Source organism: Streptopelia decaocto (genome assembly GCF_964273445.1).
Source record: "Streptopelia decaocto genome assembly, chromosome: 8".
In the NCBI taxonomy this organism is placed as follows: Eukaryota; Metazoa; Chordata; class Aves; order Columbiformes; family Columbidae; genus Streptopelia; species Streptopelia decaocto.
In genome coordinates this window covers 19246689-19774949 of record NC_138662.1, presented here as the reverse complement: position 1 = coordinate 19774949, position 528261 = coordinate 19246689, and the positions used below count along the sequence as shown (strand labels likewise).

General features: G+C 48.6%; 10 protein-coding genes and 1 long non-coding RNA gene across 17 annotated transcripts; 6 read left to right on the top strand and 5 right to left on the bottom strand.

The window, feature by feature from the left end:
* The first annotated feature begins 6445 nt into the window (after positions 1-6445).
* Positions 6446-23110, top strand: RUVBL1 (RuvB like AAA ATPase 1). The gene is made up of 11 exons (XM_082059814.1): positions 6446-6667; positions 7353-7439; positions 8033-8165; positions 12187-12338; positions 13638-13727; positions 14556-14705; positions 15919-15982; positions 17136-17334; positions 18496-18598; positions 22180-22271; positions 22517-23110. Exons 1-11 carry the CDS (start codon positions 6527-6529, stop codon positions 22674-22676), a joined length of 1371 nt encoding a protein of 456 aa, XP_081915940.1. The 5' UTR covers positions 6446-6526; the 3' UTR covers positions 22677-23110.
* A 17318-nt stretch (positions 23111-40428) lies between these two features.
* On the bottom strand, positions 40429-53025 carry SEC61A1 (SEC61 translocon subunit alpha 1). Its single transcript, XM_082060509.1, has 12 exons — positions 52913-53025; positions 51377-51444; positions 50658-50723; positions 50477-50555; positions 49475-49606; positions 48427-48536; positions 48066-48219; positions 46906-47066; positions 46051-46248; positions 45459-45650; positions 43758-43834; positions 40429-42703 (listed from the first exon to the last, which is right to left on the bottom strand). The coding sequence occupies exons 1-12, from the start codon at positions 52917-52919 to the stop codon at positions 42517-42519; spliced, it is 1431 nt and encodes a 476-aa protein (XP_081916635.1). The 5' UTR covers positions 52920-53025; the 3' UTR covers positions 40429-42516.
* Positions 53026-65950: 12925 nt separating this feature from the next.
* On the bottom strand, positions 65951-114814 carry KBTBD12 (kelch repeat and BTB domain containing 12; the record flags this gene model as incomplete). Its single annotated transcript, XM_082060441.1, has 7 exons — positions 114716-114814; positions 113802-113905; positions 90896-92030; positions 89653-89923; positions 86475-86625; positions 77938-78135; positions 65951-66120 (listed from the first exon to the last, which is right to left on the bottom strand). The coding sequence occupies exons 3-7, from the start codon at positions 91963-91965 to the stop codon at positions 65951-65953; spliced, it is 1860 nt and encodes a 619-aa protein (XP_081916567.1). The 5' UTR covers positions 91966-92030; positions 113802-113905; positions 114716-114814.
* MGLL (monoglyceride lipase) lies at positions 113799-172339 on the top strand. 2 transcript variants are annotated; one of them, XM_082060443.1, is made up of 8 exons: positions 113799-113918; positions 115766-115904; positions 134031-134137; positions 157041-157177; positions 158668-158778; positions 163065-163154; positions 167555-167770; positions 168725-172339. In XM_082060443.1, the coding sequence occupies exons 2-8, from the start codon at positions 115780-115782 to the stop codon at positions 168848-168850; spliced, it is 912 nt and encodes a 303-aa protein (XP_081916569.1). In that variant the 5' UTR covers positions 113799-113918; positions 115766-115779; the 3' UTR covers positions 168851-172339. The 2 variants fall into 2 exon arrangements, with proteins under 2 accessions (XP_081916569.1, XP_081916568.1); XM_082060442.1 differs by lacking the exon at positions 113799-113918 and adding an exon at positions 115049-115202.
* Positions 172340-176528: 4189 nt separating this feature from the next.
* Positions 176529-202453, bottom strand: ABTB1 (ankyrin repeat and BTB domain containing 1). The gene is made up of 12 exons (XM_082060386.1): positions 202284-202453; positions 200379-200441; positions 199854-199909; positions 198740-198884; positions 196731-196890; positions 195763-195808; positions 194643-194759; positions 190139-190254; positions 186166-186264; positions 185400-185567; positions 181681-181881; positions 176529-179945 (listed from the first exon to the last, which is right to left on the bottom strand). Exons 1-12 carry the CDS (start codon positions 202337-202339, stop codon positions 179739-179741), a joined length of 1434 nt encoding a protein of 477 aa, XP_081916512.1. The 5' UTR covers positions 202340-202453; the 3' UTR covers positions 176529-179738.
* A 633-nt stretch (positions 202454-203086) lies between these two features.
* On the bottom strand, positions 203087-233624 carry PODXL2 (podocalyxin like 2). The gene is made up of 8 exons (XM_082060012.1): positions 233517-233624; positions 222421-222714; positions 214534-215429; positions 213439-213513; positions 210223-210379; positions 209594-209655; positions 207764-207943; positions 203087-207419 (listed from the first exon to the last, which is right to left on the bottom strand). The coding sequence occupies exons 1-8, from the start codon at positions 233563-233565 to the stop codon at positions 207210-207212; spliced, it is 1923 nt and encodes a 640-aa protein (XP_081916138.1). The 5' UTR covers positions 233566-233624; the 3' UTR covers positions 203087-207209.
* An 11309-nt stretch (positions 233625-244933) lies between these two features.
* MCM2 (minichromosome maintenance complex component 2) lies at positions 244934-258890 on the bottom strand. Its single transcript, XM_082060305.1, has 16 exons — positions 258824-258890; positions 257756-257946; positions 257030-257205; positions 255910-256173; positions 254731-254950; positions 254233-254440; positions 252859-252993; positions 251967-252158; positions 251223-251316; positions 250522-250772; positions 250161-250287; positions 249826-249938; positions 249464-249700; positions 248525-248707; positions 246852-247007; positions 244934-245963 (listed from the first exon to the last, which is right to left on the bottom strand). Exons 1-16 carry the CDS (start codon positions 258827-258829, stop codon positions 245853-245855), a joined length of 2664 nt encoding a protein of 887 aa, XP_081916431.1. The 5' UTR covers positions 258830-258890; the 3' UTR covers positions 244934-245852.
* Positions 258891-260763: 1873 nt separating this feature from the next.
* On the top strand, positions 260764-276700 carry TPRA1 (transmembrane protein adipocyte associated 1). Of its 2 annotated transcripts, XM_082059917.1 has the most exons (12): positions 260790-260874; positions 262566-262617; positions 264788-264990; positions 265143-265275; positions 267335-267421; positions 268893-268965; positions 269993-270072; positions 271206-271316; positions 271547-271607; positions 272267-272369; positions 273009-273089; positions 273813-276700. In XM_082059917.1, exons 3-12 carry the CDS (start codon positions 264800-264802, stop codon positions 274045-274047), a joined length of 1155 nt encoding a protein of 384 aa, XP_081916043.1. In that variant the 5' UTR covers positions 260790-260874; positions 262566-262617; positions 264788-264799; the 3' UTR covers positions 274048-276700. The 2 variants fall into 2 exon arrangements, with proteins under 2 accessions (XP_081916042.1, XP_081916043.1); XM_082059916.1 differs by lacking the exon at positions 262566-262617 and having other exon boundaries at positions 260764-260874.
* Positions 276701-276987: 287 nt separating this feature from the next.
* LOC309443253 lies at positions 276988-278223 on the top strand. Its single transcript, XR_014184766.1, has 3 exons — positions 276988-277063; positions 277673-277784; positions 278089-278223. It is a non-coding gene; the product is annotated as an uncharacterized lncRNA (long non-coding RNA).
* Positions 278224-278622: 399 nt separating this feature from the next.
* Positions 278623-389374, top strand: CHCHD6 (coiled-coil-helix-coiled-coil-helix domain containing 6). 4 transcript variants are annotated; one of them, XM_082060090.1, is made up of 10 exons: positions 278623-278780; positions 280864-280996; positions 281376-281445; positions 282598-282742; positions 310511-310531; positions 316043-316126; positions 337768-337838; positions 353242-353377; positions 384600-384662; positions 388849-389374. In XM_082060090.1, exons 1-10 carry the CDS (start codon positions 278703-278705, stop codon positions 388870-388872), a joined length of 825 nt encoding a protein of 274 aa, XP_081916216.1. In that variant the 5' UTR covers positions 278623-278702; the 3' UTR covers positions 388873-389374. The 4 variants fall into 4 exon arrangements, with proteins under 4 accessions (XP_081916216.1, XP_081916217.1, XP_081916218.1 ...); XM_082060091.1 differs by lacking the exon at positions 310511-310531; XM_082060092.1 differs by lacking the exon at positions 384600-384662.
* Positions 389375-412035: 22661 nt separating this feature from the next.
* Positions 412036-528039, top strand: PLXNA1 (plexin A1). Of its 2 annotated transcripts, XM_082060075.1 has the most exons (32): positions 412036-412135; positions 426623-427969; positions 434516-434698; positions 462966-463106; positions 465125-465225; positions 466050-466173; positions 468437-468590; positions 469204-469303; positions 478235-478349; positions 483499-483699; positions 491202-491298; positions 492152-492342; positions 494621-494772; positions 495580-495700; positions 496006-496142; positions 496654-496821; positions 497860-497953; positions 498411-498650; positions 498807-498950; positions 499645-499879; positions 501189-501331; positions 504531-504787; positions 507645-507711; positions 512442-512588; positions 513322-513481; positions 514058-514161; positions 515011-515107; positions 515759-515949; positions 516367-516536; positions 518232-518444; positions 521940-522090; positions 525810-528039. In XM_082060075.1, the coding sequence occupies exons 2-32, from the start codon at positions 426767-426769 to the stop codon at positions 525903-525905; spliced, it is 5697 nt and encodes a 1898-aa protein (XP_081916201.1). In that variant the 5' UTR covers positions 412036-412135; positions 426623-426766; the 3' UTR covers positions 525906-528039. The 2 variants fall into 2 exon arrangements, with proteins under 2 accessions (XP_081916201.1, XP_081916202.1); XM_082060076.1 differs by lacking the exons at positions 513322-513481; positions 514058-514161; positions 515011-515107; ... (3 more) ...; positions 521940-522090; positions 525810-528039 and adding an exon at positions 512718-512991 and having other exon boundaries at positions 512442-512613.
* The last annotated feature ends 222 nt before the right edge of the window (positions 528040-528261 follow it).

Below are 528261 nucleotides of genomic sequence, written 5' to 3'. Positions count from 1 at the left end.
AAAAGCTCTGGGGAGACCTTATTGCACCTTTCAGTGCTTAAAAAGGGCCAATAAGAAAGATGGGGACAGACTTTTGAGCAGAGTCTTTTGTGACAGGACAAGGGGTGATGGTTTTAAACTAAAGGAGGGAGATTCAGGCTGGACATGAGGAAGAAATTGTTGCCCCTGAGGGTGGTGAGAGCCTGGCCCAGGTTGGGCAGAGAAGTGGTGGATGAACCATCCCTGGAGACATCCCAGGCCAGGCTGGACAGGGCTCTGAGCAACCTGAGCTGGTGCAGATGTCCCTGCTCATGGCAGGGGGGGCACTGGGGGAGCTGGGAAGGTCCCTTCAACACAAACCATTCTAGGATTAACAACATATACTCTAAAGAGTAACACAGAAAAGCAAAAGACTGGCTGAATTCACAGCTCCTGGCAGCAGCCACACCAACCCCTGACAAACAGCACAGACTCACCTCTCAGCAGGCTTCCTCTTCTACCCACACACTGCCTCTGCCCAGCCTCATCTACAAGGCCACCTCCTCTAAAAGGCAATTAAAGCCGTTTGATGGCCACACCTGTAACAGCTGGTGCCCCACAGGTGTGTGCTGGGGCTCCTCATGGCCAGGGCTAATTGCAGGAGGAGGGAGCCAAGAGCACCAGCTGCAGAGAGCCCCTGGGGTTATTGTAGCTGCTTTTGGGACACTGGCACTTTGCTCTCATCTTGCCCACACTAATTAGGGCTCATTAGCTTAGCCTGCTACCACAGCACACCTTAATTCTGCAGGCAAGATGCCCCCGCCCTTGTGCCGCTGGAAGAACGGTGCTGAGACTTTAATTCAGTCACATGGACATTGCAAATTCACATGAAAAAGAAGGTCAAGATTGGGGTCATTTGTTCTCCTTACACTTAATCACCAGTTTCTGGGTTTGCATAATTCATTTTCCTGTAAAAGTATATGTATGTTGTGTAGGATGCTTCCTAAAAAATCTTACCTCTAAGAAATTAAGAATATTCAAGATTATTAACAGTGATGAACAGCTCTCCTGCAAACCAACACAAAAAAGGTAGATGAGCATTGGAGAGGCTGAGGGGTGGAGCAAATTTCTCTGGTTTAAGTCACCTGGCTCTACTGACAACCCAGGAGGCATCCAAGGCCAAAGGCATTAGACAATAAAGCTTGACACATGTGCTCTGCATTTTCAATAGTGACTACTAAGTAGTCCCAAGTAGCACTTAAATGATAACAGCTGTTTACAAGCCAAGAAAACAACAGTGTGTTATGGACCTCCCACAGGTGTCCAAGTAGACTAGACCTGCACTATAGTCTACAGATTTTCTTTCTTTGAGAGCAGTGCTGTTACTTTTTTCTCTCCCTATGCAGTAATAGATATTGCTAACAGTATTTAGCATTCACATCTGAATAATTAATGAGCCAGAAGTGTAAGATGACTTCACCAAGATTGTTAGCATCATGGATTCAGTTTTTATACTTCAACTCCAAACGCCAGCATCTTTCTTACAAAGAAAGTTGCTCTATATAACAACACTTTCAATATGAAAGGGTTTGCAGAGCTTTAAAGCTCGTTACAAATTACCTCTCCTTCCCAAACACACAGGTCAAGATGACACAATCAATGACTCGGTGATGGGGAAACAGACAATCAGCAGTCATTCCTAGCGCTGGGTGCTATTTGAGACACAACTATCTCCCTAAAGGAAAGGAATGAACTCGCAAGGAGTCCTGCCAGTGCTCTTAATGAGCTGGGTTAATCAGCTTTCTGAGCAGAATATTTCACCTTGTTGGGAGCTCTGTCATGGGAGCCAAATTAAGCACAATGTCACTTTTCAGACCACGTTCCCGGGCTTGAAATAGTTTCCTGTTAAATCATAAGGCTCACGTACACTTCATTGCCCCAGACGTCTCAATCTGTTATATCAATACATACCTGCAAAGTGAAGGGAAAGCATACATCCATTCCCATAAGAAAACACCCTACATAGTTATAATACACACACATCCCTGTATAATATTGCCTACCTTCACTATTTTTTTAGCATTAATTATTAGATGACTTCAGAAGGAAGAGGTGGAAAAGGATCTGATTCTAACCAGAAGAGGCATTTCCAGAAGTCCTCCCAAACCCTCTAATATCACTGCCATTTTCAACAAGCTTTCACAAAGTGTAGAGGCCAAAAGGTTTTCACAGCTCTTGTGAAAACTGGCAACGAGCTGAAGGTTGGTGAGGGGCCATGAGAATGGTCTCCACTGTAAGAAACTGCAGCAAGAGCTCAGGTGTGACCCATTTTGTTTGGGCTGCCAGCTGCCCAAAGAAACAGAGAGCTGCATCCTGCACATACAATAACTAGAGGGATACTGGACAGAACCCATTGGGGAATTATTATTTTTGGCTAAGGAGATGTAAGGAAGGAAGATAAAAGTCCATAGGAAAAATGATTGAATTCCACTGCTCACATAAGCAATGCGGCATTTCTTTTACAACCTTGTGAGTGACCTGCGGGAAGGAGGGGAGTCAGGTTCGGGTGGGTTTGTTCTTACTTTTCTTCCTTTAAGCACAGAAACAATTTGCAGCTTTCTAGGTAGGGAAGGCAGCTGTCCTTGTGTAGTGGGAAGGAAAAAACCAACAAACACATGAATTTGCCATAATGTCTACAGTTCTGTTGTTACCACTCAGACCGTATCTGTCCCCAGGATTTTGGAGTCTGTGTGTGATTTTGCAATGTAGCACCTGAAGACACAGCATGATCAGGGCGCACATGGTACCTGTGGAGTGAATACTCTTACATCACCAATATTAAGGAGCAGAAATTTGATAGAGACATAAGCACTTTTATTGGGTGTTTAGAGACGGCCATTCTGTTAGCTTATAGAAGTCTTAGAATTAACAACAGATTTGGAAATGAAGAGATGGCATCCGCTAACGTTCATCACTCCTATTGCTGTGATGAAGAGTAGGAAAAACCTTTCAGCTTCTTTTGCAGAAAATAAAAAACCAAAACCAATATTACCGAGATGGAGAAGGGAACATGGCAAAATGAAAGGATCCCAACTTGTCCAGATTTTTCTCTGTCCCTCATGAAGTAAGCAATTTATAGCATTGAGCCATTTTCCTTGTTTTCTCCTTAATACACCATTCCCCTTTCCAGTTGTTCTCTCCTATACTGAATTTCTTCCTTAAAACGTGTTCGCTTTAATTGCTCAAGTTGATGGACTCCTGGGAAAAAGGGCAGGAAGTCAGACTTTTGGGATAGGTTAAAAATGTAAAGGTCATTCACACACTCACACACACGTTCTCTCTCTCACTCCAAAAATAATACACTATTTGACAGTTCCAGGATCCAGCATGTCCCAGGGAAATTTGAAAGCTTATGTGAAACTGGGCCATGTCCTGTAACCTCAAACATTCCGTCTAGGAAAACAGCTCTCGAGTCTCCAGCTCCCACCTCGGGTATCGCATGACGTCTGTGCCAAAAAGGAGACCTCAAACAGGCAGGGCAAAAGAAACGGTGGTAAAATGAGTTGATTAAACCTGGGGAATAAGAGCTCAGACTGTTAGTGACAGGTGTGGTTTTTTTTCTGGTGAACTGGCTAGTGAAATATTAAATTATACTCAAAGTTTCTACAACATGAGATGGGCAGAATGGTCCAACAGCTGACTTATGTTCCATCTGGTGGCATGGACAGAGAAGATGACTCCTGCTTTGCAACAGAATTATTTTACCCTCTCCCTCTAATGAGTTAACTATTCAAAAAATCATGTTAAGGTTGAGGTTCATATTTCCTCATGCTGATACTTCATAACACATCAGACACCAATTATAAAGGATCATTTAAGCTATTTAAGTTCAATTCTAAACTTCCCAGTAGTTCCTCTCGTACTCTGCTCTTTCTGGGGAATAAACAATTAATCCTGTGTGGTCTAAAGCATTATTGTTTATTTTCCCTCACCCAAACATGCTCCTCTCCACTTGTTTAACTCCAACTTCAGTACAATGTTTGAAGAACATACGGAATGAGTAAAACAATCAATACAATGAGATGTGCCCAACTGCTCAAGGCTTACAGATGGTTGTAAAGTCTGTTAAGTGCCACTAACTTGAGCAAGTAAGAAACAAGAAACCAGCTTCACATCCATCAAGCAAACAACTCTCTAGTGGTTCTTTTTTATATTGAAATATCCTATTCTACTGCAAATACAAACCCAAATAACAATTTCTTCTTCAGGTCAGGACTAAAATTGTACCTGGTCACTAGCCGACTGAAGTTTTAGGCTGTACTCCAGTTCTATTTGTGAGACATATTGCTGTAGACAAATAATTAACACTTCTGTTTGTTACTCAATTTTATAATTAAAAAAAATCTAATTGAATTAGTGAAGTTTAAGAACTTTATGTAGCATATCTGATTTCTACATACATGGAATGTTTCTATCCTTCTTCTAAGTTACAAAGAAGATTAGCAGCAATTCTCTATTCCTGCCATCTACATGCTTTTATATATATATATATATTGAATTTCACCAAAAAGAAATAAGCAAATATTAATAGTCTTTGAAATGCCATAATCTCTAAAGTAGGAGTAGCTGCAACATTAACCAAGATAATATGGAATGTATGGACAGATTTCAGCCTAAGTTATTAAGAGACTCCGTATTTCACCTATGACTTCTCAAAAGCAGGGCCATACCCAGCCTGGAGCTCTCGTTAACAGCATCACCACCTCCAGAGCTCTTACGAGTGTTTGTTAATTGTTCTTCCAGACCTGGCAGAAACTTGAACTCTGCCCAGACTTCCCCACACCACTCGCGGCAGTTTAATGCACTAGAGAAATCAGAGTTGTATATTTGCTCTTTTACAAAGAAAAGAGTGTGCAGTTCAGTCCATATTAAGCATTTGTTTTCTGTGACTAATATGACCCTGAGAGGATGTACAGAGTCCAATTGTATACATGCTTTTTTAATTATTTAAAGGATAGCTTATATTTGTTAGATTCAAAAATTCTTAGCTAAACAGCTGTATAATAGGATACCCTTACAAAGTTGTTGAACTACATATGTGTGCAATTATATTGTAAGTACAGTTTTAAACTACATTATGTAAATATAAACTGACAGAACAGTTAACAGAAAAAGAAACAGCAAAGACTTTTCTCTCCTAAATGACATTTATAACAAAACTAATGGAAGTACTTAGACAAAAAGGGAATTCATAGCATATATATTGTTCATTTGGCTTCTACAAATTGCACCATAACTCCCGTCCTTCCCAGAAGCCGCTCACCTGGCTTGGACCATTTCTTGCAGTTCCCCCTGGCAGCGCACTGGGAATCTGAGATGGCACCGTCCCTTTGCACAGACAACAGTCCTGTATCACACCCCGCTAATCCATCAGCCTCAAATGCTGCAGACACAGCTATAGTTTATTATTAAACACAGAAAACACTATATATTCATGGAAAACAAGTCCCCTCTTTCTGGGGAAGGGAGATCCCCATATCCCATATAAACTTTCACTGTGAGCTATCTCCACCTCAAGCATTTAAACACCACGTACAAGGTGCAGCAGAATTACCGCTGGGAGCTGTAACAGCCTAAAAGCTGTAGAGTCACAGACCTGGGGAAACAAGGGTGAGGACTGCAAGGGAATCAAACTCCCAGCTGAGAAAGCGGAGTATTTTTCCTTATTTCAGAAGGTCGAAGCTCAAGAGGAACATATGCTCTAAGCACAGCATGTGTTAAAGCCTCAACTTACTTTTGCGAGCTAAAGGCAGCAGAGGTTGTCAGAAATAATTGCTCACGGTTCCTGGGCAGCCTCAGGGCCCAGGATGGGAGAGGGCGCTGAGCACCCAGCGAGCCAGGGAGAGGTGCTGCCTCCAGCCCCAAAACCGACTCCATGAGTCACAGAATGATTTTGGTTGGGAGAGACCCTTGAGATCATCGAATACAATCGTTAACCCACCCCTGGCTCTGTCCCATGTCCCTGAGAACCTCATGTCCGTCTGTCCAACCCCTCCAGAGATGGTGACTCCACCACTGCCCTGGGCAGCCTGTTCCAATGTCCCCCAACTGCTTCTGGTAAGAAATGTTCCCTAATTTCCAATCTAAACCTTCCCTGGCACAACTTAAGGCCATTTCCTTTCATCTTGCCACTTGTGAGAAGAGACCAACACCCTCCATGCTACAAACAAGGAATGTGCGAACAAGGAGAAGCTGCTTTTCTCCTCCAGGAGGACCTGTGCTCGCCTCCCCACAAAGTCTCCCCCCGCCCCGGCCCATCTCCAACGCAGCGACCGCACCCACCCGGACCCTCTGCAGGCGCCGCACACGGAAATAAGTGGACGGACCCTAAGAAAAGGTGCACCCCGTCGGTGACAGGCAGGCGCTGCGTCCAATAAGAATCGAGATCGCCGCCGCAAGGGCCAATGGCGCGGCGGGGCGGGCAGAAGGCGGCCGCGCGCCGGGAGCCTTGGTAACGCGCGGGCCGCGTGTGGGGAGAGCGGGCGGTTGGGGACGGTCCGGCCCCGCCATGAAGATCGAGGAGGTGAAGAGCACCTCGAAGACTCAGCGCATCGCCGCCCACAGCCATGTCAAGGGGCTGGGGCTGGATGAGAGCGGCACCGCCAAGCCGGCGGGGGCCGGGCTGGTGGGGCAGGAGAACGCGCGGGAGGTGAGCGGGGGGACAGGCCGAGGTCCCCCCAGGGCTCTGCGGCCTCTTCCCCACTTGAGGGGGAGGCCTCGGGGGACCCGCTCCGATCTGTGCTGGGGGGCTTTATAAGCGCCGTTAGTGAGGGAAAGTCTGCCTGGGCTCGTTCCTGTGTTGTGCGATGGGGGTTAATCACGGCTCTTCCCGCCGCTACTTTTTTATCTGAGGGCAGGGACTGGCTCCCGGGGTTCAGGCGCAGAAACTGGGGTATCAAAGGCAACGGAACGCACCGAAAAGTCAAGAGACTTGGTGCAAGTGTGGGCTGGAGGTTCCGTTCCAGCCCGATGTCGCCCCTGGACGGGCGCCTGTGCTGCTGTGGCGTTCTGAAAGTCAAATACTCATTTCCTGCTTTATTTTTAAACGTTTACATACACGTGCAACTCCAGGAGGCGGAAAGCGGTCTGTGCTCTTAGGTGGAGTTTTATTGTCTGTGATTTTTTTTTTTTTTAATTTCTATGTCATATAAAATTATATTAGAAAGTATGTTTTTATTATCTTGCCTCCCTCTTTGTGTGCATGAAATTGAAATCCTCTTTATTTTTAATGGGCTTACAAAACCTAATAGTTCTAAACACTTTTAACGAGATTGGGACAAAAGATACTATAGCAATACTTGTGTTAAGAGTGTAAATACTTATTTAACTTGTAGGCTTGTGGGGTTATAGTGGAACTGATCAAAAGCAAGAAGATGGCAGGCAGAGCTGTGCTGTTGGCAGGACCTCCTGGAACTGGCAAGGTATTATTATTCTTCTTTTTATACAAAATAAAGTATTCCCAAATCTTATTGTATTTTAGTTTGCTATCAAAACCATTTTAGGGTACTGATTCCATAGTGTTTTTACCTATTGGGATTTTTTTCATCAGTGTATTGACATGGTTTCCTGCTTTGTATTTCGATTTTTGCCATGTCATCAACACTGGCAGAATCCAGTGGTGTGTTCAGGCACACGTAAATAATATGGTCCCTGAAAAAGAGTCTTAGGAGCTAATTTGATATGAAAAACTTCAGTAGTTTTTGCTTTATTTTTTTTTCCAACGCTGTTTAAGGTTTTCTGCATTTGTATCAGATGTCAAATTCAAATGCCCAGTATTGTTTCTTTAAGGTGTTTCATAAGTCTGATAAAAGTCACTTTGTGTGTGTCTATAACTTGTTTTGGGGGGAGGAGGGTTGTTATATGCGAGAAATATTTGTCAGAATATTCTTAATATTAAATTGGTAGTTGATACATGGAAGATCATGTGATGAGGAAAGTTAACTTTGTGCAGAAAGAATCCTTTGTTAATTATAACAAAAATTAACGTATGTTTGTTTGGTTTGGTTTTTTTAAGACTGCTTTGGCTTTAGCTATTGCTCAGGAGCTGGGAAGTAAAGTTCCCTTTTGCCCTATGGTTGGAAGTGAGGTCTATTCCACCGAGATCAAGAAAACAGAAGTTCTAATGGAAAACTTCCGACGTGCGATTGGTAAGTTCCAGAAAAACAGCATAATTAAATATTAGCATTATACTTCTTTTACTTTTTCCCAGTCACCTAAAAAGGAAAACCACTGGTGATGGTGGTTTGCAGATTATTGTATATTCTTTTTTCAGTGCTGATCTTGATTTAGTGAATCTCTTCCACACTCAGTGGAGTCAGGTTTACTGTTTATAAACCATAATTTAATTGTTGTCTTATGGTTTATTCTACTGCAAATTCTCCTGGTTTTGCCTATGACTCTGGATAAAGCTGAAAGAAAAAGTATTTTTAGTTTCTTACGTTCACAGAAATACTTACAGGCAGGAAAATGCTCTCCTTTTTTATTTTAGTGATTTCACCTCACTAAGCAAACAATCAGGAGCTCCCAAATGGCATCTTAGCCTGACTTAATATTCCAGCGAGCACAAAGAAAGTTCTATGCCAGCAAAACAAATAGTTTAACTTAATGTCTTCCTCAATTCTAGAGTGCTTTTACGAGCTTGATGTAGATCGGTTAAATTTGCAACAGAACCTCAGCGAGTATCTAAAATCTCTCATACGATCGCTGCTGACAGCTGATAAATGCAGTTAGAAGTGGCCCTTGTTTGTAAGAGGGCTGGCTAAAGATAGTCTAACTGATTTTAGCACTGAACATATTAACAGTTAATTTTCCTGGTTTCTGCACCACATTTCCCCTTGGACTTCAGCTGAGTATTTGGTGGCAGTGCGGTGAAGGACTCTCTCAGCTCCGCAATGAAACAAAAGTATTCCAGTGTCTTTTGTTAAGAAAGCAACTCTCAGTAGTCTCTGGTCTTCTGGTTACCATGAATCTGGCAGGGCCTGGGGGAGGGAAGCCAGAGACTGAGCAGTCTGCAAAATTTCCTTGATGTGATGAAGGTCCCTGTCAGAGATTCGGAAACCTGAACCAAGAGATGAAACTTGTGCTGTCCGTGTTGTCATTTCCAGTGCTAGCGGTATTTTAACTCCCCAAAGTTTAACAGCCAGCTACATTGTTAGTTCCCTGCATTCCCCAAATGTCAACAGAGAGACACTTCTAAACAAATATTGGTGTTAATGAAAGATGGAACTTCTTTTATTCCTTTCTGTTGAATTCCATGTCACATTTTCATAACACAACCTTTATTGAATATTTTTATCACTGTGAAAAAAAAAAACCCTCTGAAATATTTTGAAGGACTAGTAGTCACCATTTCTCATAATGGAACATTTTCTGATCATGTTTAAATCTCAGTTATGTTTTAGCTTCCCCGTCTAGGAAATAAATAATTTACAAGGGTGCGGGTTTTGTTGTTTTTTATTTTTATTTCTTTTTGAAATTATTTTGCATGCACAGTGCAATGTCAGCTGTGACTGGGTGCAAGAGAAGCTTCAGTTCATATGTCAAACAGTACCTAAAGTATTCATTTAGGTTTGGGGTTTTTTTTGTGGTTTGGTTTGGGCGGGGGTTATTTGTTAGTTGGATTTTTTTTTGAGGGGGGTGTTGCAGGATTCCTAACTAGCAGGTTCTGTATACATCATCTGTTGCTCATCTTGTGCATTTTACTTTCAGAGGGTTTAGCCACCTCAATGTATAAAAATGATCAGGGATGTTAACATCAATATTTTACTTTTTTTTTTCTTGGAAACAGAATCTAGTTTGGACCCATCACTGTGGGAAGAAACTGGAATGGCTCAAAGTTGGCAGAATTTTTATCGTTGGGAGTCTTTTAATACCAGACTTGACAGTCTTATGGCCAAGTACTACGTGGGGTATAGGAGAGTTTGTAATACTTAAGAAACATAAAAGGACGGAGTGGGAAATGAGAAGATGGAATTGTTGCACGGGTTAAAAAAGCTTCAGCAGAGAGATAAATCCTGTGTAGAGCTCATTAGCAGCTGGAAGGATGATGACAGTAGCTAATGTTAGAGCTCAGTTGCAGTAAAAAATAACTACTGGAATGGCCACTTAAATAGCGTATCTATTCCCTGGCTCTCCAAATTGTAACTGCCAGTAAATCAAACAAGCACTGTTTAACTCCATATAGTGCTATGGAATCAAAGCATGAAATAGCCCATAATTACCTTCTTGGACTCATGCCTCTGATTTGTAACTAAGAAATGTCTCTGCTGAAGTCTAAGAGCTCTTTTGAGAATGAAGTTCGTAGCTGATACATGCAGGTTAATTTGACAACAAAGGATAATCAGCAGCAGGTCCAAAGCATTGATTATCTTTGTTCAGATCATGTTCAACTGTAAATATTTTCTATAGGCACATCTATATGAGCTCGTTAGTTTAGATTAGAGGCATGATTTTGAAGGAAATCTCTAGGTTGTCCTCGCTGACTCAGCTTTGGTTTGTGTTGTGGAGCAAACTCTGAGCATGTGAATTGGATTCATTTCAGATGAAATGAAACTGGAAGATGTGCTTTAGCAGCATACAAAATATAACTCAAACACAAATGGGCTTCCAGTTTTTCAGAGCAAAAGAGAGCTGGTGCTGAAAGTTTAAAAGCAAAACAAAAAGGGAGAACAAACCTGTGAATGTCGACTTCTTGGCACCAGCAGTTTTACTGTATAGATTCCCATATTGCTTCATGTTCCTTCACATTCCTTGGATATGCAGCCTATGCGATGCAGCCTTCTCTAGGTCAGGTTTAGAACTCTAAGGTTAATTTTCTTGTCCAATGTTTTGGCATACCTGAAAAACATTTAAAAAAATACTGCAATTAACTTTATGTAGAACTTTTAATGTAGTGCTAAATAAAGGAAAGGAAAGGAAAGGAAACATTTCTTACCAAGAACTTACGTTATATACAATTAACCTTTTCTCACATTTCAGATCCTGGACTTAATTTGGGTCCAGTAGAGGGAGACAGACTCATATTTGTCAGTTCTTTATACTCCCCTATCAGCAACTCAAGATTACTGGTGAAGTGTCTGATCTATTTCAAAGCAAAATGGAAAGTTACGGAACAAGGAAAGTTTTATAAAGTCCCAATAGCCTCAGACTGGGCAGGATGACTTCCTTATATCTTGTTACAGCCCATTCATTATTTTTGGTATGGCATGTGTGTCTCATAAAATACTTTATAGAGTCTCTTCAGATGTGGGTTCTTTGAACTTTTATGTAGTTAGAACGTCTGTGTAATTGTAGTGGTGGTGGTGATGATAGTGGTTTTTCTTTGGAACAGTCTAGCTCCAAACCACTTCAGCTCTGTATTATTCATCAATTTAAAATAACTTAGTTAATTACAATAGTTGTGTGTGGAATAAAAGATACTCAGATACGATGATGATTGCTCAACTGTCTACAAAAAAAAACAACAAAATAAGGATGTCATGGTCAGCTACTTTGAAATAGTTTTAAATTGTAGCATTTTAGCAGTTTCTGCTAAATTTTATTTATCTCACCTCCTGCTACTCACTTGAAAAAATGTTTCAAATTATATATTAACCTTTCTTTAATTTTACGAGGTTCTAACACAATACCAAGGAATCAGTTTGTCATTTTTAATTTAGCTGCTGAAATGTAAACTTTTCTTTGAAGTTACTTTTTTCTCCTGTCTTTTTCTTTACTTTGCATGGCTTTCTGATGGTCCAGAAATTGTGTAAAACTCGCAGTTATATTAGTGTCACTAGTTTCAGAAGATAATCTGTTTCTTTGCCTTCAGCATAGGGTAACAAATCAAGCAAATCTTCTCTTTGGGGGAGGGAAAAGAGAGAAGATACTGACATTTGCTTCAAGAACTAATAATAACAAACAGAAGAAAATAATTTCCTAGAGTTTAATAAATTGTTTTGCAGGGCAGAACTTGGGCTGAACTTCCGTTCTGATGACACAAGATGAATACTCTCACATAATATTGAAGAACAGAGCAATAACTCATCTTTCTACTTGAAAAACAACAAATAACCATTAAATGTCATGTAGCCTAATAATATGTTACATTCTGTTGGCAGTAATGCCATAGACTCTGGAGTGTATATAGCCATTGATTTGTGTACTCAGACTATTCTGGATTTCTTGCAGGGTTGAGGATAAAAGAAACCAAGGAGGTTTATGAAGGAGAAGTCACAGAACTCACTCCATGCGAGACTGAAAATCCTATGGGGGGCTATGGCAAAACCATCAGCCACGTAATTATAGGACTCAAAACTGCAAAAGGAACCAAACAGTTGAAGGTATGTATGGCAGAAACTCAACAATTTCTGGAAGTATTTCAGGTCTGCAACTTTCATTTTTAGCACTTATTTCCACTTCAAGCTCTTGATCCCCATCTCTGTAGAGCAGGGATGCCAGGAGGTTGTTTTCTTTTGCTGGACAACTTTATCCTATTCCTCAGTGCATACGTTTATTTGCTTAATGTAGAATATTTAGAATGTGAGTCTTGTCTCCTACTAATAGAAATTGGGGATAAACCCATTGCTCATTTAGCAGCCCCTGTAATTTTTCTGCTTGGCAGCACACACTTGTACATCTTCAACAAGCTAAAGGGCAGTAGGAAGAGATCCTGGTTCCATTTTGCAGCATTACCAGTACCACAGAAAAAACAGCAGAGTTGGAAATCTGAGCTATGATCTGGCTCAGTCTGTGATACACTCGCTCTGACCCTAGCTATAAATTCACGTTCATGATATGAACATATGAGAAAGGTCTTGGTTTTGTTTTCCTCATTCTCAACTGAATTTTTGAGCGTGGTTTTGGGAAATCTTGCCTGTTCCAGTGGAAATTGTTCTTTCTGTCACATCCCTTCTTTCTACATGGGGAAATACACTCTAGTGAATATTTGATAGAGAACTGGAAATGGAGCTGGTACGTTGCCAGCTCAGACCCATTTTCCCTTTGTTTTCTTGTACAAGTCTCTGTCCATGTCGTTCAATTTCCCTGTCAGAGCAGGAGAGAACTGAAAGCTGTCTTTGTTGGTAAGAATCATCTTGCATTTGTTCATTTTGAAAACAAGAAAATGCAGAGCAAAAGTGAATAAACACATACCGAGAGAAACAAAAGCGTCTAATGTTTTCCACATCCACTCTCCCTCACGCAGCTCCACAGAGGATTAAAAAAAATAAAGAAATCAAGTAGCATAATTCAATGCTATAGCCAGATTTTTTTATAAAAGCTTTTCTAGAAATTAAGAGAAGTGCTGCTTCCTAGGTATAAATATATTGTCGCATTACACAAAGGCATATTTTGTGATAGTACCTGGTATCATTATCGTTACGTTTCTGGCACTTACCATCACTTCCTTCAGACAGCGGACTTTTTGGTAAGAAAGTAAGTTCTCTGCATCTTCTTTCAGATTTATTCTCTATCGCTACTCCAAGTGTTACAGCTCTATAAAACCCTGGAGGCATTGCTGGGGGGAAGTTGCAGTTTAATTTTGCCTGGTGAGGTTGAGCTTTAAGACCACATTTCTTTTCCTTGATTACCATAACAATATAGAATTGTTTTGACCAACTTCGATGTTTGCTTATTTCCAGCTGGACCCCAGCATATTTGAAAGCTTGCAGAAGGAGCGAGTGGAAACCGGTGACGTTATTTATATCGAAGCAAACAGTGGAGCCGTCAAGGTAAAAGAAAAGTTCTGCATTTTGATGCCGGTGTGACTCTTGCAGATCTTTCTCTGCCTTTGTCAGAAGGCTCTGATTTATTAACCTTAACTGACATGAAATAGTTACATGGAAGTTTTAAGAAGAGCCCGGTGTTTTCCTTATCTGTAGAGAAAATTCTCTCTTGCACTGAAAGAACGTGGTCACCTAGTTCACAATTAGGGTCATCTGGTGAGGAAGCTATCACTGATGCTGTCTGGATGAGTTTTCTTTTCTGTAAGATCGAGACATCTTTAAGGGAAGAGGGGAAATCCAAAGCAACTGTAGCCATTTTCAGGCTGACATGTGCAGCGTATTTAATCTTTCTTTTATCGCTCTGGTATTTTCTCCACAAGATATATACACATGGAAGGGAATACTGCATTAGTTAGCATTCTTTTCATATCTGATTTAGAAAGCAGTGTACAGCGATTCTTGCTGTTTAATGGATGAGCATAATATTTTGTATCATATAATAAATCACCTACCTACAAAGGAGTTCTGAACAGTTCTCCCAATCTCTAGTTAATCTGCTGGATTTGTCCTTTAGCAAGAATTACGTACGGTTAAAAGAAGGGGAGAGAGGAGTGGAATATTCTTACAACTGAAAATATCAGGTGTTTTTCAGCAGAGTTTTTGAGCTTTGATCAGTAGATAGGGTGTGCCTGTTGCTAAGCAGGGTGGGATGTCTGAATTGTCAGCTGAAGCTTGTCAGGACTGGAATTGTGAACTAAGCCCTTTATCAAGTTCATGTCACTCAAGGTTTTGGCACTAAAACTTATTCTATACCTGGGTTTCTCTTCTCCTCAGAGGCAAGGCAGGTGTGATATCTATGCTACGGAATTTGACCTTGAAGCTGAAGAGTATGTTCCCTTGCCAAAGGGTGACGTGCACAAAAAGAAGGAAATTATCCAGGATGTCACCCTGCATGACTTGGATGTGGCCAATGCTCGACCTCAGGTATCTGACTCTGCAGATGAAGTCTTTACAGAAAAGTTCTTTGACATAGGCGTGATGGTCACTGGAATAATCAAGAAGTAGAAAGTTGACCTGTCCTAAATCACCCTCGAAGATACCACGATAGGAACAGCTGTAGGTGTTACCTGTGGAGGCCAGTCTTTCCCAACACTGCAGAGAACAGCCACATGGATATTTGAGATCCGCTACCTTCGCAGTTAATGCCTAATCTAGACCTAGCACTCCCCTTCCCTCCACCGTTGTGCCTCATCCCCTGCAGAAAAAGAGCAGTGTGGGCTGCTCCTCTTGACCAAGAAAAGAGATTAGTAGTGTCTCTCCAGAAGGAAAGTTGCCTACAGGTGTGAGGTAGCAGCAGCAGCCAGATTGGCATGATTTTGTTTATCGAAATTTCTGCATACAGATTAATTTACTCTCCTTTTTGTTTATGGGTTTGTGGCCATGAAGTGGAAGCTGCAAGCACTATGACAAAAGGTCACTTTAGTCTTTTTGACTGCTGTGGATTTGGTTGATGTCCCTGCTTCCTTCAGAAGTGTTTCATAACCTCTGTCTAAATTTCCTTGTGACTCGGTACAGCTCTGAACATATCGCAGCAAAAAATCGAAAATGGAAGAATTACTCCTTGCTGTATCTTAACTTGCAGTTATTGAGGGAACTCCATCTATGTCATAAACAAAAGCCACTGACAATATAGTATCTTTGGTTAAAGTTTGACATCTCTACCGTATAATACTACAAGCCCTTAACCTACTCCATTTCAAAATAAATATCCTTTTTCCAACAAAATAATTTACAGGATAAAAATCAAGGTGTTCAAAACATTTAAAACTCAGCATAATCATTGCTGTGTTTACAGGCTGAACACCTACTGTGCATACAGGCAACCCAAGTCTCTGCTTACTGAGAATTTTAGTCCTTGTGAGCTTCTATGTGACAATTTTTATAACAGAGGTTACCTCATTTTGGTTTTTTATGTTCTGGAAACGAATGAGGCTCGAGAAAGGGTGAGGAGATAGCTAAATGATTATGTTTAGAATACTGGTGCAGTGAAGTGACCTAACTTTTGACAACTTATCAACCACTGCTGATAAAAACTATCAAAGAAACAACTTCTTTAACCAGCTCCTGGTTTATAAAATTCTCATGGTTTGTGTTTACTATGAGACCTCATAGCTGATCTGTAACTTTCTTTTCCCAGGGTGGGCAAGACATCCTTTCTATGATGGGACAGTTGATGAAGCCAAAGAAAACTGAAATCACTGGTAGGAATCCTGCGTGGTATTTTTAGACCAACATAACCTGTAGATTTAGCAGTTAGAAAATGATTAAAAATAAGGTTATTCACGCACCGTCTCTAAGTGAATGCCTACATAATATTTATTCATAAATACTCAGATTTCAAAAAGCAGTGATACAGCTGCAAGGGCTGGAAACAGTACAACATGTTATCGGTTCACACATAGAGTGATAAAATATGTACTGTGCTATATGCAGCTGTCCTGGGGCGAAAGGGCTGAGAAGGCACATGCCATCCCCTTTCTCAAAACACTCCTGCCAGACATTGTGGGGTTCACACTTGCACAAAGAATCAAACTGAACAACAAAACAAATCTAATAAGTTGTTAGGACACATGCTTATGAGAAGCAACCACACTGAACTTGTGTAGAGTAGAAGAATGACTTCTAAAGACTCCAGCCTTGCTTTGGTTTAGACACCTCTAGAGCGTATTGACTCGTTGCTCTAAGTGCACTGCTGCTCTTCATACCCACAGATTGTTGGGGAAAAAAAAATCTACAGGAAGATCAATTCTCCTTTTGCTTTGAAAGAAATGATGTTTCAGTAAGTGACCATCTAAATTTAGATCAAAGTCTGTATCAATACCCAACTGGAATGGTGGTCTTTTGAAGTATCTCATCTGTTCCAGAGGTCACTTTGCTTATTCTAATGTCAGATTTATCAATGTAACATCTTGCAGAGCTTTGAGATCCATCTGTTCACAGAAACTTACGTAGCCCTTTTTTGTTGTTGTTAAACACAACTTTGCTGAAATAGAGTAGCAATATTTTATCTTTCCAGTGACGTTCTTCTCAGCCATGCTTGGAAACCTCATTAAGTTTCATGTTTTAAATTGAGGTTTGACTGACTTCCCACCCACCAAAATCATAGTTTTTCACAGGCCATGTGAGGGGACAGAGCACCCCAGTTAACTGCTAGAAGTTTAGAAATATTTGGCTGCACAGAGGTCTCCCCAATACGGTGGCGAATGCCACAGAATTTTAATGTCACGGATGCTTTTCCCTGTGGCAGTAAGATTCCAAACCATGAAAAAAATTCAGTAAGAATTCTACTTACCTAAAGTCTTTCAGACAGATGTATAGTTCGCCAGCAGAACAACTGTTTCTTTTTGTTCTCAGACAAACTTCGAGGAGAGATAAATAAGGTGGTAAATAAATACATCGATCAGGGCATCGCAGAGCTGGTCCCAGGTGTACTCTTTGTAGATGAAGTTCACATGCTGGATATTGAATGTTTCACATACCTGCACCGAGCGCTGGAATCTTCCATTTCCCCCATTGTCATCTTTGCTTCCAATCGCGGAAACTGCGTTATCAGGTATGACGTCTAAAGTTGAATTTTCCAGGTCGCATTTGTCCATGAAGCTTAGAAATTAACTGTATGAGCGGAGTTGTCATCTGGAGGCTTTTGTCTCTGATACTGTCAACGGTGATAATCCCTGGGTTACAAGGTGTGTTAGTGCTCGAGAACTGCTCATGAGCTTCACGCTGGGACAAGCATTTAATGCCAGGCTGAGTTAAAGCAGAATGGAATTCCTCCTTTTATTTCCACTGGCACATCCCTCTTTCTCCAACAGCTTCTGAATTGTCTTATTTCCTGGGTGATCTGTAACAATTACCTTTCTCATTGGATACCTCAACACATCTGCTGCTTGCACATTAGGGACATGAAAAGCACCAGGGCTACAAACCTCTAATGTTACAGTTTCCTGCTGCTTCTAGATCATTTTGCTGTCCTCTGTGCATCAGATTTAAGCTTCCTGTTCTCACTGTTAAAGCATGTTCAGCTTCTCCCTACCCTTCATTATTTCCTACTCTGTTGGTTTGGCTTTTTGTGATTCTGTAGTCTTGCCAACTACCTTGTTTTTCATCTCCACTCCAGTTCGTGCCTCCGCTTCAGTATTTTGCCCCCACACAATGCATTCTTTGCACGTTCAGTAGAAGTGCTCTCCTCTTTCAGATCCTTCCTTAAGTCCTACTGCTAATTTGTGGTCTAGGTCTAATTATGTCTAAACAAGCTGTCATTAGCAGTGATTGCTACTCTGTGAATTTATTTAATTCAGCTGTGTAACCAGCTCTTCCTTTCCCTCTTAGTGGCTCATCTGGTATTAATCTTCCTCTGCTTAGAAGTGAAGTGCTAAGCCCTTCAGAAATGTTTAAGGTGGATATTGCAGCACTCTCTTTGCAAAGGCATCATTAGATAAGGCTGTATTGTAATACAGTGCAGGGAAACATGAAGGAAAGCACCACCTCTAGGTATTTCTGAGTGACATGTTTAAGAGCTCCAGAAATAGTATTTGTTTCACTTGGGCTGTCCAGTATGAACTTCAGAATGTTTCCTGTCTCTACCTGGGGTGTGTGTCTATGGGAAGACACGAGAACTGTAAACTAGTAGATGCGGAGTCACAAGTAATTTTAGTAAAATCAGTTTACTGAACTCAGACTAGTATCTGATCTCTCTGTTTGGTTTCTCCTGTAGAGGCACAGAGGATGTGGTGTCTCCTCATGGAATACCGCTGGACCTGCTGGACAGAGTGATGATTATCCGAACCATGTTGTATACACCCCAAGAAATGAAGCAGGTATGTGCAGCATTTTAAGAGCAATTCTAAAAAGCCCCTGGAGTTCTAATCTACTGAGATGACTGCTCCACCTCTGAATATTCTGCTCCGATAGAGCTGTTTGACACTTTGTGGTCGCCAGGGTTTGTGCCAGAAAGCTTACCACTTCCTAAATGCATGCTGCTGGAGTAACCGCTTCCAGTAAAGTGGTTAAAATCTGCGTGCAGTCCCTCTGATTTCCACCCACTGATGAGCTGTAGTGGTGAGTGTATCTAGAGCTGAATGCGACATCTCACTTGCGTGAAATAGCACGAATTGTTAGCTGACCTTTGTTTTTGCACAGATTTCTTTCCATAGAGTTTGCAGATTCCCACAGGGTAGTGCTTTTCCAGTCAGAGAATCATAGAATCACTTCAATTGGAAAAGACCCTCAGGATCATTGAGTCCAACCATAATCTAACCTAACTCTAGCACTAAACCATGTCCATTAGAACCTCGTCTAAGCACCTTTTAAACCCCTCCAGGGATGGTGACTCCAGCACTGCCCTGGGCAGTCTGTTCCAATGCCCCACAGCCCTTTCCATGAAGAATTTTTTCCTAAACCTCTCCTGGCGCAACTTGAGGCCATTTCCTCTTGTCCTGTCACTTGCTACTGGGAGCAGAGCCCGACCCCCCCTGGCTCCAAGCTCCTTTCAGGCAGTTCAGAGATCAGAAGGTCTCCCCTCAGCTCCTGTTCTCCAGCTGAACCCCTCAGCTCCCTCAGCCGCTCCCATCACACTTGTGCTCCAGCCCCTTCCCCAGCTCTGTTTCCTTCTCTGAATTCTCCAGTACCTCATTGTCCTCCTTATGATGAGGGGCCCATAACTGAAGTCGGTATGAGATGAAGTGTCACGTTTTGGGACCTTGGGTCCCAGACCTCGGGCTGTTCTCCACACAAGAGATGAGAGGGATTGCGGAACACAACTTCACCCGCTGCGTTTTTCCCTCCGTGCTCTGTACTGTAGCTTTAACCTGCTCGAGCTGTCTCCTGAAACTGAGAGGATTTCCATGCTCCTAGTCAAGTTTGGAAATGTAAGCACAGTGAGTGTCGTGGAGATACGCTTCTGAATGCCTGAAACTTTTCCTGTGGGGCCATCACGCTGTATTGTGTATCGATTATAATACTTGGGTCCATTATGATGCATCGTGTCAAAGATCCCCCTCATTAGCGTCTCAATGCTGCGGAGTGACACAATGCAGAAGGCATTATGGTATATCATGTCAATTCTTTGTATTATTTAAGAGATAGTGTCAATGGAGGAGAGCGTTGTCACGAGATAATAGTCTCCTGTTGCTGGATACGTGCCAAGGTGAAGCCGAGGCATTTATCGAATATAAACGGAGACGCAAAGCTTCATTTCACTTGGTTTGAGGGGCTTTGCACGTGCGGCTCTTGTGAGCCACTCTCAGGATGATTTTTTTCGTACCTAAGAGAGCATTTTAAAGCATTATGGTATAGATGACAGTAAAAGCAGCCTGGTGATTTAATAGTACAATTATGTTTTGTTTGTATACAAAACAAATTTTAAAGCGTGACCTTTAGTCTGGAGATAGAGACCATTGTCTGGACTTCTCTATATGTGAATTTTGTGTAGTTAGTGGGATGTCCTCAGAGTTATTTTTTGTGAAGGTTGTTCTGTGTAATACCTGCCTAGTGTGCTGTATCACCACACAGATAATACGCTGCTAACGAGCGCGTTTCTGAGCTGCTCATTTGCTGAAGAGCTGGGTGAGTGCTGTGATTCCACTCTGCCCAGGGGCAAAGGGAGTGTTTGCAGTAGCATTTCCTAAAGCTAAAAACAGCCCAGACATTATGTCACATAAATCACGTTCCTACAGTCATATAATCTCATCTACCCTTAAATTAAGGCTTTTGAACGACAACTCCTCTTGGGAGAAGAGGAGGAGCTGTTACACTTCACGTTGGTTTCTAACTACATACAACTGAGGAGGTTTAAAAATAAGATGTCCATAAATTCATTTCCCTATTTTTGCTCAGATTTTTCTTTCATGCCAGGAAGAAGTTTTCAGTGCTGATGTTTCTGTGTGAGACTCTTCGCCTGGGCCTTTCACAATTGATTTATCAGCACAAGAATTGTCCGTTTGTTCATAAGCAGTTTGGAATATTTCTCTCTGTGTTGATAAAGCAGAAATCCCAGTGTGTCGCTCTGCTGGGAGAACAAGACCCGCAGTTACCTTACTGCAACCAGAGCAGGGAGAGAATTCACTTTTATCCATGTTCTAGTCAGGTATTGTTGTAATCAAGCTTCTTTGCATATGTGCCTGCTGTTAGATAGTACAGGTTATAACTGGGGCTTTTTGTTCCTGATGTATAAACACTTCTTTTCCTATTTTATAGCAACTTACTCATGTATGCGCATGTGCTGGGTTAATGGCTTGAGCCCCGATCCTTCAGGAAGGTTCTACCCCCTTGCTAGATAAAAAGTTATTTTTAAAAAGTTGTTAAACATGTGGCATTCAAGATACCTTGTTTCTAGAAGGGGAAGAGTCAAGTAGCAGTATTTAAATGAATGGAAAGTGATGTTTGAGTGATCTAAACAATACTAAAAAAAACTTCACATTTAAATTGCAATTTGCAGCAGCATTGCCAATATTCAGTATTAATAGCTGAGCAAAACTTCTTGCCATTTCAAGCCCTTCTCTTTTACTCCGTTCCCTACCCTGACTCCCCTAGCGCATTTTTACGGCTTTAATTTAAACGAGCGCTTCTTGATATCTTGTTTACAAAGCTGCCAAAGTGAAAAATACCTGTATTATATGAGGCTTGCAGTTCCAGAGTTATCTCAGCACTACAACACAACATCATTATCCAGTCTGCCCCTTATCACTCAGCTGGTAATACGGGCTACCGAGAGACTTGTGCCACTTTTGTTACAGCTTTATATGCTCAGGCTTATTGGTGATATCTTGCTCTCCAACTTTGTAAAGATCTTCAGACTGGTACAAGCCTGAGACTGTTCTTGAAAGATTAGATTCTTCTCAGTGATGTTTTTTCTTCTTGCCGGAATAGGTGAATCATAGAAAGTAACTTTTTGATTTATTTTACTATCTTCTTGTCAATTGAATAAAAAGTGTGTTGTGAGCTGCTAAGGGAAGGGCGTAGCTTTCTGGAGGGCTCTGCTGTGCAGCCGCAGCGAGACGCTGCGCAATTCAGTAACTAACGGGTGTAGCTGCCCACGAGACTCCGGCTGCCGCTTCCTGCAGACTTCTTCTGTTTTCTTGTATAACTTCTTATTTTCCGCTCCTTATTAGTAGCCAGACTTTGCTAACCGTGCAGAGTTGTCATGAAGGGTTAACGGTCCAGATGTGTTACTTTACCTGCCTTTTGTGCTCTTGCATTTTGCGATGTTATATTTGCCTATTCAAAGACTTGAAACTCTACAAATTCTAGGCCAGGGGTAAGTTACACTGGGCTGACTCCAGGCCGTCCCGTGTTACCGCACATCTCATCTCGAAGCTGACAGTTTCCAGGTACTAAACTAAGTAGCACAGCGTGCTCATTTGCTAATCCAGGCTGCTGTCTCGCTTCTTCATCCCAACAGATCATAAAACTTCGTGCTCAGACAGAAGGAATTAATATCAGCGAAGAATCTCTAAATCATTTAGGGGAAATTGGTACCAAGACAACCTTAAGGTAAGTTGAGCTGGGTTGGCTTTGCTCTTAAATATGACTGGGATAAAAACACAGTAGGATAATCAGTCTTGAAGTGAGACAAGCCTCTCCCATAAAGTCATGTTAATAACAATGCTAACATTAAAAAAGAACCGTGACCCTCTTCCTTCATAGAACGTACGTGCTAGAGGGTCTTGCAGATTTTTTATACGTGTATTCAGTCCACTGGGCTCCACCGAACTGTAATTTTCCCCGTTTGACCGCAGGTACGCTGTGCAGTTACTGACCCCGGCCAACCTGCTGGCCAAGATCAACGGCAAAGACGGCATCGAGAAAGAGCACATCGAAGAGATCAATGAACTCTTCTACGACGCCAAATCCTCAGCAAAAATCTTGGCTGAACAACAGGAGAAGTACATGAAATGAAGAGTTTATCGCGTTAGATGCTTTGAAGTGGCGTTAACCCTCACCCAGGGCTGGTTTAATTGCTGAATGAGAAATGTTAATGGCTCGTCTCTTTGGGGACTGGAAAATATTTAAAAGTTGGACTGTTTTGTCAGACCAGAGTTAGCGATCAAGTGTTCCCGTTTCACTGTCAATAATAAGACACACCATGATGTCTGTGTAACATCTTAGTCTCCCTTTTATGAGCATATATATGAAATCAATAGCTCTTGACCCATCAGTTTTGTCTTTAGACTTCATTACAGGAGAGCTCTAACTAAAGTTGATGCTGAAGAACAGTCTATTTTCTTTAGGAATGTTGCTTTAAGATAGTTTCCTTTGACGGATTGAGAACCTTTTTTTTTTTTAAATCAAAGTTTGTCTGAAGTGCTTTCTAATAAAATATTTCACGAATATTGGAAGCTTCCCTGTGTTTGCCCTGGGTGTTCACCTGCCTAAAGAAACAGGTACAGCAGCTGGAATTAACAAAGCCAAACATGAGTAAAGTGGATTGGCAACATAACAATAGACCCACAGCAAAGAAATGGTAAGTGGACCTTTCCAAAGTGTTTACTCCTTGGTAGGTCTTGATTTTCATTTTCGGAGGGAGAATGCAGAAATACATAATAGCCCTATTTAAAGCCTTTCTTCCAGAGTAACTTACCCTTTCTTTGTGTTTTCACAAAGCAGATTGAATAAGCATTCCTGTCCATCATGGGCAGCCAGTTTTTCCACAATGTTCTGCCCCCACTTTATCGATCACCTAAGATCAGAAAAAATAAAAAAATCACAAACTAAAAATGTCTGAGTATTCATGTGTAAAAGTGAAAGTTAGCACAATGATAGTGAAAAGAATAACCCAATAATGAAGGTTTGAAACCCTGCTCTGCACAGACTTTGTATGAACTTTGCCTTAGTCTCTTGTTCACAGAATGTGCTTCCTGGTTCTATAGAGTGTGGATTGTTCCACAGCACCCTGAGGATAAATGATTTAAAGATTAAGATCCTTGTAACACTAAATAGAAATCTGTAAATAGATGAACCAGGAAAAAGAAAAAGTAGCTTTATAAAATAACTCACCTCACGTTCTTTGTTAGAACCTTCAGTGATTTAAAAGACTTCATGTACACTTACTTACATGAGCGTAGTTCTTAGGGCAGAGTGGGAGGGGAAGAAACCATAACTTGCCACAGGAGCCCAGTTTTAAACACACGTTTTCTTTTTAGCAGCTGCAAATTGAAGAAGATAAGTTTTCAATTAATACTTTTAGCTCATCAAACGTGTTAATGAGAAGCTTGCTGACAAGCACCAAACACACAGGCAGCTGCTGAGCCTCCTGCACGGCCAGTCGGCGGTTCTGCACACCGGGACGATCGCGGTAGGATCACAGGAGGCAGACGCTGGCAATGGCTTTGCCATTTCTTTTGCCTTTTTTTTATATAAAAATAAAGGGGGGGGGGGAAGTTGGAAAACACCTCTGGTATTTAATTAGTGTCCTAAGAGGTTCTATGGATCAAGTACAACAAAGCTTCCTTGTTAAATCACAGAGTTCTCACTTGTAAAACTAACGCATAAGCTCAGTCATCAGCTTCTTAGGAAAGGAATCCAGCTGCTGCAAACCGCTGTCCTCACCGCCCTCTGCTCCGCAGGTTTGTGTCGCCTTGCGCCCAAGAGCTGTTTGTGGACGTCACCGATGATGCGCTGGACAGCAGAGCCTGCTGGGGGACAGAAAGCAGAGCGGGATGGTTTGGATTTAATGAAGTTTGATCACGTTTTACCATCTCAGCCATGTAAAAACCTGTCCCGTTCTTCAAAGTACAATTCAGCACTCTGTCAGGCAGCCCCAATTAGCTGTTGGATTTTAAATAACCCATCTACTTTCTGTATGGCTGCAACTCAACAGTAGCGACAAGAGATTTTTAAGGAATGTTTTTTCGTTTATCCATGAATATTTTTGGCCAAGGAGCAGCCCTACTTTGAAACCTCAATCGCCACTCTGTTACTGACTCCAATTGGTCGCAATTACCATCAGACTAATTTTCACGGCGCTTCTAAATCTCCTTTTACTGCAGCAGGATGGTGTGTTCTGTGGCACAACGGAGAGAGACTCGGTGAATTCAGCTGCTGCCTGCTCAAAATTGCACCTTTTTTCCCTGTCCCAGTTTGGAAGTCCTCCCTGGCAATGATGAATGTCAGTATTTCAGAACGTAAGTGCAATTTTTCTTTGAGTTTTCCTGAAATATCTAACTGATCGATTTAGAAAGAAGTTTGAATAAGCCCTGAATAATTCTGAATGCCGGAGCTGGTCGAAGTCCCAATCAATGTTTGATGGCCTTGGCTTTTTACCGAGAAATTCCTTGTTCACACAGCAGCAAAAGACCGACCAGGACAGGACCTCCTGGAACACCGAGACCTTCAGACCCTTCCCACCATAGGCAAGAGGAGGTAGAAACTCTTTGTTTGGCAAATCAATTATTTCTTTGCTTACCAAGTGTTCTTTATCAAAATTCAAGCTCTGTAAAACCCGGGAAGAAATACCTGTTCTCACAAGTAGTAAAACAAGCGATTCTCTGTAAAACTCCAGCTGGAGGGGCTGCCAGAGCCCAGAGAGCACGTCAAGAGCGAGGAAGAAACAAACTCGGGTGCCACATGCTGAAAACAGGCGGTTCTGTCCGACCCCAGCTCTGTGACTGATGGGACCTGTCACTTGAGAGCGACTGCGGGCGCAGAGCTTGACTTGAGGAGGAAAACAAGATCTCAAAATACACGGGAGGGGGAAGCAGCAGCAATCAATCTAAACTGCCATTTTTCCCACACCTTGAGCAATTAAAAATATACGTATCTATTTATTACTTCATCCTGAAGACCATCCTGAGATCTGCCAAGTTGGCTGCAGCCCGTGTCAGAGCGCTGGCCCTTCTAGGGCTGTTGTCACCTCCCGACGTGCTCCTGAGCCCCCGGTTCTGCTGCTGGGGGACGCGACTCGGTGCAAATCAGCTCCCAACAAGACGGGCCTCGGTTTTCCCTTCTGCACATGAATGTTTGGACAGCAGCAAAAGCCCCTGCCCCGTCTCTGCCCCGCACGGGAGCGCCGTCCCATCCCTCTAACAGCCGTTTAGTGTCTACAAAAGACGTAAAGCTGCCATATAAAGGGAAAATCCTTCCACGCTAAATGGCGAGTGAATCTTTATCTGGCCTATTAAGTGACGTCCAGCAGACTTATTGATGTCAAAGCTCTGCCCATGAAAATAGTCTTTCATATTCCCGATAAAAATTGTTCTGTTGAAAGAACCACCGCACCGCATACAACAGCTCCCGATGAAGGATCTTTTAAAAATATATAGAAATACTTATTTGGCACAAGGCTGCCCCTTCAAGTGGGAAGGCACAGGCAGCCAGGAACATTCCCACCAAATAAGTTTGGTTATTAATATTAAACGTGAAAGAACAAACTATTATTTTAATTCTTTTCTCCCTATTTTCCACAAAGGTTGCACCTAATGCATTAATCTTCTAAGCGAAGTTTTACGACCGATTGCCTGCACGCTGTGAGAAGTTTCTCCATCCATTACTCGCAGGGAAACGGGCCCTGCTGTGTAGGAAAATATTTGTTACATCTTATCAGGGTGACACATAATCTAACAACAATTACAGCAAGCCCATATTTTGTGCTATTTCGGTTTCAACGTGAAAAATAGTTCTAATATTAAACCTGGGGTGGGTGGGGGTTCTAGTAACCGGTTGAATATTATAAGCTGTGATTTCCTCTCGACGCGGAGCGGTGCCGCGCGCGGATCCTGCTCCGAGACAGCAGGAACACATAAATCCCGTGTACGTGCCTCCTGTGCAGATGCCACGGGCTGGTAGCACCTGAAAGTTGATTCCCCCTCTTTACACATCCTGAGGTCAGAAATTGCCGCATCTTTAGGTCTACGTGTGGCCAAAAGCATCTGAAACAGCATTAAGAAAAACGGGAGATACCTGCCTCACCTCCAGACACATCTTCAGGTGACTGAACTGAGCCCCAGAGCGCTGCAACGAAGATGAAGCATACAAGGAAAGGTTTTTAAGGCTGTCTAGCGAGCTGGTGTCTGGCCCCAGTCGGACATCTGCCAAGCACATGCGAGTTCTGTGATTTCTTTCCTGGTTGCGGCTGGAGGTCCCAGCTGGGGCCACAGCTCCGCTGCCCGGACGCCGTGTGCCCGCACAGCGAGGGCTGATTTCCCTCCTGGAAAGCTTCCAGCCTTCCGACGGGCAGCGTGCTGGTGTCTAACGCAGCTCTGGGCAGCGGACATCCCTGGGGACCGGCTGTCCCAGCTCCTGAAATAGACCTTCTCGCACTAGAAACTACATTTGGGGGAAGAAAACAAACAAAACCACTCGGTAGTCTGAAGCATCCTGTTAAATAAACCCCCTGTGGTTTCCACGGTCTGGTGTTACGCTGGCTTTTGCAATAGGCTCCTAGTTCTGACCTCCACCAGCCATCCCATGCAGAACACAAGGAGGTGCTGCCAAAACACGTCAGCAAAAGCCCAAAGAGTCTGTGCTGACCTTTGCTGGGCAGGGAAAGAGTGAGAGCTCTGGCCAGCTCAAGGATTTCAGGTCAGCCAGGAAAAACTCAACCATAGCGAACTGATTTCCCATTGTCTGCCAGGGAATTGCAGCCGCTCTCCAGCGGGAGCGGGATCAAGAACACCCCGCAGGGCAACTGTGGACACAGCGGTGGTGGCAACAACCTGTGCGCAGTTCAGCTCCTGCCACGTCAGGAGCCAGAGAGGAGCAGAGAGGATCATTCTGGGGTGTCTCAGCTCTCCCAATGTCCACATGTGGCAGGGGCTCCACTTGCTGCCGGGGGGCAGAGGAAGAACTCCAGCCATGGGGAGGGCGGAGGGGGGTTTGCTATCCTGTGACCTTCAGTGCTGCGGGAAGTTACCAGAGCCAGAGATGGGTCTTGTCTACTGGGAAGAGCAGGAGACCAAAGACTGAGTCATTTCTACACTGCAAATTCAACTACGTTGAGTAGTTTCCCCATTTCATTAAGGCGTTTGCAGACAGGACCAAATTGTTCCTAATCATCTTAGCGGAATGGTGCTACAGCAGCCGGCTTGTAACCTGATTTCTTTAATGCGATTAAGGGACAATTTGATCCCATCTGCAAAAGCAATCAAAATATTGCAATGTATCTGTGCTCTGCCATAACCATAAATATGATGCAAACATTACCTCATCTCATGTGCAAATGCATCTTGCCCAAGGTGACAACCTCTCTGGTCAGACTTCATGCAGCGTCTAGTTCTTTGGTCTGATACTTCAGAGTTCGCAAGAAAGCCAAGAAAGCACTTTGAAACCTGCTTGGTTTTATGATTCACTGGATTTCCTATATAAGTGAAGCTCTGGTTCCGCTTAATGTCGCTTCAAACCTGCACTGGCTGCAGTGAGGCTGCTGGGGATCCAGACAGCGAGGATGGACTCTATTTGAGGGCATTTTGGCCGTTTTTGGGCCTGGCTGTGCCTCCCGCACTCGGTGCAATGTTCAATACCAGCTCAGCACGCAGGTTGTGCTGCAGACCAGAGCTCCGCTTCCCTGCGGGAGCCGTGCTCATCCATCCCGGCTTCAGCTTTCCCGCAGGGATGAGGGGAATGTTCCTCAGGGACTGTTTTCACCACCGCTTATTACCAACATTGATCCCAGCCATATGGTTCGCACACCCGCCAACTCCTGCCTGCGGGAGTTCTCCGCTTCGGGGAGAAGGCAGAAAGTAATCACCGCTCGATTTTTGGAAACCATATAGAACAAACTACTTCTTTGGGAGATGCTGCCTAACCCTCCCTGCTTTCCTTCTGATCCGCCGGGATTTGGGACAATGGACGCAGAGAGCAGCACCCCAGCTTTTACAGACAAACCTGTTTGATCCAGAGCTGCGTATAATCCCCACTTTTATTAGGATTAAAACAAAACCAGATGCAGATTAGCAAATCAGTTGTAGGTACAAGAGAGCGAATACGCAGAACGAGAGGACCGACTGCCAAATGCTAATGCTAAAGAATTCAAGCCCAAGGGCTTCGTCCCAGGGAGGGACTGACAACCGCAGAGCAGAGCTGGGCAGCCTGGAAAGCTGCTGAAAACCACAGGAGGTAACCGCGTTTGAGGACGCTGCTACTTATCCCTTAAATTAAAATAGACATGTTCCTTAAATACAACAAACACGAGCTCTCTCCGTGCCTCCCGCAGATTTATGCGCCTGCTGCTCTCCGCAGCCCACAGCCTGCCGGGGTCTCTTTACATTGGGGGTGGAATATACCCCCCAAACTTCCCCAGCCAACCCCCACACATGTGGCCCGTAGCTCAGGGCTTCGGGAAGCCTTTGGGATCACACAAGCATCTTCCATGGAGCCGTAAGAGCGTGATGGGCCGGGCACCCTGCAGCCATGAGACAAGGGCAGCACGGCCTGGGAGGCAAAACTGCTCCTTTGGGGAAACTGGGTGGTTTCTGCACAGCACTGCTAAGGGTGGGGATCACAGAATCATTTTGGTTGGAAGAGACCCTCAACATCACCAAGTCCAACTGTTCCCTCACCCCTGGCACTAAACCATGTCCCTGAGAACCTCATGTCCGTCTGTCCAACCCTCCAGGGATGGTGACTCCAGCACTGCCCTGGGCAGCCTGTTCCAATGCCCCACAGCCCTTTGGGGAAGAAATTGTGCCCCAGATCCAACCTCAACCTCCCCTGGTGCAACTTGAGGCCGTTTCCTCTGCTCCTGGTGCTTGTTCCTGGGGAGCAGAGCCCGACCCCCCCTGGCTCCAAGCTCCTTTCAGGCAGTTCAGAGATCAGAAGGTCTCCCCTCAGCTCCTGTTCTCCAGCCGAACCCCCCAGGTCCCTCAGCCGCTCCCATCACACTTGTGCTCCAGCCCCTCACCAGCTCCGTTCCCTTCTCTCAACTCGCTCCAGCACCTCAAGGCCTTTCTTGGCATGAGGGGCCCAAAAGTGAACACAGATTGAGTCTGGATGGATCCAAAGGATGGAGCCCCAATTACCCAGAGCAGGACAAAAGTAGGTCCCCACTGCAGGGAAACTCACAGGACATGTTACCACCTATTTCTTTCTGCGGAGGCAAAAAGAGATCCTTGTCCAATGTAAATCCAACGCACACAGTTTGTGCTGGTTTACACCAAGGACTCAATGTGTACAGGGCTACTCACCCATCCCACCCATCACAACCAGGTCTGCCCTGCAGGAGGATGGGGGGTTTCAAAGCTGCTCCTCTGAGCAACCTGAGCTGGTGAAGATGTCCCCGCTCATGGCAGGGGCGGCACTGGGGGAGCTTTGAAGGTCCCTTCCAACCCAAACTGCTCTATGATTCTCTCCAAAGGTGGGTAAAGGATCTGTGTCCCCTGTCAAGGGTGTCCCAAAGAGCCACAGGCCAGGGAACACGAGCAGAGCTTCCAGGCCGCCGCTGTCCCCCCCGGAGGCACAGGCACGGCGAGCAGCCGGCATCACCTCCAGCTTCACTTTTTGATTAATGTTCTTCCAAACTTTCCCTGGCTCCCCGCGCTCCCACTTTCTGTCACCCTTCTCATTACAGATGTATCTTTGCATCGAGGAAAAACGGGAGGAAAAATTGTTCTTTCAGGGTGACAGCTGAGCGAGGGCTATATTATTAAAGGTACCAATCATAGGTGCCGAGCTATCATCGCACGATGAATGCTCTTGTCAGGAGCCCGCGGCTCGGGGGAGAGAGGGAGGGAGCGAGGTGGCGGGACGGCGGCTCCGCGCTCCTCTCCTCCAGCACCGGCCACCTCCGCTCGCCTGAACTTGGACCTTCCGCCGCGACAATTTCTCCGGCCTCGACAGCACGATTAATTTCTCCTGCCCTCGGCGGGGCCTCCGAGAGCGCTGGAAGTCCAGCTGGCCTGCTGCTGATAAGATGTACCTTTTGATTTGTTTTGTCTTTGATTGCCTTTTCTGTCACCTACAATGGCTGGCCGCCTGGAGACCTCCACATCGCCTGACTGACGGATCTATTTATCTATAGGCTGCTCCCCGGCTTCTCCTCCCCCCTCGCTCCCCTCCTCCCCCAAACCACCACCTTGTTCCACTGAAGTCCCAGTCTAATAGAAGCCGTGAAGGCTCATCCACCATAAAATACATCTGCCATCCTCCTTCTCTCCAAGATAAAAGCCTGTCAGTGTTACTTTCCAATTCCAGGCAGCTTGATTAATGGTGAAAAGCCACTGCGAGATCGACTTCTGGTTTTTACAAGCGCTGTCAGCCGGCCCAGGGTTATGCGAAACACACACTCATAGAAAACAAAACAAAATGAGAAAAGGTTTGGTGGGGAGGGAGGAGAGGGACGGGAAGGAGGGGGCGAGGGTAACCAAATCATATTAGGCTCAAGACTAAATAAAATAGGAACCTGGAGCCATCAAATCCCTGTCAGCCGGGTGCAGAAATACGCTCTGCGGCTCATTGTACCAAGGCAAATTATGGCAATAATAAATCATTGTTGAAGGAAGATTGTTGATAATTTTTTTTTTGGATGGTGGCATTCAATAGGGGCCCTGGGACACCTGCCACCAAGAGCCAGAGCAGGTTATTAGCCTGTCACTCAGTCCTCGTCCTGCACGGCGCAGGGATCGCAGGCAGCGGGGCTGCATGAGGAGTCTGGAGAGAGAGATATTTAAAAAATATATAAAGCAGAAATATTCCTATAGGAAAAAAGAAAGTGGAAGGGTCAAAAGAATTACAGCATTCTTTGCAATGATCGTTTTTCATAAAGAATATTTTACAGTGGCCCAGCCTAGTGGTGCTTCCACTGCTCCACGTCACCTGGCACTGAGACACGGATGGACCATGGAACAGAGTGACGCCCCACGCTCTGGAAAAGGCTGGAAAAACAGCCCGGAAAAGAAAGCAGAGAATGTTCTTGAACCACCAAGGCCTGGCTTGAATGGTCGGGAATGGGGTTTCATCAGGTTCAATCCTATGGTCATTCACTGAGCATCTCTGTATCTGCAGCAAGTTTCCCATCCGAGTTGATTAATCCCAGCGTTTCTTGGGTGACGAGGTCTGGCGGGGTCAGGGGAGAAGGTGCAAACGGCCTCACAAGATTAAACCGTGTCCCTGCTTCCACCACACCAGCACAGACAGGGCTCAACATCATTTTGTCCAAACTGGAAGGTCAGGTCCACCAGCAGATCCCATCTCACCTCCACCAGCGCAAGGAGAAAGCCAGCGGGGTCATTCCCAGTCACCTCACACAGAGACCCTCCTGCTCACATGTAGGGGTGGTGTGAAGACCAACACACCATATTTGGCTCTTTGGGACATACAAGGTTGCCAGCCTGGGTCTCGGCACCAGGTACCAAGCTATTTGCCCATCATACACTGGTCTGGCCATGGTCCTTCAGTTTACCTTTGTTGCCTCTTGAGACACCACCCACACAAACTTCTTTGAACATCATCTGAATCCTTCAATTAATACCTACGACCCAATCACCTGGTACCTCACAGGATAACGGCAGCCAAAACCTCATCTTACACCTCGGCTGGATGAGCTCAGCGGGATGATGCCATTTAAATGAATAAAGGACACATCTCTCATGTGCCCCAACCCCGTTCTCCATGATCGTCCTGGCTGCAGGGGTTGCCCAAGCAGAGACATCAACACCCAACTTCTCTAGTGTCTGGTGGCCACCAAGGTGAGGAGGAGCTCAAGAAGAGATCTACAGTGGAGTGAAACCACAAGTCCCTTTGCAGATTGGTGTCCCTCGAGCTCCACCATCTCACTTCAGAGATACAGCACTGGGGGGGCAAGGAGATGGCAGAAGGGACTGAAGGAAAGGGGCTGATAAGCAGGGAGCAGACAGTGCAAGGAAGGATGACAAACTGGCCAGGTAGAAGGAAGAAGATGATGGAAAATTCCCCAAAAAATCACGTGAGAAGAAAGTGTGAGGAAAAAGAAGGAAAATCTAGAGAATGAGGAAGACAAAGGGCGAGGTAGAAATACGCTAACAAAATGAAACAGAATGCGCAACCAGAGAGGAGGAATAAACCCCACGTACAGTGGATGCAACCCCAGAGGAAGCAAGAGGAGAAGCTGGAGAGAGACGGGGTGTTCGGAAGAAAGCTGTGGATTGCAATAAAACAGAAGGGAAAGAGACAGGGAGAGCAGAAAGGCAAAACGGAGAAGGCGAAGGAAAGAAAAGCACCCTGAGAGGATGCAGCAAGCGCCCTGGAAAACCTCTTCTGAGAAAGCTGATGCCAGTAACAGAAAAGAGAATTTAAAAAGAGACCATTGAGTATAGAAGCAAATCCACCAAAACCCCAGCCAGAGGTTTTACTTCAAGTCATGAATTAAATCATTGTGTTCAATTTGTATGAGAGAGACCTCCACAGCCACATGCTTTCCAAATCAGTGTGCACAGGAGACCTCAAATCCTGCACCCCCTTTTATCGCGTTGTTTGCTCAAACGGCTTTGTTCCCCTCCATTATCTTACTAGCCAAAAGCCGTCACAATTCTCCAACACCTCACCCACACATCTGCGGCATCAGACCCGCGTCACCCGGCCAAGGAACCGCGGGGCAGCGGGGACACGGGGATGGGGTGGTGGGCTCGTTCCCCCAGCCGGGCTGTAGAAACCCGGGTACAATGTCCCCATTGTCAGAGCGCTCCTTGATCTTCCCGACGTACGTATGGATGATGAGAGAGCCCCGGCACGAGCCGTCAGCGGCCCCGGCCCCGCGCAGATGTGAGGGGCGGCAAACGAGGGGTGACAGCAGAGCCGGGGGAGCGGGGCAGAGCAGAGGCGGGAGGACGGAGCCGGCAGGTCGCTGAGCAGCAGCAGGTGGAGCCGCCACCGCGTGCGCTCGTCGTGCAGAGGAAACCACCGCAGGCTCCCTTTGTAGCAGGAGAATGAGACAATTTTTCCATCTGGGTGAAGTTAATGATTTCCACACTTCACAGACCAGCTGAGAGAATCGTGGAGTTATTTTGGTTGGAAGAGACCCTCAACATCATCGAGTCCAAGCATTAACCTACCCCTGGCACTAATCCATGTCCCTGAGAACCTCATCTCCATCTGTCCAGCCCTCCAGGGATGGTGACTCCAGCACTGCCCTGGGCAGCCTGTTCCAATGCCCCACAGCCCTTTGGGGAAGAAATTGTTCCCAAGATCCAACCTCAACCTCCCCTGGTGCAACTTGAGGCCGTTTCCTCTGCTCCTGGCGCTTGTTCCTGGGGAGCAGAGCCCGACCCCCCTGGCTCCAAGCTCCTTTCAGGCAGCTCAGAGATCAGAAGGTCTCCCCTCAGCTGCTGTTCTCCAGCTGAACCCCCAGGTCACACTTGTGCTAGATGGGACCAGCTTGAGCACAGTGGACACATCCAAAGCCAACAGAGATGATGGCATCACGGGCTCATGTTGCCACCCCAGTCCCACCTGTGACCACCCGTGGGGGCTGCACCTCTGCCGTGACATCGCCCCAGCTCTAAAGCTTTCTATAAAACAACTAAATATTTCAATCTGAGTTATTTTAAGTTTTAAAAGTAGGTCACTATAATCCCCATTTATTGCTGGCCAATTTTATTGTCAGTCCTTAATACTGCTCTCTGTTAACTGCATTATAATGAATCTATATTGAAATCTCACATACTTTTCCCCCAGCTTGCTCTCTAAAACAGAAGTTTCTTGCACAACTGCATTATTACGTCTGGTTTTAAGTTCTACTTTAGAGCCACAAGATAGAACCTTCTTTTCTATATGCACGTTAGCAGAATTGATGTTTTTTCTTTTCAATATATTATTCCCTCCTATTTTAGGGATAAAGTGTTTCATTTCTCTGTCAGTGCAAGAATCTTTGCATGCGATGCAATTTCGTTCCTAACGTGTGCTGTATTTTGAATATGACACAGTAAAAGAAATAACAAGTATCTCATAAATATGACTGTTTTCCGTACGCTATCTAACAGTACCAAACACCATTTTTCATTGTTAGGAAAGCAAAGTTTAGCTGCAACAACAACTATGGGAGATATTTCACTTTTCCTAAGAAACTCAGGGGCTTGCTTCTAGAAACAAGATTCTCTCCACTCTTTAGTTCATTGTTGGTTCGTTGGGGTTTATTTTTGTGGTTTGATTTTTCATTTTACAAGTTTCGGCATCTTTCTCTATGACAGACACCCATGCTGGGCTTGAACACCACGTGCATTCAAACCTGGTGGGCTGCTCCCTGCAAAACCAAAACACGGGGCAGGTTCACCACCAGCTTTGGACTTGGAGCAGAGGAGCCGGCCGAGCGTGTCACATACTCACACGGGGATTTGCACACTCACACAGCGACAAACCCGGGAGGATCCGCACGCCCGTACTCGCCGCTATCGCCCCTTTTTCCCCCGATGCAGCGCAGCAGCTTCACGGTGTCACCAAAGCCACAAACTCACCGTCTGGACAAGCAGACAGAGACCGATTGTGAGAACCGCCTGATCGATGGACCTTTTGTCCAACTCTTTATCACAAACAACAGGAGCTGCGACAACCCAAAAGTATATTTAGGTAAATAACAGGAACCAGAGATCCAACTGCTCCCCCAGCACCAGAGAAACATCTTTTGTGGGTCCCAAGCGGCGGCTGTTGGAACCCCCAGCCCTGCTTCAGCCTGTCCTTTTATTAACCCAAATTCTCTGCGAGTCAGAGGGCTGCGCGTGGTTTTCCAGACCGCTGACCGCAGGAGTGATGCCCTCGGGCTCAGTATTAATGGTAAGAACTCCAGCAGCAGCTCTATTGAATGGCTCCGGCCCCTCTGGACATCTATATTTTACAACTTGGCTACAGGTGACAGACACCTAAGATTAGAGAGACTGATAACTATATATTCCTAAAGGGTCCTGTCCTTCTAGATGGACTTTTTCAGAGGATGAATTTGTTTTGTCTGATCCAGAAGGCAGGAACTTGCCAGGACTGTCCACACGTTTCATCACTTGGCTTCAGAAACACCAGCCACCCTCCCGCACCCAAAATCAGGGCAGGGTGACCCCATCCCACCCAGGGGGCAAACAGGCAGCAAACAGCAATTAAAGGCCCATGGAACACATGCATAGAAGAAAGTGAGAAAATTAAAACACGCATCCAGGAATTGCTGAGCCTTTTGGACAGAAGTAAAGCAAACCAGTTTTACATGAAGTCAAGTGTTCTTTGCTGTTGTGAGCTGAAAACAAACTGCGTGAAGCTCGTCTCATGCCCTACGAAAGGTCACGTTGGACAAGCTCGCAAAGTGCCCGTATCCCGTCTGACTTGGGAGCCAAGAGCATCAGGCTCCGCTGCCTTCCAGGAGACGCGTGTGAGCTCAAAGCTCTGAGACACAGTGAAAAAGGCCAATTCTGACCCACTGCCCAGCTCTCCGGGCATCCATCCTGCTCCCGAAACCCCTCGGGTCTTCCTACCACTTACAGAGGCATTTGGCAAGAATCACATCAGGCTCCTGCCAGAGGATTTACAAGAGAAAGGCGAAGCTGCCCTGTCAGATCTGCACTTTATTGCTGCAGGAATTGCGCAATATTGCTCTGCTGGGTGCTGGAACAAAGCAGCATCTTTCCAGACGCCAGAGGTACCTGCCGGGAGGGCTCGGGGTGTTCACTTGGAGCACCTGTGTCTGCCGGGAAGCACCGGGACCAGCTGAGAGCAGAGATGCTGCGGTACAGACACCGTGCTCCAGCCAGGACCCCCGCACTGACCACCTGTATCTCCCTACAACATTTCCTTTGGTGTGGTTTTTATTTTAGTTGGTTGGTTTTGGCCTCTTATTTATTTATTATAATTCAGACTGTACAATCTTTGGAGCCAAAAGTATCTCTGCTGTTGCAATTACAGCCAGTACTCACCAAAACAGGCGAGCTCATGCAAATCAAGCAACTCCCGCAATACAAGTAACAGCTGAGAATCCACTTCATAAAAATGGAAAACCTATTTGCTCTACAAGTAAAGCTCTTCTCTTTGCACAGATGAGATCCTCCTGTCACCCTTCCAGCATAAAGGATCACAAAAGCTTCCAGCCATCCGCTACAAATAGGTAGATACAGGCGTTTCAAGCTAAATAAAAATGACAGCAATGTATCTCAATTGCAGACAGTTGTGTTAGACCTCTGGCTCGCGTTCCTGTGTTCCACCATTAAATTAGATAAGCCTTATCCCAAATGTTGGCTTCTTTCCCCTGGCTGTTACTGCTTAAGGAATGGGAGGCACTGTGATAAGAGGTGGCTCTTTGCTACCTACCTGAAGAAGTGACCCCCCTACTTGAATAAATCTCTCCTCCTTTCAAGAGTTACTTAAAACAAGAGGGGCCAGGTTGAAAAAAATGCTCTTCTTATCACCAGATCACTAGTTCAAGCTCCATCCTCAAATGCCCAAGATAAAAGTGCTTGGAAAAGGGATTAATTTAACAAACACACTTCCTCGTCTTACAAGTTTCTACATGTGCAGAATAGGGAGAACACTTTGTGTAGTGGAAAGGGAACACCACGTCACGCTGAGATCCCAAGGCTGAACAAAACATCCATTTCTACAGCACACAGGTACCCTGGGCCTTCTCTTACCGGGGAAATCCAGTGGGCAGCAACCCCTTTGCAGTTGTAATGACCATCCCCACCAGCGCAATGCACTCACAATTTGTGGTCAGCAGCTCGTCAAAATCCTGCAGCTCAAGAGCGTTCTGAGATGCAGTTGAGTACAGACTCATCACGTCCTGGCTCCACAAGGACACATCTCCCCAGCCCAGCTCCTGCCTTACCCACCCACCACTGCTCCCTGAGCGACGGCTTCTCACCAGCACCCACCCCTCACTGTCTGCAGCTGGGATCTGCAACCCCAATCATCGAATAACCGACCACACTTGTGGGCAGGGTGAGCCCTTGGGAATCCAGCAACAACTCCTTGTTCTCCTGTTGCCGAAAGATCAAGCTCTTTAAATAAAAATAAAACTTGCACTTACACAGTGAAGTTAATGAAGCAAAACATTCTCCTCACTGTTTCCTGCTCCGGTGTGTCTGGAGCTGCCTTTTGCTTTTGCAGAGATTTGCACCACAGGTCTAGAGACACCAGAGCTCTAAGAACATCAAATGGCTGAAGATGTGCTGAAGATTGAAGTGGATAATACTCATTTCAGGTAGCTAATATTTCCCCAACAGGGCTCACACAATTTTTGGAACCATCTACTTTAGCCTTAATATTTAAAAAGGGGAATCTGGGATTTGATATGTGCCGTGTATCCTGATTTTCTCCGATGCAACACAAAAACGTCTGAAGCAGCTTTTTAAAAGTTTATATCCTGACTGTTGCTCTATTTGTTCCCTCTATTTTAAGCTCTTGGGTATTCATGTTGCTGGAATGTTGACTGGCCCAGTCTTCTCATTCTCCAACATGAAATATCTCGGAGCAGACATCCCAACTCTGACCTTGGCAGCGATGACAACGTCTGTCACGTCTGTGCTCGCTCACCCCTGTGATTCGGCTGCCAGCGGAGGTGCCACTGTCGGGTATTTCCGCTCTGCCAGGCGCTGCCAGCTTGGCTGGCGTCACCGCAGCCATGGCCAGAGCATCGCTACAACCTGGCCCGCACACGTTTCCATTCGAGCAGATCCATCCCGTGGCGTTTTATAAACCAGCAGCTTAATGTCTGGCTGACTAATTAGGTCCCCAGCTTAGAATATTGATTTTGGTTTTAAATGCTTCTTTTCTCGCCTTCTTTGCAATCCCACCGTCTCAGCCTGGGCTTGCATTGCATAGTGATATTCAGCACACCAAGTGGCGGTGACAGCAACTGCCCCTTGGCACCCAGCATGCCTGAAAATATTAGAAAATATTATCAATACTCTAAAAAGAGGAGACAATTTTCAGCACTTCAGCTTAAAACCACCTCAATTCTGGCCCTGATTTTACAAATAAATATTGGCGAACCCAGTTCCCAACTTTTTACGTTGTACGACAGCCGGCGGCGTAGCAGCAAAGGAAGAACAGGCGTTTGGAACAGATTTAGCAGGCATCTCGCTGATCCCGGCTGCTCTGAGCTGCAGTGTAACATTGCCACCAGGCGGGCAGGCGCTCGCCGCTGGTGCCAGCGCCGCCGGGGCCGTTCCAGACCCAGACCCCGAACAAGCCGGGTATTGTTCGAACACCTGCACACGTCCTGGGAAGGGGCCAGCGGTGCCGCTGGCCGCCGCTCAAACCCCGACCTTTTTAGGCAGGAAGGCGGCGAAGGCTGCGGTTTGGTGTCAGAAAGCTGGCAGAGGGAACGAGAGAACGGCAGATCCCACGCACCGGGCCAGCTTCAGAAATGTCACTGCTCTCCCGCCTTGTGCGCTTTTCTTTACCGGTGACAACACCCTGCGGCCATCGTGTGTTTGGAAAGACTCAAGCGCCGGTCCGGCACCCGGCGATACCTCGGGAAGCAGTTTGTAGCATTCGCGGCAGCGAGGCCGATGAAGGAGCTGTCAGCCGTGTCACAACGTGGCCGCACGCTCTCAAAGACCCGCGTGAAGCTCCCAGAGCTCTGATAAAACTGAAGGCCACCTAAAGCTTATTATTCCCTGCTGCAAGAGAGAACAATTAGGAAAAGCAGCTACCGGGCCTCCCGGCTTCCTCCTTTACAAAAAGCTGGTGGAGAATCCAATTCCCAAATCACAGCCTGTTACAGTACAGGGTGATCCCCAGGAGTAATCAAGGGAGCACAGCCATGAAACATTTCACAGGGTGAAGCAACAACCTCTACAGTTGCATCCGAAAGGGTTTTTTCCTTTTAAACAAAAAAACCCTGACAACAAACAAAATGTTAAAGGAATTAGGAAAATAAGTCCCTTTGGCTTCTCAAAATTGTGTGGAGATACGATCTAGGAATAAGTGAACTGGAACAAACAAGATGATTTTTCAGGCTTCCAGGGAACAGCCTGGGACAAAATCAAACACCCAGCACTCCAGTGCTGTGGGATAAGCTTTCACATGAAATCTACGGTGCACAAGAAAAGGCTTTGCAAAGAACTTTGCAATGAATATACTACCAGCAGAACCAGGATCTGAAACGTTGCCGTGGTGTTGGTATTTCACCTGGTTGTCTTGCAGATAACTCGTTGTGTGTGTGACGACACAACATTCCTACAGCAACCACAGTTACTATTAGTGCGGGTTTTCTGGGGAGAAATAAAACAGCCAGGGAGAAATCAAGCTGTTGTTTAAAACAACTTCATACGTGACCAAAACCTCGGACAAGCTTCTTGCATAAATTTGCTTTTAAAGTTTATTTCTGTTCAGGAGGAAGACACAATTTTCCTTTATTCCAAGTGAAGTTTAAAAACTCAAGAGGGCGAAACAATAATTGGGAATATCATCAGCTGAGTTTGTCATGTTACTCCTATAATGGTAGAAAACAATTGGCACTCTATTCCATATGGAAATACAGTTTTTGTTAAACTGGTGCATCATTACCTCACTCTCCCACTATTTACTTGTGCAGCGCCATTTGAATCACGACTCCTCCGGAAGAGGAAAACCCGGAGGAATCGTTCAGGCTGTGTAATTTTGGCAACCTATTGTTGAGAGAAGACCTTGGAGCAGATACAATTTGTCTTTATTTTACGCTGATGCTCTAAAAAGCTGTTTTGAGGCATCACTTTCACAGTCTCTTGGGCAGGTGATGTTATTCTACAAGGGTTAGAACTGTGACAGTACTCAAAGCACCAAAAGCCAAGCATTAGCTCCAAAGATGTACTTTATTTCGTTATAAAGCAGATTGTTTAGGCATTATTTCTTCTTGGGAACATCCACTGTATGATCAGCAGGTCCTGCTCTGAGGACATAGCTGCTTGATAAGAGACAAGGATTCCAGCATTAGACAACAAAAATACAGATGCGTAGAATGAGCGCTGCTTAGACACTGAAGAGCCAACGGTCCAAACCGCAACCGGTTCAAACACAAGATGTGACCAAAAATACAAGTACAGCTCCAGCCCAGCCAGAACCGTGTGCCCAAAAGTGGAGTCCTTTGTATTTTAACACAAAATTTGTACTGGGCTTCCTGGAAATAAAACAACGAACGTCCTCAAAGCAGAAGAATCACACCGTGTGCCATCCCTCTCCTTTTAAACCATCCCTTATTTCACACCGAATTTGTGCTGTGTCATACTACTACTTGAGGAAAGACAGAAAATCATTGAATGTAGTGTGAAGTAATAGCGAGTGGCTGGTGGTGGCTACTTTATCCCAATAAATTTTCCTTTCCCAATTGTGATCCTCACCCCCGGGTGTGTCTCATTCCAAATTGGCAGATTTCTCACACATTCGATGTTTGAGCTCAGTGCATTAACAAGGGCTTCTGGATGTCACCTGTGCCCCTTGGGTACGGAACAGAGTCTCAGCACTCCAAGCAGAAACACTAATTCGTACACTGGCAGCCCAACATGCAAAAATACCCAAAGATAGGTTGTTGCAGTGGAGAGAAACATTCCAACGATTTAAGTTCTCGTTTCCACGTTGTCCAATACTGATTGAGGAAAAACATATTTACAAGACTCACACAAATATTTGCATTTGGTCCGAGGCACCTGATTAGTACTGACGATCTAAATTAAAATGGAGCATTAAGTATGATTCTGGTCCTTTATCTAAAGCTGGTAACGTCTCCAATCTGAAGAGATGATCCTCAACAAAGGAGGAGCCCAAATACCTTCTGATCAAGCACTCTGCCATCCACCATTCAAGTCAATGAGATTAAAGGATGGAAAATCCTTCTATGGAAGCAACTTACAGGAGTTATCTATATCTGTATCTAGAGATACAGACCAGTAACACACATTCTTTTCAAACTCCAAAATTCACTAGGTATGAGTAGCCAGATAACATCCCGATTGCTACAAGACCAGAATTCATCATCAATAAGAGAAACTCAGCTTTAGCAAAGAGCACAAGCAGATTTGCATCTAAGCAGCCGTAACATCCAGTTCTTTCAGCGAGCATCAGAACTACAAGTACGGCTGCTAACGACAATGACAGCTAATTAGGTTTCACTGAGCTGCCAGTGTGACCAAGTTTCAAAGCTGCAACTCCGAGGCACAGACTCTGGCAGAATCTCCACTGACCTGAGTTTTGTGCTGATGGAAGAGGGATGGTGGGAAAGAACACAGTCCTGCCTGACACAGAAAGCTGACAACAGTCTCAAGCCAACGTTCAACCTCTGACAAGGGGTAGTGTAGTAATGACAAGACAGCAGGAATTAGAGATATCATTTAGTAAAAAGAAACAACTGCCTCCCAAATCTGCTGTACTGAAAAAAATAAACAAACACAAAACTGAACATATGGAACACTGTTTGTGCTTGGAACCGTCAGTATGGAACATGAGCATCAGAGGGAGAGGTTTTCTCACCACTACTGCAAAGGAGCTGAAAAAAACAAATTAATTGAAAAAAAGTCCCTTCCAAACATTCAACGCTCCCCACAATTATTTATTGAAACCTGTAAAGGCTCCAGGTATAGTAATGTCAAAAGGGGCTCAAAAACTTTCAGTCATTGAACTAAACCCAATTCAGAAAGCTGAGTCTCCTCACGCAATTAAAAAACAATTTTCTTAAAAAAAAAGTCTTTGCACTTGTTCCTCAGCAATTTATAAAATGCAAACAGTATGCTAGAAAAGTTTGAACATAAGGGAATGCACTTTGGAAACATTATTAAAGTATGTGTTCCTATAGAATGACATGATCAAGTTTACATTACTTCTTTTCACCTGACTGGCTATATTTGGAGAATGCTCCTCCCCTCTTTCCTGGGTCCATGAGAAGCCAGGTTTAGAAAAGCAGAGCTCCCATACTGCCAACTTCACTCTGTTCCTTTACAAAAATTTCAAAGTACTGATAAATGATAGTGACAGCGAGCAAAATTCCAGTTCCAGACCCAATTGCCCCGAGGAAATCTGCCAACACAGAGAGGGCACCAATACAGAGGCCACCGAACGCCGCGGCCGTGGGGATGTACCTGGAAACACAACACGAGAGGAGAAAACGAACCATTAGAGTTTGCTCAGGATATGAAGAAAAATACTAGGGCTAGTATTTTTATATATATATATATATATATATATATATATATATATATATATATGGGATCTATGGGAAATACCTAATCACAGGCAGTTTTTTTTCTAAATACAATCCCACTGAGAACTGAAAGAAGGCTACAGAGATAATCTAACCAGATAATCTAACAAATAAAACCCCCAAACAAACAACAAAAAAACCCCAAACAAACAAAAACCACAAGAAAACAAAACACAAACCACAAGAATGAAACTAGATGGATTGAAAAAAGTCAGCAGCGGAATAGTCTCTTCTCTCATGGGTCTACCAGTTCAAGACAAGGAACATACAATAGTGCCAGTTCACTAGGTAAGGATATAAAAAGCTCAACCTGACAGGAGGGGAAAAAATGCTAAGCTGAGAACATCTTAACAGTCTGCCATACAATTAAGCACAAAGATTAAGTTTATGGCCACCAGCTCAAGTCATGTGCAGATGACTGCAATCTAAAGTTCCAATAACATTTCTGTAACACGAAGGGTGAGTCCTACCCTGCAATCAGAAAACCTACAGACACCGTGCCCTGCTACCTCTGCATCTAGTAGATTTAATTACTTGCTTTAAAAGTAAGGTCTGCATGAAAACAGTACTCAAAACATAACGGCACATTAAAAAATACAGTCAAAAAATGTCTGACACACTGAATTGTGTGTCAGTTTCAAATAGTAAAGTACACTCAAATGCTCATCATTAGCTATCTTATAAAAATAGAAGAATATAACAAAAGGAAAATACAAGCTGAGAAATTAAAGCGCATTCTCTAATTGTAAGGCAAGAATACGCTGTAAAGTGAAAGTGCAGCCATTCATGAGAGACAATATTCTATGTCTCACACATGTAACATTGAAGCTGAAGAATATCTGTGTTCTAGGGTCTAGAAATGGTAACTCAGCCAAATTTGCGATGTGTTTCCCCATGACACTGTGTGAACAGCTGTGACATGTGCAGCTCACCTGTTCAGTTCATGTACCATTGAAGTTTCTCTGTGGCCTCGCATCACCATTTGTTGTTCTTTCAATTGTTTGGCAACCTGGATTGAATCAAGAAACAGAGCAAGTAAGTTTAGTGTCATTTGCCAAGGCCATGGAATTTAGTACTATAAAAAAAAAAGAAGCAAGACATTCCAGTAAATGGTTGTGGTTTGGGTATTTTTGGGGTGTGGGGGTTGCGTTTTTATATTATTCATCCAAGTTTAAAATACTCAGTATTTTAACTTCAGATATATTGCAGTCACAGACACTTTTCTGCACTGTCAATTATGCAAAGCTTTTTGAATCATTCCAGTCCTGTTGAGAACAGGAAACCCTGGACATTGGTAAGATCTCAGACACACAATTCGATTCCTGTTTTGCCACCGGCCTTCTCCTGGTCAGGGTTTAGTAGATGTCAGCAAAACCACCCTGTGAAGTGTTCGCTCCCACATTCCAGTTCCCCACACTCAGTTGAGCAAACTGTTTATTTGTGGGGCCGTTTGAAACAGTGTGACTTAGGAAGAATCCCTTCTTGGAACATCATTTTTAAACTGGGTTTCCGCAATTGTACAAGGTTACAATTGATCTGTGCAAACGTTTTACTGGGAGGAACTGAAACCCTAGCAGGGAACTTCTAAAGCTGAATCTAATGTATTAAAAAAAACACACTTTCAGATGATTAAGCTGCCAGTTCTTCACTATATTGTGAACATTTAAGTAATGATTTAGCAATTTTTATTTTCGACCTTCTTTACATGAACTTAAAATCATTTTCTTCAGTCTCAAGGAAGTATATTAAAGTGTTAAAAGCTCTATGTTGTTTTATACTGAAAGAAAAATCTGGCTATAGATGGCTGTGAGTGCCTCCCTGCACGCTGACAATAAGCAACCAGATGCAAGCCCAAAACAAGAGAGCGCTCACGCTGTTCCAGCAACTGTGCAACTATTACATCTTTGTTAAAGAATGGATTAAACCATTCCATATGGCTGCTAAACTTGATTTCCTACCCAAAACCCACACAATGCAAACATACCATGATGACAACTATTTTCCACCCTGTTTTCCAATTCCAATTTCAGAAAGAGATAGTTGCTGAATATCAAACATCCTGTGGCAAATGGGAATTTTGAGAAGCTGGGCACAGGTATGTTAATGCACTGCACTATATTCTCTGTTATCAGTGCTCCTAAGTTAAAAATAACAACCTCCAGTTAATCTTCCCCAAAAGAAATGAGAACTCTCTATGCCAGACAGGGGCACAGAAGTTTTATCTGCAAGTTCTGAAGTGGCAGCTGCCTTGCACACGGTGCATCTGTCATTTGGCACTGGAAGAGTTTCTACCTTTCATGTTACCTCCCACTGATCAGATGTTATATAGTGATGTTTAAATTTTCCTGATGCCACTGAAAGCAATTAGTTGGGTTTTGTTGTTTTCTAAAAAGCAGTGAAGAAAACAGGGCAAAAATTATCCCCATTCTGCCCCTATTACCAAAAAAAAAGACAAAAATTCTTATTTCTAAACACTCTTTCTGAGCCACAACGTCACTGTTCACAAAAATCTTAAATGCTACCAACACGATTACCAGCATAATAGCCATTTCAGAAGAAAGTCGGTCTTATTCTTACAATAGCCCATCTGTTTTCACCGTGTAAACTCACGTAAGTTATCGTTTTAAACTTACATCTTTGGCAGAGGAGCCAGAGACTTCAATCCATGTCTTGGAGAAGAAAGCACAGGAGCCCAACATAAATACGATATAAACAACTGCATGGACGGGATCTTCTAACACCGAAGAAAAGGACTCTGGAGGTGACAGATAATAACAAAGTCCACCAACGGGATAAGCACGAGCAGGGCCTCCAGATGACGTGTCCTAGAAGAAGGAAGCAGGCGGTCACCAACTTTCTCACTATTTCTTAGCCATTAAGTTTACATCATCTTCAGATGGCTGTATCATCACCACTACAGCAGCACCCAAAGGTGCAATTTACTACCACAAGCAGTTTCTAATGTGGAAATGTAATACAACAAAACCCAGCAAAAATACCTAGGACAGCAAAGAATAGCCCAAGGTAAACAGGGACTACTTAAAATCTACACTCATCACAGCAATTCTCATACTCTGCCGTTAATTTAAATTACTAATCTAGGAGTTTCGGTGTACATGACCACCTGTAGAAATGTGTCTTAATGTTTAGATAGACCAGCTCTTCAACTACACGTTTTAAGGGTGCTCTTATAAAGCTGTACGCAAGGTCAGAAGGAATACTCACAGACCAAGTGCCCAGCAGGCTAACCAGTAAGTTGCCACTGAAGCGAGCAGAAAGCATCTGGGAGATGACGTACAAGTTTGACACCAGGGCAGACTGAAGAATAATGGGAATGTTGGAAGTATAGAACAGCTTGATGGGGTAGGTGTTGTACTGGCCACGGTAGCGAGCAGATTTGATAGGAAGATCCACTCTGAAGCCCTGAAAAGTTTTCAAAATAAAGACCCCTGTTATATCTTGATATGAACCCACATTAGAGGTCAGACATTGCAAGTGCAAGGTCTTGACAGCAAGAGAAAAAAATCCTGCAATCATTTTGTGCACAAACATGTAGGTTACCCAGAGGATTATCCATCCAAACGCTTCTGTGAAGAGCCTGGAAATGTGCACAATTGTCTAACTCACACATATAAGGAGGTGTGAAAGATGAAGACATCAGAAGAAATCTGAAGCTTCAAGGAGACCGGACATAGCGTCCAGGAAAAGAAACACTGAAACTACTCAAAACTTTTGTTATTCTTCAGCAGTTTGCTGCAACAAACAGTAAGAGACTTACAGGCTTAAAGACTCCAAAGTATTTTCCAGCAAAAAGCAAGAGCATTTGCATTAGGCAATATCATATATACGCATTCACTTATTTTTTTTCAGAGAATCAAGTATGCCTCAAGTCTTTAGCGTAGCTACAGTAAGTGTGGGAAGTGATTTAAAGAAACTAGTATTAAATTAACATCCAGATGTTGCAGGCACAAAAATGAGTCTTCTGAAGGCACCAGAGAAGTGAAAATATAATTTCCTGTAAAAGGAAGCAGATTACAGATCTACTTCCATAGCTTTATAGCCCTCTTTAATCCAGCTGACCTGGAAATAAATCACAATAGCAAAGACGAAGATGGTGGCAATCAGATTCATAAGGTTGGGGAGATTCTGGCGGTAAAAGGCCTCTCGAAGAGCTCTGACTTTGTCTGTACGAGTAGCCAGAAGATGGAACAGAGCGATGATGGCTCCCTCGAATTCCATGCCTTGGAAAGGAAAAGAAAACACAAGTGAGGCGTGCTGTGATTATCTCCAAACTTCAGTGCTCTGTCCCATCAGGCATACTGCTGAAATACAGCATGCGGAAGGGGATTTCTCCAAGTCTTTTGCATCTTGAGCACACACTTAGAATTCTACTACTGTCATCCTTCATATTAGCCATGTTATTTCCAAGATTATTTTTTAAATCCCCCTGTAGTGGTCTAGAAACTAAATCATAACCCAAGAGGCAAACGGGATAACTTTATTGGTGTCTAGAAAGATTGACGTTCACCAAGTTATTTCCCACTTTCCTTCTCCACACCATAAAAAAAATAAACAAAAAACCAAAACAAAATGAAGGAGGCATCATGCTTTCTAGTGTCATTCACGGTGAGACACACTAGTTATTGTTTGTATTACAGCAAATGTGTTAATCTCAGTTATGTTTCCTATTATAAAGCACCAAACAAGATCACCTCCTGTCAGGTTTGGAGAATAAGGTCTTTGGGGCAAAGAGTAAGACTTGCAAGGAGCAGAAAGAAACAGATTATATTTGTCAGTAAGTTGGGCACAACCGTAACATGAGGGCAGTGTACTATTGTTGAGTTTTAATGGAGGCACTGGAAAAAATTCAAGTTCAGGGAACATCTTGTGAGATACTACAAAACGAAAAAGAAATGTCTTTGTACTTGCACCGTGCACAGGGGCACTTGCTGTATTAAGTTTCACTATATGGCAACTACATAGCTGAGATGGTAATAACAACATTTGCCATTGAAGTTAACATACTGCAAAAAAACCACTTTGCCTTTCTGTGCAAAGTTAAGACTTTTCCACAACTGGCATTTTTCTATTTTAAATGATCATTGTACTATTCTATACAAGAATGTAATGAGTTGGAATTTTAAAAGAATAGTAGGGAGAAGCTACTTGGGTTTTTTGTTTCACTTGAGAAAATAATTCCATCCTAATGCAAGTAAAGGAAACAGACTGTGTCACATCACCTCGTCCCGTGTTCACGGTGGTGGGGCTGAACGCCTTCCAGACAATTGTCTCACAGATGTTGGTAGCAATGAAAAGAGAGATGCCAGAACCCAGCCCGTATCCCTTCTGGAGGAGCTCATCCAAGAGCAGAACTATCAATCCAGCGACAAAAAGCTACAGTTAAAAAAAGAAAGAAATACAGCATTAGGCTCATCCTCTTTAAATTGTTGTTAAAAAAATAATTTGTCTTAAAAGATAAGAATATAATGAGTGAGCAGGCACAATTTGATCTTTTTTCTCTGCATGTGGGGGCAGGGAGTCCATACGGCTGATCTTTTGACCCTTCCAGAGGAAGAGTAAATAGGGAAGATTAGAAATTACCTGAATTGTGATAAGCAAGCAGATACCAGCACCCATCTCAGATGGGTCTCCATACATTCCAGTCATCACATAGACAATAGACTGTCCGATGGTAATGATCATTCCAAACACTGTAGAATAGAAAGAAAAAAGTATGTATTTGTTCTGGAGATTTATGTTATTGGCAATTATATTATTGTTATATATTGTTATATTCTATAATTCAATATATAATTGAAAGTATTTGTATAATTTACACATTTAAAGTATATATTTATAGATATATTTATAAGCATATACTACATATTAACTTATTATATCATTCAATTATATAATTTAAATAGAAATCCCTTTGTAAAGAAAGTTGGGAATGAATACATAAATAACAGGCCATTTAAATTCAATGGCAAGTTAAGGTTGTTGTTTGAAATCTGGCACTGAAAATACAAATACACAGACATTTCAGAAACACACTTAAAAGCAAGTGGGTTTGGTTACCGAAGGCTGCTTTAGATATTGAAACCTGGGCAAGAGTTAAGATATTACCTTAGCAATTTAGATTGTTTTTTTTTCCAGTAAGCAGATCAGTAAGTAGCATGGTACAGCATCAAATAGCTACAAATTTGAGGATTCTTTAGCTAAGTCATTTATTGACTGAGCACAGAGATCTCTTATTGCTGAGAAAGACCCACGCTGGAAACTGCAAGGTAAAAACTACACCAAACATCTTAATCGATATTAACTTTTTTTAGATTAACCCTGACCACCACAGTTCAAAGGCTGGTTCCCCAGTCTCTGTATTTCTTAGTTTACTCAATGCGATTAGAGCAGCAACGCCAACTGCACCAGTACTTTTCCTTTTCAAACCTTTTCAAAGCTTAACAGCTAACAAGCCAGAGAGCAGTCAGTACAAAACCAATGAAACACAGAAGTCTGTAGCACAGCATAAACACACCACATGACAGAAACCCAGATATCTGACTCCAACATTTACCACGTAGTGAGTTTACACTTATTTTCAGGGTTAGATGCACTAAAACATCAGCCTTTAGTATCAGCCGCTACTCACGTTTCTGTGCTCCGTTGAAGAGAGCTCTGTCCTTCGGGGTGTCACCAACTTCAATTATCTTGGCACCTGCCAAGAGCTGCATGATGAGTCCAGAAGTGACAATCGGTGAAATGCCCAGTTCCATCAACGTACCTGCAGGTACAGGGTGAACAATGAAAGAAAATAATGGGATGTGCTGTACCCAGGTGCCTTTGAAGTTCCAAGTTTCTTTTTTTCCACCCTTTACATGACGATGGAGAAGATCTAAAACTCCCAATCTCCATAAACATAAAAGGTTTCGATGATATCAGAAGCTTGTTGAACATCAGTCTGATAAGTAAACTTCTCAGTACCTTAAAAACTGTGTTTGCTGAAAAAGACTTTTGCTCTCAGAAAGTGAGGTAGGAATTTGCTTTCTGCCTTTGACAATCAATCACTTGATTATTTGTAATTTTTAACAGGAAAATCCAAATTTTCTTCAGGATTGCCCCATGTTCCATGCATATATGCACATCTCATTGTGATGTGAACTGACAGATATCCCAAATTATATATAATGACAAAGTGAATTTAGAAAACTGTCACAATTTTTAGTTCACACTTGCATTAAGAAGCCTCTGTAAGAAACTGACGTTTCGATAAACTACCATGAATTTAAATATTCTGTGAGACAGAAAACCACAGTATAAGTATTTGAAACACAAATCAAAAAGATAATCAGAAGACTGCAACAGCAGCAATGCTGGTAACTAGGAACTGTCTCTCCCTGACACTTTCCCCCAAAATGCTCCTTAATTTTTGTACAGATAATAGATTGCATACAGCCAACCATAAACCCATTTTGTCCACAAAATTGTGCTTTTCCCAATGCTACATTGGGTTGTGATTTTACATAATATATGAAATGTCTTTTCCCTCTTTGCTCTGGTTTTTATCTTCTTTAAAGCAGAATGTAAGGTAAGAATGAGTCCAAAAATGTTGTGGTCCAAATTAAAAACTGCCCTCCAGAAAGACTAACCATACCTCTATTTGATGCCAAAATCACTCTCATCCAGTAGAAAGGATCTGCTGAGTCTGATGACATGATACCAAACAAGGGAATCTGCATTTCCAACCAACAGAGGAAAATGGAATTTAATTAGAGACTTTGTAACATCCTCTAACCATTCCGGCTCTTCCTTAAAAACAAGGGAAAGAATCATACCTGGCAGCATACTAGGAAGATGAAGAGTGTGATAGCTGTCCATAGCACCTTCTCCTTAAACTGAATCTAAAGGAAAAATTTAAAAAAATCAACAACAACCAAAGACAGTAAAGCTGTCGAGATAACAAGGTCTAGTCAATCAGGCAAACTTCCATAGTAGCTACAGCTCACGTTATTTTCTTGTGAAGGGACCAAGTACAGGATATCCTAAAGAAAATAAGTCACTCTTCATCCTTTTTGTACTATATAAAGCCAAGGAAAATAAGCTTTATTGAAATGTTAATCCAAATAAATAAGCTTATGCCAATGGTAGGTAATTCTAGCACTTCACAGAAATAACTCTTACGTTTTCATAAAAAAGGCTCTCTAGTGAGAAAAAAATAAAAATACAGAGAAGCTTATTTTAGCAAATAATCTTAGATTGGAATTTAAGAAGCCAAGATTTTCAATTTGCTATTTTAAACTACTCCCTTCAGTGTCTCACCACTCACTGTTATGGCATAACCACATCTACACAACTGCATTTATCAGTAAATATATTCTGTATAAGCATATTCACAGTACAGGATGTACTAGACAAGCACTCTACTGAAAACCATCGTGCCTAAAACTGCCATTCACCCAAGAAGAAAAATAAAAGAAAACCCCACAAATGCAAACTAAGCTGTAAACATTTTATATTACACAAATACAGAATTAGGACGAGTTTATTAACTTACCTTCCGTTCTGGCTTTTGGATTTCAGGCAAGATAACACAGAAGGGCTTGATTACTTCAAGAAATTTTACTGTAAGGAAATGAGTTAAAAGACAAAGTGAACACACGGATACAAAGAACACTGAGAAAAGCTCAAGTAAAATTGAATTTGGGCACGTACTTTAGTCACACTTTCTCCTATGAGCACAGATTTGATTTGGAAAAGAATTAATGTTAAACTTCTCGAGCCAAACCTAAGGCTGTATACATATTTTGGACTGATTTGAATTAAAAAGTGTGCAAAGATGCAGAAGAAGAACTGAAACTACTGGTGGGTTTGCACTTCTCTGTTGAGAGCACCCACTTCATTGTCGACTTCCTAAGGCCTTCAGACCCGCTCATAAAAAAAATTATTTACTTAATTTCAATCAATTAACTGCCTGAAACGTTACATTGGACTGTGGTTTTAAACTTAAATTGTGATTCTCTTCTACATCTACCATGATACAGAGATTGACTAAAATGCTTTCCAAGCAGCTCTTCCTCAAGGTAGCACACCCTGGAGATCCATCCGCTTGAATTCCTTCTGGACTGCAGATCCCCCTTTATAGTTTACTCTTGACACTGTCATTGGGGTTTTGGCTTACGGCGTTACGACCAGTCACCAAGGGGACAACACGGCCCTCCCCACCCCAGTACCCACTGCCTGGGATGGTCGATCCTGCCCTAGAACACCTGCCATAACCAGGGAATGGGCATTTACTCCGCCCTGGTGAGACCACATCTGACATATTGTGTCCAGTTGTGGCCCCTCAGTTCCAGCAGGACATGGAACTGCTGGAGAGAGTCCAGCGCAGCCACCAAGATGCTGCAGGGAGTGGAGCATCTCCCGTGTGAGGAAAGGCTGAGGGAGCTGGGGCTCTGGAGCTGGACAAGAGGAGACTGAGAGGTGACCTCATTCATGGGGATCAATATGGAAAGGGTGAGTGTCAGGAGGATGGAGCCAGGCTCTTCTCGGTGAAAACCAGTGACAGGACAAGGGGCAATAGGTACAAACTGGAACGCAAGAGGTTCCACTTAAATATGAGAAGAAACTTCTTCCCAGTGAGGGTGGCAGAGCCTGGCCCAGGCTGCCCAGGGGGGTTGTGGAGTCTCCTTCTGTGCAGACATTCCAACCCGCCTGGACACCTTCCTGTGTAACCTCAGCTGGGTGTTCCTGCTCCATGGGGGGATTGCACTGGATGAGCTTCCCAGGTCCCTTCCAACCCCTGACATTCTGGGATTCTGTGATTTCACTGCGAAAGGGAGAAAATAAAAAATTCCAGAGGGAGCCTCCAAATCAGAGGAGGGGAAACCCCCACAGGACTGGGCGCGGAGAGGCCTGGACCCAGATCGGGGCGGGCGGGCGAGGGCAGCGGCCGCTTAGAGGGGCCTGGAGGCGGAGGAGGGATCGGGGGGGATAGGGAGGGCCCGTCCCCAGGTGCCTGTGAAAGGGCAGCCGGTGGCCCCGCCGTCCCGCGTGCCGCGGAGCCCCCCGTCCCCCGTCCCCCGGTACTCACTGCCCATGGCGGCCGCCGGACGGGAGCGCGGAGAGATCGGCGGCCTCGGAGAGACACGTCAGGGCTCGAGCCCAGCCGCCCCCTTCCGCTTCCTGCCACGCGCCGCGCTCGCCGGGCACCGCCACTGCGCAGGCGCTGTCCCCCAGCAACAGCCGCCCTGCGCGCTGCGCCTACAACTTCCAGCATGCACAGCGGCCAGAGAGACTCACACCCCGCGGAGCGCCTCCTAATGCTGATTGGCTCTCCGCGAGCCTACACAACCAATCAGATGACGAGGTGACGCGCGGCTTGCTGGGAGTTGTAGTTTTGACGCCTCCGACCGCCATCTCATTCAGGTGTTACCAGATATCGTGACGGCGGTTTAAAAGTTCATGTGAGATAAATACATAAATTAACACTTGAAATGTATTTTCTGCTTCAGTGTTTATATAGAGAGATGTTTTAGGCCTTTCTCTGCAGTAAGAAGCCGCCTGCACCCACAGCAGCGGGTGGCGTCGCAGAGCCTGAGGCTGGTTTAACACACATAAAACATGAAATATCAGTGAAAATGGGAAACATTGTGCCGTGTGTCGCTGTAATCACCCAGGAGCGCCAAAATTGAGAAGTGCTCACACTGACTTAGTGGTGGGTTTTTTCCTGGCTTTTATAGACGGACTTATCACTGCTCTGTAAAGTAAAGATAAACGGTAGTTAGAGAAAAGCAAATAAAAGTGTTAATGCAAAGCAATTAGTCAGCCTTTGTCTCTGTGAAACCCATAATGGCTTCACAAAACTCACTGTTATTTTCTAGGTACTTACATATGTGTTATTTGATTATTTGATCCCTGCTTTCCTGAGATTAGCTTTAAAAGACCAATCCTAATTCCTATTCATCTCCCTGTTGGTTTGGGGTTTGTTTGTTTGGTTGGTTTTTAATTGTTGGACATCATATTTTCCCTTCTCCAGGCTTCTGGATCCCTGTGTCTCCTCAAAGAGTTACTGAAGACATCTACAATGGGTCTGATAATGGTTTACTTCTTGTCCACAGCAGCTTCATTTCAAACATCCATCTTACCAAAACTGCTTTTAACTCGCCCATTTCTAATTAGAGATAAAGCAACTGCTTTCCAACCAGCATGCTATGTCGCAGAGTTGATCTGATATTTCTTTTTATGGAGGAAAAAGGAGACGCTCTGTCTGATGTTCCACCAGGTCTCATAGCTGGGATCGCTAGAGGGCATTACAGATCTATTTGTACATCTGTATAATACACACGTGTCTATATAGGCACTCATATACTTATGCGCACCAACGTTCACCTTACAAAGCAGGGCTGGTTCATATTTGTAGGAACCCTTAACAGCACCGGGGCTTTGCGCTCTGGTCCGTGTAACCGCATGTTCGTGTGCAGTCAAGATTTTTGCGGTACAATCTCTGCCTGTCTAACCACGAGCTGTAAAGAAGGGCGGCTTTGCTGCTTCTGCCTGCATGAAATGTCCGCAACTGTGGAGGCAAGTTTTGTCACTGTCACAATGTAATTGTTATGGTGCATCCATCCCATTCAGGACCAGAAGTCCTTGTGCGGAGTGCAATACAGACTCTTTCCACAGTCCTGCAATGGGAGATGCCGTGTGAAAAGGTCTTTCTATGCAATTGAAACAAATAAATAAGTGAATTAATTCTTTTTTCCTAGCCCATGAAGGTTCCTGCATAGAAGCAGCATTTTAAAATGTACATTTCTTCTAGCCCAGCCGATTCCCAGTTGAAAAAATACATTCTAAAAGATGAAACCTGCAGTTTCTATAAGGCATGAAATTAATCTAAGTTCAGTTGGGTAAGAAATTCAAAATTTTGTTCTACCCTGAAGATCACAACTGTGAGTATTTGTAAAACAATTCTAAAATGAGGCACCCAAACCACTGGTGAAGTAGAATTGCCCTAGATACATCAAAAGAAGTAAGCATAAGTCCAATATTGCAATGCACAAAAGAATTTCCAACATCATTAGCAGGACATGAGGGGTTAACTGAACATTTTTGTACTGCTTTGCATGAAATGTTTTGAATCCTGAACTCCTGTTATGACTCACACCCCTATTCCTCCAACTTGTTCACCCAGGTGCTCCCAGAACATCACTTTATTCTATGCATTTATGGTAATATTTAATAAGGTAACTAAAATACTTTATAATACTGGAACTTTAATCAGCCATGCTTGTAGCTTGCAGTATTAAAGCAGCGCTTTCTCAATAACCAGGGTCCTGATTTCTGGCTCTGGTAAGTCAGACCTTCTACATAACGCACACTTTGTGTAACACAAAAAGCCAGTGGATAAACCCTGAATCTTATCAAAGAACAACAACTGAACTTAAAGAGAACCAGCATTTCAAGTGAAGCCTCAATATCTCAAGTAGAAGCAAAATGCAAAACATGTAGTTTTGCAATGACAACAAAAAAGCTCTGCAATAAAGCCACCTTCTATTTGCTAAAATGTGCCACGAGGGGATCAAATTATGGCCAATTATGGTAAAATTACACAGATCGGCAAACAAGGTCAGGCAGATACTTGCTACTGTCAGTATGTGCAAAATGGGCAGTTGAAACATATGCGAGAATGAAGAGGTCTCTCTTTAACTTCTAAATGCTTCCCACGTGTTCCCTTACTGCCCTGCCGAAGGCTTTAAGTTTCCAACATATTTTTTTAATGTAAACACTCCCCAAACGGTTATTTTTCATGCCCTGGTTGTTTTACTGTGTCTTATCTAGCTGGATTCTGTAAAAAACTATAATAGATCTAAGTAACCCAAACACGTTCATATTTCTGGGGATTAAGAACTAGCTTTCATTTGTATGATCTGGTTATTAATCATCAAACTGTTGACCTGGAACCACTGTTTAGAGAAAAAAAAAAAGCCCCAAGCCCCCAAAAGTGCTTGTCTTGGAAATATTGATGCCAAATTCCCCAAAGTGCCTATAGGCCAGTAACAAGATGCATATAGTTCTGATAATGGGCTCATTCACATAAAAATCACTGCCAGCTTGATTGTAACAATCAGATATGGAATCTGGCCAGGACTAGAAATCTTTGCTATGAACCTTCTGAGAGCCTTTACACCTTTGCAGAGATGGCTTTTGGCACAGAGCATTCATTTAATGAGAATTTGATGAGGCGTTAGCAAAAATACCTTTCCTGCTAAAAACACATTGCACTTCTATTTGGGAGTGGAAAAGTACCAACAAGAGGAGACCGGCTGGTTTTCCAGACATCGAATCTTAAGTGACTCTGGATCCCTTTGGTCCGTTTGGAATGTTCTGACAGTGGTCCAGAAAATAACAGTGTGGACATTGGGTTCTGCATCTGCACGGGCTGTTGATTTTCAAATCAACGTTTGGATATGAAATCTGAATAAGCTCATGCACTCAATGGCACAGAGTGACGCTCCTCGTTTGTACCTGAGCGTGTCCTGGTGTGCACACAGAGTGGGAGCTGAGCTTTCCTTGTGACTGCATCACTTTTCCATGCAAATGAAACATCTAAAATTCATATTTTTGCATGCACTAATTATCATATGTATACTTGAAAAGAAAATGTTGTACATGTAAAATTACACTTTTGACCCTGAAACAGAACTGGATTATGTTTATGGGTATTTTCAGCTTGCTGAATAATTCTTTGAGCCTTTCACTTTTGATCTCTTAACATCGCCTTTTAAATCCAAACTGCTTATAAATTACCTTTTGACCTATTGTCTTTTTTTTTTTCTTTGAATTCTGAGCAGCCGCATCAATTCATCAAGTAAATTCTCTTCCTGGCTTTAAAACCAAAGCTGAAACTCGAGCTGGTCTGTTTGGTACACAGTGAATGAGCTTTGATTTGATTTTTATTGTATTTCATTGAAACTTTATTATAAAACGTCTCCTAGGGACACTCGCGTGAGAACCTCTTTGCAAGTTAAGGCAGCGTTGTATTTCCAGTCTCCCATTTTTAAAGGTTATTCTGACATTTTTACCACAGTATAGCACTGGGTGGCAGGCAGCTGCAGGTGTTCGGTGACAGAGCTAGATGTCTCTGTAGGATTTTCTGATGGATTTTCTTTCCTGGCCTACAAAAGGGTTTCACCGTGTCATTAACCCAGTGACCAGCACTTCTGCAGGCTGCCCAGGGCCGGACCCCAGCAGCTCTATTTCCACTCTTTGACTCCGGTTTTGTCTCAGCTTTTTCCTTGACATGGAATTTGGTGTAGACTTTGTAACAAATGCCCCTCAAAAACCTACTATGATTTAAATAAAGCAGATGGTCTGTGGGGATGGTTCAGCATGCTATGTTTTCTATACTATTATTCACAGTAGTTGGTTCCTTCTCTAGAACTGATCCATCAGTATTTTCCACTGGAACAACAATGACTTTCAGCAGCTGGATAATTTCAGGTTTGTATTCAAGTTGGGCCTACAAAGTGGTTTTCTGATGATTTTTCCTTACTGCTAAATATTGTAGTTTGAATCCAAACTAGATATAAATTAATCACAACATACCACTTCTTTTTAATCAACTTTTGATTACTATTTATCTCTCGATCTCAGAGAAGGCTTTTGCAAATGCTAACAGGATAACAGGCATGGTTTGATCTGCTCCTATTACAGTTATTGGGCAGAAATCCTGCTGGGTCACATCCTCTGAGTGGATCACATCCCTGTGGATGTCCTAATGCACTTTATAAAATGTACCCAGTAAACCCAATAACAACAGAAATACGATTAAATACACGGTGCACACATGGTTCCAAAACAAGCAAGCTACAGCTTCACTTTGAATTTGTGCTCATAAAGATTTGCTTTCCTTGTAAAAGTAACTTATAAGTCTTTACCAAGATTTACCTAGCTCAGCTAGGAAAATAAAACAGTAACTACAAGCTGATGTGTGCCATATCATAGTAGTACAAGCACATTAAAGTCCTTAAATGCAAGTGAGCAGGATCCTGGCCAACTGGAAAGAGCAAGAGAATAGTTAATACGCCCGAGTTTTACAGACATGCCAAGTGGCTTAGCAGCCTTCACCGAACATTTCTGTTACAGTGGCTCGCCTGAAATAAAGAACAAAGAAATCAGATTAAAGATTGAGCTGCTTAGGACAGCAGCATTAGTACAGCAAATTTCCTGGCGAGAAAACTGTTATTTTGTGCACCAGGTGACTGCTCCACTCTGCAGCACTGGGGGTTCTTAATCCATTTTGACAAGTACTTAACGAAAACCTTCAGGAAGGTTTTATCAGCTACAAGTACTGGAAAGAGGGTGAACTTCCTACCCCATGGTTTTGTTCATGTGCTATTTGGCATCTCTATATAAAAGCACGAGAAGCCATCAAACCGTAAGCTATTAATGCATGAGTCATGACAAGGCTTTGCAGCAATTATCAATCTTTGTACAGTCTTTGACTCTTCGTCCCCTTGGAGCTCTGTAAAGCTCGGCTTTGCAGCAGGCCAAGCTTTAGCAGCAAAGGGGATGCTGGTGCGTTAAGGCACAATTTGGTGAGTGAATTTTCAAGCGGCAGTGCCGGGACAGGCAGGTACTTGTTGCTCTCTCCGTACCTCTCTTTGGTCTGGGCCAGCGCAGGTGATTTTGCAGCTTCACAACAACGTGGACTTACGAAATGATCTGGCTGCAATACACTTTAGCAAGTTCTGCAGCCAAACCGTAGATTTAGTCTTTTTCATACTCATTTAAGAGTTCTGACTGCAAGCGAATACCTTACTTAGCTTCAGTTGATACAGATAATTAATGAGAGCGGTGAGCACGGCACAGCTTGGGCTGCAGCCTGGGCTGTCCCAGCCGGCTCGAGGTCCCGCTGAACTGCCAGGGCCAGGGCAGCTGACACCTGGACTATTGAATCTTCATTGCTAATCATCAGATCTGCCTTGGGGACGTCTATTCAGATCACTGTCTGCTGAGTAACAAACGTTCTCTACCCTGCACAACTCAACCTAAAAGATTTTTGGAATCTCAGGTCTTATGTATTATAATGTATTATTATGTATATTAATGTATTATTATGTATATTTATGTATTATTATGTATTATTAATTATTTGGCAGTTCAGCTAAGATTATTTACTCACCCACACTGGTGGGGAAGGGAACACAATCCTCAGTATCATTTCAGTCACTCCTCAAGTAGATGCCACATTGTTTACACTTCAGCAATATCCTAAAACCCTCTTAAGCATATTCTGTAGGCAATTCCTTGGATGCAACAGTGCCTTTTAGCGGCCAGTTAAATTGATTACAGATTCGTTATAGGAATCCCCAGAGAACTGGAGCTTTCCTGTCAAAGCTGTGGTACATCATCTAAATTCAGGTCTCAATTATCCGGTAAATCTACCACAATTCTCTAAAGCACCTTCTCTTTCTTGCTTGGCAGCAACTGTGGCTAAGCGGCACAATTTATTAAATCAAATCTGCTCGGAGAAAAACACAGTTCACTCACTCTTCTAATTACTAGTGTTCAAATTCAGCCTCAATTCTGCCTGTGTAGAAGTTTGACTAGCTACAAAGGCACATGCAATAAGCCTTAGGTTTCTTCTTCTTAACATATTACACGATTACGTGTATCTTGTTGATTTTCTATGAAGGAGTGGACAGAACACCCTCATTAGCTGCAAATGTCCAGTCTCTCCTTCCCCAGGAAGACTCAGTTGCTGCATGCCATGGACAACCGTGTTACCAAAATGATGACAGCACTGCAATAACGTCACCCTTCTACCATTGTACAACGCTTTTTGACATGTGGATCTCAACACAACATGACAGAGAACTGTGAGCAACCCCTTCTAAAAACACAGCAAAGCAGACCCACAAGTAGAGATGTAGAGTAGATGAGTGGAGATGAATTATTATAACTATTTTAAGAGGGTGAACCTAAGCAGCCAGACTGGATGCCCAAGACTAGTAAACAGATTAACCGAACTGGAAGCAAATACCAGAGGTTCAAATTTCCAGTCTGTGCTCTAGCTACAAGACATCATCTCCCCGCGATCCTCCTTCTCATACTGGAAATCCTGGAAAAGCCCATTGAATGGGTATCGCAGCTTTTTTTGTCAGGATTCAGCAGTTCCTTCAGCCACATTTGTAAGGAATGAGTCAGGAATTTGTGTATGTGGGAAGAGGTTTCCTCTCACATTTCTGCATGTATGGATGAAATAAATTTCCTCTACTAGGAAGCTGCTGAATGAGAAAATAAAGCAGAGCAGCTGACTGGCGTTTTAGTGGCTGCACTTCGACCCCCACGATGAAAAGCCAGCGGCCTCGGGAGGCCAGGCTGGATAATGCATTTTGAAGAAAAGCTGGTGAAGTCACTTGCATTCTTATAAAGAGTGTGTAGAAAACTACAAAGCAGAGTAAAAATACCAATACTAAAACCAGACAAATAAGAGACCGTGTTCTTTAGTGAAACCTGGCCCGACTGAATCTGCAGGAGAAAATCTGGCTCTAAGACATGAGCTATATAATGCAATAATGAAGACACCTTCCTCTGTTCTTCAGACAATTTTTGTAGCAACTAGTGTTCAGAATCAGAGATAAGGACAGTGGCTTGTGCCTGCAATCATGAAGCTGTGGCACGCAGAGTATACAAGGCATTTAATGTCAAACTCACCACATCCTGCAGCGAGACAGCATCAAGAGTTAGTGGAATGTGGGTCACCTGCCTTCCAACCCCGGTCACAGCCAGAGGACCAGCGACACTGCAAAGTATGGCAGGTTTTATTTGCAATGAGACCGAACCACAGAATTTTGGTCAAGGCTGGAACCTACTGAAAGATGAGTGTCCCCAAATCAAGGGAGCTGGTGTGCTCTTTCTTCTGTCCTTCAAAGCTGGTTTGTTGCTGGAGCAATGGGCTCCCGAGAAGTCTGGAGGCTGGTGAACACCCCGAGTGGCTGTTCCCATCTTCTGGGGAAGCAAAGGGGAAAAGAAGGAGTTTAAGGGCTGGTCAGACAAGTGGACTGAGGCAGAAATGGGGATAAGAGAAACAGAAAAGTCTTGCACAAAGCTTTCAAGAGGACTCTGAGAGGAGTCCTACAGCCAGCCAAAGACTGGAGAAGGTAGGAGATGCCATAGAATCATTTCAGCTGGAAGAGACCCTCGGGATTATCGAGTCCAACCATAACGTAACCAACTCTAGTGCTAAGCCATGTCCCTAAGAACATCGTCTAAACACCTTTTAAACCCCTCCAGGGATGGTGACTCCACCAGTGCCCTGGGCAGCCTGTTCCAATGCCCCACAGCCTTTTCTGAGAAGAATTATTCCTAATATCCAACCTAAACCTCCCCTGGCACAACTTTAGGCCATTTCCTCTTGTCCTATCACTTGCTACTTGGGAGAAGAGACCAACACCCTCCACGCTACAACCTCCTTTTAGGTAGTTGTAGACAGCGTCCATAAGGACTAAAAGATTTCCCCAGTTGTTCTGTAGTTTAGCACCAAATTTAAGGTTATTTTTAACTTGAAGCATGGAATAGTTCCATATGTTTGAAGACCAGCACTTTTTTTAAAGTACTTTGATGAGCTATGCAGAACGTGGGTTGCCAGGTACGTGTGTAAAAAAGGGATCTTAGCGCTGTCGCTGAAGAACTTCTAAGAATAATGTTATACATATGTACATAAAAGACATCAGAGTATACAACCTGAAGCACTTAAATATGGGTCCTTTTTGAAGGTAATTTCTTATGGCAAGGTAGGCCGGGCTGTTGGGAACCACACTGGTTCTCTCCACTGCACTGTGGCTGCAATCACAGGTTATTAGTAAATCATTCCATCACACACCCAGGCAGGGCAGCAAAACACAGGAGACATTCACCAAGAACAGAAAGGAAGTGTACTTACTATGTATATTTTATCCATTTTCCAACATTTCCTTTGCTTTCACTCTCTACACGTCAAATGATAGTAAATTGCAAATGTACTAGTTCCAGCTGAGCACAACCGGGGGTGAAATAGCTTTTCTTTGAAGCCGAAGCTAGAGTCCACTTGAAAAGCTGTAGGGAGAGCCACAGAAATTTGCAAAAGAGAAGCTGAAATTCTGACCTGGTGGTTCAAAGCACTGTGATTCATGAAACAAGTTTTCAGAGGAGCTACATAATCCATTAGGAGAACAGACCGTGGAAGAGCCCATCACTGGAGCGGAGATAACGATCACCAGGTAAACAGCTTATTAGAAGAATCTCATTGTCTTCCAGATCAGCAGAAAAACAATATAGATCTTCATGAATATATTTTAACATTAAAAAAATAGATTATTCTAGCATTTGTTTTCGTTGCTTTTCAGGTGATCGAGGATGTAATTACACATTTAGAGTAGAGAAAAAAATATAAGATGAAGATCCAGGGCCAAATCCCTTTACCTCTGAACATTTCCTAGGAAGACATGGGGTGGAATGATCCTCCTCTGCATGTTTTAACGTTTTGGGAGCATCACCGCAGTGGGTGCGAGGATGGCGACTCCAACACCTGGTGGTTTACATATGTGGGCAGTTCCTATGACCACATGTATGAAAACAGTGATGAGACCTACATGAAACCAGTTATACATGGACAATTTCAAAATACAACAGCTGGGGATAAAAATGAAGAGCTTCAATTAGCTTTTTATAGCCTTTCATTTTTTGCTTTATTCCCTGTGTGCCATGTGCCCAGCTACCTCTCCAACATTTTTCTTCATATTTGGCAACAAGTGATGTGTTTCAGCATTTCAAGTGAAGCTGCACTGTATGCCTTTGCTTAATAATCCCCCCATTCATTTAAATAGTCGGTAGTTTGCCAGCGCTGCTTTGTTTGCATTTTAGAATTATGGATGATGTCAAGACAGCCTTGATTAAACGCTCAGCTAACGACTGCTCAGACGGGAAGGGGCTGAAGTAAACTGTTATTTCAGCGAGACTCACAAGCTTAGAGAACACATATTCCGTAATTTATTTGTTTTTTTAAATCAGGATTTGTAATAGGAGAAATTAAGGCTCTTAAGGACTTTCCCAGCGATGTGAGACTACCCATGGACATACAGACACGCAGTATTCATATATTCTCAGAAGCATTTTGGCTCTATACCTCTCAACAAATGTGCTTTCTGCCTCTCCCTTCCTCCCTCAGTCAAGCTTTCAATTCCAAGTATCGGTTTAGAAATCGTAGTCACCCCAAAGGCAAACCATGAACTACACAAGGCCCACACAATATTACGAAGTTAGTGCCCCCATTCTAGATATTTAATCCAGCAGAAAACAATTCCCTGCTTGATATATAGTGCTAGATGTTCAGACACAGGCAGGAACTGAGGGACATGGACAGACGCCATGGGCTGCAGGAGATGTGATGGGTGGTAAACACAAGGGCAGGTCACTTGCCTATGGAGCATGAAGAAAATCCTATTAACTGCCCACCCCAGCTTAAGCTGATTGCAAGACCAGCATAGAAAACACATGCAATTACTCAGTTATCAAGACGGACCTTCTCAGAGTACATACTTCCCTTCCATCCAGCTCCCTGAGTCTCAGTCTAAAAGGAAAACACATGAAGTGGGAAAGAAACAGCCAGCTCACTGCTGGAATAAAAGTTTAATTGAGGAGTCTCGGCTGTGTTGCACATATATGTTCAAATATGACGAACGAAAGCCTGCAAAAATCTCCCCTTGAAATATCCCAAGCAGGGTGAATTTTCAGAGCGTGAAATCCAGTAGGTTAATTTAGGCTTCAAAGCACAGGAGGATTGGAATTGTCAAGATGAGGCCACAGAGCAGAGACCAAAGACAAACAAACCCTTTAAAACATTCTTCCTTTAAACAAACAAAAAGCAAGAAAAGCAAAATCAGTAGATACAATTGCAGAATTCAGCGTTTCCCAAGGAAAAAGCTGATGCTCAAGAGCATTGCTCCCAGCTGCCTTGAGAGCTCCGTGGAAAAATGAGAACAAAATTACCTTGACTTTGCAGCAACAACCAAAGTTTTTAAAAGTTTCCAATATTGGATCATTAATTGGAAGAACTTTCTGCTGATTTTTTTTAAAAAAACATATTAAAGCAGAATTTTATTGCCTCTTTGATCTTGCACCTACAACTGCATTTAGCGACCAGAGTGGTTAAGACTCTAAGAAGCTGTCACTGAATTGTACCACTGAGGTTCATGGTTGTCCCAAGGCTCTTCTACACAGATGATGACCTACGTATGAGCAATGGAAAGCAAAAGAATAATGACTGGATGATACAGAAACGGTACAAACACAAGAGTATGGGTTTAGGTTGTGATGCTCGTTCTGCTTGGGAAACATAAAGGGAGACAAGAGATCAGCTGTAAGGCTCATAGATCTGCTCCTTTCCTACATGTTTTCCTTACTTTCCCAACTACAGTTATAAGGTAAACGTTAGTGACCTTCCTGCTAATAGTTTTATATGACAGCTTCATATTCCCACTGGATATTTTAGAGAATAGCTCATTAATCAGAAAAGTCGGAATTGGGGAAGGGCTGTTGGGTTATTCTCTGCGTTTCTCTCTGCCATAAGCATTGTGAAGCAAAGAAAACAAAATCTGGGATTTTTGCAGCCTAAAACATGATGGAAAAAGAAAATGGAGATGCTCTGAAGTGCAAATCCTGCAAGTAATTACGGATGAACGACCTGATGGATTCCCTCATTTCTTTGCCAATTATTTCCTTCTAGTTTTGTTGCTGCTTTTGTAGCCATCAAAAGCAACTTCTTGCTGACAATGATCATTGCTGTACTACATCATAGCTCACCCTTAGCATTTGCTCTGCATTGCAGCATACACTCATATTTGCAATTTTGGCCCAAGAGCACAACAGAGCTTTGCAGTTCTCTTGTCCGTCCTGCCCAGGCAGTGACAGACAGACAGACAGACGGTGAGACAGGCACCAGAGAGCTGATGAATGGTTATTGGGAATTCAAATGGGATCACAATTTTCTCTCTAACATACTGTCTTCAAGCCCTATAAAGGCTAACACTGCTTTAAGAAACACCGCTTGAATTATTCCTCTTCCCTATGATTACAGCCAATTTTGTTGGCAGAAAATTTACCTTACGCTACTTCATTACAGCTACTTCTATTAACAACAGCTACTGTTATATAAACATGTATTTTCTAGCACATCTATCCTTTCCCTGTAGCTGAAGAGCTGATAGGCAGATAACACTAGTCTCATTTATTACTTTTGAGTTTAGTTTGCTTCCTTAACAATCCTCTTCTCCATCTCTCAAAGGAAGGGAGTTTTCTAACTGAGCTTTAAGGTTCTGGTCACACCAGACCTCGGAACAGGTCAGATCTATGCGAAAATTCAGGATTATTCTTGTCTTTGGTACAGGCTGCCTCCTAACCCTACTGGGAGATTCGTTTGTGACTTGGTGCCAAAAGACTCGCTTTCTGCTACCGCAGGCTCAGCTCTGTTGGCAACGACAGAATCTCTTGACTGTCCTGTGGGTTAGATAATGTTTGCAGCAGCTGATGGGCTTCGCTAATGAACCTTGGCTAATGGTGGTTTGTTTCAAAGGCTCTTCTCTGTTTTCCTTCTGCTCCAGCATCAGCCAAGGGTAGTCTGGCCCTTTGCTGCAGCTGGGCTGGTTTTCATCAGCTCACTGAATATATTTCTTAACCTCCTAGGCAGCTTAGTAGAACTGGGTGGGATGAACAGCCAAGGAGGGATTTCGCTGGCCGGAGTTTTCCTCCATATGTTGTGACACGAGCGCTGGGCTGCCACCGTGCCCGTGAAGCAAAGGATCTCAGAAGCCCAAGCTGAAGCCAACACTGGAGCTTGGACAGCCGGAGGGATGACAAAAAGCCACACACAAAGGCTGGGCAATGTTGCTTTCCATCACAGAAGTCCAGAGTACAAGCACTAGCAAATTAAGCATCAACTGAGGAGCGCAGCTCAAAGGCAATTCTGTCCCCAAGCGTGTATTGCCAGCCCCTCTCTGTGGGACTCAGCTGTCACCCAGAGCCAATGCAGCATCTGCGTCTCCAATTTCTTCAGTTTCTGCAGAATCTGGAAGCACCAAGAGCCATTGAACTTCTATTGGTCCACTAAATCCGGGGGAGGAGGGATGAGATCCCGCGGGTTCAGCCTGGCAACAAGGCAAACATCGTAGCTGTCGTGCATGAGGACGTTGATGGCCACCACGTTCCACTGGTTCTCCCACGTATCCAGCTCCAGGATCTCTTTGGTGATAACTTCATGACGAGCTGAAAAACAGGAGCAACAACAGCAGGCATCAGGAGTCAAGCCAAACGGCATCAAAGAGGTTTGTGCAGTTATTATTACAACCCTTCTGTAAGGCGGCAATGAAAAGGTAATTTTTGTGGTGCTAACAGTGAGTTGTCAACACAGAGCGAATGCGATATTGCAGGTGGAGACCTGCACAGTGTGTTCAGACCTTGCTCTGGACTCCAGGTGCAGCTGCAGGGATAAAAGCATTAAGTGCTCCATCATGGTACAAGTCTGCACGTGGCATTTCATGGTGCAATCAATGGTCAAATGGTCATCTTTTATAGAATATTGCCTACTGTTAATCAGTATGCCTACATGCAAGTATGTTGTCTTGTCTTTGCCACGACTAAAATGCAGCTCTCAGGCTCTTGGAATCACTCCAAGCCAATGGCTTTTCTTGGTTGTGAAGTCTGGACATCCTGTGATTTGGGGAGAAACAAAGACAGAAAGAATCCACCAAGGTTTTAAATGTACTTTAGCTGTTCTAAAGGAATGTAGGAATTTGTCATGCATGGTGAGGTTAGAGAAATGTCATTAAATCACAGCTAATCTCAACACAAGAAGCTTTTTACTGAGACAAACAAAAAATAATGACAGAATCACCACGCAGCAGAGAACCATAGTTGTCCACCAACGGTGCTATATTACATTTCTTATAAGAACGCAAAACCTTTCTTTGCTAACAAAAGTCCTGAACTCTCCAGCAATTGCTACTCAAAACCAAGTTCTCTCCTAAAAATAAAAAGCATCTTTCACTTGTGTTCACTTTTTCTTTCCATCTCAAAGTTGCTTTCTCACAGCGAGTAACCTCAGTTTAAACTTGGCTTACTTTGAGCTGAGGATGTGCTCGTGCTTTGCTCTCAGCTTCCTGCTGATGAATTTCTGGATAAATGTATCGGAAGCCAAGTCTCAGAGATTTTCAAGCACAGACGCTTCACAGGGACCAGGATAAGAACAATCCGAGCAAGAAACATTGAATACTCGGTGCTGTTTTATCAAGTCTTGAAAGACTGATGACAGGTTAAAATTCACGGGGTCCAGACTGAGGTTGCCATTCAGCTATCCCTTCTATAAGGCTTCTTATAAAATATAATTAAATACAAATTAACAAACAAACCAACCATAAAACCCCAAAACAACAACAAACAACCTTATCCTTCACATCTACCGACCGCATCCCGTTGTTTGGACAGTGCCCTTCTGTGGAACCAACAGCCGAGGATTGAAGAAGGGGGAAAGAGTGGAATACAGAAGAACATCCAGAAGCATTTATAGTTTCTCATGTTGGAAGCACAGACCACATATCCCTCCAGAGGACAGGAACTCTGGGGGTTTAGCACCCCCAAGATAGGGCTGTTGTGGTTTAGGTTCTGTGCAAAATTGGTATTGATGTTATGGTGACGGAGTGTCATGGGATTTAAAATCCCCTGGGGGCTCCTCTGCAAGTAGCTTCAGGATTTGCCCCTCAGTTATGTCACGATTAACTACGGTATCATTTTTGTTGGTCCAAATCCAGGCCGCTGGGACTTTCACAGATCTCTGGGAGCTTGCTTGAGTAAAACTTGGGTAAGATTTCAGGATTTAGCCTCATCTGCATAATCCTTATTCCACTCCTTTCTGCAGTTCACAGAAGATGAAGCAACAGTCATGATGGTTTGCTTATTAAACCTGGATTACTAAAGAATATTAAGATGGAGGAAAGCAGCACCCATCCAAGAGGGAAGACAGCAAACTGCTAAAATACCCACTTACATGTGAAACGAGAAGGCATGACTAATGAACTGCAAATAGCAAGTACCAGCAAAGAGCTCATTTCTATATGACCCTGCACAAGTGAACGTGTTTTTCCTAAGAGGTAAATATGGAGACACAAACAGACCTAAGCTGTGACATGGGAGGCTCCAGGCCCTGTATTTATGATCATATCATGTCCCTTATCCAATAAATTTTTATCCCTGGATTTTCTTTGGCATGGAGGATGACAAAAATGAGACAATCAGAGGAAAAAAACCCAAACACTGGAACTGAGACATTCTGTGGGTGATTGCAACACTTCCAAAAAGATAAACAACATAATTAAAACATCAAAGGCAGATTCAACCCTTCCTTACGAGACTTGCTGTGTTTTTTCCTGACCCTGGTGACTCACAACCTTTAGTGTCCCTTGTTTCCCTTTTCTTTGGGATGTTGTCACTGGGTTTGTTCCACTCTACAAATTCTCCTTCCCAGCACATGGAGTGTTACTTAACTCTTAACCCTTGGGAGATAAAGAGTATGTTGTTGGAATGAGGGAAGCAATCGTTTCTCTAGTCTTATCCCGTCCAATATGAAAGGAAGCAGCACCCTTTGGATAAGAAAGTTCATGTGAGGAAAAGCACTGCTTGAAATACTACAGAAAAACAATTACATCCCCCCTTTCTCTTTAAAAGATAAATGATTTAAAACACCTCAATTTTTACAATTCTTAAGCCTTTTTTTCTTGCTTAGAACAATAGAAAAAGTTATATTTTTCAAAGAGACCAGCACCTTTGATTCCAGGCAGTAATGTTGGATTTGGGCTTTAATCCCAACAAACAGTTTTAAGCCTGAAGGTGCAAATAATTCCAGATTCTGCCTCATTGGTTTATCTTATTTAATTGCTTTTTTTTTTAATTAAGGCAACACCTTCACAGCCAATTTTGCTGACATGAGAATAATGTGACATCTGCAAAAAGAAATGGGCTGTATGACACAGCAAAAGCCACCCCATAGAACTCCGTCATAAGTAGCATTATTCCGCATCACTTCCCAGACAACCACCTTAACTAATGAAAGGATTTCACTCCTTTCCAAATGCTTTCATATCTTTTTCTACAAAATGAGACAGTATTTTCCTGCACTTTCTTGTTTAACTATGAGAAGTTTTAAGACAATTTCTTTACACTATGTTTTTCGCATAGGAGCTAAAACTGCTTTACATTAGAGTTATCCAGGCAGTACAAATCTAACCTGAATGCAGATCTTTTCCAAGCAGTAAAATGGTGTTTATAGCGGTGTGGTTTATTCTTATTCAGGACAGGAAAACACTAAACCAGCACTGGGAACATTAATTCCAGCATAAACTGATCCCCACTGGAAATGGTGGTATTTTAAAAGCAAGCCAGAGCTCTTTGGTTTAGTTCTGCCTTTTTGAGGTACAAGTGCAGGCTGAAGGCTCCCACTGAACCTACAAACCCCACCTTTTGCCAGGAAAAGAACATGAGTCATACCTGAAAATGTTGAACTTATAAATGCTACAATTATATTTCATATATGCAGCTCTAGGAGGCTGAAAGCAAAGTGAGTCTAATCTTTAAATTCTCTTTTATATTCTGGTCTGTATACAAAACACTTTCCCACGATTTTTCATACAGAATTTTTCTTCAAGTGCATGGAAAAAAACTAACAAAACCCATGATTTTTCAGTGATTGCTTGCACTCCACATACACAATCATATTTTCCCTGTAAAAGGTTTGTTTTCAAATATTATTCACTCCCCAAATATAGCCAGACTTCTTTTGACGTTGTAAGTTTTCTCCTGTCATTCGAATGAGGATTGGCCATAAATCAAGATGAACCATTCTTGGAAAGACCCCCAGTATGACTGCAGGCAACATAAATATTTCATTTGCTTTTCCTTCCTTTTTTTTTTTTTTTTTTTTTAAACTGCATTCCATTTGTGATTTGGGCACTGGGGGAAGGAAGAACTTTCTGTGTGAATATAATATTTATTACCAGTTTTGGTCTCGTTTGACCTTGCTGTCTCTTTCCTGTTTGGAACTGAACGTTGAGATACAATTATTAGGGTTTGGGTTGGGAGGGTTAAAAGGAGGCAGATTTAGAAGAATTAAGCAACATGCTTAACAGGTAAAAAAATTATAAATCTATAGGTTATCCAGGACTATTAACCATGCAGCTATTGTGTTGGCAAGCCAATACAAAGAAATCCACTTTACTGTAGCCTGTAGTTCATTGGAGTTAAATCTATGGCAGGTTTGCTGAAATGTCATCAATATTTATCAGTTCTTATGGGAGACCGTTAACATTAGCTGATATATTTGCCTCCATATTATGAATGGAGGAACAAGAGTGACAGAGATGCTGTGGGCACAAGTGGTGACACCTCTGAAGGCATCAGGGCAGAGATACCCAAAGGAATTGGGGACAAGCTCAGCTGCTCATGAGTTCATCCAGAGCAGGGACCTCAGCACAGGACCCCATTGCGCGGTGGGGGACAGTCCCTGTGTCCCTGAGACATCCCCACACGGGTGACTTTCCTGAGCTCCCGCCAGTGTCAGTTCTCAGGCTGTCATGGCACCTTTTCATTTCCAGTGTGTGGTTTCCTAATGTCCCCTGTCTTCTTTCACCATTAATCAAAAAAGACACCAAACCCATAGGGGTTAACTGTGAACCGTCTGCTCATCCCATGGAAAAAAGCACTTGAACACCACAAGGTGCTTGCCAGTTCCCCAACGCTCCCCAAAACATTTACTCAGGTGTTTCTTTCACCAACTTGCTCAGTTCTTGTCACCTACCAGCCACCCCAGAGCTGCCTTGAGGCATTTCAGCCTCCACTGCTGGTTTCTACCTGGTTTTGCTGCCATTAACTGTGCCAGAGACCACAAACCCATTTTAAACATATGGGACTGGCCTCTGCTACTTATCTTCCTCGCTGCTAATAGCTGCTTTCATAATTATATGACGTGGAGTTAGGCGACTTGGGAATTCACGTTTGTGTTGCGATGGGATGAAAGCGCATTTAGATCATTACCACCAGATGTCCCAGCTCCTCATTTGCAGGAGGAAAAAGAATAAGTTCATCAAGACTGTGGCCTCCAATCCCATTTGCGTATGTGAGCTGCCCCCTAAACTCCACCAGCCCGGCGAGCATCACGTGGCGAACACGCCTTGCGGGGTCAAGTGCATCCATCATCTGTGCCCGTGGGCAGAATCAGGCAGAGAATACACAGCAGAGGGACCTGGGCTGGGCTGTTTAACATGCTGGCAGCCGTCGGGATGTTAAGTGTCAGGGCAGCGTATCCCACCAGACACAGGGAAAGCTGGGAGGCAGGTTGGGGCTTGAATATACAACTGTGGCAGCTGTTTTCAGAGCACCTGCGTGGAGTAAGGTAAGAGATTTGCTCTCATCGACAGGACCTCTGTCCTTTTGCTCTGCTGTGCGATTCTTCAGGACTGTGGCTTTACGACCCACCCATTCACTCACACATCAATATAAATGAAAATTAAATGTATGTATAAGGAATGGGATGGTCTACAGGAAGGAACTTCTAATTCAGTTACTTCAACTGATTTTCTTGGGATTGATCCAGCTACTTCAGCTTTTAAAATCTTTCCAGATTTTGCCTGTTGTTCATAGGCAAGGCCTCTTTCAGACATAATCTTACAAACGCGAGTCCTGCTTGCGCTGTGGGGATCCCAGATTGTGGTGGCAGCAGGATCAGTGCTCCCGAAGTCAATGCACCATTCATATGAGTAAATACTGCAAGATCAGAATAAGAATTACTGGTCTCAGACCATCCTGGGATACTGTTTCTAAATGCCTTACAATGGGTTAATACATTATTAATAGAGGATATAAAATGTGTTTAGGCTGCATGCATGACTGGCAGTTATGAACACAAGAGAAGATGTCATACATGGCTACAAGCCATGTTTCTAAACAACCTATTGACCTCTTCAGCAATTAATTAAAATGCATTAAAAAATATCTATTAATCATTCATTAACCCTTTAGAAACTATAAACGAGCCTTAGCAAGAAGCACGACTGAGTTACTAATACTGTGCTGTCAGCTAGTGGGTCACATTCAGACCTGAAATACACAGGTGCTGCTCCCCAGCAATTCCCCTGACCTGTATGGGCATTATTGACGGCGGGGAGTTTCTGGCTGAGGATCAGGGGGTAAATGGGCAGCCCACAAGCCGGGGAGGTCTCTGCTGCTCTCTGATTCCCAACAGCAGCCTGGCAGCTCCCGCCGGTGCTGGGGGACAATGAGGCAAAAGGCTGAGCAGGATTTTTGGGGCGGACTGGGCTGCAGAGCCTGCGGCACAGCGGGCGGCCGCCGGCAGATCTCTGTGCTGAGCAAAACACAGGACCCTGAATCCCTTCCATGGGTGGGAATATTTGTTTGAATGGTAGCAACTGTGGGCAGGAGAACTTTAATTATTCATCGCTGCCCAGTAAATTCTAGCGGAGGGAAACAAACAGTGCTGCAGATAGGCAGCCTGGGGTTTGCCCCTCTGCTTTATTTAGCTGGGAACAGGGGAAGGTGCTGGAGAAGCAGGTTTTGTTCCAATCCCTCAACCCCCAAACTTCACAAGTGCAGTATTTACTGTGCCAGACTGCTTAACATGTCTAAATTTAATTTGATTCCAGTAATGTTCCATAACCACTATAATAAAAACCAAGCACCAGAATGATTCTCCATCTAAATCACATAATGGAGGAGACTAGGGGAACAGCCTTTATGGGAGATTAGTCAAAATAAATAACTATTAAGCTAGTCCACTGTCAGGAGAGGATGGTGTGGAGATACAAACTCATTAGCTCAGCTGGAATACAGTCATTACCACATGGTTCTGCACTGCTTCAGGCAGCACCGCTTCTAACCCAAGGTATGGATTGCAGTTTATGTAAATGAGGAAGAAGAGGCCAGAAAATGAATCAGGGTAAGTATATATCTTTTTTTGTAGTACCAGACTTACACAGCTAGTATGACTCAGTGTCACTATCGCCTATCTTGCCTAACAGTTGCAAACACAAAATTGAGATTCTTACATTCCAAGTCGATAGATATTTCTTCCTTTTCCCCTTCCTCTGAGTGCACCACCACTGAAGTGAAAAGTTCCCTTCAACAAAGTAAATAACATAACTGGGTTGAGCAGCTCTGTTCCCGCACATGACAATAAATACATTATGGAATCTTTCAATATATATGGTAGGGAAGCAGTACCTTTGCTTTCTCTGCTATAAACTACATTAGAGGGAGATGGCAAAACTGCCAGTTCAGAGAAAGACAGTTGCACATCAAGTGCCATCATCTGATGAAGTCATGAGACCTTTTAAGTTATACGTGCTGCTGATAGCAGACCTGTTACAGATTTTATTGTTTGCGTTGAGGTGGTTGTCCCTTTACTTTGCACATCAGCCGATGTCACAAGGGTGTACAGTAAAGGCAGCATTCTAATTAAAATCATCAAGTTAAAAACCAAAAATCAACTCCAGATTTTAATTTATTGACTCAAATCTGTGAGACAGGCAGTTGGACCAACATCTATAATCTGAAACTAAAGCTACAATCCCCCAGAAACAGGCTCCAAGATCTGTATTTGTGCAGCAACAACGCAAAGTCAACAAACATGTGCCTCCAAAGGGTGACAGTGACAGCAGGTGACACCGTCCCCGCAAACAGGCAAGCACCCTTGCCTTCATTATTTTCACCAGAAAAAAATAATGGAAATACTCAGAAGCGGTGAAAAAGAAAGGGAACTCGATCTGGCAGGTATTTTATGAGCGTGTGATGCTGCATACCTGATGAACTCCTCACCACCCCCTTCGGGAGGCACATTAACAGCTGTCAGCCCGTGCGGGGGGTGAGTTCGAGTTGTACGTGAAGGTGAAGGAAATAAAACATGTCAACAAGAACACTGCACAGTCAGGCCGCAAAGGCCGGTTTCAAATCCGTAGTTACAGCAGTAAATGCGGCAACATATTTTAGCAATTAGTAGAAAGCTGGCTGGCTACCGCACATTAAGTCGTTCCGACTATTCATACTATGGTTAATGTTTTCACTCTGTGCAGAACTAGGAACTAATGGTCAAACGCGACCATTTTAAACATTCCTGAACAGCTTGATGAATGCTGTAACATTGCTGACAAGCGACTGTCAACATTCACAACACCAGGCTACAGGAGCTGGAGCTGAGTGGCAGAAACAAGCAGATTAATGGTTTCTATTTGCCATAATAGTTTTAGGAGAAATGAGCTAATTCATATAAACTACTGGCTAACAGATGAAATTTTGCGAGTCTTGCTACGGAGGAAAAATTCAAAACAAACAGAAGGGATTTTTTGGGGTACTTATGATTATAATAACACAGAACATTTGTCAGCTAGTGATCCAACAGAAGTCTCAGGGTGGCTCGTACCATCTAACCATAGACACCAAGCTCCTGATTTATTTGCCTTAGGTAAGCCAGAATCCCTCATATCCTGACCAAAACACAGAGTGTCAAGAGACAAGAGGGTTCTGAATTGCCTTCTCATCTTTCAGAGCAGACGTAAAGCACCAAGGACCCAGATCTCCCTCTGGAAGTGTCTGTGCTTCTCTATATGCTGCAGGGAACATGGGTCACTAAGGTCCAGGTAAGTGTCTAAACTTCAGCTGAACTAATCCCCAAACCCCTTTTCCATGGTCAAGCTCTGAGCAAGCTCCTAACTTGAGGAAGCCTCAGCAGGGCAAGTCTAACAAGGTGTTCACCAGCACAGCCCAACATCGAGCAGCATTCCTTGCCATTCAGAGGAAGTTTTCTCTTGACGGGGCTTAGACAGACTTGGGAGTCCACTCATCCTTTAGAGAGACCCTGCTCCACGTTGCTGCTCTCAACTGGCCAAGCTGACTATCCCCTGGAGACTCTAAGTAGCTGCAATTTCTCTTCCTCTGCTCCTGGGGATGTTCTTTGGGCTGCACCACTTGTCCACCTTCAAGCAGACCAAGATTTGTAAGATGAAGCACATATGGGATGGGAATCCTGCCATCACAACCCTTCAAGTAGCACGTGGGATTCAGAAGAGAGGGTAGCTGAGCAGTACTCATCTTTTCATGCAAATTTAAGGGCCTTTGAGGGGTTGACAGCTGCTTTTCGGCTTTGTGTTTGTGTACAGCATCTCTGGTCTCTAATTATCCATTTAAGTCAATACTTGTGCAGGAAGGCATACAGAGCATGGTACATATGAGTAAAATTAAGATGCAACAATGTCCGTAGTAGGTCAGCTTCCACACTGCTGGATCAAGAGTGAATTTAACCAAATGCAATGGCAAGTTGAGGCTGGGGAATTGGGGGCAGATCTATAGTATATAGGGAGTTGGTTGCAGCCATATATACATTGGCTGAGACTTTCCATTGCAGCACTGCTTTTGGCTTATATTCTTCTTTTTTTTTTGAGAAGCACTCATTCTTCAGTGTTCACAAGCATCCCTGTAGCATTCAGCAGGCAGAAAACCCAAAGACTACAGCTGTGCCTCCAGCTTGTTCCAAAAACTCCACTTGGTTGAAATCAAATTACAATGTTTTGAAAAACTGGAATATCCTCTCTTGGTCGCATCCCTCACAAAAACTGAAGTGACATGCCAAGAAACCCAAAAGACTAAAACCAAACAAGCACATTCTAAAATAACCCTATCTGGTACCAAAGCAGCAGTGGCACATGTTGTTCTGCGAATATCTTGTAGCTGCTGAGCAGCTGTAATTGTGAAAGAGCAGAGTCAACCACCCTCTGTGGTTCCCATATGAAAATAATGACCCTCTCTCACTTCATCCTTCACCTCCAAAGAGTCATCAGGCAAGAGAGACCTTATGGACATTTCTGTGCTTAAAAGGGGCTGATGAGAAAGATGGGGACAGACTTTTTAGCAGGGCCTGTTGCAATAACGGGGGGCGATGGTTTTAAATGAAACGAAGGAGATTCAACAAGAAATTGTTGGCCCTGAGGGTGGTGAGAGCCTGGCCCAGGTTGGCCAGAGAGGTGGTGGATGAACCATCCCTGGAGACATCCCAGGCCAGGCTGGACGGGGCTCTGAGCACCCTGAGCTGGTGAAGGTGTCCCTGCTCATGGCAGGGGGGGCACTGGGGGAGGTTTGGAGGTCCCTTCCAACCCAAACTGTTCTGTGATTCTATGACGAGCTCTTTCCAGTGTGTAGAGAATACAAGGCCAGGGAGAGAGGCCAGGTAGGTAACCCCTTCAGGTTCAGCATATGGACTCCATCCATCTGTTTCTTGATGATGGTACCTAGAAGCTGTATTTGTTTTGAACATTTAGAAAGCCCTTTTCCTCTAATCACTCAAAAGTCACGTTAAGAAGCCCATCTTTAAAGCACAGTTTCTTTTCAACTCCCTAAACACTTGGATACACCTGATTTTCAGTTGACAGTGAGAATCTTATTTTGGCTCCCTTGTTAATAAACACCATAACAACATCTAACAACACAATCATATACTATTTCTTCACTGGTATACAAAATGCACGTGTGGGGGTCAGAATCCAGGTTGCACAGGTAACTGCAAAACTGGCATTTTCTAACTCTGACTTCTTGTTTTCCAATCTAAATAACACTTTTTAGTGCAGGGGAGTTCTATATATAATTATATACATTGCAACGGTACCGTCAGGAGTCAGGACCCCATTGAGCCGGCGTTATACAAACACACAAAAGATGGTCATCTAGAAATCCACAGGGCACTTCCCACCTCTCCCGATACCACCACTCTTTGTACACGACTCAGTGATAAAACGTGGTGGTGTTGTACAGACCGTGTTTTTATGGCTCTGAAGGTACCTTATTCAGAAAATCTCATACTAATCTGTTAGTCATCTTGAATGAAATTGCTTCATTTGGCAGTGCAAATGATCAGCCTTTTGAGATTTGTAACCACTAACTTTAGACTTTTTCCTGAGGAGAAAAGACAAATAGGATGGCACAGTGTTTGCTATGGAAACACAGTGATGTATCATAACCATAATTGCTCTGAGGTCACAGAACTTCCATCGGAGATGACACGAGAACATGCCTGTTAGAGAGCTGCCACGCAACTGTGTTCGGGAAGCAGCTTCTTCAAACAGCAGTGAATGAAGGGAGAGGGAGGTGAGTTGTGAACTAGCTGATGAAAATCATCATTCTAAAAGAACAGGAGCTTTAACTTTAGAGTTTATTATACGAGTTGATGCAACTGGAGTCAGTGTAATGTGAAGGACACGTCATCGAGTGATACCGTGTGCCCAATCCTGGGTAACAACGAGCCTGATACGACATTTATTAGCAGCGCACGTGTATTATTGTACTTCCTTCTAGAAAGGAAATTGGGGTGGCAGCTGCTATTTAGCAGGAGAATTTAAGTGTGCGTGTTTTGAGAGACACTTTGTAAAAAGCTTAGTGGGACTGGAGCTTTAGATAGAGCCAAGCGTAGCTGGAAGGAAGAAGACTTAAAAGATGAAAGGTGGTAATGGGGCTGGGATTGTCCGAAATCACCAGATCTGGAATTTTAGTCTGTTCGTATCTCAGTTCCCTACCCAGAGTACTTACTAAATCCACAAGCTTTTTCAACACTGATTATGAAAAGCATGTAAGTAAACAGGCAGAGCCAGATAGCTTGGCTAAGGGCAGACGGATAGAGCCTTAATCTTCAACAGTTATGGACATTAAAGAACTTGGGCATGACACACTAAGCTCCTCATCTCAGCAGCTCTGGATGCAAATCCAGAAGAATTCTACCAAGGTTGTAGATTTGGACAGTTTTAGCGCAGATTGGAAACATCCTTAATTTTTTCGTGTTTTGTTAAGAAAAAAAAAAAGCCAAGGGCAAACAGAGCACAATTCATATTGACATTAGGAACCGGCAGTCCAAAGGGCTGCGGCAGCTCTGTGGTTCCAGGGCATGCCAGTGCCACCTGAGAGGGCTGCTCGGCCATCGGGTCAGGTCTGTGTACAGTGGAACGGGTTTCGACTGTGTAGAGAACATCACGCTCACTTCAGTACCTGCTCCGCGAAATCCCCCGCAGAGGTACAGCTTCCCTTCCACGGAGCCTGCGCTGCTGGAGTTTGTCCGTAAGGACAGGAGGGGAGAAGGCATCAGAGGTCCATCCCTCCAGAAGTCTCCATCGGGGTTGTAGATCTCCACCGCATCGAGACATTTCCGTGTCTGTCCCCTGTCGCGACCGAGGCATCCAATTCCTCCTGCAAATGATATGTAGGTCAGATGGAGCAGTCCTGGGTTCTGCTCAAAAACACATTGCTGGCTGCATAATCTTTGGTTTACGTGTCCTCATGTCCCTCCTTTTCCCTTTTGCAGCTCCAGAAATGTGTTGATTGTAAACTCAAAGCAGAGGCTCCTGCACGTTGTCTACAGACATCAAAGCAAGATCCTTTCTGAAGCCTTGCATCAAAGGGAGGAGAAGCAGCATGTCTTCAAGATGCAAAGGTATTTTGCCTTGTTTTCTGCCTATACAGTAGAAATGGTCAGAATTGTTGTGTGTGCTGGACAAATCACTTTATCATTAAGTTGTAATTGTTCAAACATATTTTCCGATTACTGTTAGTGTATTTGACCCTCACATATGCTAACCAACAATCACTTGGATTTTTTGGTTACCGGTCTTCAATAAAAGAAAAAATATTATATCAGTTTCTTAAGGGAAATCAGCTTCCAGAAACAAACCCATCCAATAGGCAGGAGTCCCAGCTGAGTGATTGGTGACAAGCTCTGCTGTCGAAGGGTTAATTAGGGTGCCTGAAGCACATTTGCAGGATTGAAAGAGATCTCAGGTTTGGTTTGCTGGGAGGTAATGCAACAGGCTGCAGACACACCTGAGATCTCAGTGCACACTGAAACCGCAGTGTAAACACCGCCTTGCCAAACCCTTTCCAGTATTCAAATCCAGATTTTGAATTCACAGCCTCTGGTTCTCCAGAATTAACATGCTGACGTCCCCTGGCAGGTTTTCCATCTGTGCCAATGGACACAATACCCTGTAATGAGCACTGCTGGCGTGCTGCAGCAGCTCTTTTGTGCCTCTGTGTGTATGTGACCACTTTTAAATTTAAAATAACTGCAATATGCAAGCAATTTCCACACGAAGGCCAGCTTTCCAGATACGCGTGTAGGAATGCTGGATTGTGCAAATCCAAAATGCATCGTATGGCATGTAATTACACCCTTGTATATGCCAAGGGAAAGGACTGCAAGTAGAACCTGCCCCAGGTTGGTGGGGCTGCTCTTTAAGTATATTGCCCCTAGAGCTCTTAAGCTGGTCTATGAGAGAAATGAGCCCCTAGCACTCGAAGTTTTACTTGCACATGGTTTTTCATCTAGCACTCCATATGGACTGTTATTTCTTTCAACCTTTTGTGCATTCTCCAAAGGTATTTGCAAGAGGCAGCCACATGTAAATGGGGACTGCAATGCTTCGAATTTGCTACCAGTTTATTCCTGATCTGCATTTTAGAGTCGGGCAGAGACACGATCGGTTGTGCCTGTATCAGAGCAGCAAAATTAGAACCAAATTCAGCATCCATTATCATCAGCAGGAAGTTTTCTCCAGCTGAATTTTGCAGCATTTGATTCAGTTCAATATTTGAATTTGAAAGCCTTCACTGGGTTTGGTTTTGAGCTCTTTTTCCATGCACAGCAAATCTTTACTTGCCCTAATACCTACCAACAAGATCCTGGCAGTTTGTATTAGGATCCCCTCAGCGTGTGCTTTAAACAAGGCCAGCATCCAAATTCTTTCAGTCCTAGCTTAACACCCCAGGTACGCAGCATTTGCTCTGATGGGCTCCTCTGAGGTTTGATTCACCTGAGAGAGCTGGGCCAGGGAGTTACTGTGCTCATGGATTTTTGCTAATCATTTCCACGCCAAAAAGAGAGTTGTATGCACCGTCATGCTGTGCCTTTCTCACAACGGAGTCTCGCTGAGCTATTCCTTAGGACTATTTGGAAACAAGTTTCAGAATTCAAGCATTTACTTATTGTGTTGTTCCTCATGCCAGGAGCATCACCCTCTTCTATGCAGTATTCTCCACTACTCCTCAATGGCTTATAAGAGAGGTGCTACAGTAAGGACAGGACACTATTCCCCTAAAATTATCGAGAAAGGTTTTAAGGGCTAATCAATTTTTTAATCTGGTAAGGCTATTTAATTGATTGCTTATCACGTAGTCTTTCTGATTCTATAGCATCCTCCTTTAGCATTCTCTATAGCATCCTCCTCACAGAGGACAGCATGCAAGACAATCTGCTACCAGGGCAGGTACAGTCTACAGAGTGCAGTATAGTATAGAAAGAGCTACTCAAGACAGTTTTAAATGGAAACCAGTAATAATAAAGCTCCTCACAGATTAATGTGATCTATGCAAAAGACGGGGTTTTTTTTAATTAGCCCAGGTGTAACTGTTCTCTGCTGAAAAATACGCATTCGTCCATAGGAAAAGTCTTCATATGAAGAATGAAAGAGCATCTTGTTCAACCAGATGAATGAATGGTACCAGTTAGGGAATGTCAGAGTCAAACAACAATAGCTTTGCTGATTGCCTCAGTATTTCAAGGGGGGCAGCGGTCAAAATGCCCCAGAACTCTTCTAGAAGTGTAATTGCTGTTCATTTCTTAGCGCATTTTTATTGTCATTTTCTAAATTGAGTATCTGTGGGGCACGGTAACTTCAGAAAGAACTGAAATAATCAGGTACAAAACCGACACAGCACAGTCAGTGACTTTTTGCAAAAGAAATCACGACCTTTACCGGTTAATGAAGACATTCAATTGCTGATCCAGAGGATCCGCCTCCACATGTTTTTCCTGTGTACTCATTAGAGAAGTCATCTTTGGTGACCTGTCTTTTCAAAGGTTCAAGAGCTTCCACGTATTTTCAAGCATTTATGAAACCCTCATTGGATAGTTTAAGCAACTTGACCTCCTTTAATCCGGTCATTATCAGAGACAGTCCTGAAGGTACCAAATACCTCCATTTTACTTGCGCCCTCCACAGCCATTTCAGGTAAATCCAATGTCACATTCATTTTACAACAAGGCCAAAGCTAAGTTCTCAGCAAATAGAAAATGAGAAGGAAAAACCAGAGGGAGTAATGTTTAATTTTCAAGCTTAGAAAAATACCATCCTGAAAAGCAAGAAATCAAGAATTTCAATCGCCTTTTCTAAGGCAATGCTACTGCTGAAATATTGCTAACAAAGGAATCTGGGGACATCAGACTCTACCAGCACTGCTTTGCTGGTTGAGAAATACACGTGTGAGACAATCCTGCCTGTCCTCGGTGGAGACTGCTGTCTCAGGCCTCTTTCCAAAGGACTGAATACACACATCAACAAAGACATTTCCGAAACTTAAATCAATCCACATCTGCAACTGAGTGGAGGCATCTCTCGTTAACCAGGCTATTCATCATCTACAACGCACGTACCATGCAAAACTACAAATTGGCAGAAAAAAAAGACATTTGCTGCATGAGGCGATTCAGGCTTTGTGCCCCATCACTCACAACTCAGATTAGCCTGTCCCAGTGCCTTCTTCATGCAGATTTATGAAACCATTAGGAGTGCAAGTGGAGACATACGGAATTACAGCTAAGAATACAAGGATAAAGTAGTAAAGAGGGCAGAGGGTTGCAGATCATTGGGAGGAGACTCTTATGCCAAGGGACCCAGCAGTACAGGGATCTGTGCTTGCAATTGCACCTTAAGCCACCCAGAACTAGAGATGGGGTCACTAAAACATACCTGCTGTGGTTGGAGCCCCCCAAAAGCCCCAAGGGGTGTGCAGAAGGACAGCAATTGCTATTTCCATGCCTGCACCCCAATGGGTGCTGGGGAGGGTCCCTCATTAAGCCACACTCCCCCACCTTGTCACAAACGGAGCAGGTGAATTCAACACCACCTGCCTTAGTTCTCTGCATAAAGCCCAATTATATGTCCTTTGTGCAAGGGGAGCTGGATTTTCTCACTGGGACTTTTGAACATTTCTGTCATTTTCACATTCATCACACAAGAGGATTTAATCACCGAATTCATTCTTCCCCCACCCCTTACAAATATACCCTTTCAACACATTAGGCTTTTTACATTATGCACTTTCCCTAGGAGATATTTCAGATGCCACTGAAAGACTAAAAAAGCCAGCGAAGCCACCTTTGTGTTCCCAAACCCATTAATGCTTGAGAGCTTTTCATATCACGCTTGGGTGATTCTGCAATCAAACATACTTTCAAGGGCACTCTTTAAGCAGTTGTTCTAATGGACTTTAAATTTAACATGAAGCTCCATTAGTAAAATAAATATATAAATAAAATACATGATCTTTATTAAGAAATCGGGAGAGAGAAGACAAGCCTTTGATGCAAGAAGGCAAAGCCGGGTAGGTGATGTGATTAGCACATCTCCGGCATTTCAATGAGGCGCAGTTCTGTGCCTTGCGATACCCACACACTGCTCAGAGCTGGCTGAAGGCAAAGCACATGGGGGTCAGCTGCCCCCCCCCCCCTTGCCCCACGCTCATCTGAGAAGACTGAATGCAATTTGAGTCACATCACTTCTAATAGCAGAACATCCTTGAGGGGAAACGTCTGTAACAGCAGCGAAGTGGTAAAGAGTCACTGGTGATAATCAGTTCATCAGGTGCAAAGGAAAAAGGGTGCCTTACATATATCTTTATTTTTGCTGTCTACAACTACCCAAAAGGAGGTTGGAGCATGGAGGGTGTTGGTCTCTTCTCCCAAGTAGTAAGTGATAGGATGAGAGGAAATGGCCTCAAGTTGCACCAGGGGTGGTTGAGGTTGGATCTGGGGAACAATTTCTTCCCCAAAGGGCTGTGGGGCATTGGAACAGGCTGCCCAGGGCAGTGCTGGAGTCACCATCCCTGGAGGCATTTTAAAAGCGTTTAGACAATGTTCTTAGGGACATGGGTTAGTGCTAGAACTAGATTAGGTTATGGGTGGACTTGATGATCCTGAGGGTCTCTTCCAACTGAAACGATTCTATGAGTCTATATTTCTATAGGAGTGAGGCTGACATGCAGTTGACTTTCAAGAGACAGAGAATGTTCCTACCCACACGTACTTGGTGACTCCACCCGTGTCACTGATACTTGTGAAACAGGCACCGGTACAGAGCAATTGCACTTCCAGGTCTCATCCACACCAAGCTCTTAAGCAGCTAAATAGGCCAGGCAGCTGAGTCCAACATAGACATTTCCCTCTCCTAGGATAGTCACCCCAATCCAAGTCCAGATTGCTCATCACATAGACCAAAATGACACCTACAAGGTGGCTGGTGGCTCAGACAGGACAGAAAAGCACTTCTGTACCCCACTGAGAGCAGCAGGGTGACGGGTATCTCTGAATATCAGACTCTAACCCATTTAATTAGGTTTTCCCACTAACAGACCCCTGAAATTAGATATGAACTACAGCCTCTTGGCCAGGGCAGCATATCAAGGAGCAACAAGAGCAGAGCTGCTTCCAGAGGGAAGGTGACCCGTGTAACAAGCTCACCATCAAGGCACAGCTCTGCAGAACCAGGGACCGGCGATCACAGAGGGTCCAACCAGCCGCTCTCAGGTGAAGGAAGGTGACAAGAGAGGGCTGAATCCCCAGGCCTGTGTTTAAATGATGCTCCTGGACCTGTGGGTGGAGGCTCCAGGTGATGCTGGTCAGGATAATCAAGACCTATTACTGCCCTAATTAAGTCCTCAGATCACAACGCTGAGCAACATGCATTCTTACCAGTGCCTTTTTTGAGCTTTTATCAAAGGAACATGGGAAAAGAAAAAAGAGTACTTCTCCAACAAGCAAGTGAAATCTAAGCTTTGCCTCCTGTAAAATAATTCACTATTAAATTGATCTCTGGAATGCGCAATGGACTTAATAGCGCTAATCTCTTATGTAACGTTTCCCTTCATTGCTCTTTAACGGCGCTCAAGCTGAGAGTGTCGGCACTTTGCTGGCGCTCTCTGCAAAGCAGCGCTGCGAGCTGGCTCCTCCAGAAAGCAGCAATAAAACCAGCCCTGGCAGGCGCTTCCAAAGGTGAAGCCGAGAAGCACTGTCACTCTTTACTAACACAGAGCACTGCGGATGAGCTAATGCAGCTTGTGCAACACACGAGGGCAAAAGATTGATTAGAAGCAGAGCTGATTGTCATCCTAAACATGGTCAAGCTTCAGTTCCAGCTCCTTCTTTTCTCCCGTAATGCCTTGTTCTCATTTCCTTTGATAATCTTTGAGTACAAAGCAGTTCCGATCTCATCTACCAGACCAAATTTTTGCCTTTTTTCCTCCTTGCACACAAGCACTACGGAGCCTGTTGCACAGGTAGAACAGAGCAGAATCAGGCCCATAAGCTGCTACTTGTCTGAAGTCCAAAGCACATTTATAAATAGAGGTGTTTATGTTAAAAGAAGGTGTTATTCAAACGCACAGTTAATACTGTGAAAGCTAAAATGTCTCCTTCCAGCCCCTCCTACACATGCTTTCCTTTCCAGAGGGACCCCAAAGTACATATTCAAATAAGTATTTTATGATGGAGACATTCAGTGTTTAATTGAACCTCATTTAACTGCTTAAAACTTTTAAAAGAAGCTCTCAGCAAGAACTCGGGGGAAAAACCAAGTCCTAAGAGGTGGGATGCCAGGCTAAGGAGGATAAACAAAAACTCTTTGATTCCTAAATCTTCCCTAATAGGATTTCTCACTTAAGTCCTTCTATATGTTCTTACTTATAAAGTAGGAATTATATAACGTTAAAGCAACACGTGGCTAAAGCTGTCATGGTGATACAACGTTTTTTACCAGTGACCTGTATTTCAGAGACAGTAGTTCTACTGAATGTGTTTTAAGGCAAGCTAATGAATATGGCATTCAAATGGATTCAGTTGGATAAATTTTCCTAATTTATACACTGGCTGTAATAAGTTTTCAGAGACTTAGCTGGAAAGGATATTTTTTTTAAGCAAGAGATTAAAATGCATGACCTTAAATAGAGCCCTCCCATCTGGTTTTCTTCCAAAAGTGTCTCAATTGCCTCTGTCATTAAGAACACAATACTGCTCTTTATTGGGCTTTCCAATGAATATAGTTATGTTCCTGGGAAAATATGGAGAGAAAGAGCTAAGATCAGTCAAATGGGATGAATAGGAGAAAGGATTTTGAGCCTTAGGAAATGTTGTTCATTTACTTATGAGGATTATGTACATTGTATAAATAGCGTAAGATTCTCTAGGAACATTACACAACAAGCAGACAATTATATTGCAGGATTGCTGATTAAGACACATGGTACAGGTTTCTGAATGATGCTATTACTCACACCAAAAACTCTAATCTATTTCTCATTTTCCTTCCATCAATATGACTTGAGAATAATTCCATTGAAGTCATTAAGGTTTTACACGCTGGAGCTGGCAATTAGGCTGGGAAGAGGTTTTGGACAGTGACTGTGCACTCTCTGTTCTGTGCCAATGGGACTTTTCAGAAATTAACACTTCAAAGGCCGAGCGTCAGATTCTGATCTGGGTTAGAACAAAACTAGTCAGACAAAACACAACTGAGATCAGCAGACTGGGTGCTACAGATTTACACCTACATGGACAAGAGCAAAAATGGGACGTGTATCTCAAAGAGTGTGCTACTGCATCTTATTCAAAGCTACTGGTCCATCTTTTTGCTTCATATTTGTGGTAGAAATTGCATTCGCACATCACAGACATTAGAGAGGATCAGCTTTCTCTGCAGTGATTCCTCATTTTTGCTCTAGAGTCCCACCTAATCCTGAACGTGCTGACACCTGTATGAGCTGTACCACAAGACAGAGATCCTGTCCGAAAGAGCCGACAAACTTACTGTGTTTAAGGACTTTGTGTTCAAGACTTGCTTGAAAGAAGTCTCATCTCTGCAACACTACTCTCTGTACCCAGCTAGAACTATATATTCATTTATTTCATGTTTTTATTTCTGGGAAGAGGGACTTGGTCCTCGTGGCACGGAGATGACAGTTTGCATTTCCCTGCTTCCACCTTGATTCTCCCCTTCTCCTTCCTCCGCCCCCAGCAGCCCCAGTGGATCTTCTTAGATGGGTACAGACTGGAGGAAGCCCATGGAGACAGTGCACCACGGAAGGGACAAATACGATAGGAAAAGCAGGTGATGCTGGGAGGAATCCAAACAAAACCATCAAGCATGCTTCTGAATTACCCCTTCCCTCAGAGTCCCATGACTGGGGCTCCATGGGAGCCTGTTAGATGTTCAAGTTCTGTATGTTCAAATAAAAGTAGTGTAAAAAGTGAAATATCTTTCTTATGCTAATCCAGAACACTAAACGTTCACTCAATTTAATCTACAGGAAGGAAGAAATGACGTGGGGGAAAAAATAACTCTAGGAAAATACCATCCATTTAGTCCAACATAGTGTGTCCTATGGTACATAGCAAAGGGTGAGATATTTCACTTTGCAGAGGCAAATTGCTAGAAAGAAGAAAAAGTCATGGTGCCATCCACTAAAAATCTGTTTCCTCTTACCCAAGACATAAATCTCGCTGTTGACCACGGCTGTGCTGAAGCGGTATTTGGAGTACTTCATTGGGGCGCCTTCTGTCCATTTGTCTTGGGCTGGGTCGTACCGAAACGTTCTGTTACTTAATCGATCCGGCTCATCGTCAGGCAGATCCATCTGTATGAAATATGACAGCCATAGGATAATACAACATTTGGAGCCCTCTGCACGCGCCTGCGTGCAATTAATCACAGCAGACAGCCGAGCAGATAAATAACATAAACACATCAATTATGGCTGCAAAGTGATTCATGCTCAGGAGGGTTTAAGAGCACCCATGACTTGCGGCTGGGAGGACGCGGTGGAAGGCAGATGAACACAAGGGCATCTCTGTTCTGCAGCAATAAAGCTGAGGATTTGGGTAATAACAACCCATTCCTGGGCAGAACGTGCCTCTTTCGTGTAAAGTCCTAATCATAACAGCGGGAAAAACATCCTATAGAACATTTTTTCTTCCTGCTGAAGGTTGAAATCCATTCCTGCTGCTACTCAGACTGTCCTGTGAGTCTCAGCGAGGTGCTTTGCTGGCCTTCTCAGGCTTGTAAATATATATAACTTATTCTCAAGTCATTTGCACGTTTATTTAGTCAGCCTAACCAGAGTAATGTTGTTCAACCACTGTAACTTCTCCTTCAATAGTTTTCATAACAAGCTCCTCACCCCCCGCTATATCTTTGCTGCCATAATACTCTTTATATACTCACTCCTACTCCTCTTGTTCTCTCTAATCTTCTTCCCTTTTCTCTGCCTGTCTAATGTGATGCAGGGAACTCAGATTATTTTTTCTGGGTATGACACTCTTGAATACAAGCAGTGGGCCGTGGGGGAAGGATTCTGAAATATTTCGGCATGAAAGGTTTCACGTAGAGAGATGTATTAATAGCAGTGAGGAGAGAATTACTTTGCTTACTTGTGATGTTGTTTTGTGTGTGCTTGCTTCGCTTGTTATTTTTCTTTCCCCAAAGACCTTTCCAACACTGATGTAATGGACAAGATAGTAGGAGACAAACTAGAAAGTGGATATATAGCCCCTTGGTTACTCCCTTTTTCTTTGTCATAAGCATGAAAAACTGATTCATTCACTGAAAGAGGGGTAAGATGTGTATTTTCAACACAGAATAAGTATATACTTAGGAGCAGGCACCATCTGATGTGCCTTAAATTCACATCCTACCTCATTTTTGTGGTCATGTTCACCTCAGAGCACACAGGGTGCTCTTTAGGTACAGAAAACACAACACCCAGTGGCCCTTCTCTCTATCTCAAGGGTCACTTGGGTTTTTAACTCCGCTGGCATCAGCGAGGCTGGACCAAGGCTGAGCCAGAGCGATGCTGCTGCGAGTCCAGCCCTCACCCTCCTAAGCTGTCATTTTATGTCCCGGCTTGACTTTGTCTCGCCTTGTTTCAATTACAAAGCCCGAGTAGGAAGGGAACATGTATTTATCTCTGTCCTGTAGTGGACACATGCACTTACAGCACTCTATCAATGCCATGTCATTAGCGTTTGTTCAGGATTGACAGAACATTCAGTGCTGCTTGAGCACAGGGACAACCCCCGGCTCAATTAACTAATTTGCCTTTTCGGTGCGGCTGGAGGATCCCACAGATAAAAATCGCTGCATCTGATGGAGAGTGCAGGATGTACACGGTACCAGAATTCAGCACAATGCAGCACTGGTCTTGAAGCACTTGTTGGAGAACTTCAGCTGATTTGTTCTGATCAGCTACATCCTAATCTTACAAAGCTATGTTTTTTAATTAATTATTGTTAATCTGCTCATCTCAAGTCTATTGCTATATAAACTCAGGCTCCCATGTATTGTTAGTGATAGTGTTGGCTGGCAAGTATTCCCTTTAGGTGTTTTCAGGGTGCCTGTATTATTCTTGTCTCAATATTCCAAACTTGTGTTTCTAAGCCGCATTTCCCCCTTACAATCTGTTCTGGAGAACTATTAAGAACGACAAAGCTGGTTGTCTGACTTGAACGTCTATCTTTGTAAGATGACATATCTTTCAGTTCAAGTTTTTCTATAGACAGATTGTTTCTACATTAAATGTTTTCATATTTTAATTCTTTAAATAGCAAGGTGTCCTTGCTGTCTTGTTTCAGTATCAGAAATACTCTCTGATCTTTCCATTTTCTCCTTTGGGGACTCCTGCACTCAAAAATATCCAAAGAGGTGGAAATCTTGTTTGCCGAATGCATCTCTACTTTTAAATACTCTGATCAGTAATTTATTTCAAGAGAACACAAACCAATGAGATGTAATGACAAGTCTGAACATATTGCTGTCAGCAATAAGGATTACAGATGCTCTACTTTATTGTCAAGTAAATGCGGGGCTTTATCTTGAATGGTCACATTTAAACTGCACTGAGCAGTAAATAAGAATGGGCTGTGCTCTTAAAGACCTTTTGCACTGGTGGCAACTGGAGCGAGCAAGCAGTGCTCCTGACATCCCTCCTCCTTGTAGCACAGCTCTGGATACACCATCTGCAGTTGTACAGGGAATCCGTGGCCCTGCTGAAAATTCCCGTTAACACTTTATATAGCCAAGCAATGCAAATGAAACAACAAAATGGCTTGATTAAAAAGGAGTCTGTTTTCCAGAGAATGCTTTGACTTTTCCTTGAAGATATAATATAATATAATAAAATCAAATAAATGAACCTTGGTTAACCAAAAAGATTTCCTGAGAAACTGAGGTCAAGTTTTAATTTCATATATAAATCTACCCCTGAAAATGACCTGCGTACACGTTTTGAAGACAGGGCTCGGTTAAGGGCTCCTGTATGATTTAAATACCACTGTCTAGTGATACCTAGAAAAATGAAGAGAATGGTAACTAAGGAAAGGCTGGAAGCCACATTGACACAGGAGGTGTATTTTAAACTCACTGTGCACATCTCCGTGAAAGAACTGCCCTTCCAGAAAGTGGTATTTACAGTGAGGAAGGCATAAGACGGGTATTATTCTTCTTCACCTGTTTGGTTTCCCTACAAAAGATGTTTAATCAGAGAAATGTGAGCAATTCACTCTGCTGCTATCACAGATGTACTTTTCCTATGCAAAAAACACACCATAAAGCTACATGACACTTCTTGTTAGTAAACAAAACCACAATAACTGGGACATTTCTTAACCTGTGGTGTCCATCCACCCAGCACGTAGAGCTTGTTCTTCACCGTCACCACGCCGTGGCAGGCCAAGGGGACCGGCAGAGGCGCCGTGCTCCTCCAGGTGCCTTGCTCCATGGAATACTTCTCCACACAGTTTGTCACCAGGTACTGGTTTTTCACTTTCATTTGCCCTCCTATGACATAGAGATCGTTATGGATAGTGCCCAAGGCATAGAGTTCACGGAGCTGAGTGGTGCACAGGCTGTGCCAAAACTGGTTTCCTCGCTGCTGGTATCTGTAGGAAAACCCAAAGCTGTAAATGCCCTTGTTCTTAGAATCCTAGAATCATTTTGGTTGGAAGAGACCCTCAAGATCACTGAGTCCAACCATAACCCACCACTGGCACTAACCCATGTCCCTGAGAACCTCATCTACATCATCAGCTTGTTTGGAAATGTTACCCCCTTCCTCGTCAGCATTTATTCACACAATAATACAATGACAAGTGGAGCTTTTCTCCTTCACAGAGACGTTATGAGGTTGAGCCCCATTTTTTTTCAATATTGAGCATTTTTAGTATGAGCAATTTTAAATTTAGGCATCCTTCCAAATATATTAGATCCTAATTAAGGTAAGGAATCCTGGTGAAAACAAGGGCCCAGTATGGGTTTAATTCCCTAAATTTAGGCATCTATTTGAAAATGCTGTCACCATTTTAAAATGTTGTCTTTAATCCAGAAAATGTCTGGTTTTCTTTAAAATATGTGCATCTGAAAAAGCCAGGAATAAAACACAGAATAAGGACTTAAAGCTATCGATCATTATCCTTTAATCTCTGAAGTATTATTATCAACATTAAAAGAGAAGCGTGTTATCTCTGTCTTACTGGACTCCTCGGGTCATTTGCTTGACTCATGTCCCCCTGCTCATCACCTAGAAAAGAGCATCCTATGAAAATGTTGAGATTTGAGTAAGCAGAATATCAAATCCACACCCAGCGATGTAGGATCTAATCATGCTCATTTACACAGAGATGCCACTACAGCAAATCCTCCCCCTTTCAGGAGAAAAGGCATCAGGATTTGGTTGTATGTCTGTAATTTGTTGTGCCATAAATTGTGACAAATTGATTAGAGTAATTGAAATCTCTGGGAAAACTTTCAAGTAAAGAACGCTTTGCCTAATGGTCGTCTTTCATCCCCAGAAACATTATTTGGACTTAAAATTTTTAAATAATTAGGGATTTTTCCCGACAGAGGGTACACACCTATAAATTTCGATGTTCCTGGTCTTTTGTCTGGACATTTTGACAGCACTTGCCTCTCCTGCCACAATAATATCATTATTCTCAGTGACAACACCAGTGCAAACACATCCTAAGCCCTCTCCATACTTTGGAGAGGGAATGAAATAAGTCTTTTTTGTTGCCGGAGCGTAACAAAAACTGGCGTCTGCATAGCTCGCATGTCTGGACCTAATGCCGAGAGAATTGTTGCCGATGCAGAGTAAGAGATCGGTGGTCTCCATGCCGTACCGCAGGCTGAGAGAAGGTTGGCTCGATAGCCTGATGGTTTTCAGCGCTTCCTCAAACAGATCGTTGCATTCCGAATTGCACAGGATCATCGTGTTTCTTTTCCGGGCTTCCACCAGAAAGGAAGGGCTGACAAGCACCAGTCTCACTTGCTTCAGGAGCTCAATGAGGTGCTCTGCACGGGACTTTCTGCTGTGCTTGACCCATCGAATGACAAGGTCCAGAATGCTCTCCTCCCTGGAAATATTCAGGTCATCTGATTTTATGAGAGTCAACAGCTGCTGGAATTCAATCTCTAATATTTCTTCCTGTAAGCTCACCTCAGCAAAATGCTGATACAAGTATTTCCGCGCTTGATCCGATAAATCTTCTGCACTGATGTGGTTTGCAAACTGGTAGATGCCCACACAGTTGGAAGCATCCATGTGGTCCATCATGTACTTCTGACACACACTGAAAACATCTTCCATCTGCATGAAATAGGCAGCAAGCGCCACAGTCTGTACATTCTGATTAGTGAGGTGCAAATCCGCGCTGTACATGTAGTCGAGTATCACCGACACGCTCTCCGCGGGGATGTCGTACAGCACCACCTCTCTCTGTGTGCATTCAACCAACCCGCAGGTAAACATGGCTCTGAAATAGGGACTGAAGGCAGCCAGCACCACCTTATGGCAGGGGAATTTCTCACCTTCCGCAACCAGCACAACATCAATGATCTCCGTAGATTCTTTCATCCTCTTTACTTGTTCCAATAACGTCAAGCTATGGCGTTGCCTTCTTTTCTCCTCAGCCTTACGATCCATGGTTGATCTCCAATTGTCCTGGTTTTAAATCTCCTCAGAGTTCAAGGTCTTCATCAGGAATGTTTCTAGAGGTAGAAGCATAACATCGTCCAGTAAGAACAAAGTATTGCACAAATGAATATTGCTGTTAATATCAAAAGATAGTCATTGTGTAGGGTGTGATATAAATCAGTAATGCACAAAAACTACGTAAAATTATGGTGAGGTCTCCGGCTCAAGGTCTCCAAGACAAAAAAAAAATAATCAATACTTCAAACGATCTTCAATATTCAATAACCTCACAGACAAGTTTTGCGATTATTTAAAGAAAATTACAGGCTTCCCTTCAAAACAGTGTTCTCCTGCTGCCTTCTCCATCCTTTCCCCGATCCTGACCCATAGCCTATTAAAATCAAGGGGAAGATTTCCACTGACTTCAGTAAACTCCAGATCAGGCCCTTAGTCCCCTGGCTGTTCAACTTTTGGCTCTCACGTGCACTTGAAGGACATTAATCCACTGCTTAGATGCTGGAAGTAATATTTTCAACAGCCCCTTAGGTGAGACGGCTGGAAGGGAGTGGTGTCTTCTCAGTGCTCACAGCTCCTCTCAAACTGGGAGTTTTGCCTAAGCAGAGACTTCAGAAAAGGGTTTTAAAGACTAGATAAATGGAACCACATTAGGCTGACTTCTCCCTTTAGTTTTTACAGTGATCTACACCCCTGCAAAGTGGGTGGGAAATAAAGCCATTGGTACAACCCATTTAATTGGATTTACAGAGACATAAGTGGACGTGTGGATGTTTAATGCTCTGCCTTACCACCAGGCTTGGCCACCAGTTTGCAGAACAGTTTTTATTCAAAAGCCCTGTGCTTACACCCTTGCAAAACCATCCAGAAGCTGCTGCCCCTTTGCTGTACCAATGGATTTGTCTCTGCCCTGTCGTGCCCCACTTTACCAGGATTTCTCTCCAAGACAATGTGGGCAGAGACACCTTCCACCCCAATGTGCGGTGGTGGAACTGGGAAGAAGCAACTCATTCCAGTTCTCTAGATTCTTTACTCTTTCACTCCAAAGCGTAAGTCACTGGTTTCTACAGTGTTGCTACTGGTTTGCTTGGGGATAAGTAAAGGATTAGTAAATAGGGACCAGCTTTCCTCCCGCTCCTCAGCGGGATGTTTAAGTGCAGATTCCCAGAGTTTTGGTTCCACTTACTGTAAGCTCAAATGGGATTTTTAATGAAGTTGTAATTATTCACATACTCCATCTATTTTTATTTACTAGAGAAAACAGAAGGAACTTCATGGCCCCATTTCTGTTAATTATTTTTTGGGGGGTCCTTTACTGAACCCCTCAGGCTTCCCGCTCAGCAAGCTGCAGAATGTGAGGTGCAGTGCTAGAGCTGTCAATGGGAGAAGGACATTTACCATCGCTTGAGGGGTACCAGCCCGTAACACAGCTTTTGTCTCTAATGTAGTAATGAGACAGTTCTGGAAATGCATTTCTTTAAATATTATGGTTATTTCCCAGGTTTAAAGGAAACCTACAGCTATATAATCCATCTCAGACCTTCTCTTTTAGCTGTTCAGTTGTTTTTGGAAACAATCATTCTGTTTTAGCAAATTACAGAGATTCCTCACTTTGAGTGCTAAATTAAAAGGCAGGCCTGCTTGAAGACGAGCATTTCCTTGATTTTTTCAATTCTGTCCATATTCCAAATCTGGAACTAGAAGCAACATATCTGAGAAACAAATCTGGATTATTACCAGATTTTAAAAAACGGAGTCGGAAGACAAAACATTAATTTCATAGCCTGAATGTGGGCCAAGCTCTGAGCTCTTAAGGCACTTTTAAAAAAATCAAAGGCAGTAAGTTTAGTACAAAAAAAATAAAGTGATGGTATTTCTGAAATGTAGACTTTTTTTCCCCTGGCTACATTGAAATGAAAATGAGAAAACATATGTCTTAGTCCTGCATCAACTGCATCTGGAGCAGTCTTTACAGTCAATAGAGCCTTTTACGAGATAGAAAATGTTCATTGTTTTAATCCTACATTATACTTAGATAGCCAGTTTGTTTTCCCCTTGCACTATTTTATCACCTTGTAATATTCTATCTGCACTGCTTTTTGATAGAGGAACCACACCATATCTCATGGATCATGTATTATAAGCACATGTATCTTAACACAGGTGAGCTATAGTGTCTTCAACCAGGTTGTTCACTCTGCAACATGATGAAAGTGTTAATAACGAACAAGAACCTCATCCTGTTTAGCAACCTGACTAGTCAGCGTTTTTCCTCCAAAATGATCAAATTCTCTCTCCTTTGTGATGTCAGATCTTCACACTTCCTCCAGCTTTTCCATAATAGAAAAAATGTGCATTTTTAATGTGAAGAACAAGTGAGATGATTAATCATCATCATCTTTCCCAGGCTTTTGTAGAGATAGAAAGAAGCAGCGTGTAGAACTGAGTTATGATTTTACTTCCTTTGCTGGTCACCTTTAAGTTTTCTTTCACTGTTAATTTAGCTTTCTTAAGGGCTCAACACTTTGATTACACTGTTCAGCAGATTTGGGAATTTTATGTGTTCATTTAACAGCAAGTAGGATATCTGGCACAACACGTTCACGGCCATTTTCTCCTCTCTTTCATCATTTAGACATTAACAACAGGAATCATAAAGCACAACAGAGCTAATGCCATTTATGTACTACTTTAGGCACAAATTATGGGACAGGTAAGTCCTCCACCCACCACCCAGATGATGAAGGGCACTGCCCATCTGCACCAGGTGCAGGGTGGTCTCTGGTGGGTTGGCCCTGGGCATCCTCCCCAGGATCACAGAATGGTTGAGGTTGCAAAGGACCTCTGGAGATCATCTAGTCCAACCCATCTGCTATAGCAGATTCACCTAGAGTAGCAGCAGCAGAGCTACATCCACCTTGGGAGTGGTTCATGGGGTGGTCACCCCTCTCCTGGAGCTGGTCCATAGAATCATAGGATCATTTTGGTTGGAAGAGACCAATCAAATACAACCATTACCCCACTCCTGGCACTACCTCACATCCCTGAGAAACTCATCTCTGTTCAACCCCTCCAGGGATGGTGACTCCAGCACTGCCCTGGGCAGCCTGTTCCAATGCCCCACAGCCCTTTGGGGAAGAAATTGTTCCCAGATCCAACCTCAACCTCCCCTGGTGCAACTTGAGGCCGTTTCCTCTGCTCCTGGTGCTTGTTCCTGGGGAGCAGAGCCCGACCCCCCCTGGCTCCAAGCTCCTTTCAGGCAGTTCAGAGATCAGAAGGTCTCCCCTCAGCTCCTGTTCTCCAGCTGAACACCCCAGGTTCCTCAGCTGCTCCCATCACGCTTGTGCTCCAGATCTTTCACAAGGGGGTGAACTTCTTTCTTGTCATAAGGGACCCAAAACTGACCACAGGATTCAAGTTGCAGCCTCACCAGTGCCCAGTACAGGGGGACAATCATTTCCCTCGTCCTGTTGGCCACATACACAACCATCACCTCATCCTTGGGCTGGCGTCTCCACCTTGCTGTCAGGATCACCTACAACCCTCCAACCTCCTCTTCACCCACCTCAGGGCTTGGTTACCTTACACATGCAAAAAGTCAGAATTTGGATATTAGGAACAATTTCTTCCTAGAAAGGACTGTGGGGCATTGGAACAGGCTGCCCAGGAGAGTGGCGGAGTCACCATCCCTGGAGGGGTTGGACAGATGTGGAGATGACATTCTCGGGGACATGGGGCAGTGCCAGGGTTGGGTTAACAGTTGGACTCTATGATCTTCAGGGTCTCTTCCAACCAAAATGATTCTGTGATTCTATAATAATGGGCCACCTTCACCTCCTTGCTTTGACGGCACACCAAGCTGCTGACTGAACTGCTCTCCATAAAATCGTGCTGCCAACTTGCATGCAAGTCAACTTTCTCCATCTACAGCTGAGGAAACTGAAGCTAAAAGGTTAAAAAGAAAAAAAAGGATTAAAACCCAGGGGTGAAATTCTTCCATTAACTTCAGAAATTCATCCCTGTGCATTAGCTACAAACTTGTCGCTCCCCTCTTGGCTTTTAGCGGTGTTTAGGTGAGGTCATTGGAAGGATATTAATAATCTTCTTTATATCACTGGAAAGACTATTAAAGGGTAATAATGAAATGGTGCTGCTTTGCTTTCCCCTCTGGGTTACAGAGGCAAAAAGATGGTACATTGATATTAAAAGAAAGGATAAATGTGATACAAATATAATTTGCAGTGAGACACTATACTGAGATCGTGCCAGGGGCTGGGTTGTCATTATAAAACCTCCAGTGCAAGGCTCAAATCCTTTGTAATGTCACCAGGAGCTGAAATCCGAGTTATTGCCTTATTCAGAGTTTTGGGATTTTTTTTTTTTTTTTGCTTCTATTGTGAAAAATTGATTCAAGTGCAAATCTTCAATTGATGTTACTTTATTTCAGAGCTGGGCTGTTAATTTTCCTCCTGTTCTGGCTGCTACTTTAATTTTTATATTAGCTGTTTTGTTAGTCTAATTTCACTCTCTTTTTCCTTTGTGTCATGAACCTCATGAAGAGTCATATATAATTTTATGCAGGAGCTACAGCATACGTTTCGCTAGGCAGTGGGTTGCTGCATGAGCAGTTCAAAACATAAATAAGCGCACTGCTGTGAGCTCAGCTCTCCAGCTTTTATGAGGCTATCAAACTATAAATAAATGCTGTCCTCAATTCTCCGTTACGCTGCAGCCTCTTTGAACCACCCCAGCGCAAAGGGACTGTAAACCAGATGGAAGCGGCTCATCAGGAATTTCCCTTAACCTCTGGGAAGAAAAAAGAGCTACCTTGTAATTAGAGATGTTATTTTGTCTGGGACATAGATTTTTCCTGTCTTTTCCCCCATTCGGAAGGAATTTGCTCTTTGCCGTGCTGCGGTGGGAGGGTGGGAGCTGTGGGCCCTGGCCCAGCAGAGGTCACAGCACCCAGCATGGGGGCACCTCCTGTATCCTCTGCTGCTTTTGGTTATTATTATCATTATTATTTCTCCCTTTTTCCCCCCTTTTCCTCCTTTTTTTGGCCTTAATGAGGCTGCTCTGCCTTCATCCTGCCTCCCTTCAGGTGCTGAAAGGATCAGAGTTCAGCCACATCAAAGCACCGGTGCCTCCGCCTATGAATTATTTGTGCTCCCTTTGTTATCAGGAAGCCGAGAAGCAAATCTGTTAATTGTATGCGTTATGACATTTGGCTGACAGCCACAGCGAGGCAGAAATCAGCGCCCAGATGATGATAATGTTATAATCTCGGGGTTTAATTATGAAGGCTGTGCTGGCATTTAAGATCAAGATTTTAAAATGTGCAAAAAGATCCCGCAGTGCTCAAGAAGGGCAAATAATAACGCTAATCTTGATACAAGGAAAAGATATAATAAGATATAGAAAGGAAGCTTCCAGGGAGTTATAGATGTTCCTGTATCTATAGTTCCTATTATCCTAATTCTCATACCTGGAAAGACGCCAAAAGAAATTATTACATGATTGAATTATAAGAATTTAGAGGGCAATAAGGTGATAAAAGCAGCTATAGCACCTATTTATCAAGAACAAATTGTGACAATCCAATCTAATTTTCTTCTTTTTTCAGGGATAATAGGGGATAAATTAGATACTTTGTCTTGAGTGAAGTTACTGATATGGTCCTACGTGATATCATTAGAAACAAATTGTGATGAAATCAACAGACTAAATCAATGTAAGTCAGATACCCAACTGGCTGAAAAGAGCAGATTGAAATATAGTTCTTGGTGGTCAGATTGGGAAAAATGTCAAGTCTGGGGCTGAAAAGGTCACTCACGGGTTCATGGAACACTTTCCTCCATTGACTTAGATATTATTTCTTGAATTATTTCATCCATTCTGTCTAGGTAAAACATACAAACCTGTGGCAGAGCATTAAGTGGAAGAACATGCAATGCTTTTTAGGAAATTTATGCCTATATGGTTTGAGAGGGCACACAGGTAAGTGTGTCTAATAAACGGTTTTCTGTGACAATTAGACATTCAGGGTTTGGATGTGCCTCAAGAACCACCATAACTATTAGCAGCCAGGGAACCTTTCCTGAAGTTTTCCCTGTTCTGTCAATTGCTTTTTACATAGAGATTTAGGATTTTCAGATTTTCAAAAGCATGTAATTAACTTAAAAATTCAAGTCCTACTTAAGCTCACTACACGATTTAGGAACTTAATTGCTTGCAACTCCTTTAAATGTAAAACTTCAGCCTTAAATTGCTTAGACAGTTTTAAAGGATTTGCCAGATGACATGGTCGCCTTCCCATGAAAGCCAGAGAAGGACCTCTCCTTGCTCAGCCCCACAGATGTCCCCAATCAGCCCCACAGCACAAACCTCTCAGGTGATCTGAACTGATTTATTGCTGGCAGGAAAGGAGGAATTTTGAGGTTTGGAAACCGTAAACACTACAAATCAAATTTACATCATTGGCCTATATAAGTACGATGGTTCTTCCGAGAGAGATTTTAATTATTTCTCTCCCTCAGCCCCTGTGGCACCGTGTTTATTTCCACGTGCCATCCGACACGGAGGAGCTGGCTCAGGGCTCCCGATACCCAAGCACGGGCCAGCTCTCGCTGTGTGCTCCTGGGAGCTTTCTTAGCAGGTTCCAGCGTGCAAATGCTGTAAAAAGGAGGTTCTCGGTGCAGAAAGATGCGCTGCTGACCTACAACATGCTACTAGAGGTGTAGACAGTTGTGTCAGTGCTGTGGTCCCCTGCGCGCATCCCTGCATCCCTGCTGCTCTGAGCATCCCAATGCCAGCAGAGACCGACATCATCTCCATCCAGACTACGACAGACACAGCCTGTCCTTTCATCAACAGCTTATTTGTTTTCTTTCTCATTTGGTTGCTCTTAATTTAAAATAAAAATAAAATGGGACTTAACAAGGCTTTTTTGGGCTAGGGGAAGCTTGACACCTAACATGGGATTTTAAGCAGTCTGCAAAGCTTCAGAAACCATCTTTGGGAGCACGTTTGACCATTGGAGACCTGAAGATGCTTTGATCAGTTTTCAAAGCCTTTGGGTAGTTTATGATTCTGGAAAGATTTGACAATTTGAGCTCCGTTTACTGCCAAGACAGAGGCCTAGATGTGGGATTGGATTAATATTGATCCTATCTCAGCAAATACCAGGCATACTTTTTTTCTTTAAACTGTTATAGATTCATTATAAAAAACAAATCAAAGCAGCTGAAATGGAAAGACCCAGTGGGCCACCTTTTCAAATACACCTTTACTTGACCTTAATCTTACTGTGATTCAAAGCTCAGTGAAGTCAGGCCAAAGAATCCCACAAATTAAGTAGAAAATGGATGTGGCTCTGTTCACAAACACCTGTAAACAAATCCCACTCTGAGCCAATTATGTGCACTAATTACATGAGGAGAAAAGAAGGTAAGTCTGTACATACAGAACTTTCACAGTTCACATGTGCAGATTATTTTCTTACGTATTGAAATGGCAAAATGCTCACTTAAAAAAGGACAATGCACAAGGTTTTTTACATATCTAATGATAGATGCCAGCAGAAGGAAAACATTTCTAAAGTGTTTTCAGTAGCTCTTTGAGCAGCCAGGCAAAGGTCTTGGAGGTTCCTCCTTTTGCATTTCTTTATATATATAGTGGTGAGTATAGGAAAGGTTTACTTTCTGGGACAATTACATCATACAGTGTAAATTAGACTGTACCACAATTAGAAGAAACTTAATAACTTGATGCAAACTAGGCTCTCTTTGCATTTTTACAACAGAAAGTATTGTGAACTCTAATTGCTAATATTTATATAAAACTCTGAAGCATATATCCTTTTGGTGAGCAAATACTAGTATGTAAAAGCTTTAATACCCCTGTCACTCAGCAGTGAAATTAATAAATTGCAAGTTGTAAACCCTAATAACTTGATGTCAGCATTCCATGAGCTACAGCTCAGACCCAGCCTTCCCCATCAATTTTCCGAGTTTCAATTTCAATCACTAGCAAGCAAACATCTGGGTAGGTCCACACCCGCGGAACAGCAAATTCAGAGCAACCCATGGCAACAACAACGCACCCCCGCCAAAACAGCCCCTGCAGTAACACATGTATTCCATACCATCTAAATATGCAATCCCCACTGAATCCTCATATTCAAAATACTCAGCTCTTGATGATAAGGACACCTTGGTGATAGAAGCAAGAGTTTCCCTGAGCTTCCCTGCTGGAAGCAAGCCCAGATGTCCACAGGGTGCGGAGTTCCCTTCACCCTGTGCATGGAACTCAGACACCAAAACTTCTTCATCCCCAGGCTGACTCTATTTTCCCACCGCCAGCAAGCCCCATATAGCTGCAAACAGACCCCAAGTCTGACATTGTTTGGGGGTTCTCACCCTAACTTAGTCATTAATCTCCCACCTTTCTGTTTTGAACTAGGCAGCAGCTGCAGGAAAAACTTCAAAGGCTTCAATTTTGGCACTGAGGGATATTAAACAAGGGTCCTACAGCCTCCCCACCACATTGCCACCTTGCAGCTGACCCCCTATCACCTCTCCAGCATCGTTATGGGTCCCCTAGGACATACATTCAACGACAGATTTCCCACACACCCAACAACCCAGCCCATCCAACTCCCTCCTCTTCCCCGCTCTGAGGGAGGAAGGGATTGAATAGGTACCTTTCCTGACGCTGGGAGCAGAGCCTGCGAGGGGGAAACACGGATTTCGTAGAGCAGCACAGACTTTCGGGTGAGCAGCGAGGTGCCAGAGCTATAAATATCCCATGCTGGGCTCCTGACTAGGACGAGGAGCTGCTTTAATGTCACGCACAAGGGCACATTAGGACTGAGCCGAGTGGCAGTGGTGCCACTCTTCTTCCACTCAAAAGCTGGGGACTCTCGTGTCACTGGCTCACCTCAAGAGTTACGTGTCCCGCACAGACCTCACCACGGGCACACATCTGGGAACATCTCCATGTCCCCCTTGTTTCTGGGGCGGTTCCAATGTAGGAGATGACCAGCCTGGCTCCCAACAGCCTCTGAGGTGTAAGTACCAAAGCAGAGGAGATGCTGCTGCTCATCGACCCTTTATCAAGTCACCTCCAACTCTCACCACAGCTGAGAGGAATTTCCCCAGGTTGTCTCTCCTGCCCTTGCTAGATCGCTAACAGCTGAAGTTGTGCATAAAATAAGGATTCTTGATCAAATACGAGTGTTATCTGGAGATTTTAATCAGGCATAAGGCCTGACTATCTTCTTGTTTGCGTTGATGTAACAGATCCACTAAATTGGTCCAGGATAGTGGGGCTGCACTGATTTACATCTTGTACTCTACATTAAGGGGGAATAGAAAGGCCCATAATACACTATTTATATCTCCATACACTTAAGCAAAGATGGAAAAAAGATTAAGCAAAAATTAGGGTTATAAAACTGATTAATGTTGAGCCTATACTTTTAGTTGAGGAAGACATTAAGGCGGTTTTGGAATGTTCTTTTCTAAATGGCATTAATTTACTTACTTGCTGTACTAATTGGTTGATTGATCATAATAGCTCCTGAGAAAGCTGAAAATGAAATGCGTTTTCTTATATAGATTTTTAGCCTGATGGTTTTATTATAAAGTTTCTCCAAAAGCCATGGAGGGAGTGTTCAGGAATGTTCAACTTCTAACAGCCGTTTGTTATTTTTAGGGGAAACATTGGGATGTACATAATTTTTTTAAAAGTATATTTTATATCATTTGTAAGCAAAGCTATGAAAAAAATCAAAATTAACAAAGTTTATTCGTGTCAGAAAATTCGATCGATCCGATTACAAAGATATATATGGTCTAAACTCCCAGCTTGTTCTTATTAAAACTTCAGCTGTATCTTAGAAACAAAACCATCCAATCTGATCCTATAGTTTTCACAGAAGCCAAGGTGGAACAGGGAACTGATGAAATGCCACAGCTGTGATAAAAATGGACCGTATCCCCTAAATTGCCTTGTTTTCCATTGCATGGAACAATTCATGGTATCGTGATGGTTAACATGGAGAGTTTATGTTATGAATTTTATTTACATGAAACCACTCTGCTACCATAATAATCATCATCATATTTCATTTATGGGTGTGTTTCTTCAGCTGATTTCTATACTGAGCCTCTTCCGCACAAACACTAATGCTTTTAAGACAAATTCCTTGTTATCACTCACAAAATTCTGAGTATTTCTCTTACATTCACCGAATTAACCGGGACACCCCATCTTGCAGCGGGATGAGCACGGAGCAGCTCTCAGCAACGCTTTATTAATTGCAAAAATGGAGTAACACAGTGATACTTTTTGCTAGTATTAAAAGCTTTCCCTGCTGTAAGCCAACCCTGTTTTCACCTTCTTCCTGTAATTAAGTCGTAATCCTTTCGTTCTGATATCATTATCTGTTGTCATGGTGATTTTAATTATAAAAATGAATGGCTGAGAAGTGGGCGAAGACAAAAGTTTTCGCTGAACTTTGCTAAGTTAATGGCAAAGGGAAGAATATCTGCAGTAATACAACAAACGAGTGATCTTTTAACAAGTGTATTTTAAAACAATGGCGAGAAGTAGGTGTCAGAGACAGAAGAGACACGTCTGATGGGAATATATCTGTGTTTAGGAAATATGTGTTGAATTTAATGTTTTAGAACATTTTTGCATGGCACGACTCATACAGCACCTTCTGGCATTGTTTGAAAATAGAAATACCCTTCTTAATCTCAACTGCTAGTGGTTAATCTATTGGAAATACAGCTCCTTTTCACACAAGGGCCTGACCAGTTCCAAGGGTATATTTTTCAGAGTAAAGACTTTGGGAACAGATACGCAACATTTAAAGTTCATTCGAAAGCAGAAAACCTATATTGTTGGGTGGGTGTGTGCAAATTGTCCATAGATGAAGCTACACGTGGCTTCAACAAGCAGACCCACAAGCCACAATTATAGCTGATTTTCAGCAGAGATTTTTAGCTCAGTTAAACCCTGGGTGGTATCAGGACATGGCTTTTCTTTGCTGCCACTGACACATCGCACACAACGTGCTGAACCAAACTCATCTCCTCTGGCACTCTTGCTGTGGTTCTGCAGTTTTGTTCCGGCACGTTCTCTACCAACAAATACCTGGTTTTACAGAATCATAGAACAGTTTGGGTTGAAGGGACCTTCCCAGCTCCCCCCCTGCCATGAGCAGGGACATCTTCACCAGCTCAGGGTGCTCAGAGCCCCGTCCAGCCTGGCCTGGGATGTCTCCAGGGATGGTTCATCCACCACCTCTCTGGCCAACCTGGGCCAGGCTCTCACCACCCTCAGGGCAACAATTTCTTCCTTGTATCTAGTCTAAACCTCCCTTCCTTTAGTTTAAAACCATCACCCCTTGTCCTATCTCAACAGACCCTGCTAAAAGTCTGTCCCCATCTTTCTTATCGGTCCCTTTTAAGCATTGAAAGGTGCAATAAGGTCTCCCCAGAGCTTCTCTTCTCCAGCTGAACACCCCAACTCTCTCAGCCTGTCCTCCCAGCAGAGCTGCTCCAGCCTCGGATCATTTCTGTGGCTCCTCTGGCCCCTCTCCAACAGCTCCATGTCTGTGCTGTGCGGAGGACCCAGAGCTGGATGCAGTAACAGTTAGTTTTGGGGCTTTTAAAGTTGTTTTTTTTAAGTGTTTTTGTTGTTTGGTTTGGTTATTTTATTTTTTAATGTGGGGACTGGTACCTCACATTTACTTTACCTCCCGCGTGTGAGTAATTCCCCATTCATCCACGCGGTACCAGCGTCTGTGGAAGCGTCTCTCCCCGCTGGCTGCGGTGGCGATGGCACCAGCATCGCTCCCTCCTCCCGACACGGCCCACGGGGACCCTCGTGCATCCACCAGCTTGGGCAGAGAGCTGGAGCACATCCAGGCCCTGAGGGTGGCCCCGGACCACAGGACACCCTAGGTGCTCTACAAATGCCAATTATTCTGTTTGTATATTGTTAGAACCAATAATGATATTTTGCTTATCATATCCATATATATACAGTGCCAGTTAGGCTACATAGGGACAGAAAAAGCAGAGATATTTCCAGTTTAATCCTCTTATCCGTTCTCTCATGTCAGTCCAAATACAACGCTGACTATCTTCTTTTCCTTAGGATAAGTGTTGGCCTTTAGAGCAGACCAAGGGCAATCTTGAGCCCACCGGTGACCAGCGGTTCGGGGGGCAGCACCCCTGTGGTCCCTCGGAATTGAAATCTCTTTCTGGCTCTGTCAACCTGATTCCCAGGTTTCCTGACAGATAATGCAGCATGCCAGCCACCCGCTGCTTTTCCATTTAAATAAATGAGAAAGTTGTGGCTAAATTAACACTCCAGCAGAGGTAATAAGGACCAACCCAGCAGCTGCCATGATGTATGCAAATTGCAGTTTCACACATTAGGAACTAGATGTTGCTTAATTTGTAGGTCTTTCCATGTTTTAAATGAAAGGGCAAAAGACAGCCCCCTAAGTCAACTAACTACTCACCAGTGCTTCTAACAGCACCTACAGTCTTTATTCTGGGGTTTCCCCCTGTTCCCCCGAGAAGCAGTTATTACTGAGTTATATTGCACTGCCGGATGCTTTTAGACAAAATATCTGGCGATTTCCCATGTACACGCAGCCCAAAACCTTTTGATTTTATTTTGTATTTGCAGTGATGCCATAATCCAGGTGCTCAACATCCATCTTTTTTTTGGAAATGAAACTGTAATAGCACAAACAAAGACCTGAGATAGCCACCAGTTAATCAGACAGAAGGAACGGGCTGATAGAAGAGCATTTTTTCTCCTTTTAGGTCAGTAGAGATGGGAATGGAGATGCAAAGAAGCATTTAACTGGATGGGGTTTGAGGAAAGGCTATTCTGTGCATTAGTTTCAGTGCTTTCTAATCTCTCTGAGAAAATCAGTGATAAACTGTGTTAGGGTGAGACCAAAGCAGGAACTCGGGAAGGGAAGGGCATACTCAGAATAGCAGAATTTGGGGCCATTATTGCCACAAAAAGCAGAAATAACTATAATGTTTCTCAGGGTATGTTCTGTGAGAAGACGCAAAATATTAAAAGCATTCTCAGTCAGATTTTAGCTGGCTTACAAATGCTGCAGCCACAGGATATAAGGCTAAGAAATGCTCTAGACTCAGCCAATCTCCCAGGTTTTATTCAGAAAGGCAGAAGTTTAATTCTAAAATAAATCCCATTAATATGATTTGGGGTTTGCCTTTATTTTTTTGCACTCCTGAGCTGCACAGTCAATCCTCAAGAGCTACTGCCACAGGTCTTTGAATCCCTTTGGAGGAGACGTACTTTCCTCTGCTCTGGTCACCAGTTCCTCCACGACCATGTCCTGTTCCCGAATGTCACCTCCTCAGCCTTCGCTTACCCCTTCCATAACCTAGAAATACCGGAGTGACCCTCGGCACGTTGTTAGCAATGAAGTAATAGGAACTTGCCCTGTCTAGTCATTATTTGACTGTATATGTTGAAAGAAACCATCACATGAAAACGCAAGTGAAAACGTCAGAGTGAATTTGTGGGCAAGAAACACCGAGACTATGACCAAACCGCAAGGTCTGAGTGTGTTTTCCAGTTCCCCATAGTGAATTCATACCCAGGCTGGGTATGGGGCTGTATTTTCTAATAAATTCTGCAATTTCAGCAGCCCCCCAACCTGGTGCACAACTGTGTCACCAAAAATGCATTAAATTAAAAAGTCCCCCTTCTTATGCAGTGGTTATGGTGCATGAATTACAAAATATGAAGCAAACTATCCATCGCTTTTCTGACAAATGGAGGCAATAACTCTGAGAGACGTGGACTTCTCCCATCATGGGCATGAGGTATCTGTCCCTAAAGTGGTATGGGGTCAATCCTGGTTCATACATGTCTGGTCCTGAGCGCTGAGCTGGAGGCGGCTTCTCTTTCTCATGCCCTGCTGCCCCAAATGGGGCTGGTATTTGTAGCACAGTGCTGAAGCCCCAACCCAAATGATGAAACCATGTCCCAGAGGCAGACAGATGGCCAGAGCTGTCCATCCATCCATGGGTGTCAAGGTGATGGGGAGATAGATGGTCACAGGGAGCAAGAGCGGACAACGTAGCAGGGCCTTGTCCTCAAAGACCTTGGCAAATGGCACACACCCTGACTCGGGCCAGGCACCAGATATCCTCTTTCACCCCATGATCTGAGCCACCAGGCTGTAGCTTTGTGAGTTCATCTGCAAAGGATCTCAGAAATTAGGAGGTAAAAACTTGGAGAGATCTGCAATACTGTCAGCCTTTTAATTACCCACCTACAGTTTCCGACGATGCAACTGATTTTGCTCAAACCTTGTAACTGAGCGCAGTGGGTTGTTCGAGAGCAGCAGTACATCATAGAAGAGGAAATGGGAATTAGGATCCCTCAATAAAGTAAAATTTCTTCTACTTCTGTCCACAAAAAAAAAAAAAAGAAAGAAGAAATGTAGCATCTTCCAAGTTACACCCCATGTGGCAATCTTCCAAACCTCTTTCCATATGTTCCTAAGTGTCAAAAGCCCAAATGTTCCATATCTTGCTGCCAAATTCTCTGGCTCGCTCCCAACAGCTCTTACAATACAGTTGGCTATTGTCTAGTGAAAAAAAAGAAATCACCTCAGATTGATAACTAAAAATATATTTGATCATCAGATAGACATGAATGGCCAAGGGTGCTGTGCTGAATGAACCGCTCACACTCACATTTCAAAGCAGCAGCAGGGTATCTGTTGCAGCCTTCCCTCTTCTGTCCTCTTCCTTAAAACCTCCCAAGGCCTGGGAATGATGGAGTTTCATGCCGATATCTCCATCCAGGAGCTGAGTATCTCCTCTTGTGCCCTAAAGTGTCACATCTCCACACCTTAGGTTTCCATTTGAAAAGTTACGGTGACTTCAGAGAAGATCCAGTAATGTACTAGGAAAAGTCAACAGGGAAAAATAACAAACATATGATGGTGTCACAGCATGGTACTGTGAACTGGAAGGTTCCAACGTGCGGGAGTTCTGGAAGCCCTACCAGCAGGTCTGTAAGAACAATCTGAAGTGATGGTACCAGCCCACAGCAACTGCAGATGCTCCTGACTCCAAAGCTCAAACAAAACCACAGATACCTTTGCTACATGAGAATCGCAGACCATAGCCAAGAGATCACAGAATCACAGATAATAGATATCCGGTGTTGGAAGAAACAGAATGAGGGCTGGGGGGCTGAACTCTTAGATACCATAACTTTTGATGTTTTTAACAGCACGTGGTGCTAATTTACAATAAGATCAAATACAAAGGGTGCTAAAGGCCTTGAGGACTGAAGATGTCCATCTCCAGAGCACATGAGGCTCTGGTAACAATCCTTTGTTGTCCTGAGATGCAGCACTGCCATCTGATATAGGAAATACTTCGCCAGTGGATGCTCTGTCCCCTTTTTCACCGCATTTGACATCCCCTTTCTCAAAGTGTGCTTTGGGCTTAATCATTACACACATTAATTCAGCACAGGAGGAAAACCAGTGAGTGTGTTTTCCTGCAGTGTGTGTAAATTATAGCAGATAATGTAAAAATTAAATAACTGAGAGGGAACGATTACGAACCAGATGCAAACAGTAACGCATGTGGTGCTTAGTACAGAATAAGTCCCGTGTGAATTCATGGTATCAGGGTGCAGCACTGTGCACAGCTGGGCCTTGACTGTGTTGGCCACTTGGTGCTACCACAGTGTATCTACAGGAGAGATACATATGTATCTCAGTATATATATAGGGGTGAGCCGTGTATTTGCTATAAGGTTTCTGGAAGACATGAAGATACCGCCTAATGCCTATACCAGGACAGTAGAGTATCTGCTAGAATTCTCTTGTTCTTCTTTTTCTCCAACATGCATTTTGCACTCGGGATATTCTTTATTTTCTCTAGTACGACTCCTGATTTACATCAGTATGAACAAGGGCAGAATCAGGCCTCCAGTTAAATAACCAATGCAGCTGTTTTGCTGAACCAGCTTCCTGGCTGGGAATGAATCCAGTCAGCTGTGGATAACAAACCCCAGTAATAGAGATTTCAAAGATTTCATACATTAATTTTTTTCTTCTTAATATTTGCAGAGCTACTTTTCTTACAAAATCTGTTAGGCAGATGTTAGGAAGTAATTACTGTGCATGAATCAGAAAGAAAACGCACGTCTTACGCTGAATATGTGTGAGTGAACTGGGTAAAGAAACAAAAGATAAATGAGGAAAAAAAAAAAGAAGCTAAAATATATCTGTGCCAGAATTTGCCATGGAGTTGTAAGGAAGAAACCACACAAGGAAACCTCTTCTCATGAGCCAATTCCACCAGTAACCAACGTGATGGACAGAACCGAGATGTTGCTACACACATTCTCATGCTCAAATATCCCAAAGTCTCCTTAGATCGCGATACATGTAGATGTAAATAGGACCGATCATATGAGTTAAAACTCCTGCCTCTGTGTACAGAATTGTTGTAATTTTTATGTATATAAATACAGCCAATCATCAAATGATGGTGGCAGCAGTAGTAACATCCAGATCGGCACAGAAAGCAATATCGGAGGGGAATTCTTCCCCTGAACGATGTGGTTATCCAGGCTCTGGATACAATATTCCCTATACTGGCAAATCTAGTTACTCTTTAACAACGGAAAAAGTTAATGTTCCAGTTCACAGTGCTCTGAGGGACAGATTTCCACATGAGATGGGAGTTAGTGATGGTATAACTGGGTAAACAAAATCAGGAGCATTAAGAATGGATTCTGCCTTTAGCTCTCCTCCAGTATTAAGCCCTACTTTGGTGATTTCCCCCTGTAAAATAAAGATTTTATCCTTCCTTTCTGAAGTGCCTTGAAATCTCAGGTTGAAAGTACTAAATTAGAGCTAAATAAAATATCCCAGTAAGTAATAACAAAAATCCTATGTGTCTTTTACGGCATTTTCCATCACTAGCAGTTAATACGCTGCATAGACCAGGTCGGTATAATTACCTTTACACCTCAGTGTGGCTGGACCGACTGTGGCCAGGTAAGGAAATAATCCATCTTCACCAGGAAAACTCCCTTAAAATGCCATTTAGGCCCATAAAGCAGACCTGCAGATTGTGCTGATCCTCACACATAAAATCAACTTAGTTCAAAAAATAAATTACACATCAGCAACTACAGCCCTTGAAAATTACATCTCAGTGTTTATGAACCTATAAACACTATAAAAAGAAATATTACAAAAGAAGCCTTTAAAATTACAAACCAGCCAGGATGTTTAATATTTCAAGTCTAAATTACGATAGAAAACCTCATTTGGGGGAATGCTGTGAAAGCATCGGGGTTGGGTGCATTTTAGAACAGCATTTGTCATAAAGAAAAGAGCTTGAACATTTGGGTTGCCAAGGCAGAAACAAGCACCACAGACAGATTTTACCCTTATGGGGATTCATCAAGGTTGTGCAGTGCAGCTCTTGTCTTAGTAAAAGAAAGTATCGGCCCCTGGCTGGAAGAAACAGAAACATAATTATGTTATGATGAGCTGGAAAACATGCAAAGAAAAATTGGAATGCGAAGCATGATAAATGATGCTCTGTCAATTGCAAAGCAGCAAGAAAACCAGGCGGCAAAATAATAACTCTTGTGCAGTCAATGCTTCCAGTTTGGCTACCAAAATAAAGCAGCACTCTCCCCACGGCAGAATGGCTTTCTCTTTTGGCTGTATTGTTGAGCCCTGATACAACGATGCTGGGTTGGTAAAGCAGATTATGCAGTCACCCTTAGTAATAGAAATGAGACAAGGAATGGTCATGGACTTCTCAAAATCAAGTCCATAATTCCATCCGGAGAAAATTTATAATGTCTTATCCCGATTTTTATGCATATGAAAATTCACGGCTCAGAACCTTTTCCTTTCAGGCACCTTTTAATTACATTTTCTGCCATAAAAACCCTTCTACCGAGGTGACCAACACTTTATCAGTGGCAATGTGGCCACATGCAGTCATGTCGCAGTAACGCGGGAAATGCCATCCCATAACAGACCCGTTAATCTGTCTGTCCTCGCGGTGACAAGGACAGGATTTCCCTTTGAGTGCTGCAGCAATGTGCTTGTCCTGGCCATAAACCACTGGTGTTCATCCTCATGACGGGAGTCAGTCCCGAGGGCAAATTGGACTAATTATAGACCATCTCAGGAAACTTTTATTTAGAAACCAATACTGGGCCACAGAGATAAAAAGGGATAAATGTTTAAAGAAAAGAGAGCGTTGCTAGAATAACTCCATCAACTTCCCCCTCTACAGACAAAACTTTAGGGCAGAATTTCCACCTTTCATTCCGAATTTCCTACCTTTGGAGGATACCTTTGATATATTCCCACACGAAGAATGCCGCACAATCTGGTGTTAATATTCTTGCGGGTTTTTTATTGTTTAATATTTTTTTTTTAAAGAACCACCAAACAAAACATGTATCGCTTCTGTAATTAAAACCATCCAGCTCTCAAATTAGCATCTCTGTAGGATGGGTCATCTTCTACATATCAGTTTAAAGGACTGAAACCTATATTCATAGCCTGTATTTTTAAGTGTGTATTTTTGGTCCTGCCAGATAAGGAGCACAGGGAAGATACTAATCACTTCACCCATATTATCTAATGTTTGCAGTCACGGCTTTGGAAGCGACTTCTAATGACAGCACGATTTGCAGAATTTTTATTACCTACCAAAAAAAAAAGGACTATTTTTACCACCGATTACATTTACATGGTAAAAATACTTTATTACTTGACTGCAGTTTGAATCTAGGGGTACTAAACCACTTGTAGCTTAATCTAATAATTCTATTCCCACTGCTAAAAGAAAGTGAAATTACTGATGGGCAGCAAATGAGCGGAAACCTGCAAAAAAATGTCAGCGATATTCAGATATCCCTGTGCTAACACTTCAATGTTTCTCCGCTTCACTTGGTACTAATTTGTGAAGAGGTACATGAGACTTGCAGACAACGCCAAACGAGTTATAATTGCTCCCGATATTGCTAAGCTTAACCTGACTGATAAAAGATTGTCCCTTAACATTTTCTTCCTCAATTTGGTTTGCCTGACACCAAGTTTATTTTGTGGTTGCATGGCATTAATATAGATATTTTGCAGGAAAATAAAGCAATTTATCCCAGCCCCCACTCCTGTCTCATCCCTGTTATGTGTCTCATTCAGGAATATCAGGCAAGCAAAGGCACATTACACAAGTAAGTGCAGCTGAACGCCTGGACTCTGGCTAGGGATAAATGAAAGAAAAATGGGCTAAGAGAAGGGCAAATCCAGAATAATGACTGTAAACTGACAGCTTTAGTGACACTGGCTTCTTCGCTTTTCACGGGGTTTTAATTCTTCCCCTCACGCTTCAGCTCCCGTCGCCTCCCCCGTGTTCTCTTGCCTGCGCTGTCGCTCCCTCCAGCTGCTCCCCGGCTACTGGAGCTTCCAGCATTTTTCTGTTGGAGCAGATTCTTCCACAACCACATCGTTCTTAGATATTTTATTATTGTGTCGCACTCCTCCATCGTGTTTTTCCCTCCTTCTTCTCAGTTCTCTTTGTGGTCCCGGTGAGCAGAAACCCAAATGGTTTAGCACCCACACCCCATCAAATCCACTTCTCAAAGATGCTCCTTTGCAATTTAAGAGCAAGGTATCATCAACCCAAGCAGAGCTCATACAGTCTATTTACCTCTGCGTGTCAACAGGATGCAATCTGTTAAATATTCATTTCGTGAATGAATGCCCAAAGAAAATCCAAACTGCCCTTGTCCCATCGCCAGAGTTCCACACCAGCCGGCCACAGCATCTCACAGCATCCTGCTCTCTCCCTTCTCTCTCCACAGTCTGTTCCCTCTCTCCCTCTGCTGTGATAACAAGTTTTCATCGTATGTATTTTCTGTCATTCCAGCAGATGATTCTTTTCCTAAAATTTGCCTTCTTTGCGGGCGTAATCCTTTGTACTCCTGTGGGTACCTTGGGAGTCAATGGAGATGCTTAAACTAAGCAGGGCTCAGGCTTTAATAAACCAAATACCTTTCCCTACAAGGCTTAAGCAATTACTCAGTGTAAAGATTCACCAAGTGTATTTCTGTTGTTTATTAAGAAGCTGATTTAAGCTCAAACTGTATTTCCAAAATGCATTTCACTCCACCGAGACAAGAGAAGATGTTACAGCCTCATCAATTCTGCATTTCTCACACATCCCTTTGATTTCTCTCAGGGAGCCAGGGTGAAATAATTGCTCAGCGAAACCCATGTACGTTATCTGGATATCAGCTGGGTGAATTCTTCAGACCCAATCCAGTTTTCTCAGGTGGCTTTTCATTCATGGCTTAAACTCCATAAAAGAATCAGGTAACTCGTCAGCAGTTGGTTCTCATTCATCTCTGCACTGTCACCACGAGATGGAGGAGGGTGTGCTATCCATGAGAAGAAATGTCCTCACATTGCGGGAAGCAGTGGAGAAGGGATGGAGGGGTCTGACCCTCCGCTCCTGTGCCATGGTGACAATCTGGGCAGAGAGGGCAGGTTGGACCACGGTCCTGCTGCCTCCAATATGAGCCCCACGGAGGTTAACGGCGTATCAAGGGAATCATCTATCCAGCCTGAGCAGGGCACGCTCTCGTGTCCCAACAAAGGTCATTTGCTTCGAGATGCTATTTTTATCCTGAATTTTAGAGCGAGATTTTATTTTTCCTTGTCTCCCCACCTCTCGGTGGCCCTGGGAACTGGGATATTCCCAGCAGCACAGCGGGAGAGGAGCCTGTTCCTGGCATCAGGTTTCACGGATGGCTGCAGGGAAGCAGCAAAGTGTCCCTGGCAGATAAACTGCGTGAGCAGGGGAAGAGGCTTCTTTCCTTCTCTCTTTTCTTCTTAATCCAGTTATTATCTGATCTGTATTCTTCAAATAAACATACACACCCGTGCTTCTCCCTGCTTGGGAGCTGGCCTCTGATAGCTCTTTAATTCACCCATCCGTGATTAGACAGTAGCTGGCCTAGCAAATTGAACCCCTCCAAGTACAGCTCCCAGGGCTCTGATTAAGACCCCATTCGACCTAAATCTGCTCATTATAAACAATCATAAGTGTTGTTTTGGTAGCGGTTACAGCAATATGTAATTTTCCTTTTGCTGTTTATAACTAAAACCCCCTCTAGGCCATTTAATACACATGATACTGAAAGAGGAAAGAGTCTGCTTTTGATTTCCATTTTATTGTTATATGGGTCATCTCCGAGGTTTTGCATTTAATATTATTGTTAGCATACATTTACTTCCTTTTTTCAGCCTTCATTCCCAGGGTTGGACTCAGTGAGCACATTGCCAAGCTTTCAAAAGTGCTGCTAATAGCTGCCTCTTCTTAAAAAAGCCTGAGACCCCTAAGTATATGTAGGCATGTAATAATTCAAGTTTATAATATTATCCTGATGAAACGTTAAAGGCCCAAATCTGCACCCTTAATGTAAACACTTTAAAAGTTCTCAATAAATGCCAAGCACTTACCAGTGTTAAATGACAGAACTCGGTATTTGAATGCCTCAAGGCTGGGAAGCTATTTTTAACTTTGGGGAACCTTGCTGTGACAATTTTTATAAGCAAGTATCATATACCATCAAACAGATCTCGAATTACACAGTTGCAACATACGCATCGCATGTAATCCGTGGTGATGAGGTGCAGTATTAGATTGCATATGTATAAATTATATAGTGTGTTTACAAATTGCCTTTACCATGAGCGAGGGAGCAAAGCAAGGGGCTCAGGTGTTCCTCTGAACTACTATCCGCCAAGATTCAATCTTCCTGCCGCAGCTTCAAAGTGTGAAGAGCCGCATATCTAAATGCAAAGGGTGAAGTTCGGATTGGAGGCTACAAAGAGCGGCTCAGCCCGGGGGGCAGCACGGCTTCGTTCTCTGAATCCGGCGTTACAAAACCCTCCCCACGCTCCCAGCGTGTCACTCGTGGCCGCCCCAGCCCGCTGCCCGCCCGCTCCTATGGCCAGAGCCCGGGACTCCGCGTGGGGCGGCCGGGCTGCGGGCACGGCGGGGAGGCGGCGGGAGGCGCAGCCGGTGAGAGCCCCCCCGGGGCCGGGCAGCCCCGCCGCGGGGAGGGGGCGGCGGTTCCCACTCCCACCCCCCTTTGCCAGGTGGCTCCGCGGGGTCCCTCCGCTCCCCGCCCCGCCCGCCGCTCCACCCTCGCCCGGCGCCCAGCCCAGCCCAGCCGGGGGGGCAGCAGCAGCCACCGCGTCCCGGGCGCGGCACCGGCCGCCCACCCCCCCGCGGCTTCCGCCGGGAGCAGCCGGTGCGGTGAAGCCGCTGAGGCGGTGGAGCCGCTCGGCTTCGGCTTCGGCTCCGCCGGGGAGAACGGGGCGGCCGCCCGGTGCGCACCGAGAGGATGCGTGTGCGGGGCTGGAGACCTGGGATCGCGCCGGCGCTTGGATCCTCCCTCCTCCTCCTCCTCCTCCTGCCCTCCCTCCCGCTCGCCGCCTGGCAGCGCGGGGCTGGGGAAGTTGCGCTTCCAGGCGAGATGGCTTCGCAGCGGGGATCGCTTTGAGAAAAAAGGTTCTCCCCCCTCCCTCGCCTCCCCTGCCCGTCGCCGTGGCCTCCGAACAGTAAGTGGCAGGAAGGAAGTAAAAGTTGCAAACAACCTGCAGCGGCAGGAACTTTGTGAGCTGCTCCAGCTGCATGTGTTCAAGGTGCCTTTGATGTGTGTGCAGCGAGCTTCTGGAAAGTGGACTGAAGCTTTCCCACTCGTCAGCCCTCCCTCTCCCCCACCCTTCCCAACCTCCCCTCCCACCACCGCCACTTCAGCCCACACACGCAATTTTTTTTTTTTTTTTTGAGAAGGGGAAAAAAACCCAAAAGTGTTAAATGAACAAGAAGTGGTGAATTACCCAAGCGACTTTTCCTCAAAGAGCCAGCGAGCCGGGAAGAGGAGCTGCGGCGAACCCACCCGGAGCACCGGAGCTGCCCGGGGGGACCCGCCGGGCACCCAGCGGGGACCGCGGGGGCTGCGCGCTTGGCGGAGTGTGAATGCGTCTCTGCAGCGAGATGCAAAAAGCCCTGTCTGCTTGCATTTGACTTGCGATGCTGGCTCCTCACTAGAATGCAAACCCTTGCACAGGATGAAAACAGGTTTGTTGCAAAATTCTCCTGGAAATGTTTCATTCCCCGCCGCCGCCACCTTCCTGTCTGAGATGTCAGAGGAGATCTTCGTGATGACACGGTGGCAGATGCCTCTGCTGCGTACCCTCCGCTGTTCCGGGGAGATGTTAAGGCAGAGATAAATCTTTAATGCAGCTGTCTTTTCGTGTCTGTAGCGGTTGCTGCACAATCTGCACTTGATTGCAGCTAAAATATTCTTTTTAGGATCCGTTTCACAAAATGATGCAAAATAAACACAGATGGGAGAAACGGGGGAGAGAAAGATGCAATGAAGTAGTGATGGTGGATTGATGATCTTCCCTCTTTTCCCTCTTCCCAATGCCCTCCCCCAAAATGTGCCTTTTCTGAACACAAAATGCTACATTTCTGTTTGAAAGCAGTAAAGATTTTGGGGCCGGGGTTTTGGAGGGAGACTTCCATCAGCGGTGCTTGCCTGCCTGACCTTCTTAATGTCTGTGGCTACCAAGCCCATCAGCCTGTCTTTTGCCTTCACCTGTTCTAAAGTATGTCTTGTTTCTTCCAACACCTTGCAGGTCATTCTTCCAGAATGCCAGAGGAAAGTTCGCCCAAGCGGAGTCCTCAAAACATCCCGTACAAGGACCTGCCCCATATCATCAATGCTGACGGGCAGCATCTCTTCTGCAGGTATTGGAAGCCAGCAGCAACTCCCAGGTGAGCACTTTCAAGCAAACATCCTTTTTTACTATCCGTACATAAGCCTCTATTTGTGTAATTATTATTTATAGCTTGACTGGCATTACGGAGCTGTGTGCATGGAGCTTTGCAGAGCCGCTGAGAGAAATTGCTCTTATCTGAGAGAGCTCCTACTGTAAATGTATTCTCCAAACCTTCACGCACTCAAGTCAGCCTTACAGATGGGAAACGTGGAGTTACTGTCATTTCACGCACAGCTGGCTCGCTCGGCGGTTCAGAATGCCACCGAGCGGCACGGGCGGGTGGCTGGTGCCCATCAGCAATAACCAGCTATCTGCAGACCAACAGCACCGGCAGCCAGGGAGGGGTGGGCTGCAGCCTGGGGGGTGTTTGCTCTTTTTAATGTCCTCGGTGTCAACAACTTAAACGCCAGCATCTGACTTCAGGTTGAACAGCAGGAGCTGAAATCTCAGGGCAACAGGCAGAATTTGCTCTGGCTGCGTTGCTTTTCGACTGCCGTTGGCATTTCTTGAAGTATTTATAGTTAGTAAATGACTTAGTGAGCTCTTTCACTTGCAGCTGCGACTTCAAAACTGACCTCAGTAATAAACGCAGATGAGGAACTAGATAGAAAATTTTCTCTTAATTTTGTTTCATGATTTAAATAATCCCTTTACTGTGATAGCTTTCTACGCTGATGGCGTGCTGTTTACGATCTGCTATAATAAGCTATCTCTGTTCCTCCCATAGTTATGATCTTTCTTCCTCCTCCCATGCTGGGTTGGCATGCACTTATGCTCCCACTAGTAATATTGGTAACTACTTCATAAAAATCTGGATATTGTTTTATTGTTTTCTTTTTCTGCAAGCCAACAGGAAAAGCAGTGTTGATTTTACACAGCTAGAACACAGTCACAGGAAAAAGTTGCTCAAGCTGTAGTAGGGAGTTAAACTATTTCCTTGACCACCCAACAAGTTAGACATCATCCAGCTGTGTGGAGAGGTGGATACAGGTCCAAGTGAGCTGGCCCTGGGTTTTACGCTGGCCTAAGGGACAAGGGGGGTGACATGGAGGTGGGTGAGCACCTGAGGACACTGTCCCTGGGTGGGAGGACTGGGCAGCGACCCCACTGTAGCCCCATTGCACCGCTTGGGCTGTGGGACGTGGCTCTTGGTTGAACATCTCCTGGTCCACACAGCATTTTGAAGTTAGTTCTACTCACCGCCCTTCAGAACAAGGAGAAAAGTTTTTGGCGCTGATGCTTTGCATAGTCTTTGCGCCAACCTGAAGATTTCCTCTACGGAAAAAAAGCTATCAAAACAAGCTTCTACTGTGAAACCAGGCTGTCGTGTATTATAATGCTAATTAATCATTAACTGCCCACAACGTTCTTCACCCAGTTGTGGAATTGCTTTCTTTTTTCATGTTTAATTTCTCAGCAAATTAGTAGCGAGTAGATGGGTCTTTGATCAAGAAATGAAAGGATGATAAAGAGCTGAGAGTTAAAACTTGGTGTCTAAGTCCTCTGGGTAGTTAATTTTTTTAGGGCTCTGTGTACCAAGCAGTTAATTGAGAGCGAGCTTGCCCTAGTTTTGTGACAACAAAAGTGGATGGGATCAGTGTTGCTCATTTACAAGTGGTTCCTAAGTGTGTGTGTGTGTGTGTTTGCATTTGCGCGTTTGTGTATAAGGAGGGGGCGTACTGTTTATTATTAGCTCTTTTTGCATTGTTATGTATGAGAGATGGTGACTGAATAACAAGTTAGTGCTTGGATCCTACAGTCAAGAACACTCTTGAGAGCTTTGATAGGCAAACCAAAAATACATTATTTTTTCCCCTCTCACTTTTCATAAGTAGCTCAGCTTTTTCTGCTTCATATGTAGAAGCTCAGCAACTTTCATCTAATTTTAAATGTTCAGCAAAAGTGATCTATATATATACGTATGTATAGGGAGAGAAAGAGACACCTCAGGGGACTTTTACAGGCCTGTTACAGTTTATTCTGTTCCACATACTAAAGGCAATTCTTTCAGTCTTCTCACTCAATTGTTGATTCAGGCTGAAATCTTAACGCTAATGAATGACACTATAACCGTCAAACGGTGGGATCTTTCATTGATCCATTATGCGGCTAATCCCAGCTAGGGCTACAGAAATACCTTTTCACCGCACATGCCCAAAGGTTATCATTGACTTGGCTCCTGTTAGTATAGAACTGATCATCTTTGATCCACCCCGCGCCCCAGGGAAGGGGGAAAAATGGGATATCTGCCAAAGGAAAAATCAAGAAGTGGCCCTAGGCTGGGGTTGAAGAGGAAACAATGGCCAGGCAGCCTCTGAGAGTGGGGCCGACCAACAGACATCGCCTCCCAGAGCCGGTGTTTCTCTTTTATCTCCTCAAACAGACCCGTGGAGGTGGATAAAAGCTGTGGCGGACTAATGTGCAGCAGCATATTTAAAAATAAATAGGTATGTCAGGAAAATGGGGACATTTTTTAAGGCTCTCTTGTTTCGTGCTCACAAATATGCTGGCTCTGATCCCGTGCGGTGTTGATCTGCCTGGTCAGCCCATACTGGTGCACATATGGAAGCTTTGTTAGAAGTGCCACCGAGGCCAAGGTTGTGGTGCGAGTGAAAGGCACCTATTGTGAGTTCCTCAGCGGGGTCCGCTTTGTTTCCGAGGGGGATTGAGGTGATTACTGCACAGGGAGCTGACACACAAAGGCACTCGGATGTCATCATGATTAGATGGGGTGGATAGAGTAGGTAGTAATGGGACTAAGGAAGGAGGGTGAGTGTTTTCCACTTGTTTTTCGGGTGGGAAGTCGCTCCCGATGGCAGAGATGGGGACTGCGTGTCTTCTCTATCTGCTGGCAGCAACGCAGGTGCCACTTCCCTGGCCGGCAGCCCCGCGAGCTGCCCAACTTGTTGAGCCAGTTTCATCTTAAAATGTAATTAAGCGGTCTTGTTGAATGCAGCAGGGAGGGAAAAGCAGTATGTTCTGGTGTGGTTTTTGTGTACCGTGCCAACAGCAAAGGATTTGTAGAGCACAGTGAGGGCAAAGCTTAAGATCTGGGCAAGGCAGCGCATTTTCAAGACCATGGAATGTTGTCTGGAGGAACTAAGTCCCTGGTGCCAAACCAGATTGATCTTGTGCCTATAGCTTGTCCCAGCAGCTGAGGAAATCCTACTTAATGGGAACGCAGTCTTTGCTTAAACAAAAACAAGGGCTCCATGCAAGGTTACAGCCTCTGCCACCACCCTGAGCCGTCTGAGTCAAAGTATGAGGTAATGGGAGGTGAGGAATTAAGAAACCACGCTCTGTTCCCAGCTCTTGGACAAAGCTGCTAAGAATAGAGGTGGGATGAGGAAGGGGAAGGAAAGTTGGGAGGAGAAGTCAAGACATTTCCTTTGAGGCCCCTAAAGGGCCTGGAGAAGTTGAGAGATGACCTTCTTTTCCTCCCTGTTCTGCATCCCTGGAGCCTTTTCTGGATGCTTCATCTGTTCCTGTCACTGCCTAGATAAGCACAAACAGTTTGTTCTGGGGCATTTTCAGCCCCTCTGCTTGACCTCAAATAAACCCTGTGAGATTTATGCACCCAGCGTAGTGTTTTCCAAGGTGTTGGTAGCCTGTAGCCACCCTTGACTTCAGGTAGAGAAAGTGACGCTCAACTCTCCCCTGTAGATCAGACACTTCAGGTTGGACACCTGAAGGTTCAAGGATGCTTTTGAAAATGTGGGTTCCAGACATCCTTGTATCTCAGCTTTCTCATCAGTCAACCAAATCGTTATCTGGCTTGTTGGCATGATGCTTGGGTGCCTGTCCATGATAAGGTCTCTAGGTGTACTTAGATGATTGCCAGCACCTGAGGTGGTTGCTCTGTTGGAGGAGGTTACCTGAAGCTGAGACACGTGTGGGTCACCAACGTGTTCCTAGTCCATTATTGATGTTCACTGAAATGGGTTGGCTCAACTTCAGACACCGTGACCATGGGTTAAGTGAACAGAGTTGCAATTGTCCAAGTAAGCAGTGGCTTGGTAGGAGTTCTTTCAGTTCTACACCTGACAAGTGTAACTAAAATTAAACAAACAAAAAGCACCCGCTTTTCTATTTACTTTTGAAATTTATTTTACTCTTTGAAAAATGCCTGTCATTCATTCTGACTCGTTAGCAGTGAAAGGCCAAGCCAATAAGGAGAAAATACATTTCTCTCTTCCCCAAGGGCTTTGCAGAAGTGCCTGTGGTGCAGAAATACAAGCTGCCTTTCTGTTTGAACTGGCCCTTAAACTGTGAATATTGCTTGCTGGTTTTGGCACCTCATTACCAGCATTTCCATGGCATTTCCAGAAGAACAGCACAGCTCCCAGCATGAACAGATGACAAAGTTGAATTTGACTTTCAGGCCCTTCCAAAATGGATAAAGAAATAAATAAGCCAAAGTGAAGTCAAAGCAAAAGGAATCAAGCCACTAATTATAATGTCTTTAATTATACTGTGCGGTGTTAGTCTCTAGAAATACTTACAGGATTTTCTAATTCGGTGACACTCTGGAAGAACACTTTTGTTTGTGCTAATGAGGTCAACTTCAAACTAAGGCACAAGGGCCAGATTTGTAGGGTGCAAAGTGACTTATGTCAGCACCGTTTGTGGTGGGATGGATCCAGCTCCCTCTGTGTCTGATCACAATGTACGCAGTGCGCGGGGGAAATAACAATTATCATTGTTGAATCAACATTCCAGGCTTTACTTGTTCTATTGCTGTTGCCTGAGTTTCTAAAGCTTCCCTTCTCTTCATCAGGCATGGATGGGTTCATTTAATGCCAATATTCTCTTTGCTGCATGTCTTACTCCTTGTGGATGGGGGCGTCCTTCTATAATTTCTTATCTGTTTCCAGGGGGTGGGCAAAGTAGCAAACCAGCTTCATATAAGAGGGATTCTGACAGCCAGGGGAGCAACTTTGGTTCTTGCTGTAAATGTTTAAAACAGGCTTTTTTACTGGGTTTTTTTTCAGTCCCCACAGGAATATTCAACAGAAGCAAATCTGCCCTTTTTTGTTTCCACAGAACCCAAGGAAAAGGGCAAATTACAAAGGGAATAACAATTGTAATTAAACGATCCCTTTTGCTCATTGCACTGTTAGGATCAGCTTCTGTGCACAAGTGTGCAACCTTGTGACGTGGGTGTGTGGGAAGATGACTTTATGAGTTCTCTGTTATGAATCTCAAAGCAGTAAAATTTCATCCTGGTCCTGAGACAACAGCAAAGGAAGCAAAATCAGTGCTGGTTCTCTGGGAACCTTTGAAAATGGTGCTGCCCAACATGGTGAATATCAGAGCTAGGAGTAGATATAGGAGAAAAAGAGAAAAATGGTCTTGAGATTGTCTTGAAAACCTCAGTTTCTGCTGCTGATTCTGCCAGAGGGCTAAGCAAACCTTGCTTCTCTCATGCAAATAGTTCATTTCCTTGTAATGGGATTACAGGTGTGCTGATGGGTTCTGGCTTTGTACCAGACCCTGGCGATCCCCTCACTGGTCACTCAGCAGTTAGAGCCCTGCCTGGCCCTCCAGGTCTCTTAATCCTGAGCAGACCCAGCACTGGTTCTCCTCTCGGAATCCGGTGCAGAGTGTTTCTTCAGCTCATCAGCACTCTAAACCAGTCGCTTGTTGACAGGGATGCAATAGTTGAAGCAGACAAACTCATCAACCTTATCCATGTTCCAGGTGCGAGAGCACTTTACTTCATGAGCACCAGAAATGTGTAGCTTTAGACAAAAGAATAAAACCAGCTGCACACAGTTCCGTGCCTCAATTTCTTCATCACTCTTGGACATCCCTTGGGAACACACAGCAGCTCTTTTGGTCACCGTGAATAGATCTACAACAAGAGCTGGCTGGTAGAGTTGGACTGGCTGGTGGTTTTTCTACATGCCTCTCGCAGAGGACCTCCCTGTGTTTCCTTGCAAGTTCCCTTCAAGCTGCTGTGGCTTTGTGCTTTTCAGAGCTGGGGTGAACATCTGAGCTCTTTGTTCTTCTAGGGAAATCGCATTGTTCCAAGAGCTGTCCCTGCAGACACATTTGGCTGAGCTGCCTTCCCTGGGTTCAGGCGTGCCATTGTCCTAAGGTGCTTCCACTTGAATGGAAGCCATCAGTGTTTAACAACCTTCTATTGTCTCTTGGTCAAGAGATGTGACATAAGCCTGATAGCAAATGGCTGATTCTCCAAAGTGTCCAAAGAGATAGTATTGCAACCTGCCTCTGAGATCCCTTAGGATATGCTTAGGAAGCCCTTACCTCATCCCACCCCAGTTCTGTCCTTAATGATACCCACACATCCCTGCCCTGACTCTACCAGTACATTTGAACACTACACCAGTATGGCTTATTGTCCTATAAGAAGGAAATTATGGAATGACAGAATGTCCTGAGTTGGAAGGGACCCACAAGGATCATCGAGTCCAACTCCAGATTAGCAGCACCAGGGTAAAGTTTTTCGACATCATTAAAACTATATCTGTCCTAGGGTTTCTTCTTGAAGACCAATAACATGTCACTTATGTTAACTGGAAGAGAAACACTGGTACAACAATCCCAAATACCAACCCTGGGCTAGTCCCAACCATAACGGTCTTCTGGAGCAACCAACCCTTTGGTTAGTCACGGGGTGGTGTCAGGAAGGTGCTGACGGGCATCCACGGGCTGTCCACAACCAGCGACGGGCAGGACAACGGCTGGGTCCTGAAAAATGCTCCACTTGGTGATTGTGTTTGTTTCTTCCAGACAGACACAGTGACCAAACGGATTCATTATTTTTGCAGTAGCAGCCATGTAGCCATTTTCAATGTCCCAAAACCACGAGTAACACCAAACTTCATGAGTACTTCCACTGGAAGGAGACTCACCTTCTGCATGATGGACACCTGTTCTCCATCCACGAGCTATCTTCATTTCTGGCATGCACTCAACATTGGGAGCCTCTGAATCTCCCCATACTCAGTGATGGCAAAGGCAGCTTGCTACACCTAGAAAATTTAGTGTCAGAAAAACAATAAACAAGTCAATGAGGAGCAGAGAACAGGCAAAAAGTATGGTCAAGACAGTCATTAGGCAGTCAATGACTGGTGATTTACAGAATTGGACTCGTAATTTCTCTGTGCATTTTGTTTCCTCATCTAAAATTGGGTGTAATCATCCAGGCAAGTGATATGAATATAAGGGAGGTGATTGCAGTGGGGTCTGGAGTCCCTAGCTGAAAGCTGCCAGAGAAATGAAGTTATTCCTTGAGGTTTTGGTGGTTGAAGAGTGCTTGATGTTTGAAGAGAGATTTAAAAACAAAACCTACAAAGTGATGCATTAGTTGTTCTCTGCTGTTCAGCTAGAATTGTCTCAGCAGCAATCTGTTAGAAGAAAGAAAAGAGAGGGGAAAGTAAAAAAGGAAGCAAAATATTGACAACTGGGATAGAGCCAAACATTCAGCAGTAATAGCGTAGTAATCGTTTCCTCCAGTATCGAGTAGAGATGGGTAAGGAGAACATGTACAAACTACTGTGGAGTTGGTAGGCAAGGAAGATGACTGATCTTTCTCAGCCATCAGTCTGGCCTATAATAAAAAGAGCTCTGTATGTTTTCTTTCTTCCTTGATCAAGCTCAAAGCTTGCAGGCTGAGGGAATAAATCTTAAATCTTTGGCCTGTTTTTTAGAGCAGAAAGTTGGTTTAATTTGCTGTAGGTGTCAGTGGGTTAGCCAGTTCACCAGCTGGCCAAGTGAGCTGCTTTTTATAACTTCTCAACATATTTTTAACTTTTATTTTTCAAAACGGTGTCAGTGAGGTTTCAAATTCAACTGTGAAATTCCAGAAATCTGCAGTGGCTTAATTTGCTGGGCTAAAGGCATAAGGAGTCGCGGGGAAGCAGCAAGTAATTAAATTGCTGTAGAGATAACATCTCACTGACTTAATGGTTAAGCTTTTTCTTCATTTTTTCAATTTAGTGTGAAAGCTAGCCTACAATATTTGGAGTACCAAAACCCATGTTCTGAGCAGCATTGATCATCTCATTTTGTTAAAAATATATTTGAGTGATCAACATTCAGCCATCCTCTGATCCTTTAGCGAGGAGCACCGAGCGTCTCAACCTAGGTTGTCCTGAAGATGCATAGATCATTTAACTGACATTATTAAGCTGCCTGCAAGTTCATTAGGACAGAAAGCTTTATAAAAATTGGCTTTTCCTTTCCAAGTTCCATGGCAGTGGGAAGAAGGGTCGGGGTGATGGATCAGAGAACCTCTTGTCGCCCCATCCACCTCTTGTGCCCTTTGTAAGGCGTTTTGTGAATGAGGAGCATTGTACAAAAGCCAGCTGTTATTATTTATGCTGTTTATTTACTGGTCACATTTCTGCAAGCTGGGGAATGGAAAAGAAGGAAAAAAAAAAAAAATCAATCTGCAGATTCACTTTGTTTCTGTTTAATTTTGCTTTCAGTGTTTGGGGAATGTTGATTTGTTAAACACTACTCTTTCCTCTAAATACCCTAGATTTACACAGTTGGTGGAATTATTGCCTCATCCTTACACATAGGTGTACCATTCTCTTTTGAAGCATCATTTAAGGGGTCTGACCATCAAAGGTTCGCTTCCAGGTGTGCACGTTTTCCTGTCGCTTCAGGAGAGACGCTCGGATCCCTCAGCACAGCTAAACGTGGCATCAAAGCCCATTTCCATTTCACCAAGCCCAGAGCATTTCCAGCCATGTCCCCACTCTGCAGGCAGCTGCCAAACCTTCTCCTGCCCCATCTCGCAGCTCCAGAACTGGGGTCTCTCCTCCCCGTGTCCTACACAGCACACACAATGATTCCATCCCCATGTGGGAGCCCCACTGTTGCAATAAAGCTGATGAAGCTCTTTCCCTTCCCGTTCCTGGCTATGACAGATGCATCCCTTGCATGTGATCCAACAAATGGTGTCTTGTAAGTTGGCAGAAGAGAAACTCAGGGGGGAAGACAAAACATCTTTGCAAGCTCACACATCAGGTCTAACTCTTTCTTTGCTGGCAGTTTTAGGAGTCAGAGCTGGCCCGGTGGCAGGGGGGTTAATAATTGTGGTATTGAAAGTGTTAGCTCTTGATATTGCTGAGGCTTTTTAAAAATGGTCAGAAATAGGTGGTATTTCTCAGTTCCTGGTGAAACACTCCACAGAAAACACAGCGTTCCTGCAGTAGAATAACAGCTTGTGGTTTGAATAAATGTTGTTATTTCTGCTCTGCTGTAGGTGTACATGTATGTTTTGGTTCAGTGACTGCCAGATACTGTAAAGGAGTATTGATTTCCTTTTCTATTTTAAGCTTTTCTGCAGAAAAGGCATCCCACATGCCTTCAGCTTTCCTTGCCTCTACCTAAAGTGGCTGCAGCCAAGCATTTATCTAACTAAATACTCTCTTATTTTATTGTTACCACTCATCCTTGTTTTAGTGGTTGCACCCCAAGTTGGTCAGGTCCCCATTCACCTTCTGGAGTTCAAAGCTTTTCCATCAAGCCCGTTTTGAGAGCAATCCAACAAGACAGCGTTGAAAACCCATGGCAAGTGGTTCCTTATTTACATTGGTGTGGCAGTTCTCACTGCCGTAGATGAAGCCACCTCGGTGCTGGACATGAAAGAGCATTTTAGGAAACAAGCTGCCATAGCCAGAGTCTTTGGACAGCCAGATCAGCTCAGTGCAACCAAGAAATAACGCAGACCTGGGTTTGGCAACCATAGACAGAAGTCTCCATCCGTTTGTTAACTATTAAATCATCTGTAGGTAAACCATTGCACCTCAGCCGCACTCCAGATTTACTTTGGTTCAAAACCTGAATAAACATTTCAGCGTTTAAAGCAGACGTTGCAGCGATCGCTGTCTTAGCAGGATTCCTGTGTCTCATGTTTAACTGCTTACATTCAACTTGCTCTTCTACTTCAGGTCTACAGCAAACATGGAATAGTAAATTAATTGGAACATGCTCAAAGCCTTGGCAAGTGCTTTGCCTGTGACATTACTGATTTCCCAGAGGAATAGCTGCTGATACTGGTTTTGACAGAGCTTGTAAAGCCTCTCGCTGCAAAGGTTCCTCTCATAGCCAGGCAGGGCTGAAGTGCAGCTCTGGGATGTGCCGAGATAGGATTGTGCATTGGAAATTAATGTGGTTAATCTCAAAGTATGTTAAAATATACATGAGTGCTTTATGATTAAGAAATCACTCCTTGAGTTTCTGTCTCTGAGTTTATGGGATAATTCCACCCTGGCTTTTGGAAAATCACACAGAGAAAGATGGGCTGTTTGGAGACTCATGTTATCTGTGGCATCTGAACTTCTTACGAGTTTGTCGGTTTGTTAAAGATGATCAATTAAAATATCTACCAACAGAGAGGACTACAGACAAAACTGGATCAGAAACGTAGAAGTGAGGATGGGTAATGGACTCAACGCAGGAAGTAATGCAGAGTTCCATGTTGTGGATGGAATTGACTGGTTTACAAACAATACTATCAAGTCTAAATATTTCAGGGAATTGAAGTGTTACATTTTGCTTTAAACAATTGCCATACAATTAGGAATTGCACAGTCAGTGCTTTATGAAAAAGTAATGATACCATACTGTCCTGGGTTCACAGAACAGCTGAAGTGTCATCCCCTTCCTTGCTCCTTCCTTATTCACAGCTCTGTTCCAAGCTAGTGAAGATTTGCCCACATAAGCCCAAAATGCCTGATCAAGGTATTTCAGTTGTGCCATTTTTCTTGCAAGGAATGGCCTGGAAATGCTCTGACCCCCATGTGTCTGCTTTTCAGCTTCTTTCTCACACATGTGCCAGGGTGATGAGCAAATTCTTCCTTTAATAACGTTTTCAATATTGCTTGTCATGAGTGGTCAGTGCCATCCACTCCCTGAAATAACAGCTTGGGACTGGCAGTGATTAGAGCCATGGCTGGAGTCTAAAATGTGGACAAACCATTTTTAAGAACCATTCAAAGTCAGAGCAGCAGGTCTGGGAGTCCAATCCCTGATACCGAAGTGGAGGAATGTCTCCCCAGGGCAAAGTCCATGTAACCCTAGAATCCCTCTCTCTCCAGTTTTATCCAAGAAAGGGGTGGGAAGATCCGGCCCATGAATTTTAAGCTACACGATGCACGTTTCACCTCTGATCTCAGCCTTGTGTCCCTTAAAATATTACTTCAAAGCTTTCTTGGAACAAAATGCAGCTGGTCTCAAATGTTAACTTTGCAGAGGTTTGTCTAGAGCTGAGCAGTTGCCAGGTTCCAATAATTCCTTCCCTCCACCCCCACCTGAAGTTTCCTTCCTCTCTTTTCCCTGTATTAGACCACGCATGAGTTATTCTCGGTGAGAGCTTGCTTTGCTTTTCGAAGAGCTACAATAAATCAGCGTAAGCTGTTTCTCCACATTGTTTTGTGCTGGCTCTAGCTAGACCCTGTTGAGCCTTTTGTCTTGAAATATATCTGTACTACCCAGTGCTGTCTCTGCTCTGTTGATTTATGATGTCTACGCTTTCTGGTGTTGTTGAATAACCCACCCATGTTACTCCTTCAGAAGGTCATGGCAGTTGTCAAATGTCCTCCTAACTCGATGCTGATGAGGGATTGTTGTGATTTTGAGATGTATGATGAGACCAGGCTTGCAGACATGTTGCAAGAGGGTTGCTCATGGAAGCCAGCGCAGATTAAGACTGAGTCCTAAGTCTCTGTTGTGTCAGACAGTAGGATGCTGCCCCAATGAATAGCAACCCCTTTGGACAGGTTTGAATAGGAACTTCCAAGCCTGAGTAACTGGGGGAAGAAAGTAGGAAGCAGAGTTTGCTGGAGTGGTTTATATTTTAATTGCCAGTTTAGGATCTGGACAGGAATTAAGCTATTGATTCTACTAGACTAGACCAAGCCACATCAAACACAAATGTGCAGAATCCTGAATCCCCATAAGTCCTATAAAAATCAAGCAGAAATTCCATAATGTGAGCATAGTGCACGGTTCTTTGCATGTTCTGTGGTGCTCAAAGGTTTCCAGAGCTCTGTCAGATATCCACACTCATGCTACATGGTCTGTGATATTAAGAGAAGATTGATAGACTCGACTCTAGGCTGTTCCTACTCAGACTTGCTGCTTCTCCTGAGTTGGGAAAAGTAGCTGTAGGGCTGCTAGTTTAACATAGTGTTGTTCAGCTTCGGAGAGAGCTGAAAAAGAGGCGGCTGCCCAGGTTACAGACCTACTTGGCAAAGCTGTGGGTCACTAGAGCAGAGGCTAAGAATGCATTTCTCAAAACGGAGCAAGAGAGCGAGCAAAGCTCCTTGAAACATGGCTCGGCACTGGGAGCAAAGTCATTGCCTCTTGTGCCTTCAGAAGGACATAACTGCGTGTTTCCATGGGCAAAAGGACACACCTGACTCCACCATAAATTTTCCTGTCTAACCAGAGTTGCCGGAGTCTCCGCACAACAGGAGAGAAGTTACCCTATCTGTTTGTAGTCCCTGCCCACAGCCCACGTTTTCTCAGGTTGCTTTGGGACACAAATCACCTCAGAGAAAAAATAAAGAGCAAAAGCTGACTGAAAATCAGATACAGCAACATCCCTCTTCAAACTTCAGGTCTTAGATCCAAAGCAAGGGGCTCAAGAGCCCTCTGGAGAAAATGCCACCAATGTCTGGCTGTTCTTCGTTACATTTTCTTGGGATTGATTACCTGGATTTTTTGTTTTTAAAGGTAATCTTTAGCCAAATACCACGGGTAGAAAATCGGAATAACAGTTAAAGCTTCACAAAGTTACAAGTTGCTTAATGCATAGTCTGATTATATGAAAGGTTGCTAATCTTCATAATCAGCAAGGACCACTAACCCAGCTAACACTCGAACGCATACCTTTAGTTGATTTTCCATTATAATATACTTTGCAAGCAAAATATACACACACGACATTACATTTTTACCAAGTTTAAAACGTCTGTGAGCAACTATCCAGTTGCTTGTCCAAAAATGTCACCGGTGAAATGTTTTTGATAAATAAATGTTAATTGTTCACTGTGGTTCTAAGACTCCGGCTGATGCCAGCTACAAAGGAACCGATAAATCACTTCAAACAACACAACAAGATTTAATACTTAATTTCAGCAAGCCAGTCATTTTTCTGGCAGCCTAACGAACTCGGAGCCTTCCTGTCAGTTGGCTTTTCAAAAATTGCTTTAGGAATTTAGCGTCAAGTATTCAAAACTGCCCAAGTCAGATGTTCTTTGTTAGAGTTGATCTGTTTCTGGTAACAACATACATAATACCAAATGAAAAACACAGTTGCCTTACATAGAATAACATGGTATTAGCGTAAGTTGCAAGGGCTTGATTGAGGAAATCACGTCCGTGTGTGATTAAATCAGTCCATATTCAAAGCAGCACTTATAAATCCTTTTGAAAAACTTTATCTTGTACTTTTTAAGTCCTACTGACTTTCCTGAGTTAAGGAAAGTTTCCCAAGATTAAACAAATACTTAAATATTGTTCTGAAGAGGAATGCTTTTGAATGGGTGGAAAAGATTGCATTTTTCCTATATGCAGTCATAGGAAGCTTGTCTTCAGCTCTTTGGTCTAGTCCCAGTGCTTTGGGTTGTTTTCTAGCAATAAAAGAGCATGCATGGGGTCCCACAGACTTGCCTCTGTCCCCAGAGGACACAGCGTGTTAAAATCACACCATCCCACCCACAACCTTCCTCATCTAGCTCAGTTTCAACATCATTTTTATTGATAAATGAAGCAAGAACATTGGTCTTATGCTCAGCATCCTGTGTTTCTGGCCTACAAGATTTCACAGCACAGCAGCTGAGTGTTATTTCAAGGTGCATTTCTTCTAATGACAGCCCCCTGGTTTTGGAAGGCTCTTGTGTAAGCCTGTTGCTGCAGTTTATTTGCCCTGTAGTTCTTCTCTTGCAATTGTGGAATTGCATTTCTAAACAATTGCACTGGTACAGCAGAGGTGGGAACATGTACCCATGTGCTACAACTGGTTCTGCCCTTGTACCTAAAGCTGAATTCCCGCCCTGCAAAGCTGCTCACCACACAAGAAGTAAAATATTAGAGGATGTGAAGCTATAGTGAGAAACATTGAAGGGTGGCAAACAGCTAAAGTCTAGATCAGCTGGTGAGCCCTCCGAGAGGCAGGACAGAAAGACAACGTGTCTATATGGGTTTGTTCACACCAACTTTGCATTGCAGCCCGGCCTCTGCCACTCCTGACCTCCCTGATTCAGGAAAGGAAGTTTGCACGTACCTGTACCAACTGCATGGGTGGCATCATTGTGTATTTCTTATTGCACAACACAGGAGGGACCAACACCAGCCACAGGCAACCAGCAGAGATGGGGGAGCAGGGGGTGGTCACTGGTATTTATCATCACTGCCTAACGGGGGATAAGTAAAAACAGCTGGTAGTTGATTTGAGCAATAAAGGTAAATACCATCCTGCCCTCTTGTTTTAGTGACTGCTTCTGATTGCCAAGCTGTGCAGTTCCAGGAGGCAGAAACCTGCTGTGGGGAGGCAGGAATTGGTGGGGAATGCTATGGGAAGGGCAGGGATCTGTGCAAACTGGCTGCTGCTCTGCAAACAGCAGTCAATAAGCTGGTTTCCTTTAATAGCTGGTTTCCTTTAATTATTGTTGCACTAGTTAGGTCAGAGCAAGCATATGGGTGCTTAACTCCTGCTGCAGCTCCCACCTTGGCTTTGTGTGCAGACGCACCCACGAGCGTGGGGAAACGGTGCTGTTGTGTGATTAGGTGCTTGCTTGAGCAGATGCCCAAGCAATGCTATTTTGAGATGTTCAGTAATTACAGTTCCCCCAGCCAAAGCCTCTAAAGATCCATCAGGTTTCCTTGCTGGCGGTTAGAGAGACAGGAGCTCGCGTAGGTTCAGACACAGGTCAGTCCCCATCAGCTTTGCAGGTTGTGCAAAGTGTTTTCTACCTGACATGTACCAATTCCAAAGGATGTCAACCGCAAGAGCTGGAGGTGAAGAAATTTCTCCCCAGGATGAATATGATACGTGGAACCTTGTTTAGACATAATTGCCATCGAGGTGGTGCACCAAGGCACTGCAGTCCTGCAAAATCTTAAAGCCAGAAGGATTTCTGTGTTTAATGTTAAATGACTTCGTTGAAAGCAGTCTGTGATATTCTGTTATTCCAGCCGTTGTGGTAGGAAAGAGCCGGCTGCGATCTGGGAGCAGGGGTGTCTGCAAAAATGTTTACATACAGTAAAGAACTGCTGTCAGTCAATCTAATCACTCGTATTTTCATGCCAGCTCGCTAGCGAAAATATGTTGAACCACATATTTGTTATACAGCCTTCAGGTATTATTTGCCAAATCTAAACTTGTTTTTCCATGGAAAAGGGGAGATTAGGTGAAAGAGCCACGTCTTCCAGTCCTTGCTCAGATGATATTCATACTCGTTTTAATATTACAGGTGGTTGTGTTTAATGTATGGCCCCTGATGTATGGCTTAGACCTGAAAGCTGGAGCTAAAGAGCTGTGTAGACCTGACCTAGTTTTCAGTCAGTAAAGCCACTCTCACTTTTTATTCGACAACAAAATGAGCTACTTCGGTTTCAACATAACAATTAGGGAATTTTACTCCTTGTTTATGACCATCGATATGACAAAACTTTCAAAAGCATCTAAGTCTTCTCGACAGCTACTGCCATTATGGCTCTTAAGGCACAAACAGTCTCAGGTGTTTTATTCAGTATTTTGCAGACAAATAACAACCCAGGTGTCTTCCCCGTGGTGTCCAAAGGCTCCGTTGTGCGAGATGAGCGGCGAGGTTGCAGAACACTTTGCCTCTCTGAAGGATGGGGGGGTTTTCTTTTCTCACTGATTCCGCAGCAGATGAGGGGGCTGAGCGTGCAGCAGGATGCTGTCAGGCAAAGTCGTGGTGCCGCATCAGTGTGAATGAAAGCAAAATTAGGGCTTTGCTGTCAGGGGGGATGAAATAACAGCAAGAATTTCCTGGCAGAGATCTCTTTGCCAGCTTCCTATTAGGTTTCATTCACTTGATGCATTTCAGTATATATCTTCAAATATTTATCTGAGAAACTAAAGGAGGGGAGATTCAGGCCAGGCATGAGGAATTGTTGGCCCTGAGGGTGGTGAGAGCCTGGCCCAGGTTGGCCAGAGAGGTGGTGGATGAACCATCCCTGGAGACATCCCAGGCCAGGCTGGACGGGGCTCTGAGCAACCTGAGCTGGTGAAGATGTCCCTGCTCATGGCAGGGGGGGCACTGGGGGCGCTGGGAAGGTCCTTTCAACCCAAACTATTCCACGATTCTGTGATTCTATGACCAGGGCTGAGGTACCAGACCATTACATGTAGGTAGAGGCAGAAGCACTTGGATGGTGCCTCAAGTTTTCAGGGCAATGTACTGAGCAATGTCTGGCTATTCCAGCACTGGCCGCAATGTCTCTGCTGGGCTGCCTGTCTCTGGGAGAACTGGGACAGGTAAAGCCGTGATGCCTCTGCTACAGACAGTTAACATTGTCCCCCGTGGAATGAGCAGTCTCTCCCTTTCTTCAGTATTTGGAGCTATAATAGACCCTGCACTCTGAAAATCAGGCTGTCTGGCAATGCATTGATAACTTGACAAATCTATCGACAGGGAGAGATGACAAAGGAAGAACTGACCGCCCCACACACATAGTTTTGAATCAGTGATACTAAAGAACATTTGTAGAGCTCAGCAAGTTCAATATGCTACATGATCTAACCTCAGCCTTGCTAATCAGTATTAGACAGTTACCAGAGCATCTTTGCATTGCTGCTGTTGTGCTTGCTGCATGCTCTGTAAAATCCTTCTGGTTTTGACGGATGCTCTTTCAAGTTGTCCAGCATGAGCAAATCCTTTGAAGCAGCTGCTAATCAACGAGCTAGAGCAGGAGTTTCTACAGCATCCAACATCTTTTTTAAGTTTAAATACATTAAGATCAAAACCATTTATTGTGGTGAATACGTTTTCTAAAAATGTATTCAAAAGCTCCATCAAAATAAAGTTGAGGAATTCACTAGCTGTAAACTGCTGTAATTACTTTATGTTGTCAGTTCATTTAATATTTCACTTAATGTACTGAAAATGTCTAACTTGTAGCCTTCAAACTGTTTTGTGGTTGCTGATGTCGCAATGACAGACGGTACTTTTAAACGAACAAGTTATGTTTATGTTGCTAAAGCTGGATTTTAAATAGTCACCTGTCAAATTTAGCACAAAATCTGTAATTTCATTGCTACTTCTGATATAGTTCTACAGGAAAAACACTGGGAAGGTTCATTCAACTTGAGCCACTCTCATGTGTTGCCATTCCAGTAAAAGTAAAACGTCACTGCTAAAACTGGAATCTTTGAAGATAAATAATTGCATGTCTTTCAAAAATAGGTGACTGTTAGACTGATGGGTTTATGATCCCTGCCTGTAGTTGTACGGTGGCTATGTCAGAGTCACCTTGATCACCAATGTGAAGCAATTATTTTGGAGCAGAAACTGGAATGATAAAACGGCCGGCATTGAGAAGAAAATATAAAATTCCAAACTCCAACCAAAGTTCAGGACTTTGCTTGAAGACCCATCCTTTAGCTCAAGTTTCATCTCGGACGGGTCTGTAGTGTCAGACAATGTTGCAGGGTATAAAGTTAAGGACAATATTTGGAGAAATACCAGTCCCAAATGAAATCAATGGCAACACTTCCATAGTAGGAGCAGTGCAGGTGCCTCAAGTGCAGGACAGAGTTCTCCAGCCCGGGGATTGATGCTGATGCCCATCTGCATCTTCACCTTGCAGCAGGCCATGGTGGCAGACACATGGGAAGGAGCAGTGACTGTCCCATGGGCAGCTGGATTCCGTCTGGTCTGTCCTTCTGCCACCTAGTGAAGACCAGGTTGATGGTAGGTCAAGATGGCCATTGGTTCTCCTCTGTCAAAACCCACCTCAGTCAAAACCCACCTCATGAGATACTTGCCTTGTATTTGCTAATGTCTGAAATGCTGATGCTAAATTGAATATGCTGTTTTTCACTTGCAGCTCTGAAGCCTTTGTGGGTTGATTAGCAAGTTAATGATTTATACCTTAATGCTCCATTTAGGGCCCTGGTGTTTATCGCTCATGGCGCTGGGGAACACTGCGGCCGCTACGATGACTTGGCCCAGAGGCTCACAGGACTTAACTTGTTTGTCTTTGCCCATGACCATGGTGAGTAGTCTAAAACAGTGCTTGATTTACAGCAGCTCAGGACTTTACTGAAGCAAATGCCATTAAAGCTGCTCAGTGGTGAGAGAACAGTCAATAAAATATTTACACCTCGGCATAAATGAGAAAGAGATGAAATGGTGCTTATTGGATCTGTAAAAAGCTACCCCTGCTCCTCGAGATTTCCTCAGCGTTGTCACTGATCTTACTGCTGGCGCTGTTTAAACCTCTGTCTAAGGGATTATATCTCTTTCGCCTGTCTCTTGGCTGAAGCCGAGACTCAAACCTGCCCCCAGATCTCCTCTAAACCAGGACTGTTTAATTTGAGCTTGAAGATCCCAAATGCAGCAGAAATTAGAGCATGTGAGGCATTGCACCATTTAGTCTGAGAGAGGAAAGGCAAAACCTGACTGAATCCCGCTGACCAAGCCTTCCCCTCGCATTTGCTCCCATGCAAAAATTAACCCTCTATTTTCCCTGAAAAAAGAGAATACCTCGTCCTCTGGACAGCTTGCAAGGAAGATAAATAAAACCTTTGTGATTTTTCTGGACAACTGATCACATGCCATATTCAGGGGTGGCTTTACAAAGATGGTTGACCTGTGCGGAATTATCATTGCCGACCACATGAGTCTCTTTCTCCCTTTATATTTCACAATATTTCTAAGTGTCGATTCATTCATTTCGATATATTCCCTCTAAGTTGGACACAGGCTAGCAGGAGTCTGCTGTAATCCCAGTAGAAAGTGTCTTTGTTCCTTTTTGTTTATCTGTATGGCATAAAGTTCATGAGAAAGGTGATGGAACGGGCCACATGCTGTCCACTCTGCAGCTGCTGGTCGTAGATTACAGACAATATTAATATATAACAGAAGTTACTGAACTCTGGGACACACAAGCAGTTTGTTCAGAGCCACCGTGGCCTATGAGAGACGGCGCTTGCTCGCTGTGCGTACTTATCGTTATGCCTTAGTTCCTCATTCCCTTAAAACTTGATAAAGATTTGAAGAAGTAGGAGTTAAAATAACAATATGTGAAGTAACAAGCCCCAAAGAAATGATAAAACATTGTATTTATCACATGGATTTGATATGGGGAATGCCTCTTCTGTTGATAGAGAGCAGCCTTTGGGGTGAAGGTTCCTGTCAGGCGTGTTTTGTATTGTATAATAAGATAGTTATTTGCTCTCTTTTTCCTTGAATATCTTTTTGACTAGAGAAGCATAAATATTTTTTAGTGTTTTTTGTTTGCTTGTTGTTGTTTTTAATAGACTAATGTTGTTGCATAAATTAGTTCAGTTAATACAAATGTGGTTGCTCAGGCCAGTTACCAATTCCATTCTCCCTCTCAAACCTACAGTTTTCTTTGCAAATTCGGTTTGGTTTTCATCATTAGCCGTGGGGAGATGCTAAAGAGGAACCTGAAAGCAGAACAATGGAAACACAGTTGTGTTACACAAAGAGCTAATTTAACTGAGCCTAGATTCACCGTAAGTTAGAGAGAGAATCCACATGTGTTATATGTATTATACAGCCCGAGCTGGATGCCAGCGAGAGCTGATGGACACAAACACGTTGGTTGCCAAATTTGCTCAGATCACACTGGAAATTTTCTAGCTTTCCTCTGCCATTTTGTCCCTTCCAAATCACTTCACCAGTGTATTCCCCCTTTGCATCCCATCCTTTGGATGTCTTCGGGTCATATTAATTATTCAATTGTGTTAGAAAATAATTGCTTTCTATTCCCCATCTCTTAGAGTGGCTCTTAGTCTTATGAGCTTGACGTAGTTTTCCCAGCCTGGCCATTTATTCTGATTCTGGTATTATCATGGCTAAAATTCCCAATATAGGTGCATTATCCATGAGATTATTAATGCAGTTTCACAGCCTGGCTGGCATGATTTCCCAAATGAGCTGGGAAGTTACTAGGGCTGTAGTATGCGTGACCTGACTGATGTATAATTGTGTATGTCCTTCAGTCAAAAGAAGGAAAAATCATTTCCATTTATATTGCTGAGACTGTAGGAGCTTACTCACTGGCTCTAAATCTTGCCAAAAGCTGCTCTGCACCACCGTTCCCTGTTACACGAGGCTTCAGCAAAAAGGCTGGCACTTCACAGAGTAACAGTATTTGCCCAAATTTGTGTCTTGGTATTGCCCTGTATAAGGCATCACTGGCGTAAGTTCACTTAGTACATCAGGATTCATCCATTTACTCTTTGGGGTATTTCATAGTAATCCCAAGACCACTGGATCTCATAGATATGTGTTAGAAATTGCCCATGATGGTGGTGAAAATTTAATTCCAGAAGACCTCTTAACCCTACCTTACATCTAATATTGTTGAATTGCTTTGTTTTATATCAATCCCATGGAAGAGGAAAATGGTGGGGTTTTGTAATACACCATTTTTTTCTGTGGACTCTCACATGGTGTTTTCAATAGGCAGGTAACAGTTTCCTATGATTTCTGGGTTTACTTGGCGTGCAGCTTCGTGAAGTCAGAGTTAAGGCCACTGGGACAACCTTGCTATACATTTCTGCAAGCTTCAGGTGTTTTGAAATGACATCTCACACTTTCAGTTTCCTTTCTCTGTTACTGGTATTTTATTATGGCAGCATTCTGATGATAGAAAAAAGAGACAGACAAACATATTCGGTTATTGGCAATCAATTTAGGAAAGCCCTCCTAGGAGGAATACCCATGGGAGATTCATCAAACTGCAGTGATATTCTACTTCTTCAGTCAGTCACGGGCAGATTGCAGCTCCTTTAGTTATAATGCAGTATTTTTAGGCACCAGTAAAGCTGAGAGCCAAGGAAAATGAGAATAAAGGATAGAGAATGTGGCTTTGTTTTCTCATACCAAGCATTTTCAGTTGGTATAGCACATGATGTTCCAGCTATCCTCATTTCTCTTCCTGTAACATCTCATTTGCTGAGATCTTATTCTCTATGGTTGCACTACATGGCCAGAGCCCAGAACAACCGCAATTTCACCTTCAAGAGTACATGTCAACTAATAGCAGTTATGAAAGCATTTCCAAGATGTGAGAACCAGAAAAGTGTTATTTACTTCTCTCTTAGACTGTTTGACAGCGGGGGCACCGACCCCTTTTTCACTTGAGCTTGCTGGTGCTTCTTATGGGTGATGTGGCTGTCTTAGGTGAAGATGAGGAAGGTGAAATACTTCGCCCTAACCTGGCAGCAGTTCCCAGCCTTTACATTTGCTGGAGAACAAGCACTTTCAACATCCTTCTCTCTCCAGAGGGAATAAAACCCTGTCCTGGAATGTGGAGACCTCCAGCTCTTCGACCCTCTTTGAAGCTGTTGAATTTCCCACTCTCCAGTTACGTGTCACGCCAGATCAAAGCAGAGGGAAAGGCTGCAGCTCTAACACCTTATTCATATTCCTTAGATGTCTCTAACCGAAGTTCAGCTTGCTTTTTTCACCCCTGCTGCTACTTGGTGTGTGGTGAGCATTTCTGATGGGTTAGCGGGTCCCTCTCAGACACCTACTGCTGCTTGTGCACCCCATTAATTTTCTCACTGTTTTATCTATTTGACAAAGCACCTATTTCTAAAAAGCAGAAAACAGCTGAAGCAAAGATTTTTAAATGCATCAAATATTAGCTGGTTTGTTTTTTCTTCCCCACCCCCCGCCAAGTGATTGCTGTGTTGTTCTTGCAACTGTTAAAAGACCATTTTGTTGATGAGAACAGAAGGCTTTTATTTATTCATAGCACTGAGAAGGCTTGATCTACACAGGGAGGTTAAAAAGGACTAAACATGGTCAAACTGGTAGGGCGGGGAATGACTAAGAAGGTTGTCGGCATTAATAAGAGCAAGAATTGGGATAGCACTGCGAGTGAGAGGTAACAGCTCCTGCACAGCAGTGCGAGGGACATTCCTGCAGAGCGCTCCCGCATGATGTGATCCCGCGGACATCAGGGCCACCTCAGGGATGGGGTCGGGAAAGCCTCGGCAAGCCTGATTCAGAGCTGGTTTGCTCCACTGTTCCTCAGTGACTGTCACCGAAGTGGGCGGGTGTGCTTACCCAAATTGTGCTCTTTCTGCTTCCTCCGGTGGAATCCACCACACTGGAGCAGGAGAAGTTAAACTGCTCTTCTGCAGAGACACAGGAAAGAATGGCGCTCGTTGCTTGCATTGCCTTTGACAGGAGGCTTACAATGGGTTGTGGGCATTTTTACTTATTTCTTTTTCCAAATAAGGGCTCCTGGTCTTCAGGATAATAAGTGAACATTACTGGGAAATAAAATCTTCCACAGGCACTACTGGAAATAACCGTGAGTATGGACAGATTAGCATTTTCATGTGTGCAAGTGTCTCCATGCTGTTTAGCCTGGAGAACAGGAGGCTGAGGGGAGATCTTACTGGTCTCTACACTACTTGAAGGGGGTTGTAGCATGGAAGGGGTTGATCTCTTCTCCCAAGTAACACGCGATAGGGTGAGAGGAAATGGCCTCAGATTGCACTAGGGAATGTTCAGATTGGAAATTAGGAAACATTTCTTCCCAGGAAGGGCTGTCGGGCACTGGAACAGGCTGCCCAGGGCAGTGGTGGAGTCACCATCCCTGGAGGGTTGAACAGACCTGGAGATGAGGTTCTCAAGGATGTGGTTTAGTGCCAGGGGTGGGGTAATGGTTGGATTTGATGATCCTGGGGTTCTCTTCCAACCAGAATGATTCTCTGATTGTATGATTAATGCCCCCGCTGCAGGAGGAACCTCACACAGAACTGGGATTTGCTTGCCCACGAAGTTGCCCTACCTGAACCACCCCAGCAGCCACGCTCTGAGCAGCTGGGCTGCTCCCAATGTGCTCATCCTTAGATGCTCTTCTTGGCTAGAAAAGAAAACATAGCGCTACCTGGGTACCTGCGTTAGTGCATCCTCTTTTAGGCTTTTTCTAAAGCGATGAAAGTTGTTCTCCTAGGAGTGTTTCCCACACACAAGTGTCACTGGGAGGTGGAAAGTGCTGTGACAGTTCACAGACTGGGGTGGTGACTGCGAGGGCAGGAGGACAGTCCGCGCCCGGCTGTCAGGTTGAGTTCCCCGCTCTCTGTATGTGTTTCCTCTGAGTAAAACCCCACTCTTCAACAGTCAGAAGAATGCTTTCTTTTAACATTTTTACTAACCATTCCAATCTGAAGACTCTGAGCCCATTCATGTTTGTCAGATCAGGACTGCTGCGGGGGCATTTGCCACTGATAGTTCATTAGGACTGTCAAGCAAAGAAGAAGGAAATTCTTCAGAGCTTCAGATTAAACTTTGCAAGTACATTCCATATGGGAAAATTAGCCCTTTTGTTCTTCAGAATATCTCAACTTGTCTTTCAGTCTTTTATGATGATTCATTTAGAGTGGAGAGAAAGCTGTGAAGGGGTGATTAATCTGTCCCACCATGATACAAGTGTTTGGACATAAATCTTTGTGCATGTACCTCTGAAAAGCACTAGATTGAAGGCTCATGACAAAGCAAAACCAACGGGAATGTAAGGGGACACTTAAATGATTCTTTGACCCTTGATCCATGTTAAGTGTCCTGTGCACCTGAGAGCTCTATCTGGAATTCATGCATTCTCCCCTTTTAACCCAGGGGAAAATTGAGTCGTAAACACGGTTGCAACATCAAAGGCAGGCAGCAATGTGTCCTGTGTGGTGTGTGGGCAGAGGTGGAACCTGAGGGGATATACCAGAGAGGACTCATCCTCACCTGCCCCACCGCTCACACTCTCTCTTTTGAGCATCCTCCATAGGTTCCTCTTAGCAAGGGGATCCCAGAAGAGATGACTCTTTGGCCTGGTTACCAGAGCACTGCCGCTGCCGTTTTAGTCCTGTTTTGACTCCGTATTCAGCACAGTCCCAAGCCAGCCTCGCTCATCCTAGCCTTCCCTTCTCCAGATGTTGAATGACGGCAGCAGTCAGGCTTATCTGCCTTCCAGGGCAGCGGTGAGGAATGCTCAGCATGCGTGGGGCACGCGGGAGGTGAAACCACAGAGCGTAATTACCGGGTGAGAGTTCAGATACTGCAGTACACCACGGAATTCCTTAGGCAGTGAGAAAACTCTGGAAACCTGGAGCAAAGTCCTATAAAACAAATAGTTACTGAGTAAACTTACTTCTACCACCCTTTTCTAACTCTTGTTTCGGTTCTGGGGATTCTTAGGTAAAGTGTGGCTATGGCGTGTGCTTCTCCCAACACAGATGTGAATTCTGAGCTTGAAGACCAAAAAGCAAGATTAAGCTGAGATGAGCCTGCCCACCACTGATGAGCTCCAGCCAAAGTGACACCAGTTGCTTCTTCTCACCTCCAGCTCTTCTGGAGTGATGACTGGTCTTGCAGCACTTGCTGAGGAAAACAGGTCATTTAGTTTGAACCTATTTGAAATTATAGGCCAAATGATTCATACAGCTAAACTGCAAATTTCCCCATGCATTGGACAAGCCCTTGAACACACCCTTTCAACCGGGCAGTGTTATTTTGTCTTGCTTTCTCCCAGATTGCTGCATGGAGTTGGGCTCTGTTGCTGGTCTTGAGATAGCATCTCCCAGAGGGGCCACAGCTCGCGTAGGAAAACATGGTCTGGATCCACTTCCTACAATACAATGATGCTTAAATGTGCCTGTAACTGTATCAGAATACAGTGTAGCCCAAAGGGAGTATCCTGTGGCACAACAGGCAATTTTAAGTACTTCGAGAGGGGTTTTATTAAACGGAGGCGTGCGCACTGTTGTTGTCATTTTTGAGAAGCTCATTACAGGCTTCTGCAGCCCAGTCTTGCTCTGGGGAAGTCACCTCAGCAGAGATTCCGTCACTTTAGCGCTCACCCTTCCCTCACGCTGGGATCGCACAGTCCCGGAGCTCTGCCTGCACCACACGGCAGCTTTCAGGGTAGTAAGCTGTGTTTCTGTTTGAGGAGAGCAGCTACACAACAGCAAGAAATCACTGGGTGAATCACGAAAGCAAATAACCTACCGTGTCTCATGCTCTAGAGGAAGCCACAAGCTGGGACTTGGCAATGCAAGTGCGGCTTTTATTTTGTTGTCAGATGAAACAACGCTGTTGAGCCAGGAAGCAGCTAGACCACAGCAAACTAAAAATAAAGAGACAGTAAGGCTGCCCACGGCTGATGCATCTGACAGCGCACACAGGAGCTGCAGTGGAGGGGTTTGCTTAAAATGTTTGGGTTAGGAAAGGGCCAGGGGATACTCAGAGGTGTTTTCTCTCCTCCCCACTCAGAGGATGAGACTTTCTTTGTTTCATTGACTTCCCAAGGATGATAACGGAGCAATGCTACTATAAAGCAAAACCATAGTCCTGCACCTCTCTTTTAGGCAAAGAGGGGTCGGAACTTGTGGGGACTGGATACACCTTTAGCACGGACACATAGAAGCAAGAGCATCTGAAATAAGACATGTAGTTTCATCTAATGTGAGCTGTGAAAACATGACAAACCAAACCTGGGCTGATTGTAGCAATCTATTAGTTTATCTAACTGTTTGTGGGGTTTTTTTTTGTAGTCAGATTTAATTGTGGTATGATCAGTGATATAAAACAGGCAGGTAAGTGCTGTGCTGTAACCCAGAGCTGGATGCAGGCATTGTTGGCTGGGGGAGGGACGCAGCGCAGATGCGCCTTCATCACTGCTCTGTCTGTGGACATCACTACATGACCATGTGGGTCTGCAGTAAAGATTGCAAAATATGGTTAGAGTTCCTCAGTTCCCCCAATTGCTCTGCTCCCTCCACCTGCTCAGCCATTTCCCCACTGCTTTAGATCCACCCTATGACAACAGATCATTGAATAAACGACAGTATGCCATCCAGTTGAACAGGATCTTTGGTTCAGGTCCTGGCTCAGCTGAGCTTGCTCTTGGTGCAGCAGAGGTGGAGAGTTGAGCTCCAGCAATGCGGAGCTGGGACACCCTGTTCTCCAGCCTTGCCCCATCCACCTTCTAGCACATCCTCTTCCCTTACTCCAGCAGGTGATGAGAAGAAGGTGCTGTAGAGCCAGTTCCCGCAGCTTTGCTGCAAGCCCACTTTGTGGGGGAATCCCTTTTGGGGCACACCAGGGTCTCAGGAGCTGCCTTTTTCCTCTGAAAAGAAGTGGGCTGTGCAATCTGCCCTAGTTCTCCTAATTGTTCCCTCCGTACTAATGAGCAGAGGGAGAAATGTCAGTGGGTCATTCCATGAGATAGTACATCTTCTCAGCAGCTGCTTCTTGAACAAAGCCTTGCTGTTGGCCTTCACACAAGGAGGCGTGAGGCTGTAACAACGGGCCCCAGTGAGAGGGGACGCAGCGACAGAGGGAACAGAGTGCTCTCTTGTGAGCACAATGACTTTGGGCATGGAGCTGTTGGCACTGGCCACCTTCCAGACCGTGCTCCTCAACCTGTCACTGTTAACTGTTAACAGACAGCAGGACAGAGGAGAGACGTGGCGTTCGTTTGGGAAAGTTAAAAGGCTTCCTTCTTTCCATGAAGGTTGGGTCTTTCTGGCTTCCCTTCCATGATTCTGCCTCTCAAATGAGAGATGCCCTTCATCATGAAGAGGAGTGGGCCACTAAATTTGTGTGGGGTGCCGAGAACGCTGGGACTAAGTGACGGGAATTTTGTACAAGTGGTTCTGATAATCAGGACTAAAACATCCTTTATTTGAACACTTTGGTGACTAAGGAAAACTAAAGAGGAAACAGCCTTGACTGAACTGAGCTCATTTTGTTTTACAACCTGTTGTTTTGTTGTCTCAAAGATCTGTGTAATTGTCCTGTGTACTCAGTCTTTACACATATAAATCAATCCCCACGTCAAGGGTCAAGTTCTGAGTGCAGAGCTGCTGAGAGGAATCCAGGACAAGTCTGTCACCATGTGAGAAAGCAGGTTCAGGCTTGTAACTTTTAACTGCTATTTCCTATTAGTGAAAGATAATTGGCAACCTCGTGTAATGTTTTCAACAGCTTACTTGCTCTCCCGTAACCAGCTTTGCTTGCTGTAGGAGTCCGTCTGCGTGCAAGATGGTTGGGAGGGGAAGGACAAGGACCAGATGGTTATTAAAGAGCTAAGGCTGAGAGAACAGATCATTTCATGTTGATAGTTATGTCCATTATCTGGGGCTACTGGACAGACATCAAACTTGCTTCGAACTTTCTTCCAGGGGTCGTTTCCTTTACTAACATCCATAGCAGAACATTAGTTCATATCAGCAAGGACTTTGGCCTCAAGAAGTGTCAGGGGAATCTCTATTCTTCAAGGGAAAAAGTAAGAAATAGATGTTGCGTTTACTATCAGTGAACCTTTTATCATTAATGGTGTGGATGGTGGGACGGAGAGCGTTTTCAGCAAGTTTACAGGGGTGCCAAGTAGTGAAAAGTGAGCATATGCTGGAATGCGCTATTCACAGGGACCTTGACAGGCAGAAGAACAGACTGGCAGGGACTTCAGGACATTTTTACAAAGGCGCTTGTGAAGTTCTGCATGTGGGGTGCAGTGACCCCATTCAGCGTAAAAGGGCAGGCACTGAATGAACAGAAAGCAACTTTGCAGAGAAGAACCTGGGGATCCTTGCAGACAAGTGGAACATTGGTCAACAGTGTGACCTTGTGGTGAAGGAGGCCACCACATAGGGAGCTGTATTGGAAAGATTATAGCCAGCGACTCAAGAGTAGTGATTATTCTCTCCCATTCAGCATTTGTGAGACCGCATCTGAAGCACCGGCTCCAATTTGCTCCCCAGTAAAAGGAAAACATTGACGTACTGGAGCAAGGCCAGAGGAGGGCTGTCAAAACAATCGGTACTGGAGAATGAGATGTACAAGGAGAGGCTGATAAAACTGGGTTTATTTAGCCCTGGCAGAGGAGGTTACGAGGGGATCTTATTGCAGTCTACAAGTCTCTAGTTGGAGGGTTCGGAGACAGCAGAACCAGGCTCTTCTTGGAGGTGGATGGTGATGGGATGAGAGGGAACTGACACAAGTCACAGCAGAAGAAATCCCAATTAGGTACAAGGAAAAATGCTTTCACAGTCAAATTCTGGAGCAGAACCCAGAGAGGTGGGGAAATCTCTAGCCTTGGAGTCATTTAAAGCTCAACTCAACAAGGCCCCGAACAACCTGGCTGAATGGGAAACACTTTGAGTAGGGGCTTGAGCTAGATAATCTCCATATGTCCCTTCAATTATCCTTTTTGAACTAATGGGCATCCTAGCAGCTCGCATTTGGGATGTTGCTTCCAAAATTAAAGCACGGAAGGTTTTGAAATGGGTGAAGGAATGACCCCCGTAAAAGCAGCTTTTAATGGTATCTACAAGTAGGAACAGCTTCATCTTCGGGGAGATGCTTTTTGATGTCTTTGCACAATAAGAATAAGGAAGCATGTTTATTTTCACCTTTACAGGGACAATTTTTCCATAGCAACAGTATTTCATTAAAGTGACTAGCTGTCCTATTGTTTATTTGTCAGATGTCTCTAATTTGGAGGAGGTTGTTTCAGAAGCTAATTACTGATGATTCCTCACCTATAAATGAATCTGCACACAGATGTGGAGTTTGTCATCCTGTTGAGTTACAAATGACTGTTCCAATGCCATTTGTAAAGTACAGAAGAAAATGTCTTTTGTGTGTATAACTGACTGCTATTGGATTAAGACATAGTCTGGTTTCCTTCAGTCCATGTTTAGATAGACAACAGGAGTCAAAGGAGCACAGTCCGTCTCAGGTTGGTGCCTAGATCAGCACTAACCTGGAGAAACAGCCTTATTAAGGAGTGCAGTATTCAAAGAGAGCTCTGATTTGCACCAAGCAAAGCACAAGCAGCTTTACAAAGAGAAGTAAAATGTATAAATGGCCTAAAACCACCATTCTATCTTTATTTTTTAATTCAGTTTGTGCCCTACCTGTGTTGGAAACTATCGAATAAAATTGCTCTTGCTGAACTGAACAGCAGGGGAAATTATTCATTAAAGCAAGCAAAACTTTTCAAAACTTTGAGTAATTTATTTTCCTTATATGTAGTGATCTGAAGTCACAGAAAGGGTCACTTAAGCTGCACGCATGTGTGTGTTTTGATCAAAACTCTGGCAGTCTCATTATGGTTTGTGCCAAAAGTTGCTATTACCAGATTCCTTGGGCCTGTCCCAGGCGAACCCACTGCACGGTGTTTGTTAGCACGGTGTAAATGAGCCGATACGCGGTCGAAGCCAACAACAGGGCCCTCACAAGTGAGGAATCAGTGGATGTCCCTTCATGGCCCAGGCTCTTCGAGCAGCTGGAGTTAGACTCGCCAGAATAAAGGTGCAGAAGCAGCCCGTATACTGCTTTTTATACTTTGTACTTCTAATGTTGAGCGTTTAATTGTTTATTTGCTCATTCATACAGTGTGGCGTGTTGCTATAGAGCCGGGATGCCCATTTCAAAGCGGTGCGTTTGCTCCATAAATAAGCGGCCGTGTTGATTTTCCTGGGAGCAGCTCTGTTTGTTACGGACCACGAGCCCTTTTAAGGGCCTGTCTCACAAGTCCTGCAACTAAGGGACATCTCATTAAAGGGGCAACTAAGGGACATCTTTTCTTATTAAAAAACGACGCAGAGACTTTTTTAAAAACCAAACTGTTCTCTAGCAGTGACTGCAAACACGACATTGAATATTGCAGCAACAAATCCCAGAAGCAAAATAGACAACAAATGAAGGGAAAACTCATCCTTTTTTGATTCGTATATTCAAATCCTTCCATTTTTAATTAGTCTGAGTGTTGCAGAGAAACATATTTTCACAGAATCACAGAATCGACTGGGTTGGAAAAGACCTCAGAGATCATCAAGTCCAACCCTTGGTCCAACTCTAGTCCGTTTACTAGATCATGGCACTAAGTGCCATGTCCAATCTCATACAGTGTGTGGCGTTTTAAGTTAGTCACGTTCCTCCTAGTGCACATTCATTTTGAATGTGAAATGGGACATTTCTGTGTTTATTAAAACATATTCTTATTAGGTGCACAGACAGGAAGACACTCCCTGGGTTATCTCATCCTTTGTTCCTGCAAATAGCATCCCTGAGTCTCTTTCACAAATGGTCAAAGCTCGGTTTTAAACTGAGTTTAGTTGCTGGCAAACACCGTTCCAGCCGAGCAGTCTGTTCCAGGCTGGTGCTCCTCTGAGAAGCTTCTCACATTTTATCCCAGCGTATTTCTGCCCGCTTTAGGGCTATATATTCCACTGCCAATATCTTTCTGTTCTCCATCTACTGGTTACCCCCAACATCTTAGTGAAGAGCATTTCGCTTTTGGTCCTGCATGTTGTCTGCGGGGCCTGGCAGAGCGTTAACACTCATTGATGTCTCTCACTTCTGTAAAACCACATTTAAAACCACATTTATAATGTGTTTCATACGTGGTTTGGGGGTTTATTTCTTAATTGCTAGAGCTCTGTGTCTCTACACACAGAATACGTGGTTGCACCCTCTGAATGCAGTAGCTGAATGTCAGTGGGGCTGGGATTTGACTCAGGGGTTTTAGGGCTGTTTTTCCTGCTTTCGTAAGAAGCTAACATGTCTTGGACTATTATTTTAGAGAAGAACAGATCATTTTAGCTGAGAAAGGGGTGTACAGGGAACTATGAAATTCATGGCTGGTGATTTGGGAAAATGATTTCAGAATTTTTAAAAATTAATCTCCATCATTGAAAGCCTCTGGCAGCGTGAGCCTCTTGGTTTCCGAGCCCCTTAGTAAAGTAAAGCAGAACACCTGCTTAGCCTCTGGTTCACTCTCCAACCCAGATGAGATTTTCCAGCATCGCAGTAACATTCCTTGAGCATCTTCCTTACTTATAAAAAGAAAACGAGGGTTGTGAAAGATCTGACCCAACCTCTGGCTGTGTGGAAGGAGTCTCATCGGAAGGTGCGTGCAGCCTTCTGTGCAGCCTGGCGGTCAGGGAGCCACTCGCAGTGGAGGTGTTTCGGTTTTGTGATGCTCTAAGGCATCGAATGACAACTCACTGACCCATTTCTGTAAGCGGCAGCCAGTCCTCAGAGGATGGGGTTCTCTTGGCCTGCGCCAGCTGTGGCCAAATTTTAGTGAACTGAAGTAGAAAAGCTTTTTTGGCTTGGTATTCTGAAGACTTCCCTGGTCTGTGATGTTTCAATAGGGCAGCAGTTTTAGTAGCCATGGATTATCTTTTGCAGGTAGTCCTTCCCATTAACCGTTTCATCGATCCTGTATAATTCAGGTCAGGATGGGGCTCATTATGCATCACAGTACGAGACTATACAACAAGGTGTTTGGAAACCCACACGCAGCTCTGCCACAGGTTTGTTGTGGATCTCAGGAAAAACACCTTACTACATCTCAGGTTACTCGTGGCAAAACCCGAATGCGATACCAACCCACTTGCAGAGAGCTTGCAGACAAAAAGCCCTGAGCTCAGAGAGTGCAAAACTATTGCTGTGAATGGCTCTTCACAGGCCAAGAGGAAGATTCAGGCAGCAAAGAGAGCGGTTTAGAATAAAATCTGTCACCAATATTTAAAGGGATGAGGCAGAAAAATATGAAATATTTAATTGCAACTGTATAGCATTTTCTTATGTCCAAATGTTAAGTATTTGCTTTTGAAACTGCTAAAGGATGAGGTTGTGGATGCAGAACAATCATATGTCAGATAATTACATGCAGGTTGACTTGTTTGGTAGATACATGTCCTTTAGCTGAATTTGTAACCAGGAGTGCACCTGGAAACGTGCCCACTTCACAAACAATGCACAGAAGTTACTCTGTACCAGCTAAGCCTGTGTTTTACTCCACCCTGCATCAGTATTGCCCCATGAGTGTGAATAACCTGTTTTAACCACAACGTGAGATTTCCTGGGGTGTTAAAACCGCTGTCCTGTGGCACTCCGGGGTTAATTCCTCTGCAGATTCAGTTCCTGGGGAAAGCTGTTATCCCCACAGCATCTCTAATGCTGGGATTTATTCAGGGCTTGGCAATACTCTCCAATTTGAGAATCCTTGTTTAGCTTCAAAAATAAATTTGAATTTAAAAAAAAAAGTGCTGAATTGTAGATCGTACAAAGATTAATGCTCTCAGCATCGTCCCTTAAAATTGACATTCTCCACACTGCATTTATTTTCTGGTTCTGAATTTAGGGAAGACAAAGCGCGCAGGGGGAGCCTGGGGGGTTGTTTGCTAAGGAGGAGCCAGCCTGACCTGTAGTGATGCCAAGTTCATGCTCAGGCTGGGGGAAGGGACGGAAACCAGGAGGCTCTTCTGAACCTGCACTGCCTGATACAACCTGTCGTTTTTATTACACCCCCGTGCCTCTTCATGAACCTCGCACCTACCCTGCCCACATTTTGAAGAGAGCTGCGAGTACACCCTCGCTGACTGATTGCAAAGTGGCTTTTGCAGCCCAAAAGCAAACACAGGTCCGTAACCTTCAGCTCGGCGCTTGTACCTGCGCTGTTTACTGAAGGGCAGAGCTGCCAGCTAGAATTCATTGTCTAGTGTCAATCAGCCACGGTTTGAAATGAGTAATTGCGCACAGAAGGCAATAACCTGCCTGTTTGATCCTGGCTTGTTTGGTAAATATATCCATAGCGAGGACTGCAGAGTCGCAGGGAGAAGAGTTGCGGAGAAAAGGGTATCAAGCGCTGAAAAGCAGCTGGAACAATAACACTGAAATCAATCTCTACCAAGAAAGGACAGCAGCTTTTGCTGCAAGATGAATTTAGCAGAGCTATTTTCTGCTGTGCTGCTTTCCCCGTGACTTTCCCCGTGCACCATCTAAATACCACCCAGCCAGGAGCCAACTGGCCGCCCTGGGACTCTGCTCTGGCACCCTGGGCAGGATTGCTTCATCAGAAGGGGTTTTATCTTAATTATGTTGTTCCTGGTAAGGTCTGGTAGGGCTTGAGTGAGCTATATCTCTATGGGAATGTACCCTGTTAAAAAACAAACAAAAAAACCCCACCAAAAAGCCTACCCTTATTTCAAATAATTCACCTGCTGATCACCATTGAGTTTGTGCAAAGTGAGTATAAAAAGCTGTCGGCTCGCTAAGAGTGCTATTTCCTTCATGCCTTGTCAGAAACGGGGACAAATCCAGACTAATGAGGGTAGCACTGCCATGTGGCAATGGGAAGGAGCAAAGGAAAAAGAGAAACTCTCTTGAAGTCTGTGGGAAAGCTCCTTTCGGACAGGTTGACTGGGAACTGCAAGTGCAGCCCATGGGGAGAACTGACCCTCAACACAGGAGTTTGGGAGCTCTGGGTTGCAGATGACCCTGGTTGGTACAACACCTTGCCAATGCCTTAGAAGATGATTCCCACTTTTCAGCAGCATTCTTATTATTCAATTGCTGAAAAAAATTATGTAACCAAAATATCTGTGCCAAGATTGCTTTGGAATAGGGGAATGCTGTACTTTGCCGCCAAGAATCTCACAGACTAAACAGAACCCACCGGGGGCCCTCGCTCTATATGGGAACTTGTGTTTATTATAACATGTAAATAAATTGGGTGAAAAATAGCTCTTCTTTTCTTTTTGGTATTGATGTGGTTTCCCAATGGGTGGTCTGCATGGAGGGGAAGCTTTTGAAGACAGCTTGAAAGGTGGTTGTGCCTGTCCCTCAAGACATTAGTCACCAGCATGGAGGGACTTGCTACATGATCCAGCTTTCATCTTCATTCCTTCTTGCTGCCTAATCCACTGTTAGCAGGGAAGAATTAGGACTGTCTTTCCCGAGATGAATCGATTCGATTGTTTTCTCAAGGATCAAAATATTCAAGGCACACATATGGATTTTGCAGTGCTGGCTTGGTGATGCTGGGATGTGCTGGGCAAGGCTCGGTGCTCGGAGATCAAGAGGTGGGTCATTAACTTGCAGCGCTCTTTGGGGAGGAACAATCAGGAGGGTTGTGCAAACTCTCCGGCAGGGCAAGTGAAACCATCTTTAAGCAAATAGAAGAGTGAGAAATGAATGGCCTTTGTTAAGGGGAAAAAAAAATGGACATGTTTTCTAGTTAAACAAGCTGTCATTTAGGACTTAATCGCGTGTGCGTGTTGGGGAGCCAACTCACATGCCAGCCGTGCTTTGGAATAAATGGGCAGGGAAGGGGAAGGGGAGTGTGCAGTTCCACTCCAGTGCTGGCTTTTCCACTGAAAACCCTGACGTTTTGAATTGGTGCCCCAGCTGTTTTAAAGCTGGAACTTGGATCGGAAAGTTAATGCAAGTGGACTTGCATCCGTGTTTTCATCTGGGAAAAAAAGAAGTTTCTACCCTTTTTAAAAATTTATTGTACTAAAACAAGATGAGAAAATTATATATATGTAAATTAAAATAGCAGGGAGATTGTCCTTGGCTGCTTTCCTCTTCCAGTGTGAAACTTTAGCTACCATTAGTTATATCTTAAGTCATACATGGAGAACAGAAAGGAGGCCCTTCTCTTTCTTTAAAATCAGCTACATATAGGTCAAGCAAACTGGTGAGACCCTGGATTAACTCCAGCAATGCCCATGTGTTGTTTTCTGCGATATCTGAGCACTGATAACTGGTTCTGTGTCATGACACAATAAGTCTTTGAAGCCCAGCTCTGATGTTAAATAAAGTCACCCCAACTAAACTTCAGGAAATTATCTGCTCCTCCTGAAAGGGCAAAATCTCAGTGGAACACTGCAAGAATAACAGTTAAAATTTATTATAGGGCCTTAAATAAGATCACTTAGTGCCAGGTTATAAGACTCCTTAGAGGCACCATAAGTCATGCCTCACTGATTGTATGTCTTACATTTATGTTGTGATTCTCATCCCATGGGAAGAAAGATTGGATGGGAAGCATTTCCCCCGTCACCAAAAGAAACTTTTGGAGAGGAACTCAACAGCTGCTCAACCATCAACGCCGGCTTTGTGCAGCATGTACAAACCATTGATCCCAGCAGCCTGGCGGAGAAGGGCATTCCCTTCAGCTATATGTTTGCTTTAATGTTCTTGAGGGCTGGCTTGGGAGGTGGCGTTGCGGAAGGGGCTGAGGAGGAAAGTGGGATATTGTTGTGTATGAGATTTGTGGAGAAGGAACTGGGCTCCATATTCCTCTTTCATGGGCCTTTGCATCCACCAGCCATGCTGCAGCAGCATCCTGATTTCGTGATGGAACAACAACGCTCCCCTGCCCCATCACTGTATGATGTCCCAGGCAACACTTATGTTTCTAGTCTGGCCACGGTGACTGCTGTTTGTAAATGCAGCCTTATGAAGAGCTCATTATTTTGCAACACAAACACTCAGATGGGTTTTTTCAGCATGTTTTCAAAAGCAGCATGATGTTCCAGGAAGACTTTTAAGGAACTGTAATTCAGAGCCAAATTCAGCCACAGCATAAGAAACGGGCAAGTCTTCCAAAGCCAAAAGAACCGTGTTTGTATCCATTAGAGATGAATTGGCTCTTAACATTGACAGAAACAGTTTGCCTTGTCGGGCAGAATTAACGGCTGCTCTGATATGTACCAGGTCATTTTGTTTGTCATCTCTGGAGCACAGAAAAGATTTTAAGCGGCTTCAGCAAGATGACTGGTTCTCTGCTCCCCAGCAATAAGGCACAAATAATTTTAGTATAGAAAATTGCCTGTTTCTTTTTTATTTTTTCTTTCTCCCTAACCAAGACAACAAACAATATAACTCTGTGTGTGCTCTGTTCTAAAAATACCTCAGCTTTGCAAATGTGTCTCTGATGTAGGAGGGGAAGGCTTTCAGTTTGCTGCACTCTTTGTGTGAGGCAAGTGAATAAAAACTATCCAGCAAATGCTGAAAGAAAAATGGATTTCCTAACCCAGAGAAGGAATAGGGAACTGATGGATGAGTGTGCTCAGGACAAGACTCCCTTGCGGTAGGAGAATCCACTTGTAATTCTTAGGTACTTGCTCCATACATAAAACACCAAGGATGGAGAGATTCTTCTCTTGGGTACCATATCTAATGGTTTTATAATGTGAAGGAACACCCAGTGTACTCATTGTATCCATACCAATGGTGTGAAAGAAGGGATGCTGAGGACTACCCAGATGGAGAGTGAAGGACAAAAGTTAATAAAGATAAGCATGTGTTGAGCTATATTGCAGATCCTTGAAGAACATCAAGATGGAACCAGTGGTGAGGGTGAACTCTCTCCTTTCAGTTCCTCTTGCTTCCCATCCAATGCAGAAGTAATCTTCCTGGAAAAGACTTACACCTTAGGCTCCTCTCAAAAATGGACAGTGTCAAGCTTGCCAATACTGCAGAGCAGGTTTACTCTGCGCTTTGCCCCGTAGTCCTGTCTGCTGGTGGTCCAGATCCCAGGCTCAGCTGGAGCGTCCCACAGCTCCCTTCCCACCTATGCGCTGCCTTTTCTTTTGTGAAGACCAGAGCTGTGGGATAGGATGGTGCCCAGCTAAGGCTGGGCTAGAAGGACACTGGAAAGCTCTACCTCTGAGGCTGAGCTACAAAATACACTGCAGCACAGCAGCTGAGAGACGTGGCAACTCCATTGGAGTCAAGGTAGAGTGGCAGATCCTAGGAGAGCTCACCCTGCTTCTCAGGTAGCTCAGGCGTCTGTCCTGCCTTTGCTCTCCGTCTGCGTGCAAAACGATGAGTACGTGTGTTAGCAAATGCCCTCAGTTTGGTTGGAGAATGGAAAAAGACAGGGGAAGAAAAAAGCTGAGCAGGCTCACTCGCTGTGTTGAGCACGTTCTCAGGGCAAGGAAGCGTCTTTGTTGAGGAGGAATCTGCAGGATGCGCTCGGAGGTGCTTCCTCTGGGCATTTGCAACTGGAACATTTGCTTTACGTGTTACTGACAACACAGGCACAGCCTGTTGACTTTTCCAGATGTTGGTTGTCCTGCTTTGAAGCTTCTTCCTGTTGTTTGAGTTGTTTGTGTGTCTGAATGGTGGAGTAGATGTACTGCCTGTTAAACAAATAATTAAACATCGGGAGCTTTGAAATCCAGTACGTTTAATTAATGAGCTTTGCTCACTTGGTGAAAAGGATGTGGACTTGATTCATTACAAAACAAGTATATTTTTTTCCAATAGTGACTGTTATGACAATTTGAAGTGTTTACTAGTTCATTACTTTTTTTTTCATTAAACCTTAAAAAAACACCCAGGCAGAAAATCAAGGCTTCACACAACATTTGCTATGTAAACCCATTATTAGTGTCGTCTTGTGTATTGTCTCACCCACATTCTCCATCTATGTGCTTTCTCCCATCTCCTCCTCTGCAAAACTGTGCTGCCGTACAGCCTGGGATTAGAGTTAATTATTACTCTTATATCTCGCAGTACCTTGGACCAAGGTCTCTGGTGATGCCCTGCAGTGCTGTACAAGTGCAGAAAAGAAAAGCCAAAACAGTTCTCGCTCAGATGGGCTTCAATAGATCTCATAAATACAGGCATCTGCTGTAATGCCATATGACATAATTAACTGCTGCACCAGAACTAAAACACTCCTGAAAACTGTATCTGCTTCATTTGCGCTTTAAGTTTTACCTTCAATCTCAATGCGTGTCGTATGGGGCAGAGAGGAAGGCGGAGTGGGACAAGGGTCGCTGTTTCCCAGTCTACGGGGGTTGGATATTAAAATAAACCACCGAAGTGGTCCCTTCCTGTAGCAGTGGGGTTGCGGGGCGGGTTGGGGGCCACCGCAGCGAGGTCCCCACCTGAGCAAGCTGCCGCGAGCTCGGGAACATTGCGGGAGAGCGATCAGGTTGGCACGTTTGCACCTTGTGCGCTAGAAGATCCAGCCGAATTTCTGTCACCGGCATCTCCCTCCTGCGGGCTGGAGACCCAGCATTGCTCCTCCGCATGGGCCACCTGCAGAGCAAAAGCATCTGTGAGATCTTTTAATTATCCTTTTTTTAATTTCCCTAATCCAGACAGTTTAGCAGCAGGGAGGACTTATTATACTATTTGCATGTCTCTCTCCAGCAGTATCTCCTGCTGGGGAATGAGGGCAAAAATCCTCCCTGTTCTTGGCTGTCCCACTTCAAAAATCTCGGAGTTACGTATCTAGCGAGGAAAACAAACACGCAGTGTGATGGATCCCAAGGCAGGAGTCAAGCCCTGCATTCCTCCTGATTGTTTCTACCATCGGTTGTTTAGGGAGAGCATTTCACCCCACAGATGCCTGTGATGGTGTCCTCATTGCAATAAAAATGGATCCAAACCATCCCCTTTGCCCCAGAGTTGGAAACCTCAAACTATGTGAAAAGTCAAGATCCAGATTCTGCGTGGAGAGTTACTGCTCCCCAGGCAGATTTCTCATGTCTTCTCTCTCTGTTTTATGGCTTTTCCATAATAAATAGGGAGCAAAGGCTGAAAAAACAACATAGCCCATAATTTGTGCTCTCCCATGACTGTAGGCTTGAAGGAGCACCACTGAAATTGGTGAATTTACAGCAGCATAGCTGAAGTCAGCATCTGACCCCGCATTTTCCCCATCGCCCCATCTTCCGTAGCAAAATGTTCCTGCGGAAGCTCTAAGGAGCGACTCAGCCCACACCTGAGCGCACAGGGTCGGGCTGTGCTTGGCCAGGAGGGTTTGGCACTGGGAAAGATAAGGAAATAAGTATCGTGTGTGGCTTATATAAAAGTTGGTGTTTCTTCAGGCAGCTCCCATTTGGCCTTTACTGGAAGGAAGGGAGTGTCGACTCGCACTGTGCTTCTTATTTACATTTTTTCTCAGCATATCTCCAATCTGGCCAGGATGGAACTTTTTTGAGGCATGCGAGGCAATGTCTCTGCCGTCTGAGCGAGGAACAGTAGTTTGGTAGTTAAAAGCAGGGTCAAAAGGTGGGTTAAGTGATGAATAAAAAGCCCCAAACCCTGCAGAAATCCAACAAGACGCTTGTCACAGCTATTACTATTAAACAGGTATCGCTTGGCTGCCACAGTCATAACTCTGTTATGAGCAGTATCATTGTTACATGGTAGGATTATCCCCACACTGGGGACCAAGGAGGTTTTCCAGACTTGCCTCTGTCTCATCTGAAAAGAGAAAAAATATGTTGGAATGCAGAGCTCTGCTAAGAGAAAATGTTGCTCTCTCTGGACTATTCAACTCATATTAACCTGCTAAATTAGAAGTTTAAAGAAGAGGCAGGTAATGCATATGAGGTCCACAAAAAGAGCGGACTGGACTTGTATAAAAGTTGGGAAAATCTCGCTTTCCATCTGTAGTAAAAATCAGTTTAAAGTTAATAGATCCACTAGCTACACACATGGCTTCACCTCCGTACATTATTGCAACTTGTATTTTAATTGGCTCTCCTATTTGTTTCTGGTCGCTGATCCATGGAGGATGCTTGCTATATCATATTTTGGCAGAAATTTGAGTGTGTGCATGGAAAGCAGAGCCGGTAATATGTTATTTATAACTGACCAGCATGACACGTACGGGTTGATCTGGCAGACAGGGCTGATCGCAGGGTTCATTGCCAAGAGGCCCAGCTCCAGAGGGCACCTGGCAGGACAGAAGAAGAGCAAGCTTGGGGTTCAGTTGTTCTTAGATGGAGTGCATTTAGTCCAGCTTTCTATTAGAAGTTCTGCCTAATTTGGAGGGTGATTTTTTGGATGGCTTGCAAAAAAATTAAGTTTAGACATACTGATTTCTTCTGGTATGACTATTGCCAGCAGATCTAATTGAAAAGCTTTTACCTTTCAGGCTGGGTAGGCAATGCTGTGCTTTGCTGATCACTAGAGGGGGTACCATCCAGCTTGAAAACAATTATCAGGCACTTCACATCCTTTGACAAGTCCCTTTGTGCCTTTAAGTGTGCCTAAGTGCCCACTGGAGAAGGCCTAGGGAGGCACACAGGAGGAGGGAGATGCTGTTTGAGACTCCCTATATGGATCCCATATGGATGGGACGTGGTTTCCACTTCACAGTTTTCCTTAACAACCTACATGGAACAGAAACAAGCAAGGAGACTGTTTTTAAGGAAGACTCCTATTTGTGGTACATAACAGCATGTGTGTGTGGTCCAGTAAACATGCAAACTTCTTTCCCAAGGTAGTATCGATTTCAAGCCTTTGTAAGCTCAGAATCGCCTGTGTCTGTGTTTGTGGCGATGCCGGCTCCACCTCTGCCAGGGATGCCGCTGTTCCCATAGCAACTCACCATCTCCCGCTTTAGTCTTTCTCTTCCCTTTGAGCAGACAAGATAATTCCCAGATACAGAAGGAGCCAACAGCGGCCAGGTGCAGTACAGTTTGCATTAATGCTTGTTCAGGAGGGCTGTTCCACTTGACCATTTCCCACCCCAGGCTGGTGCAACCACCATCCCTTGGTGTCCTCTGCTGAGAGCGCTTCACGTTGTAACCGGGGAGGTTTCCAGCCCACCCAGTACTCCAGGGTGGTGTGAGAAAAGGCAGCACTCTGCAAAGCTCATGCACACCCTGGAAAAGGCTGAATCCATGGCTCATTAAGTTTATGATGACCATATCTAGTCTTCAGAATGTTTGTTTCTTGCCAAGACTATGCAGCAATTAGCTCAGTACAGCAGCTATGATCCCTGGGGAAAAACTGATTTCCAGGGATGAAGTGACCTGCCATCCCTACAGCAAGGCAAGACAGCCCTTCTGCCCTCCTTACCCTGATGGTGAAGGCTGCAAGAGATTACATCAGTACTCTCAATTTTGTAGAGCAGGCAGAAACACAGGAGAGTATAGAATTTTTTTAAACAGTAAGGCACTTTTAAAATTGTTCTGTGCGGCTTCCTTTGCAGTTTCGCAGCACTCTTTCTGTTGAGAGATGACTGCAGGAGGAGCTCAAGTTAGGACCGTAACAGTCTAACAGGCATGCTTCTGCTAAAGCCTTTCTGGATTGCAACCGCCGCTTCAAATGACTGAGGTGCACGCTCTCCTTTTCCCCTACAGTTGGCCATGGCCAGAGCGAGGGTGATCGCATGGTTGTCTCCGATTTCCACGTCTTCGTCAGGGACAGTTTGCAGCACATCGATCTCATGAAGAAGGAGCACCCCGAGCTGCCCGTTCTCATTCTGGGGCACTCCATGGTAAGCACCAGCCCCTGCCCTCCCAACAGCACCCGGAACACGTGCCATCCATCGTGTGGATGGTTGGAAATAGCCCACAGCAGGAAAGAAGAAGAAAAAGCTACAAGCAACCTCCCCTTCTGCTTAATTGACTGACTGAGTTGCCAGCATGCCTTACCCCATGAGACCTGTCTTGAGTATAGTCAATCTTTAACTTTTTCACCCGGATCATGGTCCCAATTAGTGCCGTTTGCAACAATGGGCCTGTTTTTTTTTTTAATAGGATTGTTCATTCATACCGAGTACGTGATAAGTTCCACCACATCCCTGCAGCATTGGGCTTCTCCTTTTATTTTATCCAGTAACCAGGATGTTAAGCCCTCCAAAGCTTTGTGAGCAGCTCAGGGGATGAAGCACGAAAATACCCTGTAGCCTCATTCTGTTAAACAACCTAACAAGAAAATGTACCAGGGATTAGGGCTGCAAAAACAAAGGCACTGATTTGGTGGACAGATCTGAAGTCTGATTCTGACAGCACAGGCCAAATCCCTTTATTCAAGCTAGCAATATTCCCACTGATGCCATTGATCTGCTCTCCCTGCCTTCCCAGTGGAGACAAAAAAACGAATAAGTGCTTTGGGATTCAGGCCATGCTCAGATAAACAAGTGTCCTTGCATAAGAAGGCATGGCGTGCTCCGGAGGGCTCGCTGCACTCCAAAGCCGCCCTAACAAGGAGCTGATTTCCCAGCGAGGCCTTTGAGATGCTTCTTGCTGCTGCTCCGTTTAACAAGCCCCTGGTTCTCCGGCAGCGTGGAAGTTCACCAAATATTTCCCTTGGCAACTAATCCCCTGCAAACTTTCCCCAGTGAGACAGCCGGGTCCCTTCTGTCCCCACCGCCCTCCCGCCATCGGCCCCTGTCCCCGCGCAGGAGGGCCCGGCCTGGCTGGTGTCCAGCTCTGAACCACTGCCAGGCCTCGGGCACAGCGCTGCTGGGGACACTGTACAGGAGAATATTTTAACTTCCAGTAATTAGTGAAGATTTTGGCGTGCCGGGTGGCCATGTTGCGTTGCCCAGGTTACCAGTGCCACGAGCAGGGAGCCAGCCTGGCCTCACAGCATCGTCCCCATGCAGCACCAGGCTGACAGAGCCTTGACACATTTTCCAAGTCCCACCTGAACTACCACCACTTCAAACATTTTCTTCTTAGTCTTTTTTATGGGGGAGGACACAAGGCATCCCGGGGACTTGATGGACATTGCGTGGAATTGAGTTCAGTGTGATGTGAGGGGTTTATGGCATGAAAGCAGAAACCAAACCTCTTCTCCCCCACAAAAATCAGCCACTTCTGGTGCCCTTACTCCCCCAGCCTTCCTCACTGACCACACTGCACTCCCCTGGGGCAGAAGTAATTTCCTTGTTTGGACTAAAACCCTTCCAGTAACAGGATTGCTTTATGAACGAGATGTTGACACCTGTATTAATCTGTGGGCTGTTATTTTGCACTGCAGGGGGGAGCCATCTCCATTCTGACAGCCAGTGAGAGACCCAGTGAGTTTTCAGGCATGCTGTTAATCTCTCCTTTAGTGGTAGCCAGCCCAGAAGTCGCCACTCCCATCAAGGTAAGAGCAAACCCGTGTCGTACCAAAGTCACCTCGCTCTTCCACTGAAGGAAACTCATTAAGACCTCTAGACATAAAATGCAAAACCCCGCTGAGATCTGTGCCACCTGGATGCCAAGCAAGACCTTTCTATGCGCCTCCTCCGCGGTCCCGCCTGCTTCTCAGAGGGGAGGTGAATCCTGAACTCGTCCAGAAGAAGTTATTTAAGTGAGAGTTGGAGAACGATGCTGCCTCGGGGTGGGTAGCAGACTGTGCTTTCTTCACCGCACCCTGCGGCACCCACACCACGCCGTCCTTCCCCTTCCTCTCCCACAGTTTTCCTCCTGACTCACGCACAGTCTGGTAGAGTTGCAACACAGACTGCTGGCTAAGTCAGGCCAGGGTTATTTTTGGTGTTTGGGGGATGACCGATTTCTAAACAAAACTGGGGCTCGTCAGTCCCAGGAATCCTTCGTGAGCCTCGAAGGTTTCCAGCGACAGCTTTACTGCCCCAGCAGCATCCCATTTGGCCTGGTACTGAGGCTGGCTCTTGTCCAGACCATCTCCCTCGGTTTGCATTTAGGCTTCACCCCTCCTTCCACTCGCATCGCCCTTCCAGAGCTATTTCTGATCCAAATTTGCACTGCCTGCTCTGCCCTTCCCCAGGGAAGCTCTGCAAAGCAACTGACCCTCAGCTCTCCCCTCCTCTTTGAATGTTTAAAAGAATAAACAACAATCTTAGAAGGAGCTGGAAGCAAATAGAAGAACCAGCAAAGCCAGCAGGGATGACGGAGCATCTCATTGCCACAGGACTTGTTCCTTTATCCTTTCTCCCTAGACTCTTCTCCTAGTACTAGCTTCTTGTTTTAATCTGCTTCTAAGCTATTTCTCCTGGCTTTTTTTCTTCTAAGAGAAAGGAAACAGATTGCCTCAGCTTTCAGTTTAATCCTGTTGCACCTTCTGTAGCCAAAGCCATCTCCTGACCCCCCAAGTTGTTAAAAGCACCAAAGGGTGGTTTTTAATCACCTCCCTCTTCCACTGAAGGAAACATGTTACCTCTAGCCTTAAAATGCAAAACCCTGCTGGGATCTGTGCCACTCGGATGCCAGACAATATTTTCCTTCTAAATGCCTCCCCCACAGAGGGGAAAGGAATCCTGAAGTCATCCAGCCCAGGAAAACTTATTTAAATAGGAGTCAGAGCACCAAAGGGGACTTTCAGGAGGCTGGCAGCTGGTTCTTCACAGGTGAGACTATACCCAACGGAGCATAACGATCCCATGAGCACTAATGCCCCTGTTTTTTCTTACTTTGAAAAAAGAATAAATAATAAGAAAGAAAATAGCATAGGGTCTGACTCTGAGAGACACTGTTTGCCTTCTGCTTCAAGTCAACTCCAGGACAGTATGGAAACATTTCCCTTCTTCTAGAGCTATACCTTTTGCTAGATGCTAAACCCTTTCTGAAATAAGGACTCACTGGTTCTGTGGGTACTAGTGTTACCGTAGTCTGGTTTCTTGCAGATCTGTACCAGATTGTAACTTTACTTCAGGAAATCCCAATCTCTAACTGAAGTATTTTGGAGGTGTTTATACAATGTCTTTCCTAGAGAGTCTCTTGCATGCAGTAATACAAGTGCACTGTGAGTTTCTTTCTCTTTCAAATCTATTGTTACATCTCAAACTGATAAAAAATTAATTATTCCTGAAATATCTCTGTCAAATTTAGTTGAAATCACTCCTGGAGTTGAAAAGGTATTTGCAAGAGGAAGGAGTGAAAACAGACAGAGAATTCCCTCATAAGCCACGTTTTCCCATAAAGCTGAGCTGAAAACACTTCTGTGGGTTATTTTTTTTCCTCTAAGAGCCAAGAAAAACCCCATTTCATTGGTGTTTGTGCCTCTGAGGCACAAAGGCTTTGGTTTTCCCTTGGAACTGGTGCGACTCCTCGGCCCTGGGCCATTTCCCAAGGACTTGTTGCATTCATCCCTTTGCTGGGGAAGTTTCCAGCTGAGCAAGAATCTACCTTGGCCCGAACAAAGCAACAATAACCGGGGGCCAGATCACACACTGGGTCCTTCAGTCAGGGTTACAAATACCTTCCCTGGCTGCCCAGCCAGCCCTGCAAGCGGAACCACAATTTCGTCAATGCCCTATAAATCCTGTGTCCTGATCACAGCATCAACCTACTTGTTGCAAATGCGGTGAAGGGGGAGGGATGTTGCTACCGTCCCCCTTTTCCTCTCAACTAAACCGGGCAAAATTTGGCTCTGAATCTTCAAAATTTCAAAGGTTGCAAAGAGACGGGAGTCACATATGCTGGCAAAGAGCAGAATAAGGGTAAAATAGTATCTCCCACGTTTCTGCTATTGAATGCTTTGAAATCGGGCGGGCAGGACAATACCTTAGGAAATACTCCCTAATAATTAATCCTATGCTAAACCTCAGCCTATTCCTTAAAGATTAAGTATTATGCACAATATTCTCTCTCTGTTTTTTATGTTTTGGATTTGGCCTCTTACTCACCTGTTGCTTTCCAACCCAACTGGACATCATGTCGTTCTCATGTGAGAGGAAGATTCAAATTTATGCTCCTTCTGCAAAATCACTATTGCAGATCCTTGGGAATATAAATATTCGCAGATGTACCAAGCAGACAAAACCGCAACGTCTTCCAAAACACGCCATCTTTGACTCTTTTATGTGTCATCTTGGTCCTAAATATCCGTGGCCTTAATATCAATATATTGATCTTGTGGCCAATGCTCTAAATAGATCTTGAGAGACCATCAGCTAATCTCTCATGCCAAGGCATTTCCTCTTGAATAAGCAATCATTAGGCATAAGAACTCACCCTAGCTCTTAAATCAGGCTCCAATTTTAGGGCAGCCTAATTGCTTGAGGTTGTCATGATAATTTTTGGAGACAGACACTTCCAGACTATTGTTCGGACGTTAGAGGCATTCTGGGGGTGTTTCTCTCGCTCCCCCTACTCTGTAAAGAAAGCAGAGGACAATTACACTTGTTTTAAGTTAAATACCTCAGCTGGGTGTCTAGAGTTACCTGGCATACACCTCAGTCATCGGAGAGAAGCAAAACTCTTACAGCTTTGTCAGCGCACAGAGTCCATAACTTTGTCAAGGATTCATGAAGCTGCATTCCCCAAATCATCACTGCCTGGAGTTAACATGAAACCAAGAAAACCCCACTCCTGCTTCTTTGCATCGTAAGCTCAAGCTTGCGTGGGTGTGGATGCTTTATTTTACTGATCTGACTGCAGAGACCCCAGTAGAAGTTAATTTTGCTGGCACAATGTCATAGCCGGTGGCACCAGACCCTGGTCGTGGCCACCCCAAGGTACACACGTGTTCTCAGATCTGCTGTGAGTCTTTACTGCTTTTCACTCCTGGGTGACTTTGACATCAACCTTGTGTTATTCCTCTAGTTCCATAATTACTCTGTCACGTATCATCTGTGATCTGAGATGTCAGGGAGCGCTTCAGAAGTGATTCCATAGCAGCAGAAACAGAGAACACGGGTGACAGCCCACCTGCAAGTGTTAGCCATGAACACAAAGGGACATAAAACAGACCAACAAATGCTAATTGTGTATTTTGACTTAAGTGCTGGTCACTTAATTAGAAACAGCTATTAAAGATCAGAGCAGAACCCTGTATCAACGTGCTTGTAGTGCTATTGAAATGAAAGATGTTCTCCTATCTTCTGCCAGTGTTTTTCAGCTGGGGATGCTGAATGCTTTTGTGTTTTGTTCCCAGGAGACAAGTGAGCAATGGGTTTCCTTAGCCAACGCATGCACACTTTGCTCTTGTTTATTTACAGGTTCCCCAGAGAACGTGCTTATGAAAAAAGAGTGCAGCCTAGGCAACTACTGCAAATTGCACCCAACATCACTGATGCACCGCGGCCTGAAATCACAGCCGTGGCTGCAAGAAAAGGGCAATGAAACAACAAAACTCAGCCCTTCCGAGGGCTGGAAATAGCTTTTTTTCCTGAGACCTTTCTAGAAATTAACTTAGGAATGAGATAAGGACAAAATGCAATGAAGATGTGGTGTTGCATGTGGACGGACGGCTGACAGCATTTCAGACTAGCACACCCACTCCCTGATCCCGGGAGCAGTGTCAACGTTTTCTCTTTAAGAGAAATGTTTTAAATATAGGACAGATCTTTCTCCAGTGTCAGTTGACATTTCTCAACTATTTAACTTCTGTGCTGCTTCCCATTGGCTCAGGATTTGGGCCTCTATTTTCCAGCCAGCCCTTTAACTGCTTCCTTTCCCCTCCCACAGGTTTTTGCAGCGAAAGTGCTCAACTTTGTCCTCCCAAACCTGTCGCTGGGATCGATAGACCCAAGTGCAATTTCCCGGAACAAGAAGGAGGTGAGAACTTTAACGCCATTTCGAGTAACTGTATAGTTGGTATCTCATCCCAATCCTGCCACTTCTCTTTAAAAAAAGAGGTGTTGCTAAATCACGAGGGCAAGACCTATGTTGGTATAAAAAGGTGAAACATCCTTGAAGTCAGTGGAACTGACTGCACGTAGCAGAAAACTATGGGAAGTCATCTGCTTATCCCTTCAGTGCATCTCGCACCCACAGCTGCTCTGGGTACAAGACAGAACAGAGACCTGTGCTACGGTTGTGGTGGAAAACACGTGGGAACCCTGTTTGTCTCTGCTGCGCCACCACCACTCATTACAGCGCCAAAAACCCAACTCGTACAGGTTGCAAACACACCGCTAACGTCAACTTTTCCAGCCTCCAACAGTTTCATCCTCTGCTGGAAGACTCTAGTTCTGCACTAAATATTTTTACAGGAGAAAAGTGCTAATGTGGGGACATGCCGAATAATAACGGCTTTAAAAAAGTGTCAGTGAGCTCCCTTAATTCGGCCTGAGCGTTTCGATGTTTGTGGGAGTGACGTCAGGAATCACCACAGCAACCACTGGACGTAGTTTACAATAAATGCTATTGTGTTGTCTTTATACCAAAATATTTGCTGCTGCTCCCACCGCTCTGTGATGCTCCAGGTCTCAAGAGCTTCCTTTGAGCGTTGTTGTTTTTTCTCTGCCCTTTCCCTTCCCATGGAGCAAGGGGAAGCCTGATGCAGTGGATAAAAATGTAGGTCTGCTTCATTAGAATCTGCTTATAATGAAGCAGTCTTTAAAATGAGACACAGAGCCCCTTTGTGCTGTGCTGCCCGCACACCTGCGAGTGGGCCCACAGCTGCCGTACAGCTGTGCATTGACATGTAAACCGCTTTCCTGATCATCTTCAGACCCCAGGATTTGAGGCTCCAGGCACTTGCTGATGACAACGCAGCATCTCGGTCCTCTGGCTGCCCGTACCGCACACCCCACCCTCCTTTTGGACCCAAGACGTGCAGCTTCAAAGCACACAATGTGCTGGAAACATCCATTATTTATATGTTCAACATATTCTCCTGCCAGACCAACTTTCTGTTCTCTAGAAATATTTTTGGGACTCGATGCAAGAATTTCCTGAGGATCTTGTGTTCCCAGCAGGCTGTCCTCAGGGCGCGGGGACTGAAGCACAGGGAGGTACAGAGATGTTTATTTGATCTGCTTGCTGTATCAAATGCGAGACACACAAAAGAGAGCAAGAAGCAACCTTAAGAACTCAGTCCTGTTATTCCAAGGAGGAATAACATCACAGGGTTGGGTGCTCCTTTATTCCGTTCATCTTTTTTATCTGCCGTTGAATTCAGTGGAGTAGTCTCACTGACTTTAGTCTTGTCCCTGCAGAGTCCACATAGGATGAGGCTCCAATTAACTTATAATGAATTTATTGCTCTGCAAAATGCAAAGGGAAGGTGCAGACCTTTAAGCAGGGGAACATAATGCAGCAGGAGCCCTGATGGTCGCTTCTTAGAATTACATCAAGAGAAAAAAGATGGATGGACTCTGCAGAGCCTTTGCTGGACCGTGGCTGGGAGCAGCCGCAGCCTCTCCCAGGGCTCAGGGAGCCATCCGGAGCTCTGCCTGCGGCTCCACACAGGTTTACAGCTTGGATTTTGCAGTATATAAATCCCTTTCCCTGGATTTCCCTCTTTTCCCCAGCAAACTGCTGCTTTGCACTCACCCCATGCACTGAACATTAACTCTAAGATTCCTGTTCATTGATGGGGAACAGGATCCTCCCACTGATTGAACTGGATTAAGATTGGGTTCTTCTTTTTCCACCCTCCCATCATCTACACAAAAATGTTTGTTGGCTGCTGAGTAGCTAAAAAATCCCTGTTCTTTCAGAATGAACAAGAGAGAGAAAGAGAGAGAAAGAAGGAAAGAGAGAGAAAGAGAAAGAAGGAAAGAAAGAGAGGGAAGGGAAGGGAAGGGAAGGGAAGGGAAGGGAAGGGAAGGGAAGGGAAGGGAAGGGAAGGGAAGGGAAGGGAAGGGAAGGGAAGGGAAGGGAAGGGAAGATGAACCTTTAGGTCATTCTCTTAGCATTTATGGCGCTGGGGAGGGGGCCAGCTCACATGAATTCATCAACATTGTTTTATACCTTGGGAAGGGAACTTCTGTCAATCCATCCATCCACCCATCCCTGCTGATTCCCCTCTCCAAAGTCCCCCATTTGTTACCTTCAATTAAATAATAATAATAATAATAATAATAATACACACAAAACCAAAACAACCAACCAGCCAACACCCTAGAAATAGAAAGAAACCCGTCTGAAAGCTGTGTTGCTTTAGCGCAGCAACATAGATCCAGGCAGGTCACTCCCAGATTAGGCTGAAGCCAGTTGCTAAGTAGCCAATGCAACAGGGTGGTTTTGCTCAAAAAGCTGATGAAAAGTCAACATGCTTGGCTGAAAATATCAGGGTACACCCAGCTGTCAAAGGGAAAGCAGTGGCCTCTTACAGAGTTTTCTAAACCCTCTGTGTGGATGGACACTTTGAAAGGGAGATACTGTACATAAGATCCTAATATTGCATTATGAGCTGTGATGAGACATCTCTTTGTCTCCCTGCCAAAAACTACCCCCCACTTCAGAGTAGCCGTGATGCTGCGCAGAGGCCAAAACACAAGGATGCCCTTAATCAAAGATCAGAAACATCTGCGGCATCCAGGGGTCCCTAATGAATGAGTGAGAATTCCTTTGGTCCAACTCCAGCACAAATTAGAGTAGCCCTGACCCCCTTGACCATCCTCAGTGCGGAGGGCTGGGACTGAAGGGTGACAGTCACTAATAGTCCCAAATTCCTCAGTTCCCACCCACTCCTTCCCCTTGCTGCATTTGGGGGTGGGAAATACAGGTTCAAGTGGTGGGAGGTGGTGGGGACTGGAAGCAAGAAGGTGACAAGGAGGGCAACTGTCTTAATACCCTGTGGCAAATTAACGCCCCAGATGGGAAAGCCCCTTCGTGTAGTGTCCTCATAGAACAGAATCAGAGAATCGTTTTGGCTGGAAGAGACCCTCAAGATCATGAAGTCCAACCGTTAACCCAACACTGGCACTAAAACATGTCCCTAAGAACCTCATCTGTCTGTTCAAGCCCTCAAGGGATGGTGATTCCACCACTGCCCCGGGCAGCCTGTTCCAGTGCTTTACAACCCTTTCTGGGAGAAAAACTTTCCCAGTATCCAACCTAAACCTTCTCCTGCCGCTCCAGTAATCTCATCTCATGGGGAGATGAACGCAGCATCCAGCCCAAAGCCTTTCTGCCTTCTGGGTGAGGACCAGGCTGGCCACGCTCTCCTGATCCAGTGCACATTTGTGCCAACGCAGACACACAGCAACATGTCCCTGGGCTGGTCTTGGGGGTCATCTCCTACCTGTGGTCCCCTCAGGGCAGGCACATGCAGCAGCAAGACAGCCCCAAATTTCTGAAAAGCAATGAAGAATCTGAACAGGCCTCACTGCCCGCGAAGAGAGAAGGAGGCTGTTTTCGGCTAACCTATAAATAACCATCGTTTCTATAAACATTTGCCAGGGTTGGGAGAAACTGGAGGCTGTGCCAGAGACCAACCCATAATCAAAGCATTCTGGCAAATATTGAGATGGCGGTGGCTGTGTGGGCCGTCTCCATGTACAGTATACAAATATTTACTGTAGATTTGCCTGCTGCGGTAACTACTCGTTCCTAGCAACTTTCTGCACCCGCTCTCATCCATTTTTATCCTCTCGCAGTCTGGCTGAGCAAGTTGTTGACTTCTCTTTTTGCCTACCACCTAATACTGTCATTTGCTGCCTCGTGTGTGCACACTTGGCACCCGGAGAGGATCCCTCAACGTACGAAAGCTTTGCGGTCCAGTGTCTCAGCTGTCTAGGTGTAGATCATGGTCTTCATCCCCAGAGAGAGAAGGTGAGAGAGAAGAACATCCAAGCCCTGAGCAAGGAGAATAAGGACCTGAACAACATCAGCGTTCACATAACGCCGTCTAAGAGCCCTCTGCAGAAGAGATGTCACCTTTGAGTGTCAGGAGGACATGGCAGAGCAGAAAAACACAGGCAGGTGCGCCCACAGGAACAGTCTGTGTCCAGCACCGGTTGTTCGCCTGCAGAAAGAGCTTTGGCTTGAATATTTTCTAGTGTTGTAAGAGGGAAAGGCACAGCAGGGAGCAAGCCAGGTTGTGTGAGCAGTTCTGGGTAGCCACGGTAAAGATCTCGACCTTGATTCTGATGGCAGGATGTCCTGACAGAACAGGAAATGACCGTGCAAGCCAAGGGAAGAGACTTTTCACCGCCGGGCTGACCTGCTTTGTCTGTTCTGCATGAAATATTGCTAACCTTAAATTACCTCTTTCTCCCTGCCAGATAGAGTCTTATACATCTGATCCCTTGGTCTACCACGGTGGCATGAAGGTCTCCTTCGTCATCCAGCTGATGAATGCCATTGCCAGAATTGAGCGAGCTCTGCCCAAGCTGACTTTGCCCATCCTGGTGCTACACGGCTCTTCCGACAAGCTCTGCGACATCAAAGGGTCCTATTTGCTGATGGACACAGTGCCGAGTCAGGACAAAACGCTCAAGGTCATCTTGCTTTCTTGGTTTTTTAGGGTATTATCCTGTCAGTGTTGGCCTGAGCAGGAATGACAGTGAAGGGCAGGGAGCCTGCTGAGCTCTGGAGAGCTGGAGACAAAGCAGGGCTGATGCATTGGTGAGACCAAGCAGGTCCCAGCCCCTTTCAGCAGGAGGTGACCCTCCCAAGGCACCATGTGGTGGCCTTTCACCAGCTCCAGCCAGGCAAGGGGTGGCGAGTGACCTCAAAACCTGACCCGGGGTGGCTGCACAGCTCTTGGACATGAAGCAACTTGGCATAGAAGTAGAGCGAGGCTCATGAGCACGTAAAGTTGCTGACCCCAAAAGCTCTTCTAAACAACCCCAACTGTGTAACCACCAACCTTACGTAGTGCCCCGGGGTGTCAAGGTACAGGGGGGGCCTTTCCGAAGCTCCGAACAGCAAAAACCACTTCACATCTGCTCATTTCACAAGAGCCACAGCTGATTAACCAATCGTTAGCACATGAATGAGCCTGAAAGAGAGACAGGGAGACCAAGGGAAAGCTTTTGTCATCGGAAAAATAACAGGATAGTCTGGGCATAAAAGGAGGAAAATTGCACAAGGCATGATGGGAACATCCCCCATTGTCCTTTGAACTCCAAGGGCATGATAAGTATTTCCTACTCCTCCTTAGTGGGATAAGCAGCAAGAAATGCTTGGGGTTGGGACATGTATTGTCTTCCCCAAGGGCAGCAGGGTGCTGGGGTGATGGGTCAAGCTGCAAGGCCAATGCCTTCCAGAGAGTCAGCACCGCCAGCGGCATCTATTCCATTTCATAACCTGACACATCCAGGAAGAAAAGCCTGACAAAGCGCGGGCAGGACACGTTGGACCTGGGGATGTTGACAAGAGGGCCCGAAGGCTGTTTTTTAATGCATATTTTGGTTTTTTCTGTGCTATCTCTGCTCTCTCCCTGGTTGCAGGTGTACGAGGAAGCCTGTCATGCCCTCCACAAAGAGCTGCCCGAGGTCTCTACCTCCGTCTTCACAGAAATACTGACATGGATCGGCCAGAAGGTCCCAGCAGCTGGGGAAACCAGCCATGCTTAAGAGCAATTGTTTTTGCAGCTCTTACTGGCTTTTTTTCTGGGAATAGATGCTTTTCTTAGTAGAAGTCTCTCCGAAAAAGCTCTAAGGTGGAGGGACTCTTGGGATATTTTATCACGCGCAGCGTAAGGGAGGGTGGGGGGAGCGGCACAGGGTGGGGCGTGATTTACTGATGAAACGGCCATTGCCCTGATCTGGAGAAGAATCGGCAGCTGCCGGAGCAGCCGTCCAAGCTTCCCAAGTCGGGTGACTTTATTTACTGAAATGCCCCTTGCCCACCAAACTGCCCCCATCACTTCCCCTTCTTTTGCTTTTTGCTGGGTGACAGGGGTGTATTTATACTGCAATAATTTTTTGGTATGTCAAAGAAGTCAGTATCTTCCACTACATGGTTTTAATTCTAGGTGCATACTTCCCTGTCCCCACCATCCCAATACCTTAAAAGCCCTGACCCTTGAGAGAAGAGCAGTAATGAAGGTGCTGGGTAAGGAGGAGAGGCTGAGAAAGGAGCTGACAGCTCCCTGGAGGTGCAAGGCTGGTTTTCAAGGTCAGAGCCCTTTGGATGCTGCCTTGATAAGCAGGTCAGGGCAGGGGGGAGCACTAAGAGCCTCCCCCACCGCCCTGCACGGCCCCAGGGCGTTCGCACTGTGGAGCAGCCCTTTAATTTTCATCATCAGAGCAGGATCCCAGAGGGGAGAGGAGGAATGTGGAATCTAAACCCACTTAGCACATTCAAAACCCGTGCTTTTCCTAATGCCAAACCTCCTCTCCTCTGCAAAACGAACTATTCTGTAAATATTCCTAGGGGCTGTTTTTTTTCCCCTTCCTTCCTTTTTTTTTTTCCTTTTGGAATTAATCACTTGTGCTACTGAGACTGAAAAAGCAAAGTTATAAGAGAATATAGTAATATAATATATGATGTATATAGAGGTGGCTGGGAGCTGGGGAAGAAATGGGAGGAGAGCCTAAAGAAGGGGTTAACCGTTCCTTCTCTTGGCAAGGAATAATGTTGTCCTACCGGGATCCAGTCCTCTCACCATAACTTTACAGTCATAATCTGTTGTTTTCCTTCATCACTTGGAAAATGTCCTGAAAATAATGCTCGGGAGAAGCGCAGAGCATCTGGTGGGTGGGGATTAGCAGTGGGTGTCCTCACGGTCCACCGGTTCAGGAGGAGACCTGCAGCGTGAGCAGAGATCCCGTCCAAGCTCATCCCCATCTCCTCCTGGTTGGCACAGGCACCTGTGGGACAGATCCCTGAGCCAGGGGGTCGAGCTTACCCCTTGAAACAATGCAGGGACCTGCAGGACAGAACAGGGTGCGATCATCCATCCAACACCGACTTGGCCATGCTGGGGGCGTCCGGGGACACTGGTGTACAAGCCACCATGGAGGAGCTTGTGAACTGGCCAAATCCTCGAGCCGCCGGGGTCACTGGTAGCAGCAGGGCTGAGGAAAAGACGTAAGAGCCAGTTACAGAGCAGAGGAATTGTATCGATACAGCAAAAGCTGTGTAGTGATCCCAGTGTGGCTCAATTTGTCCAGGGTGATGGCCCTAATGCTGAAGACACTAGTTGGCAGCTGCCAAAGGGAAGGGGTTTAACCTGCTCCTCTCCCTCCAGATGTACAAGAAGAAAACGCCTGCACGTGTTGCACTATGAGAGTGGAGCATCTCCCCCAGCGACAAACCAGTCCCCCCAGTGCCCTCCCCAGCAGCAGCGGGAACCAGCGCCCCAGGGCTGGATCCTGCCTGTGACAGTCACAGGCGGGTCACCCACCTCCCCTCCCTGCCGAGCCAGTTCTGGCAAGATTCAGGAAAGGGACCTTTGTGCAATAAGTCAGAATTGGGGCTCGGTCCCATCCGGCCCCAGCAGCGTGGATGGATGAGGGATGTGTGGATGCAGGTTACGTGTCCCAGTCAGGAAAGCTTTTACACACGTTGATCCAGGCACTTTCATACTTGTCTTGCCTTTAAGAGAGGAACGAGCGGTAGTTCTCCCAGCAACACCAGCTTTTGATTCACTATTCCAGCGCAATCAGCTTTTTCCACAAGCTGGCGTTGCTTTGGGCAGCAGGTGATGTGCAGACTCTGTATCTTCCAGCCGCTTGGCTTGTTTCAACTTCTTTTCCCTGAGCAAGATCCCTCGTTGCCAGATGCTTCTGGGGAAAGACACCAAGAAGAGAAACACTAGAGCGGTGATAAACTTCACCTGCTCCTTCAGCTGGAAGGGGAATCAAGTAGGCGTCATCCAGCAGTGACAGACATTGCGGGGGTAGCGGCGAGATGATGATTTAAGGGTGAGATTTTTTTGAAAGCACTTTTCCCGAGGAAGTTGGGATGAGCAAATCAATGCGCACATTCTTTACATCCCTTCCCAAACTGACAAGCACTTTGCGGGGGGGAGGGAGGAAGGTCAGAGCCCGTCTGCTCCCTCCAACCTGGCTCGGGGCACACGAAGGTCCCTGGTCAGTGCCTTTGATATAATGTGTCCTTTCACCCAAGAAACATGTGCAGCTCGGCATAATAAAATAAACATAATAAACAAAAGGGAACGGATTCCATTGATCTGGGAAAGGCTCGTCCCTCTGTGTAGCTCAGCAATGGCATGTGGCTGGGGAAGCTGCGTTTGGAAGTCACGTTAATAAATGAAAATGCAGAAAGAAAACAACAAAAAAAGAGCAAAATAAGCCCCAAGCACAGCAGGGGTTCCTGCCACCCTCAGCCAGCTTTCTGAAGAATTAACACAAGGAGACCTACCCAAAAAAGCCCGGCAGGCTCGGCAGCGCATCCCCTTTGCAGGGGAGTGAGCCCAGAGGGAAGGAACCCCGAGCAAATCAAGCCAGGGTTGGGGAGAGGCTGGTTGCACCAGCTGCAGCTCATCCTGCACATTTCGGCTGCTGCTGCTCCCTTACCCTGCTCGTAAAGCCACTTTCTATTGACCCAGTTAGGTTTCACCATGCCCCGGAGGAATTCTTCCTTGGCTGACCGGATTAGTAACGAGCAGAGAGCTGCTGCCAAGGGAAATGTAATTAAACTCTTCTTTTCAAATGGCAGGTACCATTTGCAGGGAGCACAGCCGGCCTTACGAGTGCAGGGAGCCACACCGGCCACCGGCACTCGCGACTGAGCAATAGCCACGTGTGACTACTGTACGTGTCACCACCCGCAGCACTGAGAGCCCCTTCCTCACCGCCTCACCCCGCGCATTTTCTATATAGCCCGTTCTTTTTATACCACTCACCGTAGCACGCTTGCCAGCACAAACCCCATCGAGATCACACTCACTTTCCCAAGTAACTTCTGGGCTTATCTCTCTTGTTCTGTTGTGTTGCAGTTCTATAAAATACATTTATATATATATATGCATATATAAAAAACATATATACATACACATGTATTTTCAGTGGGAAAAAAACATATACGAGTTTAGGATTCTTAAAGGAATACAATGTATATTGCAACTAATAATAAAGTTATGTTTTCTGAACAGAGCGCGTTGATGGCATCATTGCTGAGGGTGAGGAGGGAAGGGCAGAGATTGAATTGCAGGTACCTGCTCCCAGCCTGGGGGTCTGGGACTGTGGGTGTCCCACGGAGGCCTGAGCTTCCCCTTCTGCTCAGGGGCAGCGTTTCAGACAGCCCTGAAATCCATGGCTTTACGCCACTATTTGCTGTAGACCGAAGCGGCACGATAAAAAATCAGCTTGGAGCACTGCAGATGTAAGATGCCTTTACATCTTACTTGTAGTTCTCTGGGCTGGCTGGGTAATCCCATGGAAAACAACCTCTGCCAGAGTCAAAGGTTGCTGCTCTTCTTTATTTTTTTAAATTTTCTTAAAAAAAAAAAAGGAAAAATAAAATAGAAGTCCCTTGACCCAAGTGCTTCTGCACCCCAGGAGTCTGGAGCCGATCAGCGGCCTGGAGCGCCAGGCAAGCTCAGCCTGCTCCGAGACCTGGTTCCCAGCTTTTACAAGCCCATTAAAATATTACATTGGTCCTGAGCTGTACCTAATTCAAACGGGCAGGTGAGGAACATCATTAATAACAAGATTTGCTTTAACACCTGTGAGTCCCTGACTCCTTTGTGTGATGTTTTTGTGGCTCATTAAGCTCCTGGTGGGTTTGAGGGCTGATGAAGGTGCACGCTGGGGTGTGGGGACAGGGATGGAGCCCAGGAGGGACGGGACGGTCCCGTGTGAGCCCAGGAGCAGCACCAGCACAAAGGAGCCTTTTGGCAGCGCAGTGTTCCCGGCAGCACCACCCGGCGCCTGGCAAACCGGCACGGCCATGGGTGGCCTTTCTGGTTTTAGCACGTGCTTCCACAGCCTGATCCTGCGAGTCTGCGGGAACCCTGAGGCTTTTTGCCCATTTCTTTTCCCTGCGCTTGGTTTTGTCTTACCCAGAGCTGGGGGTTCCTCTCAGTGTTGGTACAAGGGGGTAAAGCAGGAGCCAGAGCAGAGCTACGGTGTGGTGGGATGAAAGCTTCTAAGGAGCTGCCTGCCCTGCCATCGGAGTGTGGGATGAGAGGTGTCCCATTTGGTGACATTGCTGCAGGGACCGTGTCTCCCCAGAGCCCTGGGACCACACAGGCCGGGCGCAGGCACTGGAGAAGAGCCAAGAGCCAAATGCTGCAGCTTCAGTGAGCGCGGAGGAATTTTAACCCTGATGATCTGCTCGGCATAGAAACCAGAGACTCCCTGCTGCCGCTCCTGCTCACCGCAGGCTCTCACAAGTTGGGTTCTTTGAGCGGTCGTTTGCTCTTCTCTCCTTGGACGAGCACAAGAAGTCCCTTTTTCACACAGAAACAGAGCAACGCTCTCCCAGTCCAGGATGCTCTTTCTCCATCCGATGGGGAAGCTGCGGATGCGGAGCTACCGCTCCCCTTCCTGCCGCTCTCCTGACAGCCGTCTCGTTAAACCAAACAGCCCCGTCCATGAGCAAACACGGCAGAACCCACAACTCCCAACAGGAGCAAGACAAACAACCGGCCTCCCCGCAGCCACCGCTCTCGGGAAGGAGGGACGACACGGGATTGATTTCCCTTCCCTCCGGAGGAAGCTCTTCAGTGTCTGGAAACATTCCAGGAATTCAGATGAAAAAAATTCCTAAGACATCAATGAAGAGTTTAGATGGATCGCATGATATGCACTGATGTCTAAACAGAGGGAACTTGGCAAAGAGCAAGCTGCTCGGTCTGGAGGGAGCAGAGGGGAGGGCAAGATGTCCAGCATGGAAAACACTTGTAATAAACCACACAGAGAACGGCAGAGGCAAAGCAACGGGAGCTCAGGTGCCAAGGATGAGGGTGGTGAGAGCCTGGCCCAGGTTGGCCAGAGAGGTGGTGGATGAACCATCCCTGGAGACATCCCAGGCCAGGCTGGACGGGGCTCTGAGCAACCTGAGCTGCTGAAGATGTCCCTGCTCATGGCAGGGGGGGCACTGGGGGAGCTGGGAAGGTCCCTCAACCCAAACTGTTCTGTGATTCTATGATGAGTGGCACCATCCCTGCCTCAGATTAGCAAGGGTCCCTGACCAAAGGCAAGCAAGCTCTGCCAGACCATGGTAAACCCTGCTGTAGCCCAAGCCCAAGGAAAAGCTGGGCTTTCAGCCTTCCCAAGGTCGGCCACCTCCATATCAGAGTCATGTCTTCATTCAAATGAAAACCATGCAATGGCAACACCAGCAAAGCTCTCCTAAGGCCAACACAACACATCACGAGCATGAGACATCCACATGCTGGAAACAAACAACTCCAGTTCCCCATAAAGAATTAAAAACAAATAAATCAGTTTTTCCCTCCCGCTGGACCACAGAGTCAGCTTCGTCCTGCACAGGCAGCCCTTGCGTTTGCTGTATCCAGAACCCTGAGCTCCCAGAGCTCATCCCTTGCCCTTTTCACACTGAGTCCTCTCTCCTCCCATCCCACGTTGCGGCTGCTCTGCGCCAAAACCCAGACCGGGGGCACTCGCGTGACCGGCACGTCCTGGGTGCCCGGCGAGCACCCAGCTTTGCACGCAGGGCCGGTCGGCCCCGCCGCTGCTGCCGGCACCGCGAGCGCTGCCATCGGGGGAGCAAGAGAAGTTCTTTCCCCTTGTGGGCTTTCAGGCCTGGGAGACTCTTGTTCCTGTATCAAAAATAGCGTGATCCTGTTTCCAAACTAGCATGGTCAGCAGGACAAGGGCAGTGATCCTTCCCCTGTGCTCTGCACTGGGGAGGCCACACCTGGAGTATTGTGGTCAGTTCTGGGCCCCTCAGCTCAGGAAAGAGATTGAAGTGCTGGAGCGGGTCCAGAGAAGAGCAACAAGACTGGGGAAGGGACTTGAGCACAGACCTATGGGGAGAGGCTGAGGGAGCTGGGCTTGTTTAGTCTGGAGAAGAGGAGGCTCAGAGCTGAGCTCAGCACTCTCTAGAACTACCTGAAGGGCAGTTCCAGCCAGGTGGGGATTGGTCTCTTCTCCCAGGCATCAGCAATAGGACAAGGGGCCATGGGCTTAAACTCTGCCAGGGGAAATTTAGGCTGGAGATGAGAAAGCAATTCTTTACAGAGAGAGTGGTCAGGCATTGGAATGGCTGCCCAGGGAGGTGCTGGACTCACCGGCCCTGGAGGTTTTTAAACTGAGATTGGCCATGGCACTTAGTGCCATGATCTAATAAATGGACTAGAGTTGGACCAAGGGCTGGACTGGATGATCTCTGAGGTCTTTTCCAACCCAGTCGATTCTGTGATTCTGTAATTGCACACGTGATTGGAAAAGGTCACAGAAAATCAGGAAACAAGAAATAAACCATCGCCCTGGGAAGGGAAGGAGCAGCGTGGCCAGAGCCAGACGCTGTGCCCACCAGGCACTCAGACCGGAGAAACAGCGTGACAGAAAAAGCTTTCGGGACAACTCGCCTGAAGCGTTTTCAGCTTCTCAATGAGAGCCTTTGGGAAAGAGATTGAACTTGCCGCCAACAAACTTGCTTTAAAAATCCTGGATAAAAGTTCAGTTTTAGATGCAGGGAGGAGGGGGATGGAAGGAGTTCTAGAGAGCAGATTGCTGGCTCCCATTATGGAAGCAAGCTTAATAAAATTCATAGAAATATTGGTGGTTCTGCTGCACTGTGCCAAGAATGTGTTAGAATAAAACCTTCTGAGCAGAAGGGAGAGATAAAATGTCATCTCAGCCTTGATATGAAAGATCAGCCTTCAACTCCTAAAGCGTATCTCAAGGAACAGTAGCTATCACATTGACTTGCCTCCCCTCCGGAGCAGCGCCCTGCTCGGCCTCGCTTGCACAGCTCCCAATGTCCTTGTCCCAATGGTACTGGGGTGACCCTGGATCATGAAGAAGTGATAAGGTTAAAGAAAAAAGATGGGGGCCTGTTCCAATGCCCAACAGCCCTTTGGGGAAGAAATTGTGCCCCAGATCCAACCTCAACCTCCCCTGGTGCAACTTGAGGCCGTTTCCTCTGCTCCTGGCGCTTGTTCCTGGGGAGCAGAGCCCGACCCCCCTGGCTCCAAGCTCCTTTCAGGCAGTTCAGAGATCAGAAGGTCTCCCCTCAGCTCCTGTTCTCCAGCTGAACCCCCAGGTCCCTCAGCCGCTCCCCAAAATAAGCTGAAGAACCCCACTGAATCCTTTCAGAAATAAAGCCAGACTGATGTCAGTTGGGAACAAAGAGGCCACAGCTGAACAGATGTAGTGAAATATACTATTTTATTGCCGCGCACATGCTTACAGATTTCTTCTTAAATATAATGTTGCTCTGATAAAATTTTACAATCTCCTTAATTCGACAAGTGGCTAATAGCAAAGAAGGACAGAGGCAACGGGACACAAAGAGGACACTGGCAACAGAAGAAAAATACAATCAAAAGGTTTTGATTTTGTGATAAAATGATTTGCAGCAAGAATAAAGTGAATTCAAATCAAAGTTTTGACGTGGCTCATCTTAATTAGAGAGCTTGCCTGCATGCCGACCATCTGCTTACGCATGCTTTTGATAGCCCTGTTTTGCCAAAAGGGATGGGGGGGTGATTAAGGGACCCCGAGTAATTGGCCGATCTGACGGGCCTCACAGATGTGACCACTAAGTGCAGGCAGACAGACCAAGCGTTTGCTCACAGCCCACGTGGGACCGTGGGGGGGCAGATCAAAAGGCCACGCTGACCTTTCCTCCCACGTGTAGCACCGCGGGCTCGCTCGCTCCACGCCGCGGGAATGGAATTATTCAAGAGCAGCCACACGGAAAACGCTTCCCCTGCCCCTCCTCTGCCTTCCTCCCCTTTGCCCACTGCAAAGTGTCCATTTTGCTTTAGCAGCTGAGGCATCTGCAGAGAAAAGTGTTCGCACATTCCTCGCTAATCCCGGTTCTGCGGCTCGTTCAGCACAAGCAGAAGGCAAAGGGCGCGCTCTGTGCTCCGGGCGCTCCGCGCAGCCCCGTGCGGAGCTGTCGCAGCCTCTGAGCGCTGCGGAAAGCTGACTGCGAAGAGGCCAGATGGGGAATTCGTGCAGAAGAGGGGATGTGATAAACTAAACATCCTGTTTCTATGTTCAGTGCCATCTTCAGCCACACAGGGCAGAGGAACGCGGGGGACCTGACCAGCTGGGTCAAGCTGTTGGCTGTTTCGGGAGGAGGATTTGAGCCTGACACTCTGCTGAGCAAGAAAACAGGCAGTTCTGCTTTCACCTTTCTCCATATATACGGGACTTCATATTAAAGCTTTTCCTCAACAGCTCTTCCCCTCCTCAGGTTCACTGAGATGCCTTTATCAGTTCAAGCTGCGCTGGGCTCTTGGGTGTCCTGCCAAACCACACTGAGCTTGGAGGGACACGAAACAGACACGCAGCTCCTCTCAGTGTCACCACCCCGAACTGAAGCACAGCCCTGCTGCTCCCCGCGTCCACACAGCAACACAGCCCTGCAGGGACACAGCCCTCACCCTAATGGGGCTGCAGCAAACAAACCACGAGAATCTCCTTGCGCTTCCTCACAAGCATTTTGAAACAAGAAGTGCAGCACGCCCTGCTTGCATAGCCCTGCAGCCGCCATGCCCTGCCCCGAGAGACTTGTTCTGCGAGAGGAACCAGTTAAACACAGATGACAAAGTGCACAAGCACCTGCGGTCCAGTTAAGTCGCTGCACCTCATTCCTGCCTCGCCAGCTTCTGTTGAGTGAAACTCAATCCTGAGACGTGGTTTAGCCAAAGTCCAGCTTATCACGAGTACAGCGGCCAAACCTCAGTGCCTGCTCCTCGCTGTGGTGCCCAAAGCTGCCCGTGTATGTGCAAAGAGCTGCAGCGTCCAGGCAGGTGCTCTGAGCAGGGGCAGCGAGGCTGCGGCTCTCACTGCTGTGGGGGCATCAGTGTGTCACCCAGCGAGATTAGCGAAGAGAAAGGCACCCCCACATCCACACCCGAAGCAAATCCCTGCTGAAGGCTGCATCTCCAAACCCCTTCCTCATCCACCTGAAGCACCGTGGCTATTACAGAAAACACCACCCTGAAGCTGCACGGGGTCCCAGTTCCCACCTCAAACACTAAAAGCACACCTGAAATGGATTATTTCAATTATTATTTGCCTCACAAAGTGACCAAAATGACAATATGCATTAGTGATGGCAGCCCCACTGCCTGTGCAAGATTCTCTGTGTGTTTTGTACACCTTTTCTCCCTCCCAGCACAGCAAAGTGTGCCCGGGACACCCGAGACTCATAACATGCCATCCTGAACAGCTTTGAGCTCAGCCTATCTGGCAAGCCAAGCTTTACGCAGGGCCTATCACCTGCTGACTGGTGCCAAGGAGAAAGAACATCATTACCCTCATTAGGAGTCTAGGGAGACAACACGAGATAACACGACCCACAGACTTAAAAACATTCATTAGTACAAACAGGGGATCTCCTGGAGAACAACGAAGCGACAAGGCTCAAGGCTCAAGGCTCAGCAAAGCCAGAAGGTTGACGTGTGGCACAGCGGCCCTGCAAGAGACCCAAATGGCTCCTTTTAGTTTTAAAAGACATTTCCAGTGACCCCTCTTCCCTGACTCACCAGCAAGTCAGTTTTGCTCTACCACAATAGACAAAAACAAAGGGAAAAGTGCTGTTTGCAAGAAGAAGGTGTTTCCTTCCCCTGTTCGGAAGAAAAGGGGGTTCTAAGAACGGAAGGACTCTGGTCTCTACTGTATTCTCCAAGATTTTTGTTCAGAAAGCCAAGCTATTAAATTCTGAGCACTTCAAAGCAACGAAAAGCTACGGAAGACCTGGAAATCACTTTGGTTTTTTCATCTAAGAGCTACAACGGCAGGTGAAGACAGTGCCTTCCACACAGCCAAGTACTCCTGTGTCCCTGTTCGGGAAGTACTGCCTACCTTAGCTGATCTCATCATGCTGACAGTTCAAGCAAGGCCACCTCCCTTCCACTATACTTATTTGGAGGGTTTAATCCAGTTTTCTTCCTCTGCTGGTGGCAATTGAACAAATATCCTGGCGTGAACCAGTTTCAGAAGCGTGTTGTTGGGCAGGAGGACAGGATGGGTCCTGACAGCGGGCGGTAGCGAGTGCCCCAGAACAGCCCCCTTCCCAGCGCCACCAGCTCACAGCCCCCCAGCCACATCGGATTAGACTAGATTAGATTTGGGCTGAGCTTTGGGAGCTACTTCTGAAAGGAGAAACACAAATAAAACCCAAGCCAAAACAAACAAAAAAACCACACACACAAAATAAAACCAAACACAAACCAGACACGCAAACGTCCAGACATAAATAAATTAAAAAGAGACCATGCCTGAAAGTGGATGGGGAGGAGAACAAAGGAGGAGAAGAGAGACATTTCAGAGACTCGAACGTTCTTGCACTCCAAGGCAGCCCGGGGGGTGATGCGGGCTGCGTGACAGGCAGGGTTTGCACACATCAGCACTCAAGCCCTATACTGGCCAGGAGGTTTTCCAGAGCTTCAAGTTTCTGGTTGGCTTCCTCGATGGCACTGTAAGTCTGCACGTTGCTGGTGATGTGGAAGCGGATGTCATCGACCAGAGGAATGGAGTCGGTCTCCTGCCGCTCCTCCACAGCCTCCGCGTTCTCCTTCACAGCAGCCACAAACTCCTCCAACTCCACCAGCTGGACGGGGTGGACAAGAAAACCATTAGGAAGACAAGAAGACAGGTAAAGGGATGGAAAGTGTTGGGGTACGGGGCTCAGCTACTGTCGCAGAAGGGAATGGTAATGGTACATGTGGACCCAAATCTTCCTATGGACGCCATCTGGAGATGCATCCTGCTGTTCAACCAGAGGAGGCACTAATAGTCCAATCATAAGTGGTCACAACCATAAGCAATCTGCAGCTCAAACAGCACACCGTGACACCCACTAACTAAATATCCACAGCTCTGGCATTAAGGCACACAAATACACTCACTATTCCCACAGAAAGGCTCCCCAGCATGAACCAGGAGATGCTGCCAGACAGTTTTGGGAAATGTCTTGCAACAGGCAAGACGGCAGGTGCTTGTGCCCCATTCAGAACTAGGAGCTCCAGATGACTCTGTCCCCACCACCAGCAGCAGCTCACAGCAAAGCAGCTGCTCTGTTCTGCGCCCAACCTGACAGAATCAGGTCACCCATGAATGATTTTTGCATCAAGTTCCCCAGGAACATGTGCTGTGCTGAATGGCGAGAGGCAGCTCCCGTCTGCCTGCGCTGCCGAGCTGTGCCCGGGCACAGCAGGCTGCTCGGCCCTGCTCCGGCCTACACTCTGCCAAAATCTCTCCCCAATGCCACCATCAGTGCATCCCCACGATGTCTGAACAGCTGGGGCTGCTCCATTTGCATCAGCACCCTTAGGAAGGCATGTTGCCAATGCTGGGTCCGAGGACTCCCACTACAGAACTGAAATGCAAGGGGAACACTCAAGCAAAGCCCAATCGTGCCTGATTACTACTTGGGATATTCAGCGGCTTTCAAACCAAATCCCTTTTCCAGAAGGCAGGATCTGGGTGCATGCTGATGTGTCATCCCCAAGGTTCATACAGAACAAAATAGCAGTCCCAGAATAATTTCCTTCGCTGTTTTCCCATGCCAAAAAGAATTTCACACCTTTCAAGCTGCAGGTGAAAATGTTGCATTCCCACGTGAACTGTAGGAGCCATTTATAAAGATCTGTCTCAGGATAAAAACACCCCATAGATTGTAGTTTATCCTTCTCTATGGCAACTTTCTCCACGAGTCCTGAAACTGCTAACTATAATCACTTAGGATAACATCTAAATGGAGCCCCATAAAGAAAACTTCAGTGTTAAAATTCATCACTTCTGGCTGTTCAACAGCCAAATTTCCCCTGTGGAAACCTCTACTGTTATATTTGTCATCCTGGAGGAGGGTGGAGATCATATAGATTTCTCTTTTCTACAGCATCGTGCCCGCAGCAAACACCGACAAACATTCCCTGCACAGAGCTCCCCTGCGCACCCCACTGGGTTCTCCAGGCTGCAGCCGGTGTATTCAGGCAACACCATCGTTGCTCTGAACACAGTGGCCGAAAGCTCAATGATTGTCAGCTGCCCATGGCACTTAGAGAGCTTTCTGGGCAGCTTTGTCACCTCATAGTCCACAGGGACGTGCTGGGCAGCCACCAGCACCTGGCTCATCGCACGACATGAGGTACTGCTGTGCTCCTCATCCTCTGTCCTCATTCATCACGTGCTTTGCTACTCCTCCACTGCTCATTTTCAGGACCAGAGGGCAACCACTTTTTACAGACCAAAGTACAACCACTAAATGTGTTGTACCTGTGGCTCACTGCACAGTCAGATTTATGGGCACATGTGGTGAATGCAGCAGGGAGTGTTTCTGCTACCTTCTCGATGATCTTTGCCATGTACTCAGTGCACTGGTCCTCCAGGCGGGTGAGCTGGAACAGCTTTGCGATCCTCCAGATGCTGACGATGTTGTCCTCGTCGAGGATCTGAGCCAAGGTCCTGCCGCACAGGCGCTTGAGACCCGGCAGCAGGTACATGTCTGCCACGCACAGCACGTCGTAGGCGTTTTCCGGGGACAGCTGGCAAGGGGAAGAAGAGAATTAGTGTCCCGTCCTACCCACTCGTCTCTGGCAAACCGCCTTCTCTTGTGTTTTAGCAGAGATTCTCTAAGGTGTTGTTCGGCCCATCACCGGACAGGTGTTCAGAGCACCGCGCAGAGACAGGAGCTCAGGCTTCCAGGGCCAAGTCTTCCCCTCAGTTAGCACAGAGGAGTTTAAAATGCTGCAGAAGCGGCTTGCTCAGCACAAAGCGAGACGTTTGCCCTTCTGCAGCTCACCCCTGTGGCTGAGCACAAAGCGATGCTGAAGCGCTGAAGTGCGGCTGCTAAGAAATGCTCAGCGTGGCAGTGGAAGGAGGTGGATTGTACCACGTGTACTGAGAGAGCTTCAAAGAAAACAAGGGAACAAGCTGGCAGAACGGAGCACCCTGTCCCCACCAGGACTCTTCTCACATCTTGCACTGCTGGACTCGGGTTTTGTGAAAAATGTGCAAAATTCTCTTAAGTTCCTTCATCCGACTGGTTCTACCAACTCAGCCAGCACAACCTCCCTGGCACAAGGACAGAAAATCGCACCCCAAATAAACTGTAGGTGAGGCCCAACTAGGTAAGGAACAGAGTCTGCGTATCAAATACTACTGGAGCTGTAACAGGCATTCAAACTGAACTAAATTAATGCACCAGATGCTCCAGCTTACACTGTTGTGAGTGGCCTTTAACATTTTCAGGCTCTTGAGCTAGAAAACCACCCTCCCATTTCCCTCTTGGGTACTTTTGTTCATTGCAAATGATCTGAGGATAAAAAATGCTGTAGATCATGTTGGAGACACCACCTCCAGCTTCACGCAGTCTCTTCCCCTTGGCCGGGCAAATCCTATTTCAGTGAACCATCTGCGTCACCAACCTGCAACTAGAGCCTCTCTCCACACAGTTCTGTTCCTGCTACCGTGAATTGCAAAGAGCACAGTTACCCACATTCATTTTAACAGCAAATCTGCAGGATGCAGCATACCCTGGCTGTGGAGGAGGTGAGATCACTTGCATTTACAGACCAAGCCACACTGGTCTGGACTGAAGAATGGGAGCTCTGGTGGAGCATGGTCCAATGCCCTGATAGCTGATCAGCAGCAAAACCACTGCTGTCCACATCTACATGTGTTTGTTCACTCTGGCAACAGCAAAAGGCTGATTATTTCTTCCCCTACAGCTGCCCACATCGGTGTCTGGAGAGACTGCTCCAGCTGTCCGACACGCTGCAACAGCCGTGCAGAACGATGTGAGATGTATTAGAGGTCTGCCGTGAACGCTGTAGTGCCACGGGGGTGTAACAAAGCTCTTGGGATTATCAGTCAAGTGCTGCTTTGTCCTTTCATAAGCTCCAAGAACTTCATGAGTTGGAGGCGTTTGAGTCAGTTGTACTGATGGCAGCAGCTCCCAACCGCTTCATCAAGGACAAACCTGGCAAACGTTCCTCCAAAAGCTTCACTTGAGCCCACACAAAAACTCCAATCAGCAACTTCTCTTTCTGTCTGAAAGCACACATTCTTTCTCAGCACTCATTCTTCCTTCCAACTGCAAGCATCGTCACTAATACATAGCAAAGAAACATAAATCTTTTGGAAAAAGAGAAGTGGAATTGGGAATGCTGACACTTGGCTGGAGAAAGCCAGGGCAGGGAGAACATTCCACATGTAAGCGTGGAACCTGAGCTATATTCCTGTTTTCCTCACCATTTTTCCTGATAGTTTTCCATGACAGAAGAACTCCCTGCAGAAGCTCATAAGTTGCCTGTTCAGTTTGAAATACAAGCTAGTTTCTGTGAGAGATCCTGCATAGAAAACACATGAGCAAGACCATTTCAACTCCTACACATTTTTGGTCTGTCCTCCTGCTCCAAGTCCAAACAGGGCAGCTGAGGCACCCTTGGAAAGGGACGGCTGCCTGGGAAACATCCCCCTGGGAGACACCACGAGGAGAGCAGGCAGATGGAGAGGTGCAAGGGAATGGGCTGCAGCACAGCCACAAGGTCAGAGAATCATTTTGGTTGGAAGAGACCCTCAAGATCATCGAATCCAACCATTAGCCCAACACTGGCACTGACCCGTGTCCCTGTGAACCTCATCTCCGTCTGTCCAACCCTCCAGGGATGGTGACTCCAGCACTGCCCTGGGCAGCCTGTTCCAACGCCCCACAGCCCTTTGGGGAAGAAACTGTTCCCAAGATCCAACCTCAACCTCCCCTGGTGCAACTTGAGGCCGTTTCCTCTGCTCCTGGCGCTTGTTCCTGGGGAGCAGAGCCCGACCCCCCTGGCTCCAAGCTCCTTTCAGGCAGCTCAGAGATCAGAAGGTCTCCCCTCAGCTCCTGTTCTCCAGGTGAAGCCCCCAGGCCCCTCAGCCGCTCCCATCACACTTGTGCTCCAGCCCCTCACCAGCTCCGTTCCCTTCTCTCAACTCACTCCAGCACCTCAAGGGCTTTCTTGGCGTGAGGGGCCCAAAACTGACCCCAGGATTCGAGGTTTGGCCTCCCCAGTGCCCAGCATGGGGGGAGAGGGTCAGGTCAGGAGCATCTCCATGACCCCAACGTGCTGCTTTCCCTTTCCACCTCCCCTTCCAGCACTGGGCTGATGGAAGAGCACAGACAAGCGAAGCATCTGCTCTCTGGCACACCAACAGCAACCCTGCCCTTGACACCTGCTAAACACATCTCTCCCTACTGCACATTCCCTGCTGCTACCCGGAGGTGAACAGATCAGCAGAAACAAGGTCACAGCTGCACACATTCTCTGTATGTGGCACCTGACCCAGGGTACAAATACTGCTCAGGAGAAGTGACGCTGGCAGGTGCAGCAGCATCTCCGATCACTGCCCTAACACCAGAACGTGTTCTGGCATCTTGTAGCTAGACCTGCGGAAAATATTTGCTGCGAAAACCAAAGCATGAAGCTACTTCAACGCCAAGATTTGCTGCGCCTTCCATCAGGCTGAAAACTAGGTGGAGGTTAGGGCTGTTTTGTTGCTTGTGATACTGAGCACAGCAAGGCGTTGGTCTCCCAGTAGAACCTTTACCCATCCCTGCAATAAGTAACAGTGGAAATAATGACTTGCCACAAATGGAAGAGTGGGCTACGATGCCAAGAGTAAATAAGCAGAATCTCTCAACCTTCTCACATCTCCAAATGTGTTCCATCTGCCATCTACTGGCAGTCACTCACCTTCTCCTTCCACAGAGCCCAAGAGGGAAATCTGCAAAGCTCTGCATTTATCATACCAACATGCAACGTGCAACCCAATTTCCAAATTTTTGCTATGGGATGAAAGACTAGGGATTTGCTTCCCAAATGTCATGCGCATCAACTAGATTCCTGCCCAGCTTACAGCAAGTCGCAGCATTTGGGTTCCTGAGACAGAAGTAAAGTAGCAGAGTAGGGCAGTGGGATTTAAGAAGCCTAAATACACACCACCCCCTCCAGATGCTGCAGGAAAACACAGCGGGGAATGGAATGAAGCGGCAGAGGAGGAAAGGCTCCACGGCCGGCCTCACCTCTGTGTCATCGCTGTAGATGTAGTAGAGGACCCGGATGAAGATGTCTTCTGAGATGTTGTGGAGAGTCACCACAGGGATGCTGGGCTGCGTCTGCAGCTCCTCACTCTCACTGAAATGGTCTTCAAGAAGGGCTTTGAAATAATCACTGCGACCACAGAAAAATGCCTGGGGAGGGAAGAAAGACCAACACACTTCTCGTTGCACCAAGCCAAAGAGCACTACCAACCAGCTGTCAGAGCAGCTCAAAGATACTTCAGAAGTTCAGACTCTGTAACTCTGATTCTCCCTGTATTGTGAAGCTGCATCTCCAACAGTTTTCCACACCATATTTCTATCCATGCCTACCCTCAGAAGCAAAAATAAAAGACAATTTGTAAGCTTAAGAGATTCAAAAGTAGCCTGGCATTAGGGCAGGAGTTTGAGTTAAGGTTAGATCTCAAAGTCCATTCTTTCTGCTGTCTTCTTGCAGATGAAACTCTCCCCTCCCCAGACACTGAACTCACAAGCCAGCAGGTAGGAGATTTTGCAGCTGTGAATGTTGTAGCTGAGTCCATAAATTTATCTCCTCCCGTCTGCAAGAAATGCAGGGTTTGTTGCTTTTTTAAAGGCTTTAAATACAGTTTCAGGCTGCAAGAAGACTTTGGTTTTCCAGCTGATGAGGCAACGCAGCTTCTGCAGAGCGTACGCAGCACTGGATGAGCGGAGGAGACAGGTGGACTAGATTCATGGCAAAAAGGGAGGAAAATGAAGCACAAGCACATACCTTATGGCACAAGAAGTTGTAATCTGCCACCCGGAAACACACGTCGGGACAACTGTTAAAGTTGTCTGTGCTGTCAAACGGCAACTCCCCGAAACCAACCTAGGAAGGGAAACCGAAAAACCCGACCTTTAACATTCATGTTTTAAACACGCGCAGGGTTCCAAATCCGGACTTATTGGTCTTCCCAGAGCAACCCATCCATTCGCCACCACAGTGCAGAGCCCCAGCGATGCTCTGAACACAGATTTCCACGTGAGGACCTGGAGTCTTGCACTCCTGATGGAGATATTCCCGGTATGAGTTAGAGCTGCTCCCCTTGGCCATGGAAACTCCCTGACCCTCCCTACGCCTCTGGAAAGCATTTCTGTGCCACCTAACAAGGAGATAACAAGGTGAAGGTGATGTTCACTTCATGTAATCAGTATCATAAGCATATTAGAGCTTAGAACTAGCCCTCTACTGCATAGACGTACAGGTGGATGTATAATGGTAACATATAGATTACACAGCTATATACACCAGTTTGAAATGGTTTGGCTACAATTACTGCCACACTTAAAATCCTCCAACATTTCTAAAGCACGTTTTAAATTTCTCATTTGATTTGCAGCCAAAGATAGTGTTGTTGCAGTATTAATACTCTTGTGAATTATTTTAACACCAACACAGCTCCTCCCAGTCCCACGGGCCAACAAAAAAACGTTTCAGAGTTTGTCTCCTGAATTACAAACTCCTCTGGGCTCAACCTCCTGCTTCTCACCTTGCCTGGCCCCCACTCTGATGCTCAGCTTTACAAGGTCATTTCCAATTCCTACTACAAAAGGAGATTCGTGCCTTTGTCTCTCCCATTCAGCATCAAGTGGCTTTGCAGAATTCTCCCTTTTTAAGTCTCTGCTGCTTCTACTCTCCTCTCTTGTCACGCTTGAGGAATTTCAGCTCCCTTTCAAGGTCTCCCTGCAGAAAACTGGCTTATTCAGGCAACCTCCTCAGCGCACCCCTGTGCAGACAAAGCACAGCTGCCAAAATTCAGTATGTAGCCCAGGAAGCACAAAACAGTCCGGCCGAGGAGGTGCAAACACGTTCACAATAACTCATCCACCATACAGAAATATTCTCGACACCTCTCTAGCGTAAGGCTGCTTGAACATCCACGGGATCTTCCAGCCATCACGTCTCTGCTGATGGGAATCTGCTATTAGCACTTAAACAGAAACGTTGCTGGAAGCAAAAAGCACACAAATGAAATCAGCGGCAGCAATTTGTACCTTGGCCAGATTATCTCAGCAAGAATATTGTAAATAAATTACAAAACACAGGGCTTAGTAATCCAAGAGAAGATGACGGGCCAATAACCAGATGCAAGTGGATTGGATTAAAAAAACCCAATGACTTGGAAGCAGATTGTAAATAGTTCAGTTAATCTGAATTTGCCAAAGGGGCAAAGCAAAGCACAGGAAAAACCATCACGGACACATTACACAGGTGTGGAGTCAGACGTTTGTTTTCAAATGTTCTTTCTACGCATTACAAGATTCAGCTTTACCCCCAAACTGACAAATGGTCGCATTTTTGCAGCCACGCCAAATGTCAATACTGATGCTGAGAACGGTATTTATTTAATGGCAAACTCTGATCCTTTTAAGTCTGATTTCAGCTTGATTTGGAAAATAAGGCTCATACACTGGAAGCCCTGGAGTCTGTAACTCAGAGGTCACCTGGCAGGCAGGAGATGCAGAGCTGGGCAGACAGACAGCAGAAAGACACACGGTTTTTGACAGCTATCTGGCTTTTTACTGTATTTTACTTAAATCTGTCACCACTAAATTTTATTGCAACAAAGAAGCAGCTGTTGTGGTCAGAAAAATTCTGGCCATTACTAGCTTCAAACGGTACAGAGACAACACTCACACTTTTAAAAACACACACTGAAAGAGAAAAGGCTTTTGAGTATAAAGAGGAATGAGAAATGAGACACTGAGGTTATAAACATGGTGAAGAGTTCAAAGGACAGTCCTCACCCTAACAACTAATAATGAACTGTTACGGGATATCAACTGTTAATTATTATTTTAGTCATAGTGCTGAACTATGAAATTGGGATGCACAGGGTGTTCTGCATCATTCAAGTATCAAAGACATGACAGGCACATTTTTTGTTTATAGCGAAACAGAAAGTTGTGTATTAATACATCCCCACTCCATGTAACGTGGCATTACAAAACACACAGCAGCTCAGTGACCTTCTTGTCAAGTTCTGGAAATGCTGCCTTTTATCCAAAAGCCTATTTTGTTCTGCATAGGGCGGAAAAAAAGTATGTTTCCCTGTATGTGACTATTTAATCGTCCCTGACATTTTGAGTTACATAGTTTGTGTACTATTCCTTATATGGCATCAAACCCTGTAAGAAAGAGCGTGTGCGATTCCTCTGTCTCTGAACAAAGATGCCTAATTCGCAGAATTAAACAGGCACGTGGCCGTATCCTCTTCACTTCTACAGACACAAGTCTAATGCTGCTGTAAGTGCCTCCATCCTGACCTATGAATATAGCAAGAAAACCACAGATCACAAAGCCGCTCATGGTGCCGTCAGATGATTCCAAGTTTCATATTTTCCTTCCAGCTCCCATTCTGCATGAAAGAATTAAAAAGGGAGGTGTTCCTAACCTTTGAGGAGAAAAGCTTAACCCAACAGGAGTGTGCCTTCAAGGTCTAAAAACAAGCAATCAAACAGAAAGCAGTGTTTTTATTTGCAAAGTGACTTATAACTTATGTAAATCTCACTGTTTTGAGGCCCACGATCTTTTGTTAATTCTTGGGGAGGTAAACCTGAGGCTTACTTGTAGTATCACCCCCCTTTAAAGCCTGCAAGCATACAGAAAATCCTATTGAAAGTCACAAATAAATGCACGGTTATTTAGGGGAGGCAGGTTGGGTAGGAAAGATTTCTGCACTGGTAGATGGAAACTTGATGGAGAAAAATTCCCTCTGTAAGGTGCTCAGCACTCAGAAAAATACATCTGCTAGAAGGCAGCACGAAACACGCTGGTTTATTACAGGTAAGAAAGCCCGTTTGTGCTCATGTGCACACACGCTCTCTGCACCAGGCAGCTCTATTCGGCAGGGGACAAAAAGATAATGGCAATAAGCTGCTGCACCACTCAGTCACACAACCTCTGGGCACAGCAGCCACCTAAAATGAGCTCCTGTTATTCAATTCAGTGCTTGGTACTGAGAAGAGTGGGGAAAAAAAAAAAAGACAGACGTCAGAGCAAAGTGAATCTGCTGATATTACAAAAAACAACAGATGCAGGGAGAATGAAGACAAGAAATATTTATCTTGTTCATGCAACTGGTAGGAAAGATCCACATACACGAGCCTAAATAATACTACTGATGGTATTTTAACACAGTGATCATCAAGTGTGGTCTGTGGGCCGCTTCTAAGGGTCAACAAGACGTAGTTACAAAAAGCAAATCTATTGCCGGTCATGTTAAATTCGCTTCAGAGGGACTCACATTTCTGCTGGAAATATTTTCAGGATTTGCAAGCACCTCTCCAGGGCAGGCTGGCAGTTCCTAGCAAGCAAGCCCAGCAAGCCATCTTCCATCTACATGTCCCTTTGGGTACCAACGCCTGCTGATAAAACGTTTCTGATGCTCAAGAAGGATGGCAGAGAAAAAGAGCTGACGGCCAACTCTTGTCCCATTGTAATCAACAGGGAAATCCCCATCACACACGGCAAAGGGTTTGTTAACCGAGACCCCTGCTTGGGGAAATTTCCAAGGGAAAGGACCAGCACCAACAGCCTCATTAAACAATATTACAGAATTTCCAAGCAATAAAAGGCTTTCAGCGTTTGGAGCACCAGCAAACAAGCAAGCACTGAACTCAAACAGCTAGAATGCAACTGAGCACATGTGAATACGTATCACAGCCCCGCAGAGACCAGAAGTAGTATAAACGCTCCGTACCCGCAGTTCGGCTGGCAGGGCGCAGTCTGCGAGCAGAGCCAGATCCTCCTGCAGCCGGCAGTTACCTGTGGGCTCAATCGTCAGCACTTTCACACAGGTCCCTGGCTTGGAAGAGACTGGAGAGAAAAAGAAAAGAGAAAAAAAAAAAGCAGAGATGCCTAAATTCCTCTACAAACATTCTCTCCTATTTCAAGAAAGGGCTGGAAGGGGATCCATCTATGTTGTCTCTTCTCAAACCTCCCCTTCATTCCTTGGGCTGGAATATCAACCGTGGCAAACACAAAGTTGCCGCACACATCCTTCAAGCCTAATGTGCTCTCCGCAATCCTTGTCGTCGATTAGAGTTGAGGACCCTTGATCAGGAGCCACCCATACGATGCCTTCCCCAGCCAACCACCCCGACAGTGTCACCCAAGGTGAAGCCCATGCCAGAGAGTCTTTAGTTACAACAAAGCTGCTTTCATGCTTCTCTGCTTGGCCATGTGTCCCCACAGAATCACAGGATGGTTGGGGTTGAAGGGACCTCTGCAGATCATCCATTCCAACCCACCTGCTAATGCAGGGTCACCAGAGCAGATCACACATGATCACATCCAGGTGGGTTTGAATGTCTCCAGAGAAGGAGACTCCACAACTCATGGGTCCCCTTTCAGCTGTGCCATAGTAACTTCACTCCAGGGAACAAAGGGATATATTTTTGTTCAGGTATAAGTTCTGTGTGCCTAAGTCTGTCCTCTGTTCTCTACCTGTAGACCCCCAAAGCACAAAGACCACCCCCCAAACTCCTGAGTGTGCCTGTGTTGTTTGCAAACATTACTTAAGTATTGCTACCACCACCAAAGAGATCAAATAAACCATGCGAAGACAGCAGCTTCATTTGTCTTCTTCACACCTTGTGTGTCTTCCTGTCTTCCCCTGCCAGCCTGCACAACTAAACAGCCTGATAAAAAGGAAGCAAAACACACCATCACACTTTTGTGGTCCTACTATGACTGAAGTTGCTGTGGAGCTCACTGGAACCAACCTGTTCGACTTCAAATGAGCAGCAGCCCAAAGTACAGCGAACTTTGAGCTGCGACAGCGCTGCCAGCACAGCCTTTCCTCTTTCTGGCCACCTCCCTCCTGCAGTTCACTACCCCGGGTTTGTTTTCAGCTCCGCATGCTTTGGGGTGAGGACTGAAGCATATAAAACATTCAGGATTCCTTGGCATATAGGGAAGCATGTGAAAAAAACACAGAGCACCACTGGCAAATGCAAAGTTGTGGTGGTGAAGGCTCGAGATGCTGTTGGGAGCCAGAGGGACACAGTTAATGCTCAAGGACAAAAGAGTCAAGCAGCCCCACGCTGAAGCGTTCAGAAGAATTTCTGACAGGCATGATTCACCGCATTAAAACCCCTCACAGGTGAATCACGCCACCTTGAGATCTCATTTCTCCTGACATTTTGCACAGCATTGCGTGAGCTCCATCAGATGACTCCACCGGGCCGTGGGCGAAACGAGACCACGATGTGCCACAAAACAAGTTCTCCGCCCCCTCCTCCGCGTTCCCGCTGCACCCTTCAGATACGTCACCTCAAAAAGGCGGAATATCCCAGAAAGACACTGGAAAGGGAAGGATAATCTACCCATACAAGACAGTTACCATCATAGCTACGCAGGGAGCTGCTCCATCAGCGCTGAACGCTACCTCCAAAAACAGGACTTGGGGGTAAATAACCGAGAGGAGACCTGGCAGCAACACAAACAAGAGCGAGTACATTTTCTCAAAAAGCTGTGTCCGCTTACAGACCAGCGTGAGAGAGGGAGATTTCTTGCTGTGCAATTAGAAATTCTTAATGGCAGAGAGAATCATTTGTATTTGTGTAATGCCTGTTAGAACAGTCGCCAAATCGATCAGGCTCTGTAAGCACTAATGGAGCCGGCAAGTTTTAAGCAGTAGTCGAGGGGAAGAGTTCTTCTCTTGGGATCGACAAAGCATCTGTGCGCTTTCACAGTGACACGAAAGAAGAGAGATTTGTCTGAGAAGCACATCTATCATGAGACATTTCAGACACGGCATCTCTCAAATCCATTCGGTATCACAAGCAACCCTCTCCTACCAGAAGCAATAAAAATCCAAGTGACAGAAGAGGAATAAGCTGTTGGCTGCAAGCAAGCAGCAGGGACCACCACCGTCTCGCAAGTTGGAATGAAGGGTTTTCTGAAAAGAGCAACGTACAAAGAGCTTTGTAGTCTTTAGTTTCAATTAAGCCAATTGAAAGAATAAATCTTGTGAGCCACCACAAAAAATAAAAGCCACAAAACCCCCCACCAAACTTCCAAACATTTCCAAAGTGATGCCACACTCGGGTACCTGCCTTCTACATCCTCATCGCAATGCCACAACCAGCTGTAACCACAGATTTTGTACATCCAGTTCCTCTGCTACGAAAGCAAGTATCACAAAACTTGCTCTCAACTTTTTTTTTTCCCTAAAAATGGTAGAAGTAACTACAGAACATTTATTTTCAAATACATCTCATCCTAAAGGAAATATTATGGCTAAATCTGGACGAACCCTGTCTGAGCTCTTCCAAACACTGCACAGTTTTTTCTTGTCATAGCCACAATATATACATGGGGCAAACACGCAAGTGTGCCCACTGACATCCATCTCAGGTGCAGCTGAAGGCACCGGGTCACCCTCTTCAGCCTTGTCCTAAACCACTGTCTGCGCCCACCAAGACAGTAAGTGGTTTTGAAATGCTGATTAACTCCAGATAACGAGATTGCAGAGCCTGCAATTATCCACTGGAGCTGCGCAAGCTGGAGTTCATGTTGTTTTATCAGGCACGTTTCAACTTTATAATACAGATGCAAGACACGGCCCTGCTCTGCAGACCTGAATCTGCTGTTTCACTGAAAGCACTTTGAACAAGCAGAGATTCCCAAAGCACCAGAGGGAACAGCGACGCTTTGTCAAGTGCCAGATGTGACGTAATATCTGTCTCAGTTTTTAACTTCTATAATTCTTATATGTATTATTTTCTGAAGAATCAAGTTTTCCTGGCTTCCACATGAGATCTCAGAAACAAACATTTAACAGATACATCAGCAGTTCTGTCTCTTCACTTGAATTCAACCTGTCATAAACAAAATCAAGCCCAGTATTTCCATCAGTGCTTTACACCACCCATTGATTCTGTCTTCTGTCAGAGCTTAGAAATGAGCAATTGTTCCCTCCCAAAGAACACATTAGTTCTGTGCCATCTGAGATGTTTGTATCATGATGTTTTCAAGTGGAGCTTGTAGCTCAAACTCTCAACCAACCTGAAATGTTGCTTCAGCATTTTCCACTTTTGAACCCCACCAAGAATTCAGCATTTTTGCAGTTCACGGATCTAACCACCAGACTTCACAGTCTTTCGGTTGCCAATCACATACTACACAGTGGCTTCAGACAGCTAGCAAACTATCCACCTTATTTGCCTCCTCCAATCAGAGCTTTTAACTTGATGTATTAAGGTGGAATGGTCACCTCAGGGTCTCACTTAGATCTTGGGAGAAAAGGGAAAAAAGAAAAAAGGGAAAAAATTGGAAGAAATCTCTGATATCAAAAGATGCCACAAGATAATTCTGTTACCTGACTGCCTGAGTAGTTTTTATTTTCTACTCAGTGTATTCACCCTTTTCCGCCACTGATTAAATACACAAACTAATATCTTATACTACTTGTAGCAAGAAACCTCAAACCAAAATTAAGGAAAGGAGTTAACTCAGAGCATGAAATGAGAATCAGATGTTTTCAGCCTGAAGCTTTGTTACTGGATAATATTCTTTAACTCAGTCACTAACACCGCTTTCCTCTACTTGTGCTGTTTTGATTCTCACTCACGTGTCCTTTAGATTGAACTAAGGAGATGAATGATAAACTGTTGGTTTTCATGCAATAAGCTGATGTCATGATTAGATCATAAGCACTCTGGGTAACAAAAAGCCCTTAAATAGAGGATTGTATCATTTAAGGTTTGGCACATACCCGTGTTATAAATAAACACATGCTTTCAGAAATACTTCTCTGCTCTTAAAAGTGTTATATCTCTCTTTGCATTCATTTTGAGGCAATTATCAAATGTTTTCCTCTGGTTAGGGGTCAGATAAATGCAGAAAAGGACTCTTAATTGTACATATTATACCTCCCCAAGGATTTAAACAAGCTCTCTGCTGAAAGGCACTTCCCAAGATACTCCACAGCACTCCATCGAATATCTGGCAACCACGGCAAAACCCTGCTGCCATGGCTGCTCTACTGTAATGGAAAAATTCAATATAAATTATAAACACGCATGTGTCAGAAACCAGAGCCCACAACTGAAAACTAGCATGCAAACATGGGAATTCCACAACAGAATCATTTTCTGGAAGCCCCGAGAGCATCGTGAAACATCCAACATCGCACTTTCCTCTTTCTCCCTGAAAGGACACAGGGGCAGAGCAGAGACAGCAGCAAGTAAAACGCTTACCAAATTCATAGACTTTTTTACATTTGGTCTCCAAATCGTCTATGAGGTCCTGCAGCCGACACTGCTTGGCCAACCTCTTGCAATCATTGACATATTCGACGTCGATATCAAGACGACCTGCCAAGAAGAAACGCAGCCAGCTCTTTTAATCCATACCACTTACGTGGAAAAACAGCAAAAACTGGGGATTGAAGACCTGATGGCACAGAAATTTAGTAATTAGACACACAGCCTCACTTCTCAGCATCCAGTTCCAGCTCAGTCCAAGAAACTAAGACTTGGTAACCCACTTTGATAAATCTCAGCCTGGCACCTGGTTCCCATTCCCATCTTCAAGTGTCTACCCAAACAGCTTCATTCGAGAGGCCAAAGAGCAAGCAGGTTTACACAAAAGGTATCTAATTGCCTCCGGAAAGAACAAAAGAGCAGCACAACGGCAGCACGCATGACTGCCACTATTGCCTATCTGGCTTAGGGTGAGAAAAGACTTTAGGCTCACGAGCTGTCATCCCAGAATCTTTTACCATCAGTAAAAACATGGTGAGGAACATTTTGGAAAACCCTGGGCTGGGGAAGGAGAACCGTGAAGTTATTTTCTGGCACCACCTCCTGGCCTGAAATAGTTCAGCAGTTTGCATGCTTACAATATGACATTTGGGGTTTTCATAGAAGGTTTAGGATCAACTTCTGTTCAGAAAAAAATATATCAGAAAGTAGTGAAATCATTCAGCACACACTGCTCAGGTCTGCCAGACTGAAAATGTCCTACGTGGGAACCTGGCTTTTCACCAGCTTAGGGGATTGTTATCCCAGACGACACATTTACTTTCCTTAAAGTTAAAAATACGTTCTTCAAATCCATTCAACCAATCAACCCAAACTGATTTTTCTCTTTTTTAATTGGCTGTATAGCTATTGGCAGGACAACAACTGGGAAAAGGTACAAACAACTTGGAAGAGAGAAAGATTGCTCACATTCTCCCTTTCTGCCAGCAGAGAGGATGTTTCGGTGACTCATGCACCCAAACATGGGTGTCTGCAAGCGTGTGCCGCTAAAACAGAGCGATGGCACAGGCAGCTGCCCACCAGCTGTACATACATACACTAGACGGTAACTTACCTGTGTAGAGATACTGTAGAAGGGAGCCAAAGGCTGCTGGATTAATCTAAAATAGAACAGGAGAAAGTTACCTTTAGAATTCTCAAGAACTTAATAACGAGCTTGAAACTCGCCTGAATACAAACACGATCCCAAACAAATCAGAAAGACCCCACTTAAATAGCAACTCACACGCTGCACCCAATTTCCATGCTCCTCGTGTAACTAAAGCTGCCGCTCCACCTGGTTTACACAACCCTTTAAATGGACCGACTTAAAGTCGCTAATCCACTAGCGCCTGGGGGGACAGGACCTGCTCCAAAGGCACAGCTGTAGTACAGGCTCTGTAAAACCAGGTCTGTCGCTGGTCACAAACACTTCCAACTCTTCTTAATTTGAGAGGAAAGACATGCTCTCGTTCAAAGAGAAAAAGCGACAAATTAAGCCATGTCCTGAGAAACTGGAAGTATTTTTGTGATGGGAGGTTTTGCACAGCCACAATCAAGCTACAGAAACATATGCCAGAGCATTGGTGATTAATGGATGGAATGCACTTATGGCCTATTTAGTTCTTGCTGCAAAGGCAACAAAAGGGACTCAATTAGTGCCAATTATGGAGGTGATGTCTCTGCCACAGACCACCTGTCCACCAGGAATTAGACAGACTCAACTCATTCCACAGAAGAGTCGTGACGCAGCTGGCAGATGGTAACAGCTACCTGCTAGTGCAATTAATTCAGATATATTTGAGCCCACGACAGAGGGAACAAAGGGGAAGGACGCAGTCTACAGCCTTTTGTTATCCAAATAAGATGCTATTTTACTGCATAAAGTGCTTCCACAAGGTCCTCTCCTTGACTAGGGTCATTCTGAGCTCCAGGAGCTATTCGCTGTGGAAGTTAACCCTCAAACTATCCTTTCTACTCACTTTTCTTACCCAGCTGAAACAGAAAAAGAAAGGAAAGAGCTGGAAGCACAGCCTTGCTCACCAATGGATGCTTCAACACTATCATGTTCTTCCCCTTCCATTTGGTCTCAAACATTTCCGCAAAGTAGGCGCTGCGAGCGCTGAGAATGCAGCGGTGGGCACAGAAGGATTTGCCATGAACGATGAAAACGATGTCGCTTTGGTAACCCTGCTCCAGCAACCTGTCCCGAACAAAGAGAGGGGAAATTCATTGCAGAATGAGGAAGAGGAGAACAGAGAAAAGCTAGCGGGGGACACGCACAACTTGTTTTAAATGAACAAATACCTCTGCACACTGCAGTGTCTCCCTGCCCAGTTAAAAGGCCAGCACAGGGGCTGGTACTTCACATACTAGACCAGGATCTGGCACTCCCTCCAACGACTCAAAGAAGTTTCGGTAGTGCAAGAGGGAGGCTGGAGAATGAAACCTTCATGCCTCGGGTGAGCATCTCAACACAGGGAATAGATTTTGAAGCAGAACTAGTTGCCCCCAAACACGTCCCTAAAAGTTAACCCTGCTTTTACATTGTCAGATGACAGCTCTACCAAAGCACACACTTTCAAAAAGAATTACCCCACACCAAAGGCGTAACTTTCCTGCTCTCCGAGCACTGTCTGTGCACTCTTTAACCATGCAACAAATAGGAGAAGACTTGATGTCACCCGCCCTCAGAAGAAGGAAGGATGTTACAGGCATGAAGTGCAGGCAGTTACCACATCAGAAATGAAGCCTCGTTCATGATTGCACGCCCGTACCCTCACTCTTTAAAAGGAAAAAAAAACAAGATTGCTACTTCTAGAGTTTACAGCAACCATCACCAGTGTTTCCTAATGCACATCACCCTTCGCATATATTCCCTCACAAACATCCCCAAACGGTGGGCATCAGACTCCTTAAGAGCAGGATTGGTGCACAGAAGGGTGTGGAGTCACACAGAACTACGTCAGAGCAGGGTCTTGGTTGCTGATCTCAGTCTCCTGCCACTAGAACATCCTTCCTTTGAGTGTCTTGCCCAACAGAAGCAGTTCAGTGTTTATTCTTTGCCCGCTACAGTTGTTTCAATTTTAATGCAAGGTCTGTCTGGAATAAAGAGTGGAAAAGAGCACAGTGCAGTGTGTGCTCAACCCTGCATCACCTGAGCCACAAACTCACCAGGGGAGTGATGAATCACCCTGCAAAATTCTCTTTGCCTAAAAGGCAGAATCTGATTTTACTCAGACAATTGAGTTTCCTTCCTCCTCCCTTTCCCCACAGCTTTGGAAATTAGGACTCTAGTAATGGGAAGATTATCAGATCCTTCTAGGACTTATTTGCTCTCCAGTTTTGAAGATACAGATGCCAAAACCTTATTTTTTTTAAGTCAGTCCAATGGGAATTAAAAAGCAACCTAATAAAACAAGTCTGTGTAACAATATCAGAACTACCAGGGTAGAAAAACAGCAAGAAGAAAAGACTGACACTGTTCCTCTGCTCCTAGAACAAATTAGTTGTCTTCTCAAAATCTAGGCTGAGGCTACAGGGTGTGACAGCCAGCTTTCAGAAATATCTTTAAATTAACACACTTTTATGAACAAAAAGAAAGAACTAAGCGCTGTCCCTATAAGTCAGTTTGAAGCTTCTGAAGGTGCTCTGTCTCAGAGATGACACACTTGTTATCATGATAGCACTTCAGGCCTGAAACTTAATTTCAGTTGACATGCCATCCTAAATCGCTGATGTGGTTTTAGTGATCTGATTTTGTTTTGACAGTCAGGGACAGTCTAATGCTTCTGCCTTAGAAAGATCAGTGTTCTGTTGGCTCTGTGTACCCGAGTCACTGGAGGTTGTATTTTAAATGCACATATAACTGGAAGTCATCCCTTCGGGCACAAAGGAACATCCCTTGGGAAGCTCTACATGCCCAGGAATTAGACAGGGCACTGATCAGTCCCCTTTCAAATCTGCCCTTACCAGAGAGCTTGAATACCCAGGTTACCAGCTAAAGAAGGGTGACAGAATGGGCTGCACAGAGAGCTGCCCCATCTGCTTACCGCTGTAGGAAGACATCGTAGTAATCTCTCTTCATGCACTTTGCCGTGATCTGTTTGTATTCCTTCAGCAGGCGGCGGATGGCGTCACTCAAAGCTCCGTACAAACAACGTTCCCCATCAAAAGTGTTTGCCTCGCATTTCGCTCCTGCAAAATGATCACAGATACATGATGGCAGGCAGAGTTAAATCTTTCTTAAGTGCCCCTGAATGGCCACTAAACAAGCGTGACTTTTGGTTGGTGACATGTTTTACTGTGATTCCCTACACTACTGAGCACATATAGAAAAGGGAAGCTCCCCTTACATGCGTATAACCTAAAGTTGTTCTCCCACAGCAAAATCCTGTTCTGAAGAAGTCACGACTCTTTTAAACTGACGCTGGTAATAAGCCTCTCAGTGAGGCTCCAGCAGTGCTCTGGGAAGAAGAATCTCACTGTACAAAGAGTACAATCGCTAATTGGACTTTAAACAGCATTTCTGCCTTGGACAAGGCGAGACGCCTCTTTAGGTTAGACTTTGGAGGGCACTTGCATTTTGGTATTTTAGAATTACACAAGTGATTAAGACACTCTGAATGCAGTGGAAGAGACAAACCTTTTGAGATCCGACTGCACTCTGGTTCCTCTGCCAAAAAATCACCGCTACCTAAGGGAATTTGGGTGCTGGGAACCACTCAGGCAAGCACTTTGCCTGGTGAGTTTGTCTTGCTCTGTCTGAGGTTAGTAAAAGCCCTTGCATTTCACCTTTCAGTCCTGTTTAGAAAGCAAGGCTGCCAGAAGAGTATAAGAATGTTTTAAACAGGTTGCTCTTCAGACGAAGTACAATTCTTACATCAGCATATTATCAAGAGCAAAGCACCCTGGCAAAATACCAGGTGTGATTTCAGAAAGCTGTCAGGTCACAGAAAGCTTCCCTGAAGCAAACTGAAGCAGCAAATGGACTGCAAAGGGACCATGAAAATGTGCCCAGGGCTCCCACTGCAGCCTGAGACTGCTGATCAGATGATTGGTTTTAACAGAAGTAGTTTCCACAAGGGACAGCTAGAAGAACACACAATTCCTACAGACCAGTATGGAGAAACATATTGCACCCTTAACCGGGTCACTTTTGCTCACCGTTGGCTAGAAGATAGCGTACCAGCTCTTCATGTCCACAGAGGCAAGCATAATACCTGACAATAACAAGAGAAAGAAAATTAGAGATGCAGTAGGAAGGAAAATCCAATGTTTGGGCACACCACAGCACGCAGACCGAGCCACCCCGACAAACCCCGAAGGTGACGCCTCATAGGAGTGAGGAATTTCTACTGAATAGCAGAGAAGTCTGACCCCAGCAATAGACGCTAGAATGTCACAGACTTTGAGGTGGGAAAAAAGCCTCATCAGGCCAAGAACAGATGGTTTAATCCAGGCAATCTGGTCACAAAATTAACCACCCTTCCGAGCACTACTACAGCAAGCATCAGTCAGATGGGGAGACAAAGACATATTTAGCAAAGCACCCGCAGAGAAGAAAGCAGAAATATATAGGCAAATCTCCCAAAAAGCAGAACCTGAGATGTTTTCTAACAGTGCTCCTAGGTGCTGAGATAGCAAACGAGCTCTCAAAGCCCTCCCCTCCCACCCGCCAGCACGACTCACAGCGGTGTACTGTCCCATTTATCACGGACATTAATTTCCACATCTCGCTGTTCAAGAAGGTATCTGGAAGAAAAGGGAGTGCAAAGTTATAACTTCATACAGCTGCTCAGTCACTGTAGTGGTTCAACTCCAACCAGCAACTAAACCCCACGCAGCCACTCACTCACTTCCCCCCAGTGGGATGGGGGACAGAATCAGAGAGTCAAAGTGAGAAAACTTGTGGGTTGAGATAAAGGCAGTGTAATAGGTAAAGCAGAAGCCGCACATGCAAACAAAGTAAAATGAGGGGTTAATTCACCACTTCCCATCGACAGGCAGACGCTCAGCCATCTCCATCAAGCAGGGCTCGATCACACATGATGGTTACTTGGGAAGACAAACACCATCACTCCAAACATCCCCCCTTCCTCCTTCTTCCTCCAGCTTTTAGACTGAGCATGAGTGTGTGGAATGTCCCTTGGGCCAGTTGTGCCCCCTCCCAACATTTTGTGCACCCCCAGCCCCCTCGCTGGTGGGTGGTGTGAGGAGCTGAAAAGGCCCTGACTCCACGTAAGCACTTCTCAGCAGTAAGGAAAACATCCCTGCATTATCCACACCGTTTCCAGCGCAAATCCAAAGCACAGCCCCATACCAGCTACCAGGAAGAAAACTATCCTGGGCAAAACCAGAACACTCACATCCTCCTCTTTCAAAAGAGTAACCTTGAGTTTATACAATAACTTCCAAAGGTATGACAGGATCTTGCATTCAACTCGGGGAGCTGTCAGCTATGGCTGAAGGGGCATCAGCCAAACCCTCTGCCCAAAGAACAGCGTTCTGCAGTTCTGCAGCACAGCTTGGCAGCTCCCTTCAGTTTTAAATAGTGCTCATGGGGAAAGGAGGGGATCAAACCCACCTCCTGCTGATCCCTAACAGGGCAGCAATCACAGAAACAGCTGGAACACTTCACCAGCACCTTCACGTTCTCCAGCAATGCTCACGGCCTGGCTGCTCACAAAGAAGTGGCCAAGTTTACAAGGCCAAGGCTGGACTCCCCTCCTGCTCGTGGCTTTTCTTGCCACAAGTAACACCACCAGTTTCATTCCAGACTGCTCTTAATTCCTACCACTTCCTTATCCTGCACATCCCGCACACTTAGGCTACATCAAATGCTGCCAACATTCCCTCTTTAACACGTGGAGAAGGCAGCCTTCGCCTCGCACACAAATCCCCTGCACAGTCTGGTTCTTGCTACATCCTCTCCCCAAATACTGCATAACCATCTCTCCTAACCACGTTTAAAAGTCCCTCTCAGCCTGCACAAAGATTCTCCAGTTGGTTGCCTTTTATCACCCACCACATCGATCCTCCCTTTTGCTCCCGCCAGCTTTCCCATCTCACACTTCACATTCCTCTGACCGCATTCAAAATCCCAGACAACTCAGAACTGAAAGGCGCACTAAGGTCTCCCCGGAGCTTCTCTTCTCCAGCTGGACACCCCAGCTCTCTCAGCCTGTCCTCCCAGCAGAGCTGTTCCAGCCTCGGATCATTTCTGCGGCTCCTCTGGCCCCTCTCCACCAGCTCCATGTCTGTGCTGTGCTGAGAGCTCCCGAGATTCCTTGAGGGGAAAAGCCAGGCGCGATTCTTTACACAGCAACTCTCCTGTTCACACTGCGGTTATCCCCTGGCACCGCGGCTGCCCCCAGAGCCCACGGCGGCGAGAGGCCGCGGGTTGGGCCGCCGGGAAAGGCCGGGAAGGGCCTCTGGGAACCCGCCCCGGGGCGGCCACAGGACCGTGAAGCGACTGGGCAAGGCCGGGCTGCCCCCGCCGGGCCCGGGCCCGCTCCCCCGGGCGGCCAAAGCGATTAAAGGCAGCGGCTCACCCGGGGAGAACACCAGGAACCACCCACCCCCCGCTCGGCTCACCGGACGCGGCTCACGTCCCCTTTTTTGCAGCTGGTGAAGAGGTCGCTGGTGTCCATGGCCGGGGCAGGCCGCGGGGCGGCGGCGCCGCATTGACGCGGAGAGCGGAGGAGCAGCCGCAGGGGACCGGGCCGGGCCGGGGAGCGGCCGCGGGGCAGCGGCGGCGGGACGGAAGCGGCGGCGGATGTAAACACCGCGGCGGGGCGGAGCGCCCCCCCGGCCGGCCTGGCCTAGCGGCGCGGCGCGCAGCGCCCCCGCGCGGCTCGGAGGAGCAACTGCCGCCCGAATCCGTGCGACACGCGTGGAACGGGGTGGGTGACACGGGGGTGTTCTGGAACGGGCATGGGGGGCTGCTTTGGAACACACCTGGTGGGGGTTCTGGTCCAGAACTTGGATGGGAGGGGCTGGAGCACATGGAGGGGCTCTGAACCATGTCCAGTTGCATGGGGTCCAGCGCTGGAGCAGCGGTGGGATGGTGGGGGCTGTTTGGGGACACTGGTGCTGGGACACACATGGCACAGGGGTGTAAACTGCTCGGGAACAGAGGCTCACGCTCAGCCCCCCTAGCAAGGAACAGGGGTCCTGGGCTGGTTCTGCTAAGATGAGGCAGGGGACACCCCAGGGGACCAGGACTGTCACCTCATGGAAGATCCAGTTTCCCACAGCTGGCACAGCTCAAGGATTCTGCAGCAACCTGCAAAGGGAGAATTAAAGGGGTAAGGCTGATCCCACCACCCCGTTGCGGGGACCCGGCCAACACGGCGGACGTGAATTCAGATGCAATCAGGCAAAGGACTCTGCTCGGGTCAGTGTTGAGACACCCAGGAGGTGCGTTTTATTGCAAAGAAAACAAAACCACAACCCTGTTGCTTCCAGGGCCAGACACAAGTGTTTCCAAGTGTTCTGGGGCAGCAGCGCCGAGCCGCAGCCAGTTCAGGTCCAGCAGGAACAAGAGCGGTGACAAGAACGGCTGGCAGCCAAGATGAGCCCATGAGGCTCTAGCGAGCCAGCACGCATGAAGGTGGTTGTCATCTCTGCCCGTTCGAGCTGCCCCAAGCCCTCTGTGAAGGACAGATGTGCTCCTACAAAGGCGGATGGGAACAGACAAGCTGCCAACAGCACTGGCTGCAGTGGGATCCTGCTGTGATGCTCCCAGGTCATACTGCAGTAATCCACACAAAAAAGTACCTCCGTTTGACGCTGCATCCTTTGCCTGGTGGGATCCTTGAGGTGGGATCTCAAACTGTATTCTCAACCAGCACACCGTACTCCACAGCAGTTACCAGGTCACTTCTCGTCCTTTCTTTACACCCCACATACCACGAGGCTGTCTGCAGGATGCAAAGTCCTAAGCATGTGTTGGACTCTGTGTTACAGATGGTGCTCTAGACATCCAGGAGTAATTTGCAGCTTGGACATCTCAGATCACATCTGGCCACCATCCTGCAGAGACTGCGAGCCCCTCTGATCTCAGCCACACCATCGCCACGTTCCCTGGGGCACAGAGCTCCTTGCGCCTTATGCTCTCTCTGAAGAACCACCTCAATTTCAAACCAGAGCCTCTGCTTTCTGTCCGTGCTCCCTGGGAGGAAAGGGGGCAGGTGGAGGAGAAAACAGATAGAGCTGAGACCTTGTATTGCTACCTGGGGCCTCTAGAGCGGTGACTCCAGGGACCATCCCGTCTCATTGCGTTGCAGATGGGGATGTCCTCGCACAAACCATCCCTGACATGCCCTCTGCTCACAGGCAAGTCCAGCAGCCCTCCATGAATAAAGCAGGTGACATTACCAAGCTGACATTCCCAGGAAACCCGGAGCTGAGAGGGAGGGATAGAAAAGTCCTTTTTCTTCATTTTTTGTCTCCAACTCCCAGCAGCCACCAGGTGTCAGTGCGATCAAACGTTTGGCAGATGGAATTAACAGTGAAGTCCTAAGAGGTGGAAAAAGAGTTTTCCAGGACCCACTTTGTGTCCTGTATCTGCTCCGTCGCCTGGCACACCGCTCCGCGAAGAACAGCTTTGACAGTTTTTTGTTAAAAAGAAGTTTAACTACATTAAGGTGATAGAAAAGCTTCCCGTTACAAATCATACAACAAAAGTTTCTGTTCCTCTTGAAATCCTCCCTCTGCAGAGCTGGAAGCCCAAGCACTGAACAAGAGAGTAAAACGGGCTCTCGGCAGCCTCTCCACAGCTCTCCCAGCCCGCAGGTCCCCGGACACGACCCGTCTCTGCAAGGCTGGTGGGAGAGGGACAACAGTGCAATCGACTTAACAAGATCAGCCTAGTGCAAAACAAATGATACAGAGAAAAAACAAACAGTAAAGGTATTAAAAGTTTCACCAGACTACAATGAAATGCTATTAACCAGTAGATTCCTGGAGCTAAACTGAGATCATACAGCCAGGTGCACCCTGTCAGAGACAGCAGAAAATCATTCGCAGCCTCGTGACGGCCACCCTTAGACACAGTCGATATCGCCTGGATGCTCCAGACGTACAAGACAGTCTCTGGAAAGCTTTCAGGCCATAGGAGGCCAGAAAAGTAAATCAGAGAACTTGCTAGCTTATTAATAAACCTGCACAGCCCCCTTGGTTTCTCTAAAGTTTGAAGACTCCACACTAGGTGGGGAGGTGCTGATCCCAGGCGTTGCCCTACCAGCACCTTGCTGTTTCTCTAAATTAGTGAAGTGGAAAGAAAACGGGGCAGCAAAGCAGCTCCCAGCAATGAAGTACAATGAAGTGTTTTGTGGGTGAACTGATTCACATCTGATGGGTGGCATTATATTTTTAATAGCCACTGGGCATTAAAAACATATTTGATGAGGATTATTGGAATTAGAAACATTTACACAGTGAAACTGCCTAAAGGCCACAGCCACGCCAGGCCCCGTTATGCTAAGTGCTATATAAACTCAAATTTTAACTCCATGCTTTAATTTACTCACTGTATCATAACAACAACTTGCATTTAATCTTGCGAGTCCCAAAGTGCCATCGACACAGGCACGGAACTCGTGCAGTTTCACTGCACAGACCCATCCGACTCAGCGAGGGGTGGCCAGAGAAGGGCCACACGTGGCTGCCCACGTACAGGGACTGTCCCCCACCATCAGCTGCTGGGGCAGGAGAGGGCAACTCCTCTGAGCACCTCTGCAGCCCTACCAACAACATACAAATGGAGACGATGGTCACCGTCTCCTACATAACACGGGGAAAGGTATGGAGGGTAAAACCACTGAAAACTCGAATCTGGATAGGAAACCAAAGGCTTGAAACCTTTCCTGAACCCCTAATAGACTGATATCAACACGATCCTATATTGAGGTGACCCGTGATTCAGTCTGTATGCAAAGCGCTATGCAAAATGGAACAACAGACTCTTGTACCTTGACTTTAGGCACTCACATTAAGGATGAACATGCTAAAAATATCTATACATACAGGGATAGATTTACAGGCTGCGTATCTGGGGTCTTTCTGTACAAAGGTTCCCTTAAAGACCAAATGCGAAGCTGCATCTCGCAGTAAGCAAGCACGCAGGTCACCGAACAGAGAGGAATTCTGTTGCCTCTGACCGAAGCAAGTCCCTCAATCCCTTGATGACAGGAAAAACAAATGCTCTAGAATTTCAGGCTTGACAGTAGTTCCGAGTCTGGGTTTAGGCAGGGCTAGCGAACGATTATGCATATTCACGTGCCTTTTATCACACGTCTTTAGGGAGCTGCAGCCTCAAAGTTGCCAGAGGCATGCCTGAGAAACGTTCATTGGGGAGCTCTTAGATCTGATTCTCATCTCATCTGAACCGGCTTTTACGCTCGCTTAAATGCAGTGATTTTAAAGATGTCACCCCAATTTATACCTATGGGACATTAAACACCTCCCTCCCTTCAGGGCAGGAGGCTGAAAAGGATACAAAAGGACCAGAAAATTATCTGAGTTTTTACTTTCCTCCCTGTTTGAAAAGTCTCACATGGTCTTTACATTTGCGTCAAAAAGGCCAACTGAAACCAAGCTACCCTGGAAAATGGAACATGAGTGGAGAAGGCCTGCCAGTCTAAAACAGATTTAGACAAAAGATATTTGCTGCTGATTGCACAGGCTGTTGCATTGAAGAGGCAGGTAAATGCCCTTTTTGAGCAACTCTCCAACCTCAAGCGAATTTCCGGCTAAGATGCTGCACCATGGCACCGAATGCTCTGCAATCAGGCAAGCAAGGGTAAAGTGCTCAAAATCTGCAAACTCAGCTTCGAGCTGTGGAGCTCAAAAAGGGAATGGGGCTGTTTGCAGTTGGAGGGAGGAAATGAGATGACAGCAGGATGTTTTCCTCAGATGTAAACATCAGCCTGGCTAATTAGCAGTTGAGTGCTAGAGCACTAAAAAGAAAGGAAAAAAAAATATATATATATATATGTTTTCACAGGTGGAATGCAAACTCTGCCCAGGGCATTAACTGAGACTTGGCTCCTCTCCATCCAGAATGGACAGGTTTTACTGCACCTGCAGGGACTGAACATGGTCTCAAGGTCAGAATCTGGCCGCCGTAGCTCCAGCTGGACTCCCAAAGTGAATTTACCCCCCAAAACTGGACTCTTGGTGGCGGACTTGGCCTCACCGCCTTGCTCCTCACGCCCAGCCACTACCAGAGAGCTACAGTAAGTGCATTTAAAGGTGATGAAAGCATTGGTGCTACTGATAGGAACACACACACAGAGACCTACACACCCACCCCTCCCGCTCCCCTCTGGTCCAGCGATTCTCCTGGTTCCAAGCCTCAGACGTGGGCTCAGGACTTCTATTGGGAAAACTTGCCCAAAGACTTGACCCGTTCCAAGCCTTTAAGAAGTTCCTGAGAAGCCACCTGATCCCGTGGTCCACCAGTCAGGATAGGAGAGAGACAAGCATATTTAAGGGGTGGTTCCCTCTCTTCTTTTCCTAAAGATGCGTGTCTTCCTCAAATACATCCACGTCCTCGCTCGCCTGCTTATTGATCAGGACATCCCAGCTGTCGGGGCCATTGATGGTGTTGCCACCGTTCACGCTCGGCTTCTTTTCCTGCATTTCCGACTGGCTGTCACTGGCCACGTCCAAGGTGGGGTTGTCATGGCAGCCGTTCTCAACAAAGCGCAGCTCCTCGCCGTGCGACTGCAAAGGACGAGAGGAACACAAATGGAGACAAAGGAGGACAGATGTCAATGCTGCAGAGAAGCACAACCGGACAAGGTTGTGAGGGTCACCGATGACATTGCAGGCTCAGTGGGAAAAGGTAAATTTACTCCCAGCCCAGCCTTGCAGTGGGAATGAGCCGTCCTGAGCACAGCAAGAGATGGGTTTGCATCCCTCTTATGCCCAAATAGGCTCCCTTGCTGCACCAGGAATGTATCCCACTACGTTCAGTGGAAAACAATCTCCCTTTTAGCTTCCCAGTCCCATCCGTCCTGAGGGACAAGAGTCCAGCCACCTTCCTCACCTGTCCAGCATTCACTCACCACGTTCTTCATCTTGGGCAGGCGTCTCTGCCAGCAGTTGTAGATGAGCCCCAGCACAATGATGATGGCGCAGATGGAGCCGATAATCACCAGTACCACAAAGAGTTTCCCGTAATCGCTGCGTGTCTGGTTGGGGTGCGACTGGCAGCTTGTTGTGGTTGAGTAATTCTGGATGCCGATCTGGAAGGAAGAAAGGGGTATGCTAAATCCCCTGGCCTGCAGACAGGTGGGATCCGGGTCAGAATTTGCAGGAGCATCACTGTGGGCAGAGGAACTAAAAGCCAGGGGTGGGCAGTCAGGATGTTCACTGTCTGACAGGACTAGAAGGCACATGACTAAATTTAACACCATCTTCCATGAAAGCTGATATGTCAGCAAATGACAGTAGGCACAATCTTACCTTGATCACCTGCACAAGGACCAGACCAATGTGCAAGACAAGGAGGATTTAATGAGAGAAACCACCCAACAGTACCCAAAACAAACCATGGACCATTGATGGGTGCTGAGGCTTTGGTGACTGAGAATGAAACCATAATAAACAGGTTTCTATTAAAGCTTTGGTCCTAAGAGTGTACAGTGGTCTTTCAAATGTCTTGAAAGCAGACAGCTGCCTGCTGATTCCAAAAGCTGCCTTAGAAATGGGTCCCCTGTGGTTGTCAGCAAACAGAGCTGGTTGGTCCCAGTGATTCCACAGATCTCAAACAGGTTACCTATCAATTCAAAAGCAAGTATGACAGGTGTAAGAGAATATCCTTCCTCCTTCTCCCAAGCTTGTGCTAGTGCAAGGTCAGTGTTTCATTATTGATGGAGCTGGAGGCAGGTGGCGAGGCTGCTCTGGTAGGATGCATGTTAACGTAGGGTCACAGCTGCACAAAGAAGTCAAACCTTGCACTGACGCGAATCCTTCTTTCTGGACAGTTCTAGCTGCTGATACTTCAGTCACGCAATTTCTAGATGGTTGACTTTTTGCACTTTCTCTAGTGTAAGCCAATCAATACAGCATTGAGCACTTAATTCGCTTTGTCTAACTGCACCAGTTTGTTAGGTCAGGGAAAAAACAGAGAGCAGAGAATCAGGAAGGCCATAGCCCAACTCTGCTGCTGTGGTCAGCAGAGTTACTCCAGTAGTGTAAAAAACACAAGCAGAATCAGGCCCTTGGTGTCTACATATCCTGTAGGCCTAAGGAGCAAAGTCAGAGGTCATGGGACTAACTTGTGCTCATCTCTATCCTCTTCCAAGGTGTCCATGGTGAGAGGAGAGTATGTGAGGGCAAGAGGCAGCTGACAGTGGAACATGGCATCTACCACCTTTGGTCCCTGCCTGCCCTTGCACAGGCAGTTGTCTAAAGGAGTGAAATGCAGACCTGGGGATTGCAGGAAGGTGTGTGAATGTGTCCCATCTAGTATAGGCACCTCTTCCACCTCCTTCAGCAAAGCCTGAGCTACTGAGAGCAGCCAATGGATGTAAATCAGTTGTAGGGTGAGCAGGGTCAATCCTGGGGCTCTGCAGCACCCACATCGCCACAGGCAATAGCGTAGAAGGGATGAGACCAAGTAACCCAACAAAATCTATGTGCCTAAAGCAGCTTCACAATCAAGCTGGAAAAGCAAGGAGGGGATAACCCACAGCTATGCTCTTAATATGAGCAGACATTTGATGGCCTGGCAACTACCAGAGAGGGGAGAAGGGAGTTTGCCAAGTGTCTGACTCATCTGTTTGCCTGCTGTGGGTTCAGCACTCGTCTAGAATGAGATATACTCCCAGCTTTCAAACTGCTTAATTGTATAGCTAGTCTTAACAAACGGATGCAGGCGGACAGGCTCTTACCTCAGCTAAGCTCCTCTTAACATCCCCCAGTGCCATGAGAACATCTTTTGTAGGGATGACACCTGTAGAGAAGGAGAGATCAGTACTGCTCGCAGTTCAGCTTAGCTCAGACAGATAGAATCAGAGAATCATTTTGGTTGGAAAAGACCTTTAAGATCATCAAGTCCAACCATTAACTCAACACTACCAATCCACCTCTAAATCACGTCCATGAGAACCTCATCTACACATGTTTTGAACCCCTCCAGGGATGGTGACTCCACCACTGCCCTGGGCAGCCTGTTCCAATGCCTGACAGCCCTTTCCAGGAAGACATTTTTCCTAATATCAAATCTAAACCTCCCCTGGCACAACTTGAGGCCATTTCCTCTTGTCCTCTCACAAGGGGCAAAGTGCAGAAGACGGAGCTTTGCGCAAGTGGTGAAGGACAAGCTAGAAGGAAGACATGAAGAAAAAGATTGTCCTCAGCCCTCCTCCATCCCCCAAGTCCAGTTTAACACTGGGAGCTGGTGGGATTGCAATGGACTGGAAAGCAGAAGCTTCTTCCAACATGGTTGAGCACCTCCATTTGAGAGCACCTTAAACACACCCTCCCCCATCATGAGAAGGCTCCTTCTCCCAGCACATACCCTGTTCCCCTGCCAGTGTCATTAGCAAGTGCTTGTCGTTCTCATTGGGTTTGCTCAGAGAGATCAGCCAGCGGTCCTGCAGCCCGTCCGCCTGTCTGGAGAAGGCATCTTCCACCAGTGCCAACAGCTGGGGACCCCTCTCCAGCCGAAACTCCTCCTGCCACCGGAAAGGGACCTTGGTGAGTGCATGGAGAGAACACGGCAGATGTAGCACAGAGACCCCTGAACCAGCTGTGCCCACAAGCCAGCAATGCTAAACCTGGTGCAACGCCCCCCCATGCCCCAGGCTGGACCCACACACATCTCCTGACACACCAGCCCAAGATATGAGGAAGAAATTTTTTACTGAGGGTGGTGAGAGCCTGGCCCAGGTTGGGCAGAGAGGTGGTGGATGAACCATCCCTGGAGACATCCCAGGCCAGGCTGGACAGGGCTCTGAGCAACCTGAGCTGGTGAAGATGTCCCTGCTCATGGCAGGGGGGGCACTGGATGAACTCTGAAGGTCCCTTACAACCCCAACTATTTTGTGATCCTGTGATTCTACAACCCTCCTCCTGGGTCCCTATGGTCACCATACACCCCGGACCGTGCCAGGTCCAGCTGCCCCATCGCACAGGGATCCTGCAGTGATGTTATCGGGCGAGACAAGGAGGAGGCAGCCGGGCTCCCCGCAGCCAGCACAGGGTCAGCGGGTGCCGCTCAGCCTGACGAGCTCCAGCCATCCCTTGGCGGGCTACTCTGCCGCTTCCTCACTCCTGTGTTTCTATTCTTATCTCCGGTTGCCATGCCAACCTGAAGGCCACACAGATGATTAATAAAATGGAGAGCTCTTGTTGCCATGGCGATTTGAAGCACTCAGGGCAGGCACAGGCCTGTGCCGAAAATGGCCTAATTGGAAAAGACACCGATGACTGGGGCCTGGATCACAAGGGCCCAGCGGTGTCTGGTCTCATCAGGTCAGGGTTTTGGCACGAAGGCAGCAGGGACAGCGAGGAGCCCGCGGCTCCGTTTTGGGGATGCAGAGCAAGGGGGAGCAGGAGGAGGAGAGGGAGAGATGTTTCTAGCGATGGGGAAAGCAGAGGTTGCAGAGCACTGATAAATTCTACCTAGTGGGGAAAAAGGGGCTGAGAAGGAGGCCTGAACGCACATCAGGTCACCTCCTGAGGTGCAGCCAGGTCAGATCCCACTGTCATCACCTGGGCAAAATTCCCCGGTATAATGAATGAGAGATGTGCCCAGAGAAAGACTGAAGTGACTGCTTTGCCCATAGCCCATTAGGAAGATAAATGGGCTGCCAGTTTAACCCAGCAATACAGACACCATCCCTGCAGCAGGGAGAAGCCTGGCACTATGAAAAATACTAAAACTTAAGCTGCAGCCCTCTGGAATGGACTAAATACCCTCTGTGTCCCTCAGCTTTTAGGTTGGAGTTGGCACCACACCAGGTCATCAAAACATAAGAAATATGTGAGGAATTCCCATTTACACTAATTTAAACTACAGAACTTGCAATGCAGGTTGTCCCTCGCAACCCTGGGAATCCAAACAGCACAGGGCTCGGATACAGAAATCAGAAAACAGGGACGGGCAGAGGGTGGGTGAGTTATCCAAACCGAGCCCATTACCATGGGTAGGAAACAAAGTGCGGCAACACCAGTGGAAAGGAGAAGAGCTTGATTCCAGCTTCAGCCATGCAAGGTGGCAATGGGAGGCAGGGAACGAAGCGATGTTCATGTTAAATATGTATGTTGACCAGTGTCCCTTTGAATAAGTGGGAGGACAGCACAAATCATTCGCTGGGAAATATGTTTTGAAACATGAAATCAAGTAGAAAAACAGTTCAGTCCTGCCTATCCCAGGGCTCTGTCTTCTTTCAGCAAAGCAGAACTGAGGATTCAACAGCAAAGACACAATTTGGTCAAGAAACATCTGCGCATCTGCTTTTCAGTTGTCGCCCTTCCAGTGGTTTAAACAACACAAGTGCAAGTGACCATAGGAAGGAAACTACTACGTGTTACAAAATTAACCAGCATTTAAACCCCACAGAGATGGGAGGAAGCGCCATGGGGACTGGGACATGGAGGCAACGGGGCAGCAGGACTCCGGTTTTCAAGGACTGATTTTCTGAGTTGCAGTTGTGAACCATTGGAGGCTTTTAAGTATCTCTGTTAAGAGCAAACTGGTTTGCCTGCATCAGGACAAAAGAGACTAACTTTTTATCTGCCCTGAAAGCTGTCAGTGTGCTTTATTGGGTATAGGAATTCCCCTGGTTTCCCTGTGCCCAAAAAGTTCACCTTGGGAAAACCAAACCAAACCAAACCATAAAAACCCACTAAAATCACAAGTCACCAGTGGTGGCAATAGGTCAGTGCCACAGAACCACCCTGCAGTAACGAAACCAGGCAGGAGCCCCAGGAAGCGAGAGGGCAGACACGCGAGGGCAGAGCAGGGGACCCCAGTGAAACATTTCAGTCTCGGGCTGTCAAGCTCGTAATCATTTCTTAGTATTATGAAAGGCACCTTGACCCCAGGCCTTTCACAATTGGTTTTAAAGTGCCCATCAGAGGTGAACAAGCCCTTTTACCAGGGATCCACACGGGGCTCTGGGCTCGTGAATTAACTGCAGCTTTATAGGGATGGATGGACAGGCACTGGATTAGCAGAGCGTGGCTGGTTAACAGACCCAGATAACACACAAGATAACAGGATGGGGAGAAGAGGCACTTAAGGAAGATTTAGTGACAGCTGCTTGACACCGAACCATTCACACTGCAAATGGGGAGTCCTTATTCCTCTGAGCCACCAGAGAAACGTGACTATATCCTGGAAGGAAGGAAAAGAAAGAGAGAGAAGGAGAATTGCCCTTCAATCCTGCCACGTTTCCTACCAGTAAGGGGTGCAATGCTAAAAGCTCCCATGTCTCCTGACAATCCAGGTACTGAGTGGCACAGACCAGCAGCCAGCAGTTAGTCAAAAACGGGACTGACATGTGCTAGACTTTGAGCAAAATCATCTCTCCCCTCCCACACTTTCCCCATTTGGAGAACAGGAATATTTCTGTCCTCCTCCCCTTCTCTCCACAGCCTCTACAGGGACTTTGAGATTTAGTGCTTTTACCCTGTTCTGTAGTGAAAGCAGACAGCAGGAGCTGTGTCTGCCTCCACATCTCTAAGCACTATTCTCCACATGCCATCAAATCTCTTTGGGCTGACTTACACAGTCAACGTTATCCGACATATTCAGGATGATGTAGTTTTTCCCCGCAAGGTTGCTCCAGTCTTTGCAGATCACCTGGAGAGACGAGACATAAAGACAGCTGGGTTTGGGTAGCAGATGCAGCTCTCCTGCTGAAAGCATAATGTATACAAGGGACAGGAGCAAGGGGCTGTGCCACACTCCAGAGAAGTGCCTCTCCAAGGACATAACTGTCCTCTAAACCTCTGCATTAAGGAGGATTCACTATTTCAGTGTTTGCACATGGGGCAGGGACAAGGTGCTGTGCCAGCCTGCCAAAGCCCAGCTTACCTTCCAGCTCTATCTAGACTCCAGGAGGACTCAGGTACTCAGTGGAAAGCTCTCCAGCCTTCAGCCTCACCCCAAGTGTGAGCAGCACTTAACACAAAACTTGAAACCAAGAGCCTCTGTGGTCCTTAAGCAAACTGGGGAGCACTTTGCAGGCAGGATTGGACACACAGAGGGACTAAGTCACTTGCTCGGGCTCCTGAGTACCGTGGGCCAGAAAGCACAATTAAAAGCTTTCCCTGGTACTTTCTCAGCAGCCAGGTCCTGCTGGTTTGCTGGATTCAGGAACTGCAGCTCACCTCACACCTCCACTCTCATGGGCCCTCCTGGACCAGCATCCTCCCGGATCGCTGTGCCCCGCTCCACCTGCTCTGCATCTGGCCCCTGCAGGCAGCAGCAGCAAAAATAGCATCTCCTTCTCGCTCCCTCTCCAGAAATCCTTGGGGTCATTTTTGTCCTGACACTTCCAATAATGCAGGCAGAGGAAACAAGGAGCTTTTGCTGCTGTGTATGCCCCAGAGGGCAGGTGTTTATTAGAAGCAGGATTTTGAGCAGCAGCTCGCTGAGGAAGATGTGAGGGGGCAGGGCTTTCAGCAAGGACGACAGATATCCTTAAGAAGAGCTGTGAAATACTGTCCCCAAAATTTGGTTTTGGCTGGATGAACAGAAAAAGCTACTTCTAACACTCAGACACAGGGGGATGGCTAAACCTAAGGGGTTAAACACCCCCTTAAGAGAGAAGCACCCAAATATCTCCCCTGCAACCTCCCACTCTGCTCCCAGTGGTACCTGTGCAGAGTCCCAGGGCAGCTCTGTCGGCAGCGCGGCCACGCGGGCGTCCCCAGCCTGAGGTGACAAGCTCCTCTCTGCTGCCACCGTCTCCGTGGCTGCCTCGGTGTCATTCCAGATGGGATCCAGCGCAGGCTCGTCAGCCCTGTCCCACGGAGACGCAGAAGTCGCCCTGTGCTGCTCACTGCCAGAAAGAGTCTGGGTGTCTGAGGAGCTGTCTCCAGGAAAGGGTGTCCCCACAGGTGTTTCCACTGTCTGCTCCATTCCAGTTAGTGCTGTGGGCTCCAGCATCTCCCACCACACCGTAGTCTCCAAGACCTCCTCTCTGGCCGAATGCTCTTCCCCACCAGCCTCCACTGTGGTCTCTACAGGTTCTGCTCTTGTGGTAGTCACAGTCAGCTCCGAATCTGCTCCCTCAACAGCCCACGTGTCCCCAGCTGTCACCTCAAAGGGCTCTTCTGAAACACTGGGAGACCTTGCAGCAACAGTAGGAGAAAAAATAGAGGACATAGGCAGAAGACCCGGCCCCATGCTGCTCCCAAGGTCTGAGCCTGGAGGAACAGAGTCCTCTTCTTGCCCTCCTACGGCTGCCTCAGTCGCAACACCTGGCCTGGCAGAGGCTGTGGAAAACAGAAGGGAGGAGGAGTCCTCTTGGCCCATGGGTTCAGCAGATGTAACCTCAGGCCCGGAGGTCTGGAGACTTTCCACTCCTCCCCTGGAGTGGTCTATGGGGAGCAGCCCCTCCTCTTCCTCCAGCGTGCTGGAGAAAGGTCTGTGCAAGTCAGGCTCAACGAATTCTGCCGGCGGCTGGACAGTGGCTGTTTCCCAGTTGTCTTTCACCTGTGTCCCATTCCCTTTCAGCAGGGCCTTCTGAGATGCAGCGGGAAAGCTGTAATCTAAAAAGAGATCCAAGAGACTTCATGTCACACCCCGAGTCACCATGAGCTCTGAAAGGCAGAGCGCTGTGTCCAGGCACAGACGGGATCAAACGGCAGAGACCCTCTAAGAACAGGTAGCCTGCCACCAAAAAAAACCCAACAATCTGACAAGTGCAGTGCAGCCTTCTGCACTTCCCCAGCTCCCTTTCCCAACCCAAGGAACCCACCTTCCCTAGGGATAATTCACATGTTCATGCCCCCGACTCCCTTCTGTCTTGAAGGTTTTTTCGCAGATGTGCCAGCCAGGAGACCTGAAAAGAACAGCTTTGGTACCCGGCATCTCCGAGGTGAGGTTCTGAGTGTTAGGAATTAAGCTGGGACCCAGGGATTAATTTCACATGCGACTCAGAAAGATGCTGGTAGCTGCAGTCAGCCACACGTTAAACAAGAAATACGAGGGAAGAGACACAACAGCACAGCAAAGCAAATCCTGCTCCCTGGCACACCCAAGTAATACCACCAAATTGACCTGGGCATCTTCAGTTTGTTCAGCACTTCACAGCAAAAGTGTCATCCTACAAATATCTGCACTACGAGTTTTCTCTGTCATTAAAGAACAGTTTTGCTGCAGGGAAACAGGAGGCAAATCTGACTCCCCTTCCTCCACCTTCAGACCCTGGTGGTTCTGTGGCTCTGACCATGAATGCACGTGATGTTGCTAGAAAAATGTAAATGCTAAAGGAGAAAGATGCATCTCCCAGTCGTCAGGTCGGAGCAGGCACTGGCTTCTTCTGGAAGCCCAGGAAAAGCTGGAATGCCAAGAAAAGGAGAGTACGTGTCAGATCAGACACATTAAGCTCAGAACAGCAGCCATAAATCCACCAGCCATAAATCAACCTTCATCTTTTTTGGGAAACTGCCTATATGGAGGAACTCTGTTTCAGGAGCCTGCACCTCAGTTAACTCCCTTTCTCCCTAGACGAGCACAGCACATATGCTGAGTGAGAAAGGGAAGGAATAGGATCCCTCCACAGCCAGAAATGAGCACCCTGCCCCATCTATGGTTATTGTTATTAAGGAAGCGACTGTCTAAAACCCCCAAGCCCACACCTCTCCTGCCTGCCAAAGCAGATGCCTGAGCACAGTGGGCAGCAGCTGCCTGGACGCCTTCCAGAGCAGATCCGCACAAGGAATCTCCAGGCATCCCCGACTCCAATCCATCGCTTGCTGCTGCTGGAGCGGGCGTGAGCTCCCATGCCAGCACAGACATCCACGGCCATGGATATTCCCCAGCACCCAGGGCTGCCCATGCTGCTCCTGCACGCTCCTCCCCATCCCTCCGGAGCAAACAACACTGCTCCCTCCAACCCAAGGAGGTGCAAAGACGCTCCTGTTCGGCTGGCAAGTGGCTTCCTCAAGCCACAGCTCATCTCCTTCCTGCTGTCAGCAGCTCCATCCAGATGCTGCCCAAAGAGAAGCATGATCCAGCTGCTCACCTTCGGGGTTGTGATGTGGTGACTTGTCACCCTGTTCTGGCTGCAAACAGGCCACTGAGATCTACCGGCCACCGCAGGGAGAAGCAATGTCGGCATTGCCCCTGGGTTTTAATAGAGACCCATCCTGGCAGCCCACCTGCCACCACGAGTCCTGCCCTTTGCATCTCCCAGCAGACCCAGGTCTGGGTCACACAGACTCGTTTCCTTCACCTGGGGAGATTGTTTGCCCTGGGAGAGGTGAACGTGAGCTCCAAATCTCTGCAAGAGCTGCCATGGAGGCGATGTCCTGCTTCCTCTGAAATCAATACCGAAACTTCACTGACATCAAAAGGGCCAGGGCTCAGCACCGGGCCAAAGCACAATTCCCCTGCCAGACTTTTAATTCATTACATCTCTGCTTCTCCTTCATTCAGAAGAACCCGTCTCAGTTACTGCCCTACAGGGTTCCCTACCCTGTATTTGCCACTATGAGCTATTTAAAGCAACTGTGACAGCTCAGAAAACGGGTGACCCTCATTGTTTTTAGTACATATAACTCAACCATAAGGTCTTTATTGGATTAAACTGGAAGATCATGTTAACCAGTGATTGAATTACTGATAACTAGAAGGCACTGTAATAAAGACAAGAACATTCCTGGGCTCCCACCGCAACCAGACAGACTGATAGCGCCGTTCATGCTAAAGCACCTGCCAACTTCGGGGAGTCCAAGTTGCATTCTACTTGCTTCTTAAAACGCAGCCAGGTCTGAGGCGGTATCTGCTTGCTGCTTTGCAGCATAGAGCAGTGAGGCTTCCTGCAAAAAGGCACACTCCATCGGATTGAAACTGCAGGGGATTTCGGAGAGGCAAAATGCAATTACTGGTGCTGGAACTGAGCCAGTTGGGGCTAATAACCTCATCTTCCAGAAGCGCGAGGAGCAGTTACTATCTGCAGCTCCAAGACACACAAAAGAGGTCATGGCTAAAAGAAAGAGCCAGGGCAGCAGAATCCTTAGGTCTCATTATACTTGGAATTTGCTTCAGGTAGAGACAGGGCACCAAGTGCTACAGCTGTTCCCAAATAGCCCCACGTCTCTTTTCCTGCTCAGTGTCTGAGCTGCAACAAGGCTAAAATAAGCCACCCTCACCCAAATACCGAGTCGCTTGAGGATAGCTGCGCCAGAATAACACAGCGTGTGGAGAAACCCTCTTTGTCACAGGTCAGCTTTTGTCGAGATGGCTTGTCCCAAGATAGATCACCCAACGTGTCCGTGGACACTAAACCAGGGCATAAACAAGAAGCAACCCAGGAGCTGAGCTCAGGCAGGGGCTGCTCAGCGCTAAGCTGCTTATGGAGACAGTCTTTACCAGGTGCTTCATTTCATTAATGCTTGGGTTGAAGATGGTATTAAGAACTGCAGATTTGCTGTCAGTCTGGATGAAGAGGAAGCAGATTTCGGTAAGGCTGAGCGATGCCGGGATCTCTCCGGCCAGAAGCAAGTAATTCATCACAGAAGGAAGTGAATTGCACTATCAGAGAAGAGTTGGGGGTGGAAGATATTTTATCCCATTAGCTGGTCAGAAAACTTATTTTCCTTTGAATACAGTCCTTCTAACTGACCTGTCCTGCTACCCTTCATCTTAGCTCTCCTGGCAATCTCTTCTGCTAATTACTATGAATAATTAAAAGCTTACAATTCCCCCCCTCAAAGTACCACATGCCATCCTGGTGACTCACCAACCTATAAGACTGGATTTGATAGCTCCCTGGACAGTCATGCCTTGGTCTTCAAAGGCACAACCTTGGAGTTAAATGAGCAGATCCTGGCTGTGACAAAGCGAGCTTCATGCCAGCCCCATCATCCCACTGAAGATGTGATGGACTCCGGTCCTTGGAGTCTCAGGTGTTGGGAGGCAGAGGAGAGAGATTAAATGTTTTCATTCACCAGACATTCATGAGTCTTGCCCCAGTTTTTGGGAGCCTGCACTTGCCAGCAATTAATGATGAGGCTGCCTCAACCTAGAGCGTACACTGGAAGAGGAACATGAGTGGCGCTGTGTTCTGATTGAGTCAAAGGAGAACATTGAGGGGTGCAAGCCAGGGACCGCTCCAGGATGGATACACCACCATATAACTCTTCCACTAAAAATAGGGACTCAAAGGAACACACAGCCCTAATGACTCCCATTTTCTCCTCCTAAAGCTAGAAGAGATGTGGCATCTGTTGCCCAGGCAATGAGTGTGACAGTAGGAAACATCGGGGATTAGAAGCCTCTAGGCAAAACAAGATGGGGAAGGTGAGAAGAATGGAGAAGAGGACAAGAAGGGCCAGATGTAAGTCCCTGCAGGCCCACTCTATCTTCAGGGTTAATCTGTGGCTCAGGCTAATTTGATGCCACAGCTGAAACAAAGCGGCCAAACCCAAACTACAACCTGAAGAGCTTCTGGGTTCCCTGGAAGCCTGAAGGCAGGGGGATGCAGAAGTAACAGGTTCACAGCTTCACTGAACTGCCTCGTGGCTGAAGTACGAGCCACAGGCTGCTTCTTTCCATAAGGATACGGCACCCACGTTCCCACCAGACCTCATCCATCTCCTCCAGATGTGGCTCTGTGGGGTAGCAGCTGCACACGGGTTAGCAAGGACGCGGGCGTGCGCTTCTGTGCACACTCAGACAGAAAGACACAAATCTCAGGGCTCTTCCACAGGCTGGTGATCACTGATGTCAATATAGATTTACTGTTCCGTAGCATAAATCAGGAAAAGCACATTATTCCGGAAAAACAGAGCCCCGGGCTGAGCTGTGCTCTGCCAGTGGGAGTTTGTTCTGACTTTCTAATGGACTAACAGGTGGCCTTAGATGCCACATGTTTTCCAGAAATATGTTTAAAGGATGTTTGAGTGCACTTAAAAAAGAGCAGCAGCTGCAGATTGTTATTACTTTTCCTCTCTTGCAGCCTCAAAGTCACACAAAGGCAGAGGAGTCTCCCCGCACGGTCTTCAGGACATAAAAAAAACCAAACATGATTAATACAGCCTTGAAATCTCACAAGATCTGGCCTATCTGCGATGAGACCACCAATTCCAGGCCCAATAACTTTACACCAAACACAGAAAGAAACCAGCACACATCTCCTTTCCTAACAGTTAATTTTCTCTCTCCAGTAGCACGACAATCCTATTTCGTGCCTTGATACAGGGTCTCAAATCTGTGCCTGGGACAGAGTTATCAACTACACCAAGCTACACTTCATTGTTTTCCAGAGAGAAATCCCACATAAGGAAAACTTATACCATAAACTTTTTTTTTCTTAAACAGCAGCTGTTTGAAACTGTTTCATGGATTTATACATTGAAAATAACCCAACAGATGTCATCACACAGTTCCATGAGGTATCGTATGGCATCCCTCACACGGGCAGCCGTCAGATCCATCGGTTGTGTGCATCTCGTGCACAGGCTTTGCACGACAGGAGAAGGCTGCACAATCTAGGGATGCTATTACAATATCCTTTATTGTAAAATGACACACAGCAGGTTTCTAATTAAATTTTAAGTAGAAATGCGCTCCCAGCTCTTGAATAATTCAACCTGTTCTATTAACCAAGGTTCTGAAATGCCACTGAGACACAAGCTCTGGACGCAGCAATGGCCAGGGGCAGGGCGGAAAAAAACAGTGCTTGGAAGCACAAAAGTGATTAGCTGGGCAGTGGACAGGGCAGGGTATGCGGAAAGGACAGCTGAAAGAGCACATCTGTTCATGGAGGAAAGCACTGCAGGCAAGAACGGAAGGAGAGAAGAGCGTGTTCTGCATACAAATGGGGCCAGGCACGTGCAGGAGGCAAGGCTGGGTTCGGTACCCAGAGCATCTCGCTCTCAATGCACAAGCACACGCTGTTCTCCAAGTCACGTCCCGATCTGTGAGCACATGCAGGTGCCTGCTGGCACACAAATAAAAGCGCCGCTGAGCAGCCTGCCAGCGCCTGAGCCAGAGCACAGCCCAGGGAACATGAACCATCCGCCCTGAGCATCGCTGCGGGGGCAGCATCCGCACAGCTGCCCCTCGGCCGGGCCCACGGGCGCCCCAGGGCAGCGAGAGCATGGCCACGGGGGTTTAGCAGCAATGTTGGTGAGCCAAGGGCTCTGGAGACCTAAGCTGACAGGCCGAGAGAGCTGGAGTGTTCAGCATGGAGAAGAGAAGGCTCTGGGGAGACCTTATTGCACCTTTCAGTGCTTAAAAGGGAACGATAAGAAAGATGGGGACAGACTTTGTAGCAGGGCCTGTTGCGATAGGACAAGGTGTGATGGTTTTAAACTAAAGGAGGGAGATTCGGGTTGGACATGAGGAAGAAATTGTTGCCCTGAGGGTGGTGAGAGCCTGGCCCAGGTTGGCCAGAGAGGTGGTGGATGAACCATCCCTGGAGACATCCCAGGCCAGGCTGGACGGGGCTCTGAGCAACCTGAGCTGGTGAAGATGTCCCTGCTCATGGCAGGGGGGGCACTGGGGGAGCCAGGAAGGTCCCTTCAACCCAAACTGTTCTGTGATTCTGTTCTATGATTCCAAGCTGGGATGGCCCTTGCCCCCCGCGCAGGCTCAGCCGTAGCGCTGCAGCAGCCTCAGCTCTTTGGGAAGGTCACAGAAACAGGAATGAAGATAAAATAAGCTTTGTGCTTTCTAACTGCAGACCTGAGTCAGACCTGCTGAGAGGAAGGCAGCAGTACTGGATAAGGAGGAGGGATAAGGCTGAAGCCTGGCTCCCGGGTAACACTTAATACACACCCCACATGACACTTAAGAGCAGGAACATGTGAAATAATCTCCTAAGCTACTGCAAACACTGCAAACGCTCGTCCTCCTTCCTGCCATCCCTCTCCCTGAGAGCATCTCAAAGCCAGCGAGGGGCTCAGGAGAGACCACTGACGGGAGTCACTCATCTCAAAAAACACTCCACAGACGAAAGCAAGCTCAGATGCTAACAAAACTCATTTTGGCCACGGCTCCCCGGGGAACAGGCAGGACAGGGCAGGTGCCCAAGAGAGAAAACCCACTGCCTTCTCTTGGGCCAAATCCCCACTCAAGTCATAGGTGCGGAATCCAGGATTTGGCCCAGAGAACCCGGCTTTGACTCAGACCCAAAGATGGCCTTGATGTCTGAGACAGAGTCTTGAGAACCTTAGGTTGTGCTTAATTGACAGCAACAGAAAGAAGGGAGAGAGAAGAGAGCAGAAAAGGGGGAAGGAGAGAGAGAAAGAAGGGCATGAGGCAATGGGAAGCTAGACAGAGGCAACACTTCTCCCAGCTCATAGCAGCTCAGGAATAAATGCTCAGCTGTAACTTGGTTTCTAAAGCCTGTGCTTGCTCAAGGTTCACTGGGGACACATCAGGCACTGAGGTGAGAAAATAAAGCTGACGTTTAATCTCAAGCCCTCTTAGCGAGAGTTGTGTCAAAGCAGGAAAACAGATCCCTGCATCCTTCCTCCTCCCCGGAGTCCCTGCAGAGCGGGGAAGAAGAATGGGGTAAAAACAGCCTACCTGTTGCCGGTCCCAAGTCCAGGCTGGACTCGTTGATCTCTCCCCCATCTTCCCAGAAGTACTGTGGGGGCTGTAAGATCTTGGACTCCTCGTTCTCCTCGCTGGCAAAGCCCGATCCCGGGGCAGCGTGCAGAGAGCCGGGAGCAAGATCGGGCTCCGCGGCCTCCACGCTGGTTTGCTCATGGGAATTTGTGGCCTCCAGCTGGGACATCATGGCAAAGTCCAGCAGGGAAGTTGACGTGAGGCCATCGGCGGTTGGCTCCTCCGAGGAGGCGAGGCAGAGGCACAAGGTCCCTGTAAAATGACAATAAACCCACGTGAGAGATAGGACTGACACCCACCAGGCTCTTCTCCTTGCAGCCAAACCAACCTGCTGGAACACCTGCCCCTCCCATGGGTTGAGCTCTCGGCTGGGAGGAAAATCAGGGTATTTTGGGAAACATCCACAATCCCGTAGAGGAGCATCCATATCCAGGAGGAGCCATCCAGCCTGGGGCACCTCTATTAAGTGATGGTTCATTAATGGGTGCCTCGTTAATCACCCATCCTAGAGAGGATGGCTTAAGCCACAAAATTCTGGCCCTGTGAAGTCAATGAGAGTTTCCTATCTGACTGTCACCCAGGGAAGATCTCACCCTAGTGCTTCTGATCTGCAGCTATATTATATGCAGGGGGACCGATGTGAACCAAAACTATCTACATCATCAATATTAACCATATTTTAAATCAGCAGGCTGGAAAGAGGACAAGAGGAAATAGCCTCAAGTTGCACAAGGGGAGGTTTAAATTGGATATTAGGAAAAATTTATTCACCAAAAGGGCTGTGGGGCATTGGAACAGGCTGCCCAGGGCAGTGCTGGAGTCACCATCCCTGGAGGGTTGGACAGACGGACATGAGGTTCTCAGGACATGGGGCAGTGCCAGGGGTGGGGTTATGGTTGGACTCGATGATCTTGAGGGTCTCTTCTAACCAAAGTGATTCTATAATTTGAACTTAATTTTGCCTACGCATTTTTTGTTTTCCTAAGGAAGAGCTGACCGTCACAAGTAAGAATTTAAATGCACCAACAGCAAACATCCACCTAACACTAAGCAGGGAGGCAGGCTGCATTTTGCACCTCTCTTTCAACAATTATATCCTTGTTATTTCCATTTAATCTCTTATAAGGTTTGACTGACACTTCTTGATTCCTAGATGAGACTTTAATTGTGATTTGTGTCAAGGTACATTCACATGCACATCATCAAAATGCAAGAAAACAGCACCTGGAACTTGGCTTTATTCAGCTGATAAATACCATCATAAATATGGAGACATAAGGAAAAAAATGAGATTACCAAAACATGTTTTACATTTAAAACAGTTTTGTTAAGCAAGCAAAGTAACTAATTTGGGTGAACTGAACCAATTGCTTCCTAGCCCTCTGTTCTTCAGCACATAAAACAAGATCTCATCCTCTCACAGCTGATTTTTATTCACAGACTAGAAGAAAAAAGGACAAGTTATCCCGCTTTCTCAGCTCATACTCAGTTTCTCAATTCTTAATGAACCAGTCACTGAACTGAACTAATTGAATAAGCTGAAATGAAGACTAATTTGGTGTTTTTCTTTGATAACTGATTTTCTAGACAAGAGAAATGCAGCAAATCTAATCCATCTGGACTTCAGCAGAATATCTGATATAGTGCCTCATGCTGTGTTACCAGAGAGGCAAGAAAAGACACCGACTAGCAGGAAAACTGTAAAGCAACCGTAAGGCATTGGCTATATGAAAAATGAGAGAGGCTTGTGCTGGAGAGAGGCTATTAGTGAAATTCCTCAAGGCCTGTCCTTGGATCTGCTGTTCTTTAACATTTTCCTAAGTGACCTTGGGACAAAAATTAAGGACGTGATAATGAAATTAACCAAGGACACAAAGCCAGGAGACATCCTCACTGCAAAGAGAGACCGTAGGTACAGCCAGGTGATCTGGAGAATGGAAATAATAGAAATATTAAGAAAAGAAATAGCACAAAGTGATAAGTCACCACCTTGAGAACCACCACCAAATATTTCTGGCACAAGACAGGAAACCACCCATTAGAAATGTCTTAAAAGGAGAAACAGCTGTATTAGAAACAGCTCTGAGACAGCACCGGAACGCAGATGGGAAAATGGAGTACCAGAGTACCCTGGAGTACCAGAAATAGAGAGATTTTACAAAGCGCTGCTGAGACGTCACCGGGACGCTGCACAGACCTGGATCCATGTGGTGTGAAATGGTTTAAGTGGAGCTGAACTGCCCCCCGGCAAGGGCACAGAGCAGGCAGCCTCCCGGGGCTCCTTCCCACCACCGCGTCCTACGACTCCACGTTAAGGACGAATTCAAATCGGTGCAAGCACCAAGATGAGCTACGGAGCAAGGGCAGATATGTTGGCCCTGGTGCCTTCACTGAAAACGTTGCTTTGGTAGCACAAAAGTTTGGAGGTTGCCGCTGACTCGCGAGGCTGTTACCAAACCTCTCCCGGGAACGCTGGAAGGCAGAAACGCATTTCTCCAGCCTTCTGCCTGCTCTGAGCCTTCTCCATCTTCCTCTGCTGTTCTTTGAACTCAGCAAAATCCAATATTGGTCACTCTTTCCCATATACGCTTGGGCCAGGCTTCAGCATTTCTCCATCTCGTTTATTTTGCTCTATTGATCCAAGGCAAGACCAGCTGAGGCCAGCGCAGCAACAAACAGGGAATGGCAGCAGAGGCAGAATATTGAGGGGGGGAAGGTACGGCAGCATCACGGGGCCAACCGAAGCGCCTCTGGGCCTCAAGTTGCACCAGGGAAGGTTGAGATTGGATATTAGGAAAAAAATCTGCACAGAGAGGGTTGTGAAACAGTGGAACAGGCTGCCCAGGGCAGTGGTGCAATCACCATCCCTGGAGGGGTTTAAAAGGCACATAGATGAGGTTCTTAGGGAGGTGGTTTAGTGCTAGGGTTAGGTTATGGTTGGACTGGATAATCTTGAGGGTCTCTTCCAACCGAAATGATTCTATGATTCTATCCCTGGGGACGGGCCGGCTCCTTGCGAGCCGAGCACCATGGTGAAGTCCATGGCTGGAAATGAGGGTTCACACATCTCTTGCACACAAGCACGGATCTGGAGAGACCCAGCCAGGGATGCCCACCGAGCTCCCATGTGGTGGTGCCCACATTGGGCTTCCCCAGGCTGACACGAGACTGACAGAGAGCAGCGCTGAGCCCCGGGCAGCTCAGCAGAGAGAGGACTTGTCTTGAGGAGCCGACAGCTTAAGTGAACTTGACAGAGAGCAGCAAGGGGGAGAAAGGGAACATTATTCTCCAGGTTATCCAGGAAAGGGGAGCAGAGAGACCACAGCAGGTCCAAGGCCACATGGAAAACTTGGTGTAGTTGGGACTGCAACCCACTGCCCAGATCCTCCCTGTCCACCCCAATGACTCAGTTTCTCCCAACTCCCACTAGCAGAGACAGGGCTGATGTGGCACCTTGGCTTTCCTACAATACACATCCTGGGTGTTCCAGACAGCCAGGAACCTCAAAATGAACCTCCGTACCAGCTCAAGTCTCTGTTTCCATCAGCCACTCCGGGTTGGGCTGTCTCCAGAGCCTGTCCCACCACCTCTGCAATGGACAGCACGTGGCAGGTGAACCTGCGCACCCACGGAGCTCATCCCACCCATGGACAGCACGTGGCAGGTGAACCTGCGCACCCACGGAGCTCATCCCACCCATGGACAGCATGTGGCAGGTGAACCTGCGCACCCACGGAGCTCATCCCACCCATGGACAGCACGTGGCAGGTGAACCTGGGCACCCACGGAGCTCATCCCACCCATGGACAGCACGTGGCAGGTGAACCTGGGCACCCACGGAGCTCATCCCACCCATGTGGGAAGCTCAGATCCCAGCAGTTTGTTCACCCTCATTTAACTCCCAAGTGTTTACCCAGTTAAAACCCCCTAAGCTGCATTATCTTGTTTACCGGGAAGCTCTGCTCTCCTCAGCCCAAGATAAAACTACACCACCTCATCCCTAAGAATGAGTCATTAACAGACACAGCCTGACTAAGCCAGGTTTCTCCTGGGGTGGATCTGGAGTAGGACAACACCTTGGGGCGTGATCCACAGGCATGGGAGGCAGAGGTTGGCCTGGGGGAACCCTCCGTACCAGCACCAGCCTGAACGCCGCAGGGCTAACAGCACCATCGCATCAGCGGAGAAATCCGCATCCTGACACCTCTTTGTACCTTCTGTGTCAGCAGCGAAAACTCAAAAGGCTTGGAGGGTACCAAACAGCAGACCCAAGATTTGTCACCTTCCCCCTTCTCTTCCAAGCATCACATAAAGGAGCTCAACGCAGCTGTCGACTCCAAGGCAGAGAAAGAATCAAAGCACGAGCTGGGAAGCAAAGGGGCACAGCCCAGAAAGGAAATCTAACACCAAGACGCCGGTGGCGAGCCCTTTTCCTCCCATGATGGGGAACGGGGATTAGACAACTTCTATCAGCCATCAGTTCCCAATTTTGTATTTAAAAAGGCAGATCAAGCAATAGGGAAAAAAAGAAACCCAGATGAATAAAGCCCTGCGACTGTAGATGGGAGGGAGCAGGGAACGGAGCCAGGGCTCGCCAGCTGCTTCAATGGGGCGTTTGTCTCTCATTTCTATTTTTGCGGCACCTCTGCGTAACCTGGAGGAGATGAGGCTCTGCATGCTAAAGAGGGCAGGCAGCCTTGGGGAAACCACCAGGCTGGGAGCACGGGAGGGAAACCCTCCCCAGATCAGACAGAGGAGGGGCGAGAAAGGAGAGAAAGCGGGAGAGGTAGATGGAGAGGGAACAAAACCAGCACGGGAGCCTCGGTGCCGGCTGCGAGCACCCACAACGCTGACACGTGGAGGTAACGCTGACCTTGAGAAAGATGCTTCACCTCTCCAAGGAGCAGAATGGGGTGATTTCAACAACAGGGAATAACAGTGCGGTGTTACCTTTCTGAGGCCACTGGAAAAGAACCAGCCTGAAGAATACACAGAAGAAACACGTTTGCTAGTTCCTGGCCTCTCAGAAACCAGCTCCAACTCGAAGCAGCAAAGCTTGCTCAGTTCAACTCAGAGGATTCGATGCAACAACCCCAGACAAGGCAGATGGGGGAGTTTTGCTCAACAGCAGACAAAAAATATATATATCTGAGCAAAGAACATCTGCCATGTCTCTCCCAAACTGCTGTGAATAAAAGCACTTTCACGTTTCTAAGCAATTCAAAAAGAATCCCAAAGTATTTTCTATGTTAGCCGACCAAGAACCACTTTATTCCTTTGCCACAAGGCAAGCCACCTCTCCATGGGACGGGGCAGCTGTTTAAAAGCTCCCAATGGGCCTGCTGAATAGGGCTAGAAGTGAAAGAGGAAATAAGTAATTTCTGCATCCAGCTGAAATGAGAGGAGGGATTTGGGGAGATGAAATGGAATCTGGCTGCAACTGTGTCAAACAACCTTTCAAATTTTCTTGCTTTGTAATTCACAACAAGCAAACTTCAATTTTCTCTCCGAGGATACACACAAGCATGCCTTAAGATGTCAGCACGCCAGGTTGACCCCCAGAAGGGCTGTTGTGCCCTTCCCCACGCTGCCACCGAGGCAGGACCAGCCTGCTGAAGGACAGAGTGTTCGCCTGGAGCACACACTGACTCACCCTTGTCACCACCGAGCCTGTACAACACCACCAGTTACACAACGGGTACCAGGGAGGGGGGCAGAGCATCTCAGTATTGCCAATGCAGCAGCCGCAACAATGTCCATCTGGCCCTGCTACCGTTGACCTTCCTTCCAAGCCCAGCCCAAGCTCAGGAGTTACCCAAGAACGTTATTTCCTTGGAGAGCTGGGTCAGGAATGGGTCATTTACTGATAATCAGTTAGGACAGAAACACAATGACCAGATGAGGGAAGCATCTGCCGGGGATATTCCCTCCCGCAGATCACGGCTCCTGGAAAAGCCGGGGAGCAAGGCCCAAGGGCAGAGAGGAGAGAGGCCCCAGGGCAGAGCAGCCAACGGCACAAACCCCTTGCAGAACACAACAAAACACGGAGTAATTTCAATAACAGCAAAGGATCCCAACCATAGGCAGTGGGGGAAAAGAAGAACATGTAGCTGAGCTGAGGGATGCCCAAGCTGATCCCCCCACGCCCACCTGCAGTCTCTGCCCTCCCAAAACTCAACAGCTCACGCAGGGAAGCACATGAGATGACCACCTATTAGAATCACAGAATCACAGAATCACAGAATCGACTGGGTTGGAAAAGACCTCAGAGATCATCAAGTCCAACCCTTGGTCCAACTCTAGTCCATTTATTAGATCATGGCACTAAGTGCCATGTCCAATCTCAGTTTAAAAACCTCCAGGGCCGGTGAGTCCAGCACCTCCCTGGGCAGCCATTCCAATGCCTGACCACTCTCTCTGTAAAGAATTTCTTTCTAATATCCAGCCTAAATTTCCCCTGGCAGAGTTGAAGCCCATGCCCCCTTGTCCTATTGCTGACTGCCTGGGAGAAGAGCCCAATCCCCACCTGGCTAGAACTGCCCTTCAGGTAGTTCTAGAGAGTGATGAGCTCAGCTCTGAGCCCCCTCTTCTCCAGACTAAACACAGGGAGCATATACACTTATCAACCCACACCAACGAGACAACAAGGCACAACTAAAGAAGTCCTTGCAAGGGGACAGCTCTTCAGAGGAAGATCCTAGAGCACACAGTAGCTCCCAGCATATTTAAGCCTTCATATATCTTTATAGGCAGCATAACGAGAGCTCAAACACCAGGCTACAGGGTGTGCACATCTGTATGCACTGCATGGACATTCCCTTGCAAAGGACCACCAACATTTGCACCACTGGCATTTCAGCAGAGAATATCTACAGCGCGCAGACCCTGGTATCACCACGGGAAACAGCAAAGCACTGCTACAAGATGCACCCGCTTCTGCAGATAATTGCAGATAACTGCAGATGTGCCCTTTGTCAGCACACGTGCACCAGGGGCCTGAGCACTCTGCGCAAGCAGGTCACAGCAACTCGGACAAGCCTGTCTGTCCTTCCCCCTTCACTCAGCCGCTCATGTCTGGAGTCACAGTCTTGCTTGGTTTCAGTCTCCCAGACCCTTTTTGCCTTCACACCCTCCCCAGATCGTCTCAGAGCCTTCACACCTCCTTCCTCTGCGCTGCCACGTCCGCTCTCCCCCGTGCTTCTCACTATCAACAGCAGCAGTTCCCAGCTCAGAAAGGAGATGCAGTCCCTGGGGAAACAGCATTGGGTAGGCAGTTGCATACAACAGAAGTGAGTTTTCTTCCCTCGGTTGCCTTTCACAGGCCTCCTTAAAGCAGCCCACAGCCCCCCAGGGGTTAACAGACCACAGGACGAAAGCCACTGATCTAAGAGAAAAACCACAGCCCACAGATTCCTTTGCCCTCTTGCAAGCCCAAAGCATTTCATCTGTCTGCTGAAAAATCCTCTAGCCAGGCCTTTGCTGCTTCTTTTCACTCTGTCCTGACCTGGACCGCAGACCCTACAGCACTTGCTCTGATTTCCAGCACACCAAATAAAGGCTCGTGGCTGCTTCATCTTCAAAGCCTCCCTGCCCAGGCAGAGCAAGCGCTACTGCAGACATAGGAGGGACTTCCCTCAAGCTGTGGTTGCCTGTCAAATATAAAAGAAACCTTTTACATCCCAAAAGATCTTTAAAACTCACTAGGCACCACATGGAGCACAAAACAGACTCTGCTCCAGCCCCTGTGACACAGCGGTGACGACCACCCTGCCACACACTGGCACGTCTCAGCAGTCTCATCCCCACAAGGGATCTCCAAACAACCTTGTGCATCCTCGGCCAAAAAGCTCCTGTAAAGAGTTGGTAGTCCCAGGGCACATGTACAGATCCTGGCGACCTTCACAAGCTATCAGGCAGGAAAGGAAGAGCCAAGAGTGGATGCGGTTGTCATGCAGAGGGATGGCTGCAATGCTGGCTTCCCAATCACAAAAATAAATCCCCAAAACAAGAGTGCACATCCAAATCCTGGTAACCACAACAGGGTTTAACCAGGCATGGGGACAGCAGGGGGGCAATCCGAGCTCCAGGAGGCCGTATCTTCCTTGCCAGCATCCCTGGCCCTTTGAACAAACCAACGCACGTGTTTGCTTTGCCTCTGTGCAGGCTCAGCTCGTGCGGCTGACAAATAGCCTCTCTCCATTCTTTTGGGATTACGTGTTCAATAGCCAGCAAGAACTGGAAGCAAGTTCCCCCGGCCGCCAGCTGCGAGCCGTGATGCACCTTCCCGGCAGCTCCTGTCCCCAGGGCCCTGCAGCACGGCTGCCGCGGCCACCGCCGCTCGCCCAGGTGCCCACAAAATGCCGGAGCCTCTTCCCACGCCGAGCAAGAGGAAGAAGAACTTTTCTGCGCTCTGATCTGCAGCTCGTCGCCGGCAGCTTCCCCTGGAGGGCTTAATGTAGTTATTTCTACCCCTGATGCCTATAATTAAATGAGCATTTCCTTATGGCACTGAAGAGGCTAAGGAAAAACTGACTATAGGGAATATTCATCCATCCTGATTCATACTCCCTCCGCTTGGGCTCGTTCACACAAAGCTAACAAGGAATCTTCTAAGCAGGCAGAAGGGAAAAAAAATAAACTTAAATAGCCCACATGCAGAAAGCACCTGGGGAGATAACAAGAGAGATGAGACTCATTCCCTCCCTTCTTCCCCTGCTTTTAACATCATTTTCCTACTTGCAAAAGCAAAGGGGCTCAGATACCCTAGAACCTGGAGAGATGTTTCCAGGCTCTGCCAGCAGACCTGCGGGTCTGTGGGTCCCTGATGAGGGCCATGTCCCATATGAGCCCAGCCGCAGGTCTCCGGAGGCTCCTGCAGGAAGGATGCTTTTCCACCGCCTCGGGAATCGCTCTGTCCCTCCAGCTTTCAGGTTTTAACCATTCCCGTCCTGTTGGGACCAGAGGAGCAAGGCCAGAGTGCACTGAATTCTTCCAGCCTGGAACAGATCCTAAATAGCTGAGCAAAGCTACTAACCGAAATGGGGCTTGATTTATAAATTCCCAACAGTCTGCATTGCCACTTCCAACCTCCTGCCTCGGGAGGAGTCCGGGTGCCCAGAGATGCCCGGCCAACTGAGTCCAGCCCCCCAGGGCTGCCACAACCCACCGGGATTACCAGTTTCACTAGATTAGGAACTGAGCTGTGCCCTGGAGCTGCCGCTCGCCTCCCACCCCTCCGCCTCTCCCGCTGGGATGGCAGCGACGATCGCAGGGAAAGCCAAGCATCCAAATCCTCCGCATCATCACCAGCTGGACAGCAACGCTAGAAAGTTTCCAGCAGCCTCAGCAGAGCAGGAAACGCACCCTCCCCTCAGCACATTGGTATCAGCTCCGATCCTTTCGGCCACCAGAGTTTAAAACCACCACGAGGTCCATCTCCTTCCCCCACAGAGCAAATATGACTTTCAGGTGATGGGGATGGGGTCAACGGTACCAGCAGATCTGCAGGGTGGGAATACGGCAGGTCCCCCCCTGCACCTTGCATTTCTCTGTAGAGGACGTGGACCTCTGCCTGAATTTGGGGACACAGCTCTCCTGCTGACACGTGGCTAAAGGAGCTTTGCCAGCCATGCCCGAGGTTCTCCCTAATGGGGACAACCTGCCTGGAGGAAACCACAAAACTGGCTCTGGAGAGACTTCTTGTTTCTGTGCCATGGAGTATTGGCACAAAACCCCAACAGGTTTTCTGATCCATTTTGCTCTTTAAGCTCACTATTGTTCCCAAACCTAAAAGGCTTTATCCCGTCTCTTTAGGGAGCTCCAGACAACAGAGGCGAGTCACCATACATACAGCTCATGGAAAGAGCTGCTCCACAAATGACACGCTTCCCCATGAATATTTTCGGGAGACTGGAGTAAAAAGAGAGATGTGCCAGGGGGCTGGATGTCACTGTATCACAGCTCGGTCGTGCTGGAAGACAGCGACTGGTTGGGAAATCAGCCCTTCCCTCCCTGCCAGGATGACTCAAGACAAAGACTCCCCCACTCTTTAAATGTCCCCGTTCAAAACTCCTGTTCCACACCAACCAGATTTCTGTATAAAAGCGATGGGGATAGGGAGGGAGAGGGCAATCTCAGCCTCATGGTTCTTTGGGGGGGATCCCTTTGTTGGGAAATTTCCCCAGACTGCTCAAAAATAGAAGCAGAGCCTTCATAACTATTCTGAGTGTCATTATTCCTGCACTTAATTGCCTTTCCCTGGCACCCTACCTCTACTCCAGATTTCAAGAGGAAGCTCTCGGAGGAACACAGAACAATTTGTCGTTCCCCCTTCCTTTGTGCCAATTTTGCAGTAGTTCACAAAATTACCACGATGCCAGGAGAAGCCACCGATACAAGACAAGGTGTTTTGGGGGCAGCACAGCGTGGTCCACTGTGCCGAAGTGCCACGGCATCAGCGCACCCCGTCCAGGGTGACATTCATCCTGTCCCCGCACCGCCAGCGCTGTGGGTGCTATGGGGTCCCCACAGGGCCCAGCACTGCGTACCCCATCTTGGAGACCCAGGGTGAACCCCCATCCCCGCAGAGTAAAAGCCACGTGCCTCCAACCCCCAGCGATGGGAGCCCGGGGGTCACCTGTCACCCCCCAGGGCAGGGACCGGGCGCTCCGGAGCGCTCTGGTGCCCGGTACCCAGGGAGAGCTCTGGGATGGGGGTCCTGGCACCGAGGGAGAGCTCTGGGATGGGGCTCCCGGTACCCGGGGGTCAACGGTGCTTGCGAGGGCGGGGGTGATGGAGACCGGCCTCCCGCGAAGGTCTCGCTGTCCCGGGGAACTGGACCCAGCGCGGATCCACGGGGTTGAGGGTGGAGGGGAGGGGGGCAGACCCGCCCCCCGCCTGCGGTCCCGGTGCTCCGGGCGCCCCGCAGAAAGAACCGACCCCCGCCCGCTGCCCCGGACCGCCCAGCCCAGCCCCGCCGCGGGGGGTCCCGGCGGCCGAGCCCGCCCCAGCCCGCAGGGATGGCGGCGACCCCCGCCCCACCAGCCTCCACTCACCGGCGGCCAGAAGCAGCAGCAACGCCGGGGCCCGGTGCAACGGCTGCATGGCGGCGGCCGCTGCCCTGCCGCGCCGCCTCTTCACGGGGAGCGGGGCCGCCCCGCCGCCCGCCGGGCTCTGCCCCTCGCCGCCGCGCCCGCCCGCCGCCCGGCCTCGCACTGCATCCCGCCGCCCGGCGCCGCCTCCTCCCGCCGCCGCCGCCGCTGCTCCGGGGGCGGGGAAGCGGCGGGGAGGGGGGTCCGGGCTGCCCGCCGGGTGCGCAGACGGAGCGGCCGGGACAGAGGCGGGGCCCGGCCGCTGATCTGCACCGAATGCCCGGCTGCGGGGCCCCGCTCGCCGCCGGCCCCGGGCGCACAACGAGCCGGCGGCGCGGCTGCAGCAGCCCCCGCGGGGAAAAGGCGGCTGGTGGGGGCGGCGACGGGAGCTGAGAGCCCAGCAAGAACGGTCACCCAAAACCACGGGGCCCTGACAGCATCAGCCCCCAGACCAGAGACCTTGAACATCCGTCTTCTGACCTTTGCTCAGCTGCCCATGACCCACGGAGCCGCTGTGACCTCCTCACCTACCACCTCACTTCATAACACAGAAGAACTTGAAAGGCTGAGGGAGCTGGGTCTCTCTAGTTTGGAGGAGATTGAGGGGCAACCTCATTAGTGTTTATAAATATGTAATGGGTGAGTGTCAGGAGGATGGAGCCAGGCTCTTCTCAGTGACAACCAGTGATAGGACAAAGGGCAATGGGTTCAAACTGGAACGCAAGAGGTTCCACTTAAATATGGGAAAAAACTTCTTCCCAGGGAGGGTGGCAGAGCCTGGCCCAGGCTGCCCAGGGAGGTTGTGGAGTCTCCTTCTCTGCAGACATTCCAACCCGCCTGGACACCTTCCTGTGGAACCTCAGCTGGGTGTTCCAGCTCCGGCAGGGGGACTGGGCTGGATGAGATTTCCAGGGCCCTTCCAACCCCTGACATTCTGGGATTCTGTGATTATTGAGAGTGGCCTTGCAATAACACTTGCCAGCTCCCTCAGCATTCATGGGGGCCCTTCGAAGAGCCAAAGATCTTTGAAGAGGCCAAAGTCCACGTTCATGAAGGCCAGAGTTGTGAGCTTGCTTTTGACCCTCCTTCCTCCGCTCAGGATCCTGAGCTCCACCATTTCATGGTCACTGCAGCCAAGGCTGCCTTTGACCTTCACATCCCCAGTGAGCACCTCATTGTTGGCAAGTATGAGGTCCAGCAAAACATCTCTTCTTGTCTCCTTTATCATTTGGAGGAGGAATCTGTCACCAATACACTTCAGGAATCTCCTGGATTGCTTATGTCCTGCTGTGCTGTCCCTCCAGCAGATATCAAGGTGGAGAACATCTGGCTCCTGCTCACCCTTGAGGCCAGTGAACTTATTTCGTAGCTGCTCATCCTTAGGTGGAGCAGGAGCCTTCCTTTTGGTGTCAGAAGGTTCCATCCTTCACCTTCTCAGAGGCTGCGCTTCCCTTAACATTAGGGGTGGGCACTGCCTGCTCTTCCGCTTCAGCTGGTGTTGGGGGCTCTTCAAGCTGTTTTGTCCCAGAGAAGATTCTGTCCATCTCCCCTTGCTCTTTGCAGCAGGATCCTACAACTCCTCCACGTGGTGGCACAGCCCCTCCAAGAGAGGACACCTTCTGCAGGACAGAGGGACATTTCTCCTGCTGCAGCCCAGGGCTTGGACGGCTGCGTCTGTCACCTGTGGCCACGTCTCTGTTGGAGCCTCTGCCCTAGCAGGGACAGCTGCTCCGACACCCGCTGGGGAAACCGCTGTGGTGTGTCACCTCCGCATCTGAGATTGTCACAGTGACACTAATTCAACTGACGCCCCCTTCCTCGTGCCCTTCTGTGCAAGCTGCTGCATCTGTAAAGGGAAAATGAAATTACAGTGCAGCAGTTCTTGGGATTTGTAGCTCTTAGAGTAGTTCTCTGCTTTGGCGAGTAGCACAGCAAAGAAACACACTGAACATCACGCCAAAAATCATTATTACAGCAACAAGAAGTCCAACTGCTCTAATTAAATCCAATTTCAAATTAAACACATCTTCAGTGGCCTCGGGGCACAGCATTCCAGTAAATGATGCGAGCAAGGTCTTTGTCAGACAGGTGTCCAAGCAATAATGCTCAACAAGTCCTGCAATACCACAGCAGCTGAGAGGGGACACCCGCCAGCCCCCTGAGCCGCAGGGTCCCACCTCACCCCCCGCTGTCCCCTCCGAGGAGCTGTGCAGCTCCCGATCCAGCCCTGGCCAAGCATCTGGGAGACGTGGTCAAGCCCTGAGCAGCACAAGGCTGCAAACATTCTATGACTTCAAGCTTAAGGACCCAAAAACATATTGGTCCCTTTCCATTAGGCATCCAGCTTGTGTTTTCAAGCTTTCCTCAGCAGCAGCAATTAGAAGCCTTTTTCTTTTGTTTCAAAACGATTTTCTCCAGGAGATGCTAAAACCCAAGGTGGCAAGCTCCGAGTGAGGGGACAGCGATGCTGCCACGGCCTCACCAAGGGTTTTGCGCTTGCAGTGTTCACACCGGCTGCCCACGTCTCCCACATGACATGTCCCCAAGACAACAGGACGTAGGCATGAAGGTGAACATTTGAATTTAAAATCCTCATCTTATACCCTAAATAACCACTCATTAAAAATATTCTTGAGCTTTTTTTCCCTGTAAGCATTGAACCTTTTCATGGTTGAAGAGTGAATCTCCTGAAAAAAATAATGACGGCATTTTTTTCTGGCGTGAACTTGCTCATTTTCAACAACTAAAGAAAGGTGGTGCGGCAAAAACCTCTTGTGAATCAAACAGCCAACCGACGGTACTTGGCGTTATCGATACTGCCCTTCACAGCTCCTACCAGACCAGTGCTGGCACATGTCGCCCCTTTGTGCGATTCCCTGGCTCTTTTTGCCAGCTCCATGCTATCCTGAGCATGACGAGGGCAGGTAACAGACCGGCTGCACCCGCTACCCAGCCCGGCGAGGCAAAACCCACAGGCTGCAACCAAAAGACCCACTTTTAGCTTCTTTTGGGCCACGTCCCCGCAGTGCTCTGAAAGTCCTTTTTATCCCCGAATCAATGCAGCCCCCAGCCCCCGCCGAGCAGGAAATGCAGCAGGAACTCCCGAGCTGTCGCTTGCCCGTTAGATGAGATAAAAACACTTCAGTGCGCTCAGATTCTAGTCCAGGCACGGCACTTAATGAATGCTCTTGTCATTTTTCGCTTTGCTGCTGGTAATTTGGCTGTCTTAGCATGCAGGTGGCTTGCTACAAGCGGGTAACTAAAAGCCTTTCAGATCTCCTGACCCTGCCACATCCCGCTCCCAAGTCATAGAAACTGAATTCAGTGTCTGAAGCAGCCTCATCACATCAAAGAAAGCACAAAAACACCCTCGTGTATCACACAGCCTCGAATCGGGGGGGAGGAAACCACGCGGGCACCACAGTGTGCACAGTTTCTGTGAGGCTCATGGTGCTCCCTGGATTTATTTTGACATTGTACGTTGGTCCCAGACGGAGCAACAAAGCGGGAGTATGAAAAGAGAAGACACATCTTGGGCAAGAAAATGAAATAAAATTAGTAGCAACATCAATCAGCCAGGTCAGTGCTGCCAGCGGAGCAGAAAACAGCCAAGCAGAGATGGGCAACACCAGTTCTGTTTAAAAACAGCATGAACTTAAACCCAGCACAGTCCTTGTGTCTTCATTTCACGCTCCCTGCAATAGGTTCGGCTGGCTTGGCTCCCCTCTGCGGTATCGACAGCTTCACAAGCAAAGCCTTGTCATTTCTCACCTGACCTCCCCCAGCCTCCCTACCTGCTGTATATTCTCCAGCGATGTTCAGAGCACTGGTAAAAGACGCTTTACAATTGCACTAAATGCTCTTTTATAGCTGCTTCAAAGCCATTCAGAAATTTTTCTTGGTATTACCGTTATCTGTGCTTTTCTGTTCTTCTCCCAAATTGTTCAATTTCACAGTTATGCCTGTTAGGCAGAACCAGAAAGCAAGCGTGTATTTCAGGCTGGCAGAGCTGGAAATCCTTCTGCCGTCTCCCCCTTTAAGTCACCCTAACAGCTTCTGCCTTCAGGAAATGCAGCCAGCTTTCCCATTTCAATTTAAGGGTCACGTTTTGTTCCAAGATACTTGCAAACAAATACTACTGAGGTAGAGGAAAGAGGGGATAGCTGAGGGAAAGAATTTGGTGCCTAAGAGCTGTTAATTAAAAGGAAATTAACTGCAAAGTCTGATCTCAACAGAAATGTAACTTATTTTGAAACTCCAGTTAAAAAAAGGGCGATGCATTAACTTGAAATATGCTGGTGAGATGTTTTATTCTCCTAAATACAGCAGAACTGAATCCACCTACAAAGGTGAAAGTGATCTATTGCCCTTGCTCAGCAGAGCAGGAAAGTAAACAATAAGCAAAACAAACGAGCAGTCAGATGTTAAGTCCTGGCAGCATTAGAAAACGCAAGATGTCACTAGGACCAGGAAAAAGGCTTAACCCTTCTTCCTTTGCGCATTGACATTTGTCCGGACAAGGGAAAGTGATCTGCGCCCAGTCTTAGATCAGAAGGAAAGAAAAACCTCTTCTCAGACTGTGTCCCGTCGCCTGGATCGCTCTGTGGGACAGGGATGGGGTGACACCGCAGGCTGGTGGCACATGGCGAGATTGAACCCCATCTCCTGCAGAGCTGTACGGCCCTTTGGCGTCTCATGTCCCCAAAACCTCCCGAATCCCCCACTCAGCCCCTCCTTCCTCAGACAACAGGAAAGATTGAACCTCTCCCTTGTTCCAGCATATGTGAATTTACTCCAGAACCTCCGACAAGCTTTATATAAGCTTATTTGCTGACTTAGCCTTTTTAATACCGGGACACCGTGCAAGGTTTTGACTGTACCAAGCAGGGGCAGGTACCCACTCTGTTCTTGTGCGGCCCAGGCACGCAGCCGTTCTCTGGGCAAAACACACAGCTGCTGCTCCCATCCCAAACCCTGCTGGGGAAGGCATGTGATAAACACTTCAAGAGGAGTGACCTGGAGCAATTAATGCCTTCCAGGATACACCATAACTAGAGGGGAAGAGAATCTGCACTATTTAGAGCCCAGGAGTGGGATTCTCGGTATCTCTTTGAGCCTTTCTGCATCTCTCCGGACCAGCTTGCTCCCTTCGGGGTGAGCACGCTGCCCCCCAAACACAGCAATGCTGCCAGCCCTGCTCCTTTCCCATCTGCTGCTGCAAGGTGCAGGTGAAGATCAAGCACAGGTTGTGCTTTACTTTCTAGTTTTCATGTGCTCCTGCTGCCTCCCATCCCTGCAGCTTTACGTGTCTCTCCCGGCCAACGCGGAGGTGATCGCTGCATTAATAGCCATGCGGGAGGCTCTGACAGCAAACCTCAGCGGGCTCCCGGAGGGCAGAGGAAAACAAAGCGATATTGAATTTGATTAAAGGGCCAGAATAACCTTTAATGGAGCCACCTGAGGCAAGGAAACAGAGAGCTCTCCAGCTGAAAGGCCAAGCAGGTTTCCTCATAGCCCAGGGCTCCTCACTGGAGAGGAGCTGCGACCCAGTCGCATTCCTGTGCCAGAGCTGGCACAGAGAGGGACGGTCACAGCCTTCCCCTGGTCTGAGGGGTGACCAGCGAGCTCCCAGCGAGGACGGAGAGAGGACTACACCTCAGGGATTATTCCCATCATTTAAGCTGGGCTTCTATGCAGCACAGCTTGGAGAACCCCCAGATCTCCACATTGAGCTCATCAACTCCGATCCTAAGCAGGGACCAATTGCCCTTCTGGAGGGGATGGAAAATCTGCAGAGTAATAGATGCCACAGGGACAGGCAGATCTCAGGCCTTCCAAAGCTTTGTACTGGGGCAGAAGGATAAACAAGCCAAAGCCCAGCAGAACCAGGAGGTTGGTGAGAAGCTGCAAGAGGTTTGGTCTCAGCTCTGTCTAGTTTAGAGGTATGACCTGAGCCCAAAGAAGTGACAACCAAGCCCTTGCTATGCAGGGTTTGAAGAGCAACATCAGGGAGGTGAACACAACAACAGCCAGCAGGACAGACCCCCCTGCCCCCCAGTACCTAAGGCAGACAAGACACTCAGGGGCAGCAGCCAGAAGTCCAGAGAAGCTCATAGTGATGCAGCCAGCCCAACATCAAACTAATAATTCAGTCTATAGGTCAGAATCATGGTCTGCTGATAGCAACCATGGTCAGACACCATCTAGTGATAGCCTGACAATCCACAGCAGTAGAAGAAAACATGCAGTAAGGGTCCCAGGCTGAGCTTAAATAGAGCTCCTGGTGTGGGTGGAGGCCCCAGGTGAGCCCCATTAGGGCAATTAAGGCCTATTAGTACCCTCTGGGCCCTAACGATATAAGCTCCCCCCTTGTACAGTGGCTTGAGAAACTCTTTGGGGTGGGTGGTAGGTGTTGGTAGGTGTTGGTTCCTCAATGGGCAAAGTATCTTCACTGGGAAGAACCCAGAGGTGACTTGTGGGTTATACCTTTCCTTGCTAAACTGAAAATCCAAATGTGATATTTGGAAAACACCTGGTTTTGACAGCTAACCTGGGCTGTGGGTGTCTCGGGAGCAGGGGGCAGTCAGCATCTGAAGGTTGGTGTGTGTTGACTCTGAAAAGAGGCTCGTGGTGACAACTGGCCTTCCTAGATACGTGTTCCTGCGTGGTTTGATGGGACCGAAGCTCCTCAGTGTCTTTTACACCAGACAGTTGCTTTCACATCTCCCTGAACATTAGATAACCCAGAGAAGAAATTTGGCACTGGGTTCCCCCCACAGCCTCCTCTCAACCTTAGAGGAGAGTGACTTGGAAGATGAACAGAAAGAGCACAACCCCTTCCAAGGAGCTTTCACCCTGAAGATGCAGCACTCAGCAGCCCCTCGAGGCTCCTCACAGACGTTCGGTTGTGGCTGAGGACCATGCTGGATGGCTGGGTTTGTTGGCAGGCCAGCGCTCCATGATAATGGAGACATTAAATCAGTCGTGGCAGCAAGAACTGCATAATAGATGTAAAATACAGCAGAAGCCCGGTCCAATTTTGGCTCTGCCTTGTTAAGTGGAGAAGTATTTTAGGAGATGGAGAAATACGAGGAAGTTCAGAGAGCATCCTCCCTGCAGCGTGGCATGAGGGGTTGGTGTCTGCAGTGACTCGTATCTGCAGATACACATCTTCTGTAAACCCATTGCCGTTCTGTCTTCACAGCTCAGCGACCCCATGCTCGAATTCAGGTATTCAGGTCAGTTGAGGTCAACAAGGACACCTGGGATGGTCCTGCTGGCTGAACTGCAGCTGCTCAGCCTCCTCCAGGACAGCAAGGTGACGCTGTCCAACACAACCGCTACACCTTGGGCACAGTTACACTGGGAAAATGCTTGTCAACCGGTTTCCAGGCAGCTCTTTAGTAAACACACAGGAGATGGACAGAGGGGGTTCCAGCCAAGGTCTGGCATGGTACAAAATCAAACACTGCTGGTCCAGAAATGCTGCATATGGTAATTTTTCCAAGCGACTTTGGCATTAATTTGAGGGGAAAAATATGTACTACAGGAGGCACAATTTTCCATACTCAAGGGGCATCTCTCATTTGACAAGCAGACTCAGAAACAGCCACTGGCACACTGACCAGAACCCAGGACCTGCAGATGTAGCGTGTTGGTTAATGATCACAATAAGGGCAGAAGCTCTCTAGAGTCTAGACCCTGTCAGCAGGTAGGAAAGAGCTGCAGGAAGGGAGGGGGGTTGTCTCGCCCTTTTTCCCAGGTCACATACCCTCACGTGTTAGCTGGTCCCTTTTTCCCAGGTCACATACCCTCACGTGTTAGCTGGTTCTCTGCAGGCACCTGCTCACGAACCCCAAGCGAGCATGAATCACAGAACAGTTTGTGTTGAAGGGACCTTCCCAGCTCCCCCAGTGCCCCCCCTGCCATGAGCAGGGACATCTTCACCAGCTCAGGTTGCTCAGAGCCCCGTCCAGCCTGGCCTGGGATGTCTCCAGGGATGGTTCATCCACCACCTCTCTGGCCAACCTGGGCCAGGCTCTCACCACCCTCAGGGCAACAATTTCTTCCTCATGTCCAGCCTGAATCTCCCTCCGTTAGTTTAAAACCATCATGCCTTGTTCTGTCACAACAGGCCCTGCTCAAAAGTCTGTCCCCATCTTTCTTATCGGCCCCTTTTAAGCACTGAAAGGTGCAATAAGGTCTCCCCGGAGCTTCTCTTCTCCAGCTGAACACCGCAGCTCTCTCAGCCTGTCCTCCCAGCAGAGCTGTTCCAGCCTCGGATCATTTTTGTGACCCTCGTTTGGACCCAGTCAATAACGTATGCATTATGTTTATGTGTATATCTGTACTACGTGCTGGACTCAGGTCAAACAGCTCCCGATGTGCTGCAGAGAGCCACACTGTTCTCAGGAGTGTGCACACAGCGTGTTCAAATTAAACCAGATCAGGATCTGGCCCATCACGCCCTTTTCAAATCAAGGTGCTTTTCCAAGCCAGTCTCACCCAGAATTTACTAACAACCACAATCCCAAGGGAGGAATGGCCAGCAGAAGGGACACTGCCTGGCTTCACACACTGTCTGCTCTGCAAGAAGCATCCCCATCATCTTCTGCCCGAGCCCAGGCACAGCCCAGTGGGGCCAAACCTCACCTCCCACAGCTTTTGCATTGGCCCCAGGTTGTCAGAGGCGCTGTGCAGTGTTTGAATCACAGCAGCGAGAAGCCAAGCGCTCAAGCTTGGCTAAACCCAAGGTTGTCAGGGGAGCAACTCCTTGTTTCACGGGAGCGCAGCTTGGCTTGCCCATCTCCAGAGCCCCGCAGGAAAATCCTCGCTACGTTCAGCTGGAACATGCCCCTGGCTAAGCAGTCCCTGTTCAGAGCAGCATCTGTTTTCACCTCTGTCTGCACCTCGGTCCAGCCCAGACACCTGATGCTGTCAACAGCCAAAGTTTGCTCCGGGGAACCCGAAAAGCTCAGTGGCCGTGAGAGGAGGAACGTGCCTTCAGACTGGCGTTAACGCTCCGCTGAGCGGATGATGCCAACGACAGCGAGGGCGCAGCTGCGAGAATTCATTGCTCCGCTGGATGCTGGCAACACGAGGTGGGGAGGAAAAACTGCCTTTGTAGTGGGGATTCAGGAGACAGAGTGAGCAAAGGGATGAAGAAGTGACTCCAACAATGGCATCTCCCTGTTGGCACTGGTCATGCTGTGGGCCAAGTGAGGGGGGCCAGAGTACAGCAGGCAGAAGCAAGTTGTAGGACAAAACTGAAGGGTGACTGTCAACAGCATTGGCAAGGAGCTGAGAAAATTCCTGTGCAATCTGCTGTGGTGAACCTGCTTTGGCAGGTGGGTTGGACTGGATGATCCCCAGAGGTCCCTTCCAAACCCAGCTGTTCTGTGATTCTGTTCTGTGACAATCAGGAGTGCCACTCCATTCCTGTGCATGCTCTCACGGTTTTTGGTGACACGCTTGGGCATGCATTTAACTCTGTGTGGGTCCCTACAGGCACAGCAGAGCCTTCACAAGGTTGTGCATGTTTAGGAAGCATTTTTATATCTGTCCAGTGCAATGCAAAGCCCCTTTCTCCTCCCACACCTAATGCTCATGGAATCATAGAATCATTTGGGTTGGAAGAGACCCTTAAGATCACCAAGCCCAACCATTTCCCTATCCCTGGCACTGACCCGTGTCCCTGAGAACCTCATCTCCGTCTGTCCAACCCTCCAGGGATGGTGACTCCAGCACTGCCCTGGGCAGCCTGTTCCAATGCCCCACAGCCCTTTGGGGAAGAAATTGTTCCCCAGATCCAACCTCAACCTCCCCTGGCGCAACTTGAGGCCGTTTCCTCTGCTCCTGGCGCTTGTTCCTGGGGAGCAGAGCCCGACCCCCCCTGGCTCCAAGCTCCTTTCAGGCAGTTCAGAGATCAGAAGGTCTCCCCTCAGCTCCTGTTCTCCAGCTGAACCCCCCAGGTCCCTCAGCCGCTCCCATCACACTTGTGCTCCAGCCCCTCACCAGCTCCATTCCCTTCTCTCAACTCGCTCCAGCACCTCAAGGGCTTTCTTGGCATGAGGGGCCCAAAACTGCCCCCAGGATTTGAGGTTTGGCCTCCCCAGTGCCCAGCACAGGGGGACAGTCACTGCCCTGGGCCTGCTGGTGCTCAACACAGAAATTCAGTTTGCCTGACAAGCTGGTTTCATCCCTCATTACTGCTGGTTTTGCTACCAGGACCAGCGTTTTCCCCGGCCAGGTATGTGGGTTCCCGCAGAGCTGGGCACAGCGTGCGAGTGCTGGCGGTCGCTCTCCCCGGCGTTGGCTCTGCCGTGGCCCCCGGCTTTGGGACACGAGGTGCTGACACCCCCGAGGGACATGCTGGGCCTCCCCCGCGATCCCGGCACACGGCGGCTCTGCCCTCCCCGCACATGTCTGACCCAGGCGCACATTCGGGGGGCAAAGGGCTGGCTTGGCTAGGGAGGCCGTGCCAGGAACGCATCTCCGTGGGCTGGCTGTGGAAAGCCCTGGTAGACAGACACCCAGTGGGAAGGGAAAGAAGCAGCCAAAACAGTTAAACAAATACACAGGAGGGAGCTGGCAGGCAGCAAACCGACACACGGAGCCAGTTTCAGGCTGAGAATCATGTGCTGAGCCCCCAGCGGGGGTCAAGCCCCGCGAGCTCCCCCGTAACAACCCGGCTGAGTGGACGCACACACACACATCACCATGACAAACCCCACGGCATCAGCCGCCAGGGACACGTCTGCCTGGCCAGCACGGAGTCGCAGCAGCCAGAGCACGGATTCTCTTGAGCAACAGGCAGGAGGAGGCTGGAGGTGCCTTACGGTGCCGTAAATCCAGCCAGGCAGAGCACATTCACTGCAGACCTCAGCGGCGTCTTGGAGAGGGTTTACTGCTTCCCCCAGACTGGAATCCAAGCAGCAGCCAAGACGTGAGATCAAGGCTGTCAAACCCAGGGGTGGGAAAGGAAGGGAGGTGGGAGACATGTATTGCGACAGGACAGTCTCACCGTGATACAAACATTTACAGGAGAGAGTCCCACAGATGGATCAGTGCTCCGATGAGCAGGCAAGGCAGGGAAGGAGCCGCTCGGCCCTGGGTGGGACTGTGGCAATATGGCACTGTCCTGTGGACAAACGGTGTCCTGGGATCTCTCCGCAGTGAGGATGTGCCATAGCTGAGACCAGCACGGGAAGCTCCCACAGACTGAGAGAGAGAACATGAGATGTGTCTGCACCCAAACCCAACCCCACAAACTGCTGAGCAGCTGGTCCAGCATCCAGGTTGCTCAATTACCCTCTTCCTTCCCCCCGTGGCTGCGGGAGTTCTCATGAGCCACAAACACAAAAGTATTTGAAACACAAAAGTATTGGAAAACAAATGTATTCAAAACACACAGTAAGAAAAGTGCATGTGAACGCTGCATCCATCCTGTCCTCAGGAGCTCCTCCCCAAATCAGTGCCATGGGTACATCACCCTCAGCTAGCGGGTGTGAGAGATGGGGTGCAGTGTAGGTGCCAGCACTTCAGTCCAGCCACAAATTCACATCTGCACAGAGACAACACCCAGTAAGGCAGAGGAAGCCCCTTCCCTAAGGCTTCTGGACCCTGCCCCAGCATGTACGGAAAGAGCTTTCACTGCCCATACAAATAACCACCAATATTAAAAATAGTTACGTTTTATTTCAGTTCTCATCTCCCTCTGTTTCTCCCCTCCCTTGCAGAAACCAAGCACAAGGTCAACCCATGTGGGCACCTGGGGAAATGTCAAGTGTCGGGCTCACAGGCCTGGAGCCGAGAGGCCGGCTGGCTCATGGAGAGTTGAAAGCAGTCTCAATTATCACCCAGCAGGCTCCACAGTCGCCAGAGATGGGAAAAGAGAATCCCCGAGGGTGTTTGCAATCCAAGGGCCGCGGATAAAGCAGACAAACGCATTTCGAATGCTCCCACTCGCTCTCTTCTGTGGATAAGCCCATAACAACTAGTGACAAACAAACAGCAAACATCCCATCCATGTGGCCAGCGATTCTCTCCCTGCTGGGCCTAGCTACAAGGCAAAACAGCGAACGAAGATGCTAAACAGAGTTGGCTGGGAATTTAACTACTTAAATTCTGTTCTATTTACAAGGTCTTCAGCAGCTCAGCACTCCATTAATCCATAAGGCACAAAGCAAGCAAGAGAATGTGCAGCTCAGCGTCTCTGGATCGTGATCTCTGTGCTCTCGGGAGGGCTGCGAGATGGAGGTTTTGTCTCGCAGGAGCACGTGGTGAATTCTGCTTCCAGCCTCAGAACTGCTGGACAATCAGCTTCCTCTTCACATCCCGGCTGAACCTGTTCATCCTGAACACTTCGCTGTCGTAGAAGGCTGAGAGGTTGTGGATGTTGATCTGCCGAGCCTGCGAGGAAGAGGAGGGAGGGGAGAGGTAAACGGTTATTCGAAAATCAGAAAAACCACGTGGTTTTCCATAGCAGAGGCCGTGTAAAACTTGCCAGTCAGCAACCTCTGCTCTGCAGGAACCAGAACTGCAGCAGCAGGGGAGACTGCAGGTCAGGGGAGCCTTGGCAGCGCTGAGCTGAGCACAGAGAGGATGCTGTCTCAGCATCCGCCCGCTCTCGGCTCGTCCTTTTGCTCCCACTAGAGCTATAACTACCATCCAAAAGCCCCTAATACTTCACCCACTGGGAGACAGTTTCACAAGAGGCTTCTGAGTGGGGGAGCTGACACTGGCAGCACCAAGCCGTGGTTCTGGAAGTAGTTATCTGCACATTTCACGCAAGGAGCAGAAAAGCAGCAACCCAGGAATCAAATGCTGCTTTAGTGCCAAGCAAGGTCAGTCCTTTGCACAGAAAGGCCGAGCCAGGAGTGCTGCCCCTGGGCCAGGATGAGGACACATTAAGGAGGAGGGTGAGCTTCGGCAGGGATGAGGAAAGTTAATGCAAACACAAATTCTTCTGCTCATTGCTTCTTCAAACGCAGGTGCCACGGCCCTTGTGTTCTCATTCACCTGCAAAGCACCAGCTGTACCCCAGGGTTTACCACTCCAACCTCAAAGCTTTAGGGGGATGCATGAGAACCGAGGGGAAAGAATTTGGCACTCCCAGAGAAGAGAGGAGCAGAGGCAGAGGAGACAGCCCTGATTTCCTGGGTAAATTAACACCAGGTTTTTTCCTGGTGCCGTAACTCAGGAAGGGAAGTTAAAAGTCTGAGAGCACGTCTGGTTCTGAAGCTGCACGCAGAGAGCAGGAACCAAGCCCAGAGCCAGCTTGTTACAATAAGCCCATACCTTATCCACCAGGTCCTTCTCTGGGACTTCTATGGTGTCTTGCTGGGCCCCGTAGCGGTTTCTCTGGTACATCACCTGCTCTGCCACCAGCTGCTTCAGGATGAACAGCAGCAGCTCGTTGTTGTCTCGCTTGAACGAGAGGTAGCGGGAAAACGTCTGGGAGGGAGGATGAGACGAGGCAAGCAGGTCAGGAACCGAAGGACACACCGCGGGTCTCCCGTGCCCCACGCCAACCCAGCCCCTGCTCCCACAGAGCACGGAGGGAACCAAATGACACCACAAGGGGAACCAAGTGACACCACTATCAGCTGTGGCCTTAGCGTGTCTTAAGGGACTTCAGCCTTGCCAAGCTGCCACCTGCACAGGTGGTTAAAACACAGCCCTGTACATCCATGACATTCCTCTGTCAGGGGCTCTTACACCCATCTGAAGTCTCGGGGGGGCCCTGGAGCCTCTCTGGGGTGTCAGGGCACTGCTGGGGGTGCTGCCCGCGGGGGGGCAGCCCTGGGAGGGCTGGTGCTGGGGCAGGTGCAGAGCAGCTGCTCTCACTCGCCTGCCCTGCACCTCCCCGCAGACGCTCACGCTTGGCTGTGTGCAGCCAAAGAGAGAGGCCGGGAGCTGTCCAGACTGAGGGCAGACACTTGGAGTGGATAAATGCCAGGCCGTGGCCAGCCAAGGGCTCTTTGGAGCCAGCCCTTGCCACTCGGAGAAAAGGGCAGACTGGGCACAAAACCACTGAGTGCTGCCCTGCGGTAACTGTCTCCTGAGGAGCCATAGAAAAAATATAAAGAAACAAACTGCCTGCTCGGCTTGATCACCTGGCAGCAGCAGCAGCGGGAGTCCTGTGCCAAAATGGCAGGGATGGTGTCAAAAAAAAAAGACACACCTGGCAGTACTTTTGATACAGAGGCTTGGGCTACATTTCCTTCACAGCCCCAACAAAAACATTGCCCCGCCACAGACTGAGGAACAGCACTCATGTAGGGGCCTTCAGACCCCCAGCAGAACAGTTTGGGTTGAAGGGACCTTCCCAGCTCCCCAGTGCCCCCCCTGCCATGAGCAGGGACATCTTCACCAGCTCAGGTTGCTCAGAGCCCCGTCCAGCCTGGCCTGGGATGTCTCCAGGGATGGTTCATCCACCACCTCTCTGGCCAACCTGGGCCAGGCTCTCACCACCCTCAGGGCCAACAATTTCTTCCTCACATCCAGCCTGAATCTCCCTCCTTTAGTTTAAAACCATCACCCCTTGTCCTATCACAACAGGCCCTGCTCAAAAGTCTGTCCCTATCTTTTTTATGGGTCCCTTTTAAGCACTGAAAGGTGCAATAAGGTCTCCCCAGAGCTTCTCTTCTCCAGCTGAACACCCCATCTTTCTCAGCCTGTCCTCCCAGCAGAGCTGCTCCAGCCTCGGATCATTTCTGTGGCTCCTCTGGCCCCTCTCCAGCAGCTCCATGTCTGTGCTGAGGACACAGAGCTGGACCAGCACTGCAGGGGGGTCTCACCAGAGCACAGGGGGACAGAATCCCCTCCCAAACCTGCTCAGCACCTGACGCTGCAGGACAGACCCCGCAGAGGAGGGAAGGGTCTCTCCCCACAGGGGTGGTGTGAGGAGGGTGCAGCCGAACCCACGGAGCCTGGGCCGCAGCTCCAGCCGCAGCTCAGCCAGCGCCCACCTTGCGCATGCTCCGCATGACGCTGAACTTCTGCGTGTCGATGAAGCTCTCCAGCATCACGCGGATGGCCATGTTGACATCGTCCTCCACCACATAGTCCCGCAGGTGCATGCGGGCGTGAGCCTCGGCCATGCGGATCATGGACTCGATGTGACGCACCGTGATGGGGATGCTGCCGGTCGCCTAAGCGGGGAAGAGAAGGAGGTTAAAGACATGGAGAAGGGCTTCTGACCCAGGATCTCCTTCAGCTGTGGGGAGCTGCTCCTGGGCTTTGCGGGGCTCCCAGGCTGAGGAGGCTCTGCCACCTGCTGGCACCTTCTGCAGTGGTACAGGCTCCCCTGCTCCATATTTTAATTCAGCAGGGTGCGAGGGGATGCTCCGTGGGGTCCCTCTTTGCCACTGTTTAGTGCCTTTCCAGGAACAGCAATCCCATTTCCCCCAGCAACTTTTAGAAGGAATTGAAAACAACAACAACAAAAAAACATTAGAAAATTAGTTTTCCCAAACTCCAAACATCTCCCTCGGACCTCCACGAATTCACCTTCCACTTGGAGAGGATGAAACCAGCCTGAGAGATCACATGGACAAAAGAGAAGGGCATTTCTACACAGAACGGCTCCCTGTAATGTACCAGTAGCATATGGATGGATGCAAACATCTCCTGTGGGCCCGCCAGACTAGGTGACAATACAAAGACTTTGTCACTGGAGGCACTAGTACATGTGTCCAGTCTATCAGTCCACAGATCAGCAAGAGGCAAGACTCTGCATTCAGATGAGGAATCATCTGTTCAGCACACACTGCAGGATCTGCCAGTCTCTCACAAAACAGTGGCACAGACTTTTGTGACAGGAATGGCAAGAACGTGTCAACATATGCTGGAGCCATCTCAGGCTGATTTGCAGTCTAGAGATGTACTTCTCTCCTCAGTATTCTCACCATAGACTCTTTCCTGAGGTCACTGTACATCCGGGCCACCTTGTCCTGGTCCATCTGGTTAAGTTTGGGATGCACCTTCTCTTTGGCGTAGGTGATATATTTCCTCAGGATCTCCTGGGGAATGGGTTCAACCCCATATGTGTTGGGAAGAACAACCTCATCGGCGTTGACGGCCTCTTTGCTACCTGGGTGGTGCTTGATGTGGCTGCCAACAACGAACCGGGCGAGCATTTCATCCTACAAGATAACAGACACTGAAGACACTCACTGGATAGCAAAACTCAGCAGGCAGCTGCAGCTGAGCATCCCAAGGGCAGCATCACAAGCCCAGCACAAGCTCAGGTTCATGGCACAGCTCGTACCTGCACTGGGTCCACCGTGTCCCTCACCACACACAGGATATCAAAGCGAGAGATGATGGGCTCTGTCAGGTCTACATTCTCCGAGAAAGTCAACGATGGGTCATATCGCCCACCTGGAGCACAGAGACAAACATCAAAGTCCAACACAGGCCCCAAGGCTGAAGCTCTGAAGCAAGCACAGACCTCCGGCGCTTTACCGGAGACCTCACTGCTCGCTTGATCTCTGCTCCAGACTGGAGGAGCCAGGCAGAGAGAGGGGAAGCTGTGCCGCAGTTCTCAGGACCACAGACTGATGCTGGTAGCCCGAGACGGTCCTGTGGTCCCTCAGCACTTACCTATGGGATTGGCAGCAGCAATAACAGTGCAGCGGGCTTGCAAGGACGTGACAATGCCTGCTTTGGAGATGGAAATGCTTTGCTGTTCCATGGCTTCGTGGATGCTGGTCCTATCCTGATCATTCATCTACAAGAACGGAAGAATGACTTAAACTGAAATTACGCCCAGCACACTGAGAGGAATCAGCTCCTGAGGCTCTGAGAAGGTGACAAACTGCACGATGGGCCAGTGACGGCCTGAGCAAACTGCAGGAACCTTGGTCAGCTGGGAGACAGCACCATGAGTTAGTGTCTCCTCATAGCTGAGGTTACAAGCAGTCCCTCCACGGCTAGTCCTTCCCAGAGCTGATGTGGGACCCACCTTGTCGAACTCGTCGATGAGGCAGACGCCCCTGTCGGCCAGCACCAGCGCTCCGGCCTCCAGCGTCCACTCCTTGCTGACCGGGTGTCTCTGCACGTAGGCTGTGAGGCCCACGGCAGAAGCGCCCTGGCCAGTGGTGAAGATCGCTCTGCTGGACGCCTTCTCGATGTATTTAAGAAACTGGGATTTCGCAGTACCGGGGTCTCCGCACAGAAGCACGTTGATGTCACCACGGACTTTGTGTTTGCCGCCTACAACAGTAATGGGAGAGACACGTTGGAAAGGCAAACAGTGGGAAGGGAAACCACCTTACAGGCAAGTCGAAGGAAAATCCAAGTCGGCTTTGGAAGTGGTCATGTGTAAACCAGCCTTTCTAACCTTGCTGAACTCATCCTTCTAAGGAGATGATAACAAATCAGGATGCCGAAAGGTCAGATCTCTGAATGGGCATCAAGCGTGACCTCCTTGAGGAGGAGGAATAAAAACACGCTCAGGTTTGCAGTAGGAGCTGTTTTCAATTTTCTACTGTCACACCAGAGTTTTCAGGGTGATGAACACAGCCACTTCCGTCACAGATATCCCTCAGTCTGCCACCAAGACACACAGACAACTCTCACCCTCCCATTGCAACAGCACAGACAAACCCAGGTCCCTTTGCCTTCAGCTGAGTGAAGCAGCCCCAGGTGACACAAGTGACTCACCTGGGTTTTTGGGCTCCCCACCGAAGAGAGCTAAAGCCAAGCCCCTCTTGATATCTTCGTGTCCGTAAATAGACGGGGCAATGCTGGCAAAAATCTGAAAGGAAAGCCAGAGGAGTTGTCCAGGGAACACCGTTTCTCATTCAGGACAGAATATGGCATGAACATCAACAAGGCACTGAATCTGTGTTACCCGTATGATACTGCTGTCTCCAAAGAGTCTTTCATTACCCAAGGTGAGGGGGCTTTTTTCCTTCAAGTATTTAATTCAGGTCTTGGCATGCAGAGAGAAGCAAAGCTAAGATCTCTACCATGGGTTAAGCTAAATAATAACACCCCCTTTAAGAGGATTGGAGACGCAAGCACTGACCCCTTAGAACGCTTCCTCCACTTCGCTTTCAAGACATGGGGAGAGAAAACAATGGCCAGATATACTCAGTGCCTGAGTGTCTGTCACCCGTCTTCCAGCTCTGTTGTGATGTGGAAGGCGCAGAGAAGGAAGAGGAGGAACAGAAAATCTGACCCTCAAAAGTACAAGGAAAGTTTCTTGATTGCTTCCCCCCTATAACTCACCCTCACCAACAGCTGTCTGAGAGCTACAGAAAAACAGATCAGAGGAACCTGGGATTTCTACAGGTTTTTTATCCACTGTTTAGCCAGCTGACACCTTCCTTCACTTTCTGTTCCAGCTGCCAGGTGATGACAAACTACCAACAGGAAAAGAAAGGATGTCTGAGGCTGACCCACCTTCTCCCCAATCTGCTCATCCTTGGACAGACCCACAATCACTTTCACATCTTCATCAGTCAGTTCCCCAACGGCCAGCTTGTTGTCCTTCTTGGCGATGTGGTTGGCCAGGATGACAGTTGCGAACACTGGGAACCCGTTGGCAGTGTTCAAGGAGCCATCGTAATTGTTGTGGTAGATCCCTGTCAGCTCCTGGGAACCGGGAGATAGGATGTCAGTGCCTGCACAGTATAAAACAGCCCCCTCTCTGTTTTAAGATACCACAGAATCACAGAGTCATTTTGGTTGGAAGAAATCCTCATCAAGTCCAACCATTAACCCACCCCTGGCCATGTCCCTGAGAACCTCATGTCCGTCTGTCCAACCCTCCAGGGATGGTGACTCCAGCACTGCCCTGGGCAGCCTGTTCCAATGCCCCACAGCCCTTTGGGGAAGAAATTGTTCCCCAGATGCAACCTCAACCTCCCCTGGTGCAACTTGAGGCTCCTGGTGCTTGTTCCTGGGGAGCAGAGCCCGACCCCCCCTGGCTCCAAGCTCCTTTCAGGCAGTTCGGAGATCAGAAGGTCTCCCCTCAGCTCCTGTTCTCCAGCTGAACCCCCCAGGTCCCTCAGCCGCTCCATCACACTTGTGCTCCAGCCCCTCACCAGCTCCGTTCCCTTCTCTCAACTCGCTCCAGCATCTCGAGGGCTTTCTTGGCATGAGGGGCCCAAACTGACCCAAGGATTCAAGGTTCAGTTTTGTTCCCTCACTGATACCAGTCTCAGAAGTAGCTGCTCAAATGCATCTGAGGTCAATCCCTCCCCACAGCCCCACAAATGTTGCTGTACTGTCATTGTCAGAGCTTAAGAATGCTCAGTGCTCACCCCATACTTGAGTTTAACACCGTACTCACAATCTCATCCCCTGGCTTGCAGCTGTCAACCAGATCGGCGAGGAGAATGGCATCCTTGGAGCGGGGCAGCCTGCCCGCGGCCACCTTCCCAGGGCTCTCCTGGATTTTGATGCGCTGGTAGTTCTGATAGACCGTCTGCAGCAACAACAGAAAAGTTACTCAGCAAGTCTGGCCGGCATCAACACGGCCAATGCTTTTCAAAGGCAACTCCGTAGAGAAGGCACATCCAATGATGTATTGTACTTTGGTTAGAAACCATGGGCACGGGACAATACAGGTTGTAAGCAGCAATTCCAGGGTGTGACAGACAACACCGGGGACAGGAAACCCCTTGGGCACGTCTCACCACTGTGCTCCAGCCTGCACAGCGTTTGTCCACCCAAATACTGGACAAGTTCCTGAGAGGAGGATGCTCCGCTTGTGATAGTTAAAGACGGCAAAGCAAAGAATTAAAGTCAGAAGCTCCATGTCAAAGATTTTCTTGCTGTCCTTTAGTTTCATTAGCTGTCAGATCACAATGTACTCATTGGGAAAATCAGTATCGGGAAATACTATTTGGGAAGGAGGAGAGCTGGACAGTCTGTGTCTGCATTTCTACAGTATGGACAGGTAACTGTACCACAGAAATTACTGTGGCAAAAGATTAAGCCAAAAACACTTAGAATGAGGCAGTAAACTACTTTTGACTGCTAAACTGGGCAGATTCAGTTCAAGAGCTCAAATAGACAAGATCTGTCTTCAGAGACCCCTGGATATAGCAGGAGACCCCTCTCCCAGCACCAAAAATGTTCAACGGGTGGAAGCCAAGGCCAGGCTGGTGTTGTCATTACCATTTTAAACAATCACTCCTGTCTGCAATCACTAACCTAAAGATACATAAATCCTGTCAGTTTTAGGTCAGTTCACTCATGTAACAAAGATAAGAGTGACTTGCAAAACACCCGGTCACAAACTACAGACACTGCTGACCTTGCAGCTTTAGACATTTTGAAGCCCACACAATTAGCTGAGTCTGGCTTTAACACTGATCTCGAGACTGTTGGATAAGGTGTCCTTTAGCTGAATGCTGCTCATTATACACTAAAATGATTATGTAATGCAATACGCAAATGTGTAACCAATTGGCTCTTCAGGGTGTGAATGCAGTGGTAAAATTTTGTATATAATGGCTGTTACTTTTCTTGCTAGCGTGCTGGCTTTATATCAGCATCCAGGCTTGCACAACTCTAATAAACAGTATCTTGTCTCTGTGTGCTCCAATTTGGCTCTTTTTTTGTGCACATCAGGTGACAGAACACTCTTTTTGGGACAACGCAGGCAGTGTGGCAGCCTGGGCAGCACAGACAGACCCGTCTGGGCAAGCCTGGCTCTTACCTCTTCCATATTGATTTCAAAGGGGCCAAGAGACTGACACTCCGGACAGGAGCCGGGTTTCACCTCCTGGTTCTGGGACTGGAAAAAGGGTCCCAGGATGAAGCTGCACTTGCTGCAGTTGTACTTGACCATGCTGAGCTGAGGCAGGACCCCCGTGCAGCTCGTCACCACTCCGCTGGTCCGGATCAGCTGGTTCAAGTGCAGTTGCCTGAGGAAAGACAGAGATGCTGGACGCCTGCGGGGCACAGAAGGCACAACGCCCTCCAGAAACACCCCTGATCCAAGGCACAACTCCCAAAGGTTTAGTAAGAAACAGGTATCAGTAGGAGTTACTCGCAGTGTTTGTGTTTTACCTTTGGGTACATTGGAAGTTCACTCTTAGCTGACTTTTTTTTTCTGTAATAAGCTCAGTCATCCTGTTGGACTTATCCACACTAGTTCTTTTGCTTGCAGATTAGTTCTCCCGAGCACCCCAAAACCCCTGCTATTAGTTCTTACCTGAGCGACCGCAACTCTTCCACCAGAGGGAGGTGGGAGATACGGACGTGGATCTCCTGAGCAATACGATCGTATTTGGGGTACATGGCCAACACCACTTCCTTGGCTGCTTCATCAAAGATCTTCAGCATTTCTGTGGGGGCCTCGGGCAGAAAGTAGGCAAGGACGTGCTCCTGCGCTGCCAGATCCTCGTAGTTCACCACCAGACTCTCTCTGTTCTCTTAAGAAAAACATTGTGTGAATGCTATTTTCAAGCTGCCCACTCCTCAGGCCTGTATCCTGCAGGCGTCTGCACCTTCCCTGGAATATCTTTAGAGGTCAACACTTTGAAAATGGGTGGAAAACTCTTTTTAAAAACTGATTTCTCTGACAAATGCTTCATCAGTACCAAGCTTGTGATTGTTCCTCTCCAGCACAGATATTTCCCAGGCTCGGTGCTCCTGAGACTCAAAAGCCTCAGCCCAACACACAACCCCCCCACAGATCTCCAGGAAACAAGTTAATAGGAGAGACAAGTGTGCTGAATGGCTGGCAAAACCCTACATCTTACATTCCTGGGAAGGGACAAGACAAATGCTTTTTGTCTCCCAGCAGTACGACACTGACTCTGACCCGCTACTCAAGCTTCTGCCTCAATATAGAGCAGATATACAAACAACTGCAACTACATGAGCTGTTCCTAAATGTGACAAATTCTGCTTTTAACATTTATCAGTGACAGCCTTAACAATGGCTTATTCTGGCAGTGCTTGGTTGGAATATGAGGACGCAACACCGACATGGTTTTCAAAGTCACAAAGTCTATTCGCGTCCCCTCACTGAATAATCCAGTTTCCAGTGTGAGAAAGTAGCTGGCACAGGCAGCAATTGTTGTCTCTCTCAGATCGCAAACACGCAGACCGCTGTCTGCTGCCCCACATATTCTTTTGCTGGCGTTTCTACGATATGAATATTAATGAGCGGCAGACACCAGGGGCCTGCTAATTAGTCAGCCAGAATCAAAGATAGCAGACATGTTTCCATTATTCATTTATCTCCATCAGCATCCCAGTTTCTTAAAGTGCTGACTCCACGTCTGGGACAAACAGAGCAGGCAAACAAAATCCACCCGTGGACTGGATCACTGCAAAGTTCCGTGAGCACATGAAGAGTAAAGAACGTCTGATCACCCAGCCCTACCTTTGCACATGTCGCTGATCCTCTCCTTGAAGACATTGTGGCCATGTTCATCCACATGGGTCTTCAGGAAGTTCTTGAAGCGGTGATAGATCTCCAGCCGGGGAGCAGCCATGGAAACCCACTCCCTCACCGAATGCCCTTTCATGTCTTCTAGGTTCTCAATGCTCTCAATCATGTCTTCGTCCTCCTCTTCCACGCCATCAGCAGCTCGTTCTGCCAGTCGTCTCTTGCGTGAAGGACGGTCTTCGTCTTCATCGTCACTATCTAAAGGGTTGGGAGGAAAAATTGTAAACGAGCTGGGATGGCCATTCCCACTCTTTGGATTAGTCACAGCTGGATCGCACGGGCTGTGGAAGCAAAGAGGTCAGAGCCTGGGATACAAACCAAGAGCCATCCCAGGGCCAGCCTAAATCCAGTCTAGCCTGGCTCCTACATCTCCCAGAATGTAGCTAAAGACTTCATGAAGGTGAACAAGAAGATTTGTATGCAACAGCACAGTCGTGTCCATCAACACACTGAGGGAGAAAGACTAAGGAATGGGCTTTTAAGTGCATCAAAGGCCCCTCCCATCCAGCTCACAAAAGCGCCTATAGGAACACCAAAACCAACAAACTCTACAACATACACTTGGTAGAATCCCAAACCTGTGATATAGGCCCAGGATCCTGAGTTTGTTTTAGCAGCAAACACAGAACGAGAAGAGCACACCAAATGAGCTCCTAGGAAGCTCAAATCTAAAGTGATCACACATTTGAAGTCCAGCCAAGCCTACAGCCTGAGATTTCACTAAGAACCCAAACACCATGGAGCTCTAGAGACCTCCCCCCTACTCTGAGGGTGAGAGTCCAGCTCCCCCACAAAGGCCGGGTTACAGTCAACCACCTGGCGATCGGCTGTGCACTTAATTCAGCTCATCTGCTAAAACACTGGCCCATGTTGCCCAGAGAGGTGGTGGATGAACCATCCCTGGAGACATCCCAGGCCAGGCTGGACGGGGCTCTGAGCACCCTGAGCTGGTGAAGATGTCCCTGCTCATGGCAGGGGGGGCACTGGGGGAGCCAGGAAGGTCCCTTCAACCCAAACTATTCTATGATTTCATGATTCCATGATCTCCACCTACCGTAAAGCAGCCCCCTCCTCATGCGGCCCATGCCCTGCTCCAGCTCGCGGTCTCGCTGCCTCATGACGCGCTCGGCAGCTTCCCGCTGGCTGGCCGTCAGCTCCTCCACGTCTTCATCGTCCAAGGCCAGGCCCTCTGCTTCATAGGCGTCCAGCTCGGGGATGGGGCGGTAGTCCCTGGCACACACACACGGCACCGAATCAGTCCAGGCTCAGAAAGTGCTTCTCCAGCCCTTCTCTGGCTATCACTGGTGTCAGTTGTTCTGCAGAAGAACGCGTTGAGCAGGAAGACACTTCACAACAGAAGATGCCCTGCAGTACCAAGGGCTCCAGCACCAGGGCTATGAGTGCCGGCACTCCAGCCTTTGTATTGTAAAGTTCACCAGCTTGCCAGCAGGCCTGGCTGAGTGAAAAAACGTTAAAATCTATGGCCGCAGAAGTAAGGAGCTGGGCTGGACACACATCGTGTATCCAGGGAGATCTTGATTTACCCACACTGGATCGCAATGGCATTTTGCTTGTAATTCGCTCAGTTCTTCCAGGACTCAAATGACACCATGCCTGGACCTTTCTCCACTGTCCAGCAGCTCTTCAGCCCCTCACCCCAGCTACCAGCACCGCGGAGAGACCCAACCACGGCTGAGTACCCACCCAATGTCACCCCCATTAGTAAAACCCCATCCCCAGACACCATTCCCCAAGAGCCACCTCCCACCGCTTTCCTTACCTTTCCATCCCTTCCCCGATCAGCTCTTCCCCTTCTTCCTCGTCCTCATCGGGGAGCCCCCCGGTCCCCAGGAGCCCCTCGGACTCATCCTCGAAGGGGGGCAGGTCCCGGCCGGGGCTGGACGTGAAGGCATCGCCGCGGCGGGAGCTGCGCACCGGGCTGGTGGCCGCTGCCTGCGACTCGGAGGAGTCCTGCAAGGATGGGACAGAGGGGGTGAGGGCTGGGGGGGCCGGGACACCCCCCTCCCCGGCACCGGGCCCTGGGGGCAGAGGGGTCAGCGCTCGCAGGAGCCTCTGCACTGGTCAGAAGGGGCACATGGATCCGCAATAAATCCTTTTTCCCTGTAGGAAACAATTACCTTGCAAATATAATAGGCCCAGGCAGGATCTCTTAGTGAAACGTATTTTAATAATGATTTTGCAAGATCGGGTGTTCTACCCGACGCCTGCCTCAGTTTACATATTTCATTGATCTCATCCTAACAATACCCTTCCCCTCATCAATCTATTTAAAATATGGGTTCCTGGCTTTTTGGTTACCCTTCCCCCTAGACTAACTTGGAAATGCAGGTATCAGTATGCATTCCGGGATTAGTTAAAAGAGACTTTGTTTTACACTAAGGATTCATAGTCTGATGTCTCCCAGTCCTTCCCCGCCCCCTCGCTGGGGTCAGGCAGCAGCTCCTTAGTTTTGTAAGAACAACATTCCTTCGTTAAACGTTCCTTACATTCCCGAAGCGTGGAAGGTTAAAATAATTAGTTTCCTTGAAAAATGACAACAGAAACGCATGGTAGAACGGGGGTGCAATCCATGCCCCGAGCCCAGGGCAGCCGGAGCGCAGGAAAGCCTCCGATCTCCCCCCACCCCGGGCTGTTCACCGGTGCGGGGCACATGGGAAACTTCCCGCGGCATTTAGGGTGTCCTGGGCGAGCGCGCCCCTATCCCACCCCCCGAAACCCCCCGGGGACCCTGCCCGCAGTGCCGCGGCGGGGACGAACCGAGCCCCGCACCCCGCGGGGGTCACCCCGATCGCCCCGCTCCGCTCCGAACCCCAGACCAGCTGCTCACCGCCATCGCTTCTTCCTGCCCGCCGGATTCCGCGCGAAAACAGTCACGTGGGCAACAAAAGCGCGCGAAAGCTCATGAATAATGGATTAGCTCGGGGGCGGGGCTCGGGCTCTTGAAGGGCTGGAGCTGCAAACTGTGGCAAGTTTTGGCAAATTGGGAAACGTGGGCATGTCTCTCCGGGCTAGAGGTGTCCCCTTCCACCGGGAACTGCTGTGTCTCTGCACTCACCTCTGCTGCTCCGCAGCTAAAATCAAGTCTGGCTTGGGCAGGCTGGCTGCTGAGCCATAGCAGAGATGCTTAAATCACCTCTATTCAGGTTCCCAGTAAAACTAGATGAGGTGGAAAGGGGGCTTCTGGTGTTTGGGTATTTTTTGCATGAGTCTGTGTGTAACAACAGAAACGAGGAGCTAATCGGTGCCATTCTGCAGAACAGACCCAGCTGTCTCTGCTTGGAGCAACACCACTTAGGAGAAGAAATGAAGAATGTGTCTTAGAGAAACTGGAAGAGGAATTTAGAGAGGCAAAACAAGCAACAGGCTGATGTTTGGCAAGAAGGTGGAACATGTCCATTCCAGGCCACATATCTGCATAATAACAGATGGTTTGGATTTTGGAGAGCTGTCCTCTCTGGAGGGTTTCTGACCACTGTTTAGTATCAGGCTATTTCTGCTATCGGCTGCAGTCAGATGTGGGACAGTCACCCTGAAACAGGAGACACCAGAAGGAAAAGTGACTGAAGAGGCAGTTGACAACCATAGATGTGGCTCTTCCAGGAGCCAAGCTGGGTGATTCAGCCTGGTACGAATATAGCAAAGCAGGAGCATCACGATATAAATAGGAGAGTGGCTCATTCTCATCTGTGACACATGGTGGGGACCTGGCTGGGGCTCGGAGTGAAACATGGACCCCCAGAGATGCCCGTGGGCTACTAGAGACCACCATGGCTTAAAGGCAGCCCAGAACCCACTAAGGTGCTGCCTGACCCCTAGGCGACACACTGTGATGAACTGGTGACACGCTGTGATGAACCGGTGCCACCACAGGGTGCCACTGTCTCTCCAAGCACTGGATGGGCAGCTTTTCTGTCTGTCCTGCTCAGAAGGACAGACATGGACCACATCTATATGCCAGCGACAAGCGGTGTTGTGCTTGAGAGCGCATCAGGTGGATTGGGAGCAAAATCTCTCATGGTGACACAGTTATGTGGGAGGTAACATGTTCAATTAGTTAGTGCCTGAAGCTACAAGTGGGAAGACATGGATTTCACTCCTGGCTCTGTTACCAAGGCACATTTTAGGCAGAAATGCTCCACCTCCCTTTAAATAGAAGCATCCTTTCTATAACTCAGAGATGTCAGTGCCTGCTGAGCCTTTGAGCTTGGATCCTGTTGTGGTTTAAACCCAGCTGGCAACAAGGGCCATGAAGCCACTTGCTCACTCCCTCTCCCAAGTGGGATGGGGGAGAGAATCAAAAGGGAAGGGAGAGGCTTAAGGGTTCAGATAAGAACAGCTTAATAGGACAGCAAAGGAAGTGAAAATAATAGCAAGCATACAAAATAAGCGATGCAATTGCTCACAAACTCCGGTCCATACAGCCGAAATTGGAAGAGCGAAGACCCGGAGAGCAGTTCACATTCAAACACGATCGCGCCGGACAGCGTCCAGGCAGCTGAGGGCCGCAGAGGTCATAAGCGAAGCGACCTCCACAGGGCGCCTTTAAATCGCGGCAGGCCCACCCCTGGAGTCCCGCCTCCCGCCCCTTCCCATTGGTTGGCGCCGCTATTTATTTTGGCCTACTTGACAGAACCTCTCTCTGTTTGGTCCCTGATTGGTCTAAGCGGCTTCTCTTTTGGGGACCGTCTCTCAATAGCGCCGCTGGGTCCGGCCGGAAAAACGGGGGCCCGTCTGCTGTGGCGGCGCTCTGCTCCGGCCGCTCTTCAGCGACGCTCCCTGGCTGAGGGGAACGGCGGGGCCGGGGCCTGGGATGGCGGGGCCGGGCCCCCGCGACTGAGCGCCGGGGCGGCAGCGCCGGGCGGGCCGGGCCCGCGGCGGGTAGGAGCGGGGACGGCGCCGGGACGGGGCTCTATGGAGTGTGGGGGCACGGGAGGGGCGGCGGGGCCTGTCCCAGCGGCCCGGCCTGGCCGCGGCGCTCGCGGTGAGCGGGGCCGGCGGGGCAGCCTCCCGGGGTTTCTGCTCTTCGCAGCCTCCTCAGGGGGTCCCGGGGACGCGGGTTCGAGCCCCCGTTTGCAGCCTGGGAGTTCAGTGGCAGGAGCGTCCGGAGGCGTCTTTCTGTAGCCTAAAGGGTAGGAGGTAACTTAAGGTTTTGTCCAGCTCTCTGTTCCTTTAGCAGCCTGTAAAACAGACGGCGTGTCCTTGCCCGCCTAGAACCAAGTGACCACGGACTGTTGGTTCACTTCGCTTGTTGCCTTCTTGATTGTTGTCTGTGATTGATTATTGTCCTAGAGGGAAAAACAAAAATCAAAAAATACCCCCAGACAAAGCAAAGAACAACACCCCCCCAAACCCGAAACAGATCAACAAATAACTTGGTGTCCTTATCTCTGAAACACGGCACTGAACCGGGAGTCTGTCTGGTGGGTCTGGATGGTTGTTGATGCTTTTGCTGTTGGTGGTTTTGCTTGGTCGTTTTTAATGGTTTGGTTCCTTTCTTTTGAGTGGAATCTGGAACAGGGTGTGAGAATGAAGGCTGGAAAAAAGAGAGAAACCAGTCCTCAGTCTCTGGTGGGAAATCCCTGCCTTGTGAGTTTGTTCTAAGAGTAAAATGCAAAATGTGAAGCACTTTTTTTCCTTTTTCTTAAAAAAACCATTCAAGTTATTGAAGTAACAGTTGTATTTAAACTGGAATCTGGTCAGTGCAGTTTTCTCTTGCACAAATACAGTGTTTTAAGGAGCAATCTCAACCCTAGTACGATGTGCACTTGCAAGATCTTCTGATGCTGTTTTCAGAAAGAAAGAAACTGTCATTTTTTTATTAGCGCTGTAACTCTGGTAGAGTGCAATAGAGAGCACAGAGAACTGCTGGGGATTTGAGCCCTGAGTTTCCCTGAGCTCTGATATGGTTCCGGTGCCATGAATGAAGAAACATCCCCTGGGTGAGGTGGTTGTTGTCACCCAGGTGCAGCTGAGCCGTCCCCAGCGCTGTCCCAGCACCTGACGGGTTGTGGGGATGTTCTTGAGCCAAACTCAACTTGAGAGTCCAGCTTTTGAGGACAGAGGCCTCAGCCGAGTCAGCCTGACTTTGGCTGTAGTGTAGAAAACCATTTGCTTTTATTTTCCAGTGAATAGAGGTGCCTGCTAGAAGGAAAAGGGAGACCAGGGCTGTGGCACTGGTTTCCTTTTATGTGGGTACGGGGTGAGTTTATCCCGGTCGCGTGGGCTGGTCTGGCCGCAGCGAGCAGCCACGGGGAGGCCGGCTGTGGTGGGTGAGCCCTTGGGGATGCTCAGCTGATTTATTTTGGACTAGGCAGGGCATGGCTTTGGACAGTGTGCTGGAAGGAGCAGCATTGCTGGGGATGACAGGGCTTAGCCGGGCCCTTTCCATTGGTTCCTGGTCACATCATGGAATTTTTGCTGGTGATTTTGATGGGAACGGGACACTTCTCCACATCCTTGCTCTAGGTCTTAGCGATTAGAGCCACGTCCTGCCTGGCTGATGGCTCTGGCTGCCCTTTCTTATCATGCTGAACGTTCTGTTGCTCTGCTTTGCGTGTCCTTCATCTTAGGAGGAAGAACAGGACACTAATACCAGGCTGTAGCGAGCAGCCTGGCTGGGAGGTAAGCTTGATTCCGCTTTGCCCTTTGAACTGCATGACTGGAGCTTTGTTACATGTGGCCAACTCCTCTCCTTATCATCAGCTCGCTGCTGTTCTGTGATAGTAGTGACTTCTAGAGAAAAAGAATGGAGTCTGTTTGTTCTTTTTATAAGGAAGATGTTTTTCCCATTTAATTCTCTCACAGCTTTATCCTCCAGCTCTTTTCATTGTGACAGACAGATTGAATTATTTGCCCCAGAAGAGATTTTTAGGAGGTTCTGATGGTTTGCAGTTGATTGTTATTCTGCCCATGCCCTGTGAGGTTTTTCTCCATCCTTTCCCAGCTTTTTTATAATTAGGTAGAAATTTTTTCTGCGTTGGCAAATGTGAACATACTTGTCCTTACTACTTCTGAGACTCAGTGATGTTTCAGAGGAAGACAATGGAGCAAAATTATTCACACAAAATCATTCCCAACAGTGTCAATTCAGGAGTGAGAAGCTGGAGGGAAGGGGAGATAAGTCTGGAATATGAAGGTTGTTTGCTGGAACCTCTACTAGGATTTTTTGGCACAGATTTTGTCATTTCAGCACAAAGTTGGTCTTTCCAGGTCTGCATGTGTTTATTTAATGTCACGGAGGCTGCCAGTTTCTGCTGTGCCAGCCGGGGCTAAAGTCAAACAGGGAGATTTTCTGTTTTTTGAGCTGAATCCTGGATTGCCGATAGCACCCAGGCTGCCACAGCGCTGTCTCTGGCAATGCTGTTTGATAGACATTTTATTTTTTGAATCTGTGTGTCATCTGTAACCTCTTCTTTGGGGAGTGCCAGGAGGGATGACAGGACCTTGTGTTTGCATTCAGCTCATACCCCATCACGTGCCTTGAGGGGGAGGGTGCCTATTTTAGGGTGAGAAGAGGGTTTGCACAAGGCAATGCAGTGACTCCAGAGCAAGGCTTAGTAAGATAAATCAGGTCTAAACTTTGGTATATACTGAATCTTGCTCTGGAGCTCTGTGTCCAGTAGTCCACTTGTGCTTCCAAAGTGACTGTGAACCCATCAGAGGGATAAGCTGCTGCTGCTGTGGTTTCTGCTGAAGCCACTGGCACAGGCAGGAGGCACGTGGAGTTTTATCGGTGGCAGAGCAGAGTTTCCCTTTAATTTCTAGAGTGACAGTTAATATCTCAGCTGGGTAGGGCCTGGGGGATGGACAGACGGCAGCAAAGATGGGAGTGTTCTCGCAGTGAAGGCAGCTCAAGAGAGTTTCACCAGGGGGTGGGAAGTTTTGTTTTGTCATCTTTCCAAGAGGCAGGAGAGGTGTAAGGTAGAGCAGGCAGAAGAACCGAGCACCGTCACTCTCTGCTGCATGAAAGTTTGACCTTAGGAAACCCATTAGGTAGGACCGGGTCTGGTTCTGGGTTTGTAAACTAGCAGTGATGATGCTGATTGTCTTAGAAGTGCGAAGCAATTGTGGATAGTGGATGTAAAGAAGTTGGAGGACTTTATGCCAATGGGCATTTAGAAAGGTGCTGTCTTTTCACAGCCTCGGTGTTCTGCTTAAAATCAGAATAGTTCTGGTGTCTTGCAGAGGGCTGAAGAAAAATGCCGAATCTTGGCTTTTGCCAGTGTTGGTTTTGGAAGATAAAGAGTCTGTACAGCCCCTTTAGATAAAAATATGTGAGCTCTCCCTGCTCTCTGATTGTGGGGTTGGTAACAGCAGCAGGTTGTATGGAGGGACCATAATTTTTTCTTTGCAGTAGTTGAAATTAAATCATTGACTGTAACTTTTTAATCTCAGGAGCTAGAAAGATAGTGGATATTCTGGTACAGTGGAGTTTCTGTCTCCATCTGATGATGTCACGTGTTGCTGCTGAGTCTTGGTTTCTTCTGTGAATCAAAAAAATCACAAAATCAAATCCAGCATAGTATTACACTATTTTGAAGGTACTTGTTACTCTGATACGAGATAGTGCTTTTGTTTTGTCTGCTCTAATAGCTGTGTGGGGAGGAAGGGCAGGTGGCATTTCATTGTGTAATACCATCTTTCTGATGATGATCATTTGCTGTAAGAAGCAGGAAGCAGTTATGCAGGGGCCTAATGGCAGGGCCGTGTTTTTAACTCTGACTCACAACTGATTTAGTGTTGCTTTTTGTCTCTGCTGTGGTTGTCTTGCTCCGTGTTTGACCTGGACCAGAAGGAAGGCAGGATGTTCCAGTCCGTGACGTCTGCGCTGGGATTATCCGTGTCTGACAACATCACACATTCAACTGCCCGGGTGACGGCGTTGGATAATGTGACAGCTTTGTCCCTGACAACAGCGCAAGCAATCAACGACACCAACATCACTGTGCCGCACAAGTGCCTGTTGTTGCTTTATGAGGATGTTGGGAAGTCCAGGTGAGACAGAGGACACGGGACCATGGTCTGACCTTGGCCAGGGGAAGGAGCTCCCTTTCTCAGAGCTTGGTTGAGAAGGGACTGGGGCTGGTGCCTTTTCTTCTGCATGCCAAAGAACAGGACAAAAAACCTGATTGATTTACTTTTTGCAGAGTCCGCTACTGGGATCTTCTGCTCCTGGTTCCCAATGTGCTTTTCTTTATGTTTCTTCTCTGGAAGCTGCCCTCTGCCAGGGCCAAAATCCGGGTCACTTCCAGCCCCATCTTCACTACGTTCTACATACTAGTGAGTACCGCTCTGTGCTTTTGAACTGATGAGGGAGTGTTTTTTATTACCACTCATGAATAATATCACTGAACTAGTGGAGAGAGAGCCTAGACCAGATCTCACAGGGATAAAATAGATTTTTATTTGAAGGTATGCTACAAGAATTAAACACTTCCCCCTCTACCCGTGCCCCACTATCTTAATTCTGCTTTTCACAGATTCTGGAACCTTACTGCTGGATTTAGGTGGATTTTGTTCTCCCATGGTGATTTCATCCCCTATTCTTCTACTGCTTTGCTGTCTTGGACTTTAGCATCTTTCACTTTCTTGTTCTTTGCAGTAAGTCACATGTGACACAAAACCAGCTTCTCACTGGGGAAATGAAAGTGAAACACTGGAGAATAATTTCTGTAATTTCTGCTGTAGTTTCTTTCCCATCCTATCAAAGTGGCTGCTGAGTTTATGTTCTTGTTCCTTCTAAAGGTGGAAACCAAACACAGGCAGTACAGTTACAACTCTCCAACATGTGAGATCTTGTCTGTTCTCCCCTCACCAGTTTAAAAGACATGGGCAGCTTTTGCTCATGTCAAGGTAGTGTCTATAGTAATGGCTGAGATTCATACCTGTTAGCTGAACAAATGCTCTAAACTTTTAAAAATATTGCCAACTGCTTCCACTCAGTATTTAAATCTTTCTTCGTGGTTCCAGTAACGCATGTGGTTTAGTAGGAAGTTCATGCTAAAGGCTTTGAAAAGCAAAACTCCTCAGAGACCAAAGGGAAGAAAAAAGTGAACTGGCCATGTGCTGTTGACTTTTTCAAAACAGTGAGAAGCAGAAAGTGATGAAACGGCCTTAGAGGAAAACGCTTTTGTTCAGTTTGATCTTCTGGAATGTGTTATTGGGAAATGAGGATGTGTGTTCTGTGAGAATTTCAAATGGCTGTTTGTTATGCCTTGAAGGAAGGCTTTCTTGTGGAGCCACTGATTAAAGCAAAGTTAATAGATTGGGAAGAATCTCTGCGTACTTAGAGAGAAAGCAAAAAGGGCATATTTTCCTCTACAGTGAGTTGTTTCTGCTCCAGAACACCATAATATTCAAGGACCCTTCTTTTTTGTCAGTGTTTTGTCCTAGAGTTTTCCACCCCAGGAGAGAGTGTTGTTGTATTCTCTTTTCATGGTGTTTGCTTCCCTTCTTATAAGGAGGAATTATTCAGCTGTAGGTGGTTTATGGATCATTTCCATTCTCCAGACACCTCAGACTCTCTTCATTCCCTGATAGATTTCGCTGTCTCATACCTGCATCTTTAAAATCAGCCTGTGACTTGAAGGATTTTATCTGGAAAATTCTGCTTTCCTAGAGGGTAAATCTGCACAGTGGAGGGTAGATATATCCAGCTGATCTCTTAATTGCATGGTATGGCTGTGACAGCATGAGAGTTGGTAAATTAACCTCGCTGAGCTCCATGCTGTCCTGTCTAAACGGTGCATGGCTGACTCGTGTATCTCTTGCACTGTGCGGCAGGGTAAGGTGTTTTAAAGCTGTTGGCTGCAGCTTTTTTTCCTCTGAGTTCCTCAGCATTGTCACTGTTGAGTGAGAGAACTGCAGATTTTAGTTTTATCACAGATCTGAAGTGTGGTAGTTGGTATCGAGTGGCTTCTGTTATCTGTTGCGATTGGTTTATTTGGTCATACCAAGCACTTCATCTCATAATTTGGAGCGATATGGTTTTTGTCTGGTTTCTGTCGTTTTTTTCTCCTCTGCACCAGTGGACTGAAGGGTAGGAAGACTGTTTGCCTGTAAAGATACTGGTGTAAGGAGTGGTTGAGACCTCTTCAGAGCTGTTTAATCTGACAGTTGGGGAAATTTTGTGCCTTCCTAAATTCTAAGCCAGTACTACTACATCTAACAAGCCTGAGGAATCTTCTTCAGGAAATTAACCCTAATCTGTACAGGAAATCCTTAGTACACATTATCAGGCTTGAAAGCTGACCTGGCAATGGTATTCCAAAGCGGTTTCTGGTCACTACTGCGTATGTGCCTTTGGACATGTGCTCACGTATGGTATCTTTTTGTGTAGGTATTTGTGGTGGCTCTAGTTGGTATTGCCCGGGCTGTTGTCTCCATGACTGTGAGTGCTTCTGACGCTGCCACGGTTGCCGATAAGGTAGGTGCAACGCTGATTTTTAGAGGTTCTGTTTTGTGCAGTTCTAGTCACAGCAATCCGCTAAGGCTTTCCTTTTATGTGTATACAGGAAGAACGTGGGGGTTTTATTTGCAGTGCTTGTAGCTATGTGTACTATAGAATCCTGTTCTGATAACTGTATCTAAATGATCACAACATCCAGGGCTGTAAAACAATAGACCTCCCAAAATAGACACACAAATAGTGGCAGCAGAACTTTCCTGTTGTAGGGATGGAATGACTCTGCTTTGCAAGAGCTAAATGTTCAGATACCTTTAGTTAGATAGTCAAGACCTGGCCTTTGTTACTTTTGTAATATTTGAGTAGCTTTTTGAAAAATACTTAATTATTTTGTATGGAAAGCAAGTAAAACCAAATCCCCTTTTGGGGCTGCTATCTGAAGTCTGTTCTTGCAGCCACTCTGAGCACAGGGTGAACCCTTAGCAAACAGGAAATAGCTTTGTACGTGCTCTTCCTTTGTAATCATTTGACTTGTAGTGCAATATTGTCTAAAATAAAAAGCTCTATAGTTCTGGAGCTGGTAGAGGGAGAAGAGTCACCTGCAGGGTACAGGTCTTCCAGCTTTATTGTCTGGGATCAGTGTGGTCCTTTTGCTTTCCCCTTTAATGTTGCCTGTCAAAGCATTGTAATGCACTGGTTCTGTGTGTGGCTGGATGTTTGTAGCCTTTTTATTCACCAGTGATGAATAGATGTAGGTCCAGGACTTGAATAATGGAGGAGGTGCTTTTCTTCAGCTGTGTTTTTTTGAGCTTAAAAGTGTCCATTGAAGGCCTCATAAAATATTATGTTTCTTCAAGAGAGAGTGCCATTCAGTGCTCAGAGGAAAAGGATTAGTAAGACAGAATCTGGGTTCATGTTCTAGGTTTGGCACTGATTTATTGCATGACTACCTGCAAAGTTGCCTCATCTGCTGTGTTTTTAGTCTTCTTTCACCACATAAAACATGGGAATGAAAGTCACAAGCTGGAAGCGGGAGGACTTAAGTGTTGAATATGCTTTAGGTTTAGGGACCAGTAGCTTTGGAGGAGTGCAGAATACTGAGTTGGTCTGGTGGTAACTGTACTGCAGAATCTACAGCTTTAAGAACTGGCCCTGTTTAATATTATACTGTTGAGGTTGTCTTGGGTTTGTGCTCCTTGGGAGTACACCAGAAAGAACACATCCAAGACAAGCGATAGATCCTCAAGTGTGGCAACCCATGGCCACTTCCTCTCTCCGTAGGCATGCTGTTTGTTTGCTTCCACGAGACTGTTCTGTTTCACAGGCATGTAATTAGTATCCCTTACAAAGCATGAGGAAGGTTTGTGGAAATGACTCGCTCCATTCAGAAGCTGCCATCCCCTGGAGCGGGGAGCGGAGATTTGCTGTATTAACTTATAAGTGGTTCCTGGCTCCATCTAATCGTGTTTGTCTGGTTTCTGTTATCCCTCAGATCCTGTGGGAGATCACAAGGTTCTTCCTTCTGGCGATTGAGCTGAGCGTGGTGATTCTAGGCCTCGCCTTTGGTATGTGTCAGGAGGTTCTCGAGTGCTTTGAATGCTCCTGTCCCCTTTCTTTCCACAGAGGCTGCAACTCTAAGTTTGTGGAGATGCTGATTCTGTAAAGTGAAGGAGCTCTAGAATAAAAAGACAAATTGGGCCCTTTTAGTTACAAATGTCTGGGAGCCTGATTATATTTACAGATCTAAGGCTTGTGCAGTTTCGGAGTTTGTATGTGCTTTGTTCTGCATGCGTGTGGTGAAGGAGGGTACAGCTTGGCTGAAGATGACTTATGCAAAGATCAACAGCCTGATCTTTCCCTCAGCCCCATTTATTTAAGAGGGTTCCTTTGTGGGGGTCATTCTGTCCCCTTCTTGGTTGGTTTGATTCCCTCCTGACTTCATTCAAATGCTTTAGCTTTACCTGCAATCTGTAACTACTTTTTTCAGTTGTACAGGTGAAAATGCTGTTTGGAGCACCCTCCTGTGGGTCAGAGATGGGGTGCTGGTAGATGTCACTGTTGCATCTGCCAGTGGGACATCTGAGCACATCTTTCATCTTCTGAGAGCTCACCGGACAATTTAGGTTGGGAGGAGTTTGTGGAGATTTTCTGCTCCAGCATAATCCAGTGCAGATTTCTCTAAACTCTTCCTTTCTTCCCTGCTCTAACCCAGTCTCCCACCAACCTTTTTCCTTAGAAGAAACTTCACAGCATCTCATTGTACATGATACTGAAGTAATTCCTGACTGTTGTTTTTTGCTTTTTTTTTAAATTTCTTTTTTGGTAACTCTAGCAGGAGGACCTAATTGCATCACCTATATTAGTGGGTAGGAGGAAAGCAAGTTAAAAGCTGTTGTTTTCTAGGTATTATTTTGTCTGTGAAAGGCTCAGCTCTCGAAACACGAAAGCAGTTTCTAGCAGTTAGGTGAGCTTTAACCTTCCCTTGAAGGCCTCTGGAAATACAGATGTTTTCCTATATTGATTTTGGAGAGAACTGATTTTTACCAGCACTGGGGTCACATCCTGAGTCACATCTGTATTCATTAATTCCAGGTCACTTGGAGAGCAAGTCGAGTGTGAAACGTGTTCTGGCAATCACTACAGTGCTGTCTCTGGCATATTCCATCACTCAGGTGAGTACACTGGAGCAGAAGGATTAGTCTTTGCAAAAGAGGGGACTTTGGAGTTAGGCAGCTGGGTTTCCTATCTGGAAAGTGGCAGCTTTATTCTTTGGATGAGGTTTTGGGAGAAGACTGGATGCTCCCCAGAGCACACACCTCTCCTCATCCTCGTTATGGCATGAATGGCTCAGCCAAGGTCAAGAAATGAGATGAGGTTTAGGTGGATTGCCTTATTTAGTGAATCTTGGAACAGGAGTGAGAGCTTTTTCACACCTGAGCCACAAGTTTTGAATCTCAAGTGCCATGAGGACTGGATGGGGAGACCCGAGGTGTGCTTGCCAGACAAGGGCAGTGCAGTGGGCCTCTTGTCTTCTGGCTCTTTGAGCGCCGAGAGCTCGTTTCCCTCCAAAGTAGCGGCTGGCTTGCTAGCTCCGTTTATTAGCTGTATCTCCATCTCTCTGAACAATGCGGTATGTGTCCGGGTTTATTCTTCTCCTTGGTATGTAACTGGTCAGCCCTGTGTCTCTGTGCTTGGGGCAGCGCCAGAATAACACACAGATCTTTGTTCTGTGACCAGGCTCTTGCTTGCGGAGGCAGCGAGCTGATCATTACCACATGATAAAGCTGGAGGAGCCTCATTAAATATCAAGTGTTTGAGCTATCTCTGGGTTCAGTTGTGCTTACAAGCTCTTTTCTCTCTCCATTGTCTGCATGGTAGATTCTGTTCATACCATTTTTCAGGAATTCAAGTGAATGATACAGTGTCCTTTCCCAGCTCTTGTACAAGTGTAGGCCATTATATTCTGGATGCTTCAGCAGGAAAAGTCTACTCTAGAGGTGGAAATGGAACTCTTATGTCTATTTCAAGCAGATAACTGCTTGCATCCCCTGCCCTTCATTCGGTCTCTTCTGGAATGTCATTGATGCTGGTTTCTTGCAGATGCAGATTCCTGCCACTTTTTTCCCTGTACTTCTTGTCTTCGGTTTCTTCCTCTTCTCTTGTGTGAGCTTCACTTGGTCTCAGCAGGGGAGTGCTTAGGTCTTAGATGGAAGGGACAGCTCTTCCCTGAAACTTCTTTAAACACAGTCTCCTTTGTCCAGACACGCACTTTAGCAGAATCATGTTGGTGCCACTTCTCTCCTAGGGCACCCTGGAAATCCTGTACCCTGATGCCCACCTCTCAGCAGAAGACTTCAACATCTATGGCCATGGAGGGAGACACTTTTGGCTTGCCAGCTCCTGTTTCTTCTTTCTGGTAAGTAGTGGGTGTGTGTTACGCACTCTGACAGCTGCTCTGACCAGTCTTGGTGTGCCCATTTGGGTGAGGTGTGGGGCCTTCACATCTGCACCAGGTTTAACATCAGGGGGTCTGTGCCTCTGTCCTGAGACGTCTAGGGAGAGCGTGACAGCGCACACCGGCCTGGCAAGGACTGTTGAGTTCAGTTTTCAAGCAGCTGTGCTACAGTGTGTTCTTTGTCCCAACAGGTCTATTCCTTGGTGGTGATTCTTCCAAAAACTCCTCTGAAAGACCGGATTTCTTTGCCCTGTAAGTGGCCGTAGTGTGTTCCATAGTATAGATGGGGAAGAAAGCACCAGGATAAAACAAAGATGGGAGTAAGAGGTTCCTATATCTGATTGTGCTGCAAATACATCCCACTACCTGGGTGTGCAGATATGCAGCAAAGGACTGATAAGTTATCTGTGGAAAACACCATGTTGTGCCTCTTGGAGAGCAGAGTAAGAGCAGTTAACATTGCTACTTCAGTACCTAAACAATTAATACATTAAGAAAACAAAATTTACTGCACAGTTAATGATACAGATGCAATCTAAATATATAATCTTCAGAGAGCTGTAAGAAATGGCTTCTTAGTAATAGTTTCCTTTGAAATACATGTACAATGTTAAGTGTGTGGCTGATGCTGGTTCCAGGTGCCTGTCTGTAAAACCTTTGTGTGTGTTGCCATGACTATGGGTTTTCAAAACCCATCTTGTATGTATAGACATGCAGGAGGGTACAGTTTAGTCCACTATCCACAGCAACCCTGACAGCATGGCACAGGAAAACACAGTCTTAATTCTTTGGGAATTCTTAAACAAGATGGTGAGATGCTTGTGTTGGGTTTGTCATCTCCATCAAACAGATTTGCACTGAGCTGGTGCTTATGAGGTTGAGCTTCATCTGTGTCCATGTTTTTCCCACAGCAAGGAGGAGTTTTTATGTTTATGCTGGAATCCTGGCGCTGCTGAACCTGGTGCAGGGCCTGGGCAGTGCCCTCCTCTGCGTGGATATCATAGAAGGACTGTGGTATGTATGCTGTGCGGGGTCTGCAGCCCAGTTTCTCGTGTTGCATTTGAGTGTCCTTCAACACTGCCTCTCCCAAGAAAACAAACTTGTGCTCTGTTCCTAAAGAAGAATAAAGCTTTTGGTTCTGTTTTGTGCCGAAAGACCTCTAAGAGGTCAGGAGACTCCAAGTGGAGAGCTCTGTGGAGCTGTGTGCTCTGCAAGAGTCTTGAGGTAGTGGGTGAGAATAATAGTTGGAATCCACTGATGCCTGGCTGTTGGCTGGTGTTTCACAGGTAATAAGGGAGGAAATCGTCTGTTTGCTAGAAATAGCATGGAGATAGCCTTATTCTCATCTGGAGTCTCGTTCTGCAGGGATCAGTGCCCCTTTTGAATCAAAATCGGGAGCACTGAGACTGTGCTCTTGGTCCAGACCTTGGGTCTTGGTGTGGTTCCCTCTGAGTGTCTAAGAGCAGTGACACGTGTTGATGGGAACGTCTGTTACTTTGCACCAGTTTGAATTTATTTAGCACAAAACTTTTCTTGATCACTGCTTGGACACTAGAGGGAAATTGGGTCATTCTGGGGGGATGTGACTGGCGTTATCCAGCTGTTTTGTGCCTGAGTGCTAAATTCCTTTATGTTGCCTTTTGCCATTGACAGCTGTGTTGATGCCACCACGTTCCTTTACTTCAGCTTCTTCGCACCTCTCATCTATGTGGCGTTCCTGAAAGGCTTCTTTGGGTGAGTAGCCAGCAACAGGAGTTTAGAGGGTGTATATTGTCACTTGAATGAGAATAAAGGCAGTGACTAGAATGCCTGTTAGGAAACCAGCACTCGGGACTGTGATTTGTGGGTCGCGGTTGCCGCCGTGTGGCCACTCAGGGGAGATGCATCTTGGCAGGAAAAAAAGACTATTTTATTGTAGGCTCTAGCTTTTATAGTCCATAAGCAAGAAACAGCAGCCTTTAAAATAACTAAGAACACAAAGTACTCCTAAAGTATCAGAACGTGCCTCTGCTGCGTTGTGAAATCAGAACAATGTTTGGAGTTACAGATGAAAACTGCTGATCCACAAGTGCTTGTATTTTGGTTTTGCTGATGTGTGCAGATGGAACTTGGAGTGGACTCGTGTTGTGCTGGTGTCGGTAACCAGACCACTGTGGAGTCTGGTACTGTTGGAATGCTTTTGCCTTCAGTAATTCAGAACTCCCAAAGATAAGAACATCTTTCCCACACAGGAGTCAGGATTCCTCCCTTTTTATTTCCTTCAGGTGACTTAGTCCAAAGCTATATTTAGCATTACTTTATGGCAATTATTTTGCTGGGTATATTTCAGAATTGAAAGCTGATGAGAAGAGTCTTTAGGGTCTGAACATTCAATTTCTTAGTGGTGCTGAGTTTAAGGGTAAGTGGCTGTGATACTACCTTGCTTAAACACGTATTTTAAATCTTTGCTCACTCCAGGTCTGAACCAAAGATCCTTTTCTCCTACAAATGTCAGGTGGATGAACCTGAGGATGTGGATGTGCACCTACCCCACCCATATGCTGTCGCTAAGAAGGAAGGAATGGATTCGGGGTTCTACTCGAACACTCAGATCGATACCACCGCCTACCTGGATGACGTGGCCTCGATGCCGTATCACGTGGGCAGCATCAACAGCACGGACAGTGACCGCTGGAAAGCCATCAATGCCTGAAGCAGGGTGACCTGCTTCAAGCCATGCCTCCTTCTTTTCCTTCTAAACTCCTGGTGCTGCAGCTGTTAGGATGTCCGTCAGAAATCTGTCCTTGGCTGTCTGCAGTGGCTTTCGTCTCTTCCTTAGGATTTCCAAAACCTGTTGTGGGACTAAGCTGGCAGCCCAAATCCTGTTGGAAAGAACATTTTCTGGCACTACCTGAGAACAATGTCAAACAGTTTTGTTCACAAACCTATAAACACTGAACCTTCCTGATCCTCCGCGTTCCAGATGTGAATATGACCCATAACACAGGCCTGACGGGCATCTCTTCCTTTTCAATGATTGAAAGCACTTGTCTGCCAATTAGGGGAATGGTGTTTAGGGATGAGGGTGTTGATTTAACTGCTGTATTGTACATATGTAGAAAGATTTTGGTGGTTGAAACCAAAGATGGTGTTCTGGGGTTTTTTCAAGCAGCGTGGTTGCCTGGGTCTTGTCACGATGCAACAGCATAAGGGGTCGTAGTGTCTGGAGAGGGAAGCTGGTCAGCTGGGCTTGTCTCTGGTTTCAGTTGAAAGTGGTGAAAATAATGATTTGCATTTGCTAGGGGTTGAAAGGAGTGTTCGGAGTGTGTGTGGGAAGGAGAAGAGAGGTATGAAGAGGAATGAGCTGTTCTTTGTGCCCTGGGAGCATTTTGGGGGACTTGTAGCTAGCGGAATGGACAGACTGAGTGACAGGGAGACAGAAGGACAGACAGCACTGCTGTCTAGCTGAGCTGAAGCAGCTGTGAAAATGCCTGTGGAGGCTGTACGGTTGTGTGTCTGAGCTCGCAGGAAAATCTAGGTAACAACACCGAATCAGGGCTGAGTTTTGCGAATAAAACCTTTGAGGCAGGTGAATTTTCCATCTGTGCTCGGCTTTGTGGCTCTGGCAGCGTCCTGGGGAGTGCTCTGAAGGAGGAAGCTGACTCTGCAGATGAAGGTTCCAGAGACATTCAGGTGCTTGAGGCAGAGCAGAAGCCCTTGGTGATCTGAGCTGTCAGTATTTAGTGACTGGAAACTCTCAAGCACCACAGTGGGCTAGAACCAAGCTGGCTCGTGGTGTAAGTAGGGAGGCAAGTGGGAGATGGACATTTCCCTGGCAGGGTCCCTCTCTTGTGTTGCCGTTCAGATCCCCAGCCTTCTGCTGGTCTGAACAGGTTTTATGGCTCGATACGTTGAACATTCTTTTGTGCATGTGGAGTGTGGTACATTTAAAGACTACCTGGAACTTCTTACTAACCTGTTCTGTGCTAGAAGAGGGACTGCTCCTGTCTGAGCTGTCTGGTGTGCAGTTTCAAGACATGGTGTTCCAGTCCAGGACTGTTCAGCTGAAAGCTGTGTCAGGCTGGTTTCTGGGATGCCCTATGCTCTCCAAGGATGCAGAGGTGTATTCCTCTCACTTTGGGGGTGCTTTCCTATCTGAGTCCTCCAGGTAGGTGGAGATCTGCTCTAAGCAATAGCAACTTCCCGTGGTAGCAATTTGAAGTGTTTGGGAACTGTGTGAATCTCTTGCCTCAACTCACTGCTGTTCCTGAAAAATATTGAGGTAAGAGTTTCTGGGAAATTGTCGTGCAGGGTGCAGCACGGAGGTGTTAGTTTGGATCACGAGCAGGTATTTGCTACCAGGTGTTCCCACCGCAGTGAAAGTAAGTTTGGGTAAGAACATGAAGTTCATATTGGTTGCCAAAACTATGCAGGCCCTTTGCTTTTTTTTTTTTTTGTTAATGAGCAATGCAGCCTCTCTGTTCTGCCTGTGAACTTTGCCCCGCAGGCCTCAAAGTAGCATTGGCACCTTGAAAACAAACCAACCCCCCTTTTTTTATTATTTACTTTTGAGGAAAAAAGGATTCCATTTGTCCGCGTGCGAGAGCCGAATTGTCTCATGTAGATCAACAGCCTTTCACGTTTACCCTCCATGCAATGACCATGGAAGGGCTGGACAAGCAACTGGCTGGTTCAGCCCTTACCACATCACGGAATTGTTCTGTGCTCCTCCTGTCACTTGCTGTGAAGCAGCCTGAGCCACGCTGGCTCGCTCGCTTGCAAAGGGACGGATGGCGTGGTGACTGGACTGCTCTGCTGCTGCTCCAAACGCTGCTCGCAGCGCTGATCCTGAGCCGCTGGTGGAAAACTTGGGCAAACCTGCAGAGCTTCCCTGGAGCTGCTGGGCCTCGGGCAGCCAAGAGGTGTGAAGGTCTTAAAGCAGTTGAGAAATGGAGTGACCGCTTTTCCGTCCCAAGGAGTATTTGCAGACTCTCAACGCCCTGACTGAGAGGACGTATTTGCCCTCCTCGGGGATGAGAAGAGCCAGTTAGGAATTGGCCTTTTTGTCAGCTGAACTCAGTGCTGAGGGATCACCTGTGCACGTGGTCCACACGTCCATCCCGTCCTTGTCCTTTGCTGGCAGGACTCCAGTATTTCTGGAGTGTTGCACGTTCTGCTGCTGAGCTTCTGCGCGAGGTCCCGGACTGACCTTCCTCCTGTTGTATGTTTATGTATGTATATATATAATGCTTTGGGCCACATTCAAAATGGTCCTTCGGCAGAGTGTGTTATATGTGTGTTGGGGATGCAAAGAGAGAAAATATAGAATAAATGTATATTTTTGTGTGTAAAATAAAGAAATAAAATTAAGTTTGGCATAAATGCTCATACTTTCTCCAATCAATGATTCATATTATGAAGGGGAAAAAACCCACCAACTTTTAAGATTTTTTTTTTTTTTTAATCCCTGAAGAAATATGGCAGATAATAATGCAATAACTCAGTGTCTTTTTGTCAGAAATGGATTTTTTCACAGGAAGGCATGGCTTTGTTTGTTTTTGCCCACTCTTCTCCTTGGATCTTTGCAGATGATGCCTGGCACCTGGCTGGAGTTCCACCTGAACGAGGCCTAAGGAAGGATGACAGGAATAATCAAAGTTACAGGAAGACTTCTGGAGGAGTTAATTACATGATTGAGAACTCGCCAGCCTGGAAGAGCAATAGTGCAGGTCTGTGAAACCCTGAGAGGACAGAGGTGAATGAGGAATGATTGTTCATGGGCTTTTTCAGCACAGAAGCTGGTGCTGTGGAATGAAGCTAGCGGGTGGCAGGTGAGGAACGACCAAGGGAGCGTTTTGGGAGGGGTCGTGGTTTGACTTCAGCCAGACCTTTGCTCTTGCACAGGCCGTGTGTGGTGTTTCTGTACCGTCAGCTGTTTGCACTACCGTACCGCAATGCTGTGCCAAGGCCTGGAGTGCAGAGTATTGCACAAATGAGAATATTCCCTTCTCCCAGGAACATGCTGGAGAAGAGGCCTGGAGGTCTGGGGGTGGCAGAAAGTCCTTGATACTTCCTTAAAGCTCCCACTGCTGAGTCAAAGTTGTGGTTGCCACATAACTGGAGTGAAAAATAAGCATTGAAGAGTTAAAACTGCTCCAATGCGCTACTAAGAAGTAGATAATTAGGGTGTAGATACTGAGGTTTCATTAACTGCCTAGTCATGAACGTATGAAATTGTCCAGGTCATCATGTGGCCTGTATTTCTGGGCATGCAGAAGTTTGTTTAGAAATAAACCTTCAAAGCTGCTGTTTCTTGGTCTGGTTGTTTTGTGTTACAGATATTCATTCTTTCTCCCTTGGCTGAGGCTGTGGGTTGCCCGTGCCTGGTGACAGGGACCAGATCTGCGCTGGCCTGACCTACACGGGACACACACATACCTGTCGCGGCAGGTAATGAATGGCACAGTTGGTGGGTCTTGCTGGAACAGGGTGGCTGAAAGGAGCAGAGGGGTGAATTCTGCCCATGGAGCAGTTGCTTTCAAATTGACTAGAAGTTATAGATGGTAATTTTGTTTTTAATCACCAGAGAAATGTGAGCTGGGGGGCTGAGCTCCCTGGAGGACTGTAGAGAAACGGTGGGTGGCAAGATGGATGTGGCGTTCCTGGTGGGGTGAAGGGGATGCCCTTGCTCGGCTGTGTCAGGGGATGCTTTATCTCGATGTTGCTGAGGGGAAATTGTGTTGAACATCCACAGGGGCTCATCAGCTTGCGAGTCCTCCATCATGGACAACGTCTTGGTGGTTCCTCAGTCCTGGAGCTAGGAGATAACATCGGTGCCTTCCTGACTCATTTTCTGTGTGGTAACACGTGGTTTGGTTTTCTTCCTTCCATAATTTTGACCCAGTAAAGAATCCTCCGAGCTGAGTGGGTGACAGTGACAGTTTTTTGGGGTGGTTTACCCCGCCTCGGAAATGAGGGTGGGGAGGATGGGCGTCTAGGGAGGGGGAAGCCTTGTGAGGCCATGGGCTACAAGCCAAGCCCGGAGCCGCTCTGGAGCCGCCGTGGCCATGTGGCAGGGTGAGGGTGAAGGGGTGTCCTGTCCCCTGTCCCGGGGAGCAGTTTTCCCGGGGGTCGGTTCAGGCCGCCATAGGCTCCGCAGTCCTCACAGCGCCGGACTACACCCCCCAGCATGCACCGCGGCTCGCCGCCAGCACCGCGCCGCCCCATTGGCCAGCCCGGAGCCGCCCACCAATAGCACGCGGGTATATTGGCAGGCGCCGGAAGCGGAGAGGCGCTCCTGGCAGCGGCAGCGCTGTGTGAGCGGGGGGCGCGGCGGGGAGAGGCGTCTCCAGGGCCCGCCCCGCCGGCATGGGGGGCAGCGAGAGCAGGAAGGTCTCCTTCGGGCTGGATGAGCGGGAGCAAGTCCGGGTGCTGCAGGGCATCAGGGTGAGGCGGCCCGGGCTGCTCCGGGGCCGGTGATGGAGGCGGCGGGGGATGCAGGGCAGGGAGCGGGGCTGGGGAAGGCCCGGTGGGCAGGACAGGGAGGTGAGGGGGGAAAGGCAGCGAGGAAGAGAGGAGAGAAGCTGGAGGGGGTGACTGGAGAGAGGTGGGGGAAGAGGGTTGAGTGTCTGAGGGTGGCTGGTCTTGAGCAGGGACACATCGACCCTTATTGTGGCCTTTTAGTGCTTAAAAGGGGCCGATAAAAAAGAATGGGGATAGACTTTTCAGAAGGGCCTGTTGTGATAGGACAAGGGGTGATGGTTTTAAACTAAAGGAGGGAGATTCAGGCTGGACATGAGGAAGAAATTGTTGCCCCTTAGAGTGGTGAGAGCCTGGCCCAGGTTGGCCAGAGAGGTGGTGGATGAACCATCCCTGGAGACATCCCAGGCCAGGCTGGACGGGGCTCTGAGCAACCTGAGCTGGTGAAGATGTCCCTGCTCATGGCAGGGGGGGCACTGGGGGAGCTGGGAAGGTCCCTTCAACACGAACTGTTCTGTGGTTCTTCAAAACTCTCCTCTCATGCCGCTTTCCCTCTTCAGTGTTCACAACCCCATCATGACCTTGCCTCGTGCTTTGCAAGGAGTTTGATACTAAAGACGCTGCCCGACTCTGTGGGCATGCAGGAGGAGACACCTCTGGCCTTATCAATGCTGCCAAGAGCCTTGGCAAAGCACCGCTGGCTGAACACAAGGGAGATATGAGGTTGTGGAGACAAGTGAGGATTAGGGCTGTTTCTTGGAGGGGCAGTGGGAAGCTGCTTCTTGAACCTTCGTCAGACATTTGCATACATGTGTCTTGCAAACAAGCCCAGCAGAGTGGTGGTGCTATCATTAAGGAGCCTTTTTTTTTTCCTCCGTCAAGATTTCTCTCCCCATTTTTCTTTGGTTATTTTTTTTATTACTACTATAATTTTCATTGCTGTTGCTGCTTCTTACTTTTATTTATTTTCCCCTAAGCTTTGCCTGAAATGAGCTTGCAGAGTTTTGCTGTGGTTACTTATTTTTCTTCCAGTTTGGACTGATCATTTGACAAAAGTTAACTGAGATCGTGCTAATCTCTTTTTGTAAAGTGTTTGAGGGAGGTCAAGTTCTTCTTGCCTGATTTCTCTTTACAGGGTTGGGTGGGGGCCCCTTCAGGACTCGCCCTCACCTGCCTTAGATGCAATTTGATGTGCTAATTTTGTGAGCTGCTCCCTCAGCTGGATGCTGATGGAACAAACGTGGGTTCATTGTTACTGGTCTGTTTATGACTTTCAGGAGCTCAAGATGAAGATGCCCTTTGTGTCTCATGACAGCTGATTAGGTTAAACGAGCTGTAGTCTTTGTAGGCCTGGTTGTTTGACTTCTTGAATAAGAAGTTTCTCTTTTTTTTTTTTTTTTTTTGTGACACAAAATAAGCATTCCCCATTCTTAAAACCAAAGAGTTTGCTTTTTGCATCTGTGTATATAAAAGTAGTTCCATTGAGCCTGTTCGTAACCAAGTCGGGCCTTTTACAGGTTTGTGTTTTAAAAAACAGTTCCCATAATTTGGCCCGATAATGATGTATAATGAGGATGTTGAAAATATTGTTAAACTGGGTAGCACTGGCACAGCTGAAAATCTGTTTTCTACTGTGACCAATGTAGGTGGGGAAACAGCCTCATTTAATTTTGTTCTGGAGCCAGAACAGTCAGCACAGAACCTCTGACTTTGGCCAGAGGAAGGTGCTGTGAGGAGCCCCTTGGGCTGAACTGCCAGAAAACTTCAAGTGAACTTTTCTTTCTTTTCCATGGGTTTGGACCCAAATAAGGGAGTGAGAATGAAGCTGAGATTGCAAAACTGCAGCCTCACGCGAGCTGTTCTCTACCGTGTGATCTGCAGAACTTCAGCCATGCCGAGCTGGGTTAGCAAGTGTGGGGGAAGAGGGAGGATGGACGGACGGATGGATGGATGGATGGACAGACACTCTGCTTAGTTCTTTTCCTTCTGTTTCTGGTAAATACATCCCTGCTGACTGTGCTGATTTCTTTCCCACGTGGGTGTGTTTCAGCTCTCTGAAGATGTTGTGAACCGAATGAAGGAATCTCCTCAAAGTAAAAGGGACAACCAGAGATCGCCCCGTTCACCCAGTGGCACAGCTCTGTTTTCACCAGCTGCAGCAGGGGAGCCCAGATCTCCAACAGGTAGACAGAATCATCTCCACTTGTGCAATCCCTTGTAATTACCAGGAAAGCAGGAGATCAGTGGGAAGGCTTAATGGAACTACGGGAAGGAACTGGAACGTAGGACTAAAACCATGCTTGTGTATAAACCAGGGCCTTGGGGGTTAACATCCTTACCTAGAAGTTTCTGTAGTGTGCCTTGTTGAAGACAATGCTGTCAGTGTCTGTTCCATAAATTCGAACTCCGTACATTGAATTTAAATTTTCTTGGGACTTTTCTAGATGTATTGTATTTCTCTCTTGATGGGATAACGCTCACATATGAAATACTCTCCTCTTATCAAATAACTTTTGATATGATGGACTGTGTTTTGTATTATAGTTGTCTTCTTCTTTCTAGGAATCCAGCCACCAATGGCAAGTGACTCTGGTCAGAAGTCTTCTGCTGCAGAGCAGGAACTGTACAGGAGGTAAGATGAAGTTCTTGAAAAAGGCAATAGTTTAGATTCTTTTGGACTATATATATGTTTTACTTCAGTCTGAGTGCAAAGACTGTATATTTTAACGCCTGAGAATCCCCTCTGAAGCCTTGTTCAATTAAGGACCATGAAACATGCTTTCTTTTAGAGAAGTTTGTCCCTTAGCCAACAAGAGCAGTCAGGGGAGCTGCGAGCAATTGGAGTGGTGTTTGGAGGAGAGCTGGGATCTATTTGTTTTCAGCTTCCTAAAGCAGTGTTTTGGAAGCGGCAGTGCCAGAGCGTTCTCAGAGCTGCACGCTGACAGGATGGGAGGCACGGGGCACAAATCACAGCAAGGAAATCATGCCTGGGTATAAGGAGGGAAGAGGATAGAGCCCAAGCGGGCACTGAGAGCAGTGAAGTGCTGGAGCAGGTTGCACAGGAAGGATATATAGGATATATAATCTCCATCCTTGGAGATCATTAAAGGTTGATTGGAGAAAGCCCTAGGTGAGCTGATCAAACCGGTTCTGTTTTGAGCAGGAGGCTGGGGTAGATAACCTTCAAAGATCCTGTCTAACTTAATTTATTATGTTATTCGCTTCATGTTAATCTCTCTTTGCTTGAGCGTGGTATTTCCAAGTCTCAAAGTGAACAAAATTTCTTTCACGGCAGCCCGAGTCTCAGGCTGTGGATGTGCCAAGGCCGCTTCTCTCAGTGCTGTTGTGGCATGTTATTTTATTTCCCTTGCAGAACAGAAGTGCATTGGCACACAGGTTAACTCCGTTTATTGTGCGATGTCCCTATGTCTTTTATGAAGCAGTATCTATTTATCTAGTGAGCTACTTTCTATTCTCACTGTTTTCAGGTGATAATTAAGTGCTTAATAGAGCTACATATAACTGAAGTATAAGCTTCTATGGTGCTAAGTCTGTAGTTGGTGCCAGAGCTGGACCTCACTGAAGCTGCAGGTTGTGCTTAAAGTTTGTTGGACTTTTGAATTCCTGCTGGTTACTGGAGAACTATGAGCAACCATTATGTCACATAGATGATGGATATTTGTTTCGGCTCTAGGCAGGAATGGTCCGTGCTAAGCTGTGACCCTGTTGCCAGAAGTCTGCTGATCACCTCCTTTCTCTCCGTTTGCCTTTGGCGCTCACATAGGTATGAGCAGGAACACGCGCTGGTCCAAGAGGAATTGCTCCGGCTGGCCAAAAGAGAAAGGGAAGCAGCCAGTGAGGCCTTGAACATGGCCCTTCAGTGGGAGAGGAACAACATTAAGGAAGAGAGGCAGAGAGCAGCCCAGCTGGTGAGTAATTAAAAGAAAAAAGAAAATCCAATATGCTTCCATACAGGACAGGCTAAAATCTCTCTGCTTGAGCGGATTCATTTAATGTCACTTGTGTGATGAGCTTAGAAACTTTGATTTAGGCTGAAGCACTCATTACCTCCCAACTCATCGCTTAGGTTTGACTTACAGTGTAGCTGGCAAAGCTATGCTTGTGGCATGTCATGCAATGATGCCAAAGCCAAGCTTGCAGGGAAAGGCATAAACAGTGACTGTGCTGGGAACAGCTTTACTTGTGGCAGGTCAGTGTGGTGTGTGTATATGTCTGAGGTCATTGTCTGAGCTAGAGAGCTCTTTTAAACTCTACAGTGTATGAAATGAATGTGTCAGTATATATAGGGTCAGATTCGGCTAACCTGATCTATCCTGAAACTTCACTCTGTTTTTCTAGAGTGTAATTGTGCAAATAGCCAAATAAATAAAAAAATAATAACTAGCTCTGTTGTTTGAGTCTTTTATGATGCTGGTAGCAGAAGTGCTGTCATAAAAATGTCAAGTATTGTAACATTTTGAAGAAGGCTTAAGATTGATAAGCCCCTTACATACACGCCACTGACCGCTTGCCCAGTAGGCAGACTTATTTTGGGGGAGTTTTTCCTGCTGCAGCCTTTATTGTTAGTCAAGCACCGTGGTGTTGCTGGGATAACTTGTTGTGTTATTGTCACACCAGCACTGAGGAGAGCAGCGATGGAGGCAGAAATACGGTGGGATGAGACTGAGTGAGAGGCTTATGTCAAAACAGTACATTGGAGTTGTCATATAGTGCTTATTATTTGTGATACTATTTTATATTGTGTTCTTTTAAATACTGAGATTGCTGTGGCAATGGCGTACTGCCTGTAAACAATGCGGAGTCTTAGTGGAACTGCCACTTCTTCCTGATCTGCAGCGAAAGGAGGTGTTGGGGTGTGACAGCGAGATGGGACCACGCTGGTCACAGTGAGATCAAACTGCCTGTTTGTTTCCAGTGTGATGTTGAAACCTTACTGAGAAAACTAGACTAGGAGTAATTCTTCTTGCCTGGTACATACAGAGAGGATGGTTTAGGAACAGGACAGGCTTGAGTAATGATGGTCTTTATTATGTTTCTTCCATCCGCCCGATCTGTTGCATGCGCTTGTTTTAACAGAAGATTCCTTCTATGAGCATATTTTTACTGTTTGTTGAGTGGTAATAGGCATAGTTTACCCAGGCATGTGATTTGGCTGTGGAGTATTTTGAGGTTATAATATGAAAGCATTTTGGGGGGCTGAATAAATAAAATTTACCTAAGAACAGCCATAGTGGTTCAGACAGAAGGTCCTTCTGGCCGTAGCCCATCTCTGATGGTGATCCATAGCAGCTGCTTGCAGAGACCATGAGAACACAGCAGAGATGTATGGCAGATGTATGTCACACCTGTATATCCTTGTAACTTTGACAAGAGGTATTTTCACCTTGGTTAACAGTCTGTGATGAAATTGTCTCCCATGGATTTGTCCATTTGTGGTTCTGGACCCATTTGTGCTTTTAGGCTCCATGATAACGTTTGCTTGTGGTTGGGCTGGTAGATCTCTGAGATTTCTCTCCCAGATATAGTTACTGAGTGGCTGCTCTGTCATAGGAAATTTCCGCTTGGCAGATTGTACCTGAACCACGGGACGTGGCGTGATTGCTGAGCTTGAAGGCAGCGATGTGCGAGGCAGGCGACTGCCGCTCCCCTGCGCAGGACATCTGGGTCAGCAGATACAGTATTAACTCTCTTTCCACTAGAAGGAGAATATTCTCTTTGCAAATGCAATTAATGGACTTCTGTAGAGAAGTGAGTGGATTTATTGTCCAATCTAAAGATGTGGCCCGGCTCAGAAGCAGAGCGGCGGGGTGCAGAGTCATCCTGCAGAATCGCAACTCGCGGGGTCAGGCAATATTTGTGAAGTGTAAAGAGGGCACCTCTATAATGAGTTGGGACCTGACCTCTAACATACAAAAGCTGCTCTATTATCTGAATTAGCTTTTAATCCTGCAATGTCACATACCCAGATATTGCATACTTGATGCGCTGCAAAACTCTGGTCAGGCTCTCCTTGTATAACCCATAAAAGATAAAAGTGACCATGGAGTGTTAACCCAGAACGTGGTGCAAGAATGAGAGACTGTTAAATTTAATTGCTCTTTTAACTGTCTCTTGATCAGTCATAAATTTAAGAGCCTTAAAAATGGAATATTCTAGCCTGTCCTTGCAAAGATGAGGTCAAAGCTGTTGTATATTGGCTTCTAGGTGTCTTCCTAAGCGGGAACCGGTTTTGCCAGCCCTTGAAACTATTGAGATCCCTATCAGACTTGCTTTATCTCAGCTATGGTTTCCTTTTGGGCATGGTGACCTGATTGTGTTGTCTCAATCCTACTCAAATCATATCTATCCTTTGCCTTCCAGTATTGTTTTTTTCTTTATTTAGAATAGGGCTTGAATGTTTCTTGTTCACTCTTCCACTTTTTAACTCTAGCATAGGAGGCAAATAATGGGTGTGAGCTGCTCTTTCATCTCTTCTGTGTCCATCTTCTCTTTCATGTACAAGATATTAGTGAAACTCTAGGTACCTAATGGTAGTCCAGGTGCAGGTGGCACTGGAAATTATTGCTTAAATTTATAAAGGAACAACTTTCAGGGGTTTTGCTGTTGTTGTGACCCACAGGGGAAGCCAGAGAAAAAAGGGGCAACTCCCATGAAAGAAATAACAAATTAGTAATTTGCTTCTAGCATCATTAAATTTAATAAAAAATAAAAATCATGTCACATATCAGAGAGATTTGTTTTCTTTTCTTTTATTTATTTTTGATATTTGCAGTAGGATCTCCAGCTGCCCTGTGCCCTTGACATATCAGTAGTTTGGTTGTTAGTAACCTTCCCTTGTGCGATTGTCTCCAGTAGTGCTGAGATCTTCTCCTTTAACCTTGCCACATGCAGACCATAAATCCAAATATGATAGCTGTATTTTGAAATGATTTTGATTGTGCTGAATGTTGCTTGTAATTTAATCTGTTATCTATGATTTTCAGTCATTGACTTTTATTATTTGTGGTGTTGCTATGAAGCATTTCTTTGGTCTTTTTACATAGTGCACGTTTCTGGAGAGAGTGTGGACTACAAGTAACCTTTGATATGGAAGTTGCTCTCAGCTTCTGGGGCCAGTTCCTTCATCACTTACAGGGTAGGGTGCAGATTAGAACTTACTGTTGTTTTTTGTTATGTCGTGTTTTCTTTTCTTGAAGTGGTGCACTGGTTACAAGAGGGATTTAGAGTTAAGTACCTGGGTCCTGTTCTGCATTTTTGTCTTGATCTTTTTCTAATGACTTTGAACAAGGTACTTAGCTTCTAGATACCTTAGGTTTTGAGTAAAACTCCTTAAAGTTTTAATTTAAGAAGCTAAACAGCTCTGTAAGTAGAACCACTGCAGCATTCACTTCCCTCATTGAGTGAATATGGCTTTTGATTAACGAAGTGGGACTGGCTCAACTGGCAGTAGCTGCTGCAGAAGAACTCTCCCCAATTTATTAGAGATAAAATGTTTTGTTTGTACAGTGCTGCAGGATCGTGATGCTGACTGGACTCTCTGAATAACTGAATGCTGTGGGTACTTAGAATACAACAAGGATTATATGTACAGTACTTCACAGCAGGGCCCAGGGTGTTTAACTAATGCTTCTAGCATGCCTTGAGTCTCATGTGAAATATCAAAGCATTAATACAGCTGTCTTTAAATCTCTTTCTAGCATGAGGAACTTCCAAAGTTGTTGTAGACAAGTTATTTAATTGCTTCACTGTGTTGCGAATAGTCTCACTTTGCCCGTGTCCCAGGAATCTTTCCTTTTTCATTTCCAATTAATCAAAACCTCTTCTCTCAACTTCTCAGTTCTTTTCGCTTTCTTTTTTTCCTCCTTGTTACCAACAAAAGAAACTTTGCAAGCAAAGCTGCTCTTTTTTTCTCCTCTCTGCCTCTGTAATCTCCCCAGGCTGTGCAGCGTATGCATCATGAGCCTCTTGGAGCCGGTGACTCCTGCCTGATGGTTTTTGCTGAAACCTTTGAAACAAATCAATGTGGAATGGGGATGGAGAAAAGCAGGAGCTGGGGGGGGGGGGTGGAAGTAAACGCGATTAAGCGAAGACATCTCATTACTACTCTAGAAAGGGAGGATTATAACTTACAAAATAGGAGGATCTCATTTAGGGGCCATGTGCGCCTGTGTTATCAGGACAGAGGGAGAGAAAATAGAATAAATGAAATTAATACTTTGAAAAGCAGCATTACCCGGATTTGAGAATTGAACTAATATGATTTGTGCCAAAGCCCTGAAGTTCTTATCTCCCCATTTAATACCCCTGGGATAATGGCTTTGTCAGAGTTATTGACCAAAAGTCATCTTCTTCCTTCCCATTTTGAAAGAATGAATTCAGAAATGGGGTGATGGTGGGACAAACTTTGCACCATAATTAGCTTTTTCAGACAAGACTGACGGGCACTGGTTGCTGAGCGAAAAGAGCCTGGACAAAGAATTCCTGAATTGCTGGGGAGGTGTTTTTCCAGCTGTTTCTGGTCACATCTTGCTCACTGGTTTGCTGGGTGACCCCCTTTGCTTTCTGGTGGCTCCAGCATCGCGCTGTTGTGATCAGCATGGCCCACATAATGAGTCTGGGAGGAAATACAAGGATTTAAGGTTGCTCCAGTAGCTGATTATAATTGGTCATAGGCTGTCGGGTTCTTTTAAAATGATTTCTTGCCCAGAAATAATCTCTTCACTCTTCAGAGCCTCTCGTTTCCTCTTGTTGATTCAGGAGGCTGGTGAAGGAAGAATTTGTGACTGGAAATGCCTCTGATCAGGGCAGTGGGTTTGGATATCGGTGTCATCTTGTGGATGTGGGATTCTGAACCCGTGGGCTTTGCCTGTGCCGTTCTTTGGACACTTCCACCCTTGGCTTAGAGTGCGTTGGTCTGCTGACACTTTAACATATCTTCCCCATTTCAAAGAATGTGGAGGTAAAATTTCTTAAAAATGCTAAAACCAGCATAAGCAGCCCGTTCATAGATGGATACAAAGGAGGAGAATTTGGTAGGAGGGTAAGATGAGGTGGAGTGGTGTTTTCAGTGATCCAGCTGGCCCATTGATGGGAGGTTTTCTTTAGGTTTCTGGTCACTGATGAAGCTTCAAGCCAATCTTACATTTTTCGCTGTGAATTGCCTGCTGTTGTTGAGCAGCATCAGCTGCAGGTGCAGCTGAGCTGGTACCGAAGGTGGTTTTAGAAACGGTGCTGAACACGATTTAGTTTTGTTAGGGCTTTCATTTACTTTGAGATAAGCTGGGGATCAGCTTCATCCTGGCTGATTAACCACAGGTGAGCATCTCTAGATCAGCCCAGGGTTTTGTTGTGCGTAATCTCCTATTGTTGTGAGGAGCTGGAGGGACTGGCTGAGGTCCAGAAGCAACGTGGCATTTGTGAAACGGTGACAGCGTGTGGCCATCGGTGAAGGGACACTGCTGGGTTTGAGCTCAGGCCTCCATCATCAAAAGTTGTTATTTTTTATTCCCTATTTATTTAATGTAATGAAAGTTATTGTGTCTGTGAGCTTTGAATTATGCTTTGGATACTGCTCACGCCAGGGCCGGTTTTGTTGGTCTTGTTTGCGCTGCAGCTAAAGTGTAACACACTGAGCTAAACCCTTTATGTTCCTAAAAGATCCAAGGCTGGATGTGGGGAATAGGTTGGTTCTGGGAGGAGAAATCGCTAATGCAAATGTTGGGGTTTAGTGTTCAGCGGTTCTTTAATTTCTGCAAATGTTTCTTGATTGAAGTTTTTTGTGGCTGAAACAGAAAACATTGATTTAAATCAGAAATGACGGACGCTTGTTTTAAATGAGGAAAAGCCCATTCAGTTATTTTTCTCCGAGTTTGATTTTCATTGATGTTACAGTGATGAGCAACAAGTATCCATATGTGTTTACTAAAGGAATGACGCTTTTCTTTTTTTTTTTTTGGATTAATTTTTCTGTTTTCTTTAGAAAACGACCGGTGCCTTCAGTTACTACAACACAAATTCCTCCAGGTGGTTTGCAGAACATTCCCATGTTGAACACCCCACACCTGCCCTTTGCGTGTGCAAAAGCAGCGGGGAAGCCCGACCCGGTTAGCAGGACTGGCATTATCTTTGGCTAGAAATTGCAATGCACTTGTTTTTGATCGCTTTCAGTAGTTGAATAAACTGCGTTTTAAATGTGTTGATACAAATGGAAAGGTGCGGGGTTGTTTTTTTGGTTTAAGCCTTAATGATTTGTTACAAAGTGGTGCAAGCTATTGATAGAGGGATTTAAATAGGTAGGCTGAGTAGCTTCAGACCTTTTTCCTTCTATTCTTCTCATTCTTGCTGTCTGAGCTAAGAGGTGCTTTTCTAGGCTTTCCTTTGAAGAAAATATATTGATGTGTGGAGTCTTTAAAGTCAGTGGTTTGTTATTCTCCAGTCGGGCTCCTCTTTGGCTGCTCCCCACTGCTAGAGAAGTGGGTGCATTTCTGCAGTGAAGGAATTACTACTTCTTCTGAACCTATTAAACATTTACAGGGATCCCTATAGAAAATAACTTTGCTGTATGAAATGGGGGGCTTTGCAAAGTTTTGCATTAAATTGGAGCTTGGCATGGCGAGGATCTACATGTACCTCCAGCAAGGTAATAACTTCCAGTCTCTGGAGCATCAGTGAGGTCTAAATTTAACTAAAGCAATTTTGGAGAATGTGTACAACAGTCAACCCAGAAAGTAAAAACAAGTCCAAAGTAAAACCACTTATTTCTGCCTCTACCTTCTCTTGAGGGAAGGCAGAGGTGTTATCTGGTTGGGGTAAGATGCTGCATATCTACTCCTTATTTTCCCTGCTACTGCTGCTACAATTTGTCAGACATTTATAGCATTTTTTTAACAGCTTCCAATTTCTGCAGCTAGGCTTTTATCTCCTGATTCTGAAGGTTAATTTGTGTTTGGAGAGTTTTTGCAGATTTCAGCAGCTGATGATCGTTTGAGCTTCTCATTTTTGTATTTTCTTGGGCTCAGGGACCTTATCACAAGTTTGGCCTCTTGGTAAATCCCACAGCTGCAACAAATTGGAGTTTTCTGTGGTGCCGTCTGCTTCCCTGTCGTCTCGCCTTCAATTCTCCTGTGCCTGTATTTCACGCTTTTTTTGTCTACCAAGTCCATATACTCCACAGAAACTTCTTCCAGATTCATTTGTCCTGTCTTGGGGTTACTGTAAAGCCATTCTCATTGTTTAAGAAGCAAAAGATCAGATTAGCCTTCCTTTTCCCTACTTGTAACTACAAAATATTCAATTAATAAAGAAATAAGTGAATAATATGTTATTTTTTTGTGAATGGTCCAGCAAAGCTAGTGCTGTGCTTTTTTTCTGCCAGACTAGTACATTTCTATTCTAATTTTGCAGCTAATTTTTGGGGCATAAGCAACAGAGATTGGGTGCATCAGGGTGTTCAGCCGGTTTTCCTGTCCTATGAGCCGGTGTTAGTCAAATGTGCTGTGGTTTGTGGTGTGAGATTGTCAGACGTGCACAAAGGCTGAGAGATTTATAAGACTGTAGATCTCAATAGCTTGGTTGAACTTTATTTCTGGGTTATGATTTTACTTGTCTGTGTTTTGAGTATGTAGGTTATTACAGAAATTGAACTTAGGTGGCGATAGCTCTTCAGTATTCATTGTATTCCATCTAAAAAAGCCAGTGTTTGAATCTCGAATTAATGATACTTGATCACTGAAAATTGTCTTTATTTCTGACTGGGAAGTGTTACTTAAAAAGAGCACAAAACTATGAATTTAAGGGGCTAATATGATAGCTAGGAAATAAGTTTGTGCCAAATGGAGCGCTTGGATTGCTCTTGCAGTTACACGATGGGGATGCGAGGTGAGTGACCTGTCACCGGACATCATTTCTGTCTTATTCCCTAAATGCCACAAAAACCGGCTTTGCTGCTTCTGGAATCTTCCGTGTGTGTTTTGTTGTCGTTGGCAACGGAGCGTGGTAGGAAAGGTCCCTGGGATGGGCAGAGTGTTCCGCACCGGGCAACAGCGCAGGAGGGAAGCGCTGCAGGGCTCTTTCTGCCTCTCGGTCAGAAAAGCTGATGGGTGACGTGAGGTGCCAGGATCCCGGCTTTCACACAGCGATGGACGGGCTCTGGATGGATTCCCCCGTGGCGTGCCGTGCGGATAGAGAGGTTCCTCCTTTCTTTTTGTCATTTGGGCAATTATATTCTTGCAAGAAAGCAACTCTGTTCATAAGGGATGTTGACATGAAGGTCCATGCAGCCCTGTGCCCACTCGGGTTAGCTGTCCTTGGCATTGCCACCTCTTTCCCATTAGGATTGCATGTTCCACCCCTCCATCCTTGTACAGTTTACCTTGCTCAAGGATAAGTAAGTTACAGATAATATTAGCAAGCGGTTCATATAATGAGAATTTTCCTGATGTTTTTGGTGTGATAGCGCCCATCAGAGCAGACTGTCCTGTTCAAGGTCACGTTTCCTCAAACCCAATGCCTTCCACAAGTCTCCTGCTACAAGTAGCTTTGTTGGGTCATACTAGAAGATGAAGCTGAGTGTACATGGTATGATGGGAGAAATCAAAGTAAGCACTGATGTTATTTCTTTTTCTCACCTTCAAGAAAAGTTAAAGCAAACGTAAACGTCACTGAGGCTTTTTCTAGTTTATTTATACCCTCTGCTACACTTGGGCATCCTCAAACCTACTTCTATTTGCTGATGAAGTTTATTTTCATTCTTTGCTTCCCTCTCCCCGCTTCTTTCTGTGTCTGTCTCTTTACTTTCCCAACCTGCGGGATGGTTTGCTCCTGCCTCCCCTCCTCGTTGGCGGCGTTATCAGGCACGTGTGCAGCGGCTGAGATTGCAAACGCCTCCGTTCGCCGGGATTCTAAGCATCAGACGATGTTTTACACGGCGTCCCATTCTCTAGCTGGCTGGTTGGACATGATGTTGGTACCTTATCTTCACGCTGACACACACTGGACATTAATAGAAATACATTGCGGAGGCACATGTGTGGAATTTCAAGCAGCCTTTCTGGCTGTGCTTTAGATAGTCTATTGTGTGCTTAACCTCTTGGAAGAGGTTTTGATGAGAAATGCATAATGTTAACTCTTGGGCAGCTGGGCAGATTCTCTTAGAGTTTCTTATTACAGTCAGCATAATATCTTCCTATAATTGCATGCTGCTCATGTGTTTTGGAGTTTCAGCACTTTTAAGCCTATCTTTCCATAAGCAATATTCTTCTTTCCTAATGCAGGTTTTTCGGGAACACATAGCGTGCTGCATGTGGGGAGGAGGTTGGAAATATGTGCTTTGGAGGGAAGGGAGCTGCCACCACCCATGTTTAGCTTTGTCTGAAGTCTGTCCTGCTATTATTTTTGGCTCTGATTGCCTTACATCAACTAAAAAAATAGACCTGGATGCAACTGCTGCTGTTTGCCAGGAATTCCTTCTGCTTTTGGAGCACATCAGTATTTTAATCGTTTCCTTTGTACTATATTTGTATACTTTCTTCGTTTGTTTGTTATGACCATCTGCAATTATCTATATTATTTATGAGTGTTGAGTAAAACATGATGGAAAGTAGCTACTTAAAAGGGACTGTACTAAGGGAAAGGAAATGAGCTGATGACTTTCTCTTTGATTTTTAGACAATGAAAATAGAATACCTGCAAGCTTAGGAGGGAGGGAAGGAATTAGAGTTAGCTGGCTTTCTTTTTCCCGTCTGTGCGTTACATTGGGGGTTTAGAGCCTTTTTAGCCTTGAAGACTTTGTGATAATGGGCAAACCTGAAGGATGATGCAGTAGGAGTCGAGAGTAAAAATTGATCAAACAGACAGATAGAGCAGGGCTATGTATAATTACTGTCCAAAAGAAGAAAGCTCCATAGTTTAATACCTACTTGAATAGTACATTAGACAGAGGATACATTTGTTAAATAACCAGTACTCTTCCAATTAGGACTGAGAGCTTCCACGTACATTTGCTGGATCTTCAGCCTAATGCTTTTCCTATGGAAAAAGCGGTTCACTGGCTGGCAGGTGACGTCAAGGCCCTTTCTTTTTCTCACCACGCAGGCTCATAGCTCTTCTCTTGCCTTTTCCCTTCTCTCTGAGGTGATTCTGAGCAGAATGGATTCGTTCCTCGCTGTAGCTGTAATTGGCACCATCGAGCTGAAACTGTGACTCCCCTCTGCAGCTTCTGAACTACCAACACACAAATGGTTCCTTACAAAAGCTCTTCCTGGGTGAGGACCTGAGCGATCGGTCAGTTTTGTATTTTCATATGATACGCTCTCCTAGTTTAACAGCTAAATGTGTAAAAAGGGGGATTTGGAGTAAGAGTATGTTTAAAAAAAAAAAAAAAACAAAACAAAAAACAAACAACAACAACAAAACCATGAAAACCAACAAACCACCACAAAACAAAGCAGCGCTCCAAAAAAACCCATCAAGCCCTAAAAACTCCCAAAGCCCGATAATAACAACGACAAAAACCTATGTCAGCTGCAGATAAACTTGTATGATACTTCAATACTCTTCCTGAATTTTTCAGGGTAAGAGAATTTTGTTTCAAGTGCAAAACTTGAAAAAGCGTGAGAGCTTTAACCTGCAAAGCCAAATACAGTTTGAAAGATAATGAATGTCAGTCCATAGTTTTCTGTCATTTAAAAGGTTCCCCCCAAGTCTGTCTTTCCCTGCTCAAGGCTCAGCCTTTTCCAGTGTAATCTCTTTAAGCTTTGTGCTACTGAAGAAGGTTATCATAGAGTTCTGTTAAAAACATACTTGCCTGTGATTTCCTCTTATACAGCGACCTCTGAAAAGAGGTGGTTCTCTGGGCAAGTCAGAATTTACTCCTGTTCCTTTCCTGGTAACAAAAATTGGACGTATCGACACCTTTTCCTATCTGATGGCTGTTCAGAACCCAGCGCTCGGGTCACTCTGCCCTTGTTCCGGATTGTGATGAAGGTCTAAGTGCAATTTTGAAGCTGTTGCCAGCCTCTTGCATTTTCTTTCCTTTAGAACTGAAGTACTTCATCAAATTTTGTGCATCTGCAGTGAAAATAAGAGATTTTTCTTGTAACAAATCTAGGGAGAGTATCAGTTTGTGCCTAAATTAAGTGGGGACCATTAGCCGTGCTCCTGCTCCACTAATGTCATTCTGCCATAGCAGCCGTATTTTCTAAGATTAATAAGGAATGTGTTAAGACACCTGGAGGGAAAGGAGCTCTAATGGTCTTTGCTGCCATTCTCCTCTGCACAGATGGGACTAGTGTGGTTGAGGAATACTTTGCTGCCTCAGGCCTTGCAAATGCAGGCTGTTCCCTTAGGAAATAAAGCAGCTGAAGGGGAACCATGGGTGGTCTTCAGATGGGGTTGGAGTGGCTGGGCAGAAGAGATTTCCTCCAGCATACTCTCACTAACATGAATTTTAATCCCTCTTAATTTTGGTGCTTTGCTGTCAAGTGTCCCAGAGAGCAGGTAATTGCAGATGAGGTTTTTCTGTCTGCATGCAAGTGCAGGCAAAATTTTGCTGTTTGCACACCTCTTTCAAAGTTATACCTGCTTTCTACACAAATGTCTTCCTGGGGATTCTTATACAGTAAAAATTGTCATCTTTGTAAGAATGGATAATAAACTTCCAGATAATTAGGCTAATTTCACCCAGTTGCCTGTTGGCCAGCAGATGTTGCTGTTGAGCTTGGTTGGGCTTCCCTGTACAGTTCAGCGAGTCATCTGCCTATTTTCAGAGCTATGATGCAGCCTGATTTGGAACTAAGTTTCCTGCTTGATAATTCATGTCAGCTGCTGGGAAGTCTATATTCTGTCCAGAGACTTCAGGTACATCTTCTGCATGTGCGTGTAAATAAATGATATTAGAATGTCTTTTTTCACCTGTGCATTATTTTTTTCACTTCATTACCAACTCTGAATTCTTATAAACTTTTCCTCTTCCATTAGCAAAGCGGTTTTGATTTGCTCATTTTTTATTATTATGTTTCAGGGAGGGATTTTGGCTTTTCAATTGAACCTTTAAGATGTGACAGTGCAAAGGGAGTCTGATAAACAATCCGTAAACAGCATATCCTCATTAATGCCCCTTTGAAGTTAGGATCTGGGAAAATCTATTACCTGCCTTAGGTGCAGAATTTGGGAGATGAATTATGTATCTTATTTGGGGTCAAAACCACTGCTCAGCCCATCGTCTGCTCTGTGTATTGATCTTGCAGACTCTTTGCTCAGATCTTTGGGATGTGATTCGAGCTGTCGTACTCTTATTTTGGAGCTAAAGGTTTTTAATGTGGTCTCGGTTGCATGCCGGTGATGAAGCCTTTGCTGAATTTATGCTTCTTTCCTGCGGTGTTGAGCGCTTTGGAAGCAGCAGCGAGTGTTTCCTGAAGGTGGCACTGAAGGGACACCCATGAAACTCCTTCCCAGGGCTGGACCGGGAACTGCTGAGCCCTCAAATTGCTTGCATACCAATGAAATCTCTCCAAGTGTTGGCTTATTTGTTTTCACTCTGACTCTGGCTTCTCCAGGAATTACCATAATATTGGTCAGGGTGAGTTTACACAAAGTTTTTGAAGTTCATTGGTTTCGGTAGAAATACGTCATTTGGAGTTGTGATGCTGCTACTTACTGACCGAATTTACGAACTGGAGATGTCAAATCAGCCTGTTTCGATGGTTCATTTTCTCCCCGTGCTTCCTCGGGCTCGTTTTCATCCTTAAATGACAGATCTAGCAGCTTGTGAAGTTGCTGCGTACTCGGGATGCAAAAGGAGGACAGGGTGGTCGTGAACCCAGCGCACGTTTCCACACAAATGATCACAGAAGAGTGTGGGTTGAAGGGACCTTCCCAGCTCCCCCAGTGCCACCCCTGCCATGAGCAGGGACATCTTCACCAGCTCAGGGTGCTCAGCTGTGATATGTTCTCAGCTGCCTCAGATTTCTCGTTGGTCTTTTTGTGATAATTAAAGCACAGAGCATCACTGCTGTAGCTCTCTGGTTGGTTTCTAGTAGCACTTTTTGGAGGGGTAGGTGGCTGCTGCTGGGAGCAAGTTTGGGTTTGGAAGCCGTGATGAGAGTGGCAGATGTTGTCCTAATGACATCTCATGCTCGCTATCAAAACTAATGTTGCTGCTTCTGTTCCTCAGATCCTCCTTAAGACTCACTGTTTTGACCTACATCCCAGCCTCCTCATTAGATACTACCTACAGAACCTGGGCTGTAAAAATTGACTGTAATATCTGTGTCCCTTTGACCATCTGCAACCAGACTGTGTAGACTAAGGTGGCTTGTACTGAAAAACCACCGGAGTTTGTTTCAGCAGAAGTTTGAGATGTATATGCGGTGGTTTTGTAAAGTATCTCAGGAGTCTTCACTGATACTTTAAGGTTTCTGGCTGACTGTGGTGATTTGGAGTTTAAAACATACAGATGATCTAGCTGGCCTGGGACGAGCTGAATTATTGCTTTGAAGGCAGAATTTTCTCTCAAGGGAGAAGTTGGTGGTTGGCTGGAATCCCTGCAGATTTTTAGGGAGGAGATTTGTATCTTTTCATCTGTTTTCAAGAAGGAGAAACAAGAGTTATAAAAACCACTTAAAGGTTCAGTTAAGATTTATTCTGGCTGCAGAACTGCCTCCCGTAATCACTTTAATATGCATCATCCCGAAACTCCTAATTGGCCGTGGTGCTGGCAGGGCTTTCAGACCCGGTAGAGTCTCCGATGCCTTTAGGAAGGGATGTAGCAGGAGAAGCATAAAAGGTGACATGGCTGCCTTATAAATTCTGACTGACCTTGAGAGTCCTTGTTTCCCCAGGCAGGAGGATGCTGTTGAGAGCCATCCAGATGAGAGCGGTGGTGGGAGCGTGTGTAGGGGTGCGGTGGTTGAAGCAGGAGGAGAGGACGGGGAAGATCTCGTGCACTCGGTGGGAGGACATGGTTTGGTTGTGGGTCGTGTACTGACTTACCTATTGTTGGTTGGAGTTGTGCCTGTACTGACGCTTGAGTACATTTTTGTTTCTGATGGCGATACTTGTTGGGGTGGGCTATGGAATATCTGTGGGTTGAATCAATCCATTTCCTCAGATTGGGTATCTTCATTTAGGAAACGATCCCCATCTGTTGTTCCTCTCACCTTAGTGACTGACTGGTCCTGATGTGGCTGCTCAGAGCCTGGATGACCGGGGGGCTGCAATTATCTGTATTTTCTCCTCTGCTCCCCACCGTGCTGGGTGGGAGGTGGGTGCCCACCAGGCTGCTGCGGCGTCACATCAGTTTGGAGAATGATGGAGAACTGCCATTGTGTCCTGGGCTGTCAGCTGGGCACCTTTTGCACACCCTTTGAAACAAAACATTTGGCTTAGTTTATTTCATTCCATTAAGTAATTTCACTGCTAATGCGTAATTATCTACAGCGGTGACACTCGTCTGTGCTTTAATTATCGCAAAGCCGTGCGATTCCCCCTCCCTCCTGCCTGGAAGTTGTCACTGGTGCAGGGTGGTTGTGCAGAGATAAGCGTGTAACACACACCAGCACTTCGGCTCTCGCACAACACCGGCCAGTCGCTGATTGCTAAATGTAGGCAAGAGAAGAGACTAGGATTTGGGGCTCTGTCTTCTATTAGTGGCTCTTGTCCATGTGGAGTAGGAGATGTTGGGAAGGGAAAAAGCTTATCAGAACTCCGTAATACGGCTTGAAGATAAAGATGTGAGCAAGTGCTGATTGGAGGCATTAAGCTTCCAGGTGCTAGGAAAATTTGGAAGCGCAAGTATTTGGTTTTCTTCTGAAGAAATTTAAGAAATGAAGCATCTATGATCCTGGGTAGCAGCCAAGGAGCCTCGATTGTGTTTGAGAAAAATATTCGTATTTATCTTTCTTTTTAAATTTTTCTTTCTTTTGCTTTTTTCTTCCTGCCCGCAGCTTTGTTCCCAACTCTGTTTCCTGTAAACACCTTCTCCAAGCTCAGAAGAGCCCAGGAAAAGGGTTTGATCCAGCCAGTCATTATGAGATAACGCAACTGAGTTACAGGGTAGTTACTCATAAGTTGGGAGAAGACACAGGGTCAGGTGAAATACCTGCTCTTTCTTACCACCACACTCATCTGTGAAGAAGTGATTTTGTTAGGGAGAACAAGGTCCTTTCTGAACAGAGAACAACATGATACTTGTGTCCTTGGATGGTAAAGGGCTGTTCGGGAGCAAAATGTTCTTTAAGAGTTTACTAAAACCTTGAAAGATCTGAATGAAAGAAAAAGCTGGAGGGGGCTCAATTGCACTTGTCTAGTTTCACAAAGCTCTGAAAGGGTTTCCACAACCCGCTTCTCTCACAAAGAGAGGGGTGGTTTGTAGATACCTCATTTAACTTGTGATGATGCACTGGGATTTGGGGATGAAGAACACCTGGACAGCAAATCTTCAGAGGGGCCTGAGGACCTATGAAGAAGCACAGCCTTTTTTTATCTGACAATAGATAGCAATGAGGCCATTTATTGGTGTTATCTGCTGGTGGGGATGTTCTGCCAACAGCCCTTGTTTGGAACTCTGACCAAAATGTGCAATACGCAGTTGTGTTCCAGCCTCCCTGACTTAATTCTTAGGGTTGAAATTACTGCCTTTCACATACAAAACCACCAAATTCTTTTCCTGTATTGTTACAAAGGTGATTTCTGATTGCTGACTGTCAGGAATGAGGGAAGGACTTACCCAGCTTGTGTTCCAACATGTATCCTCATGTATTGCTGCACTTGGCTGGCACTAGTGGCACCTGTTTGAGCAAGATTTCTTTGGCCTAGCAGTGCATTGCTTATTTTCTTTGGCCCAAGGATATCGTCTTAAGTGTGTCACTGGAAGACCTCACAGCTTGCTAAGCTCTCAATCTTTCTGTCAATCTCCTGTGTATTTCCTATGGTATTTATCACCACAGTGTTTCATGTACTTTCTAGTTAGGTAGAATGGCATAATATGGTGATCAGTTTGGCTTTTCTCCTCCCAGGAAAGGATGTTACATTGAGTTACGCTTCCTGCAGGAGGCTATACACTCACCTCACTGTGATTCTGTCTCAAGACTTCTGGGAACCTGAACACCACTGACGAATTTCCAAATGTCTCTTCTCTAAATACTATTGATTGAAATACCTTTCCCATCTGGCAGTGGATGCTCACGTAGAAAGAACTGATATCCAGAACAAGTGCTGGGATTTTTGGTTTTGTTTAAAGCATACTTGAAAACCTTCCCATAAGAGCACAGAACTACTGCCTTGGTGGCTTTTTTGACTCATAAAAACCACCTGCCAGGTTTGAAGTTTCCATGAGCCTGTGTTACCTGCTTCTCTGGAGCTGCACTCTCACCTTTTGCAATCCACATTCCACGTAGAAATGTGACGAGATGTCACTCTTAAAAAATATTATTCCATGCAAAGATACAAAGAAAAATGGGAGATGAAGGGAAGTCTGTGATGGAGCTTGTTGTCTGTTTTTTTGGCTGACATAAGTGAGATACAACATGGACAGAGAATTTGTTATTCAGGTGGCAAGGGAGGTTGGCTGGGCATTGTGGGGGAGCTGCTGGGGGAATGGGTGAGTGGAAGACCCTGATGGGGCACATGTAGGAGAAAAAACAACCACAGAACCCAGAGCATACGCTGTGAAGCCTGAAGGTAAGAGGGAAAATGGCACTTGGTGGCTCTGGGTCCATGTGCGCTGCTTTTGCCTGTGAGTTTGTTGGCAGGTGTGGAGAGGAACGATCCTAGCCCTGCGAGTCCGCCACCAGTGTGGCTGGTGATTAATTGTCCTTTTCAAATTGCAATTATGTCAGTCGTAGAACCCGTGAATATTAATTCCTGAATTGCTACTTGAAAAACCGAACGATGATGAGATGGATCTATTTTACCCATGTCTCAGAAGTTACTGCTGGCAGGCGAGACTGCTGTGACTCTCTGCTTTGTTTGGTGTCTGTCTTGCCTCTTCTTTTCAGTGTTTCTGTTCCCTTCTTCAGAATCCTCGTGGTGCTGACAGCAAATTCTCCCCACTGACAGCAGGAGTTGGCAGCCTGGCACCCAAGTGAGCGAATCACTGCGAGCAATGGGAGCTCCTGGGTTTGCTGGATGCCTTTCCACCCTTCGCTGCGGCTTCCCAAGTCCCTTAGAGACTTCAGAATGAAATGGGAATTGCTTTTTGCTGCTCTTTCCCTTCATTTCAAACGTGTGTAACCTTTCATTCCATTATACTTAGATCTTTGGAGATAATTTTCCGATTGTGCCATCCTGGAAGGATATTAACAGGCAAGCGTCAGTACAGCGTGACTGTTTTCTGTTCTGTAATCTGCGCAAATACATGGATGATGAAAATCTCGGTTTGTTCTGCTGTTTGGATCCCTGTTATCAGTCACGATCCTGTCCGGTGTTTTCTGCATGAATCGGACAAATTATTGCATTTTGCTTGGCCGTTGGTGTTCTTGGGATAGTAGTTATCTCGAAGTGTTGTCATGATGTGTTGATACTCACCAAGATCTTTGAAGGTGAATAGTATAGTATAGTTAGAAAACAAAAATGAAACCCCTCAGAACCCTCTCATTCTTCAGTTTTTAATGCTTTTCAGGTTCTTAAAACTGTTTCTTTTATAAGCTTTCAGTTATATGCAACTTTACTTCTGTATTTCGTTGTTTGATTGTAGGGTTTGCATATGCCGAATTCTCAGACTGACTTGTGATTTGTAAGGAACAGAATTAGATGATGGAAGTTGCTCAAGAATTCTCTCTGCTGTTCTTCTTTTAATTGTACATTTTGCGTGGCTGGTAAAAGTTGACTGTTTCCTGAAAAATGTTCAAAATGGGGGTACTAAAGAGCTGGAAGTGTCAGGCACGTGAATGCAAACTAATTGCTTGGCATTTGTGGAAGAACAGACATGATTACTTGTTGAACACTTTGAAATTAAAGTGTCTTTTATTTTTTAGGCTGAAGTGATCCTCCTCCATTTCCACATTCTTGGTGTTTTGTGTACAAGTGAAGAGGCCCTTGCAGAGTTTATCCCATCTCATAAACAAATGCATTCATATTGAGGGATATCAGTTTGTTCATTTTGATAATTATTTAGTGCTTAACTTCATAAGCCCCTGTTATTATAATTCGGTTGAGATGTCCATCGTTGTGGTTTCTGCACACTGAATTAAAGGTGCTATATGATAACTCTACAAAAGCGAGAGATGGTGTTGAAGGCCATGGGAGGGAACTTGTACTTTTGTATCAGACTGCAAGGGAGCAAATGGCTGGAAGAAAATGACTCGCAAAGGGCAACCCGGAGACTGCACGTTCGGTGCTTCCTTCTGTTTTTTCTGTTTTCCTTGTTTTTCAGCTTTTATAATTGAATGGTAAATTGCTCGTTTTCACTGTTGCACCAGGGGAGGTTGAGGTTGGATCTTGGGAACAATTTCTTCCCCAAAGGGCTGTGGGGCATTGAACAGGCTGCCCAGGGCAGTGCTGGAGTCACCATCCCTGGAGGGTTGGACAGACGGACATGAGGTTCTCAGGGACATGGAGCAGTGCCAGGGGTGGGGTAACAATTGGACTCGATGATGTTGAGGGTCTCTTCCAACCAAAGTAATACTGTGGTTTCTGGAAGGCTCCAAGCAGTTTTGTATTGCTACTGTTGCCATTTGAGGTGAAAATTAAGCATTTCATTTTACTAAACAAGGATGCTGAATAGACAGCCCCTTAACAACCCAGTTTGCTTTGCATCACTAGTTCTTGTGGGTGTTATTTTTATCCTCCTCCCTATTTCCCTGCTTCATGTTGTCTTAACTCTGCTCTAGGAGCTGCTTTGTCCAGCACAGGTTAACGGCCCCTGAGCGTGGCTGTTGGATCGGGACGTGCTCACTCGTACAACAGCTCTGGGGAGGTATCGGAGCTGCCAGCGCCTCTGACATCTCCAAGTACCATTTTATTGGGACGGAAACCTGCACGTAGACACCTCTCTGCAAAATGCAGCATTTTCAGTAGCGTCTGACTAATACAGAAGTTTCCATGGTGTGGTAGGACTAGAGCCATCAAAAGCTTGGGCCTTCCTTTCTGTTGGAGTAGCATCTGTGTTGCCCAAAAATGATTTGAAAGCTTTGTTTTGTCATCAGGAATTAAGCTTTGTTTTCATATCACATGCCCTTAGGATAATATTCCATAGCTAAATGGATACTCTGAGCACAATGTTTTGAATTAATTGAAACAGTTTTGAAATACGTATTTTTTTTTGTGCTTTGTTTTGATAGGATTTGTTCTGTAGGACTCCTTAGCAATACATGTTACAAACTCTCCTGACAAGGTCCTGCTGAGATACTCCCTGTTGTAGGTGGCAGCTGCTGCACAGCGGTGTAAGGTGTGTGCACTCATTCTGTTAACACAAGGTGCAAATACCAACCCTTGTGCAATAAGCACCAAGGGAAAGTCGTGTTTAAGGATCGCGCGGGCTCGGAGGTGATTTCTGTCTTCAACAACATGTCTAATTATCCGGCAAGGGGGAATGGTTTGGTACTCCAGTGATTTTTCTTGAAAGGGATTTTAGGGATATTTGACCAGAAGCTGGAAGCTCACAGTCAGAAATTAAGGTGTTTTGGAACAGAATATGCTGAATGTCAGTAATTTTGATCATTGGGGACTGAGAATGGAAACTAAAACTTGCAATGGCATTGTGGAAAGCTTGGGGGGAGGATGGAATCTGCTTTTGTGTGTTAATTTGCTTTTTGGTGGATGCGTTTCCCCCAACATCATTGTAATAAACCTTGTCCATTTTACTTGGCAATTCCACGGCTTGAGCTCCAGGTGAGCTCCGTGTGCTCAGGGCTGTTGGAGAAGGATCCTGCTCCTCTTGCTCAAGCACCGTGACCAGCGCGAGGAGGAGGAAGGTGGAGGCAGAGGAAGGCGAGTTCAGCTGCCGCCCTTCTCATTGCTGCCCGTGAGACGAGGAATATTTCGCAATTGAGTTTCTCTTCTGAAGACGCTCCGATGCTAATGTTGATTTAATAAGGTTCTCTCATTCTCTCTCCTGGCTTAATTTGAAACGTCTAATTTTGTGCTTCACAGTTCTGAACACAGAATTAGTGAGGGAAGAGGAGCCGGGGGCTGGGGGAGCCGAGTGGCCCAGCAGAGCCTGCCAGGGGAGATTGATTCCATCGAGTGAGAAGGTGCCAAAGGTTATATGACCACAGTTCAGAACAACGTGACCGCGGTGCTAATGAGGAAATCCTGATCCTTTGAAATGTGTTAAGGCCTCCATAGGTGTATAACCAACACTAAACGGAGCGCTGGAGTGTTGGTGCTTTGAGTGGATTTTTCTTTTGATTTCATGTGTATGTAATACATAGATTATATGACAGGCAGGGAGGAGAATATTATGAGGTAAATAAGCTTTTAAAGGTTTTTATTTTCAAGGTTGTTTTGATAAGTGTGGCATTTATTTTCAAAAATGCTGAGAGGTTTTGTGAGAGATTGTGAATATGATCCTGCTAATTTATTTTGTCTGCAGCTCAAGGGGTTTTTCCTGCTTTAATTTTATGCTTGTGGCAAAAGCTATTGACATCTCTGGACATTTCATTCCTTTATTGTGTCGGGGATAAATGTGCACTCTCCAAAACCGCAGTGCTAGAAGACTATCTAAAATATTGTACAAATAAGAGGAATGTGAGCTTTTCCCTTTGCCTCCTGCTTTGTTAGTGAACTTGTCCTCTGCCTCTTTGGAAACCACTTCTGTGCAACAGAGTTGAATCCTAATTTGCCTCTTCCTCGAGTTGGGTGACAGTTCTTCACGCAACCAAGCGGACAGTGTAAAGGAGTAGAAATTATGTTCGGCTTAATTTTATGATAAGCTGCCAACACGTTTCATTGAAAACCTCATTAAATCACAATTAAATCCACAGGGGAAAAAGAGAAATAGCCCATCTCGGGGAGTGCTTGATGGATGAGGTTTGTGGTGTTCAGTGCTAGCCAGGGGCATATTCTGTTCCTTGCTGTTGGAGCTCAATGGAAGCTGCAAAGTCCCACCACTGAATTGCCAAAAACCTGTCCCAAGCGCTGGGTGATGATTTCTGCCCGTGTTTCCTCCATCCCATGGCCTTGGGCAGATTGAAATAGCCTTTTTCTGCCCCAAGCTCTTGTATAACACACCCACCCCCTTCTTGCTCTTTCTTCTCACGTTTTCTGGTTACAGGAGCTGAACTTCTGCCAATTGCTTCTGTTGAATTTGGTAGCGAATACTGGATTGTGCAGGGTTAACTCCAACATTTGGCTGGGGAGTGCACTTGACCAAGCAGCTCTGCATAAGGAATGAAGATTTAGGGCCAACTGTTAATATAGATTCTAAAAAAAGCCTGACTTTGGGTGCCTATAGTGCCTGGTCTCCAGGAATATTTATCAAATCACTTGCCTGTCTGGTTATTTCTAGTCTACTGCACTGGTCAACTTGTTTTATCAATAAATCAATCAACAGATTCTTAAAATTACTTTCATTGACTTTGGAGGTGTAGTGTGCAAAAGGAGCTCACAAAGTAAATGGTTAGTATGTGGCCCAACTATAATTAGAGAGCAAACAGTATGGAGATATGTTTGTAAATAGTATCTGCTAAAATAAATACAGCAATCTGTCTTTAGGGTTCTGTGATACTCGGAGCTGGATTGACTCTTTCAATTTGCAAACTCGTGAAGCGTGAACCGTAGCTCTGTCAGGTCATCTGACTGCTATATTTAGAGCAAACGCAATTTTAAAGCTACATTTCAAGCTGCTCGCTTTTGATCTAAAGGTCCAGGAGCGAACACTTCTCTGGTTCCTTAGCATAGACATCATTTGTGAGCTTCAGGAGCTCCAAGGAGAGTGAAATGTTGTTTTCTTTCCCTAAGGAATATTCCTCAAACTGCTTAACTCTTCTTGCTGCACCTCGTCTCTACCCTCTCCTCAACAGCATCAGCACCTGCTTTGTGATCCTTGCTGAGAGGTTACCAGCTATTGCTCCTTCACGGGTTTTTCCAACCCATCTGCCTTGAGCAAGAGTGTGTTCCATTGTCCAGTAGACAGGCATCGAATCAGCATTGAATTCTTGTAGTTCTTAAACATTAAGCACTTGCACAACGTGGAAAACTGCTGTTTGCAAATTGTCTCATCAAATGGAAATCAAAATTTTGACATAGCTTTGCAAGTGGATCTTGATACAGTCATGCCCTGGAGATTGTCAGTGTAAAAATAAAGAATACAGTTTTACAGTCACCTAAAATCCTTGTAGTTGCTGAATCTTCACTCTTCTTTTTGCAGATGATTTCATTATGATGTACATGGGCTTCATCAAAAGGTGAAACCTTGCAGCATTTTCTCTGATTGCAGCCTTGTGAGGAGCTGAGAGCGTGTGTGTTTGAGAACCAGTGCGTTCGCTTCCTAAAACACACAGTGGGTTGCAAGTGCTTTGGAAGCAGGAATAGGAGTCTCTAGTGGACGTTTTGTCTATAGCTCAAAACCACAACTTAATTGGCAGCCTTTTCATAACGCTGGCTGTGGCTGAGGACGTAGGGAATGCTGTGGGCAAAGACCCACGTGTGTTTTCAGAACTGGTTGTAGGGAAATTTAGTGCTGACTGCCTGTCTCTTTAGTGATCATAGCGTGTGGTGAAGTTCCTCACTTCTACGTTGTTTTTCTTTCCTGGACAGCCTCTGATCTTTCTACATATTTTGACTTTGTTTTACTCCATAGGTAACACCTCACTACGAGCATGATTGTGTATGTGTACTAGCCCAGACCGTTTATTTGGAGTCCCCTCTGCTTTTTGTGGCCTTTTCTTTAAGGTTTTGGAATCCACTTGATTTATACTAAATGGTGATTACTGCATCTTTCCCATCTCAGCAAACCTGTAGGTTGAATTCTGTGCTCAGAAAGACGCCGACCCTGTAACGCTGTGTAAAGCACATTCTGCGTGTGTCTGGGGTGAAAGAGCAGGGGGAACAGGAAGATTTACAAGACTGTCAAAGGGGGTAAAGACGTAAACTGTGATGTTTGAACGTGCACCTGACTTTCCACCTGCAGGAGGATTTGTAGACATGGGATGCATGACCATGATGGAAGGTCTTCAAGAATTTTCTTACTCAAGTATGTAATCAGGCGAGTCTTTGCCAGTATTAAAAAGCAGCCCCAAAGGCAACTGTGTCTCTCTTAAACTCTATTTGAGATAATATTTTTTTAAATAAAAAGAAATTAGATTTCTAATCTTCCAGCAGGATCTCTGTATTCACCGTTCCAAACCCATATCCATTGGCTGGTGCCTATAAATACCCATTTTGTTCTGGAGCAGGTAAAAACTGCACCTAGTGTCTGGGAACAAGTGTGGGAAGGGAATTCCTTCTCAGCTCACGCGGTTCATCATTTGTTTCTGCTCGGAGGCACAGGGGTTGATTATCCATGTCATCGTGATTTTTTGCAAAGCAGTGGTTGTGTTTGAAGCGCCGTGGTTGACTCGGAAGCTAATGTATTTGGTATTTAAGAATCTGGCAAGAGAAAGCTCAGTCCCCATATGCACGCACAGAAATACGATTGGGATGTAGGCATGCATAACTGTTATTTTCCCCCCGTCTGTCCTATCCCTAGAAAGCCATATGCCGCCCTTAGGCTGGCATAATGGGAGTCTGTATTAATGATTATGAGCTAGAAATAGTCCAAGAAGAGTTGAACGGCCTTTGAGTCTAGCTTTATGAGAAAATACCTCATCGACTCAGTGTGGTCTGAAATATGCTCTGGGATAGGAAGTCAAAATTAATAGAGAACTTCATGATGCCCTCTCTTGATATTCTTTGTTTTCATCAGGGATTTGGAGATTCTATGTCTTAACAGGCAGAGCAGAAATTCAAGCAAGGAGGTAAAAACTGAGGGAGTTGTCTCACCTGCGATCCGAAATAAGCATCTTGAACATACATCTCTAGAGAGCCAACGCTCTGCAGGATTTCTATAGATGTTGAAAGCCTTGTCTGTTGTCAGTCTGCAAAATGAGAACTCTGTATGTGTGTATGTACAGAAGTGATGGGAAAAGGAGAATGTGGGAACGGGCTGAAGTATTAAAGCAGGTGATGAAAGCAGATGGTTTACTTTGGATTTTATAAAGTAGGTTTCTCTTTATTTTGTTTTAAATGAAAACTATCAACTGTCAGCATTGAAAACCTATTTGCAGCAATGCTGTATTAGAAGTTCTGTTGTCCCTGAATCATAAAAGGGCAGAGGGTTTTTCTGCTGCTTCCCATCTTCGTGTTTAGAGAATTGTGGATGCTCTGTATACATTGGATTTGAGCAATTTCATCACAGCCTTTCCTCAAAATTGATTGCTGTTCAGTGTCTCTTTCTGCTTCCTCTCTCCTGTCACTTGGTTACATCTCTGACTCTCATTACATTTAATATTGATACTGCTTCAATTTTCTGCTAAACTGGAAGCATTTAAGGGTCTGGAGTGGATACTGAATGTCTAGATGTATTCTTTAAACCCTTTAATTCTTGTCCTCATGGAAGAGTTTAGAGCTGGATCATTGCCTTAAGAAGAAATGACTCTTTGCTCATTCAGCGATGAAGTCTGGTCACCAAGATGTTAGAATATGTGCTGCAGCGCTCTTCAGATTCTGACATGAGTGCAAAAGTTGCTGCCAGCAGCTGTCTGGGGTTTTGGGCACCTGCTGCCTCTCATTTCTCGCATCTCCCACTCCATCTTCCACTCCCAAAGCTGGCAGCGCCCCTAAAAATACTCTGTATTGAGTTGTTAAGTAGGAGATCTTTATCACTCTGGTAGCCTGGGTTCCGGAGACACTGGTGAAGTGAGTTATATGAGGTGTTGACTATGGCAAGGGAACGTACATCCAGGGTGGAGCTGGTTCCAGTTGGCTTTGCTCTTCCTAAGGCCGCTGCTGGATCGTGCCGATCCCTCCCTCGCCTGCCCCAATTTCAGAATTACTTTGATTGCTTATTGCCATTTTTGTTTGCCCAGGCCGTGACAGACGTGAGCGATGTGCCCGTCATGGCAGTTGTGTGGGCGATGTGGTGGAGGGCTTTGGGAAAAGATGCTGGGAATTGTCCGTGAGTGTGAAATACTAACTTGGCGCTGGATTCACGATTGCATTGGAAGTTGTGCTGTTGAGACGTACGTGGGAAGGCATCCCCTGTCTGAAGGATCAGTGCTCAAATGTGGAATTGTTGGATACTTTAGTTAATTAGTTCCCATATCTAACCAGAGTCTTCTCCAAGTGGACTGTGTCTTTTTTTATAAGTTTGGCCTGAGATCCTGTTTCAATAACCTTTTGCCTCTGATACAGTCAAGAGGAATATCTTGGTTTGGTTTTGACCCCAAACGATTAATTTTAGCATTTATTCAGCTTCCTGTGACTGTTTATCCGATGGATCACCTGGAAGAGCAATGGACCCTTGTTTTTGCAGAAGAGGACAGCGGGACTGACCAAGGCTGCTAAAGGTGCTTGTGTCCCAGGGCTGGGATTGTAAAGTTCACAAGCCCCCAGCTGGGAGCTGGAAATGAAGCTCACTCGGTTAGGAAGCAAGGAACCCAGATATTGCTCATTTCTTAAACACTTTACTTAAACTTTGAAAGTATTAGTGAATATGCTGTGTCTTTTATTATTAGTCAATGTTGGTGAATGCAGGTCTACTAAGAGACCTTGGCACTGGCTTACAAAGTAGCAAAAACTTAAACCAGTAGCCCTCTTGAGTTTTCATTTTTGTGTTGTTTTATTATTTTATTTACTCTGTGCTTCACTCCAAATGTAGTTATTTTTTCCCAACACAGCAATATGCCCTACTGCATCTATACTTGTTTTAATTTTCCTGTTTCCCGTCAGTGCAGTGTATCTGTCTATTCATGGAGTAATAATTTCCCCCACTCCCAAAAGGTGACAAAATTAAAGCCCTTGGCAGTACCTGCAGAAGAAATGCCCCGTGGTTAGTAACAGTGTTATCCTTCTTAAAACTGTAATCCTGCTATTGTGCATTGTATCTAATAGGGGTATAAGAGATTACCTCTGGGTGATGGGTCTGTTCCTTCTCCTCGCTCTCTTCTCAGCAACTGTCCAGTGCCACTGAGTTAGTACCTCGAGTTCATTTTTGTCATGCAAACATTTGTCCACCAGGAATGTGACAGTTAATGGCTTGGGCACCCCAGGGATGACAGATGTCCGTCCAGTGAAGAGCTACTGGTGTGCATGACCTACCTGCTGAAATAATAACACGCACCATAAAGAGCCCTGTGTCCCTCCTCCCCATCTGCTGAGGATGGACAGCCTGGCCATGGTCAAAATGTAAAAACAAAACAAAGCGCGTCTGGCTTGACTGTAAAAATCACCAGGAAGAAAAATGTTATTCAAATCAGGCTTTTGTCAAGATCGGGCAGTGATTACCCCTGTTGTGTACGGGTTTGTTCGGCCAAGGACTTGATGCTGCGACATCAAACCTGTTTGCAGAAAGGGGGGAATTGGCTTCCCCCAGTTGAACTGTCGATATTGAGCTGTTGCGGAGGGTGAGGCTGGCCCGACACACACAGCTGAGGACACACCGTCCCTCGGTTACCTGAAAGAGTCGCTCTGTGCTGTTAAAATGATGGCAGATCCCATAAACATATTGCGCTCCGCCGTCTGCTCCCTCTGGCAGTGAACTATGACCAAGAGGAAGGTTCCTCCTGCCCTGTTAACTCCCCTCAAATAAATAATCATAATAAAAAAGGGCAGCCTTGCAGAAGCTCCTGCTTAGTGAATGTGCTGCTGATTGAATGTTGCCCTGAGACACAGGGAAGGTTTGCGGCCCCTGACAGCAAACGAGAGCTGGGGCTGCCTCATAAACGCCTCAGCTGCAGAAGGAGGTGGTTACAGGCATGAGATGTTTATCATCTTGTAGTAGCTTTGCTGCTGCTGGGTTACTGCCCAAGTAAAAAGGAGTACTAAGGAAATAAAAGGTGATACTGCAACCTGCTTGATCTGCTTGTCTTCATACTTAAATAGGCTTGCTGACAAAAGAATGAGCAGGTGAAGGCAGCTCGAATTTGGCAGGGGTTTGGACTGTGCACTAAAGATGTGTTCAGTGGCCTATGAAGGGGAATCTGGTTGGAAATCTGATCAGTCAACTGGCTTTCCACAAGGAAACGCTCTGAAATTGTCTGGTGAAAAAGCTGGCTTGCTGTGTAGATAAGCTTGCGCATTCAAAAACACCCTTGCAAAAGGGTACCTGTTCTTTGCAGGCAATTTGGAAGCGGTGTGGTTGTTGGCCGCGTCCTTTTGAGTCCGCCCGGCATCGCCACGCTCGTTGCTGGATGTCATGGATATCGGCGTCTCTGAGGTTGTGCAGCACCTTGCACGGCTCCCCGAACCCGGCTGCTCCCCAGCTGCCTTCCCTTGGCTTCCACCCTGCAGGCCAGTCCTGCAGCAGCCTTTGGGGGCTTGGCTTTGTTTTTATTTTTGGGAGCGCATGTGCTTTTGTTTTGCTTTAATAGCACAGTTCCCAACAGGGGACAGCACTGCACTGTTTAAGATGCTTGTCATTTTTAAGGAACTTTTCTGAAGTTGTCATCCTAAAAGCTATATTGTGCAGCAGCAGGCGGCCTCCATAAATCACTGATTTCTCTTTTTCTTCTCTTTCCCTTCCTTTCTCTCTTTATTCCAAGCCTGCGGATTTGGACGCCTGGGTAAGCTCTCTCTCTTTTTTTTTTTGTCTGGATCTTGCTTATTCCAAGTGTCATGTTGTTACTGCGTGTGTACAGATTGTTATTGCTGAGCACAGATGCAGGATTTTATTTTCTGTCATTACATTTTAAAAGGTGTTCAGCTAGAAAATTGCATATTATTTCCTCCATAAAGATTTTTCGCTGGTTCCTTTTGTGTAGCTTACAGCTGCTGAAACCAAACTTGATCTGGTGATGTGTGTTGTTGGCTGAGAGAGCAGCAGAAACAGGAGGAAATGAAGGTTACACCAGTGCTGCTTTTTAAGGCCGTGAGTCTGCATCTGGCATCTAAAACAAATCAAAACCCAGTCACCTGCCTTCAAAAGAAAGAGAGAAAGGACAAACAGTGATTTTTGTAGGCCTTGCGTGTCTGGAATAGTGAATGCAGGTGGCTCCGCAGCATTGGTGATATTTAATATCTGTGCTGCTGCACGCAGAGGTTGGGTCAGGGCTCCCCCGTGGTTACTTGTCCCGTACAAGCCTCCCCATGAAGTTCTGCTGTTCAGTTCCAGGCGTGATGTGCACAAGCTGCCTCTGACTGTTTCTGTGCTGCCCTTTCAGCTCTGCCGTTCCCGTTGGGTTCGGTGGGGAACACGCCAGCCAGCGAAGTTTGGAGCGAGCTCTGTTCGCCGGTGCATTGCTGTCAATTCCTTCTTCTAGTCTTGGAGCCTTTAATAGCGTTTGTTTTTTTCCCCTGCCACCTGGACTGCTACCAGGGCTGGAAGAGACACGGGGAAGCATGAGGTATAAAGATTTGCAGTTGTGAAGTGTGGCAAGCTGAGGTACCCGGCCAAAACATCTCCGCTGTGCTGCTGCGGGATGTTCCTGGATACCCTGGGGGAGGCTGATAACTCCTCAGCAAAGACAGGATGATGTAGGAACAAGGCATTTGATAGAGACTGAAGGACCTTTCCTTTATCCTTATAGCTGCTTTCCCTGGATTGCCTCTGACTGATTCTCTAGGCGCCTTCTTGCTAGCTCGTCTTTGGCTGGTGAATGTGTTTTGCCAAGAAGATAAATATTTTTGCAATAATCTTGCCAAGTGCTGCGACTTGCCTTTGAGGAGGTTCTTTATAGATTGAGGTCTGGTCCTTTCCTTCTCGCTTGAATTGCCCTTTGCAGAGAGAGGGCTGTGATCTCTATTTACTTTCTTTTTCCCCTCTTTTCTCAGTGCCGTGTTTCTGTGCCCCCTCCCCACATCCCGCACTCCCAGCACTCCTGGGGCTGTGCTATTGCTGCCCTTTGCTCCTGGGTGCCACGTTCCCTCCTGTAATCTGACCCTGCCAAGAAGCTCTTCTTTTGCAAGCAGGCTTCCTAGTTTTCATGTTTAACAAGGTGATGAGAAGGGGCTATGATTAAAAATAATAAAAATCTGGTGATATTTTGGGGAGGGCGAAGCCAAAGCTAATCTGAGAAGGGGTGGAGCTCGAATGACGCCCAGCTCCAGAAGATCAGTTCACACTCTGTGTTGCGTGTTGGTGTCAGTTCAGGACGAGGCTTTGCTCATAGAGACTAAACCAATAATACTTCATTACCTCAATTAAGAGGCTTGTAAAATATTTCTTTTGGCCTGCCTGTCGGCTAGCAGGCCTGTGCTTGAATTCTTTGGCTGAGCCAGGGTGTAATGCGGAGCTTTAGAAATGTGCTTTCGCAGTTTGTTTCTAAGTGGGTTACTTGATAAAGAGTGAGGAGGAGTCGGGGAGCCGCACAGGACTCTGCCTGAGCTTTTTGCCACTGTTCAAAGCAGCACTGACATAACCCGAAAAACTGTGGGCTGTGGAAACAGTGTAAGGATAAAGTGTAGGGAGAATTTGAAAGAGCCCCCAACTAGTCTGTGCATCCGTGCCCATGGGAGCTATAGTAGCTCACTAATAGGATACTTTCACCATCCTTTTGTAGGAATGCAGTGCTTGTAACTTCTGATACCATCACAGGGTACTCTTGAGTGTTTCCTGAATAGATCTTACACCTCGTTTTTGTGCAGAGCACATTTGCCTATTGCATATTATACGTTCTCTTTTACAAATACATGCTGTCCCATGCTGCTTTTGTAAGTTTTGTGTGCATTCGTGTGTTCTACAACTGACTACACTCTTCCTCGCCTCCGTTTTGTTTCTGTTTTCATAATTCTTGGACATCCCACTCTGCTGTGTTCTGCACTATGATTTCTTAGATGTCATTTCTGGGCTTTGGTCAAATCTTGCACGATGTGTTCAAGCTCAGATGTGGCTTTTGTGGCGTGGATGTGGAATTCAGCTTTCTGATGCACGATAACGCACTGGTTTGAAAATCACGCATGTCTTCCTTTGTCCTTCCTCCTCTAGTTCTAAAGGCCTTTATGTGAAAAGTGTATCTGATGCTTTGTTTGGCACCTGCAATCTCAGTCCCCTGTGAAATTGTAATCATTTCCATAGCAGCCAGTTCTCTCTGGGACATCACAGGCTTCTGACTTCAGGTAGGGAATAAACAGCAGGACTAGTGGAACTCTTAATAAATATCCTGTGTTCATACAGAATGTCCCTGGTTGCCTAACCTGGATTGGAACAGTGAATATTTCAAATGACACATGCTCCGACTGTACCGTTCATACTTCAAACATCATCATAAAGTGCACTAAAGTTTCTAGCAATAACAGCTGGAGAGAGAGGGAAACAGAAAGCAACTTTCAAGCAGATCTGTCACAAAGAGGATATTTCTCCGTATACTTCAATGCACTGAAACATCAGCGCTTGAAAACAAGCCAGGCATTGAGAATATGTTGGAGTTGCAAGTAAAACTTTTCTCTGCAACCTCTGGTTCATCACACAAATGATGGGTGATAAGTGGGACATAATGGGAGATGATATGGAGAAATTACTTGTGGGGAAGAATGGGGAGTATGCTGAGATTGTTCCCTGCAGTTGGGACATCAGATTTTGAATCTTTGACATTAATTTTGCAAGACCCTAGGGAGGTCGCTAACGGAATGTGCACACCTCTGGTACATCTGCAGCTCAGCACCCTACTCAAGAGATGAGGTGTTTAGTTTGTGTTGCCTTCCAGAGGTGTCGTATGGATAAACATGCTGAATTTCTTGGTGAATGAGGTCAGGCAGGCTCCCAGGATGAGAAGATGGGTGGGTGCATTGGTACATAGATGCACGTCTTGCCAGAAACAGAATAAAACCTTTTGCCCACCTGTATTGTTGCACGTATTGGTTTTGTGCTCCCGGAATAGTCGCTGCCCCAGGAGAGCGGCACTGCCACGTCATTCATTTATTTAGATCGAGCAGAAACTTCCTTGCATTTTTAAGAATTGATCTTTCGACTCTTTTTCCCCGCTCCTCCTTGTATTGCACTTCATACAAAAAGCACCTTCCATCTGAATTGTGCAGAGAGGTCAGGACTGTGTTACTCTTTTTCTTTTCCGTATTTATTTCCTCCTTAAGGAAACACAAGTCAGTTGGCTAGTAATCTGATTTTATGGGTGTTATGCAGAAAATCAGCAGGAGAATCAGGATCCTTTGGCCATCCACCAGCCCACCCTGCCTTCTCACATCTGTTTCATTTCAGTTGAAATTGCTTAGTCCCCTTCTGTATAGAAGCTGGATATTGGCTCACAAGGAGAACTGTGGTTCTCTCATCAGAAAATGGTAATAATTTTGGCACTTACAAAGTATCTATCAGTGCCCCTATCGTTGTGGCATCTCTTTAGTCAGGCTCTCCACACCCCATTTCAGGTCGTTTGTGGGCCAGCACATACATACCAGCTCTACTTAAACCAAAGCCAGAGACTTTGCCTTTAGTCAAGTGTCTTTGGGAGCAAGAGGATTTAGATACGGATCTACAGTGCTTGTGCCTTGCCCTGGTCCTGTTGGCTGGGATGACAAACATGAGAACCCAAATATTTCTTTTTCCTTTAAAAACAAACGCACACCCTCCCCTACAAACCCTTGATTTCACATATTCCCACTTCTTTTCTTGCTTACTTATCAACCATCCCTCACTGCCTACCTTAAAATCTCTACTAAGCTCTATTATACCCCCGTATTTCCATTAGCAGGGAGTAGGGAGAGGGAAATGTGCAGCAACTTGCTTTCAGATGTGATTTTTCTCATTAACAATGGCTGTTGGCCATAAAATGACAGGTCTGAGCTCACGGGGATGTTTCTGTCCCAACTGCTTAATCATATCAGACCAGTATTTTCTGTGGTTGTACCAGCATCATTAAAAGTTCAGAGCAACGCTGCTGGGATGCTGGAGATCAGCAGGGGTTGTGTCCATGTTAAAGAGCAGAATAATTCTAGTTTTGAAAGGTCTTCTTGCTTGGTGATACCTTATGTGACCTGAGAGATTTGGGGCGGGGGAAGAAAATCAAGTGCCGTTCTTCTTGCTGTTGTCGCTTGTTATTTTGAAGCTTAAAAAGTTTGGTTTGGGTCCATCAGTGCCATGTTTTCTTAATGCTAGTTCAGTTTAGAGGTGGGAATGAAATAAAGTGCTGCCGGTTGTAAAGAGCTAAAAGGAAGAAGCTGTTGCTGTAAGCACACAGACTTTATTTTATTTGGAGTATTGTTTTTTATTTCATGACCAGATTATGCTTTAAGCATGGGATTGTATATGAAGTTTGCTGTTCTGAAAGTGTCTCACTTATACTTTGGAAGATGGAAGAGAAATTCTCAGACACACGTCTGTGTTCCAAATAGGTGGCCCTATACGCGTGTGTAAAAGCAAATGCGTGGTCAGCCAGGATGTGTCTTGCTATATAAAATATGACAACACAGACTTGTCTTTCACATCTCCTTCATGACCGTAGGGATGTGTTAGATCTATAGAAATTTTCAAAGGCTCCAAGAGCCAAGTGTTTATAAAGTGGAGGATTTGAGATTTGTTTTGAAGGTAACGTGAGGAGCATTGAAGTGGAGTAACAAACATCATGATTTGGTAAAGAATAATAGAATCATTTTGGTTGGAAAAGACCCTCAAGATCATTGAGTCCAACCCATAACCTAACTCCAGCACTAACCCATGTCCTTAAGAACCTCGTCTAAACACCTTTTAAACCCCTCCAGGGATGGTGACTCCAGCGCTGCCCTCGGCAGCCTGTTCCAATGCCCCACAGCCCTTTCTGGGAAGAATTTTGTCCTAATATCTAATCTAAACCTCCCCTGGTGCAACTTGTGGCCAAGACAAAGACTTGGATAAGGGAGCGTTCTGAAAAAGGCAATAGGAAGACATGACCTTTCTCCAGTTACCTGATTTTATTTCTCCTGATTAAATGAAAACAAGGTAAAGAGTTTGAGTACGATACTAATAAGCATTTCAGACTTGCGGGCACCGTCCAAACTGAACTGCGAGGCTGAAGGTCTGAAGTCCCACCAAGAGTGATCCCACGTGCTCATCCTGAGCAACATGGATTTTCCGAGTTCCAGTCTGCATCCCCTGTGCTTTTTAATTTTAATTTCTTCTCCTACTGATGCTTTTTTGTTCTTCTTCCCAGGTCTTGGAGCTGCAGGGCAGGGAGGCAGAGCTGAAGCGGCAAGAGGCCTTCTACAAAGAGCAGCTGGCCCGCATCGAGAGGAAGGTGAGCCTGAGTTGTCTTTTGTTTGTGGCCTCGGAATCCTAACGAGGTTGGGTGCAGATCTGTGTGGATCCGAAGAGGAGAGAAACAAGATTCGTTGTCCTGGAACTGTCAGCCCCCAGGATCTGGTTGCCCTTCACCTCTTACATACTTGAAGAATAAGCCGTCCAACCTAAATCTTTTTAACAACTTACATGTGAAAGATAAGGAGGACGTGCCCTTTTATCTTATTCCTTTTGTTAAAAATCCTTTCCTAAATTGAAACCAAACCACAACCCGAAAAAAAAACCACCACAAAAAACCAAACCCAACCAGCAATCTTGCTATAAATATGAATTAAAGTTGTGTTATTAATTCAGTGCTTCTTGCTGGATAAGCCTTAGAAATGAGCGTGATTTAAGGAGACGCTGTCAAGCGTCTTTTAAGCCTGAAATGACCTTTGAAAATCCATTTAGGGATTTGAATCTCTCCCCTAAACATGGGATTTGCTTCTCTGTTTAATTGTTTACCCTGATGAGTTTTTAAAAATTGATGCCATAAAAATAGGAGCAACCATGCTGTTCCTTATGAACTAATGCATTTTTCACTTCCTGGCAAAATGAAATAATGTTATAAGTAGTCTTTATTTTTTAATAAATGTGGAGAATAATCTTCTCCAATTTGAAGCAATTAGACCTCCTGACAGGGAGTTGCATACATCTGACTTGTGGTTGTGTTATGTGACTAAAAAGAAATGCAAACAATGGAAAAGGTGGGTTGTAAAGAGATGGAGAAATCCATCAGCTTTACTATCAACATGTAGCATGATAGGGAATATGGAACATGGGAAAATTGCAGATTGTAGAAATGGTAGGAAGCTATCGGCGCATCTCTTCGCCATTTCATTCCCTGCTACTACGTGATTGTCCATACAGCGTTTTTTTAAAGCCATTGATGGTTAAAACATGCCCATGAGCAATTTCACATGATACAATTTTGCAACACATTAATCCGTACAGTTCATTAAAAAATAAACTATTAAAACTACCGCTCGGCGTTGCATTCAGATTTTTAAATTCTATTCCTAGATAATGGGGATTGTTCGGTGAAATTGCAAACAATCTAGCAGCTATCGTTCTAATTATCACAGTTGTCCATATGTTCATACGCAAAGGGAATTTTTGCAATTTCTCGGGCTCACGCTGTGTGCTTCTATTCTGTTCTTCTCTCCGGATCTGGTTTCATGAAGTGGAAACTGCGGGGAAAATTTGTATGTGTGTCTGTCCTTTATGGCCAGCGGAGTGGGGAGAAGTTTGTGGCCAGGCTGCATTGTCCCCTTTTTGAGGTCTTTTGTTGTGTTTTCTGTTTCCCTTTTCAGGTCTGTGTCCCTTGCACCCCGCAGAGTGACTTTTTAAGCAAGGTGATGGGTATTTTAGTGCAGGATCTTCTTGGGGAGTGCGGTGCCTTGGCCGTAGTCCTATTCAAACTGCAGAGCTGCATAGAAACCATCTCCTAGTTCTTCTGTGTACAAAAGCAAGTAGATGAAAAGGACAGGTTTTCTTTCCTCTCTTGAAGCACTAGCTAGTTTCTGACCCTTAAACACGAGCATTTTGCCGGTAATAAAATAGAAGAATGTTTCCCACCGTAAGTCTAGATTGGAGTGGGAGGCGGTGGGGGCTGGATGGGAGAGGAATGTACTTGAAACAGTGTAATAAAGCTTAATTGTATTAGTTTTGAAAAAGGTTTTCGATCTTCTCAGTGGATAATTTTATTCGTATAATGGTTGGAAAGATGGAAAACGCAGCGCGGAACAATCTCTTTTATTAGCTGTTGCTTTTATGTAATTCTGCTTTTATTTGTTGAATACACGCAGGCCTTGACTTTCATTTATTTATTTATTTATTCTTTCCTTCCACTGTGCTGAGAACTTCCAACTCGGCCTTAGGTATATTTTTTTATATATATATATATATATGTGTATATATGACTGTGTGTGTATTAAGAAAACAGGCAAATGGGTGAGGAGATGAGGTGGGGAGGAGCTCTGCACTGGACGCTTCTGTTTTCAGAGGGGATGGTCACTGGTGGTTCCAAGCGCCAGACTGGGAGCGCTGGGATGTGGTGGTTCGGTGTGGAGTTAGAAAGCTGGAATTTCTCCTCGCAAGAGCCGGTTGGTCAGGAATTGTCCCCTTCCTACAACCTCAGGTTGGCTTTGTCCCCACTTGGGCGTGAGAACAGAATTCAGCCATCGGAGACGTCAAGATTTTAGTTTTGAAGGTTGTTTTGAACTGTTGATGTTGGGAACTAAGTACCTTCCCAATAGGATGCTAAGAGTAATTGTGTTATTTACTCCTTACACCGTAGCAGCCGAATCAAAGACGGAGCCGCTTCTGTGTCTCCTGACCGGGCAGTTCTCAAAGGCTTGGAAGGAAGATGCAAAAAAACCCATCAAAACAAAAGAACAAAAAGCGAACTTTTAGAGAACAACTTTGAGAAGAGCCGAAGCGCTGTCAGTCAGAAGCTGACACATGCCCTGCTGCAAAAGGAGTTGATTTCCATTCAGTGTTTTTATTCGCTGTAATGGAACTTGGATTGCTGCCATCGCTCTTCTGTGTCTCGGGCATTTTTCCTGAAGCCTTCTTGAGCTCTTTGCCTCCAATATCACGTGGCAGCGTGTGCCACAGGTTAACTTATATACGCTATAAATTCTCTGTTACCAGTTTCAAATACTTTTTTTTTTTTTCATTTAATATCCTTTATGTGAAAGAGATAAAAGGAATTCTCTTCATTATTCATTCTGGAAGGCTTCTGTTCCCTCTCTTACCTTCCCATTAAGCTGAGCAGTCCTCACCTTTTCAGCCTCTGCTTGTGTGAATGAGTTTTTTCCAGGTTTCTCATTGCACTTGTTTGTCTTTGGGCCCTTTCCCCTTGCGGGTTTGTCTTTGAGATGTATTGACCAGAACTGAACTCAGTAGTTCCCTTGAACGCGGCAGATTGTGTGAATACATTATCTCTTCATTTTGTAATCTCTGCAAGGGGGTTGTGATCTACTGGACAGAGCGCGGAATTGGAAGCAAAGAAACCGCTCGTTTTCTAATAGCTGTTTCTCTTTGGGGAGTTTGAAACAATTACTTAGCCCATCTATCTCAGTTATTCCATCTATATGATGGAATAGCTTATAATGGGAGGGCAAAGTGTTGCGAAACAGTAAAGCTATAGAAATGCTAAAAAGGCTTTGCCTTGCATGAGATGAACTGTGGGTGTATCTTATTTCAAACAGATCTTGAAAAACTCAGTTTCTCTAGACGGGCTTATTAAAATGTTCAGTGTTTAAGCCTTTGGGGTTTCCCCTGTGCCTTCTAGGAAGGGACTGGAAGACATGAGACAGCAAGATCCACCTTGTTCAATGTTCTGGTCCCAACTGGGACCGAAATTGGATGTCCAGGGATGAGCATAAGATCAGGACAAGTATATGGGAAACTTGGCTCAAATGCTTTGATCCTTCTGGCTGGGCATCTTTGGAACTTGACCACATGGATTGAATCCTCCCTGAGAGGTGTGAACCCAAATTGTGCACACAGGGTTCAAGAGTCCGGTGGACCATAAAAATACATGGTGCCTATATTGGAATTGTGGTTTGCTTCTGTTTCTTCGCAGCTTTTAACGCTTGATTTGCACTTGTAACTTGTGTCAAGCAGGTGCCACGTGCTAGTGGCAGCATTTGGTGATTTTTGAGTGTAGATTTGAACGCATGAAGTAGCTGTACGGGGGTTGCACCGATGCTGTGATGTGTCGTTGGGAGATGCTCTTCATTATCAGTTTGTCAGGGGTTGTGTGTGCGCGAAGGGACGGGAGGTTTTGTTCTGCCCGCAGTGCGGTGTGCACTTTTTAGACCTTTTTATTTATTTTCTTTTTAAATCAAATTTTAGTGAACAGATTCCACGCAGAGGATCAGGACGCTGGTGATGCCCTTGGTTGTCCTCACTTCAGCTCTTGTACTTGGTTGTAATTGTGGCTTTCAGTCTCTTGGATGTTTTTGTTTTGGAGTGCCTGAAGTATTTTTGTAATCAGGAAAATTGCAAGGAATAAATCCTTTGAACCAACCCTTTCTTATAGGAGTGTGTGTAATTGCAGGATTTGGGTGGTACAAACATTCCATCCCACCCCACACCTGCGTTTCCAGTGTGACTGTCTAATCTCCAGTAAGTAATCCAGTAATGAGACCTGGCTAATTTGTTATAAGCGGTTAAACTTCTGACTCGTTAATTTGACATCTCATCCATGTAATTTGGAATTGTTGCACAAAAAGTCGGTCTTGTCTCAACTGTTTTATAGGAGGCTTTGTACTGTAGTGTTTCCCTGGGTAGAGACAATGAGAGTTGGACCTAATAATCTGTAAGGAAAACTTGAGAAACACTCAATTTGAGAAGCTTAATCTGACGTTTTTCCACGCATTTATATGTTACTGAGAAGCAGGGAGGGAGATGTGGGAGCTTGGTGTAAATAGTTAATGTAGACACTGCTCAGTTTTTTATTAAGGATGCTGTGTATGCTTTGTCCTGCCTTCTCCAAATGGTAGAAACATCCTTAAAAACGCACCATAAGCAGTGCAGCGTGTCCTGGCTCCTTCAGACACCAAGACATCTCACTTTGTATATTATTTTTACACTTTCTCCCAAGGAAATATTAGTTTGACTCCGTTTGCCGTTTGGCCTCTCGCTGGATTCAACCCGGCGAAGGGCAGCGCTGCAAACCGGCCAAACCCGCCGTAAAACAGCAGAGAAAGGCCGGGGGTGTCTCAGCAGGTGGAGTGAAACCCCTCGCTAGAGATGGGTTTCTCTTCTTTGTTTGGATTTTCCTGAGCTTTGGCCCCCACGTTATCTTTTAGGAGGTGGCTGTGGACACGGTGGACGACTGTGAGCGGCGGGTACGTTAATGTGCAACGTTTTTCTGCTTGTAGGTTTTCAGAGCAGTAAGTAGCACAAGAAGTATTCATAAGCTGTAGAGTGTTTATGCGAGTGGGAAAGGAATGCATTAAACAAATACCTTTTTTTTTTTTTTTAAACTAATAAGAGAGACTTAAATTAATAAGAGAGTACCTTTTTCTCTGCTTAGCTTCACAAATCTTGTAATTTTTTTGTGTGGCGTTCACCTTGTTTGGTTTAAATTAATCTCCTTTTGCCCTTGCACTTACTGTTCATGTTTGTAGAGTACTTAGGATGTGTAAAGAATGAGAAGCGTACTTGTATTTTGTTTGTTATGCTTATTGTGCTCGATCCTTCTTCTTGGAGCAGTGTCCCAGCTCTGGAACACCAAGGTCACTCCTACATGAGCCCACTGTCGTTTCTAAGCTTTTTGGCCAGTAATTGATGTCAATAAATTAGGAGGTGACAAGTCTTTTCAAGAGTAATATGTTCATATTGGGTCTCCATGATGAATTTTGAGCAGATTCTATGGGGCTGAACAAACTGCTGTCACCCGGTGAAGGTGGCAGGAAGGGGACGAGGAACCAGTTCCCTGGGTTGGGGTCCCAGGCTGTGGTTGGATCTGTGGGACCCCCAGAGCACTTCCCTACCTGTGAAAAAGCAAATTGTGTTGGTGTTATCTTGAACCAAACCCTCTGCCCTCTCATGGGGAGCTAAAGGTTCCGTGCCCTTTCCTAAATGACTTGATATGTCTTGGCAAGTGTCACTCACACCATTTATTTTCTCTATGAAGTGGCTTATAACTCTTAGGGCTGCACGGGAGCTATTGCTACAGCTCCAGCCAGTGCTGGGGTGTCTGGGGGAAGAAACACCCTGTATTTCTTGTCTCCCACCTTCATAACTGAGCGTCACAATATTCTTTACAATTTGAACTTTTTCTTACCTAATTTGTTCAGTTCTCATCCCCTGCTGCAAACCCTTCCTCCCACAAACCCAGCAGCACTTTCCGTCAACCTACAACAGCTCTGATCCAAATAAACCGCTTGCCTTGCAGGCCAGTGGAGCATTATAGCGAAGCGCCCAATTCATCGAGCTGTTGATTCAATCTTCCGAACACAAGAAGAATAATCCCAGTGCAGTTTTCTGAAACAGGCTGATAAGATCCGTCCGAATCAGCCCGATCACTTGGCAGTCGCTGGGCTGTCTGAGGCCGTGGGGACGTTGTTTTCTGTGCGCATTGAATTTCTCAACGGGAACAAAATGAAAGACAGAACGAACCTGAAATTGTCATCCGAAGCGGTTCTGACCTCCCATCCGCTTTTCAGTTGTTCCCAGACATTAAATGCGAGAAGGCTGTGCTGCCATCCAGAGACCTGGACAGGCTGGGAGTTGGGCGGGGAAAAATGTAATGCAATATAACAAGGGCAAGTGTAGAGTCTTGAATCTGGGCAGGAACAACCCCAGGTTCCAGTATAAGTTGGGGAATGACCTATTAGAGAGCAGCGTAGGGGAAAGGGACCTGGGGTCCTGGCGACAGCAGAGTGACCATGAGCCAGCACTGGGCCCTTGTGGCCAGGAAGCCAATGGTACCTGGGGTGGGTTAGAAGGGAGGTGGTCAGTAGGTCAGAGAGGTTCTCCTGCCCCTCTGCTCTGCCCTGGGGAGACCACACCTGGAATCTTGTGTCCAGTTGTGGCCCCTCAGTTCCAGCAGGACAGGGAACTGCTGGAGAGAGTCCAGCGCAGCCACCAAGATGCTGAAGGGAGTGGAGCATCTCCCGTGTGAGGAAAGGCTGAGGGAGCTGGGGCTCTGGAGCTGGACAAGAGGACACTGAGGGGGGACTCATTCATGTTTACGGATATCTAAAGGGTGAGTGTCAGGAGGATGGAGCCAGGCTCTTCTCGGTCACAACCAGTGATAGGACAAGGGGTAATGGGTTCAAACTGGAACACAAGAGATTCCACTTACATTTGAGAAGAAACTTCTCAGTGAGGGTGGCAGAGCCTGGCCCAGGCTGCCCAGGGGGGTTGTGGAGTCTCCTTCTGTGCAGACATTCCAACCCGCCTGGACACCTTCCTGTGTAACCTCAGCTGGGTGTTCCTGCTCCATGGGGGGATTGACCTGGATGAGCTTTCCAGGTCCCTTCCAACCCCTGACATTCTGGGATTCTGTGAAATGCTGAGCTGGGGGAGGAGGAGGCAGGACAACATCCCTAATTTCTTCTTTCCGCTGGTACCTGTTGGGTCTGAGCAGCATCTCAAAGCGGCCTCTGTCGTAACACTTCTGCATCGTGTCCCCACCGAGAGGCTGTTCCTTCGTTGTTGCCCTTGGGCAACTCGCAAAGTGACTTCCAGTCCCCTGCGCTCAATTCACCCATTTAACGGCTGTTTTGCTGAAAGCTTGTAAAGTTTAGTAGTTAATATACCTCAGCGCACCCGCTTTTAGAGATCCGATAAATTGATTGGTAATTTGATGAACACGCAGAACATCTACAGTAGAGCAAATAAAATGTGTTGGATGTCAGTGCTGCCTCTCTGCCCTCCCTGCAGTGGATGTGCTCTCTCTTCAATGTATGGTGACTGATGGACAGTACATTACATCAAATTACAAACAACCTCTATGCAAACAGCAACTGTTTGCTTCCCCCTCATTCTGCCCAGTTAGCGTAGAGATGCGTTTGCGATCTCTGTGCTGGAGGTTGGAGCCTTGCGGTGATTTTGTTTCCCTGGCATCTCGAGTACCTTTGCAGAGGGAAAGAACGATGCTTATGGGCCTCTTCATCTTGGAGGAATCCATCCTCGGGCTTGGCTTGTGAAGGAAATGTGGCAACGTGTGGTTTGAACTTAGTCCTAACGCTGAATTTAGCAGCTGAATTTAGCTAACAATCTGGTATCTGGTCTCATCAGTGTATCACTGGGAAGACTTGTTAAAGGCAGAACAAAAAGACCTGGAATGTGATCATGTCTCTTTGTTAGAACTCGACACTCGAGTATTTGTCAAGTGTAGTCCAAAAAGAGCAAAACAAGGGGTGCTTTTGTCTTACTTTTGAGAGCTTTTGCCATTATCTAATATTTCTGGTACCCTCCCTCGCCTTTTCTTTTTTTGACCCAATTTTCCCTTCATTTCATTCATTTTCATATTGCCTAATAGCTTAAATTTGTTTTCTCCCCCTTTGTGCTGTTTATATGCCTGTTTATAAGCAGAATGCTGTTTCTGGATGTGGCTATATACAGGTAGCACTGTTCCCAGTAAAACCAGTGCTACTTTTCTAGTGGAAAGCAGCACTCACCTGCACATACATACGTGCACACACACGCCATCTCTTTCACCTGTTCTTACTGCCATATAGTTCTACCTTTGCAGAACTACATTAACCTGCCGCAATAAATACCGCTGCTGCCTCTTATTTCCGTGTAACTCGCCAACCCGTGTACAATTAATTTTTGGCCCTGTTATTGCAGTATTGGCTGTTTTATGAAACTGCCGGGAGTTAGCACAGCGAATTGATTAAATATGTTCCAGACCTTAGGCTGGAATCTGTGTGTCTGCTGGGATTTGGATGATTGAAGCTTGCGCTTCTCTCGGGATATTCCAGATTTAGACTGAGCCTTGGAAATTGTTTCAGGTAGACTAAACTTCCCTGGGTGCCTTGAACCTGATTTTGGGGAATCTGAGATTTCTATTTCAGCCCATGCCGAAAAAAGGCATCGCTGTTGTGACTTATAAATAAAGCCAAGGCCTGGGCTTGTTTTGAAAAGGTCCTTAAAAATGATGGCTTTGCCCTTAAAGAATGTGCTGTCGTCATGTTAATGGAAAATATGGGGAACAATTACTCTGTAAATTGGGCGGACACCACAGAACGTCTCGAATTTGCGCTGCATTAAGTAGTCCAGAGATCAGACTTTAAGAAGGGACTGCTCTGTATTTACGGCGGCCGTACCTCCCGAAGCGCCTGTGCTCAGTACTTTACTGTGGGTGTGTTAAATACGTGTTTCATGACAGCCCAGGGCCACTTCTCTGAAGGTTTTTCCCCATCTGCCAGTCATTTTAAAGAAACATAAATAAAAGAGCTATTCCAATTTCTTGAACATATATAATACGCGTTCCCGAGAGACCAGAGTGACTCAGAAGTAGCTTGTAAATAACATGTTTTAATGTTCTTAAATATATGTGCACTGTCAGGCTTGCCGTGAGGTCTTGAGCCGCCGCAAATGGTATTTGCTTCATCTTTCACGGAGTCGATTGCAGGATGGTGAGTGGTGGTTTGCGTTTGGCATTTCCCCTCCCCTTATTTTGATGTTTTTGTTTTGGTTTTGCTTGGTTTGGGGGTTGGCTGGTGGTTTGGCTCTATATTCTGCTGCACCAGGAGCCATCCCGGGGTTGTTCACCATTGAACACCTGGACTCAAACGAGGGTGACCCGACCCACTCATTCCCCATTGTAAGTAGTACGAAATGATGGCTGAATTTGTGGTTTGTTTTCAATAAAAATAATAAACGTACAGTGGAGTAACCATCAGATAGAGGACGGCAACAGCAAGGAATGGCCACCAAGAGGCCGTTTCGTCGGCATCATTGCAAGAGACAGGAGAAGGAAACACAGGAGCTGAGCTAAAACCCTAAACCTCTGATCTGAGACGACTTGTAATAACCAGGTTATTTTAAGAGAAGAGCTAGCTTTTCTTTTCCTTCCCAATTATTGCATTTCGGGTCTTTTTGCAAGGGGAAAAAAAGGTTTAATTCCTTCTTTTGCCTTTTCGCTCTTCTGAACAGAAGCCACATTTTTGCTTGTGTAACTTCAAGCTGCACGGTTGCTGTGAGCCTGCACGCCCGGGTCAGTCGAGCAGCGCCTGGATTGGTTTGTTTCTTCCCCCTAGAGATGTCTCATGATGTATTGGATGGTGCACAGACATCACCTGATTTACCCTGACGTGCAGCAAGCCTGGAACTGGCTGGATGGTGCTTCTGGAAGCAGAGAAGGCGACTCATGTGGGTGTGTAAAAACGCTGCCTGCTGTGCCCGCCTGGGCATGCAGGTGCATTTTTAAGCTTAATTTTTCATAATAGCTACGTACACCGCAACATTTCCTTTGGCTGTTTAGGGGATTAAGTGTAGTATGTGAGACCTTTCACCTTTAAGGCATTTGTTGAGAGACAGCTTGCGTTAGCAGCAGCGAAAAGCCATTAATTCCTGAGGGCTAATCGCTCATTCCTGGATAATAACTCTTCCTCCAGTTAGACGTGAGGGTTTGCTGCAGAAGGAGCAAGAAAAGAAGAAAATGATTGTCGATTTCTATGGTAGGCAAAGGGTGGTGCGGTGAGGAACACGGAGTTTGTCCTTGCTGCTTGAAAACAGGACCAGTTCTGAGTTTGGTGTGTGTTCACTTGTTCTGTACAGAGAGGATTTGGCTCCAGGTCTGCAGTGTTTGTGGTGCTTGTTGCTTTTTCCCATCCAGCAAAGCTCAAGTTCTGTTCCTTCTTTACATTCCTGTTTGATTTCTGAGCCCAAGCTGTCCCCAGTTGAAGGACTGTGATGTTTTATTTGGCCTTGTCCCGTAGATATAGGTGAAAAACTGGTATTTTTTCATGAGCCTGAAAAATCCACTTACAACCCTGTTTCCCAAGCCTTGTTGCGACATTTATCAGCTACGGCGACAAACCCCAGATAATCACAGATGCTCGTACCAAAATATCTCTTTTGGAGCTTTAAGCCTGCTTTGATTTCTTCCTTGCTTAGTCCCAAAGTCAAGGCTTGTTGTGTTTGCATGTTGTGCCCCTTGCTGTTCGAGGCGGCGTTTAGAGATGAAATCCTGACAGCTGATTCTGTCTGCAGGTGTATGGTACACCCGACGTGTGACGCTCTTCCATTTATGTTCCTGAGATGCCTTGGCAGCAAGGTTTTGTGAGATTTTTCTGGTTTAACGTTCATAATTATTCCTGTTATTCCGTGATGGGCTAAAAGTGAGAAATCCTTTGCTCCTGTTCCTCCTGCTGGCTTCTGTAATGAAAGCGCGATACCGATCTCTACTGTTGATGGCCATTGGTGACACCGTGCGCTGGGGTTGTGACAATGGTTGGACTTGTCTCTCCCGGAGCAGGGGAACTGAGTGTTTGTGCAGCTGCCTCTGCTCTCGGTGAGTCTTTGATTCTTCTTGTTCATATTTAGGTCTCAATGGCCCCTCTCCCACCTGCCTGGGGGTCTGTGGTCCTTCTGGGCTCATCTTTGGAGGCTTCACCAGCTCTTTGCCAGCTACAGAAAGGGCTTTTTGGTGCCTCGTCCTCTTCAGAGGAGGCGAAACAGCTCGGTTAAAAACCATCTGAAAGAGAAGATCACTAAAAGCAGAGGGAATGAGGCTGTCAAATGATGGAAAGGAAATTGCTTACAAATATTTTCTGATTTCTTTCTCATCCCTTTTACCGTCCCTTCTCCTTTGTCCTTCTTGGCTTTTTTATCTGAAGATAAACATCGTATTTATTTTGTGTGAGCTGTGTGGAGAATTTCAATCCATTTGGAATGGCAAAATAAATACAAAACAATAGTGGTGTTCTTTTCCCTGGAATAACTGATGCCTCGCAGGGAGAACTGGAGTCTGTGTGACAGTGCTGTTGGAAAGGCAGGCCAAGGAATCTGCATTAATCCATTTTATTTTTCTTGTTATCAGTGTTCATTTTTATATTTTACTTTCCTTTTTGAGTAACAATCAATATTTCTTGGTAGAAATAGCCTAATAGCTTCTTTTGGCTGACTGTAAAAGAAATACGCTGTTGCTTTATAATGTCTGTTCAAGTATTGCTAATAAAGGGGAGGGACATCACATTATCCTTGTAAAACCACTTTTGAGCTGTGGAGCGCTGAAGTTTTTCCAGGTATTCATTAACAGAGGTTTCTGGCTCACTGGATGATGAGTGAATACTGTCCCCATTTAAAAAGTGAAGCCTTAATGCTTAAGGTTGCTATTTTCTATAATAGCTTTTGTTACTTTTTGGTTGTCTGGGTATGGTGTATTTCTTCAGGTGTGCTGATTACCCATAACTTGAGCTTGAAGTTTGGAATAATGAGCTCCTGAGCATCTCCACATCCAGCGGGCGCTTCGGAAGGTCCAGATTTGTCTGTGTCATTACCCGGGTACGGTGACCTGTAAATCCCTGGCGGTCTTTGGGCTGTAATCATTAAACCGGCCTCTCCCACAGGATAAAATGGGAAGAGAAGCCGCAAGCGAAGTGGAGAGAACCCAGACTGAAAATACAAATATCTTCAGAAAAAGCTCTGGGAGTAGTGATAATAATAAAGAAAAAGTACAGTGGCAAAATAAACTGCCGCTGATCTAATTTTTCTTCCTCTCCCGAGTTTGCCTCTAGTATGGCAGTTTTTCTCCCTTCAATAAATAAATGCAAAGATGAGAATTGCTGCCAAAAACTGTCACATTTCTGGAACTTTCAGCCCCTGATTATTCACATTAAGCTTTTCCCCCCCCAGCAGAACAGTATTCTGAACGTGTACACCCACCATTCTGTCAGATCTGTGCAGCCTGCGTCTGGTTCATCTTCTGTGTCTTTGATGTGCTCCGTAACGCAGGCAAAGAGGGGTCTGATAGTCTCTCGAAAAAAACCTGACAGTTTGTGTGACAATCTGTCCGTGAATCCACGGGCTCCTTGTCAACCAAATGAGCCTTTGAATAGGGGAGGTTTTTGGGAACGGTGCTCGCAGCGCTGCGTATGCGCCGAGGGGAGAGGACAACAGGCTGCCTCGGAGCCCGGGAGATGCGTCTGCCTTTCCCTTCATCATTCCAGGGACATCTCATCATTGCTTGTTGGCTGGTTCTCAGCCCCGCACATGTCGGGGTTATTTAGCAAAGCTTGATTTACTGGGAGCTGCACGTGGAGAATAATTTGCAGTCGGGGGTAGAGGAAGAACCCTGGGAGGGGGTGGAACTTGCAGGCTTGGGTGTACTTGTGTTTTTTGGTGTGTTTTTGTTTGTTATAGTGACACTTCCCTGCAGTTCCCTTCACCCATGCAAGTGCATGGATGTGATGCATTTTCTTCCAGCTCTCTTGCCCATCCTGCTGCTCCCTCCTGTTCTGGATTCCTCTGGGAATCCAGTGAGTTCCATTCCTTAGCTACCTGTTCTGGAAAAGGATGAGGTCACGAATATGACTTAGGATTTAAAGCTGAGACAGGCACTGTGAAGTGGGCCGGTTTTCTGCAGTTTATAAATGGGGCTTCTGGATATTCTCAGCAGACAAAGCAGTTTTAGCTGCAGCGCGGCCGTCCGAGGGGGTGGCAGTTCTGTCGAAGGCTCTGTCAAATATCAGCTTTGCCATGATGGCATCAAACCTTAGATACAACATTCTTCCCAAAATAAGCTCCTGTGATGGGCCTGACAAGAGAACGTACTTAGGATCTTTTTTTAGTGTATGACAAGTACTTGATGACTGCTAATCATTTTTTCTTCTTTTCCCCTCTGAAGTGCTGGTCAGCCTCCTCGTGAAACTCTCAGCTACCTACCTTGGCACCTTCCATATTCCGGCAATTCCCTCTTGCCCTCTGGTCCCCTTCCCTTAGCACCGATTCTCTGCACACCCCTCACTCTCTCAGATGATGCTGGTTGTTCCACGTAGGGTCCTGTGACCTTGGTGTCCATCCCAGTTGTGTGACAGGTTGGTGACAGTACCCAGGTATCGCTGTGGGACGAGTTGTGCAGCTGCAGGGATCACAGAATGTCCTGAGTTGGAAGGGACCACAATGATCATCGAGTCCAACTCCTGTCCCTGCACAGGACACCCCACAGGTCACACCGTGTGTCTGAGGGTGTTGTCCAGTCTCTTCTTGAATATTGTCAGGCTTGGGGCTGTGACACCTCCCTGGGGAGCCTGTTCAGTGTCCAGCACCTCTGGGTGAAGAACTTTTCCTCATGTCCAACTGACCCTCCCCAGCACATCTTCTGCCGTTCGTCCGGGATTCAGCGTCATCGCTGCCCCCTCGGTGTCACGGGCACAACGTGACGGTGCAGGTCAGCAGATTTGGGCTCCTCTGAAGCAGATGCTGAAAACCTTTGATGTTTAATCAATGCCTGGGAAGCCTGTTTACCTGCACTTGTCAGGTATAATTGATTTGGGCATTTACCGTGAATTCCTCGCCTAAGACTTCTCACTCCTATATTAAACTTCCAGCCAAGAAGAAAGCGCAGCGATACTCACCCACAGCAGTTTTATTGTTAATCTGGGCCTTTCATGTCGCTGTCCTTGTCAGAAAGCCTGGCTTGCCTGCTGGCATTTTGTGGCCTTTCTCCTTGAAGATGCTTTTACTTTCCAGAGTTTGTGTTTAAAGAATTACAGATGCTTTATTTGCAGCCTTTCAGAACAATGTGCTTTATAGCAACCTCATAAAAACACAGTGTTTAATTATTTTTTCTTCTTCCCCTTTTAATCAGCTCTGTAGAAATAACATCTTTGCTGGCTGTCTTTCTGACTTGAAGATAATCTGAGGCTTTTCTGCATGTTTCCAGTGAGGCACTTGCAGCTCTTTGGAGAAGTTCTCGATACCATCTTTCTATGGGGTCCCTGTTTCAATTGGGCTTTTCCCAAGGTACCAGAGAGCCAGTCTGACCCTGGCCTGTGATCTCTGGGTCTGTAAAGCTGTTTTCACCCCGTTGGCGCATCTGATGCGGGACCTGGTTCTGGGAAATCCTGAGGTGTGTAGCTTTGTTTGATTCACCGTGTGCTTTAGGAGCTGGAGCTTAATCTATTTGTGCCTGGCTTGTTATCTGCAAGATAAACCCGCCTGTGGTCCTTCCCACCAGTTCGCCATCCCTGAAGTTTTGTGAAGACTGGTATTTTGTGGGATTTTATCTTTGAGAATCTGTCTAGGTATGCTACAGAGTTAATATTTTGCTTTCAACTCAGGGTAATATTGCAGTTGTGAGAAGATCTGTTCAAACAGGAATATACTGCCTGTGAGTAGCTGAACTTTCCTGTGTTGTTACTGTGGACGTTGCCTTTTTTCTGTCTTCTCTGAATCTTAATCCAAAATTTATGATCTCACAGCCTATTGCCAAAGGAAAGAATAGAATGACACAAATTCAATGCTCTCATTTCATTATTGGTCTCAGCGGGAGGAGTGGATGAACCCACACATGAACAGCAAACAACAGAGCTGTGTTTAGAAGTTGGCTTTGGGTAAAAAACATCTTTTCTCCGTATCAGCAAGCTGTTTGTAGTTGTTTGCATCTTTCCTCTATTATCTTTTGAGGAAAAACATTTAAATTTGCATAAAAGCAGTTTAACCCTTGGCTTCTGTGCTCTCATGATGTGCTTTATATGCATATTTCTGTTGCTTGTTAATTGGCTGCTATGTGTATGTGCACTTGTGCTTGATAGGAAGGAGAAAATGTGACTGATCTCTTTTATGCTGGCTGATACAAACAGGCTGAGCAGGAGCTCAAGCAGAGAGCGCAGGAGGTGAAGAGAATGTGTCCTGAAATACCCAAACTCCCTGGTTTGGACCAAAGTCGATAGCAGTGATTGATTGTGTAGGCTGATTTTTAACAGATCCGAAGGGTCATTCCAGTGAAGAGATGGGTTCAGCTCATCTGCCTCTGAAAGAGGGGAGATTCAGGCCAGACATGAATTGTTGGCCCTGAGGGCGGTGAGAGCCTGGCCCAGGTTGGCCAGAGAGGTGGTGGATGAACCATCCCTGGAGACATCCCAGGCCAGGCTGGACGGGGCTCTGAGCACCCTGAGCTGGTGAAGATGTCCCTGCTCATGGCAGGGGGGGGCACTGGGCGGGCTGGGAAGGTCCCTCCAACCCAAACTGTTCTGTGATTCTATGATTCTGTACCTACGGGAGAGGTGCAGGTAGATGGGGTAATTTTTCAAATATTGCATTAGACTTCTGAGCGATGAGGATGAACAAGTGGATTTCTGGTGCGTGTGAACCGGTCCCGGTGAGGTGTGGAGAGCCTGGGGTACTGCGGTTCCCTCGGGCAGTGCAGCGGTTCCCAAAGCCTGAAGCTCTTCTGGAGCTTCCTGGTGGCAGCAGCTGTGCCTGTGGCACCTCTATGTTCCTTGTCCCCAAGTGTCTGTGGGCAGGTGACAGTCTTGCTGCTTTATTGAGATAGTGTGAGGTCTTATTTCTGAAAGGAGGGATTTGAATGTCTCCCAGTTGACGTTTGGCACATGGGGAATAACCTCTGCTTTCCTTTCTCCTTTCTCTCCTGCATTTGCGGTGTTTCCCAGTTCTGGGGCACACCGTGTGTCCCCCCCACCACATGCCACCTCTTGTGCTCGGTTTTGCTGGGAGCTGGTGAGCACGGAATCACAGACTGGTTGGGGTTGAAGGGACCTCTGCAGATCATCCAGTGCAACCACCTGCTCACACAGGGTCACCAGAGCAGATCACACAGGATCACATCCATCAGGTTTGAATGTCTCAGAGAAGGAGACTCCACACCCGCTCTGGGCAGCCTGGGCCAGGCTCTGGCACCTCAAAGTAAAGAAGTTTCTCCTCGTATTCAAATGGAACCTCCTGTGTTTCAGTCTGTGCTCATTGCCCCTCACCCTGTCATTGGGCACCACTGAACAGAGTCTGGTCCATCCTCTGGCACCCACCCTGGAGATACTAATAAAAATTGATGAGATCCCCTCTCAGCTTCTCTCCTCCAGCTGAACAGCCCCAGCTCTCGGAGTCTCTCAGGAGACGGGTCGACGGAGGCGTCTGTCAGGTGCCAGGCGGGTTGTACCGTCTAATCCCCAGTTGTCGTCTGCAGCGTTAGTCAAAGTCTCCGCTGGCTGCCCCGTTTCATCAGAGGTATCACTACCGTTCATCTAGGCTGGCAGCGCTTCAACAGCTCTTAATCCTCTTTGTATCTTTAAGCACTGTGACCACTGACAAGCTTCTGTACTCCCAGGTGTCAAAATATCTCAAGATAGCTGTGCTGATGGTGGCTGCTTTTGATTTTTTCTTAATCCAAACACTTTCTGATCTACTGGCCCAGTCTGAACCTGATGGAGAAATCTGTATCCCAGCGTCAGGTTTTTGCTGCTGCTGCTTGTTCACACAAAATTTTGCTTGAAATCTGATTAATTTCTAGTTCTTCATGCTCTTGTTGCTCAGTTTTCCGTTGTACGTGTTGCTGCAAGTAGCGCGTGTTTCACTGAAGTTGTAAGGAATGCGGTTTAATGTCAATGTGAGAATGAGCTGGCAGGGTTTTCTCTTTATGCTTCAATTACTTTCCCTCCTGAAATAACCCTGAGAACTCGGTCTTCTGCTATATTGTTTTCTTGCTTTCATTGTGGCCAGGTCTGGGTGGCGGAGCAGGTGTAGTAGTGAGTGCTGGAGGTTCTCTGCTTGTTTGCAGCCAAGGAGGAACGCCGAATTAAAATTATTCCAGATTTAGCTGGGAGTTTTAAAACTGGTTCCCTTTGGAAAGGGAATTTCTAGTGCAAAGGTGCTTTGGGAAGAGTGGGGAGCAAGGGTATAGCGGCAAATCTCTTGTTGAAAAGCAGCAGGGTGAAGGAAAATGGTTCTGTTGGTCTTTAGGCTCTAGTTATGTATTTTTATAACTTCTCAGTGTTTCCATTATTTGCTACGAACCATCATTTAATAGCAGGGGAAATCTTTCAAGCTAACATTTCTTTGTTGAGTTTGTTTGTCCTCTCCGGAGAGCTCTCTCCCCGGATGACAAAGCTCTCGTGTTCTGAACCTGGCTCCCCTAAGGCTCAGCTTTATTGAGAGAAGTGAAACATTTTAGGTGGTTCATTCATTCTTTCTGTGTCTCTTGTTATTTGAGCCCTTATGGTGTCCTTTGGTCATGTTTTTAAACTTATTTCTGCAACTAAGACTGCCAGGAGCTTTATTTAATAATAGTCGAGGCCTCGCTCAACTTTTTCTTTGCGAGCTGCCATTTTATCTCAAGCATCACGTATTGCGAGAGTAAATTAAAAGCCGCACTGATGTCTTGTAATTTTGTGTTCAAGGCTCTCGCTCTTACTGCGCAACTGAATATTGTTTTATGAAGCTAAAGGACTTCACTGAGACCAGGGGCAGCTCGGAATTTGTTTCAAGTGCAAATTGCCACGGCTCGATCCTGCTGAAGAGCCTTTTTGCGTGGGCAGCTCTGCTGAATCCGCATAGGTGGTTCCTGGCTTGGTTCCTTGTTTGCAACCTTATTATAAAGCCCTAGATTTTCGTAGGTCATTGGAACGTTATCCCCTGCCGCAGGGTGGTAGGTAAAATACTGTAAATGAAGGGCATCTTGTATCTGAAGTCGTATAGATGAGGATACTTGGAAGATTATTCTCTGGAAGTAGAAGCCTGAAATCACAGAACCTGCTGTGGCTGCACCCACACGTCTGCTCGTTGAGCCCCGGTTTAGGACAAAAGCGAACGCGACTTTCCCAAGCTACGAACAGGCCTAGAGACCAAGAAAAACCCGTTTAACAAGTCTGCTTGTTGAATGAACTCGGGTTTAAATGGTAAAACTCTGTTTTTCTTGCTTGGGGGAGCATTTAAAGACACTGATTGACAACACTGGAAATAGCACGTCATGGATTTCTTGGGGTTTTGGGGAAGACAGGGGAAGGAGGCGGAGAGGTCTGATCCAAAGGCAAGAGGCCCAGTTGCATCACATGCAAAGATGTTTTCTGCTCATTTTTAAAACTCAGCGGCTTTCGTGTGCAGGTCGCAGGTCTCCTGTGCCCCCGTGATCTGCACATCGTGCCAGGGGCCTTGTGGTTTCTTCGAGCCCGGGTCTCTCCTCGTTCCCGTGCAGAGATTCCCGCCTCTCTGTTCAGGTTCCCACTTGCCTGCTTTTCAGCAGCTTTAGGACCCAGAGCCATTTCGTACCGTTTCTTTCCCAGCTATTTTTGTCCATGTTTGTAGTTGACGTTTTTGCAGATGGGGCCGACCATAGTACTGGGCAGTTGAACTCTGATAAACCGGGCCAGGTTGTGCCACAACCGCTTCAATCGACAGTGCGACCAGCAACTGAATCTGTTGGCTATTTTTCCTTTCTTTAGGTGGGTTGAACTCCATTCTCATGCTGGGTCTCACGTACAACATATTTATTCCTGTTTTCCTCTCCTGCTGCTGTTTCGCTGCAGAGTGCTGCAGGCTAATAGTATCTGACGGGGCTACTTCCTATTGCCTGAAAAATGCTTAATTTTACTACCTCACTTGCTCTCTTTCCCACTTTCTCTCATTTTGATCTCTTAAATCCAGTCCCTTTGAGAAATCAGACTATGAAACATGAAAATTGCTTGGGTAGTAATTGGAGAAACGGTGAGACTTATGAAGCCCATGGAGATAACGCTTACGTCTACTTATGCACGTTATTTAATTTTTAATGGCAAATTTAATTAATGAAGCACAGGTCTTGTGGTTTCATGTGTGAATAAGTAACAGCAGGGAGCTGGAAGTCAGGAGGTCTGTTTACAGGACAGAGAAAAAGGCTCCATTAAAAACTGAACTTTTCATTATAGTAAGGAGTGAAATGGGTTTAATAGCTTAGAAGTTCGACCATTATGTAACGAGTAAGAAAATGAAAACATTCATGACAATTTGCTGGCAAAATGCATTTTGAAGTGGTTACTCATCTGTGATTTCTCACTTTAAGTTTGTCTCTTAGGTCAAAGTTTGGAAAAGCAAAGTCTGTTCTGTGGTTTTTTATTTCGGTATGTGACATAAATTCAGGCACCAGAGATAAAACGCTTAAATATAGCACCTTGAAGCCTGGGCTCTGAGAAACTTGTATAAACCTTCCAATTAGCTCAGCTTCACACAACTCGAGTGATCCGGGCAGCTGTTATCCCTCGCTTGCAGATGGAAAACGGCGACGCGCACAAGTGGCAGAACCGCTAATAGAACTTGAGTTATATCCGTCCTTTCCTTTTTCCAACCACTGAACAATACGTGGCGTCTCATCGTGGGCAGGACCACAGCTGCATTCACGGGAAATAAATGATGAGGGCAAGAATAGTATTCTATATAAAATGACCACATTTGCGGAGAGATGAGATAGCGGCCAGAACCGGCCCTAAATGAATAGCTGTCCTTGCTCGCAGTACCATTTTGTCACTTTTTTGATTGATTATTATATATTTTCTTGGCGTGCCTTTTCAGACGAAGGGCCCTGCAGCTGAGCTTGGAGCGAAGCGATTGCAGCTGTTTGGGTGTAAAGTCCAGAGGTTTTGCCCGAAGCGGCTTTATCAGCAGTTTATCACAGTATCACAGTATGTTTGGGATTGGAAGGGACCTCAAAAGATCATCCAGTGCAATCCCCCTGCTGGAGCAGGAACGCCTGGGTGAGGTCACACAGGAACATGTCCAGGCGGGTTTTGAATGTCTCCAGAGAAGGGGACTCCACAACCCCCCTGGGCAGCCTGTTCCAGTGCTCTGTCACCCTCACTGAGAAGAAGTTTCTTCTCAAATTTAAGTGGAACCTCTTGTGTTCCAGCTTGATCCCATTACCCCTTGTCCTATCATTGTTTGCCACCGAGAAGAGCCTGGCTCCATCCTCATGGCACTCACCCTTTATATATTTATAAACATTAATAAGGTCACCCCTCAGTCTCCTCTTCTCCAAACTAAAGAGCCCCAGCTCCCTCAGCCTTTCTTCATAAGGGAGATGCTCCACTCCCTTCATCATCTCTGTTGCCCTACGCTGGACCCTCTCCAGCAGTTCCCTGTCCTGCTGAACTGAGGGGCCCAGAACTGGACACAATATTCCAGATGTGGTCTCACCAGGGCGGAGTAGAGGGGCAGGAGAACCTCTCTCGATCTACTGACCACCCCCCTTCTAATACACCCCAGGTCCCATTGGCTTCCTGGCCACAAGGGCCCAGTGCTGGCTCATGGTCACCCTGCTGTCCACCAGGACCCCCAGGTCCCTTTCCCCTACACTGCTCTCTAATATGTGATTTCCCAACCTATACTGGAACCTGGGGTTGTTCCTGCCCAGATGCAGGACTCTACACTTTCCCTTGTTAAATTTCATTAGGTTATTCCCCGCCCAACTCTCCAGCCTGTCCAGGTCTCTGATGGCAGCACAGCCTTCTGGCGGGGGGGCTGGTAAGCGCAGCCGAGAGGAGGAATTTCTCCTCCACCTTCAGCAGCTGAGCAGTTGCGAACTAAAACTCTGGGCAAGCTCAGGAGAGTTTAATGCAAACCTCTTAAGCCCTGCAGCAAGATCCAGCCCCCGTTTGGCGGTGCCTTAACTGGTACCCGATCTGCCTCCCCGCCTTGTTGAAAGGGAAACAGGCTGCGTAATTTTCTTTTAAAGGATAACTCGCACCAGTGGAGGCGCTGAAATGGATTTTGCAGTGCTAGCAGCCAATTTTGATGCTTGTGCATCAGGAACTTAGAAGATCCTTCACAGCAATTAATTAGGAAAAAAAAGAGAACAGAACGCAAAATAAGTCGGTGCTTGAGACACCTTGTTTTTGTGGTTACGTGGAATAATCAAAGCTGAGGGTTGGTTGTTAGTGACCTTTTCCCCTTCGTTCCCTTCACAAAGGTGAACGTGGAATGGAGGATGTTTTGTGGCCTTGACGCATTGTGCTGAAAAGAAAAAAAACCAACTTTTAAGCGTTTTTTGTGTTCTTTGAACTGAATATGCTGTTTGTTGTTGGAAATCTTTATTAATTATAGAATATAACTTTCTGACAGGATAAGATCTGAGATGCCTTTAATTTTTAGACTTGAGCATTGCGTTCTTTGTTTCCAAATGCATTATGTTCTGTGTTTCAGAATGCAGAGATCTACAAGCTGACATCCCAGCAGTACCAGGACGCGGCCACCAAGGCGGAGCAGTGGATAAAGTGAGGACCCATTTTTGTTCCTTTTGGCGTTTCCAGTTACATTTCATAATTCTGCGTGTAGCCTCTGGATATCCCCATAAACGGAGTGTGATGTCACCTCCTGTCACGTATTTAGGGGGCTGAGCAGTTGCAAGCGAATATCCGCTGTACCAAGCTTGACAAAATTGAGTATCAAGTTGTTAGATCTTACAAGGGAGATGAGAGAGAAGACATGGACTTGGAAAATTCACATTAAATGGGAATATTTACTAAGATTTTCCAAATGGCAACGGAACATGTTGAATCTGTTCAACCTTTGACCCAGCGTATTTAACCTGTGCGTGTGAGTAGGGAGAATGGTACCACTTCCCAAATGTTCATTGTCCAGGGAAGAAAAAGGTAAACAGCCTAAATCTTAGCCCTGTACATTTCAATCCAAATGGTTGTAATTATAATGAATGTCTTCATGAACAGGTGCAGTGATTTTTCTGACATTTTTATTGCCCTTGGTGCAGACCTTTACCATTTTTTTTCTTTACCACGAGCATATTTAGTGTCTAAATTCCATTTGTATTTGCTGGTGGTGTTATATAGCTTATTGTTCCACATGCACTAACAGCTGTCCGAGAAAAAATATTTTCTATAATTCTTTAATATTAATGAGTCCAAAGCAATTACACTGTCAAGAGCAGCACTCGGATCTCAGTTGGGTAAACAGTTGGCCAACATGCAGTAAACTGGAGTAGCAACATATGTAGTCCAGTTGGGTCCAGTCCAGACTGTACGATACTTAATTGCATAAATAGATAATATAGTAGTGATGGAATATGGTAATGGGATGTGCAATATATTGTGCTGTCTTTATTTAAAATTATGTTTGACTGCCAAAGCATCACATAACCTGTTGTAATTTCACATTTTTGTTTGGACAGTCAAGCAATAAGTTGCTAAAAAAGCCAAAACAAGGCAGCTAACACATTGCGTGCATTTTCATGCAGTTTTCCATAGTAGAATTCTAAATTTTGTTTTTAAATATCATTTAAAATATTCATAGGACATATAGTTCTAACAGTCTTTGATCAGTTCAGTCTTCAATTTGCTTTGCAGATGTGTGATCAGTTTTTGGGAACACGTGTGACAATAATTTATCCTTGTGACTTTGTAAAGAGATTGGGACCTTGGGTGATGTAAAGAGGACCGTGGGTGATGTTCTTTACTTGCTGTTACAGACTGTAGCTTATTTTTTTATAGTAGTCTGAAGTTTGCTTCCTGAGGTTTCAGTTTCATTTGGTCTCTTCTGTTCCTTGTGGAGTCAAATGAGGTAATGCAGGGAACTCAGGAACGTGGCCATTTCTCATAAAGGTTAGTGACCGAGACTGACACAAATGCTAATGACTTCTTTCTTTCAAGAAAATGTATTTATGGTCTCTCAGGGGTTCCTTCTGCTTTTCTTTGGGCCTTTATCATGTGCCAGTCCCCGGCCTTATCACACAATGTCCTTCTATTTGAAGGCCGTATGAAGTTGAGCCATCAGGAAGGCGCAGATTCCATAAGCTGTGCAGCCAGAAGAGACACCTGCCCCAATGTGAATTTTATCTGAAAAGATAACGTGACTGGGGGCGTCTTGAGAAGGGACAGGGTTTGGCATTGGTGAAACTGGGGAGGAAGATGAACATCACACTTTCTTTACAGCAGAAATTGCCAGCAATAGCCAGGGTTGCACTGAGCTGCACGTTGAAGTGCACGATCCGAGATTGGTAATGCCCTTTGATAATTGTTCGTGAGGGAAGAATCATTGCATTGCCCCGTCAGCCTGAAGTGTACACCTCGTACAGCACTACACCGTGATCCTTCCCAGGATGGTTTTATGGTGTACAACGTGCCATACAAACACTCTGTGATTCTGTGATAAGGCTGGGACAGGGTCAGGGGAATTTCCGTCGTACGTTGGCATTCAGGCTTAATTGGCAGGACTTGAAGTCCGCATGTCGTGAGGTCCTCTTGTTAGGTGTCGTACATTTGAGTCTTTCTACAGCCTGTTTATGGTAATAATTTACAAGATCCTCTGACTTCAGTGGAAAGAACAGTTTGCTCATCTTGTTTTGCGCTTTCGTATTAGACACACAAACGCAGTCAGTGCTAAGGTAAGACTGATTGATGCAGATCTAGTAGCTTGGTTGGCAGGAATCAACTGACACTCCATCAAAATCACATGAACTGGAATATCGCCCAAGTATGAATGAAGCGCAGCTCTGCCTGTTTGCAGCGCTGAGCTACGACAGCTCCTGCGAGGAGAGGGAACCAGCAGCGGGGCTTTCTCCATCTGCAGAGCAGAGTGCGTCTCCTGCCCAAATGTCTCCTCCCTGGCTTCTGTCGTCCCTGTTTCACTGAAGTCTTTGACCTACCCCTGGCACTTGTGCCTTGCAAGACCAAGTCATCCAATCTTTGTTGTGTTCTGCCGTTGTACATCATCAGAGCCAATGGAGGGAGAGGGGAATAGAGCTGGGGCTGTTTCCACAGTGAGTAGCCTGTTTTTTGGATAAGAAACGTGTGAAACACAACCCTAGTGTTTTCTTGAAATTTGTTGACTTTGGTAATTCTGTTATCAGCACCTATGGCTCTGCTCAAGTGGTCAAGTGTTCCACAGACTATTTCCTCTCCTTAGCAGCTACCAGGTGTTGCAGGGTTGAGGAACATTGTACAAGCTTTCCACCAGTGACCCTTCACAGCACACCTGCGAAGTGGGCAGGTAAACCTTCCTGTCTCCCTTTGTATGGAAACAGAAGTGAAGTACTTAGTCCTGAACTTCATATTAAATCACCGACAGAGTCATGAGCTCTTGGTTTCTACTTCAAGGTAGGACGCGTGGCCTCACTTGTGCAATGGGCTTTATTCCTCATCTCTTCACCGGAACCCAGCCTGATCCTGTCTCCACGTTCCTCCTACCACAGCATCTCCTCCTCCTTTGTTCTGGCTCTGCCCAGCCTGGTTCTTTCTCCCAGAAGCAGATCCTAGCAACAAGAAACCACGGCGCGCAGCTTTCAGCACCTTGAGCAACTTGCCCTTGTTGCTTATGTGCTGTGGTGAATTGGACAGTTGCCACGGACATATTGTCTCCGTGATGTTATTATAGTCGGTGCATTATTATTTTCCTCTTTTGTTAACCAACAGAAGCCTGGAGACCTGGAACTTTTCCCCCCGTCTTCTTTCCCTGTTTAGCAAACTGTGCACATCAGTAACCACCCACAAAGGAAGCCGCGTGTAAATAAAAAGCCAGTGCTCCCTGCCCTTCCCTTCGTTCCACATCCTTTTCTCAGTGTTCATAGAGCCATGACTCAGACTGGGTTTAGAGAAGACAACTTGCTAATCCCCTCCCCACTACGGAGAATAAAATGGCATTTCATTCCAAGCTCTATTAATGCGCTCGCTCCAGGGATAAAGCAGCGCTCCCAAAAGGCAATGGCCGCAGGTTTTTTTTCTGTTGCGTTGTCTTTGTCTTCTTTTGAGTGTTACATTTAGATTAGCTTCTGAGGATTAAATGTTATTACAGTCTCTGAATCTGTTAAGGGGAAGGAAAAAAACATCAGTAAAGAGGTTATGGCTTAGTGCAGGCACTCTAGATTTATCCTCAAAATGCTGGTTTTTCTCAAAAATTTGATTTATTTTCTTTTGTGAAGCTTGTCTTATCACACTTTTATTTTATTTTCGTAGTTGTTAAATTTGGATGCGGGAATTGGCGGGGGGAGGGTGTGACTCTCAAAGGTAAAGCCACGGGAGTGGGGCGAGGGGATTAGGAAGCTGTTAAAAGATAAAACTGTTCTGAAACCGCGTTTCCCTCCGAGATCTCCTTATACTTCGCAGAACTGGTTCTGAAGCTGCTTACCGGTGGCCGTGTTGCATGTTGTGCTCTGAGGGCCCCAAGAAACACATAAAGAACATCAGTATATTATCCCGAGAGAGATCAGCCTTGAAGCCAAGGCAGCTTTCCAGTGGAGAAGCTGCCAGAGAGATTTACTCCCTATGGGATTAAGAGTTCTGTTGAATGGTCCTAAGATCTTTAAACTTAATGGACATGAGTATTTAAGGTGATTACGTTGGAGCAACTGGCGAGTAGCGAGTATCATCTCGGGCTGAACATGGAGTAGGGAACCACATAGACTCGGTGGGGCTGGGAGGAGAAAGTCCATAGATGGACAGTTTGCTGGGAACTGGCTTGATTTTGGTACTCGTGGAAATGAAGGTTTTCTTGAATTGCACAAAATTTAATGAGGCTGATGGTCTCTCAATTAAAATGGCGATGCTAACCAGAATCTGGAGGAAGTGCCTTTTCTTTTTTTCTCCTTTCTTGTTTGTGTAGTTCTGGAAGGTTTCTAAGATAGTTATGTGGTGATATTTGAGTTTATTAATCTTGAAATCTACTACAAGGCCTCGGATATTTCAATGGGGGACTGTACCCATGAGCCAAGCTCGGAAATGGTTATTATGTGGACAGTCGTGAAGCCCGAGGAGAAGAAGGGTAAAGACATCATAATTTTCAAACAAAATTGCTCTGGGATTTCTCCTGTCATTAGATTAGATAAATGATTAATTCAGTGTTGAAATTAAGAGCCTCTGCAATAGGGATTTCAGAGTTTTCAGGACTAAAAGACTGATTAGTGCTGGGAGCTCATCCCCAGCCTTATTTCAACATAGTATTTTGAGCCCTGCGATGGTGATGCCTTCACAACAAATGCTTTGGCTCCATCGCCGTCCTGTTCTTCCCTCGGTGCTCGGTTTGTGTGAGTTAGAACTTCTGTCTGCACCGGCTCTGTTTCATGTAATCTTTAAATAAAGAGATGAGTTATTAGTCAAAGCTTTGCTGTTTCCCACATTTATAAAGTTGCTCTCAGTTGGAAATTGGAATCTTGGCTATAAGGCGTGAGTTTCCCAGTTATTTCAGAAGAGGGTAAAAGAGTAGATGGGTCAATTTTGACTTCATTGTTTTACGTGATGTAAATTTTACTGTCAGAAAAACTTTCTGATCGTTTTCAGTTCTGCTTCACGAAGATTTTCACTCATTTACATTAGCATAACAGTATCTTTACAAATTCTGGAAGGCCCCTTGTTGAGCAACTGTTTGTGCCAGTGCATTGATTTCCAAGCAAGGGATGTTCCCTTACTACTGTAGGAATGTGTTATGTGGTAATAAAGTCAAATATATATGTAATGGATTTGTGTAAATGTTCCAGTTGGGCCAGGTTATTCTTTTTTGAACTGAATTTTAAATCTTGAAAATTTATTAGATGGAATGCTTCATCCGAGCTGTTGAGTCTGCCTTCTGAAGTTCAGTTTTTGGGGATTACGAAGATGCTGGTTCTAACTAAAACTTTCCTTTTGTCCAGTTAGTAAAATGCTGTTTAATCTAGAGTTCATAGTATTGTCTTTCCTCTCATGCGTGATGAGGAACCACTAATAAATCAGCCCAATGACCTGAGATCACAGTTCTGTTAGTGCTGAAAAACTGGTGTAAAATATCAATAGATCTTTTCCGAATTGCAGGAGCATTTCTTCAAAGGTACATTGGTAGAACTTGGGAATTTATAAAATAGGACCTGAATAGCAAAGTCTGGAATAGCAAAGGAAGAGGTGCCAAAGACTCCATGTAGTCTATTAGGGATGTTTCTATTGCTATTGATTTTTACATGGAAAGCACTTGTATTCTGTAGTAATGTTGCCATTATAAACCCCTTAGATCAGGGTTTGTTGGCAGGCCAAATCCAGATTGTTTTCAAAAGCATGGCTATTTGTGCAGCTGTTAAAACAAACCTCAGAAATACTTTGTACGGGAAATATTTCAGTTCTGAGCTCTTTATCATGGAGAATGCAGTGAAAATGGAAGCAGATCTCTGCCCTCAGATTGGGAATTACATATTCCACTGCGTACCGTGGTGGATAAAAGGTTTCTCCAGGTTTCATAGTATTTTATTGTGTATTTAGATGTAATCGCAGGTCCACACCGAAGTCCAGAACTACTTCTGCCTTTGGTTGCCCCCTCCCCTTGGCTTGAGTTGGGAAAGGTATCATAAATATTAATTAATGACCCAGCTCAGCTTATTCCCACTGTGGTTTTCTGCCTCTTCTTCCACCGTGTGTTGTATAGTGTGCTGGTGGTAGCGGCCTGGGGTCGATTTGTAGAGGATTGAGGTTAAAGTTGTCTGGGGAAGCTTTCCAAAAAGAGTGGGGAATTAAAGATGTCAGAAGCAATAATGCCTGAGAAACCACTTGTTACCACTGAATTAATGACTTGTTTGCTAATTAGCAGCCTAAGGCAAAGTTGAAGTAACATTCCTAACAATCTGGTCATTAATTCAGTAGCAACTGATTTCAAGGGCAACGTTGCTGTTTTGAGCAGTAATTGTATTCCTGATTGTGGATTATACGCGCTGTGCAAAATATCTGTACTTACTGTTGAGCCGGAGTCTCCTCCTGGACTGATGGAGCGATGACAAGAGAGACCAAGGGCAGGTACCAGCAGGGGAGATTTGAGGAGAGAAATAGCTGGTCCTGTAGGTCAAACCTTCTGTATCTCCACCTTCTGAAGAGCTAAGGACCATGGCAGGACGGCTGTGGACACCTTCCATCGTGGTGATGTGTCTGCACAGAGGATGGTGGTGATGTTTGGCTGATGAGACATCGAGGTCCTTTCCTCCCTTACAAAATTAAAGAAAAACCATCTCTGCCATCAGACCGAGCTTTAATGACTTATTTTATTATTTATAAAATAGTTTTCTAGGCTATGGACTCCCATCAGCTTTTGGAGTCTCAAGGTCAGGTGGTGCTTGGCCAGGTACTGTGAGAGGACCTTGCTGGGGTTGGTTCTTCCTTCCTATCCTGATCTTTTCCTTGTTAGTCCTGGAAATATCTCTTGCCTGCCTGTCTGGGACATACACACGCCACACTGACCACAATCGTAAGTAATATGGCCCAAAAAAGTGGCATTTGGAAGATGGGAGCACTTGCATGTTCAGGGATGACTATTATTATAGACATGGGTCTCTTTAACTCACCCAAGACTTTTCATGTGCTCTTCTCCAAACTTAAAACCATGTTATCTAAACTGTTTTCTATAAGGGTTTTTTCAGTTCTTGGAGGGCTTCTTGGATTATAATAGTCATTTAAAAACAAAAAAGAAAAAATAAATCTCAGCCTTTCCCAAAACCAGACTTTCAAGGCTTTGTGAGTGTTCTTTGAAAGCACCATTATCGACGTTCTCAAGGGGGTGAGTAGCTGCTTAATGGGGATGTTGCTGAGTCAGTTCTCAGCAAATTGCACAACGTGGTAAAGGGGGCACCGAGGTTTGGAAGATTAGAGCAAGTGCGTGTTATTTTTTTAATAAGGTGAATGTTTAGATCCCACTTGAACTTTAATGCTGGCAGCTTCATTCTCCTCTCAAAATTTGTTTCTGCATCTTTAGCAGGATGTGCCGCTTTGTCAGTGCAGAATATACTGATGGGCTCATATTTTTGTCCGTCGCTGATAGCCCTTTGTGGAGTCTGGTGTAAACTGTAGGGACCTTGTATAGTGCTGATTGGCACTTTAGAAAAGTTACTGCTCTTCAAATGAGCGGTCAGGGTTTTCTTTTGAAAAGAACGTTTTGTTAGCAGCCTGACATCGTTACGAGATCATCTCACATGGGAAAAATCTGCTGAATCTGTCTGTTCCTCATGTCTTGCGGTTGTGTGAAATCAGCATATCACATCGTCAGGTGCTTGCTTTAGAAGACTTTTTGGGAAGAGGTTTAATAGCCCAACAATGGGGGCTTGGGGTGCCCCAGCCGGCAGTTCCCCACTGAACCCCCAGACGTTACAGCGCTGCCACAACCCCCATTTTCTTAGGGCCAGTGCCGCACACATTCCCTTCCTGACCTGAGATCTTAACCAGTTTTTAGATGCTGTTTTTTATCAGAAGAAAGAAAATCCCGATTCGGATCACTTGTTGGGCTTTGTGTTGTTTTCAGATTGGGTTATTGCTTGCTATATTGCTTTTCTGCCTTGTGGGAGCTGAGCCAGCTTCCTTTCTGATTCACAGAACTCCTTCCAGCAACAAGATTCTGACTCATTCCTGCTTGGCTTCCAGAGAGCGTTTTGCTGCTAACTTTAGGCTCTTCATCTTTGCTAGTCAACTTTTAGTAGCTTGGCATCTTTGGAAGCAATGGTGCATGGCTTTGTGGGCAGGAGATCCAGTTCTGCTCACTCCTGTGTCTCTTGGCAAGCAAAGGAAGAGGCAGTAGTTTTCCTTTCATCTTCCAAACTGGCACTTTCTCATAACTCTGTATTCTACCATCATAATCAGTAAAGAATTTACATCCAAATATACATTGGAATTATCCACTTGTGGGAAAAAGTCTCTCATTATTCCAAACCGCTTGCCATCTGCCATGCAGAATGCTAATAGCCATGATTAGTTATTGCGTTTGCAGGTTCAGTAGGGTAGGGATCATTTAATTTTGTGTGGGTTTGGACAGTTTTTTGCATAGTGCTCCCCTCCTCCTGCCCCAAAGACCCACAGCCCATGACCAAAACCCCAGTGCCTGCAGCTTATGGGGTGCTGAGTTAAATTTAGTTGAAACTGCACTTGGCAAAGCCCAGCGAAGTATAAATTAGAGTCTTTGAGGATGACCCGTTGGTCAAATGGGAAATAACTACTTTTGTGTGAAGATAAACCGTGTAGGAGGACAGGAGAGTTTGTCATGCATCAAAGTGGGAAATATGGAAGAGCTGGAACCAGCCCTGGGTTGGGCACACAATCTCTTTGCATCAATTGCATCAATTGCTGAAGTGGAGACATTGTTGGAGTTCCAAAATTAGAGGTGGTGATAGAAAACTGCTAAAACAGAGATTGGGAAGTGCTTGGGTGACAAATTTTGGAGGATCACAGAGTCACCCAGAAACTCATCGCACTTTATAAATATGTATTTATTAGGCACTTCCAAGATAAGGAAAAAGATAATTGAGCGACCTGTTGTTGAAATGCAGCCGTGCAGGGGGTGCTGCAGACAGACAGCGTGACGAGACGTACGGGAGTGATTTAGAAAGACAGGAATAAAACCTCTTCAGGTGAAGTTTGCAGGTAGTGCCCCTGTTCTCATTAAAACTGTCACGAGGTTGAACCTTTTCTTTTAGTCCAGTTCATCCCCTTTTACTTCATACAAAATGTTACTTCTACAAGCCTTGTATTCCATTCAGATCGGTGGCAAAGCAGCGTTTTGAATACCTGAGGCTGATCAGAAATATTTCCTTCATGATTACATTAGTTTGTCCTCACGAGACATCCAGTTTGTTTACACTATAGCTGAAATATTGCAGAATTTTTAGTAGACTTTTGGATAATCTATTAAGCTTCTTCCACCTCTTATTTTCTTGCCAAGCAGCCGCAACATGACTTTTCCCTCTTTCATTCAAGCCACGTTATCAAGCCGACATGCGGGATCGGGGAACCCCGTCGGTTGTAGTGAGGCCGTAGCGTTTGCTTTGTAATCGCGCAGCGTCCTGCAACCTGTGCTGAGTTTGTTCTGTGCCGAGGAGTTTGTTAAATGTGAACGAAATGCTTCAATTGTGTTTAATTTTCTGCTGTAAATGTCAAGGATGCAATAATGAGAGAGGATGGAACCTTTCTGTGTGTTGTGTATTACATCTGTCTGGAGTTATTTTTCTGACATGTTAAAGAGAAGCCATCAGAGCCAACCGCTACCCAAGGGAAAATGCAGTTTTACAGGTCAGTTAACCACTTATCGGTTTTTAGATATGTACAGTGCAGCGTGGCAGCGCTCCGCATCTATGTGACCAAAGCATCACTGCCATTAGTCTTAGACCCTGGCTATATAAACATGCTCACCAACTGTATGACACATCTTCGATTCCTCCCTGATGTGCCGGAGCTGCTGCTGCGCGCCCTGGGCTTTGCTGCCCCTGCACCGGAGTGACAGCAGTGACTAATGTTTGCTCAAGTTAGCCCAGGTGCCAACTTAGTCTTAGACTTGGTCTTAGCTAACTAACGCAGCAGAAAGCAGCTAATCTGATGGTTGGATTTTGCAGCTCACAGGAAATTCCAGGTTGCTGCCCCGCTTTGGTCGCTGCTTGCAGCTGCGGAGCGGAGCTGGCTGCTATGAAGTTGGCTCATACTCCATGTGTCTTTTTACTTTCTGAGCGGAGTTATCTAAATGTCTCGATTTAGATACTATCAGTCTCTATCTCGAGGGTTTTTTTTTCTCAGCCTGAGTGGTTTCCCAGAGTAAAAGGTAAAAAGATTTTGCTCTGAACTCCATCTGGAGTTGCTGCTCTACGCGATAGAGCCAAGCGATGGTGTGGACCTCCTGATTTTGCTCTAGTCCAAAGAGCTGCCAAGACCTAAAGCATTCAAGTTGTGTCTCCTCTTGGCTAGTTGATTTTTCAGCTGGGTGGAAGGACTAGCAAATACATACACGTCTTCCACTTTTTTCTTGCTTTCCAATACCAAGCCCATAATAATTCTTCTAAAGAAGGAACCTGTCAGCAGCACCTGGCTGGTGATCACCGTGCTGTGTTTGAAACCTTCTGCCTGTGGGTCCATATCCTGACGATACTGCCTTAATTGCTGCTTGCAGTAAGTCTTTGTGTTTGTCTTTGGAAGCTGTGTTTCCTCTTGATTAACTGGTGGACATTTAGACCAACACTCTACCTACTATTGCAGAGCTTATGATGGAGATTCTTGAAGAGCCTTATTTTAACCTCCCAGACACTCGGCACTTCTTCGTGGGCTTTATATCCATGTAGAAATGAATTTGCCAAGACAAATGAATGCAGTTATTGACTGGAGCAGCCGTTACCTGCCACTATTGAACAGTTAGGAGAGGGTTAAGAAGAAAACCTCTTCTGAGCCACTAGATTGGCCCTGACTAAGATGAATGTCTAATTCACTCCCAGCGTCCTTACTGCTGCCAGTAATAAAAAGCTTGCTTCACATATTCACCCCACTGCAGACGTTTCTCTTAAATTAAATATCAGGAGGACATATAATAGCACGATTCCACGCCAAGCCAATATTATCAGATTGATGTCAGCAGTGATAATAGAAGAAGGATAAGTTGATGAGATTTCATTTATTAAGTAAAGGGAATATGCAGCGATAGAGAGGATTTGGTAACTCTCGGTGTGTCAAAACGCAGCAAGATCATGCTCGTTCTCTTACCTCAAGGGACAGCAGAGAGAAGGATGCTCTTTGTCTCATTTTAAGAAAACCTCTCCCTTCTTTGCCAGACAAAGACCTGGCTTAGATCCCTCCATGGGAGGGGCAGAGGAAGATCTGACGTTGTGCATTTTGACCAGCGGCGAGGCCAAGGTTTCCTTCCCCACTACGACGGGGGAGGCACCGCTAAGGAGTTTTATTTCTAGATTCCGCCTTTCCTTTTTCCCACCTGTCATCTTTTCTCCTTCCCTCTTCCTTTAAACATGTGTTATTGGCTTAATCTTTCATATTCTGTAGGTCCTGCGTTTATTTCAGAGGTATCGTTAGAGCTCCTCTCCCATACTTGCCTGTCCGTGGGTATCATCCCAGCCCAACCTTTCCTGCCTTTTCCCTGCCTGCTCCCAGTGAACCTCTTACATCTGTTTTGATAATTGCCATAGGAATCACACCACGTTTTATTTTAGGCAGAGGCTAATTGACTACTTTTACTGCTGGTAGTGTATTATGCTTAGAACCGCGACCCATTTTAGAAGTGAGGTCAAAGTATACTAGTCCTCTGCTCTTCATGTATTCCAGCCTCCACCCTGCTCCATTACGTTCCTTCCCCCTTGTAGTTTAAGTAGTAATAATAAAAACCCTCAAACAATGAGGTGTTTACCAACATCAGTGTAGTGGAGTGTTCAGAAGATGGGTTCTGAAGGTTGGTTAGTGCCATCACCCTTGAGCTGGGGCCGAAGGGAGGTGGTTGATGAAGGTCCAGCTCCTTGGGAAGTCAATGTGTCATTGCTCTCAATGGAGATGTTTGCAGTTACACGTTGCTGGTCTCCATCAGGGTTTTCATGTGTAATTCCTTTTCCTTTCAGATATATACGAGTAAAGCCAGACTGGAAGGTGTGACTGGTGTTACACGGCTGTACGTGAACTTGTCCCCTCGTTCCAGAGATCACACTGGCTGGTGGGACATGGGGACAGTTGTGTCCCGAGCAGCGCTACCTTCCCGTTCCAATGTGAAACCCCATTCCCAGTAGAATTTTACTGGTTCGGTTGAATTTCCAGTTCACTTGTGAATGCACTAATATACTGGCTTGTGTAATTTGCATTGATAATTACCCAACTTTGCGTTACGCTCTTTAGTTTCTCCAAACCTGTTTTGAGAAGCTGGTGCAATTGCTGCCCAACCACAGATTGATATTTAATTTTGAAGGAATAAAGGTGAATATTCTTGTTACAATTTGGGGTACTTAGTACCCACTAAATCCTCTCTGTTTTGTGGGAAGTCGCAGGTTTAAGTGCTGATTTAGGTCCTCGCTGGGCAACGTGCCATTCGGTGCTGGTTGCTCCATTGCCTCTGGTAGCCTTTAGAAATGAACAGAAAAAGAAATAAAGGCACAATTCCTATAGCTCCCCATGCTGACAATAGCAACCTCAAGCCTTCTTCTAAATATTTCGGAGATGTTTGTACTGTATTGTTCATTTCAGATAAAAAGACGATGTTTTGCGGCCTGCTGTACCTTTTTGCTCTTCCAGCTCTCAGCCTGATGGTTACAAAATGCCCTTCAGTTTAACATGGCAGAGTTTAAAAAAACCTAATTTAAAAAGTCTTAACTTTTTCAATGAATTGAGGGATTTGGTGGTATTTCCTGACCTGGTATTGTTTGGTATCATTTCCACAGTCTCATTGATTTGATTAGAGTGATATTAAAGTTAGCGACAAAGCAAAATGCCAACATTATGAGTTTCTGAAGCTCTCCCTGGGTTCTTTCCTATTCCAAAATTGGACGATTTTTTTAGAACGTGGATTTTTAGAGGCTTTAAAGGCGATTTGCTATAGAACATAGAAATTAGAAATGCGCACTAGCCTCTAGGGGCTGCGCATGGGATAAGTTTCTCCTAAAAGCTGTAAGATTAATGAAGAGGTGGAAAATGAAGTCTCTGTAGTATCTTTTGTCACTTCTGTTCCAAACCTCAGTGTTTTAGAGTGTGGCTGTTGTACTGTTACTGATAAATCCCTAGTCCATGTATGTCGTAGGAGTGAGCACTGAAGAGCTATCATTTGGAAATATTTTGAAGGAGCAACCAGGTTGCTGATACGGAAAGAATAGAAATGTTTTGTTCTTTTCCTTTGGTCCTTCCTGAGCACCTTACAAAAATGAGCGTGCTCATACCTGAGCTCTCCGAGAGCCTTCAGAAGATCACAGAATCCCAGAATGTTTGGGATTGGAAGGGACCTGGAAAGGTCATCCAGTGCAATCCCCCCATGGAGCAGGAACACCCAGCTGAGGTTACACAGGAAGGTGTCCAGGCGGGTTGGAATGTCTGCACAGAAGGAGACTCCACAACCTCCTTGGGCAGCCTGGGCCAGGCTCTGCCACCCTCACTGGGAAGAAGTTTCTTCTCAAATGTAAGTGGAACCTCTTGTGTTCCAGTTTGAACCCATTAACCCTTGTCCTATCACTGGTTGTCACCGAGAAGAGCCTGGCTCCATCCTCCTGACACTCACCCTTTAGATATCTGTAAACAGCAATGAGGTCACCCCTCAGTGTCCTCTTGTCCAGCTCCAGAGCCCCAGCTCCCTCAGCCTTTCCTCACACGGGAGATGCTCCACTCCCTTCAGCATCTTGGTGGCTGCGCTGGACTTTCTCCAGCAGTTCCCTGTCCTGCTGGAACTGAGGGGCCACAACTGGACACAATATTCCAGATGTGGTCTCCCCAGGGCAGAGCAGAGGGGCAGGAGAACCTCTCTGACCTACTGACCACCCCCTTCTAACCCACCCCAGGTCCCATTGGCTTCCTGGCCACAAGGGCCCAGTGCTGGCTCATGGTCACCCTGCTGTCCCCAGGACCCCCAGGTCCCTTTCCCCTACGCTGCTCTCTAATAGGTCATTCCCCAACTTACACTGGAACCTGGGGTTGTTCCTGCCCAGATTTAAGACTCTCCACTTGCCCTTGTTATATTTCATTACATTTTTCCCCGCCCAACTCTCCAGCCTGTCCAGGTCTCTGATGGCAGCACAGCTTCCAGTGTCAGCCACTCCTCCCAGCTTAGTGTCATCAGCAAACTTGCTGATAGTATCTCTACTCCCTTGTTGAAATCATTGATGAATCTTGATTTAAGATCTCATATTTCTTAGAAATCTGTTCCACCTGAGAGAACGGGACAAACCTGGGATCAGGTTGTCTTTTCTTGCCCAGTTGCTGAATGAGTGCCTGTTGTTATTTGGGAGTGAACATATCATAGCGTGGCATTAATTCCTGCCCGTAGCATCAAGTACTTTGGAAGGAAGAGGCGCGTTTGATATTTGGGCACAGATATCTCTAAGCAGTTTAGGGCAGAAAATGCAAGGAATTAAATGGATTTATGGTTTAGAGGGCAGCATGTGAGGATTGCTACACCTAAGCATATGTTCTGTTGTTCTCTGGTATAACAAACCGTGGCAATTGTGCTGCAAATTCCTGCAATTTGTGTCTGCCTGTCTGTGCAGCTGACGACACTGTCGTTTCTGTGCTTGTGCCATTGTTGCCGGTATCGTTTTACAACGGCCTTCCCTTTATTGGTGCTGTTGCTGATGATGTGCCATATGTACACAGGCACATTAGAGTGTAAGAACATCATCTCTAATTGTTCTTGGGTAGCTGTCAATGCCACTTACGGGGTATGAGTACTAATCACTGCAGAAATACAAAGAAGAAGATAACTGGTCTTGCTATTGTTGTGGTGTTTATGTAGTCACTGGGAGCATTGCAGTGCTTCTGACCATGGTAGATTTTTCTGAAGTGTTTAAACAGATGAGAATTCAATAGATACAGGCGGCTTATTCAACAAGTCCATTTGGTTCCTTGTCGGGCTGTTTCAGACCCAGCCCGGCTTCCCGAGTTCTGCCAAAGTTTTCCGGTGTGAGCCGGGACAACCCTTGAACCTCTTGGAGTTGGTATTTTTTCTGCTGATTATAGACGATTTGATGATGTTTTATCCAAGGGTAAAACAGCTTTGCAGACCAACCTAGAAAGAAAGTGTTCCTCCTTTCTGCTGACTACTCTGGATTTTTCAGCTGAAAGACACTGGGTATTTGACACCCTTTGGTGATTGCAGCTCCCACCAGTTTCTCTGTTTTTCAGGCCTAGGTGACTCCAGCACGAGATCAGTGTGTGCGCCACTGGTAAAATGGTAGGAAGCAGCTGAAAATTCCTCTTCACGCATCTTTCTGTGCTTGTTTTCCCCCAGGAGGAGGAACACTGATCCCGTCTGTGCCGGCCTGCAGTCTGAAATCCTCAAGTGCTACCAAGAAAACAAACGTGAAGTGCTCAAATGCTCCGAGCTGGCTAAGGAGTATCAGCGCTGCGTTAGTACAGCTCAGAAGGTAACAAAAGGTTCCCTGTTGTATTTGCTGGCTTGTTTTGCATGTTGTTTTCTTCTGGGAAGCGTTTCTGAGAGCTGTGGTATCTGTTAGTCAAGTTATAATGTTTGCAGGAGACAGATTTTCTTTGGGATCCGTTTTCCCGCATTCAGACCACGTTTCCCAGGCTCACTCCCATCACTAGGTCCTGCTCCACCGACCTGCCTCCAAACAGCAGCACCAATGCGCCGAGGTTTCAAAGTCAGTCATGATAATTTTCCCAAGTTCTGCCTTCTCCGATGCTGTGTTTTGCAAACGGTAGGCAAATCTATTTTGCCAATGTCAGCAACATTTTGAACGGGCTCTAAACATCCTCCCATTATGGGACTTCGCAGTTGGAGGTCTTGTTTCCTTTTATTTCCCCTTACTGGGGAAAGCTGCTGCTTGTTAAGAAAATTGCGCACTCCTAAACCCTGAGCCTTGTGGCTCTTCCTTCTGAAATGCAGAGGCCGTGGTAGATTCTGTTGATACCTTAGGACAGTGGGTGCTCAATACCTTAGAAGAATTTCTGGCTATTGAAAGGAGAAAGGATTATTTAGACCTTACAACTAGGATGTGGTCTTGGGAAAAGCGAGTGGTAAGACAGAAGCTGCTGCTTGGGGTGTCTGGAGCGTAACGGATGCTGTTCCTCACGTGAGAATTCAGGTGTTGATCAAGGGCAGGCTTTATTTTCTTTGGTTTTTTGGGGGCTGGTAGAAAATTCTCCAAAAGTTGCTGAGACTGTAGTAAGGTGGGTTTGGGGAAAAGAATGGAGCCTTCTGGGAATAGAAAACTGAGACTGCTGTCATGGGATTACTAATGCAAAGGGTGGGGGAGAGGTGGAGATTTCATAGGAGCCGTCTTTCTCTGTCGCATTAGCATTGTGAGGGGAGCCTGCATGCCTGATTTAAGTATAACATGAAACAAGCTGCCAGCCGGCTCCCAGAAGAAGCCCGACAGAAGGAGATGGGAAAATTGTCAGGATATATTAGACCAAATGTTGTTGCTAGTCCTAGTGGAATTTTTTTCCTTCCTGTTTACAAAGAAGGTCTTTGTATGTCTGCAAATCAGCAAGGTTAAAGCTGCCAGGGAAAGGGCTTTTCTCTGATATCTTTGCATTCCCCAGCTCCCAAAACGTGTGGTTTCTTTTCCTTTCTCGCCTTTAAAGCCAAGCGGTGCCCGTGTTGCTGCGTGCAGAGCATCGGCGCACCCATCGCCAGCCCGCCTTACCTGATGCCTCCGTCTTGCCTCCTCTACATCAGCCTTGTAGCCTTTTGGGTAGAGTATATCTTTAGCAAATGCATTTACCAATACATCTTTATTGCATGCAGTTCACGTGGAATGTGATTACCAAAGAAGACAGATTGCATTAAGCTTCAGCATATTTGCAAGCTGCGGCTCCAGCCCGCCTGAGAACGGGGCTGGGCCGCTGCCAGCCCCCAGCCCCAGCCCCGCGTTAGCAAAGACTAAATTGGAACCTAAATGACTGGGAACAGCAGAGGGCAGTGAAAGATCCTATTGCATCTTTTTTTGAATTTGGGTGGTGGGGTTTTGGTAGGTTTTCTTTATAAACCAAAAACCGAGGGTCGTCTTAGTTCCCAGAGTGGTCAGTGAACTTCAGAATTCTTTTTTCCCCACATTGTTATAGAAACTCCCTGGAAGGGGCAGCGCATAGGACGTTAATTTGTTGTGGATGATGACAATGTGGCAGGAAATCTCCTTCCTTATGTTTTAAGAAAGGGTGAGAGAGATTAAGGAATAGGTAACCAAGCCTTGTAGCCACACATAGGAACTAGAAGGTTCTGCAGGTACATGTTCAAATACACCTTGTGTCGGGAGTACGTCTGTAGTTTCTGTTGTCCCGGGACAGCTCAAGCCCTGACAATTCACCTCGCTGCTCCCACCCAGTGCTCTGACTCCCCAGATATATGTAGCGATCACAAGCTGTCGTGTTTCTTCATGAAGGATGAAAACTCCCTCCTCCCTTCCCCTTTTAAGCTGTTCTTTTTCTTTAAGTTGAAATTAGCATCTTCTACCAAATGGCTTTGTCTCACGCATTCCGCATTCAGGAAATTCAGGTTGTAGGAATGTGGGAAAGAGACGCCAGAATCTCTTGATTTAGTGAGGGTTTTTTGTTGTGTTTTTTTTATAAGCGCAATTTGTTTTCCAGTACAGGAGATTGTAATCAAAGCTGGATGTGTGACTTGAGCTCACTTGCACGCTGGTGATTTTCTTCTTCTGCTTTTTACTAAAGATTTTATAAGGCTTGGTGAATATTCTTTAATGAAGCATCTGGTTCTCTGCAAGTTCTTTGATGGCTGGTAAAAATGTCTCCGGGGCATGGTATGCATTAGACTCTGAGAAAGCGAGCTCTAGATTTCTAGACTGAAAATTACAGCTTACAGTGGATGAGAATAATTCTTTGCATCTTCCCCCTTGCTGTGTTGGTTTGAGACTGTTCCTTTGGGCACCGATTTCCCTTTGCCTATTGCTGTGCACATCTCTGAGCCCAGAGCTGAAATGCACCCTCGGTTACTTCTGCCTCACAGACAAATATATCAGGGAATCATTTAATGAGTTTGGAAGTTTATTTTCTACTCATTTCCTGTACCAGGCCCTCTTATTGGAACAGGTTATTTTATTGTAGTGCATGATAGGGATGTGAGTGATGTTACTTGGGTTGTATGTTTTCTGGTCGTCAGGGCTTCTTGTGTAGGCAAGGGAGACAATTGGCGCTGTGAAAACGTGGCACAGCCGATCCTGAAACAGCCACCTGCAACACGTCACCCGAACCACCATCCACAAGTGAACGTTTCTTTGCCACGTGGGAGACACGTCACAGAATCACAGGATGGCTGGGGTTGAAGGGACCTCTGGAGATCATCCAGTCCAACCCACCTGCTAACGCAGGGTCACCAGAGCAGATCACACAGGTCGGTCCAGGCAGGTTTGAATGTCTCAGAGAAGGAGACTCCACAACCTCTCTGGGCAGCCTCTTCCAGGCTCTGGCATCTCAAAGGAAAGAAGTTTCTCCTCGTATTTCAGATGGAACCTCCTGTGCTTCAGTCTGTGCCTGTTGCCCCTCATCCTGTCACTGGGCAGCACTGAACAGAGTCTGGTCCATCCTCTGACACCCACCCTGGAGATATTTATCAACATAAGATCCCTTTCAGCTTCTCCAGCTGAACAGCCCCAGTTCTCTCAGTCTCTCCTCATCACAAAGGTGCTCCAGACCCCTCAGCATCTTTGTGTCCCTCTGCTGGACTCCCTCCAGTAATTCCTTGTCCTCCTTAAACTGGGGAGCCCAGAACTGGCCCCAGAACTCCAAATGCAGCCTCACCATGAACTCCAAAGTTACTGCTCATACTGGGACTTTCATAGACTTTTTGGAGCAGGATCCTGCTCTGATTGTTTGCCTTCATAGCTAATGTGCTTCCAACTTGTCCTGCCTAACCTGCTCACTGACTTTGTCACTTACACCGTCCCGAACGTTCAGTTTTGGTTGTGCTGCCACCGGCGTCCTGCAGCAGCTTCACCCGCTGAGGCTGGAGGTTCCCTGCTGCATCCCGTGCTTTGCCTTGTGGAGCTCTCTGACTTCAGAGCATGTTACTGTAATGTCTTCTGTTTAATTTAGGAGTGTTTTATCTTTTCTGGTGGTCTGTTTTCCTGGCTCTGCAGAACTTCAGCTACAGCATAAAAATCGCTGGCTTTAAATCTAATAAAAGCTGGGATAATGGGACAGCTGTGGGAGGGGCAGTTCCCATTGTGTCTTTTAAAATTGCCTGTAGTTTATTGACCGCAAGTTTCACCAAGAGCTACTGCTCCCGTTAGATAATGAGAACTGAAAATTGCTGCTGCTGTTTCCCCAAGGTTTCATCTTGTGCCAATGAGAAGAGGGTGTGGAAGGAAAAGGAGAGTGGGCAGTGGGAATCTGCGTAATTTCTTACTTTGAATCCAGATGGAAGGGAAAACCAAATTATTTTGTTTTAAGTCTGAGTCCTATTAGTGAATTACTTCCCTTGCTCTGCAATATGCACTCATATGCAAGCTTTTCAGAATACTTGTGACCCATCCTGCTTCCCTTATGTCCTGTTTGCGTCAGTCGGCAAATATTAATTTCCGTGTAATTTTAGTTGGTTAATTTGTTAAGTAACTGGTGGCTGTACTGGGGAATCTCCAGCCAGCTGCCACTTGAAAGATGCGGCCTCTGGTGACCGTATATTCATGTGCTTTGAGATTTCAAACAGAACCTGCTTCTTGCGACTATGTGCCAATAAATGTCTGATAGTGAAGAGCGTGTATCCCTTTCCCAAGTGTTTTCTTCTGTCTCCAGGTGCCTGTTTTTCACATAAGGACCAAGGTGAAGTTTTTGTGCTCTCGCTCCTGGCCAAACGAAGCTATAAAGAGCTGCATAGTCAGACACATGTATTCCCTTGTCAATAGGAGCTGTGTACATCGAGCTAGGAGCCATTCATAATTCTGCACTTTCTCCCTATTCTGTGTCTCGCTTCCCACGAGTCTGCTATTCATAACAGACAAAGGTAAACCTACTTCTGTCAAGGCTGTAGGGCTTGTCTACATAAGGAAATTACAATGCAGTAAACTGGTGAGTGAGTTTATGGTACAGCAACTTCTCTGTATACGAACATTCTGGGTTTGTAATGGAAGCGCAGGGAGAATTCACGCCCGTTTACTGTGAGTCACTCTGCTGTGCAAACAAGCCCTTGCAAAACACTCATTGACTGGATTCCAGGCTTCTAACACAACCTTGAGCCGACTGCGTTCTCCTTTGCCCTTGACTGCAGTAATAAGGAGTGTGGTCAGTTTACTGCTCGTGCTTTTCCAGGTGGTCCTGGTGAAAGCCCGGGTCCCGTTTGGCACACGCGCTGAAGCGTTGAGGCTTTAGGGAGTTTGTCTCCGACCCGTGGGCAGTGACCTGGATTGCTGAGAAGATGCCGCAGGTTGTCACGCAATGTCCCATCCTGATGGAGCAGCTTCGCCTAAGCATTTGGGATCCTGCTGAAGTGTGACCTGCTGGGAGCCGTTGTTTCCACAACCTGAATCTGCTTAAGAGAAACAGCTTCGGGATGTGTTGGATGCCATGGGCCGCACCGTAGGTATCTGATCATTCTGGATCATTAGGCTCTCGTTAAAGAGTTGTTTCCATTCTGATGGGTTGCAAAATGCTTTGTAGGTTCTTTGTGTACTTATTGGGGTAGTCGCTGTGTGTGGCTGAGGGAAGAAAGTGTTGGTCCGTATCTGTATTTGAGAAACACCAGGATTCCTCCTCCCAGGGATTCTGCAGAGCTGCGCACGTCTCATCGAGGAGATATGAATATATCGCACAGCACACTACTTGAAATGCAATATATCTAACTTGGAAGGCTTTAGGGTTGTTTGAGCTTTCTGAAATTCAGCTTTGTACTTTCAGATAAATCTGGGTGTTTCATATCTGGAGGATGATGCACCCAACCATCCCCAGCCAGGCGTGAGCCTGCCCTGCTTGTCGTCAACAGGTCCTTGCTCAAAGAAAACGCATCTGGAAAAGCATTTATCTTGCTTTCCCTGTTAAGTCAATTCTCTTTTTTAAAGTCCTTCTCTCTTCCGACCTTTATTTGTGCAAATGCTGTGGCACTAACACCATTGGAGGAGTTTATGACTCAATAAATGGTCCCCACAAGGGAGCTGGTGGAGAGGCCGCGAGCTGCAGGCAGCTGCTGTTTGTTTAGTCGTAAACACGCAGGAGAGCAGCAGTGGATTAACTGTACCCGAGCACACCCTCACCTGCTATTTGCAAAGGTGAAAAGGATCTGTGTTTTGCTTCTAATTATAAAAAATGGAAACGGTAATTGTTTTGGTTTTAAGAGAGCAGTTCTTGGTTCTGGGGAGTCTTGGGTCTATACACAGCTCTTCATATCCTCAAGAGTTCATCAGTGGATAAACTAAAAGTGCAGAGCTGCCTGAAGGGATGTAAACAGCCATCTTAATATATAAGCCATGTCCAGAGTAAAATGCTGCCTACTTAAAATGGGAATGGCTGCTGCCTACACCCCATCTCAGCGCTGTACAAAGCCCTGATGTTCCCCGTGTGTCGTCAGCATTTATTAACCCACGTGAACAAGGAACTTTCTCTGCTGTTTGCGGGCCGCGTAAAGCCCAAACGTGCCATCACCTCCTGAAGTTTGTTGTTTTTGAAGAAAACAAGAGCATAAATAAGCTTAATGCTTTCCTGCTCCCTCGGCTGTGCTTCAGGGCCCCTCTTCCAGAGGTTCTTAGTCCCTACCTTGCATCATCTTTTCCTCTCAAGTTCTTGTCTCTGTTGTCTGGTCTGGAAGGAGGACTTCTCACCCCATTTCTCTTCTTAAAAACAGTCTGTTGTCTAACAGTTCCTTGCGCAGTCTATGTGCATTTATTTTTGGTTTTCTGGGTTTTGTTTGTTTTTTGACATTGTTACAGTGAAGGAGAATTGCCTTCGGGTCTAATTTCTCACTTGATGGTTCTGATCTCAGATATACTTAGAGGTAACGTTCATCTACATCTGCATGTTTCACAGATGGTTTTGAAGGCAGCTTGGTTAAAAGAGGGAAAGAAATCAGAATACCATTACAATTTCTGAAGTTGAACTCTATGGTATTTTGTTACTTTAACATGTGGTCTGTGCAACAGTTCTTCTTATTTTTAACCTGAGTTTGCCTGAACCTTTTCAAAAGCAGTCTAAACATTTTTCTATAATAAAAATGCTGTAAAAACTGACCAGCCAGGAATGAGAAGACATAACAGACTTGATGCTGCGATGTGATCTTTGAGTGGCTGAATCTGGAAAAGTTCTCTTGACGCTGGGTATCAAAATTGCAAGCAAAGCAGGGCCAAGCACTATCAGGAGAGGAATGCGTTTCTCCGCTATATTGTTTTCTCTCTGTTTCTCTTTTCAAAAATGATTTATCTTTTGGCTTAAATTACTGGGTCCTACGTGGATCTACCTGTATCTAACAGGTTTCTCTAGTTCTGTGCTCTCTGGATGGTTTGCTAGGCAATGTTTTCCTGAGAACTACAGCCTGTATTCAGTCAGGCTTATCTGGTATGGGAAATAGTTGCTTGGGGGTGAGCGTTGTGATACATCATCCTCTTTTAATGCCAGATTTTTTCACAAAAAAAGATTTGTAGCACTGTGTTGGCAAGTTGGAAGTGGAAATTCTTACTCAGATTAATTCCGGGAGACTGATGACCAAGCAGTCTTGGACAGAAAGAAGTTGATTTCCAATTTCTAAACTATGTGTTTTGCTGCTGAAGTTAGATTGAAACAGATCCACAAAAACTGCTGTCGATAGCAACTGCTGGTTAGAAGCACAAGGTCAGTGGTCAAATGTCTTCAGACTCCCAAGAAGTTCCAAAATAGCCCTGAGTTCCATACCTTCCGTGCTAATGTGAGATCCATTCTCTGACAACTTGGGCTATAACTTGGGAAATTATATCGGTGATGCCAAAGTCTTTGTGACAAACTGGGGAAACCAGAGATTTGTTACGCTCCTTGTTGCTCATAGTGTGTGCAGGACGAGTCCCTGCTACACGCAGTTTGCAGTTTTCACACCCCATCCATCAGCTATTTTTGTTAGCAGGTCTCGGGGCTGAATACCTTGAAAACTAATGGGATTTAAAGCCTTCACCAATCAGCCGAATGTGTCTGTGTAGATGGCGTGTACAGGGATTATTCTGGTGGCATTGGTCCCGGTCCAGTGGAAGAGTTGCTACCAAGCAAGCAAACCCGTTATAGCTGACCGTTCATTTTAGATTGGATATTAGGAAAAAATTCTTCGTGGAAGAGGTTGTCGGGCATTGGAACAGGCTGCCCAGGGCAGTGCTGGAGTCACCATCCCTGGAGGGGGTTAAAAGGTGTTTAGATGATGTTCTTAGGGACATGGTTTAGTGCTGGAGTTAGGTTATGGTTGGACTCAATGATCCTGAGGGTCTCTTCCAACCAAAATGGTTCTGTGATTCTCTGCAGTGCCAAAGAGAGCTTGGGGGGTTAATGAACGATGGACGAGATCTCCTATCAGTAGGAAGCCAGTTCTTAGCAGAGCTGGGCCGTGTGGGAGGAGAAGGCTTGTGGACGTTCCCCTGCGCTGCTCTCCTGCTGGGTGTTCTCTCTGTCCAAAGTGTGGAGCATTCAGCTGTTACAAGATCTAAACTTCGTGAAGAGGTTTCTGCATCGCGCCTGCATTAATTGTTTGTGGTTTTCACCCCTGTGACACTGCCTGTCTGCCCAACAGGCCTCCTTGTCTGGAGATATTTCCTAGTACACTTGTGATGCTTCCAGAGGAATTTAAAGCTATTGGTTTTAGCTAGACTTTCTCAAGCCAGTCTGAATAACCTTTCTGGCCACACCGCTTCAAATATTGGAACAAAACATGTTGAAGAGGGCATGTTACAGTACAGATAATAGCTGCAAGAGCTTTTTCCCTTTTCATTCAGACCAGACTGCTGTAAAACTTTTACTTCTGTCTTATTTTCTGAAGCATCATTGAATAGTTTGTGTTGGAAGGGACCTTCGAATCCCTGGAGGTGTTTAAAAGACGTGTAGACGAGGTTCTTAGGGACATGGTTTAGTGCTAGAGTTAGGCTGTGGATGGACTCGATCTTGAGGGTGTCTTCCCAACAAAATGATTCTATTATGTTTCCTACTTATGACTTGCAGTTGTTCTCAGTTTATTCTCTTATTTAGCACTATGTAGTGCCCCAACCCAGCTACTTAAGCAATTAAGTTTCTGTCTAGGCTGCACCTTTCTTCTTTAGCAGTTATATTAACAGCACCTTCTTTCTGTTCTTGAGGTTTTTCTATGTAGCAATCTCTTGGTTATCCTGGAAATAGGTCAGTGATACTGGGCTGAGCTGGTTTGTGGGTTCTGTGTGGTGGGACGTGAGGGGATCAGACAAGCAGAGCCCAGGGACGTGAGGGGTCCCCGCAGGGTCGCTGTGGAAAAGACACTTTCCTCAAAGAGTCTCTTTGCCGACAGGACCGTGAGCCTCCGAATTCAGGGTTGAAACCGCAGTTGGCAAAGTGTTTATCTGCATGATTCAGGATTAGAGAGATGTTCGGAAGAAAAGTAAAAGTAAGCACATCTTTGTGGTATAAACTGCAGGCAGAACTGTGGAATTTAGAGGAGTATATTGGCATAAGATTAAAAAAAAATCAGAAAGTTTCTAAATGTCAAATAATTGAGGTTTTAATCTTCTGAGTGAAACAGCAGGGCAAGTAATGTACTGTGTTTCAATTATGTACTTGATAACTTTATGAAAGAAGTTCTTTGACAGAATAGAAGGATTTCTGGTTATAGATGCGACATGGAGACTTGTTGATCTCTCCAAAGGAACTGGAAAGGAGACTGAATTACCATTTGTTTGCCCATCTCAATGCCATCTTAGTTCCATGGTTGAGCACTTCTGCTGATTCCTTTAAATGGACGGAAGAAGGGAGAAAATGTATCCTTGTGCGGCGCTGGCTGCAGCTGAACACAGTATGTTGGTAAATTATATGGGTACTAATGACCCTCCGGGCTCCCTGACACGACCACTGTGTCTTTTCATGGGTTCATTTGTACACTGATTGCTGTTTGAACACAAAAGGTTCCTTTGGGCCTTGTCAGCAGGAACAGTTGAGAGCTTTTGTCTTCAGTAGCGCTGAGGGTGACCTTCTTATGATTATTCTCATTTAACAAACTCTATCATATTTCTGGGCCCTAGGATGTTGGTGCTGCTGTGGCACGTCAAAGTTGTCTTTTAGTAGCAAGCCCTATTGTGTTCAGGACTATCCTGAGGCTCAGGAGATCTTCTTGAGAAGAGAAGTAGACAGCGATTGAAACTGTATTGCACACGGGTGATCCAGGTAGGATTTTTCCCGGGTGTATGTACCCTGAGCTGACATGATGAAGGCACCGTGATAGGGCTGGAGAAATGTTTGTGGAGAGCTTGGGCTGCACCGCTGCCCACCTTATCGTTCTGCAAAAGCCAACCTTGAAGCATCTGTCCAGACTCCAGAGTGACCTCTGTGGAGCAGCTTTATTGCTGAGGACAGACAGGGTGTAACGTTTTAATGAATGTCCCTCTCTGCAGCCTTTAGCAAATATCTGAGGCACACGGGGTGCCACTTTGTTCAAGAACAACAAGCGTTTTGGAAGGTATTCAATGTGAAAGTCATGCTATGTTCTAACTTGTGCTGATAGGAGCGGGTTGTGTGCATACAAAGCTACGGCATGAACTCGAGAGCCCAGCAGAATGCTCTCAAGTTCCACGTTTAATGCAATATCAAATGTATGCTGGTTGGGAGATGAGCAAGGGAGATCCCAGGCTGTGTGAGACGGTTCCTGGCGCCTTCTTGTTTTGCTGAGCATTCACATTTGCTGCAGTAGAGCCCTATAACATGCAGGAAAGTCTCTCTCCAGTCAGGTAGGTGTACTGACAGTTTTCTTGCACGGGCAGATTAGAGCCAGGCTGTGTTCAGTAAATGTGGATAAATACTAAAAGGTGAGATTGTGTGCAGTGATCCCAGGCCTCCTTTCTCCAGCTGCCGCCTCCTGCCTGTATGCCGGGAACCTTTGCACAGGCAAAAGGCTTTGCTTGAGAGAACAGGCTACGTGCTGTTTTCTGACGTAGCCAAAGGTGGCTGACACAAAGCCGAAGGAGAGCTGCTCTCCCAGGGGGTGAAATGTCAGTAGAGATGTTGTCCTGTCTTACAGGGCCCTGGCGTGCTTTTGTATAAAACCCGAACAGATGTTGGAAGGTCGGGAGCTTTGCCATGTACAGAGCAGCCCCCAGAGAGCAGGCAGAGCCTGCCCGGGTGTCACGGGTGACACCGCTCTGGGGTTCACGTGCCGCTGCCCCCACACCGTGCCGGGAGTTTCACCCCGATTGAGGCGAGGGGACGCAGGTAAGCACGTTGTGTGTCTGAGCCCGGTTTCTGTCCCGCTCTCTGCTCCTCCGAACGCGCTGGCGAGCTGCGGTGATGTTCCTCAGAAGGCACAAAGGCTCTGAAGTAATAAGTTCCTGTATATCTAGTGAAAGCAGGCAATTAGGTGGAGGGAAGGGACCCCAGTGGTGCTTGTGCAGGGGGGATGGTGTTGACTCACCCTTTATTAAACATCTGTTTTGTCACAGAGGAACTTAACTTTGAAACATGAATCTGGAGTCCAAGTGACTTCGGCTCTGCTGCTCATGGAATGGCCTATTTCCAGACTCTGACTTGCCCAAATGTTTGAGGGCCTGACTTGCACTTACACTATCATCAGCTTCCCTGGAGAAACTCAACAAGGGTGGCACTGCGGCCACTGATTTTAGGGATTGTCCTTTGGAATATACCTTGTATGTCCAAGCATTGATTTCCTTCTTTGTTTCTGAGGAATGGAAGCAAACCCCTTGTTGCAAGAGAGGGCTACAGAAAGGCCTCAGCTTTCAGAAATTAGTAGCCTGGTGCTTTAATGCATGTTCTCTTATTTTAGGACGAGGTAAAAGATCTGGTGTTAGGTGCGAGGAACCCAGAAGAAGAAAAGAGCCCGTGGATTTAAGGTAGCTTGTGGTTTTGCTTCCTGCACCTCTTTTTGTGGTGTTCAGTCAAATGTTTCATGCTTGGGAAAGTTAAGCTGTGGGGACGTGAGCAGCTGCTGCTCCTCGCTGGCCTCAGCACCTCGTGCTGCTGAGCAGTTGGCTGTTCCTCGGTGGCTCATGTTTGTTGCTGCGTGTTGAGGCAGGACAGCGGTTCAGATGCGGGAAGAGGAAGCTTTTCAATATTGTCTTCTCGTGTCCAGCGACTAGTGCGACAGACAACTGCGTTTGAGGGGAATAGCTCAAGTTTTGTCCACTGATGGCTGGGCAGTGTGGTCGCTGGCTGTGACGTGGGTGGCTGGTACGTCTTGCAGTCCTTGTCCAGAGCTTGGTCACAGGGTCAATGGCTTTTGACCATCTTTTTCAGTCTCTGCTGGTCACCCTTGTCTATCTGTCATTAAACCCATTTCAGAATGACTGACAGGAGCTTATTCCAAAGCTTAATGTAGCCATGGAGCATGGCGATTGAGTAACTGGCCAACAGGGCTTTGGACGGTAGAGCAGGGCATGGGATGTATAAAGTTTTCACAGTGTTCTTTGAAGCGTGGCTTCCTCTGTGCTCCGCTTTCGCACAAAATCTTCAGGCGTGATCCATCAAGGAGTGTGAAATACATTCACAATCCCACTGCTGCCTTCTCCTCCCAGTCAGCAGGGCTGTGCTTTCTTCTCTGGCGTGGAGTTGCTTGCTGTTGAGAATAAGCAGTCTCTTTTCTTGCGTTTCCTTGCCTTTCTTTGGGACATGATGCCATCAAGAAAACCAGCTGTTCCAATCTGAGAGGCTGCCTCTGCCTCCGTGCTCTTGTCGATTGTGTTGAATCAATGAAGTGTTGCAATACTATAGAGAAAAGGAGGATGCGAAGAAACAGAGTGAGATCGCGCAGCAGGAATATATAGAAGAGGATTCGCATCCTGTTACATAGTTCACAGTGGCTGTGTCTGGAACCAGATCTGCTGTAATAACAGAAATCCCCTCATGGAAACTTGAATCTCAGATCCAAATCTTTGCTTTGCTGAGTTGTGGGATCTGAGAGCTCCCACGTGGAGAAGAGAGCTGGAGAATCCAAGCGTCTGGGGAGACCTGACAGCAGCTCCTGGCTGCTCCTGCTGGGACCATGGTGGCTTCAATAGGTGTGTGGTACAAATTATTTAAAGGAGAGAAGTCAGGGAGATAATCCCTGGACGCCAGCTGTAGCAGAAGGATAAAGTTCAAAATATTCTTCTTGTAAATCCTGCAAATTGCAGTTCTGACTCTTAATATCTGGAACCGCTGTCTCAAACCTTTGTCAACATGGGCTTTTTGCCTGTGACTCTGGGATCCAATGACATCTCTCTTCAGCCAAGAAAACTGCCAAGTTGTGCTTTGACTTTGGTTCCAGCTGTTCAGCGCAAAAAGCTTTTGTTGCTGCTATGAAAAGCTTTTCTTAAGGGACAACATAAAGCAGTAGGAGTGTTGTGGTGCTTGCAGGTTGAAGGAGGCATCTTCCCTTGAGAAGAGTCTTCCAAAGCACTGCAGTCTAGTGGATAAAAGGTTGTAAGGATTGTGCGTTAATCTGTAGCTGTCTGCAATTAATCTCCCCAGCGGGTTTGGATCTGACGGATGTTTGGAGTCACCAGCCAGGTATGTAAGGGAATTTCTTCAGTGGCTCTGAACTGCTCCACAAGCCTCTAGGCTGTACCTGTGCGTCTCGTGATCTTCAGTTCTTGCTCCGTCTTTGTTCCTGCTCTGTTTCTCTGTTGGTGTTTTCCTTGGCTCCGTCAGTTTTGATTTTTAGCTGGTCCATCCTGAGGGCAGGGTGAGAGGTTCACCCCATCCCCGGTGTTTCACTGCTGTCAAGCTTGTGTTCTGCCTGATAATTGCCTCCAAATCAACAGTTGGAAGCATTTCTTGATCTTGGCACAAATTCCTGAAGTGCCAACTGAAGTTTTGATGAGCTTCTGGAACTGCATGTTGTGGAGCTGTAAGAACCTGTCCTCCTAATTTCTGACTTGGCATTTCTCATGTGCAAGTTACTTTTAGGTATGCACTTGATTGTATCTCTCTCTTATTTTTTTTTTCCCCCTTTTTCTTTTATTTTAACATAGACCTATGTTGTATTAAGGTTTTCAAAATCATCTCCCTGAGGTTAACAACCTGGAATCCTTGTCTTAAGCTTAAAAACACCCATAACTTGCCAACCCTATTAGGTAGGATCTAGAAACATGCAGCATTGAGGAATCCCCATTTTAACCTCCTGGCACTAGAATCAAGTGCTCTGTAGCACTGCCAAGTCATTTTCTCCATGGTTTTCCTGGTTTATTTTACTTTTCTGTGTAGAATGCTTGAATTCGGATCATTAGGAATGCCATGCTAGCGCTGGGGTGGATCTCCATTAGTCCAGGACAGCATGTAGCAAATGTTTGAGCTGTATGTAAGGGTAAATTCTTCTAGGGCTCTTTTGTGACGTTCTGTGATTGAAACTCAAGCTGTGGGTATTTCATGTATATTCTAAGCAGTGTGTGGCTCGGTGATATCACTCTTAAGTGGGCGCTATCCTCCTCGCCACCCAGCATGAGCAGTTCTGGCCACTTACAGGATTTTTCATGCAGTACGTCCATCAAGCTGGCCATATGCTATTACCTACTTTTGCTACCTCCTCCTCCTTCTGTCTTATTTACTCACCTCTTTGTAGAGTTCCGGATCAGATTTTTTCTGTTACTTCTGCCTGAGTTTTTTTCCCTGCTTCCTTGCAGTGTCCCTGCACTCCTCCTCTCCTCTCTTCCGTCCCCTTTGTTTGCATTCCTTTCATTTTAAAAATCAGTATTGGAGCTGACACCAGGCTGCCTGTTCCCTGCAGCACTGAACTGGCGGTTTGGAAAGAGAAGGCTGCGCTTCCCTCGGGGGCAAGACAGAGTTCAATGTCTATCTTAGTTTTAAATACGCATCTGAACGTGGCTGATCAGAGGAGCAAAAAGTCTTTGGGTTCTGAGTACTGGATGCAGAGCAATCCTCTGCATCCCGCCGTGCTCCTCGCCGCACACAAAAGCCACCGGGCACAGAGGAGTTTGGCTCCAGGAGACACGGGTGAGATTCAGGGACTCCACGGAAGGAGGGTGGGAAGGTGTGGGTGCTTGTGTCAGCCTCACACCTTCTCTTTTTGCTTCAGTTTCTTCCTCACCCTGTCAGATTTATGCACTTTTTCTTTTTTTTTAAACCATGAAGGATCCCAAAATACATTACCAAACTATACATCAGCATCGTGGGGTGCTGTTTGCCTTGGGCAAGTAAGAGGCTGATGACAGATCATCACGCTGCTATGGTGAGGAGACGAGCTGGGATATCCCAGTTCCATGTTCTTATCGCAGCCAGTGCCATGACAAGGTAGCGGAGATAGATTTGCAGGTTTCCCAGTGTGAGTAGCAGCTCTGCTGAGGAAGGTTATGTACCCAGATGGTGAATTTCCACAGTGGTTTTGCTGTGCAGCTCCAGCTGCTGGCAGCTGTTCAGGCAGCACAGGATGGAGTGGCCTCAGTGGCAAAAAAAGGCAGGTCCGTGCTGGTCCAACAGCTCTGGCCAGCAGATTGGAATCGGAAGTGAAGGAAAGCATATTGAATTAAGGCTGCAGTCGTCATTTTAGTTTAGACCAAATGTATGTGGTTTGGCAGAATACCAGGGTCCTGACTCTTGTAAAAACGTGTCACAGAGGCTCTCAGGACCATGGGACGGTCAAGGCCTCTATTGGAAACCTTCTGTGTCACAGGCTATTTCATTTGGCTTAGACACAGCGTAGGAACTACTCTCTGCAACACGTTGTGTGTTTCTGGTCCTTAAAGTGATTAAACTTGGTCTGTCGACCTGGAGCTGTTTGAGGGGATTACAGCGAGAAGTGTGGGGAGGCTGCAGGTTCATCCTCGTTGTGTTTCCTTTTAGTATCATTGACCAGTGAGCAGCCTGACCCACCAGAGATACCGGACAGCACCAGGACTCAGTACCAGGTGATTGTCCACTGGAGAAGTACAGGGAGCATGTTCAGAGTAGGCTGAGCTGGGCTCTGCTGTGGAGAGAGACGCACAGACTGAGGCGGCTCCATCTCGGTTCTTCAGAAACGCTTCATAACGCTGGAATAACAAATAATTTCGATTGGACAAGAAGTCTTCTTGTAGGAGGATCTCAGCGTTTATGCTAAATTCTTTCTTTGACTTCAAGAAAAAAGTAGCAGTTAAGGCTTTCCAGTTGGAGACTGGTGAAATGGTACGTGTGAGTGAGAGAAGAATTGACTGCTGGGGTGGATGGATTTGGCCTTCTGTTCTGATTCTGCCTTTTTTTGCCAAAGGATCCATGTTTTTGGACTCGGATGAGGTGTGTTCAGTTGCTGTCCTTGCGACAGTTTGCTCAGTATTTATGTGGAAGAGGTTGTGCATTTGAAGTGGGTGAAGAACGGAAACAAGAGCTGGCACCGTTCGGCTGATTTCTCCTCTGCGGCGCTACATCTTCAGTTGTCAATTTTTTTCTCTACTTTCTGAAAATGTTTCTTGTTTTAAAATAGCGGAGAGAGCGGATTCGTTGCCTACAAGAAGGGTGGCTGGAGCCAGGTGGCAGATGGACCTTCCCCAGCCACGTTCTTCCAGCTCCTCTCTGCCCTGAACATGGCTCTGCCGGAGCTTTGGGTCCCCTGGATGTCCCTGTGTCCCCTGTCCTGATGAGCAGCGTTGTGTCCGCCCTTGCCCATACCCTGCAGCCCTGACTGGTGTTATTAGACCTTCCCCGAATAATCAAGCTGCTCATTACAGACTCAATTTTTGCCTGAAAAATAACGTACCGCCGCGTTCTTGCCCGAGCGGCTCTGGATAACGGGGCAGCAAAATCTCCTGAGCTGCTCGGAGGTTGCACCGGTCGCTGAGCCGGTGCCAGCTGGGAGAATTCCTTGGGAAAGCAAACAAACTGCTACAACAATTCGGCATGATCCTGCGTGACCTTGCGTTTGCTGCGGTGGGGAACAGCTTCCAAAAGCAGCAGAAAGGATATGCCCAAAGTCGCTTTTATGTGTAACATGGAGTATTCAGGGTTTGACCCCTGGAGGTAAAAGGCGGCTGTGTTAACCCCACCGCTTCATCTCTTGCCAAGTCTGAAAATCCAGGTTCTTAAAGAGGAGCTTGTGTGACCTTCATGCGTGAAACAGTTTCTCTTCTAAAATGGTTTTTTCCCCTTTATCAGTTATTCATTGAAGAGTCTCTTTGCATCTGTAGAATTTTGAAGGGTAGCTATTATTTTACCATTTTAATTTTCCCAGCTGTTCAAATAATTGTTTTAACCTCTCAGTGCCTGGAAATGCTTTTCACATCCTCGTTGCTCTGCATTGTATTTCTTCGGTTTCATGTTTTAAACTATCAACAAATCTTTTTTTCCCCATTCCAGATGGTTATTCTGTGACTTTCTTCTCTGTGGCTCTAAGGCTACATTGCTCTGAACAACACTCAGCTCGCAGGGAACTTGTGAACTTTGTGATACAGGGCTCTTACATCCTGGTTTTTGTGGCTTTTTGGTGTTGTTTTTCTCCTTTTCCCCCCTCACCAGCCCCCAAGGAGAGCTCAGCACTTGCAGATCCCGTTAAGCCCAGGACAAGCCGTGGTTATTCTGCAAGCTCTTGCCACCGGCCTCTCCGGAGTTGTATTTCACTATAGACAGCGAAGGGGCTCTGACAGAGACAACGAAGCCAGCACAGAATAGACGCTCTTCACACAGGTATTAAAGTCAAAGCACTAAATATGACAGCGTTTTCTCTACCCCCGAGACAAGGCTGTGACAGCAGGGGACAAGGCAAATCCCCCCTGCTCAGGTAGGGACGTTGCTGATCGAGCTGTGGGGGTCACTGAGTACCAGTGGGGGTTCCCAGCACAGGGCGATTCACCTTTGGTGTCCCATCTGGGGCAAAACACCTCCAGAGCAGCAGTGTCTCATTTCATAGCATCCATTTTTATATATATATATATATTCCTTTTTTCAATGCGCAGAACCTTTCTTTAGTACATCTTTAATGGTCTTGCCCTAGGGACGGAGGTGGAATTTGAGAACAAGCAATTATATTGTGATACTTTGGACAAACTGCTGTAGTTTCTCTTGCACACTCTTCTCACGTGTTCCAAAAGTTGCAAAAGGTGATTTATAATTCATCAAACTTAAGCGTAAAACATCTGACTGCGAAACCTATCAATCTGATCTCATCTCTTTCTAGCCCTTTAATTAGGGAAGCCCTGCTGAAAAATGTACCCATCAGCTACTGAGAAATGGTGCTTTCCTGGACCCTCGGTATAAATCTTGAGTTATCCAGGTGCCAAAATGCTGTCAGAACTGACAGATCTTAGAAAATACACCCACAGGCAGAACATTATCCATTATACTAGCACTGAGCAGTGGGCAGTAAGGGAAAAAAATCAGCAGCGAATGTGTCTTTATCAACTTTAATTGGCTTTTCCCGTTGATAAAAATCAGCGTACCCAGCAAGGAAGAGAACCTATCTAGCGGTTTGATCTTTCCATCCCGGAGCTGAAGGGTTCGGTCCATGACGGGTGACGGGGACTTGTCTGAGCTCCGAGCGGCGCGGCGGAGTCTGCAACCCCCGGAGAAAGCTGCCAGGTTAAACAAGTGTGAAGAATGAATTACTCTGGATAAGCTGGATTTCATCTGTGCTCTAGTTGCTCGAAATTTCCTTCGGAGAGAATGAAAACTTAGTTAAACTTCTATTCAGGTCCTGGCTCGTTAAGTGCTCCTGGATTGCGACTGGCTGGGCTGTGAAGTCGAGGATGTGCAAAGGGGACGATGGATGTGAAAAGGGGATGACGGGCAAAGGAGACAGCAGCTTTGCAAGAGCTGAAGAAACTGGTACCTGTTGAGGTTTGGGGAGGAGCACAAGCTGCTTTGGGGTCATTTGGTGCTGTAGGTTTATGCGTAGCTTTACATTAAAGACAAAGGAGGCAGCAGCTGTGTGGATTTCTCCTGTTCTGCAGCATCCTGCGTTGGCTGAACTATGTAGAATGTTTTGTTTTCTCCCTGGTGCTGCCTACATCTATCGCTATTAGATTTATGACAGTTTTATTAGAGTAAATAATATAGCAAAGATGATTGCAAATCTATTACTGTACTATTTTTCTCCTAGTTGATTAACAGCACTTTATTTATGATCTATTTGACAATGTGTAGTGCTTCTCTTGCTGAATTCCACAGGGTTTCTGAGCGTGGCTCTGGGTTAAATTTGTATTCTGCTAAGTCAAACTCCTCTACCTTATTGCCATAAAAAAACTAGAAAACAGAAGTACGTCCACTCTGAAAAGACAGTTTAAATGGACTTTATTGCCAAAGTTTCCTTTCCATAGTCCTTGATGGTCTTAATGCCATGGGCGCAGATCCCGGTGATCTGCCCAGCACAGCCCTTCCTTGTTGGGCTGAACTGAAGAGCCGTAAGAATATGATGGACCTTATGGAGAAAAAAGAGTGTTGATTGTGTGGGTTTCTCTTTCTTTCTTTCTCCTAGCCATATGATAAGCATTAACATAGAAACTTGTTGTGTTCAGGCAAGTGGGAGGGAGGGATAACAAAGTCCATTCTGTTCCTCTGGTTCAATCTGCCCATTTACAAGCCCAACCTATCAAGGATGTTGTCACTTTTTCTTTGCAGCAAGAGGAAGATCGAGGCTTTAAACGGCTTCTGAGGAATATATACAAATCCATGTGAATAGCCTAAACCATCATCATTCCCGTGGTTTCCGTGGGCGCCGGCCGTACCGCGGTTTGGGCAGTTGTGTTGTGTTGATCCAAATGCCACAGTGGTTTTACCGGGATACAAGATTTTTGACCGCTGGCCCTAAACTCCGCTGTGGTGTTGCTGTCCGTGTTAAACAGCCTTTTATGCCCATGCGGAAGACGGGATTCCTGCCCATGCAGCCCAAAGAGACAGTGACACCTTATTACGCATGATAAAAATATAATTCCAGATGAAGTAAAACTATAGAAAGAGGTGGGGATTTTGACATCTTATTTTGAGATGGCAAAATGCTTCTTTGGTGGCCTAAAGGCGTTGCTGTCCTTGATGCTTAGTGCACAGTGTAAATGCGGACAGACAGTGGCTGGCTCTGTGTCAATCATTCCCTAAATGCCTGATGGTACCTGAGTGACCGGCTCCTCAGCCGCCTCCTGCTTGAAAGCAAAGCTGCGTGATTCTTCTATTTTTCTAAACCATTTGCTCTCCTTAATTGAGGACTGTGAGCCATTGTGTGCGTAGTGCCGCAGGATCCTTGTTGTGTAAGGGCCTTGATAAATATGTATTTTATTGTCGAGTGTCTGTACCCACTCTGCAGGTAGCGGTGGCGAAGCGAGCTGCATACAGTTGAGAGTTGTCACATCTCCGGGGTCAATAACAACAAGACGGCACAGGGGACGGTGGGAAAAGGAGCCAGGGTAGCTGCCTTCAGCATCACCTGCTAATAAAACAGCTATTTATAGATCAGCTTTGTCAACTAGATTGTTAAATTAATATTTACATACCGGCTTCATTGTCTTTCACTGAAAATCTCATTTGCATTAGTGCTGGGACAGAAGTGCAGCTTTCGGTGCTCCGGGGACACGAGTGTGTGTGACCGGAGCCCGTGTTCCTGACAGATTCCTGCCTTGCAAATCCTCTCCCTCCTCTAGTAGCGTTTTGCCATCTTTTTGTGCCTCTCGTTTCTTGCAGGAAAGCTCACCTTTGTTCCCAAACGTCCACAACTCATCATGAGGCTGATCTCGCTAGAGAAGGGATGAGCGGCATTTCTGCATAGCAATTCCTAGTTAATCTCTGCCTCTCCGAGAGCCTTGAATTGTTGATGGCTTGTGGGTAATTTAATAACTAGCAGACAAATAGGATGTGTAGATGGTAGTAACTTAGCCCAGATGCGAAATCCCCCATCCTTATTAGCATCTGTTTGACTGAGTTTTGTTATAAAGATTTGCTTTTTCTATGTTTTAGCGCTGGCAAAGCAGCGGCGGGAGGAGTGGCTGCTCGGCGAAGCTGTGTTGAGCGCAGCAGGCTCCACACCTGGCTAAGCAGTTTCAATCCCCTCTGCGTGCGTGCGTCTGTGTGCCTTTCAAAAGGGAAGAGTAATCTACTTGCCAGACGTGTGCGCCTCTCTCGTAGTCCTTGGGCGACCTTGAGCAGTCATTTAACTTGTGTTTATTTGCCCATCTCTACCTGGGCAGATATTACTTCTGCGGTTTGGAGTGTTGGGGCTGGATGGATGTCTCGGAAACGCGGATGAAAAGTGTTACTGAAATGGAAGGCGTTCGTACCGTCTCTTCAGAGAGCTGATGGGAGTTGAGATTCACCTGCCTGTCTTGCCGTTTCTTGCTTCAAAGCCGCTTGGCCGCTGGGGTTGTGCGGGGAGGCTGCGGTGCAGACAGGTGTCACAGCGCGCGCGGGGCTGTCGATAACATCCTGTTATGCTGGTATTGTGCTCTTCTTAATCTGTCTTTGGCCTGCGAAGGGTCTAACAGCATCTGTTTCTCTGACACCTCCGCGGGCTCTCCGGGCATCTCATTACTCTTTTCGGGAAGAGAACATTGCAATCCGGTTACTCAGTCCGTGGAGAGCGAGAGCTCGTCTGCCCACACTGCTGTAAAGTCGGAGTTCAGGGAGCGGGTTGCGCTTTATCTCTCCAGGTGCATGAGGCACATAATATCACAATGATATGTGTGTGCTGAAACCATTCACCTTTTATTTATTCTTCTTAAGATAGCAAAGCCTCAATTTCCTCCCCTTCAAGATCTCTCTTCCCGCGGTTCGCAGGGGCGGCTGCGGACACGGCTCTGGGAAACCTGGAACTCGGTCCCTTGGCTCTCCAAGGCCTCATTTCACCACTGCCTCTTCCATTTTCACTTTAATTCTTGCTGAAGGCAGCACCTGATTCTTCCATTTTCAGACCTACCAGGTTTTTCCGCCTTCTGCTGGTATTTCAGGGGAGACGAGGATGTGCTTTTCTGCAAAATGTCAAGGTCTCCTCCTGGAGAGCTGACAGCATAGGTGTTTTATATGTACACGGGCTATCGGGATGAGACATCCTTACTCAGAAACATTGGCTGAGACAGACAGACATTCCTCCTGCCGCGAAGAGACAGGCAGGCTCTCGCTGTTGCCAAGCCTTCAAGTATTTGGCATGTTTTCTATTGCCCTAGTTTTGTGGAGTTGTTCCTGAAGTTTTACAAGTACACGAGAATCTTTGTTCTCTTTTTTTATTAAAGAAAAAGGAAGGAATAAACAAAATGAAATACTTTAGCCCTCCTGCCTAGACAGCAGCGGTATGAGAGTGTGATTCAGGTGCTTAAAACCAGAAGGCAAATTAAATAACCCCAGTGCATTTCTTAACAGTTCTACAAGTTAACCTTGTGGTTTTGGAGGAGTTTCTGGCTTCTCTCATGGGTTTTGGATATGTGAAGAGCGTGCAGCGCGGCTCATTTTCCTGAACAAGGGAATATTTGCAGCTCTGTAAGAGTTCACACATCTGCAGTGCCCCCTGCAAACAACAACGAACCGACCAAAACAAACAGTATCCCCAAATTAGAAAAGCCCCGCGTCTTTCAAATCTCACGTGCATTCTAATTCATACTTTTTCGGTCGTTCCACTTTTCCAGCCTCCCTTGCGAACACCGGGATCTCAGGCTCTTTAGTTTTAAGCGAAAGCCAAGATTTCATGTAAGAACATGACTCTGGGAAGCGGAGCTTTGACATTTTCATAGCTACGCTGTATATCATCAGACTTCACCGTGAGCCAGCAACACCGTTCGCGCGGAGATGAACGTGATTATTCACAGAGGGGGCACCGTTCAGCTTTGTTACCCCCCCGTTGATCTATAGAGGAGACTGGCTGGCTCTGCAAGCTCGTATTTCTGTCCCTACATAGGCTTGTGGATATACACCAGGCTTGCATGTGTTCATAGGTTCCATAGGCAGCGGCGGAGGCACGTGCTCCCGAAATCAGCGCTGAAGCGGTAGGCACACGCTCCTCTGCGCTGCCCGAGCGGAGGGACACACGCGGTCAGACTCCCACAACAGAACGGTTTCCAATAAAGCTGAAACACAGGAGTATTGTTCGACCAAATGCACAGAGCCATTGTGTGGGCCCTGAAAGCCTCGGCGCTTTATTCTCGACGGGCTGAATGGCAGCCGCGGGTAATAATAACACAAGATTAAAAAAGCCAACATTATAGGGGCATTTACAACCCGCTGAGAGAGTGAAATCTCAGCAAGGCTGAGCTGTGTCTCCAGTGATCCTACGTTTTTACTGCTTGATAAGGAAATGATGGGCAGCTCGGGAGAAATGGCCACCGCGGAGCAGATGAAAGGGGAGCAGGTTGTCTGTTCGAGCGCTGCAGTAAGTAGAGTGGGACAAATGGAAAAGCAAATGGAGTGACCGGCCCGTCCCCCCATGCGGGGTGGGCTGGGGGGTGTGTATGTGCATTTGCACACCTGGGGTTCCTTCCCAGGCTGGTTGAAAAGCTCCGTCTGGCTGGTGTTTGGCTCAGAGGCCTTTGGGCAGCATCATCCAGGGCCAGTGCTTTGGTGGCCACCAGTAGATCCACTCAGGCTCTAGCTGGGGGGTGATGGTGGGTAAGAGGTGGTAGGATTAACCTTCTGCCTGCAGGAACAGCCAGGCTTTCCATGAACTTCAATTCTGGTGAGACAGTAAATACTGAGCTTTCTAAATGCAAGTCTCAGTTTTAAGTCACAGTAATGGCAACTACCGTACACATTTAAGTTCAACTGATGGTTATAATCTCACATGTGGAATTTCGTTATTTTCAAAATGAAGAAACCCCACCCCACAATAAAAAATATTAAGGGAGAGTTGCTTATCTTAAAAGTCAAGTCTTCAGTGCTGGTTATAACAATTCTTTAGCATAAATGTCTTATAAAGTTCTTTGTGTATGTGTAACTATCTAAATAGCTTTAAAAGACCCAGCTTTCTTCTGGACACACATGGAGGTTGCATTCGTTAAGCAGAGCACCAGCCCATAGCAACATCCTCTCAGGATACGCCTGGGCCGCAGATTAAGGATGAGATTATCAAAGCCAGCCCTAACCTCTCTGGGTTGGGTAGAACCGACAGGCCGAGCGGGCGGTGCTGAGCGCTGGAATACATCCCCGCCTGCTCAGACAGGTCCTGCAGCTCTCTGCGACTCAGCAGCTTTCCGAGGCGGCATCTTACAGGTGTGACCTTGGTCTTCGGTGTGAGCGATGCGACGTGTGGAATGGTGGGAGGCATTTTGAAGTCATAAAACATGTTTTAATAAGAATGTATGCCACCTGGCTAGGGCAGGTGTGGGTAACGACTGTGCTTTTCTTCTCTAAAAACGTTCTCATCCGCTCAAGTGTTTTGCTTTGTTTGTGCCGGGCAGCGTGGCACGGAAATCACTGGACCCTGGGTGCTGTTTCCAGTGTGGGACTTTATGGGGATTCAGAAATCCAGGCTGCTTCACAGGTTCATTTATTTGGATTAATGAATCTGTCCCTGCCTCTGTTTCCCCAAGAGTAATGTGAAGTTACTTACGTCACGGGGATTTATGAGCTTCTTTCTATATTGGCCATTTTGTGGAGAGTGAAATTGCTCGGAGGGCTCTGCAGAAGGACGAAGTGTTTGAGTTTGTTCTGTTCTAATCCCGGCTGCAGAAAATTGGCAAGTTCCTGCTTAAAGTCTCTTTAAACACAAAATATAAATATCCTTTGATTGCTTTTTTTCATCCTTTCTTTCTCCCTTTATCTCTCTCTCTTTTCCCATCCTCTGTGCTTTGTTTTCTATTACAATTTTACCTATCTTCAACGGCAAACTGCTCAGGTTGGGACCCGCGAGCTCCCGTGCGCTGGCACAGACCCGTGGCAGAAGGCTGTGGGCTTGTTTTCTTGCCACAGGTTGCAAGGATGAAATGAAATGTCTCTTAGTGGTGAGGTCTTTGTGGGAAGAGGGTGTAGAGAGGTGTTGAGTGACGCTAGGAAAGAATGGTCTAGGAGGGGGGAGGAGAGGATGTAGCTAAACCCAAATACGACGTTTGCTTTTTGCCAGAACCTTTGCAGCAGAAGCGTGGACGTATTCCCAGTCGACAGCTCCCTCATCTCTCTTTCCCCGTCCCTTTTCTCTCTCCCCCTCTAGGGCTGCTGCTTTAGGATGAGTTGGTTCCAAACAGACAATACTTTCCTAGCAGATAAACAGACACCTAAGCAGCTGCGCTGGTATCTGTCATGAACAGACACGCTGCACACTGAGGGCAATTACAAAGTGGGACCAGCATCATTTGTCATATTTTCTTTTTAAAAAAAAAGCTCCCCCTCCACTTGAGCAGCGTCCACAAGACAAGTGAAGAGCGCACTTATAAACCATCGCTTTCTTTTCCAGTCTCTTAATATGTTTTCAAATGCTCCCATTCAACATTCCACCTTTAGGTCCTCTTGGTAAAGGATGTGTTTTAGACAGATGGAGCAGGTCTCCGTCCTGACACAGATGCAGGACTATAAATCTGCAGTGGAGGAGATGGGAGATAATTATTTAGGAGGATTTTGTGGCTTATTCCGGCATCTGGTATTCTACCAGTATGCCCTCTGAAGAGAGAAAGGGACAGGAAGGAGCTAGAGAAATGCTGAGCTTGGTAAAGGTTTTTAATTTGAAAGAAGGATTTGGAATTTACACAGGAGGAGACATTGATTGAGAAATAAAGACGCATCTCCGGGTGTTCACCGTTCTCCCTTTGTTTGCGCAGATCCATGCAGGGCATCTTATCTGCCGTTCTCTTAATTGCATCGGTTGTGCGGGGTGCCGGTGGGCAGCTCCTCGGAACAAATCCGTCCTGCCGAGACACCGACTACGCCGGCTCCTGTGTCCAGGGCCGGGCACGCAGCACCGTGCCTGGGTGTGCCTGTGCTTGGGAAATGTGTATCTGAACATCTCCATGGCCTCTCTGTTCCAGTTCGGGTGTCGTGCCCCCCGGAACACCCAACATTGTCCTGCCCGGACTGTGGATTCCTGACCCAGCTTTCCCCACTGCTGGATGGTGCGCAAGGGGAGCGGCGGAGTGGAATGTTTAGGGTTTCTCAGGTGACTTCGGAAACCTCTAAGAGGTGTGGTTGAGTCATTTGAATGTCTCCGTTCAGGTCGTTAACATTTCAAAAGCGCCTGTTATTTCTCTGTCTGGTTGCCTGAGCTTGGCAGAGGGTTGTCTAATTGGGGCTCGGTGTGAGCCAACCAACCAGGCTTCGCTGCCTTGTGATACAATCAGATCTTGCAGCTCCTGGGACCAGATATTTCAAGATACTTCAAGATTGGCAAGAGTTAGACGCGTAATTAATTCTTTCAAATCTGATACTTAAATACCATAAACGCTCAGTCAGCAATAAGCTGCTGGTGCAGAACAGTTGCAGTGCTGAGTCAAAGGGGCTGATTCTGCTCAAAGATATTTCAGTTTTTGGTTTTGTAGCTGGGTAGTAAACCATTTGGTTGGGTTTTTTTTAATCTACCTATAGGTTCTTTACTATCTAGTCTTTCAGAGATGCTTCACAAAAATAGGTAGAAGTTCCATCCCACACCTATCTGCAAACAGACAGAATTCCCAGTCTTCTCTTGCCTCTATCATTGCTGATTTTTGCCTCTTCTGCCAGAAAAAAAGGAGAGCGACATCCACTCCCATACGGGTGAGATGAATACGGCTATCACACAAATAAAATTACTGGCTGCCGAAGAGCAACAGTTTAATGAAAATGTGAACTGTTAAACAAATAAAGTCAGTCAAGCTCATAATACTTCTGTGTGGAATTTCACTGTATCACTGAGCAGAAATAGAATTAGGCATAGAAAAAGGATATCTGGAGAAGTTGTCTCTGCCTGCCTCTGTGCTTGGGATATGAAGCTGGACTAGATAGGAGTGAGCTGTACTTTAAATGTGGATGTGCTACCCCAGCCTGGAGAGGAAATGTCTTTATGCAGTGCAGGAACCTGCTAAAGCAGGGCAGGACAACACAGAGCACCAGATTTCCTCTGAAGCCTAAATTCAAAGGTGAGATCCCTTGAGAACTGTGTGGAGGTTTTTTATTATTTGTTTTTTTCCTGCGTTTCTTTAGCGTCTTCCGCTGGTGAATAATCATCGTAGCTCTGTGTGGCTGGTAAGTAGCATTACTCTTCTGTAAAGAAAGAGAAACCGAGATGAGGATTTATTTACAGCTGCTGGGTGAAGTTGGGAGGAGTCTGACCACAGCGCCTAAGACTCCTGTTTGTGCCTTCCAGGCCGGGCTTACCTCCCTGTAGGCTTGGGAAAAGGGCTGGGTTTAGTAACACTCTCAAGTGATGGGTGAAATGCCCAGGGTGAGTATTTAACAACCACTCTTGAGATCCCTTCTCCATGCCCGGTGCCGTAGTTGAGTGTTGGGAAGTGTTCTCAGCAGCTCTTTGCGCCTTCCCCAAGGACTGGACTTTCCAGTGCTTCCATCTCCATGGAAATTCCCAGAGTTAACGACACGCTCGTTAGAACCGGTGCAGGTTAATGGTCTGTTCCAGGATGTAGATCTGGAAAGGCAAAACGCCGAATGTAAAGTTGTGATCGGCTTGCAAAGGAGCTGCCGGCTCTGTCTCCAAACCAAGTGCCATCCTGTCTGTCTGGCATCCCCTGTTTGTCGTGTTCAACCGGGGGTGGGATGGGGTGATCACCAGGGGTTCAGAGGACAACTGGGGTTGCTCTTTCTATCTCCCATCTTCTCCTCCACCCCCACTCTGACGGCATTTCTTGAGCAGAGCGCTGGCTCAGTCTCAGACTGGAGTCACTGGTGTATTGAAGGGGTATTTGTGTCTGGGTCACATGGAGCTTTAATGTTCTGTGGAATTGGAAACGTTGTAGGAGTTTATATTCTAAGTGTCTTTATTTTTCTGGGTGACCTTGTGAAATTTCCTTGCGCCAGATCTGTATCTTGCCGTCCTGCCGCCTTTATCTAATTTGTTTTCTTGTGTATGTTGCTGACATTCAGTGAAGTGTAATTTGTCTGAGAAGTGGCACTTATAACAAGGATCCTGCTAGTAATCCCTGCCTTGAATCCCTATATACACAATGTTCCAGGAATAATTAAAGTCACAAACTTCAATCTTGAGGGATGCACAGGGGAAACCTATCCTGAAATAAGGCTTGGCATAGCTGACTTCTCTACTTCTAGTGCTTTTTAGCAGTAGGGTTTGTTATTTTTGTTCCAGGACTGAAGCAGATTTAAGTGGAAGTCTGACATCCTGAATTTACAGGTCCTAACAACAGTGTTCATCAGTCTGTTCTTACTGTATCCTTTCTCTACCCCTTCTCTCTATTAATTTTCCTCAATAGTCTGCAGGGATCATTTGCCAGCCTGATTCAAATTCCTGCACTTTCCTGGCGTCTTGTTTTATAACATCTTGCATCATGTACTTTCCATTTCTGTAATCCATTTAATCCGAAATACTGGAATGGCTTTGCAGGTATTTATTGCATTTCTTTCTTCCTTGTGTTAGGAGGTAACAGGTCATTTATACAACTTAATTCAGAATCTCTTGGCTTCTGGGTTTATTTTTCCCTTTTATTTTCCCACTCATTATCCTGGGGGCTGGTAGCAAGAGCAGGAATGAGAGTAGGAAGAAATTGCCCTTATTTGTATATTATATACTGTTTCATTATGTTGTGCTCAGAGCACAGCTCGGCAGTTTAGCAGTTAAACCCCAGCAATACCATGACTGTTGCCTGTCCTTAATTTTTGGAAGCGTTGAGCTTAGAGTTTGAAATAATGAAATACTGTTGCATCAGTAAGTGGTTTGCCATTCCTTTTGGCTCTGGAAATAGATATTCACAGTCGGGTGAAGTTCATTTTAATCCTCACAAAACCAGAGCTGGATTTGTACAAGTTGTCGTTGTTCTGCTTTAGAAACACTCTGTGCCTTCTGGATCCCTTTATCCCTCCCAGGGGCTAATCCACGAGCTCGAGAAACGCTTGGGGTGGCTCCAGTTGCGGGATGAAGAGGCATCCAGCGTTATCTCCTTTTCCTCCTGTGTTGCCTTCTCTCGCTCGTTCCAGAAAGGCGCCGTAGTGTTTGTAGTGTCGACTTTCTGATGTGTATAGATAGCGGGATGTAATTATCTTCCGCCGAGGTAGAGTCATTATGCTGGCTGTAAAGAGAGGGGGTCACAGTCTTAATGGGAAATGATTTTAAAGCAATCTTGACCGAGCCTAGTGGAGCCATTTCAGACCACTTAAAACTCAGCCAGTCCTTCACGGCACTCGTGATGTGTCCACTTTACGAGGTGAGAAGCAACGGGACCAACGCTTGTCGAGGGGATAACGAAAATCTATGATAAACTGCAGCGTCGGCCTCGGGCAAGCGGTGTGTGTGGCCACAGGGGAAAAGGTACCGACAGAGCCCGGTCTCGATTGTTATTGTTTTTGATGCTGATTTGGAATAACACAAAGCACTCGCAGAAGCCATGAGCCCATAAAATCTGCCGCCTTGGGCTTTCTGTGCTGCAAAAGCTGCCCCGCTGGCTCCAGGACTGACTCTGGGAGCATCGCTCCCGTTCCCCAAGCGGGTGGCCGGGCAGAGCAGCACAGTCCTCAAATCAGAGCCAAATCACCGGCGGATCCACTTGTGGCTCACCTGGGAAGTTCAGCCTTCAAATATGCTCTGACTTACAAGGCAAATTGGGTCAGAGGTTGTTTAACAGCAAATATTATTTTGCGTTACAAGCTGTTGGAGACAGACAGACCTCAGCGTCCGTGGGCGCGTGGTTGAGCCGTGGTCAGGAGCAAGGTGAGGAGAAGGGCTTTGTTGGAGCTGATGGGAGGTGGCAGGCAGCGCTTGCGGCTCATGTTGGGCAGGTCTGTTGAGACCAGTCTGGGACTAAGAAGCAGACACCACTTTACATAAGAGATTTTTCTGTATTTCAGTCCTTTACAGAAGCAGAATAGGCAGGGCTGTGCAGGTTAGCAAAGCCCTAAGCTGGTACCCAGGAGAGCAAGAATAACTAGTAGTGAAATGCTCCGTGTCTGATTTTCGTCCTTTGAGCTCCTCTGTAATGTTATTGGAAAACAAAAATTGTTTAAATAATGGAACAGGCCCAATGAAATTGTGCAGTGATGCAGAAGGGGCGAGGAAGGGTTATTTCCTTTCTTCCCACCGCTTTTCTCCTCCTGCCTCCCAAACGTGGGTGGAATCCGCGTGTCAGGCACCAGCAACATCAGCCTGGCCCGGTGGCTTTTCTTAATGGTGAGAACGAGATTAAATGCAATTAACATTGATTGAACAAAAAAGCCGCCCTCGCTTTGTATGCCAATTAATTAACAGCCATCCTTTCAGCAGCGGCCCTTTGTGGAGTGTGGTTGTTCCTCCTGGCCCCGGTATTTTCTAGCACATGTCCAAAGTCAGAAGCAGCGAGCGCGTCCCCTACTGCGATGTCTGGGGTACCGGCTCAGCGGGGAGATGCAGCCCCCCAGCTGGGATGAGTTTTTCATGTAGTCTGGTGAGTGCAGAGCTGCTCAGTCAGTGGCAAAACCATTTTCCTGTTAAGCAAGGCGGATGACGGGAGCTCTCTGCGAGTTAGAGCGATGATCAGAACAATTGTCTGGAGGAAATCAGTATTATAATGCATGAACAAACAGGTGAGTCTCGGAACAGCTAGAAATTAGTTGCGCTGGTAAATAGCTTCCTCGCGGGGGGACGCGGAGCGATGGGAGGTGTCAAAGCAGAGCAAAGCAAACAGCGTGTTGGCTCTTTTGGAGTCAAGGGAGGGTGAGGAGGGGGGAGAGGAAGCCAGAAAAACTGTTTCTGTTCCGTGCTCTCTGTTGGTGGGGTGTGTAGACCAGGGGACTTCCACGTGAAAGCACTTTCTGGGGTGTTCTGACAATGTGTCTGGTGAGTTTTTTGAAAGGCGTCTTTTCTGCTGTCAAGCCAGCTTTGAAGACGCCATCTGGGGAAGTAGCCAAGAAGTCATCGGGTGAACTTCTCTGCTTTGCAAAGCTATTAACGCCGGTACAGAGAACAGAGAAAACAAAACTCTCTTCATAGCTTTTTGAATTAATGTTTTTTCGTTGCTGCCAGGCGTACTCCTGCCCCTTCTTATTCCAAACCCAAGGACAGCAACTGTTGGACTCCTGAAGGATGAGAGAGACAGAGGCTTTTCTGTGCAATAACTATATGGCACAGAAGTGCTGTGAGCCATTAGTCAGCACAGCTGCTCCACAAAATAGCCAATACCCAGAATGTAACAGAACAAATTGCACATAACCAAAAAATACCTACAGCATACATCAAACCACAGTGACTCCAATGTCCCTTGCAGCACTTTGGGGTGCTAATAGCCCTGCAACAAATGCCTTATCCAGCGGAAAGGCCTTGAACACCCGTCTTAGGACAGGTCAGGATTTTTGTATTTCGTTAGTGTCTCTTCCCAGACTGAGAGGAAAAAGTTGTGTGGTCATGTTACTGCAGTCTAGTGTGCACCAACAGGTGTTCTGGGTTGGAGAGAGCTGCCGGGAACTAGGAACTATGGAGATTAATTTCTACTTTGTCACTGACACTCCAAATGTGCCGAGTCATTTATCATGGGGATGTGCTTTCTGATTTCTTCATAGCTACACAGTGCCCAGATGTGCGAGCGCCGTGGCGCGACTGCTGAAAGGAGCATTGGAACAAAGGTAAGGCACTCGCTGGAGGAAAACTTGCAGGGCTTACCCCCTGAGACTAAAGGCTGGTTAAATAAATGAGTCTGAGCACAGCTGAGGCTTGGCAAACAGTGTCTCTGGCAAACGCTGTGGGAGGAAGTTCTTTGGGATCTGGGCTTTCAAGGAGGGAGGTTCCTGCCCTGGCCGGGAGCCGCGGGGCAGAGCTGGCCAGCCACGGCGGGAGGCGCAGAGGATGCTGCGGGCTCGCCAGGCGGCCCCGGGCTCCTGCGCTGGATGCAGATGGATGGAGGAGGAAAGGGAGGAAGAGGAGGGAGCGACACGTTAGAAAATCTTGCAGAGACTTGCTTGCCCTGATGCTGGAACGGAGGCCTCGGTGTTGGGTGTTGACTGGACTCCCTTCTCAGCCCGGGTGAGATGTGTGGAGTGGATCTACTTGCAGAGCTCAACCCGTTCTCCTCGCTCAACTGGAACCAGAACTGGAAAGCTGCTGGCTTCCCCGCGTGTGCTGCAAAGCGACGGGCTGTGTCGGCTGAGCAGCCGGCCAGATTTGACCGCTGTTGGTTCCTGAGTGGGGTCTCACCGTGGTGGAAGAGCATGGGTTAGTGGGTCCTGCGTGCCAGGAGAGGCGTAGAGGGCAGCCCTGCATACCCTGCAGCTGGGGTTGCTGTCAGGACTGAGCAGATTGCCATTGCTGTTTGTGCTGCAGCCACAGCTGTGAGGAATCACCTTTGTGTGGACACTATTCATACGCAGAAGCGCCGGGCTGGAGCACGTAGAGACTGGAACATGTTGCCTACCTGCCACGCATTGGCAGTGGCATTAAAAGTCTTCCCTGCGCGAGGACACCATTCCTTCTCATCAGAGCGAGTGTGCGGTGCACGTCTGAGGCTGCTTGTTTAGCGAGTGGTTCTTCTGCTACGCTGCAGCAGAGACCAGCAAACACCAACCGTGGGGCAGTTATTTTGTGATGAGCCACCAAACTTCTTCAGGCTGAGCCTCAACTTGATTAATTGGGAGTATCTTGTCATGTGGGAACAGCTTGTGATTGCGAGCTGCTTGGACTTGTTGCATATGCAACCTGCCTGGTGCACACGCGATGGTAAGGTCAGGTAGGAGAGGTAAAGGCTTCTCCTTCCCTTTCCTGGCTCTTTCTGCTCCAGGTAAGTGTGGTAGCAACCTGGTGGCATCTTGCAGGGAGGATTCCAGGCTGGAAGGAAATGAAGGGGTGCCAGATCTGCATCGGCATGCTTGCAATGCTAGGTGGAATTAAAACGCTGGTGTAAATGGCTGGCTTAGCAAAGAATGGGTTTAGTCTTAAAGATATGGCATGTTTCCATGCTATTAAACAGCATGTGAGGCATGAAATCGATGCAACTGTGCTTTTAAGTAGGTAGCCACAGGTTTATAAACTAGTGGCCTAGGAACAGTGAAAACGATTATATGCGTATTCTACACAGCGTAGACTTATCCGATGGGCTAACAGACCACAAAGCCTACGGAGCCTGTGGGATCTGGCAGAGGAGACCTCTGTTCTCCAGCATCGTTAGCTGTTAATTGTGTCTGCACCACACGGCGGGTTCTGCAGAAGATGCAGAGCAGTATGGGTTTCCTGCCAGCCAGGGACTGGACTCTGGCTTTGCTTTTGTTGTAAATTGAACCTTTAGCGGTATGAGAGGGTTTGGTCTGTGCTGCGGGGTCTGTGTTGGCATCTGGGCAGGCAAGTCTGAAACAGCTGGGGAAGCCACCTCTGCGCAGGCTGTTGGGTGCTTCAGTTCCTGAGAAACACCAACCCCATAATCTTCATGGGCTCCCCGTGCCCCTGAGGAGGAAAGGGAGACCTCGCTGGCTACAACTGCCTGAAAGGAGGTTGGAGTGTGGAGGGTGTTGGTCTCTTCTCCCAAGTAACGTGTGATAGGATGAGAGGAATCGGCCTCAAGTTGCACCAGGGGAGGTTGAGGTTGGATGTGGGGAACAATTTCTTCCCCAAAGGGCTGTGGGGCATTGGAACAGGCTGCCCAGGGCAGTGCTGGAGTCACCATCCCTGGAGGGTTGGACAGACGGACATGAGGTTCTCAGGACATGGGGCAGTGCCAGGGGTGGGGGCAACAGTTGGACTCAATGATCTTGAGGGGCTTTTCCAACCAAAATGATTCTGTGATTCTATGAATTAGTTGCTCCATCCAGCACAGGCTGGTCTGAGACGTGATTGTATCAGGAGCAGCGTGAGCTGATCGATGTTATCATCACCTGCGTCCTTTGGTCACAGCAGCATCCCTTGGTTCCTACAGGACTTTGGTACCCAGTGTCCAGTGCTCACTCTGCACAAGGTTTTGAGAAAGTTTGGTCACCCAAGATGAGGTGGAACCTGATGTTTTGGGCACGAGGAAGGTTTGTGAGCCTCCAGCTCCATGGGGATAGGTTGGGCTGGAAAGAGCTGATTGAGGTTAAGCGCTGGCTGTTTGCGTTTTCTCCTGGAATGAGTAGGAAGATGTAGTTATGATTTTGAACATGAAATTGTGTAATTATGATATTCTTTAAAATTCCTTAAAAGAAAAGGTTTTACTGTCTTCCGCACGGGTTAACCACAGATTGGCCACATCAGTGGCTTTTTCACAAAATGTAACATTCCTCGACACTTCAATGAGGTGTTACAGTGTGAATACAGCAAATTACTTTATTGCTAAATTGATTGCGAGTTGTTGCTGCTTCGCTCGTGACAATTTGTGTGAGTGCTATTGGGGTTTTTAAAATGTACTGCTCTGTGCAAAGCCCTTAAGTCACTAATGATGAGAAAAATTACCTGGGAAATTAGAGTCAGTTGAGTAATATTGATGGTTGGTTTGTCAGATTTCTAGATAAGCTTTGTCTGAATAATTTGGCAAACAATTTTCTCTTTATTCTTGAGCCCTTTGAAGCTTTTCCAGTTCATTGTTGTTGGAGATGGGGCTGTCTTTGGAGATGCATGGTCAATGTAGACTGAATCTGCTGAGCTTGCAGGTGTTCAGCAGCGAATATCGGCCTCTTGTGCAGAATCACAGCCGCGCTTCTGACAGGTATTGCCGAGTGTGCTACCTTCATTTTTTTGGTGATATTCTCCTTCCTGATTCACATCCAGGGAAGCAGAGCTTCTCTCCTAGGAAAGGCTGGACTACAGAGTAGAACCAAGCTCAAATACAGCCCTGGTAAAAATGGGTGGTGAGGCCACATACAGCTCGCTCTTCAGTTGTCTTTCTGTACTTGGCTTCAGCAGAATCCTTTAAACGTGGGTAAGTACTGTCTGCTCTGCAAAATGGAACTTCACCTGTCCAGAATATGAGAAAAAAGTAGCGTGTCGATGGGCTCACCCTCTGCAATTCAGCACTTCATTGATATAAAGACACCGTTGCTGATCCACGAGAGCTGGTTACCCAGGTTTTGAAGTCAGGTCCAACATCGATACCCTGGATCATCGGGGGCAGAGGGGTTACAGCTGGTGCCAGGTGTGTTCTCATCTGCTGCTGATGGCATTGTTGGTTTGGCTTCTGTGACTTTATAGGAGTGATAAGATAAAAATAAGAAGGAGGTCATAGTAGGCTGTGCAATCTTTATCCTAAAAGGGTCAGAAGCCGCCTGTTTTTTCTACCCCTCAGAAGTCCACAGCTTATACGCAGATACCTGTAGGATACAGGAGGTTGCTGTGAGGACAAAGTAGCTGTGATTTTGCTTTGAATTTTAGGAGGGTAAGTGCTGTCAAACACGTCAGGAGTTCTGCATTCTCCGAGTCCCTCTCTTTCTTCCTCTCCCCTCTCGTGCTCGCCCTTACCATCGATCCCGTTCCAGGATGAGCGAGCGGTGTGTGCGTGTCTGATCCCAGTGCTCCTGTGTCCTGCTGGGACTCAGCGTGGAGCTGCATTTATCCCCGAGACCGTGGCCCTTCTGCTGTAGGCTGTAGGATTTATAAACCCCCATCATTTGTGACAGACCATATATTCTTGTTCACAGAATCAGTCTCGCCTTTGATATCATGACCTGCTCTCTTGCTTCTGCAGTCTTCTGTCCCCTTGAATGTCTTGTGTTTTACAGCAGGTGAAACGTGATGGTTTTTCTGTGGGATTCGCACCCTGCCAACATTGCTCCATCATTTCTGAAGGAAACGGTGCCATGTCAAGAGCTGCTTAATTAACTTGCTACGTTTTCCTTTGTCTCCTTTCTCCTCCAGGAGCTGTTAGTTAATTCTGGATAAACATCACCCACCAAAGAGCAGCAGACAGGGACCACAGATGCCCTTGGAAGCCCCAGCATCCTTCTGTAAGACCCTGACCAAACCCGGTGCCTTCTGCCCTTTGCGGTCCAAGACGACGACGTGACTTTTCTTCTAATTGCCTGCATGTATCGCTCTCTCTGGATGTTTCTGGAGTTGGGAGGGGGGTTCTGGGAGAGGAAGACGCTACCGTTTTCTTTTTTATTGTATTACAATGTAAAGATTCATATTGACCCCACGTATTTCCAGCACAGCTGGTTCACCCTGTGCAAGTTTTGGGTTCACCAATCCACATCTGAGTTCCAAGAGCTGTTTTCTTTGTCCGTTTGCTCTGGAGAAAGGGGTCCAAAGTATTTGGAAGTAACCCTGATTAGCTTGTTAGGATTCATTGTTCCTAGCACGCTCCCATTGGTTACACCAGCAGGCGCATTTCTTCCCTTCCAAGGTTCCCTCCTAAACAATAAAGTGTTTAATGGTCACCGTGTACTGTGAGATACTTTCAGTCCCACGAGTGTGTTCGTTGCTGTTTTCTGCCTCCTACCCATGCCAACAAAAACTCCCAACAAGTGTGGGAAATAGAAATATTTGAAGTCACAGTTTATAAATCACAGAACTTGTTCATTTTGGTCCTGGGCTGAATGACTTTGGCTTATTTGAAAGTACTTGGAGGAGTGCGGAGTCCTGGCTGAAGGGAGCTGGTGTTGGTGAATCATACTGAAAAAGCCGTTGTCTGCCATAAACTACCATCGTTTCCAGCCTTGTGCTCAGTTTTGAGCCCTCTCCTCGCCCTGCCGAGGGACAGCGGGACCTGTGTCGTCTGACATTTCATCCTCGTAGAGGTAAGTGCGGCAGATTTGCAAAAGACCTGTCAGCAAACCGGGGGAGCAGGTCTACCTTGGTAAATTGATTCCCTTTCTCTGGCTAAAGCTTCTCCTCTGGCAGCATTTGCTGTTGGTGTCCTCTCTGACTGGATCTGACAGTTTCTGAAGGATGTGAACATGGATTTTTGGAGGTCATGTCAGAGTTTAATGCACTGTTTATGAAAATGGATGAGGAGGGCTGAGAATTGTTTTCTGTGTTATATTCTGCTTCGTCTCCTTTTCTTTTAGGCAGCAACTTAGTGCTTTACATCTTCATTAAAGCAACAAAATGCCTTTCCTTCTTGCAGAGTGCTGATGCCACAACCCTCTTCCTCCTCAGAAGCGTTATTTGCTCATCTTTGCAAAAATTCCACTGTTTTATCTCCGTGCAGTCAAACTTGTTGTCCCCAAGGGAGGAAGGGCAAGTTTTCCAAGCTGACATTGGGCACTTGGTGCCTTCAGATCTGTAGCGGTTCTGGATGGGCTTTTGCTGTCGTGCTGACTTTGGGATCTGCTTGGGAGAGCCCAGTTCTGCAGAGACACCGAACCCCTGCCTCTGCAGGCACAAATATGGAGCGCCGAGGTCCATCCCTGACTAGACTTTAAATTACTGCTGCTCTGAAAAGCACCTATTTTGTCTCTTCCTCGTTTTCCTCTTGCCCCCATCCAGTGTTGCTTTGGCATGAGTCATTTGCATGTCATTATTTCAGCTGCCCTAAATTGGGGGGGACTGTGATGCCAGGGCTGATTATCTGGCGGCACTGGACAATTTTCTCTGTTAGGTAACTGCAATATATTTCCATGTTGTTTTATAATGAGCTTTATTTACCAAATTGGCAATTCCTCTGTTGAGAAATAACTGATTACAGCATTCAGGGAGTCGCTGTCATCTCAAGATACGCAGGTGTCTGTGGAACATAAACAGATGTGATCGTTCAGACAGTGAACTCAATTCATAGAGGGTAGGGGAGAAAAAATCAGCCATAAAATCATAAATGTAACATCTCCAGCTAATGTTGGCCAGGTGCTTTGCGGCTGTTTTGCAGCACGACAAGGACAAAGTGGCACTCTAAGGCCATCCAGTACCTCCAGATGAGGGACTGCTTGATTATTAGCTGAAAATATACCTCTTGTGTGTCATTGCACTTTAGTACTGGTTTGCCTAACTCTGAGTTTCTGGAGACACACATTAGTTCGTCATAGGATGGTTTAGGTTAGAAGGACCTTCCCAGCTCCCCCAGTGCCCCCCCTGCCATGAGCAGGGACATCTTCACCAGCTCAGGTTGCTCAGAGCCCCGTCCAGCCTGGCCTGGGATGTCTCCAGGGATGGTTCATCCACCACCTCTCTGGACAACCACCTTCTCTTGTGCTCCTTCACAGTATCACAGTATGTTTGGGATTGGAAGGGACCTCAAAAGATCATCTAGTCCAATCCTCCTGCTGGAGCAGGAACACCCAGCTGAGGTTACACAGGAAGGTGTCCAGGCGGGTTGGAATGTCTGCAGAGAAGGAGACTCCACAACCCCCCTGGGCAGCCTGGGCCAGGCTCTGCCACCCTTACTGAGAAGAAGTTTCTCCTTGTTTCTCCTTGACTGCTTGTTGGATATTCAGACCATGAATATTTTTTCATGCAAGGTTGTGACAGCAGGTGTCAGTTACGCTCTGGAGCGGCAGAGATTGCTATTCCTGGAGCCTGGTGTCCGGTGTTGAATAGATGTCCTTATCGCACAGGTACCATCACAGTTGGCATTAATGGGCGACGAGGACAGCGGGATAAACAACGTGTGGATCTATTGTGGAAGCTGAATTGGAGGCAGTTTCCTCCAAAGGCAAGTTGGAGGTGGGTAGGGGCCACCAGCCACGCTGCTGCCTGCGCTGGGTGGAAAGCAGCTCTTTTGTGTCCAGGAATATCCGTGACCCACTTCACCTCCTAAAACCAAACCTGCCCGTCGCCAGATGCCGTCCAGGCGCAGGGCTCCATTCAGCCGAACAGCTGCATGTCCATTTTCCCTGCCCGCTTATTGCAGTTTTCTGTGCAAATTGGGTAATTGTGTGTACAAATGCATCCGGTAATTCGAATGCAATGTGCACAATCGTGGTAATTTCATGTGAAAATACAGGCTTGCAGAGTGCCCACTTTAGGAGCATGAATTGTTTTTAAAACCGGCCAGATGAATGGAAGGAACAACCTTTTTATTCATGCATCATTTCTTAGTGTTGCAAGGAGGAGAAAGAACAAAAACAATGAAGTTAGAGAAGATACAGCAAATAACAGAACGGATAGAAATTTTCCAGTAGGCTTCAATAGCTGTTTAAATGAAACATTCAACAAGCGCTACGAGATTCCAGCGTGCGAGAACATCTCAGGCTCTCTAAGCACCAAATTTGTGATCTTGCATAAAAACACAACCCATTGCTTCCTGTTGTTAATATTTCACACTTGGCTTTGCAAGACGCTTTATCTAATAACCTCTCTGCGTTCAGGCTTCTACCAACTCTTCCTCGTCCCCAGCAGAAGAGGCTGGAGGAGAAAGGCAATTGCCAAGCGGCTGTAATGTGTGTAGGAGGGTTTTGTGTAGCTGTAGGGGGAGAAGAGTAAGTCTCATTTCCCATTTTATAGTCTGCTGAATCCTGTGATCTCATGCTGTGTGCTCCTTTTCCAGGCAGAGTTTTTCAATTTGTCTTTCGAGTTGTTGTTATTATTTATTTCCAAACTGGTTAAAAGTGTTTGTCTGTGGCTTGTCGCTAAATTGTTGATGTCTGATTCCCGAAAATGCTTCATTGTCAGTCTCATACACGCCTCAGGACCACGTTCTTCTCTTTGCCTGGTGACTTGGTCTGTTGGGGTCAGAAGCAGTGAAGGCACAAGGACTCTCCACTCGTTCCTTCCCACTCCAAGAGTTGCTGTAACCAGATGCACCTGGATAAAATAGACCCTACGATGGCAACAGATGGTCCTGCCAGCCCAGGGAGCTGTTGCCTCCAGTGCTGTCGAGTTATCGGCCCTTTCAGAAACCCACGGGAGCCTGAAGCCGTTCAGTCCTGTGGGGTTGTAGCCTCACACCTGTTCCCATTCTCTTCTTAATTCTTAGAGAAGTTTATTTAGAAATAAACACAATTTCTGATGTCTTTGGAGCACGTTTGCCATTAGCACAAACCCACACAAATCCCTTTGGCTCACGTGGCTCTTTTTGAAGCATTGGGATCTTCTCACCTTCTCGTGAATCCCTTAGAGCTTTGATTTCAAAATCCTTCTTGATTACTCAGTTAATATCTACACTGACATTTATGGCAAACTGGTGCATGCGGTTCAGTCCTATGTGTTTCCTGCTTCCTTCTCTAATGTTACCTTCACTGTTTACAACCAGTTTTGGTACCTGGTGCTGAGGTGTTAGTGGAGTTGGAATAGGTCTATCTGGTGTTTATTTTTCTTACAGCTTGAGATGGGTTTTGTACGATTTAGTCCTTGAACTGCCTGAGCTAATTTGTCTAATGGGCACCAGTGGAGGGACGTGAGCGTCGCTCCCTCGGGAGGAACAAGAAGGGTGTTAATTCTCCCCTCCTACAACCTCTTGAACATCCCTCCGTATCCATTCTCTCGGTGATCGAGTCCATCGTCACAGTGAGTTTGATTTTTCTTTCCTATGACTGGGGAGTGCCACTGTAAGTCAGGATTAGCTAAACATAACATTAAAAATAAAGCACGGCTATTAATTTAATGGGTTCCTCGTTACAACCATCATAAAACAAGTAAACAGGAACTCTGCCAGTGCTGCCACGCGTTCCCCCTCCGAACAGCTGAACCAAGGGAGGGATTGGAGTTTTTGCCATTTGACAAAGCCGCGCGCGAGCCTGGCTGTTTAATTATTAATTCTTTACTTTCCCTTCTGTAGCCTTTCAGCTGTGGGGCCGTCTGTGCCGACCGCGGCGGAGCGTCGCGGCTCTTAGCGAGGCGGGGGGGAAACGCACGTTCCCAGTGCCGCTTAAATCATACCAGCCGAAAGAGAAGCCCTACAAAAGGCAGAGAAATTGCTCTATATGGGCTGCTCCGATGAAACAGCCTTCGTAGTCCCTTTAATCCTTATTATTTTTCTTTCGCAAGCTGCCTTTGTGTTGGGACTTTTCCCCTCTGCTCCTGACCGTCCAGCGCTGCTGCCCGCTAATGACAACCTCCTTGGGTTGCGTTTATTGGATTAAATGGAGCGGTGTTGTGCATCTGCGATGGCCACGTAGGCTGAGCCTGGCATCCCCGTAGGCTGAGCCTGGCATCCCCGTAGGCTGAGCCTGGCATCCCCGTAGGCTGAGCCTGGCGTCCCCATGTATCCCAGGAGCATCTTTTGCCATGAGTTTCACAGAATCCCAGAATGTGAGGGATTGGAAGGGACCTGGGAAGCTCATCCAGTGCAATCCCCCCATGGAGCAGGAACACCCAGGTGAGGTTTTGCTCCCCAGTTCGGCTCTGTGGCCGTATCTCAAGGCTCGGTGTAGGAAGGGACCCCACAAGAGGCTGTCGCGATGCTTGCAGGGCTGTCCAAGCCGAGCTTAAGCTGAGAGCGGGAGATTTATCTGTGCGTTAGGCTTATGCCAGGCTTTAAATCCAGGTGCTTGCATAGTGCGGTAGGAAATTTAACTTAAAGAGGTTACAAAGATGGAAAATACTTATCCATTCATTTCAAGACTACATTCTAATTATTTTATATAATGTGTTCTGCTACCCTGAAGTATACATTCCCAGAAATGGAATATCCACAGTAATACATTTAATATCCTTCATGGCTGCTTTCCCTAACCTCCTAATGAAAGCCAGGCGGGAAGCCTCGGTGCCAGCTCTCGGTTCCACGTAGCCGCTGGTTGGCCCGACCCCCTTGTTGCAGGAAAATGAACGGTGCTGTCTGAAGGAACGGGTCGCAGTTTAGTCTGTAGCCAAACGGATAGGGAAGAGAAATTCTGCTTGGGAGTCTAAGCCGATCATCTTCTTGGAAGCAGCCTCAGCAGGGCCTGGTTCTTGAGCTCCTCCAACAAACCAGGTGTCCTCTTCAGGGGCTGCGGGTGGTCCCGCACTGCTTGGTGCTGATACACACTCAAGGAGTTTTGTTCGAGGCCGTTTTCAGCCCATGAACGGGGTTAGATCTATATAGGTTCTAGGAATTGCACAGAAAAATGAGACGTGTGCACATGCTGTAATTTTAAGGCAATTGATAGCATCCTTCTGACCATGAACTTGGCCGCTGCCCACCGGCACTTACCATGTGGGATTGCTTGGGAGGTCCATCCTCAGCTCGCTGGGGAAACCAAGCACACCCGTTAATGGGGAGGTTTTAATAAGTTGTACTCAAGAGGATTGTGCTCTAGGTGACTTTCTGGTCACCCCTGGGACTGGAAGCTGGTGCTCTAACACTGACACAGACCTTGCGGCGCTCCTGGGTGAGTAGGTGACAACATAATCACAGCTGTTCTCAGGAGAGCAGAATCCTGCCAGTCTCAACTTGAGAGAAAATTACATCTTAATGAGGAGCACGAGGTATTAATAATAAGTAAGTAGACTGCAAGAGCAGCACCTTTCCTCTCGTGGTGTCTGTGTGTCCAAAAAGGCTGAGCCTGCCCAGGGCTGCCTCACCTGTGCTGAACCTGGGCTCAAGTATTTCATGGGAGTGGAGGGGAAAATGCTGGTGGGAAAGGAGCGGTTGGAAACGTACCTTTGGCTGTTAACATGGGGCAAACTAACAGCCTTGCTTCTGGTTTCCTAAGGGTTAAGAGAGTTGGGGTGTTCAGCCTGGAGAGGAGAAGCTCCAGGGAGACCTTATTGCACCTTTCAGTGCTTAAAGGGGTCCATAAGAAAGATGGGGACAGACTTTTAGCAGGGCCTGTTGCCACAGGACAAGGGGTGATGGTTTTAAACTAAAGGAGGGAGATTCAGGCTGGACATGAGGAAGAAATTGTTGGCTCTGAGGGTGGTGAGAGCCTGGCCCAGGTTGGCCAGAGAGGTGGTGGATGAACCATCCCTGGAGACATCCCAGGCCAGGCTGGACGGGGCTCTGAGCACCCTGAGCTGGTGAAGATGTCCCTGCTCATGGCAGGGGGGGCACTGGGGAGCTGGGGAGGTCCCTTCAACCCAAACTGTTCTGTAATTCCTTCAAGTCCTGAAAATTCCCGTCAGTGAGCGATGGCAGGTGAGTCTCAGAGCTGCACAGTAAATTCACAAACTCTTCCGTCTTCACAGCCCCGTGAGCAGTGAATTCAGTAATGTCACAGTGCTCTTAGTCTAAACTTTTGAACTGCGAAGTCATCAGTGATTTTGTAGCCTTGTGCAGTTACTGGAGATGTTCCTACCCCAGCGGTGAGACATGGGCTGCTGGGGAACGCTCAGGTGGTTCATGCCCCCGGGGCGCTCAGCACAACAAGGACCATGGGCACCTCTGTGCACAATGAAGAGCAAACTGATCCTGCTGGCTCTGCCTTGTTTCCCCCCTCCCCCGACAAGTAATTGAGTGGTTGCACTTTATTAATGCCAATAATGTTCTAGTTTGAGCTGTTAGTAAACAGTTTGATATTTATATTTATTTATTTGTAGCATCCAGACTTTGTACTGTCTGGATTAATCCTCAAACTAATCTGATGTTGAGCTATTATTTTGACAATTGAGTATACAATTTGACATTCATGCTGTACCTTGTGTAGCTAATTTATGTAACTCAATTTATAAATTACATAAATTGGTTACATAATTTACCACATACCTTGTACACTTCACAGTAATATCCCCAGCTTGCAATTTAAACAATCCTTATACCAAGAATAATTTACGCTGAAGACTCTTGAATAATTTTGCAATCTATTCCTGGACAGATAAGGAGCTGTGTTTGTTAAATAAATGCTTATGGTGTTGGTTTTAACTTATTAATCACCCTATCCCAATTCCTGGGTAGTCCATGGCCCGTCTGTGTGTCCTCCGGGGCAATGCCGCGCGGGCCGGACCTGTGCAGAGGTCCAGTTCTTTACCTTGTGCTTTTCAGGAGCATCCTGCCTGGGAATGATGAGGTTTTCCCTCCATCATCAGGTGGAAATTGGGCTTCAGCACAGGTGACCCTGCCTGGAGCACCGACCCCGGCTTCTCCATCGCCCACCCCAGCACCCATGCGATGGTGTAACCACGGTGAGGAGGTGGCTTTGTGATTGTTCGGAGAGCTTGTGGCCCAGAACATCTCCACGGGTGGTGACCCAGGGAAGTTACGTGTGATGACTCCGCGGGGAATCTCTGCTTCACCTGGCGGCGCCCAAGTCCTCCCACCCAGGGGAGGATGACAGTGCTGTTCATTGTCCCTTGTCCAAGTGGCCTGTGTGGCATGGACTGGCCCATCTCCATCGCTCCTGGTCGCTGGCACCATGTGAGTTGCTGTAGATGTGACCGTGGGGTTTGCAGGCGTAACGGGGTGTCCTGCAGCCCGCAGGGAGCACCGTGCTGTGCTCTGGGGTCTGGCTTTGTCCCCTTCCCCTCTCCTGGAGTCCCCGTTGTGGCCAAACAGCTCCTGAGCGGGCAGCAGCGAAGCAGACGCGAGGGCAGCGAGGACTCAGCAGGCAGGCGCTTGTGTTTGCATCCAGAGCACCTTTCCTTTCTTCGTCCTACTGCTTTTCATCTTCCTGTCACTGCCTGGCTCCCTCGCTTTCCCCAGGGGGGGACAGTTGTGACAAAGACCATTAATTTGGCCTCCAGCTGCTCCAAAACCTCATCCTACCCCCAAGCTGCTGCCCTGTGACTGATGCTTCCGAGCACCGGCAGATACCAAACTTGCATATGGAAAATTAGGAAGTGCAGGGACAGAGATCGTTTCATGCTCCTGGTGGTGACTGTGGCCACCAGCCACCTCCCACCAGTGACCAACACTGTCCCCTTCCCCATGGTGCTGCTGGGCGGGGACGTCCCCTCCTCACCCACCTCATACTCCCTGACATCCAGGGGCCCAGAGCTTGCCCCAGCGCTGCCTTTGCTCCTCTCAATCTGCCTCCCAATTAAGACCAACAAACGAGTTATTATGTGCACACGGTCCCGGCACGTGTGCCAGCCGGACCCACGCACCCCAAACCCACGTGGGCAGACCCTGACCCGGCCAGTTCGGTGATTATCTCCTGCAAGGCAAAACAATTAGGAGTCTTTGCTCTCCTCCGCCTCCCTTCCCCCTTCCTCTTCGTTGTTCTTGGCAAAAAAAGGTTAATTAAACTCAGAAAATATCCCTTTTCTCCCCGCTCCTAACCATGAGACTGTTAATTTTCTCTTTATATTTGTATTTAATTAATTCCTGCAAAGGCTCCAACTATATTTTTTGGTATAATTTCTTCCTTTGTCTGTCTTTCTCATTGTTAATCCTTGCATATTCAGTTTTTCCCCTCCCTTTTCCCCTAGATTTGAAATTCTATTACCATTTCAGAAGGCAGGCGTTTGAAGAGAAAATTGAATACCCGTCCAGTCTTGATAAGAAGGGACATTTGGTACTAACGGTAATTTGTGAAGCAGATTTTCCCCCCACCCGTGGCCGGTCCCCCCGCCTTGCTCACCACGCTGGTGGCGGAGGATGCGCCGGTGCCCCAGGGATGTGGAGGGGGATGTCACAGCATCCCCATGGCCCCTCCAGCCCTGGGTCACTGCATCAGGGTGGGGACGGGGTGATGTGGTGACATGCTGTCCCAAACACATCCCATGTGCCTTCGGCTCCCCCGGGAGCCAGCCCCACACTCCCATTTTGCTCTTTTTGCGTGGAGATGATGCTCTGCTCTGTTGCCCCCGTGTTTTTAGGGGAAGCTGGATTGTGCTTGGAGGGTACGTGGTGTTGGCCGGGGGGCTCCCGTCCGCAGCTCCACCAGCAGCCACCGTGCCAGCAAGACCTGGAGCAGCAGCCCCGACCCTCCCTGTGCAGAGCGCGAGGGGTTTCTCCTCGGGACGTCCCCGTGCAAAGTACAGGTACTGGAGTGAGCTGAGAGAAGGGAACGGAGCTGGTGAGGGGCTGGAGCACAAGTGTGATGGGAGCGGCTGAGGGACCTGGGGGGTTCAGCTGGAGAACAGGAGCTGAGGGGAGACCTTCTGATCTCTGAACTGCCTGAAAGGAGCTTGGAGCCAGGGGGGGTCGGGCTCTGCTCCCCAGGAACAAGCGCCAGGAGCAGAAGAAACGGCCTCAAGTTACACCAGGGGAGGTTGAGGTTGGATTTAGGAACAATTTCTTCCCCAAAGGGCTGTGGGACATTGGAACAGTGCAGGGCAGTGCTGAAGTCACCATCCCTGGAGGGTTGGACAGACGGAGATGAGGTTCTCAGGGACGTGGGACAGTGCCGAGGTGGGTTATGGTTGGACTCGATGATTTTGAGGGTCTCTTCCAACCAAAATGATTCTATAAAAGTCGCGTGGCCCTTGTCTCTCTGGTCATGTGTCTCCATCGGGGGGAGTAGAGGTATCCGGTTTTTGGGCGCAGGGTCCTGCAGCTCCTGCATTCAGGACATGGCCATGGGCACAGGTATCACCTGGTGCCCATTCCCACACCCCAGTGTTGTTGGGCGGGGGGTTAAAGGCAGGGGAATAACAGGCCTGGGAGTTTATGCTAATTTTTTTCCCCAATTGCAGGTTCGCTGGCACCTCCCTGTCACCTCCCTGTCACCTCCCTGTCACCTCCCTGTCACCTCCCTGTCACCTCCTTCTCACCTTCCTGTCACCTCCCGGTCCCCCATCGCCCCGCGCCGCCCGGGGGTGCGGAACACTCACCCCCTGCACCCACCCCGGGCTGGGGTCCCTCCGGCGGCCGGCGGGTCGGGCAGCGCTCCTGGCGGCGGCAGCAGATGGCACCAGATGGCACTGTCGCTCCGCGCTTCTCCCGCCGCTGCCGCCCGGCTGCCGCCCGGCCCCGGGCCGGGACAGCCCGCGGGGACCGGGACAGCCCGCGGGGGCTGCGGGGCCGGGACCGGGCGGTGCCGCCCTGGGGAGGGTCTGTGCCCGTGGAGAGCTGGGGTGCACCCCTGTGAGCATCTGACGGGGGACACAGGTGCCGTGCAGACGTGCCAGCCCGGCCGTGCCCCGCTGCGGGACACGGGCTGGGATCTGTCCCGACTCGTGTCGCTTGTGGCTCGCAGGGGACGTGAATCCCGGTCACGGCTCCGGGCTCCTGGGGCAGGTGCATTGACCAAGGGGCAGGACCCGGGCCCTGCTGCAGCTGGGGATGCTCTGGGAACAGGTGAGGGCTGGAGCTCCACACTGGAATGGGGCCACATTTGTCACCTCACTGCCCCGTGCTGTGGCCACTGCTGTTTCTGTGACCCCAACCAGCCCCTGCGCAGGGTCTGGCAGGTCTGTTCCTGCCTTTGGGTGCTGCGCTGTGTGTTCCCCGCTCGGGCTGGGGGTCCTGGGCAGGGCGGGAGCCCCAGGGAGAACCTCCCGTGGCGCAGCCGTGGCCCTGAGGCAGAGCTGGTGGGACACGATGGGGAGATGATGTGAGAGCCCAGAGGAACTTTTTAGGTCCAGGGACAGCAGGGGCAGGGGGACGAAGGCTGGAGCCGCAGAGCCCCGGGGAGCAGCGCTCTCCCCCCTCCCTTGCTGCTGTGTAAGCCATGACTGCTTGGACAGAGCTGAAGCGAAATATTCCCTGTTTCTTTGCCCAAATCTGTAGTTTCCTTCTGGCTCTGAGGCTCTGGGCCATATTGCACATTTGAATTTAAAAGCAGGTTTGCACTTGGGCTTGTTATTTATTTATTTATTCTAGAATTATTATTTTCTTTAAAGTCCAGGTCCTTTCTTTTCTTCGGCTCGGTGCTTCAGTCTGGAGCGGTGGCAGATGGACCAGGGTGCAAAGGGCTGGGGGCAGGAGGCGGAGGTTGGTCCCTGGCCCTGGGGGGTGTCCTTGGGGACATCTGGAGCTGGGGAGAGCAAAGTGCTGGAGAGGAGAGCCCGGTGCTGGCTCCCAGCCCTGCAAAGGGAGGTGCAGAGCTCAGGCGATAGCTGGGGGTGCTGACGGGCACCCCGCTTCCCCTCCCTGCTGTAGGATTTGCCATCTGCTGTGCGAGAAGCGGCATTTGCTCGCTTCAGAGATGTTGTGTTGGGGACAGCGCGTCCCTGCACAGCATTGCTGGGCTGCCCTTGCCTAACAAGCCTCGTGTCCCCAGGGGCTGGAGGGTGGTCTGGGCACTGGAGGTGGCCTTGTGGTTTGGCACGTCTTGGCTTCATCTTCCCTGGAAAGGCGGGAGGTTGGTGGCTGAATCTGTGACAGGGGACACCCAAGTCCCAGCGGCTGCCCCATTGCAAAGGCTCTTGGGCACCCGCTGAGTTTGGCAAGGACCAGCCTCATGGCTGCTTTGGGGATGGGAGCAGCGCTGCAGCGGGATCTTTGGAGCAGGATGGTGGAGGGAGAGGTGGGAAGAAAGGATGGAGAGAGGCGGGAGGAAACGGGGAGGACAGGAGAAAGGGGCAGCTGCACGAGAGGAGGGCGCTGGGGCAGCAGCGGTGCAGCTGGAGCAGTGCAGGAGCGGGCAGAGCTGCCACAGCACTGAGCCCCAGTGCCAGCACAGCCGCCCTGTGCCCCACGTCCCCAAACCCATCTCTCCATCAGACTGCTAATAATGATTAATCGCCTGTGCTGGGCTCCTGTGTGGGGCCACACTCCCCTCGGCACAGGTCCCTGGGGACTCCACGGGTACGTTATTTCTGTGTCAGCGTGGGCAGCTGTCGGCAGCTTCACCACCAGGTACCTGGGTTGAGGGACCAAATAACCCCATGGGCTCTGCTCCCCACCCCGGCCACGTTACCCACACGGAGACACAGGCAGCATGGTGGGAGTTCTGACCCCAGCACCAGAAATCACCGTGTCCCTCTTGTCACCTCCGTGGGCACCAGCGTCGTGGGCAAGCGGAGCAGATGGCTGCAGCCCGCTCCTGTCAGCCTTGTTGAAGCAGCCGATGGGGTCCCTTAATAACTGATGCCACAATCAAATGGCATTCACTGATTGCTGAGTCTTGTTACGCGGCTGCACTCGGGGCAGGTGAGTGCGGGCTGCCGGGGCCTTGCCCGTCGGAGGCTGGGAAATGCAGGGATACATCTGCTGCCCCAGTCTGGTTGACTCCCGGTGCGTTTTGGCCATTCTCTGCAAGTGGTCTCGGAGGGTTTTAGCTGGGGAAGGAGGTGACAGGGGTGTGGAGGGGGGGAGTCCCTGCCCTGCAGCCCCCGCTGTGCTGCAAGGAGGAGGGAGAGGTGTTTGGGGGTCCCACCAGGGCTGGGGTTGCTCCTGGGGGTGCAGGGATCGGGGAGGCATTGGCAGAGCTCCTGCCTGGGGTGATGGAGGGGGGGGATACCCGCGTGATGGAGGGGGGGATACCTGCGTGATGGAGGGGGGGATACCTGCGTGATGGAGGGGGGGATACCTGCGTGATGGAGGGCTCCTCTCTAACAGTGTGGGATTTGACAGCCCGGAGCCCAGCAGGATTGCAGCGCACTCAGCATCGTACTGGGCTTTATTACAAGCAGGTTAATAACTCTGCACTGGCTGGTATGTTACAGGAGTTAATTTACCCCGGGCTGTTTGCTAATTTGAGCCACAAAGCTCAACCGCGGCTGCGTAGAGCAAAGTTTGTCCTTCGGCCTCGCTCCTTTAATCCGTGATGGGGTGAGGATGTGCCCGGCATGGATGGGCTGGAGTCCCCATGGGGTGTCCACTGGCATCCTCCTCCTCTGCCCCCGAGCCCTGGCTGGGACAGGCAGCCCCGTTCTCTGGATGGGGGTCACGGGGTCCCCGTCCCCGCCGGGGGGTGACAGCAGAGCCCCTGGCTCAGCTCAGGCTCCTGCCCTCTGCGGTCACCCCGAGATTCCCCGCGGCACCGCACCGGGAACCCGTCTTTAAGAATACATATTGACATTAAAAAAGGCCCCTCTGTACCTATTAATTGAAAGTCATTAAATTTAATGGGATGGTTATTGCATGTTAAATAAATACCAGCTAATTACGAAAAACATATTTGCTAAGGTTTAACTATAGAAAAGATGCCTCAATTACATGGTTATTAAACCTCAAAAAATATACACTTTTAATAATGAAGTGACATTTAAATAACATACATTAACTGTCTTATTAAATGTTGATTCTTTTCATATTTGAGGACTTTAATTTGGATCGTTTTCCCTGGCACTGACTGTATGATGCATCATTAGCTGTCTTTCACTCATCATTTTGTAAACTTTTGTTATGAATAGGCTGAAGTGTTTGTGTCGCTGTTGTTCCCCCAGCTCTCCCTCCGGGCAGCCGGATGTGCCAGGGGAACACGCGCGGGGAGCGGGAACTTCCCGGCGGCTTCTTCAAACCACTAAACCCCCTTCTATGGACGGTAAACCCCTTCCTAAATCTTATCCTTTAAACAGGTGGGCAGCCGAGCTTTTTAGGATTTCTACCATGTCCTTGTGGAAAGGACCACTCTGCCTCGCTCTTTGTTTTCTGGATCAAAGTTTATAAGAAGTAACCAGGAAAACAGCATTTCATAGAATCATATAAACACATCCTGAGCTCCTGCAGCACCTGGGGGTTCCCTCTGCAGCTCCAGTGGGGTACAGGAATTGGGGTACAGGCTGCGGGGATGGCGTGAAGCAGCACAACCGAGGGGCTTGCAGGCTCCTTCTGCTTTAATGCACTTATTGATTGCGGTGTACACAACAGGATATAATTTAGAAATCACTCTCCCAGAATCAATTAAAGGCCTTGCTAGTAATATAGGTGCCTCTCTTAGTTAAAGCCCCCAGCCTTCCATTAAAACCCACCCCAGCTCTGCTTTTGGGGGGTTCCCATCTCCCTCCCAGTCCAGGCTGGGTCTCTCTCTGTCCGGGAACGTGGGTGCTGGGATTGCCTGCTGCTTTTCTGGGAATGGGCGCTACCCCAAACCAGTTATGGGCTGTCAGGAAGCCAAGACCCATTGTTTCCCAGCCCTGTTCATCACGTTCCCTGCGGTGGGGAATCTCTGCTCGGGGGCCCAGGTGGGCAGCACGATGCACAGAGGCACTTAAATTAATGATGAAGTGAAGTTCTGGGGGGGCTCCCAGGGGCGTGGGGCTGCGGGTTGAGCGCGGGGGCAGGTGCAGAGCTAAGGGGGTGGCAGATCTGCTGCCGCGCTCTGTGGCTGTTCCGTCAGTGTGACGAGTTGCTCCGGCATCAGCCCGCAGCCCCGTGCGGGGCTGGAGGCAGCAAGGGGGACCGTGCTGCGGGATTGGGGATCGGCACGTCCTCTGCCTTCCAAATCAGATTATTACTGTCACCGCAGGCCAGCAGCGTGCCAGCTGGGTCTGTGCCACCTCTCGAGGGATGGATGCGATGGACCTTCAGCTGCTTGCGCCCCATGGTGGCTTTTTGTTTGCTGGGACACAGCCAGGGCTGCCTGAGCCATGGGAACGGTGTTGGGGGGTTGGAGGCAAATGGCTTCTCAAGCCCATCAGCTCCTCCTTTTCCCTTGTGTCCTATTGTGCTGTTTGGCGTTGGCACAGGGGCTGGGGGCAGCCCCCAGAGGAGGGGGGCTCGGACCTGCCAAAAGTATCTTGGTGGGGATGGTTGGACTAGCACGGGGCAGGCTGGGTTACGGTGCACGTCCAGAAAAGTGGGGGCTGGACACATTTATTTGGGGGCAGAACCTGAGGTTTCAAAATGTATCTTGCTCCACAGTGGGGTGATAGACTTGTTACTCAAAATTCCTGTGCAGCAAGATACGGGGCGGTCAGAGCGGGTGGCTGTGGTGTTAACCTCTGTATTCTGACCTGGGCTTTGTTAATATTATGGAGTTTATTCACAAAACAGAACTGAAACATTACAATGGTAACAGCTCTTCCAAAACATAGATCTTTGATCAATGTCTATAGAATTTCCCTGCCCTTTATTTTGTTTTCGTTTCCTACCGTGCTGGTGAACTTCTCAGGAGGACTCGAAGCTGAAGCTGAGAGGCTGTGGATGCATCGCAGGTATTTCACAGGGCAGGACACTCGTCCTCGCCAAGGTTTGTGATGCTCCTCGAGGGATCCCTGTGCCGCAATATAACATCCCCGTGCAGGGAAATTGTCTTAAGTAATGGTTTCTGTGGGTTCTTTTAAGGTATATTTATCGTATCTTTTATAGGAATAGAATTAAAGCGAAATTAGAAACTAAAATAACTTTAATTACGAACTTCATGATTCAGTATGTTATAAATCCTTCAGCATAATATTGTGCCATAAAAATGCTATTTTGTGATAATTATTATTATTATAATTAATGTTCCTTAATTGCTAATGTCGCAGGCATGTGTTATCTCCCAGGTTTTCCTGCAGTGTCTCTGGAGGAGCTCCTCCGTGGGGAGGGTGCGGAGGATGCAGGCGGGTGCAGGGCTGTGGATGCATGTCTGGGTGTCCGGGTGATGCTGACGGCTTCTCCCACCCCCGGCCATTGGCCCAGTGCATCCCGGAGGAGCAGGCGGTGAGCAGCAAACAGGGATCCGTGTTGTAAGATGAGAATAATGCCGCTGACCCAGGCTTTGCTGGGGTCTTGTGTGTGCTCATGGTCGGCCACGTGCTCCCTCCAACAGAGATGGGCTGAGAGGTCTGGTGGCCCTGCCTTTGGTTGGGGTGGGAGCACCCTGGGGCACCCATCTGCTTGCAGAGATGGGTGCAGATCACACAATCACAGCCTGGTTGGGGTTGAAGGGACCTCTGGAGATCATCCAGTCCAACCCACCTGCTAACACAGGGTCACCAGAGCAGATCACACAGGGTCACATCCAGGCGGGTTTGAATGTCTCAGAGAAGGAGACTCCACACCTGCTCTGGGCAGCCTGGGCCAGGCTCTGGCACCTCAAAGTAAAGAAGTTTCTCCTCATGTTTAAACGGAACCTCCTGTGTTTCAGTCTGTGCCCGTTGCCCCTCATCCTGTCATTGGGCACCACTGAACAGAGTCTGGTCCATCCTCTGGCACCCACCCCTGAGATATTTACCAGCAGGGTGACGCAGGGTGCAGAGCAAGGTGGGTGTGGAGGCGAGAATTAAGATGGTGATCTGAAAGGAGGTTGTAGCATGGAGGGTGTTGGTCTCTTCTCCCAAGGAACAAGCGATAGGACCAGAGGAAACGGCCTCAAGTTGCTCCAGGGGAGGCTGAGGTTGGATCTGGGGAACAATTTCTTCCCCAAAGGGCTGTGGGGCATTGAACAGGCTGCCCAGGGCAGTGCTGGAGTCACCATCCCTGGAGGGTTGGACATGAGGTTCTCAGGGACATGTGGCAGTGCCAAGGGTGGGGTAATGGTTGGACTTGATGGTCTTGAGGGTCTCTTCCAACCAAAATAATTCTGGAGGGAGCAGGGAGGAAGCAGCGGGATGGGGAAGCGCTGGGATTGATGCTGTGGCTGGGCTGAGCAGTTCTCATCCTCGATGAGCTCAGAAGATGCTCTGGGTCTGGGAGGCCGTGGCAGAGAGCGGCTCCTTGGGCTCAGGTGTGAGGGAGGAGCAGGGGGTGGAAAACACCTCATGCCAAGCGCCTGAATTTTTCATGTGACCCGGAGCCCTCGCTCGTACCAGCGTGGGGCTGCTCGGGACCAGCCGAGAGTGGAAAGGCACGAAAACAGCCCCTGAGCCACCTGCTTCACAGTGGTGAGTGTATATGGGATGAAGCTGAAACCAGGATGCATTTTTAATGATGCAGGCAGGGCTGGGTTTCTTTAAATAAGACTAGACAATGCATATGTGCTCCCGAAACCGTGTAGTGCACCACAGATGCATTATTTACAGCGGCTTCTTCCTTGTCCATTTTAATTTTACATGGACACTGGAGAAAGCGAAGGGACTCCTTGGCGTCTCGTGGCTGCCCCCTTGTTCCATGTGACAGAGATGAATTTCTGAGGCGCTGAAGGGATTTGGTGTTGATCTTTCCACTTTGCTTGGGTCACGGGGGACGCAGCCAGCCCGAGGATGCAGCCTGGCACCCCAAAGTAGGGACAAATATCGCAGATGTGAACACGCTGCCCCGCAACCCGGCGGGTGCCTTTTCCTAATGCGAAACACCTCCTGGCAAGTGGCAGTGGGGAGGAGAGCAGCCTGGGGTTTAGTCTGGCTGGTGCATCGTTGGGTCTTAATTGTGCTGTTTTCTGTCTTCTCCCCATGCATGAAACGGAGGGGGGATGCTCCAGAAAGCCTTTGGGAAGCGGGTGATGACACATGTCATCCTAATGGCGAGGGAGGAGGTGAATCTGCGCCGGGAAAGGGCTCCTCGGCTGGCCCTGGTGAGGGAGGGTATGGGCAGATGGGAGCGAGCGGTGGTGTGATGGGCTACAGTGGAGGGGGATGGAGAGGGGTCCAAAGGACGTGACGTTTCCCCAGGAGGATACACTGCCTGGTTCCAGCCAAGGCGGTGAGCACGCGCCTCGGGTTGCCATTCAGCCCCCAACCATTAGGTTTCAGAGTTAACACCTTTTGCAATTAACAGGGGATCTCTTTATTTCCTCGATGGAACCACCGGGTCAATCTGTCCTGCGTTTTCTCGTCTCAGCAAGGCCGGTTGCGAGGCTCAGCCCACCCTGCACGTTTGATCCGCGCTGTGTGGGGACGCCGAGCTTTGGTTCACCAGGGCTGCCTGATTTCCTTGTTGGGGAGCCCTTGGGCTGCTGGGGGGGAAACACAAAGTGTTTCCAGCACTCCTGAGTGGCTGCAAAGGTGGATCGGAGTCCAGGAGCTCTTTGACACGAGGCCACTTTCTCAGCACTGCTGGCCCTGGGAGGGTTGAGATGACGGCTTGGAAAACAGGCTGAGATGAAGGAATATCAATACGGAGAGCAAGCTGTTCCTGCCGAATAGCCCCGGGGCAGCTAACATGAAATGCTGGTTGTCTCGGAGGAGTTGACAGGTGTCTGCATCAGGCTTCTTGCTAATTAAGCGCCATCGTGTGTCACGGGATGAAGGAGCTCAGCTGGTGCAGGTGTGGGTGGGATGGCTGCAGGACCTCCCTGCCCACCGGGAAGGACCGGGGTGCACACGTGGCTTATCGGCTGGTGGACACACAGTCATTGGGGCAGGTGAGTCTTCTGGGAGCTGGGGATCAGCTTTGAGAAGAGCAGAACAAGCCATGTCACTGGGTGTCCGTCTTCTCCTGGGGCCCATGTCCTTTTGGAGGGTGTTCTGGGACCAGCTGGGCAGAGCTGAGCTGCAGAGTTGGGGTGTGAATGTCTTCAAAGCCAAAACTTGTGTTGTTTTTTGGGCCAACAAGATTTCACAGCCCAAAAGGCCCCTGAGCTGAGGCCACTGGATTTACCTCATCCCTACACGTCCCTGTTTAAACCCTGGTCACGGGTTCTGGGGTGGTTCGTTTTGTGATGGTCTGTGGGTGATAACCAAGGGAGGTAGAACGCACTTGAGGACCTGGGCACAGCTTGTGGCAGTCTGCCTTTTAGCAGAAGTATTTTAGCAGGCAAGAATTACAGACAGTTGAAAAATCATGAATTTAGCTGATTGTTTTTAGCCCTTCACCACTCAGACTCTGTTTAACCCAGTGAGCTCAGCAGAAGAGCCCCCCCATCTCTTCCAACTCTCCCCACTAACTTAATCCTCTCCCAAATTATTTTTTTCCCCTTTAATTTTTTTTACTAAGTAGTTGTCAGGCTGCTTTTTGAGAACAAAATGCTCCCTCAGTCTCTTTGGTGGCATAGGAAATGCACACCAGCCACACGGAGAACGGATCGCCTCCCAATGTAATTTTGGTTAAAATTGTGGGTAAGAAGCGCTGAGTCAGCTTTTAGCATAAGGAGAAGGAACCGGGTGAACCCCTCGCCGCTGGGCTTTGGGTCCAGCTGCCACCGGAGCCATCGTCTGCCTCCAGCCCTTCCTCCCGGGGGCTTTGGAGGGGCTTTGAGGTGCCACTCAAGCCGCGTGTCCTCGGGGCACGGCCGGGCTGTCAGGGTCTGTGGGGATGCACAGGGAGGTTGGGGGAATGAGCAGAGCAATTAAAACCCCTGGGGAGGCAGGATAAAAGGCCAAGCTTCCCGAGATAACGAGGGTCTCTCTGCAGGGGTGAAGTGTCCAGACGGGCAGGGAAGACACGTGAGTGACAAGCGTGTCCCAGTGCCCGCCGGGCACGGTGCTGGACCAGCCATCGGGTCACCGTGGGCCTGGGGCTGTGTCCCAGCCAGTACAAACCCAGGGTGGTCCCCTGCTGGGTCCCTCGCTGACCCTGTGCTGGGCTCCTGGCATCGCAGGTCCTGAGGTCCTTGGCTTTTCTTGCTCTTTTTAAAAAATTTGTTTTATTTTTACTCCCATTTCTTGGGGCTGGACCCTCCGCACCAGCTGAGATGGTGCTGGAGATTCACCCAGGACACCCACCAGGCTCCACCACCTTGATTTCCCTCGTTGCTGGGCAGGAGTTGACAATCCACCTTTGTTTAGTAGAGGGTTTTCTGATGAGTGGTAATTCATTAGCTGAGATCTTTCCCTCCTCTTCCGTGACCGCCTCTCCTTGTTTTCAGAGTACAGCAGCTAACAAAGAAAAGCAGAATATCCTTAGCAAGGAGGTTTATACAGATGAAAATTTAGGAGTTTTTAGCTGTTGATCAGCAGATTTGAGTTGTGGTTGGACCATTTGGTGCAGGAGCTCAGGTGGGAGACGTGAAAGTGCTCAGAGAGGTGGTGGATGAACCATCCCTGGAGACATCCCAGGCCAGGCTGGACGGGGCTCTGAGCACCCTGAGCTGGTGAAGATGTCCCTGCTCATGGCAGGGGGGGCACTGGGGGAGCTGGGAAGGTCCCTTCAACCCAAACTATCATATGGTCTTGTAGCAAAAATAATTTGCCTCAGTTTCCCTCCCACTGGAGCTGAGCAGGGGAACACAGACGGGCAGAGCTGGCCTGGGGTCAGTGTTGCTGCATCGCTCGGTCCTGCCCTGGGGAGGATGAATCCATCCCTCTCCTCTTGCGGCTGCAGCAGGAGGCGGCAGCTGTGGGACCGAGGTGCCCGTGCACCAGTCCTGGGAGACAGCGGATTCAAAAGCAGCAGTGAGAGATTGCCTGAATATCTCTCCCTTCTTCTTTATATGTGTAAGAGGTTTCGCTGTCTTGGTAACTCCCTTGAGGGACCCGAGCAGCAGCCTCTTTGGATGTGAATACCTGACAAGTTTTTAATGTGAAAGGGATTCACTAAATTTAGTCTCTTGGAGGAAGGCAATAAAAAAAAAGGTGTTTCAATCCGGGGGAAGCGAGCCAAACCCCAGCCGCTTCCCTGCCGGCAGAGCGCACCCATTTCTTGTCTTCTCCTCCACCTCAAAAGCTTTTAAGTCTGGGCCCCATGTGTGTCTGTGCACAAACGAGAGGTGGGAGAACGGCAGCACCGATGCCACATCCTGGGGGAATGTGCCTGGTCCCAGCTCTGCCTGGAGATGGACACTGGTGAGGGCAGGGTGGGGATAAATGAGGAGAAACCCTGTTTGTGATCTTCTCTTTCAAGTGGGCTTTGAGCAAGGTGTGAGCGTTGAGATGCTGAAGGTGTGGAGGGATGGAAGTAAAGGCAGAAAAGCCCTTGAGGTGCTGGAGCAAGTGGAGAGAAGGGAACGGAGCTGGTGAGGGGCTGGAGCACAAGTGTGATGGGAGCGGCTGAGGGACCTGGGGGGTTCAGCTGGAGAACAGGAGCTGAGGGGAGACCTTCTGATCTCTGAACTGCCTGAAAGGAGCTTGGGGCATGGAGGGGGTTGGTCTCTTCTCCCAAGGAACAAGTGATAGGATGAGAGTACATGGCCTCAGATTGCACCAGGGGAGGTTTAGATTGGATATTGGGAACAATTCATTCATGGAAAGGTTTGTCAGGCTTTGGAACAGGCTGCCCAGGGCAGTGGTGGAGTCACCATCCCTGGAGGGCTGAACAGATGGAGATGAGGTTCTCAGGGACATGGGGCAGTGCCAGGGGTGGGTTATGGTTGGAGTGGATGATCTTGAGGTCTCTTCCAACCAAAATCAATCTATGACTCTATGATTCCATCACAGTGGTGGAGGAGCTCTTTGTGAAGGTGCCTGCACAGGGTGAGCATGTACCCTCCATCACAGAGAAGGGCAACCCCCAGACTTCACTGGCACATCCCTCTCTAAAGGGTGAAATGTTTCCTTGTTCCCCCTGCCATGAAAACCTGGGTGAACATCCCACCTCGCATTGGTTGCCCATGGAGAGGTGGCCCCTGTGGTCCCTTCCCGAGAGATGAAACAGCATTCCTGTAGGGCCTACACAAACACAAAGGAGCCCTTGCGCAGGGTGTGGTGTTCTGGGGGCAGGCAGGGGACATCGCTGTCCCCGGGAAGGGAAGCTGTAGCCGGGGTGGTGTGAGGGCAAAGCGAGGGAGAGAGCTCAGGGGTGGGAGAATGAAGGTGACAAAAGTGGCAGGCACTGAGTGTGCTTAAAAAATACAAATTACCCCCTCATGCCCCAGCTAGTATTTTTTTTTTTTTAATGGATTTTATTATTTTTTTTCCCCTTTGTACTTTTATTTTGGGGCAGAGTGGAACCGGGGCCAGGGGAAAGATGCTGAATGGAGACCCTTGTGGAAAGACCCAATGGTAAGACAAGGGGCAATGGGTTCAAACTGGAACACAAAAGGTTCCGCTTAAATTTGAGAAGAAGCTTGTTCCCGGTGAGGGTGGCAGAGCCTGGCCCAGGCTGCCCAGGGGGTTGTGGAGTCTCCTTCTGTGCAGACATTCCAACCCGCCTGGACACCTTCCTGTGTAACCTCAGCTGGGTGTTCCTGCTCCATGGGGGGATTGCACTGGATGAGCTTTCCAGGGCCCTTCCACCCCCTGACTTTCTGTGATTCTGTGAAGCAGCGCTGCCGTGGGCTGCAGAGGAGAGGCCGGCGAGGATCCCCCACCCGCGCTGCTTCGCCCTCAGGTGGGTCCCGGCCCCCCCATTGCCCCCGCACTCGCGTTTCGTGGGGTCCCCAGTCCCTACTGCACCATGGCCGCTTTAAGCCCCCGCCCCTTGCGCGGCATCGCCCTTTTAAGAATAGGCGGTGGGCGGGGCGGGTCCGCCCACCCCCTCCCCTCCCTCGGTCCCTCGGGCGCCCCCTGCAGGCGGCGCTCGGCCGCTCCCGCTTCCCCTCCCGGTTGCGGGCGGGCGTGCGCGTGCGTGCGCGCGGCGGCGGGGGCGCGCGCGGCGGGCGGCGTTCCGTCGGGGCCCCGCGCGCCGCCGTCCCATTCATGCGGGGCAGCGGCGGCGGCGCGAGCGAGGCGGGCGCGGAGCCCCGGGCGGCGGCGGCGGGGGGGGGAGGCGGGTGCGGAGGAGGCGGCGGAGGAGGAGGAGGAGGAGGAAGAAGAGGAGGAGGACGCGGCGGCGGCGGCCCGGCGGGCGGCTCGGTGTGGAATGCAATTATGGCTGGCACGGCGGAGGCGAGCGGGGACCGGAGCCGTGAGTAACCCGGTTGCAACTTTCCTCCGCGGCGCGTGCCTTTATGCGCCCGATGGGTTGATTTGTTACAAATACGCCGATTTGGCTTTGTTGCCCTTCCCCGCTAAAAAAAAGAAAAAACACATGGTGGCGGAGAAACGGGGGCTGGCCCGGGCCGGGCAGCGGCGGCCCCATGGTGGGGGCGGCCGGGCTGGGCTGGGCCGGGCCGGCGCCGCGCTGCTGCCGCCCCGGGCCAGCCCCGCATTGCGCCCCGCGGCTCCGGGAGCGCGGCCGCGGGAGCCGCCTCCCGCGGGGGGGGACAAAAACCCAGCGGGAACCGAACCTTTATCCACCCCACGCCCCGCGCTGTTTTCGCAGCGGGGTGCTGGGGACCGGGCAGGTGCGGGCTGGACCGGGCGGGGGCCGCCTCCCTGCTCCGAGCTCCCCGGGCCGGGCCGTTCCGCGGGGGGCTGGGGCCGGGGGTGCCTCCGGGCCGCCTCCCTGCAGCCCCGGCTCTCGGCGGGGTTTGCTTCCCTGGCGAGCCCATCGTCCCCTTGCCCACCCGAGTCCGGTACCGCTGGAATCGTGAGCCGGGCGCAGCCTTTCCCGGGGCTCGCCGCTTTGGATCCCCGCATCCGCCCTGCCCTGCATCCGCGCTGCCAGCCCCGCATCGTGCTGCCCCACATCTGTGCTCGCATCCCCGCATCTCCCCTGCCCCACATCTGCGCTGCCATCCCTGCTTCTTCGCATCTTCGCGTCCCCCCATCTTCTTCCCATCCCCACATCCTCCCTGCCCCACATCTACGCTGCCATCCCCGCTTCTCCGTATCGCGCCGGGGCGCGGTGCGCGGCGTCCAGGCAGGGCTCGCCCCGACACCCGCAGAGCCGCCGTTCTCCCCGCGTTTGCCGTTCCCCAGCAGCCGGCTCGGGTTTGCAGGGCGCTCGGTGGGATGGCTGCCGTCGCCCTCGGTACCGTCGTTACTATTGTGATGGTGTTGTAGTTTCGCAGAGCCTGGGCACCTCTCCGAGCGAGGCGTGGGCGGCTGCGATACCTGTGTGCGGGGCTGCGTGCCCGCTGTGCGCCCGCCGGCTCCGATATTAACGTGGAAGGTGGCAAATGAAGCCGGGCTGCACGTTTGGTGTCCCTTACCCCTCTGCCTTTCCTGTTTCTGCCCTGCAAACACACACGGCAGCTCCGGCGTGCGAGCAGGGAGGGATTTGCAAAATCTCAGTGGCATGCTGAAATAAATCCCGAAATCCCTTCTTCTCCCTTGTCCTCCTTGCGGGGAAATTCTTCCTTCTGCCCCTGGCTGAGCGCCGGGGTGGGGGGAGCCAGGGAAGGGGGCTGGTGTGTAAACAGGGCTTAACATGAAGGTCACTGGTTAAAGAGGAGATGGATGGGAGAGAAAAGACAGGCATTAACCTCACTTGTTAGCTCTCCCCTTCCTCCTCCTTTGGGGAGGACAAAACAAAAGCAGAACCTGCTAACGGGGGATGAACATTCATGATCCTTCTCGTATGCTCCTGGACACGGAAGGGAGAAAAGTTGGGCAGATGAGCCGCCTTTCCGAAGCTGCTTTTCCTCTGGCTTGCGAGAAAATCCCTTTTTGCTGAGCGAGGGCTGTGTCGGGGAGAATTACCAGCCTTTTGCTGCATTTCTTTTATTTTTTTTTCTATTTCTTTTGTGTGTGGCTGCAAGGAAAGAAAAAAAAAAGAGGAGCTGAGGCTATTGACTACATCAAAGGTTATCCATTTGAAAACACCATTTTCCTCTGAACAGCGGCTAATTGCTTCCTGAACAATCTCAGGGTCTTTTGTATGTACTCAGTGGGTAAAATGAGTGACTCGATGTCTCTCTCTCAAGACACTGGTGACCGAGCCCGGTGGAAAGGTGGAGAAGCCAAGGAAGAGCAGCAGGGCAGAAGCCTCTGGGAGGGTGCACGGGTAAATTCTTAAGCGGCTGCGTAGGGGGGAAGGTTTTTGCCGCTGGCCGCGGCACGGGCTGCCGGTGCCGTGGACGCCGGCGCGGGGAGCGGTGCGCCAGCACGGGGCCGTGAGGAGGGCTGGTAAGGAAGTTTGGATTCAAAATACCTGATCGTGCGGGGAAGGAGGGACTGGGATCCGGTGCTTCCCATCCGCCTGTGGCTTCGGCTGCCGGTGCCGCCGCTCCGCGAGCCGGGATGTGCCGCTTCCCCAGGGGCTGCGGGCGGCGGCGCCGGGGGCTGCCTGGCTCCGGCACCATTGGGTGGCCGAGCTTTCTGCAGCTGGTACCCCAGAGATTCAAGTTTCGGTGGCGTTGTTTTTGTTAGCGTGGCAATACTGGCGCCAGCAAGAGTTTTCCTCTCTCGCGGCTTATATTATTTTTTAGTAGACGCGTCGGATTTAGAGTGAAGCGCAGGCATCTGCCTTCCCGCACGCCCGCGCTGCGCACGGAGCCGTGGAGACGAGCGCTGTGCCTCTCCGGCACACAAAGCCCTTTTCCCGGGCGAGGCGCAGGGCCCTGCCAGAGATAAACAAACTCCGGCAGAGACCGAGGGCCACGCCGGCGGCTCCGGGCGAGCGCTGTTTCGCCGGAGCCTTGCGCAGCCGAAATGGAAGAGGGTAATAAAAGCGGCGCTGCTGCGTGCTGGCAGGGCTGCCTCCCCTCCTCCATCCCACAGCAGCCGGGGCCAGCCCCTGCCTCGCTCCCCGCGTGGAAATGTCACACCAGGCGATTTATTTTGGTGGATTCGCCGTGTTCGACATCCGTTGAACAAAGGGAAGGATCCGGCCCTGGGATCGGGCTTAATGGGGGAAAGTTATACGTGTTTATTCTTTGGGCTGAGCGTGGGTCAGGGCCTTTGTTGCTGCCCGCCGTGCTCTCGGCTGGAGCACCCACCACCGGGAGAGCAGGAATTTTGGGGCAGAGGAGCCTGGTGCTGGCCCTGCAGCCCGCGGGCAGCCTGCTCACAGCATCGCGCTTCTGCTGCATCCCGACTGCCTCGGTGTGCCAGCGCTGTGGTCGTTTGTGTCTGCAGTGATGGGTCGGTCTGTGTTTTGGTGCTGCTGGCACAGCAGAAGGCAGGTGGGCTGTGGAACAGGCAGGGCTGTGGCGGTGCTGCCGTCTCTCTGTGTGGTCACCCCGAACAAAAACCCACACGTCGTCCTTGCTGCCTGTAAGCTTGGATTTCACATTGACCTGGGCTGGTGGGACACATGCTTGGAGATTTCGGGTTGCTAATCTCTGTGATCCATTGATGCCTTCTCCAGATTGTGTCTTTAGATACTTGGGTGCTATGTGGAAGGCACCAGTGGGCACAGGGCTCCTGGCCAGTGTTGGGCTGGTGAACAGCTCAGTGGTGTTCTGAACATGTGGAGGAATGCCCAAGGGCTGGGAGTCATGAGGGATGGGGAGCTTGGTTCAGCATGGTCCCAGTCCCTTACCCCTCCTGGGCTTGGTCTGGGGTCCCTTTTCCCAGTAGGGCGCTGGGTGCTGCGGTCCCAGGTGAGCTGGGTGGGAGCGAGTGTTTGCTTCTCTCCGGCTCTGCGGTGGCTGGTTTGGTGGGGACAACCAGCTTGCTCTTGGGCTGTAGCCCATGGCATGTTCTGGGCAGTGCTATGGGGAATGTGCCACTACAAATCGATGGTATGTGGTGAGAACACATGTTCTGACCTGCAGCCTCAGCCATGCCCCTCTTAGTCTCCTGGCCAGGATGCAGCATGGAAGCCACGTAGATACCCCAGCATGATTCTCCAGCTACGCCTGGAAGCCGAGTTCAAGCAAACATCTTGTGTATCATGGAGGAGAAAAGCTCCAGCTGATAAATCCTGAGGGTTTCCACGTTGTGTAGCCAAAACACACGTTTCCCACCGGCTTGTCTGAGCGCGGCCGTGCACGGGGCAGTGTCCTTGTTTGCCTTGCTTCCCTGGCCATCCCATGGCCGCCTCCAGCCCTTGTTCCAGGTGGAAGCCACCACTTAAAGCTCTGAATTCAAAACATTGAGAAGTTTATTTTCCCTGTAGCCAAGGCTTGGCAAGCCTCCTCCTTGTTGCTGGTGTGCAGACTCCACATCCACGCTGTCAGACTTGCGCTCCTCAAGCACTTTTGCACCTTTCTTCTTCTGAAGCCTCTTTGCGTGGTGCAAGATGGACTATTTTGGGTGACCCCTGCATTCCTACGGTGCAGGGTGGTTTGCCTGCGTTCACCCTGGCCCTATGGGCTGCGGTGTCCTGGTCCCCCTGTTTGTCACCTGAACCGCAGACATTTGTTATCTCCGGGGTCGATTCGGGTGCAAGCAAAGCTGCACGATCCTCTTTGCTCCTTGAGCTGAGCTTGTGAGAGCTTTCACTGGAGAAAGTGCCCGGGGTGAGGGCACGGCAGGGACATGGGACAGGCTGCAGGGCTCTGGGTGACCTGCCATGCAGGGACCATCTCGTCCCCATGTCCCCTCACCTCCCCAGCAGATCATCCCCAGGGCTGGGCGCCGCCTCCCCATCTCGAGCATCCCGCAATCCGCTGGCCAACTTGCCACAGAGACCCAGGAGCGGTAATAATCCAATTTGGGCAGTTTAGCTCCACTTTGCTCTCCGTGCTGCTGGCCGGAGCTTGGGAGCTTTAATCCGGCTAATGACCCAGGCTTCGGGGGTTGAGTAACCGAGAACCATTTGCTTGATTTAGTTTTCCTTTCTGTCGGTGGAGGACGGAGCCTGAGGCTGTTTCTGAGTCCTGCCCCTGCTATTGGGGTTGGTTTCCAGGTGTAGGTACGTGTAAGGACCGGAGGGCGAGGGCAATGCAATGGAGGGACACTGCAATCTGTGCTTTCCATTTGGGAGATGCTTCCTTCCCCCTTCCCTTTTTCCATCTGCTCCCCCTCTTTCTCTGGTGAAGATAAACCGGAGCTGTTTTGCAACATACTATTATTTTCAGGCAGGCAAGCCAAGAAAAATAAAGCCTCTCTCTTCCTTCGGTTGCCTACTGTTTAATGTACAAAATACAGGGGTGGTAATTGCATTAAAATGTATATAATTATACTGGAGGGAGGAAAAAAAAAATCTCGCTAATTGCACGGGTGTTTTGAACTGATAAATGTCGAGCGATCCGCGTTTTCTTGGGAGTTTGGTGGCGTAGAGATGCGGTCTGGTGCATGAGGGGTTAGGAGAAGGGTTGGTTTCCTACCATTACTAGGATGCTCTAAACCTCTCTGGGGTAGCGCCGGTGGCGGCCGGGGCCCGATCCTCTGCGGTAGCAGAGGATCGGGCCCCGGCCGCCACCGGCGCTACCCCCATCCAGCTAAATCTCAGCATCATTTGTAGGAGCTCGGTGAGTCCCTTTGCTTTATGCTCTTAGTTAAGCAACTGCCTGTGTGTCAAAACATCCACGCTCTTGCAGAGGTAAATCCCTGGTGAGAAGAGCAGCACATTCCTGCTGATGCTCAAGTCGGGGGGATGCAGCGCCATGTCCAGGGGCTGTTTCCCACCCCCCCGCAATTAACGTTGTGTGGGTGCAAGCGGGTGCTGCTGGTGTCCAACCCCTCGGGCAGGGTGGGAGGAAGGATGGTCTCGCCTTTCCAGCGCCGTGATGTGAAAAACACGTTTCCTCCCGCCAATGCCGACCCCGTCAGAGCCGCCGATAACATCGCGGGGAATTATAATGGCAATAAGTTGTTTGGTTTGTGCGGCCGGCCGTGCTCGGTGGATGGGAGGCTGCTTCGCTCTTCCTGTGCAGACTGTTGGTTTCAACAGGGGAAGAGGAAAACCCAAAAATATTTTAGGAGTTTAAAAATAATCCTTGAGCGTGGCCGGAGGGCAGGATGTTTCGCAGAATCGTGTTCCTTGCTGGTCCCAGTCCAGCCCTGCAGCCCTCGGAAGGGTTTGCTGGGCCCTGTCTTGTTGTTTCAGGCTTGCCGTCTGTCTTTGGGAGCTGGAGGGGTCCAGGAGCCGCCCCTGGGTTTTGGTTTTGGTGCTTGGTGGGTCAGGCTACTTCGTACCTGAGCGGTGGCAGAGCCAGGGTGTGTGCTCGAGCTTATATCTGCTGAGGCCTCCGTAACCGTATAACACTTAAAATCCGTTCCTCAGCACCGCAGCATTGTGTTCCCTCCACCCCCGTCTCCTCCTCGGTGTTTTTTGTTCCTAGAAGTGCTGGCAGGATCCCTGCCTGAGGCTGCATATCTCGGGGTCTGGCTCCTGGATGGCTCCATCCTTCCTGGAGTCACAGGGGCTCTCCCCTCTCCGGCGGGACCAGAATCAGCCCGACGAGCCCTTCTGAAAGTCAAGAACCTGTTTTTTTTCAGGCTGATGTCATCGGGAAGAAATGGGGGAGGAGGAAGGCAGGAAGGCCGAGCCGCTGCCGAGCCCGTGACGCCACCGGCAGCCCCGGCTTCCACCAACACCCGCTGCCGTTCCCGATGATCGGCACGGCGGTGCCCACGGGCTCACCGGCACGCATGGGACAGGTCCTGCTCCCACAGCCTTGTGCTGGCGTGGGGGAGAGGCGGGAGGGAGGGATGCGCCTGTGCCAGGGGGTCCTTTGGCTGGCCGGGTGTGCCGTGCTCGGCTCCTGGCTCTCCATGGGGTGACGGCACTCCTGGAGCCGCCATCCAGCCACCTTCATTAGCAGAAAGTGGATTTTTGGCAGCGGTGCTTGGACAACCCTCCCAGCGCAAGCAGCCGCCTCCTCGGTTTCGCGGTGAACGGGCAGATCCGTGACGCCGGGGCCGTTGGGGTCCTGGCCCCTCGTGTGCGGTGTCAGCGGCAGCAGCGCTCGCGGTTGGGGCTGCAGCCAGGGTCTGCGGGGGGGAGAAGCAGCCTTGCTGCGCCCACACTTATAGAGCTGTAGAACGTCCCGAGTTGGAAGAGACCTACAAGATCATCGAGTCCAACTCCTGTCCCTGCACAGGACAGCACCGCAGGTCACACCGTGTGTCTGCAGATGTTGTCCAGTCTTTTCTTGAACACTGTCAGGCTTGGGGCTGTGACACCTCCCTGGGGAGCCTTTTCAGTGCCCAGCACCCTCTGGGTGAAGAACCTTTTCCTAATGTCCAACGCGAACGTTTTATCGGACACCCTGCACCCATTACGCTGCGGATGAAGCCCCCGTCAGTCTCTCGGGGCACCGTTTCCCCTGTGGTGGTTGTTGTGAGGAAGCTTTCGGGCTCTTTCCCTTCCCCTCACTGCTGAGTGAGGTTCCACTAAGCTCTCCGGTTGTCTCGCTGCCCTACCTTGAGCAAATAAAACGTGGGGCCATGCTGAGCTGGGACCTGAGCCAATTCCAGCTGCTGGTGCTTGGGGAGCACGACTGGCACGGCGGGAAGGGAAGGACGGAGGCTGGGGGAAGCAAAGGCAGGTACCGCTTGGGGTTTAGCTGGGGAAACCTCGCCTGGAGAAGTTTTGTGGTCTGTTTTAATGGGAACTAACTCAGTTGCGTTCAGCTCGCTACGTGACGGTGCGAGTGCTGGTGTCAGCATGGAGGCCAGGCAGGAGGTTGGGAATTTCAGATGAAACCCCAGCCCCAGAGGCCAGCAGCCATGGGTACTCCTGTGGGGGCGCCTCCTTGCAAAGGGGGAGCTCCCCGGGTTCCCTTGGAGGTTTTGGGGAAGCGCAGCTCTGCCGCTGGCCTTGTGGAGGTGATCAGGAGGTGTGTGCGTGGTTTTGAAAGGGGAAAACTCAGCCTGGAGAGCCGGGCTGGATGAGGGACATTGATCTGGAGAGAGTCAGGTTATTGGCTTGTGTTCGTGGCTGCACTAGCCTGGTGGAGGACGTGGAGCCGTGCGTTTGGGAGCGAAGAGCATTGTGTTATCCCACAGGGAGGGAGATCAGACAAGGGAAAGATGCTGGTGGCCAAATGACCTTTTGTTGGACTTTTCTGGCGGTTGGGAAACCTGGCTCATATGTGACCTTCTGGGTTTCTGCAGGTCCAGCTGTACCCAGGTGACCTCTGCCAGCAGGGCTGGTGTTTGGGATGTTTACGTGGGGCAATGGACAGATGGGATGTGAGAACCAGGGTCTGGAGTGCCTGAGCCAAAGCCAAGGTGGAAGGTGGCCTTCAGGAGACTTGGTCTGGACTTCTTTGCTCTGAATCTGGGGAGAAAATGTTGTTAATTGATCCCGGTTGAGGTGGTAAAATTCACATCAGCCTGGGGCTTGAAGCCTGGAGCTGAACCGGGTGTTGAGAGTAGGAAGCTGCAGTCCTGTAGTTGTGGTCCTGGCGCCCTGGGTCAGGGTCTGCGGTGTGACGAGAGGTGCAAAGGGGTTCGGGGTTTTGCTCCATATGTGCTGATGGACAAATGTTCTGAGGCAGGATGGGGAGGCAGCAGGCTGTGTCTTCTGCGGATGCTCAACCATGGGCTGTGCCTTGGTTTCCATCCCAGGCATTTCTTGGATCCAGGTCTTTACGTTTTTCCTTCTGCCGTAGGAGCTCAGGTGAAGGATGGGGTGCACTCTCCTCCTGGGAAGTACACATCCAGCTTATGCATTTCATATAGAAAGCCTCTTGGCAATCCTTGTGTGGTCCCTACGTGGACTTCAATACCCAGATGAGTTGCAAGAATAGAATAGAATCATTGTGGTTTAAGAGACCCTTAAGATCATTGAGTCCAGAGGACAGCCTTGCACTTCTGGTATAGCTGAGTGGAGCTGGCAAACATGTTTAAGGTCCCAGTCCATGCCTGGTTTCCACAGCAGGGACAAGCCGTCCCGGGCAGGACCCGCCTGGACTGTCCTTGCGTGCCTCTGTGCCTTGGGATGGTCATTTGGGGGAAGCCGGCGTTTCTCCCTCGGAAACGCTGGTGATCCCGTTTGGGAACAGCTCTGGGCAGGGCAGCGTGCAGCCTCTTGATGGCGAGAGCACGTGGTGGCCCCAGAGCTGTTCTCCTTGGCGTGATGTCGCTTCTCACAGAGGACCAGGGAAGGGGAATTGCACTCTTGAGAAATGCTATTTAATTTCCTTGCTACTTATTCTTCTGTGCCCTTTTTCGCTGAGGGTCAAGTTTCTTGTTGAAGCCCCTGGGCAGTAGGTGGCTGCTTCTGCTCGTCATGTTTCTCAGGGCAGAAGAGGTGCAATTCCTTGCTCAGAAGATCCTTGCAGGGCAGGAGTGGAAGCTGCTGTACCACATGTGCTGCAGGGCAGGACAGGGTCCTCAGCCCCTGCTCAGGAAGATGCTAAAGATTTTCCTGATGCAGGGGGTAGTAATGGAGATTGGAGCTGGACAGCTTCAGAGCTCACCATTGATTTCATCAGGGTGTGGTTCGAGCCAGGGATAAGATTTGTAATGATTTAACTCGCCTGCTAGGGAGAGACAACGGCTCAATAGTTTTTAATGACTGTGTGCAGTGAAGGAAGGAGTTAAAGTTTAGCCTTGTTGCAGCTGATTGCATATGTAGCGCAGCTCTAACTCAGTACCACCACCAGCCTTTCCTCATTGTTGCAAGGCTTTTCCCAGGCAGATGAACCTAAAAATACACCAGCTGTATGGTGAGGCTGACTCTCCTGTGGCCTGTGGGCTTTTCTCGCCCCCCCCCCCCCCCCCCCAGATTATCTCCCCTCTCTCCCTTTTGCTAATTACTGGCAGCTCAGCAGCTTGGGCGTTTGAAAATGGAGCCTGTCCCTTCTCCTAGCGCTGAGAGCAGCGAGTGACTTGGAGAGATTGCAGGTAAAGACCCACTAAATGCCATTTTCCCTTTTGGGAGTTGGTTATATGGGGGTTTTCAATCCCATTTCTTCACTCTTCCAGCCTCCCTTGCAAAGTGCAAGACTGTAAAGCTCCTGGGACAGTTTGCAGACCTCGTCCCACAGCTGGAGAGCAGCTTCTCTCCAAGACAAAACGATGCTTTCTGTAACCCTAGGGGTGCAGACCCGCCTGGGACCCCCACAGGGCTCCTCGTGGGGATGTGATGTGGGCAATGTGAGCTCACTGGGGTGCTGGTGATGCAGGAGTGGGGACTGCAGGTATGTCTGTGGGTGCCAGATGTGCGCCTCTGTGCTCGTCAGCGTGTTTTAAATCCCACCTTCAGCTGCTTCTGCAAGGGCTGCCGCTTTGTATCCTCACCGCCTGTGCTGACTCGGCATCTGTCGGTGCTCTGGACTCGCTGCCTGGACGGGTGGAGAGCTGGTCCTTAACGCTCTGTCCAGTCTTTGCCTTTTAAGGTTAGTTTTTCCATCCCAGTACTCATGCTTTCTGCTCTCAAAAGTGATGATTATTTTCCCAAAGCATGATCTGCCATCCCACACTCAGGTTTCTCGGGGGATGAACGCTGTGGGCCCCTTGCCACCTCTTTAGGAGCGCTCAAGTGGGATGCAGGCATTTATGGGGCAAGCCCATGTCTTTTTGATGAAAGGCTCTTTTGAAGTGGGGGTGCGGGAGTGTTGGCTGGGGCGAGGCGGGCAGCTCCATCCAGGTCACGCAGCAGCTGTGACCGTCTCAGCGCGGCCACTTTTGAGGTGAAACCGTGCGCAAACGTCCTTTCTGGCATCGGATGAAAGGGACTGGGGCGGATTTGGCGCTTGCGCAATTGCTTTGTTTCTGGCGGCAGGTTTCCTGCTATACGTTTGTGCATGTGTGTATATATATGTGTGTGTGCACAGAAAACCCCCAGCCCTGCGTGGGGTTGCTTTGTGCTGCAGGATGCTCTGTGCTGCATCTCTTGCCATCCAGGCAAGTGAGATGGGGTGTATTTTTGGTCCTGCTTTCCCAGTTGGCAAGCATGCATCCAGGCTTGGGGAATGTATTATTTTATTGCAGGCTGTTTCAGGGCTGGGCTTGACTCCAGGATGTCTGCTCGGGGTTTTCTGTGCTTTGGGACCGTGGTGTGCACAGTGCAGGTCTTAGTTCTGGGTGGCACTTGCACGTTGGTCCTGGGCTGGGTCCTCCCTGGGGTGAGATGGTATTTGGGTGCCTCATGGTTTAAAGTGCGTGCCAGCGGAGGAGCTGCCCTGCCGTTAGCTGTACCATGACCTCTCCGGGGGGGGGGGTGGAGGTGCTGTGACGGGAGGGAAATGCCCTTTGGACCCTGTGCTGCTGCTCCCGTGGGCCGGGAGCTGCTCCGGTGCAGGGCTGCCTGCTGCCCCCACTGCTGGGGGCTTGGACCCCGCTTTAATTTGATCCAGGTCTCAAGTACCCACATCATTTAATACTGAAGAAAGCAGGCAAACTAACCGTTCCTACTATTTTTTTCTCTTTTAAAATAATTGCTGCTGCTGGTTTCAAGCAGGACAGGACAAAACCCCCACTGGTGTCAGGGCACTAGGATAAGGTGTTGCTGCTAACGTGTCTTTAGGAGCAGAAATTTCGGCCGAGCTCTGCAGAATGTGGTCTCTGTGCTCACCGCAGCTCTGCCTCGCTTTGTTCGTGCTCTGGCTCCTGAGTAGCAATTCCCTACATTAATTTGACAATCTCCTGTAGGCCTTTCTAGCCCCACATCCTGACCTCTGGCTCTCCTACTCCCTAAAACAGAAGTGATGAAGCTGCTGCCACGCTTGTGGCTTTTCGGAGCTAATCGGGAGGTTGTGCCGACAGCGGGGCTTGGTCCTACACCTCCGAGTGGTTTGGGGGCTCATAAGCTCTGATCTGGGGTGCTTGTGGTTACGGTCTTACCAACAAGCTTGTAAAAGTGAAGGTGCTGGGCAGCGTGGCTGCCCCCGGGCAGCGGTGGCGCTGTGTGCTCTGTGCTCGGAGGCACTCGATGTTGCAAAAGATGGTGGGAACAGGAGACTTAAGACCATGCAGGTGATTTCTGGGATTGGTGGCTTCCTGCTTTGGTGTTCTCCACACCCATGGAGCTTTGTGGCACCCGGCTTTGATCTCTGTGTTGCTCGCTTCCCTTGAGGCTATTGCCTTGGAGGTGGAAGGGAGCAGGGTGGCAAGTTCTTGGGCAGGGGAGGGTTGGTGGATCTGCAGAGAGGGTTTGGAAGTGGTGTGGAGGCTTTGCCCAGTCATCGAATCATGGAGCAGTTTGAGTTGAAGGGACCTTCCCAGCGCCCCCAGTGCCCCCCCTGCCATGAGCAGGGACATCTTCACCAGCTCAGGGTGCTCAGAGCCCCGTCCAGCCTGGCCTGGGATGTCTCCAGGGATGGTTCATCCACCACCTCTCTGGCCAACCTGGGCCAGGCTCTCACCACCCTCAGGGCAACAATTCCTTCCTCATGTCCAGCCTGAATCTCCCTCCTTTGGTTTAAAACCATCACCCCTTGTCCTATCACAACAGACTCTTCTAAAAAGTCTGTCTCCATCTTTCTTACCGTCCCCTTTAAGCACTGGAAGGTGCAATAAGGTCCCCCTGGAGTCTTTTCATGCGCTGGGGCCCAGTGTAGCTGGCAGGGCTGCAGGGATGGCTGGGCTGGGCTTGCCCTGGGAAGGAAAGGTTTCATGTTTGTTGGAAGCAGGAGAAGGGGGAAAAAAGCCTCTCCCCTCTGATGTCTCCCTGGCTGGCTCCTTGGCTTGGGAAGGGGGGCAGCAGAACTGAGGATGCTCTATGGGATGTCAGGGTACTGTGTGGTCCAAACGGTGACGATGAAGCCCCCTGAGGTGTGTGTGGGGCCTGGCTGGCGGGTCACACAACCCCATGCGGTCTGGGGTGCTGCAGAGCCGCGCTGTCACCACCGGCCATATTTCCTCCTGAGCCACTCCCTGATGGGGATCCTGCCCCAGGTTATCCCGGCTGAGGGCTGAGTCAGAGATGGGTGATAAGGAGAGGGAGGTTCTCCTCCTTCTCTGGCTTATCTGCCATGGCTGGGGTGGGGAACTGCGGGCTGAGCTCGTATCCCAGCTGCGGACCTGGGGAGTGATGGTTCAGCCTTGGGTGGATGGATCGTGATGGTGTCACTGGGATGGGCTTTGTGCTGGCAGGGGGGGATTGCACCAACCCACGTTACCCAGGGGTGCTTGTGCCTGTGCGGGGGATGGAAAAGATGGAATCACAGAATCATTTTGGTTGGAAGAAACCCTCAAAATCATCGAGTCCAGCCATAACCCACCCCTGGCACTGCCCCATGTCCCTGAGAACCTCATCTCCATCTGTTCAACCCCTCCAGGGATGGTGACTCCAGCACTGCCCTGGGCAGCCTGTTCCAATGCCCCACAGCCCTTTGGGGAAGAAATGGTTCCCAAGATCCAACCTCAGTCTCCCCTGGTGCAACCTGAGGCCGTTTCCTCTGCTCCTGGCGCTTGTTCCTGGGGAGCAGAGCCCGACCCCCCTGGCTCCAAGCTCCTTTCAGGCAGTTGTTGAGAATGAGGAGGTTGCCCCTCAGCTCCTGTTCTCCAGGCTATAGGGACTGGGATGCAACCAAGGCACTGCCGAGCTGTCTGCCTTGGCTTCTTGTGGCCATCTCCCCGCTGCTGGGGATGCAGAGGTCACACAGATGTGGATTTTTGGCTGCCTCCTTGCCGTGCTGTATTACCAAGCCCCAGCTGTGGCACAGCAGCGTGCAGAGCTCTCCATCCTCCCCACCCGCGCCTCCTCATCCCTCCAGAGCCTCTCAAGCCAACTGCCTGATGACTGGCCCTGCGTTCCTTAATGCATATAAATGCCAGAAGGACGTGCTTCTCCTTGCCGTGCCCGCTTGCTCCCCCCGTTCCCCCTGCCCAGGGCCCTCCTGGGCTTTGTCAGCAGGCAGGTGGCAGGGCCGGCAGGCAGCGTGCCAGCGCTGTTGGCTCTCCCAGCTCCTTTAAAAGGTCCGTCCTCTGTGCAGGGGCTCAGGCTGTGCTTCCTGCGAACTGGGGGTTTGCATCTGCGCCCAGTGCTGCTGTGGAGCGGGACAGAGGCAGCAAAGCCGATGGGCTCCTCTTGCAGCTTGTTAGCAGCCATCCCTGGCTAATGCTTTGGTGCTGCTGGTGGTGTTAAAAGCAGGTTGGGGCCAGTTGTGCCCCATCAAGGTGTTTGTATGTGGTAGGTGTGCTGGAGTGCATCGCCAAGTTGCCGGGGATCATATAATTGTCTTGTGTTGGAAGGGACCCACAAGGATCATCGAGTCCAACTCCTGTCCCTGCACAGGACACCCCACAGGTCACACCGTGTGTCTGAGGGCGTTGTCCAGTCTCTTCTTGAACTCTGCCAGGCTTGGGGCTGTGACACCTCCCTGGGGAGCCTGTTCAGTGTCCAGCACCCTCTGGGTGAAGAACCTTTTCCTAATGTCCAACCTGAACCTCTCCTGGCACATCCTCCTGCCGTTCCCTTGGGTCCTGTCATCGGTCGATGTGCTGGTCTGCTCCAGCCAGCAGTTGCTCTTCCCGAGGGGTTTGGGCAGAGGGCAGGGCAGGGTGATGGTCCTTGGAGGGGGCTGGTGGTTGAGGCTCAGATGGTGGGATGTAGCACATGACAGTGCCTGTGCATGGTGGTCTGTGATCAGGGGGGGTTGTCCTCAGCATCTCCAGGCTCCCCTGGTCTCCTCACCAGGGATGTGTTTTCCTCCAGGGCAGGAGCTAGTAGGGGGGGTTTCGTTATGCAAAGCAGCAAAGTCTCTGCTGGGTGGGGTGTTCCAGGCTTGACCCCATGAAGGAAAGCATCCTAACCTTGCTCTTCTTGTCTTTCTCGCTCTAGGGCTGACTGGACTGGCCGTGCCCACGATGCCGTGAATGCCGAGCGCAGCGGAACCAGAGGAGACTGTGTCCCGTTAGCTTCTCCTCCCTCCCTCATCCCTTTAGTTTGGGTTTGTTTCTATTTATTTTGTGGTTGGGTTTGGGCATGGCCTTGGCCGAATGCGAGGCTGCCGTGATGTGGCTCCTTTGGCTCAAGCACCACTTGTCCATCAACGTTTGGACCTTGCTGCTCTTGGGGAGCACCTGGCTACCGCTGGCGGAAGGCAGCCCCAAGTCTCCCTTTAGGACTTTCCCGGTTACAGACTGGAGCTTGACGCACTTGGTGGTCCACAACAAAACCGGGGAGGTCTACGTGGGGGCTGTCAATCGGATCTACAAGCTCTCCAATAACCTCACGCTCCTGCGGACCCACGTGACGGGGCCCGTGGAGGACAATGAGAAATGTTACCCGCCGCCCAGCGTTCAGTCCTGCCCGCACGGGCTGGTCACCACCAACAACGTGAACAAACTGCTGCTGGTGGACTACTCGGGGAACCGGCTGATCGCCTGTGGCAGTGCCTCCCAGGGTATTTGCCAGTTCCTGCGGCTGGATGACCTCTTCAAGTTGGGTGAGCCCCACCACCGCAAGGAGCACTACCTCTCCAGCGTCAACGAGTCAGGCACCATGTCTGGGGTCATCATCGAGGTGCTGAATGGGCAGAACAAGCTCTTCATTGGGACACCCATTGACGGGAAATCGGAGTACTTCCCCACACTCTCCAGCCGTAAACTGATGGCCAACGAGGAGAACGCGGAGATGTTTGGCTTTGTCTACCAGGATGAGTTTGTCTCCTCCCAGCTCAAGATCCCCTCGGATACACTCTCCAAGTTTCCCACCTTTGACATCTACTACATCTACAGCTTCAGCAGCGAGCAGTTTGTTTACTACCTGACCCTGCAGCTGGACACCCAGCTCACCTCACCCGACTCCACTGGGGAGCAGTTTTTCACCTCCAAGATCGTCCGCCTTTGCGTGGACGACCCCAAGTTCTACTCCTATGTGGAGTTCCCCATCGGTTGTGTGCAGGACGGCATTGAGTACCGCCTGATCCAGGACGCCTACCTGACCAAACCTGGCAAGGCTTTAGCCAAGTACCTGGGCATCTCGGAGCGGGAGGATATCCTCTTCACCATCTTCTCCCAGGGCCAGAAAAACAGGGTTAAGCCTCCTAAGGAGTCTGTGCTCTGCCTCTTCACGTTGAAGAAGATCAAGGATAAGATCAAGGAGCGTATCCAGTCGTGCTACAGAGGGGAAGGGAAACTCTCGCTGCCCTGGCTCTTGAATAAGGAGCTGGGCTGCATCAACTCGGTGAGTTCCTGCTTTCTTCTACCCAAGCCAGGCTGCTTCTGGCTCCTGGTGGTTCTCTCTGGCCAGACCCTTGCCGGTGACCTGAGCTGTGTTTCCCACTGGGAGTACTGGTGACGTTAGGGCTGGGTGCTGGGCTTGCTTGGTAGCATTCCTCATGGAGATTGCAGCTTCATCACGGGCCCATTTGGGTTTGGGTTGCATCTCCCCATGGAGAGCTCCAAGCAAGGGCCTCCATGCCAATGCAGGTACCTGCTTCTGGTTCCCCTCCCCTGTGGATTTGGGGAGTGTCAGTGAGCTGGGCTGGGAGGGCAGGATGGTGAATCCTCAAGCTGCAGCTCTGTTGGGCAGCCCCTTGCAGATAGCTCGTGTGAATTTGTGAGTGTTATGTCACCTTGGGATGAGCAGAAGGTGTTGGGGACTAGTGGGATGTGTGGGACAGGTAGCATGGACCTGATGGAGAGAGGCAGGGAGGTTGGTGGTCTTGGTAGGAGTTCGTCATGTTCAGCATGGAGAGACCACGTCCACTGGAGGGAAGGGCACAGGGCACCGTGAACGAGGTGGGTTTTGAGTGTGGCCAGTGCAAAGTGTCACCCAGAGCGCTGGCATCCCAGAGCAGTGATTTCCAACTGTTGCTGGATATTTTTTCCAGGCAACATTATAAACCAGAGCGGTTGCAGGGAGGCCACAGCTCTGGGTGACAGGGAGGTCTGACGCTGGGCAGCACCAAGCAAGGACGGGTTTTGGGGTGCCAGTGTGTGCGTTTGGGAGGATCTGGTGGAGGTCCTGATACCCCTGCTATCGCCCACCCCCCATCCCCACTTACTGCTGCTCGGCACCCATCACTGAGCCCCCAGCCCTGCTCGAGCAGGGGTTTGGGTGCCTTGCGGTTCAGGTGGGTGGGCAGGGGGTCCCTGCCTTCCCTCCCACCGTCCTCCCGCAGCTCTGGGGGAGACAGCGAACAGCTGCCTGACAAAGTAAAGGGTTTGCTGTCAAGAGCGCTGGGCTCGCAAATCAGATTTTGGCTTTGAACTAATTCAATTTTGTTGGAAAATGATGAAATCGTTACACTGCTGCCTGTTGGGTCGCGCAGCTGCCGGCTCCGGCAGCGGAGATGCTCACCAGCCGCCTCCCCCAGCACCCCACAGCAGCACTGTGCCCCCTGGATTTGGAGAGGGGGCTCTGCCCCCTGGCATTTTAGATGCAGTTTCATGCTAGGAGGGTCCCGGGATTGCTACTTGGTGGGCAGCCTGAGTGAGTAGGTGGATCTCAAGATGCTCTATGGGTCCTGCAGACTTGCTGGGTGGAGGGATGTGTGTCATGATGTGGGGTGGCTCCTGCTTTTGGATGGGATGGGTTTGGGGGGTGCTGCTCTCCACCAGGGGAGCCAGGTGGTGTTTTCTGTCCCTGTCCTGCTCCAGCTGCCAAACAGAGCTGGGAGAGACATGACTGCACCATGAGTCAGGCCCTCAGCCCCATGCTGTGCTGAGCACAAGCCAAAACAGGCCCCGTGGAGTATGGAACTTCTTGCTGGCAGGAGTCTTGGTGCCCCTAATAAAATGCAGCCACCTCTGGGGTGGGTTGTGACAGTGACGGATCTCTCGGTGGTGGGGGCTGGCCAGAAAATAAAGGGCGTATATATATATTTTTAATTTATTATTAAGGGGGCAGAATGTAGTTGCTCAAATCAGTAGTTGCTTGGGATTTACACCCCATCCGTATGGAAAATATCCTGGTAGTGCTCTTTGCTCTCTTCCTTCGACGCAGTGAGGGGCTGAGGCTGGTCCATGCTGGAGGAGGCTTTACTGGTGCCCCCTCGCAGACCTTTGGGAGCGCAGGGATGCTCATCCCTCAGCGCCGCAGGGCAGCTCCCATTCTCCGGAGCCGGTGCCAGAGCCAGGAGCAGAGGCTGCCAGGCTTGGCAGCCAGCTCGGGAGATGTTAGTGGTTCCTCCCCGGTGCTGGCGAGCGGAGCGAATTCTTGTCTCCTGTTTCTCTCTCTCCCCTTCTGGGATGCAGCAGCAGCGGCAGGGAGAAGCAACACCCGGCATGCTCAGACCCATCCATGGACTCCCATGCACAGCAAAGACATCTTGCGGGACTGTCCCGTCTGTTCTCCTGCACCAGCCTCACTGCCCAAATCGCTCCTGAGCCTGTCCAGTGGTTTCATTCATGGTGTTTCACTGAAGAGGGGTTTGGTGTTCTGTATCATAGAATGGGTTGGGTTGAAGGGACCTTCCCAGCTCCCCCAGTGCCCCCCCTGCCATGAGCAGGGACATCTTCACCAGCTCAGGTTGCTCAGAGCCCCGTCCAGCCTGGCCTGGGATGTCTCCAGGGATGGTTCATCCACCACCTCTCTGGGCAACCTGGGCCAGGCTCTCACCACCCTCAGGGTAACAATTTCTTCCTCATCTCCAGTCTGAATCTCCCCTCATTTAGTTTAAAACCATCACATCTTTTCCTGTTGCAACAGGCCCTGCTCAAAAGCCTGTCCCCATCTTTCTTATCAGCCCCTTTTAAGCACTGAAAGGTGCAATAAGGTCTCCCCAGAGCTTCTCTTCTCCAGCTGAACACCCCAGCTCTCTCAGCCTGTTCCCCCAGCAGAGCTGTTCCAGCCTCGGATCATTCCTGTGGCTCCTCTGGCCCCTCTCCAACAGGTCTGTGTGTCACCCCGCTCTGTGCTGTCCCTGTGCAATGCCCGGAGCCGGCAGGACGTGGGCAGCAGTGTTGCCCAAGGGAGAAAATGAGTTCTGAGTCCTTGCTGGGGCTCACTGCCCAGCCTGCTGGCACAGGGCGATGGCTGGTGACAAACTGGCCCAAACTGGGCTTGGATAATCCAAATCCTTCCCAGGGGCAGACAGAGAAATGCAGATGTTAACAAACTGTACCATGCTGGGATGATTCCTGAGCAGCGATTAATGTGCAGAAAGCCTGGCATCCCAGCCTGGCACTGGGTACCTGCATCCTCCTCCACGGCTCTTTATGTCGCCTGCATCCTCCATCGCAGACCCTGGGGGCCCACAGGAGGTGGGGGGTGCCTCTAATGGTGTTAACTGGTGAATTACTGGCTAATTAATAACGCTGAGTGGCGCGAGCCTTGTCTCTATCTGCTCCCTCATTGCTTTTGGAAGTGGGCTTGAAGGGATGCAATGAGACAAGGCATGTCAAGGAGATCACCCATTCCCGCTGCAGGCCCACCTTTTCCCCTCTGACAGGCCATTTCCACCGAAATCCAAGTTTCCTGACCCTGTTTTGGGTAGGTGGGTTAGTGCTGGGAGAGAGGAGAGGGCTGCAGCACTTGGAGGTGGAGACCTGGGTGTCTGGGGGCCAGGGGCAGCTGAGATGGATGCCAAAGGAAAGCAGTGAAATAAATAACAAAACAAAAAAACCCAAACCCCTTAAACAACAACCCCCCTTTGCAACATACTGGGGCCGTGGTCCCTGCAAGCACCCCTGCAAACGGGGGAGCGGGCAGAGCTCGATGTCTCCTGCAGATCCCAGCATCTGCAAGCTGAGACACCGCAAGGTCACTGGCCCTCGTGTGTTGTGGTGCGTGTCGGTCCCTGCCAGCACCGGCCAGGGGACAGCTGTCCCTCTGTCCTTCCGTCCCTCCATCCCTCTGCCTCGCCTCTCCCCGCAGCCGCATCCTCCAGTGATATCGGTTGGTGCCGTAACCCTCGTACCGCTGCCCTTGGCCCGACCTCCCCATGCTGCCTGCCTGTGCTTCTCTAACGAGCCAGTTTGCTGTTAATGAGCTAATTGTCGGCGTAATTATTTATCGAGGTGGTGTCGGCATCGCGGCGGCGGGCGCTCCTCGTGGTCCTGGAGCGCAGCTGTATTTGTCATTTCCCAGAGAGTTTGTTGAGACAAAGCAGAGAGGAGTGAACACCGTAAACATCTCTCCTCTTGCATATTCAGCAGCCAAGGGGTTGGGGAAGCAGCAGATTGAGTGTGGAGAGAGCAGAATTGGCACCCAGGGGCTGCCGGGGTTTAAACGCCTTCATGGCATCACCCTTAACCCCTCTGCGACTGCTGTTGGCTGGGTGGAAGGTGCCGGGCTGCTTTACAGGGGGGCTGTTGGGGCCAAAGAGCTTTTTTTTCCTCCATAAAGTGCCTGAAAGATCCTGTGTATCCGGATGGGACTGGGGTGTTACTGGCTGGAGCATTGCTTCTGTCTCAGCCCACCGCTGGAAAGAGAATTTTCTCGGACCTGCTGTTTTAAAATGTCAAGCCTGGTGATGTAGAGGAGGATGCTTAGTGTGTGTGCTGGTTGATGGATAGGAGAGGCTGCTTGCAAGGCTGGGATTCGGAGGATAAGTGGAGAAGTCCTAATTCCCCTTCTCTCCTTGTCCTGCCATTGCAGAGGTGCATGGAGCACCCTGTTCCTTTTTTTGGGAGCCCTGCATCTCTTCTGCCTGGTTGCAGGAGTTCCTCTGGTTTAGGGAAGGATGAGTGAAGGTCAGGAGGGGAAGGGAGTTGATCTTTGGCCGTAAACTGACTCAGGCATCTCACAAAACCAGAAGTCGGAGGAACTGAGGAAGCAGCCCAGCATCCCCAGGCTGCCCGGGGAAGGGGGTGAGAGGTCTCACCATGGGTGTGGGAGGCTGAAACTGTTGTGGATACGAGTGTGTGGTCCTGGGGCATGGAAAATGCCATGTTTTCCCTCCTCCCTGGGGGTTGCTGCTGGGAGCTGACCCTCACTTCACGGGCAGTGAAGCTGCAACAGTGGTGAGGGGTCTGGAGCATCTTATGAGGAGAGACTGAGAGAGCTGGGGCTGTTCAGCTGGAGAAGAGAAACTGAGAGGGATCTTATTTATGCTGGTAAATATCTCAGGGATGGGTGTCAAAAGGATGGATCAGATTCTTTTCAAGTGGTGCTCAATGACAGGGTGAGGGGCAGTGAGCACAGACTGAAACACAGGAGGTTCCCTTTGAATATGAGGAGAAACTTCTTTACTTTGAGGTGCCAGAGCCTGGCCCAGGCTGCCCAGAGCGGGTGTGGAGTCTCCTCTGGAGACATTCAAACCTGATGGATGTGATCCTGTGTGATCTGCTCTGGTGACCCTGTGTTAGCAGGTGGGTTGGACTGGATGATTTCCAGAGGTCCCTTCAACCCCAACCATCCTGTGATTCTGTGATGTGCGTTGCAGCGCTATGTGCTGCCCTTGCGTACGTGGAGCTCGGGAGCTCGGCGTTTTCCCATATGCTCCGTGCACATGCTGTATGGATTTAAAACCCCTTGGGGACTGGCATGCATTTGGAGGCCGCTGCTTGCCAAAAAACATCTCTCTCCCCTTAAAATTTGAAAGTTACATAAGGAACCTTGTGAAGTGGAAAAATGCCGCGGCTGGAGCAGGGTGTCCCCTTTGCCACCCTGACCTCCTGCCCCCGGACTTGCTGCTGCCCTTGGGGATGTGACCAGAGCCCCTTGCTGCCTGTGATGGGCCAGGGGCTGCTGGGGGTGGATTTTGCTGGTGCTGTGTGACTCTGTGAGGCCACTGCCTAACTAGGACATCTGGGAGGTCTGTGTGCCCCCACCCAGGCTGGATACTCATGGCCAGGTTCTCTTGTTCTGCTCACCAGGTCAGGGTGACATGTGAGGATGCTCGACGGTGGGGGTGAGTGTTGCAGAGCTGGTCCTGGTCCCACATCCCGGTTTTTAGAGGGGACACCCCTCTGGCTTTGCCTTGCCCATCAGTGTGATCTTCCTCACTGAGGTCCCTGCTGTCGCAGCCCCAAGGGCAGAGAAGGGCTGGGGCAGATCCGCCTCCTCCCTGGGCAGAGCTCGCCAAAGCTTCTCCCGACCCGTGGGCGAGCGCTGAACGCGGAGGCAGCTGGCTGGGCCAGGCGCCTCGTCTGGGGCAAGGCAGCAGGAGAAAAATGTGGGGATTTCCTGGAGACGTTCCTGCGGGAGGTGGAGCAGGGCTGGCAGGTGGGGAGCGTGTTTGCTGAAGGCTCTGCTATGTGAAGTGAGGCTCTTTTCAGGAGTCCTGACCTGTTTGTCTTGGCACAGCCTTGGCTGGGAAGTGTTTTGTCTCTGGGGGAAGGCTGGGGCGCAGGATTCAGCCCATGCTGTCAAGCCATTCTCTTTTTGAAGCTAGCTCCAGGGTGAGGAGAGGGGGGCGCGTGTGCTGGGGAGCTCATGCCGGCGTCCCACGTGTCTGCCATGGCAGCGCTGGGGATGCAGAGGGAGCAGGGATGCTGTGCTGGCTCCTGCTGGGTCTGTAAGTGCTGCTCTGTTAAGATGAAGAGCACCAAGAGCTTTGGCCTTGGTCTGCAAAGCTTGTTCAGAATCAGAGTGGGGCTGTATGCCTTGGATGTGTCCCAAGTGCCTTACATCAGCGCATAGGGAATTTTAAGGAAGCATCAGCTCATCCCTTTCCTTTGCGGGTGAGGTGGGAGCACTGGGACAGGATGGGCAAGGGATGGGGCTGCCGAAGCTGCTGTAGCCAGTGGGGCAGAGGTGGGAGATGGCTGGTGGCCATCTGAGAGGTCCAGCATGTCAAGGCATTGGCAAGAAGCTCATCTCTCCTCTCTTTTCTTCCGACAGCCGCTGCAGATTGATGACAACTTCTGCGGGCAGGATTTTAACCAGCCGCTGGGCGGGACCGTCACCATCGAGGGGACCCCGCTCTTTGTGGATAAGGAGGACGGGATGACCTCGGTGGCTGCCTATGACTACAGAGGACAAACCGTCGTCTTTGCGGGCACACGGAGCGGCAAGATCAAAAAGGTAGGAAAGCCCTCGGTGATGCCGATGGGCAGGGATGACCGCTCGCCTCGCTGGCCCTTTTCGGGGTACAGATAGGGCTGTGCCTCCATCACAGTGTGACTCGTATAGTGGGGGTAACATCCAAAGGGCCAGTGAGGGGCAATTCCTCCTTCCTCCTGTCTGCCAAGCAATTTTACAAAACCTCTGTTTTTTGGAAGGGTTATAACCTAGAGAAGTTGAGTCCTGGTTCTTGGTGGCTCAGACCTGTCCTGTTGTCTCTCAGGCGGGTGAGTTTGCCCTGTAGCTGCCATGGGGTGAGCTCTGTCTGTCTGTCTGGGTCCGTATGGCTTTGCAGGGCGGGTGGAGGTTGGTGTTGATGGCTCCAGCCCGGTGCTGGGGGGACTCTGCTCTTCCCATATCCCCCCACGGCACAAAAGGCTGCTTGTTGGTGGCAATTAGCAAATAGCTGTGTGCATGCCTTTCTCTGCCTGCATCTCCACAGGGCACGGATTTCCTGTTATCATAACATCGTGCCTGTAATTACAGCTGTACATGCCCTGGGTAAACACAGCTTGCGTTAACTGCATCCTCAGGCAGGGAGAGGCAGCACCAAGGTGCAGGGGCTGGAGGACCAGGGCTTGGCTGGGGGGTCTGACCAGTTGCTGTGTGGCTTGTGAGGTGCTCCAGCATCCTGTCCTGGGCACAGCACCCTGAGTCTTTTGCAGGCTGTGTTGGTCGGGGTGCTCTGGATGAGGCAGGGTGACCTCCCTGGCAGGATTCAGGGCCACAGTGACATTTTGGGGGTAGCCCCTGTATGTCCCACTCACCCTGCCTGTGTTTTTCCCCTGTGCCCTCTGCCTGCCTGTTAGCTGCATCTTTAGGGACAGGGGACAGGAGCAGCCTGTGTTGGGATGAGAGACAGGATTTTGGGGGTCCTCTCCAGCCCCACATACTCTGCTTGGTTTCTTGCAGTCCTCGGAGGGGCACAGCAGCGCTGGGGCTGTGGGGAGCTGACAGAGGCAGCTCGTCCTCCCTTCCGGATCGATGAGGGATCCGGAGGGACCGGTGTCGCGTTGCTGGCGGCTTCTCCTGCTGCTGGGCTCCAGATGGGGGGTTTGACATGGGGATGGGAAGGAAGAAGCGTGTGGGAGGAGGGGCAGCAAAGCCACAGGGACAGTATTACACCTCCAGTTCCTGATTTATCTAGAGGGGCTGGAATTTTCTTTTTACACAGCAGATTTCTGGTTTTCCTCCTTTTTTCAGTTTTGCTCTTGTCTTTGCACCCTCAGAGCCGCTTGCAGGCAGTGGTCTGGGGGGGTGCCTGGCTGGGCTGTGGGCAGTGTGCCACCAGGTTGAGGCCAGGACTTTGAGCCCAGGTGAGGCTTAAGCATCCTGTCCTGCTGGGCTTTCCCCAAATTGCTTTTTTCTAGTTTTGGTGCCCCTGATTGCTTGTCTGGCTCTCTGGCCCTGCAGGGCATGAGGGACATGGAACAAGAGCCTCATGGGGAGTGAAAAGATGGGTCTTGATCCTGCCCAGAGACTCTGGGCAGGTTTTGTGGGCTTGTCCTGGCTGGAGCCCTCAGAGCTCTCGCGTGGCAGCGTGGGGGCACCTTCCATGTGCTGAGCCCAGTGCTGCTGGGCCCCTATGAGGGCTGGGGGAGCTAGAGCTGTCCCCTGCTGTGACCTTGGGCTGGGCAGCCCAGCCGTTCTGCGGCAGGGGTTGCCTGGCCCGGATGGCAAAGCGCTGCCTCAGCAGCTACCTGATCCTGCCGCCCGGCTGCCGGCAAGGCTGGAGGGAGGGGAAGGCTCCCACTCTACCCAGGGCTGCCAGCCTGTCGCTGAGTGGTGCCGCCGTGTCCCCAGCCAGGGGACGGGATGCCTGGCAGGAGTACAGCAGAGCATGGCCGAGGCGGCTCCCCCAGGCACAGGTGCAGGAGGTCCTTCTGCCTTCGAGCCATCGGCGTTTCCCTGTCCCCTTGGCGAGTGCCTGCATTTGGCTTGGTGAGCCTGGTGGCTTCCTTGCCTTCCTGTTGGTCCCCTGTGCCTGTGTCAGCATCTCCTGGCATCTCCTTCGGGGGAGAAGGGGCTGTGGCGACAGCTGGGTGCCCCCTCCCCATCCCCAGGAGCCCTGTCACGGGTGCTGCTCTGCCGGGGGGGCACTGATCTCGCCATCTGGGCCGGGGTAAGGTCAGGGCAGAGTCACTGCCGCGTCTGGATTTTCCTTGGATGGCAGCTCCCTTGCCCAGCATTTGTCTGGGCTGTTGTGTGCAGACAGAGCCTCCCTTTGTGTCCCCCCGGCCCCAAAAAGCCACGCGAGGCTCTGGCTGCCCTGCAGCCTCTCCCCAGCCCTGCTGCCAACAGTTGCTGCTGGGTTGCCGGCAGCACCTGCTGCCACTGCAGCTGCAGGGAGACCTTCCTTTCTGGGGGGGTGGAAGGATATTGCAGGCAATGTCAGGGTGGTGGGACAGGAACTGTGGGCTGGGATGGGGAGACACCGGGGGGATGGAAATAATAGAATCATAGAACAGTTTGGGTTGGATGGGACTTTCCCAGCTCCCCCAGTGCCCCCCCCTGCCATGAGCAGGGACATCTTCACCAGCTCAGGGTGCTCAGAGCCCCGTCCAGCCTGGCCTGGGATGTCTCCAGGGATGGTTCATCCACCACCTCTCTGGCCAACCTGGGCCAGGCTCTCACCACCCTTATTGTAAAAAATGTCTTTCTTGTGTCCAGCCTGAATCTCCCCTCCTTTAGTTTAAAACCATGCAAGACCCCCGGGATGCTGAGCAGGTCACAGCAGTGAAGCCCGTGGCAGCTCCCAGCTTGTCCCCGCAGGGTCACCAGGCAGGCCGTTATCTTTGGCTGGCCCCGAGTTATGCGGAGAGGCCAGGCTTGGAAAGCCCTGAGCCCCGCGTGCTCGCCCTGCCCCGTGCCAGCAGTCATGGGACTGGGGGCACTGGGGGAATTCCTGCGGCTGCCCGGGTGAGCAATGCGGGGATGACTGAGCCGCTTCCCCCGCGCCGTGCGGCAGCGACCCGGCTGTGCACCCTGCGGTCTGAGGGTGCTGCGATGGGGAAGTGACACAGGGACATGAGCTGTGAGCGTGTTGCGGCGGGGATGGCCAGGGGACGTTTGCGCAAGGGAAGCAAGCCTTGCTTCCTAATGCTTGGGTTTTTCCTGGGAAACACCTGTCCTCGCTTGGGAATCTTTTTAGTGGGTGGTTGTCGTTTTCCCAAGTTGTCTTTCCTATTTTTTGGGTGAACAGAAAGTTGCATGTGTAATTGCACCGGGAGCGCTCGGTCACATGCTGAAAAGCCTCGTTTGACTCGTAGTCACCTCTTAACCTGTGCGTGCCAAGGACTCGATTTTGGGTTTGCTTGAAGTGTTGTATGGACAGAGGGAACAAGGATGATGCTAGAGAGGGGGAGCTGATGGTGCAACCCCCTCCCAGTAACTGCACGGGGCAGTGGGCATCCCGGGAGGTGCAGCACACACTGGGCTGCTCTCGTTAGTTAGCTTGCCATCTGCTCCTCGTTATGCAAACCAGGCACTGCCGTAGGGCTCTGCTGAGCTCCGGTGTGGCCCTTGTGGGTTGACCCAGTTTTGGGTGCCGCCTGGTTATTTTTGGGGGGTGAGCTGAGCTCCTCCCTCGAAGCAGCTGGTGGCTCCCTGCCCGCTGCCGTCCCCTGGCTGCTGCAGGAGATATCCAGCACAAACTGGGATACAGGTGCTGGAGATCCCTAAGGTGGACACCGTCATGGGACCATGCAGCTGGTGCATCCCAGCCAGGATAGCGTCGAACTACGCATCCCTTGCAGCCCGTTTTGCTCTCGTATATTTTTTGAGGATTATCTGACTGCTCGGTCGGTACCGTAATCCCTGCAGCTCCCTGCCCTGTCCTGAAACCGTCTGGCCTCGGGCGTGAATGCATCAGGACGCGTCTCGGTCGGGAATCCGCTCCCCGCTGGGGCTGGCGCTTGCTGCAGCTTGTTTATTCTCTCCCATGGAAAGCGCAGCTGAACCGCCCCCACCTCTGGCTTCTTTGGCTTCTCCTCTTCAATAATAATAAATAAACTCTTCACGCTAAGTGGGTCATCCCCATCCCTGCACAATGTGGTCCTCCTCTTACGTCCTGGAGAGGGCAGAGGGGCTGCCGAGGGCTTTTGGGGGCCAGATTTGGCAAGTTGTGGAGGCACCCCCTTTCTGTAGGGTTGTCTTAAAGCTTTGGAGAAGGATGCTTTGGTGTGTTCACAGCCCTTGGTGTGTCGGGGCAGAGTGAGCCTAAAATGTGCTGTGAGGAGAGGGAGCTGCTGCCTGAGGGCTTTTTGGGAATTTCTCCGTGTTCTGCTGGTTCTCTTCCCATTGTGAAAGCCCCTTTGCGCTGCCCTCTGGGCTAGGAGGCATGACCTGATTGTGGTCCATGTGAACTGGAAGGAGAAGCTGTCAGGCTCCCTGCCTGCTTGGCTGGTCCCCGTCCCACGGGTTCTTTGGTGTCACCCTCTGCTTAGCGCTCAGGGTAAGCAGCTCTGGTTGAAAAGGGGTCCTTTGTGTCTGGGCATGTGAAATCCGGCTCCTGGAGCACCCAGAATGGCTCAGCCCCCCTCGTGACCCCACTGCCGGCTACCCTAATACTGCCTGCACCTCCGGCAGGCTTTTTTTTTTGGGGGGGGGGGGCAGATTTGGGGCATGAAACCTGCCCTGGTGGTGTCAGCTGGTGACCCTCGAGGACTCCCTGAGCATTGACCCTGGCACAGCCCCTGGAAATCCTCTCCTGCCTGCCTTGCTGCCTTTCCCCAGCTGCCCACCCAGCACAAGGGCCTTTTGTTCCTCCTGCCTCTTCCCTCTCCCGCTCTGCCCCCATCCCATCCCATCCCATCCCCTGGGGACCCCTCGCCCCCTCCCTACATGCCCACAGTCCCCCTGGGCGCCTGCGCCCAGCCCCAGAAGGGCGATCTGCTCCTCGGAGCGTGCGCCCGCGCCTCTCCCCAATCAATGGCAATAATTTTATTGGCATGACAAGGTAGCCGACAGTTGCCAAAGTGAATCCATCAAAATACCTCTCGGCAGCTCCCCGCCCCCTCGAGAGCTCTCCCTGGAGTCTTAAAGCTGTTTTAATCAAGGTGGTGGCTGGAGAGCTGGCGTGTTAAGTGGATGGGGTAATGAGGAGGGGGCGGTGGAGCTTTCCCGTCCCCCTGCTCATGGCGGGGAGCACTCGGCATCGCCCCTCTCCTGCTCAGCAGGAAGGGGCCCCGCTCGCCGACATGGTCCGGCTTTGTTGAGCCGCCCGGATCCGAACAGGATGTCTCATTGTTGGAGGAAACAATTAGAAATTCATCGTGAACCGTTGGCCTCGAGGACAGGCTGGGGTGTTGGGGCTGGGGCCGCAGGCAGCTGCCAGCTCCGTCCTTGAGTGACTCCTGGAGGGGGACTCTGCCGGGGTTTGGGCTCCTGTGTCGTGCAGGATGATGGATGGGGCTGAGCTCTCCGAGGGATGCTCCGACATGCTCACACAGCATTGGGGAGGCAGAGGAGCTCTTGGGGGCTCCCTTGCTCTAAACCCCGCTCCCTCCACCCTTGCGCCCCCAGGCTTTTTGACTCACAAGCCATAACCCTCGCTTTTTTTTTTTAATTTCCCCCCATCTGTTCTGCTCTCTGCACAAAGCCGGCAGGTGAGTGAGGGCTGGGAGCCTGGCTCCCGGCCAGCCGGGGAGGCGGCAGCAGCCGCCAGCCCCGCTCCAACCTTCCCTGCTGAAAGCGCTGACGGTGCACGTCTTGCCCGTCCCTGGCTCCGGCGCCGGGCGCCCGCGGGCATTGTGCTGCCTCACCCCAGTCCATCAGCCCGCTCTGGCTGCTGCGGAGCCGCCGCCGGGTACAGCGGCGTCACCGCCAGGCTTTGCCGGTGTCGGGGCAAGGTGACTTTTGGGGAGTGGCGTGTTGCAGAAGCTGGAGGAGTCTCAGGGGTAGGGGTGGATCCCGAAGACCCTGTGTCTTCAAAAGGGCTGCTGGGTGCAAATGTGGCTTCTGTATTCACCCCGAAAAAGGGGGTTTGAGGGCAAGATGCCTCTTGGCAGCCCCCTGAGCCGGCTCTGCTGCTCTGTGGGATGTGCTCCAAACAGCAGCGTTGCCTTCGCCGTTGGTCCCTGCAGACACCATCCCATGCTCCGGTTGGGGCTGCCACCCTAGAAATAGCCTGGAAGTAGGTCTGGGAAAGGAAAAGCAAGAGCCTGCAGGTTTGCTCCTGTGTGCCATCCCTGATCCTGCCCTTCTTCTTGTGGGGCTATGTAGGGCAGTGGTGGCCATGGCTCAGCAGTGCTGGGAGAGCGATGCTTTGGGGTTGTTGTTGGGGACACTGAGCCTGCCTAAACCTATGGGCAACGGGGGGGCCTGCGTTAGGAAAAGGTGCGTGGACTTGCCCATCACTGTGGGCAGGCAGCGCCGGCAGCGAGCGCTGGGTTTTCCCTCCCGGCTGGTGGGGTTGGTTTGGTTGGCGAAACATGAAGCTGGTGAACGTTTTCTTCTGCATCTCTCTGCCCCTGAATGCGGGGCTGTGGTCCCTATTCTGCTGGGAAGAGCAGGAGCACGACTTTTGCTTTAGACTTCGCCTCTTGCTGGGGACCTCTGTGGTGGCCCCATGGGGACAGGGCAGGGTGAAAAGCCACCCCATTGAGATGGAAATGAGCTGGGAGGCCCCAGCTCTGTTGGGTCCCTCCTGTTGAAGCCATTGTGCCTATTCACAGTCTTGAACACTGACTAATTTTGGCTTTTCAGGTGGGTGAATAGCCCTGGCCTCCCACCAGAGGCAGTGGAGAAGAGGGAAGACTTGGGAGCCCTTTCAGCTCATCGGGAAGGCAGCAGTTTGAGAGGCAGGGACTGCCTGGATGGGGAGGGACAGTGCTGGTGTCCTGCCTCGCCTTTGTGCAGCCCCATTAACCTAGATTAATGGTGCCTGAGGAATTTGCCCTGAGCCCGTGGCTGCTGGAGGAGGGAAGATGTGTGCTCAGCAGGGGCCAGGCTGGTTTCCATGTTGTCTGGGTCCCCGTGTGTCCCAGCGCTGCCTCAGGTCGAGATGTGACAGTGGGGAAGGTCAACCATCCCCTGTCCCTGTGGGCTGGTCTCCCCCCTTCTCCCCTTCCAGATTGTGAGGAAAAAGCTGTCATAAATCAAGACTGAGGTGGAGGTGCCGTGCGGCACTTGGGGGTGCAGGATGTGGCGCCATCATCCATCTCCAAGGCTTTGATAGACATGGGGGTCACTCATCTCCACTGCAGGTCCAAGTGGGGATGGTGCTGAGCCCCAGGCTGCTCAGAGAGCTGCTGTTTGGCTTCTGTTATCCTCTGTCCTTTTTAATTATGGGCTTCCCTGAGTGGAGCAGGGGAACAGATGCTGATGGCCAGACTGGTAACAACAGGGCAGGGCAGTTTCTCCCCTGTTTCTCCCGTGGTCGTTGTTGTGCAGTGGGGTGGGGGACAGGAGGTAAACCCCATTCTTTTGGGTACCGGAGAAGCATGTGGGACCAGAGCATTCAGTCCATATCTTCCCTGGGTCATTCTCAGCCTGCGTGATACAGGGCAAACAAACCCGGGGATCAGGGCTGTGCTGGTAATCCTGGCATAGCTGGCGGATGAGCAAATACCCGAGAGCTCTGCTCATCACAGGGCGACAGAGCCGGACACACGGCACCGGGGTTTAGATGTGCCGCCTGGCTAAAGAAAGGGTCTCCCAGCCTTGGGGGATGTGGGTGTTAATCCTGGCTTAGGCCACCACAATGAGGATAATACTGAGTGTTTTACGTGATGGCACTTGATGATGAAATGAGTTTGATGGGTTCTTGCTTTAATCTCTCGGTTGGACACGGTTGTTTGGCTGGGGGTGAATCGGAGCAGGGTGGGGGCAGAGCTGGGTCTTGAAGGGTTTTTCATGGAATAAACCTCCCTGCATGCGCCCAGCTGCTTCCAAGCTGGGAACTTTCCCCATAACCCCCCCCCTCCCTTTCCTTACCCATTGCAATTGGGTTGAGACTGGAGGTGGAGAGTGTGGCTGCAGCAGGGGACATGACGGGCAGGGGTAGTGCCATTGTTTGGGGTTTGGCACTGGATTTTGGGGCCCCTGGGTGGCCCGTGCTGTTCCAGAGCCGATCCTGGCACCTCCCCGCTCTTTGTGCGCCCGTGGACCAGCACGAAACCTCGCTGTGGCAGCGAGAGCAATTGTCTACACGGGGAGCAATAGTGGGAAAGTTTTATTTAATGGATGCTTAGTTCTTTTAATGCCATTTAGCAGCTGGAGAGAAGGAAGAAAGCCAGCGCTGTGTGACAAGCCGGCTCTCTGCAGACCGAGGACGGGCTGTGGTGGCGGGGAGCATCCCTACGGTCTCGCAGAGAAAGGCAGGATGATCTGATAGTGCTCTAATTTTGCCATGCTTTGTGCTCTGGAGGGCAGCACCGGTTGGTTGCTCTGTGCCGGGACAGCTCTGGCATGGCTGGGGAGCTCGCTGGGGAGATGTGGGGAGGGGTCGTGCTGGGGAAGCGTCTCCCTCCCACCATAATCCCCGTAGGGGTGAAGAAAACGACGCCGGGCTGAAAAAGCCCGTGTGGATTTTATTAGCTACAACCCTAATGATGTATTTTGTATTGCTCTCCTGTGTGGATAAAAATTACCAGACCTCAAACAAAGGGGAAATAAAAAAAAAGTCTCTCTGACCTTGAAGCCGTTCGTTCACTTGTCTTCATTTCATTCCCCTCGGCTGGGGATGCAGGTCAGTTTTGGGTGCTATTTATAGTCCACTTCACTCTATGGTTTTCTTTACAAAGCAAAAGGTTGTCACCTTTGTTTCTGATACTGCAGAGAGGAGATGCTCGAGGGAAAAGGAAGAATAAATGAGAAATTTTTCAGAGTGCTCCCGTACACGGCAAGGCTTTGTAATCTGGAAAGATCAAAAAGGCCCAGACTGCCGCGCCGAGCTCCTCGCGTGGACGTAGCCAGGGTCTGTGTGCCCGGAGGGGTCCGGGATGATGCTCTGCCGTGCTGCCGGAACCGATCGGAGCCTTTATCTGCTCGGAAATGGCGATGCTCTCCCTTCCCGAGCAGCTTGGCTCGCCTCTCCGCGTCTGGCATGGTTGGCTTGGGTTGAAACAGCATGTTAGCTTAATTCTTCCCTTCTCCCTCCCCCATGAAGGAAGATGCGGCTGCATTTCCCACCTTCACCGGAGCCGCCCACCCGGAGGAGTCCCGCTGCCGAAATAGCATCACCCGCCTGCGCCCACATCCCCTCCTCTGGCCCCGTCCCTGACTGACAGGCTCGTTGAAACAACAAATGTTGCTGTAATTTAATTTTCAGGCAAACAATAGTCCGGGGACAATGTTAAATTCATGAAACTGGCTTAATGCGATGAAATTTAATGAAGCAATTTGTGTGCTAGCGTGGCTGTGTGCAGCTTCGGGGTAGCGGGGATACCACGCCGTCCCGCCGGGTGGTCCCTCTTTGGAGACGAGATGAGGAAAGGTTGATGCTCCCGGGAAAAAGGGGGGTTGTTTTGCGGCTCCCTAGGCTGTGTGTATTTTTGGGGTGCAGCTTTCCTGTCTCACTCTTTGATGCTGAGAGCTGGTGAGTCCTGAGGTTGTGGTTTGGCTGGGAGGGGAAGGGTTAAATGAGGGTGTTTTGGGGCAGGATGGGGCTTGGCTCTGCAGGCTGTGCCTTTCCCAGTTCTTTCCTCCCGTTGCCTGGAGCCCTGAGAAGGTCCCTTTGCCCCCCTTAGCAGCCCCCTTAGTGGAGGGTCTGTGCTTGGGGGGAGGGTTGCTGAGCCAGGGAATTGACCCCAGGGCTGGGGCTTGGCAATGGATGGATCCAGGCAAAGTGCTCCTGCTGCTGATCTCCAGCTGCTCCCGGAGACCTCTTGTCCCCCCGTGTCCCTTGGGGGTGGCGCTGGGCAAGGGGGGGGCAGCAGGCAGAGCACAGAGCGGGGAGAGGAGCCTTGTGCTGGATGTGCCTGGAGGGTTTATCCTGGGGCATGTGCAAAACGTTCTCCTCCCCAGTCCCTACTTTAGGGTGCCACATTGAAGCCTCAGATGCTGTAGCACCCCATCTCCCATTCATGCAATGCTGGCTTTTCCCAACAGCGATGGCCTCCAGGACCATGCTGGGTTGGGATTGTCAAATCACAGAATAGTTTGGGTTGGAAGGGACCTTCAAAGCTCATCCAACCCCTGCCATGAGCAGGGACATCTTCACCAGCTCAGGTTGCTCAGAGCCCCGTCCAGCCTGGCCTGGGATGTCTCCAGGGATGGTTCATCCACCACCTCTCTGGCCAACCTGGGCCAGGCTCTCACCACCCTCAATATTCACAGGGCTGTTCACTGAGGCCGTTCCCTTTGTAGCGAGAGTCTGGAGTTTCCCCACAGTGATTGACAGAGCCTTGTAGCTCTTAATTACATACCGGCATCCGCAAAACGAATCTCACGCTGCCGTAGCTGGAGGCTTAACGCTGCCGATGCCGCTCGCTGGACCGGGCGGCTGCTGAGGTAAGGGGCTTCCATGCCTTTTTGGGGGCAACTCAGTGTGTTTATATGGGATGCGATGGATTTCTGGAGCTGTGTGGGTGGGAGCTGGGGCAGTGGCAGGTGAAGGGATGGTGTTAAATGTATGTGTGGATGATATGGACTGTTCGCTGGGGAAGGAGGGAGCTGGAGATACATGGATGCCGTCTCCTTCGGGGTGGGCAACGGGACCTCAGGTCCCGTTGCCCACCCCGAAGGAGACGGCATCCATGTATCTCCATCAGGGCTTTTCTCACCTCCTCTCACATCCTCCCAATTCTCCCAGCAGCAACCCCGACCAAAACCTGAGCTCCACCAAACTCGTGTCACTGATGATGCTCTTCCCAACCAAGACTTTAAGCTACATTTTCACTGAAAACCCTTCCGAGGGTGGATTTTGGGCTCAGCAGGGATGCTTGCAGGCAAGCTTGAGGTCTATAGAGCAGTTTGCAGTCCTGGAAGCTGTGAAGGCAGCAGGTCTGGAGGCTGGGTCAACACTTGGCTATTCCCTGTGTCCCCTGGCTTTTCCTTTCCATTGACGGCAGTCAAAAGTTAACCAGCAGCTGTTGAGCAAAATGCAACTGAAAAAAAATCCACAGAGGAAAAATATGATGTAGTTTTGATGTGCGTGCGTGTGTATATATATATATATGTATTTATTTTTCTTTACAAGCTTCCAAAAATAGGCCTGTGTCTTGGCCAGAGTGACTGCGTCTGTAATTAGCTTTGGAAAGCGGGTGTCCCAGTGAGGCTGGTACATACGCAGCCATGCAGAAAGGCTCAGCATCCCTGGCGAGGAGGTCGGGATGCGGGACCTTGGGGACAGCGGGCACAGCTGGAGGTCTGGGGGTAGACAGGGGGTCCCCACAATGTGCTCTGTACCCGCAGCTTTCGTACAGAGGGAGGGGAGCAGCCTCTGCCCCCCTGGGTGGAGATGCTGGATGGCACCAGACTCACCACTGCCACACTTGGTTTCTTGGTGGGGGTGTGATGCATGTGATGCTTTTTGTAAGAAGTGAGCATAGTCCTTTAAAAAGACCCAAAAACCCAAAACCTGCGCCTCGCCTGCATAGCCAATGCCAGCTGATTCCCACCCTGCGCAAGCGATGGGAACTTCCCAAATTGAATTCTCCATTTATTTCCCCAGGGTTTTTCTGTGTTACTCTCCCTCTCTTTCTGGTATGTTTATGAGCCTCGAGGGATCTGTTTTTACGCTTAACGTTTAAAATTAAAGATGTGTTTCTCTTCTAGCAGGTGAGATAAACACTCCCTGTCTCAGCTGGGAGTTTCCTTCCTGCCTCTCCTTCCCCCCCCTCCCCGAATCTGCTGGTGGGAAAGTGTGAGCCCATGGCTGGAGCGAATAACCTGGGAATGGGATGTGGAGTGAATAACCTGGGAATGGGATGTGGAGTGAATAACCTGGGAATGGGATGTGGAGTAAATAACCTGGGAATAGGATGCCTGGGCTCTCCTTCCAGTGGGGACCAGTTGGCTTTGATGCTTCGGCTTTGTTCCCCCCTCCCATGTGCTGCCTCACACGAGCATCCTCACCGCTGTGCTGAGAAAGCCTTGGCTATAAACCCAGCTCAAATCTCCAAGAACATGATTTTTTTTGGCCGAGACGTGGCCCAGCGGGCGTTTCTGAGTCAGCACCGGAGGTGGTACCGCGTACCTGTGGAGCGGGGCTATTTTTGCAAGAGTCTAGTGAGCTCCGAGTCTTGCCCTCAGCATCCCTGTTGCGGGTGGCAGCTCTTGCTGACGAAGACTGTCGAGTGAAAATTCTTGTTTCTGACCCCCCCTAACCTCCCAAATTCTGTTTATGCTCATGAGCAGGGAGAAACAGAGAGAACCAGTATGTTTTCTTTTAATGGCTTGTGTGTTTCTGGCGATGTTTTTCATCAGAAAAATGGTAGTTGTGTAGAAGCAATTAATTGGAGGAAAAGTTTATGGCAATAAGCATCAAGACTGTTTCAGGGATAGTTTGGATGAAATACATTTTTTGTTAAAGCCTCCCAGCAAAAACAAAAACCTTGCCCTATTTTTAACCTTGCCAAAGAGAAACAACCTCAAAACTTCTTTATTTTTTTGTGTGTGTGTATCGTTTAGGTGCCTTTATTTTTCCCCCTATGCTTGTGTATCGTTTAAGTGCTTTTTTTTCCTGTTCTTGTTAAACAAGAGCATGTGTTTTCCTGGTGCGGTTCCCCGGAGGCAGCTCTGCCGGGGCAGAGGGCAGGGGCTGTGGAGGTGACGGCCGCACGAGTCCGGGCAAGTCCTGGTTTTTGGCAGGAGCTGAATTCCTCCCGTTCTCGGTGGTGGGGGGACCGTGGTCATTTCTCCTGCCCGTGTCACCCGTTTCTCCTCCGTGGCATCTGTGGATGGCGATGCCCGCAGCCAAAAGGAGGAGCGAGCTATAGGCATGTGCGGAATGCTTTTGATATGCTGGGGCAGAAGGTGATAAAAGAAGAAATTAATGTTTGGGAGTGATGTTAGCGCCTTGGCTGCCTCTCCTGCGCAGCATCGTCTGCAGCTCCCCGGCTGTCGGTAACCCTGCTGCGCCGCCTGCTCCCTAGAGCAAGTGAGGGTTTGGGGAGGTTGGCATGAAGAAAATGACATTTTATGGAAGAGGTGATTTCCTAAGGGAGGATTTCTGTCTCTGTGCATGGCCCAAAACCCCCCTGGGCTGCTGTGGCTCTGTGAATCTGCCTCGGGGCTCCGCTCACCCCGGTGTGGCTGAGCCCCGCTGCGCGGAACCTTCAGCCCCAGCCGCGGGGCTCGGCGCTGGTGTGTTTTTCATAAAGGCTCTTAATCACATACAGGATGTTTCTGTTTGTTCAAGCCATGAAATCACACAAACAACCCACCCCCAGTTTGGCTTTCGCAGAGCATCAGCTGCTCGGCCCGAGTCCTCGGCGGAGCGGGAGCAATCGTCCCCTCTCCTCCTCCGGCTCGGGACCCGCAGTGTGGCGAGGGGACGCCTTTCATGTGTGGGACATGCCCTGGAAAGCCGCCCGGCAGCGGGGACGGGATGAGGCGAGGGCTGGGAGCCGGGCTGACTCATCGCTGGGGCTCGCGCTTGGCCGAGGTGGTGGCAGCGTCTCACGGGGACGCTCGGGGACCATAAGCCGGGACCAGCCCTGTGTTTTCGGGGAGCTGGGTTGCAGGCAGGCTCTGTGCAAGTAGCAATGCCAGCTCAGCCCCTCTCCTAAGAAGAGTGTGGTTGTTTTTGGGGTGGGTTGCAGGTACCATCTTGTTCCCAGGCGCTGGGGTTGTGTGATTTTGCGTTACCCCAAGCGCCCAGCCCCGGGGGGGGACATTGCAGTCCTGCCACTGTGTCATCGTCTTTTGCATTGGGCTTCGTCCTTCAGGTTGTTAAATGGAAAGAGAGTAAGAATGCGTCAGGATAGATTGAAATTAAAAAAACCCCTGACTTTTCTCGCCCCTGTTGCGTGCATCGGTCCCATTGCTGCCGTTTCCATGGCAAAGCAGCGGGCCTGTAACCCAGCCCGCCCCGTGCTCCTCACCATTTGGAGGAGCAAAAAATCCTCGGAGATGATGAGAATAATGTAACAAGCCATTAACGAGAGTGGGGGAAAACACCGGAGGAGCCGGAGCGGGGTCGGGGCGGGGGTGCGGGGAGGCAGGGCTGGTTTTTGGCAGGGAACGGGTCACGTTGGCAGCCTGCTCGCCTCGCCTTCGATGCGTTATGAAGTTTTGGAGGTTGCTTGAAAAGTGTCTGGGGAGCGGTGGCGAGCCAAGCGGGCTGCAGGCCAGCTCGCAGCTAAACATGTTGTGTAAAATTGCAGTCAATTAATTTAAGACCTGCCAATTTCAACTGCAAAGCGCTAGGAGGTTCTGTCAAGTTTTCAATGGGATAAAAAGGGGGAAGGGGGGGATTAGTTTTCAGCGCTTGGAAGGGCACATAGTGATCCTCTGCCCGATCCTGCAAAGCACCACTGCCGCTCTCTGCTCCTTTTGGGTGCAGTAAACTCGCTGCCACCAATGTTAAAAGTCATTCTGGCGTGTGCCAGGGCTGGGACGATGAGGGACAGCAGCCACAGCCCGGGCAGACACCGATGGCCATTCCAGGGGCTGGGGGGACACTGGTTCTGGGGAAATGACCCAGTCCTCTTTGGCTTTGTAGAGCTTCCCCACTGTAGCCCCATGAGGAGCATCCCCTCTCCTGCATCCTGAGGTGGTCTTATCATAGAATCATTTTGGTTGGAAGAGACCCTCGAGATCATGGAGTCCATCCATTATCCCAGCCCTGGCACTGCCCCATGTCCCTGAGAACCTCATCTCCATCTGTTCAACCCTCCAGGGATGGTGACTCCAGCACTGCCCTGGGCAGCCTGTTCCAATGCCCCACAACCCTTTGGGGAAGAAATGGTTCCCAAGATCCAACCTCAACCTCCCCTGGTGCAACTTGAGGCCGTTTCCTCTGCTCCTGGCGCTTGTTCCTGGGGAGCAGAGCCCGACCCCCCTGGCTCCAAGCTCCTTTCAGGCAGTTCAGAGATCAGAAGGTCTCCCCTCAGCTCCTGTTCTCCAGCTGAACCCCCCAGGTCCCTCAGCTGCTCCCATCACACTTGTGCTCCAGCCCCTTCCCCAGCTCCATTGCCTGATGTCTTTGTTGCCCTTTTGTCTTCTCCCAGCTTGTGTGATCCCACAAGTCTGCTCTGATCCTTGGCACGTTGGGCAGAGTGCTGGCTGTCTGAAACAGAAGAAGGGCCGGGAAATATTTAGGGCAAACCCAAGAGATGCCCCATGTACCCTCGTGTGCTGTCCTGGAGGTCAGGGTGATATTTGTGATGTCTGATGCCCACCGCATGGCAGTGGTGGGCAAGACAACCTGCCCTGGTGAGCTGACAGAGGGGTGGGCACAGTGCCTGAACCCCAAAAAGACTCATCCACCCCTTCTGTGGTGGCAGCAGGATGGTTCTGCTCTGCACAGAGCCCCTGTCCAGCTGCTCCCCATCGGCCTCTCATGCCACAGGAACGTGGCACCTCTGGCTGGAAGCCCTGGTGATGTTTTGCTGTGTTTGCCGCAACTTTTATTAGAAACGTGTTTCCTGGGTTTTGGAGAGAGCAGTGTTTGTACGTGCATCTGCAAGCTGGCTTTTTGTCGGGGTTTCTTTTTTTTAACAGCTTAATGAAAGCTCAGAGCAGGCTCAGCTCTGCTTGTGAGTAACAGTCATGAGACCGGGGCGAGCGGGCTCCGGCGGGTCCCCTTGGGCTGCTGGCAGCCAGCGGCGGGGCTGGGCGGCAATGGGAGCTTCTTCTGCTTTGGACTTGTGCCTCTATGCGTGGCTTGTTTTCCCATCTCTGAAAACACCGTAGCTCCGATTCACAGACACGTGCACATGCCTGTGTCTGTCCTTTCTGTGGTCTCATCCGTGGGCTCTCACTGTAGCCTCAGCCATCTGTGTCCCCAGGACACCCTCTCCGACCACTTTTGCTTTATAACTCGCCACTGAAGGGTACAAAACCACGTCCTGGTGTTCGTGCTTTTCTGTGCACAGGCTCTGCACTGGCTGCAGCGCTGGTGTGTGCGATGGAGCTGCCGCACGTCCCCACCGGGCTGCTGCTCCTCCTTGCTGGGAGGAGAAGGGATTTTTGGAGGTTGGCTCTGCCCCGCGTAGGCGCCGCTGTCTGTGAACTTCCCCAGAATGTATTAAGCGTAATTTCCTCCTCCTCCTTCACTGGGAGCTCGTTAATATTTCACTGGGGCACAGGGGCAGCCTGCAAAGCCCGTGCTTCAAAGGAGGGCAGCTTTCAGCAGCCCTGGGCTTAGCTTTTGGTTTCGCCAGCTCTCGCTATTACTCCTTCTGTGGTTTTAAAAATAGGTTAAAAGAAAAACACCCAGCAGAGGAGAAAGCCTGGGCAAAGCCCACCAGGCTTTCTGTCACCTGCATGCTGCTGTGGCTCGAGGGCCTGCACTGGCATTTGGGGAAAAAAGATGAATTTGATGTAATTAAGGGAGAAGGACTATGGACGCCTTCTGAGCCCACTTGGGTTTGAAATGGCCAGGAGACCCAGGTCAGCCCGGCTGCGTCCCAGCGCTGCCAGCCCGGCGTTAGTGCTCCTGGGTTTCTCTTCCCAGCGAGGAGCTTTTTGGGAATGACCTTTGGGAGTTTGGGGGAATTACTTTTGCCCGATCCTGGACTCCACAAATCGGAGCAGGATTGGCCCTCCAGGAGCAATAACAGCAGAATTACTGCATTGCATGGGCGTCTTTATGTGTTTTTTAAACCTTGCCTCCTAATTATAAATAATGGCTGTGATATGAGATATGATTATGATGGATGGTGATTCTGTATTCCGTGTGCATTAGCGGCTTTAACCTTGCCGGGGTAATTATGTCTCATTTCAAATTCTGATACTATTTATTTGAGGTAGGGGACTGGGAATTTAATTTCTACTGCTTTGTCTTTTAGTATTATTATTATTTGAAAAGGATACCTTTGCAAAATTGTTTTTTTAATCATTCCCTCCAGTTGGCAGCACCAGTTCGTTAACATTTTCCGGGCCCATGCGGGATTGTTTTGGAAATATTTGTGAAGGTGGATGTTTTGGGGAATGTGAAGGGCTGATGTATAAGGGAGGACCTTCTTAAGACACCCGTGTGCATTCCACTGGCTTCGGTGTTCGTAAAGGAGCTGGTGTTGCCCTTTTGCACCGGCTGCTGCTGTTGACTTGTGTGTATCTGCCAGGCTGGGCTCACAGGAGGTATCGGGGGGTCCAGCCGGGGCTGAGCCGTCGTCCTGCCCGCCCCTCTCGCCGTCTTTGATGGCACGTTTAATTAAAAACCGCGTCAACCCCAAGATTGCGCACGTGGCCCTTAATCAGTTTGAAGTCTCTGTGAGAATAAAGTAATTATACTACTCGTTTGGTTACAGTAATTAAAACTTTAATTAACATCATTTCCCACCTCTTAGCCTCCCTCTACAGATATTGAGGAGTGCGATGGGTGCCTGCCAGTGTTGCATCTCGGGATAAAGCTGTTTATCGGGGGGCTGTCTGCCCGTCCCCATCCCCGCAGCATCGGGCCGCTGAGGTCTGATAGCACTTTCTCTTGTTATTTCTCACCAGTCTGCCCAGTGCCAACCAGCATCCCTGGCTGGGAGCAGCTCCTTGGCCACGGTGCTGGCATGTCACAGGGGGTGGCAGCTCTGCTTGAGGTCCCCTGGCAGCGGTGAGGGTGGTGGGAAATGTTCCTCAAAGATCTTCTGAGAACTTGGTTTTGGATGTGGCGTGTGCCCTGGTCTGGGCTTAGAACAAGAGCCAGGCTTTCAGAGAGCAGCCTTGCATTCCCAGGAGGAATTTATTAAGTTAGCTGGACTCTTTGTTTCCCATTACGTGGACCTGCCAGAGCTGAGGTTATAATGATTTGTGGCCGGGTGCTGTCACATCTGGAAAGCTCCAGGTGGGCTCCAGCCCCCCTGCGCCCCACTTTGCGTCCCGGGTGAGCCCTGCGGTCGCTGTCGTGCTCTGCATTGGCTGACGGGACCTGGCGCTCCCCAACAGCCTGAAAAAGGGATTTTCTGCCTGGAGGAGCAGGGCGGGGAGTTCTGCGTCGGTGCCAAAGGAAATCCGTGCCATGTAAAACCTGAGCTCTCAAATATCTCGAGCAGCATCCGTGGGGGAAAGCAATCTCTATATTTAAATATTCTCCGTCTCTCCTTCAAAATTGCTCCTATGCGCAGACTGAAGAGCCTAGTTTTCAACCTGGTTTTGAATGGAGAGCCCACTGCAGAGGAGTGTTTTTCATCACTCTGTGTTCTGTGTGGTGGGGCCCACGGCCCCGTGGTCCTGGAGCTTTCCCCTGGCTTTATGTGACCTCCGAGAGGGGCAAAGTATATCCAGGGATGTGGCTGTCGGGGTTGGAGATGCTATAGAAGGGCCTGAGGTTTAGGGTTGAAATGCAAATGGAAGGTGAGAGCGGGGAATTTTAACAAACACGTCAAGAGCTCAAGGTGGAGCGAGCGAGAGGGTCTGAGTGTATTTGCAGCAAAATATTTGCAAGCGTTCTCCTGTGTGCTCAGCCCCAAGCCAGGCTTAGCTGGCTGTTCCCGCTGGGAACACCGAGCCTGGAGTGGCGGAAGATTTCTTCTCTAATCTTGGAAGTGCTTGTGTTTGGATCAGGGACTGTTTCTGGAGGAAAGGCAGAGCCTGGAGTTTTGATTGTGGCGTGTCAAGAGTGGAGATGTTGATCTATAAAGGAAAAAAAACGGGTGGCTGTAACTTTCTGCCTCCTCCTGATTCATGGGTTACGTTCCCATGAAGTACAGCATGTGATGTATGATTTTGTCATCGAACTTGTAAGAGATTCTGCATGTCAAGTCCTGCTGCCTGTGCTGGGTGTTAGTATTTAATGTTGTCACTGTGCCCTGTGATATTTAGACCTTGATTGTTTATTGCTTATCAGCTTCTCCTGGGCAGTCTGGTGTGATGTGTCCATGGATATAAAACACCAGGACAGCCCAGATCTGTGGTAATAAGACGCTTGATCGGTGGGAATGGATCAAAGCTGGTGTTAAACAGGTGAAGTCGAATTCCCCCTGTGCAGTCGGTGTTGTCCTTCTCCCTGGGTGGAGGTGAATGGGCAGTGGATTAAATTCCTATTATATCCCCCTTGTTGCACTGTATTGCTGCAGCAAACAGTTTTCGGCTTGCACGCTGTGGAAATAACAGTTGATGCACTTAATGTGGCTGGAGCTGAATGAACGGGGAGCTTCAGGGGTGGGTTTGTGGAAGGCTTTAGGGTCTGATGGGTGGATAAATCCAGACACAAGACCCAGTGCCCTGCACAGGCAGACCTGCTGCAATGGGCTTGGCTGGTGCTGAATCTGTATCTGGGGTGGGAGGGGACCCAGTCATGCGGTTACGCCGAAGCAGATCCCCCCATTTGGGATCCATCCCTCTGCAGCCTCCCCTGCGTGGGCTTTTGCTGCCTCTGGCTCCTCCGTTTGCAAGACCAACAGCCCTTGCTTTGTCCTCAGGCAACTCCTCTCTTGCTGCTGTGTTGTTCTAGGGACCAGGAAGGAACACAGCTATTTTCCTGGAGCCGCGAGGGAAGGAAGGATCCAGCTGATCTCCAGCTGTGCTGCAGCCTGTCCTTCCTCCCCACTGCATTCCTGGCAAAGCCTCGCCGCCTCCTCCCTGCCTTGGGAGATCCTGACGGACATCTGGACAGGGAGCGTCCCCATCGCTGCTGGCGGGGTGCTGGGACAAGCCCTTGGTGTTCGTGTTGGGCTTATCTTGGTCTGGTTGCATGGTCAGAAGTGCAGCGAGGCTTGGGGATTGGGGGATTGTGCTGTCCTGCTGATCTAAGCAGCATTGTTCGGAGGAAAATAAGCGGTGTTTTGGGTTTGCAGGACAAATAGCAAGTTCTAAGCTGTGGAGAGGTTGAGGATGGCGGCGCAGAGTCTGTTCTGCTCTCCAGCCAGGGTGATGGGCTGTGCATTGCGGGAGACTGGTGGCCAAGGCTGGTCCTCATGGGGCAGAAGGATGCGGGCTTCTTGGAGGAGCCGGTGCCTTGGCAGCGAAGGGATGGCTTTTGTTTGGAAAACTGAGTACTGAGCCCTTCAGGCAAGATCTTTCTTCCCAAGGACTTGTCTGGGACGCTTAAGTATTAACTGGCCCCAGGCTGGTCACATGCAGTCTGAGTCCCATGGGAGCCAGGAGGGTGACACATTGCCGTGGCTTCGGTGCGCCCGGGGCGTGCTGGGACTCTTGGGATGCCTACAGTAATTAACAAACGGCGAAAAAAATAATCCTGCATTTCTGTGACGTGCTCTGCCCTTCACTGCTGTCACCCAGGGCTGTTTCCTACGCAGAGGGAGAACAGCGAGATGCAGCGAGAAGGTCCCCATCGCATTTTCCTGTGTGCTTTTTCTGCCTTTACCTTCTAGGCCTAAAAATCCTTTCCCATCCGTTACGGGGCTCCCTGGAGAGGGACGTGTCTGTGGTGAGGTGCTGGCGCTGCGGTTTTGCCGTGCATTACGCTGGAGAAGGGGGAGTTTGGATGCTCTATCGCTCCCTCCCCAGGACACTGATGCCCCGGCAGCTGCCGTGCTGCCCCTGGGGAAGCCCTGAAGCTCCAGTCAGGTCTGTGTAGCCATGAAGCACCTTGGAGGCAAAGCCCTTGTGTCCCATCCAGAGCGCTCGGCGTCGGTGGCTGCGTGCGCGTCCTCTGCATGGGTTATTTTGCATCAGTGTTGCTCGTCTGAGGGTCAGCGCAGACCAAGGACTGCCACCCTGCCAGGTCACAGCATCGCATGGAGGGGTCCCTGGGGTCCCGCATCCTCCCCCTGCTCTTCCTCATGCTGCTTGGCAGCTGCCGGTGCGTCCCCCAGCCCGGGTCCCCGGCAGCCCCGGGGCACAGCCTGCCCATCGATTGCTTGTCGGGGCCCCCCCTCTGACCGCCTGAGCCCCGGGCGATGCTGATTGGGAAATAATTGCAATAATAATAGAGATATTTTGCTCCTGAGTGACTAGACGATACAAACCGGGCGCTGAGCCAGGAGAGTTTTGAAGGGCAAAGCTGGGAAATCAATGGCTCGAGACCGATGGAGCAGCTGTAGGGGGGACGAGGACGGGACTGGGGACTTTGCTGGGGAGGGACACAGGACAAGGGCCTTAACCCATCCCATGCCATGTGGGTCCCAACAGAGGGCTGCTTGTCATTCCTCCTCCTGCTTTGTTGCCTCCATCAGTCCCTCCTGCACTTGGGTTCGATTCCAGCCGAGGCGCCGCTGCCGTGCAGTGCCCTGGCACTCGCTCCCCCTTTCCAGTCGTTTGGTTTTGGTGCTGAGAGATTGGAAAGGTTTCTTTTTTTCCTGACAGCATTTTAGTTCTGTCAAAATGGCTGGAACGGCGCGTTGGGCTGTACCTGCCGGTCCTGCTGATGGAGCGATGTGGGCAGAGCTGGTCGGGGAGGTTTTGGGAGGGTTCGCGGGTGGTGGGCGAGGGGCCGGTCAGTGCCGTGATGTGCCGTGTGGGCTGGCGCTGGTCTGGCCGGCTCTGCTGGTGTGGGCGGCTGAGCCAGAGGAAAAGGTTAGAAATGAGTTTGCGCAAAAGAAAAGGGTGGTTGAGGAATTTTTGGGGAAGGTGATGCTGTGTTCCAGGGTCTGGCTGGGCACGTTTGCTCTCCTGCCTCCCTCTCTCCCCTCTCTCCTATGGCAAACCCATTGTCTTCACCCAATTCTCACGCCGCCATCCTGGAGAGGTGCAGCGAGTCTGTCTGTCCTCAGCCCACGTGGCCAAGCTCAGGATACCGCCTGGGGATGACACACCGGCAATAACGTGTGCTTCGAAACCGGTTAGATTAACTGGTGTCATATCTGTCAGTGCTGGCAAGACGCTGGCATTTGTTGCTGTTATAAGCATTGATTTAGATTAAGTATCTCCTTGTTTTTTTGCTTTATTATACTGATATAATTAAAGTCCTAATATTCCCTGGCTCAGGGCGATGTCGGGCCTGGGATGAAAGCCTTGCTTGTGTTCATCTTTATAAAGTAAACGACTTTCACTGAATGGAAGTAGGCAGCTCATCTCACCCCTTTTCCTGGGCTGGGTCAGTGTTGAAACAGGAGCATCCCAGCCCTGTGTGAGGGGATGGTGAAACCCCCTCCCCATGGGGGAGGCTGGGGGGACAGTACCCACCTCTAGGGGCCCCCCCGTGCCCTGGGTTGAGCAGCCGGCAGCAGGCAGCTGCCCGTCTGTCTGTCTGTGTCCCGTCTGCGCCCGGCTGCTGCGTTCCTGTGCAGGCAGCTGGCGAGGAGGGTGGCCGGCTGGGGGGAGCCGGGATGCCGCTGCCAGCCCCCCCGCATAGCTGGGATGTTTCTGTGGGGCCGTCCTGTCCCCAGCCCCGGGAGCTGCATCCCCAGAGCCCTGCCTGTGCCCCCACCGCCAGCTGCCCGTACCCTTTTGGCTGTGGATGCTGCTCAGCAAGCCCTGGTAAGGCATGGCTGGGGCTCCCTTGGTGGTGATTTTATCGAGGCTTGAGCAAAAACGGGGGCGTATCCTCGTCTCCCTGGATGCCAACGTTTGGTAACCCACAATACAGTGGGAGGGAATCATAGAATAGTTTGGGTTGAAGGGACCTTCAGAGCTCATCTAGTCCAACCCAGTGCCGTGAGCAGGGACATCTTCACCCAGATCAGGAGCCACAGTCTCCTCCACCCCCTCCTCCCCGCTCTTGCATACTTGTGCTCCCATCCCCATCAGCTGTGCCCCCCAGAAACAGCTGATGCTGTGGCCCCACAGCTGCTCCTGGCCCCGCATTTCGTTGGGCAGCCGCTGTACATTCCCGGCGTGGGGTGGGGGGAAGGAGTGCACCCCGCAGAGCAGCTGATCTGGGAACCTCATTTTTAGACCCCTGACCCTCTTTTTGGAAACCGGAGAGGGGTGTGCAGGCAGCAGCTGCCGGCACGGCTGGTCCCTGGGAGATGGTTGGAGGGGGGGGTATGTGGGGCGGCAGCCGGTGTCCCTGTCCCCCAGCTGCCGCGGGGTCAGCCCAGGCCATGTGCTGGGGGGGCTGTGCAGGCTGGCACCCCAGGGGGGGTCCCTGTGCCCCCGCCAGCCCCCCTAGTTGGACACGGGATACTCCCATTCAGGTTGTGGGCTTGTTGGCGTGGTGTTGCATGACACTCCTCAGCAGCTGTCACCTCTGGGCTCTGCGGGTCCTCCATCGCCTCCGCGAGGTGGACACATGGATTGGGGGTCAGCTCTGCCAGGACCTGCTCCTCTCCTGGTTTTATTTTGCTCTGTCCTGTGCCCTTTGGGTGGATGGTGCTAAAACTGAAGCAAAATGCTGGGGGTGTTAGCACAGACCTGCTCTTGTGGAGGGAGATGTGCATCCATCAGCTTGGGACTTTGGTGGTACCTGAGCAGTGGTGGTGTGGGGAGGGCAAGATTTTGGTCCTGGGGTTGGCCTCTGCCCATGTCAAAGCTTTGTCCTCCTCCCAGCTCAGGGACATGTGGCAGAGATGCTCACCGGCGAGAGGATGGGCAAAGATGGGATGGGGACCTTGACCAGCATCTTCTCCTCACAGCCCCATCTCATCTCCCCTGCTCAGTCTCTGTCCCCGATGGACATCCCTGGGGCTGGGGGACTCGCTGCTTCCCCCAGCGAGTGTTGGGAGGGAAGAGGGGAGGCTCTGAAATACACTCCCGTAAATAAGCCCTTCCTTTGCGTTGCCCATTGGCGCCGTGCAAGCCCTGTGGAACTGGAAAAGGTCCCCGTGAAAAGGCTGCGGAGTGTGTTTCAGACAGATAAGTCCCTGCCTTTGAAGTGTGGCAGGCGGGCAAAAAGCGCCCTCCTCTTGTAGCTGCTGCCAGCCGCTGCGAATTAATCACAGCCCCGTACAGATAAGAGCACAAAGCCTGGCTGAGCACTTCTCCTGCCTGGAGGAGGGGTCTGCGGGGGACCGCTCGGCACCCAGGATGGGGGCTTGAGAGCCCAGAGAGGGGGAGATGGAGGGCTGGGGTGGGGCAGCTCCATGGGGAGATGGGCTGTGGGCTTGGGGGATGTCCCTTGCGGAGAGACCCGGTCTCCTGGGGACCCTGCACCTCCAAGCACGTGTCCTTGGTCCTGCAGGAGCTGGTGTCCCACCCCTGTTGGCATGTTTTAAATCTGAAAGCGGCCTTGGCATGTCTGCAGCTGCCTTCCCTCTCCGGCTGTGCTTCCTCCCTCCCCACCTGGTGTCCCCGGTCCAGGCGGAGCTGTGGGACCCTGTCCTTCACCGTGGTCCTTCTCTGGACCCGCTGCCAATGCTGGGTGACCGCCAGGTCACAGCTGCTGCCCTTCATTCCTCTCATTGCCCGTCTTTCCGAAAGTGCAGGCCTGGGGAGATGTTGTCCCCATTGCTGGTGGCCCTAAGGATGCTGAGAGGTTTTCCCCTTGGTGGTCTGGTGAGCAGCTGTCAGACAGGTGTTACGGTGGTGGGGAGGTGCCTCCTTATCCGGACGAGCCCTGAGGACATATTGCCCAGGCAAGCAAGTGTGCTGCAATGGAAGGAGCCATCTCTTCTCTTACATGTCTCTGCTCTTTGGATACTTTTGCTTACACTTGTCTCTCACATGGGTTTCAGGTCCCAGCCTTGTCTTGTGCAGCTCCTTGGGACAGCGGTTCTTCATTTGTGCTAGACATCGTGGGGCTTTTAGCCCTGCAGAAGCTTCTGGATGCCCCAGCATCATGATTTGTAAAGGAGAGCCAAGCTCTGGAGGGAGCAAAAAGAAAAGGCTCCAGGGAGACATTATTGAGGCCTTTCTGTGCTTAAAAGGGGCCAATAAGAAAGATGGGGACAGACTTTTGAGCAGAGCCTGTTGCGATGGGACAAGGGGTGATGGTTTCAAGCTAAAGGAGGGGAAATTCAGGCCAGGCATGATGGAGAAATTGTTGCCCCTTAGGGTGGTGAGAGCCTGGCCCAGGTTGGCCAGAGAGGTGGTGGCTGAACCATCCCTGGAGACATCCCAGGCCAGGCTGGACGGGGCTCTGAGCAACCTGAGCTGGTGAAGATGTCCCTGCTCATGGCAGGGGGGGCACTGGGGGAGCTGGGAAGGTCCCTTCAACCCAAACTGTTCTGTGATTCTATGATTCATTGGGCTCGAGGCAGCAGCAGGACCAGCTGGTGCTGTTGTCTCTGACCCTGCATGCTGGGGGTGTCCAACCGCCCCCCAGGCTCCTGCCAGCCCCTCACTGCCGATCGGCTGCCTGCAGCCAGCCTGAGGCAGGCAAGAGCGAGGACGGGAATCCTGAGCAAGAAATTAGTGCGAGTAATTATTAGTATTGGGTAATTATATCAAGCATCAGGATGAGGAGAAAGGTTAATAGGTTTATTTATTTATTTATTTTTGGTAAATGTCTTTTCCCCCGGGGTGGGAAGGCAGGCAGGGTGGGCAGGAAGGAGCGTGTTTCCGAGGGGGTTTGCTCTGATTAAACCGCATCCTCTCCCCCTTCCCCTGCCCCCGGCTACCCTGCGGGTGTGGGGAGAGGGGAGGAAGAGGAGAGGGAATAAGCCATCACTGTAAGAGATCAGAGGCACCTTGCATGTCCCTTGCGTTGGCTCCACCACCTGATGGTCCCAACAACCCATCCCCTTCCCACCAGCTGGGATCAGCCAGTTGCCATGAGACTAATACTGCTGGAAAGGCCCTGGTGTTCCCACTCTGTGGGCACTGTGGGCAGTCGGCTCCTCCTGGTGTGGGGTGAGGTTGGGGTCTATGTGCAGGTATCTCCTGGGGTGGGGAGGAGCAGCAGGATGAGTTTGCCTGCCATGAGCTAACTCAGAAACCCCCTCCTGCCCTGCCTTTTGGCCAACTAGGAAACAACTTGATTGCCAGCTCTTCCAAATTTCATTTTCCTGAATCCCAAACCTGTCTCTGGAGCATCCTTAGGAGGAGGGGAGGCTCTGGAGAGGACGGTTCCAAATGTGCATACCTGGGGTGGCCCTGCGCCCCCACCAGCGCACCCTGACGTGTGGCAGGCTGGACTCCAGCCCAGTTTGACTGCTGAGAATATTTTTAAGTTCTTCCTGGAGCCTCAAATTAACTGGAAGTGCTTCACGTCTGTTGTTTTTTTAAATACATCTCTTTCTCTTTCCCAGCACTGCGCAGTGCAATAATGTAATGGGGAAATTACCCCGCTAGTTAAAAATTACTGCCAGCGCGATATCCAGCCATAGATCTATTTTAGAACCAGGGTGAAACTATATTGATTCTTCTGCGCCGCAACTGCAGCCCATAAAAGGGTTGGAAAGGTGCGTTTGTCACGTTGCTGTAGTGATGTAGCGGGGGGGACACGGTGCCTTCCTGCTGGGAGGGGGGGGTGCTCCCCATTACCCTCCTGAAGAGCTGGCACAGGACTTCATAGGGGAGAAGCTGAGAGCCAGGAGGAGAGTGATGTGCAAGGGGATGCAGGGGGGCAGGGTTGGGCTCTGGGGGTGATGCTGGGTACCCCTGAGCAAGGGGGACAGCAGCGCAGGGGATGCCATGACCCTGTACCCCAAGCGTCTGGGGCTCGACCTCCTCTGATATTTGGAGTAGGAGCAAATGTGGTTCTGGATCTGGGTGGAAAGACCCCCCAAAAAGCGCAGGCAGAAGCTTTAGGATGGGCTTTTGGCATCTCTGGGTTCCCCAGCGTGCAGTGGTACCCAGGGCAGGGTAATGGGGAGCACAGGCTATGTATGGGTCTGGCAAAGGATGCTGAGAAGGCAAGTAAGTATCAGGGCCAGTTTGGGTTATGGCAAAGGCTCGTCAGTCCTGTGGCAGGACATACAGGGGATTTTTGGCTGTGCCGTAGGCTCCCAAAAGTTACATCTCGCCCTACAAACCTGATCCCCACATCCCGTGGGGAGAGGGCAGCCCCGTTGCTCACTGCCATGCAGGACTCGCCACTCTCTGGTCGCTCAGAGGTCTCTTTCTTAATTAAATACATTTGTTTTGTAAAACTGCCTAAAAATAATCCGAGGCTGGTGCATGGAGGAGGCTGGCGGTGAATCAAAGGCGCCGCTCTAATTAAACGGGCCCTGGTTTGTTTGTGAGCCGCATACATTTCCATGCTAATCAGCTGCACACCGGGATCCTGCTTTCCCGGCCCCGTATCCTCCTGATTGGGAACTATGCAAATGCCAGCGGCGATTTATTGCAGGAGGGGGACGAGGCAGCCGAGGTGCTGGGGCGGCGGCTGTCGTGGGGGACACAAGGGCTTGTGCATGGCCCATCCCATCCCATCCCCTGAGCCACTTCTCTGGCACCAGACAGCCTAAATCTGGAGGGATTGTGAGGGATGGCATTGTCAGGAGGCATTTCTTGCTTGTGGAGGTAGCAACTGGGTTATGGCAAGTAGTGCAGCTGAGTTTAACTACTACTCGGTGGGGCCTCCAGCCCCATGGTGCCTCGTGATGTGGTTATCGCCGGTACAGCCAGAAAGTGGTGTGCTTAGGAAGAGCTTTAACGTAATTGTGAACCATAAGGGGATTAAAGCTTTCGCCACGTTCCTGCTCAAGGAACAAAGGCGCTTTCTGAACCCCTGTTGACCCCCAGCTTCCTTGAGACCCTCTTGACTTTCCCGGTCACGAGCCCAAGTGTTTCCTTTGATGGATGGGGAGGGGAAGCCCTGTCTGTCTGCACCGCAGCGTCCTGCCCGCCCAGGGCTCGGTGCGATGCAATTCCAGCCATTGTTGGTACTGCTGCGGAATGATGGGGTTCGCTGCTTTGCTGCAAACTGGGCGCTGATCTGTGCCATGCTACAGATACTCAGAGTCATAGAACAGTTTGTGTTGAAGGGTCCTTCCCAGCTCCCCCAGTGCCCCCCCTGCCATGAGCAGGGACATCTTCACCAGCTCAGGTTGCTCAGAGCCCCGTCCAGCCTGGCCTGGGATGTCTCCAGGGATGGTTCATCCACCACCTCTCTGGCCAACCTGGGCCAGTGTTTCAGCCACCTTCATTGTAAAAAATCGCGATGGGCTTTGGAGCTGAGTGGCAGTGGGGGAAGCAGGGCAGCGCAGAGGAGGGTCGTGGATGTGGCTTCCCTCCCTGGAGATAGGTGAATGCTGTCAGCGTAAATGTGGGACAACTGTAAAAGAGGAAAGAAAACATTGCAGTTTGGTCTTCTGGAGAGGGCCAGGGTGTTTGCAGCGTGCTGCTGCTTTGCCGTGCTGTGGTGGCTGTGGGGTGGGACGGAGGGGTGTTATTCCTAACGGGGCATATTCCCTTTCCCACCCCGTGAGACTGTGCTCACCTCCCCTCACTCTCCCCACAGATCCTGGTGGACTTGCAGGCCGAGAGGAAGCACCAAGCGCTGCAGTATGAGAATGTCGTAGCCCATGAGGGCAGCTCCATCCTGCGAGACCTGGTGCTGAGCCCCGACCGCCAGCACATCTATGCCATGACCGAGAAACAGGTAAGGGTGGGGACATAGCAACCCCTCTGCTCGCTTGACTTGGCAGCCCCCATGGCAGCCCCAGCCCGTGGTCCTGTGCCCTGGGAAGCCTTCTGGGCAGCTCCCCATTCCCTGGGAGTGGCAGCAGCTCCTTCTGGCTCCTCTCTGCAAAAACCCTGCCCTGAGGCACTGGCTCTGTGGCCCTGCTGCTCCTCTCCTCACTGGGGACTTGCCCCAGGCAGGAATTGTGTGCATCAGCTGCTTGACATCCCCATGGTCCCCAGGGACTGAGGGCTTCCCGACCCTTCCTTACTGTGGGGGGCTGCCCATAAACCTCCTCCCTCTTCTGGCCATCCCCTCCCAAGCAGGGATTTTGTGGGTTAGCAGATGCTCCTTGCTCCTAAATGGCTTTTTCTCCTCTGGAGTGGATGCTTTCTCACCTTGGGGTGGAGGGAACGTTGTGCCCCCATAGCCCGGTGTACCCCTGGTGTGCACACCTTGGTCCTGCTTCTGCTCCATCTGAGCCAGCCAGACATCCAGACCTGATCCAGATCCATCACTGCTGTCCTGGCAGCGTGGTCAGGGCTCATGATAACAAGTTTTTGTTGGCCTTGTGAGCATTTACCTGCTGCAGAGCTTGCAGATGCGAGTTCATCCATCCACGGGCTGTGTTGGAGTGGGTGAAGGAGGTTCGTGCCGTGGTGGCGGTGACACTTTGTGGCTCTGGTGTCAGCGGGTGTGCACGCTGTGCCCAGTGGGGGATGCACAGCAGCCGTGCTGGGACAAGGTGTGCCTGTGTCTCGCAGCATCTCTGCTGCTCTGCCCAGAGAGGTGTGCACGAGTTGGACCTCAGCGGAGCCTGGAGCGTAGCAGGTCTCCTGGCCGCCAGCCCGGGGGCTCGGGAGGGGGAAGGATGCTGGAGTAGGGCCGTGGGTTTGTCTAGACAGCCCCATGGGGACCACAGAGCCCTTGCCCTCCCCCTCCCAGTGCCTGTTTCTGCTCTGCTGCAGGAAACCCGTGGCTTTCCAGGAGAGGCAGAAACTGGATTTGGGCTCCTCCTCTGTGTTTCTGTCCCAGACTTGGCTCAGCTAAGCCTCCCCTCTGCGGGGCAGATGTTGGGGATGTGGTTGTGTGTAGCGGGGGGTTACGCCGAGCTGAGATGGGGGTGTCCCCAGGGGCCACCGTGGTTGCTGGGAGCCGGCACGTGTCTGTGCGGGGGTTCTGCCTGGGGGGAACCTGCCGCTGACCCCCTTGGGGACAAATAAATGGGAATGCTACAGGTATCCTCATCGGTATGCAAACCTCAGGGTACTGGTTGGCCAACCTTATCCCAGCCCTGTAGACATCCCGCTGAGCCCATCCCCTGCTGGGCTGGGAGGAGGAAGCACGCCCCGGGTATAGTCTTCAGTGGAGAAGTTTGCAAATTGTAATTAACGAGTGAGTCCTGCCCTGTGGGAGCAGTGGGGAAACTGAGGCACGAGCGTGGCAGGCACAGGCAGCTGCTCAGTGCAGCTCCCTGCACCCCCCACTCCCCCTTTTCTCCTCCCCTCTCCTTAATGAAACCCACTCTGTTCACTACTATGACTTGGTGTTATCAGAGTGCTGGTGGAAAGTAATTAAATGAACAGTTGTAACAGAGCTTGAAGGGCTTGGAGAACGAGGGGATTTTAATCAAATCTGGAGGAGCAATTAATAAAGGATGGGTAACCGTTTTGGAGCAGGTTTGTGGCAGCCGCGGGGCACCAGGAGCCAGCGTGGGGCTGAGCCGGCTCGTCCCGCTCCCACAACGCTGCGAAGATGCGGCGGTGGAAGGAGCTTAGTTGGGGTAAAAGTCTCTGTGTGATGGAGGTGTCGCCTGCAGATGTGCTGCCCAGGAGAGGAGTGGGTGACAGTGGCGGCTCAGCCTGTTTCCCGCCGCTACCTCCTCTCTAATGGGCAGAGTGAGACTGTGATGCATCCCATCTCTTGGGGGTCTGGGCATGGGCACAGCGGGGAGACGCGCAGCCTGTCCCCCTTCACTCCCTGCCTGTCCCCCGCAGGTGACGCGGGTGCCAGTGGAGAGCTGCGAGCAGTACGAGAGCTGCGAGCTGTGCCTGGGCTCCCGGGACCCCCACTGCGGATGGTGTGTCCTCCACAACATGTGAGTATGGCCGGATCGGCCCCGGGGACGTGCCACAAATCTTGTCCATCCCCACCACTGGTCCCCTTGGGGACATCCCTCCCTGACTTTGGCCCTGAGGTGCAGGAGGATGGAGTGGTCTGAGGGGTCCGCAGCACCTGGGCTGTGCTCATGAGCACCCATGTGTTGTGAAACCAGCCTGGAGAGGAGAAGGCTCTGGGGAGACCTTATTGTGCCTTTCAGTGCTTAAAAGGGGCCGATAAGAAAGATGGGGACAGACTTTTGAGCCCGGCCTGTTGCGACAGGAAAAGATGTGATGGTTTTAAACTAAAGGAGGGAGATTCAGGCCAGACATGAGGAAGAAATTGTTGTCCCTGAGGGTGGTGAGAGCCTGGCCCAGGTTGGGCAGAGAGGTGGTGGATGAACCATCCCTGGAGACATCCCAGGCCAGGCTGGACGGGGCTCTGAGCACCCTGAGCTGGTGAAGATGTCCCTGCTCATGGCAGGGGGGGCACTGGGGGAGCTTTGAAGGTCCCTCCCAACCCAAATTGTTCTATGATTTTATGATTCCAAACAGCTGGCATGACCCCTCTAAATCCCGCCCATGGGCTCCTGGGTTCAGTGTCTTTGTGCCAAGAAGAAAAACTCGAAGATAAAAGACCCCAGAAGTTCCCAGTGCTGGCACTAGGGGAAAGCAGAGCTCCTGTGCGAGCCCTGGGCGCCCCAGGTCCCTGGCGGGGTGTCACCTTCGTGCCAAAGGCTCCATTTGCTCTGGAGTCAGCCCAGAGCCACACAGCACCCCGGGGGATTCTCCTCCTCACCATGGTGGTTTCATCCCCATCCAGATGTTCCCGCAAGGACCGGTGCGAGCGGGCGGACGAGCCCCAGCGCTTCGCCTCCGACCTGCGGCAGTGCGTCCAGCTCACCGTTCAGCCCAAGAACATCTCGGTCACCATGTCGGAGGTCCCGGTAAGTCACCTCTGTTGCCCATCTACCCCTCCCCAGCTGCCTCCTGACCCTCTGGAGGCAGTTAAAAATAAATAATCAGTATACGACAAAGAGGGAGAAAGGGGAAGAGAGGTCTGAGGCAAATATAGCAAAGTGTAGGGCATTGGTGAGCCTATTGATGGAGATAGTAAACCAGCTGATGTTTATTCAGAAAAGGCATAACTGAGCAATAAATATTTCGCTGTAATACAAACAACAGCATCAGAGTTGCTGTTTGGAGGCCAGCGATGCATCCAGCTCAATAGCCTGTCTCTGACCCTGGCCTGCGGGAGATATTTTGGGATGAGCCTTCGATGCACAGCTCACTGCTCCCTCTGTGCAGACAGAAAGGATGATGGACATCCCCCAGGTATTTTTCCAGTCCATTAGCACTGTGAAGAGAATAGAAAACAGTGTATACTAGGAATAAAGTTTTGAAAACTGCCAGGTCTGGATATCTGGCACTCAGGAGACCTAAAAGAATTGGCTGATGAGTTCTGTGACCTGTGGATATTTATAATAATATGACTTTGTAATAAATAAGTGAATGTTGAGAAAAGCCTAGGAAACAGAAAGGGACTTACTGTTTTGCCCAGATGCAGAAAGGACCAAGTGGTCAGAGAGTGCTTAGTTTGACATAAGGTTTAGAAAAACTAAAGGAAAAAAACGGGTGCAGGATACAACCGATAAAGGTTTAAGGATGGGAATATAGTTAATGCCAGTCAATGCAGTTTTATGTCAAACCAACAACATTTTGTTCTTTGATGAAATTATGACTTGAATTAGAAGAGGGACTAGGGGGATGTGATGTTGTTAGGCTTCTACAAGGCATTTGACTTGGTACAACACAACGTTCTGATTAAAAATTAGCATTATACAATATTGATAAAGCACGTGTTAAGTGGATTAAGAACTGGCTCCGTGACAGATCTCAAAAAGTCCTCGTCAGAGGGGAATTGTCACTGTATAGAAAGGGTTTGGAAAGCGCTTCTGCAGGGACTAACGGTTGGTAACGTGGAAATGAATGTGAGAAGGCTGCAGATGGGACCTGCTGGGAGGCCGAGGCAGGTGGGATGGGGTGCAATTCTTCTGCAGAGCAGTTGGGTCTGAATTGGGGTTTGATATTGCCAAATCTAAAGTTAGACATAGAAGGAAAAAGCAGGAGTTTGCCTGGTGTCCTGAAAGTGGTGCCGGGGCTGAGCCCTCGCCGTGGGGCTCTCGATGCTCCTCGGGTGAAGCTGGGGGTGTTTTCACCTCCACGGGTGGTTGTTCTCCGTGACCCATGGCAGGATGCTGTGCTGAGGGCTGGTGTGGTCGGCGTGGGGATGCTGCGCTCAGGCTGCAGTCCAGCTTCGAAGCGGGGAGGCTGCAAACCTTCCGTAAACATCATGTAAATGAGTTGAAGGCTGGAGAAAATGCCTTGCAGTGAGAGACTTCCAGAGCTCAATCTGCTTAGCTTATCAAAAAGAAGATTAAGAGGTGACTTGATTACAGAGTATAAGTGCCTTTACAAGGAGCAAATATCAGGGACTAAAGGGCTTTTTAATCTATCAAGGAAAGGCATAACAAGAACTAATGGCTGGAAGCTGTGAAAAATTCAAATTAGAAATAAGGCAAGCGTTTTGTAAAGCGAGAACTGCTGACCCCGGGGATGACTTTGCGAAGGAAGAGGTGGATTCCTCCCCTTCTCGGCTCTGCCGGAGTGGATGCCTTTCCCTGAAACACTCTTTAGCCCTGACGCTGTGCTTGGGCTCTGCAGAGAGGTAATGGCTTGTGGTGTGGCCAGGGCAGAGGACGGGAGGCTGTGAGTCATTCCGTCTTTTAACCCATTTCAGTCCTTGCTTAGAGTGGGAAGATCCGTGGATGGAGCTCACTTGCAAAGGACCCACTTGCAAAGTGGGTCCGTCCACCACGTGTGGGTAGCAGAGGAGGGGTTGCACCCCTGGTCTTTTCTGTTGACTGGATTTACACGTAGCAGACACAGAGGAGTCTTTGCTAGTTTTCTGTATTGATGTTGGGTATTGGGAACAATTTCTTCAAGGAAAGGGTCATCAGGCGTTGGAACAGGCTGCCCATGGCACTGGTGGAGTCACCATCCCTGGAGAGGTTTAAAATACATGTAGATGAGGTTCTTAGGGACATGGGTTAGTGGCAGTGTTGGGGTAATGGTTGGAATTGATGATCTTCAGGATCTTTACCAACCAAAATCATTGGCTGATTCTATGCTCTTACCTCTCCTCCCCAGCTGGTCCTGCAGGCCTGGAACGTCCCAGACCTCTCGGCAGGAGTCAACTGCTCCTTCGAAGACTTCACCGAGTCCGAGAGCCGCATTGAGGATGGAAAGATCTACTGCAGCTCTCCCTCTGCCAAGGACGTCATCCCCATCACTAGAGGCCGTGGTGAGCTTGTGTCCCTGGGGTGGGAAGAAAAACCTTGTCCCACTTGTTGCTCCACAGACAGGTGTGGAGGAGGACAGTCCTCCCATGACAGCGATCCCCAGGACTCAAGTTGGGTTCCTGGGGTGCAACAGGAGAAGGATATTGCTGCTCATAGGAAACTGGTCCTTGGTCTCCTCCAAGCTGTAGGCGCAGCTCCTTGCTGACCTTATAGTGCTCTGTGCAGCAGTCCTGGGCATACTGACCATTTTCTTACCTATGGACCATTCCTGGGCAGAGGAGCCATGGGCTCTAGGACATTCTGCTGCCCCCAGATCTGTTAAGCTCCCTGTCAGTACCAGCAGTAGAACCCAAAGCACCTGCCTCCATCCATGCCAGCAGGCTGCTGTTTGCTGCAGGAGCTCCAAGCCGTATGTGGGCTCTGCTGACCTGTTTGGTGGGTGAGTGGAGGTGGGTGAACACCCTCTTTTTACTGCCAGATTTGGGGGGTTTTGTTAGTTAAGTGGGCTGAGTGGTGATCCCCAGCTCCGTCCAGCCCATCACAAGCCTTGGGCTCAATTCTGGGCTGCATAACCGTGTCCTTTCTGATGCCTTTTTCTGCCTGCTTCTCTCCCAGGGGACAAGCGAGTGGTGAAGCTCTACCTGAAATCCAAGGAGACGGGGAAGAAGTTTGCCTCTGTGGATTTCGTTTTCTACAACTGCAGCGTCCATCAGTCGTAAGTGGCCCTGACTTTGTGAGCATGGTCTGGGAACAGATTGGTGGGACTGTGTGAGACTGGGAGAGAGAAAGATCTCAGCTTTGTGGCTGCTGATGCTGCAAGAGGAAAGGGCAGTCGCGTATAATGGTGTTTGCAGTGAGAAACCTCCTACTTTTGCCCTTGTAAACTGGGACGGTGACCAGCACACCCACAGTTGGTTTGGGCGTGTGGGAATGTGTAGCATCAGGGCAGAACCTCACTTAAAAGCAGGGCTTTGGGTTTGGCAAAGCTTTGAAAGGAAAAGCGAGTTTACTGCATTGCAGACTGTAGCAATGCGTGTGACCAAAAATGCCAAGCATCTTGTTATTCCTGGAAAAACAGTGAATTGGAGTGACTTGGTGATGCAAAAGAAAAGCCTGTGGTTCCCTGTGCCGGTACCAGCTTCTGAGGCTGGAGTGTCACAGCCACATGCGATGGAACACGCTGCATGTCCTGGGGCATTTCCCCAACAATTTCCTAACTGGAAGCAATGGCGAATTTGCTTTCTTGTCAGGCTTGCCTTGAAATCCGCTCCACTTAGGAGTTTTTAGGCAGTTTGAGATGTGCATGGGATAAAATAGAGGAGGTGTGGATTACTGATGTGGTGTCTAAAGCCTCTGAGAGGCTCTCGATGAGCTCCTGCTGAGGCTCTGCGGCGGCGTGCTGAGCGGTGGGAGGATGGCTTTGCTCGGAGAAGACGCTGGGATGTGTTTGGACAAAGAATTTGGAGCTCAGGAATGCGAGCGATTCCATTACCCTTGCCAGAAACCTCCCATGGATGGTGGCGCTCCGGCTGATCAGTAATTATAGATAAGGAAATGCAGAGTGGATGGCTTTCTGCAAAGTGTCTAGGCTGGCTCGGCCAGCGGCTCTGCTGTGCATGGTTCCTCCAAAACCTTTTTGGTGAATGAGCTGGGTTTTCCTCTTGGATCAAGGAAAAGCAGGTGGGATGTGGTACCTCCAGCGAGCTGGAGGAGATCGATGTGCATCTCAGGGATTCCTGCCCTGCCCGCTCTTTGCACAGCGAGGAGAGAGTTTGCAAACTTGACTTTCTCCCTCACCTTGACTCCCGAGATGAGCTTTGTCTCCCTTCACGTCGTGTGGTTTTAATAACATTAGCTCAGCTTTGGCTCGGGCTTGGCTGCGTGTCATTATTTTGCAAATCACAAAAAGCAGATGTGACTTTTATTTTTCGAAATGAAAGAAAAGAAAGACTTTTAAGTACAAATGGCATCGGATCCGGTGCAATTGGAGTTCTGGCATTTTGGTCCTGCGGGAAAAGGTGGTGGGAATTGGCATTTTATTTTATGTGCCTGACACAGGAGGGGGAAAAAAAAAAACACCCCCCCCAACCAAACCTACAACAAAGCCCTGACTGATTTATTACTGCGTTGATGTTTAATTTTGGATGCATTATTTAAAAAGGCTAATTATGGATGCATTAATATTTATGGGCTCCGGTTGGAGCTGATAGAAAAGTCCACGTTCTAGGCTGGTGAACATTATTATTATTTTCTTTACGTCAAGAATTTTAGGGTTTGGAGGCAGTTTTAATTATGTGACCTGCAGTCGAGTCATAGCCAAAGAGCACGACAATACCTAGGATGATGCAATACTTTTAAATACCATTTGCAGACAGGCGTCTTTAATGGATCTCTTCGGAGTTAATAGCCTTTCAGATCCAGGTTTCATATTTTGTGGAGGAAAATCTATACGTCAGCCTGATAAATTCTGTATTAGGAACAATATGCTTTTCCATGAGGCTAATGTTTTTCCTGTGGAGATCTCAGATCACCGTGCATTGCGTTTTCTTTTTATATTTGGGCAGATTGCTTAGGTTGGGAGCCAGAGGCCCGTGTGTCAAATCATTTCTCAGCTGAGGACGAATCGTTTAGGAGAGATTTTTCAGGTGGTGATGGAGAGGGTGGAGGATTACAAGGCGTCTCTTTGCTCAAGTGAGCTGGAGTTTTGCCAGGGAAGCCAACACAGCCCCACCAGACACACAGGAGAGTCTGACCCTTCTGATTTTCAACACATGCCTGAAAGGGCATCAGCAAAATGAGCTGCTAAAGCCCTTTTGCGGGCTGTGGGGCAGGTCCTGTGGCTGTGTGAGCATCCCGGGTCTCTTGTTTCTCACCACCCTGCAAAACTCTTCTTCTTGGGCATTTTCAAGAGCTGCTGGAACCAGCCTGGTCCAGGGAGGGGTTGCAAAAGAGGAAGATACATCCAACCACTTCTGCTGCACAGAAGGAGGGGGACAGAGGAGGTTGTGCTGCCCATTATATTTCGTAGAATCATTTTGGTTGGAAGAGACCCTCAAGATCATTGAGTCCAACCGTTACCCCACCCCTGGCACTGCCCCATGTCCTGAGAACCTCATCTCCGTCTGTTCAACCCTCCAGGGATGATGACTCCAGCACTGCCCTGGGCAGCCTGTTCCAGTGCTTTACAACCCTTTGGGGAAGAAATTGTTCCCCAGATCCAACCATATTCTCCCCTGGTGCAACTTGAGGCCGTTTCCTCTTGTCTTATCACTTGCTACTTGGGAGAAGAGACCAACACCCTCCACCTGGAAGCCTGGAGGTTGATGTAGAAAAGTGGGTCCCTTGCAAAGGGGGACGTGAGTGTCTGAGGGTCACTGCCAACCCACGGGGAAAAACCAGGGCTGCCCACGCAGGCTCAGCTCCTGGGGACATCCTGTGGTTCCTGTGGTGGAGGATGGGGTGGAAAACCCCACAGCAGGGACCCAGTGGGTTCCCCTGGGGGATTCCCTATGGGGCACCGATCAAGCGCAGGCATTTAAAGCTGCACGGCGCCTTTGATCATCTAATGAATCAGCCCATGTCCAGCGCGTGCGCGGGCAGATGTTGAGGTCGCCTTTGTCAGCGTTAAACTCCCTCTTCAAAGCATTTGTGGGGAAATGAGTCCCCTTTCAAGATAAAGACGTAACACCGGGCTCCCTGGCTGCCTCCGGCAGAGCCTGCGCTTGCCGGCGAGGTGGGCGAGTGGGGAATCCTCCCGCAAAGCCAGCGAGCAATTGCAGGGAACACCAAGACATATTTCTTCCCGCTATTTCCCAGTTTGCTTTCTGGATTTCTCCTCTGGAAAATGGTCCGTAACTCCTGTTACGGTTTGGATTTTGGGAGAGGGGGGACATCGCAGATCAGTGGGTCTCTGATGCTGAGTGGGTAGCTGAGCAGGCAGGAGACTGGTGCTGTCACATGCCTGCGCTGTCTCTTCTATCTTTAGATAGGATATTAGGAAAACGTTTTTCACAAAAAGGGTTGTCAGGCATTGGAGCAGGCTGCTCAGGGCAGTGGTGGAGTCACTGTCCCCGGAGGAGTTCAAAAGACGTGTAGATGAGGTTCTTAGGGACGTGACCCAGTGTTGGGTTAATAGTTGGACTTGATCTTGAGTGTCTCTTCCCCAAAATGATTCTGTGATTCTATCTGGGAGGTGGTCCTGATGCTATGGGCTTCGTTGTGCTTCTGCTGTCACTCTGTCCCACCAGTCAGGCTTTCCCTCTAAGCCTCCATTAGGTAAATGGGAGTTTAATGCATGGCCCCAGGGGCTGGGAGCAGGGCTGGTGGCACCTGTGGGACAAGGTGAGACGATTCCAGCCCTTGTATCACTGAGCTCCTTGCTGCAGCCTTTCTGTCTGGCCGTGCCCGGTGCTGCCCGTGCGTCTGGGCTGCCGCACACCCAGTGCTGCTTGTTTCCAGATGTTTACAGATGCTTTCTGTTCAAAGGCACGGACAGATGGCTGCAAGCAGTTGAGTGAGTGTATCTGAGTTAGCACAGCTGAGCTGCGAGGCGGTGACAGATCCCTGTGTACTCCTGGGCTGGGGCAGGTGGAAAATCCCGTAGGATGGCCCTGGAGACCACGCGGGATAACCTGGTTTATGTCATGTTTGTTGTGAAGGAGGAGGGCTGGTGCAGCCTGGTGGTGTCTTTCAGTGAGCGGAGACGGCTGAAGGTGTTTCAAGAGAATTACATGCTTTTGCCCATCTTAAAAACCAGGGCCTGATTCTGCAGCCTCCAACCAGCGTGCTGGTGGGTGCCCTGGACCACCCTGCATTGAGTGCACCCAGCCGCTACCCTGGGAGTAGCATTCTTGGCAAAACCCAGCAAGGGTGGAAAAGCATCGAGCTGGGATGAAAGGAAGGACAGAAATGCAATTGCTTGAGATGGGCAGGGAGGGAGGGGGGTGGATCTCTCACCCCACAGCTCTCCTGGCTTTGATTGGGAAGGGGCTGGGGGGGGCACTGGCTGCCTCTTCCTGCTGCTGTTCAGCATTTTCCCACCCCATCCCTGGGGCAGAGATGGATATAAAGCCCAAAGCACCACAGTTCAGCGCCTCATCCCCGACAGCTGCTGCTCCAGATGCAGGCTGTGCCGGAGCTGGGGATTTGCAGGGGATGGATCCTCCTGCCAAGAGGAGTCTGAGGAGCAGCCGGGGGGCTCGCAGGTGGGCCGCGCTGTGCGTGCACGGATGCTGTTTCCATCAGCACTATGTTTATCATTTCCCTTCTCAGTGAACCTCCTCTGCTCCGGGTGCCATTGAACTTGTCCCCGTCCCTCCTTCCTGCCCTTCGCTCTGTGTCCTTCTTCCAGGAACGCGGCTGCTCCATGGAAGTAGCCCCAGTGTGTGAATGTGTGTGTGCACATGTGTGCAGTGCTCCTGTCTCTCTGATATTTTCTGCTCAAGCTTATCACACCCCTGTGGATACTCATTTTATTTTCTGCTTTCCCTGCTCTGGGGGAGCTCTGGGTCCCTTGGGGCATGTGGTGCCCCTGGGGCTGGGACTGCGAGAGGGGAGAGGGAGCGAGGAGTCCAGATCCAGCGCTGCTGCCTTCCTGTGCTTCCCATCAGCTGCAGTTTAGCTTGGGATCAGGTGTGGAGACAGCTGTGACTTCACTGTTGTAGCCAGAGCTGCCCATGCATCCAGCAAGGAGCCAGTCCCCAAAACCACCCTCACCTCTGGGCTCATCCTGCAGTGATGCTCGTGGCCCTGCACCCACCCTGGAGATGTGCCCAGCTCCGAGGTGACCCTCCCGCCGCCCTCTCTGCACCGCTGCTTTCCTGCAGCCAGCTCAGGCGTTTCCCTCCATGGCCTCAGCAGGTTTGGGATCGGTTTGGGAAGCGGAGAGGAGCAGCGTTGGACAGGCTTGACCCAGCTGTGTAGCGAGTTGGGGGCAAGCGGGGAGGCTGCGGGGGGGACTCTGGCTTTGCCCCTGGGTCACTCGGAGGTGGGCAGAGCTGCCTGCAGGGCTGCCTGCTCTTTCTGGGGGATGTTGGGGGCTGGTAGTGAGCCTGGGCTTGTTTTGGGATGCAACACTTTGCGCAGAGCGATCCTGAAATGCAGCGCTGAGGCTGGTGCGGCTCCTCATCCATGAGGAGGCAAACAGGGGCACCACTGGTGGGTCTGACCCCCTTTCCTTTACCCAGCCTGGGTTTCAGCTCCACCTGGCCCCTGGCAGGGCTGGGAAGGAGACAGATGGGGACCAAGCTGTGGGTCCATGTCTGCACTGCACCCCAGGCATCGGTTTTCTGCCTGGTTGGGCTTCTTGCACCCCCGGCACGCTTTGGGGAAGGGGGGGTGGGATTTCAACACATGAAGGAGAACCTCTTTCTAATTATCAGGAGTGATGAAAGCCTCTTTAGGCAAGAAGTGATGAGGGAAGAGTGCCTGACCGTGGGAAGGAGAGAGACGGCACAGATGGCATCACGCTGCCGAGCAACCTGCTGCTGTGCCGGGAACAGACAGCAGCGACACACGGACACACCGGGGATACGGCCCCGGACGGGGAGCCCTGCCTCGGCTCCTGCCCTGGGTTTTGGGCAGCCTTGCAGGGGGTCGGGGGGTCAAACGGACATGCTGAGGCTGGAAATGGGGTTTCACTGTGTTCTCGGCGTCCAGGTGCTGACTTGCTCGCTGCTTTACAGTCTTTGGCCAGCTCGGGGATGCTGACCCAGGCAGGCTCGAAATGCAGTGGAGATGTGATGGAGCAAGATGTGCGATGGGGAAGTGCTCGTACGGCAGCATTTGATGTCCTTACGGCAGATGGAGAACCTCGGCAGAAGGGAGAGTGTGAAAACCATCGCTGTGGATGAGGCTTTAGAAACGGCTCGGTTCAGTTCAAAGCAGCTGGGAGGGCTGGAGTAGGAGGGGGGATCCCTGCACCTCGGGGTGTATGTGGAGGATAACCTGAGATGCTTTAGGTCCTTTGGCAAGTGGAGACCAAGAGACCAGCTGGGAATTGCAGTAGTTAGATGGCAAAGGAGATTCTCAGGTGAGAAGGGTCCTGAAATAGCCAAGATTTGGCTTTGGCCTTGAAGAGCTGCAGCTCCAGGGACCGGGATGTCCAGGACTGCACTGGATGCTTCACCCTGCTGGTTTGAGGTACTTCACAAGGTGGTGGAGAGGGAACTGGGGAGTCTTTTTGTAGACACTGAAAGACCTGATGGCTGGAGAATCTCTCCTTTGCGGAGGGCCAGTTTTGTGGGAGGTTGGTGGTTTATGCTCCGGTGTGTATTGCGACTGCTTGTACCAGATCCTCTTTTAAGTGATCTCTCTGTGGTTGCTCTACTTCCATGAGGGTTAACCCATGCTTTTACTTTTCCTTCCACATCTTGGATTTGCCTGCCGGAGCCCTTATCGGGAGGGCAGGAACCCTCCTTTCGCTTTTTTTGTGTCCCCCTCTCCCCCTCACCCTCTGCACCTCCCTCCATCAAAGCAACCAGAGATAGGAGGCTACGGCTCTGCTTTTAAGTCGAATCTCTGCAGCTGAAATAAAATTGCATAGATTTGCATAAGGAGCATCTCAATTAGCATATTTGTGGGTAAAGCTAAAAGGGCTGTTCATTTGGAAGTGAAAATGTGAGCGAAACATGGAAATGACTTCCAGCCCTCTTTGCAAGCAGCTTAATTAAATATTTCCTTAGTGTGTGCACATGGGTTTGGGAAGCTCTTGCTGTGTATGTAACGGTGTGTGGAACCCCAGGGCGGGCAGTGGGGGTCCTGGGAAGCTCTGAGTGTGTGTTTGCACCCTCCCTGCCTGCACCCTCCCTGCCTGCACCCTCCCTGCCTGCCACTGCGGCTCCTTGTCCCCACACCTCCAAAGTGACAAGTCTGCTGGAGGGCACGGAATTTGGCATGCCAGGCTCTGCCACCCGAGGATCTCCCTCTCCAGGAAGGTTTTCTTTCTGTCGCCTTGCATGATGATGATGCTCTGTTTGCCCTGTCGTTTCCTGGGGGGTAGAGGCAGCGAGGCAGCTGTGATTTAGGAGCGGGGTCAGGCTGGGCTGGGCTGCCTGCCTCCTGCCATAGCCGTGTTCAGGGGAAGATCTTGCCTTTATTTAAATATAATTGCTTTGGGCCTGATCCTGTTCATGCTCAGATATGTGAGAGCAGGTATGAGCCTTCTAGGGAGAAAAACAGTGCTGCTGGGTTTTTTTTTTAAGCCAGGCTGATTATTTTTCTTGCCTTTGAGCTTATGCCTCAGCAGCTCTTTCGTGTCCTCCTCGGACCAGCCTGGTGCAGACCTGCTCAGTGAAGGTTCACTGCACCAGCATGGGACCTCGCTGCTGTCCCAGGACAGTGTGACAGGGAGGGCTCAGCCCCTTCCATGCGCTGTCTGTGGGGCTCCACAGATCCCCTGTGCTTGCAAACAGGGGTGCCTCTTGATGCTGGGAGCGGGGTGTGCTTTTGGGGGGGTTAGCAAGGCTGTTGGGGTACCACTCGTGCGGATGGTTGCACGAGGAAGGGACTCTGTATGTCCCCTCCTATGCGAGAAGAGGTAACATTTCCCTGGAGCTGGGGTTTTTTTTTGGTAAGAGGGGTGCAGAGCAGAGCGTGGGGCTCCTGGGTGCAGAATGTATCCCCCAGGAGGGGAGAGGGGGACACGCGTGATCCCACCGCACAAAGAACCCGAAGAAGAGGCTGGGAGAGGATGGAGGGATGGGGGGGAGCACACGCACGCGCGGCCACGAAGGGCTGAGGATGAGGGGGGCCAAGGGAGGGGGTCACACACAACCTATTGTGAGCGGCTGAAAGGCGCTACAGTCCCGAAATGTTAATCTGACCCAACCTTTTGCCAGTTATAATTTTCCTCTCAATGAGCCTGCATTAATCTGGCCCTTTCTCCACGGTTCCCCCGTGGTGCAGAGCCCTTGTTCTGCCGCCTCTTGCTAAAATTGCCTTTCAGCAAACCCAAATAAAGCTCCCAAAGTCTGGAGCTCGGCCCCCGCGCAGGAGCGGGGTCAGTTTGCCAAGCGGAGGAGGGAATGTGGCTGCTGCGGCACAAAACCCGCCCTGCTGGAAAGGCCGTTCCCCCTCGCCCTGCCATGGGCAGAGCCCGAGAGTCTGGGTTGTGCAGGCATTGAATCATAGAATCATAGAATAGTTTGTGTTCCCGGCTCCCCCAGTGCCCCCCCTGCCATGAGCAGGGACATCTTCACCAGCTCAGGTTGCTCAGAGCCCCGTCCAGCCTGGCCTGGGATGTCTCCAGGGATGGTTCATCCACCACCTCTCTGGCCAACCTGGGCCAGGCTCTCACCACCCTCAGGGCCAACAATTTCTTCCTCATGTCCAGCCTGAATCTCCCTCCTTTAGTTTAAAACCTGCACCCCTTGTCCTATTGCAACAGGCCCTGCTAAAAGCCTGTCCCCATCTTTCTTATCGGCCCCTTTTAAGCACTGAAGGGTGCAATAAGGTCTCCCTGGAGCTTCTCCAGAACCTCCCCTCCCAGCCTGCCAGCACACAGCCCTCACCCCATGCATGGGGGGTCCTTCCCACCCAGAGATACGGGGTCATCGATGGATTCTGTTCTGCTGGAGCATCCCCAGAAGTGCTCCCCTGGACCCGGCCTCACCGTTGCCCTAACGCGGCCACTTCTCTCTCCCCGCAGCTGCCTGTCCTGTGTCAACGGCTCCTTCCCCTGCCACTGGTGCAAGTACCGCCACATCTGCACGCACAACGCCGCCGACTGCTCCTTCCTGGAGGGACGCGTCAAGCTCTCTGAGGTAAGGTGATGCTGAGCCAGCTCCCTTCTCCTGTCCTGGTCCTGTCGTGGTCCTCTTGTGCTACAGGGAAGGGTTTAGAAGAGGGAAGCCCGCTTTGGAAACCTTTCCCAACACCTTACCAGCATGCTGGGGCTGCCTGGCAGGTGCTGCTGGGACTGTGTGCTGATGGGGAGAGGCTGCTTGGGAAGTCAGGCATAGCCAAGTGCACTTTAGGCTGAATGAAAGGAAAAATAAAGGCAGAGATGCTAAAGCTTTTCCCTTTGATGTTTCTGAAGGGAGCAAGCTTGAAGTGTCATTGCAGAACAACTTGTTTTCAGAGAGGGGAAGGTTGAAATCGGTAAAACAAACTGTTTTGCTGCACCTCACGCCTTCTTCGGCTCAAATGCTTTGCTAAGAAACATGTTCTTTTGCGGGGGTTCATCCTGTGCAGCATCTGTGACACCCACCGAGGAAACCTGTCACTGGCAGGAGGTCCCGGCGTCCCCAGCCTGTGCTGGCTGCTTGGGTTGGGTCTGGAGGTCTGGCCAGGAACTGCTGGCTCTACAGTAAATGCTGATTTGGGCCCTGAAGGGAAAGTTTTGGGAGGGTTTCTCCTCTGTCCCTGTCCTGCAAGGGGGCTCTAGTTGAACTTACCTGGATGTCCAGTTGCCTGTGCAGGTGGAAAGGTCCTGCTGCCTGATGGCTGGTGCTGGGAGCAAAGCTGTAAGCTGTTCTCACGGGACCAGCTCAGATGGATGTTGTCCTGGAGAAAACGTTTGCCCAGCTCATCTCAGATAAAAATTCAGTCTCTGAGCTCTGGCAGAGCTCGTGTCCGAGCAGCCTCCCAGGCCAGGACTGGTCCCCAAGAGCAGAGGTGAACAAGAAAGTCTTGTCTCTGCTTCACAGACCATGTGTGAAGGCAAGCAACCGAGATGTCTCTGCAGCCTGCCTCTGCATCTCCCCACTCGGGAGCAGCAGCGCCGCTGAATGAATCTCCATCCCTTGTAATTCATGTCTTATGAGGTCTGCCCTTGTCCTCAGTGAGAACCTCTGGGCTTGTGGATGCCTTTCTAGATCAGGGGTGTTGTCCTCACCATGTCCCCCTGCTTCCATACTGGGCTGGGAGCATATGTGGAGTCAGATGAATCCCTCTGCAGCTGTGATGCCACAATTATGTTTTTTTTCCCCTTCCTCTCCCTCTGTCTCTCTCATCACTTGAAGAGCTCTCTCATGGGAGAGAATGGGTGAACTGGGCCATTATTCAACCATTGTCCAGCCACCAGCAGCATCCTTGTTTTTATGCCAGGGATGGGATGGATGGAGGAGCATCTTCCCCCCTGCTGGGGCTGAGCCCTGCACGGCTTCTCTGCTCCCTTGGCTTGACCCCCCACACCCCTGTGCAAAGCCGGAGCACCTGGGCCTGCTGCCTCTCCCAGGGGAGATGCTGTGTCTGTGGGGTAACATTTGGGCTTTTCCACTGTGCTCATGGGTGCTTGTTCCTGTCTGTCCTGGGCCAGAATGAGTCCAACGCAGCAGCACAAGTGGGGGATTCAGGAATGTGAGAAGATCAGAAAAAGCTGTTTTCTCCCAGCCTGTGCCCTGAAGAAATCCGGTGAGGGACTGGCCTGTCCCAGGCGTCCCCGCAGCCTGCTCTGGAGGTCACGCTTCCCACCAGACCTGGCATTGCTTCTGCGAACGCCACACATGATGTCCAGACCGCTGGAGCCCAATGGCTCTTGTCTGTCCATTCCCCTCGCTGAGGGCACGGGGAGGCTGCTGGGCTCTTCCCAGTCCCCTGCCACGTGAACCCAAAAGCATCTGGCTGTACCCCCCAGGGATGTTGTTTTTGGGATGTGTGCAGCTGCTTGGGAGCTCGTGTCACCCCCACGCACGGGCAGGCTGTCCCCCAGCAGAGCTTTTGGCCACCCTGGGACCTGGAGTGGTGCCTGGTTTGAGGTTTGGAGCTCCTGGCTCAGCCTGTTTGCACATTGCTGTGGCCTCAGCAGTTCCTGGCGGGCATGGCGAGACACCCCCAGAGCAGCTGCTGCTGTGGGCTGCGTGTCCACGCTGGGATGAGACATCCCATCCCCATCCCCGGCCATCCTGGTCCCCAGCAGCGTGGGGTGGTGGGTGGGGGGACTCAGTGCAGGCCTGTGGCTCCACTGGACAAGTTCATGGAATAGTTTGGGTTGGAAGGACCTTCAAAGCTTATCCAGTGCCACCCCTGCCATGAGCAGGGACATCTTGACCCAGCTCTGGTTGCTCAGAGCCTTGTCCAGCCTGGCCTGGGGTGTCTCCGGGGATGAGGAGATGGTAATGGTAATGGTAGATGTACAGCCCCATCCTCTCTGTGGGAAGATGTCTAACTGGGAGGGTTATTTTGAACAGGATTTGGTCTGTGTTGGCTGGAGCATGGTGGGCACTGGTCAGGGGAGGCAGGGATGGGTTAACAGTAGCACTGAACTCTGTCTCTGCTGCTTCCCATGGGTGGTTCATCACAGTTTCCTGGGTGGAAAGGTGGCTGTTTTGTAGGCAAACACAAAGAGTGACCCACAGCACTCTGTCCTGGGCATGCCAGGGCTGTTCACCTGGATTTCGGAGGGTGGAAAGGAAGGAATGGGGTGTGGGCACCATTCACATAAATGTGCCTGGGAACGGCAGCAGCAGGAAGGATGTCCCTGCCCGCTGCCTGCGATGGCTTTGAAGCCTTAGCTCTGGATATCACTCTCCTCTGTGGCTTGGTACAGGGCTAGGAAAGGGGAGAGTCCAATAGTGAGCTACAAAGATGATGAAGGGGTCTGGAGCATCTTTCTTATGAGGAGAGACTGAGAGAGCTGGGGCTGTTCAGCTGGAGAAGAGAAGCTGAGCGGGGATCTTATAAATGCTGATAAATATCTCAAGGGTGGGTGTCAAGAGGATGGACCAGACTCTGTTCAGTGGTGCCCAATGTCAGGGTGAGCAGCAACAGGGACAGACTGAAGCACAGGAGGTTCTGTCTAAACTTGAGGAGAAACTTCTTTACTTTGAGGTGCCAAAGCCTGGCCCAGGCTGCCCAGAGCAGGTGTGGAGTCTCCTTCTCTGGAGACATTCAAACCCACCTGGACGTGACCCTGTGTGATCTGCTCTGGTGACCCTGTGTTAGCAGGTGGGCTGGACTGGATGATCTGCAGAGGTCCCTTCAACCCCAACCATCCTGTGATTCTGTGACTCTAAAGCTCTTACTTCTCCAAGCAAACCTGGACACCCTCATTATGTTCTCATCGAACTAAAAAAAGGGTTTTAATGGAGAAAATCAGAGTTGTGCGATGTTTGGGAATGTATGTGTCAAGGTCTTGCTTTTCTGCTTGTCCTATCCCTTTGTAGCTCTCTGCTCCTGGGAGCCGGGGCTCTGCTGGGGGGGCTGTTCTTGGCAGGACGGGAAGCTCTGGAGACTGTGCAGAGCGTTCCCGAGGGATGGGCAATGCTGGGGCGAGTTTTGTCAGCGGGTTGGAATTGCTCGTAGGGGAAATGAGTTGTCCCAGTGCCCCCACCCCTCCGGGCACCCCGGGCGCCCACCAGCACCAGGTGCATCCTGTTTGGGCGCAGACTGACATTTTTGCTGGATGAGACACTTCTGCCGGCAGATGCGGAGCATGTGACGTTGCACGGGGGGAATCGGCTCAAATGGCGAGTCAGCAAAACGAGCTGCCTGCGCGGAACACGTGTCCCCCCCGCGCTCCCTGAGTGTCCGTGGTGAGCCCAGCTGGGGTGGCAAGGACTTACCCACCGCCCCACTGGGTCAGCAGCGATAATTAAGGAAAATAAGGAGGTGGAGGTGTTGGGGAGCGAGCTGGGACCTGATCCTCACCAAGTGCCTGTGTGCCCCGTGGGGAAGGCATGTGCCTGGGGAATGCAGGCTTGTGAAGAACGGGAAGCTTAAAGAGTAAAACAAGTTAGCATTTTCTGTCAATATTTGCTAAATGAAGTGATTTCTTTTTCATTTCTCTGCATCATTTGAAAGCTGGATTAATCCTACCAACTGAGATAAAGCCCAGTGCTGTGCAGGGTCCAGCCCGGTTCGCTGCGGGGCGGCAGGAGGCAGCTGGCCAGCATTGGTCACGCGGGGCTACTGGTGGCCTTGGGGCGAGAGCTGCCACCGCGCCGTGGCCGTCGGCAGCCCTGTGAGAGCAGCAGGGCAGCTGCTGCCGTTTCTGGTTTTGGAGCAGCTCATTTCGGCACACTTTATTCCCCCTTGACGTTATTTCAAGCCGACACTTCCAGGACTCTCTGTCGTAGGTGCGAGACCTCCTCCCGGTTCGGCAAAGCCGGTGTGGGATTGCATCAGGCTGTTGTTGCCAAAGTGGCACCCACCAGGGGACGCGGAGCTGTTTTGCTGCCTGAGCTCATTTATTTTTGCTCCCTCGTGCTCCCCTGTGCTTTGCACACAAGGCTCACTGGCTTCCCCAGAGCGGCTGGGAGCCTGTGGCTATTAAAAGTCGATGGCTCCTTCCCCATGGAGCGTGTGGGGGTGCTGAGCCCCTCGCTTTTGCCTTCCTCCCCACCTTGGATGCACCAGCATCCCCTGGCCAGAGGCTCTGGCTTCTGGGCAGCCTGCAGCCAGGCTGGTTGGGGTGACACTGATTCACTGCTAGAAGCAGCAGCAGCAGCAAAATTCGCTGCAGATCAGATTCTCTGCCACGCTGCGGGAAGCATGTTGCAGTGTCAAAGGGAGAAAAGGCTTTTCTGTCCACTTGTGAAGGAAGGGGGATGGAGGCTGTAAAGAGGGCTGAGAGGGTAGCCTGATAACGCACAGCCCAGTGGGCGTTAACTCTGAAACCTGCTGACTGCAATGATGACATTAAAGCCCATCTCATTTATGCCCAAACATTTGCTGCTGTTTCAGTGCCAGATTGTGAGTCCCACAGCTGAATCTTCTCCCCATCTCCCACCTGGATCAACCCGAGCTGTTGAAAACACCCCACAGCGATGCCACTGGATTCCTCAGTGCTCTCCTTTTCTGTCTCGAGGGCTTTGGTCATAGGTTTGGGGTTGGCTGCTCATAAGGATTTACTCAAGCATGTGCTCAGGGTGGTGTTGTTGCAGCCAGTCAACCAAGTGGGGGACCATGGGGGTGCTGGGGAAGACTGCATGGTGTTCCCTGCTCATCGATTGCCCCTTGTTCCCCTTACAGGACTGTCCCCAGATCCTGCCCTCCACCCAGATCTACATCCCCGTCGGTGTGGTGAAGCCCATCACCCTGACGGCCAAGAACCTGCCGCAGCCGCAGTCGGGCCAGCGCAACTACGAGTGCATCTTCCACATCCCCGGCGGCACCACCCGCGTCACCGCCCTGCGCTTCAACAGCACCAGCATCCAGTGCCAGAACACCTCGGTGAGTGCGCGGTGAGCCTCGCCGCGGGCTTCGTTAGCGAGCTGCTCATTTCTGCCCTGTGCCAGGACCATCCCGGCTCATTGCGTGGCCGGGTTTGCTCTCTTGTGGGCAAGTAATGGGGGTTTCTGGTGCTTGTGGGGTGTGGGGTGGACTCTCCGTTGCTCCCCCCAGATGCTTGGGGTTGTTCCAGATAGGATCAACGCCAGAGCCCCCAAGGGGAGCCGCCAGGCTTTAGGAGCGCTTCCAAGGAAATTGGCTTTGGAAAGCTGAAGAAAGTTGCTTGGTCTGGAGCCAGCTGGCCCGGACGTGTCGGAGCCTTGTCTCCCCCTCCCCTCGCCTGCTCTTGCTTCCCCCTGACACCGAACTAGGACACCCCCCTTCACAAGCAGGATGGAGCTGACACCTTCTCCATGTCCCCCTGCACACACTCCCCTGTGCAGCCGTGCCTGCCAGCATGTCCCCACCGTCCCCTGCAGCCCCTCTGTGTCCCCAGCTCCCACCCACAGCTGCCTCATCCCCCTGCCTGCCCTCCATCCCGGCCTTGCTGATGCATTAGATTGGATATTAGGAACAATTTCTTCGCGGAAAGGGTTGTCAGGCATTGGAACAGGCTGCCCAGGGAAGTGGTTGACTCGCCGGTGTCAGCACCAGTGTCACGGGCTGCGCGGCCTCTGCAGCTCCTCTCCGGACAGATGGGACAGCTCGAGGTGCGTCTGCCCGCTGTACGGTCCACACACAGAGCCGAGGTGACCGATGTCTTCTCCTGGGCTGACAGTGGTGGATGTTTGACCTGAAAATTGCCAGGGATGCCGGGAAAGCAAAGCAAATTGGCTGTAGATCGCGTGGGAGGTGTTTTGGGCCGTGTGGGTGCAGGAGCGGGCGGCAGCAGCTCCGTGGGGCCGTGGTCTCAGGCAGGAGACGTGGCTTTCAGGCACAGGGTGGCTTTGCAGATGGAAGAAGAGAGTTTTGGCTTGTAAAAAGCTGTCGTGCTTTCAGGGTCTGCTCGCCTGCTTTAACGGTTGAGGGCATTTAGCCAGGCTGCTTTATGGTGTGGGGATTCAGATTCACACTTCCGCGACGCTTGTCTCCTCCGTGTCTTTTTTTGCAGTCCATCTGGCTGGCTGATCGCACTTCAGGCTCGTGTGCCGTCCCCCACCGGTGACCCACATGGTTCTGCCATCGCGATTCGTTTTTTGGGTTAGGATTTTGGGTCTTGCTTGGTGTGGAGGACAATGGTGAGTGGAGAAATAGGGCAAGGATGCCATCCCTCCCCAGCAGGGACAGAGGGATGGATGTCCTCTCCTCGGGAAGGCATTTCAGCACACTATGCAGGAGTTCAGTGGGATCTAAACAAGAGGTTAATTACTCTGCGGAATTAGGGATGTTTTCCTGAATCACGGGTAAATGGAAGGGATAATAAGTCAAGGCGCTTAAAACTCTTCGTCTTTTATTTAGTTTTAGTGCTTGTCAAACTCCAGTGGCTTGTTAGTGCTTTGAAGAAAGGACATCTTGGTTAAATATTCAGCATTAAGGTTTGAGTGTCGGCTATAAACATTATTCGAGACACCCAATAGATCTTCAGCAAACTCAAGGGAGACCAGGCCTAGTGTTCCCTACGCATCCCAGGACAAAAAAACAGAAGCAGAAAAACCCTTTTTCCTCACTTTGGTTTCTTTTTGCTGTTCAGAAGGAAAGCAATCCTAAAGGTTTTCCCACATGCTTTGTAAAGAAGCAAAAAGAAAAGCCTAATTATGAAATTCTTTGCTGGTAAACTTTTTCTTTCTGTTAATCGGTTGCTTTAAAGCTTCTGGAGTCAGACATTTCCAGGCTTGCTGCTTGCGGTGGTGGGTGGAGGAATGGTCACCTGTCTTCATGTGTGCTGGTAACGCCCAACATTTACATTTCCCAAGTGTGTCTACCTTGGGCCATTCTTTCTTATCTGCCATCCCTCGATGTGGCTCGTGCTTCTGACTGCTGCAAAAAATTAATGGTTTTGCTGTTGTACCACAGTCCCGAATCTACAATGCTGCTTGTAACAACTGGACTTCATTTGATTTAGTGCTGGCTTTGGCAACATGGCTACAGGTGTTTCTCGCTGGCAAGGATTTGGCTTTTTCTCCCCAGAATGTTCCTCTTAATGTGAAATAGCCCCAGAGCTGCTCTTTCCCTTTAAATGTAAAAATAGGAAGAACCCCTGATCTCCTTTCCATGAGCACTGAGTTTGTCATCTCAGCACTTTAAATTAAACCTCACGCCTCAATTATTTCCCTTCCCTTTTAACCCAAGCCCCGTGTGGCGAGGAGCAGCTGTGTCACCTCCTTGGCTCCCTTTTGACTCTGTCCTCGCTGATCCACCCCCCGCCCCCAATTTTGGCTGCGGCTCTGGAGGTCGCTGCCCTCTGGCCAAGCTCGAGTCAGAATGTTTGTCCAACAGTTGGGATGTTTGTCCGTGAGCAGCTTATCCTTGTGCCAAAGCCATGTGGGTGCAGAGCTGGGCTGGCGGGGTGGGCACATGGGTGGTACCCAATGCAGATGCTGAGGCTGTGATGCCCAACCCCAGGCGCAGATGCTGGGAAGGCAGACCTGGTAGATTTACATTTTCTGGGTATTTTTGTGCTGCGGTGGGGCCCGGGTGTTGCTCTGATGTCTTCTCAGTGTCTCTGGTTCTCACTTATGCCCTGCCGAATTTTGAGCAGGAGGAATCCGGGCGAAGTAGCTTGCATATAGTGGGGGAGGACAGGAAGAGATTTATATTAAAAGGAGATCCAGAATCAGAGGCCAAGCGTTACTGTCAAGTTGTGCCGTTATGTGGATGACGGTATTTTACTAGGCCTAGGGTGTATTTATAGAGGAACATAAATCATACACACATGCCCTGTTCTGAGCGCCTCACACCTCCAGTATGTGTATCTCTAATTAACCAGCCATGGAGAGGGAAGCAGGATTGGAGCCCACAACCCCAGCACCGTTCGCCAACAAAGCCGCGCTCTCCGTCCTAGCAGTGCCTACATTTATCTTTCCTGCAGCAGTGTTTAAAGTGAAAAGGGAGTATCAGGAGAGTTTGATAGGATCCAATTAAATTCCAGCAGATAAAATAATGATGAATTGCAGTTGAGCCCTGGCGAGACGCGATGTACATTACTGCCGTCCCCGTAGCGCGGGGAAGGAGTTGAGGTCATCAACTACAGAAAAATAGGACACAGCTGCAGCCCAAGCGCTCCTCCAGAAATGCAGCCCAGGGGGACGGCGCATGTGGGAGGGAGCGGGGGCTGCGAGGGAAGTTTGGATGTGTGGGTTTGCTGGCAGAGGGGCAGCCCCCCCATTACCGTCCTCGCGGTTGTGCAGGTTGTGGCTGCAGTGGGGTGGATGCCCCGTGGCCAGGGGGGTTGCGGTAGCCCAGGGGCCACTCTGCCTTGTCTGGGCTGGGAAGGGCTAGTGCCTTGGCTAGTTGGCATGGCGCTTGCAGAAGCATCTCCAAGTGCATCTCAGTGTGATCTGCCCCCAGATTTGGGGAGCCCCCTCGCTGCTGTGGCTCTGTCCCCTGGGAGCGCGGCTCCCTGGAGGCACCTTCTTGGGGAGCTGAATCCCTCACCCCAAGGGGAGGTGGGTGGCTCTGGGTGCCCGTTGCTGATGGGTGAGCAGTGGGCTTGCTGGAACCAAATGTGAGACCTTTGGAGTGGTAGCACCTACAACTCTCATATCCCCCTCATGGGAATGGAGTAGGTGTGACAATTGGAGCTGGGACACTCACGAGGTTGTCCAACTTGGCAAGATGCTTGAGTTCAGTTTTGGTTGAAGAGCCTTGAGAAGCGTTTGGTGAGGAGTCCTCTTTCCTGAACCACATTCCTGCAGAAGGAGACCTTGCTGAGAATAGCTGTGTCCAGGTCAGCGGGGCTGCTGCTGGTCCTCTGTCAGCCCTTCCACACTCGCCTTGTGGGCTCTTCAGAAAAGATGGACAAGGCTGTGGCTGCGTTAGGTGAGGAGCCAAGCTGCTCACATCTCTGCTGCCGACTCAGTTATGACACCTTTTCCCCCATCCCATTCTGTGGGGAGCACACTTCTCCCTTGGGTGCTGCTTCTCTCTTGGGTGCTGTTGCTTTGCACTCAGGGCTGTGCCTGTTGTGTTTCGCTCCCAGAGCAAATATCCCTTTCCCATAGCTTGGCCTGGAGACAGCTGTAGGGCTGTGCCACATCATCCTGTGGCACAGCCAGGGGGTCCTGGGTGGCTTTGTAGAGTCAAATGTGGTCTGATAGCCAGGTTGCCTGGGTAGGGGCATCCCCTGCTCACCCCCCAGTCTCCCCTCCTGCAGCTCATCCCAGCTCGCTGCCAGCCACAGCCATTGATTAACTGGGAAGTTAATAACAGTTAAGTGTTTAATGGATGTTTAGCGGCCCCTTAGCTAGAAGCAGGGAGGAGCCAGCAGGATGGGAAAGTTGAGAGAAGGGGACAGAGCTGGGGAAGGGGCTGGAGCACAAGTGTGATGGGAGCGGCTGAGGGACCTGGGGGGTTCAGCTGGAGAACAGGAGCTGAGGGGAGACCTTCTGATCTCTGAACTGCCTGAAAGGAGCTTGGAGCCAGGGGGGTCGGGCTCTGCTCCCCAGGAACAAGCGCCAGGAGCAGAGGAAACGGCCTCAAGTTGCACCAGGGGAGGTTGAGGTTGGATGTGGGGAACAATTTCTTCCCCAAAGGGCTGTGGGGCATTGGAACAGGCTGCCCAGGGCAGTGCTGGAGTCACCATCCCTGGAGGGTTGGACAGAAGATGAGGTTCTCAGGGACATGGGGTAGTGCCAGGGGTGGGTTAACAGTTGGACTCGATGATTTTGAGGGTTTCTTCCAACCAAAACAATTCGATGATTCTATTCTATGACCTGCTGGCAGTCCGTGGGCTCTTGTCATGGGACGGACAGGTTGGTGGGTACCTCTCCTGCCTGACCCCCACTGCTTGTGGGGCCTTTGTGGCCAGGAAGTGGCCGCTACTTTGCTCAGCTGCCGTGGCTGAGCTGCTGCCACCTCCCGGCTGTGCCCAGGGGTGGGGATGGCACCTTCCTGCCCACGCTATGGCACAAGCAGCTGCCATCAGGCCTTTTGAAAACATCCTTCAAAACAAGAGGTGCTTTGGAAATGAGAGCGGGGTGGGGTGGCCCTCGGTGTCCCGTGAGGCCGAGCCCTGAGCCCCTGCAGCCGCAGCTCCTGCCCGCACGCAGCCAAGCTGCCGCTCCAGCTCCAGCATCCTACTGGGATCAGTGATGGCATCCCAGCGGCGGGCCCGCTGCCCATCTCTGCTGATGGAGACGCAGGCACCGAGGGCACGTTTTTCACTGATATCCGCATTCCCTCAGTGATCCCAAGCTGCGAACACCAGCCGGGGACACGACTCTTGCTCTTGTCTGCCACCTCCCTCCATGTCACCCTGTGTTCCCGGCCGCTCCCCACCATCCAATCTGGCTCCACGCTGAAGCAAATCCAGCGTCCTTTGCACAGTGGCCTTTCCCAGAGGGACACTGTCTCTTGTGCACGTGCATTGTTGTGTCAGGGCTGGCGTGTGAAGAGTTAATGCTCCCCCTCCCTCTCCCCCTATTCTTCTTCCTCCAACCCCCCTCCCAGAAGAACTAATTTCCAAAAGCAGCCGGGGCAGAGAGATGCAAATAAGTGTTTTGGACAGCTGCAGGCTGGATGCCTTCCCGAGATGCCAGGGCCCCAAATGAGACATGTCAGAGTACAAATTGAAAATGCCAATTTCACTTACGCTGCCACGTGGCTCGTCACAGCGAAATTCTGCTCCGGCGCCGCTGCCGCCGTCCCCAGCACGTGTTCCATCCTGCTGCCAGGGGATGGGCTCTGCTCGCTGCCGCGGGTCTGGCCAGCTCCTCGTTGTGGTCCTGCCGGGCATGTCCTCGGTGGGACAGTGGAAGGTGAAACAGATCTGGATGCCCAACCTGGTTCTGGCTCCATCTTCCCAAGCCTGGTGATGGGGATGTTGCTGAGAGGCTCTGGTTGCAGATGGTGTGGTGGAGATGTGGCTGAAGGTCCTCCAAGGAAACATCACGAGAGGTGCCGTGTCTGGGATGCTGCGTAGGAGGTGATGGGATGGGGACACAGCGGTGGAGCTGTTCAGTGCTCAAGAAAGGGTCGACTTTGTGGTTGGATGTCTCATGCCTTACAACCGCTGTGTGTGGTTGATGAGTGGCAGCGTTCCTCCACTGCCTTTGGACAGGGTGACCCCGGGGTGTAGGACCACCACCCAAAAGCTGTGGAGGTGTTCCTGAGGATGAGACTTAGCCTCCCATTTACACATTGAGGGGATGAGGGAGGGGTGTGTTGCCATAGCCATGACTCACATTGGATGTGTGCCCTGTTTGGTGTCATGTTTGCTGCTGGACTGTGGCTGGTGATGCTGGTGGTTGGGAGATACTCAGCACAAGAGGGACCAGCTTTGATGGTGAGTGAGGTGAGAAGGATTTAAGCGTCTCTTGCTTCCCACAACCACCTGGGCACGCTGACTTCTCTCATGGGCCACATCCCTGCCTCCCATGGAGGGGGCTGAGGAGAGCAGCCCCACCAGCGTGGTCCCTGGTGCTGGCTGGGACAGATGTTCTGTGGGGCAGCAGCTGGGGCGCTGCGGGAGGAGATGCTGAGGGCACCTCCTCCGGGTACGGCACCGGGGCTGTGACAGGTGACGCTGGAGGTGGTGGCAGGGCTGTGGCCGGGTGAGCCGCTGCCGGCGCGTCCGCCGCTCCCTAACAAACTCCAGCAACCCATGAATCATTCATTTAATCTCTCCTGACACGCCTGTCATTTTCTCCGGCGAGGAGCGGGGAATCTCTTGCCGGAGGAGGTCATTAGCTGTCAGGGACGGTTCCGACTGCTTTCCTGCCTCCGTATCGATTAAACCTCTCCGCCTGTGTGCAGGGGCTGTGTGGAGAATATTGATAGGGCTGCTGGGGTGTCGAGTCAGGGGAAGAGAGGTTTGGGTAGGGAGGAGGTGCTGGCTGGGCTGGAAGGACCAACGGAGGTGGGATCATCTGGACAACAGGGGGTGCTGGGGCCTGAGATTGGGGTCCCCTGGAGCTGGGGGGACAGGATCCCACAGTGTGTCACCTCCCTGCGTGGTAGCAGGGGATGGGGTGGTGATGCTGGTCCTGGAGCAAGGTATTTTGGGGTTGTCCTGTGCATGGACAGGAGCTGGACTCAGTGATCCTTGTGGGTCACTTCCAGCTCAGGCCATTCTATGATTCTACAGCTGACGGCCAAACACGGTGTGGGGCTGGGAGTGGGGTGGGTGGGGAGCACAGGGATGTTCTCCCAAGACCTTTCTGAGGGCTGGCGTGGCACCAGGCTGGCACCTGGCTCTGTCCCCTCTGTGGGAACCAGACCCACATCCCTCTCCTCTGGGTTGGTAGGAGACATCCACAGAATGGAGTCGTACGCCTCTCTGTGCCCCTCACCAAGGTGTTTTGCCTCATGGATTAACAGGCTTTCCCTCCTTCTGTCCCCTCTGGCAGTATTTCTACGAAGGGAACGACATCAGCGACCTACCTGTCAACTTGTCTGTGGTTTGGAATGGGAACTTCGTCATTGACAACCCCCAGAACATCCAGGGTGAGTGAGAGATGGGACGGGGGTCCCCCACTGTTCTTCATCCCCCTGACCGCGGTTTGCACGGGGCCTCGGGGCGGGAGCAGTACCCTGGCTGCATCCATCAGCCGCTTTCTAAACAAGAGGCTTTGCTCCAAGAAGCTTTGGGAGAAAACCTAAAGCTTTGCTGTGGCCTTGAGTCCAGGGTGCTGGTGCCTCCTGCTCATGGGGGTTTTCTCCCCCAGGAGCTGGTGGCATGCATGCAGTGGTGGGGTGAGAATGGGGCCTCTTCTCTCATTGCATGTGGAGTACTGTGTCCCCTTCTGGGCTCCCCAGTTTGAGAAGGACAAGGAGTTAGTGGAGAGAGTTGAGAGGCAAGATGCAAAGATGATGAAGAGTGTGGAGCATCTTTCTTATAAGGAAAGGCTGAGAGAGCTGGGTCTGCTCAGCCTGGAAAAGACAAGCTGAGAGGGATCTTATTGATGCTGATAAATATCTCCAGGGTGGGTGTCAAGAGGATGGACCAGACTCTGTTCACTGGTGCCCAATGACAGGATGAGGGCAATGGGCACAGACTGAAACACAGGAGGTTCCTTCTGAATGTGAGGAGAAACTTCTTTCCTTTGAGATGCCAGAGCCTGGACCAGGCTGCCCAGAGAGGTTGTGGAATCTCCTTCTCTGGAGACATTCAAACCCACCTGGATGTGATCCTGTGTGATCTGCTCTGGTGACCCTGCGTTAGCAGGGGGGTTGGACTGGATGATCTGCAGAGGTCCCTTCCAACCCCAACCGTTAGATTAAAGTTGTATTTTATACAACTCTGTAAGCCACAGGCTGGGTGGGCTGCGCTGACCCCCAGCTCCTCTTGCCCTTGCAGCCCACCTGTACAAGTGCTCGGCGCTGCGGGAGAGCTGCGGGCTGTGCCTCAAGGCCGACCCGCGCTTCGAGTGCGGCTGGTGCGTGTCGGAGAGACGCTGCTCGCTGCGGCAGCACTGCCTGGCCTACGAGAGCAGCTGGATGCACGCCAGCAGCGGGAACAGCCGCTGCACCGACCCCAAGATCACCAAGGTATGTGGGGATGGAGGGGATGGGAGATGGATTGGGAGGTGGGTGGGGATAGGGCTCTCCGGTGGCACATCACAGCAGCCAAATCTACTTGATGTTTAGGACTGAGTATCTCTTGTCGCCACTTTAATTTCCAAGGCTAAAATCCTCTCTCCATCACTCCCGTGACCTGGGTTTTCTGGCCTGTCTCCGAGATTCCCACCGCTCCTCCTGCATTTGGATGGAGCATCCCAGGAAAGCCACAGCTCTGGGTTGCTCCTCTTGTCGCCATGTGTGCATCGATAGTTCATCATCGCCCTTTCCTGACAGCTTTTATGACCTTTGTTTAATAAGATTGTGTATATTAATGTTCACATGCCTGTCAGGACGGGCTCCGAGCGCTCGAGGAGGGACTGGTGGGTATTTCTGCCGGATACCTTCTGTTTACCCACACTGGCCAAGCCTCAACAGTGTTAATTACTGGAGTCTTAGTGCAGGATCTGATCTGTTTGGGTTTCAGTGTCTTATCTGATGGAAGCTGGAAATGAGAGTCGTGCCTTCCGCGCTGCTGCCTGCCTCTCGCAGCGTACCGGTGCTGGGGTCTGCAGGGTGGCAGCGGCATGGGGACATGGGGGTGACACCTCCCCTGGACACGTCCCTGCCTGCAAGGAGTGCTGCCTGAGAAGCTGCCTGCTGGAGCACTGGCAGGAGAAGGGATCTGTTCTTGGGGAGCAGGGTTGAACCCCAGAGCCTGCATCCCTACGAGGATGTGTGGGGCTGCAGGGCTCCCTGTCTCCTGTGGCTTCTCATGATGGTTAGGGCTGAACTTCCCAAAGCTGGGCCCCTGGGCATGGTGGGAGCAGAAGTCACAGTGGCTGGGTCATACCGGGGGTGGCCCAAGGTGGCCTCACTGTAGGATGTGCCCTGTCCTCTTGTGACCAGGGCTGCAGGCATCCATGCATACTGGAGAGAGTCCAGCAGAGAGCTACAGAGATGGCGAGGGGTCTGGAGTATCTTTCTGATGAGGAAAGACTGAGAGAGCTGGGGCTGTTCAGCCTGGAGAAGTTGAGAGGGGATCTTATAAATGCTGATAAATATCTTAAGGGTGGGTGTCAAAAGGATGGACCAGAATCTTTTTCAGTGATGCCCAACAATAGGGTGAGGGACAACAGGCACAGACTGAAACACAGGAGGTTCCCTCTGAATATGAGGAGAAACTTGTATACTTCGAGATGCCGGAGCCCTGGCCCAGGCTGCCCAGAGAGGTTGTGGAGTCTCCTTCTCTGGAGACATTCAAGCCTGTCTGGATGCGACCCTGTGTGATCTGCTCTGGTGACGCTGTGTTAGCAGCTGGGTTGGACTGGATGATCTCCAGAGGTCCCTTCAACCCCAACGAGGCTGTGATTGTGTGACACACCACTCCCAGCAGCTGATGGTGTCCAGCCTCAGTAGCAGCTCTCCTGCCCTGAGTCATTGTCAAATTTTGCAATAATTTCAGGTGCATCAGGAACCAATCTGCTGCCTGCGGCTGCCGTTTCCCCTGCTCCATCCCAGTGTCACCAGTGTCACCCAGCCCTGTCCTCAGTCCCAGCAGGGGCACAGAGCCCTGCCATTCATCCCACTTAGTGCTGCAGGTGGGCGCTGGTGTAAAGCTGCCTGTGATTGCCTGGCTGGAAGCAGCCACGGGCCCACGCCTCCTGTCACCCCTCAGCCCGCCGCCGGCTGTCACACCACACCCGCCCGCTTTATTGGGCATCATCCTGGTAAATGAGGTGCAGCACCAGGGTGTGAGGTCCCCCCCTTCCCAGCTGGCCTTGGCACAGGGTTTGCTGGTGGAGAAAAACCCTTCTCCCTGCTGCCTGCCAAAAACCCTTCTCCCTGCTGCCTGCCATGCACGGAGACCTGGTGGAGATGCTTTTTGCTTTGAGGACATCTTGGGTGTGGGGACCTCCATGTTCTTCCTCACTGGCTCATCCGGAGTCGTGACTGATGCTGCCCTGTCTCCTTCCAATCCATGTCCTTGTCACCTGCGAGGCAACTCTGCCTGCAGCGGGGTGGCCAAATACCAGTCCTCTTCTTGGACACATCTGGTACCTCTTGGCTTGTTTCTGGGGGATTTGTGGATGTGACTGTCATTTGGGAGTTCTTTCCCACTCGTGGTCTCTTTACAGATGTGTTGGCATTTGTCATCACCCATCTGCTTCTTGCAGCTTGTGGGGGAGTAACACGCATCCCACGGCTGCCTGAGTGAGGTGTCTCCATGGCTCCGCTCTCTCAGCTGATGGGCTGTGCTCTCTTCTAGCTGTCACCTGAGACCGGCCCCAGACAAGGAGGGACCCGTCTGACCATCACTGGGGAGAACCTGGGCCTGAAGTTTGAAGATGTTCGCTGGGGCGTTCGAGTCGGCAAAGTGATGTGCATCCCCATCGAGAGCGAGTACATCAGTGCTGAGCAGTAAGTGCCCGACGAGGGGTGGGTGTGTTCCAGGTCACCGCGGCAGGTGGGGGACAGGGGTGCTGGTGCTCAAACACCGCCCAAGGCTGCAGAAGGTGTGGAGCTGACTGGTCTGAATTGGGAGAGAAGTGCCTGCTGGTTGTGGTCACTCTGGGAGGAGCTCCACGGCTTTGGGTAAGCTCTCTCCAGGGCTGGCAGTGCCCTGGTTTGGGTTGGAAGGGACCTTCAAAGCTCGCCCAGTGCCACCCCTGCCATGAGCAGGGACATCTTCACCAGCTCAGGTTGCTCAGAGCCCCGTCCAGCCTGGCCTGGGATGTCTCCAGGGATGGTTCATCCACCACCTCTCTGGCCAACCTGGGCCAGGCTCTCACCACCCTCAGGAGCAACAATTTCTTCTTCATGTCTGGCTTGAATCTCCCCTCCTTTAGTTTAAAACCATCATCCCTTGTCCTGTCACAACAGGCCCTGCTCAGAAGTCTGTCCCCATCTTTCTTGTAGGTCCCTTTTAAGTGCAGAAAGGCTGCAATAAGGTCTCCCCGGAGCTTCTCCTCTCCAGGCTGAACACCCCAGCTCTCTCAGCGTGTCCTCCCAGCAGAGCTGTTCAGCCTTGGATCATTTCTCTAGCCCCTCTCCAACAGTCTTTCCTGTACCGGGTGTCACTACCTTGGTTTCTCATGAATCCTACTGACACCTGGGACCTTTGCTTGGTGCCAAACCTGTCACTTTCTTGAACCTGGTTCGTCCCCATCTTGGCACAGGGAGTGTCTCGGTGCTGGGGCACTGAGTGCTCCTTCCTGCATCCCTTAGGATCGTGTGCGAAATCGGAGATGCCAGTCCGAGCAAGGTCCACGAGGTGCGGGTGGAAGTGTGCATCCGCGACTGCTCGCCCAGCTACCGGGCCACGTCCCCCAAGAGCTTCACCTTTGTGGTAAGCGCCGTGCCAGGGGACAGGGCTGGTCCCGGGTCACTTGGGGTGGTTTTCTGGGTGAACTGGACAATTGGCCATTGTTTCCCTGGGGGGCAAACAGGGATGCTTTGGGTGGGCATTTGGTAATGCTGGTTGAATTTCTCTGAGGCTGCCCACAGTCCTGGTGGCACTGCCAGCCCTCAGCATCGTGTCCCACCGTTGTCCCATGGGTCCTTCTCCTCTACCATTCCACCCCCATTTGCTTGGGGTCATGGGTTTTGGTCCCCAACCCCCCTGACACCGGGGATGCTCTTTTCCTTTGACAGACGCCCACTTTCTCCCGTGTGGTCCCAGCCCGGGGCCCTCTCTCTGGTGGCACCTGGATCGCCATCGAAGGCAGCCACCTCAACGCCGGCAGCAATGTCTCTGTCACCATCGGGGGACGGCCCTGTGCTTTTTCATGGTGAGAGGCACGAAGGGTGGTGGGAGATGCACACTGGGCACCTCTGGAGCCGGGAGGGACCCTGGGAGCCAAACCCTGCGGGCGGCTGGAGGCATCTCCACAAGAATCCTCTGTGTGTCAGAGCCTGCAGGAAGAGCCCAAAGAACAGGGATTTTTCTCTAAAAGCACAAAGCCCTGAGGCATGAAGTGGATAATTTTTAGATTAGGGATGATAATGGAGCGGCTCTTTAAATATTTTCCTGTGGTAATTACTGGTTATCAGCCCTAATCGCTGCTGTTTGCAGCAGCCGCGCAATGGGAACGCTCAGGAGCTGTTCAGCCTCTCCCAACTGCCTTTTGTTTCATTGCCTGGATTTTTTTTTTTTTTCGTTTTTTCCTCCTTTTCTCTCTTTGACCTGTCTGGAGTTTCAGCAGGGTGAGGGGCAGGTGGCTCACGGGCAGCATTGGCCACCCCTGGTCCGCCTTGACCCCTCCTGCCCCAGCACTGACAGGTTCTGCATTTCTGCTCCAGGAGAAGCGCCCGTGAGATCCGGTGCAGGACGCCCCCCGGGCACACCCCCGGCGGCTCCCCCATCCTCATCAACATCAACCGCGCCGAGCTGAGCAACCCAGAGGTGAAGTACAACTACACGGAGGACCCCACCATCCAGAAGATCGATCCCGAGTGGAGCATCAACAGGTGAACCAAGGGGTGCCCACAGGGAGGTTGGGGGATGCAGGGGGGCTGTTTTCCATACCGATCCCCGCTCCCGATGGGTACATCCCCGTGCTGCTGCGATTGCTGCTGGGCCGTGCTCAAGAGATGTGACAAGCACCATGAGCAGTGGTTTGGCACCAAGGCCCTGCTAACTCCTGGCCTGCAGTGCTCAGCCTGGCAGGGGGCAAAAGCAGAGAGCGCTTTGGATCTGCTTAATTTCAGCTTGACATTTGGCGGCAGTGAATGAAATTAAAATATTTCCCATCGGGTTGTTTTATTTATTTTTTTTTCAAAATGTTTACATATTTTTCTAAAAGGTTTGAATTGGCTGGAGAGGAGGCAAAGGAATCCATTAAGCGTTAGCACCAAGAGAAACCTCCCCCAGGGTGTTGCTGAGGAGCGAGCTCCCCGGGGGCATGGCCGAGCTCACCGGGACCGCAGGGCTTTTAACACCAAACCGTGGAGAAAAACCAGCGGGTCTCAACCTGCCCTGGTGCCCTCTCCGCCTGTGTGGCAGTGAAGGGGATGACAGAGATGACCTGCTTCTCCTCAGGATGCTTTCCCATAATGGTCTTCTTTAGGTTGGGAGCTGTCTTCAGACCCCAAACCTGGACACGGGGTGGGATGTTAATATTAATTAGGCAGGGTTTGTCTCTCTAGTTGGTCTCTTGAGTCAGTTGAGATGGTTTGACAGTGGGATAAGATGTCCTGAGGGCTTTGTGGTTCACCTGGCCTGAGGCAGATGGGTGTCTGGCTGGTGAGGATCATAGAATCACAGGATAGTTGGGGTTGGAAGGGACCTTCCCAGCTCCCCCAGTGCCACCCCTGCCATGAGCAGGGACATCTTCACCAGCTCAGGGTGCTCAGAGCCCCGTCCAGCCTGGCCTGGGATGTCTCCAGGGATGGGGAATCCACCACCTCCCTGGGCAGCCAGTTCCAGTATTTTACTATGCTTTCCTCCCAAAAGTGGGGACACAGTGCCAAGCTGCCTCTTGTAACCCCTTGTCTCCATGTCTGTAGCGGTGGGACACTGCTGACCGTGACTGGCACCAACCTGGCCACTATCAAAGAGCCCAGGATCCGGGCCAAGTACTCCAGCTCTGAAAGGGAGAACGTAAGTGGTGCTGGCTGGGACTGGGGGCAGGGCACATGGAGGAGGGAATCCTGTCCTGTGCAACGCAGGGTGGAAAGCGTATCCCTTACCCATCAGGTGTGATGGTGTGGAAGGGCCGAGGTCCAGGATGCCACCCCAAGGGAGGCATCGATGTCCCTGCAGGGTCTCCAGCCTGGTGCTGCCCAGAGAGGGTTGAGATCTGAGCGTGCAAAGCTGATGGGAGGTTTGTGGGATGTCTGCAAGCTCCCACCTGTCATCCCTCACACATCCATTGCAGACAGGAGTCTCTCTCTGCCCTGGAGTGGATTGTGATACCTGTGGATGTTACACCACAGGACAGGAGATCCCAACTCTGAACCCTGTGTCCAGAGCTGCTGCTTGCAGGGTGTCCTTGTGGGGTCCCATCCTGGCCTCTCTGTCGGGATCAGGTTCTCACGTCGCTCCATGTCTCCTGCAGAACTGCACTGTCTACAACGACACCACCATGGTGTGCTATGCGCCCTCCATCGACAACCCCCTGCGGAGACCACCAGAGCTCGGCGACCGCCCGGATGAGATTGGTTTCATCATGGATAATGTCCAGGCCCTGCTGATCGTCAACACCACCAACTTCGTCTACTACCCAGACCCTGTCTTCGAGCTTCTCAGCCCCACAGGGATGCTGGAGCTGAAGCCCAGCTCACCCCTTATCCTCAAGGTAAGGGGTAGGGACATGTCCCTACATGTAGGTGGCTTTTTGTCTCTCCTGGCAAAAAGTCCTGCACTGTGAGAGCACAAATTTACTATATGTGGGGTTTTTTAAGTGTTCCCTGTTGCATGAGAACTGATTATCTCGTTCCTTGTTCCCTCAAAGGGCAGGAACCTGCTCCCGCCGGCTGCTGGGAACTCCCGCTTGAACTACACGGTGCTGATCGGCGACACTCCCTGCACCTTGACGGTCTCCGAGACCCAGCTCCTGTGCGAGTCCCCCAACCTCACCGGCCAGCACAAAGTCACGGTAAACACCACCACCGGTGTCTTTGCTTCTCGTGTCCCGTGTGTCACAGGTTCAGTTGTTATCCTGGCACCAGCCCTGCTGCGCACTCATACTTGGATGAGGACCAGGTGGTTGGTGCCCATACAGGGGCATCCTCAGGTGTCTTCTTCCTGCTCCCTGAGTGTTGCTTTCCCTAATGACGTGTTTGGTAGGACCAAATACTTTGTCCCCTCCCTGGCACGCTCCGCCAGGTGTTCCTGTGCCCTGTGTGGCCCCTGCCAACAACCTCCCTTCCTCGCTGGGTGCCATGTTGGGGGGGTTCCCCACCCCTTTCCCCCCATGCTGGCTCATGCCCTTTGTTTGTGGGGTTGTAGCGCAGCGGTGCTCGTGCTCCAGGACCCTGCCAAGTTGAAAAGGACCCAGCATGGTCCCCACCAAGGTTCCCCACCCATGGGGGAACTTGCTTCATATCCCATCTGTTACTGGTAGTGTTGTCTGAATGAGACATCAAACTCTCTGCCTGCTCCAGCAGCGTGTGTCCTGCATCCCATTAAAACGTGCCACGCTGCTTGGGACCACCTCCTGCCATCCCAGCATTTTTCCGCATCCTTCTTGGAGTCACCCCAGTTCCCAGCACAGCAGGCACGGTCGGGAGGGCTGCCCTGGGCACATACCCCTTGACACCAGGTCCTTTTTTTTCCACACCATGGCACAGATTAAGGCTGGAGGGTTCGAGTTCTCCCCGGGGACGCTGCAGATCTACTCGGACAGCCTGCTCACCCTACCCGCCATCATCGGGATCGGCGGTGGGGGCGGGCTGCTCCTCCTCATCATCATCATTGTCCTCATCGCCTACAAGCGCAAATCCCGGGATGCCGACCGGACCCTGAAACGCCTCCAGCTGCAGATGGACAACCTGGAGTCCCGGGTGGCCCTGGAGTGCAAAGAGGGTGAGGGATCCCTGTGCTGCTAACAGGGGGTCTTGTAGAGTTTCATACATTCTCAGTGTGCTCCCACTGCCTTCCAGAGAGGGAATGGGTAAAGCTGCTTTGTCAGAGGAAGCATACTCAGTTTGGGTAGAATCTGGGGTTTTTTCTGGTTGAAGAATTCCCCTCCATGTGTCCAAATGGGAGAAAAGAGAATGAGGAGGAGTAGCAAGGGCTGCCTGCGAGTGGGCTGTCGGTCTCTCATTATGTGACAGACGTATGCTGTGAAGTTGGACAGAATTCCTTGTATGATCCTGCTGATAAAACCTAATTGCCCTGAGCTGGCTCCCAAGGCGCTGACCCTGGCAGCCACAGCCACCCTGGGTGCTGCGGGTGGAGCAGCCACTGAAAACAGGAGAACAAAACAGGGGAAGAAAGAAAAAACCCTTTGCACCCCCCAGTCCCCATCCGTACGCATGCCTGCGGATGGCACCGGTGACAGGGAGAGGGGAGGGAGCTGGTGGAGGGGATGGTGTCTTGTCTTCCACAGCTGGCAGATAAAAGGATCTGCTTTTAATTAAAAGGCACAATCTCTTCCCTGCCTTTTCTCTTTTCTAGTCCCACTAGTTACAGATAAGATAGCACGCCTTTCAAGCTGACGGTTTGTTTTTTCTCATCAGGCTGACAAGCCTGCAGTCCTCTGCCTGGCTTTCAGCTCCCTTTAAAGTGCCGTTAATTTGATTTTTCTGAGGGTTTTCTCCCCCCCGCCGCCAACCCCTTTCCCTGGTGCATCTCCAGGACTCCTCTCCCGTCAGCTTTTCCCTGTAGGTGCAATTAAAGGTTCAGGACTCCCCCCGCATCGCGTTCCCCTGGGAGTCGCGGCTGCCTCTGTTCGGATCGGGAGGTGCCAGGAAGGGTGTGTTCAAGCTCTTCTCTCCAGTAGTATTTAGGTCAAAAAGAAATGAGGACATTTTTGTGGTTTAGGCTAATGTTTTCCCCCAGAAGCTCTGGCTTTGTTCAAGCCTTGCTGTTCCCTGCTGCCCCCATCACCCCTGGGAGGCTGCGAGTGCTGAGCAGGGGAGATCTGAGCCCCGTGGGACCTGGTGGTCCTGTTCCCCGATCTGCCGCTGGATTTGTTCTGGGGAAGTCACCCCCACCCTCCACAGTTCAGTTTCTCCATCTGTGTGATTGGGACAGCGATCACAGCCTGTGGAGCGGGAGGGATGCAGAGCCAATTCACACCTTGGGGGGGTCCCACCCATGGTGGCTGGGTGCCAACTCTGTGCCGGGACTCTGTGATATATATTAATTAATTCTCCTTTTCCCACCCCAGCCTTTGCTGAGCTGCAGACGGACATTAACGAGCTGACCAACGACCTGGACGGGGCTGGCATCCCCTTTCTGGATTACCGCACCTACGCCATGCGGGTTCTCTTCCCGGGGATAGAAGACCATCCTGTGCTGAAGGAGATGGAGGTGTGGGTCTGTCTGTCTGTCTCTCTGTCCCTGTAGTGTTTCATGCCGGGGATGTGCCCTTACGTAGTCCAAGTCCCCGTTCTCCAGGCGTAGGGCCGGAGAGATGTTTTGGTCATGTGCTGGTGCAGCAAAGAGCATCTCGCCACGTGTCGGCTGAGGCGAGTTGCAGACCTGCTGCTGAGTGGTTACTGCTCTCTGTGACATTAATATCAATATTTATATTAATATCATTGCTGCTGTCATTTTCTACAGCACTTGCTTTATTCAATTGGGTTTGTTTGATGCCTGACCGGCCGCTCGTTTCTAGCAGGCTTGTCCAACATTGCCTGCTTGCTTGGCTCTGTTTCCCCATGCAGAACCCATCCTTGGCATCCTTCCCCTGCTCCCCAAACCACCTCCCTCTCCTCCCCTGGCCTCCCCACCGCTGTTTCATTTAGTGCATGCAATTGCACAGCAATTGGCTTCTCATTCATTGGGCTGCCAAGGCTGTTCTTGATTAGAGAAAGGAGGGGGGGTCACCTTAGCTTCCCCCCACCGCTGACCTGGCACGGTAATTAATGTCGACGTGGGCTTCACAATGTATTTAGGAGAAGTAATCGGCCCTGGTGCAAGATGCACGATCGCTAATTACGACACAACGAGCTCTTACCAACCGCGAGCACACGTGCTGGTGTTGTACGCCAGCGTGGCTGCAGCGCGGGGCCCTGGCGCTCCGCCTGCTCTTTCCCTGCTCCCTAATCCACACTCCAGAGGGTGGCAGGGACCTCGTTTCCATGGATTTCCCCCGGGGAACCCGTTTCCATGGATTTCCCCTCGCAGCTCGGGTTTCCGGATGCTCGGAGCCGCAGCAGGCGTGAGCGGAGCCGTCCCTGGGGCACAGCCCTTCCTGGCTGTGCAAACGCCTGGCTCTCCTCTCACCTCTGCTCTTGCTCTAAAGGATTTTCCCTAAAGAGAGAGGGGTGGAAAGGGTATCAAAAACAGCATGGGAGGAGGAATTTTGCATTGGCCGCGACAGGCTGGGTGGGAGTTTGTCCACTTCCAGCTCCTAATTCAAAACATCCTACTCAATAGAACACGCCAGCTCAGCCTGGCCTGGGAAACAAGGAGTTAAAGTTGCAAAGGAGAAGAAAAAAAAAATCCCCAAAAGAGATTAAATAAAGCAACTACAGTTGTGTAAGCTTCATATAATTTAATCAGGTTTGCTTTTATTTGTCTCTTTACTCAGAGTGTAACATTAGCTATTGCAAGTGATGGGAAGGAAACGGCGCTTGCTCACGCACACGCTAATCCGCAGCGAGCATCAGGCTGTCGGTACCAGCTCCCCTCCTCTTTAAGTTTGGGGGGGAGGTTTGTTGCTTTGTGCAAATTTAAGCCTAATTAAATATTTAATTTGTATTATTCATTTATTTCTTCTAATGATCAGCAAGTTAAACACAAGGGCCCAGCGAGGCAACAGGCATGTGGGGGGCTCAGGCATTGCTGTGCTTCTTGTTTTGGGGGTTTCGTGTCCCACTGTGGCTCCAACGGGATGATCACGGCAGGGCAGGACCCATTTTGCATCTTATCAAGATGCTGTTGCCCTGCTGAAGGGAGAAAACCTCTCATCCTGTGATCTCCTTTGCCTGGTCTTGACTGCAGAAGCACCAGCTGTGTGCAGGGGTGGGGATGCAGCACATCTCCCTCTGCCCCGGTTTTACTGGGGGGGCTGGTAGGTCCCCAGTGCAGCCCCTGAGCTCCAGCTGGCTCTCGGGTCTTCCCGTGCTTGAGGAAACAACCAGCATCTTTGCATCCCCAGAGGGAGCAGCCGATGCCGCTGAACCTCACGCATCTGCCTGAGCGTCACTGCGTTGAGGTCCCTCCTTAGTCTGGAGGGAGGGACTCCAGGAAAATATACTTTAAGCATTTATGTTCCTAGCAGGGTGTTTATCCTCTGAACTGCAGTAAGGGAAGTTGAGCCACACGCTTGCTCATGGGGTGTGATAGGGACAAAGAGGGTTTGTCACTCCATCACCCTTCTGGGATGCTCCCTGCTCACCTGGGTGATGAGGGTGACAGTGAGGGGACACGTGGCACCTGGGGCTTGTGCGGCAGAAGTGACAAGGTCTGGGCGGGAAATGGCATTTTGGAGGGGGAAGTGGCAACCGTGAGATATTTTGCTGAACAAAAGAGCAACGATCCAAAGTTTTGATTGAAGCGAAATGATTTGATGTGTCAAAACTCTGTTCTTCACATTGAGTTGGTGTTTTGAAATGAAAAGTGTTGTTTTGTCTCCAAATATCGACATGAAATGAAATTTTTCACTTATTCTCCCAATCAGGAAGACAAGGGGGGAAAATAAAAAATAAAAAAATCATTAAAATTGACATTTTATCACAGCAAGGCTTTTATTCAGAGGAAACCATCTTTTCTAATGGGAAACGGTGTTGTAAAAATGGTCTTTTCTGGTAAGAAATGTGCTCAGTGCTGACCAGAGTTCGGCTGACACTGGCGGTGCGGGGATAAAAACATCCCGGCCCCATCCCTGCTGGGTCCTGCATGGTCAAACATGGCCAGAAATGCACCTTCAAACATCTCAAGAGGAAAGGGAGTATTTCCAGGCTGTGTCTGCAGTGGGGCAGAGCCAGGTTTTTGCTATTAGTTTCTCTGTCTGAAGTCCAGCCCTGCAAAACCAGGTGGGTTTGCTGCTGGCAGAGCTCAGGGCCGTGGCTTTGTTTGCTCTCTGTGCGATACCTGAAGCGCGTGTTGCAGTCACTTGGGTGGGAATTGAGCTGCTTGTTAGTTGAAATTGAAAATGATAATTTGTGTGTGTGTGTTTGGGAGAGAAAGAGTGTTTGTTTATGGGAGGGAAGTGCATGTGTGTGCCTGCACATGCGTGGGAGAGTCTTTGTATGCAACTGTGTGTGTGTATATATATATATATATATATACACACACACATATATATGTATCTACACATCAATGCCCTGAGACTGTGTTAACTTGATGCTGAGATATTACAAACCAGACAACACTTCTGAGGCTGATCACCTAAGAGGAAGCTCGGTTGTATAGAGACAGCAAATCCAGCTGATTTTTGACCCTTTTTCATCCTTTTCTCTTGGGAGGTGAGGGTGAATCCAGCACCTTGTGCAGTCCAGACACTTTCTTCCTGTTGCCCTCACCCTCGTGCCCGTCTCCCAGCTTTGCTCTATCCTTGCAGGTCCAGGCGAATGTGGAGAAGTCCTTGACCCTCTTTGGGCAGCTCCTGAACAAGAAGCACTTCTTGCTGACCTTCATCCGCACTTTGGAGGCTCAGAGGAGCTTCTCCATGCGGGACCGTGGCAACGTGGCGTCCCTCATCATGACGGCACTGCAGGGCGAGATGGAGTATGCCACGGGCGTGCTGAAGCAGCTCCTCTCTGACCTCATCGAGAAGAACCTGGAGAGTAAGAACCACCCCAAGCTGCTCTTGCGGAGGTGAGTGACCATCCGAGAGGCTGAAGCTGTGGGACAGTGCCCAGGCTCTTCTGAGCTTGTGGACACAAGCCGGTGTCCTTTAGGGATGCTGTCAGTGGTGGGTTTGGTGTTGGCTGTGGCAATGTCGGCACTGGGGCCGTGGTCAAGCATTTGCTTGCCTGTCTGCATGCAAGGATGAGAAGGGTTGTGAGACCCTGTCCCAGGTTGCCCAGAGAGGTGGTGGATGAACCATCCCTGGAGACATCCCAGGCCGGGCTGGACAGGGCTCTGAGCAACCTGAGCTGGTGAAGATGTCCCTGCTCATGGCAGGGTGGCACTGGGGGAGCTGGGAAGGTCCCTTCCAACCCAAACTATTCTCTGATTCTGTGATTCCTCAGGGATTGCCCACCTTGCCTGGCACATGGGGGTTTTCCTGGGAAAGCCAAGTAGATCTTCGCAAGCTGGGAGTCTCGCCGGGGCTGGGAGGGGAGTGCGAGAGGGAGGCAGCCTGCCAAGCCCTGCCTGAGTCTGCCTGGCCCATCAATATTTAACAATAGCTCTGAGCTCTCCTTCATCACGGGCTGATGAATATTGAAAGATACACCAAGTACTGAACAAAAACAATTAATAAGCTCCACCAGCGCAGCTCGAGGCCCTCCGTGCCATCTTCTCTCTTCTCACGCTGCGCCAGGCTTCCCCATCTGTGCCTCTATCAGTCTGGTGCCACCAGGCTCCAGCAAAGGTGCAGGGATGGCCGAGAGCCACAGGGGTGGCATGTCATCAGAAGGGGTCAAGAAAACCAGAGCATCTTTCAGACATCAATTGATGTTCATGGCAAAGTTGGGGTTTGTGTGCCTGGCCCTGGGGAGAAGACACAGATGTGAGCTGGTCCCGGTTACATCTCTGCTACCTCCCCTCAGCTGGTTTCTTTAGGCACATTGCTTTCTTAATTTCTCTGCTTCATTTATCAATTACAAGGTTGGCCATAATTTCTCAAAGCACCTCATTAGCAATGTGCCGGGGGGGATGCGGGGCAGAGCTGGGGTTGGCCAGGAGAGGGGTGGATCTTGAGGTGCCAACCCCTGTTCCCGTTCCTGTTCCCCGAGCGCATCCTTTGGCTCTTCCTTTCTCTCTGACCCTCCACACCACCAGGCTTCACTGAAATATTTAAACTGTGCTTCCAGCTCCTGGGGCTCTCAGAGCATCATGAAGCTGCTACCATCAGAGCAAAGCTCCAGAATGAAGTAAATCAATAAAATATAAATAAAAGGCAGTGCGGGGAGGCCGGCAGCCGTGGTGGCGGAGCCATGGGGCAGAGCCCGGCCCGTGCCAGTGCAGTGAGAGCTGGTGGCACAAGGACTGTTGGTCCCCAGCCACAGAGCTCCAGAAGCCATTGCTTAGGACAGGGGTGAGGTCCCCTGGCCGGGACCTTGCTTGTGCATCCCTGAGTGATATTTAACAAAGAAACTTTGCTCTTCCTGCAGCCGTGGTGCGGAGTGAGCGGTGCGGAGGGCCGTGCTGCTCCATCCTTTGGATTAGCCCTGCTGCTGGGTGCGACAGTGTGCTTACCGCCCAGGGCAACTGGATTAACATTGATCTAACCGGGGAAAGCTGTTATTTATTTATTTTGTTATTGGATAATCCCCCCACTGCTGTGGCATCTGGCTCTGTTGCAGATAAAGACAAATATCCGCTGGAGCTCGGGTGGTGGCACTTCACATGAGTATTACAGGCTCGTGGGCAGAGGACCTGGCCTGGGGCTGGGAAGGATGTCTGCCAAAGAGCTTCAGTCCAGCCCTTCCCCTGGCTTTCTCCCCATATCCCTTCTCTCTTTTCTTCCTCCTCTTGATGGATTAATCTTTCCTGTAAAGGCATAGGAAAGCTTCCTTCCTCTGGAGGCTCAGATATTACCATCCCCTAATGGTTTAAAGACTATTCCAGGGAGGGCAAAAAGGGCTAAGCCCCATTAGCACAAGAAAAAGCCTTGGATGGGGCCATATGACCCTGAGTCAGCTTGAATAAACTCTGAGAAAGTGGATTTCCTACCGCAGCCATCTGGCCATGGGGAACTGCTCCTGTCCCATCTGCTGGGCATGGTGTTGCCATTGGGCAGTGCGTGGCATCGGGTGGTGGGACTCTTCCTGGTGGCTCTGGGGTTCAGGTTCCTTCTGAGTTTTGTTTCTTCTTGAGTCAAGCCGTTTGTGTCCATTCCACCAGGAATGCAGCCTCATTGGGGAGTTATTAGTCCCATGTCACCCAGTAGTGAGCCTGTATTGGGGCAGTAGGGGTGTTGAGGATGTTGCAGGAGCAGGAATCAGCAGCAGCTCCCGGTGGCGAGAGGGGATGGATCTGGCTTGATCAGACACTCGGTGTTGTAGGACAAGGTGTTCCTGGCATGGGAACGTGGGCCAGGATCTGGCCTTGCCTTGCAACCCCAGCTCTTCCCTTCAGGTCATGCTTTAACTGAGGAGCTTGAGGTGTCTCACACAATCCTCCTGGGGAGGGAGCTGCCTGCTTCCAATGAGATGCGATACAAGAAGCAAACTTCATTTAAGTAGAAGGTACTAGAAATCTGGTCATCCCCTGGGTTGGACTTCCCATGGGACACGGCCATGCTCAGCTCTCTCTGGATCTCCAGATACACCAGGGACCAATTTGCTTCTCGCTCCCGTCGGCTCAGCCTTGCAGATGGGCAGGCTTTGCACGAGAGATTTTGCTGCCTGCTTGTGCCCCTTTGCTTCAAGGTTCCTGCCTTTCCACATGACCTTTTAAAATCAGAAATAATTTAGCCACAGTCCCAGGCTGAGTTGTGGCAACAGGTGAGATCAGAGACCTTTAATATCCTCTCCTGATGGCTTTGCTCTCTGTGTCCCTACAGAACGGAATCAGTGGCGGAGAAGATGCTGACGAATTGGTTCACGTTTCTGCTGTACAAGTTTCTGAAGGTGAGTTTGGGAAGGGATGGCAGCCTCCTATGGGTGGGGAGGTGGCTCCTACCTCACCGGGATGCGCAACGTGGTACCCAGAGCCTGGGCTGATGTGCTCCTCAGTGCTGCCGCTCCCCCCTGGAGCAGAGATCACTTCCCAGGGCTCCCTTCCCATCCTGTGCTTCTGAGATGTGATCAGTGATTCTGTCTTCTTTTGGGGAAATAGCTAAGACTGAGAAATGAAATCCAGACCATGATTGCTTAATGATAGTGGGTTTGAGGTCTTAAAAACAGTGCCTGGAGAAAGAATAAACCTCAAGCAACTCAGCTGAGTCTTGAATCCCTTCAGAGTGGCCCCCATTCTTCCCTCCTTGCCTCTACTTGTGTAACTCGGGAAGAAAAAGCCCCAGAAGCTGGCCCTTCTGTAGATATGACTGTGCTCAGAGGATATTTCTGCCTTTTTGAGCTGTAGTTTGATGTGCTGTGCGCTTCACATAATTCTGCTGCTTTTCCTTCATCTCTTTGACACTGAAGCTCCTTGGTAGGGGTATCATTTCCCCCACATATTTCTGCTGCTTCTTCCCCTCCAAAAGATGCCCCAGTGGGGATGGACGCCCTGCAGGGCCTGTGAGCAGCCAGGGGTGCAGCTTTCCCACCACGTGTACACAAGGGTGTAGATGACGGTGGACCTCCCTGTGCCCCTGCCTGCATTGACGAGCCCATTAGCCTGAATTTGACCATTCCCTGAATTTCATCAGGGGTAGCAGAAGAGGATGCCAAAGCATAAGGGCTGCTTTTACCATTGGTTCACCCAACCCATGTCAAGAACATTTATCCCATCAGCACTGGTGCTTCCACCTGCTAGAGCCGCACCAGCAGCCATGCGGGTTAGACGGCAGCAGCTCCAGCTCATGGACCACTGGGCTCGGTCCTGCTGCTGCTTTGGGATGACACCGGCGGGGTGAATGGTGTCTCTGGTCCCACCGTGGCTTTGTCAGTCGGCAGAGCTGTTTCTTGGGATCCTGCCTGGCGTCGGTGCAGCGAGACTGGGTGGCACGCAGCCGTTTTTGTGGGATTTCATCCCTCATTAAGATAAAGAGGGTTTGAACCATTTCCAGCCAAGAGATGAGAGCAAGCAGGAATCTGTGCAGAACTCAAGTGATCATCAACGAGGGGTGATTTATAATATCACTTACATGCACTTGGCTTTTTGCCTCCATTGGGGGATAGCCTGTATTTATAAAAATCTAGTGTAGTGTGCGACAGAGATTGCTTTCCAGGGTGGGAGAGGAGAAGAGTTGTGTCGGTCACAGGGAGATGTCAAGCATCCTGCTGCCTCTTCGTGTTGTGGTTTTGCTCAGCAGGGCCACACTGCAGTGGTGGTGCCTGGTGGGATCAGGTGGGACATCGGCAGATGGCTCTTTGGGCTCTGCGGGGTTGATGGGACAAGCAGGAGGAAGTCTTGCTGTGGATAAACTCCTTCAGGGCTCCTTGAGGTGGACAAGATTGTGCTTTGGCCAAGCAGAGTGCAGCACACAGCCTTTGAACACCCACAGTGGCGTTTGGGGATGTTGCGTTCACATGTGTGACTTGGTGCCCTTGGCGTGTCCCTGGCTGGGCTGGGCCATGTGGGCAGTGACCTGGGGCGTGTTCACCTTGTTCAGAAGCTGCTTTGGATTGGCTCATGTGCCACCACTGTCCTACATGTGTCCTTGTGGAGCCCTGTCCCTTTTTGGAGAGACTTCCAGGTGCATCACCAGTGCAGGGCAGGTCTGAGGATAAGGCGTAGCAGGTGAGGGAGATGTGGGAATGGGACCTGGACAAGGACTTTTTAGAAAGTCCTTGGCTATGCCATGGCTTTGGTAGGGGAAGATGCCTCTGGGTGGTAGCAGCAGGAGAGAGAAATGTGATTTAGATGCACCGTTACAGGAAGAAAATACGCGGAGGGCTTGGATAACCCTGCTGGCTGTGAGATTGTTGTGCTGGGGATCGTCTCTCCTGGGAAGTGGTTGGAACTGTGTCACTCGGGTCACTTGTTAGACTGGAAGAGGCTTGAGGATGTGCTCATGGCCTCTCCTGGGTCAGTCCCACCCAAGGAGATTCACGGGACCGTTTCCTCCTGTCTCCTGGCAGTGAGGATCACAGGTGGCATCAAAATCAGGAGAAACCCGTGGGGTAGATGGAGAGGTACTACGGCAGTGTGTCAGCAAGGAAACTGCACCAAACCATGGTAATTGTGCATGTAAAAGAGGCAGACGAACACGTGCCCAGCTGCAAGATCAGCTCTCAGCAAACGTGCCCAGAGCAGGGCCAGGCACTTGGCATCGTGTGGTTGTGATGAGCTGGGGAGAGGGACAGGGACAGGGACAGAACAGCCCCCCTGCCCAGCGCCAGCAGCATGGGGAGCCAGCGAGGGCTGGCGCTTTCCCAGGGACCCTGTAGTAGCATTTATCAGACTCTTAATGAGACACCCTGGGGAAAGGGAGAGGGATAAATCGAGGCAAGCGCTGAAAAATGCACAATATTAGGTGCCTGATGAGCTAGATCTAGTCAATAAGCCAGTCTGAGCGTTAGCTGGCTCGCCTCAGCCTGTTCTCCACATACTGACGCCCGCGTGCACGGGGGGGTTTGCAGCCACCCCCCTCCAGTTCAGCTTGCACGGGGAGCCCCCCCAAGCCCCCTCACTCAGCCCCATCTCAGCAGTCCCCTCCTGTACCTCACCCCATGGAGATCATCTCGGGGCAACTGCACGGCACCGTTTTTGTGGTCTCTGTTCATTTTGTTGGTCTCTATCAGGGATGAGCCCTAAACCATTCTCATCGGTCATGGCTCAGTGAGCTGTGACCCATGACAGCATCTTTGCCCACTCGGTCCTCAAGAGCTGGTGGGGACAGTGAGGCTGGGAGTGAGTGATTTCAGGATTTTAAGGGTATAGGACACATTTGGAACTGGTGGGGAAGCCAAGCTGCAACATGGATGATGCGCAGAGTCAGGGGGACAGGGTGGAGGGGCTGTTTTGGTTGGCATTAGAGTGCCTGACAGGTCAGAAGGAGACCAGGATCCTGGGGCACACAGGAGCCCCCAAAAGCCTTCATGGTGCTGGAGGAGGGACGTACCCATCACCAGGCCCACCCATCCCTCCAGGGAGGCCATAGAACATCCAAAAAGAGATTTATTCCCCATCAGCCCAGCCAGTGTCCAAGGAGAAGCTTCTTTACTGAGGAGAAACTTCTTTACTTTGAGGGTGCCAGAGCACTGGAACAGATGATAGGGCAGCAACCGTGCTCACCCAGAGAGGAGAAACCCATGGGCTGAGACGGGAGCAGCTGTGCCAGATGTGAACAGGAATCCCGCTCCAAGCTGTCCTCCATCCACATCGCTTCCGCAGACTAGGGAAGTTTTATGAGAAGACTTTTCAAGCAACAGAAAGAAACAACTCGAGTCTTTCACCATGGCTGCAGGGGTGGGCTTGGGTGCTGTAGGGGTGGCGGGGGGCTCGCGGCTCTGCAGGCACCTGGTGACCTGCAGCGTAGCACCCACCTTGGGTCTCCCGCTTTTCCAAGCTGCCTTAATGAAGCCAAGTTTGCAAATGAAACATAATTTCAAAGACAGGCATGTTGTCGGAAGGTCTGGGGATGATGTATGCCTGTTCCTGCTCGTTAGCAGCTGTCTCTTTAATTACCGCAGATGCTAACGAGATGCTAACAGCATATGGTGACAGGGAGAGCAGCCACACTTTGCACCAAAGGACAATTTATTTGTGAGGCGGCCGGGAGGGAGGGGCGAGTGCTGGTGGGGTAAAATCTGCTGGGACTTTTCCCCCTCCTCTCTGTTCCCATCCCCTTTTGGGTTTTTTTACCCTGTTTCCCCCTTGGGATTAATGTCTGTATCTGGAAGGGCTCATTGGGGTGCAGCTCAGGGCCAGTTTGGGCCCTGGCTGAAAAAGGGGCTGTCCACTACCAGCCCCCCTACACCAACTCATGGCTCCAAACTGGTTGGTGCCTTCAACCGTGTTGGGTCCTTTGCTGTTCCTTTGTTCTGCAGCGTCTTTGGGACAAGTGTCTGGTCCAGTTTTTCTCTCCTTCCCACTTATAAGATGGTTGCTGATGTGGCTCTGACTGGAGGGGTTTGACAGTGGGGACACATAGGTGACAAATGGTTTAACTGCAGGAACCTCATTGCCTGGTCCCCTCCATCAGCTGGAGGCTCAGGGTTGGGTTGTCAGCGAGTTGCTCTCTCACTTTTCCTTCCCAGTGGATCTGACCAACCGTGCCGAGGTGTCGTATGGATAAACCTCCTGTGACCTTCTCTGATGTGAGACTGGGCTCCTGGCAGATGCCAGAACTGCGTTGTGATCCCTGGGCAAGAGCCCCTAGGCTGTCCCACTGCTGTGTGCCCTTTCCAGTCCTCAGGTGCTTCTCCTGGCTGGACCAGCTCAAAAGATATGCTGTATCCGATCTACAAAGTCCCCAGACCCAACCTGCTCTTCACTAGCCCTGAATTTAACCTTTTTAGCTTGTTTTTGCCTGTAGAATTAACAGAAATCACCAGGGAGTGTCTGGAAGCTCTGGTAAGCTGAGCCTAGGGGTTGATAGACAAGGGACAACAGCTGGCAGGCTGGGAAGGAGAGAATGAGTTCTTCCACAGGCTGAATTTTACCATGTCCCCCCTTCCTTGCAGTCTTGAGAGGCAAGGCTGGTGCTTGGCACCTTCTCACCCCACTCTCTCCTCCATCCTTTGTGCTGCAGGAGTGTGCTGGGGAACCGCTCTTCATGCTCTACTGTGCCATCAAGCAGCAGATGGAGAAGGGACCCATCGATGCCATCACGGGAGAGGCTCGCTACTCCCTCAGCGAAGACAAGCTCATCCGGCAGCAGATTGACTACAAAATGCTGGTTAGTGCAAGCGGAAGCCTCGCTGGTACTGCTGCTTGCCAGCACTGCTAGGTCCAGCTGTTTCATGAGATCTTGGAGGCACCCGAAGTACTTTGCAGAGAGTGATTTGTCTCTTGTTCTTCTCTCCAGCATCCCTGGGGCGCCTCTTGCCCTGTCTGTGTGGTGCCCATCTCAGCTACAGTCAGAAACAGGGTCTTTGCATGGCAAGGTTTGCTCTTGTCATGGAGCTGAGAAAACCAAACGTGAACTGAACCCCTCTCCATGCCTCTCCCAGGAAACCCCATGGCCCTGACAGACCTGGGGCCACAGATGCTGCTTGGAACATTCAGCGGCTCATGTTTGGTGGGGATCAAAGTTAGAGCCTTGAGATGACTGCAGGAGATGGAGAGATACTTCTCCTCCATATGAGCCATCTCCTCTGTCCAGCTGAACCTGCAGCTGGTTCTTCACCAGTGAAGTGTGCCTGGGTATCACTCAGGCTAGGCAGGTTTTGGTGACATGGTTTTCTGGCCCAGTATTCCTTCACTGATTCTGTGCTGCCTTTCTGGAATAGTTGGAGATTTGAGAGTGGAGGGGAGAGGTGGGGAGGAAGGGGCAACAGGAATGTGCCATGTGGCTGTGACTCCACAGTGGCCTGGGGGGTGAGAAGATGTGGCCTGTAGACAGCTGTAGCCCCGTGGACCTGCCTTTGCACCTCTCACTTGAGTCTTTCTGCCCCTCCTGTGCTGTGCAGACCCTCAACTGTGTGAACCCTGAGAATGAGAATGCCCCGGAGATCCCTGTCAAGGTGCTGAACTGCGACACCATCACACAGGTGAAAGAGAAGCTGCTGGACGCTGTCTACAAAGGGGTGCCCTATTCCCAGCGACCCAAAGCTGGAGACATGGACCTAGGTAAGAGAGAGGCCAGGCACTTCCCCGTGGGCAGCAGGGACATGATTAGGAGCAGAAGTGCCAAAAAAACTGTTCAAGGCAGGAAAATCCACATCTCCTACAGGAGAAGGAACCTGACAGGACCAGAACAGTTGTGCTTGTCCTCTTCTGCTGTGCTGATGGCACTGGCTGTGTGTGGGGACCTCTGGCATGGCAGTGTAGGTCCTGCCAGGAGAGAGGATGGAGAGAGGAGCCTCCTTGGCTCTGGCCATGGTCTGGATTGCGGGTTTGAGGTTGCTGCGGTCCAAGGAGGCCAGCAATAGTTGAGAACAGTGTTAATAGTTCTGTTTCTAAAGGAGGGGCAAGAGAATGAAGAGCAGTGAAGGAAACGGTCGCTGGGGTCAAATTGGTTCTGTCTTTCCTTGAGTAGTTAGAAACAGCTTTTGCCCAACGCCATATTGATCATCATCAGTGCTGGGGTTCAGAAGATGGTGGGAGGACTCTGTTCTTGATGCCCAGACTGTGCTCCTGCCCTCACCTCGGCTTTGTGCTCCAAGGCCCCCCACTAACCACGAGCCCTTCTCCTTCATGGGGCAGAGTGGCGGCAGGGCAGGATGGCCCGGATCATACTGCAGGACGAAGATGTCACCACAAAAATTGACAATGACTGGAAGAGGCTAAACACCCTGGCCCACTACCAGGTAAGGCTGTCAGTGGTGGAGACCACTGAGCTGTCACCAGCTGTTTTGAGCTTGAGCATCTCAGCTTTCTCCTCAGCTTGGTCAGGGCCTGGGCTCAGCTCTCCAGGCCATGCTGCTCATGCAGGGCCATGGCCAGGAGGTCTGCAGTCACTCTGCTGCCCAGGCCCCATGTTTATGGTCCTTCCATTTAAGGAAGCACTAAATGGGGCATGTCCAGAACTCATAGAGGCTGTTTCCTGCTCTGACCTTACTTACCATTTTCATGACAAGGTTTCTGGTGTGTTCCTGTTCTGACCTCTTCCCCTGAGCTGTCGCAGAACTGTAGAATCATAGAATAGTTTGGGTGGGAAGGGCCCTTCCCAGCTCCCCCAGTGCCACCCCTGCCATGAGCAGGGACATCTTCACCAGTTCAGGTTGCTCAGAGCCCCGTCCAGCCTGGCCTGGGATGTCTCCAGGGATGGTTCATCCACCACCTCTCTGGGCATCCTGGGCCAGGCTCTCACCACCTTCAGCATAAAAAAATTTCTTCCTCATGTCCAGCCTGAATTTCCCCTCCTTTAGTTTAAAACCATCAGAGCTTGTCCTATTGCAACAGATCCTGCTAAAAAAATCTGTCTCCATCTTTCTTATCAGCCCCTTTTAAGCACTGAAAGACGCAATAAGGTCTCCCCAGACCCTTCTCTGCTCCAGGCAGAGGTAGATATGTAGGTCTCCTCTGGTGGAGATGGATGTCCCTGGCCTGGGGTGCTGTGTGGCTTCATCCGTCCTGTCTGTTTTCTCCCTGCTGCGGGGCTGCTCCTCCTGTATTCCCCCAGTGTCACAACCTGCTCACGCCACCTCTGTCCCCAGGTGACGGACGGCTCCTCCGTAGCCCTGGTGCCCAAGCAGAACTCGGCGTACAACATCTCCAACTCCTCCACCTTCACCAAGTCCCTCAGCAGATACGGTGAGCGCGCGGGGGCACCCGCCGCTGTGCTGGCCGGGGAGGCAGCACCGGGCTGGGCTGGCAGACCAAGGCCCAGGGCAGGTGATTGTAACTGTGGCTCATGTGAACAAGGTTCCTCCAAACCCCTGGCTCTCCTGCACCGTCCTATTTATTCTGGTGTTGGAAAGGGAGCAGATGCCCTCAGAGACATCTCTCTTTGTGGCGTGTCAGACTCGGGGGATAAAGATGTGTCAGATGACTGCTGCTAAGGGATTCCCTCCCTTTTATTCCCCTGAAATCTAATTAAAATAAGCACAGAGGTACTTTGCCCTTAAATGAGCAGAGTTGAGGGCTCCAGCGAACATGCTGGCAAGTGTTCTTCAGCCTTGGTTTGGAAGGGAATAGTGTGGTCAGCTCAGGCTGATACAGGGGGCGTCTGTGATCCTGGCACCAGCGTGCTGGGAGCAGGACAGACCCCTGTGGAAACCCTTCCACCCTGGTCCTGGCTCCTCTGCATCAGCCAGGCTTGAACACAGCCCAGCAGGCTGTGAGGACAGTCCCAGTTAATGGTGGATCCCAAAGTCCCCTTTTCATGGCCCCAAAGCCACAGCAGAGGGAAGGAGGGTGGAGGTGGACAGGTTGTGAGCGTCTCCCTCTGCTCGGTGCTTGCAGAGAGCATGCTGCGGACAGCCAGCAGTCCCGACAGCCTGCGCTCGCGGACCCCCATGATCACCCCCGACCTGGAGAGCGGCACCAAGCTCTGGCATCTGGTGAAAAATCACGACCACATGGACCAACGGGAGGGTGACCGGGGCAGCAAGATGGTCTCCGAAATCTACCTGACCCGCCTGTTAGCCACCAAGGTATGACCAAGAGACACAGAGCTGCTGCCTGGCTTTTGAAATCTGAATGGGGAAGGGTAGTGATTTGAGTTGTCCAAAAGTCGTAAGCACTGGTTTTTTTATTAGCCTTCTATTTCAAAAGCACAGGAGGAGTGACTCTCTCAGTCTCTTTCCTGAGCTGGAGGTGATGTTTTTGTATGCCAAGTGAATATCCCTTGGGTGGATTTTCCCATTTGCCTTTTACACCATTTGGCATTTTTACTGTTCCGTGTATCCTGGAGCAGCTGCTGGACTGCAAAGCAGAGCTGCCCTGGGGCAGGTGCCCCTTTGGTGTTTGGGATAAAGCTACGAAATCAGTGATGTGGGAAGGGGAATGACCTGGTTCCTCTCTTTGCTGGCTCCAGGCGTTGCTGAGCGGCTCTTCTCTCTCCTCTTCAGGGCACCCTGCAGAAATTTGTGGACGACCTGTTTGAGACCATCTTCAGCACAGCACATCGTGGGAGCGCCTTGCCCCTCGCCATCAAATACATGTTTGACTTCCTGGATGAGCAAGCTGATAAGCATCAGATCAATGATTACGATGTCAGGCACACCTGGAAGAGTAACTGGTAATGAAGAAGGGCAGTGGGACGGGGCAGGGTGGCGGCTAACGATATCACAGCTAATGATACTTCCAATCCCTCCCCCGGCGAGCAGAAATATGTCATTGGAAATGATCCAGAACAAGAGAGGCCCATATCTCTGTATTTCGGGTGTGGGTGAATCCCTTGCATGCCTTCCTGCAGCAGAAAAAATCCCAGGAATGCAAAATGCTCCCTCAGCCCTTCCATCCCCAAATCCCGGGCACCGCGCTCCCTCTGATGGCTGCAGTGGGCTGAGGACCATGGTGGCCGGTTCCTGGCCACTCGGGCTTCTCCATCCTCCGGGCTCCTCTGGAGATGCCAACCCAGTTCTCGTCCTGCCTGTCCTGAAGGTGTTTCCACCTCCCTCCCATGGCTCAGCTGAGCCTGTCCTAACAAAGTCAGCGTAAAGCTGTGGGTGCATCCTCCCTAACCTTGCCCATGGGCTCCACTTACGGCTCTCCGCAAAGCGGGGCCGAGCGGCTGATGAGACCAGGGCTGGGGCAGGCGTTGGCTCCTGCTCCGCAACCCCCTCCCTCGGCGTTCTTCTTTTCTGCTGCCTCACTGATTTCATCTCTCTGATCTTGCCGTTACTGGAGAACGGGTACGTACATTCCCGTGTCTGGCATTTGTTAAATGGCAGCCAAATTGCTTTTGTATAGTTCAGTAACTGTTGGCAATTAGCAGGGCAGGAAAAGAAACATTTTTAAATGGAGATGTGAGAGCACGGAAGTGCTTGGAACTGATTTATAACTCAGCTTTCTATATTAAAAGAAGGAGTGAAAGGCAAAGGAGGAAAAAAAAAAGAATAAGCCCCGTTCCGCAGGGGCTGGGCATGCAGGCTCCTGCATACTAATGCCTGTGCTTATCTCTGGGCGCTAATTCGATGTGTGGAGCTAATTTCTTGAGGCCATTCCCTTCACAAATGAAATATGTACATGCACCCGGTACCCTCATTAGGAAAGTCCTGGGGAACGAAGTGTGTTTTGTCTAAGATAAAAGCATTTGCTGGGCGTTGGTGCTGAGGGATGACGAAGCGGAGGGGCTTTGCGATGGGGGGAGACCCTGAGATGCTCCTGGGAGAGGAGAGGGGCAGTAGGGTTGGAAAACAGAGCCGTGGAGGGTGGCACATGTGTCATTATGCAGCAAACATCCAGTCGGTGGCTGGCCAGGAGACCCGCTGCCTCTACAACTGAGAGCTTCATTTCCAGCGTCTGAGGCTGCCTAAATTCTCCTCTGGTGTGAAATGTGCTAATGAGTCCCTTGAGGAGTCCAGTTAACCCCCTCCTCCGACACAGAGATGTGTGAAATGCCGCGCGGTGCTGTAGACAGGCTCATTGATGCCGGAGAAAGGGACCGTGCGTGGTGTGACCCGCGGGCTCGGAAAGGGCTCTTCAGTGCAAGAGGATCCACGGAGAAACTGCGGATCTGCGCTGCTCTGCTTCGCCTCTGGACTTGTCGGCAGCGCTGAGGAGTTTCCTCCTGGAGACCTGAGGCCCTGTGGGGGTGGGCAGAGGGGAATGGCTGTGTACCCCAGGTTTTTGGCATCGCTGGGGTGCTGGGACAAGCAGCCTGCCCAATTCTGGGTGATGGGGAGCTCCTTCTCCCCAGCCAGTGGTGTGTGTGCTGGCTGCCCTGTAGCGCTCGGTCCAGGTGCTGACTCCTGTTTCCTTCTTCCCGCAGTCTACCTCTACGTTTTTGGGTGAATGTGATTAAGAATCCCCAGTTTGTGTTCGACATTCACAAGAACAGTATTACTGATGCCTGCCTATCCGTGGTGGCTCAGACATTCATGGACTCCTGCTCAACTTCTGAGCACAAGCTAGGAAAAGACTCTCCCTCCAACAAACTACTGTACGCCAAGGATATCCCCAACTACAAGAGCTGGGTAGAAAGGTGAGTAGATTTGGCAGTAGCTCCTTGCGTCACCTGAAGGGCTTACAGGGGATGTACGTGGGTGCGAGGACTTCACACCGAGGGCTCGGTTGTTGGGAAGACTCCTCTTGGCAGCTGTCTGAAGAGAGACCATACTGATGCTTGAGGAAGATGATCATCTCATTTGGGAGATGATGCTTTCTCATGATTGTCTCCTGGAGTGAGATTGCAATGACTGTTTGACAGAGCTGTGTATGAATTGCTTAAGGGGTGCTAAAAGCAGCCTTCACTTTTAGGTTGTGTGGTGGTTTCTGTTGTAAAAACTCCGTCTGTGCTAGGGGCTTGCTAACACCGCCCTTGATTGCTTTCAAAAAGCCGTAAGAAGTCAGCCCTGGACTAGAGAAGTGCCTTTTTTGCACCGTGGCAATGCACTAAAGTTTTCCTGAAATGGTTGAAAATTACCATTTTCGACTCTCATCCATCCGTACGTCTCGCCTGAGATCCTGAGGAGAGCGTGTGCTCCGAGGCAGCGCTCGGGCTGCTGTCGCTGCGCTGAGGAGCAGCTCCCCTGGCTCCTTCCACCACCTCCACCTTCCCCGTCAGCCGAGGAGAGACATCCCTCTGTCCCGCTGAATTAGCACAGCGTCAAAGGTTCGGGGCTTGAATGCTACTGATTGCAAATTGATGCGCTCAAGCATGATGCTGTGCTTAGCTTTATCCTTTTGGGAGAGAAACCTAGGAGATGTCCTCCAAAGCCCTCCAAACAGAACTACTGTTAAAATGTTGCTGTGTTGTAAAGTGGAACTTCATCAAGCTTAAAAACCAGCAGATTTCAGGTTGCTTGTGCAACTTTCTGCTTGTGCTGATATGCTGTGCTATAGATTGTGCTTTTTTTTCTTTTTAAAACCGAGGACCCTTCCCTTTTTCAGCATCTAGACCAGAACCAAGTGAAAGATGTCCAGGCAAAAATAAGCATCATATTCTCTAGTTTGCAAGCGTGGGACTTTGTAGCCTAAATCATCCTTTGGATACTCGCTTGTACACAGTTATTTTTGTCGCACCATTGGCGTGCCTGGTGCTTTGTGGGCAGGCACAAAGACAAGCTTCTTCCCTGGAGGAAGGCAGGGCTTGGATCAGAAGAAAAGGTGCCTCTGAAATAGATGGCTGAGATGAGAGATGAACTGCATTGCAAAATGAGACATTTCTTTGTGGGGGGCTGGAGGGAGCTTTGGAATGGGGTCCTGTAGGAACATCACAAACTTCATAAGGTGAATTCCTCTGACCTTGCTGTCTCTATGACAAAAATACTCAGATATGTGTGTGCCCAGAGAAAAAAAAAAAAGGTATAAAACAGTTGCAGAGTGAAACATTGGTCTAGACATGCTGTGTCCCTGGGGAGGAGGTGAGAGATCTCACGGTGACAGATGTTCTGCCATCACTCACCGCCGCATGGTCCCCGAGGCAGCCGAGCCGGGGGCAGAGCGGCCCCGTGCAGGGTACGACTGTGTCTCCCGCAGCTCCTCTGCTGCAAGGATTTATGGTGTAATTGCCATTTCTGGCTTTTGGCAATGGTTGTTGTCACAGAGCTTTGCAGAGGCGGGATGGGAACAGTGTGGGAGCGGCTGAGTGGGACTGGTGGTCCCAAAAGCGGGTCTGTTTGGGTCAGGCAGCGGCTGACAAAATGGGTGTCCTGCCAGTCTGTGGCAGGAATAGTAAAGGGCTTGGGAGGTGGGGAGCCCGGGGAAACCCAAGGTTACCACTGCCGGGGTCATAGCTGTGGTAGGCGTCCTCTGGAAATGGTGTGTCTGGGATCTTGGTCCACACCAGCCATGCACACTTGCATTGAAAAATCATAGTTTCCTATTGTCCTTTGTGTCATGAGAAAACCTGGAACATAATACTGCTGCATGTTACCTGGACGTCTTTCTGTGGCAGCCAAAACAGCTTTGTTTTTCAGCAAATCTCTCTTGTATGTGCATTTCTTACAAGTCCCTTCACCTATGGGGTTAAAGGGTGGCCAGGGGGGATCTCTATGAGTTTTCTTTGCTAATCAAAGCTGGCTAGAACTGAGAACGTTGGGCGTATTGTCCCTAATAAGTAGTATCAGCTTTAGGAGACATCACTCTGGGGGTGATCTCTCTAGGGATGTAGTGGCTCTCTTGGTGCCTGGTTTGGTTGCAGGTCCTCACCTCAGAGCACCGCACTCTTGGCAGCATTCAGGAAATCTCTCGCATCGCTTTTTGGATGTGAATGAGGCTCCTTGTCAAAACTGCCCAAGTATTTTATCGCTAGCTGAGTTCAGCGCCGTGGGATGGAGTGGATCCTCATATTCATCTCCTCAAGTGGTCTTGCTGCCATCTGCTCCTATCCAAGTGCTTCAGTCGTGTTCCACCTCAGCGTTCAGCTGATGATGCTAATGATGCTAATCACCGTACCAGAAACTGCACTGAGTAGTTTGAGGAGTCAGGAGGAGCAAAGCAAACCTGGGAGGGACTGGCACTCTGTATTTCCAGGTGGTGGGAGCAGCTGGGGCTCGTTTGCTGTGGGTAGGCTTTGTATTTTAATAGAGGCCTGTGGATGCAACCCTGGTTTCCATAAGGACCTGAGCATCCAGGCCACTGGTACATCTGCTTGGTGTAACCCTCCTGCTGAAATGGGATGATGCGGCTTTGATCTTCCTATTTTTTCATGAATATCCTGTTGGATGATCTGTTTTTCCACTACGATTCCAGGCTATACAAGCCATGTCTGGGCTTCCCTGTAATTGCTGAGCATGTCAGTGAAGCAGCTATGGGATGGGACTGCAAATCTTAAGGTGTCATAGGAAATGTAAGGTAGGAACCATCAGAGAAGCACAAAGAAGACAGAAAAGGACAAAGCCATTTGGCCCAGGCATGCCCTAGGACATCAGCTGCCTTGTCTGCTGCCTGGGATCCTTTGAGTTCACAGGAGCATCTTCAGAACCTCAGTTTTCACCAAAAATGAAAGCTGTTGTAGCTTTTGTGTGAGCAACAACTTCTGAGCATGGCCAGCGGCAGTTGTAGTGTGTTGGATGCCTCTTGCTGAGGAAGATGTATCCACGCAGGCATGTATCCCTGCAACACCTGGATGTGAACTTGTTTTGTGTTCATGCACCAAGTATTTAATTGGACGCAAAGGGACATCATTGGCCTTAGCAACACAGCAGCCATAAGAGAATGGTATCAAAGCCTTAGGTGTTGCTGCAGGCATGGAGGATTCTGGTGGATGCAGTTTGGTGGCAAAACATGCCAATGGGATGGGAAGGAGGAAAATGTGTGGTTTAGGAGAGGGTGGGATATCCCTCACATTGGGCTGGGCTCAGCGTCTGCTCCACAGACGGGGTTATAGCGGGTGATCGTAGTACATCACAACTTGGGGGCAGGGTGCTCTTCACCTCGCCTCTCCGGTGGCTCTTCTCAGCAAGCGTCGCGGTGGGGACCCGTCCCCTTCTGTCTGTCCCAGTATCAGACCCGCTCTTCTCTTTCTCCCTTGCAGATATTATGCAGATATAGCTAAAATGCCAGCGATCAGTGACCAGGACATGAGCGCGTACCTGGCGGAGCAGTCGCGGTTACACCTCAGCCAGTTCAACAGCATGAGCGCGCTGCACGAGATTTACTCCTACATCACCAAGTACAAGGACGAGGTAAGACATGGTGGTGGGGAGTCAAGCCTGGGCTGTGAGCTGTGTCCCTTTGTCCTTGTTTCTGCAGTCCCCTGCTTTTTCCTGTAGAAGAACACCCCGATAAATGCAGAATAATGTAGTCTGTGTCTGTGCTTGAGCAGTCGGGAAAGGAAAGGTTTGGGAGGCATGTAGGCAGCACTTTGTTCCCTGTATTTTCTGCGGTGAGTAATGTGGGAAACACCTATTTTTCTACACATTTGGCATGTGAGCTCAGCAGGGCTGCAGAGTTCATGGTGTTATCTCAGTGTGCGTTCCCTCTCCACTGCCACCGACCCGGTGCTGCAGCGGTACCAACACTATGATGATACAGGCGGCATCTGGCTCTGCTCCCCAGGGATGCTGGAGGATGTGGAGGCGTCTTCAGTGCTTGCTTTGTGAACATCAGTAAGAACGGTTAAAAACCCCTCTGTTGTACTTTATACAAATTAACTTCGTAAAGCACCACTCGAATCCACACCTCGCATCTTTTTATTAAAGCAATAAAATATGTAACTACAGTCAAATATGGATCTATACATATAATGTGATAGTATAGGCTTAATTGTCCCAATAAAGCGGACTGATGACTGTGTTTGAATGGTGGCTTGTTTAGATGACAGAGTGCCAGAACATCTCCTCGCTTGAAAAGAGCGGGGAGAGCTGGCATCTCATCCTACAGGAAAACAGGGTCCCCATTGCACCCTGCAGCAACCGTGAGGCTTCTCCTGGTGCCTCTTCGAGATGTGAATTTAGGAAGTCCATGGGCAGGACGTAACAGACCTGGCCCCTGGGTCTCAGGTCAGCGCTGGGACCGTGATGGTGGCCAAAATGCTCATGGAGCTGGATGCTTTGCAAGAGTGAGGAGGAGGCGGTGGCTCTGGCTTGTCTCCAAGGGTGGGAGGAAGCCCTTGGTGCTTGGGAAGGTGCCACATGGCGGTCACTGTGCAGCAGGTGACCATGCACTACTGACCATGGTGGTGGGACCTCTGCGCTGCTCCCCAAACGATTTGGGATGGCATGTCCAGGAGGTTCCCATCTATGTGAGAAGTTGGCCAAAGAGGGTTTTCAGGGGATTTTCCAGTTTATACAACAGCTCTGTGTCTACCATGAGGGTGGAAGAGGAGCAGTTCAGAGAATCTAGATCTGCTGCAGTGCAGCCCTCATCCCTCAGCCATCATGAGGCGCTTGCTTCCTCCAGTCTCAAAGTCCCACAAGCCTTAAATAAATCCTCTGAGCCCTGAGTGAGAGCAGGGAGGGGACCATGTGGCATTCATGAGCTGCCCTTTAGGGACACAGGTCCTCTTCTTGCCCACTGATGGCAGCCTGACATCTGTTGAGCGTCTTGCTGTCTCCGAGCGTCACAAGTGTGTTCACAGCTCTCAGGAACTTCTTTTATTATTTGTAATGGGATTAATAAATCACAGCTGTTCCCTTTGTTTGTTTTCATTCATTAAGCACAATTATATGCAGCCCGATTGCACCCTCTTTGATGCAAAATGGGAGAGAATAATTTTTCCTGTTGTTCAGTGCAATAATATGCTGTCATTGGCTGTGAATGAAAATCATAATTAATTTTCATTTGGGTACTTGCATCTTGGTAATCAGTGGTCCTGGCTCCTTACAGCAGGTGACAAACTTGGCTCTCTACGCTCCACGCAGGTTTCCTTTGAATGCATCGTTTCCCTTAGGACGAGATAAAAGAGGAACAAATAAATGCAAAGGCAGGTTGTGAATCATTTGACACCTCAGCATCCTGGGATACATATCAGGAGAGGCAGAGGAGGCAGGCAGGGGGGGAATAGGCTGCTCTTCTGGACCAATCTAATTTGGTTCCAGCTCGGCCACCTTTCAGGCACGTGGGGTTTTGATTTCTGCATGAGCGTTATTATAGTTATTTCATTCTGCGTGGAGCGTGATGGCCGACAGCGGCTGTGGAGATGGATGGCGGGGGAGTGTCGCTGGCGGCAGGTTTGTGGCGGAATCTATGAGCTCTCACGAGTCCATCTGCATCCCAGGGTCATCGCTGCCAGGGGAGGTAAATCAGCCTGGCTCTCATGGGGGAATTTTCCCCACCTTGGGAGCTGATGCTGGTGTTGAGATGCAGCTTTCCCTCATCCTCTGGGAAGAAATTCCCCCTCGGGCATCTCCTGCTGCCCCAGCAGACAGGGGCCAGCCTGGTCCTGTCCCAAAAAGCCTGGCAGAGGGATACAGAGGCGGTCGGTGGCGGGGGCTGCTGCGTGGCAGCGATGCTGCACAGCACGTCCCGCGCGACGCTCCGCAACCCACCGGCGCCGCAGCAGCTCTTAATCAAAGGGAGCTGATTCCCCATTAAGAAGTTACCTGTAGGGCTCCTGATGGACTTTGCCTGCCTCCTGGTAAGTCTATTAATTATACAACAGTTTGTTTCCAATTATGCAGCCAATGAAATGGTTAATCAAGTCCCCTTTGACGGATGCCTTGATATTTAATTGCAAAAAATTTGCGCTCTCAACGAGCTCGCCCGAGGAGATGTGATTTCTGTCAGGTTTGTTTTTTTTATATCAGCTTTTCTGCCGGCATGATGTTAGTGAGGTGAGACTCCTGGCTGCTGAGAGGGCAACTGCCCCTTCGTTTTACGCTTCATTACTCCCTTCTCTACCCTCCCTCTGCCACCAGCCCTGGAGACATGGTCGTGTCCAGGCCAGGGCAGGGGACGGTCCCTCCACCTGTGACCTGTTGTCATGGCCAGGAGCTTGGGTAGAGAAAGGGGATTTCAAGGGAGGAAAGTCATCTTTGGATGTCTGTGGGTGCACCCCTTGCACAGGAGCGGGGGCTCCTAGCGAGGCAGGTTTTGGTGGTCCACCCATCTGGTGTTTCCCTCCATCACCCCGGTCCACCCTGAGTAGCGATGAGGGGGGATTTTACCACTGTTAGCAGCCGAAGCCTCATGGATTTGTGGGTTTGGTCTTTTTGCACTCATGGAACCAGTTGATCGTGGCCTCTGAAATGCAGCTCCTCCTTCCCTATGACTTCAGCTTTGTTGGAGTCACAGATGTAGTGAGAAGGTGTCATCTTGGTTTTGGGATTTGCCTTCAATCTTATGCTGGGTGTTCATTTTCTTTGTCTCCCCACATTCAAGTTGACTTCTTGTTAGTGTGAAGCAGGTCCCCGGCATTACTGTAGCCCCTTGGGGGTCCCGGGAGGCTCTGTCTGTTGGGGTGGCAGCAATCGGGGCAGTGTCCTCCACCTCCTGCCTCCTTTGGCCCTTTCCTGGCCCCGTTAGGAACAAGAATGAACCCACGCTGCTTCTCTCAAGACCACATTGATGTGCCCCAATGCCATCAATGAGCTAGCATGGCCACGTGAGAAACTAGGAGCCGCTTTGGGTAGGAGGTCATCTTGTCATCTCCTCACCTTCTCTTCTTCTTCTCACAAATAACAAGTGATAGGATGAGAGGAAACGGCCTCAAGTTGCACCAGGGAAGGTTAAGGTTGGATCTTGGGACCAATTTCTTCCTGGAAAGGGCTGTCGGGCATTGGAACAGGCTGCCCAGGGCAGTGGTGGAGCCAACATCCTTGGAGGGGTTGAACAGACGTGGAGATGAGGTTCTCAGGGACGTGGGTTAGTACCAGGGCTGGGTTTACGGTTGGACTCGGTGATCTTGAGGGTCTCTTCCCATCAAATAGCTCTACAATTCTACAATTCTCCCCTCTCTCCCCAGATTTTAGCCGCGCTGGAGAAGGACGAGCAGGCCCGGCGGCAGCGGCTGAGGAGTAAGCTGGAGCAGGCGATCGACACAATGGCCTTAAGCAGCTGAGAAGGCGGTGGCGGTGCCAGCATCCCGGGCGGCGGAGGCGGCAGGAGGGACCGGTCGGCCAGCGGCAGCCGCGGGCAGAGAAGACTTTGGGCTGGGGCCGGCCGGACCTGCGGGAGCCGCCGTTGCCTCCGCACGCTTCCCACGAACGAACAAGGAAACCTCGCGCTTTAGCAAAAAAAAACAAACAAAAAACCACACATGAATCCCGACGACAGCAGCAACATCGATGAGACCCCCCCGACACACACAGATGACCCCCCGATCCATCTGGGACGCAGCAGGGACCTTGCAGAGGCGATGCCGGGTGGAAGAGAAGGGGGTCGCCCTCCATGGACCCACTGGGCATCCCTTGCCCAGGCAGAGCCCCCGAGGAAGGAGGATCGGGACCATGAGGCTTCCTAGGACGGCATTTGGATGTTGTTGTTACTTTGGTGGAGTGGGGGGGTGGGTTGGCTCCTATTTTTACTGTACTTGACTTGCTCTCCCCTCCTTATCCCCAGCTGGCCGCCCCCCTCTCCTCCTCTTCTGTCTTTTTCTGTCTCTTTCCCCCTTCTCTCTCTCTCTCTGGCCTTCTGCCACTAGTGTTAACTGCTATATTTGCACAATTTACACGAGATGAACAAAATTTTTAATTTAAAGAAAAAAAAATATGGGAGGGGAAAACAAAAAAAATATTCTAAAGTTTTTTGCAACAGACTAACAAAAACGGTTTTAAAAAATAAGCTAAAGGACTGATGCTGGGGAGATTTGGGAGTGGGGGCAGTAGGGGTGGGCAGGAAAGGGAGGAATCCCTGAGCTTTGGTATTTCTTAAAGTATGTCCTGTGCCATGTTTTATTTGAATGTTGTTTAGTGCAGAAAAAAAAAGAAAAAATAAGAAAAAAAAAAAAAAAGGTGGGAGTTTTGTTAGCTGAATAGATGCTCTTATTTAAATGCTGCTGGTGTGGTTCTGGAGGTCAAGATCAGAGAGGAAGGCAGATCCCGAGGTTGGTTTTTGCTTTCCCAGGGGATTGCTGAGGGATGGTCGGTGTTTTGTTGAGCTCGTCCTCGTTTCCCCGGCCCGGTGGCCACAGAGATGTCTGGGCCTGTCCCGGGGCGATACAGGGCTCAGGATGGCTACGGGGGCTCGGGAGCTGTTGGGATGGGTTCGTCTTTTGGCAGATCCCCTTTACTTTTTTCCCTCCATCTTCTTTCTGTGCTGATAATAGGGGATGGGACCAGATCCCTGGGGAAAGGGGAGGCAGCTCCTCCTCTCGGGGACCCCCCTGCAAACCTCGCTGGGTGACCAGCCCACGGAGGGACCGGGATGCTCAGACTGTCACCTGCTCCCCACCCCGGGAAGCCCAAACGTGTGCAGGCCTTTCCGCTCAATATTGACCTTTCTTTCTCTGTCTTTTCCTTCTTTCTCCCCCTTTCTCTCCTCGCTGTCACCCCGTCTCCCCTCCGCCACCTCCGCTCTGACGGGGGGTTCGCTGTTAACATGGGGTCTCTCCTTCGGCCGCCCCCTTTTGAAATGTCAGATCCTCGTGGGTTTGTGCTTGCCAGAGATGAAAAGGTGCCGAACGCTGCCCCGAATGGCAGCGGGTGACCAAAAACTTGCAAAAACAGTGAGCAAAAACCCCTTTCCTTTTCTGTTCCGAGAGCTTCCGTCGCTGCCCGCGCCACAGCGGACGGGGCCAAACTCTGCCAGGAGCGGGCGGCTGTCGAAACCCAAGTGGAAAGAAGCCCAGCCCATTTCTGTCCGTTCCCTTAAATTGCAAGTTAAGGGGGGGAGAGGGAGAAATAATGAAGTTTTTAATTAAAAAAAAAAAAAATAAAAGTGTGTATATATATATATGTGGTTACAATCTAATTCTCGTGCCCCAGTGGGGTGCTGTATAGTTAACTGAAGGAGAATCGAACCAATATAAATACGAAATGAATTTACACAGCCGGTTAAAACAAAACAAACAACAACTACAAGAAAAAGATACCAAATGGTCTGGAAGAGATTTCCAAGCCTTTCTCACCATGCAGAACAATCGTTTGAAGCCTGCACATCTCTCATTACGTTGTGATTTTGTTTGGTTTTGTTTTGTTTTAATAAGGAGAAAAAGGAGAAGATGCTGATTTCAAAAAAAAAAAACAACAAAAACCCAACAACAACAACAAAAAAACAACAACAAAAACCACAACCACAACAGCAAAACTATGTTTGAAACAGGAGTAATAATTGTTTCCCAAACCTATGAACGTCGAGCTGTCGCTGGATTTCTGAGAGCTGTGGGCTGTTGCATGACTGTGCTAGATTTTAGTCTGAGTTGATCTTTTTAAGAAACAGAAGAAAAAAGCGTAAAACAAAAAAAAACCTGCAAGTGT

Bases quoted from the DNA above. Each gene is read 5' to 3' on its own strand.
- RUVBL1 (XM_082059814.1), top strand. From the start codon at position 6,527: ATGAAGATCGAGGAGGTGAAGAGCACCTCGAAGACTCAGCGCATCGCC. The intron at 7,440-8,032 runs GTATTATTATTC...GGTTTTTTTAAG, and splicing joins GACCTCCTGGAACTGGCAAG to ACTGCTTTGGCTTTAGCTAT. The intron at 13,728-14,555 runs GTAAAAGAAAAG...TCTTCTCCTCAG, and splicing joins CAAACAGTGGAGCCGTCAAG to AGGCAAGGCAGGTGTGATAT.
- SEC61A1 (XM_082060509.1), bottom strand. The intron at 49,607-50,476 runs GTATGGTTAGTC...CTGTACCTGCAG, and splicing joins GATTTTGGCATCAAATAGAG to GTACGTTGATGGAACTGGGC. The intron at 46,249-46,905 runs GTCAGCTGGATT...AAAACTTTTCAG, and splicing joins CTATTGTGATTTATTTCCAG to GGCTTCAGAGTGGATCTTCC.
- MGLL (XM_082060442.1), top strand. The intron at 134,138-157,040 runs GTGAGTAGTCTA...TTTCCCCTACAG, and splicing joins TGTCTTTGCCCATGACCATG to TTGGCCATGGCCAGAGCGAG. The intron at 167,771-168,724 runs GTCATCTTGCTT...CCCTGGTTGCAG, and splicing joins GTCAGGACAAAACGCTCAAG to GTGTACGAGGAAGCCTGTCA.
- ABTB1 (XM_082060386.1), bottom strand. From the start codon at position 202,339: ATGGACACCAGCGACCTCTTCACCAGCTGCAAAAAAGGGGACGTGAGC. The intron at 195,809-196,730 runs GTGAGCAAGGCT...GTTCTATTTTAG, and splicing joins TAGTGTTGAAGCATCCATTG to ATTAATCCAGCAGCCTTTGG. The intron at 190,255-194,642 runs GTAAGCGTTTTA...TTTTCTCTCCAG, and splicing joins TAAAAAAGTCTATGAATTTG to TCTCTTCCAAGCCAGGGACC.
- PODXL2 (XM_082060012.1), bottom strand. From the start codon at position 233,565: ATGCAGCCGTTGCACCGGGCCCCGGCGTTGCTGCTGCTTCTGGCCGCC. The intron at 215,430-222,420 runs GTAGGCTGTTTT...ATCTCTTTTTAG, and splicing joins GGACTTGGGACCGGCAACAG to ATTACAGCTTTCCCGCTGCA. The intron at 213,514-214,533 runs GTACCACTGGGA...TCGTCTCTCCAG, and splicing joins TGCCCTGGGACTCTGCACAG to GTGATCTGCAAAGACTGGAG.
- MCM2 (XM_082060305.1), bottom strand. The intron at 254,951-255,909 runs GTAGGGCTGGGT...GTTTTTCTTAAG, and splicing joins GATCAGCGACATGTGCAAAG to AGAACAGAGAGAGTCTGGTG. The intron at 247,008-248,524 runs GTGGGCGCTGGC...CCTCCCTCCCAG, and splicing joins TCATGCGGAGCATGCGCAAG to ACGTTTTCCCGCTACCTCTC.
- TPRA1 (XM_082059916.1), top strand. From the start codon at position 264,800: ATGTTCCAGTCCGTGACGTCTGCGCTGGGATTATCCGTGTCTGACAAC. The intron at 271,608-272,266 runs GTAAGTGGCCGT...TTTTTCCCACAG, and splicing joins AGACCGGATTTCTTTGCCCT to CAAGGAGGAGTTTTTATGTT. The intron at 273,090-273,812 runs GTGAGTAGCCAG...TGCTCACTCCAG, and splicing joins TTCCTGAAAGGCTTCTTTGG to GTCTGAACCAAAGATCCTTT.
- CHCHD6 (XM_082060090.1), top strand. From the start codon at position 278,703: ATGGGGGGCAGCGAGAGCAGGAAGGTCTCCTTCGGGCTGGATGAGCGG. The intron at 310,532-316,042 runs GTAAGCTCTCTC...TCTTCTTCCCAG, and splicing joins CTGCGGATTTGGACGCCTGG to GTCTTGGAGCTGCAGGGCAG. The intron at 384,663-388,848 runs GTAAGGCACTCG...TTTCTCCTCCAG, and splicing joins AAAGGAGCATTGGAACAAAG to GAGCTGTTAGTTAATTCTGG.
- PLXNA1 (XM_082060075.1), top strand. From the start codon at position 426,767: ATGGCCTTGGCCGAATGCGAGGCTGCCGTGATGTGGCTCCTTTGGCTC. The intron at 463,107-465,124 runs GTAAGGGTGGGG...TGTCCCCCGCAG, and splicing joins ATGCCATGACCGAGAAACAG to GTGACGCGGGTGCCAGTGGA. The intron at 498,951-499,644 runs GTAAACACCACC...ACCATGGCACAG, and splicing joins CCGGCCAGCACAAAGTCACG to ATTAAGGCTGGAGGGTTCGA.